Below are 568,163 nucleotides of genomic sequence, written 5' to 3'. Positions count from 1 at the left end.
TATTTTAAAACTGTTTATTCACCACCAAGAAAGTGTTTCGTCCAAACTTAATCCACAGAATACTGGCATAAGGAGAAATAAACAATACTGAATTAGGCTTTCATTTACCATTTTTTCAGGGTTGATAAGGGCAGCTGACTTTGGGGGAAATGGGAAAGGGTCTTTTGGGGAAAGGCAGTGAAAAGACTTGCTTTTAGTTCCTTTCTCAGCTTTATGTGCATTGTGGCCTTGTAATAGGCAGCCTCTTTTCAAAATGCTTTAAAATAAAGATTTTTCTAATTTTGTAGATGCAATTTCTGATTTTATTTTCCCTAGTTTGTAATTATTCTCTGTTTGTTTTTCAAGAACTCTAATGAATTGTTGGGAGAAAAGAAACAATTACTTCACATAGTTTTGCTTTTTTCTGGTAACTACAGTTAAGTAAAGACAGACACACCAATACACATCTCAATTATTGTCTAATAAAAAGCCATCTAGGTGCAGTAAAATAACACCCAAAAATATCACACCAAATAAAATATTCCCAATTTTAATTCAGCTTGTTACTGTACGTGATAATAGTGGAAATAATAAAAGCAAGTCTGTTAAGGAAATACTAGCTTTGTTTCCTAGAGTTCAAGTTTGTCTGTCCTTCCTTCCTTTTGAAGTTTAGCAGCCGAAACTAGGCAGAAAGTGATCGTATTTACCCCACAAACCATAGCATATAATACAAATCTAAGACATCCACTGAGTTTTGAAAATTGGCCAATGTATTTGAATAAATGCCTAAAGACATCGTGTGGGACTGGCCTAAGTGTAATTTTAATGGTAATTTAAAATGGGTTTTATGTTGGTTTATGACCGTTTTAGTTTTGATTCGGCCTTTAAATATTTGTTTTTAATTCTGTTTTTAAACTTGTTGTTGATATTTTATCTTTTAAATATGGCTGTAAACTGCCCTAAGTCCTTTGGGAGAAGGGTGGTATAGAAATTAAATTATAAAGAAAGAAAGAAAGAAAGAAACAGATCTCTTATTTATCATATTTTTGATTGCCTTTTATTTTGCTCTTGTTATAGGACTGGAAATAAGAAACTTAGTCAGACCTATGTTTTTTTATTTAATATTAGATACCTTGTGGCAGAATTAAAACAAAATACACAATCCTGAGAAATATTTATTGCCTAATAATATTCAAATATTACAATTTCCCACTATTTATTTATCAAATTTATATGCCATTTATCCGAGAACTGAGAACAATGTCTTAGTTTATTACTAAAGTCAATATAAACTTTTTTCAACATTACAAAATGATTTCGAAAAGAACCTGGTGGGATTTTTTTCTCCCTTTGGATGATTTAAATAAGATATAAATGTAAATAATATTAACACCTGTTGGATGATAATCTGTGGTTTTATGAAGCATCTTCCTAATATATACCTAAAATTAATATCTGTGCCTTTGGTTTGTTTGTAGAAAACTATGGCTTAAATATTTTTATGAAACAGAAATTATTCCCCATTCTCCTCCTATCATATTACAAGTGAGGAGGGGGAAGGGAGGGAGAGAGAGAAAGGGACAGATAAGATAGAGAAGATGCAAAGTGCCTTTTCAAATTGGTAGCAGACTGGGAAACTGTGGAAATGAAGTCCACACATCTTAAAGTTGGCAAGTTTGAAAAACACTGATAAGGAGACTAGACACTTAACCTCCCTGGGACAAAAATTCACTTTAACAGATCTAAATCTTGCTTGCTCTGCCATCTAGTGGCAAAAAGAAACATACATTTGCAAAACTTCCTTAAGCAATTAATTTCAATGTTATCAAACTTGATTGGATAAATTTTGCATAATATGCATCAAACACAGTGTCTACTTTTGCAGAATATCCAGCAGGTTTGGGAATATGTTACAAAACTTGATATACAATATTTCATGTATAGCCTTTTTATAAAACCTCCCATCTTGAAGAGGCATGGTAAACCAGCCATGCCTGATATCCTATGGATTGTAGGAATTGATGCAGCAAATCTCAGGCCAGAGAGAACTATTATGTAAGCATAGATGTTTCCAACTGTGAAAATCTGTGGACAGGGAGACAAATGTCTGTGGTCCTTTAGATGGACGGGACGAAATTTCTAGTACATACAGAGGCATACATAGGTCTTGTTTTCTTAGTTGTGCAGTAGCTACATCTTCTATATACATATAACTTTCTTATTGCAGTAAGTCAAAGTATCTACCAGTAGTTGTGTTAATTCTGTGAAGTTTATGCTTTAGCTAGAGGGTTTTTTAAATAAATATTTGTGGAGAATCAAGTTTTATTGTTATCCTGGTATGAAGTTTAATATACATTAAGAAGAAGGATGATCATACTAATTATTTTCCAGTTCTAAACTTAAAATATGGAGTTTTGTGATCAATCATTTCTTGTGGGACCAAATATTGTTCTGGGACTCAGGCAACATAATGATACTTAGGAAAGCATATTTAGGACTATATAGAAGTGTGCATCCTAGGAATCATACCTCTTTCTGCAAATAATTAAAATACAGAATCTTATGCTTTTGCTACATTTGACATACTGAGCTTCCCAAAAATTAGTTGAAGCTAGCTTTATTTAAATACTTGTGGAAAGCTTTATTCCAATAGTAGGAACACAGAGAGATTCCACTTAAAGTCCTGAAAAGTTCTGTGTGGATTATTCGGGATCGGAAGATGATAGTTCTATTAAAACTTCAATGACAACAACATCTGAAACCATTCATCTTTCAGTGGAAGTTTCAAAAAGAATTAATCAAGAACAGAGCTTGTATTTTTTTAGAAAAGAACTTTGGTAACAATTTTTTAAAATTATAAATGTCCTTAGCAGGGATAGAGGTGAAAATATTGGCTTAGATTGAAATGAGTCTTGCTGAAGACTTATTATAGGTTTAATATTACGGTGTATGTTACAGGGTTACTCTAGGTTACAGAGACAGATTCTAGTTAAAACCATGGCATGTATACTTTTCAAGATAGCCAGATGTTAGATGTTGTTGAGTTATAGTTTACTATTTTCTCAGTCCTCTTCAAAAAATAATAATACTGAAATAGGTCAGTTTGCATGAAAACAACAGGTCAGTCCAGAGGAAGTTCAGTGAATGTCATTAACAAACCTCCCAGTCTTATTTTATACTTCCCCATTCTTCACTACTGAAACTCAGTATCCAAAAGCAATATATACTACTAGCTCCTGAGTATATTTGGACCTTGAGTAGTTAGATTAAAGGTATTTTGGTGAGAGTGCCTGTTACTGTATCTATCTACGATCTAACACTCAGAAGAAAGCAAGGCTGGAATGGCTAGTATGAAATGATAGTTTTTGCTTTAAACTAACTACATGCAAAATAAAGGAAAGGGCTTTATAACATGAGGATAAAAGTTCAGCTTAGACTGATGGTAAATACTCACCACTTATTTAATCACAATTATCTATGGATGTAGATAATTTTCCTCTCCCCCTTTGTAGTATTATGGTGGTGATGATGAGTTGGGTAAAAATGTTCCTGGTCTGGAAACACCAAGAGTAACCTTCTCTACCTTTCCTTCAGTGACAATCTATTCCTCGTGTCTAATCATACTTGGCCAAATAAAGTATAGTATGGCATGGCACGGCATGGCACAGCATTCTATTCCGTTCCATTCCATTCCATTCCATTCTCTGGAATGCTCCATCTATGAATGGTTATTTCTAAAGTCATAATGCAATTTCTTCATATAAGGTTTCAAGTGTTGTGTGTAACTCTAACCATTATGATTTGCAAATCATAGTCTATAGCTCAGTGCTGTGTAGAATCAGATTTGGGATTGAGTGTCATGGTCTAAGCCCCAGAGCTTAGACTCACTGTAACAGCATTGCCAAAAAGGCATTAAGAATTGTTAACTTGATTTTGCGAAGCTTCTTCTCCGGAAACACTATATTGCTAACTAGGGCATACAAAACCTTTGCCAGATCAATTCTCGAATACAGCTCGTCTGACTGGAATCCACACTGTATGTTGGACATTAATACGATTGAGCGGGTCCAGAGGTATTTCACAAGAAGAGTACTTCACTCCTCTACTCGCAATAGAATCCCTTATAGAATAGAATAGAATTTTATTGGCCAAGTGTGATTGGACACACATGGAATTTGTCTTGGTGCATATGCTCTCAGTGTACATAAACGAAAAGATACCTTCATCAAGGTACAACACTTACAACACTTAATGATAGTCATAGGCTACAAATAAACAATCAGGAAACAATCAATATCAGTATAAATTGTAAGGATACAAGCAAAAAGGTAAAGTCATAAGTGGAAGGAGATAGGTGATGGGTACGATGAGAAGATTAATAGTAGTGCAGATTTAGTAAATAGTTTGACAGTATTGAGGGAATTATTTGTTTAGCAGAGTAATGGTGTTCGGGAAAAAACTGTTCTTGTGTCTAGTTGTTCTGGTGTGCAGTGCTCTATAGCGTCATTTTGAGGGTAGGAGTTGAAACAGTTATGCTACCAGACTTCAAATTTTGGGTTTGGACAATCTGGAACTGCGCTGCCTGCGGTCCAATCTAAGCATAGTACACAAAATTGTCTGCTACAACATGTTGCCTCTCAACGACTTCTTCAGCTTCAACCTCAATAATACACAGGCAAACAATCAATACAAACTCAAGGTAAACCGCTTCAAACTTGATTGCAGAAAATACGACTTCAGCAACTGAGTAATCAAAGGCTGGAATGCTCAACCCGACTCCGTTGTTACATCCTCAAACTCTTACAGCTTCAACCTTAAACTGTCTACCATGGACCTTACCCCATTCCTAAGAGGTCCATAAAGGGGGCGTGCATAAGCGCACCAGTTTGCCTACCGTCCCTGTCCTACTGTCCCCATTTATTTGTATTCATTAATTCCTTCATTCATGTCCATGTTCATACTTATACCTGCTATCTTGTACATGTTTTACAAACTAATAAATAAATAAATGGGCAGGAATGCAAGAGGAAGATCTGTGAAAGTTGAGCCAACAGGCTTTCCCATAGGATTCATTGACAAACAAGTGTCTTTTAGATAATTGTCTAAACTTAGAAACACATTCTTTGGCTCAGCTTTTGTTAACAGTGATGACACATATCCGACATTCCCAAATCATACCAGCAATGAGTATGACGACTTAACACATGTAGATTTCACAGAAGATAATGTTGGAAAAGCTCTTCATAACTTGAAACCATCTCTATCTATTGGACCTGATGGACTATGTGCATACTTCTTAAAAAAACTTTCCACTAATATAGCAGAACCCCTAAGCATAATCTTTGATAAAGCTTTCATGACCAGTTCCCTTCCCAAACTTTGGTCACTAGCCACAGTCATCCCAATCTTCAAAAAAGGAGACCCCAGCTTAGTTGAAAATTACAGACCAATCTCTATGCTGTGTCACCTGCAAAGTAATGGAATCTATCATCAACCAATCCATTACCTTCCACTAAGAAATAAACAACCTACTCTCTAATAAACAATTTGGTTTCAGAAAAAAATTATCATGTAACTTACAACTTCTCCACTGTAAAAACATATGGACTACAAATCTTGATCAAGGCAAAACAATAGATGCAATCTACATAGACTTCTGCAAAGCTTTTGACTCAGTAGTACATGATAAACTTCTCCTAAAACTAAAATCCTATGGCATTTCAGGACCCCTTCACAATTGGATATCTGCTTTTCTGTCTAACAGACAACAAGTGGTTAAAATTGGCAATGCTCTATCAAATCCTGTTCCTGTCAAAAGTGGCGTTCCTCAAGGTAGCGTTCTTGGACCAACACTCTTCATACTATACATATATGATCTTTGTGACCATATCTCAAGTAATTGTGTTCTCTTTGCTGACGATGTCAAACTATTTAACATCACCGACAATACATCTACCATTCAAAAAGACCTTGATCATCTAACTGCTTGGTCTAAAACTTGGCAACTCCAAATCTCAACCAGCAAATGCTCAGTCTTACATATTGGAAAAAAGAACCCAAACACTAAGTACATGCTTGATGGACATTACCTTACAGATGACCCCCACCCTGTCAAAGAGCTTGGAGTTTTCATATCAAATGACCTAAGTGCCAAAGCCCACTGCAACTACACAGCAAAAAAGGATCTAAGAGTTGTAAACCTAATCTTGCGTAGCTTCTTTTCCAAAAACACTACACTACTAACCAGAGCATATAAAACATTTGCTAGGCCAATTCTTGAATACAGCTCACCTGTCTGGAACCCAGACCACATTTCTAACATCAATACAATTGAACGTGTCCAGAAATATTTTACAAGAAGAGTTCTCCACTCCTCTTAAAATAACAAAATACCTTATCCCACCAGACTTGAAATCCTAGGCTTAGAAAACTTAGAACTCCGTCGCCTTCGACAAGACCTAAGTTTAACTCATAGAATCATCTATTGTAATGGCCTTCCTGTTAAAGACTACTTCAGCTTCAATTGCAATAATACAAGAGCAACCAATAGATTCAAACTTAATGTTAACCGCTTTAATCTAGATTGCAGAAAATATGACTTATCAGTGCTTGGAACACATTACCTGACTCTGTGGTCTCTTCCCATAATTCCAAAAGCTTTAACCAAAAACTTTCTACTATTGACCTCACCCCATTCCTAAGAGGACTATAAGGGGCGTGCATAAGAGCACAAACGTGCCTACCGTTCCTGTCCTATTGTTTTCTTCTTCTTCTTCTTATATATATATATATGCTTATACTTCCTTATATTACCTCATATATATGTTTATATACTACTAATCTTTTTATGTGATGCTTATATATATTGTTGTGACAAAATAAATAAATAAATAAATTAAATAAAAATTAAAAAAAAGAATGATGGTTCATCAAGAGCAATATTCCATTTTAACAACAGGAAAGAAGTTTCAAGGAACAAAACAATATGGCCTAGTTTTGGGACTTAAATTTAACTAGTTTGTATCTGAAACTAGGAGGTACATAAAGAAAGGGGTTATTTTGTTGCCCCTAGGTAAAGCTGAGCATTTTCCAAACCAAATTAAAATTCAAAAGGCAATTTATCCCAACATCATACAACTAAGTTCAATAACTTATTTGCAAATATATTTGTGTATTTTCAAAAATTAAAAGCAAGCAATACTGAAAAAACATGAACTTTGTTGCAAGCCACATTCTTTATCTGTATGATGGTGATGAAATAGCACCATCATGTCATAATTCACTCGAAATAAGTCATGGCAAGGTTTAGGATATAATTTGTACCTACCCCTTTAGCCCATCCCTTGCCTGTCTCTGCTTGTTTGTGCCTGTTTCCTATTTGGCTGAATGTTCAGTACATAACTCAACTCACAACTTGAAGAACTTTCAATGTTGTTAAAACATGGGATTACTATTTTGTGTTAACACAAGAAACTGCATCAGTTAGACAAATGCATTTCTTCCTTTGTATATTAACTAATTAAAGTTTCATTATTTTTCATATAATCGATAATAACTACTTCTAATAGTATGTTAATATGCAGAATATCAGCAGGCAAATAATGTTAACCTCCATGCTGTGAGAAGTTGCTCTTGTGGATTTCAGTGAATTGAACTGCAGTTAAAATTTTAAAATTAATATTAAATTTTAAAGTTATTTTATGGTTAGGATTAAGAAAGAGCAAAACACAAATGCACACATTTACAGCAAAGAACAGAATGCAGCAAAGTATCAAGTAACATAAATATAATACTTCTATAATATAGAATACTTTTACTTCATGAGGTGCACTGACTTCCAGTAGTCTTCCAGATGCAGTTCAAGTTACTATGGTGTAGTACCCGGTTATCTGCAGGAATCCCTATCTCTGGTGACTTCTACCACCGCACACACTCCAGTCAACTGGGCATGTTCCAGGTACCTTCCTTAAAGCAATGTTGTCTGATGACACCTAGGAAACATACAATTTCTGTGAGGGTATCTGCTTAGCAGAATGATCTTCCTCCTGAGATTTGACTTGTTCCAATTCTGTTAGCCTTCAGGAAGTGACATTGGGACCAGAGAAGCTCATTCTGAAATCTGAGGTCTTATGTTGGTGCACCCCAATTGCTTATTTTCTGTTTTGTTGCAATTCTATGTTTATTGTTGGATACTGTCCGCTCCAGTCACATTTTTGCAAGTTAGATAGCCACATAGATCATGAAACACTTTAGAAATCAATTGCTGTTGAATTCTATAAGGCATTCTGTAATTCTTTTAATTATTCATCATTTGTGTGAAAAAGCCATCCAGCAAACAGGGCAAACTAGGGTGCAAGCTTGCTTTCTATAACCACAAATTCATGATGTAAGAATGTTACACTATGCACAACTACCTCCTGTGCTGGCATTTTACATTTTGGGTTAGAACTTTGTTTCCTAGTCATGCGCTATCAAGAGTCCTGCTCCAGTTTTCTTCCCACCTAAGTGACATTTGTGTTCCAATCATGTGCCAATGCTGTCCTTAGAAGACCCTTCCAGGAAAGAGTGAACTCCTCCCTTTCGTCACTGGAAGAAAAAAATAGCTGGCAATTGAGAGAAAGCAGTTCAGCTGAATTTTAAAGCAGTAGCATTCTATTTTGCACAGAATTTCATTTCTTCCCAGAATTTAATTCTACCAGCATCTTAAATATAGGTGTTCATTTGAGAACACCTAGGCATGCCAATTAAAATATTGAGGCAAAACATATTTGCACATGAAAGGGCTCCTTTCATAGTTTAATAGCATATCATTTCCCCAGGAAACAGGGTCAGTTTAGTCCAATACTGACACATAAAAGGCCTTAATAGCAGAGCTAGGAAAATCGTTGATAAGCTTTTACCAACTAATATAGATAAGCTAGTTTGATCTGACATATTGACATATATAAAGAAATAACACCATATGCACCTGAAACTAAGTTTCCCCAAGATAAATTAGCTTCATGTAAAAGGGAAAATGTTTCAAAAAGGAAGAATTAAAATTGGTAAATTACAGGTTTTTCTTTGCATCTGACTATCCTATATAAAATTCTCTATAATCAGAAAATTGTTCTGTGCCCAAACAAGTTATATCAGTAGTTTCTTAACATACTACTCTTAAAGAAGTGCTAAACGATGACATGGAAATTCTTGCTAGATAATTGTTTTTACATCGTAACAAAGGCAGGTGTGGCCCAGCCTTTTCTCAAGTTTATAACTTTGTGTACAAATATGTTACGTAAGTATTAAGTTGCCAATTCAACATTAGTTCATTTACATTTTCAAACAGATAATTGTGTCTTCACCTATTTATATGTAGTGTTGCTATTATTATAGGCAATCAATAATCCAAATTTTCTGGATTGTTACCAATTTACTAAAATAGAAATAAATAAATAAAATGTAATTAAATAGCGATAGCACTTAGACTTATATACCACTTTACAGCCCTCTCTTAAGCTTTGAAGTATAACAAAATCAATATGAGGTGGGCACTGAAAAATCAAACATACATATCTATATTTAATGGCCAGTATAATATCTAACTATATAAAGTAATTGTCCAAAGTCACTTTTGGGGGAAGATTACTCTTAAGGCAGCTTATAAATATTTTAAATAATTAAAGCCATCGCTTCCTTCCCTAGCCACGTGTAAAAAGCATTGGCGGTATTTCTCCACTGGGCTCACCCGTAAATCCACGTGGAGACGGATTCTATAACTAATTCTATAACTACCCTACGTGACAGTGTCTCTGAGACAGGAGAGGGAACCGCTCATCTAAAGTTTGAAAGGGGGCATCGCCTTTCGAGGGTCCACTCCCATCGCCCCTTTCTCGAGCGCATCTCGTTCCACTTCGCCTGGCGCTCCCGGCGAGGACCCTCCAAAGGGTTAACGCCTCGCCCCGAAGGACCGCTCCCCCTCCCACTGTCCTACGTTTCCCTTGTGCTATTAATACAGCGAGCACATGCCGTGTCCTAACGCCTGAAGGGGACCAGATAACATGAATGTGCCCTTGCCGGCGACCCTAGCTCAGAGGTTGCCCCATCGGGAGAGAGCAATATGGCGCCCTCCCCACCGTGTCCTCCAAGGATGGGGGTCCTAGCCAATGTCCTGGCGGATCAGCCCCCCCCCCGGGTCCTCCTTTTATCGCGAGACCCGGAAAAGCTATAAATAGTTGGAAAAAGTAAAGGGCTCTCTGTCCGGAGCTGTGTGACTCGAGGGGGGTGTCCAGCTGGGTGGGGAGGTACCTACCGACGACTCTGTAGGGACTTTTGGTTCCCTCTTTTCTTTGGAAGGGAAGGGGATTTGGAGTGTCGCTTCCCTTCAGTATGGCTGACCAGGCTCTCAGTTTTCTTAAGGACTTTTTGGCGGGGGGCATCGCTGCTGCCATTTCCAAGACGGCTGTAGCGCCTATTGAAAGAGTCAAGTTGTTGCTACAGGTGAGCAGAGTGGCTGAATTTGGAGGTGTGCTCATGCTCGCTACCCATAGAGTTTGGGAGGAAAACTGATCAGATATTAATCTGGCACCTGCCATTGGAACAGCTGTTTGGTTTGGCCGGCGTTTCCCAAAAAAAAGGTAGATAGCAAGGACATTCCACCTTGATGGAAACATGCAGAAAATTACTTGGGGACTCTTCCTTATAAGTGTCTCACAAGTTTCTTCTAAGAAATCTTGGAAGGATAGGGCAAGTCTGTTGTCCCTCAAAGCAGTGCTCTGCATTTCTAGCAAAAAAAAAAAAGTCTTCTTGCATGGAGCCAAGTGTGAGGTTGTAAATAGGAGTGGAGCAGGAATTTTCGTGTCAGATGAAGTGACTAAATATGGAAACTGCAGTTGTGCAGTTCTGATGACAGAAGATCAGTGCAGCCTTGTTCTTGGCATAGTACGTAGGAAGCTACCCAGGGCTTGAGGAATCTCCTTCAGGCCTTGATTATTCTCTTGTATGGGGCACATGGTCTGCCATTCAGCCCAATCAAAAGTAATGCTCAATGGGCAGTGCAAATGGAACTGTGCCCCACTCATATATTTTCTAACCTAGTTCCATTTAAACTAATGTGTTGCATAAAAGTTTGCTGCAAGGCTCAATTGGTAACTTATGGAGAGTGACTAAAAGGACGGAGTTCCTAAAAGAGATGCGTACCTGAAAGAAATCCTGTGTATATGTGAATTGGGTCCTCAAGCTTGAAATAATATAATCTCTTTTCATTTAACACACGCAACCTAGTAAAGATGTCCAAAGGGGTGCTTCATAAAGTGTATCGGTATGACCAATATATATTATATTATTATGACCAATAAAATATTAAAACAGGTATGCTTTTTGAAAGGTTAACACTGGTGCTTTGAAGGCAATCCCTGATTGTCCATATTGCATATTCATACAAAGAGAAAGCTGTATTGGCACTCTCTCGGAAAGGGAAGCAACTGTGAGGGTGAAGGTGAAGCTGCAGCAACTATACCTGCAGCTAAGGACAACCTGAAAGAATCCATGCAAGGTTTCTAGAGGACACAGCTGCTTTAATACTTCAAAAATGATGCCTTCCTTCTGGTGCATGTTTTGCAAATGCTTCTTTTAAATCATTTTATACAAGTTCACTGTCTAATCACCTTTTAAGATACATACGTATAGAGACCTAGTACACAGGCTTCCCACGAGCAAATATAAACTGGCTAAAGGAACAAATATATTTCTTAGATTTATTTTTATCAGAACTTATGTCCAAATAAAGTAAACCTATGCTTTTAATAGAGTTAAATATATTGATTCTATTGCTGTTAATTTTAAATTGATAACTGGTTTTGATATGGAACAAAATTCCATATTTTGCAGTGAAACATAGCTATGTGTTGTCTCAAAGGTGCTTTGTTCAAGAGGCAACTGGACTTTCTAGTTTTTCTTTGAAGACGTTTTGCTTCTCATCTAAGAAGCTTCTTCAGCTCTGAAGAAGCTTTTTGGATGAGCTGAAGAAGCTTCTTGGATGAGAAGCATACTGTCTTCAAAGAAAAACCAGAAAGTCCAGTTGCCTCTTGAAAAAAGCACCTTTGGGACAACCATGACCTGGATGACTGAGAATCTCCATAGAGATATAGCTATGTGTTCAATTTGAGCAAGCAACCCAAGCAACAATTATCCATAGTTTTACCCAAGCAACAATTATCCATTCCCTTTTACTTCCTTTTGTCTTTCTTCCCTCCCTTTTTGTTTCATTCATTCAACAGGTCCAGCATGCTAGCCAACAAATCACAGCTGAAAAACAGTATAAGGGAATCATGGACTGTGTAGTAAGGATTCCCAAGGAGCAAGGCATCATTTCCTTCTGGAGAGGCAACTTGGCCAATGTCATCCGGTACTTCCCCACCCAGGCCCTCAACTTTGCATTCAAGGACAAGTACAAGCAGATTTTCCTTGGGGGAGTGGACAAGCACAAGCAGTTCTGGCGCTACTTTGCAGGCAACCTGGCCTCTGGAGGTGCAGCAGGAGCAACATCTCTCTGCTTTGTGTATCCTCTAGATTTTGCCAGGACTAGGCTAGCAGCTGATGTGGGCAAAGGGCTGAATGAGAGGCAGTTCACTGGGCTAGGCAATTGCATTGCTAAGATCTACAAATCTGATGGCCTCAGGGGCCTCTACTTGGGATTCAATGTGTCAGTCCAGGGTATCATCATCTACCGAGCTGCTTATTTTGGCGTCTATGATACAGCTAAAGGTAAGAAACAGACATCTAGTGATGCTGAAAGAATGATCTGATCAGGCTTCCCCAAGCACTAGATATATTCCCAGCCAACAGGGCTGTTGAGGACCCGGTGAAAGGAACGCTACCTAAACATAGCTTTGCTTGACAAATTGCATTTCAATTGATGGGATTTGTAAATGCTGCCTACAAATGGATCTCTTGGGTAAATCAGTTGATAATTTAGAACGATATAGAATTCTTTTTTTCTACTAAGAAACACAATTTTCTTTTTGATCTGTAATTTTCAATTATTTATAATCTATGATTTGTTCTACATGAAATAATAAGTTGATTTTCTATGGTTAATCAACTTTCTATGGTGAATCAACTTAGATTTAAGTAACAGTCTCTTTAAAAAATAATAATAATACAATAATAATCTCTCAAAGTTAGACAATTTGGTGTTCTATATTTTCTTGTTCCCTAATGTGCCAAATACCATCCTGGAGAATAACTATGTGGTTGCTAAAATCAACAATGACTTGATGGCACATGCGGAAATCAAAATATGTCAAATACTCCAGCCTACCCTGGTACAGTTTTCCTAGCCTTCAGCAAGCTTCATCTTAATCTTAACTGCATTTGTATAGAATGTAAGCCAAAGTTTTACCTAGGATTTATGAAACAAGTCATGATGGTTTGGGCTAATGGCATGCAAATTCACACATTTCACTAAGTTATGAAGAAACCACGGTATAGCTTAGCAATATGTGTAAAAAGGCCATTTGTTTCCAAGTTTAAGAGATGTTTTAGAATGGCAATACGATAAAGAATCTCCTTGGACTGAAGTTGATTTGTTGTGAGATGCTCTTGACAGCACTTACAGAAGTGGTTTGCTCTTGCCATCTACAAGATTGTATCTTTGACTTGCATTCTCATCTTCTACTCCAGTATAGGTATTACCAAGTATTAACTAGACTTGACTCTACATACCTTAGGTTCCCAGTCTCAGTAAGGTTAGCGCAATGCTGCCATCTGCAGGAACAAAAAAGCAATGCAGTTAAAGAAACTAATCATTCTATAGATCTAGGACAGGGGTCTCCAACCTTGGCAACTTTAAGCCTGGCGGACTTCAACTCCCAGAATTCCTCAGCCAGCAAAGCAAAACTGGCTGGGGAATTCTGGGAGTTGAAGTCCGCCAGGCTTAAAGTTCCCAAGGTTGGAGACGCCTGATCTTGGACACTTCTTCAGACACTACTCAAATATAAAGATCTGGCAGTATACTGCAGTTTTTCAAGATAATGATTACAATGCAATGGCTAGAATGTTGCATTTGAATAGTGGAAGTCTAGATTTGACTGCTTAGTCATGAAGCTCACTGAAGGCACAACACTGCAGTAACTATAACACTCAAAGCATCCCATAGAGTTTATCAAGGCTTTTTTAAATTTAAAAAATAAAAGCAAAAAAAACCAAATTAAAAAAACCAAATTATAATTTTAAACTTGTTGCTGACACTTGGCAATTGGCATGTATTTAATGACAGTTACAATGTCCTGGGGTCATGTGTTCATCTTTTGCAAACTTCTGACAAGCAAAATCAATGAGGAAGCCAGATTCATTTAACAACTGTGTTACTAACCATAGTGATTCACTTAACAACTGTTGCAAGAAAGGTCATAAATTGGGGCAAAACTCACTTAACAAATGTCTGGCTTAGCAACCAAAAATTTGGGCTCAATTGTGGTTGTAAGTTGAGGTCTCCCTATATCAGTAATATCTGATATGTAGATATCTTTTTTCTACCGAACAGCTCTGTAATTTTGCTGTGGCATCATGGTAGAGATAGTGTGTAGACCAGGGGTCCCCAACCTTTTGGACCTCAGGGACCACTAAATTCATAATTTTAAATCCCGTGGACCGCTAATATGATCTGCCTAATGACCGGATGGTTGGGCATGGCTAGGTGGTCATGTGTCTGGGTGGGCGTGGCCAACTTGATGTTACTCACGTCGAGGGGCGCCTTGCCAGCCTCTACTCACCCCTCCCATGCCAGCCACTCTTCGCCTCCCCACCCAGGCTCCTTAGGGCCCCAACAGGAAGCAGTTGCTGGAGCTAAGCAGCCACCATGAGAAAGAGTTGGCAAAACAGCTGGATCAGTTCAAATTGGATCTGGCCGAGCAGGAGGCTCAGTAGAAGCACCTCACTGAGGACTATGAATATAGGCTTTCCAAGCAGAGGGAAGACCTGCGGGAACGCAAGGCCAGGTACAAGCGCCTGGAGGCTCAGTGGGCTGAGGTGGTCAGCCAGTTCCAAGCCATGATGCAGTCCCACTGGAACAAGGCCCTCCGGCTCTTCACTACCAGAGACGCTTCCCTCCAGCCTTCGCCCAAAGCCCCACATCAGGAGGCTGAATCAGACCCCAAGTCAGAATTTCTGCCCCCCTCCAACCCACACAAAAAGACCCTGAAGTGGGAGACTCTCTGCAGCAACACAAACGTTCATTGCACATATCTGGCCCAGGGGCCGTAGTTTGAGGACCCCTGATTTAGTGGAAGATAAAAAATCCAAATAATTTTTCTGCGGACCACCAAAATTTTCTCCTGGACCACCAGTGGTCCACGGACCACTAGTTGGTGACCGCTGGTGTAGACAGACTATCATAGATCTGCTGGAACAGAAATTATAAGCGGTACTGATAATTTTCTTCCGGTTTTCATCTTTGGCCGATCTTCTCATGATATATAGGCATGATGCCTGATCCGAAGAATGTGCACATCATAGTCAGCTGGATGATAGCCCAGAGTGTAACTGCAGTAGCAGGTCTGGTATCTTACCCTTTTGACACTGTTCGACGTAGAATGATGATGCAGTCTGGCAGGAAAGGAGGTAAGAAAATAATCAATTTTCTCATCTCTCAGCACTTTCACTTTTCAGACAGTAAAATGACTTGATATCATTTGACATGAAGCACAATTATTCTTTTATCTAATCAGAAAGAAGCTGTTCCTACAGGCTAGTGGGTTTTGCTCACTTACCTCAGCTATAATCTTGACTTGGTGACTGTTCAAAGTCCTGATGGACTGCCCCAAATGTACCTATGACTAGTTCTGATGGCTTCCCCCCACCCACCCATGGTTATGTGGCCACATTTTGGGTGTTCAGCATGTGGCCCACATTTATAGCCATTTACAGGATCCCATAATGACATGATCTATGATATTTTTGCTGAAAAATCAGCATTTATTTCTGTTTTTTGGCAAAAATGCCCCATTGCAAACAATAGGTTCGCTTAATGATCACCACAAAAATGTTGCAAAATCAGATTGGTCACACTATGACCCACTTTGTGACCACTACGACTTACAGCAGTGTCTATTATGATTGTATGTTGAGGACTACCTGTAGTGGGAATAAGTTCTTATAAGTTCTTTCCCATCAGCTATGCTTTACATTTTCATTTTCAGAAAGATACCTGTGTTCCTCTTCCCTTTTCAGAAGAAAAGGAAGGGCAGAAAACTACTAGTTTGTGCAAGAGGCAAGGCTATTCCTATTAGCTTACTTGGGTATCATCTGCCCCCCTGTAGGGCAGGGCTGTTAAACTCCAGCTCGCGGGCCGGATGCGTCATGCGCTGGCCACGCCCATGCCCAGTTTAGCGAAGGGGAAAAAGTCCCAATATGTCACGCGACACCTCTGTGATGATATGAGTTTGACACCCCTGGTGTAGGGATATGTTAAAATTTCCACTTTCATTACATGGAGAATGATGGCTTGCTGGGAACTGCTGCAAAGCAGGATGAGATGGCAGCAAGGCTTCTGTGTATAGACCCCCATCTCCAGTGTCAACCACTCCAACAGGACTGCTGGGACTTGATTTAGCTTCCCAGCTACCTCTAGTTCAGGGGTCTCCAAACTTGGTCCCTTTAAGACTTGTGGACTTCAACTCCACAAGCTTTGCTGGCTGAGGGACTCTGGGAGTTGAAGTCCACAAATCTTAAAGGGACCAGGGTTGGAGACCCCTGCTCTAGTTCGCCATCTTTAGGAGCATATAATTATTTAATGCTAAGAAAGCTTCAGTTTAATGTCTGCTTTTTTACTTGGAATATATTTAAGAATGAGCACAAACCTTATTGAAGAAATTCAATTTGCACAATTTTGAAAAAAAATTATATTTATTTGCATTTGTTCTGTTACCTTCAGATCAGTACAGTTCTTAAACACAGAGAGATGAAATTATCTCTTGAGCGTCAAGGTTATATTAAGAAAAGAAAAATTACCGTATATACTCGAATATAAGCCGATCCGAGTATAAGCCGAGGTCCCCAATTTTACCCCAAAAAACTGGGGTAAACTGGGGACTCGAGTATAAGCCGAGGGAGGGAAATGAGGCAGCTACCGGTCAGGGAAAGCCTCCCTCCCTCAGCCGAGAAGGCTGGCGGCTCCCGCCCGCCTCTCACTGCACCGGCAGGGCTTCCCGCTAATGCAAAAGCCCGCCAAGTTTGCACCATCCGTATAATGTGAAAAAGAAGAAGAAAAATTACCGTATATACTCGAATATAAGCCGATCCGAGTATAAGCCGAGGGGACGTTTTTCAGCACAAAAAACGTGCTGAAAAACTCGGCTTATACTCGAGTATATACGGTATTTTATTTTACAAACCTTTAAAGTAAGGTTTTGAAGTTACTTTGAAGAACTAGAGAGCAACTTTCCAATCATGCTTTATTTGTTGGAGTTAGAGAAATGATTCGTGTTATACAGATCTATTTCTCTCTTTCCAGTGATTTACCTGAATATGTTTACTTCCACAGCTGACATCATGTACAAGGGTACAATCGACTGCTGGAAGAAGATTGCTAAAGATGAAGGAGGCAAGGCTTTCTTCAAGGGTGCCTGGTCTAATGTGCTAAGAGGCATGGGAGGTGCTTTTGTATTAGTCTTGTATGATGAGATCAAGAAATTTGTCTAAGCAAGTCAAACAACTTGACTCTTATGTTCTGTTTAGTTACATATTTACACGTGAGTTAAAGGCAACTAAATATTTCCTACGGAAACAGAGGTGGTTACTGTGGGTCAAATCCAGCTGAGAGGTCAAATTGGGGAACTATAAGATTGTTCAGTGATGGTTTATGACATAAGTCAAACTCTTTTGTATGGAAAGTTGAAGAGGTCTTTGTATATATACATTTATTTGACAAAATATCAATAATATATTCCTATGAATAAAAATATTTCCTGAGGAGGTGTGTTGATAAAGTATTTAAACAATTGGAAAAGTGAGTTTAATAAATAGTAGAAATTAAACCTTTTTGTGTGTGATAAATCCACTGCAGAAGTACTTTCAAGGATTGTAGCTTCCAGATAGTGAAGAATGTGTGCAGAAATGAATGTGTGTGTGCACATGTGTGATGTTATGGTAAAAGAGATAGGGAGAGAACAGGTTTCTTTTTCTCACTCTAAGCTAGCAAGAAAATGTTCAACTACGAGAGTGATTCTGACTCATATAAGACAAAACAGCTAGAATCTCTGCAGCAAATAATAGCAAATCACTTCACAGGAAATGCTGTTCTTCATTTCTCCTAATTTTATCTTTACTCACTTTGTTCACATATTGGAACACTTATCTCCTTTTTGTCTTGTTAGGATTGTAATGCTCATACACATTCCCAGAGATGTGGATAGCTGGATGAGAAAATCGCATTTTGTTTTTTTTCCCCCAGGCCTTAGTATCTCTAAATATTCAGTAATGATTACAATAACGACCATACTTTTAAACTTGCATGTGGATGGGTGCTAAAAGGACGGTTGCTATTGAATGTGTACAGGAAGTCCTTAATTTACAGCAGTTTATTTAGTGACCAAAGTTACGACGGCACTGAAAAAGGTTGCTTAGGACCATTTTTCACATAAGCATTGTATCTCCATGGCCATGTGATCAAAATTGAAATGCTTGGCAAGTGACTGATATTTATTATGGTTGGAGCGTCTCAAGGTCATGTGATCGCCTTTTGCGGTCCTCTGACAAGCAAAGTCAATGTGGAAGCCAGATTCATTTAACAATCGTGTTACTACCTTAACAACTGCAATGATTCACTTATCTGTGGCAAGAAAGGTCATAAAACTAAGTAAAATTCACTTAACAACTGTCTTACTTAGCAACAGAAATGTTGGGCTGAATTGTGTTTGTAAGTTGAGGACTATTGTATAGTCAGATGCAACTCACCTGCAGTTTTCTTATTCGGTTTAGTATTGTATGATCTTCAACATATGGTAACAGCATCCATTTAATTTTGTTTGCAATTGTTGGAAAAAGAAAAAGCAGCTTGAGCTGCTAGGACATTCAGTGACAGTACTATGAAATCTACGCCTTGACAGATTTTGCCTCAGAGTAACATACAGCATTCATTCAAAACAGAGGATGAATTGTTCCCATGGGATTGAAATTTGGCAAAGTTGTCACTTCAGTGCTGCCTTACACTTCCCAGAAACCCAAAGGTTGCATGGCACAAGATAATATGGGAGGAATGTATCCCCACACTCTCCCTTCATCCAATCAGCTGGCAACAAGGCCCGGCAGGTAACCAGTGATTGGCCACTTTGAAACCGAGGCCGAAATTTGAAATCTTTTATTGGCAGTGAGTGGTGAGGGGAAGATTAAGGGGGTGACTTAGATGCCTGCAGGCAAGATAGAGCTGGCTAAGGAAGGTCAGTGATCAACGGATGAAACCTTTTCCTTCTTGAAGGGGCCTTGGGGACATGCAGGGTTGGGGAGGGTAGTTTTCCTTGCATTTTGTGGTTCCCTTTGTTTCCCCTAGCAAAGTAGCAGCTGATTTGAGGAAGAGGAGGAGTCTGCTTCATCAGAGCTCTGCTGAGGGTCATGAGGGATAATGCCACCAGCCTATATTATATATCAAAAGGATGACCCAATGAGTCATGGTTGTCTATTTCTGTTAGCCTTTGTGATGGAATGTGCATCTAGAGAAGCAATGGGGGAGTTTTGGCAATGCAGAGCTTTCCCAGAAAGAGGTCTGGATTAAGAGATTGAGCAATCCTGAGCTGGATTGGGAGGGAGGGGGAGAGGTTTAGGGTAGCCACATCTAGAATCTCTCAGGATATATCTAGTAGGTTAGAAGGCGATAGCTTGAGTTTGGCAAGATTCTGTCCATTAGGTGTAAGTAGATAAAGGACTGAACCCGATTGGAATTCACTGTGTCATTTCTGGCCTTGGGCCTTGCAGCCCAGCCAGGTAAACCAGATACAAAACACGACTACATGAGTGAACACTTTATTGTTAAGGCTACATTAACAAAATCTTGCAGGTCTAAAGGTACAAGTTTATTTTCTGATATTTCTTGCTCCCCCCCTCACAGCCATCTTCAACCTTATGGACTATGACTATAATGAGTTTTTTGAAATATAGATATCATGTTTTGAGTCATAATTGGACGTATTCTAGGAATAGATTTCATGACAGTGAGAGGATGTGAGAGAACTGATATGATAAAATCAATGTGCAAAAAAAGTATTAATCTCCTAATTAAAGTATTTGAAAATTTTCATCTTCCTCTAGAAATGTCTGTTTACATTGAGTTTTGCAGTATCCTTTACAGTTGGGAGCTGCATAGATGTTAAATCTGATTGCATTTTCAGTTAAAAACACAAAACTATTGTTCATGCATTTAGTACTTCTCTATTATGTCATATCAGAAATTACAATAGAGTGATAATTTTTAGAAGCAATTCAGTCCCATCTAAAATCTTTTAAAAGCTGTATATAGTTCTGGAGTTTTGTACCTCTGCATTACTGAGTTGTTCACTGATAAAACGTGTGAGCACATAAAATGTATTACATCCATTTTTTGATGTCTTCCAATGACTAGAATATTTACTAGATATAAATTCCTTGTGTTCTGAAGAGGTTGTTTTTCCATAAGTACTTAAAATATAAAACTGGATGGTACTGCAGATAAAATCCTAAAATGAACTCTAGTACTTTATTTATGGGTGCAAACACCACAGCAACTTTTGGAAAAAAAATCATCGCAATATGCAGAAATGGCGTTTGAAATCATTAGGAAAGATACTGAAACGACAAGCGTATTGTGGGCAATGAATGGCTTTTACATATTGTTGCATTCTCCCTTTATACTGTCCCTTTTTATAAAGAAAATCAGGTGTAACTCCATAGTTTTGCTTTTGTATTACTTCAATTCTTGCATTTAATTGTGATTGCAGTGTCTTGGTGCCCCTTCATGTAACACTTATGTTCATTAAAATGCAAATGTTTGTTCATGTATGTAATTTATATACAAGCTTAAGTTTACTGTTACATTGTACAGATAATTATGATAGACAAGAACTTTTTACAACCTAGAAATATTAAGATAAATACAGATGGAATTCAAACAGGAAATTAACTACAAATTATTTCTTAAATCAATGAATGATGGGAAATCCAAATAATATTCTGGAGCAGACAGCTATTACAATACAATTAAAAGAAGGTCATTTTTAAAACCTATTCACAATATTTGACTCAAATTACAGAAAAGAACAGCACGCTGAATTCAATTAAATATTTTACTTAATTTTTAAAGGACAGATGTACAATTTGTATACCTTCATAACTTAATCACACTTTGTAGTTTTGACGAAGAAAAATATGTTTATGGAAAGATTCCAAAGTGCCAAGATTTAAGAAGTACACCCACAAGTTTTCTGTTCATTTTTACTTCAAGAAACAAAATTTTAGAGAATAATTTAATAAATATAATTGAGCAAATATATCACAGACCAAAATTGTCAACACTTTACAATACAAGGTAGAGTTCTAGATAATAGACAATACTTTTTACATTTATTTAGATGTCTATTGCTTATATAAAATCCATATTTCTAGAATTGGAGAACTGATCTGAAAAGATTGAGTTTGTTTTCCATGTTGTAACTGACAGCACCAAGGCCGAGTTGTGTGTTATATGTTCTATCTAACATTTTTATTAGATCTTATTAAATTAAAAGTTTGCAATACAAAGTTACATTAAATTTCATGGTAAGAAATTCAAAATTTAAGATTTAAAAACAAATGAATTTTTATTTCTGGTCTATCCTATCCCTACTTTTCAAACCTCAATTTCATTGAGAAAATAAGGTTTGCAATAGTGCCACTTTTTAATACGTATTGTTTTAAGAAATACTGACTATAAAGATACTGTCCAACACATATTAGAAAGATGAAAAAAAGAATCAAGATTATATCCATTTATAGTTAATACTACTTTCCAGCATCCTTTAATTATTCAATATTACAACAGTCCTGCACAGAATTACAGTAATCCCCAAACCATCAGTTTAGAAATCTGATAGCAAAGTACAAATTATTTGTAACCAGGCGCCATGAATGTTACTGGGGTTCAACTGCTGCAGTGCACCATTTATCAAAAACTGGTTTTTCACTCCTTCGATTTATAGTACTGGATGTACTATGACTGGAAGTTCGGGATGTACCTCCTGTCAAAATTGTACACAAAAAAGATCATATGGAGTTTTAAGTAAACAATATAAATTTAAGCAACTTTAAGTAAACAGTATAAACATTAAACCATGTAGTAGTACTCTCTGGATTTGAAAACCAGCAGATGGGATGCTGCTTATGAAAAAAGTAACCTTGTTCAATGTTACTGCTATTATTGGAGGTATAGTCATTCACTTATTCTGGGCTCAGGAAATCAGCATGAATGTAGTATAGAGCAGGGGTCTCCAACCTTGGCAATTTTAGGACTTGTGGACTTCAACTCCCAGAATTCCTCAACCAGCTTTGCTTTGCTGGCTGAGGAATTCTGGGAGTTGAAGTCCACAAGTCCTTAAATTGCCAAGGTTGGAGACCCCTGGTAAAGAGGGCTTGGCAAGATGTAGGAACAACTCACTTTGGCCAAGTGCTATTTGTACCGTACAATTTTTAGATTCAGTCCTTAGGGTAAGTGATGTTATATGTGCTGATTAAAAAAATGACCTCAGTAAACATGTAAATTTAAATAACCTATAAATATTAGAAAAAAGTATAAACATAATTTTCTTGCGTAGTGAATAGAAATTAAGGCATAGCAGATGATCAGATCTGATTTCATTACTTATATAATAGAAATAAAGGCCAGTGAGGGTTGTTGTTGTTTTTTTCCACACTTCAATCAAACTGAAATTAGCAGATGAAGATTCTGGAATGACTTACTAGATGGACTCTGATGATTCAAGGCAGACTTTCCTCGCCTCGGAGTTCCAGGAGTGCGAAAGTAGCCCATCTGCCGCTGGTAGTCAGTGAGCTGTTCTGAGCGCTTCATGCCAGTTGTTGGTTTCACTGCTTCAAGTCTTTTCAAAAAAGCCTTTAATAACATACACATACATTATGACCTGGGATACCAGAATCACATAATCAAAACCAGCCCTCCACAATCTCTGATGTCTTGGATTACAATATCTTTACTTTCTCACTAGAATTGTAATACTGTTGTTCAACATATCTGGAGTAGACTAACTTGAAAAAGCTGTTAGGAAGCACTCTGTCTATATGAGAATGGAGAAACACAACAGGGCAGAAGAAAACATTGTCATTTGGTAGCTTTGCCTTTGCTCATCATATACATAAACGTTTATATAAAAGGCAACACTGTAAAGGGAAGCCACAATGGCCTGGGACTAGAGCTTTTTATACCTAGTAGTCCAACAATTTCATCACACTGAATATGACAGTGTGAGTGAGGCCAAATAAGTCTCACTGGAGATGAATTTCCATAGGAAATCACAGATAAGATGGTCCACTTGATCTCGTAGTCATCTGATGTCTTAGCACAGCAGCAGAAAAAGCCAAAGACGTTCTAAGGGGTTGTGAATTTTACTTTATAAAACTCTTACATTTTATGCTAGTTTCAGACAACTAGTTTGCATTGTTATTTGGAATAAAGTTGTTTACAATACTTCCTTTTCTATGTTCTGGTACTCCATTTTGTGATTTAAAGAAAATGGAAACAGAAAAACTGATGCCTATGGAGCAGGAATCTTGTGCATATCCTAGGTTATTATGCCAGAATTTGATTGTTCAAACCAATCAAATCAGTCAGTCATCCAACCACTCTCTCAGGAATCCAAAATTAACACGTACTATAATTATGAAGAGACACGGTGGCTCATTGGCTAAGACACTGAGCTTGTCGATCGAAAGGTTGAAAGTTCAGCGGTTCGAATCTTTAGTGCCATGTAACAGGATGAGCTCCCGTTACTTGTCCTAGCTTCTGCCAACCTAGCAGTTTGAAAGCACGTAAAAAATGTAAGTAGAAAAATAGGGACAACTTTTGGTGGGAAGGTAACAGTGTTCCGTGTGCCTTTGGCGTTTAGTCATGCTGGCCACATAACCATGGAGACATCTTCGGATAATGCTGGCTCTTCGGCTTTGAAACAGAGATGAGCACTGCCCCCTAGAGTCAGGAACGACTAGTACATATGTGCGAGGGGAACCTTTACCTTTACTTATAATTATTCCATTTCAAAAGAATGAAAAACAGAAAATGTGCAGAAAGAAGCCATCCGAGAGGTTTCTTGGGGTGTTCTCTATGAGTATGTGCATGTATTCATGCATTTTTAGACTATTAAAAAGGGACTAAATGTTGTGGCTTTTGACTGCAGCCTAAAATTCTGAGAATTTTAGAAATAGAATACAGTTATCAAAATCAGGATCAAAAGAAGGCCAATTTCATCTGAGTAAATTCATTGCTCGCTCTTTATGTTACATTACAGATCCAATAAAATCTTTTCCTTCATGCAAAACTACATCATTAACATTTGAACGGTTCTAGGTAAAGAACTATTACACTGGAGATGAATTTCCATAGGAAATCACAGATAAGATGGTCCACTTGATCTCGTAGTCATCTGATGTCTTAGCACAGCAGCAGAAAAGCCAAAGACGTTCTAAGGGTTGTGAATTTTACTTTATAAAACTCTTACATTTTATGCTAGTTTCAGACAACTAGTTTGCATTGTTATTTGGAATAAAGTTGTTTACAATACTTCCTTTTCTATGTTCTGGTACTCCATTTTGTGATTTAAAGAAAATGGAAACAGAAAAACTGATGCCTATGGAGCAGGAATCTTGTGCATATCCTAGGTTATTATGCCAGAATTTGATTGTTCAAACCAATCAAATCAGTCAGTCATCCAACCACTCTCTCAGGAATCCAAAATTAACACGTACTATAATTATGAAGAGACACGGTGGCTCATTGGCTAAGACACTGAGCTTGTCGATCAAAAGGTTGAAAGTTCAGCGGTTCGAATCTTTAGTGCCATGTAACAGGATGAGCTCCCGTTACTTGTCCTAGCTTCTGCCAACCTAGCAGTTTGAAAGCACGTAAAAAATGTAAGTAGAAAAATAGGGACAACTTTTGGTGGGAAGGTAACAGTGTTCCGTGTGCCTTTGGCGTTTAGTCATGCTGGCCACATAACCACGGAGACATCTTCGGATAATGCTGGCTCTTCGGCTTTGAAACAGAGATGAGCACTGCCCCCTAGAGTCAGGAACGACTAGTACATATGTGCGAGGGGAACCTTTACCTTTACTTATAATTATTCCATTTCAAAAGAATGAAAAACAGAAAATGTGCAGAAAGAAGCCATCCGAGAGGTTTCTTGGGGTGTTCTCTATGAGTATGTGCATGTATTCATGCATTTTTAGACTATTAAAAAGGGACTAAATGTTGTGGCTTTTGACTGCAGCCTAAAATTCTGAGAATTTTAGAAATAGAATACAGTTATCAAAAATCAGGATCAAAAGAAGGCCAATTTCATCTGAGTAAATTCATTGCTCGCTCTTTATGTTACATTACAGATCCAATAAAAATCTTTTCCTTCATGCAAAACTACATCATTAACATTTGAACGGTTCTAGGTAAAGAACTATTACACAGAAGATGAGTTTTCATTTGCCTCAAGGTAAGTTGCTATGGTGACAACAGCAATTCAGTGGTAGTGGAATAAACAGCTACAGAAATTGAAATTGACCATTGGCTATTTTTTCAATTATTTCTACTTTATTTTAAGTTGTGGGCTATTAAGTTGTGTGTTACTGACAAATGTGTTTGCTGATGAATGGTTAAAATAAAATGATAGAAGGACTTAATATGTTCCTTTGCTACTAACTACATCAATCAGTTTTTTCCTGTTTGTTACTGAGATCAATGAATTCCTTTCTGGTTGATTTTTCTTGTATCTAAGGTAGATGCTCAATTGTGAAAAGAAGGTTCACACACACACACACACACACACACACACACACACACGAATGCATAACAAGGTATTTTCAGCATAATTCAAAGATATGCAAATACTATTCCAATGAAGCTCAAACATTTATTCTTTATGCTATAAAGAAATTAAGAGGGAGAAAATGGAGCCACATGTTCCATAAACCAGCAGAGTTAAATTTGCTTAAATTTAAGTGAAATTAAATGAAAGCCAGATTAGTGTAGTGGCTAAGGCATCTGGCTAGAAACCAGGAGACTAGTCCCACCTTAGGAACAAAGCCAACTGTGTGACCTTGGGCTAATCACGATCTCTCAGTCCTACAAAGGAGCCAATGGCAAACAACTTTTGAAAATCTTTGCCAAGGAAACTGCAGGGACTTGTCTAGGCAGCCTCCAAGATTGGGACACAATTGAGTGGAAAGAAGAAAGTGCAGATAAATGAACTGCATTGTACCGGGCAAGAAACTGAATAGGAAACAAGCATATTTGATGGGTTAAAAGAATTTTTCTGTCAATTGTATTAACTTTAAATTAAAAGTGAAACAAAATAGCAGTCGTATATGACAAACCTACAACCAAGGACCATCAATTGAGAAACCATTGGAAATCTCATTGTTCTGATAAAATTTGAGATAAGCAGGCATCTTCATGTTTGGGTAGCATCTCTAGCAATCCTGAAGTTCATTATGGCAGTGATATTTCTAGTGCCTTCATATATTTTTATCCATATTTGGATACTTTCAGATAAGGATTGCTATCTCACCTACCCAGAGCAAGCACTTATAAATAGGCAGCACTCAGGTGATGGATTTTCTTTCACTGCTAGTACAATTGAATTACAGGAGAGCTTTGTGATTTAATAAAATTACTCCCACTTCTCAGAGGACAAAACAAATAATGTGGTCTACACGATGTGTTAACTAATAGTTTGCAAGCCCATGGTTTATACAATGCAATACAATTTGCTAGGTGCTCATCTATCATGAGCCTCAAACCGTTGGATAGACTTGCCTAACATACTAAGTCGAAGAAGCCTAGTTTTTAATTAATATTGTTAAATCCAGAACTTCAACTAACCAGATTCTCTCTGTCGATCCTCTGCTGTTCCTTTTGCCTGTTGATGGCACTGTGGTACATTTTAGGTGCTGAGCCTGAAGGTTTCTTCATGGAGGCACTTTTGTTTCTGGGTTTTGCAGAATGCTTTGTCAATTCTTTTAAGAGCCTTTGGTTTTCTCGATCAATTTGTCGTACTTCGTCATTTGTGAATGAATAGTTTTTCCTTGATCCTAGAGAAGACTGATTCAATGCCAATTCTTGTTGATCCTTTTTCTCCAACTGCAGAAAAGCTTTGGACACAAGTACATATTTAAAAAATATGCAGCATGACTAGGCTTTCTCAGGATTACTTCAAAACTATAAAACCTATTTTCAGATTTAGCCACACACTATCTTTCAAATAAGGACTTCTGTGGAGCTGCCCCCCAATTCTGAAGTTGGTAATAGAAGTTTATGTAACAAAAGCCTCTTACACAGCCTTTCTCAGCTTTATAATCACCAAAGGTGCCAGACATTAACTCCCATAATTTCCATTGAAATTTGGTGGAAATTACAGGACTTAAATTGCAAATATATTTCAAGGATCCAATAAAAAGGTCCAAGCACACAATATGCAGTTGTGATAAAATGAAACCCTATACAAACAAGGCTGTGCCACTTCTTTCCAAATAATTAATGTTCAAGTGTTATGCATCACAATTCTTGCTTCCAGAAGAAATACACTATAAATATAAACATTTCCTACAATTATCAGAGAATTAATACATATTATAAGGCAGAGCCAAAATGAAGCTTATTATAAAAATAATTAATTCATTTGATCATTCTTAAATTAGATTTGGAACTAGGCAATGTGAACACCAGCCCCAATTAGAAATATAAAAGACATTTCTAAATAGAGCTGGTTGTTTATCTTACTCAATACTAAATCAAATTAATCATATGCAATCAGTCCATCCATCCCTCTTTAGCAAATTATCTGTCAACAAGAACTAAAGTAGGTGCTGACTTTCATTCTCACAATTTTCAGCACAGAATGATAAGCAGGAAATGGACTTTCCCAAAATTCTGATTGCTGAAGTTTCATTTCTACCCTTTGCATATCTAAATAAGTATGTCAGGTGGGCAGTTACATTTAAATAGTTCCAGGTACAAAAAGAAAAGAATCAGTTCGTAACAGTAAATTGTGTACAATATTAAAATTGCCATATGTTTTTCTTTCTGAAGTGTGTGACATTTCATGTTTTCCTTCTACAAATGTTGGAGATTTGAAATTTCTTGAACACTTCTTGCCCACTTCTAATCTATAATCTAAGTGAATTCCTCCCTCTCAGATCATTAATTGATTTGCTGTGATATACCATACTTAAAAAGCCTTTGGCACTGATATTTAATCTCATTTGAGTCACCACTGTACTATCAAACTTGTAAATCACTGATTCTGTAATGTAGTTTGCAGCAAACTGGTGTACCGTCTGTGTGACAGATGACTTGGATAGATGAGTCAGCTGTAAAATATTTGAAAAGAATGTCAATGTCAGAGAGCCTGAAATTGTTGAATGTATTTAATAGAATTATTGAATTGTTGACTTTATTTTCAAAGCAAAACCTCATGCGAAGTTGTGGTATGTACAAAAATGTTGCAGAAAAAGTTAAATGTAACAACAGGAATTGTTCATAAACAGGCCTTCACCAATCTTAGATAGAAGGCCACCAAGATTTCTAATTAAGCATATTACATTGCTAAATATATTTAGGAAAGCAGAGTTTTTGGAAAAGGAATAGAGACGAGAGTGGCATGTGTAGATGTTATTCAGGACTCAGAAAAAAAATAAAAGATACGCCAATCCACAATTGACAGCAGGGAAGAAAGTGGAATTAAAGAATGCATATGGAGAACAGCACCATGAGATACATTTGGTAAAATAAGAAAGCAGTTAAACCATTGGTCTACAATAGAGATACATCTCTTTCAACTGAATGCTATTGAATGCAAGGGGTTTGAAAGTATATGGACTGGTAATAATTATATCAAAGACAACTACCAAGAACTAGTATCTCCAAGAAATATACAATAACAAATATAAACTTTCCCAAAATTCTGATTGCTGAAGTTTCATTTCTACCCTTTGCATATCTAAATAAGTATGTCAGGTGGGCAGTTACATTTAAATAGTTCCAGGTACAAAAAGAAAAGAATCAGTTCGTAACAGTAAATTGTGTACAATATTAAAATTGCCATATGTTTTTCTTTCTGAAGTGTGTGACATTTCATGTTTTCCTTCTACAAATGTTGGAGATTTGAAATTTCTTGAACACTTCTTGCCCACTTCTAATCTATAATCTAAGTGAATTCCTCCCTCTCAGATCATTAATTGATTTGCTGTGATATACCATACTTAAAAAGCCTTTGGCACTGATATTTAATCTCATTTGAGTCACCACTGTACTATCAAACTTGTAAATCACTGATTCTGTAATGTAGTTTGCAGCAAACTGGTGTACCGTCTGTGTGACAGATGACTTGGATAGATGAGTCAGCTGTAAAATATTTGAAAAGAATGTCAATGTCAGAGAGCCTGAAATTGTTGAATGTATTTAATAGAATTATTGAATTGTTGACTTTATTTTCAAAGCAAAACCTCATGCGAAGTTGTGGTATGTACAAAAATGTTGCAGAAAAAGTTAAATGTAACAACAGGAATTGTTCATAAACAGGCCTTCACCAATCTTAGATAGAAGGCCACCAAGATTTCTAATTAAGCATATTACATTGCTAAATATATTTAGGAAAGCAGAGTTTTTGGAAAAGGAATAGAGACGAGAGTGGCATGTGTAGATGTTATTCAGGACTCAGAAAAAAAATAAAAGATACGCCAATCCACAATTGAGAGCAGGGAAGAAAGTGGAATTAAAGAATGCATATGGAGAACAGCACCATGAGATACATTTGGTAAAATAAGAAAGCAGTTAAACCATTGGTCTACAATAGAGATACATCTCTTTCAACTGAATGCTATTGAATGCAAGGGGTTTGAAAGTATATGGACTGGTAATAATTATATCAAAGACAACTACCAAGAACTAGTATCTCCAAGAAATATACAATAACAAATATAAACTTTCCCAAAATAAATAACAGTTCTCACCACATTTGCATAGTATGGAGCATAGACCTCCATTCTATGCAAAACTCTATTGGTATCAGCGAAACTATTTTACACAATTTTTCCAAATTTGAGAACATAGTAAATGTTGCAAGACACATAAAATGGACATTTCAGTACTTTCAAATCAGTGATGGCTGTTAAGAGGTGACGCAATAAAAATGGCTATTTCTATATGTATTTATGCTAATTAGAAGCCCTTAAATTATGTGTATGTATATATATGTATTTGTGTGTGTGTGTACACACACACATATTTACTTTAATGAGCATATAAGTAGTCTGTTCCTCAATGTATATCTGAAAATTTGAATTAAATCTTTAACATCTAATATAGAGGTATTGATGTAATACTTGGTTGTCATCTGATAAGAGATTCAGGGGATAATTTAACAGCCATCTACAAGGGTCTCTGTGATAAATGGGAAATAGTCCTGTTTCACTATCATATCCCTAAATCTTGTGAATGAGAACTTCAGTTTTAGACAACTGCCAAGCAATCTTGACAGTTGCTGAAAGTGTCAATGCTGTTTGAAAGAGGTGCTTTAGAACAGTGGTCTCCAACCTTAGCAACTTTAAGCCTGGAGGACTTCAAGTCCTCCAAGCTTAAAGTTGCCAAGGTTGGAGACCCTTGCTTTAGAATGTCCACAGGTCATGTACCAAGTACCTTCCATCAAATAATTAAAGCACCTGTAGTTTTTTCTGGCTTATACAGCTGCTTAAGAAACTACTCTCTGCTCTTTCCACAAGTCGCATGTATATATTCTGAAACAACTCTTCATAAGAATTTGTACCATCTTAGTAGAAACTATAATGTCCATGAACATCAAGAATAGACAGGGACAGAAAGGATACTACTTACAGAAGTTGAAAACAATTATCCTATAACTTCCCATTTAACTTGGGGACAAAGGACTCTCGGAATAGTGTCTTTCAACCAGAATTGGCTTGGCCAATACACAGGAAAAAATGTTGATATTCCTGTACTTATGCAAAATTAGGGATCAATGCTAGTAAGAGAAACTTCTCAGTTACTATCCCACCATTGCAGAATATCTTTCCCTGAGAAATTCAAATGTCCTGACCCTGCTGCCTTTTTGGTTATATAACATCATTTCTGGTTTTTCCCTGTTTATTTGTAATCCACTATACTTCCCAAATTCATTCAGGTGTAAATATATCCTCTCTCTATAATAACTACGGGATTTTGAAATGTTAATTATGTATCATCTGCAAATAAATTTATTTTAGTTTTCTTCTGTACATCAATTCCTTCAATCAAAGAATCTTCTTCCCTAATTGCATTTGCCAAAACCTCCATCAATAATGCAAATAAAACTGGGGATAGAGGGCAACCCTGTCTCGTTCCCTGGCTTAAGGTTATTGTCTCTGTAACATCATCATTTATAACTATTCTCGCTGTATTCTCTGAATATAGAATATATCACTTTTCTAATTTTTTCCCCAAAACCTAACTTCTCTATTAATATCTTCAATGTAGGCCATTCCATTGAAGATATTTAAGGCCATTAAATATGCCTTTAAATACATATAATGTTAATACATCTACCTTTAATTTTTGATTCTTTATATAGTAACCTATATTTAATACCTTTCTTACTATGTCTGACATTTGTCGGCCTCTTATAAATCCACGCTGGTCATTTTTAATATAATTCTCTATAAATATATTCAATCTATTTGCCAATATTGCTGTAAAAATCTTAGCGTCCTGATTAATAAGGGATATTGGTCTATATGATCCTGGGTTTGTATGATCGTTACCTGGTTTCGTTATCAGTATTATCAAAGATTGCTTCCAGGAACTTGGAATACTTTCCCCTTCCATTATTTTATTAAACATTATCTTCATCTTCGGCACCAATAGTCATTTAATGTTTTTATAATATTCTACGCCTAGTCCATCTAATCCTGGTGCCTTACCTATTTTCAATTTATTAATAATTTCCACTACTTCCTTTTCTTCTATTTGTGATTCATTATTTCTTTATCGTACTCTTGACTTTTACAATTTAAATTCTTTTCTATATATTGCTACAGGATTTAAAATTTGATTTCAGCCATTTTGCTCATCATATTGCTATGGCAGCTTCTAATAAGCATAATGTGAAGAGCTAAATAAATAAATGTTCTAGAGAAGAGAGAGATTCTAAATGGGGAATAGTCCTGTTGGGGAAATCCAGCACTTTTACTATCATCTCCATAAATCTTGTGTATGAGAATTTCAGTCTTAGACAACTGCCAAGCAGTCTTGAGAGTTGCTAAAAGTGTCAATGCTATCTGAAATAGCTTTAAAGCTGAAGGGTTAGGTGGGATCCAATTTGTCCATCACCCCATCTCTCTAGCGTGGAATTTGTGACCATACTGAGGATTATTTGAGACTCAGCTCAATTTATAAATTGTAGAGAGTATTCGTAGCTCAGTTTGTAGGTTTAGGCAGAGGTTTGTCCTCCGAGCTGCAGGGCTCCCAGATATTTCATTATCCAACTGGGCAACATCTTCAGCTAGGTAATATCTTCAACCCTCCATATTACCTGGCTTGGAAACAAACGTTCATGAGCCAAGCAGCAAGCTTGGAGGACAAAACTCTGCCTAAAGTTAGCTCATGCTAATGCTCAGTGCACCTTGGCTGTCCATGGGAAAATAGCAACAGAAAGGTTTTCACTCTTTCTATTCTGACGCTTCATGAGATGTCCAATGGTGGCATCTAACCCATCATGCTCCTTATCACTTTGGATCTTCCCAAAGAGAGGCCAATGCTTTCTGACCTTGACTATGGCATTTGTCTTGGTCAGGAAAAAGGACCTTTGCTATAGAAAATATAATCTTTTTATAATATTAAAATACAATTTTCATATTGAAATGCGGAGAAATAGCTACATGCTATTAAATATTAAACAATAACTTACACATCTCAACCCTTCATTGCTTGATGCCTCTCTATATAGAGAATGTCTTCTATATTAGAATGCTTTAGCTTTCTGCAAGGGATAAATTACCCCAGTCTTGCTCTATCATACAACCCTATGGAGTACAGTTGGAAATACATTGTTTAGTGTTTGAGACACAGTAATTCAATTAAAAAAATACAAGTAAAGGCCCCAAATCCCAGATTAAATGACACTTCTTTTAAGAGTAATGAACAACTTCTAACATTAACATATACCAAAAAGCATTAAAAATATATTATGTGAATCTCTGACCTTGTCTATAAACAATGCTGTCAAACAAAAAAAATCTTATCAAAGACCAGCAGGTCAACAAACAGGTTATTTTCTATCTTTTGTGTGTGTGTGCAAAAAATGTGTGGGTGGGAATGTTAAATATAAGAATTCTTCAAGAAACTGACTTATCCACTCTAATGCTATCTTCATTAAATGGATTCACTCTTTTAATGTGCTGCCCAGTTCCAGATTAGAAAGGAGGTAAATTTACTTTCTCTGTGGATGGCTGTTAGCAATTTTTAAGCTGTTACCCAAAGGCGTCTCAGGAAGGAGACTTTCTTTATTAATAATAAACGGATAGGTCGAGTCTGGATGAAAAAACTTTTATTTTAGCATTGACCTAGTGAAATAACTTTCTTCCAGGCAGCCTCAAATGTCCTATTTCTTAACCTCATAAAAAAAACCCTACAATATATAAACTATAGATTCATAGAGTTCATGTACTGATGAAGGTAGGTCTTGTTTGATATTTAATAAAAAATATGTTAACATTAATTTAGAATTGGTGTCATAACATCCTGAACTGGTATCTCAAAATATAGAGGAAAAATAAGTTTATCAATTAATTTAAAATTCACACTGTCAATGAAATGACAAATGTTGCTCTAGATATTAAAACCGCCAATTTAGACAGCCACAGAAATTTAAAGATGCTAAACCTGGATATCATATAGGCTGCTATATTTGATGCAATTTTTTCCCTTTAAGCCATTTCCTGAATTTACTGGTAATTCCTTTTGCAGGACTATGGCAACTATTAGAGAGAACTAGAATAGTTTGTTCCTAAACTCTAATATATAATATCTGACTGAAAAAGACAGAGATTTATGTATTTCTATGACAACAGGACAGCTATGGCAAATCCCAATAATACTGAAAGGACTGCAATTAGACAATATTCAAAAGATTGTTTGTGGAAAAAGAGATCTTAAACTATATATAAAAAAAAAAAATCTGACACAGTATCCCATACAAGTATCTTCTCTTTTATGCTCCCCTTAAAGTTTTAAACACTTTAAGTTTCCATCTGTTTTTCTCACCTATTTTCTTTCAACACAGAGAGAAACAGATACAGATACCATATATCAGTTTTAATAACATGAAGAAATCCTGCTTCCAGCTCTTCAACTCTTGAAACATTTCTGACTGCCAGCCTGCCTTAATAAAGAATCTGCTTACATCAGCAATACATCACAATACCTTTCTACAAGACTTCTCATATCAAGTGAAGAACAATTAAATGGGACAAAGTATTTGAAGATCCATTTATTGATTTTATATTCGCAGTTGAAATTATGGTTAATGGCATTACAGCTTTTTTTTTTTTTTATAAAAAAAGGTTCTTTAAAATGTAACAGCTTAGTAAGTGCATAGTAAGTTGATTTGGTCAGACAATGGCTATTTACAGTTGTAAGACAAATATTTTGGACTGAACCCAGAAAAAAACTAGTAACTACTGCAGGTTTCTCAATTCTATATTGAGAATTCTTGTCACATTTTAAATTAACTGAACCTTTTGGGTTTTTTCTGGGATAATCCTCTAGATTCTGTTGCATCATCTAGACATAATTAAGTATGAATATTAGGATTTCCAAATCTTTGAAGTTTCATTTCAATGAAGATTTGAGTGAAGTAATCCCTTAAAGTATTGTGCCTCAAACTGGAGGGCTTGAATAGCTTGTGGAGGTTAAACTGAATAATGGGGCTTTTGGGCATGCACAGGCCTCCGAGGAAAGACCAGTGAATCAGGTTTCCCTTTAGTGCTTTGCAGAGGAACAGTATCTCATCTCTTTGAGACACTTTACCACAACAAGGAAAAGTGATGCATATCAGGAAAGTGAATAAATTGAGATCCTCACAGGCATAATGAATAACATTGGCCATGCTAGATTAAATCAGTGCCAGTATAATTATATACCCAGATGTTCTTCTTTCCACTATATGAAGATCTGGGAAAGGAGAATCAAATAGATTTTGCAAGGTATAAATCTGATGGTTTAGGGAAGGGGTGTCAAACTCGCATTGCCTTATGACGTATTGCAACTCCCCACCCTTTGCTAAAACAGGGGAGAGCGTGGCCAGCACGTGACACAACCACTCGCCAGTTTGACACCCCTGGTTTAGAGGAAGCACAAACTCTTTCGGAAAATGTTAAGAAACTACATTTCCAGTTTACTGATCTCATCTAGGTTAAATTTCAACTAGTTCCTCTTTATCCAACTCATTATTAGAATCAAATAATATTCCAGAAAAGTTAATGATTCCTTAGAAAGAGTAATAGAGCTGAGAATCATCTAATTCTGAATAATCTCAATGATTTCATGTATATATTACCCAATGTGCAAAAACGAACACTAGTCAAGAACGTTAGTGCTGAATGATGGTCTCACAGCACCACCTTCTAGAGAACCCAATAATAAAGATGTCTATTTCTGCTATATAGTATTGTTGAAGCCCAATCCACAGTTGTAATATTATCAAAATAAACCGTATAAGAAAATAAAAGTTTTCAAGAAGTCAAGGAAAACTAAAAGAAGACCTTCCTCACTAAGTCACGATGTAGATTATTCACCAAAATGACCAAAGTAATGAATTGAAATTTAAATCATTGAGATTATCTCACACTATAACAGTTGTAATTGAATAAAAGACTATTACTGCTCTTTATATAAGATATGTGCTCTTCCAGCCTTTATTTCTCCTTTTTCCCTATCTAAAAGTAAAATAATACCAGATGAGAAATCTCTGAGAGGTTGTAATGGAAATGTGGAAATGACCTTGGGGAGGGCAACATAGGTAGATAAGAGGAAGCTTAGCCCACAGCTGCCTAAAAGACAGAGAAAAAAAACTTAGACAGGAACCTCTCTAATTTATCAGGCAAAAGAAGAGACAGCAGGAGATTTATACTTTCAGACATGCAAGATTCATAGTAATGTAGCCTTACTATGAATTAGCTCATCTGCTCTGTTTCTTGTCTGATCTACCTGACAGATCTATTAAAAAAACAAAACAACATCAAAGCCAATTGTTCACAGCACATCCATCAGGTCCTCTGGCTCCCAAGCTCGTCATCCTTCCATAAGTTTCACAGAAATACTGATATTGCTTTTACATAGGTGATACTTTAATATCTTTTTCCAAAACTAGATGTCATGTTTATAAATAAAAGTTATTTAATGGTCAATGGTGCATCCAAAGCTTTAGATGCAACAGGGGGCGGAAAAGCTACAGCAGCCAAATGTATTCTGTATCATGACAGGATCCAAGTGTTTGAAATAAAAGATGTGGTCATAAAGATACAATTTTCGTTTGCATATCCATTTCAACTGAATGTGGTGTGTGTGTGTGTGTGTGTGTGTGTGTGTGTGTGTGTGTGTGTGAGAGAGAGAGAGAGAGAGAGAGAGAGAGAGAGAGAGATTCACCATGCCCAGCTTCATTTGAAAAACACATAATGTATTACAAAAAGTTTTAAACTATGTTGTGCTTGATTTATTTCAATTCATACATTTTTACTTATGTTACTATGTCTAGAAAATATAAAGTAAGTGTAAAGAATGCATGACTGAATAATGAACATATTTTTCATATTCAAAGCAATCCATCAATCCATCCACCCATTCTTCCTTCCGTCTTCTAAGATACTAAATTGGAATGAAATTACAATGAAAGAATACAGAGAAAAATCATATTGAAGAATTAAAAGAAAAATACCTTTCAAAAGGTTATTCAAGTCCATAGCTTCATGTAGTACCTTTTGAAGACATTTGTGATCTACCTCAGGTTCTAATGAGAAAAAAGGATAAACAGGTATATTAAGTCTAGTGTTGCTGCCATGTATACGCTTTAATAAGTTCTGCAAACTTACCATATAACTCCTGGCTCACATTTTGTTGTCTTTTAACCTTTAATTTCTTATCATTGGGTGCTGCCACTTCAAAAGATTGGATGGGACTGATATCTGGAGTTGACAGAGGAGTTACATCAGTAACTGTATCTTCAGACTCTTCTGCGTGGTCACCCAATTTTGATTTTACTTCCACTGACTTTTTTCCTTGGCTTAACTGTTGTTCTGATGAAAGAAGTGGTGACCTTATGTTTTTCTTTTCTGAAGAACATGATGAGTCTGACAGGCAACCATCAGATCCTGTGTCTGAATAATCTGTATCAGAACTAGAAGATGGAGAAGAGGAGGAGGAAGAATTAACATTCCTATTAACCTTTGTACCATTAGGCTGTTTAGAGAACTTATGTCTAACTCTCTGATTTCTGCTATCATCACTACTATCTTCTTCATCTGTGTAGTAATTTTCTTCACATTCTTTCTCTTTTAAGGGAATTTGCACTGGAATGTTTTCATGAAGGGTTTGCTCATTTTGTGCTGTGATTCTATCAACTGGATCCTCCAGATTTAAAGAAGCTAACATAGAAAGAGCATTATTTGAATTATGAGCACCATCGTCTAATATGAGTTCCTTTTGAGATTCTGCCTGTTTAGCTTGCTTTTCTTCCTCAATACTGTTATCCTCCACCACTTTGGCTTCCTGCTTCAAATGACAATCATCTGTAACTGAACCTTTTATTTGTGCAGGCCCAGAACTTTCCATTTTATTTATTTCTGTTGTCGCTTTGTCTTTCTTCACCTCTTCTTCAAAATCACTATCAAAGAAAGAGTGATCCACTTCACAATCAGTTATATCTTCATATCGGTCCATACTGAAGTCAAAACTGCTTAAGTGTTTTCCCTACAAATAGAAAACTGGAATTATTATACCAATCACTGGAAGAAAAATATTTTTCTAGCCTTTTGTTACAGCAAATCTTTTCCTCCAAATATAAATTTTAACGTATCTTCTTCAAGCAGCAGCAGCAGCAATTAATGCAATATTTTATTGTTTCATTTGGTACAATCACATAACCCAAGTTGCTTTAATACTATTCAATAGTAATTGTATATATTGAAAATAAAAGTTCTGTGGATTTACTAACTTCTATTTTATATCAAGTGAACAACTATGTAATTTAAAATACCGGTAACACTAATTATAGTATTATTAAAACCAAATACTACTATATAAATACATTAATTTAGAGATAGAAATAAAAATCATAGGTGGATTATATAAATTCAAAATGTCAGGGGCAATGCAGATGTTTAGGAGACCTGGAAATAAAAACAAAAATATCCTCCCCAGTGTGGTCAAAATTGAAAAGAGAGGGAATAATTTTCTTCTTTCGTCTAAAAGGTTTGTGTGATTATTTGCACCCTCTGTTATTGACTAATTCATTTAATTCGTCATCTCCATCTGACATAATGAATAGATTTTTCCATTTTTTTTTTCATTCTGTCCTTTTTTACACCACCTAGCCTGACAAGATCTTGTCTGGTCCTAGTAAAAATAATGCCCAACTATGGCTGTTATATTAAAACAGTATACTACCACATTAAAGAAAAGCAGCCTTTATTACAGTACTAGTGTTCCATTAAAGTGCAATCAAAATGGACATATATGCTCCATTTATAATAGTATACCGGTACCTGCAGTTGATATTTTAATTGGAATATTACCATCCTTTAGACATTTTATCAATTAGTTCCTAAAAGGTTGCTCAGTTGAATAAAATACTTTTATAACATGATTTTTTTCAAAAAAAATCTCACCTATGGAAACTTATGGCCACAATAAAATAGTCTTTGAGATACCGCTGTGCCTCCTTTCAATCCAGTTGCGCATTAGGCAGTTCACACTGGAAAATTACCTGAATCCACTGCTATAGCTTCACTGAGTCAGTGATATTTGGAGAAAGCTTCACATTAATTCATTAATTGCTATGCCAGGCAATAATAAATTATAACTCTCTACTTCAGTTGCTATGACACTGCTGTGAGCTGAGCTGCTGTGATTTTTTTCCAAGACAGGAATATTAGTCATGGCACTAAACTCAGAATATATGTTTAATATATTCAGGAATAAGCAGGAGATTATTTCTGGATGTTGACAGTAGTTTGCCAAAAGCTTCTTTCCTTTTCAATTTTTTATAATAGCAACAACAAATAATCTTATACTTTGTCCTACACTGGGCTCAAGACTCTTAATCAACAGATACAGATTTTCATCCCTGCAAGTCACCCCAAGGCAGTGATGGTGAACCTTTTCAGCACTGTGCCCAAACCAGAACATGTGTGCATGTGCACGCGCCAGAGCACCAGAAACCCGAAGACCAGCTGGCCGGTGCGTATATATACGTGTTTTTGAAAAACGGCCTGGAAAACAGTCTGGTTTTTTTATTGTTTTTTGGCCCATTTTCAGGCACTCCAGCGCTTGCAAAGACCAGCTGGCTGGTGTGCATGTGTACATCAGAAGCCAGAGGAGCAGCTGGTGATGGCATGCGTGCCCACAGAGAGGGCTTTGTGTGTCACCTCTGGCACACGTGCCATAGGTTTGCCATCACGGCCCCAGGGCATGCCTGGCCCATGGAGTACAAGACATACCTGGATTTTCCCCCCCTCCACATTATTATTTTGTATACAATTTGATTGATTGTACTAAGAAAAGCACTATTAAATTATCTCTAATTACACCATACTTAATTTCCATTTAACCTAATACATCCACTACTTGTCCAAGAAGTAGTGACAATTCTAGAATAGACAATTCTAGGTTGTCTATATTTAACAACACATTTTTGTAATCTTCTTCATACAGAGACTATTTACTGTAAGTAACAAAATGCCATTGGCTCCTAATATTTGTTCTGTTCGATTGCAGGATCTGCTCCCACTCCACCCCGCCCAACTTCACTTAGTAACTACAGCAAAGCTTATCAATGCTTGATGTGACATGAGGGAGCAGGGTGTATTGTCTTTTCCAAACAGGGTTTGCTGTGGAGCCTTGTTTGAGTGATCAGGGTTAAGAGGGAATGACTAGGACTTTACAATAATTGTAATAAACAGCATATTAAAATAAAAATAATAAATAAAAAAGAATGATTAGGGCTGAGAGGGAATGACTAGTTATAGGTGATCCAGTTGCCTTGAATGCTTAAATAAAGATAAAATCTGGGGGTCAGACCTTAAACAATACACTATATGGCTACCCTGCTGTAGATAACAAGGTAAGTTTCCAAATATGCATACATGATGCTTCCTACATATTTCTATTATTCTTCGGACATATAGCTATTTTTTATTGAGCTGTATATAAGCATAGATGGATTTTTAAAAATTAGTTTCAAAATATAGAATAGAATAGAATAGAATAGAATTTTATTGGCCAAGTGTGATTGGACACACAAGGAATTTGTCTTGGTGCATATGCTCTCAGTGTACATAAAAGAAAAGATACGTTCATCAAGGTACAACATTTACAACACAATTGATGATAATATATCAATATAAATCATAAGGATTGCCAGCAACAAGTTATAGTCATACAGTCATAAGTGGAAAGAGATTGGTGATGGGAACTATGAAACGATTAATTAAATTAATTAAATTAAATTAATTACTGCAGATTCAGTAAATAGTCTGACAGTGTTGAGGGAATTATTTGTTTAGCAGAGTGATGGCCTTCGGGAAAAACTGTTCTTGTGTCTAGTTGTTCTGGTGTGCAGTGCTCTATAGCGTCGTTTGAGGGTAGGAGTTGAAACAGTTTATGTCCAGGATGCGAGGGATCTGCAAATATTTTCACGGCCCTCTTCTTGATTCGTGCAGTATACAGGTCCTCAATGGAAGGCAAGTTGGTAGCAATTATTTTTTCTGCAGTTCTAATTATCCTCTGAAGTCTGTGTTTTTCTTGTTGGGTTGCAGAACCGAACCAGACAGTTATAGAGGTGCAAATGACAGACTCAATAATTCCTCTGTAGAATTGGATCAGCAGCTCCTTGGGCAGTTTGAGCTTACTGAGTTGGCGCAGAAAGAACATTCTTTGTTGTCCTTTTTAATGATGTTTTGATGTTAGCTGTCCATTTGAGATCTTGCGATATGATAGAACCCAGAAATTTGAAGGTTTCTACTGTTGATACTGTGTTGTCAAGTATTGTGAGAGGTGGAAGTATGGAAGGGTTTTTCCTAAAGTCTACCACCATTTCTACGGTTTTGAGTGTGTTCAGTTCCAGATTGTTTTGGTTGCACCACAAGGCTAGTCGTTCGACCTCTCGTCTATATGTGGATTCGTCATTGTCTCGAATGAGACCAATCACTGTTGTGTCATCTGCGAACTTCAGTAGCTTAACAAATGGATCATTGGAGATGCAGTCATTGGTATACAGAGAGAAGAGAAGTGGGGAGAGCACACAGCCTTGGGGGGCCCCTGTGCTAATTGTACAGGTATTTGATGTGATCTTGCTTAGCTTCACCTGCTGCTTCCTGTTTGTTAGGAAGCTTGTGATCCACTTACAAGTCTGTTCCGGTACCTGTAGCTGGTTTAGCTTAGTTAGAAGAATGTCTGGAATGATGGTATTGAATGCTGAACTAAAGTCTACAAAGAGGACCCTTGCATAGGTCTTTGGAGACTCAAGATGTTGTAGGATGTAGTGCAGAGCTACAAGTAGTGGAAGTAGTATATACTTCCACTATCATTTAGCATTATCAATTCAGTTATGAACTATATTATTTTATTACTAAATACTGAATATTTTCAAGTTGGAACATGACATTTCTTTCTTTCACTCCCCCCCATAGGTATCTGCAAAGTATGATTAAAAAAAAGTTAAAATGGCAACTATGATGATGCAATTAAACTTCACTGGTTTTTTTTTTAGGTATGTTGAAATGCACATAAAAACAGGCAAAAAATTGACTGTATCATTATATTTGCCATCTTACTTTTTTGACCACATTCTGCAGACACCTATGCATTCCACATATTTTGGTAATTTAAAATTTAAAGAATTCAAAATTAAAATATAACTTGATATCATTACAAAACACTGCATATGCCTGTGCTGATATGACACCTACACAAAAAGTTATTTTTCTGTCTCCTTGGAAATGTTAAAACCCAGAAGTAATTTCATTTAAAATTAAATTTGCACTTTACGATAACTGCTGTGTAGGATTGTTGAAGTGAGTGAGGAAAGCTTTGGAGAATATTTTACAACTGTTTGGGCATATGTATGTAGGAGATATTAACACAACTGCAGTTGTCATGACAAATTTAATTAACGTTTAGCCTGCACTCTGACCCAGGAGTTAAGGAATGAAACAGACAGTGATTCTCAGTGTGGTCTGGGGGCCCCTGAGATCTATGGAGATAAGTATTTTAAAATCTTTGTTTTAATTTCTAATATAGTAAATATTGATAGATACAACCCACATAAACCAAAGCTCTGTTGGGCCCTCAATCATTGTTAAGAATGCAAAAGACTACTGAGACTGAAATGCTTGAAAACCTCTGATAAATGCCAAATGTTCATCTGTCTGGTAAGTCTTCTTTCAGCACTGTCATAGCCCGTTATTTCAGGTTTTAAAAAAGAGGAATAAACCTTGGTTAAATTTTGCTTATGAGCCATTCTCCACAACCCCACCCTGTGTAGACTTCATTACTCAGAAAAAAGCTTTCTCTAAAACATATTGCTTTGCTAGGGCAGAATTGTCATTTCTGTTGTTCTTACCTCTTCACATCAAAACAAGATACAAGGGAGATAAACCAATCTGATGTTTTGTGGAAAGGGTCACAACAAGCAAACAGGCAATTTTATTATCTCAGAAGCTGAGGAGAGGAAGAAAAACATTTATCCCTAACAAGTTATATTTTTCCTTCCATCCAGTTTTTTCTTGCAATAAGCTATAATGGACTAAACCAGGTTACTGGCTGAGGAATTATGGGAGTTGAAGTTCTCAAATGTTAAAAGTTGCCAAAGCTGGAGACCCCTGGGTCTAAGGAATTAAAAAAGATGTGCATCTTGAAATGGTAATTAGTTTGCTCTACTCCCACGATCTACAAATGACTAGAAGAGATCTCACTTACAATTGGCAAAGTGCTTATTTTTGTATTGAATTCATGCACTGCATTAGGAAATGATCTGCACATATAATTGCATGCGGCAGAATTAATTTAACTTAGGCAAATCCCCCCAAAATGCGCCTTATTTTTAGTACGTTGAAAAATCGAGTCACCTTCTGCTCAAGGGAATACAGCCCCGAAATACAAGCCTTCTAAAGAAAACACCCGAGGCAAGAGCCGTCCTCAGTGTGTCCTTACAACTAACTGGATAAACTCTGACGTTTTACGGACAAGAGAGGCAAGTTTGCAGGCTCGAATTGGAACGATTAGTCGTAACCGCGCCACCAACAAGTCATATCCGCACCGAGCCCTCAGCATCTTCCGCAGTTTCACCAAAACACTGGACGGCCCCTACCCACATCTGTTCCAAGACAGAATACCATGCCTGTTCGTTTCAAGTTGCACGTGTAAAAGAAATCTTTTTTAAAAAAATTAAAAATGTAACTCTTGCTAGCTCAGAAAACTAAGCCATAAGATACCAGCCACGTGCAACAGATCTGCTGCATTCAGGGTGGCTATTTAGGGAGGCACTGACCAGCCCCTCCGGGTAAAGGGCGGAACGTCGCCCCCTCTTCTCCGGTACTTAGCTATTTACTACTTACTTACTATTTACTCCATTCGGAAATGGCGATGTGCCCGCATCGATTCTCCTTCGCGGAGAGGCGATTGGCCCCTAACCCCGCCACGAGCCCGAATTAAGGCTCTGCCCGGGGATGGGATGATACTCACCCGCAGTCGGCAAAAAGGAAGGCGCTTTGCTCGCTCCCTCCACAGCTCTGCTCTGCTGTCTCTCGCAAGCCAGTCCGGACTCTCCCTCCCGCGCTCTGTTTGCGTAACCAGGAAAGGGAGGGAGAGAAGAGATGGAAACAAACATTTCCGTCTCCGTGTTGGCGCGTCCAGGTTCCTTTTCCGTGCAGCAGGGGGAAGCGCGGAGTCTCAGTCGCTGGAGATGAGGCGAAGCGGCTTCACCAGCGAAACGAATCGGCGCCATCCTATATATTTGCCGCAGCCTTACAAATCTTCACAAATAACCTTTGTGTATATATATATATATATTTCTTCTAAATCAGGGGTCTCTAAACTTGCCAACTTTAAGACTTGTGAACTTCAATTCCCAGAGTTCCTCAGCCAGCAAGCTCTGAGAGTTGAAGTCCACAAGTCTTAAAGTTGCCAGGTTTGGAGATCCGCCTGTTCTAAATCATAGAATAGAGTAGAATAGAATTTTTTATTGGCCAGGTGTGATTGGACACACAAGGAATTTGTCTTGGTGCATATGGTGTACATAAAAGAAAAGATACCTTCATCAAGGTACAACACTTACAACACTTAATGATAGTCATAGGGTACAAATTTAACACTTAATGATACAACACTTAATGATAGTCATAGGCTACAAATAAGCAATCAGGAAACAATATCAATATAAATCATGCGGCCCTTTAATGTCAAATTGACAGGTTTTGTATTTGATATTTCCCCAAGTTAAACTCACTTGAACAAGGCAGCTTTAAACGCGTTTCAGGGATCGGATTAAGTCTCTTTAAAACGATGTTTTTCAAACTTGGTAAAAGATGTGTGGAGTTCAACTTCCAGAATTCCCCATGCTAGGGAATGCTGGCTGGATTATCCTGGGAGTCGAAGGCCATGGACAACTTAAAAGTTGCCAAGTTGAAACAAAACGAAACACTGCTTTAAACACTTTTGGCACCAGCTAAAAATAGAATGGTTTTCTTCATAGTTAAGGCCAGAACTACATACAGCCACCAGAGTTTGTAAATACCGTGTTGTGAAAAATGAAGGTAATGATAGCTATTCGGCTTACTAACCCAAAATGAATAATAGTTTGGTTTGTTGAATAGGATAGAACAGAATAGAATTGGCCAAGTGTGATTGGACGCACAAGGAATTTGTCTTGGTGCATATGCTCTCAGTGTACATAAAAGAAAAGATAACTTCATCAAGGTATAATATAACACTTACAACAAATTTGCGTGAGCAAATTTGCAGAAAGCTGCATTAGATGCATTTTATTTCCCGGCCACTGGATGGCGAACCGTAACCTGAGAAAGCCTCACTCCATTACTAAGTAACCGAAGATGAAACCGAACCTAGTCTGGTAATGAAACGTCAGCAAAGCAAACAATCGAGCTTGAGAGTATCGAAGATTCCACTGAGAAAATATTTCTCGGAGCGGTGGTCGGACCGGTGCCTCATTGCAGGTTCCTATTCTGCAAGCGCACGTCTACTTGGGATAAGGATTATTTGAACTAATGCAGGGGTCTCCAACCTTGGCAACTTTAAGCCCGGTGGACTTCAACTCCCAGAATTCCCCAGCCAGCAAAGCCACCAGGCTTAAAGTTGCCAAGGTTGGAAACCCCTGCACTAACGAGTAAGGCTGGATTGCGCAACAGAAGAATGTAGCCTATTACAGTGACACCGACACCACCACGTACTTGGAGGCGCGTAGCGGAGAAACAGCCCTGCAAATCGCTCGCTATTGAAACGGCAACCACAAGAGCAGAGTCGGTGAAAGGCTTCGGAATGACACTAGGGGGAGCCCTTTTTTTTTTTTTTTTGGGAGAAAAGATGGACGTAACTATCAGCCAAAGGAAGGGAAGGAAGAAAGGAAAGAAGGCGGTGCTGCTCGTTTGCTTTTATGAGACTGGTTCCGCCTTGCTTGGCCGGGGCACGTGGCTGGGTTTCCGGCCGCACTGTCATTCAAGAGCTTCCCCCTCCCCCTCCCCCTCCCCGCCCACAAACAGCCAGTGGGGCCTCGGCTGCCTCCGAGGTGAGTCGCGCAGAGGCGGCGTCCGCGGTTGGTGTCAGAAGCGGAGAGAAAGAGGCGGGACGCGCCTCTTCGCGCCTCTCGGGGATGAGCGGCGCCGGCTTCTGCGCGCCCAGGGACTTGAGCCGGAGGTCGGGGAAAATCCCCCTCAACGGGGGAGCCGTGACCTTCCGAAGGGGGCCCCGGAGCGGGAGATGTGCTGCTTCCCGGCGGCTCCTAGAGCAGCATGTTCCCCGATACCGGCGCTAACAACTCCTCTGGCAGGGGCAGCGGGCAGGTGGAATCCGCGGGCGCCGCCGTCGGATCCGGCGCCTCCGGTGCCCCAAGTCCCGGGCGCGGGGAATCCTGCAAGAAGAGTAGCAGCGTCCCAGCCGCGGCCGAAGGCGACGGCGAAGAGGACGAAGAAGAGGCGGCGGCGGCGGGTCCCCCCATCCTGTGGACCCGCTCCATACTGGCCACCGGACTGGGGATGGTGGGGTTGGCCGTCTTCCTCTTCCATCTGGGGCAGCAGAAGCCGCCGCCGGAGAAGGAGGAGGAGGAGGTCGGCGGACAGCTGTACGTGGCCTGGTTCCTGCTCCGGCTTGTCCTGTACCTGGTTTGTGCTGCCGGCGCCTTCTTTCTCGGTTTCTTGCTGACTCTGGGGAGCCAAAGCCGCGGCCGCCTCCGACCCCCGCCGGCTTTCCTCGCCGCTTGGAAGCGCCGTTACCCGGGAAGAGCGAGCGCGGCGCCGTTCTGGCGAGCTGCTGGGGTAAGCGATCGCCTTCCTCTGACCTCAGTTGCTTTGTCGTCTCCTCCTCCTCCTCAGCCCCGGCACTTTTCAACTCGAGGCTGGTGGGGTTCTTTCCCCCCCACCCCCCTTTTGGAAACGGGGCTGAGTTTAAGCCGGGAAGCGTCTTGGCTCAGCCCTCAGTTTGGACCAAGGGAGCTCTCACCATTGAGACCTCCCATCTGCTACCTGTCCTCTGCGTTGGGGATTAGAGGCCTTCAGATATTCTGGGCTTTCAGTAAATCACTGTTGCCTGAAACAGATTAGAGCTTTATTGTACCTGCTACGGAGGGCCCGGAAAGGGGGATGTGAGTGCGAATTTGGCTTTCCCTCTCTTCAATGTTACTGTGGGGGGAAAAATGAGCTTTCCGAACACCTTGGCGTGATTGGGAAGTCAGTGCATTTTTTTGGAACACAGTTCTTCAAGGTACCTAGACCTTACTTAGGGACCACAATTGGGATGACGATTTGGTTGTTGAATGAAGCAGTTGCTAAATGAAACTGCAACTATGCTTATCTTGTTTCAGCTTATCTTGTTTTGCTTTTTTAAAAAATCACTTTATGATCAGATCTGTAATCAGTGTTGTAACTGACTGGTTACTAAATGAGGCAGTTGCTAAAGGAGGGTCACAACTGCAGGATTAATGTGGGTCACTTTGCTAGCATGACCAGCATGTTTGTCTACTGCTCGGTCATAAATAAAAATACAAACACTGCAAATCCATTGAAAAACCTTGACTTTGCAATTCAAGAATTGCATACCTTTAACTTAAATTTATTTATTTATTTATTTATTTAATCGTATTTATATACCGCCCTATCTCCCAAGGGACTCAGGGCGGTTTACAGGCACTAAAAACAGATAAATAGAATATAAATACAATATAAAACATTTAAAAAACTTATTCTAAAGCCCGTCCAATTAAAAATAGAAATAAAACCCAATTTAAAACCCAAAATTTAAAATCTAGCTCAGTCCTGCACAATTAAATAAGTATGTTTTAAGCCCGCGGCGGAAGGTCCGAAGGTCCGAAAGCTGACGAAGTCCGGGGTAGATCGCTCCAGAGGGTGGGAGCCCCACAGAGAAGGCCCTTCCTGGGCGCCGCCAGACGACATTGCCTCGCTGACGGCACCCTGAGGAGACCCTCTGTGAGAGCGCACGGGACGGTGGGAGGTATTCGGTCGCAGTAGGCGGTCCCAGAATAACCCGCCCAATGCCATGGAGCGCTTTAAAGGTGGTCACCAAAACCTTGAAGCGCACCCGAAGGCCACAGGAAGCCAGTGCAGTCTGCGCAGGATAGGTGTCATATGGGAGCCACGAGGGCTCCATCTATCACCCGCAGCTGCATTCTGACTAACTGTAGCCTCCGGATGCCCCTCAAGGGAGCCCCATGTAGAGAGCATTGCAGTAATCCAGGCGAGACGCCACGAGTGCGTGAGTAACCGTGGATAGGGCATCCCGTCCAGAAAGGCGCAACTGGCGCATCAGGCGAACCTAGAACGCTTCCTGGAGACGGCCACAAATGCTCTTCTAGAGACAGCCGCTCATCCAGGAGGACGCCTGTTGCGGACCTTCCATCGGGGCCAATGACTCGCCACCGATGTTCAGCAGCGGTTAGCTGACTGTACCGGGATGCCGCATCCACAGCCACTCTGTCTTGGCGGGATTGAGCTTGAGCCTGTTTCTCCCCATCCAGACCTGACGGCCTCCAGACACCGGGACAGCACTTGATAACCGTTGGGGTGGTTCGTGTAGAAAAGTCCAGCTGAGTACCATCCGCATACAGCTGATACTTCACACCGAAACCACTGATGATCTCACCCAGCGGTTTCATGTAGATGTTAAACAGAAGGGGCGAGAGAATCGACCCCTGCGGCACCCCACAAGTGAGGCGCCTCGGGGACGACCTCTGCCCCCCTGTCAACACCGACTGCGACCGGTCGGAGAGATAGGATACGTTGGTTCCGCCCCAGGCGCCTGATGGACCCGGATGGGTTCCGGACGGAGCTTGGGCCATTTCCTGAGGGTCTGGCTCACGGCTCGGTTGAGGAACTTGTTGCGGCCTGGGAACGGGCCGCGCGGGGCCTTAGACCGTGTCGTGCCTTTGCGGCTCTGACCCGCGCAGGTCCCAACCGCCCTTGGTTCTCCGAGGAGCTGAGAGGGATGAAGCGCCGGAGAAGACGCCAGAGAGTTCCTGGAGGTCTAGCCGTTCAGAAGCTGATCGACACTAGTGAAGTCCTATACTAGGACTTACCTAGTGGCATTGAGGGAAGCGAGGCGTAGCTACGCCTCCCTCATTGCATCGGCAGATAACCGCCCAGCCGCCCTGTTTGGGTGACCCGCCCTCCTACACCAGGGGAGCGGGATGACCCGATGCAGGGGCGTGCTGAGGAGTTTAACGGTTATCTATACGATAAAATCGCTCAGCTTCGGGATGGTTTGGACCAAGATTGCGTGATACGGGTGAGACGGCTGAGGGTGGTCTTGGTGACATTTTATGGGATGAGTTTGACCCTGTTGCTCCCGAGGACATGGACAGGTTGTTGGGGAGGCTGAATGCCACCACATGTTTACTGGACCCGTGCCCTCCTGGTTGGTGCTGGCCACGCAGGAGGTGACCCGAGGCTGGCTCCAGGCGATTACGAGCGCTTCTTTGGTGGAGGGTGTCTTCCGCCGCCTTTGAAAGAGGCGGTGGTGAGGCCCTCCTCAAGAAGCCTTCCTGACCCGCTGTTTTAGGTAATTATCGTCCGGTCTCCAACCTTGCCAGCGGCGAAGGTTGTTGAGAGTATGGTGGCATATCAGTTTCTTACACCTGGATGAAACTGTCTATCTAGACCTGCTCCAGTCCGTTTCCGCCCGGTTACAGCACGGAGACGGCTTTGGTCACACAGGATGATCTCTGAGGGCCAGGATAGGGGTTGTTCCTCTGCCCTGGTCCTATTAGACCTCTCAGCGGCTTTCGATACCATCGACCATGGTATCCTGCTGCGCGGTTGGAGGATTGGGAGTGGGAGGCACCGTTTATCGGTGGTTCTCCTCCTATCTCTCCGACGGTCGCAGTCGGTGTTGACAGGGGGCAGAGGTCGCCCCGAGGCCCCTCACTTGTGGGTGCCGCAGGGATCGATCCTCTCGCCTTCTGTTCAACATCTACATGAAGCCGCTGGGTGAGATCATCAGTGGGTTCGTGTGAGGTACCAGCTGTGCGGATGACACCCAGCTGTTTTCCACACCGACCACCCCAACGAAGCTATCAAGTGCTGTCCCGGTGCCTGGAGGCCGACGGGTCTGGATGGGGAGAAACAGGCTCAAGCTCAATCCTCCAAGACAGAGTGGCTGTGGATGCCGCATCCCGCACAGTCAGCTAACCGCGGCTGACCATCGGTGGCGAGTCATTGGCCCCGATGGAGAGGGTGCGCAACTTAGGCGCCCTCCTGGATGAACGGCTGTCTCTAGAAGATCATTTGACGGCCGCCTCCAGGAGAGCGTTCTACCAGGTTCGCCTGGTGCGCCAGTTGCGCCTTTCTGGACCGGGAGGCCCTTTGCACGGTCACTCACGCCTTGTGACGCCTCGCCTGGATTACTGCAACGCCTCTACATGGGGCTTCCTTGAAGGGCATCCGAGGCTGCAGTTAGTTCAGAATGCGGCTGCGCTGGTGATAGAGGGAGCCCTCGTGGCTCCCGTGATAACACCCATCCTGCGAGGCTGCACTGGCTACCTGTGGCCTTCCGGTGCGCTCAAGGTTTTGGTGACCACCTTTAAAGCGCCCATGGCATAGGGCCGGGTTATTCACGGGACCGCCTACTGCGACCAGATACCTCTCACCGACCCGTGCGCTCTCACAGAGAGGGACTCCTCAGGGTGCCGTCAGCTAGGCAGTGTCGGTTGGCGACGCCCAGGAAGGGCCTTCTGTGGGGGCTCCCACCTCTGGAACGAACTCCCCCCAGGACTCCGTCAACTTCCTGACCTTCGAACCTTCCGTCGCGAGCTCAAGACACATTTATTCATCTGTGCAGGACTGGCTTAGATTTTTAAATTTAGAGGGGTTTTAAATTGATTTTAATATTTATATTTGATACTTATATTTCTATTTTTAATAATTCGGGCGCTAGAATAAGTTTTTTAAGGATTATTTTAATTTGTATATTGATATTGATGTTTTATATGCCTGTAAACCGCCCTGAGTCCTTTGGGAGATAGGGCGGTATATAAATTCGAATAATAATAAATTCGAATAATAAAATAAATAGGAGGAGAACCACCGGTAAACGGTGCCTCCCACTCCCAATCCCCCCAACCGGCGCAGCAGGATACCATGGTCGATGGTATCGAAAGCCGCTGAGAGGTCTAATAGGACCAGGGCAGAGGAACAACCCCTATCCCTGGCCCTCCAGAGATCATCTACCAACGCGACCAAAGCCGTCTCCGTGCTGTAACCGGGTCGGAAACCGGACTGGAACGGGTCTAGATAGACAGTTTCATCCAGGTGCAAGGGAAGCTGATATGCTTAAAGAGAGATTCTGTGTGCCTGGAGCCTCTACAGAAAAACAGCTAACTTACAAACTTGCAGAACTCTTTGCATTGTTTTAGCTCTTCAGTCTGGAACAGAAGTGTGAAAAGAAGCAATGGAGTAATAACTTTTTAGCACATTGACAAACCACATGTGGGCATACTTTTTCATAACCACTCTTTCAAGGTGGTGCATAGGCTGCTATCGGCATCCTAAATTTTTTGGGCAATAAAGTTCTGTTTATCTTTTAACTTCTATAGCATTTTTGTAGAAGTACATGTGCACCCTAGAATATTGAAATAGTTCAGAACAAATGAAAACATTTTTAAAAACCCTTCAAAGTGCTGCAGGAGAAGCAAAACAATCCACACCAGCTCAAGGCCTAAGGGAAAGAATAGGTTGTTAAGAGTTTGTTTGAATGAGGGACAGGTAGGAGGTTAATATATATATTTGTAGGTATGTTATGCCAGAGGTCAGGACTGGCATAGAGATTCAGGTTTTCTTGATTAAATGTGCTTTTATTTAATTATTTCAAGCTAATAACTTAAGTGGGTGAATTACCATAAGATCGTAGAGAGTTTGTCATAGGTTCAGCCCTTGCCTTCCATTGAGGACCTGTATACTGCACGAATCAAGAAGAGGGCCGTGAAAATATTTGCAGATCCCTCGCATCCTGGACATAAACTGTTTCAACTCCTACCCTCAAAACGACGCTATAGAGCACTGCACACCAGAACAACTAGACACAAGAACAGTTTTTTCCCGAAGGCCATCACTCTGCTAAACAAATAATTCCCTCAACACTGTCAGACTATTTACTGAATCTGCACTACTATTAATCGTTTCATAGTTCCCATCACCAATCTCTTTCCACTTATGACTGTATGACTATAACTTGTTGCTGGCAATCCTTATGATTTATATTGCTATATTGATCATCAATTGTGTTGTAAATGTTGTACCTTGATGAACGTATCTTTTCTTTTATGTACACTGAGAGCATATGCACCAAGACAAATTCCTTGTGTGTCCAATCACACTTGGCCAATAAAATTCTATTCTATTCTATTCTATTCCTTACCCTGTGCAGGAACAAGGGCATCCCAAAATCTAAATCCATTGAATCAACAGTTCTATATTGAAACAAATGTAATTTGTTTACTTACAAATAGGTTTAGAATTTGGATCCTTCTAGTTCTAAAAGGCAAGTAAAATTAATTTGAGAATAATGTTTATGTAGTAAAGTTAACTTGTTTTGGACATACAGAATATTATGGTATAAATGGATTGCTTGAAAATGTTTATCACTTATTGAAAAAAAGAGCCACTGGGATATGACAATTAAAGTGTTGGATTTTGATCAAGCAAACCTAGATTCAGTTCTCTTTTAGCCATTGAGTTAGATGGCTGATCCTGGCTAGTTTTCTCACTATTTCCCACAGCTAGCAAAGTAGTTGTTGCAGGGATAATAGGAAGAGAAAGATTTGAAGACAGTGAAGTCCACATTTTAGACAAAGGACCGCTGGTCCTTTGACCGCTGAAAGAAGGGTCAAAGAAGCCATCTATGTCAAAATTAAACAGCCCTCTCTCAATAGAGGGGGAGGGATATGACATCATCTATCTCCAATTTACAACATGGTCCTTATAACAGTTCCAAGAAGGCATTTCATTGCATTTGCATTACTTCCATTTGCATTACTCAGGTGACCCTGAGGAAACAGATAAATCTCCAATGACTCTCTAAAATAATGCAAATGACCAGCTGTCTGCTAGGAATATAAATCCTTCCATTGGTCAGAGCTGAAGAAGCTTCTTGGATGAGAAGCAAAACATCTTCAAAGAAAAACAAAGTCTAGTTGCCTCTTGAAAAAGACCTTTGGGACAACCATGACCTGGATGACTGAGAATCTCCATAGACTATTTTGTTAGTCTATGTATACTATTTTGAGATTAAATTTTCCTCAAATTGAAGTTGATTCTTGGTGACTTAACAGGCAACTTTGGAAATGGAATTTGTCATTTGGCAATTGCCTTTTTCTAGAATATATCAAATCTATTTAGTTAAACCTTTATCAGTTAAATGCTGCTACTTCCTTTATGCCCCTTGATGTGTAATCTTTTTTTATGTATTTATGGATTACATGTAGTACTCCAGAATGAACATGGTTTTGTTGAGTGCCAAAATTTTGTAGATTTTATATAGAATTTATATCTGAAGAAAAACTGCCAATATAAAACTTAAAGGTAAAAATTTATTCATGAATCTGATTCTATATCAATTAGAATCTGAATTTATTATTATTATTATTATTATTATTATTATTATTATTATTATTATTATTATTATTATTATTATTATTATTATTATTATTATTATTATTATTATTATTATTATTATTATTATTCATATTTATATACCGCCCTATCTCCCTAAGGACTCAGGGCGGTTCACAGGCAATTAAAATACATATAAATACAGATTAAAAACGACGATTAAAAAACTTATTCTATTGCCAAATTATTAAAAACAATATAAATAGTAAAAACCCCTTAAAACCAATAACTTTAAAATCTAATCCAGTCCCGCGCAGATGAATAAGTGTGTTTTAAGCTCGCGACGAAAGGTTCGGAGGTCCGGAAGTTGACGAAGTCCTGGAGGGAGTTCGTTCCAGAGGGTGGGAGCCCCCACAGAGAAGGCCCTTCCCCTGGGTGTCGCCAGACGGCACTGCCTAGCTGACGGCACCCTGAGGAGTCCCTCTCTGTGAGAGCGCACGGGTCGGTGAGAGGTATTTGGTAGCAGTAGGCGGTCCCGTAAATAGCCCGGCCCTATGCCATGGAGCGCTTTAAAGATTGTCACCAACACCTTGAAGCGCACCCGGAAGGCCACAGGTAGCCAGTGCAGTCTGCGCAGGATAGGTGTCACACGGGAGCCACGAGGGGCTCCCTCTATCACCCGCGCAGCCGCATTCTGGACTAACTGAAGCCTCCGGATGCCCCTCAAGGGGAGCCCCATGTAGAGAGCATTGCAGTAATCCAGGCGAGACGTCACGAGGGCGTGAGTGACCGTGCATAAGGCATCCCGGTCTAGAAAGGGGCGCAACTGGCGCACCAGGCGAACCTGGTGGAAAGCTCTCCTGGAGACGGCCGTCAAATGATCTTCAAAAGACAGCCGTTCATCCAGGAGAACGCCCAGATTGCGCCCCCTCCCCACCGGGGCCAGTGCCCCGCCCCCAACAGTCAGCCGAGGACTCAGCTGACTGTACCGGGATGCCGGCATCCACAGCCACTCTGTCTTGGAAGGATTGAGCTTGAGCCTGTTTCTCCCCATCCAGACCCGTACGGCTTCCAAACACCGGGACAGCACTTCGATAGCTTCATTGGGGTGGCCCGGTGTGGAAAAGTACAGCTGGGTGTCATCAGCGTACAGCTGGTACCTCACACTGAAGCCACTGATGATCTCACCCAGCGGCTTCATATAGATGTTGAACAGAAGGGGCGAGAGAATCGACCCCTGCGGCACCCCACAAGTGAGGCGCCTCGGGGCCGACCTCTGCCCCCATGTCAACACCGTCTGCGACCGGTCGGAGAGATAGGAGGAGAACCACCGATAGACGGTGCCTCCCACTCCCAATCTCTCCAACTGGCGCAGCAACTTGTGTGTGTGTTGTATAGATGCACACATTTATTATCTTACATATTTCTAACTGCGTTAATAATTGTGTACATTTATTAGATGAATATTAATAAAGTAAAGTAACACATAAGTACTATGTGTTAATTCATGCAGAATATGCTGTATGTATGTGTGCCATGTATATATTATGATATAGAACAGTGATGGAGAAACTATGGCACGCGTGCCAGAGGTGGCATGAAGCGCCCTCTCTGTGGGCACGCAAGCTGTTGCCACAGCTCAGCTCCGCTGCACATGCGTGCGCACCTCCCGCTGGGCAGCTGGTCTTTGGGTCTCTGCCATGCATGCCAGGGGGTGCGCTTGCATATGTGGGGAACACATGGGGAGGGCGCACGCACATTGCATTTTGGGGGTTTGGAGTTGACGCATGCTTTGGCCACTCGGTCCAGAAATGGTTAGCCATCACTGATATAGAATATAATTTGCTACAGATAATCATCAATATGACTTCCTTGCATATTGGTTTGTTGTTTTTGCACCTTTAATGGATATTTTTTATGTTATCAGATGTGTTGACCATGATTAGCAGACTCAAATAAGTGACCATATCTATTATGAATGTAATGTCTTTACTTGGACGTGATGTCTTCTAAAAGTGACTGCTGTTATTGTCAAAATTTAAAAATACATTGCTACTAATACAACCTCATTGGAAATCAACATTTTGAACATCCTTGTAATGTATTTCAGCTGCTCCTTGTGGAACAATATTGCATATAAGTCCACCGGAGCTACAAAGCTGCAACGTATTGTGGTTGCTAGCCAGAAGTTTCTAACAATAGTTATCTTTTTGTGTGAAAGATTAATCATTATACTGAACAATTCTTTTATTGATTTGTGTATTTACATAACTAATTGGGTCTTAGTAATGCAAACACTTTAAGTGAGACTTAGTTTGCTGATAACTGTTATCTTTGGATAATGACCTAACATTCCTTTTACCTTCTAGATTTCAAGAATGAAGGTTTCTTGTTCTTAGTCTGTAGAAATCATTCAGATAGGATAGTGGGGCAATTGATTGCCTATAGATTTCTAACCTTGGACTAACAGCTTCAGATCTGATAATGCAGCTCAGCTAAATAAAAATCATAGTTTAGTATAGTTCTCACTTTTGGAGTGCCCCTTTATAATTGTTGCTTTGGCTGCCTTCTTTACCAATGAGTTTAATATTCTTTTAGATTCACTTTTTTCATAAAATATCCTGCCTATTTTTATGTAATTGTCTACCTTTATCATGTCAAGATTTTTGTGTGTGTCCTTGGGGAAACATTTAAAATGTTCATGAGCACTTTGAAAATAAACTAATCTTTTAAATCATTTATCTGCAGGCTTGAGCAATGTGTAGAGAGGAAAGGGCCACACTGATAAATAAATAAAAAAATCTTCCTCATTAGCTGCATAAGAATACCTAGCTCACGTAATCAGCTGTTCTGTGGCCAGTGAAGCAGTGGTAGTGCTGGAGAAAGTAGTGGTGAGGCTCAGGGGCACTCAGTAGCACATATTTTGGGATGGTGGCCCCATAGATATTTAGTAAGTTATAGATGTTACAGTAATAAGTAAGAACAGAGAGAACCTATGTATCATGTATCCTATGTCTTTCAGTTATAAAATACTGATATTTGCCTTTTTAGGTTATGTATATAGGAATATACTTTATTTTCAAACATTGTTTTAAAACATTTTATTTACAATTTGTATTTCATATTCATATAGACATTTTAGGAAGGAGAGATACGAAAGGGACGATATAAATAACTGATTTTTTAAAATGTTCACATAATCTACTGAATGAGTTTTTAAAAAGCAGAATTCAGATATGGTAAAGTTGCCTAACCTTAGCTTGGAAGGAAATTTCTTTATTTATTTATAAGAAAATTCCTTATCCTGATTTAATTAGGATAACTTGTACTTAATAATTTGTACATCATATCAGACTTAGCACAGTTTGTGTTGGATGCATTAGTCAATTCTTGTTCTATGCAGTATTTAATTATTTTTTCTGGCTTTTAGAACCTCATATCTGGAAATGTACAAGAACCAGTCCAGTCAAGGAGAGTGGTAATTTCTCATAACATGGACAAAGCTCTGAAAGAAGGTAGAAGTCTCTTAACATCCTTTTGAAATATCTCATACTTTTATTGTTCTCCTTGCTCAAATTTGGACCATTCACCATGAATCACATGTATTTTCAACATCTTTTATTTCCATCATAAATAGTTAAAACCTCTATTTACCAGATTTCAATTTCATAGACTCAAGTCTGAATTTCTATTCCAAATTTGCATAATATTATATAAAAATGCAATTGCATCATTTGCATCAATTTATGTCATTTGCATATTGAAATAAGAAGCAACTGAGATTTTGCTACCTGGTTTCTGCCAAATCTGTCTTATGCTGATAAATACGATTTGGCATAAATTGAATATACAAAGGTCCCTCAAGTATACTTAAAATGTATATTATAATTCTACCAATTGGAAAATATATTTTTTTTCCACAGGTTAGGAAAAAAAGAGTATCCAGGATGGAGTATGTATTGCATTTATTTGCTTTGCCAATGTCAAAATGATCCTTAGAGGGATTCCAGCTCTTTCAGTAAGGGGGAAAATGATGATTTTGGTAGCTCTGGAATAGGGGAGTCCATGTTTGGCATCTGTAAACAATAATATATACTGCCTTTTCAGCATTGTTTTTTTCCAGTGCCTTCAATTTTAACTACTACTCCGAAGTCCTTGTTGTATTCTTGGCAAAATTTCAGAAGTGGTTTGTTACTTCCTCCTTCCTAGGCTTGAGAGAGAGTGACTGTCCCAAGGTCAGCCATCTGGCTTTGTGCATAAAATAAGACTAGAACTCAGTCTCCCAGTTTCTGTCCTGGTGCCTAACCTCTGCACCAAAGTTCTCTTCAGCATTCTTTAGACTAGCTTTTTATGCCATTGCTATTCACAAGATTAACAGTTGCTTCGTAGAGAGTGAATATACACAATCCTGTCTCAAGCCTCAATGCCAGCAGGAGCCCCATAGCATTTTTATTTGTATCAGTGTCTTTTTTTTTCTTCTGGTCAGTAAATACCCTATCTCTCACACATTCCAGGATTACGGCATAAGACACCAGGAAGATGAGAGAGGCAGCATTAAATACAAGAAATTTTTGGTAGTGTAGGTCCATAGGACCAGGTTGTATTTACTCAGAGAGCTTTTGGGAGAAGAGGTTTAAAACTTCCAGTCTTTCATCCAGTGGCCTCAGATTGCTATCACAATTACAAAATGGATAAATTCTATCAGCTCTGTTGATTAAATGATCAAGAACTCTAGTGAATTAGCTGTCTGACTACTGGGCAGTGCACTTTTTTAAAAAAAATACTTTTAATAGAATATTGAAAACAGATTTGCATTACATAATAACAGCTGACTAGCACAAGGATAAAACACAAAAGATGATTAAAATAATTTGAGCAATTTTTCTATTCATTTGTTTCTCTAATTGCTGAGCAGAATATTCACACTTTGAGCATTATATATTATGGCTAGTACTTATTTAAGTCTTTTCTATCTAATATTTTTGATTGGTCTCATTAGTTTTTCCAAGAAATCATACTCCAAGTGTCTCAATTTGCCCTGTATAATATGTAGTATATATGGGAGTCTTTCTTACTCAAATTTGATTGGACTTCTGGGATACACTGTATGCTTTCAGTCTTGCCATCGCTGCATATTCTCCATTGTTGGTCTCCCAATTTTACATTATCAGCAAAGTTCCTCTTTTGTGTCAAATTTGGGAGGTACTAGACCAGTGATGGCTAACCTTTTTGCCGTCACATGCCAAAAGTGGAGGGGTTATGCGTGCATGCCGACACCCGTAATTCAATGTGGCCCGCCCATGCATGCGTGCACGACCCCCCTGCACTCCCCCCACTTTTGGCACATGATAGCCCTTTAGGCCCATTTTTTGCCTTCCTCACTCCCCTAGAGGACCTTTGGAAGCCGGAAATGGCCTTTTTCCCAACTTCCGATGGGACTGGAAGGCCTGTTTTTCACCTTCCCCAGGCTCCAGAGGTTTTCTAGGAGCCTGGGGAGGGCGAAAAATGGGCCTTCTGGTCCCACTGGAAGTCGGGAAATGGGTTGTTTCTGGCTTCCAGAGGGCCTCCGGGGGTGGGGGTGGGGAAGGCCTGAAAATCAGCTGGCTACGCTCACGTGCCCACAGATATGGCATGCCATAGGTTCTCCATCACGGTACTAGACCATTTTCTGGACAGTACCATTCAAGTATCTGGCAGCTGTAGACACATGAAGGGCAGCTGTTATCAGAATAGTTTTTAGTGTGTTTTCTTATTCTATTGTGCTGGCTTCTATTATAAGAGTCAAATTGATAAAGCTGATAATTCTATACTGCTGAAGTCAGTTCCTGTGACCAAATGAGATTGGATTGTGCCAAGACTCATTTTAGTCTGGCATTTGTTTTCTCACAGTAGCTAATTGGATGCTTCTGGAGTGATTACAGGGATGAATTAAAAATATATCCTCTTTCCCATTATTGTTCCCCTGAAATGATTTGGAAACATACAGCCCCAGGTAGAGATTACATTGAATTTTAAGACTAACAACTTTGATAGATGTCGTCTTTGAATTTATCCAGTCCTTTCTTAAACCTGTCCAAGTTAGTGGCCATCTTCTCATCATGAAGTAATCTATTTGCAGGGTTTATTTGCAGGGTTTTATTTTTTAAAAAACCCTTTTTTTTGTGATATTCTTCCGGTCAGCTTCATTGAATGATCCCTGATCCTAAGATTGTGAAAAAAAACCCAGTTTATGTAAATACAGAAAAAAATGAATCAGATTATATGACCAATAGATTCCAGTGTCTTTATACAGATATAAGGAATCAAAAGGAAGTTTTAATTTAGGAAGGCAAATTTGATGTAATAGGCATTACCTACCCTTGGTGGGATGAAACTCGTGAGTAAAATGAAAGATTTTGAGGAAGCAATTTATTCAGAAAAAAATAGGACCAGCAACAATATATAGTAGATTATTCTCTATAACAGAGGTGTCAAACTTGCGGCCTGCCAGCTGGATGCATCCCACATTAGCCATCCCCACCCCCACTTTAACGAAGGGGGAAAAAGTTGTGATACGTCACATGACAACAGTGTGTTGTCGTGAGTTTGACACCCTTGCTCTATGAGAATAATCATTGCTGGTGTGTTACAATTTAAAAATGTTAAATATATTGATTTGGCATTGATCATTTAGAAGAGTTCATGAATATTTGATATTGTTCATTTGGAACCTTCATGAATATTGAACTCCTAGAGAGGAAAAAACCAATTGTAGGATTTTGCTATTGGTGCAGCCACTCCTTATAAAACCAATTTTGAGACATTGGGATATGGTGGGAGGTAAGAGTAACCAGAGTAGAAGATCTTGGTTCCTAGGGAATTATAGAGATAAGGAGTTGCAATAGATGGAAAAGCATGGTTATACATTATTTGAATCAACTCAATAAATGGTTGTAAATTTGACAACCAAAATCAATTCATAGTGTAATAGGTGAGGTAAAGATAGAATGCTACACGAAGTCAACTATTACAGAAACAGATATTGTCCAAGCTTTATGTTAAATATGCAAAACATGCATATACATGCAATGTAGACATTGGTTGCCAAATTGAGAAATTGACTTGTCAGGCTGAATCATTTTTGATATTTTTTTCCCAGAACAAAACTTGGTTTTACTTATGATGCTGTACTTTTGACAGATCTACTTTGTTCCAACTGTTTTTTGTTGTTTTTTTAAACATGGGATAAATTCCTTGGACTTTCTGTTCAGATATCTGGCTAAACAAATCCACTTATGGGCTTTCTGTGTTGATCTCGAGTAATTTTTTCTTGGATTGCATTTCTTGTGTTGTAAGATTGGCATTCTTATTCTTATTAGGAAGAAAATGTAAACGTTAAAAAAGGAAGTTGGCAGCCTTTTCAGATATAGTTCCTGCCTCACTTGGCAGAGGCAAGGAGATGTTAAATATGGATTCATCCTGATATTTTTTTCTTTCTTGCAGTGTTTGACTACATCTACCGAGATTATATTTTGTCTTGGTATGGAAACCTCAGCAGAGATGAAGGACAGCTGTATCATCTACTGTCTGAAGACTTCTGGGAAGCTGCCAAGCAGCTGCGGCACAGGCTCAGTCACATTGATGTAGTTAAAGTCATTTGCAATGATGTAGTGAAAGCTGTGCTCAACCATTTCTGTGATCTCAAAGCAGCCAATGCCAGGTAATAACTCATCCCACGAACACACATATGTATATTTTTTATATTGCTTTTAGTTATGGTTACTTTTTTTCTGCTTATGTCTGAAATGTGCTTGGATGACAAAAGCAACTTTGAAGTAGCACTCATGGAGGCATCGGTAGTGACATGTCTTCTTGGCAAGGGTGCTGCAAGCCAGGGCCAAACTATTGGGCATTTTGTCTCAGTGTTGTGCTGCTGAGTTTTGGGTGGTCTGCTCAAGCACAGCATCATCCCAGAGAGACGTATTCTCTTTACAGTCTGCTGTAAACGTCTGCTCTCGAAGCTGCTTGGGATGATGTGCTGAGACGATCTTGTGTAAAATATCTAATTTTCTATTACCAGGATTCAAATCCTGGATTTCACTAAGGCCAGATATGTGATTTGGCTTGTTTATAGAATTTTATAAATTTCAAGGACATATGACATATCTGTACTTAATTATTTTTTCAAATATACTACTTCTGTTTGATAACTCAGTTTTTTGCTCTTTATTAAAGCTGGGCAAATTATTATTATTATTATTATTTATTATATTTGTATACCGCCCATCTCCCGAAAGACTCAGGGCGGTTCACAGACAAAAAACAACAGAAAACATATAATAGATAAAAAACAGCTAAAGAATAGATAGTTAAATTCAATTGATGCTCTAACTTTTAAATACAAATTTAAAACCTCATTTAAACCCCCTTTTTAAAAATCCCAATTTAAAACTACATTCAGGCTAGTCCTGCTCTTCGAAACAGCAACGTCTTCAGCTCGCGGCGGAAGGACTTGAGATCGGGGAGTTGACGAAGCCCCAGAGGGAGCTCGTTCCAGAGGGTAGGGGCCCCCACAGAGAAGGCCCTCCCCCTAGAGGTCGCCAGCCGACATTGTTTAGCTGACGGTATCCGGAGGAGGCCCTCTCTGTGAGAGCGCACTGGTCGGTGAGAGGCTAATGGTGGCAGTAGGCGGTCCCGTAAATATCCCGGCCCTAGGCCATGGAGCGTTTTAAAGGTGATGACAAGTACCTTAAAGTGAACCCGGAAGACCACTGGGAGCCAGTGCAGATTACGCAGGAGGGGTGTTACATGGGAGCCAAAAGGTGCTCCTTCTATCACCCATGCAGCCGCATTCTGGACCAGTTGGAGTCTCCGGGCACACTTCAAGGGGAGCCCCATGTAGAGAGCATTACAGTAGTCCAGGCGGGATGTAACAAGGGCATGAGCGACTGTGCATAAGGAAGCCCGATCCAGAAAGGGGCGTAACTGGCGTATCAGGCGAACCTGATGAAAGGCTCCCCTGGTGACGGCTATCATATGATCTTCTAAAGACAGCCGTGCATCCAGGAGGACGCCCAGATTACGAGCCCTTTCCGTGGGGGCCAATAGTTCGCCCCCAATGGTCAGTGATGGAATTAGCTGACTGTACCGGGCCGCCGGCATCCACAGCCACTCGGTCTTGGTGGGATTGAGTCTGAGTCTGTTCCTCCCCATCCAGACCCGTACGGCCTCCAGGCACTGGGACATCACTTCAACAGCCTCGTTGGGGTGGTTAGGTGGAAATATAGAGCTGAGTATCATCAGCGATAGATGACAACTCACCCCAAGACCACGGATGATCTCACCCAGCGGCTTCATATAGATGTTGAACAGAAGAGGCGAGAGAACCGACCCTGCGGCACCCCACATAAGAGGCGCCTTGGGGTCGATCTCTGTCCCCGTCAACACCGTCTGCGACCGGTCGGAGAGGTAGGAGGAGAACCACCGATGAACAGTGCCCTCACTCCAAGTCCTCGAGTCGGCGCAGCAGGATACCATGATCGATGGTATCAAAAGCCGCTGAGAGATCTAATAGGACCAAGACAGAGGAACAACCTCTGTCCCGAGCCCTCAAGAGATCATCAACCAGCACGACCAAGGCTGTTTCAGTGCTGTGACCAGGCTGGAAACCGGACTGGAATGGATCAAGATAGACAGTTTCATCCAGGTACTGGGGCAACTGTCGTGCAACCACACTCTTGACAACCTTTGCCAAAAAGCGAAGGTTGGAGACCGGACGATAATTTGCTAAACTAGCTGGGTCAAGGGAAGGCTTCTTGAGGAGGGGCCTCACCACCGCCTCTTTCAAGGCGGCAGGGAAAACACCCTCCATCAAAGAAGCGTTCACGATTTTCTGAGCCAGCCTCGTGTCACCTCCCGGTGGCCAATACCAACCAGGAGGGACACGGGTCCAATAAACATGTGGTCGCATTCAATCTCCCCATTAACCTGTCCATGTCCTCAGGGATCACAGGATCAAACTCATCCCAGATAATAACATCAAGACCTGCCTCCCCCACCCCGTCCGGATCCACCCAGTCTGTGTCCAACCCTTCCCGAATCTGAGCGATTTTATCAAACAGATATTGTCCAAATTCCTCAGCTCGACCCTTTAAGGGATCCTCTACCGCTCCCTGATGGAGGAGCGAGCGGGTCACCCTGAACAGGGCGGCTGGGCGGTTATCTGCTGATGCAATGAGGTTGGAAAAATACTCCCGTTTTGCCAGCCTCATCGCCACTAGATAGGTCTGAATTTGAGACCTAACTAGTGTCCGGTCAGATTCGGATCGGCTGGCCCTCCAGATACTCTCTAGGCGTCTTTTCCGGCGCTTCATCTCCCTCAGCCCCTCGGAGTACCAAGGGGCTAAACGAGATCGGCACCGGGTCAGAGGCCGCAAAGGCACAACCCGATCTAGAGCGCCAGCCACCGCCCGATCCCAGGCGGCAACCAGAGCTCCAGCCGAGTCGTGGGCTAAATCCTCAGGGAATAGCCCAAGCTCCATCTGGAACTTTTCAGGGTCCATCAGGCGCCTGGGACGGAACCAGCGAGTCGGTTCCGTCTCCCTGCGGCGGGGGTCGGCGGTTCGAAAATCTAGCTGAAGGAGCGAATGATCTGACCATGACAAGGGTCTAATAACTAACTCCCCTAATTCCAGATCATTCAACCACTGTCCAGAGACAAAAATCAAATCCAGAGTGTTTCCCCCGATGTGAGTGGGGTCGTTCACTAATTGGGTCAGGTTCAAGGCCGTCATGGAAGCCATGAACTCCCGAGCTGATGTGGATGCTATCCCCACCGACGGCAAATTGAAATCCCCCATGACCATAAGCCTGGGGATCTCCATTGCCGTCCCAGCGACCACATCCAACAGCTCAGGCAGGGATTCTGTCACGTAGCAAGGAGCTGATGCGTGACCAGTACACCCACCTGCACCCCACGGCCCCACTTAACAAGGAGGGACTCACATCCGGTTATCTGTGGTACAGTGATCTCCCTCGGCTCAAGACTCCCGTTGATAATAACCGCCACTCCCCCACCCCTACCCTGGGCCCTGGCCTGATGAAACGCACGGAAACCCGGTGGGCACATCTCTATCAGGGGAACCCCCCCTTCCGTGCCCAACCAGGTCTCCGAAATGCCAATCAGGTCCGCACCCCCCTCCTGTATAAGATCGGAGATGAGGGGGGCTTTATTTATAACGGACCTGGCATTGCATAACATCAGGCGATAAATGAGCTTAACCAATACTAACTTTTGCCATTAATATTTACATTTTTAACCAGTAATCATGTTAACTAGGGTTATAAGATTTGAAGTCCAATACACAGGCACACAGGCTGAGGAAGTATGCATTAAGGTAGTTTCACACATGGATGCCTGACTCATTCCTTCTATTCTTCCAAAGTGATTAAAGATATCCCAGATATCGTTAAAGATATATGAACTTCTGCAATGACATATTCTGTTGTAATTTTAGATGTCCTTTTTGATTCTGCTGAGTAATGGTTGGTTGGTGTAGTTGAAAGGATTACTACTACAAAAAGGTGCCTGATTTTCTTTCCTTCCTATCCAAGGACACTGTCTATTTTCTCATTAAAGCAGTTTATGGAAAAGTGAGTTTCCATGTTGTTCACATCTTATGTGGCAAGAGACTATGTAGTAAAAGATGCAATTATTCCAACCTGAGATGTATTTGTATGGATGTAGTAAGATGACTACATTCTACTAACTGGCAGTTCAAATTTTATCTAGGTATTAAATTATACATTTAATATAATCAAGTTCCTTTTGATAGCATCCTTGAACTTTTTTCCTTGTAGTTTTAAGCCATTGATTCTGGTTATACCCTTTGGAACCATACAGTATAAGAGTACTTCATTCTGGATATGATACTTAGAGATATTTTCCTATTATGAGTCCCCTGCATAATTTTTTGTAGCCTAAACATGCCAAGCTTTTTAAATGTTTAGTTTCCCTTCATCATAGTAGCTGTCCTCTGAATTTGCTCTGATTTATCATTATCCTTTTGGAATTGTGGTACCTGAATTGAACACTTCAGATGGGATCCAATCAGGGCAGAATGGTATGGAGCAATTATTTCCTGTGGTCTGGACCCTATCCATGCTCCTATTACTGTGCCTCAAGATAACATTTGCATTTTTTACCAGAATGACTTGCTGAGATTTGGGTCTGTGCTCAGAATCTAGACGAAAAAGCTTGGTATTCTCCTCCTCTTCACTCCATCCCTCTCTCCCCCTTCCTCCTCCTCCTCCTCCTCCTCCTGATGTCTATTTAATATGGCTTAATAATTGAATAGCTGTCATAAGTTAGTATGATTTAATAATAGTTGGAATATGAAATTAGGTTCAAGTCTTTCAGTCGCCTTGAAACTCAATGGATAGTTGTTTTCAATTTGTTGTATTTATATTTTGATGAAAAGTTTTCCAGGAAATGTACAAGGTAAAAAACAAATTAAGCCAATTAATTGGATTAAAAAGCAGCATCACATACTGTACAAGAATATGGAGGGAAATTATTGGAGCAGAATACAAAATGATTTAGTCCTGAAATAATAGCAAAATTGGCAGCAGGGTTTATTTTGCTATAATCTATTTAGTAAGGTGGTAAGGCAGAAGAGTAAGGCCGTTATGAAAGAAAAATGGTGTTAACTAATGTGGTGATATATGCTATTAGACATTTTGATAATCTTGCATTATTGAGTTTATCTGATTTTCAAAACCTGGCTAGTATTATCTTCTCTTCAAAAATACCATGGCCAAAACCATGATTCATTTGTTCTAAGTAAAAGAAGGTTAATTGAAATTGTTCTAAAACTGCATCTTGTATTATATTCATGCATCATAGAGATTGTTTATCTAGCCTTCTCTGCCTAAAATCCTACTAAGGTAATACAAAGATTACTTTCTTCTAATGAAGTCAGCTTTCTTCCGTAATTGAAATATCAGTTGTGGATTAATTCCTACATTAAATCTTAACACTGACTTCTACTAAAAAGATGTGCATAATGCTGTTTTGTTTTCAGAAAGCTAAAATATAATTATGCCACAATCCACTCCCATTTTTTCTAGTATTGATGGTAATTAAAGGTATGCGTTTATTCTAGTTACATGTTCAGTACAACTAACATGATTTGAACATCCTTAGGTCTTCTGAGAAATCATATGCAAGTTGCTTAATTGCCATTGATATTCTTACACTTAAAAAAAAGTGCAGAGAATTCAAATCCACCTGAGAATTAGATTGAAAAGATGGTTGAAGTACTGTTTGTACTCTACCCTTTGCCTCCCTTTAATAGCTTTTCCAGTACATTCATTTTAATGCATATAGCAGATGTGGGAAACGTGAGAAGATTTTTATCTGTAAATAGCAATCTTAATGCCTGTCAAAACATTCTAAATATATGTAGGAAATTGGTCTTCTTCCCTAGGCTACCTTTTTTAGCAAACTTAACAATTGAGCATCTGTTTTACTGCACATTCTTAACAATTGTTAGCCTAAGTTAAATCTATCCATATATGCCTGATCAAGCATTTTTAATTTTGCAATTTTTAAAACTTAGGGTATCGGAGATAGGCAGATAAGGCAGTGAAGTTGTGTGTCCTAATAGAAAAGCCAAGGAAAATTATAGATTTATTGCTGTTGTAACTATCTGTTTCAAGTCATGCCTGTTAGGATCACAAGTGAGCTATCACAGTAAAGAAGTATCAGGATAACTTCAAAGACACATCTTGGTTTAAGGATGGAATTAAACAGATAAAATTTTTAAATAAAGCAAACTCTCATTCCCTTGAAAAAAAAACTGTTTTCCTGGACCAGTTATTAATATACAGTCATGTAAAAAAGAAGTACACCCTCTTTGAGATCTATAGTAACGAATCAATGTAATTGGATTTGTTTTTTTCTATATTACAAGTATACATCTTGCTTCCCAGAGACTTTCAGTATTTGTTTTTTGAAAAAACTCCTCTCAACTCACAATTGCCTGTAAGCAAGAAACTGGTAGGACCATAAAATAGACAAAATAATAGAAAATGAAGAAGCTGAAGTGCCCTGGGGTTTCAGAATACAAGCACACCTGCCACATAACAATTGTCAGTAAGAAAGATAAAAAAGTCTGGATAGTGGACTCGGCAGAATAAAAGAGAAAAAACTGGAGAAAATCACAAAATATTAAGACCTCCAAGTATAAGTAGAATAACTCTGGCAAAAGAAAGCAAAGATAGCATCAATAGTAATAGGCAGCTTGAATACAATCCCAAAATATCTGGATCTCTACTTGTGTACTATCAGCAGGTTGGAACAGTTTACTTACATCCTGGAATGATATTTTTTTAACACCATCAAACAAAATCTATCTATCCCAGGTCCTTGGGAAGGACAAAAAGGACAATTCCAGTCTAAATATCTGACTCATTATGCAAACAACAACAGCAACAAAAATAATAATATGAAACTGTGGAAAATATATGTTAGCACTTCCAAGATTGATGGAGTGTTACTTTCTCAGGATTTGCAGATTACTAAGTATATAAAAGCCAGACATAACACACGTGCACATGGAAAATTATATACAATAGTATATAAATCAAAATTTAAATGAGATAATGTAATTTGTTGCTGACTTTGTGAAACTATCTTCTACAGAAATTGATGATCTAACTTGTGAGCTGTTTTTCTGTTTAATCTGATTTTTTCTCCACCAAAGTAGTCTGCAGTACTCGACTATGCTTCATTTTGGTTTTAAATATAGTGCTTATTATATTTTACTTTTAATCACAGCAAAAGTGAGAGTTTTTTAAAAATTGAACCTTTCAACTTAAATCAATTCTTTATATATTCTTACTGTTTAAATGATTTGCAAATCCTCTTTAAACTTTTTCACTGTATCTGTTTAATATCTCAATACTTTGATATTTTTTGAATGATAGGGAAGATTTGATGTAAACATTGTTATTTCTCTTGTAAAAAAATAGAGCTAAACCCACTGACAATTTTATGTTAATTTTATTTGAAAATAACTTGGATGTTTACTGGTTTTGTAGGTGGATCTTCTCTGTGATTCTTCTCTGATAATACTTGGGATTTGGGAGATAAAATTAGCTAATGTGAAAACATCTCTTAAGCTTATCCAAGAGGTTGGAAGGCAGCATAGTCCATTTCTATTGGTGATGTCACTCTTAACCTCCTATTCTTTTCTTTCTTTTATCTCTATGATAGTGGAGAACTCTGGTTATGTGAGAAATTAATAGAGAAATTGCCCTCCCCTTTTCTTTCCTTTGTTGCCTTTGACCATATTTAAGGGATGACAAAGCATAGGATTTTGTTGGAACAGTTGTTGGCCCAGCAAAGCCACAGACAAGAAAAATATTCCTGTATTTTTTCTTCATTGCATACATCTCTTTTTGGAAGTGTATTTAGAAGATAAAGGTGGGGCTCATAAGCAGATACTATATATCTGTAATTTGCTAGCCATTGAATGCCTGAGAGTAAAACAAAACAAATATTTTTAGAGTACTGTAATACTTACCAGCCACAGTCAGTAAGATAAAATTATTTACAGGACTGTGGTACTTGCTTAACTAATAGACATTTTAAAAAAACAAAAACCACTGTATCACAATCAAGCCATGTTTTGTATGTAGAAATGTTTTAAGTTACTGAATAATTTAAACAGAGATTTAATGGTAAATGTCTAACTATAATTAAATCCACATATGCAAAAGCTTTGAATAAATTTAATAAATACCACTGATGTTATTGAATTGCACTAAATTAATATACTGTAGTACAAAGAAGTTGGAAACTTCAGCTTTTCTTTTGGATTAAAAACAATATACCTCTGAAGTTATGTTAATTGTGCTTTTTAAAATGAGCTATTTCATTAAGACACATTTTAAAATTGGCTTTTTAAAAGAAAGAATAGCCTAACCTCAGTTAGGCCAGATTTGGATTTTATAAGAAATAGTCATTATTCTGAAACAACACAAAATTTTTTGTTTTTCTGATTAAGGCTAGAACTAGTTTAGAAATCTCTTCCTTAGAATAATAAGCAAAAGGCAAAGTATTGTAGTGAAGAAATGTACAATTATTCCATATGCCATTGTGAAATTTATTAGTACACAATTCAACAAAAGGAATGATTTTCACATGTTTTTCTCTGGCTTGGTAGTTCTAGATAATGATGATTGAAGTCTGATTATCTCATTTACAGATTGGAAGAACAACCACGGCCATTTTTACTGCATCCTTGTTTGAGGAACTCTGAAGAAGAGGCAAGATTCCTGCAAGCATGCTCTCAGACTCTGGTCTATTGTCTTCTGCCCTCAAAGGATGCTCAGTCTTTAAGCTTGCGTATAGTCCTAGCAGAGGTACTTGCAGCAAAAGGTGAGAGATAAATATCAATGGAAAAGAGTTTATATGATAATCTCAATCCAAATTGCTATACATTTATTTAACTTGTTTAAGTTAGTGTACAAGTTGAGCAATTATGTAAAACACTGGATGACATTAGTTGGTGGCTTAGCCAATTTGAAATTCGTTCTTAGCCATTTTTTCTTCTAAAGCTTTAATTGACCGATCAACTGATTTAAAGCTTATAGTGCCAGTTTTCCAATGTTGGAGTGATGTTTACAAGAATAGATTAGTAATAGTATAGTAAATTGATTTTCAAATCACAATCTGTGATCACAAGTTTTAAAAGTGTTGTGAACTCTATTTTTTCTGTTTCAATAAAGGCTATTAAGGCTGCAGTCCAGTTCTCACTTCTAGGAACAATCATGGAATACTACTGGCAGTTTCTGAATATTGAGTAGAATTGACGTGTATGTTTTAAGAAAGAAACTTTCTATATTGAAATAAACTTAAAAGTGTTAGGTTGATTCTAGCTAATGCATATTTACCTTTTGTTTTGTTTTTGTTAATTTTAGTACTGAAACCAATGGTAGAACTATTGAGTGATCCAAACTACATCAACCACATGTTGCTTGTCCAGATGGAATACAGAGAACAGCTGATTGAGCATCACAAGAGAGCTTATACATATGCTCCTTCTTACGAAGAGTTCATCAAGCTTATTAACTGTAACTCAGATATTGAGTTTCTCAAACGATTAAGGTATCTTAATATTTGTTCCCAGGAAACATAACAAAAAAAATCCCACTTCTGTTTCTTTAACGGTAGATTAAATATATCCAAGTAAAATATTTCAGTATTTATGGCCCTAATGTTATTATAGCCAGGCCTGGGTAGCTTGCCTATATATGGTTTGCAATCATCTCTGAATCCAAGAATTTGAAACAACTTTCCTGCTTTCCTGACCACAGACCAGCAAGCCCCAAGAATTTTTATCTTGCTGAACGTTCCTGTTGCTCTTTTGAGCCGCAGAATATAATGTTGTAGTTTCTGCTATAACTAAACAGAATGTGGGGTTTACTTGAACACTAAAAATCTTCTATATCTAAGATCAGGTCCCTTTCAAATTTCAATTCTAATTTTCAGGCCTTCAACATTTATCTCATATAGTGTATTAAAGTTGCCATTTCAACAATTTTTATTTAACTCATAAACTGAACAGTGTGTCTTTGATCAGGCAGTTCAGCTGCTCTTTGAATACAACTTGTTTTTATTATGAAGAGTTTTCTTGGGAAAACTTAGTGGTGAAAGTACTCTTGGTTTTATTCATCCTTGAAATGAGGAAGACCAAGATCATTCGGCTTGGAACTGCTGGTATATGTAACTTGGCAACATCTGGACTGCTGCAGACCATCTGTCCTTCATTTCTCTCTTTTCCAACGATAAACTTGCCAGAATACTTTCTTGAAACACATGGCAGTTGTGGGAAAGAGCAATATAACCTTGGCAGTTCTCATCTCTGAAGATAAACTCCAAAACATATTTTATTTTTAACTAAAGTTGTACACATGTACATTAGCCAGCTGCTTCATATAAACTAACACTAGCTGTGGTTACATTGTTTAACAACCTGAAAACTGGCATTATGCACGGTTTTTATTGATATTTAAAATATACCTACAAATGTTTGTAGGGCTTTGATAGATTTCCAAATTAGGCCAGAATTCTGGTTATGGGATTTAATTTTATTGTATACTGGCAGTTTTCATTATCTATCCTATTTCAGGTGTTCTATTTTTCCCAACCAGACTCCTGAATTTGACAGAATTTCTAAACTATTCTCAAAGTTCTAGAACCCCACCCACTTTCTGAGTCTTCTGTCTATACTGTATAGACACCCATTGTCTATACCAGTGGTAATCAACTTGGTCCCTACCGCCCACTAGTGGGTGTTTCAGCTTTCATGGTCGGCGGTAGGGGTTTTGTCCGATACTGAAGCACTTTCCTTTTTTTTAATTTAATTGACTTTTTAAAAAAATTTCATAGCATTATTTAAAAACATTTTCATTAGGTTTTCATAAAATTCCCCATGACAATTTAAATTTTTGAAAATATACTATTTGTATCGCCCACGCATAAGTTTAGTTCACGTTACGTAAGTGAAACTAAATGGCACTATAATGTGACCGCAAGCAAAAGAGCCTTGTCCCAGAATAGCTTGCACATCTCCCCCCACACCACCCAGCTGTAACAGACAAGCAGAACTGGTAGCTGGCGCCCCCCTCCCCAAACCTAATCCACGGTGCGCGAGAAGCATGCTCAGACGACGATACACGGCACATTACCATGGAACTGGTGGGCGGTTAGAAAATTTTACTACCAGAGATACAAAAGTGGGTGGTAGGTATAAAAAGGTTGACTACCCCTGGTCTATACTGTATATATATCAGGTTATTTTTACAGTTTATTCTATTAAAAAACTCAGTTTTTGATCATTAACAGGTGATACCTTAGTAGTCTTTTTTTCTGAGCAGACTAACTCAGAAGAAACCAAGGCAGATGATGAGCTGTCAGTCCAAATGTATAATGTAGGGTAGGCTCACCTGTTTATGCCCCCTAGAATAAGATTTTCAAATGTTTTAGCAATGTTCTGATAAAATAATTTTATCTGGGAAGACGGGGAGCAGGCTGATGGAAGAGCTGGCAGCAGTGTTGGACAGAGTGGATGTAGATGAATTGGTGAGATGTGTTAGATTTGAAGTTGGCACTAATGAGAGTATTGATGGAAGGGCACTGTCTTAAGCCTGCATTTCCAGTGCAGGGGGGCACTTTTAGCTTGGATTTTGGAAGTTGTACAAGCCTTTCCTATTTAGAACTGCAATATTTCTCCCAGCCATTCCTGTAGCAAGTGAGCTAGATGGTAGATAGGGTGGCAGCCATAGAATAGATCCAACTGGCTTGAAGGAACCTGAATTTAAGTGGAAATCTGAATATTATAAACTATTTACTCTAATTGAGTTTTATGCAACTTACTTAGGTCCAGCTTACAAAGAGAAGCTGCATATTATGTGTTTTAAAACTATAAAAATATGATACTGGCGTGAATGACACACACACACACACACACACACACACACACACACACACACACACCACGATTGATATTGCATAAAACCAACATCTCAGTATTATTCCCTGAAAAGCCCTAGTTTTCATTATCTCTGGAAAATGTAGTACTAGGTTTACAGAAGATTATGTCAGAAACTTGGCCTTTTCTTCTTTTTGTATTCAGGTATCAGATTATGGTGGAAATAGTTCAAGCAACCACTATCAGCAACATCCCCCAGATGAAACGCCAAAAAGGTAAGTTGTTTCTTCAGGATACATTTAAACCTATTGCTGAATTGTTCTTATGGTCATTTGTGCAGAAATGACAGCAATTTGACCATTTGTAGTTATAAAATTCTATATGACAGTATGGATTTCACAAGGTATCCAATTGTATAGGAATCAAACAACTATTTTTTTAAAGAAGTCTAAGGATTTTGGAATTTTTTCCTCAAAATAACAAAACATATTGTGTGCAGATGACATTTCAAACCAGTGAGAGTTTTAAAAGTATTGATTTATTGTGTGGAATCACCAGTTCAATCAGATTCCGACCTAGGAAAAGCTTTATGGCAGAAACAAACATTCTAGAGAGTACGCAAGACAAAATCAAATTAAAAGATGGAAGAAGGAGACCATTGAGCAATGAATAATATTAAAGAAGGATATGACTGAAGAATCCAACCTCCCTCCCTACTTGGAGGACTCTGAATTGGTTGAGGATTAGAGTGCCTAAGTGTAAAACCAATGTGCTCAATTGGAGGCTCTTAGTGGATACAACACACTCTGTGAATGTCAGTAAAGAGCCTATTTACTGGTATGTTGGCTATTGCCAGAACCATATGCCAATAATGACTTATTTTTGACCAACAACAAAGCCAAGAAAGTGGCTTCTTTCTGGTAGTTTAAAGTTTGATCTGGACACAGAAGAAGACCACTTGATTCCCACCCACCCCCCTTTTTTTAAAGTCAGATCTTTGTAATTTATTACAGGTAATAAATTACCTTGTGTCCAATCACACTTTTGTGATTTGTGAAAAATTCCTTGTGTGGGTCCAGTCACACGTGGCCAATAAAGTATTCTATTCATTCATCAGTGATCCTTTACTCACAACCATTTGTTTAGTGACCATTCAGTGTTACTGACTTATAACCATTTTTCACACTTACGGTCACATAGTCAAAATTTAGGCTCTTGGCAACTGGCAGGTATTTATAACAGTTGCACTGCCTTGGAGGTGATAACTGTAGTTGATATTTGCAATTATGTGTGATTTATCTGTGCTCTGGAACATCCTCAGGAGGATTACAGGAGGCCAAAATTGTCTTTATTTGAACACCAGGCAAACATGTTTTATTTTCCTCTTTCACTCAGTGATTTTTAAACATTTTGCAATTGAGGAACATTTTTTCAAACTGCTGCTTTTGTTTGATTGCTTTATTTGATTCAGAATTTTCTGATTTTAGTGTGTTGTAAGATGCTGTTCAAAACCAGCTTTTCTTAAGGTACCATGGGCATTTTCAAAATAAAGCTTTAATAAAATAAAAAAGTATTTTGTATATAGTAAATGATGCCATGTGTCTAATGAATTTTTAATTATTTCAGTGCCTTCATTTTAAAAATTAAGCATGCTTCTATACGTATTAATCATTCTAAATGTTCTATTGATGTGATTGTGATTTCTTTAAGCAATTAAAAACATCCAAAGTCATTGAGCATCAGGCAACAGATAAGATTAATTATTATTATTAATAATAATAATGTGTAACCATATATTTTTGGTGTCAAGTTTTAAAAGATTCAGGCCCAGTTAAGTGGATCACGTTCATTATAAGAACAATGAAGGATACGTAATTAAAATAATGCCTATCTCAGACTTTTCAATTTTTGCAACAGCAAGGAAACTATTTTCATTTACAATTCTCGTACTCTTTAATAAGAGTTGTATATTCCAGTTTTGGTTCTCTTACTTTGTTGTTACTTGATATAGGTTCTGTTGCCTTAGTTGTGAATGAATATGTTAATTTATTTAGTAAAACATCATGAAATAATAAACAGAAGCTGCAGAAATCGGCAGCCAAAAATAAATGTCTGTCTCAGCTGATAGTATAAATAGTTCTTGTGTGCTTTATTTCATTTTTTTAAAATAAAATTAACATTGGAGTTCCTTAAAGTTTGAATGGTAAAACTATTATTTGGTCAATTTTGGGACCTTTGTTGTTCTGAACATTTTTTAAATGGCCAATTTTGTGTCCTTCTCTCTAGAAAAAGACTGTTGAAATGCATGATTTTCCTGGGTTTATAGTGGAATAGAGCAACTTCTCTGCTGATAGCTATTGTTTTGTAAAAGAGAGCATACACTGATGAAATATTTATTATATTACTATACATCTGCATCACTAGGTTTCCACAACACTCTTTAATCCCTCTCTTTCAGCTGAATTTTAGAAATATGCTTCCAAAAGTTTTTTTTTGGAAGAAAAGCTCATAGGCTTACTGTGAACAGATTGGATTCTCTGTTTCTTCCCTTCTACAAAGTATCTGAATGGATAGATAAGAAGAGAAAGACCTAATAGAAGAAGACTATGGTGCATTATTGTCCCATATCTATCAGGCATATCACACATCAAGAAGGCTACCACATTGAAATCTCAGTGGTCTCCCAGACATTTTGCTTTGGATACTTCCTGGCTGAAGCCTTGATCAAATTCTTATCTTGATCAAATTTGCAAGCAGAATTCTGTAGCAACTTTAATTTTTTTAGAAGAAGTTTTCAATTTTTTTCTGGGGCAAACAAACCCCTACAGTATATTTCTAGGAATCTCACAATAAGTCCTACTAAGAGTTAATGCAGGGGTTTTTAAAGGAGGCGGCTATTCCATATCCTATATGCAAAAGTCAGCCTGCCCAAAGATATGTATTTGAAATGATTGATGCCTTTTATTCAAGGCAATAAAACTAATTGGGCATAATATAATCCCAAAATTAGTATTTTGGGGTTCCCTCCATGTTTTCATTGATCATTTATTTCAACGGATAAAAAAACTATGGAAGAAAAATACCACTGCTGCAGTATAAATGTAGGCCCATTTTGCCTCAAGGCATCTCTGATCTGATTATATCTTTGGAACTCAGATACAGGATAAGTTCAAAATAACTAATCTGATCCTAATTCCTCATGTTGTGCTGAAACTGCTTGTATAACTTTAATGCTGTTATGCTATGCCTTGGCCCTTTGCTATACATCACTTAGCAAACTGGCTTTAAAATATGTCAGAACTAATTATGTTGACAAAACTAGCTGAAGTGCTTTGAGGGATAATTTCTTTTACTGCTGTTGAATGATGATGCTGTTTTGGCTCCAGTGTAAAATAGAGGTTAATCCAGTATCTGTATGCAGGCCAGTTGGGTGTTATTTCAGTGGTCTTGGTGAGAGTGGGTCTTAATTTATTTATTTTTATTTATTAGACTTTTATACCACCCTTCTCCCGAAGGACTCAGGGCGGTGTACAGCCAAAAGATAAAAACCCAATGTATATACAATTAAAACAAAAAATTTAAAACAAAGCATATTACAAAATGGCCGACATTAAAAATTTAAAATTTAAAACCCTAAAATAATAAAACCCCAATTAAAATTTAATAAAACTATTAAGCCAGTCCCGCTTGAATAAATAAGTGTGTTTTTAGCTCACGGCAAAGTGAGCTAAAGTGGATGGCTCACTTCTTTCAATATTCTAGCTACCCAAAGGTCTAACTGGGGTTGATGATAATCCTCCACGAAAAAACAGCAAGACTCTAATCCTTTCATAAGTGGCACTACCGATTAAACATGATTAGCAGTAACTCTGATATGAGATCACCACAGATAGTCATGCTGGGTTCTTGGCATTTTCTGGGCTTGTTGGATTTCCTGCAGAAGTTTGACTACCCACCAAGATAACATCATGGGAAACAGGCATGGGAAATAATGCACTGATTGATATGATGATGTTATCTAGCTGGGTAATAAAATATCTGTAACAACAACTAAGTTTAGGTAATAGTAAGAGCCCAGTTGTTCAGCACTGAGCTACATACATTCTCTATTGTTGGGTCTACATCTATGTTGGAGTTATCATAATTTTTTTTCAATGTCATTTTTTAAAAAATATATCATGAATATGTATGAATGATAGTTGGATTATTTTTACTTTAGTCATGAATCAAAAAGGCTCTGACTCTAGTTTACAAATACAATATTTTCCTGTACATTCTGAAAGAAAAATATACAAAAGATGAAAGAATGAGAAAGAAAAAAGGTAAGCACAGCCAGAATGTTCCTGCTGTTTCTACAGCGATCAGTTAGTGAGAGTTAAAATAAGGGTAGAGGCAGGTGCATCTTTTCCTTCTGCCCTTCAGCACCATGACTGTTCTTTGGTCCATTCTCCTGGTAAGTATTGCTATTACACACTTTCCCTGAAGTGTCCTTTTTGGGTAATATATCTGCCCCCCCACCTTTCCCTCTCCCCAAAGAGAGAGAAAGCTACAAATCTTCCCTGCAAAAGGGTTGCAGATTCAGATGTTTCTTTCCTATACCCTTGGCTAAACATTCTGCCAGAAATGGCCTTTTGGTGGCAAACTGATACCCAATCTTTATTGAACTTTTGCAGGCTGCTGAGAATGAGATGCTGGACGTGGCATAAATGTCAGAGCTTTTTTATGTAGCTTTTCAATCTCTCTTTCTTTGACAGGAAATTGAATTTTCCCTCCATTCCAATGTTCTATAAAATCATTATAGGTGTTATTGAAAATCACACATCCTGGCTATTCTCTGTTTTAAAAAAAAGACAATTTAGGAGCTAGCCATCTTTCTTTGCAGAGGAAGCATCTTTTGATGTGCTTTATTTAGATGAAGTTGAGCTTTAAAAAATAACGTGGTTTGTTTATTAAATTAATCTCTGACTGTAATCAGCCTTTATTGTGGCTGTTCTGAAAACATAACTTTATACTTTTGGACACCTAATTCTGAGGATTCTAGCAGATAGTATCAGGGTAGCTGATTGTGCTGTTCTTCAGGGCAGTCATCTCTTATTGAAACCAACTTGGCTGTCAAAGCTCTCTAAACATAAATATCTGCAGAAGCTTTCAGAATTTTTTCAGAATAATAAGAGCAACATTGCTGGATTTATGTTGCAAACTGTCCATTTCATGGTGCACCTATAAAAGAAATAAACTAGCATTGTGAAGCTTTCATCTTTCTGTCTTCCCTTGGCCCTCCCGCAGATGCTCCTGTTTTTAATCCTAACCATAGTTTGCCTGGATCCAGAATTGAGTATGATGGCAGTCTTAATTCATAACATTTGCCCTCCCCTGTTAAATAAATTTTAATGATAGTATGTAATTTTTTAAAAACAATTCTTCTTGATTTGTAGGATATTTTATATTTGGTTTGGAGAGGAAAAGGATTAGAATAATTCCTACAGTTCAGTGTTAATTATGTATTACTAGATATTGCTAAAAGATCATTTGCTTTATCTTTGGTTGGAATCAGCCTGTTCTGCTTTTTCTTCACATGGAATACATGTGAAACTGGAGAACCAAGTTGATGATAAAATATATTGGGTTTAATGTGTTTCTGAACTAATCAGTTAGTGTAGTCTAACTACTAATGTAGTTAGATATGAGTATTTTGGTTTTAGGACTGTGAGCTGAATAATAGGCTCATGCACTGACATTGTATCAAAAACAACCATAATGTCATGAAATAGCAATCATTTTATCTCATAAATATATGGAAATGCACAAGGTATTAATTGTAAGCTTATTCAGAAAGAAGAGGGAGAATGGAAAGACGTTAAAAGAATGGTGGTATTCTTACATATTAGCCTGCCAAGTGCTTTCAACGAAAGGTGTGATCAAAGACATGTATTTCTTTCTTCTTTCACCTACTTGGTCATGGGCCATTAGGACTCTCTGTTTGCTGTACTTTTCAGCATGAGGTTAGTCGTCTCTTTCAAAATTGAACAAACACTCCATTAATGAACGTTTATTTCTCAGAAGGGTTTTTTCCCCAGTCTACTCAAAGAGATTTCAGATTGAGTAAATACAGTAGTACCAGTTAGTGTCTCTGTTAATTATATGTTAAATTATATATTAAAGAGCTTTCTGCCCCTTAAATATTTCGGTGTGGATAGGTAATGTACTTTTAACAGCTTTTAAGCTGTTGTAGGAAAGGATGCAATTCTATGGGCACAAGAAGCTTACAAATGAGTGTGCGTAACAAAGCATTGCCAATTTTAAATCTGAAATTTTTAGCTATTTTATCATATTTTACCATTTTTGCATAATTTCTATCAGGAACAATATATTTTTGGATTTTAATAATGTATTAGAATTATAGCAATGTATATACCCTATTTTGTAAAGTTGTACAATGCATTTGTAGAACAAGCCTATTAAGTATTTCACTGGTATTAACCTAAGCTGGCAGAGGGAGATGGAAAGAGAATTAATCTGATTTTGGAATGAGCTGTTCCAATCTTATCAGAAGTGCTGTAACATACAAGTGGCCTATTCTGATTTTAGCAAAATAGACTTGAAGGGTTGAGATATATTCTGTTGTTGGAACATATCTGGAAAACTTAGAACATCTGAAGTCAATATATTTTGATCATTAAATACTTTGCATTTTATATATTTTTGATATGGAGGAGAATCATATCTGCAGTCTGGTAGCTCCTTTTCTAACACATTTTATGAAAAGACATAAATTAAAAGTCTGCAATTCATGAAAGTCTATGCCTTTTAATAGTCATCTGATTTCATAATATGGTTAAAAGTTAACTGTTGATTAATATTCCCCCTCCTCTTTTTATAACTTCCTCTAATGGTGGTGGGAATGACCTTAGGAGACAGGTTGAACAGTTGTAAGCTAGACAATAGTTAGACAAAGAATACCTTAGTCTACAAAAAGAATGTGGCTATTGCATATATCAGAGAAAGGAATTTAGGTAGTTTTTTGGACTGTAAAGATGAGGAGGGAGAGAGGGCCTTTCACACTTGTAGGATTCTGTTAATTAAACTTACAATAAAATTAGAACTAGTCTGAGTGTGCTTCTTGTCTGGACTGCCTCATAAGGCTGGCGTATCCCATCTGTTCTTTACTAACATTGTGCATTTGTCCTGGCCTACAGGTCTAATCTGGGTTTTCTCCTAAGGGTTTTTTTAAGCCAGAGTAATTTCAAATTCTGGTTAAGCATTAAACCTGCTAAGCTTTCAGTACTGGTTAAAAGGTAAAGGTTCCCCTCGCACATATGTGCTAGTCGTTGCCGACTCTAGGGGGGTTGTGCTCATCTCCGTTTCAAAGCCGAAGAGCCAGCGCTGTCCGAAGACGTCTCCGTGGTCATGTGGCCGGCATGACTCAACGCCAAAGGCACACGGAACACTGTTACCTTCCCACCAAGGTGGTCCTATTTTTTCTACTTGCATTTTTACGTGCTTTCGAAACTGCTAGGTTGGCAGAAGCTGGGACAAGTAATGGGAACTCACCCCGTTACACGGCAGCACTAGAGATTCGAACCACTGAGCTGCCGACTTTTCGAACGACAAGCTTAATGTCCTAGCCCCTGAGCCACCATGTCCCCGTACTGTACTGGTATCTTACTGTACTGTACTGGTACCCTTAGGGAAATGTAGTATTTAATCACCACTAAGGGAGATGCCTTTCTGTTTAAACAAGTGACAGCAAGAGGCTGACTGTGTGTCAGCTCAGCATCTAAGAAAGATGATCAAAGCTGATTAGTACTTGCATGGGATAAATTGATATCAAGACCATTGCCCCTTACAATTTCACTGTGATGATTGATTCTAAAAATTCTCCAAGAATACATTACAGAATGCAACAATCCTTGGTTTTTGCTCAGATTGAATCTGACCTATAACAAAAACCTGATTGATCATTATCATCAGTTCAGCTAGTCCAAAATGAAATCATTGAATCTTGGAGAGAGTAGAAAAGGGGGATGACAGAATTTATTTTCCCATTTTTGGGATCTTTGTGCCTGATAGGCGCAAAAGAAAGTTCACAGTATGACAGTTGAATACATTTATTGATTCAAGGCTTGAGTACAGTTCCCTATTTAATATATTCCTCAATTTCACTACAACTAATTAGAGATGCACATTATTCATGAACACAAATTTTCAACTAATGTATATACTTTTAGACTGAGTATTCATCTTCAGTTTATTAGGCTTCTTTATTATTTTATTTATTAAATTTATTTGCTGCTCATCTCGTATTGAAATGACTCTGGGTGGCAATTATTAGCCATCATAGTTACTGGAAAGCTTCAGTTGCTGGAGAAGTTTGCAAAGCACCATCCATTTAACCATGGATCCTCTCTGATTCAGCCAGTCACTGGCTTCTGAATATCCAAAGCATACATTCAGGAGAAAGAACAAAGAACATCATTTTTAAAGTCTGCTATTTGTTCAGAGAAAGAGTAACGTCCCATAATTTAATATCTGTAGGTGAGATGGGCAGCATACAAGTCTAAATAAATAATAAATACTCAATAGGAAAATAAGTCGCCCCCCAAATGATTTCCTGTAAATTGAGATAGCAATTCTCTTACATTTACTGAAAAGAACAGATAAAATGAGGAAGAAAGTAGAAGTTCAAACACCGCAGATCTTACTGATGAAATGCTTGGATGTCTCTGAACAGTGTTTCTGTCCTCTGAATAGTTGCTTCTCAATTCTCAAATGTGTGGATTTCAGCTTCCATGCTGGCTGAGGAATTCTGGGAGTTGAAGTCCAGACATCTTTTTTTTTAAAGGCCCTGAGATTGAGAAACAGTTTTAGATTAGGCTGAAGATCGGCTACTTCAGGGATAGTTAACCTGGAGAATTTAACTTTTTTGTAATTTTTAATACAAGGTTCATTCTTGTAAGATGCATGCATTTAATGGAATGACTGAACCCATAGATAATTCAAATCTGAACCACTGATTTTGACATGGGTGTTGTAATCAGTCATGATGGAAAAACATGGTGTATCACTTTATACATGGTGTATAAAGTGGATTTTTTTTTGTTTATGAATTCTTTTACCCAAATAATGTAGGTAGTAGTAATGTTATGCTATTACCTGAGAGGTTCTACATTAAGCAACTAATGAAATTTTAATTGTAATCAGTATTTTGCATTAGTTCATGCACTGCTATGGAAAGAGGATAATTGCTAGTCTGTAATTTTTTGTTGTGGTTCTTGCTGAGAGCTATCACTGAATTGGTGGAGGGAATCCAGGATTTGAAAAAGGAGTTTTCACAATATATATGATGTTATATTTTATTAATATTTTGAACACTATTTAACCAGCCTTGCCAATCACTCTTAAGAATTACATTTGGCTTCTTGGTGTAATATATGGATCAGGCCTCTATTCTCTTTGTTTTGAAAATATCTTCTTAAGCATTGGAATTAAAAAACAGAATTATTGAGTGGCCTCAACCCTAATGTATGTATACAATGAATTATTTGAATGAACAGTTCTATCTTTGCCCATTATGTCTTCTCAGCTTCAAATTTGCAACAGGTAAACTAAAATGTTTAAATTATATATATTTCCATTTGATAGGATTAATCATTTTATGCATGTTTTAATGCAGCAAGATTATTTGTTGATAAATATAAAATCTGAACTTTACTTTGATATAGTGTGATTATGTATGATTATGTGAAAAAGCTACTTGTCTGATTTTTTTTAATATTCAGGTTCAGATTGGCCCGAAATACAGCAATTTCCCTCAGCTATTTTGAATAGTTGCTATGGAAGCATCATTTACAGTCAAGATAATTTATTTGTAGAGGCAGCCTTCTTGGTTTTTTTCCTATTATCTTTTCATTGCCTTTCACCGGTATGTTAAAAAGTGGTTTGCGGGGATTTTTTAGAGTAAATTATAGAGAAATTAGCTATTATTAAAAAAAGATGGTTCATTTGGGAGCACAAAGGCTACACTAAAATATATGAAGAGAATGATTGACTATATACATTTGGATATATACTTTTGTAAGCAATATATTGCTGTGATGTTAATAAAAAGTACTGTCTTTCCTCCAGATTTTAGAGACATAATTTGGGTTTTATTAAAATAAAAAAAATCTTTAAAAAAACACCTAGAACTCTTACAAATCTTTTTGGCTTGTTTGCTGAAGATAATTCATATTTATCATTGATAATTAACTAGGATTATTGACATTGCTTCCCTAATCTGAGGAAGTTTTACTCAACCCAGAATATAGAATTGAATGCTAAATCACCTAAATGATCTCATTTAGGAAGCAAATACCTATGTTATCTTTTATGGATGGACTGCAATATGTAAAAATTTCAATATGCATTTCATACTGTGAGACATTCAGAATTATATGTACTGTGATTTTAAGAAGATATGATTGCTATATGGATTAAAATGTATTCTATATTAAGTGTTTAATATCAGACATTTATTTTTTTTCTACAGAGAACAAGGTTAAAGAAACTGCTGCAATGAAAGCAGATCATTTGAGAGCCAGAAACATGAAAAGATATATTAATCAACTAACGGTAGCAAAAAAACAATGTGAAAAACGTATACGACTTCTGGGAGGCCCTGTTTATGACCAACCAGACGACGGTATTTTTGAGGATAGTGAAGGCCCTCAGAGCCAAAAGGTAAGAGAGCTTTGTTTGAGGTGGGGCTGGGTGAGACATATGGAATGAGTGAGTTGCCATAGTGTAGAGTATTTTGATTTTAATTTTAGCAGCTAAGTAGTGATTGTGCTATGCTATCCCTATAATGCTCAACAAAATTAGAAGCATTTAGACTGATTGGGGGAGTCAGCACTGCAGTTTTTTTCTTAACCAATACTTACTACAGTTTCTTCTAAGGATGCAACTGCCACTGAAAAGTGCTATGGGATGTATCCTTCTTACGATGCAAACTTCCGGTAAGAGTGATCAATGTGAGAAAAGGTTGTATTGCTATAGCTCATGCATTGTCTAAAAAAATAATCAGAAGGGACTTCTTTGTGTGCCTACAAACAGCTTTCTCAGTTCAGAAGTTAAGCCATTGCTGAACATTTTTGCCATGATTCTCGACATATTAATATGTCTAGTAGAGCCGTTCCAGAACTAGCATGTTTTCTAAAATGCATGGGAGAACAGAATAGAAGGCCTGCCTAAAAGTCTCTGGAAAACAACAGAGACAGTGGTTCATCTTTCTATTTCTGTTCTGTTTTTTTCTTTACTAACTTTTTCTGGGAGAATGAAAAGTGTTGGTGGAACCAATCAGAAGATGCAAAAAACCCACTTATTTGGAGGCTCCTATGTAAATCAATAAGAGAGGATGGGAGAAGTGGCATTTGTAGAATTTGAAGGATACAATAGCATTAGGATTATATAGCCCCTACCACCATCACCACCATAGTGCTTCACAGCACTCTCTGGACAGTTTACTGTATTGAAGCATTTTTGCATATTGCCCCCAACAGTTTAGATCTTCATTTTACTGACCTCAGAAGGATGGGAGGCTACGTTAACCTTGAGCCCTATCAGGATCAAACTCCAGGCTGTGGACGGAGTTTGCCTGCAATGCTGCACTTTAACCGCTGTAGCAACAGGGCTCTTCCCCCAAAAAATGGTGCTACATTTTCTTCTTTATGTTGCATCTAAAATATGGAAGTTTGCTACCTTTGGGGGGGAGGGAATCCAAAATTTTGAGATGGGGAGAAAAGATGTTGTAGTCTATTGAAGAGAGAGTATGGAAATAGCATACCCAAGCCAAGATTCCAGAATTGGTTTCTATATATGTAGGGACTTCTGTAATCACTAAAAGTTAAGAGATTCAGAGAGGTAAAAATCTAAGTTTCTAACTTCAGGAACTGAAATAAATGCTTTAGTTTATAGACAAAGGTTTGGCATTTTTCTTGCCACTAATGCTTATACTTTCTTGGGGTAATTAATAGTGATGTTACTGTACGTTGAATTTCATTATTGTAGAGGTCACTGCATTTGCCCCAGAATTTCTGCCTGGAGATGCCTTGTACTTAGCAAGAGGTGATATTATATTTCAAGGTTTTCCAGGTTTTTTTTCAAGATTGGGAAAAGGTTGGAAGAATCAAGTTCATATTATCTTTGAAAACTAATTGGGTGGTCTTGCTGTTTCAAGCAAGCAGTGGGGAAATGTAGGAAACACTTTTTACTTTGTGCCTTTGAGTTGATTTTGATTTCTAGTGATTGCCTAGACTATTCCCTGTTGTTTCATTGGCAAGATTTTTCAGAAGTAGGTTGGCATTGACTCTTTCTTAGGGCTGAGAGTCAGTTACTAGTCAAAGGTCACCCAGCTACTTTTGTCCCCAAGGTGGAACTAGAACTCACCATCTCCTGATTTCTAGCCTGGTGCCTTAACCACTACAGTACATAGGCTCTTTTTAGAAAACTCTGCACACTAAAATGCAGATACCCATTTCTAAAGGTATGTTTTGGACTCTGGCAGTCCATTTCTAGGTAAAGCCATTACTGGCTTTTCTTCCTTGGGGAGGGTTTTGTACTTTGTGCAACTCCAGAAATGTCAGTCATATGCCGAAGAGATTCAAGGCAAGTGTGCAAGTCTTCTAGAGGACATGGCTGTTTTAATGCTTTAAGGAAAATAATTCATTCATACCACAGTGAAGGGGCATAGTGCCCCTTTCACATGTTTCCAGAGTCCCTTCAAATTTAATTTGCTAGGTAATGGGTCTTAATAAATTCAGTGACATTTATGAAGAAATGTGTCCCAAACTGCCACATTGCTGGTAGTGGAGTTTGTGGTATGTCCATGTAGCAGCATTCAAGATGGAAGTACTCTGCATGCTGTCTCTTACATACTTCAATAAATGGATAAAACTGCTGGTGTGGGTGATTGCAATGTACATTTTAAGACACAGGATAAAACTCATATTAAGCTTATGCTTATGCCACAACTACTAGTACTTAGACTATGAGATACTGTGTCAAAAATGGACATTTTCCCCCAGAACATCTAATTTGAGAATGATACAACTAGCTCTGTCAATTATGATTGCAATCTTTTTACACCTCTCCATAGCATGTATGGAGAACGTCTGTATTATCTTCCTATTTTCTGAATGTTCTTATTAATATATTCTTACTAAAATTGGAAAAAAACCTGAAATGCAACTACTCATATGAGAGCTACTAATAAAAAGAGCATGAACCTGTTGACGTGCACAGATTCTTATAAGGAGCTCTTGTGGATTGTAAGGAATGTTTTTCTGCTCTAACAGCATGACATGTTTTTAGAAGAATGTTGAACTTATAGGATATTATAAAATCTGCAGAACAAAAAGAAGTTTTCAGGATCTTCGGCAAATTCTTACGGCTCCTTGCAGCCTTAAGGAAGTAATGCTGCGTGTGGGCTTATTGCACTTAATAGATATTGTAACCAGCTGGATTGCTTATAAATGGTTAATTGTCATAATCTTATTCATTCCTACCTCTCAGATACTTCAGTTTGAAGATATATTGTGTAATCCATCCTACAGAGAACTCTTTCAAATATACATGGAAAGAATGGATAAGAGGGTTCTGATCAGCTTTTGGGAATCTGTAGAATACTTGAAGAATGCTAACAAGGTACAAGGTCAAGTGTGGTTTCTGAAAATTAGTCTTTCTTGAGGCAAAATTTAGCTTGTAAGTCAGTGTTGCATCAAAATACTTAAAGGGCTTTCCCATTGCTGAATTTGTGATTTATTTGAATTGGCAAAAATTCAGAACAGACATAAACTGTTGCTGTCTTCATTACTAATCTCTGTCCTGTCTCTATTGCCTTGTTTTAGTTCCCTACAGTGATTTCTTGCCAAGCAAATGGGTGACAGGTGGCCTAGCAGGTTTTGTATCTTTGTGCTGCCCCTGGATCATGTTGGAATAAGAGAGAAAACACTACAAGCCCATTCGAGAATAACTTAAAGTATCTCATCCTTGGGCTGTATGAAGGCAACAATGTGGGGGTATGGCAGAAAAATAGTGTTGCCGGAACATGTTGGTGCCATGTTTGTATGTAAATCGGAAAAGGGCCTTTAGTTTTTTTAAATGCAGCTTGTAAATTGCCATTGCTTTAGTACATAAAACATTTCTTTGATGGAATGATACAGGGGACAGATCCCAGACTCACTTACCTTATGTAGAGAAGAGAGAATTAAGAAAATGAGGTACTGAAAATTTAAGCTATGGTTTTTGATGATTGAATCATGGGTACTAATGGAGATTGGAATGCAAACCCAAAATTGTATAGTTGCACCTTTTTTATTCCTTGATACGTTTTAATTCTAAAACAGAGAACAGTTGTGTTTTACGAATATTGTTTTGCTGGTTAATTTAAATTGATCTTATTATGATCATCCTCTTAACCTGATCCTCCAGACGTGTTGCATATGTACCTTGTGCAATTCTCAGCCAGTATGTTAGCATAAAGCATGTAAAGTGGAACACTGTACAACACAACAAAATCATCACAATATATTGCTAAATGTCTAGAAAGATTCAGAAAATATGCATGCTGTATGGAAACATTTCCAGGTCCATTTGGACTACAACTGGATACACAATTAAATCTCACTGACTTCACTGAGTTTTATGCATACCTGACAAAAGCTGCCTTTAGCTGCCAGATTTGCACACTATCCAGTCATAATATGATTTGATTTTGACTCTGTGTGTTCTGTAAATTCAGCCATTTGTGTTTTACACAGTAAATCACAATTTAGAAATAACCACTGGATGTTTTCACATGACATACTGCAATAAAAAAATCTTCTAGCTTGTGGATACTACCATATCCTACATCCAATCATGTTCTGTATTTAGGCTCATTATATTGTTTACAAACCATTATGGGGAAGATAACACAATCCAATTGTAATTTGCTTGCAAAACCAAGCAAATTACATTACAGCCACAGATAAGTAAGCACTCTTTGGATTAGGCCTGTTCCATAGTTTTAAACTGGATGAAACCAGGAATCATGTGTAAAGCAGCCATTAGGAAGGAAGACAGAGTGTATGGGGCTGAGAAAGAAACATAAAATGTGCACCAGACTGTTGTGGGAGGCAGTGAGGGTCAAAAATGGCTCATTTTTGGCCTGTTTTGGGCCCCTCGCAGTCTGTTTTTGCCAGACTGCTGTAGGAGGCAGTCCGTTTTTAGGCCTCCCAATGGCCTGTTTTCGGCCGCCAGACTGCTGTAGGAGGCCATGGGGGGCAAAAAGGGCCTGTGTGTGGCCTCCTGCAGGCTGTTTTGGCCAGCAGAGGCACCGTGGGCCGGTCCTTGGGCCAGGTTTAAGCACCCCAGAGGTCGGAATTGGCCTCCAGGTCTTGAGTTTGACACCCCTGCTCTAGTGTATCATATCTATAATCTTTTGTTTATTCATATATTTTGATGTGAATTTGATATTGTCATTTACATTTCTATTACATTTATTCGTCATATTCCCTACATTCCAGTTCCTACTACTTAACAATAACTTTGTAAGATTGATTGATGTAAGAGATGATTTGAATATGGAATTCAAGACTCAGATTGTTTTCCATTGTAGTGCTCTTTAGGAGCACTGCACTATTTGAGGGCACAGGTTGGTGAAAAATAGTCAAACTGCCAAATCTACAAACAATACAAGTTCGATACAAATACAAGTATATTAAAATGGGACTCTTCTTCAGAAAATTGAATTAGGGTAATCAAACCCAGAATCAGTATCTGGCAATCATCAAAGCAGCTAAGAATATTCAGTTTTTGTAGAATAAACAAAAAGTATGAAAGTTTTCAAGTTCTACCTGTAGGCAATAGTGATAGCATGTACTTTGGTTTCTTTCATTATCTGTTGCTTCTTGACCATCTTTATCCATTGAAAAATTTTGGAGAACCTCAATATTTTGAGCCTTTTCTTTCATATTGGTTGTATCTAATGAAGGTCTTCAGCTGTAGAATTTTTTTCTCATGTAAGAGCATAGCTGTTTTTTGATTATTGGGTTGAAGGAGGAATTGTTAGTATAATGTTAAATTGTCAAATTAAAACAATAATGTATTATGGTCATCAGCTGGCACAAACATTTAACAGTTGATGATTATTATGGATGTTTTTCTTTCTTTTCAGCCTGAAATACCTCAACTTGTGAGTCAAATCTATCAGGATTTTTTTGTGGAAAGCAGAGAAATTCCTGTGGAAAAAATGCTATACAAAGAAATACAACAGAGTCTTGTGGGCAACAAGGGCATTGAGGTGTTTTATAAAATTCAGGCTGATGTTTATGAAACACTGAAAGACAGATACTATCCATCATTCATTGTCAGTGATTTATATGAGAGGCTGATCAAGAAAGAAGAGAGGACTCCAGTCCAGATGGCATCTGATGACAAAGATTATGTGAGTTGTGCCTACAAATGCCTTTCTCCTTTTTTCTCAATTTGTCCAGTTAGTTCTTTCCCTTATTAGAATCCCTTACTGTACTTCAGGAACTCTCACCTATTTTAGACTCTTTTCCAATTACCTTTTCCTCTTTTAGAGCCCTTACTGTAATTGTGAGATTACTAACATCTTCTATCTTCAACACCCAAGATGTGTTATGTTCTGCTTTAGTTTTGTTTAAAGTCCAAAAACTCCAGTTCTAAATGATCTCATTATGCCAATAAGACTGTTTTCCCAACTGAATAGTATGACATTCGTGGATAGGCGATTCTCTTACTCTACTCTTTGAGAAGAAAGTTTTAAGAAAAAAAAACAGGAAATTGTTGGAAGAACTGTGCTTGGGAGAACTTGTTTCTGAGGAAATCATGATAGTTTCTTTCCTGATTTATTTGTATCTTTTAAAGTGAAATACATGTTCCTTAAGATTGTTCAGTTTCTTTTTAATCAGTCCTTAACCTTTTTCCTAGAAATTTCCTTTTTAAAATAAAATGTGATACATTGATCTTTAATGGTCCTGTTTAAGGTAACTTGTTCTCTAGAGGAGTGGGGGGATGAGTCATGGGAACGTTTTTTAAAATCATTGTGAGGATTATTCTTGTTCTTCGTTGAAGTAATTCAGGTTCACTTTGAGCTGGCTTCCAATTGGACAATTCCAGCAGGAGTACCTGGGCCGGTTTTATAAAGTTACCTGGAATATATTTTTGCCTGTGTTTCCTAATCAATTGGGCAGGGTCCTCCAATCTGTGAACTCAAGCTCCCCTGTTTGTTAAATCCAGGTCCCCATCATTCATCAAGGCCTTCTGAGAGATGACCTGCCATTGAGTCCATGCAATGATAACTGTATGGAAGGGATTATCTTTGCAGTCTTGAAGGTGCACCCTCTCCTCAGGAGGCCATCACTGGATCCAACAATTTTGGGCAACTCCATCCACTCTCTATTCATCCTTTATAGGAAAGTTTGTTGAGAATGGGGTTGGGCTTCAGCTCCAGAGTAAGCTGATTATCTGAACTCGTATCATTTGGCTTTATGGAGCCACCCTTGAACACTCTTGTGGATGACTTTTGGTCTAGCCAGAATTAGGATAAGTATGCCTTTCCTCGTGCGCCTTGAGTTCTCAGTTTTAATACTGTCCTTCTGGTGCAGCTCTGAGATTTGGGAATGGGATCACTTTTTACATTGGTCCTCTTCTTTTTCTGTGGCCAGTTTCAGTCAGGGCTAAAGGGGATGGGGTGTAAATTGAGCCATAGGCTACTCACTTACTGGCTTCTGAAGGACTTGATAGGTGCTGCAGGGTACTTCAATTTAACATTCTCATGAAACTACTGGGTGAGGTTATCTGTTGGTCCAGCACGTATTATCAGTCTATGATTCCAAACTATGCTTCTTGGTTCTGTGTTAGTGAAGTGATGCTATGTTGTCCCAATTTCTGGAGGCTGTGTGGATCTGAATGGAAGGAACAGACTCTGGCTCAATCTTGCACTTCTCACCATACAAGACTAGTGCACAACCAGCAGGTGGCAGCAGGGATCAAAATAGCCTTTGTATGAGTATATTTAGTGTGACAGAGTGGCCTTTGTTTGATCAAGAGGCCCTAGTGTCACCTCATGAATGGGTTACCATAACACAGTCTACATGGGATTGCCCTTTTTTCTTTTTTTGTATATTATTTCTATGGCTGTTCATGATTCCTTTTTGTGTATTTTTTAAAAAATGTAATTGTAAGCCACTAAACCTTTGGATATCAGGCAGCCTATAAATTGTATAAATAAATAAAAAGATGTTTTCTTAATACTTTCAATTATGACTACTCTGATAGCAATGTTCCCAGCTAACCTATTATGATGCTTGCATTAGCGCCAGTAGAATGCTTATCCACATTTTCCAGTTGAGTGTTCTTTGGCACATGCATTTATCATAATTAGAAGCTGTATGAGCTCCTGATTTTAGACACTGTGTCTCAAAATTATGTTATGCAACGCACGGTCCGTGGCCAATAAGGCCCCCCTAATACATGATCTGATTCAGGGGGGTGCCGCGGATATTTTAGGCGTTACGGAGACCTGGTTGGGCACTGAAGGGGGTGTGCCCCTGGTCGAGATGTGCCCACCGGGTTTCCGTGCATTCCATCAGCCGAGGGCCCAGGGTAGGGGTGGAGGGGTGGCGGTTGCTATCAAAGAGAGTCTAGAGCCGAGGGAGACCACTGTACCTCAGATTGCCGGGTGTGAATACCTCTTTGTGAGGTGGGGTCATAGATGTCAGATGGGCTTGCTGGTCGCGTACCTGGCTCCTTGCTACGTGACAGCTGCCCTGCCCGAGCTCCTAGAGGTGCTTGCCGGGGTGGCGGTGGAGACCCCAGACTTTTAGTCATGGGGACTTTAACTGCCATCTGCCGCTCGCCATCGACGGTAGCTCGGGAGTTCTTGGCTTCCATGACGGCCTTGGACCTGACTCAAGTAGTGGATGGCCCCACTCACATCGGGGGTGGCACACTGGACCTGATTTTTGTCTCTGGTCAGTGGTTGAGAGATCTGGACTTAAAGGAAATAGTCATTGAACCTTTGTCATGGTCAGATCACTCTCTCCTTCGCCTGGACTTTCTGACCACTACCCAACACCGCAGGGAGACGGAACCATTATGTTGGTACCGTCCCAGGCGCCTGATGGACCCAGAGAGGTTCCGGACGGAGCTTGGGCCATTTCCTGAGGGTCTGGCTCACGGCACGGCAGAGGAACTAGCTGCAGCCTGGGAACGGGCTGCGGCTGGGGCTTTAGACCGTGTCGTGCCTTTGCGGCCTCTGACCCGGCGTAGATCCCAACCGGCTCCTTGGTTCTCCGAGGAGCTGAGGGGGATGAAACGCCGGAGAAGACGCCTAGAGAGTTCCTGGAGGTCCAGCCGCTCAGAGGTTGATCGGACACTAGTTAGATCCTATACTAGGACCTACCTAGTGGCACTGAGGGAAGCGAGGCGCTACGCCTCCTCATTGCGTCGGCAGATAACCGCCCAGCTGCCCTGTTTCGGGTGACCCGCTCCCTCCTTCACCAGGGGGAGCGGGATGACCCGCTGCAGGGACGTGCTGAGGAGTTTAACGGTTATCTATACGATAAAATCGTTCAGCTGAAGGATGGTCTGGACCAAAATTGTGGCGATTCGGACGGGACGTCTGAGGGCGGTCTTGGTGATGTTGTTTGGGATGAGTTTGACCCTGTGACTCCCGAGGACATGGACAGGTTGCTGGGTAGATTGAATGCCACCACGTGTTTATTGGACCTGCCCTCCTGGCTGGTGCTGGCCACTCAGGAGGTGACACGAGGCTGGCCCCAGGCGATTACGAGTGCTTCTTTGTTGGAGGGAGTCTTTCCGGCCGCCTTGAAAGAGGCGGTGGTGAGGCCCTCCTCAAGAAGCCTTCCTGACCCGCTGTTTTAGGTAATTATCGTCCGGTCTCCAACCCGCTCGCGGCGAAGGTTGTAGAGAGTATGGTGGCATATCAGTTCCCCTGCACCTGGAGGAAACTGTCTATCTGGACCCGTTCAGTCCGGCTTCCGGCCCGGTTACAGCACTGAGACGGCTTTGGTCGCGTTGGTGGATGATCTCTGGAGGGCCAGGGATAGGGGTTATTCCTCTGCCCTGGTCGTACCTGGCTCCTTGCTGCGTGACAGCTGCCCTGCCCGAGCTCCTAGAGGTGCTTGCCGGGTGGCGGTGGAGACCCCAGACTTTTAGTCATGGGGACTTTAACTGCCATCTGCCGGCTCGCCATCGACGGTAGCTCGGGAGTTCTTGGCTTCCATGACGGCCTTGGACCTGACTCAAGTAGTGGATGGCCCCACTCACATCGGGGGTGGCACACTGGACCTGATTTTTGTCTCTGGTCTGTGGTTGAGAGATCTGGACTTAAAGGAAATAGTCATTGAACCTTCGTCATGGTCAGATCACTCTCTCCTTCGCCTGGACTTTCTGACCACTACCCAACACCGCAGGGAGACGGAACCATTATGTTGGTACCGTCCCAGGCGCCTGATGGACCCAGAGAGGTTCCGGACGGAGCTTGGGCCATTTCCTGAGGGTCTGGCTCACGGCACGGCAGAGGAACTAGCTGCAGCCTGGGAACGGGCTGCGGCTGGGGCTTTAGACCGTGTCGTGCCTTTGCGGCCTCTGACCCGGCGAGATCCCAACCGGCCCTTGGTTCTCCGAGGAGCTGAGGGGATGAAACGCCGGAGAAGACGCCTAGAGAGTTCCTGGAGGTCCAGCCGCTCAGAGGTTGATCGGACACTAGTTAGATCCTATACTAGGACCTACCTAGTGGCACTGAGGGAAGCGAGGCGCTACGCCTCCTCATTGCGTCGGCAGATAACCGCCCAGCTGCCCTGTTTCGGGTGACCCGCTCCCTCCTTCACCAGGGGGAGCGGGATGACCCGCTGCAGGGACGTGCTGAGGAGTTTAACGGTTATCTATACGATAAAATCGTTCAGCTGAAGGATGGTCTGGACCAAAATTGTGGCGATTCGGACGGGACGTCTGAGGGCGGTCTTGGTGATGTTGTTTGGGATGAGTTTGACCCTGTGACTCCCGAGGACATGGACAGGTTGCTGGGTAGATTGAATGCCACCACGTGTTTACTGGACCCGTGCCCCTCCTGGCTGGTGCTGGCCACTCAGGAGGTGACACGAGGCTGGCTCCAGGGGATTACGAGTGCTTCTTTGTTGGAGGGAGTCTTTCCGGCCGCCTTGAAAGAGGCGGTGGTGAGGCCCCTCCTCAAGAAGCCTTCCTGACCCGCTGTTTTAGGTAATTATCGTCCGGTCTCCAACCTTCGCTTCGCGGCGAAGGTTGTAGAGAGTATGGTGGCATATCAGTTCCCCCTGCACCTGGAGGAAACTGTCTATCTGGACCCGTTCCAGTCCGGCTTCCGGCCCGGTTACAGCACTGAGACGGCTTTGGTCGCGTTGGTGGATGATCTCTGGAGGGCCAGGGATAGGGGTTATTCCTCTGCCCTGGTCCTATTAGACCTCTCAGCGGCTTTCGATACCATCGACCATGGTATCCTGCTGCGCCGGTTGGGGGGATTGGGAGTGGGAGGCACCGTTTATCGGTGGTTCTCCTCCTATCTTTCCGACCGGTCGCAGACGGTGTTGACGGGCAGAGGTCACCCGCGCGCCTCACTTGTGGGTGCCGCAGGGCCGATTCTCTCGCCCCTTCTGTTCACCATCTATATGAAGCCGCTGGGTGAGATCATCAGTGGCTTCGGTGTGAGGTACCAGCTGTACGCTGATGACACCCAGCTGTACTTTTCCACACCGGGCCACCCCAATGAAGCTATCGAAGTGCTGTCCCGGTGTTTGGAAGCTGTACGGGTCTGGATGGGGAGGAACAGGCTCAAGCTCAATCCCTCCAAGACGGAGTGGCTGTGGATGCCGGCATCCCGGTACAGTCAGCTGAGTCCGCGGCTGACTGTCGGGAGCGAGTCATTGGCCCCGATGGAGAGGGTGCGCAACTTGGGCGTTCTCCTGGATGAACGGCTGTCTTTTGAAGACCATTTGACGGCCGTCTCCAGGAGAGCTTTCCACCAGGTCCGCCTGGTGCGCCAGTTGCGCCCCTTTCTAGACCGGGATGCCTTGTGCACAGTCACTCACGCCCTTGTGACGTCTCGTCTGGACTACTGCAATGCTCTCTACATGGGGCTCCCCCTGAGGGGCATCCGGAGGCTACAGTTAGTTCAGAATGCAGCTGCGCGGGTGATTGAGGGAGCCCCTTGTGGCTCCCGAGTGACACCTATCCTGCGCAGGCTGCACTGGCTACCTGTGGCCTTCCGGGTGCGCTTCAAGGTGTTGGTGAATGTCTTTAAAGCGCTCCATGGCATAGGGCCGGGTTACTTACGGGACCGCCTGCTGCTACCGAATACCTCTCACCGACCCGTGCGCTCTCACAGAGAGGGGCTCCTCAGGGTGTCATCGGCGCGACAGTGTCGTCTGGCGACACCCAGGGGAAGGGCCTTCTCTGTGGGGGCTCCCGCCCTCTGGAACGAACTCCCCCCAGGACTTCGTCAACTTCCGGACCTCCGAACCTTTCGCCGCGAGCTTAAAACCTACTTATTCATCTGCGCTGGACTGGGTTAGTGTTTTAATGGGTTTTAATGGGTTTTAGTTCTAAATTTTAATTGTGGCCAATTTTAATAAGTTTTTTAACTGTATTTTAATTTGTATTTATTGTATTGTATTTTTACTTGGCTGTGAACCGCCCTGAGTCCTTTGGGAGAAGGGCGGTATACAAATTTAAATAATAAATAAAATAATAAATAAAATGAGAATGAGCATATATTGTCATACTGAATACTGAGTGTTCCAATACTGTAGTACTATGTATAAGACTTGTTACTTGTATTAAAGTTTTAGAAAATATAGGAATATAATATATAGAACATTTGGGTATTCTACAGTTTTTTTGAAAACAAATACACTTCCTATTGATTTTTAGAACAAAATAAGAACTAAAATTTTATGACACTTCTGGTGAAGATGCTTTGATTCTCTCTGCCAATGACTTCTGTATTTGAGGAGAAACAAACAAAGTTATAGCAAAGGATTTGTCATACATAGTTACAAGGCTGTAAATCCTAAATATGTTTTTCATCTGTGAATATAAAAAGAATGTTGATGAATAGTTTTGTAAATATGGATTTTTTTGATTTGTTAACATTTTCATTGTTCTCTGCTCAGAAACTAAATTTACCAAAGGAAACTTGCCTGAACTGGCACACTTTCAAGTCAAAGAGATTTAAATTTAAATCTCATTTTGGTTTCACACTCTTCATTATTAACTTGGACTTGCTATTCTTTGCATAATAATATGCCAAGCATTCATGAAACTCTTTTAGTGATCTGCATTACTTGATAATGAAGTCTGTTTCTCCTAGAGACAAGTTTGTGAAGAAGTTATTGATGGAGGAAGCTCAGAAATTAATGAACAGGCCAGTTATGCTGTAAATAAACTACGCCAATTAAATGACAAACTTGAATATAAGAGACAAGCTCTAAATTCTCTCTGCAGTTCACCAAAACCTGACAAAAAGGTAGATGGCTATGTTTTTTTAAAAAAAGCATATCAGTCAATGGATTTTAGAGTAATAGGCAGCTTTGTTTAAGAGGTCTTTCCTTCAAAGGTAAATTTAAATGTTGCTGTCCTGTCTTCTCATTTACTATTGATTATATATTACTGTCTTTGTAAAGCTCTTAAAACACGCATGGACAATCCATTCAGTATAAGTATTTCCGCAGGTAGGTGTGGTAATTATTTCTATATTTATCTCTCTTTTACATTTATTGGTCTCCAAATCTTGATTCCTAGCCCTGAAGTCCTCATGAAACACTAGTGACTGAGCCTGGGAATATTGTTTGTTTAAAGTTTCAGAAGTCCTTTTTTCAAAGACCAAGTTGGGAAATAGTTTTGGAAGATGAGGATCCCAAATTTTTGTTACTGTTACAAAGCCAAGCTTTATTATTTGGTTCTGCTCTGCACTGGACAAAAGAAAGAGAAAATTGAACCAAAGCCTATGGAGTGCACTTGTGTATTCTTTCCTTCACTGTGGTCATATTGTCTCTGATTTTGAAGATGAGAAATAATGTTTCTGCCAGAAAAGTCATTAGTAACATCAGTTGCCTTGACATCTAACTCTAAGCCAGTTACCTTGTTTGAGAGCTTTTATGGCAATTTCTTGTTAGTTTTTTTCCACATTTTAACTATTTTGCCTTCTTTGTGGGTTGGAAATGGACTTGGAACATAAAAACAAACCAGAAATAAAATAGACCAAAACAATCTGGGATCATAAACAAGTTTCAGTTCATTGTTGCTCATATCAGTGTTCTCAATTTCAGCAAATTTAAAATGTGTGAAGTTCAGTATGCTGGTTAGAGAATCAAAAGAGTTTAAATTCTCAAATCATCGAGTTGCTGAGGTTGACTAATATTACTTTAAATTGGTGTGTTGAGAACTGCTAGTGATCAGTATCAGCTTAAGGCTTAACACTGATATCTAAATCAACCTTGGCAGTTATTTTTCTCTTGGCAGATTGTTTCTAAATTGAAAGATGAAATCAGTCTGATGGAGCGAGAACATAGTGACCTTCAGTTGCATATTGAAAGAACAGACTGCTGGTGTGAAAATCTTGGCATGTGGAAAGCCTTCATTCATACTGGAGAGGTATGGCCTGTTCTTTCTCTCATCTTTTTGCTGCTGCTGCTAAATGAATGGAATCTTGCTAGTCAAATGTTTTCTTCAGAGGTCTCTAAGAATGAGGTGGGTCTCTTCATTGCTTTGAAATAACAAGCCATGGAGAAGCATAGCATGTTTACTCTGAAGTCATTAGGGGGTAGATGAAATTGCAATATTCTATTGTTTTATTTTTAAGACTTTGGGAAAGGCTACTGAAAACATGCACATAGGACTTGCTACTTCGCTTCTTGAGTTGTGTGACATGAGAGACAGAAAGCTGCAAAGGCACTGCTTATAATTTATCCCAGCATTTGCCTGTATGTGCATATAGAGTCAGTTGAAGCAGTTTCTGAAAATGCCACACAAGCATGGCTGCTGGAATGTTTCTAAGACAGGTGCTTCGTATGTGTGATCCCACTCTAGGAATCTCTTCTGAATATTTTTATTTTACTTATTTATTTATTAAATTTTTATACCGCCCTTCTCCCAAAGGACTCAGGGCGGTGTACAGCCAAAAGATAAAAAACACAAAAATATATAATTAAAACAACAATTTAAAACCGAGCATATTAGAAAAAATGGCCAACGTTTAAAAATTTAAAATTTAAAATTATGAACCCTAAAATAATAAAACCCCAGTTAAAAATTTAAAAATATTAAGCCAGTTATTTGAATAAATAAGTGCGTTTTCAGCTCACGGCGAAAGGTCCGAAGATCAGGCACTTGACGTAGTCCAGGAGGAAGTCCAGGAGGAAGTCCAGAAGTCTGCTAGTCTTTCAGTCTGCCAGTCTAATGCCCTTTCTCGCTATATTTCCTATCCAGATCCAAAGGGAAATATTTTTATTTCTTACCTTCAAAAGACAATTTGTCATACATGAAAATAAGCTTGTTACAAAATCAGTTACAATAATTGTGAAAATATGAACAAGTTAGTATGTGTTTTTTTAAAGTAACGGTCCGTAGAATTAACATTTTATAACTCTTTATTTTCCTAGGTCATTGAAGAAAATGGTGAACAAGTGCCCTATTATTCTGTTGTAGTGATATTACAGGAGATTGGCAGGGTTGAAGTGAAGGAGTGGACAGTTGTCCGAAAGCTCAATGAATTTCAAAGTCTGCATCGGAAACTCAGTGAGGTACAGAGAAATTGTGGAGAGAATTCTTGCTTACCTTGAGAGTTCTGAATAAAATAGTTTAAATCTTGTTTAAATAGTTTAAATGATATTAATAATTTTATTATAGAATATTTTTAATGTTTGTTTCTTTTTATAATCTGTTTTGTATTGCATGATGCCCAGAATAACATTTTATGTGATGGGTGGCTGTATAAATGTGATGAATAAGTAAATCAGTGGGTGAGTTCCTTGGGATGTAAGGGTACTTTGTACTCCCATTTAATAAGGCAGGACTGACTTGTGGGTTGCCGCAGGTGGAAAGATTAGTGCCATTATCAGTGGAAGCAGATAATTGGCTAAATTTTGCTTCTTTGCACAGGGAAAAAATGGAGCAAAAGCATTATTTTGCTGCAGTCCACACAAAAATTATTTATGGGAACAGTATAAACAGATTTGAAAAATAGGATTTTTGTTTTTTGGCCTTTTTTTTTGGCTGATTCAATTAAACTCATATATTTTTTCCAGAATATATACAATTACTTGCTTAACAATAGTATATAGTTTCTACAAAAACATACTGTATTTCTTGGACTATAAGATGCACCGGTGTATAAGTTGCACCAAGATTTCGAAGAGGCAAGTAAGAAAAAGTTTTTGCCCTCCCTGCCCTCCAAGAGTACTCTGTAGGCCTCCCAAACCCTCTGCGTGCCCCGTTTTTTGCAAAAATGGGCCAAAAATGGGGCAAGCAGAGGGTTTGGGAGGCCTGCAGAGTGCTCCTGGGGGCTTTGGGAGGCCAAAAATGGCTGTATTTGGTGTATAAGACCCACCAACATTTCCACCCTCTTTTAGGGGGGAAAAAGTGCATCTTATACTCCAAAAAATACGGTATCTCATTCTGATCTGCATCATAGTAGTATGAAGAATGCTTTTTTTGTCTTTCAAATGATGTCTGAAATATAAAACTTCCCTCCTGTGATTTGTTTTCTTTTTTGCTCCATCCCATTTCTGGTTTTATATATGTGAAAAAGAGCCTTTTTTCTCTTGCAGTTTCCTTCACTGCTCTTTATGGACCATATTTTACCTATTCAGAGAATATGGCATATTCTTTGGTTTTGGTTTTGTACTTTCAACTATTGAATTTACTGTAGGATACGTCAGATGCACGAAATAAGGAAGCGGGATGGAGTTCAAAAGTTCTGCATGTTTATTCCATGCAATCTATACACAAAATCTGATCTATTAATGGTCAAGGCAAATTGGTGCCATATAAGAGTCAATGGAGACTGACTCAAGAGGGACTGAACTTAGGTCTCTTATGGGGGCATAATGACTCCAAACTGATGATCCATTTGATTCCACCCTTGGGGTCAACTGGGTCATCTTCTACTGAATGAATTGTGCTTATGTCTCCACTGCTAGACCTTTTTAAATTGTTTGTTAGAATTGATAGACCTGATCGATAGAAGTGACTACTCTAATTCATAAAATTGCCCAAAATTATTGGTATATTCAATATTCATTAGATTAAGGAAAAATCAATAAAGTCATGCTTGATCCTTGGGTATTACAGAATGTGGATATATCCATGTTGTTTTCTTGGTAGCAATATGGAAGTATTTTCTGTGTTATTTCTGTGTTATTTCATTGACTTTTTAGTTAGGTCTAGTTTCATCTGGTAGGTCAATGGAAATACCTTCCTGCCTTTGTTCAGAGTGTTCATGTTAGGGAGTTAGTTGACTTTCCTGTATCAAGAGTATTTTTATTTATTATTGTTTATTCAATTTCTGTAGCTGCTGAACTCAGCCAAGTGATTCTGGGCAGTTTACAATTTTAAAATTATAAAACAATTTAAAAACATTAAAACAATAAAAACATCCACAAAATTAAATAAATAAATAAATACAAACAGCAGCATGATAATTAATCATTTAATAGGAAAGCCAAGTAATGGAGGCCTTAACACATTCCAAGCCCCAGGAATATTCAGATTCTTTTATAACACATTGTGGTGTTCTGCAAAGCAATGGCTACTTTAAATCTTGAGCTGGCGTAGGTTTATTTCTGGAAGCATGGCTGTACTAAAAAGTAACATGTGCAGTAAGGATCTTGGTGTTCTCTAAGCTTCTTTGTTTTCCTGCAGATGTTTCATTACCCAACTGGGTAACATCTTTAGTGCTAGGAGGAGTGTGATTTGTTTTCTGTTTATATACAATAGCTTGCCCTATCAGTGCTAATGGGTTGTTGTTTTCTACTGGTAGTCTTGATTAGGCTGTTGTTTTCTGTTTGATTGTTTGTCTGAGTTGGTAGTTCCTTGATTACAGCAATTCCCTAGTGTTTTGAGATTTACTTTGGTTTAGGACAGGGGTGTCAAACTCGATTTCATTGAGGGCCACATCAAGGTTGTGTTTGACTTTGGGGAGCCGGGGTGGTGGCCTGAGTGATTTGCCAGCGAAAACAGGCTTCTGAGCTCCATTTTCAGCTGCAACAGCCTCCTGCAACCCTCTGCCAGTGAAAATGGAGCTCGGGAGGGCTTCATTTTTGCTGACAGAGGCCCCGCAGGCCAGTCCTTCACTGTTTCCAGGGTGGCCCTTGGGCCAGATCTAAGCATCCCATGGGCTGAATCTGGCCTCCAGGCCTTGAGTTTGACACTCCTGGTCTAGGGTATTCACAGTTCCGCAGTTGAAACTGTATAGTTATATTGTGAAATTGAAGACTTTTCATTTAGCTTTCCAAACTACTAGTTCGATGGATGCACTCTGCTAGTCATCTGCCTGCCTGTCCTATGGTCTTGTGGTTAAGGCATCAGGCTAGAAATCCAGAGATGGTGAGTTCTAGTCCTGCTTTAGGCATGAAAGCTGACTGGATGACTTTGGCCAGCTAGTCTCTTTCAGCCCAACCCATCTCACAGGGTTGTTGTTCTGGGGAAATTAGGATGAGGAATGACTATTATGTATATTTGCTGCCTTTAATTTTGTATAAAAATAATAATGGGATTAAAATAAATAAATTTAAAAAATAGTGGCTGTTACAGTCCATAGAGTGTATGTTGTAGATGATGCCTGGTTTTTTTTTTTTGTTCTTCTTTGATTATTGGGTTTTTTGGGTTATTTAAGATGTTTTGGAGAGGTTCAGTTGGTATATGTGCTATGGTGATGTTGTGTAGTTGTAATATATTGATCGTTTCTGAGTGGTTTTTTGATGTATGACAGTGTTATGTTGCCTTCTATTGGTATAATAACATAAAGAGAAATTGAAAGTTAGCAGTACCTAGTCATATAATTTAATACATTGTTGACTTTAGTTAGGCATGTAAATGAAAATGGATTAATAATTAGGAATTGCTTCTTCTTACCTAGTGCTTTCCATCATTAAAGAAAACTCAGTTGCCATCACTCAGCAAATTGCCCTTTAAATCTGTAGACCAGAAATTCATGGAGAAATCTAAGAACCAATTAAATAATTTCTTACAGGTAAGATTCTTTAATTTTGGAAGTTCATTGTAGAGATTTTTTTCTGATATCTTTTGCAAAGAAAAACTACAGACTCTAAAAATAGTGTTTATGTTCTGATATCTCTTAGTAAGTTCTGCTACTGAAAAATATTTTTGCTCTGTCACAAAATAACCAAATCAACTATAATGGATTGTAATATGCAGGATGGATTGTAATAATCATATGCAGTTGTTTCTTGTTTTAAAAATAAAATAATCTACTGTTTGGTATCTCAAATAACATTTTCTGCAGAAATTGCTTTCTGATGAAAGGTTGTGTCAGAGTGAAGCACTTTATGCCTTCTTAAGCCCTTCTCCTGAATACCTTAAGATTATCGACATACAGGGAAAGAAGTCGACTTTTTCACTCTCTTCCTTTTTGGAGAGGCTTCCTGGTGACTTCTTTTCTCATCAAGAGGTAAGTGGATGCAGAAGAACTGTTTTTGGTAGGTAAGCATTCGTAAATAATGAGACAACTAGACCTAGGTCACATTGTGTTATAAGCTACAGTATGGTTTGTTTCTTTCTTTCTTTCTTTCTAACTTAGAGTGATATGTCACTCAAGGAAGCAACTAAATTACAAAGAAAGAGGAATAGGTTTGCTAATCTTACTAATCTAAAAAGAGCAGAACACATTATGGAGTTCTTTCAGATGAGATAGAATTGTGAGTAGTTTTAAATGAACCAATAACCAAGACGATAAATAGTTTTAAAAATTATTTTGCAATAAACAAAACATTGGAGGATTTGTTGTATACATTGTCTTTAATTGCACGGGTTTCAGAACCGTTCTAATAGTTAGTCCCCACGTTTAATAATAATAACAGAGTTGGAAGGAACCTTGGAGGTCTTCTAGTCTAACCCCCTCCCCAGGCAGGAAACCCTACACCATTTCAGACAAATGGTTATCCAACAATTTCTTAAAAATTTCCAGTGTTGGAGCATTCACAACTTCTGCAGGCAAGTTGTTCCACTGATTAATTGTTCTAACTGTCAGGAAATTTCTCCTTAGTTCTAAGCTGCTTCTCTTCTTGATTAGTTTCCACCCATTGCTTCTTGATCTACCCTCAGGTGCTTTGGAGAATAGTTTGACTCCCTCTTCTTTGTGGCAACCCCTGAGATATTGGAACACTGCTATCATGTCTCCCCTAGGCCTTCTTTTCATTAAACTAGACATACCGAGTTCCTGCAACCGTTCTTCATATGTTTTAGCCTCCAGTCTCCTAATCATTTTTGTTGCTCTTCTCTGCACTCTTTCTAGAGTCTCAACATATTTTTTACATCATGGCGACCACAACTGAATGCACTATTCCAAGTGTGGCCTTACCAAGGCATTATAAAGTGGTACTAACACTTCACGTGATCTTGATTCTATCCCTCTGTTTATGCAGCCCAGAACTGTGTTGGCTTTTTTGGCAGCTGCTGCTCACTGCTGGCTCATATCTAAATGATTGTCCACTAGGACTCCAAGATCCCTCTCACAGTTACTACTATTGAGCAAGGTACCACATATACGGTACCTGTGCATTTTGGTTTTTTGGCCTAAATGTAGAACCTTACTTTTTTCACTGTTGAATTTCATTTTGTTAGATAGCGCCCAATGTTCAAGTCTGTCAAGATCTTTCTGTATCTTGAACCTATCTTCTGGAGTGCTGGCTATTCCTGCCAGCTTGGTGACATCTGCAAATTTGATGAGTTCCCCATCTATTCCCTCGTCCAAGTCATTGATGAAGATGTTGAAGAGTACTGGGCCTAAAACAGAGCCTTGGGGTACTCCACTGCATACTTCCCTCCATGTGCATGTAGTTCCATTAAGAACTACACGTTGAGTGCGGTTGGCCAGCCAGTTATGAATCCATCTGGTGGTGGTGTTGTCTAACCCACATTTTTCTACTTTATCTAATAGTAAGTTATGGTCTACTTTATCAAATGCTTTACTGAAGTTCAAGTGAATTATATCGACAGCATTCCTCTGGTCTACTAATTTTATCACTTTGTCAAAGAATGCAATAAGATTAGTCTGGCATGATCTGTTTTTGACAAACCCATGTTGGCTTTTGGTTATTACTTTGTTTGCTTCTAGGTGTTCGGTAATTCGTTGCTTGATTATCTTTTCCAGAATCTTCCCTGGTATTGCGGTCAGGCTAATAGGTCTGTAGTTTCCTGGATTTGGTTTTTTTCCTTTTTTGAAGATGGGAACTACATCAGCTCTTTTCCAGTCCTCTGGCAGCTCCCCTGTGCTCCAGGATCTTTGAAAGATATAGTTCAGTGGTTCTGAGATTTCGTCTGCCAGTTCCTTCAGAATCCTGGGGTGTAATCCATCTGGTCCTGGTGATTTGAACTCGTCTAGGGTAGACAGATGTTCACTTACCATTTTTTTTCCTATTTTAACTTGTGTTCCTAATCTGTTTTTTGTGGTGCTGTTTTTGATAGGTTGGATTGTTTTTTCCTTTTGTGTAAAGACAGATGCAAAAATGAGTTAAGTAGATCTGCTTTCTCCCTGTTGCTTGCCACCTTCTTGCCACTTTCTCCCAACAATGGGCCAATTGTTTCCTTGACTTTTTTTTTGTTTTTAACATGTTGGAAGAAGATTTTTTTGTTATTTTTTACTTTTGTTGCTAGCCTTTGTTCATTGTGAGCTTTCCTCACTTCATCTTTATAGGCTCGGGCTATTTGCTGATATTCTGCCTTAGTTATTTGCCCCTCTTTCCACTTTTTATACTTGTCCTTTTTGTCTTTCAATTTGTCAGATAGTTCTTTATGCATCCATGCTGGTTTCTTTTGAGATCTATTATTTTTCTTCTTCATTGGTATTGTGCTAGACTGGGCTTTTATAATCTCACTTTTCAAAATTTCCCAAGCTTCTTGAGTTGTTTTCCCCTTGAGGATTCTCATCCATGGAATCCTTCTCAAGCTCTCTCTGAGTTTATTGAAATTAGCTCTCTTGAAGTCCAAGACTCTAGTTTGACTTTGTTCTGCTACTTGTGTTTGCATAATGTTGAATGCCATTATTGCGTGATCACTTGCCCCCCAGGTTCCTGTAGCTTCAACACCTTCTATCATTTCATCTCTGTTAGTGAAAATTAAGTCCAATATGGCTGATCCCTTTGTTCCCTTCTCTACTTTTTGGGAAATAAAGTTGTCTGCTAGGTTTGTTAGGAACCTGTTGGATTTTCCACTTGGTGAAGAGTTTGTCTCCCAGGTGATGTCAGGGTAGTTAAAATCCCCCATTACTACTGTGATGTGCTTCCTACATACCTTAGTTAGCTGACTAGCAAAAAGTTCATCTACTTCCACTGTTTGGTTGGTGGCCTATAATATATACCTATGGCAATATCATTTTCCCTCCCTTTAATATTGACCCAAATGCATTCAAGATAATTTCCATTATTGTTGTGCTCTATTTCTGTAGAGATGTAGTTATTTCTTATATACAGTACAACTCCACTGCCTCTTTTATTTGGTCTATTTCTTTTAAATAATTTATATCCCTCTAGCTGTATGTTCCATTTGTCAGTTTCATCCCACCAAGTTTCCATAAGGGCAAAATATCATATCTGCCCTCATTTACTTGAATTTCTAATTCACCCTGTTTATTCCTCATACTTTGTGCGTTGGTGTATAGACATTTGAGTCCGTTTTGATTGACCTTGTGTTTACTATCTACATAACCTGTGTTGTGCCTGACTGCCCCTACTTTCTTGCCACCTGTTTGATTAGTGGACATGGTATGGCACTCACTATTAAATGCTTGGTTTTGCTTGATAGCAGGGCTGATAATCTTATCCACACAGACATCTATGTTACATGCACTGATAACCCTATTAATTTTGGATTGCTGGGGACAGAAATGTTCTGTATCATTTAATTCTCTGTCCCCACTGTTCAGTTTAAATGTTTCTCCAGAAAATCTGTGAATTTATTGCTAAGTAACTCAGACCCTTTCTTTGATGGATGCAATCCATGTCTTTTATATAGTTTTTCATTGGACCAGTTGCAGACATCAGGACTAATAAAACCAAAGCCTTCCCTTTTACACCACTCCTTTAGCCACACATTAAACTCCATTATACGCTGGCCTTTACCTTTTTGTTCCTTATATACTGGTAAAACCTCTGAAAAGATAATCCTACAACTTATACTACTAAGTTCATACCCCAAGCTCTGGAAATCATTCTGCACAGAAAGTATATCCTTTTGGGACAGATCATTTGTGCCAAGATGTATAATAGCATCAACATAACAATCCTTACTGGCATTCTTGACTATCTTAAAAATACGCCTCTTGTCTCTGCTGGCAGTAGCACCTGGCAGACACCTGACCTCTTTCAAAACCTCCATATCCTTTCCTAAATTTACATCCCTTACAATTGAATTACCAGTCAGAAGGTGGCTTCTCTTTTTGGATACTGTGCTCTTCCTTGTGTGACCGATGTGTAATACCTGATTCACACTTTCCCCTTTCCAAAGTAAGTTCTTCATCTCCGACCATGATCCCCTGCTTGTTTGAGTTATCAGTATCACAACTACCTTGACCTGTCACTTTAGTGTCCCTATTAAGGTCAGCAAGGGCACTATATCTGTTATACTGGGACACTGCAAAAGCTTTGTGTTTATGGTTCACAGCTCTCAGCCTGCCAGATCCCACGGTTGTCCATACTGCCCTTCTCCTGCAGGATCTTTGTGGTAGAGGGGACTGATGGCATGGCAGCTCAATAGCGTGGAATGGCTGAATTGGGCACCTAATTTCTGCTTGGAGAGCACAGATTTGAGATTCTAGATAAGTAATCTGTCCACATAGACTACTAATTTGTTTACAAAGAGGACAGTACCCAAATTTAAAAAGAGTACTGCGAAAAACAGCTGCAAAACAAATATAACACTGAACTAAGCCAGTCATTCTGAAATAGAATAAAATCACAATCTCAAGTGGAATAACCCTGAATATATACTTCAATTTTTGGTTTATAGTTATATGATTCGCGCTTTTCCTTTGTGCTTACCCTCACTCCTTGGTCACAGCCAGCAGCTCCTCCCACTAGCACCAGCGAAGTGAAAATGCAATGGAGGCAGTTTCAGTCTGCTTTTCCTTTAAATTATCCCACAATATCGCAATGCTTGAAACAGCAGATCATTATTCCTGTCTTAGAGAGAGTGAGCGGAAATGCATTTAAAAGTTCAATTAAATTATCATGCTATGTTTATGATACTCAGGAAGAAGCTGAAGATGATGATCTATCTGACTATGGGGATGATGTGGATGGGAAACGGGATGCCCTTGCAGAGCCTTGTTTCATGCTGATAGGAGAGATTTTTGAGCTGCGAGGAAGTAAGTAAGGAACTGGTTCTTTAGCATATAAAAAGTATATTAGTAGTTAAGCAACTGAGTAGTAATAAGTTACATTGGGGTGAAACGCCCAGGTCGAAGTGAGCCCTAAGCAGCGATGCATAGGACATCTTTGGGCCAGCCACTTTATTTCATAACATATAACATAACATAACATCAGAGTTGGAAGGGACCTTGGAGGCCTTCTAGTCCAACCCCCTGCCCAGGCAGGAAACCCTACACCATCTCAGTCAGATGGTTATCCAACATTTTCTTAAAAATTTCGGTTCAGTTTAGTTCTCACAGTAGTTGTTGCAAAGATAAAATGAAGGAAAGTCACAGCTTTTGCTCAAGACAGAAAACTGAACAAATAAAGTACTTACATCTTGTATAATTTTTAAACATGGGAAGATTATTTTTCTGCCTAAGATCCATTAATGCAATTTCTGTCATGGATCTTAAGATCATACTGATATCTTAATGATTGGTGAATTATAAACAAATACCTTCAAATAGGTAAGGTGGGCTGAATATAAACTTTGGTTGTAGGAGTTGACATTGACATTGACATATAATGAAAGTACAACAACTGGAGGTTCTAAATACAGTAGATATAAAAAAGTCTACACACTCCTGTTAAAATGCTGGTTTTGGACATGTAAAAAAATCAGAGCAATTTTGAATGAATTTATCTTGGTCTAATTTTTTTACATCTCAGAAACCTGGCATTTTAACGAAGATGTATGGACTTTTTATATTCATTGTATGATCCCCTACCAGGTTAGAAAGAATATAGTCTCACAACAAACTCAAGAGTTTAGGGCAGGGGTCTCCAACCTTGGCAACTTTAAGCCTGGAGGACTTCAACTCCCAGAATTCCCCAGAATGCTTTGCTGGCTGGGGAATTCTGGGAGTTGAAGTCCTTCAGCTTAAAGTTGCCAAGGTTGGAGAGCCCTGATTTAGGGCATTAAGGTAATCAAGTAGCATTCAGAAATTAGAAATGGATTGATGATTAATACAATTGTTATACTGAGATTACATGATAGGATCACTTTACCCAATCATAGTTTTGGCTGCAGACTGAGTGGCGACCAAAGTTGGTATGAAGGACTTTGCCAATATCCCAGTCAAAGAGTAACTAATACACTTAACAGGTGAGATTGATCCAGCAGTCATTTCTAATGAACAGTCTTCTAAATTAGATGAAACCACTCATGTACCACATCACTACTCAAACAATTAACAAAAAGGCTGGGTGTATATTCTAAACCTGCTGGCCAAAGCAGCCTGATGCCTCTATCGGTGAAACTGACCCATAGAACCTCTTTTCATAACTGGATCTAATTTCACTTGTTTAGCCTCCTTTTACCTGTTAATTGATCTCAGACGTTACAGACTTTTATGGCTTTCACAGAATCAGATGATAAGTGACTCAGCTGAGTTTTGCCCTTAGATTTCCACTGAATATGCTTGAAATAAAGTCATCTACCATCTGTTGAAAATCACTCTGTATCACCCTGGATTATCTCTCCTCACAATTTCATGTAGACAAATTATTTGCCCAGGTATACAACAGTATACTTAAATGGGCATTAACTGCAGGTATTGGATTTACTTCTTTGTGCTTTTCTATTTTAGTGTTTAAGTGGGTGAGGAAGACACTAATTGCACTAGTTCAGATAACTTTTGGAAGAACCATCAACAAGTGAGTGTGCTATTCTTCTTTTGCTTCTAAAAGTACTATCTAAGAATTAGTTGTTTGATGTATAAGCAGTCAGAAACAATCCAGATAGAGGTTGTGATTGACCTGATCTTAAAAACAGACAAAACTTGTTTCTACAGATTTATTTATTTAAGTACAAATAGAAAGATTTCTTTCTAAGGTGTGCTACATTGAATGATGCCATGAACATTCTATTCCAAGCTATCAGAAGTTGTGCCAAGGAAGTCTGGATTTGTGATCTCTATTGATTTGAATAGAAATATTATTATCCCATGTCTAGAAGTAACATTAATGAAGAAATAACACTGAAAGCAGTGCAACTAACTTCTGAATATAAAGATAGAGAATTGCATTGTACTATTTCACCTGATACAGCAGGAGTACTTGGACTGGAAACAAATCTGCTTGAAAACAGATTGAGATAGGCAGGAACCTGAATTCTTCAACAGATATCAAATGTATATCTCTTATAGTACAATTATGAGATATGAGAATGTATGTAATGATAAGAGTTTATAAGCTAACATGTTTCCATAGAACAACACTTCTGAGAGACTTTGAAATAAGGTATACTCTAAATCACTTCTAGCATATGATGCTAAATCCTGAGTTACCTGGCCAGGGGATGTTTGATCATGACTCCCTTTCTACAAGAAAATGCAAGACTATCTCCAGAAGTTAATGAGTTAAACATGACTTACAGGAATACAGTGCAGGGTGCAACCTGTTTCCTATGTAGATTATAAAAGAGTAAGTGCTATGGTGCAGTTGGTTCAGGGAAGAGGAAGAAAGTTCTGGAGATGAGGAAACAATTGTTGTTCCACGTTTATAGTGTTCAGTGCACTTTGGCAGATGATGGGAAGCTAACTTGCTTCAAATTATTAAATGCCATGAACAGTAGACACAAGTGATACTTTCCCTATGATTATACTTTAGAATACACAACTCTAATTTAGTGAATAGTGTGTATTTTGATCAGTGATTGATATTGAGAGTTCTATTATACTGCTCAAAGATAGCAGAAAGTGATGATGATGACGATGACAATCATTTTGATGGCAATTTGTAAAATCCTCAGTAGGATATAATGATGGGAAAATAATAGATAATGAAAAGTTAATCAGTTAGACAATTGAATAATGTATGTGGTAAAATTACTATCCTATGCATGGTTGATCAGTCATTGATGAGCACTGAGTGATACCTAAGAGCTGTGGCTTCTGATTACATTAGAGGCTCAAAACTGCTCTAACTATCTCTCTAAAAAAAGAAAATCAAGGTGGGACCAAAGTAAAATGTAGACATCTTTACTGTTCTGTAGGACTATACAAAGCATTGCAGTGGGCATTTGGTGAATCCCATTGGCCCAGCTGCACCAGGAGTTCTGAAGATGTAGTTGTTTTAAGGTCTCAAAGAAAGGGTTGTCTCTTGCTTCCTTGCAAGGGTATGGTTTGATTGCTTTGCACAGCCCTCTGTTTAAGGCAAAAGGGAGTTCTTCTAAAATACAATTTTAGAAAGTTCTAATGGAAATAGAAGTGCAAAATCATTAGCTGCTTTTTCTGCTGAACAGGCAAATGAGCAGAGAAATTGTGTGAATAGCAATAACTTTTTTTAGCTTTAATGCTGTGAAACTGATAAAAGAGAAACCTCAGAAATATTAAGTAAAACAAGCAAATCATTTGTTTCAGCAACTAAATAGTATTGAACTCTATGTTAGAATTTCAAGCAGACCTTAAAATGCATAGAAATAGAAATTTAAAATTATCCTTTCTCAGTCTGGTGTCCCTGAATGTGATAGGACTGTACTATCAAGCAGAAAACAATGACCTAATCAAGGAAGTACCACAGAGAAGATCACATACTCTAACAACACTGGCAGGGCAAGCTACAGCTACTGCAAATAAACAGAGCTAAAGTGTTAAATATATTAGATAAACCCAGACTCATTAGCACTAGAAATGTTCCTTTAGTTGGGAAATGAAATGTCTGCAGTCAGTGGAGTTCAAAGGGTATTAAGGACTCCACAGTTCCACTCTGAACTACACATATTCTCTTCTGTTAGGACCTGTAATTCCTAGACCAACTTGTGTCATCATCTGAGGTGAAAATAGTCTCCAGATAAATACTGGAGCTCTATTTTATTGATATAGGCTATAAGAACAGAATCTTGAAAGCCTGACAGTATTTTTCTTTTTCTCCTCCTTAAATCGAAGAAAGTTAAGGCACAGCAATTAAACTTTTTTCCAATATTTTCTTCCTTTCCTAGATTTAATTCATGTTTTGCTAGCTGCTGTATTCCTTTTCCAAAGTCATCTCTGTGGTTCCCTACAACTTGGGGAAAATTGATCAAATGACCCCACCCTCTTTCCAATTCACATGAATAAATGTAGACCAAGGGTAGTCAACCTTTTTATACCTGCCGCCTACTTTTGTATCTCTGTTAGTAGTAAAATTTTCTAACCGCCCACCGGTTCCACAGTAATGCGCTGTGTATCGTCGTCTGCGCATGCCTCTTGCGCATCGTGGATTGGGTGTGCTTGGGGGCCCCCAGCTACCAGCTCTGTTTGTCTGTTATAGCTGGGTGGTGTGGGGGGAGATGCGCAAGCTGTGCTCTTTTGTTTGCGGTCGCACTATAGCGCCATTTAGTTTCACTAACGTAACGTGAACTAAACTTATGCATGGGCGATATAAATAGTATATTTTCAGAAATTTAAATTGTCACAGGGAATTTTATGAAAACGTAATGAAAATGTTTTTAAATAATGCTATGAACATTTTTTTAAAAGTCAATTAAATTAAAAAAAAGGAAGTGCTTCAATATCGGACAAAACCCCTACTGCCCACCATGAAAGCTGGAACGCCCACTAGTGGGTGGTAGGGACCAGGTTGACTACCACTGATGTAGACAATTAGCATAGTCTATTTTTAATAAATCAGAAATACACGTACTTTTTAAACAGTACATTGGTAAGTAAAAATTGGCAAATGCTGTTTTGCAATATTAAATTATGTATGATTTACTTCACTTAGATTACATCATACTTACAGCATTCCAATTCTATTTGTAGAACTCTGAGGTGATAGAGAATTGTATTGTGTCAAACTATAGATTGACTACTGTGCCATTTTTAAATCTTACCCTTTTTATATAATAAATGTGTTACACATTTTTAAAAAGTAGTACATCAAGAACTATGTTTATTTCTGTGATTTGAACTTTAAAACCAATTAAAAAATACATATCCCTGATTATTAAAATGTGGTATTTTAAATTGCAGTTAGAAATGATAATTTATTTTATTACTATAATTATAATTATGGTAATTATTATTGTTTCTACTATAATGTATAAAACATTATTTTTCAAATTTTGCAAACTTTAAGATATGTGAACTTCAGCTGCCAGAATTCCTCAGCCAGCTGAACACTCCTGGTCATTGTCCTTGTTTGGATTATGGAAAGCTGATATGAACAATATCTCTTAAGGTTGTTCCATCCAAATTGCACTTTTGCTAGATGTATATATATTTAGAAAAGAAGAAGTAGATTAACACATTTTTTTCTTAATGCTTTTCCTCCAAGACAAATTCGTGACACTGTAAATTGGATCTTCAGTGAGCCAATGCTTGTTTATTATATCAATATATTTCGAGATGCATTTTGGCCAAATGGGAAACTGGCATCCAGCACAAAGCCTATAAGTGAACAGCAAAGTAAAGAAACAAAACAGAAAGCACAGCAGAAACTACTTGAAAACATTCCAGGTGAAATATTCTGATATTATTTCAAAATGAGAACATTATTCTTTTGTTTCAAATTTTTATTAAAACTGTTACGTTTTTCAGTATATAAAATATAAAAGAAAATGAAAATAGTGAGAAAATGTGGGAGGAAAAGGGGAAGAGGAAATGTGCAGGGAAAAAGGGAAAAAGAAAGGAAAACATTGACTTCTGACTCTTAGGAGTGCAGTAGAATAGGATAACATTGCAGTCTCAATTTTTTTCTTTTACATGCTAGCATATATGTTCTTTGGATAGTAGAGGTCAAATTTGATGAACAAACCTTTTTAAGTAAATATTCTCCTTGGCCATCTAATAGTAATAGCACTTAGACTTATATAGAGCCGTGGTGGCGCAGTGGTTAAAGTACAATACTGCAGGCTACTTCTGCTGCTCACTGGCTGCCAGCAGTTTGGCAGATTGAATCTCACCAGGCTCAAGGTTGACTCAGCCTTCCATCCTTCCAAGGTCAGTAAAATGAGGACCCAGATTGTTGGGGGCAATATGCTGACTCTGTAAACCACTTAAAGAAGGCTGTAAAGCACTGTGAAGCGGTATATAAGTCTAAGTGCTATGCTATATACTGCTTCACGGTGCTTTACAGCCCTCTCTAGCAATTTAGAGAATCAGCATATTGCTCCCAATAATCTGGGTCCTTATTTTACTGACCTCGGAAGGATGGAAGGCTGAGTCATCCTTGAGCCTATCAGGATCGAACTGCTGGCTGTTGGCAGAGTTAGCCTGTAATACTGCACTACAATGACTCTTCCATGATATTGAACTTCAGAGTGAGGAGAAATAATTTAGATGACAGAGTACAGGAACTAGAGATAGTTGGACTTCCATAATTCCTTTTATTCTATTATAGTAGTTAGATTTACTATTTTGTTGGCATTGCACCCAGCTTGGATCTTTAGATCATTACACTACTGTGGATATATTTCTATTTGATTTTACACTGTATTTTTAGATTATATCGCTTCATAAATGGTTGAAAGTATTAAAATCAGAGTCAAACTTTTTTTAAAAAAAATGCTTCTTTCAGACACGCTCCAAAGTCTCGTTGGACAGCAAAATGCTCGTCATGGTGTAATCAAAGTGTTCAATGCACTACAAGAAACTAAGGCCAATAAGCATCTTCTTTATGTGAGTTTAACTCAAGACTGTGAGGTTGCTTGTTATTTAAAACTGATCCTTTCTCAGATCTTAGAAGCTTCACTGTCTAATATACTGTTTCATAGAACATTTTTTTAAACTTGGAATGGGTGAAATCCACTTAAGAGAATGTAAAGTTCACACCTGTTTTCTTCAATTTCTGGTCCTTCTCTAGCTGGGTAGTAGCTGAAGCAATGGAAGGAAATGGGTTAAATCAAATTAATTATAAAAATAATTTACTAATTCTTGAGATCGCCTCAATCATACTAGATCTAGAAGTCTCTGTTTGTCAGTTAACACCAATATATGATAACAATTTGGCCCTCTACCATACTAGAATCACCTGGAAAATGGGAAGATGATGGACAGCTGTGTACACACCTGCAGTCGTGCATATTGTGTACTTGATGGTACACAGAGCAATCCTATTTGAGAACAGGGAGCTTTCTGTCTCTTTATTGAGAGACCTTTTCATTATACTTCCCTACACAAAATATTCAGATTCATTTATTTAAAGTTGGTTGCAGATCAGGAAACATGCTGGGCTGGGCAGTAAAAGCTTTTACCTTATTTGTAATGCTTATACACCCAGCCTTCCTGTAACCCCTAAATTGTCCATTCTGGGGTCCCCAAGATGTCTCTTCAGAAGTAAATCGTGCTTCAGTGCTCGAGTTAATACTGTGATATTTGATGTTCTAATGTCAATTTAGAAGAAAAAAAATACATTTCAATTTTTTTTCTCCTAGGTATTATTGGAAATGCTGCTACTTGAATTGTGTCCTGAACTGCGAATTCATTTAGAGAAGGTTAAAGCAGCTCAGGTTTGAATGTCCAGGTGAATTGTAAGAAGAATGTCTGTTGGTAATAATAGACATTAAACATTTCCCTCTTTTCCATAGAGGGTTGACTGAAAACTTCTGAGAATTTGTATATTTTTCTCTTTTTTTAGATTTACACAAAGCAAAGAAAAGCAGACTTGAAAAGAACAGATGATAGGATAGAATGCCAGCAATGTGTAGTTTCTGGCTTTTATTTAACATGTTATATGAATAAATCTCTTTAAGATACAGTTTGAATGTGAATGTTAATATAAGATATATGAAATATAAAATATTTTAAACATTTACAAAAGGCATTTGGCTTTAGTGATATCTTAATGGATGTTGTACAGTTATTTTTTTCGCTGAGGATACTGATTGTTCCTCTATTTTCTTGTGTATTGATGAGCCTTGTTGTGCAATATATGTAAAGATACTGTGTAAATTTTACTGCTTTTATTTTTACCAAAGATTTTCCATAGTTTGCAGCCTTTGTAAGCAATAAATTATAAAAATAGAGCGCACTGCTTCATAATTACATCTCTCATTACAGTTTGAAAGTTGGAGTGCTGTTTCAAAGAATTGTTTTTGTTTGAACACGAAAACCAAAATTTAGCGTTATCTTGAAATAAATTGTGAGTGAATCAGCCTTAAGCAGGATATAAATACATTATCATCCTAATAAATTGAAGTGCAGTTAAATCACTCAGCTTACTTTGATGTTCTCCAGGGTATGTTTTCCGTAAAGTATCCCTTTTAAAAGGGCTATTACACCCTTATTTAATTTTATGTCAAGGTTGCCAGTTTAGCCATTTAAAGAACAGATAAGAGAGCTGTTAAGTTGTTAGAGTAGCAGTTTGTATTCTGAACTTAATTTATGAATGTGTCATACTAAAAAAAATACAGTATTTTCAGATGTGTATGTCTCAAAGACAGTATTACCAATAGGTGCAAAGAAAAGAGCCACTATCTAGCAAATATGAGACAAGTTGATCTTTTTATATTTGTTTTTTAAAAAATCCTAACAATTTACACATTAAGCAAGTTAGCTTGTTCTTTTTAACAGCAGTGAACCTTAAGCTATGATTTTAAATACACAGATGTGTTGCAATGCATATTATGGTAATTAACTGATCCAATGCATAAAGGCCTGAATTATAATCTACTTTTCTTCTGCAATGTATTATCTATATATCACCATTGGTAACCTGTGTCTACCAGGAATTTCAGGGCTTACTGATTTCAAGTAATTATTCAAATAGTCTAATTATAGTAGATATTGATTTAACTATATGCAAAAAAAATTACCAAATAATTTTTCAGCAACTATGGAAGAATGTTTTAGGAAGTCAGGGCTTTTAAAGGATGTTTTAAATTTATTTTTTAAATTAGTTATACATGGGTACACTGCTAATTTAGTGTTCTCAGTGTTCTTTCTAATGTGCAATGAAATATTTTTATATATATTGGGCAAACTTTTTTCATACATTTTATAGTAATCAAAAATAATTACTAAATCAGTATACAACTTGTTAAAACTATATTATTTTAGGCAGTATAGCTAAGTAGTCTATATTTCTTCAAGATAACTGAAGAAGTCCTGGCACTTTGATATTCACAAACTGAAAGCACTCTGATGTGACAAATACTCAATGTTTTCCTGAGTGTTTTTGGGACCATTTTTTTTACCTAGAAGACAGAATCCATATAAAAATTATGTGGAGCTATGTAATAGACTGGCTACATTTTCCTTTTGTTTGCGTCCAACCTCACAGTGCATCATAAATAAATAATAGGTTTTCTATATTTCTTCTGTCATTTTCTTCAGCGTCTGACGATGCCGTGTGCAGGATTACCTACAGTGATTTCTATTCTTTTTCAGTGTATGAAAGAAGCTGGTTTAAGTAAATGAATATTTTGTTTGTTTTCTTTGAAGTGTGTTTATGCTTTCTCTTTATTCCTTATCTCATTCTATATAGAAATGATCTTGTTTGAAATCAGTTTTGAGAAACACAAGACAATTGCATTTTCTAAACCTCATGATTGCAGTCTCTAAACCTCATGATTATGGCAGAATTTATCCTTAAGCTAAGGACTGGAGACTTCCTTTTTCATCTGAGAGGCTAGCCAAACTTTCTTCACTATAACTACAAAGGATCACAAGCAATATTATGTAAGGCAGAGTACCGCCTTAACCAGGGGTGAAATCCAGCAGGTTCTGAAAGGTTCTCGAGAAGCAGAGAATTTTTGAGTAATTCAGAGAATGAGCAAATACCACCTCTGGCTGGCCCCAGAGTGGGGTGGGAATGGAGATTTTGCAATATCCTTCCCCTGCCATGCCCACCAAGCCATACCACGCCCACCAAGACATGCCCACAGAACTGGTAGTAAAAAAATTTGGATTTACCACTGGCCTTAACCAAGGATAGCTGATTGCAAATGCCTTCAGAAATGTACTCAATGATCATCAGTCAACTTTTATTATATTAATAGAGTTAAAGAATAACTTTACAAAGTAATGGTATAACTTTACTGAAGGAAATTTATATTCTTCTGAATGAAGAATAAGGGAGACAAAAGTTTGTTAACATTAATCAGAACCTGAAAGAAACGTGTTGCTTAGATTCAGCGAAATAATATTCTAAATTCTCCCATGATTTGCAGTCAGCTCAAGATCAGCAGCTAAAGCAGGATCCAATCGACATGCCTTTAAAAATAGACAAAAATATATTCTAAAACATAAGATTGATTGTGTCTTCTACAAGCTCACTGTGCTAGTAGATATTGTTTCCTAAGCTTCCTTGGGTTAAATCATTAAACTAAAAATACGCTTTCGATCTCCTTAATCTTCCATTCCCCCTTTTTTAATCTCTCAACTGATATGGCAAGGTAGCTTTCCCATTTGGAACATCTATCATGGAAGAAGTTAAGCTTTAATTGCCAGATTTAGACTGGATTTAACATTTTTGCCCATTTATCAACTTCTTTACAGGAACCTAGGATAGGCACATCTTTAAAAATTTTAAAAGCATCATTATTATTATACTTAGATTATAAATTCACTGCATTATTGCTGTAGTTAAAACAAAGACTGGCAATTGGTTATTTTATTTGATATCTGTAAAATTAAAATAATTGATTATTTATAGAGGATGGTCACATTTATTCCACAGAAAATGTCCAATTTCAGGCACAAGGTACTTAATTTTTTAAAAATTGAAACAAAACAAGGAACTGAGTCAAGAATCTACTAAATCATAGCGTGACCTAGGTTGGCTCATTTCCCCCATATAATCTTTCAAGAAATTCAAATGCTTTTGTTTCATTTTTGAATATTTACAGCTTGCCATGTGGTCTGAGCTTGGAGAAAAAGTGAGTGATGTTAACTACAGTATAGTTACCAGAAACAAGCCAGCTTCAAGCCATAGCTTATAAAACTATTTTGTTCCCAATAATTTTAAGATTAATGTTTATGAAAAGCCTCTATAAACTTTCATTAATCTAAAAATGGAAGTGAAGAAGGCAGGGAGTATATGAACCTGGGAATATGGTAGACTTATTCAGAAACTGGTATTCCCTATGCTTAAGATTACAGTGTCCTTCAAAACAGCATTAGTGCTGACTGTAGAGTATACATGCTTTTGATAACCACATGAATAGTAAGAGTATTTGCTTAGAATTTGCATGATTATGTCTGTATCATCTATCTTAAAGTAAGTTTTGAAATCTTCCACATCAAGTGGCAGTAAACAACAAATGGGGCACAAACTTAACTTGCCTCAAGTAAGTCAATTGGATAATTGAATAACATTGTTATTAGTTCTTTTCAGATGTGCTATAAACAGTTTTTCATGTATAATTCTGTTTCATATATCACAGATAAGCCTAACAGTAAACTTAAGGAAGTAAACTCACATCCAATTAAAAAGATAGAGCCACCCTCCTCTTACCTTAGAATAATATTTTTTAGCTGCTGCTAAATCTTGTTGGGTTCCTCGGCCAAGCTGGAGGCATCTGGCCAAGTAGAAAGAAGCCATTGCAAGTCCTCTGCTTATGTAAAATGGAAGACAATCTGTTTCCTTTGCTATCTTTTCAACATTGTCGTTTTCTGTTACTCTATTTGGAAATGCATAATAAGGTAAAAAATTAGTAATTTCAGAACACGAAAGTATAATTCAAATAATTACTAAGAACTTGTTTGTCAAAGTCTAGACTTTTTGTATAAAAGACTAACAGGGTTGTACCAAAATATGCCATAGTTTATAAGCCCTAAATTCATGTACAGGTAATCCTCGACTTATGACGGCAATTGGTCTGGAATTCTGTGATTAAGTGATGCGTCTGTAAAGCACAACCATATTGCCTAGTGATGGCAATTCCTATAGTCCCAGTTGCAGTCATTAATTGAATTCCACAGTTGTTAGGTGAAGCAACTTCTTGCTTTCCACCCCCAAGATCACTGGGGAACTCAGCAGGAAGTTGCAATTTCCAAGCAGGAAGGTAAGTGGCTGCTTCCAGGTAGGGAATAAAGTGAGGGATTTGTGGGGATATAGGGAAGGGGTAGAGGATTCATGAGAACACAGGTTAGGGAGGGTGTGTGAAGGTACAAGGGAAGCAGAGCAAGGTCAGCAAAAGAGTCAGCAAAGGACAGCACATTGGTCAGAGACAGTTTGAGGGCCCAAGAGAGGTATTGCATAGGCTGGGGCGGGGGACTGCACGGGAGGCAGCACAGGTCAAGGAGGGTGTACAAGGGTGAGAGTGAAGCACAGTAAAGATTGGGGGGAAAGGGCAAGTGGCCTGTGTGGTGCAAGTGCAGGGGGGCTGGAGAGTGTGTGCAGGTGGGAGACTCTTATCCAGCAATTTGCAATCTTCTCTGCTGGGGAAGTGTGTTAGGATTCCCCATTGACTTGGGATTGAAGGATAAAAAAGTTGGGAAAAAGGCATAACTTTGTTTTTATAAATGATACACCAAAATTATTGGCAATATCTATAATGCATAAGTAGTTCGTGAACATAACAGAACTTGCTGTTCTGGCCAATTAACATGTTTTATTAGAGAAAAGAAAATAAGTAGTACATTTGTTATTTTGTTCTATTTACATTCTTTTCATTTTCTTTTTGTTATTGTAAGCTGCCTAGAGTAGCCTCACTGTGAGATAGGTGGCGGATGGATGGATGGATGGACCCAGCCAGCCAGCCAGCCAGCCCCTTGAATTGGACCTGGAAGCAAACTGGCAGCTTGTGGAGCAGACTTGTAACATGTTCTAGGAGCACACATAACTGCCTGCACCATTGCATTCAGTACCATTTGAAGCTTCTGGATACTGTTATAGGGTATAGAACGACTTGTTTTGACAATTAGGATACATTGCAGAAAAAAGAGAGTCACCAGGTAACTTAGAGAAAGAGGTAAATATACAATTGTACTGTACTTATAACTACTGTAACAAGATCAGAAGCGACTTTTTTATTTTTTTCTATTTTTTTCCTTTTCACAATTTAGATTTTTATTTTTTATTTTTCCTTCTTACTTTATTTTAGATTGTATTAATTTTTCTTTTTCTTTTGAAAACTTTCAATGACATTAACATTAAAAAGAAAGCAGAGATGTTGCAAATGATGATCACGTGATCCCAGGTAATCAGTAATAAGTTGTCAAGCACCCAGACTGATCGTGTGACTATGGAGATGTTCAGATGGCAGGATCTTCAAGAAGTGGTTATAACCATCATTCATTCAGCACCATCGTAACTGAACAAATAATCGTAAGGTCGAAGACTGCCTGTACTTAAGAGTTTTTATACAGTTATAAACTATATTCAGAATTAATGTAGTGTTTAACAATAACAGAGTTGGAAGGGACCTTGGAGGTTATCTTAGTCCAACCCCCTGCTTACGCAGGAGACCTATAGTAGGGATGCGAACTGCTGAACTGACCTTTCTGATCGATATGCTCAGCATCTTAGCCACTGAGCCACCTAGCCAGGCACCAAGCATAGCAAAAACTAATTGTTTATAGATATGAAAAGCTCTTATATAAAAATCTTTGTGCCTTTAAAAGCCACAACAGGAGAGATGTTAAAATGTTATTTAGTTTTAATAATGCATTATTTTTAATTAATATACATATCACATAGCATCTGAAATACATATGCTGACCTCTTGCCAATTAGGTGCAAATGTTTAGTTGTCTGCCCACATAAATACTGGTGAATTTGACTGATAATTCCTTTTTCCCAATTAACTTCCCCTTAAAGAATGAACTAAAATGAATTCACCTTTTGGCAAACTCGGCCGCTTTTATAAAACATTTCCTCTTGTAATAATATTCCACCAGATGGCCTTTAGCATAGACATTTCCTCGATCTGATGCCTGATTGAGGCACTCCAAAGCAGCCTTCAAATTGTGACGTATGCCATGTCCATGAAGATACATAATCCCAAGGATGCCTTGAGATTCCAAGCTTCCATTCCCACAAGCTTCTGAGTGCCAAAAGAACGCCTGCATAAAAACAACTTTCCAAAAATCATTTGGGCAGGAAGAAGAAAAGGATTTTTGCTACATTCAAGCTATGTGGACTGATAGATACAGAGCCAAGGATTATGCTTTGGGTTTAATAACTGCCTCTGTAGCTACCCAGAAATATTAAGATTGATAATCTTCAAAATGGCAATGATACTGTATATGTAACTGACATTCTTTAGCAGTTGCCTGTGCTGTTTAGATAGGAAACAATCCTACATTTCATTATTCTGAAAAAATGAGATACCATAATTTGCAATTTAAAATGAACGTAATGTTCTTCATGCACATAATTCTATTTTCAGGCTGCCAGATAATTTTGCTTAGGTTTTAAAACAACAGTGAAATATAGTACTATTTTTTTTAGCCAATAGAGAAGATAAATCACTGAAGAATGTTGTTTGAGCCTTTGACCCAAAATCATCCAGTGAGATTCTGTGGCTGATGGTAGATGAAACCCTGGGTTTTCCTCGTTCTGGTCCAACTCCTTAATCACTATGCCTCATTGGGTCTCTAGTTCTCTTCATCTGGCTGCCTTTTTTTTACCATTTCCAAATGGAAAGACACTCCATTTGGCCAGTTGAATGCAGGGCTTGGAATAAAACTATTCCAAAGAAGAAGCTACCTTTTTAAGATCCTTAGCATGTGCTGAATACAACATTCCAAGTGCACTCTGAGCCTTTACACTTGCTTTTGGGTTCCCATGATCTGCAGCAATAATCCATAATCTAGAAAACAATAGTAACAATGATGTGATTAGACTATTCCTTTTTTCATTCATAGCCCTGTGTAAATTTCTCAGATGTTGTAAAACGTATTACAAAAACTATCAAACTAATTAAACAACCCCACCCAGCATAACCAATGCTAAAGCATTTTGGGTGTTATAGGTCAACATCACTGGGAAGACCACAAGTCTCTTATTCATGCATTGGCATCAAATTGGAAACCTGACCTTTACAAAAAAAAGGTGTTTCAGAACAGGATTTTTTTTTATTGTGAAATCATTCAGTATCAATCCTAAAACTTAGAGGGAGCTCTAGGCAACTTCCATTTCTAAACTTCCAATATTTTCCTGCAATTTCTGTTCTCCTTTCAACTGAAAATCTATTTAGGGAAATAAATAACAGCTGTGAACTTATTTTAATTGTTAACACAAAGAGTTCTCCATCTTGAAGCACTCAAAGAAGTGCTTTGGGGACCTTTATGTTGAAATCATGGCTCAGACTATATTATTATAGTTTGCTCCAAAACAGTCAGGCTGATATGGCCATACATGGATGCATTATAAAGAAAGGTTACCTTTCAGCTTCTTCTTCAGAAAATTGAGTCCCACGTCCTTCATAGTAAGCTCGGCCAAGGTTGTATGCAGCAGCAAATTTTAAATGTCTTGCTTTAGGGGAGTCAGAGTCAAGAATCTTCTTCATATATTCAACTCCTTTCTTCTGCAGGTGAATCAAAGCAAAGAATAAGTGATCCTGTCAAGACATGGATCACTTGTGAACAAGCAGCCCACTTGCATGTCAGACCAAGTCATGAAAGGGTCTGCTGTTTGAGATGAAATGTTACAACATTTAATTGATGGAGATATGATGACAATAGCAATTTCTATTGAACAGAAACCAGAGGAGGTGTGCCTAGTTGAGATACTTGGTGATTTGCAACATAACACCCCCCCTTCTTTGTGGCACCTTTCAAATATTGGAACACTGCTATTGTGTCACCCCGATCCTTCTTGTCATTAGACTAGCCATACCCAATTCCTGCAACCGTTCATCATATGTTTTAGTTTCCAGGCCCCTTATCATTTTTGTTGCTCTTCTCTGCAAAAGTCTCAACAACTTTTTAATAATGTGATAACCAAAATTGGATGCAGCATTCCAGATGAGATCTTACTAAAGCTTTGTAAAGTGGTGCTAGTACTTAACATGATTTTGATTCTATCTCTCTGTTAATTCATCCTAGGATTGAATTGGCTTTTTTGGCTACTGCACACACTACTGACTCATATTTAAATGATTATCTATCAGGACTCCAAGATCCCTCTCACTGCTATTGAGCCTGGTTTCACCAAATCTGAACCTGTGCTTTTTGTTTTTCTTGCCTAAGTGTAAGATCTTACTTTTCTCTACATTGAATTTTATTTTGTTGGATAAGGTCTAAAGTTCTAGTCTGTCGAGATCCATCTGCCAGCTTAGTGCCATCTGCAAATTTGATGAGTTCCCCTTCTATTCCTTCATCTATTTATTTATTTATCTATCTATCTATCATCTATCTATCTATCTATCTATCTATCTATCTATCTATCTATCATATATCTAACTAGCTTATGGAAAGTACTGGGCCTAAAATGGAACCTTGGGATACTCCACTGCTTACTTTCCTTCATGTAGCTGTAGTTCCAAGGACTACACGTTGAGCGTGATTTGTCAGACAATTACAAATCCTTCTTGTGATGATGCTGTCTGTCCCACATTTTTCTAGATTACCAAGAAGTAGGTTATGGCCTACTTTGTCAAATGCCTTACTGAAAATCCAAGTATACTATGTCCATTGCATTTCGCTAGTCCACTAATTTAGTCACTTTGTCAAAGAAATAAGATTTGTTTGGCATGATCTGTTTTTGGCAATGTTGGATTATTTCCCACAGAATCATTGTAGTTCTGTATTTTGCATATGCCATATAGGCAATTCAATATTTTGTAGCTATCTCCCATGTTCTGTACAAAGCTATTTGTAAAGTGAAAACAAACCTTTAAGATTTCCACCACTGCATTTTTGTGTTTCCTGTGCTTACGTAATTAAAAAATGCCTGTGTTCCTAAGAACTCTGAGAAAAATACATGCAAACAAATGCTAAATCTCAATACAGAACTTCATATGTTGAATCATGGAATAAAAAGATTTGCAGTTTCATTCCCTTTGCATTTTTCTTGTTCAGAATTTGTGCTACTATTGAATAAAAACTTATGTATATTATTTATTTATGAAAATTTATTAATATCTACTTTCTAGTTGCAACTTACAGAATCTGGAGTAGTTCCCAATCCATCGTAGTACATTACACCCAACTGATACATGGACTGAAAATCCGTGTTTTGTTCAAAATACAATAATGCATCTTCATACCGTTTCTGTACCAGGCACATAGAAAATCAAATATTTAGGACTAAATCAGCTAGTACATCTTACAGACTGTTGAATCTTTCAGAATATCATTCCTATCTAGATAATATATTCTTAATTTAAAATAATTAAAAAAGTGACTAAGCATCTTAAAATTTGAAATTAAGTGCATCAAGGATAGTAATACTTCATCAAATGCGAACAACAGTAGGACCTGAAATGATAAGTAAGTCTGTGAAGAAGAAAATTATTCTCAGAACATAAACAAAAGTCTAACAGCAAATAGGTTCCTGGATGGAAACCTTGCAAAAGAGTCAATTGCTTGGATCCAAATTCTTGGATCTGCATTTGCAATAAGATAAATGCATATTTCTCCACTGAAGCTATGTTGTAGAAAGTATACTTCTACATACTTTCTGAATGCTAGGGAACATTAGTACAAGATTGTTATTACACCCAAGCGTCCAATCACCTTGGCTGCTATATGAATAAGGTTCCCCTTGAATATATGTGCTAGTCATTCCCGATTCTAGGGGTGTTCATCTCTGTTTCAAAGCTGAAGAGCCAATGCTGTCCAAAGACGTCTTTGTAGTCATGTGGCCGGCATGACTAAACGCCAAAGGCGCACGGAACACCACGGAACCTTCCCACCAAAGGTGGTCCCTATTTTTCTACTTGCATTTTTTACGTGCTTTCAAATTGCTAGGTTGGCAGAAGCTGGGACAAGTAACGGGAGCTCACCCCGTTACGCGGCACTAGGGATTCGAACCACTGAACTGCCGAACTTTTGATTGACAAGCTCAGTTTCTTAGCCACTGAGCCACCGTGTTCCTTTCATTAGTTTTTCAGTTTTTTATTAGTTTTTCCTTTCATTCATTATTCACTATGTGAATAGCACACACTAATTAGACCATTCTTATCATTCTATATGGTTCTTATGAAATGAATGACAGCATCCTTGTGGGCACATTTGTTGAAAATATCATTGGCTTTTCTGTGTTAAAAAAGGGGACATTGTGCAAATACTTATTAGTGACCCTGGATTCCTATTGTCACTCAAATTGGAATCCTTGCAGCACCCAACAATCCAAGTAAGCGTGACAAATGGTGGAGAATACTTGGGAACTAAAATTTTAGTAATATAAGTGAGTGTCACAGGCTGTCTACTCCTGGATTAGAATATGGATGCATAAACTAAGACCACACATCGGTATTTGCAACCCATATTTATTGAGCAAGACATACAGGCCTGATTTACTTATTATTCTAAATCAAATTCAGAAATGTGTGAACCAAGCCACTAGGGTAGCTTTCTATATTAATTACACTAAAACTATTTTCTCACACTTGAAGCTATTCTACTGTGTTGGAAATATCAAACTCCCCAGTTAGTGAGACCAGTGAAGTTGGGAATTATAAATGCTACCATTTCTAGAAAGCACAAAATTGGGAAAAAGTTCTAAAATATTGACATCTGAAATTGTCCTTAATCCCTGCTTTTGATGCGGTCTCCCTCCAGCATTCTTTACATTCTTTTAAAAGTTGTAGAATTTTACCTCTTCAAAATAAAGTTGCCCTTTGAGAAAATATGCCAGTTGTTCTCCATCTTTCATTCGCTTTTCCAGAAGTTGTTCAGCCTTTGCAAATAGAAAACTATGATCAGAAGCCCCTATTTAAAAACAGAGACACTGCTGTGGTTGTTTATGAGATAATCAGCATATAAAACAGATTTGGGAAAGCTTTTTGGACCAGAAGATTTATTTTTTCTTAATGGACATTTGTTGAAGTTATATATGGGATGGAAATTAAACTCATTTGTGATAAAGGATGAACAGAAGTAGCAGCATGAAGAGGATATAAGGAGTTGGATCCAGGGGCCTGGTGACTTGATTAAGCTGGCAAGTAGACAGATCTTAGGGGTGCCATCCCGATTGTATTATATAAAGCCATATTAAAAACTCAGTTCTCATCTCAGTTTTCTTTATATTTTTTCCTTCAACTCTGTGCTGTTTTAAAGATCCTGTAGGCAGAGAAAATGGCCGCAGTCCAAAGATCATTGAGCACAACATGTAACTATGCAGATGGTTTCTTAGTTTTGAAAATAATGGTCATGCTGTGGAAGAAAATGGGCACATTTCCCCTCTCTTTACTCTGCAACTCAACACTGACTGCACTGCCTGTCAGGAAATACGCATGAAAATGCAGTCTATCATTCATTGTGCTATGTGTATACCATATTTGTAGGTGGAATACTTTTAAGAGGAATCTTACTCAGAAAGCTTGGATTTTTGGCTGTATCCGTGTGCCTAAACTTTAACATAATTTGAATGTAAACTTGACATTTAAATGAAACAAAATGGAGAAAAAACTAAATGAAATGCAAGCAGGAGTCATTGATCACATCAACAATTATTACTTGCATGTAATAACCAGTTGCCAAGCATCTGAATTTTAATCACATTGTTCGTAGGAATGCTGCAAAGGTCATAACTGTGAAAAATGATCATAAGTCACTATTTTTGTAAGTCACTGTTGTAACTTTGAACGGTCACTAAAGTCGAGGACTACCTGTATTTATTTTCTAAACAAATTCAATGAAATATATTTCCCCAACAAAGGGTTAATGCCTTACTGAGAAGCATTGGGATACTATTGATATGTCTGACCCTACAGAGCTATTCATATAATAGAGGAAGAGAGGAGATGTAGGGTGGTTTACACTGAGAACTAAATCAAAAGGCTCAAATCTGCCATGGTTTTATAGTCTCATTTAGCTGTTAAGTAAAACAGGATTTTATCCCATGTATAATAATTAGCCAGAATTTTCTGAGTAGTGTTTTTGTTCTGGCTGCAAGTAATAGAGAAGACGGAGAAAAAAGCATGATTCCCTGGAAGATTAGCTCATTTATAGAGGGCAGCAGCATAAGCCCTCTACCTTTCTTGACAAAAAGAACTGCCATTTTAAAGAAGAGAACCTGTGACGCTTTGCAAAAAGCTCTCTTCTTTTTCTTGGCAGAAGTTCAGGCTGTTTATTACAGCTCTTGTAATCTTGTTTTTCCATTTGTTCAGGAAACAAGAGTATGACTTCTTATAATCAAGTACTATGAAAGTATCCCTTATCCCATGATTAAAAAAAAAAGAACTGAAAGCTAGAAAGTGTATTCTTTTGTTACCTTGATTGGATAGCCATTGTAAACTATCAAATTCACTGGTGGACTCCTTTAAAATGCACTGGAGAACAGTCTCAGTACTATGTTCACGAGGCAGAGGTTCACTGGTTGGCTTCATTTTTCTCTATCATTCTTGTCTAATAAAAACTGAGAAACATACTCAAACCTTGAGAAATGGTTAATTGCTTCGCCTTTAATCCCCCTTCCTTAGTATACCAGCTTTTTTCCCCAAAGAGTTGCTTCTTATTTCTAATTAGAAATCTAACTGATTTGTAATTATATCCTATTGACTTCATTGGGTAAGCATATTTACATATTCATTCATTCATTCATTCATTCATTCATTCATTCATCAAACTCATGATTCTGGATTGCTATCAGAGTTAAAATATAAAGTCACAAAAAGCAGAAAAACAACAACACACATAGAAACAATATCCATCATTAAAAACAGACCCACTATTCACAAAATAACCTAACTGATGCACTCAGCCACATGCCTGATGATAAAGAACTAACCATATACAGGTAATCCCTGGGTGATAATGGCAATTGGGACCAGATTGCCTGCATAAATGATGCAGTCGTAAAGCACAATGTCATTGCTTCGTGATGGCAATCTTGGCAATTTCTGTGGTGTAACCCCAAGATGGGTGGGTTGTTAAGTAGGATGAGACAGAATGTCAGGTAAGGAGCATGGGCAGGTTGTGTTGGGATAGGACGTGCCAGGTGGGGGAGGCCAGGGACATCCTCTGAGAGCCAGCACAGCCGCTAAACTAAATGAGGAATGCCAGAAGAGGACCTGGATGTCTGGGCTCTTAATTTTGCACCCATACTACATTGCTGCCTCATATTCCAAATGTGATTAAGGGGTTGCCTTTGTAGCGAAATATGCATTTTTTTAAAGTCTAGTATACAACTCTTCGACTTTTTATTCATTGTATTACATCTCACCTCTCTTCCAGAGGCTTAAAGGGTCTTCCCAGCATACTTTATTTATTTTATTTTTCATTTTATTTAATTTATTTGTCACTCGGAGACTTCTAATTGTATACTACTGGAACAAAAATGAGAACATTCTTTGACTTCCAAAATTTTGACTACAGAGAATTTCTAGAATTACAAGATTTTCAAGAAGGAGCAACAGTGGAGGGAAAACACACCTAGCAGTTTTGCCAATTTTACATTAACTCCTCCTAATCCTCGATTTACGACGAGAGAGAGAGCGAATGAGCAAAGCGCTTTCCCATCTCCATCAAAACTGTTCCACGAACAGGACACCGCAAGAGTTAACCGTCTGGCTCTCGCTTTTTAAAGTCCTTTGGATAATCGTTACTTGGAAACGGGGTACTTGGATTGCTGACAAAAGCGCCGCGAGAGGAAAAACAGGAGAAGAAAGCAGCAAAATGAGCCCGCCCGATTCAATTCCCATCAATTGTGACTCACTGAATTCACCGACGGTGGCCATCGCGAATTGCGCCCTCCCGCGTGTAGTCGCAGGAAGCCGAGACATAGGCCGCGCGGTAAGCACGCGTCGCTTAGCAACGCTGGTACCAAGCATTTCCCCAAAGGCCCACGCCCTGCCATTGGCCCTCCTTCTCTTTCACGGCCACGTGAGCATGCGCGCACGCTGACAGAGAGGTGGGGCAGCGAAAGGAATGGAAGGCTGATCAGTGGGTGTTCAGTCTCGTCAATCGGGCACTTTAGCGGAGGAGTTGCTCGTTGTAGAGCCCTGTTTTTCAACCTTGGCAACTTTTAAGAAGTTTGGATTTCAACTCCCAGAATTCCCCAGCCAGCCATGATGCAAACCGGTCCTCGTCCTCTAACCCCAGCTATGGAATAGTGCAGGGCTCTCCAACCTTGGCAACTTTAAGACTTGTGGACTTCAACTCCCAGAGTTGAATTCTGAGAGTTCAATTCTGGGAGTTGAAGTCCACAAGTCTTAAAGTTGCCAAGGTTGGAGACCCCTGGAATAGAGCAAGCACCTCTTAAAAATAGTAGATATTTCTTCCAAACGCGTATACAACATTTGGTATAGTCCTGAAAGCAATCTGAACGAGTGTACAAAGAGGTGAACTTGTAAATAGAAAGGGAGAGGGACTCAAATACTAAACAATAATGAGGGGAAGGTGCAGTAATCCTCATTTATACTTGACAAATCTTGTCTGACATAATAGCAATCTAAAGACCAAGGGAGAAGTAGAACTTGAGAGATACGATTACAGTGCTCAGCAGAATAATTTTATAGCACTTTTAAGATTTCTTGGTAGCACTTTACTTTGGTTGTTGGATAGTGTTATTGATTTTAATGAATTACTAGGAGTCTGGCAGCATACAGACTTAATAAAGTGTTACCTTATTTTAATGAGCATTAAATAAGCATTTAAACAACAATAAATAAGCATTTTCTTGGCAATTAAGAATGTAATAAAATTCAACCATAATTGCTTTCCCACAAAAATGGATATCCAGCAATAAAAAGGGAACAATATTAAAGGTATTAAAAAAAACTACTCCAACCTCAGAAATTTAAAAATATCCATAACACTTACAAGCTAATTGGCCCAGAAGAGAAATGTTTTTCTTGGTACAACCACAGAACTGGGAATAGTTTATCTTTACATTTCCATTTAAAAATTAACTGCTGAAATCTAAAAAATAGTTGCTAGATAAACGTAATGATAATAGGGCCTCTTGTGGCTCAGACTGTTAAGACAGTCTGTTATTAATACAGCTGCTTGCAATTACTGCAGGTTCTAGTCCCACCAGGCCCAAGGTTGACTCAGCCTTCCATCCTTTATAAGGTAGGTAAAATGAGGACCCAGATTGTTGGGGGCAATAAGTTGACTTTGTATATAAATATACAAATAGGATGAAGACTATTGCTAACATAGTGTAAGCCGCCCTGAGTCTTCGGAGAAGGGCGGGATATAAATGTAAATAAAAAAAAAGAAAAGAAAATTTGATTGCTGCTTTCATCAGAATTTGATCTTGACTTGAGGGCATTGTATCTATTTTTTTTAACAGGTAAACCATGTTAAACTTGAACATAGTCATTCCCTCGCAATAAACAACATGCTAAAATTTTGAGGCATTAGTACAGGTAATTCTCAATTTATGTCCACAATTGAGCACAAAATTTCTGTTGCTAGATAGATTTTTTAAAGTAAACTTTGCCTCATTTTACAACCTTTCTTGCCACATATGTTAAATGAATCACTGCAGTTGTCATGTTAGTAACACAGTAGTTAAGTGAATCTAGTTTCCCCATTGACTTTGCTTGTCAGAAGGTTGGAAAAGATGATTACATGATCCCAGGGCACTGCAACTGTTATAAATATGAGCCAATTGCTAAGCATCTGAATTTTGATCATGTCACCATGGAGATGCCGCAATGAAGTGTGAAAAATGGTCGTAGGTCACTTTTTTCAGTGTTGTAACTTTGAATGGTCACTAAGGAAACTTATAAGTGTGAGCATGTATAGAGGAAGGAAGATAGCAAAAGAAATATGGCTTCACCATATTTCATTCTGCTTAGAGAAAGTCTGGAAATCATGATAAACATATATGGGAAACTAGAAAGAGGAATAGAGCATGAAGAAAGAGGAACAGCATGAAGAAATAGTGCATATTTATAGCCTAGAGTTGTAGAATTTGTCAGAAAAGCTAACGATCAAAATGAACAATGAAAGTCCCCACCCCCAGATATATTCAAAATACAAAGAAGAGAAAATAATTTATAGCATAGCTCCTCAGTGCAGATGGTAATAGAATAATAACAAAATTATTCAACTTCTTTTTCTTCTAAGTCTGTTTTGAGAACAGAATATGCTTTCCACTAGGCTACCGTGAGGAGCTGATTGAAAGCTTGTTGGAAACCGAATAATTGACCTTGAATTAGTTCAGATCTTCAGGCTAGATGTACTGTAAATGAATCTGAAGTACAGATATAGTATAGTGATCATTAAAAATCAGCCTGAATTTATTTGGAACAAATCACATTTCACTTTGGGTAACTTCCTAAATATATTGCCGGAATACATCTAGATTTCTTCAAAGCGATGACAAGATACTCTATATTAGGAAGCTAGATGACTATCAGCTAGATGACATGTCTATTAGGTAGACTCATTGCTGGCTTGAAAGAGTGTTTGGAGATGGTGTGTCATCTAGACCAGGGGGCTCCAACCTTGACAACTTTAAGACTTGTGGACTTCAACTCCCAGAGTTCCTCAACCAGCAAAGCTGGCTGAGAAATTCTGGAGTTGAAGTCCACAAGTCTTAAAGTTGCCAAGGTTGGAGACCCCTGATCTAGACAGAGGAGAGATGCCAGAAGGTTCAGTCCTAGGGTTTCACACATTTTAATTAATTGCTTGTGAAGATCCTGACCAAGCAATACTTTATCAAATTTGTAGATGACACAAAATGGGGCATGATAGCAAACAGAGTAGAAAACAATAAAGATTCAACAGATTTTGATACAACAAAGAAATGGGTTGAAATAACAGACCGAAATTTAATGCAGGTAAATGAAAACATTTAGGAAACTATATGGAATGGTGGATACCTGACTTGGTAATAATATATCTGAAAATCATCTTCAAAGAATTACAGATAATCACAGATACTACTCAAATATAATTCCAGGATACTTTTGTTCTCTTTGTGAAAGACTAATTGGAATCAGTACTACTTTTAGAAGGACAATGTTGAATTGAAGCTGTCTTACCAGAAAAAAATAAGAGAGAGAGATATGTTTAGCTTTTAGAACAGATGATTAAAAAGAGAATAGCACTTTCAAATAACTGAGGAGGCAGCAGATAGAAGACTAACATCTAAGCTCCATCATCCCAGAATGCCAGATACAAAACGATGTTGCAAGATTTTGGCAGATTGCTAGAAAAACTTCCTAACAAAGTAGTTCATTAGAGAAACAAATTGCTGAGGAAGGTGAACTTATCTTGAGCTGTCTGAAAAATAAATCTGCTTTGTGTTTCTGTTTATCTTTAAAACTGCTGTTTGCAGATGCTCCTTTATAAATTCGGTATATAATGCTCACAGTTTGTAATAACTTTTATCTCTTCACCTTTTGAAAATTAAATTTTGGCAGGTCACACATTAAATATTAACATTTCAATTTCTCATAGATTTATTCTTTGTTGACTGGCTTCAGTTTATTCATCTCAAATTCCCAACCAATTGATTTTAGCTTCTTGGACATTAAATTTATACAAGCCAAAGCAGATGTTTAGGAGTAAGCTCTACTGAAGCTTATGTAAGCAGACATAATACAGAGTATAAATGTTAATATGAGTTGCATCTTTAATATCTGAAGGGTGCTAAACTCTTTTGAAACATTTTGCCAAGACAGTCTGAAGGAAATCCATCAATCCACTCAGGAATTAACTGGTGTGGAGAAGTAGGATCACATACTTATGCTCATATATATATATATGCTTATATATTATATATTTATTTTCATGCTTATGCTCATATATACTGTTGTGACAAATAAAATAAATAAAAATAAATAAAAATAAAACTTCGAAATAAACATTAGTACTTCTTTTAGAAGAATAGTTGTCCTTCCTTGTGGGTGTAGTAAAGGGAGGAGTTCGAAGGCAGAGCCATCAATGGGTTGACTGTTGTGTATGTGTGATACGTGCCTGGTTGCATAGTGCTGCATGGCTGCTCCACCTGTCCTCAGTTTTCCTGAGCCCTCCTATCTCATAAGCATAACAAGTTGAGAAAAGCCAATCATATCCCCAGCCAAACAGACTGGCTTGCATGTGCTCTTGTTTGTGTACGTGCAGAAGCCGGTTTGCTGCAGAGAGGGCGGGACTGCAGCCAGAGTGAGTGTTCACAAGCTGACGCTGCCAGTCTTGGAATCAGATACACTAGCATGCACCACGGAGCTGTGCTCAAGAAGCCTACTACCGTTTTTTTTGGTGACAAGTCTACCGAAGTAGAGCAAAAATGCTACTATGGGATGCCAACTCAGAGGTAAGGAATAAATTCTGAAAGGGTGACTATATTGGAAATTGCGTATCTTTTGTAATGCTTGCCATTTCTTACTCCTTTGTTAATGAAAGAGTGGTGAATTCACAAAAGGACTATGCTTCAAATGCTCCTCTGTTTTATAGCCTCATGGCCCGAGTCCTCTGCTGGAAGCAGGGACGGAAGTCAATCTAGCTGCTGCTGCCTTTGTTCAGTCACCAGCTCATCTGGCTGCTGGTGAAGGCCATGCCTTCTTCCTGCTTTGGCAACTCCAGACAGGAGCCAATCTGAACCAACAGGTACATTTTCAACTTTTCAGATCATGTAGCTGCAACGGAGCCTGACTTTTCCACTGTCTGAGACTATGAACAAGGCAAATGTAACGTGAAGACACACCTGAGTAGTTTAGAACATTCTGCTTTTACTTTGGCTAGGATTGCCACTGAGTATGCAGTAGTACTAAATGAAGTATTGTGGTCCTGAGAATAGAAAAATGTTTTGTTAAGATATGTTTGTCTTAACTTAGTAACTTGTAACTAAGTTAGTAACTAACCAATACTACTTTTCAAAGGACAAAAATAAAACCTATTATTTTCAAACTAAGTTTTTAAATAAGTTTTAGTAGGCCCAATCCAGAAGAGTGCATGTTTTTTTAGCTCATCCTAATGGATAAAGTTTTTTTAGCCTGCAAATAGTATCTACTGAGACAAGATTTTGGGATTGACGATCATATTACACTTGAAATTAAGCTTATTTAACCACCACCATCATCCCTTTAAATATTAACACTGAACAATGATGAAGTGATTGGATTTACAAATAAAGTATTTATTCTTCTTATTTAGGATTGGCTTGGAGAAGCTCCCATCCATAAGGCAGCTAAAGTTGGGAGTTTGGAATGTCTCACTTTACTCGTTGCCAGCCAGGCCAACATCGAGTAAGTGCATCCTATACTGATTTCATCAAATAATTTCACTGTTTTTTTCATTAAATTATATTTTCAATTGATTGTAACTTTTTCTCCTACTCTGACTTTCTGAAAGGCTGCTTGTGGCAAGCTACTCAAAATGTGAAAAAGCTTGCCTGGTTTGTTTGTTTATTTATTTATCAAACACAACAGTATAAGTATAAGCCTGAAATAACCATACGAATTGGATACAGTCAAAGGGAACATTAGGACAGGAACGGTAGGCACGCTGGTGCTCTTATGCATTCCCCTTCAGCTTTGAATTTTAGACTATTTTACAAAAATATCACTTTTGCTAATTGGGTGCAAAAAGCTTCAGATTATTTCTTTTTAGTAGGTGTATAGGCTCCAATTCAGTACAAATACATTTATACTTCAATCCACAGAAATTGAGAGAGCTTAACATTATATATAACTTGTGTTCCTGAATTCAACAGAACAAGCATGATCATCAGTTACTCACTGAGCTTAATTCTACTTATGCGTAACCAGATACTAGTCTACTTGCAATTTGTTTCGTATGGAACTTATTTCTAGCATAATACAGGTAGTCTTCAATTTACAACTACAGCTGAGCCCAAAATTTATGCTGCTAAGTGAGAAATTTGTTGAATTTTGCCCCATTTTATGACTTTCCTTGCCATATTTGTTAAGTGAATTATTGCAGTTGTTAAATTAGGAACATGGTTGTTAAATGAATCCGACTTCCCCATTAACTTTGGTTGTCAGAAGATCACAAAATGGGATCACATGACCCTGGGACACTGCAATCATCATAAAGATGAACCAGTTGTCAAGCATCTGAATGTAAACCATGGGGTCATAAGTATGAAAAATAACCATTTTGCTTTTTTCAGTGCTATTTTAACTTTGAATGGTCACTAAATGGATTGTTGTAAGTCGAGGACTACCTGTACATGGTCTTTTTCTTGAAAAAAGATCTCTGGATTACAAAAGGGCTTGTCAGTAGATATTCATACGTTTGGGCTGTAGTGTTTCAACTCAATATTGTATCCAATGTTTTTTTAAAAAAAAATTCTGGATGGTCAAGTTGTATGAGAAATGGAAGATTGCCAGTCAAATGAATTGATTTTCTTTTAAATGTGTGTTTCAGCTTGCGCAATAATAATAGTCAAACAGCAGAAGACCTTGCCCTGGCTTTGGGGTTTTTGGAGTGTGCCCATTTCCTCATGAAAGTGAAACAGATTCGGAACCAGAAAGCAGGAGCACAGAATAATTCTTCCTTTCATGATAGTGACGAATCCATCCATACTGATGCTTCCAAAAGGCAGAAAGGAGTGTGTGAAAGGAATAGACTTGTCAACAGAAAGAGAAGGAGATCAAACGGTAAGACAGTTTCTTCAACATTTTAGTCCGATTCAAGATTGGTCGAATTGATTATTTACGTAGTAGGTTACACAGGGAGACCAGTTTCATTAGAATCTAGGGAACATTGATCAGGATATTCCGAATCCAAAATTTCAAGCAGACCATACTATCTTGTCCAGATTGTATTAGTTATGCATCATACTTCAGGAAGTGGGGCATCTGCAGCAATAGTGATTGGCCTCCAATGGCAAGCATGGGGTGAGGGCGCGCGATCAAATATATATATCGTGTTTTTCAGTCCCGCAGTCCCCCCCCCAAAGTGGGTGGAAATGTCTGTGTCTTATAGAGTAAATGTTGCAGAAGACCCACCTACCCGCCGGCCCCCACCCTTCGGCCTCTGCCTCCCAGAAATTTGCCTCCTTGCAACAGGGGTGAAATCTAAAAATTTTCCCTACCGGTTCTGTGGTTAATTGGTTAATTGGTGGGCGTGGCTTGGTAGTCAGATGACTGGGTGAGTGTGGCCAATAAAAATAAATAATAAAAATAATAAACAAAGTATAAAAAACAATAAGAGGTACCAAAAACCAACTTTCACACTTTACACACACACAACACAACACAACTGACTCACACACAATGTAAAAGCAGCTGCACTTCACACTTCACACAGCCACAAAAAGCTCAAAAACCAACTTTCACACTTTACACACACACAACACAACCGACACACAAAGACATACACACACACAAAATGCCACATACAGCTTTGTGAGATTTTGTGTGTTTGTGTAGTTAGAGTGAAACACTACAGAAACACACCAAATCTCAGAAAGCTGCACAAATACTTTATTTTATTATTTTATTTTATTGTGGACTTCAAATCCCAGAGTTCCTCAGCCAGCAAAGCCAGCCAGCATTAGTTGATCACTGAAGAAATAGATTAGCTAAGCAATTGATTCTGTCTGGGCTGAAACTGAAACTGCTTTCGGGCTGTGGCCATGGGTTCATCAGTAATCAAGTAAGTGCCTTAGAATCTCTATTCTTACTTGTAGAAAACATGTTTTCTACAAGTAAGAGTACAAGTAAGGTTCTGCTGATGAGGAACTCAGGTGAAATCGCCAGAGGAGACTTTAAATTTTTTTTTTAAGTTTAAAGGCTCTGCCGATCTCAGCTGAGGGGCGGGATCCTCAAAGGCTTTTTTTTACTTTTAAAGGCATGTTTCGGCTGAAGAAAAACCGGCTTTTAAAAGTAAAAAAAACAACCTCTGCTGATGGTGCGGCTCAGCAGAGGCGGGGGGGCGGGGCCAGGGATTTTTGCTACCGGTCCTCCGAACCAGCAGCCGCCATCGCTACCGGATTGCGCGAGCCGGTCCGAACTGGGAGAATTTCACCCCTGCCTTGCAGCAAATAGCAAATAGCCTGGTTAGCTTCAGCACAGCCTGATTTAGCATGAGCAGCTGATTGGCGGTTGGATCGGTCTCCTGGAATATCAGGAGGTATTCCAGGCTGTGGGGATCGCAGCCCCCCATTGCTGCTGTCACTGCCCATTGCCGCTGCCACCTATTACCACCTCTGCGCATCCTTTTCAGCCTCCACGTGTCCCATTTTCAAACTCTGCGCCCCGCATGTTTGGCCTCCGTATGTCCTGTTTTCGTCCCGTTCCAGACGGCAGGGATTCCCAACACTGCCTGTTGCCGCTGAACAGTGGTGATGATCAGCGGTGATGGGGGGGGGTGATCCGCACCTCCAGGAACAGGCCAAAAGAGGGACACGCGGAGGCCGAAAATGGGGCCCACAGATGCAGAGATAGGTGGTGATGGGCAGCAAGAATGGCGATGGGCAGCGGAGAGAGAGAGAGAGAGAGGGAGAGAGATTAGACTTGTTTCTGAATAATATTCCTAGCAGAGGAGTCTGCATTGATGGTACCACTGGTACCTCCTCCCCTCAGTACAGATAGTCCTCGATTTATGACAAGAAGAGAGCCCAACATTTTTGTCACTAAGTGATACATTTGTTAAGTGAATTTTGCCCCATTTTTCAATCTTTCTTGCAAAAAAGATTGGTTGTTATGTGAATCTGGCTTCCCCATTGACTTGCTTGTCAGAAGGTTGCAAAAAGTGATCACATGACCCTGGCACACTGCAACCATGATAAATATGAGTCAGTTGCCAAGTTTCTGAATTTTAATCATGTAAATGTGGGGATGCTAAAACAGTCATGTGAAAAATGGTCATAAGTCATTTTTTCCAGTGCCATTTAACTTTGAATGATGACAAAATGAACTGTTGTAAGTCAAGGACTACCTCTAGTTGTAGTCTTACAGATTTATTATAGCTTTCTATACCCATTTAGTTTTCTTTTGATAATTGCCATACTTAATGTGGTATACAGCACTCTAGGAATTTGTCATTTAGGATGCAATTTTGTACATATTTAAAGATAAATTCTGAGCTCCGTGAAAGTAATTCTAGGCATGAATATAATGTTAGTGATAGTTTTGTTGTTAGTATACTTTTTGTACATTGCCTAAGGGAGTACTTGTTGGAAAAGTAAGTAAAATTTTGTGGTGGATTGAAGGAAGTTGGATTATTATGGAAGAACAAGGATAAGCCAAGAGTGACCAGAACGGAACGGTTTACCTGCCCAGAATTAATTTCTAAGGCTGCAATCCGTTATATTGAAATTAGATGTTGTACACATGCTTAACTCAAAACAGATTCTACAGCTGAAAAGAAATTTTTTCCTTTTATACAGATTTGAACTCAGAGTCATGTGAAAATGAATAAACGTGAGAAATATGGATATTCAAAGCTCTGCAAAGAAAAACCTGAATCTACAGCTCAATGCAAAGTATTTTGAACAATGCCTTCTACGAAGGAGTGCGTTCTTCTTGAAGAAGATCTTTTCATATAATTTCTGCATGTGCACAATAATAACATACTGTAATATTTTTCTACCATTGATTTATGTATCATTAATTTTGTGACTGGTATCTTGATGTTCTTTACTCATGTGAACACACACAAAAGCAAAGCAGAAGATAGTATCCTGGCAATCAACACATTGTTCAGATTAAACACATATGTATTACGTTGATAATAATGTGTTCTGTAGATGTGCCTCTGTCAGCAAATTCTGTATAGAATCTTTTTATAATAACTTGCACTATAACTATACCTTATTTTTGTCCCTGCAAGTCTGAGACTGCAAATCTATTCAACATTACACTGGGAATAGATTGCAAATCTATTCAACATTATGCCACTTTCAAAGGACAGGTATGGATATGAGTTGTTAATATTTGATGACAAAACCAGAAAGCAATTCAAAATTAATAGGATATAATCAGATTTTATTTGAAAAATAATCCTGTACATAATTTGTGCTCTGAAATACTAGAGCAGTAATTTTATTTCAATGGGATTATGAGAAGCATGATATTAAATACAAATAAATCATATATAAAGAAAGCAGCTAGTTTATCACATCTGTAACATTCAACACGTGTATTCAAACACATCTTGGTCGCTGAGGTAGACACAGATTATAGTAAGCATCTTTGTCCCAGAAATCTGGACCCTTCCAGCCGCACCAGCCCTATAAAAAAAGGGAAGAGAAAATGAAATTTAGTGCTTTAATCCATTGCTGATGTGTTATATATTTACAATGTAAATATGGCCAATAAACTCCCAATTACTGTATTTTTCGGACTATAAGACGCACCGGTGTATAAGACGCACCAAGATTTCAAAGGGGTAATTAAGAAAAAAAAAGGGGGTTGCCCTCCCCGGCCCCTAGGAGCACTCTGCAGGCCTCCCAACCCTCTGTGCGCCCTGTTTTTTGCAAAAATGGGCCCATTTTTCACAAAAATGGGTCCATTTTTCACAAAAATGGGACGAGCGGGGTGGGGCTTTGGGAGGCCAAAAATGGCGGTATTTGGTGTATAAAATGCACCAACATTTCCACCCTCTTTGTGGGGGGCAGTGCGTCTTAATACTCCAAAAAATATGGTATATATAAAATAGTTATAAAAACAGAAAACAGTGTTTGCCAGAGACTCTTTTACAAACTGAATTTGAGTAACTAATTGCCAGAAAATTACACTGAATTAATGGATGTGCCTTTGAATTCATCAAGAGTAGACCTCAAATAAAGGGGATATTTAACTGTTTATAATTCTGTTTATAGTAAAACAGAATAACAGAAATTTATTTCATATATTTATTAACATTAATTAAATATAACAGAATGTAACAAAAACAGTTTTTGCTTCCATTTCAATTGCTCATTATTAGGGTTTGCATCTATGTCAACAATATGCTTAATCTGATACTTCATTGAAAGAAGTTATTAAATTTATTTGTTTAAAAGAAGGTTAAGAATAAAGCAGCACACAAAGCTTAATCAAAGCCAGAAACAATATGTTTATTTTCTTTAAACCATACACTCGCACACTGTAAGCAATTCACTTTTTCCCACAAAGGCAAACTCCAAATGGTGAAACAGTTCATCCAGAACTTTGCATGTGAGGGTCATCCTAGTTGGAATTTATGAAAACAAGAGTGTTTCAACACTGTTCCCATTATGTAAGAAAAAAACTTACAAATAACATATATATTCTGTTCTGGCTAAAAGAAAAAAACACGTTCATTCTGATTCTCTGCAATAAAAAAAAACATGGAAATATATGTATTTTAAAACTAGTTGAGGTTCAGGTTTATTAAGTTAAACTATTTCCTATTTAAGATATTTCCAGTTTCTATTGAAACTGTTTCAGTTGTATTCAAGAGGATTTTGTGAACCTGACTGCTTTGGTTTATGGGTGAATTTAAACAAAAGGTCATCACAGTACTGTTACATATTTCTTTGACAAGATCTCTCTCCTATGTAGAAATTAAAATTGTGAATTTTATACAAAATACCAGTACACTTAAGAACAATGAATAATATGAATACTGTGCTTTTTTAAAAAAATCAAAATCTCTGCTACTTAAGTCAGTTGTGAAGGGAGTCTCACCTTTTCTAATATAACATGCAGATCCTCAGCACCAGTGTAGTGTGGATCCAGAATCAAAAATTTAATGTGCCCAGTGATCTCATTCCATACCACCCCTAATATAGTGTGTGCCAGGACTCCACCACCTAGGAAGGACAGAGAAAAGATAAAGCTGAAGATAAAGCTGAAGCAGTGTTATTTTCAGTGTCCTTTGCTGTATAACGAACATGTCAATTCTCAATGAGGGACTGTGTTGTGCAGCGGTTTCCTCTGTTTTAGCAAAAGAGAATGTCCATGAGAGCTTTCTTTAGGATTAGATGTTGGCATGCACTTGGTATGTCACACAATGTACAGAGCCTGCTTTTCAACCATATGGTAAGGGGAACCATCCTTGATAAAACAATTGTGATAAAGAGAACATGCTTAACAGTACTATATCTTTGCCAACTCTTTCATGTAAGGATAACTTAGAAAGTCATTATGCCTAGTTGTGCTTAGAAAATACAGATAGTCCTCTACTTACAACCGTTTAATGACCATTCAAAGTTACAACGGCACTGAAAAAATTGGCTTACAACCATGTTTCACACTTACGACCATTAAAGCATCCCCATGGTCACGTGATTTACATACAGATGCTTGATAACGGACTCATCTTTATGACGCTTGCAGTGTCCCAGGGTCATGTGATCCCCTTTTGCAACCTTCTGACAAGCAAAGTCAATGGGGAAGCTGGATTCACTTAACAACCATGTTACTAACTTAACAACTAAAGTGATTTACTTAACAACTGTGGCAAGAAAGGTCATAAAATGGGGTAAAATCCACTTTACAAATTTCTCACTTAACAACAAAAAGTTTGGGTTCAATTGTGGTCATAAGTTGAGGACTACCTGTATATCCAATTGAGGGCTATTCCTTTCCCAAAAGCCACAGAAACATCGGTATCAGATATTATTATCTTTTATTTTGCCAAAGATCTTTTTTTTCCCTTCAGGCATTGCAACACAGGAAAGAAAGGAAAACATTGGCTAGCAGGGCTTATCCTACCCACAAGCAGTTTGAAAACAATCTGATAAGACAATATGCAAAAATAAAGCCATGGTTCTCAATTCAATTTTGTGTCTAATTTTTTAAAAAATGATTTTCATTAATTCAGCCTTTTAATTCTGCATCAATCCTACAAACTTAATTATTAGATGTATATAAGATCTATTAAAGTAAAGTAGAAGTAGAAATAGATAAACTCATAATTTCTAAAGTAGGAATTATGAGTTTAAACCTCATAATTTCTAAAGCATGTTCATTATTCTTAAGGGCAAATTCATAGTAATTAATAGTAAAAATGGATCTTAGAAGTGACATATTTTTTTCCTGATAATCACATGGAGGAAGGGAAGGAAATTGTATATATCTCCTGTATCACACAAACCACAATGTGGTTTATTAATACAATTTCCCCAAAATACAACCCTGACTTATATTTTTATATTATATAAAATTTATATTTTTTTGAACCCCGAAATAAGCACTTGGCCTTATTGCCATGCGCTCAAAAGCCAGTTTAGGCTTATTATTAGGGAATGTCTTATTTTGGGGAAAACAGGATATTTAGCATAAAATAATTATATCCTTTGAATTGGAGTGGAAAACCATCCAACCAACCTATGGTTATAGATCAAGGATTCTTCTTTTTTTTTTAAGAAAGCGGTATATACTGTATTTTAAATCGATAGAAGAGAATATTTGTAGCACAGGGCTGACCTGTGGGGTCTTGGGTGCTCTCTTAGCTTTATGGTTTTCTAGCAGTTATTTCATTATCAGATAAAGTAACAAACTGGTTACCTAGTTTGTGTGTCTGTGTATTTCTCTGTAGAAAGTTAAGGTTAAAGTAAAACAAATAATTGTAGAGTACTTGAAAAGATACAATCAAGTAAGAAAAGCCTTTGAAAAAGCAACACAGAGATTGTTTGATATTATCAGTTTATTTGTCCTTGTTTTTTTCCCTTTAAAATAGTTTGAAAACTTGTTTTGTTTTGCTAGCCGAACTTTCAAACATTTTTGTTGTGATTACTGACAACAATAGCAGAATCATTTTCAACTAGCATGAAATTTCATATAAATAATGCCAATGAAGCCTGACTTTCTGCATTTTTACTATGAAAGAAACAATTGACCAAAAGTAATTCTGTCAATTACTATAATTTTATTTAAAATTGAGGTTTAAATATAAGGTAATGCAGAATTTCTAAGAATATAAATGATGATGGGATAATTCTCGAATGTCAATTTGCTCTTCATTCAATAAAAGCAAGTTTACTAATTACAATTCAAGTACATATACCAAAGAATATTAAAGAAAAAATCAGTTCTTTTTCATCTTTATTTTTCTGCTTCAATATTTAACTTACTGTATTGACTCTGTAAACCTCAAATTGAATATTCAACTGACAGACTCAATTCTGTAGAACATTCAACCTTAATCAACATGGAGTTGCAAATTCAAATGTTAATTGGGAAACAAATCTTTGCATTCTTAGTTAAGGAAAAATGGTGCACACATTTCTAGTATATCAAATGAGCAGATATTCCAATGTCTGCAACATTTCAAAATAAAAATGGAGGATCACTATGTCATCTCTAGGAGTAGAGAGTCTATAGCTCTTCATAAATTTCTTACTCCAGAATCATGTCTTTTTTTTTAAAAAGTGAGTGAACATTCTAACACACATTCTAAAATAATATTGTTCAGAAGAGTTAAGGAACAAACGAGGATCTTCAACCCACCACTTTATTCATAAACTATAAACTATAAGTAAAATAAGTAAAATATTTAAAATTTTTAAAAATTACCGATCATCACTGGTGTTCCTTCAGTCTTGAAATGATTAGCGAGTTCTCTTCCTTGAGAAGCCAGTTCAGATCCCTGGCTATGAAAAAAAAAATTAGCACTAATGCTAGCACTAACTAGGATGAATGGCAATTTAGCACTGGTAATTTGAGAAAAAAGGAATAATGAAATACAGCAACCCCCATTCTCAGGTCCATAAATTAGAATCAAGTCCTCCCTGTGCAATTTCTACCACATAACTTTCACAAAATAGTCAAGAATCTACGAGGTTTCACCTAATACCTAATATAATATGATGCAGAATTAATTAATTAGGCCTTTATCTATTTATTTTCCATATAGTCCTTCCATCCAGCATTCCTTCCTTTGTTCATTTATCCTACCTTTTGTTGAGGAGCCTAGGTGGCATACATAGCACACCTTCCTGTCATTTTTTTTTTCAAAGTGAAGTAGGTTGGGCTAAGTGGGAATGACTGACATAAAAAGTCACCCAGTGAAATTTTCTAGCTGAGAAGGAACTGAACCAGGCAGGTCTTCCTTGTTCCAATCCAATACTGCACAGTACATCACACTGGCTCTTATCTGGGCAGTGTTGATATGGATCCACAAATATAAAGTTGTGAACTGGCCAAATGGAGAAAGGTTAGGTGTGAAACGAGTCTACATCATATTCATTTGCCTATAATGAGACAGATTAAGTGGTATTTGTCCTAGCATTAATTCTGAATATAGATTACAGGTAGTCCTCGATTTAAAACAGTTCATTTAGTGACCATTTGAAGTTACAACAGCACTGAAAAAAGTGACTTACGACTGATTTTCACACTTATAACTATTGCAGCATTTCCATGGTCATGTGATCAAAATCCAGACTCTTGGCAACCAACTCATATTTATGATGGCTGCAATGGCTGTGATCATAAGGGTTGTGTGATTACCTTTTGCAACCTTCTGGCAAGCAAAGTCAATGGGGAAGCCAGATTCATTTAACCACCTTGTCACTAATTTAAAAACTGCAGTGATTTACTTAATAACTGGGATAAGAATGGTCATAAAATTGGACAAAACTCACTTAATAAATGTCTCACTTAGCAACATAAATTCGGGGCTCAATAGTGATCATAAGTTGAAGACTATCTGTATACAGTTTGATTTTTCACTTTGAAGTTGCTTTGGGATTATTTTCCTCCTACAATGTCTTATTCATGAAGATCTAAATAAAATTGTACACTACCTGTACAGCAGCTAGGAAAAAGGAAACACTATGTGTAAATTTTACTATGCTAATTATTACACTAACAGTAAAAAATTAGGTTGAGTACAAATACTAAGCAAAATAATTGTTTGCTAATGCTATTTTAAAATTAACTGCCCTAAGCTAAGCCCTCTAGAATTAATAGGTTTTTATACATTTTGCTATTCAGCAATGTGATAAAGTGCATAATGAGTACACATGCAGAGGTTGATTGCAAATTCTTGGAAAACTAAGATCTTGGTTTTATCTGTGGTTTAGTAGCCCATAAATACAATCTGTTTCTTGAAGAATTTATCTACAAATCCTTATTTATCATCACTTCATTTTTATTCTGGTAGTCCTCAACTTACAACCAGTCATTTAGTTACTGTTCAAAAATCACAATGGCATTGAAGAAAAATGACTTATGATCATTACAGCATCCTCATGGTCACATGATCAAAATTTGGGCACTTGGCAACTGGCATGAATTTATGATAATCTCAAGGTCATGAGATCACTATTTGTAACCTTCCCAGCCAACTTTTGACAAGTAAAGTCAATGGAGGAAGCCACATTCACTTAATATTGCATGATTGAGTTAACAACTACAGTGATTTGTTTATCAACTGTAGCTTAAAGAGGTTGTAAAATGGGACAAAACTCACTTAACATCTGCCTTGCTTAGCAACGGAAGTTTTGGGATGAAAGCTGTACTGGATATAAAAGTAAGCTAACACAAAATTGTTGGTGATTACTAAGTAATCTTACCTGATAAACAGTATCTTTGAAGTTATCCCTAATAGCTGATTCAACACAAGTTGCACTTCAATAGAACCAATCCATTGGCACGTTCCAACAAAGTTGGGTGGCTTGTCTCCAACATTAACAAGCGCCTTCAGTCATGTCAGAAGAGAAAGATGGAATAAGGAAACAGTCAGCTGCGCAGAATTCTATCAAATCCAATTCAGTAGAGGCCAGGGGCTAAGAAAGGGATTTTATTTTAAAAAATAAATTAGCCCCAGTGCTTCATACAAAATGATTGCATAATATATTTCTTTGGCTACTTCAATAAATATTAGCAGATCATTTGCAAGATCACACAAATGTCTCACATTTGAATTTCTCCTCCTAGAGTTTATTTATAGCTACTGCGGGATCACTATTAAAATGTAGAAAACCAGCCACCAGATATTCCATCCAGTGAACCTCAAACTGAAACCTAAATTGTCACAAACAAGGAAAAGATTTAAAGCTTGGTGAGAATCAGGCTTAAGCAAAGATTTGGAAATCTTATGAATTACTACAGTGATGGAGCACATTTAGAATCTAAATCTGAACAAATAGTTAAGGCAGGACCCCTTCAGAAGAGTGAAAGCTACATGTGGACACCAAAATGTACAGGGATGTCTGTGCTGGGGGAAAAGAAAAAAATCACAATGTTGCAGTGCAAACTGCACTGCTTACATACTTGGGTGCCACACTGCAATGCAAATATAAAATGGAAGTGATTCATTATGGAACTAGAGAATACTTGCCATAACAATATTTAAATGTAATTAATTATATATAAATGAAATCAAATTTGATGTTTGTCCTGACCCCAATACTATTGTTTGTCTATACCAGGGGTCTCCAACCTTGGCAACTTTAAGCCTTAAAGTTGCCAAGCTCGGGGATCCCTGGTCTATACTATATGGCACCTGGCTTGCTCCCAAAGCCAAAAATGCTGCCCATCACCAAAGATGGCCCTCAGTCTGGAAAAGGTCAGATTTAGAACTAGTGTGGGCAGAAATTCTTAAATAAAATATTCCTTCAGGAGCAGCTGTCTTCTCCAGAGAATCCAGATTTAGAAAACATCTATACCTGTTGTATTTCCTTGTGTGTAGGGATTGCTTTCTCTGCGTACCCCTGATGCTTGAACCAGGAACATATAGTTTGTAGAGATCGATAAGCACAGCCCCATCCATTATCATCAATACAATCTTGCATGTAATGATGATAACTATATGTGCCATACACTAAATACACCTGCGTCCAAAAAGAAAGCATAATTTGTACATGTCAGAATAATATTTGCTTAAGTGTTAACATAATGAAAATGAAGATAATTTGTAGTTACTGACTACATATTTCAAAGACTATTCAAGCTAATGAATCATAAAGTTAAGTTAGGGAGGAAGTCCTCAAGTGGGCATTAATGATGATTAAGACCATGGAACGAGTTTGTCTCTCCTTCTGCTGCTTCCAGATGGAGTAGTTGCTATCAGAAGATACTATGGCAATTACGTTGTCAAATTAAAGTTCTGGAGCAAGGATTCTCCTTAAAAAGCAAGATTTACAAAAAGACATTGCTCTCGATGAGCTTTGCAAGGTTTCCTAACAAGATCTCATCAACCTCTTGAACAAATATGAATCAAAAGGGTGCAATGGTGATGATGGTTGGTGTCTTTAATTTCTCTTATTGTTGAAAGAGAGGCAGAGAAAGAAAAATCTGCAGCTTCTGTTCTCAGTTTCTACTTATAACTGTCTTAGGGCTTTTCTGCACTGTAACCTTCAGTTGCTTGAGTTCCATGCATAAAGCAGCTGGAAAGGAAGCCAGTTTAAGAAATCCTTTTTTGCCTTCCACTGCCCTTCCCGTTTCTTCATTCTGGCCACTCTGATGGCCAGAATTTCTCTTTGGACTGTGGTCACCCTGGCTATCATTGGTGGATCCTCCTGCTTCTTTTCCTCTCCTACCTATCTCAGGGAAAGGAGATGCCAAAAGTCTGTCCTTCCTTCCTTCCTTCCTTCCTTCCTTCCTTCCTTCCTTCCTTCCTTCCTTCCCCATCCCTTTTAAAATGATCTTTTAGAAGGGGCGAGGTGGGGGAAACAGGATTTCATGGCCAAAAAGAAACTTGGCAGAATTCTTGTCAATTTCATGCAGAGTCTTTTAAAAAATAAGAAACTGTATTTCACAAATCCCTATACTAAGAAATCCCCCCACCCTTCCAAAGGTGCAGTAGGCAGCCTAGTACAAAAGCTGTCAAAGGTGAGGATTTGGCATATACCCACCAAAGCAGCAGCCACCAAATGGAACAGAAATATTTTTCTGGGATGTAATAAAAGGCAGTGAGTAAATTGAGCTGTCCTGGGGTGGGAAAATGAAACTTTGGATAGGTGGAGGTCCCCATCCCATCAGCCAGTGGCATCATCCACTTCTGCCCTTCTCCAAAGATTGCTGGGCTGTCCTCAGTGCTGGGGCAAACAGGAAGTAGAGCCATTAGACTTGATATTAGAACAAGCAAATGGAGAAAGGAAACTCACCATACCAGACTCTATTGTAGGTGGATTGAGATGTAGATGTGGGTTTCTGAGATAACCATCTTTAAAAGATTCATCAGGAAAGTGATAGGCGTTAGCTCTTCGGAAATAAGGCCTATCAAGTGGTAGATTAAATTGCCCATGTAATTCCTAAATGCAAGGCAAATATAAACGAGGATGAGCACATAAATCAATAAAAGATCCAGACATTTCCCCCCCCTTTTTTATAATGACCATACTTTCAAAATTAAGATTGTTTTTATTATAGCTTAGTGAATTTAAAAAACAGCAGGTTATAATATTAACCACCTTTCCCATAGTGAGTTTATGGAGAGATAATGTTGATACATTTGATTTAGTAGGAGGCCAGAAAGCTGTTTGCTGTATTGGTATAATCAAAACAATTTAAAAAATATAGCATACCAACCAAATAAAAGAGAAAATTGAAACCAACTAGAAAAACCATTTCAGTACGAGAAACCCATCACAAGTTTTAGGCATGAAGAAAAGGAGTGTTTTTAATCTGTGAAGGAGAGGGGTAGTTCCAAATGCTGATTGATAGATAATAAATAAATAATCTAGGGGTACAATTTCTTCCACCCACTTAAGAACTTAAATACTGTAGTCCTGCTGAATCAGGCCAAGCAAGGGCTATATTTCTCAACATTTTATTTTTCAGACTTGCCACCAGATGGTTCTGGGGTGTTCACAAACAGGAAGTGCACTTATATCTTTTCCTAATGTTATTCCCACTAGCTGGAGGTAACTCTGAGTCAGTCTGCCCTTCATTAATGTATCCAAGTTGTTTTTAAAGCCAATCAAGTTAGTGGCTGTTACCAAATCTATAAGAGAGAATTCTACAGAATAATTGTGCACTATGGAAGGAATAGACCATAATCTGCCATGCTGGTCCAATGCTTAGCGTATTGGTTGAAAACATGCTGAAGAGGCTTTCATCCTGCAGTGGATAGACAATGGCTAAAATGATGGTGATGAATTGTGCACTGCATGAATAAGTGCTTTCCTTTATCTGTTGTAAATTTCCTTCCCTGAAATACATGCAGCTTCCTGCCCTATTCTTTTATTTTTTAGTTTCTTTTACCTACAAAAAAGTAAAATATCACACACAGATCCCATGCGTTAGAATCAAATCAACTTTTGAAATTCATACCCAGACGAGTGGTTGAAGGGAATTATATATTAACAACCTTATTTGATTTAATGAGCTATAAAAGTTTAATTATAAATAAGTGTATTTTCCCTAGCATCAGATACCTTTCGGTAAGTCTCCAGCTGATCATCAGAAATGCCTGTAGGGAATGAAACTGTTACTAGATGCTTTTTTCCTGGTAACATGAAATGAAATTGTTCAGGCACCACAACTGATGTTCCTCTCATATGTTGCAAAATGCATCTTTCCATATCTGCTAGCTGCGTGTGAATTGCATTCACTAGGAGGCTTCTTACACTGTAAAACAACAAGAAAGAGTAATTTCCCCCCCCACATTCTCTTCATTAGATTTTCTACACTGAGCAATATCTATAGATATTATATAACATATACTAGTAAAGATGTTTATCATGTACTGACTGATTTATATGCTTTATCTGCCTTTTCATTCATTGTAAGATGTGGCTCTATGGTAATACATTCATATAGCAAACCTATAGAACCAATGAAAAGTTTTTAAAGAATCTGACTCCGTTCCTAATCCATTTTAGAAAAAGGTGCAACCTTTTTTCAGGAAGCATTTCGGGATTCTGCAGATGAAATCAAATTTGGAAATGACAGATTTGGGGATATCAGGCGAAGTATTTTACATTGTACTTCTAAACATTCTTCAAACTGAAGTTGTAAACAAACGGTAATATTAAGACTGAATTACAGCAATTCATTAGTAACATTACTCCAGATAGAACATGATACTGGGAGGTAGGCTGCTGTAAAGGACAAGTTACTGTTAACAATTTATCCCATTTTGAAGGCATTGCCAAGAATTTGTAGTACATAAAAAGTTTGAGGTAGCTTTGGACCTGAATGTTTGATATAACTGTAGTTGTAGGTGCCACATTTGTATGGAATTTGCTCTATGGAGTCCAAAGTGTGGGAATTTTCATTCCAAGTGCTCCAACTGTAAATTCCCTTAATATTTAACTACAGCTGGCAGAAACTTTTTGTCTGAGGCATCAACCACTTTTTCAATAGTGCGGTGTATTTCTGACTCAGCTGTGCCTTATCACTGTTTTTAATTTCTCACAACCTGTTTTTGAATTATTTAATGAGAAGGGAACCAGCGGTTTCTAACAAGTAAATGAATGAAAATGCTACCAAACATTCTAAATTGATGAAAGCTGTAAAGGAGAACAAACCTAGGTTAATGTTACATGCCTGAAAATTCTACCCATTTGGAGATTTGGATGCATATAAAACTGCAACAGAAACAAACTAAAGGAATCTTAAAAATACATACTCAGTTATATAACAGACTTACTTGCGCCATGTTTCTTCCGGAGAAATAGAGACTACAACATCAACTGGTAATGTCATGCTAATGTAATGATGGTCTTTGCTTTCCTTTTCAATTACTGGAGCCAAAGGCTCTAATGAGGTTGTAATTTCCAACATGAGATCAATATTTACTATTGATGGCTGAAAATAAAGAAGACTTTAATATTACAAATTATAATCTAAATTACTCCTAAGATTCTGTTTCCCCTATCAGATTGTGGAAAAATGTTAGAACAGAAAAGTGGCAGACAGGGAATCCCACCACTTTCCCTAGAGTCAATTTCCAATATAAATTAAATAACTCAATATTGATTCTAAGGGAAAAGGACTAAATATATAATATTTTGCACAAATACTTGCCTAATGAATAAACAAATTTGGAAATAATGAATTCTTCACATTTCATAGAAAAGTACAAGTGCAGCAAAAAAAATCTATACATACCATCTCTCGTAACCTTTTATCTTTCTTTTTTGAAAATCTCTGCTTGGTGCCCTCTTGTTCAAATCTGGAAAACAGTGCCAGAATGATTATATCATTGCAAATTATTACACCATCTTCATCTCCACCCACAAAACCATTATTTTTGTGTAGCCATACTCACTGAATAAACTGTAGTATCTCCTTGCAGGCAGAGTCATCTGAAAGCTCAGTTGCCATGGAATTCATCCCACTGTTTGGCCACAAATATACCGAGCTATGACAAATCCTGAATACCAGCACGTCAGAAGCCAGTTTAGCTGAAAGATCCTTGAAAATGTATTTGAGTGCCTCTTTTGTGGACGAATCTAAAACAAACAAAGAAAAAAAAATGAATTAGCTGTAGATTTTACACAGCAAGACAATTTAGAAAGAAGAAAAGGAACAATTGTGAGCTTATTCATTAACTGAAGACTGAAAGAAGTATTCTCAATTAAGCATTTCAATGTGAAAGAATTTCCTAAATAAGAGCAGAAGACCTGTAAAATGAATTGCCTAGACATTTGGGCTTTGGTCCTTAATAACTTGGAAAGGAGAAAGTTCTATTAAGAAGAGTGGGACTGCTTCTGAATGAATCTGCAGTTGTATTATTCCAAAATGAGGAGAGGAGAGGTGAGGAGAGGAGAGGAGTGGAGTGGAGTGGAGTGGAGTGGAGAGGGGAGGGAACGGGACGGGAGGGTAGAGGAGAGGAGAGGAGTGGAGAAGAGAGATGTGGAGGGCTTCTCATACTAACTTTGCTAAAACAATTTTGTTCATACAGTAGAATCAATATTTTAAACTTCTGTAGAGGAAGATTCTTTATAGTATAATGTAACACAGCATTTTGTATTTCTAGACTCACCATTAGTAGTGGCTAACTGAAATGCAAAATCCAAGCCTCCTCTTATTCTAAAAAGTATGTCCATTGTGTCTATGATGACCTATTGAAGTGAGGAGAAAAAAACTCAAAGTGTTTCTTGGTTCAAAATGTTCATAAATTGTCATGGCTATTGTTGCTCAAAGATTCAAACCTACCGTGTGAAAATGCAGCAGCTGAATGATTTTCAATTACCATGGTTTGTTTATTCATAACTGGTTGTATAAGACATAATGTTATGCCTACACATCATCCTGAGCTATCAAAATATAGGGACTGAATTCACACAACACATTTACCCAAGGTTAGGGATCTTCCAAACCATTCTGACTGATCAAGGTTTTGGTTGGTCTGACAATAATCCAAAGTGTGGGGGATCTTGGTACCTATATGAATGTGACCTTGTTTTTATCCCCCCTCCGTGGTTTTGTGAAGTTTCTTTGGTTTTTTAAATGTTAAACCTAATTTAGATTTTCCACTATAATGTTCTTTGCTTCAGAGTAGTAGCTGCCAGTCCCTATTTTACCATTCCTCAATCATGTTGTAGGGAGGATTATTACACCTTTATTCACTTCGTATATATGTTATAATAGTTGTTAAGGGGAAGTTTGGCCTTGATCAAAGATCAGACATTTACAGAAACATTAGCAACATCTAATTTATTTGAAGTCCAGCTATATAGTAACACCTAGCTGATTTAATCTTGAAAAGCTGAATAGAATTAAATCTCATTAGTATTTGAATAAACTACCAGAAAATCCCAGACCAGGAATTTGAAAAAGATATTCTGGAAGAAAGTCAATAGTGAATTACTTTCACATTCGTGCCAAGAAAATCAAAAGAAGTTGTCTGGGAAGTCACCAGGAGTTGAGCTCAGGAACTTTATTTATTTATTTATTTCTTTTTGTCACAACAGTTACACAAACAATTGTCATAGATAAAACAACATATTTTGAAGAAAATATATACATATATGTAAAAAAAATATGCATCAACTATATCAATTTGATATGATGAAGGGAACAATAGGACAGGAACGGCAGGCACTTTTGTGCTCTTATGCACGCCCCTTATAGTCCTCTTAGGAATGGGGTGAGGTCAATAGTAGACAGTTTTGGTTGAAGATTTTGGGATTCTTCATGTAATTTATTTGGAAATAAGTACAGTATTCTTTTATTTCAGTGGAATTTACTTTTAATTAAACTTAAAACAAATAGAAACCAAGAAGCAGCATTCCCAATGCTATTCCAAATAGTTGTTCTATGAACTACATTTATAGAAGAATCCATGGGCACCACCAAGACAGAATTTCTATGACAGGCTGAGCCCTATATAGAAAGATTGGGGCTAATCTGGGCTAATTTTTTGGGGCGAGGTGAGTTACTTTATTGAACAAAACAGATTAAATGTAAAAAAAGAACATCAAATTTTTAAAAGTGCAAAAACCATGACAATCTGCTTACAACTAGGTCAGGTATAAACAATTACCAAGAAATCTATTCTTTACCAAAAGTTTTACTGTCCTCCCATAAGGCTCTGAATACTGAAATCTTTCCTGAGTCCTACACAGGACATTGGATGATTCCACATGGAGTGTAAGACCCTTAAATGAGATATAGGTAGTCCTCATTTAGTGGCTGCCTTGGACAGCAACAACTGTAGTAATAACTTGGCGACCAAAGCCCGAGTTTACGATCCATCTGTCAGTCCTGTGTTTGCCATTACAGTCAGTTCTATGTAAAATTCTATGTAAAATCATAAGCAGTCCTGTGTTTGCCATTACAGTCAGTTCTATGTAAAATTCTATATAAAATCATAAGCAGTCACAGGCTTTCCTACTTAGTGACCACTTGGCTTAATCATTGAGTTGCCTGACCCAACTACAGTCCCTAAACAAAGACTATCTGTACATCTTCGCTGGTCTCGGTTCTTAATTGTGATTAAGATAATCCCTGTGATTCCGTTATTCCCTTTCGTTTTTTTTATTTCCCAAATGGTTTATTATTTTATCATCTTATTTTAGCCTTAACTCTTTGCTGTCTAGCTTCTTCACATGCTAAAGCCCCCACCACCACCACACGCAGCGGGCAGTCATATAAATCTAGGACAGGGATCTCCAACCTTGGCAACTTTAAGCCTGGCAGACTTCAACTCTTTGCTAGCTGGGGAATTCTGGGAGTTGAAGTCCGCCAGGCTTAAAGTTGCCAAGGTTGGAGACCCCTGACCTAGAAAATAGAAGAAATGCAAACTCGCTCGTCAAACTGCCTATCCTGACAGGCGTGCACGAGAAGCTCTTCTGTGCCTAATTGCAATTGGGACCAAAGATGGGGGGGTGTTTGCAGGCGGCCCCTTGATGCTCCCCCCAGCCGGACAACAGCTGCTTCCTGACTGAAGGAAGCACTGGGACTCGGGGCCTCCGTCGAGGACCTGCTGTTTTCGAGGCAGACAAGACGAGGGATGCCGCTGCTTTAATAGCAGAGCGACCGCGGCGGGTACTATCGGCCGGACTTACCACGTCCGTCAGCAAAACGCTAGGAAGAAGCGATCCCGGCAGCGGCATGCTCCTCCTCCCCGATCGAGGCTCCTCCCCCACCAGCCGACACGTCACTTTTCCGCTCTTCTCTCCCTCTCTTCGCACAAGAAAAGCGAGCGACGCGGCGACGGCATCGCGCCGTTTTTCCGCCTCTGTCGTTGAAAGTGCCGAACTTCATTTCCCGACGTGCTCCACTCTCCAGGCGCCGCTGCGATTCTGTGGCGTGATGACCTCATCGGAGGGGGCGGAGTGAGGCGCCCCTCGAAACCATGGCAACTGTGTAGCAACAAAGAGTTTTCAAGGGCGGGAGAAACTAAGCGCTACAATCATGGAGTGCTGGGGAGAGAGAGGCGAAAGAGGTCTTCGCTGTTGACCCAACCTCGCCTCTCTTGCGTGAAAAGGAGGGGGGAAAGCGAGCGGCTGCCTTATTTATCGCCGACTCGGAGGGGAGCGATAGAGGAGCCTTTTGCAAGGTGGCGCCCTCAAGTTCTGGCTGCAGACCGCCCCATCTTCAGCCAGTCTGAGTCGGCCTATGGGTGACTGGGAGCCAAAAGATTAAAGGAAAGAGCAGCCAGTCCGAAATGCCCCATTGACTCTCCGTGTCCCGCGCGAGCCCTGGCTTCCAGGCGTCATCTCCGTGCTCATCCTGTACATTTGATACGACTGACGGAGGGATTCCAAAGTTGGATCAGTGTATTCATTTCGTGAAATTGTAACGGTTTGGTTGGGGGGAAGGTACAGCGACCTGGTTTGCAAAAAGAAAAGGTGAGGCACGCACAGCCCTGCACAACTTGAACGGTGTGGGATCCAAGTGAATTCCAGGCGCCCTTGCTAGTTGCAAGCAACTAATAATTTAACATATGGAGATTTGTTGTTGTTGTTTTGAGGTTTGCTTGATACATGACTGGAAGCAGTCTGGTGAAAGGGATTTGATTTGGGCCATAGGAAATGCTTAGGTTTTCAAGACCAGTCACAGCTGTAGATTATGGTAACCGGTAGGGTTCTATAGAACAGGGGTCTCTAACCTTGGCAACTTTAAGACTTGTGGACTTCAACTCCCAGAATTCCTCAGCCAGCTTTGCTGTCAAACTATTTATTAAGTCTGCATTACTATTACTATTACTATTAATATTAATAGCTTTGCTGGCTGAGGTATTCTGGGAGTTGAAGTCCACAAGTCTTAAAGTTGCCAAGGTTGGAGACCCCTGCTATAGAAGCTCTCCAGTCTATTTGGTAAGGTTAGATTTAAAATTCCAAATTTTAAAGATACTCTGGGATTACTTACATATCATTTTGATGAGAATATTGAATAAATATATTCCAATGAATTTAGAATAGAATAGAATAGAATAGAATAGAATAGAATAGAATAGAATAGAATAGAATAGAAGTTTTTATTGGCCAAGTGTGATTTGGCCAAGGAATTTGTCTTGGTGCATATGCTCTCAGTGTACATAAAAGAAAAGATACCTTCATCATGAATCATAAGATACAACACTTAATGATAGACATAGGGTACAAATAACCAATCAGGAAACAATATCAATATAAATCTTAAGGATACAAGCAACAAAGTTACAGTCATACAGTCATAAGTGGAAGGAGATGGGTGTTGGGAACGGTGAGAAGATTAATAGTAATGCAGACTTAATAAATAGTTTGACAGTGTTGAGGGAATTATCTGTTTAGCAGAGTGATGGTGTTCTGAAAAATCTGAATTTATCATCAGAAAGCTCTTACAGTGTGATTGTAAAAAAATATATCCAGAATTCTGCATTGTGCTCTGAACTTGTTTGGAAAAGCACTTTTTTAGAGAAGCATACAATGAGTTGTAAAATAAATATACCATTTAACTAGACAGGGATACTACCAACACTTGGTCAAAGCAAAAATGCTGAGAAGCAGTAGAGATACATAGAGCTTGTCCTTTTGCAGATACATGTCCCTTCTGCTAACGTATTTTGTACTTGGAATTTGAATAAGACAATAAGGTAGAAAAATAAAATACCCAAGACTCTGTATTTAATATATATATTTTCATATTGGATATTGAGTTTGGCTTTCTTACTTAAACCAGTTCTTTAGGAACACTGGACTAAAATCATGGAAGTTAGTACTTCAAAGACTGAAGCATTTTAATGTGTTTATTCCTTCTAGGGAGCATAAGGCTTTAAACATTTTCTAGAGTAAAAGTTATCATACAGAAGTAAACATGCCTTCTGAAATGGGAAAAACAGACATGGACAGGATTGGCCTCTTTAGCGAAATGGAATATATTACTATTGGAGATAAATATGTCTCGCCATTTAACCGTAAGTACAGTTTTCTATTCAGTTAAGCAATACAGGAGCATGGATTGACCTCTCTTTATTGCAAGAAAGGTCTTCCTTGCTGCATTTGACAAATTCAGCATGTTTGATGAACACAGAGATAAAACACAGAGATAAAGGATTTCTTCCTTCGTATTTTCCCCACAAGAACAATCCTGTGGGTTGGGCTAAAAGAGAGTGACTGGCCCTCTGTCACCCAGGTAGATTGTTTTGTGTTCACAATATACAAGGCAGCTACACTGGCACAATCTTTATGTCTAATATGATTACAGATGTCCTAGTTGACACGTAGATGATTTATTTCATTTGATTTATTCAGGATATCACTATAATTTTTTGTTTTTACTGTATCTCCCTAGAAAACTGGTATATTAGTCCTAAATGGTTCTTATTCTTTGCTATCTTTATTATTTATCCTTAATTGCTTTAATTTTACACATTGTTCCCATTTGTTTAGATTCCTTCTACAGATTTAGGGGAATGAGTTTTGGGTAGTTTATTATAGGGATGATTTTTTTTCTTGCCTTTTTTGCATAATTTCTTTAAGAATAGATATTAAAGAGGTTTTGATTGAGAGTTTTAGATAGAATAACACATTCCTTGATATGCATTATTTAAGATTTTATGCTGTCCTGAGGGGACAAACCATAGGTATGTTTTGTTTTTGCTTGGTTGTTTCTTTTGAATGTTCTATGTAAATTGATTAGCCATACTTTAGGCAGTGAGATTCTCAATTCATGGAAAAGGAGCATTCTCTCCTTCGTTCCATGGTAGCACTAGATTTTCCGATCTGTAACATCTATTTCTGGGGGAATAAATTAAATCTTTAAAGAAAAAGGCCAGGTTTGAACAAGCACTTTTTTGTTCAAACTTGAGTATGCTGTAATCTTTTTATTGGTCATATAATGATTTGTATTGAAAACTGCTTCTTAGAACAAGTATTGAAAACAATTAATGTTTTCAAATTTAGATTCAAATCAGCATATGTGCAAAATGTAAAGCAAAATACAACCTTTCTTGAGTCATAGGCAATTTCTGATGATATTATTGACATTTCCATACAGTTTCTAAGCTATTTTCCCCATGGCAGAATCTAAATAAATGACTGAATCGATGCTGAAATTGTTCCCTTATTTTAAAGGCCCTTTTAATGAAGCTGCAAGCAAGAATAAACAGATGCTACCAGGAGGTATTAAAGAGAAAGGAGCCACCCAAGCAGGATATTTTGATCCTCAGTTTTCAAGAATTTTTGAAGGTGAAAGTTATTCAAATCCCGTTCAGTTAAGGAGAAGATACCGATTGGCTGAGGCAAAGAAAAACCTGGGAACCAGACCCTTTCTTCCCAGTAATGGAGATAAATTTCCGTAAGTTCTAAAAAAGCCACTACTGTAATATAAAAGTTATATGGCATTTATCTACTTACAATATATTGACATTTTCAGTTAAAATGTATTTTAAGGATTCCTTTGATCTCCAAGTTGCCACAAAAGCTGGCAGGAGATTTCATTTCCTGATAAACACATATTTATCACTGGACTTTCCATAAAGTTTTTGCTTCCATGACTCTAATTATTCTAACCTTCTTTTCCCCTAGATTTCCTCTAGTGCCACAAATACCTTTCTTTCTCTGAGATGGTTTATTTTAATTTCTGTCAATTTTCATAAACACCCCAGAAATCATTTCTAGGAAACATTCTGAACATGAATGGTAAGAGTGAGGGGAGTACAAATGTAAGGAAAACTTATGAATATGTTTTTCTTTCTAACTGTGCTAAACTTGGTTAAGCTCCCATAGTCCACAATGGGCCACGGTGACAGGGAAATGATGGCCTATGAAAGTATTGGGAAAGACTAACTATTTTGGCATAACAAAGAATCAGCAGGAGAGAAAGGATTACCTACAATATATTAGACAAAGTACTTGCTCTAAAATAGTATGAGCAAGAAAAGAAAATCAATCTGCAAAGTACAGCACGCTAAACAGCCAACAATAAGTTGGATTCATACTCTGTGCCTTATAGTGTTTCATTTTCCTTTAGTGTGATATATGAACCTGGTCACTGTGGTTTGCGTATAGAATAGAATAGAATTTATTGGCCAAGTGTGATTGGACACACAAGGAATTTGTTTTGGTGCATATGCTCTCAATGTACATAAAAGAAAAGAAAAAGAAAAAGAAAAAAAATACCTTCATCAAAGGTACAACATTTACAACACAAATGATGGTCATGCTTTTTAAATAATGGCTTCCAAGGATTGCAGGGATGTGTATTGTCAAACTATAGAATAATTGATAGCTCATTTCTACAAGTACTTTGTATATTTTTTGCAAATAATGATTGTGATGTGTCTACCATATTTTGGCTGTACAATCTGAGAGGGCCTGAAAGCCCTCAGAAAAGGATCAGGGAGAACTAGATGTTACTTGCCTGCCGCTGACTTAGTATTATGAATGAATTCAGGTAGAGAAATGCAGAATTACATTGGAATGCTGACCTAAGCAGAGATAGGCAATTTTTTTCTGGTTAGGGAATCATCTGTTGGTTTTTCTAAATAGAGGTAACCAAATATGACATAAAGTGTGACAGTAGCATGGTGACATAATCAAAGAGAGCAGAGCTTATTTCTCCATCATTTTTTTTATTATTTTGGAAGTCTGAAGGATGATTTTGGCCAAAAGAAGAATATTAAAACTAATGAAGACTTAGTGCACTTATTTTCCCTGTTTTTTTTAAACGCTGTAGAGTTTTTGGTGTTCCAGAAGCTACAAAAATGAATCTAAGGACTGAGAATGGCCTAAGGATTGTCTACACAATTTAATCTATTTACTTTAAAGCAGAATCCATTGTGTGTGTGTGTGTGTGTGTATGAATATATATCAAAAGTACATCCACCTACTTCATTTGGCCTTAATTAAATTATATTAAATATAAATATCATTACCCCTTTAATGTATTTTTTAAAGATATGTCAGTCACTCTTAGTAGAACAGGTACACTAGGATTGTAACTTGTTTATCTGAAGCAAACATATTATATTTATTATGTTGTGTTATCTTATTTGCATATTTAATATTTAATAGAGCATAGAGAACGCTAATCTTTGAATTCTTTGTGTCTCAGGTGTGGCATAGGAACCTACTATGGAACAATTAGTGGCCCATGTCCCTTCTTCAGTGCTCAGTTGAAAGATAAGATTGCATATGTACAACCAGGGAAAAATCTCTATACCAGTCCAGGGAAGAAAGGAACTGGCTATGGGTAAAACATTCTAAAATTATAATATCAAATATATCTTTTTTAAAGGGAAGAGATAGTTGAATGTTGCTGCTATCACTGTTTTATTTCTGTATCTAGGTATCCAAATCTCACCATAGGTAAACCATATACACATTCAGTTGAATTGTTTGACATAGGAAGAATAAATTTTAAGGTAAAATTCAATTGGATTTCTGTTTTATTTTATCTAGGTTGATATCTTATCTTATTCCTTCTAATTGGACTTTATTTGGTACTATGCTATAAAATTATACATCATTAACCTTTATTTGATAAAGAAATAAGAATACATTTTGAATATTATTTCAGTACGTGTTCCATTAATTCATTATTTTCTCAACCTTGATAGTTATTTTTGATGCCATCAATACATTTAATGGTTGGATAGTGCGCTTTTGCAGCTTTCCCTGTTAAGATTAACTTCATCAGTAAAAAAATTATAGTGATTGTGCCAGAAGAGGTATGGACTGTATTAGAGCCATATATGGATTTATCCTGAATGTGAAACCTGTTTTAAAAAGCCTTTTTAAGTGGCAGTGAAAGGGAAAACAATGCTGCTTTTTTATTACTTTGGTGAATTTCCTTCTTGTACATATTTGCTTTGATGTTATGATGTCCAAGGTCCTGCCTTCTATGTATTTGGCTTGATACTTCTAATGCTCATTAATACTAATTTGCTATAACTTCAGAAATGCAATCCCATGTAAATTTGCTCAGGAATAATTACAGCTATGTAGAGCTTATCCAGAAATATGTGAACATAGAATTGCAGCCTTAATCTTACCTGTAGTTTTGATTAAAGAGTTGAAGAGCCCAATATAACATTTTCCATTTCTAATTTGCCCAGAAAATATCTGAAGAACATCGCCATCTGATGAAAGGTGGACCATTCAAGTTAAATCTTTATCCCCGAGAATATTTCGATACAAATCCTTACCATGATGAAGGGCCGTTTCCTCCACCAAAAAGGCAACCTGAAAAAATACCCATTCCACATCCTTTTAAGCCAAGTTCTCCAGCTAAAAAGGTGTGCTTGTTAATAGTTAAACTTCTCCCAAAATTTTTACTGCAGATATTTTCATTTAGCCAAGAAAACAAGTTATGTGTAATATTTATTGCCATTTAAAGGGCTATATTTATCAGGAAAAAATAAAGCCCAATTCATTTTGGAAAACAGCACATCTATGTGCTCATTATAGTTATGGAATCATCATAGCCTTTTCAGATTTAATCCAAATAGACATCCAAGAAGTGACCCATCCTGGAACCCCTTCTTTTACAAGGTGCAGATCTAGAAACAAAATCAGCAAAAAAGAGAGAGAGAATTTCCATAGATGTTCATCTAAGATAACCCAAAATCATATAATCACTCTCATGCTTAATGTGTTGTATGAATCAGGATTCCTTCCTTAATTTTACATCTGGGTGTGGCTAAAGCAAAGTATGTAGTCATGAATTTAGATCAGGTAGACCAAACTTATAACTTGGTTTGGCCATCCTATGTACAAAGGCTGACGTCCTGTTCAGCAATACTGTAGACTTCCCTCACAATGTTGTTCTGAAAATTGCATAAATATATCTTAGAGGAAAAGTAAAATATTACTGTGTTAACTAAGGTCATCTAGTATTTAGCTAATATTGTAATTCAAATGCTACATTAAAATGAAAGATTCCTTTAAGTTAAGTTTGCTTTTTTTTTACTTTGTGTGTGTTCACACTATTTTGGCAACAATACAGCAGTGGTTTACAGTCACCTCTTTCAGGAATTTCCCCCCCACACTGGTCTATAGTCCTGCTTTTCGTAGTGGTGTCACGACCAAATATTATTCAGGACAGATCTGTTTATATTCTTGACTCTTGTAAGTCTATCATTTTGTGATTCTCTGTGAAAAGAAATTAGGTGCTATACTAGAAGTAGGCTTTCAGATTACTTTGTACTCAGCCCATAGTTCTGCTAACTTCATATTAGTGTTTTGTATGGATGAACTATTATTTTTAAAGTCTGCAGTATTTAACATTTCTTCTTGTCCTTTTAGCCAGGAGGCATGAAAGCAGGCACATTTGATCCATTTCCAACTCATTCTGCAGACCCATATGGGGTTAGAATGCCTAGGGCTTCAACAACTAATAAACAAGGAAACGTATTTCACCCTAATCCTGGACCTAAGAGCAGACCAGTAAGAAGTATTATGGCCTTAAACATTGAAAAGTAAGTATTGCAAAATTGCAGTATTTAATTTCTAGGAAAACCTCTGCAGTAGATATTCTACAACCTGGTAAACTATTCCCTTAATTTCTATAAAATGTTCTGTGAAGATTCTCTTGCTATTTACTCAGTGGAGAGAGAAATGTGTTGAATTTCTCCAGAAGTTTTGAAGAGTTCTTGTTCTATTTTATATAGTTGAATCCTGATACTGATGAATAATGAAATAATTAAAGCTGTTTATTTAAATGTAGGATCCTGAGTTAGCTAATTCTAATAAAATCATTAAGAATCTATACCATGCCTCACCTATTAGATGAAATGCACTGTAACTCAACATCATATAAAAAGCCCTCCTCACTTATTTACATATGTACTCACCAATCTTTGGGTTCTGCTGCAGCTGGAAAAGAGAGAAGCAATAGTAAGCCAAAGAAAAGTATAACAAAAAAAAAAGGATAGGAAAGAGATTAATCTATACCAATAAACTAGCTATGCCATTCGGTTTCTTTCTATTCTTACAATCAATCCTTGTTAAATCAAATCTATTTACTATTTCATCCATTGCCTTTATCCTTACTTTTTTCAAATTTCGTACAGAAAGCCATAACGTTTTCATTCTGATGTGTTAGCTGTGTTACAGACCAGATCTGCACTTAATATCAGTCTTTTTAAAGCTGCTTTAAATATCTCCAAGGCTTGAAGTTCAAGAAATGTGCTTGTTTGTGGTTTCTCTATGCAAACATCTAGGAAAACAGGAGTTGAACACACCCCACTTACAAATAGCTTATCATAGAACCTGATAAGCCAAAGGAAACTTTAATGAACTGGATGTAACATGAAGAGTGCCTAACATATTTTTATTCAGACAAATGAATGAGTTCTGTCAATTAACTCACTGGTTGTTTTATAAAACACAAGCGCGCGCACACACACACACACACACACGCCTATCTTCTTTCTTGCTTTGTACCTTTTTGTTAGATACCAAAGAAGTGGGATACTAATTCAATATGATATGAGCTTTGAGAGATAGAGTAGGGAAGAGGAAATTTATGTTCTGGGAAAAAATAAACATAAACCTACCTCATAAAATATTGCTATACTGGGTAACTGACTGAAAAACAGAAAAATGTTTTAGTCAATGGCCAGAGGCAAGTTGTTTTTAATCTGAACATCAGAGGATCTGAGTTAGAAAAAATGCTGTATTATATTTATTTAAAGAAAAAAATTCAAAACCTGAATTAGAATATTACCGAAAATTCATAAAATGCAGACTAGTAGATTTCTGGCACTCTTGAGAAGGAACTTTTTACCTGAGCAAATAGAATATGTATATCAACTAAGTAATGTGACACTTCGTTGTATTTACATTTCAGGTCATTAAATGTAACTAATTACACGAATCCCCGTGTGATGTCATATTAGCTGCACAGAAGCAAAGTGAATGAACAAACTTTCTGGACTGCAAACAGTAACAGCTCAAGTAAATAAAAGTTTTGTGGCTGAGGGAAATGTGTCAGATATAGCTATCTGCATTCATTTTATAAGAACTAATTGATACTATAGTTATTGATGATATATATAAAATGTAATTTAAATTTTGATATGTTATTTATGTTGTGTATATTGGATAGTATTCGCTTTTTTTTGGTGAGATTTTTTTTCAGCCATGAAAAGAACAAATACTATTATTTATAATTGTCCTGTCCTTTTTTTTAATCTGAACATAGTTATTAAATAATTGCTCTATTTAAACAAACTTCTCTGAATTGTACTTGCTCTCAAATGAAAATTACTAATAACCTGGGCAACTCTACATTGAAATAAATATTCTTCAGACATTTAAAATAAAAGCTGAGAATTTAACTTCATAGTATCACTGTTTGGAATTAGACTTGCTAGCCTCCTTTCCCAATTTAGAGCTTCTAAAGCTTTACAGTGGGTGAAAAGTCCAAGTTTTCTTTTTGCTGCCTCCCAACAGTATGTAATAAAAATCATCCAGTGAGTTATCAAATCCCAGAGTTTGTGATGGACATGAAAAGAACTAAAAAATCAGTTTTAGTTATCATGTCTGTATTTTATCTCTAGATAACAAATAAGAGTTATCTGTCTCCAAATACCAGTTTTGGGAAGCATAGAGAACTGTTCTCTCTCTTTCATACCAATGAGCATTTTTGCTGGCTACTGATTGTTTGCTGTAAGAAATAGGAAGCTAGATTGCTGAAGTGTTTCTGATTCAACAAGTTTTTCTATGTTAAAGCTAAAGCCTGTGTTCATGTGGAAAAACCCATTGAAATCATTGCAAGATATATAAAGGTAAAGGTTCCCCTCACACATATGTGCTAGGCGTTCCTGACTCTAGGGGCGGTGCTCATCTCTGTTTCCAAGCCGAAGAGCCAGCACTGTCCAAAGACGTATCTGTAGTCATGTGGCAGGCATGACTAAACGCCAAAGGCACACGGAACACTATTGCCTTCCCACCAAATCTGGTCCCTATTTTTCTACTTGCATTTTTTCTTATGTGCTGAATGATTACTTATGACTGTTACATTCTTATTCCAATCTTGGGATGAGATGTACCAGCTTTTAAAGAGAATGCAATGAAAAAATTGAGTTTCAGCCAGACTTGAGTGGGATTATCTCTTAAACAGAGTAGTACAGAATTGGGCTATTTATAGAATTGATAGGTTAGAGTGCTTATAATTATTTTAAAATAATATTTCTGTCTGAAATATTGCTAGTGGTTTATATATTGAACTGATACAAGAATTTAGCTGGCATCGATTAGCATAAATATAACATTCTCCCTGTAGAAAAAAACTCTTCTAAAATAATGATCTAAAATATACCTGTCTTTTTGTAATTAATGCATAGATACTTTTCTTTGATTAAAACTCATATGATTAATCAAGATGTTTGAATAACAAACCTAGTTATTACATTTGTCTTTTTAAAATTTGTTTTGCTCTATTAAAATAATAACATATAACAACATTAAGGAGAATTCATTCTTTATTTAGAGGTTTAAATGAAGGTTGGTTTAAATTTTAATACATTAGTTGAATTTCAATTTTGTCAGAAATGCTATTACTTCTATTGTATTCTATTGTATATATACATACATGAATGAGGTACTCTTACCAATCTAAAATCACGGATTAATTTCTGCTTCTGTGATTGTTTAATTTATGATAGTTAATCCAATAGTTTTTCTTAATCCAATAGTCTTGAGTTGAATTCTTAAATTGAACAGTCAGAAATATATTTCTTTCTTAATGTCTTTGTTCAGAATTTTAAAGCATTAAGGAGCAGAGCAAAAAATACTGCATTTCTTCCACACAATAACAGGAAAGTCCAAGTCACCAGTAATGGCACTGGAACAGCTGATTGTAAAAGTACTATAGTGATTCTTGACTTTGCCGTGACTTGTCTTTATACTGAGTTCTTCTTCCAGCGTCGTTTGGATTTCAGCAATCTCTCCATACTCTAGCAAATTGGAAATGTTGGGAAAGTAGTTAAAACAAATTAAGTTCTAAGGAAATTGCTATCTAGACATGATTTCTATATAGACCTTAGAATATAGTTTAAGCTTTCCCTAGGTAAAGGATTACACAAAGATGCCTTGAAAATGTCTTATTAAGTAGCTTTCATGTGGTACGCATAAAGTCTAATATTATGTAACTTAAGGGTCTTGCATGCTCTTAGTTCTTAATTTATAGAAGACATTAATGACCAGTGGTTGCCCTTGAAATATAGCAATAAACAATCTTCACAAAATATACTTGGGTAAAGTCCCTCAAATAAGAGTACATTGATGATAAAAAAGTGGTTGCTGCTGATGGCAATGTTCCAGCCTCTAAAAGATCATTCGAAATTTGAAATGTATATATGAAAATTAATACAATGATGTAAAATCTCTTTTCCATTATTTAAAAAATCAAAATTAAAAGTAGATCATAGTCTTTTGATGTTAACTTCCTACTAAAAATTAATCCTTTCATATCTCTACTTTGTCCAATATTCTTTCAAGGTAGTTCTTTGCGTGTACTTTAACTTAAAACCTAGAATTCAACGGTATTTATTCTTAGGAACATATGTGGCATTGAAGCTGAACTAGTTTCCTATTTAAATGTGAAATGGTCCTGATTTGAACATGTTCAAAGTTTCAGTCCTTCAGATTTGGACATGAATTTAATTTTTTTATTGAAGATATGAGTATAAATAATTTGCTGTATTTGCAATATACCCTTCAGCATTTACAGAAAAATATCCTTAAATTTTGGAACACAAATGTTTAGTTCTGTTTTGACATACTACATTGTGAGATACGGAAACTTCCCTCTACATCTCTGAAACCCAAAAGACAATTATACAAGAGAGTGGAGATAGAGAAAACCTTGCCTCTCACTTTCATGTCATAAGAATAAGGCAGGAGATGAATGAGTGTACTGGGCAAGGAAAATTGGACAGACTGTATTCAGCTACTGTAAAGCACAAGGAGATAAGGCCGCCTGTACTTTCACAGTATATTTATGAAGGTTGTACTCAATCCAGCACATAATAGAGCAGAAAAAGAACAAGGAATGTAATTGGGGGAGAAAGGAAGATTGAGAGGAGTAAATATCTTTTTTGTTTTAGCTGTATTTCAAAATCCTCATGGCATCAATTATTTTTCAAACGTTAGTATATATACATATATACACACACTATATGTTTTTCATTTAAGAGCTACAAATACGTTGAAAATAATTGCTTCCCTTCAATAAAATTATATGTGTGTATATAAAATTGCCTGAATCCTGGTATTTATCAGATTACCTCTATGGTTAGATTTTGTAAATTAAAATTACTTCACAATGCTGTTATCTTAATACTTGCTATGAGTCATGTATGCTAATTTAGGAACTACATTTTTGTTAGTAACGTATTAATGGAGCAGACTTAGCTTCTGGAGTAGAAGTCCTTCTGTATATATATTGGCATATCTATAATGAGAAATTTTCTACACACGAGCAGTAATTTATGAATAAGTTTCCATGAGCCTCGATTCTTGAGACTGATGTTATAAAGATTTCCTGAACCATTTATTACTAGATTGAAGGCAATGAAAAGATTAATGTGTATCTTTCATGGTCTATCATTTAAAGTAAAATAATTATTCTAAGATACATTTTCATTTAGAACTTTAATTATAGTTGTCATTTGAAGCACATGTGGTCAATCATCTATCTTCTTATCTGGAAATTTCCAAGGAACTGGTCTACTCACTGGTTCCTTGGTCATATATATATATAACAACAGAGTTGGAAGGGACCTTGGAGGCCTTCTAGTCCAACCCCCTGCCCAGGCAGGAAACCCTACATCATCTCAGTCAGATGGTTATCCAAAATTTTCTTAAAAATTTCCAGTGTTGGAGCATTCACAACTTCTGCAGGCAAGTCGTTCCACTTATTAATTGTTCTAACTGTCAGGAAATTTCTCCTTAGTTCTAAGTTGCTTCTTTCTTTGATCAGTTTCCACCCATTGCTTCTTGTTCTACCCTCAGGTGCTTTGGAGAACAGCCCGACTCCCTCTTCTTTGTGGCAACCCCTGAGATATTGGAACACTGCTATCATGTTTCCCCTAGTCCTTCTTTTTATTAAACTAGACATATCCAATTCCTGCAACTGTTCTTCATATGTTTTAGCTTCCAGTCCCCTAATCATCTTTGTTGCTCTTCTCTGCACTCTTTCTAGAGTCTCAACATCTTTTTTACATCGTGGCGACCAAAACTGGATGCAATATTCCAAGTGTGGCCTTACCAAGGCATTATAAAGTGGCATTAACACTTCACGTGATCTTGATTCTATCCCTCTGTTTATGCAGCCCAGAACTGTGTTGGCTTTTTTAGCAGCAGCTGCACACTGCTGGCTCATATCTAAATGGTTATCCACTAGGACTCCAAGATCCCTCTCACAGATACTACTATTGAGCAAGGTACCACATATACGGTATCTGTGAATTTTGTTTTTTTGGCCTAAATGTAGAACCTTACTTTTTTCACTGTTGAATTTCATTTTGTTAGATAGCGCCCAATGTTCAAGTCTGTCAAGATCTTTCTGTAACTTGAGCCTATCTTCTGGAGTGTTGGCTATTCCTGCCAGCTTGGTGTCATCTGCAAATTTGATGAGTTCCCCATCTATCCCCTCATCCAAGTCATTGATGAAGATGTTGAAGAGTACTGGGCCTAAAACAGAGCCTTAGGGTACTCCACTGCATACTTCCCTCCATGTGGATGTAGTTCCGTTGAGGACTACACGTTGAGTGCGGTTGGTCAGCCAGTTACAAATCCATCTGGTGGTGGTGCTGTCTAACCCACATTTTTCTACTTTATCTATTTTATTTATTTATTTATTTATTTAATCTCATTTTTATACCGCCCTATCTCCCGGGGGACTCAGGGCGGTTTACAGCCTAATAAAAACATACATATAAATACAAAATAAAACACCAATTAAAAAACTTATTAAATAAGGCCGAATATTAAAAAATTGCAATAAAATAATAAAACCCCGTTAAAACCAAATTTAAAATTTAAAATTCTAGTCCAGTCCTGCGCAAATAAATAGATGTGTCTTAAGCTCGCGGCAAAAGGTTCGAAGGTCAGGAAGTTGGCGAAGTCCTGGGGGAAGTTCGTTCCAGAGGGTGGGAGCCCCCACAGAAAAGGCCCTTCCCCTGGGTGTCGCCAGTCGGCACTGCCTGGCTGACGGTACCCTGAGGAGTCCCTCCCTGTGAGAGCGCACGGGTCGGTGGGAGGCAATCGGTGGCAGCAGACGGTCCCGTAGGTAACCCGGCCCTATGCCATGGAGCGCTTTGAAGATAGTTACCAAAACCTTGACGTGCACCCGAAAGGCCATAGGTAGCCAGTGCAGTCTGCGCAGGAGAGGTGTCACATGGGAGCCACGAGGGGCTCCCTCTATCACCCGCGCAGCCGCATTCTGGACCAACTGGAGCCTCCGGGTGCTCTTCAAGGGGAGACCCATGTAGAGAGCATTGCAGTAATCCAGATGAGATGTCACGAGAGCATGAGTGACTGTGCATAGGGCATCCCGGTCTAGAAAGGGGCGCAACTGGCAAACCAGGCGAACCTGGTAAAAAGCTCTCCTGGAGACGGCCGTCAAATGGTCTTCAAAAACAGCCGTCCATCCAGGAGAACGCCCAAGTTGCGCACCCTCTCCATTGGGGCCAATGACTCGCCCCCAAAGTCAGCCGCGGCTGCAGCTGACTATACCGGGGTGCCGGCATCCACAGCCACTCTGTCTTGGAGGGATTGAGCTTGAGCCTGTTTCTCCCCATCCAGACCCGTACGGCCTGCAGACACCGGGACAGCACTTCGATAGCTTCGTTGGGGTGGCCTGGTGTGGAAAAGTACAGCTGAGTATCATCAGCGTACAGTTGGTACCTCACACCGAAACCACTGATGATCTCACCCAGCGGCTTCATATAGATGTTGAACAGGAGGGGCGAGAGAATCGACCCCTGTGGCACCCCACAAGTGAGGCGCCTCGGGATCGACCTCTGCCCTCCCGTCAACACCGTCTGCGACCGATCGGAGAGATAGGAGGAGAACCACCGATAAACGGTGCCTCCCACTCCCAATCCCTCCAACCGGTGCAGCAAGATACTATGGTCGATGGTATCAAAAGCTGCTGAGAGGTCTAATAGGACCAAGGCAAAGGAATAACCCCTATCCCTGGCCCTCCAGAGATCATCAACCAACACGACCAAAGCCGTCTCAGTGCTTTATCCGGGCCGAAAGCCAGACTGGAATGGGTCTAGATAGACAGTTTCATCCAGGTACCGGGGTAATTGACATGCCACCACACTCTCTACAACCTTCGCCACAAAGCGAAGGTTGGAGACCGGACGATAATTACCTAATACAGCTGGGTCCAGGGAAGGCTTCTTGAGGAGAGGTCTCACCACCGCCTCTTTCAAGGCGGCCGGAAAGATCCCCTCCAACAAAGAAGCATTCTAGTAGTAGGTTATGATCTACTTTATCAAATGCTTTACTTTGCACGTTTGCACATGTATGTTCTTTGCACATGTATGTTCACCATCCTTTCCCAGAAGTTCCCAAGATATTTTCTTTAAAAATATGAAAAAGAATACCTTTCTATATTAAATTACTCCAATTATAAGATTGGTAAATTAGAGTATATTAGTACAATAGAAGCAAATATGTTTAAAAATGCATAATTACAAGCTAATTTTCTTCATACAGATTTTGTTGATGATAATAAATGCGAAGCTGGATAAGAGAGGTAGCAGTTAAATAACAAGAGAGGAAATATCTGCTAAAATTGTGTTGGAACACAAATAACAAGTAAATGATAAACCAAGAAAGTTCATTATTAAAATTCCAAATGTGGGAAAAAAATCAGATTCTAATTACAGTATACTACAAGAACACTGTTCATAGAATACTGATTATATAAATACTAGCAATAAAATACAAAATGATTACTTCTGTAATCTGCCTTAAGTGTATATACATTTGTTTTTATCTTTGTTATATTTTAGTGTGGTCTCATGGCTTAGTTCAGGGGTGTCAAACTCGATTTCATTGAGGGCCGCATAGGGTTTTGTTTGACCTCGGGTGGAGCAGGCTGAGATGGGTGTGGCCAGCTCGATGTCACTCATGTTAGGGGACCCTGTGGTGGCCCAAGCACTCTGCCAGCAAAAATGGAGCTCAGGAGGGCCGCATGTGGCAGAGGCACCACAGGCTGGTCCTTTGCTGTTTCCAGGGTAGCCCCCAGGGCCAGATCTAAGCATCCCACAGACCGGATCCAGCCCCCAGGCCTTGAGTTTGACACCCCTGCCTTAGATCTATATTAGTTTCCTGACTATATGAACTTCAAGTCCTATTAATTTTGCTGAAAATTCTCAGGTGGTGAGTGATAGGATATACGCTTGTTTGTGACACTGAGTAACCAGTAGTAGTTTAGTTGAAGTAATTGTGATAAGATAATTTGGATCTGGTTAAATTTCAGAATCACTAGATTTATACATATAAATAAGGTTGGCCAAATTTGCAGCTATAAACATTAAAGGATCAGATAGGATAATCTGAATGCCAACAAAAAGGATTTGAAAGATTGGGAACAATTTGTTCATATGAATGTCTGTTTTAGAGTACTTGAATTTTAACCGTTAAGCAGCTCAGTAACATAATATTGTTGCCATGTTCATGCAGAACTATATGGTTACTGCACATCTCTCTTTTTACATAAATAAAGGAAAAATAAGAGAAACACTTGAATGTACTATGTTACCACATGGATAGTGGATGTGTGCAAATCAACCCTAATCCTATTGTTTTGATTAAAAAACCTAATCCAGTTTAATAGATTGTAGTGATCAATAACAACATTTAGATTGATTCATAGATAAGGACATGGTTGGAAGAGATACTAGACCAAAATATAGATCTGAGACCAGAACTATTCCTATAAGGAATCACAAAAGAGAAATATGACAAAGGACAGATATACTTAATGCTGTATGTTATAACTGCAGCAAGATTGGTTTATGCACAATATTGGAAAAACGAAGAAATCCCCCCCAGAAGAAGAAATAGTAAAGAAAATATTGGCTTGTGCTGAAATGGACAGGCTGACACTAGATATTAAAAACAAGGGTGAGACAGAATACTTTGAAATACGGAGCAAATTGTATCAATGGTTAGAAGGAGGAAAAGGAGTCAAAGAAGAAAAGATTTAGGGTTTGTAGAATAGAACATGGATAATATTTAGATAAAGATATAAACGAGGAAAAGAGATATGGTTATAAGATCAAAATAGCAATGTATGATAAGTAGTAATTATATTTGATGTTATGTTAAAAATATGTATGGAAATGTCAAAACCGGGACAATCACACCGTATCCAATGTTTTTAATGTTTATTTAATAAAAAACTTTTTATAAATAAAAAATAAATAAAAAACCATTTAGATTGATTCAGATGGAATGATTCAAAATAAATAACTGATTCAATTTGGATTTTTGAATCTGAAACATTCTGTTTTTGAGCATGTGTTGCTGCATCTAAGACTAGGTAGTTCAAATTTTTCAGTGATTTATTTATTTTTTAAATCAGAAAACTGAAGTAGTTTCCTTTGATTGAATTGTCACTGAATCAAATTGTGGAATTGAAGTTACATCCACCTTTTTGAGATAATTTCTGTCTTTAACAAAAAGCTTATTCTATTAATGCAATAAATGTTTTAGCTTTAGCACAAACTTGATTTTTATGCACATGTATGTAGAACTAAAGGGACTTCAACGGTCATGAAAAGGATTCTGTAGAAAATATTTTCATATATTATCTGTTAGTTAAACTGAGCATCAATTAATTGGATACAGCTACTGGAAGACCTACAGTGCTCTCATATGATATAATATAAACTTTTTCGGCAAAGATATCTTTGATATGTTTCTAATGCATGCATTTTTCAATATATAGAAAAGAAATAATATTTAGTAACTCTTTGGAGTTACTAGGATTTGATACAAGAGGGCTTAGCTTCTGCCTGTCCATCATTGACATTTACTAGTATTTGTACTATTTAATTACTCAAAATAAAAAGATTATATATATCTATATAAATATGTGAAACTATTTACAGACCCTTTGCGTCCTGTACATAAATTGTTTCAACTCCTACCCTCAAAACAACGCTATAGAGCACTGAACACAGGAACAACTAGCCACAAGAACAGTTTTTTCCTGAACGCCATCACCCTGCTAAACAAATAATTCCCTCAACCCTGTCAAACTATTCACTAAGTCTGCATTACTATTAATCTTCTCATCATTCCTATCACCCATCTCTTCCCACTTATGACTGTAATTTTGTTGCTTGTATTCTTATGATTTATATTGTTTCCTAGCATGATTTGATTGGTTATTTGTACCCGATGACTATCATTAAGTGTTATACCTTATGATTCTTGACAAATGTATATTTTCTTTTTATGTACACTGAAAGCATATGTACCAAAGACAAATTCCTTGTGTGTCTAATCACACTTGGCCAATAAAGAATTCTAATCTAATCTAATCTAATCTAATCTAATCTAATCTAATCTAATCTAATCTATCAATCTATATGGAATATTATTTCAAAAGTTACCATAAAGCTTAAAGAAAAGTGGTAGTAATTAGATAAGAGTTTTAAACAGTTTTCAAAGATGTTTTATTATAGTGTCTTTGAGGAATTGATTGATGGAGTTTGCCTGGAGCTGCCTAGAAAAAAAGACAGTTTTCTTTACAAACAAAATCAAAGGAGGCAATTTGTGATAGCAACAAATCTATACAGCAATAGTGCTAAAATGTTATCTGAGCTATGAACGCTTGTTCATTTGTAAACAATAGTTCTCAGTTACATTCACATGCTTTCTAATGATTAAAATATATGGCCTAGTTCCACATTCAACTCTTTCCTTGCCAAAACTGTAAATTTAAGTAGAACTAGAGCTTCAGAAATCTCTTACAAAATATTTATTGGTTACTTTTGTGAAAACGTCACTTCCTTAATTTAAAATATAGATCAATAAAAAGATAGATCTATCTATCATTATAGATCTGTAAAAGGTCAATATGAATATACTTACATTCTCTATTGGACATACACAAATGTAAGTTTGAGAGTTTGCAGAAAACAGTCCATAAAGCCTACTCATCTTTCTGCCTGGCTAAAGGGTAGTAGTACCTGGCTAAATTTCCCACTAAAGGTCATGGCTGGTTCACCTTGATTTGTGTGTACATTTGTATGTGTCAGAACAGAAAAAGGTTAAGCATTTGTATGCATATGAGTGAAAAAGGATGCTGTCCCTTCAGCTTGATATATTAATATTGGCATTGGTTTCCTCACAGTTATAGTTTAAGTACTGTATTCTTCAGATAAGAATAATTTCTTGTTTAATAATACTTAATTTAATAATCATTTAATTATTAAATCAAACTAATTAATTAATTATTCAAATGAATTTAACTAAGAATTTAACTTAAAATAGATTTTTAGCAACAGCACTTAGGCTTATATATCAGCCCATAGTGCTTTACAGCACTCTCTGGGTGGTTTACAATGTCAGCATATTGTCTCCAACAATCTGGGTCCTCATTTTCCAGACTTCAGAAGAATGGAAGGCTGAGTCAACCTTGAGTTCTTGTCAGGATCAAACTCCAGGCTGTGGACAGAGTTTGCCTGCAATACTGCACTTTAACCACTATGTCATGAGGGCTCTTAAAATATATATCAGATAGCAAAACTTACCTGGTAGATCGCGCATTAAAGAAATATGTTGATACCTAGATATTTCTTCACAGATTTGAGTAGAATCTAGAGAGAAATCATTTTTCTTTTGGCTTCTAGATTTGCACTCTTGCTTATATTGTTCATTGGCCAGAGTAGTAACTTGCTCTTTGAGGTTAGCATTGTTCTTTTGAAGACGCTGTGCTTCAAACCTCAGTGCATCTCTTTCATTCTCTACAGAACGTGTTACATTTTCTTTTAGTAAGAGCGTTTCACTCAGTTGCCTTATTTTATGCTTACATTCATAAGTTTCCTGTTTAAATTCATTCAGCTGCTTCTTGAGAACCTTGTTGTCTTCTGTAATGGTATTTATCATGGTTCTTAGTCGGTCACATTCTCTTTCAGTATTGGATAAAGTAGTTTTCAAAACTCCATTTTCTATTTTTGCATTTTTACGTTCTGTTAGAAGCTTTTCCTCAACTTGAGCTCTGTCTGTCTGGGCATCCTGGAGTTCTTTCTCCAGCACTTTTTGGGAACTCAGTGCCACATGTAATGTTTTATCACAATTCAGTTTTTCATCTTTAAATGACTGTAACATCCTAAGAACAGCTTCCATATCTGATACGGCAATCTTCTCATTTTCTTTCATTTTTTGTATCTCATTCTGTTTTTGTCCAAGCTCTTTTCCTAACAATTGTTTTTCTTCTTTAAGTTGGCAGATTTCATCTCCCAAAATCTTTTTTTCTTCTTGAAGTACTAAAACTTTATTTTCAAAAGATTCTAAGGTTGCAATGAGATTACTTTTTTCTTTTGAGAAAATAGCCAAACTTTCCTGGGCTTTTTGATCTTTCTTCTGAAAATAATTTACATCTCTCATTATCCGCTGATTTTGATCATATAGCTGATCCTGCTTTTCTTCCAGTGCTAACTTTTGCTGTTGAAGTTCTTTGCATTTCTTCAGTAATCGCTTTAATTCTTTCAGGCATTCCTTGCTGTCTCCATCTGATTTAACTAATTTCCCTTGAAGGTTATTATTCTCATCATGCAATTCCTTAATTTGATTCTGATATTTTGAATTTTGCTCTGTCAGACACTGTATAACATCAGCAAGAGGTTTCATTTGAATCTTCATGTCTTCATGTAGAATCATCTCTTTTTTCTGACAATGGTCAGACTCTCCCAATGGCAAGTGTAAAAGTCTACGGCTTTCAGCATAATCATCAGGCACAGAATTTATATCAGAAAATTCCAGATCCATATAATTTTGGAACTCTTGATTTGACTTAAGCAGCTGTGTTTCATTTTTTTTTAGCACTTTGGAGAACAGATTTATCTGCAATTTGTCAGTTGCACTATCTTTCATGAGATGTTCTTTATTCTTATATTTGTCCTTGCCTGCTGTTTTCAATGTACTTTGATAATTTTCTGAAGATGAGGCAGTGACTGTTTGAAACTCATCTGTTGAACCTCCCAGTTCTGAAAACCTCAATTTAAAATCATAATTTGACATATCTACTATTTTTTCTATTAAATCCTGTTCTGATAAATAACCAGAATCATTGTCTTTGCCACAGACATTGTTAGAGTTCGGAAGTTCAAGGATATGTGACAATTCATGTCTACTAGCCTTTTTATCTTCCTCTCTTAAATCTTTGAAAGGACTTACATTGCCTGATAAAGATTCTTCTCCTTCATAGTTATTGAATACTGTGGAGGGTTTGTGTTCATTGTATTTTTTTAATAATCTAAGATGTGGCATCTTTTCTGAGCCCAAACCAATGTATGATGGAGAAAAAGTGCTGTTGGCAAAATTCTTAATGTCATCATCATTATTTAAAGAGAGAACAGCTTTGTTCCTAGATTCTTGGGTATGGTTTTCTGATAGTCCAGTGGCTTTGTATTTGTTTAGAATCCTGTTTTTAAATTCAGAGCTGAACTTGTTTTCTGAACCATGACTGGTATCAGATTTCTTATCAGGATGAAGCTGCTTCTTAAAATAAAGAGCTTCTTGATATTCTCTTGGCTGAAACAAACGGGAAAAGTAGCATATCAAAAGACTATTCAATGTTTAAGAAACAAGGCTCAGTAATGCTAATAGGTTGGAGACTATAGCTGTTTTAAAATTTCTCCCCTTGCAAAAAATACATTTATTTATTTATTTATTTTATTTTATTTATTTATTTTATTTTTATACCGCCCTTCTCCCGAAGGACTCAGGGCGGTGTACAGGCAGAATAAAACAACAATACAAAATACAATTAAAATACAATTTAAAAAACTTATTTAAATTAGCCTGAAAATTTAAAAAATTTACCTTACACTAAAACCCCATTTAAAATTAATAAAATTTAATATTTAAAATTCAATTCAAGCCAGCCCCGCGCGAATAAAAAGGTGTGTCTTCAGTTCGTGGCGGAAAGTCCGAAGGTCAGGTATTTGGCGTAAGCCTGGGGGAAGCTCGTTCCAGAGTGTGGGAGCCCCCACAGAGAAGGCCCTTCCCCTGGGGGCCGCCAGCCGACATTGTTTGGCGGACGGCACCCTGAGAAGTCCCTCTCTGTGAGAGCGTACAGGTCGGTGGGAGGCATGTGGTAACAGCAGGCGGTCCCGTAAGTACCCAGGCCCTAAGCCATAAAAGTATGAGGATTATGCCTTTTTCCAATTATCTGTATACTTACTAATAATAAACTATTTAAAATTATGGTGCTTTTCTCTAGTTTTTTAAGTACAGAGTATACAGAGTATACAGAGTACAGAGTATAACCCAAGTACTATAGTTTGTTAAACATCATTTTGAGGCAGATCGTTCTACTGTTACATCATTTTTCCTGATGTCTAATGGTTTTAATAGTCTTTTCCCCCCAATATAGTTAGTGATGATTGTATCACAAAATATAATTAAAGAGTGTTTTGCTTAATTCTTGGAAGAACTAGTCTTCGCTCAGTTTGCTTAATTTTCCCGTTTTTTTTACACATATACATCTCTTCCTTAAAACAAGTGGCTCACAGGAGTTCCCAGAAATTTCTTCAGTTATTATACACACTAAAACCTGCTGAGATTTAGCAGAATAACAGAATAACATTTCTTTATGTTGACCAAGCACCCTCTGGAATCATATGCTGACCGGGCCTTATCAATATTCCAGGAAGGTATCAGGTGTAGAACCTATAATAGTAGTCATTTTGTATTATTCACAGGGCTCGTACTAATACATAGTGATTTAAAGAGACAAATTAACTACAAAAGACATGAAAAAGATTGTTCGGGACAATTCAAAACATTATGCTATAATGTATTATATAGAACTACATAATACATACAAATGCTTGTTTGGATTAAAAGTGATGAATGAAGGAGTCCAATAAAAAAAGTTTGATTCTTAGTTTTTCCAGAACAACAGTACACAGCTTTTAATAAACAAAGTATTTACTAGTAAGAAAAAAAGGAGCATACCGTAGTAATGTTGATAGATGTGGTGGGAAAAAGTAAATTGTCTGGACTTTTCATATCAGTTAGATTTTTATTAAGTATATCATGAATTTCAGATTGAACCTGAATAAACACAAATGAACAATTAAACTATCTTGAATTCTTTTTACTATTTGAATTATGATTGCAAGCTATTCTGATATGCATTTTTTTTAACTCTGCCAATTTAAAAGTAAATCCTAACGAATTCGGAGAGACTCAGCCTTGAAGAAATTATCTGATGCTCTATCGGATGGACAGTAGTGATATTTCTGACTACACAATATAATCTATGTACAGCTTGATAAGTTTAACAATAAACACTCATAAACATAACATATGAAACTCTTCCTGAATAAAACCACATATTTTCTAGCTTCTGTACTTTTATTCTTCTGTACTAACTATACTTGATAAGAGTGCAAAGTCTGGGAAATAGAGAACAGCCCTGGTGGGACCACCAGTGACTGCACAGGTACATGTACATGTACAACATGCTGGGGAAAAGTCTGTGAAGAAACTGCTCTGCTCTTCCAGGATAAGGTGGTAACTTTAATGGTTTGAGAAGGAGAGTTTTTTTATTTTTTCTTTTCTTTTTTGCCTTAGCACGGGGTCTCCAACCTTGGCAACTTTAAGCCTGGTGGACTTCAACTCCCAGAATTCTGGGAGTTGAAGTCCACCAGGCTTAAAGTTGCCAAGGTTGGAGACCCCTGCCTTAGCAGACTTGGACTGGTTCCTCTTTCAAATGCTTTACATGTTCTGAATTCCATTTCTTTTTGCCATCTGCTTCAGGCTAAGGGGCTATGGGTTACTCCTTACTTAGAAATGGGCAGTTCAATGCCAGATGTTTATTCGAAGAATTTTGAGAAAAGAAAATAATTTAGAGAAAGCTGTGATCAATTATGCTCATGATCTGCTTGTGGGTTTTATATATAGGAATCTGACTGACTGATAGGATGAACTAAAACGGGAATAGGTAGAAATTAATCCTGATTCACCAATGTATTTGATCTAAGAAAACAAAAATCAGGGTACTGTATTAGGAAAAAATGTGAACTTTGTTCCATGTCTTTTCAGTGTCACCTTTCATTAATATCAAGGCTTTAGGCACATATTTGACTTCCTCTCAGTATAACCTGATATGGCAATCCATTTTGGAGACATGAAGAAGCCTGTGATTCACCTCTCACCTGAGTAATTAACTTAAGAAAAAAAGATTGAATTTGCAATAGAAGAAAGCAGGGGAAAGGTGACTCCAAGTACAGTACAAAAACATAACAATTTAGAAAAATTCTTGGGATTTCTCACCCTGTATTGAAGTGTATATATGAAACTGATTACATATGTTTATTTTTTTTTCAAATTCTTCTTATTAAAAATAAATTATCACATACTCTTTCCTTATTTCATGAGTATTTATGAAGCACTCTTACCATGCTTACATTCTCTAAAGTTTGCTGTTGAAGAGTTTGAAATGATTCCAGTTGCTGTTGTAAGATCTACAAGTTGTAAAAATAGGTAATATTCAGCTGGGAGTGTCTCTCCTATTTCCTTACAGAAATCTGTAATCCTGTTTTGTTCTAGTTCTCAAGAAGACTGAGTGAATTGACACAGCATATTTCATTTTTGTTCTAAAGCCTTCTACTGAACTCAATGAGATAGTTATAGAGAAGACTGCAGATAGAAAAAAGAAAAACACTAAAAAGAATAATTTGTGTGTGATGGGGAGGAGGTATCTATGAGTCTGTATGTACGTGTGTGTGTGTGTGTACACCGTGTTTTCCAGGAAATACAACCTACCCCAAAAATAAGCCCTAGTCTGATTTTTTTGGGGGTGGGCCTAATATACGCCCAACCTCAAAAATAAGCATTAGTGAAGGGGGTGCGCGTGGCCAGCACAGGAGGCAGCCCTTCCCTTCCCCAGTCACCTCATAGCTGCTTGGCCCCTTAATCAGGGCCCGCAGATCAGTTGAGCCAGCAAGAGCCAGGAGCTGCCTCTCATTCCTTCCCTCTGGGTGCAGCCCATCCCTTTCAAGCAATCAAATGTCACTTGAGAAAAAAACGCACATCTCAGGATTGCAACACTGAAAGCTCTGGATGGAGCCTTTTTGGGATGTCCATGTGTGCTGAACTTGAGAAAAGGATGACAAGCAGGAAAATCCCTCTCCCCATTTTCCTTCATTCGCCAAAAAGGCTCCACCACAATCCTTCAGCATATCCCAGGACCCTGCAAGGTTTGTTGCAGGGTTGCGCATGTGAGTGGCGGCATCTGAGAGGTTTGACATAGTGGCACAGCCACTCATAGCAGGACGCCTGCTGTGCCGGTGTGATGAAGCTTGTGGTGATGCTGCCGTTCACAAATGCAACACCACAACAAACCTTGCAGGGTCCTGCTCCAAGAGACTGCACCGGTCTGACAAACCTCACAGCAGTGCTGTCGCTCCTGCGCATGGCTTGCTCAAGTTGTGAACAGCCCAGGGATTTGGGTGGCCTTTACATGGCTGGGATGCCTGCAGGATCCCTGGCTTCCGAGTTTGGCGAGGCCCAGAGTTTGGATTCCAGGGTGCTCTTCTCTTCCCAGGTGATGGCGGTGCATCCACGGTGCGTTCAGCTCACTGAGTCTGGCTGCTGATCTCAGCTGGTGGTGGTGGCAGCGGCTCTGACCCAATCCTGGCTGCCAACGCCCAGGGAGGCTTGAGCCCAGCTGGCTTCACGTGGGAGACAAGGTGCTGTGAGGGAGCCCATTTTTCGTGTTGGCCGGGTGGGGGTTGCCACACAGAGGCCAGTCCTCGGGGCACCACTCTGAGCAGGTGCTGAGTTGGAGGCGGGGGAGGGTCAGTCCACTTACCTGGTTGTCCTCCGCTGTTTCTCATCAAATATCTGTGTGTCTGTGTGTGTGAGAAAGAGAAGGAGAAAGAGAAAGAGAAGAGAAACAGCGGAGAGGAAACCCTTTCAAACAGCGTTGCCTGCAATTCTTGTTACTCCTCTCCGTTGTGTCTGTCTCTCTCTCTCTCACACACACACACACACACAGGCATTTGATTTCTTGAAAGGGACAGCCTGCAGTTTGCTTCTACCATAAGCACACGCTTCCCACAATCTTCCAGAACTGTCCTTTTCTCAAGCAGCAGCAGCTGGGTAGAGTCCCCCCCCAATTCCAACAGGCTTTCTGCCTCACCAGCCCTCACTGGCTCAACTGATCTGTGGGCTGCGGTTAAAGGACCCAGCAGCCATGAGGTGAATGTGCTCCCCACCTCCTTCAAAAGAAATAAGACCTCCCTGAAAATAAGCCCGAGTGCTTATTTTCAAGTCTAAAAGAAAGTAAGACCCGGTCTTATTTTTGGGAAAACACAGGTATATATGTATGTGTTATAAATCACATTGCCATTTATCAATATCAAAGCAACTTGTTCAAACTTTTCCACTCTATATATAATTATTCAAATAACTTATCTAGGTTAAGTTCACACAGTAAACAGCACTCTGCTTTGTAGTTAATTACCCACTTGAGACATATTTACGCAATGAATTAACTTATATCTTAAGATATTCTAGTCTTAGTATTAAAGATTTATGTTTAAAAATTTTTGATGTTAAGTCTGGATAGTTCTCCAGGAACTTCTTGGCCATATAACAGGAGGAATATCTGATATGACAACAAATAAAAGCTCATGATTAATTAAACAGAACACAAGTTGGACTATATTTTTGAGATACCGTGATGATGGCAAATAAAACATTCTATCAGACCATTCATATAGCAAGCTTTTAGATTCTTTTTCCTCCCCCCTTTTTTTGGTTTGTATTGGTTTATATTGTAACTGCAATATTTAATCTTTATTAAAATTATTATTAAAAAGAGAATAAGCAACATAAAATCATATCTAAGCAAAGTAGCTGTACTACTACAAAACCTGCCAGCTCTATGAATGGACTATTTTAAATATGATTGCACACATTTAGCTCCAAATGTGGAAACAAATCACACATATTCAACACTATGAACTTTAAAATAAAATTCCTACTAGAATTAATTCATCTATTCTCCCTTGAACTTCCCAAATCTCTCAAAATATGAAAAAGAACTGGCAGTTTTGTCCCCAATGCTTCCCACAATCCTAAAACACCTTGTTTTTAAAAATGTGATTTGTGCTGCAAATAATGTTGCCTGCCTTTACATGGAAATCATATGTTTTAATAATTATATTTATAAATAGTACTTTTTCATTTTAATGTAAAATGTAGGATCTAGAATTTTGCTTTGGCCAAAGTGCTGAAGACAATCCCTACAGTACACTGAATCAGCTGGACTGGCTGTCAGTACAAGTGTAATTGAAAGTGTTATTTGTCAACTTTGAAATATTGCTTATTTGTACTGTATGACTATCATTAAATGTTGTACCTTAGAATTCTTGATGAATATTTCTTTTCTTTTATGTACACTGAGAGCACATGCACCAAGACAAATTCCTTGTGTGTCCAATCACACTTGACCAATAAAAATTCAATTCAATTCAATTCAATTCAATTCTACTCTACTCTACTCTACTCTACTCTACTCTACTCTACTCTACTCTACTCTACTCTACTCTACTCTACTCTACTCTATTGAAGCATGCCTTCCTATATGATTCAGCCTTATCTTTTAACTGCTGTGCCCTTATTGGATTTGTTCGTAATAACATGCTCCCTATGTTGAACTATCTGCCCCAAAGTGCTAACTAGATTAATCTTTTCTGGATCCATGTTTTGCCAGCTTTGCTTTTTACTGCTTAATTAATTCTCTTTGCTGCTGGATCTTGTGTTTCAAATGTTTGTTACTGGTATCTGTTGTAGTTTTAAATTATATTTGGCAAAGTTCTGCAGATGTTTTTTTGACAGAAGGGAATTATACATTTTTAATTAATAACAATCAGAATATATACATGCATAAGAGTTGCCAATTTATTAAGTTCTAACCTGTGAATTATTTTATAACTAGCATCTTCAAATCAGGCTATTTTTTATTGATTTTTTTCTACATATGAATTGCGTTTCTTCTAAAAAGTTATTAAAAAAAGAGGAGCAGAACATAACAAACAAAACAAAACAAAACAATAAGAATAAAAACCACCACTACCACCACAAACACCATGAAGGAATAGAGATAAAATAGAATGTCTTGCTATCTTAGTCATTTTTTTGTTATTTCCTATTTTGGGGTCTAGCTATATTGGTTTCATGCCCCATAATTCACAGAGAACATGGCCAAATTATATGAAATAAACCAACAACTTATATGAATTGTAATCCAGCATTTTTGGTAGCTGCAATATTAGGGAAGTTCAGAAAAACATAGTCTTTGTCCTTACTATTCCAAAGAGGTAAGCTTACTTCTAGTGTTGATTGTGGTTGAAGCTGACCATCTCTTCCTGAAGTTAATATTTCTGAAAAATCAAAACAACAAATCCTGCATATGTAATGTTTAGAAAAATTATATATTAGGCAAGAAGCCTGCAAGGAACATTAAACAGAGATCTCAGTTCAGTGCAGAAAGTTTAGTACTTATATTTTTATTTGCTAAATGCATATTAAAAATAGATCCCAAGATCTGAGATCTACTCCTATATAAGATCCAATTTGTTTGAATGAAATATCTTTGAATTAATAATTTACTGTACTGTATATCAGGCTAATATTGGGAGGTATAAATGTCAGGCAGAAGCATGTGGCTTAAACTTGCTGTCTCTTCATTGACATTATATATCTATATGTTGGATGTTCCATATTTACAAACTACAATATCACTTTGGCCAGAGTTTGGCAACTTCCTGCTTTGGGGGATAATAAGCTTAAAATATATATTTTAAAAATCCTTCTACAAGTTAAGTCTTTATTCTCATGTTTTTAGGTTGTTTCCTGAAACAGCCATTAGGTAGAGGCACCAAAAATCACATACTCTCTGTACGTATTTCAATAGCAGATACAGTTCAGGGGGCAGAACAACCTTTTATGCTAGCCCAATCGAAATCTAGCTTCCTGCACATAACCAGTCAGACCAGTTACTTAGCTTCAACTGACAGTTCCTTTGATTTTAGTCTTTCCTTGCAGCCTATATCCTGCCTGCTGTTTTTGCATAATACCCAAATGACATTCAATATCATTACCACCTTTAAAGCGCTCCATGGCTTAGGACCCGGATACTTACGGGACCGCCTGCTGTTACCTTTCGCCTGCCACCGACCCGTACGCTCTCACAGAGAGGGCCTTCTCAGGGTGCCGTCTGCCAAACAATGTTGGCTGGCGGCCCCCAGGGGTAGGGCCTTCTCTGTGGGAGCTCCCACGCTCTGGAACGAGCTTCCCCCTGGTTTACGTCAAGTGCCTGATCTTCGGACCTTTCGCCGTGAGCTGAAAACGCACCTATTTATTCAAGCAGGACTGGCCTAAAATTTTATTGGGGTTATTTATATCTTAATATTTTAAATTGTTTTAAATTTGGCCACTTTATAATATGTTTGTTTTAATTTCTTTTAATATTTATACTGTGATTTTTTACTTGGCTGTACTTCGGGTACCCTGAGTCCTTCGGGAGAAGGGCGGTATAAAAATTGAATAAAATAAATAAAATAAAATAAAATAAATACATTGTGGTTAGTTTATTGTTGCATGAACACAAAACAATTAACCATGGCTTAAATTAACCAATGGTAGACATGCCGATGTATGATGCAGAAGGCCAAACAAGGCTAGGCTCACATATCTGAATGCAGCATGTACTAAGTCGGTTGTTTCAAATCTGGCAACTATAAAAAGTGTGGACTTCCACTCCCAGAATTTTCTAGCTGCCTGGACAATTCTGGAAGTTGAAGTCTACGCAGCCTAAAGTGGCCAAGTTTGAAAAACACACTGTCTTAGATAATGGATGCAGGGTTCCTGAAAAGCTTCTAGCTTGGCCTCCCAAATACCAGTAGAGCAACAATAGGACATGACATCATTCAACAGCCAAAGAAAAGTAGTTGTGGAGAGCGTGTATCACTTTTCTTTTTCTGACCCTGTAATTTGGGGTAGAGTTGGGATGACTAAGTTCCATTTATTGGTCAGATGCCAATGTGGAGTTTACAGCAGATATTTTCTCTTTGTGTCATGAGAGAGAAACATCTACCATTATCTAGGATTGAACTCTTAACCTTCCAAGTGGGAGGCAAACATCTTTATCACTAGACCACCATGCTGCTGAGGGGAGCATGCATCACTCATCCTGGCCAAACAATTTTATAAACTAATATCTAATGCGTCAATGTGTTTTGTCTCCTTTTCTGAAACCTAAAGTAGAGAGTAAAAATGCATTTCAATAATGACATGTTATTGTTAACATACAAAAAAAATATCAATAGGGTCAGTGTTCATTAAATTACAAAAAGTTGGAATTCTCAGTAGGGAATCTCCTTTTCTGGAACAGTTCCAAAGCCAGTGAAGTTTCCAGTCTCCAGATCCTTTGGAAGCTGGTAAAAATATCAAGGCCAGGAATGCTATACTCATTATAATTTTATCAAGTACTGTTTTGTAACATATTTCTGCTATTAAGTGTTGCTGTTATTGCATCAGGTGCAGGTGTTGCTTTCATACCTTGCTTGGCTTGAAAGGCTCATCAGTTCATATATAAATAAAACTGATCTTAGAGTTAATAATTGTACCCTATTTAAAAATTTCTCCAGTGCAAAATATTTCTGAACATTCAAAAGCAGACATTATTGCAAAAACTAGCCCTATTCGGATGCTTTTGCACAAATATATAGGAATATTAAATGAAACCAGCCATAAATAATATAATATACTACCTTAATAATTTTAGTTCTTTGTTTATGACTTGAATGTTTAAGTTTCCACCAGTTTTAGACTCTGAACCGAATTGAAGATTACCCACACATAAGCGGTTTGATGACATAAATAGGGAAATATTTCCTGATTGCTTATTTGTAGCCTATGACTATCATTAAGTGTTGTATCATTAAGTGTTAAATTTGTACCCTATGACCAGCATTAGTGTTGTAAATGTTGTACCTCGATGAAGGTATCTTTTCTTTTATGTACACTGAGAGCATATGCACCAAGACAAATTCCTTGTGTGTCCAATCACACTTGGCCAATAAAGAATTCTATTCTATTCTATTCTATTCTATTCTATTCTATTCTATTCTATTCTATTCTATTCTATTCCTATATATCATCCCACAAAGGGCAAGCATGACACTGTCTCCCATGATGGACAGAAACAAACTTGCCTTGCCCATCACCTCTGAAGCACATCTGTAGCAACTACACCTGGAGAAGGAGCCTGCTCACTTGGAGCCCCTGGATTTGGGCTCCCCAAAGCTAGCCTCTTTCTGGACAGCTCCTCTCCTTCCCGCAGAGTGGGCTGATTCACCCCCCCAACTCCTGAATCCCTGCAACAGCCTCCCGATTATGAAACGACGCCCTGCGTTTGGAGCGAAATAAATCCCTGTCCCGCTCCCTTCCTCGCCCGCTTTTTCACCCACCAGGCGGCGCCGCGTCTAACTCACGAGAGTGAAATCCGGCTCTCATCTTTCTCGCGTCCGCCCACGCGCAGCTCCTCACAGTCAAACGCTGATGCGCAAACCGTCACTCGGCCCAAAGCTACCTGCCGTTGCCTGGTAACGAGTTTCCCAGGAAATGCAGGGAGGGGATAAGGCAGGCGGGAGGGTGCGATTGGTTGTCCTCGTCTCGAGAAGGATGCAAATGTTTTTAATGGAGCCTGGTTGTCTCCGATTAGCTTTAACAGGCTTTAATAAAAGTTTAATAACGATTAATGCCCAAAGCTGCGGCATTTGCGTGGGTTCTTTGTTCTCTTCCTTGAGCTTTTCTACATCAAAAGGCAGTAAAAGTATTTTTCCAATTTGTACCCAGCCATAGACGGTAATATCTAGTCTTAGTTGGTTAACAATAACAGAATTGGAAGGTCATCTAGTCCAACCCCCTGTTCACGCAGGATACCTATACGCTAGGGATGTGAACTGCCGACGTTTCTGATTGACAAGCTCAGCATCTTAGCCACTGAGCTACCTAGCCAGGCATCTTTGATCATCTTAAAAGTTACACTAGATGTGCAAAAACAAACAAACAAAAAAAACCCCCCACCAAACAGGGCGGACTGCTTATTTCACAGATATCAGGTAACCAGGCAATTTCACAGTAAGCTTACACTGAAATACTAAAATAAATAAATGGATTGAAAAGAAAATCCCACCCCCACCAAAGCATTGCGCACCGTCTGGCATTGTCGCTAAGAAAATGATATGGATATCCTGCGAAGGGGTCAGCAAGAGTCGAGCTTGATTCAAAGGCAAAATTTGTTCATTGGTTCACATGGAGCAAATGGATATAAGAGGTTTAGTTCCATCATGTATTTTTTTTAATAAAGGGAAGAGTAGACAGGGTTTTTTAATTCTTATGTTATGATCTTTAATTGTGCTTATTCCCCCCCAAAAAACCACCTGCTTCCCAAACAAAATACTGGAATCAAAATTATAAACCTCCTCCTTTGAAAAGACCCAAAATAGCTTCAAATAAAAATGGAAGAAACCCAATCAGAAATTCTCTTGAAAAAAATAAGTTTACCTGCTTTAAGAGAAAAGAAAATGGTGGCAGGGAGTGCCCCAAGAGTCACTTCCAAAGATAAAGAGAACTGAAAAATGAAACCAAAAAGCTAATGTCCTTTTTCTGCATAAAACTTTTTTTTAAAGCAGAACTGTAAGATGAATATGCACTTCAAGGATAACACTGATTTAAAGGTTTATATAGTATGAAGGTAACCCCACTCCCCCCCTTTTTATACAAAAAAGGGCTCCAATCTTTTTGATTCAAGAAAAGAATGTTTTGACAATGCTGCCTTGCACTTTTGTTTCCAAAGCAACACCCAAAAGCAACTTTAATATAACTTATCTTAAAAAATAACAATGTAAGAAAAACTAAAAATCCCAATCCCAATTTTGGGGAAGCAACACTTTTTAAGAATTGTCTAAAATTTGTATAATTCAGATGGCTAATAGACGCTATTAGTAGTTCTCCACCTCCACCCTGTTTAGCAGCCCTGTGAATCTGTAATTGCTGACCAGCCTCAAAATAAACATGTAATTCTATCACTTAGATCAGCACCTCACTGACTCCATCAAAGAGCAGGAATCCCCACAGCATAAAGGAAGATGCCAGAGGTGGAATCTATAAATCTGAGGGTGATATTCCTTTCCGGAGTCCCAAAGGTGCTTTCTTAAATGGCATCTGGGCTTTGTTTTTCCTTGAAAAACAAGCATTCAGTACCATCATTCCATAAACCAGCTACAGGTACCGGAACAGACTTGTAAGTGGATCACAAGCTTCCTAACAAACAGGAAGCAGCAGGTGAAGCTAAGCAAGATCACATCAGATACTTGTACAATTAGCACAGGGGCCCCCCAAGGCTGTGTGCTCTCCCCACTTCTCTTCTCTCTGTATACCAATGACTGCATCTCCAATGATCCATCTGTTAAACTACTAAAATTCACAGTTGATACAACAGTGATTGGTCTCATTCGAAACAATGACAAATCCGCATATAGACGAGAGGTCAAACTACTAGCCTTATGGTGCAACTGAAATAATCTGGAACTGAACACACTCAAAACTGTAGAAATGGTGGTAGACTTTAGGAGAAATCCTTCCATCCTTCCACCTCTCACAATACTAGACAACACAATATCAACAGTAGAAACCTTTAAATTTCTAGGTTCTATCATATCGCAAGATCTAAAATGGACAGCTAACATCAAAAACATCATCAAAAAAGGACAACAAAGAATGTTCTTTCTGCGCCAACGCAGTAAGCTCAAACTGCCCAAGGAGCTGCTGATCCAGTTCTACAGAGGAATTATTGAGTCTGTCATTTGTACCTCTATAACTGTCTGGTTCGGTTCTGCAACCCAACAAGAAAGACACAGACTTCAGAGGATAATTAGAACTGCAGAAAAAATAATTGCTACCAACCTGCCTTCCATTGAGGACCTGTATACTGCACGAATCAAGAAGTGGGCCGTGAAAATATTTACGGATCCCTCACATCCTGGACATAAACTGTTTCAACTCCTATCCTCAAAACAACGCTATAGAGCACTGCACACCGGAACAACTAGACACAAGAACAGTTTTTTCCTGAAGGCCATCACTCTGCTAAACAAATAATTCCCTCAACACTGTCAAACTATTTACTAAATCTGCACTACTATTAATCTTCTCATCGTTCCCATCACCAATCTCTTTCCATTTATGACTGTATGACTGTAACTTTGTTGCTGATAATCCTTATGATTTATATTGATATTGATTGTTCCTGATTGCTTATTTGTACCCTATGCTTATCATTAAGTGTTCTATCATTAAGTGTTAAATTGTACCTATGACCATCATCATCATGTTGTAAATGTTGTACCTTGATGAAGGTATCTTTTCTTTTATGTACACTGAGAGCATATGCACCAAGACAAATTCCTTGTGTGTCCAATCACACTTGGCCAATAAAAAATTCTATTGTATTCTATTCTATTGAAGATGTTTTGCTTCTCATCCAAGAAACTTCAGTTCTGATGTCTTCAATCCTTTTCTCTGTCTCATCTCCACTAGAGAGGTTGTTCATCTCTAATGAAGATTCACATCCACTTTTGCTTGATGTTATGATATCATGGTACATATTTAGCAACGTTACATCATTATAGTTAAGTACAGACACGGATTCCTTAAAATCTGTTTGCAAGGCAAGGTCTCTCTTTAGAGATAGATTTTCTTTTCTTAAATACTCCTACCTATATACTTATAGCAGGGATGTGAAACTTGCGGCCCACGGCCCGGATGTGTCACGTGCTGGCCAAGCACAGCCACATTTTAGCAAATGGGGGAAAAGTCGTGACTTGTCATATGATGACGTTATGATGTGTTTGACAGCCCTGCTCTATAGTGAAGAAAAAAGACAACCTTAGAGGCCCTGCTTTAGTACCTCTGAACTGTTTTATTTTCTAAGCAAGCATTGATTTTAATAATGACTTTAATAAACTTTTTAATTTACAACCTTTTGTTGTTTTTATAAAGGATAGCGCTTATACCATTAAAAAAAGGTAAAATAGAAACTGCAGTCTTATATAATTAATTGTTCAAAGTGGAAAAAGCTGTTGCTGTTCAAAGGACAATCTAGTCCTCTTTAGGAACAGGCATTTCAGGCTACAAATGATCTCAGGCCAACTCAATGAATTTCTGCTAGGCTCCCAAATAGCACTTGTATAAACTATGATCACAAAGTCCCTCTTACACCTGTTCAATAGCAGCTGTGAAGGCCAACCATTGGATTTAATCCAGCAGTATTACACAAGAGCAAATATGTCAAAGCTATATTTAGGCATCTCTTTTACACTGTAGTTCTTCCAATGTCTTGATTTAGTTTATTTGTTCTGTCTTATCCCTTGTACAGGGATAGCCTGTACTATTTAATCCCTGACTCCCTTATTTCAAACATTTTAATAAGGTGATATTGAATCTTATTTTGATTGGTTATAGAATTTCACAGGTAGCAGGTCAGTTTAGGGAGTGCAAAGCCTAGTACTCTGGTACAATTCTGTTTTCTCTCTTCTTGTTATCACTTCTTGTTTCTCAATTTTTTAGTCCATAAGCACTTTGGCTCATTCTGTTCTGTTGAGTCCAAAAATTGGATATATATAAACTTGATATATTACTTAGATAAATATGGATGCTGGAATAGTGCTAGTGACATGAGAACATCTTAAATCAGCTGAGAGTTTTTGCCTGAGTCAGCATAATTACTTGTGCATTGCCTTAATGCTGGTGATTTGGAGAGATGCAGGGGTTTTATATCTCTGTTCCATAGAAGCTTTTAACACTATAAGATTCAGTTATAATGGTATTGGCATTATATACCACATGGCATCATGTGTTCGCCTACCTACTTACACGAAAGGCAAACATCCACATGTTCACTAAATGGCAGCAAGGAAATGCAGAAAAGATCCACATGTTGGCATCATTATGAAAACAACTTAGTTACATAATTGATAATCAGAATACCTTTCCATAAAATAATGGTTCTTATATATTTCCCCTTCTAAAGGCCTCATCTGAAAGGCATGGACAAAGTTGCCTGCATCTGGGGGTTTAATATTGAGCATCTTCAAGCCATGATTTTCTCTGTAACATTCTATGGAAGTAAAAGTTAAACTTGAAGCAGCAGTAGAGAAAGAGTATTAATGCTTTTGAACATTGATGTTGGAGAAGATTACTGAGAATACTACAGCCACCAAAGAAAACAACCCTGAATTATCTCTTGAAGCATAAATGATCAAGCTAAAATTATCCTACTTTGGACACATTATATGAAAATTTTGTTCTCTAGAAAAGATTATGAAAGCTGGGAAAAGCAGAAGAAAATAAGACAATCAGCAGCAAGGGTGAGGGACTCAATTACAGTGGCGAAGGTTTAACAGTTGGAAGTCTTGAATGACCAGATTGGGGCAGATTGTCCTGGAGAAAATCTATCTACTCTATGTGGTTGCTAAAAGTCAGTATCATCTTAATGACATATAATGAATTCATCAATATAGAAATTCTATGGTATCTTGGGAATTATGTACAGTAGTTTCAATTTTTAACACCTGAAGAGAGTAAAGTAACAATTGTGGCAGAGAGAGGAGCAATAAGATAGATGTGCCTTATGCCTTGACGTTTGTGAAGCTTCCTTTTTGCATTGCTAAACTGCTTCCTTTCATTGTAGTCTTTACCAACCCATGGGTCTTAAATTGTGCCAGGGGTCTAGCAAGAGACTGAGAGTATTTTGTGAAGGCTTTTGTTATAGATATGGGTGAATGTATTAAGACAATTATACAGTGAGCAATGTAGAAATGCCCCACATTTCCCAACTGTTTGGTATATTTCAAAGGAGTCACAGAAAAATGCCTCTTGTAAGGTGCAACTTTTGCCAGAGAGGAGTTAAAAGTATTTGGCTTGCCCTATTAACAATAACAGATACTATTTCCTCATTGATATTTTTTTCAGCTCATGGAAACCCGAATGTGCAGCCCAATTTGTGGAACTCGGCATAGGATACTTATCTGCACATGTAAATAGGAAGTTGGAAAGTGCAGACAATGCAAGACTTTCTGATGGCTAAGGCAGAAAATCTGGATGGCATTCAAAAGTGGTAAAATCATAACCATGATGCCAAAGCTTTTTTTCCTTATTGTTAATTGGGTTTTTAAGTGGGCTGCCATATTTTGAAATAACTGGGCAGCTCTGGGAAAATTGCTGATGCTGGGAACCTCCCCACCTCTCCTTTTAACAGTGATCCAGGTATGAACACTTTGCTTTTTAATCTTCATACTGTAGTCTTTTATTGGTTGGCAGCCTAATAGATAATTAAAGAACAGTTCAGTCATCTCTGTGGGTTCTCTGTGGAGAATTGCCAAGCTGACAATGTTGCATTTTAATTATTAAGCAACACTGATACCTGCCCTTGTAAGGCAACTAACACAGAGCAGATCTCTCATCCAACAGCTCCAATTTGCTCCATTTAACTTGCTGAATAGTTTTCTGTCAAGCACCGCATACTAGCTCAAACCTCTGGCACAACTCAAACATGTTTCACGAAGCAAGCATTTGCTACCCATGCCTCTATTTGAAACCTTATATGCTCCATGAGTTAATAGAATGTTCTCTACCGTTTTTTTCTTCTTGGCTAAACCGAATGAGGCAAAATTGCATAATAGAACAAAATACAAACAGGATAATTTTTGGTGGCAGAATCTGTACTTTTACAGCCTTTAGGAAGTTGGGTGTACTTCCATTCTGAGGTGTCATCCTACCTTACTGCTTTATCTCATAATTACCCATAAAAAAGATAGGGCTTCAATTTCTGTATCATTCCTGCCATCCTCCCCATGGATGCCACTGGCTACAATTTGGTTTTGATTGGTCCCTGACCTGATTTGAAAATAAATGATTTTTTTTCTTCCCAACACTCACAGATTAGAATGGTTTGGTGGTGCTTTGATTATTTCTAAACGAATATCTTTATTACTGGTCATAAATTCACCACATATATCAGAATAAAATAATAAGTTGGTCCTAATAAAAACCTTCTTTACTATATTTACTGTTTTCCCTTTGGAGGATTGTCATGTCTTTTTCTTTTTTAAGGTAAGTCGGCTATTCTTAACTTAAGAATGCTTACTACTTCTTGTCACCTAAACCTATCAACATTCCTGCTGTCAGCTTCTTAAGACATAGGCCAAACCTGCTTGACCTTAGAAAGCTTCCTTCTAAAAACATGAAATCATTTTGCCCCATAGAGAAGCTAACTGCTGTAAATTTGTGGTGTTCCCTTGTTCCCTTAAAAAAAACCAAACCTGTCCATGATAAATGTCACCATTTCTCACACACCATGTATTCTGTATATGGTTAATGGTAATGTTGCAAGAAGAAACCATCCTTGAAAAGGTTTTTTAAAAAAGCTTTTTAATTGCCTTTATACAGAGAAATCAAACAAATCTACAGAATTGCAGCTCTTAATAATCAACAACCATCATAATTTCAATGTATGTAAGACCTACATCAACATACCTTAGGGCCTGCTTGTGGCCAACGAGATTCTTAAAAACCTAATTTTGAATGACACACTCCTATTGAACATCATAAGCAAAGCCCCTGACCCAGCTTAAGTTGCAGCTAGCATCCTGGATGGACATGTGCTTCTCATCAACAGTGAGGAGTAGATAGTAGATAGTTTTTGTTGCAAAGGAAGAGCAAAATGTGTACTCAGAACTAAATCCTTCTACATATATAGATTCCTAGCAGTAGAGCAATGTGCACCATTTGTCCTGAGATCCATCATTCCAGAAATGTAATCTCATTTCCATTTTGCTATAAATTCAATGGCCTGTTGTTTTCCTGATTGATCTTTCCCTAACTGATTTGCTTATGTAGCAAAGGGAAATAGGGATAAAAACAAATAGCTGACATTATTTCATCCTAGGAATTATTTTCTTCTTTTGCTTAATAAGCAATAAACATGGGAAATTTCTTCTCATGATTGGGACAATTGGAGCTGTAAGGCACCAGGCTGAGAAAACTTGGCAGAAGTAAAAATATAGTTGATAGGAACTGTGACAATACTTAAAAAAAAAATCAGAAGCTTTGTGATTTGTGGCTGATTGAAAAGAACTTGTTTTTTTGCTGTGCTTATTTATACTAAAGTATGTTTCTATTGCAGCAAGCCATTCATTGACAATATGAAACTGTTGCCCTCTCCTACTGCTCTCAGTCTTCTTCATTTCTGTCTCTATCTGATTTGCTACTACTGGTTTTAATGGCTATGCATTTAGATATTCTATTTTCAGGTACATCTCCTTCTTCCTAACAGCAGTATTCTTTGCCTTGAAGTTGAGGCAGAAATGGCAGTAAGTAATACTGTGGGCCATGAAAACCTGTAAGCATGTGGATAGGAGCGGGCAACCACATTTGATTTATCATAGAAACTGACGCTGATATAAAAACTAATCAATGCTCATAAGGCTGTAGGCTGTCTTTATAGCAGGTAGGTGTCCTTAACATAAAGAATTTGTTTTTGTGGCTTGGAGGCTGAGAACATCAATGGATTGGATCCTTTTTTTTTTAGTAATGTGTGTGCAAACATCTGAACAAAAATATAAACCATGTGGAAGAACTTAGCTTTGCTTAATGTACTACAATCTGTTATGTTGACTTCTACCAGATTACCCTGACAGAAATTGTGATAAAGTCTTGGAAAAGCCTATTTCCTATTCCAGGTCTACTAAAACCCCCAATCCCTTTCCCTGAGCCCTCCATCCTATCCTCCTTCCCCCTCCCCCTTGCAAAGAGCAGTTTGCTGGATTTAGGCCATTAGCCCTAGAGCTGCTGTAAGCTGAGAATGCCCTGGGCGTGCATGCAGGCATGTGTCTCTCCAAACAGTTAAGCCTTGGGGTAAACGGTGACAGCTTCGTAACCCTCAGGGGGCCTCGTGCGAGCCCTGGCATGAGTTTCACAGTATAACTGCCCCTCCACAAAGAAGTAACCTTTCTGCTTCAGGTTGAGATTGCAATCGGAACAGATGAAGCATTCTGGGTGCCTGTACTTGTCACGGGCTTTTACTACTGTGCCACTGTTAAATGAATAATTAAAAAAAGAAAAAACAGAAAGAAAGAAAAAGTCAGCCAATTGCAATTTTCAGAGACTGGAACACAGAAATCAATGACAAGTCTGCTGCTTAAGTTCCTGGGGTCAATAAATTGTGAGCTTCAATCTTCTTCAGCTCTATCACATTCTTGGGCATGGTTCTAATCTCTATGATTGCCATTCTACAAGTATAGCTTGGTTAGATTCCCAACTGGAGTTAAATGAAGCATTGAAAAAAAAGATTAAAAAAGGTTTGTGCACACAGAACATGTGGGCTTTATTTATAGCAAGGCCCCATGCTTCCTTCTTTTAACCTTTTAAAAGTATGTTAGAACAAACATATGCAAAGTGTCATTAATAATATGGCATTTTGATTTTATTTGTGAGGTTTCCAGGAATCACTGGTTTTGTTTTTCCTCTTCCCTTTTTGTTCTGTTTCGCTTTTATGCTCTGTCTTTTACATTTTAATCTAGTGGGGAAAACTGAATATTTATTCTGGGAGTATTGTTTGGCTCAACTACAGAATACAGGTAGTCCTCTACTTAAAATCATTCATTTAATAACCATTCAAAGTTACTGAAAAAAGTGTCTTATGACCATTTTCCTCCCTTACAACTGTTGCCGCGTCCCCATGGTCACATGATCAAAATTCAGATGCTTGGCAACTGGCATGTATTTATGATGGTTGTAGCATCCCAGGGTTATGTGATAATCTTTTTCAACCTTCCAACAAGCAAACTCAATGAGGAAGCCAGATTCACTTAACAACTGTGTTACTAATTTAACAACTGTGGTAGTTCAGTTAACAACTGTTGCCTGAAAGGCTGTAAAATGGGGCAAAACTCACTTAACAAGTATCCTGCTTAGCAACAGAAATTTTGGCTTCAATTGTAGTTGTAAGTTGAGGAATTCTACCTGTATTTATTAAATGATGAATGTAAACAAATAAACATAACCTTTTTTGAGATTATAAATGAGAAATATCTCTTTTTTGTAACAAGCTCTTTTGAAAATCAATGTTACAAATCTATCATAAGAAAATGAAATATCTTACACAATGCCATTTCCACACTTGTCACACAAAGGCACTTTCGGCACACTTCCCGCATCAGCACCCATCTTTGTGACGGGTGCTTTTACACTCCTTGTCCCACTGGGACGACCTTCTGCAAACAAAACAAAGAAATATATGTAGTCTTGGGTGACTTTTAAATGACTACCATTAGAAGTTTAAAGAATATAAACATTTGTTTCCAACCCATATTAAGATCTTTTCATTATAATAGAAATTTTTTAACCAATATTTTACCAATGAAATATGCATATGTAGAACAATTTTTAGTTCCTTTACTATTCAGTTATCTCTTTATCTATGTATATTGATTTGCAGGGGGCAAATGATTTTTTTTCTTATTCTCATAGGAATGCTGGTGTTTTCATGACTGCTAACTGCATTGAAATTACTAGAATTTAAGGAGCTTTCCTTTCTCCAATCTGGTGTGGGAGTCTGATGATATTGGAACAATCTCTCTTAGAATTGCTGTGAATTCTGGCTATGTCATCCAATAAATATAACTTCAAATAAGATAGCAGCTGGATGTATAATGATTAGGGTACCTGGCTAGAAACCAGGAGACCATGAAGGAAAAACTCTTGGTCCTTAGACACAAAGCCAAACGGGTGAGCCTGTGTTAGTAATTTTATCTCAGCCCCAAGCAGCAGGCAATGGCAAATCACTTCTGAAAATCTTGGCAAGTGAACTGCAGGGACCTGTCCAGGCAGTCACCAGGAGTCAAAATTGACAAGAAGATATAAAAATAAACAAACAAAAATACAGATAAGACACAATTGCTGTACATCATGTCTATTCTACACCTAGGGCTTTGTGGGGAAGAACATTGGATTACCAGTCAGCAGGTCCAAACAACTCCCTTAAAGGTAGGAAAGAAGTAACTGAGGAAACAGTATTTCATCACTTCCTTTTATAGCATATATGGAAGAATGAATTTTTTTTCTGGTAAGCTTTTCCCAGATATTCTTGCCTAAACTAACAGGGATTTTCTAGAAAAGTAAAAGACCAAAACATTATTGCCTGACATAGTGTAAGCCGCCCTGAGTCTTTGGAGAGGGGCGGGATATAAATGCAAATAAAATAAATAAAAATAAATAAATAAATTTAAAAAGTTTTCTTTTAACTATCACTTTCCATCCTTAAAATAATCAGAGGGATACTAATTTGTATAACCGAGAAAAGGGAAACTTAATCACAGAATTCTTAGTCCTTTTTTAAATTACTTAATACATTGACAAAAGACCAGCAATTTCTGCATTGTTCTTTAAAAATATAAACAAAATGATTTTAATTCACTGTCAGGGTGGGATGCAGGAGGGAGATCAAGAAATTCAAGAGGGCAGCAATGACTAGGCAATGTTTTGTCCTATTTTACATGTTTCATGGTTGCACCTTGATTTTTTTTCTGCTTCTAAGAATGCCCCTGTTCAATGTTAAAGTTTTTTTCTATTACTATTTTTATTCACTATTAAATTTGCAATTAAGACATAAGTGAGTGTCAAGAGGAATTTGATCTCACAGGTAGCTAACATATCAAAAGACCAGCGGCTTAATGGGTCTGGATTAAGATACATGCATTCCATGCCAATTGCTTAGATAAACTTCTAAAAACACTATAGTAAATAACGCAGTATAGTAAGTACTTCTAATTAAAACAGTATAGAACTGCACTTAAAACACTTCTTTCTATAATGACTGCTTTCCTTTCTATAATAAGGACTGCTTTCTTTTTGTGCCATAAAAATACTATTTTAATGGCCTCTCTTAAAAGTAATAATCCTGATTTATATTTTTATTGATATAATCACACATTTTATTTATGCTTCCTTTTCTTGAGCGCTTTCTTGCATTAGGAATTTAAGTCTTGTATGGTCTTCTATATAGGTACTAATCAGAATAAAAAAAATATCTAAATTTAGCAAGCTGCTCTATGTTCCCTCCTACAACTTAAATAATGAAAGATACAATATGGTAACTAACCAGCTTCTTCGGAGACCATGTCTTGGAGCACTTTGAAAGAACTAGATTGGCGTGGTTGGCTGGGTGCTTGAGGATCATCATGTAGCATCCTATAAACATCAGACTGGGGCACTGCAGGTGCTGGCTCACTGCAAATACCATGCAAATATGAAATAAAGATAATCATTAAGAGATGTTATAGGAGGACATTAACATGTACACTATAAAATGACTTTTGGAACACCTCTATGTATTCATTTTAATACAGTGTGAGTTCAGAAAAATTATTTATTTATTTATTTATTTATTTAATTTATTTTTTGTCACAACATTATATATAAACACATATAATGAAAGAAAACAATAGGACAGGAACGGTAGGCACTTTTCTACACTTATGCACGCCCCTTATAGTCCTCTTAGGAATGGGGTGAGGTCAATGGTGGACAGTTTTTGGTTAAAGATTTTGGGAGTTTGAGAAGAGACCACAGAGTCAGGTAGTGTGTTCCAAGAGTTAACAACTCTGTTACAAAAGTCATATTTTCTGCAATCAAGATTGAAGTGGTTAACATTAAGTTAACATCTATTGTTTGCTCTTGTATTATTGCGATTGAAGCTGAAGTAGTCTTTAACAGGAAGGACATTGCAATAGATGATTCTGTGTGTTAAACACAGGTCATGTCTGAGTCGGCGGAGTTCTAAGTTTTCTAATCCCAGGATTTCAAGTCTGGAGGTATAAGGTATTTTATTTATTTATTTATTTATTTATTTATTTGTTCATACTTTTATACCGCCCTATCTCCCTAGGGACTCAGGGCGGTTTACAGCCATATAAAAACATAAATATATACAGAATAAAACATTAATTTAAAAAACTTATTCAATAGGCCGAATATTTAAAATAGAAATATAAATAATAAAACCCCATTAAAACCAGATTTAAAAATTTAAAAATTCTAGTCCAGTCCTGCGCAAATAAATAGATGTGTCTTAAGCTCGCGGCGGAAGGTTCGAAGGTCAGGAAGTTGGCGAAGTCCTGGGGGAAGCTCGTTCCAGAGGGTGGGAGCCCCCACAGAAAAGGCCCTTCCCCTGCCTGGCCGACAGCACCCTGAGGAGTCCCTCTCTGTGAGAGCGCACGGGTCGGTGAGAGGCAATCGGTGGCAGCAGACGGTCCTGTAAGTAGCCCGGCCCTATGCGATGGAGCGCTTTGAAGATAATTACCAAAACCTTGAAGCGCACCCGGTGTTGTGTCTTGTCCGCTCTCACCGCAGCCGGGGTCTGCTTATCTGCTCCCGAACACGGAGGAATGTATGCCTCCCGGCCCCAGTCCTGGCTCCATGCCCAGACAAGCTGCAGAGGAGGGGGCACCTCACGGTCCCAGCCCTGGCTCCATGCCCAAGCAGGCTGCAGAGGAGGGAGCATCCCCCGGCCCCAGCCCTGGTTCCATGCCCAGGCAAACGGAGCAGCTAGACCCCTCCCCCTCCTCCACAGCATGTGAGCCTGAGGAAAGTTTACTTCCAACAGCTGATTGGAGTGACCCTCGCATCAGAAGATTGGAAAGGCGGAGGCAACAGAAGGAAGGGAGGGGCAGGCCTTAATGAGTGCTGAGTCATGGAGCCACACCCCATAGCCTATATAAAGGATCTGCTTTCTGGCAGTCTCTGAGTCAGGCAAAGTCGAACTTATCTTGCTGAAGTCACTTACTGGTCTCCTGCCTGCTCTGAGGACTTTGCTAGGACTTTGGGCAGAGCTGCATAGGCAAGCCTGATTCGGATTTCCCTGACCCGGCCGTCAGCGGAGGAGTGGGACACGACACCCGGAAGGCCACAGGCAGCCAGTGCAGTCTGCGCAGGAGAGGTGTTATGTGGGAGCCACGAGGGGCTCCCTCTATCACCCGCGCAGCCGCATTCTGAACTACCTGGAGTCTCCGGGTGCTCCTCAAGGGGAGCCCCATTTTGTTGTTTACAGAGGAGTGGAGGACTCTTCTTGTAAAATATTTCTGGACTCATTCAATTGTATTAATGTCAGAGATGTGGTATGGGTTATCTCAGTTACACTAAGAGTTTTGGGTTTACAGAAGGCCTTTTGATGTTTTCTTTGAGATGACGGGCTCTAAATACCTTCCGGCGGTCAAAAATATCCAACGTATCACAAAATGCTTTTGAAAGCCTTTGTGATTTTGATAGTGTATGTTGTCTGATACTTGAAATTCATTGAGGAACAAGAATTCAAATGTCTTTTGAGTAGGCAGAACTTTCTATGTGGTTCTTAGGATCAGATTCATACTTACAAATTATTCTGCAATTTGATTTTTATTGTACTTGCTATTATACTTGCTTCATAAAATAAGAAAAGAGCTACAGTAACTTAGTTTTGCCCTTGCATATGGTTAGTAGGGCAAGCTGTGATGAATAAAGATTGAAAAGTTTAGATAGAACTCATTTTTGGGGAAAGGAACAGATAGCAATTTGTTCCCCAGGGTATATTCTATATTTTTAGTGTATGTTGATCTGGAGCATTGGAAAACCCTGGTACTACAGCCTTTTTCCTCAAAACAAATATTAAAATGTAGATTAAAAAGATTAAAAAATAGATCATTATGCTAAAAACAACCATGTAACATACAATAAAAAATTAGAAACAATAGCAAATGATCACATTTTCCTTTAAATAAGCAAAAAATAAAGTAGTTCCCCGAAATTCATTAGATATCAACAAACATATCTAGAAAATCAAGACTGAGTAACTCCTAGGCCTTCAGAAATGCATACATTAAATAAAAGTAGTTTAAAGTACATAATTTTTAAACTTCTAATCTTTCTAAACGTAATAGTTTCCTATTCAGTTTAGCTCCTGATCGTGTTACGTTCCAAAGAAAATTTCAGGATAATATTAGTTATTACACACAAAATATTCCCAAGCAGAAAGATCTCGTCCTTACATTTGAGTTTAATGAAAACAAAGTCCAACAACAAAAGCATTTCAAACAATTTTTTTCTGGAATGGTTTTCAAAAACAGGTTTCGCTACTTGTAATATCGTCAGTGAAGAGTTCATTCATAATTCCAGCTTTGTTATGAAAAACCCCAATGAAATACATGCAAAAATGAAACAAGTCTATCATATTAGCATGACAATTGGCTCCCTTCTTGGGTCAAGAGACTTTTTTATTAGTAATATGACCAATGAATCCTTATATGTTGGCAATTTAAATGTTTGACATAATTTAAATAAATGTAGCCTTCAAGAATATTTATGTATTGTTTTAGAATTTTCACAACTCAACTAATTATATATATATTTAAAAGCATAAAATATAGTACATCCAATTTAAAAAGCATAAAATCAACCTTGAGCTAGATAACTCACTGATAAGAAGCAAGATCCTTCAGAAGTTATTTCAAGGAACAATCCAGTTTTAAAGCTTTTCAGAAATCATTAATTGATTAGTAAGAAAGACAGAAATCAACAGAAAGCATGTTATTATATATATTTAGAAATATCACTATCATATAAGTAAGCACAGAACAGAGCCACAAAGAATAATTATAAACAATCAGTTACCTGGGAGTCATTCTTAGTGAAATTTTATGCACAGGATTATATTGTACCTAACGTGAATGATGGTTAAAGCTCTCTGATTATAAACTGGCCAAAATGTTAATGCATCTACAATTATAAATCTAAATATGAACGATAGACTGATACAATCCTACTCAATTTTCATGACACTGAAATTAATTTTCCTTAATGTACTTAGAGGTTTTTCATTTTTTAGTATAGGACATAGCTCATGGAAAAAAATAAAAAGAGTTGAAACTGACTTAAGATATCACTAATGAGATACAGATATTCTTGAACTATTTTTATTTCAAGAAGCTAAGCAAATTTTTGGACAGATATCTGCAATCTGAAGTTCAGATAAGATTAATAAAGGGCATGAGATTGATAAAGGGCATGAAACCTTGAAATTGCTGCAGAAATTCCTCCTCTACTCTAGTCCCTGGCCACAGTCTTCCAGGGCCATCCTGCTTTGGTCACTGTAAACATCAGATTTTTTTCATATCAAGCTGTTCCCCATTTTCATAGACGAGCCAACAGGATCTCTGGCTCAGACACATGGATCAGACTGAAGAGCAGCTGTGGGGATGTATTTATTAAGTGAAGCAAGAAAGAGCCAGCCTTCTTTCTGCCATTTCAGAGCATGATTTCCCCATCACACTTGTCAGTTTTTCTCAGTCTGCTTTTGAACACAGATTACTCTTTCTGAAGATTGTTAAACCAGTGTTTAAAAGTAGCCCAACTAACAGTTGATAGGCATCGGGAGATTACTTGCTGCAGCTCAAGAGCTCCTCCTTATTGTCTTACAAGTTCCACCTCCACCCCCACATGCCTGTTGGTTGTTTCTTTTCTTTCTTTACTTTTCTTTTGGTTTCTGGAAAAGCTTCTATGATTATAAGCAGTCTGGGTGCCTGTATGGTAATGCCGGATGAGATCAAAGAATTGACAGAGTCAGTTCTCTTCTCCTACTACTTTTTCCTGGAAATCGGCTGCCAGGTTATGGGAGGATGGCAAGGGAAATGGAACAGCCTCTGCTAACTTGAATTGTGTGTGCTGTTTACTGAAGCAACAACATCTGGCTCCTCCTCTTCCTCCTCACCATGGTTTGCTTAATGGTTTGTGTTACAGTTCATGCTAAGAGCAATATTGAGAAAGAGGGAAGGCAGTTGACCCAGGGTTTAATCAGTGGCTTTGCTTAATGGCTCTTCTCAATCTAAATCAAGATACCCAACATTCAATACATAGCAGAAGCTCCAGAGGCAGGATATGGCTTGAACGTGAAAATAGCCAATAATATGTTTTGTTTGATGACTTGAGGATGGGTGTAGTGTTCTTTCAATGAACAATGGGGAAAGACCTTTAAAGTGGCATGGGGTAACTATACTTGAAAGCCTCAATGAATAACAAGCAAATAGCTGGCACATAGGCAGCATTCTTCATGCAGTATGCTAAGCACACAGGAAGGCTCCCGTTACCTTATAGGGGGTGTTTCCCCGAGTGCTGTAGCAACCTGTCCCTGCAGTGTTTCCATAATATTGTCATCTGAATACATCTGCATAGGAGTGTTAAACTGAGCGTGCACAATCTTGACACCAGGAAGTTCCATTTCTAAGGGAATGTTGGGGGCCATCTTAGCTGCAGCTTTCAACTCAGTAGGACAGATAGTGCTAACAGTGCTAATGGAAGAGGGTGTGCTACGTCCACTGCTGCCATCAAAACCGGAGGGAGTACTGCGTATGTGATTCAAATCAGAGTGAGAACAGAAGGTAAATAAAAGGCACATGCAGTTTCTAGAGTGATCAATGAGAGAAGAGGATGCAAATACAAGAATTCAGTGTAAGCTTTTGTCTACGTTTTCTGCTGTGTACAAACTGTTGTAAAAATCCTCATATTTTGTATACTCAAGTCTCACCACTGTCCACTAAAATGTATGCTACAGTTTAATAACTTGATCAGGTTCAGGCAATTTAATATTAGTGCTTGAACCTTTTGAAATTTGTTGCGTTAAAAGCAACAATAATATTCATACTCTTCAGTCCACAATTATACATATAATCCTACTGATGCCTGCAATGTTTTAACAATATTGCAGCCATTTTAGTGTACTGTAATCTGTTTCCTAAGAATTTCTTGATGTCAGTATAAATATATATAACTTATTCTGAATTCAGATGTTCGAAAAAAGGAAATCTGAAAACCAGGCTGTTAATTATTTAAATTGTGATGACACAGAAAATAATTAAACTATGCAAATACATTTTCTTGCATTTGTTTCACATTGGAAGAATATGCATGCAATGTATATATATTATAGTGATGAAATATTCAATGGTCCAAAATCAAAACTACACAAATGTATATTTACCATTGAGTTCATTGCAATATTATCATTCAAAATGTCATTGCTAAATGCAGTAACTCTTTGGTAACATTAATTTTATTATTATTGTCTAATGTTTAAGGGAGGAGAAGTTAGATTTTAGGTCATTTCAATTAAAAATATATTAGCCAAAATCCAGAAAATGAGTCATACTTTGGTATGTTAAAAGTACATACATTGATATGTTAAAAAGCAGGTTCTCATGATATATCACTTTTCTCTTATTTCTACATAACATGGGTTATGTTGGACACAATATTTCAGCAATTAATGCAATAAATCAGTTTGGACTTACTAAGCAATAAAGTTAAGGAGCTACTAAACCTATAGTCAGTCTTTCCCTTTCAAATATTACACAATGGGGAAAAAGCTGTTTACTGAACAATTGATGGGAGGTTATAGCTTTCTTCATTGGTATTTTAAAACAGCTGGCTGGCCTTTCTGCATGGTGTGGTACCAAGAAATCAGGAAGTAATCATGTAGAAAGCTAGCCTACAGTTGATTATGCTAAGTGTGGATTTACGTTAAGAGGATAACATTTATTATGGCCTAGAGCAGGGGTGTCAAACTGGCAGCCCATGGGCTGGATGCATCATGTGCAGGTCACACCCACCCTAGCTCCGCAAAGGCAAAAAAAATCATGATACGCCACGTGATGTGATCAATTTTGACACCCGTAGCCTAGAGTCTAGGTCTCAATGTGTAAAGAAAATATCTCTACTCCTACTAAAATCCATAGGTGTTACTATCTCTGTTGCTAATCACTTGATTAGTGATTACAATCAAAACTTTGCAATGATTCTGAATAATTACATAATGAAGAACTTTAATATATCCTTGGAAAATGACTGTGATGCACCAAGATGAGAGGTCATAGTAGTGATTTTAAATCCAATTTCTCTCTTAGACATTAATATGGAAATACAATGCAAACTCACTTTGGATTGTAAATTGTGTTGGAAAGTTACTTTTGGGATTTGAATTTTTTTATCAGAAAATAAATTTTATTTTATTTATTTAAACCTGCCCATCTCACAAACAAGTGACTCTGGATAGTGTATAACTTTTTTTTGCCTTACACACTGTAAGCCGCCCTGAGTCTTCGGAGAAGGGCGGGGTATAAATGTAAACAAAAAAAAACAAAAACAGAGCTAGAATATAGTAGAAATACTTAGATTTGATTCTGAATCAATTTGCTTTAAGACAATTGTGACTATATTTTCCTACTCATCAACAAATCTCACTGTTTCATTGGTATTTGCATCTAGATGAGCAGGTGTACTTTAGGTTTGCACTACAAGGTTGAAATCACATGTATTTAGGGCATAAAATTAACTGATTTCATTGTGGTTTACTCTTAGCTAATTGTGCAAGGATTGCAGGCTAAATGTTCACAATCTGGTAAATATTAAAAGTATAAAGTTATATGAGCTTTTGAAATGAAATTTAAATCTCATCACTTTTGCTGAATGCTGCCAATCAAATGCATATGATTCCCAACATTTACTGGTATGTCCAAGCTCAATCAATAACAAGTCATCTTGTTATTATTACAAATCTTATATGACTGCAAACTATATCACTAAATATTTCTAGAAATACTAAAATATTTTTAATTGAGATGAATGATAACATTTCCTAAAGCACAGATCTTTTTTAAAAAATTGCAATCAAAATGCACAACTAATTCAAAGTTGTCAAGAGGAATTCATATAAGACCATACCGGCATACTTTTCAAGAAAACACATATCTTATTATCAGAGACAAGAGCAAAGAAATTCAGAAAAGCCTTACGTGCTCCCAAGCAAACATGCAGTTTTTCATTTGCCAGATTTCTCAGCCAAATATCTCTAGAAGGGGAGAGCTACACGTGGCATTCCCTCATCAAAAAAGCAAGATCAAGAGCCAATGTTTGGAAGACAAGAACCAGGCTTGTCAATTAATGGCAGGATTAATGCTAATAACTTAAATACGTTGTCAACACTTTCACCACAAGCTTGGTCATAAAGCAATAAGGTGCTCATTAGCAGTGCCAGAAAACAAAAGGATACACAAGTAACTACGAACTTCCAGTCATTTATTAGCAGATATTATGTGTTACTAGGTAAACCCAAAAATTATGCTAGGCAGACATGGCATTATAATTTTCAAACTTTATCTTGCTACACACTGTTTTCTAAACACAACTGATGACAAGAGAAATTAAAACCAAAGTACAAGATACTTGATTTCCTATATATCGCAAAGTAATCTGTACTATATATTTTCAATTCTCAAATGTCATCCTCCATAAATTCTTACAACAATGTAGGAATTCATGAAGGAAAGTAATATTCCTATTAAATTATATTCTTTATGCATTAAATCACATTTTAGCCTATTTTCCATTTGTTTTATTCATAATAAATGTCTTAGGTTTTGCTAGCACAGAATATATCCAGAGGTCCTCTGATGCAAGATATATTGAACTTAATAGAATTTGGGGAACCCTGTGGCCTAAGATGTTGTTGTAACCTGAATCAATATGTATGCTACATTTTTACCAACACTTTCCATGATTTAAGAGCTGGATCTCTTTATTACTTGGAAATCACTGTTTGACTACAGCTGTGAAGCAAGCATTTCATTCATTAGAAGGATTTACAACATACTGAAGCAGCAATATTACTGAATCCAGTTGGATTGTGGGGAAAAAAAATCATGCACCAGTTACAGGCAAAAGTTATGACCTGCTTGGGCTTTGGACTACGAAAGGTTTAGGTCGAATATTATGTTTGTGTTCAAAGTAGCCTATGTCCTGGAAAAAAAGGAAAGGGTTACAAAACAACTTTCAGCAAATTACAGTATATTTGTTTCCAAAGAAGATAATGCACACATTGAAAATTATGGAGTGTAAGTTGTAAGTAGTAGTATTAGCACATTTCCTGTTATTGGAGGAAAAACAATGTGATGGCTAGGCCAAAATCAGGCATTTAAAAGCTGCTGGTCCTATTCCACATTCTACAAAGTAAATCCCATGAAATACACAGATTTAAAATATCAAAAAGCACTCAGGAATAGGCTGCACACATCAGTATAAACAACACCACTTGAAATCAGTATGATGTGCAGGTTTAGCCCTGTTATATTTATTCAGATGAAAGTCAGATTAAAACTAAATGGGTTTCAATTCATAGCATGTGTATATGCATAAAATTATACTTTTGATGCTTGTTTAGCTTTGTTTTGGCTGGATTGAACTCAATGTTGCACCTATGCATAAATTTTTTGTTGAAGAGAAGGGTATGCTCTAAATATTGGTCCTTCCCACATAAATATTCATTTGAGGGTAAATATCTTGAAAGGCACTTTTTAAAAAGTTTTGAAGATCAGGAAAGAAAAAAGAGAGCAAAAGGCAGGAAGAGATGGACTCAGCAATATAAGAAACAAGGATACCAAAGGTAGTAATGAGAAGCCCTCTCACACTGTGGTACTCACTTTTCAGCTGAACTAGGGATCAGGCCACGCAGCTGTCCGTGAAGAGCATCGTGTATATTGCCAGATGAATAAAGCCCAATTGGAGAGTTATAGGCAGAACTCATTACCTGCCTTTTGTCATCAAGGTTAGCTGCTGCAACAAAAGGCTTGGCCTTTCTGTTATGAGTTGCACCAATAGGCTTCAATTCCTGTACATAAATAGGCAGACAAAATACACAGAGCTACAATGCACACTTAAGCCAACAGCAGGCAAAACTGACATTGCGGCTAATTATTAATCAAATGCATCAGTCCCAAGGCACAACAAGCCTTGATTTAGCAAACCACTAAGCAAGCACCTATGGAAATCTTTATAGAAAATAATTCCAATTGTAGGCAGATAAGCTTACAGACGTGACTATTGTTATTTATTTGAGGCAGCATTACAAGCATTTGGCTGCAGAATATTGCAGAACAGCCACAGTTCTTCCTTCTCTCTCTCCGCCACTAATATCCAGCCATCCAGAAATCAAAAAGTGTTGCTATTGCACCACCTCTTTCCCCAATTTTGTTGGTGATAAGCAATGACACAAGCAGGAATGTAAGGTCAGTGATGTCAGCTCACACAAATTTGGATGACTAAAGGTAAGAGGGCAGGAGAGAAGACTGGGTTACCCTGACCTTTCTTGGCAACTGCATTTTTTCTGCAAATATAAGATTTCTTTGTCTCAGAATAAATGAAATGACCATCTTTCATGGGTCTTTGGCCACAAGGTTTCTTTCAATCAATAAAATGCATTTCTAGATACAGTTTAAATGGTATAAATAATTTAATCAAAGCACAAAACAGTCTATTGGGTCCTTTCTTTTGGTTGTAGCACTGCCGTAATTTGGTTAGTCCTAAAGCAAGACAGACATAAGTGGACACGCTGCCTTCTGAACAAATTTTATAAAGTGGTTTTCAGAAGATGCAAAATAAAACTAAGCTGACAAATGCTCTGCATTTAAATCAAGCAGCAGCTTTCTGCTTGCACTATCATGCTGAGATCTAAACTGAAACACAGCATAATTTATGGCTTCCAATCCTAATGAAGCAAAGAACAAAATTGCCACAGGAAAAAAGAGTGGCAAGGAAATCTGAACGAAGTAAACAAAGCCCTGTTGTGTCTTCTGATTTACAATCTATTTAAATTACACTATTAACTTCCTCAAGTCATTTGTTTTACTAAATTAGAGTTTAAATTGTGTGGGTACTTTAACAAGATTTTTTTTCATTGCTCCAATTGTTTTAGCTGTGTGTTACATCCATTGATGTAAAACAGTCAGCTAGAGCATAAAATACCATATCAGGTACATTATTCAGTGTCTTGAGAAAAAGAAATCTGTTAATTGTTTCCCTTTTTTCAGTCTTTATGGCTGAAAAAGTACTAGTGTTAAGAATTCCAGTGATCTGGAAGAGAATTCAAAGGTTTGAACAATGGATTTGATCTTCCTTATGAGCAGCAAAAGTTATAAACATTCATTTTTCTTGTTACAGAAATATATTTCATATTTGACTATTACAACCTATTTCAAAACTTCCAAAAAAATTTAAAAGTTTAAACAAATATGTGGTTAAGGTGAAAAACTCATCTATGGTACCATTTCACGTTTTTAAAATATTTATTCCATTTTCCCTTCTAAACCAAAGGAAAGTTTCTCAGAACAACTTACAAAAAGTATATTTATGAAAACATTAGAAGTTTTGTATATCTTAAATTTGGATGAGCTATGTGGATGATTACATTTGGATTATCTGTGTGACTGCTAGGAGTCAAAAACGACTTGATGGTCCATAATCAATCAGTCAAATTTGGATGCTAGGTTTTAGAACACAATCAGTCACAACTTTGGTCTGTAAAATATAGCATCTTATTTAATCTATAATAGGGAAAGAAATCCTGTAACCCTCTAGATCAGGGGTCTCCAACTTTGGCAACTTTAAGACTTGTGGACTTCAACTCCCAGAATTCCTCAGCCAGCCAAGCTTGTGAAAGACCTGTGAAGTCCACAAGTCTTAAAGTTGCCAAGGTTGGAGACCCCTGCTCTACATGGGTGTCAAGTGCCACTGTTGGATGGATTCATATTCAAGATGGATGTGCAGTATTGTCACTTCTATCAGACCTAAGCAGCATAGTCAATAATCAGGAAAGATAGGGCCTATATACCAACAGAGGATCACTGTTTCGCCACTGATCTACTTGTAAGCACTGATCTACTTGTAAGACTGTTTACAAAATACTCTTAATTAATCCTTATTGTTAGTATAATCTGCTTTAAAGAACTGATTTGGACATTCAAGAAATGTGCTTATAACAGCGTAGTTCACAAGCACAGTTCTGTAACCAAGATGGGGAAGGACAGTTACCGCCCCAAAGAAATCCTCTTTAGTTGAAAATCAGTTGTGCTTTTTTTTGTTTCACAATATATTCCTGTGATTTATTTAGCATTTCTTAGTCCTCTAGTTTTCAAAAGAGACTAATTTCACTTGCGGAGTTGTTAATGTACAATTATTGTAGTGGCCCAAGAGACAATCAGAGCATCCAGAGGAGCAAACTGGCTAACTCAGATGGATAGGCAAAATCGGCTCTACACCTAACTCTATAATCAGATTTCTTTTCTTGTGAGCATAGTATCCATCAGGTAGGTAGGAGGCTTCTCATTTGAATAGTCTCCCACATGGAAAGGTTTCTTTAAACAGAAAGGTGAAAGCCTGTTGGATGTTGTAGTTAAGGCATTGTGCTAGAAATTGGGAGATGCAAGTTGGTGACTTTGGGTTGCTCATTATCTCTTACTTCTGAACCCTGCAAGAAAACTGAAGGGACTAGTCCATGTAATTGGTGGGAGTCAAAAACTGATTCAGAGGCATCAAAATCAAAACCAAAACCAAAACCCAAGAATGAAATCAAAACAAAAACCAGAAAAGTAACTTTGCAAAATGAAAAAATACTATCCTGGTCGTCTCATAATGTGCTTTTGTTCAATAGTCAGGAAGGACCATTGAGCATTCAAACCTGAATTCACTATTAATGTTAACATAAGTCATTTGGAAGAGTTATATTACTGGAAGAGCTATATTCAAAACATGAAGGCTACCTCTTGAAGCAGCATTTAAAACAATGGAGCTTCATTGTGTTCAGTTGAATTAAATTGGCTGGAAAGTGACCTTCCATCAAAACACTGGCCCTCATAATGTTAACAAATAGAAATCTAATTGTCTATCCATCAATTTACAAAGCTTTATATTAGTATCAATGGGATTTACTTCCATTAAATGTGGTTATTAATCAAAGAGGTTATCGCCCCCAAAAGAAAAATCAAAATCCTAGGCAATAGGAAACTATGATGATTGCAAAGAAATTCTGAAAAGTGTATAACCAACTATTTTTAATACTATTGGGAGATATATTACAGAAACACATGCAGTACAGCAGCATCAATTTTATGCCAACATGCATTGCTGCAATGTGAATTTGACCTAATTTTTCTTTCCCAAAATATGACCAATGTGCAAAAAGATAAACTGAAATAGCAAATCATAGCAACAAATGAACACAGTCCAGCTCTTTTGTTTATTGCATGTAACAAAACTCTGAAATACTGTATTGGTCATCTTAACTGACATTTCAGTAAGAATCCAAAAATAAATTATGGAATCTGGATTCGTTAGGGGTGAAATCGGGAAGGTATATTCTGCCAATGTAGTTAATCTTTTTTATTTTAAAATTTGCAGAAAAACATCTGTTGAAACACCTCCACTGACCTATTTATTGCTCATCAAGATGATTATTTAGCATTTAAAGAATTAAATATATAATTTAATATTTAATGACCTTTCTTAGAATAATTTGTTAATAACTTAAAAGTCAATAGCCAGTAGAGTATTTTAATTACATATTTTGTTTTGGCAGTAGTTTAGTCATTATTTTGTTGTTTGGATTTGAAATAACGTACTTCCATTTGAATTCCCATTTAGTGAATCTTTTTCCATGTACTGTTGTTAGTTCGATTTATTGCATGGCACCATAGTAGACGATTTCTTTTATTTCAGATTAATTAATCTGAAATTTCAGACTAATTAATTTTATTTATTCATTTGTTTATAAAGACCGCCAATCTTACCTTAAGGTAACTCTGGACAGCTTACAATTGTAAAAGAGAAAAACTATACTGCAGTGCAATTAAAGACAGGAATGGTGGGAAAAGAAGGTGGGAGGTGGCTCTGTTGTTAATCGATCAACCACATCCACTGTGATGTTCCCCCATTGGAGCCCCAAGCTAACTGGCAGAGCCTGGTCTTTCAGCTCTTCTGGAGGGTTGGAGCCGATCTCACTCTGGGGATGGGGGAATATATTCCAGAGGGCAGGTGCAATGGCAGAGAAAGCCCTTCTGCTGGACCCTGCTAGTCAGTATAATCAGGCCGAAGGGGCTCTGCCAGCACAGGTGGGGTGAGCCAATCCCAGTGGGTTTGATTTTGTCACTCAGTTCAGTCAACATCTAATTCCAAGACAAGCTTATAGTGACTTTTCAGATGTAAACTATCTTGAGTAAACTCTTCCAATCTAGTATTTTTAGATATTTTTGAGTTCAGCTACCATAATTCTGAAGGAATTCATTAGATGTAGAAGACATTATATTAATGGGTGAATCTATCCAGAGCTCACTAATTTAATTCCTTGATCCATTAGAGTAAAATTTATCTACAGAACATACGTGAGATACTAAGACAGCTAAACTCAAGATCTTAGTCAATCTAGAATATAGATATACGAGAGTCATCATTTCCAAGGGTGTTTAACCATAATGTCTTGGGATTTACTGGTTAAGTGTTGCTGTCATGTTAAATGATCAGTTAGCAGTACAGTCAACTTACAATTGGTTGTTTAACAACCATTTTCGGCTAACACTACCTAATGACCATGAATTTGCTTAACATGTGAGGTGATGTGCTTAATGACTATTGCAAAAAATGTCATACAATCAAGTCCTGTCACATGAGAGCCTTGATTTATGATCATGGTAACTTACAACCAAAAATCCAATCCAGTTATGGTCATAAATTGAGAACTACCTGTACAAGTTGGTAAGTACTAACTAATTAAAAATAGAATAAGAGTGTTCGTGATTTCAGAATTATTAGATCTCAGCTGTAAAAATCCAGTCAACCACTAGATGGCAGGGAAGATATGCAGATAACTTTAGAGTTTTCCAGTGTTAAATGCCATTTAGTGGCCATCTGGATTCTTGGCAGTCCGGACATAGTTTTAATTTGAATCAATTGCTACCTGTGGTTCAGCTTCCAAGTTTATTTTGAATGGATGCGGTCTTCCCTCGTCTGCTACTTGTGGAGACCACAATTTAGTCTCTGCCCTGTTGGATAAAAATGAAGAATGAAATAGGGAATCCAAAACATTTCACCATTTTTAGCATGTCATAAGCATTTTATGTATTTATGTCGTTACAGACTACACTTTTATAGACAATTAACTGGGATTGAATTTGAAGACACTACTGTCCACATTGACCAATGTAGGTTTATGTTGGTAATTTGTACATTAAATCCCACATTAAAAAGTGGATAGTTTTCAAGTTACAGTATTTTTAAAACTTCTACTAATAGAAAGAAAGAAAGAAAGGAAAGTCAAATCTATCAGTATCAGCTACTGTCCAGAACAGTAAGCAACATATGGCATAAGAATGATAAACACAAATTGTGAAAGACTAATTTGGCAATACTTTTTTAAAATAATCACAAAACAGGAAGGAACCTCATCCCTCAAACAGCTCTGTGTTTGATAAGGATATGTAGAATGGAAAATTTCAAGCAATTAAAGCAATAACTCATATCAAAGCAAAACTAAATGGAATTCATTTGATATTACTGTTATGGGGAAGACAACCACTGGTTTGAGGAACTGGGTTCTTCTGAGTTAATAAGTAAATCTGCCCCAAGTTTGCACCTGCATAGACAGTTGTTTTTTCGCAGCAGTTCAAGAATTCTTTTGACACAGGTGTAATTTCACCAAATACTTTCTTTGTCTTCCAGTTTGGTACATGTTAAAAAAATTCTTGGGATTAATTACATTAGAAAAATTGCAAGATATTAATCCTAATGCATAATCACAGAATGTGATTTATTATATGCAAGGGTGAGCTGCTCATTTTTGTGGTGACCATAGCATAATTATACCACCATAATTAGGTGACAAAGAAACCATTAATGGCAATTCTTTTTTTAAAAAAATCCAACAAAATCAGTTTTTCAGCTTCATACACTTAGAAAAGATTTTCAAAAATCAGAACAAAAAATCCCAACCACTCCTACGACATCATTATACTACAGACTACTAGAGTGACTTTAAAAAAAAGTGAGGGGCAATCCCTTGGGAAAAATGCATTCCTTCTTGACCTAGAGAATTCAAGGTCCAGATTTTGGTACGGTGATCCTGAGCATTTGAACTGTGAAGAATTACCTCTCAATTTTCAGACAGAGTTGCTGGGTTGCTGCTTTAATTTTCTCCTGGGCATCATTGTGAGTCATGTTCTCTGTGCTGTGACCATCAATAGCTATAATGATGTCACCGGGAGACAGATTTGCCTGTGAAGCTTTACTTCCTGGTGTTATCTAAAAGAAAATCAGAGTAAGTTTTTATGCAATTGTTTAACAGGTATATGTCCATTTATAGAATCTGTCTGTCTGTCTGCTTGCCTGCCTTGACATGTTTTTGCAAAGTAAGAATTACACAATAAACGTTTCTGCCATTAACACTAGACTCTTCTATTTACTCAAATTCCTTCGTCTTAAAAAGATTTAGACCAGTTTAGAGTTGATAATCAGCCACAGTCAGCAGATCCTGAAATGCTCAGAAAGCTCCAGGGGATGAAGAATTCACATTCCAATCAATAGAGGCAGCTAAAGGAAATGCACTAAGCATTTTCTGAACTACAGCCATGTCTAAGGAAAGAAAAATGTTATAGGACAGAAAAGGATCTATGCACTGTGCCCAGTGTTCAAAAGAAGTGGGATTAAATCACCCAGACACATCTCCATTTTAACGCCATAGATAACCCCTATCGCACACTACTGCAAGCAATTAGGACATTCAGCTGATTTTGAGCAGCTACTGGAAATGAGAAAAACAGCAACAGCAATAGGTCTTATACTTGTATACCACTTCATAGTGCTTTACAGCACTCTCTAAACCAGGGGTGTCAAACTTGATTTCATTGAGGGCCGCATCAGGTTGTGTTTGACCTCGGGGGGCTGGGGTGGGTGGCCACCTCGACATCACTCGTGTCAAGGATGCCTGTGGTGGCCCGAGGGCTCTGCCAGTGAAAACGGGCTATCGAGCTCCATGTTCGGCTGCAACGGCCTCTTGCAACCCGCTGCCAGCGAAAACAGAGTTTGGCTGCATGCAGCCCTCCTGAGCTCCGTTTTCGCTGGCAGAGGCACCGCAGGCTGGTCCTTTGTTGTTTCAGGGCGGCCCTGCAGGCTAGATCTAAACACCCCGTGGGCCGGATCTGGCCCCTGGGCCTTGAGTTTGACACCCCTGTTCTAAGCAGTTTACAGAGTCAGCGTATTGCCCCACCAATCAGGGGCTTCATTTGAAAGACCTCAGAAAATGTTCAGCTTGTTAAAGAAACAACCAGACTGTTTCTTGATTCAACAAAATTGTAGCTGAGTTTAAGCCAAGATCAGTTTCTATTTCTTGCTGATCATAATGTGATTGTTAAGCAAATAAAGGGATGACATAGTTAAAATTCACAGAATTGCTAAGACTTAATATGGCTTAAATTTTGATTAGTCTGGTGTATCATATTAATTGATAGCTTATATCATGAATGAACCATGGCATTGTAGCCTATTCAATAAATGTTTTAGTAAATTCATATTATCCAATAAATGTTTTAGTAAATTCATATTTAGTCCTTATTAGAACTCTGATAATTCATACAGTTGAATTCAGATTAAACTACAGAATTACTTTAGTTTAGTTGGTCCTATTTAAATAGACTACATGTAGGACTGCAGTAGATATTGGCTTTATTTCAAGTACTGGCTTGCAGATATTTATGATAATACTGATAAGCATTTAAACCTTTGTATCAACTTGGTGGCCAAATTCTCATTTGTTCCTTCCTTCATATAAATGGAAAAACAAAAGATGCTATGGATATCTGAAGATCTGCACAGAAACAAAACAAATTTTTATTTTGCCCATGACTTTACAAAAAGCCCTAGTTTAACTTTTATGGAGTTTAATCTATTTGTTCCTTGTATATTCTTTTTAGACTGTAATTTGTTTTCCAAATTACATGATTCACACTAAAATTCTAAATTCATGCAGTGATTTGCTTGTGCAGTGCAAGCATTAATTAAGCCTGCATACCAACAAAACACTTAAAATCATGAATAGTACAGAGGTAACAGACACTAATGGTAGAACACAAATTACATGTATGAAAGTAATCTAATCCTATCTAACCATATTTGGCATCAATAAATATTAGAGGGTGAGAAAGTAGGGGCTATTGTAATCTTAGTGTGTGAAAGAATACCTTCTGCCATAAACATAACATAAACCAATCTAGATGGATTCAGTAGCCACTGAAAGCTTTATCTTTCATGAATGTGTCTCATTTACTTCCAAAGATGAACAAACTGCCAACAATTTATCACACTCCATCTTATGATATTAATATTCCATAATTTAAGTATGTGCTCTGTGAAGCACTTACCTTTCCTGGTCCTAAATAATTGGTATTATGTTAGCAAAAAAACTTCTGTGACTTTTTTCTACATAACTTGTCCCATTCGTATTTGTTTCTCGCCTTATTTTCTTGTCTTTCTCCAGAACATTTAAGTTATTGCAATACAGTATCTTCGTACTGTAGCTAAATAGCTCCAGCTCTTTGATAATTTTGCTTATCTTTTTTTAGTCTATGGTTATTTTAAGACATAATAATCATAACTATAGAGCGTGTCCTACGTTAATCACACTGTGCTTGTACTAAAACATTAGGACATAACCGTTTTTTAAAAAAACAAACAAACCTTCAATTTAATTTTCTGATATCCAACGTTAAGAAAAATAATGGGAGAAGGAAGAACTTTCCAGGTGATTAAAGATTTTATAAAGTGGATCATTCAGCTGCTAAAAGATTTACTTAAGTTCAGATGAATACTGTACAAAGCTCTCCTACAGACATGTTATACAAGGTAGTGCAGCCTGTGGGCAGGAAACATTTCTAGTCTTAAGCCTCTGACTTTTAACAGAACTCAGAAACTGGACACAGTCTTTAGCAAATCAAGTCATAACTTCTCAATTTGGATATTATGAGAAATTGTGTAGGAAACCAGAACATCTTAGTGCATATTCTAATTCAAATAAACCCATGCATTTGAACTGGGTTAGTATTCAGAACGATCTTTCATTTCAAAATTCTCTGAGTTTACAGGAGGTAATTTTTTTTTGGAAAAATAATAAGAAAGGACAATAAAGTTGCCTTTGAATTTATTCCTAAGCAGGTATTCAGATGTTAACAGAGGCGTAGAAGTTTCTCCCACTAGACTTTTAAAAATATATATTGGAAAATCAACTTCTGCAAATTAGTCATTAATTTTTTGATGAGTAGCTTGGGACTAGCTTCTGCCAGGAACCCATTTGATTCTGTTTCTCTCCCACTCCAAGATAAAGTTCATTTCCCTGTGTTATGATCATTCCTTTTTAAAGGGTCTTTAAGAGTTCCAAGAATTTTTTTTTTTTTCTTAAAGCAAATTTGTATGGGAGCATCTCTGGCAAACAGTACTGTCTACTTAAGTGAGTCATTGCTTGGTTTTTCTGTAACTATAAACTTTTAGGAAGTTCCAAGCCAAATCTGATCTCTAGCAGGGATGGGAAAACTGGTGCTTTCCACATTTTGAATTTCAATTCCCATGATATTTTTTTCTTTTTTTGGTGTGTGTGTGTGTGTGGGGGGGGTTAGCCTTTCATTAAACTGCAGGAAAAAGTAGTACTTCCACTTGGCATCTTAATTTGTCCAGGAAAATGTTTGGATAGGAATTGGCAATTGCCAACTCCCATTTTACCTCAGAATAATAGAACAACAGAGTTGAAAGGGAACTTGGAAGTCTTCTAGCCACCCCCCCTGCTCAAGCAGGAAACCCTCTACCATTTCAAAACAAATGGTTGTTCAATCATTTCTTAAAAACCTCTACTGTTGGAGCACCCAGAACTTCTGGGGGCAAGTTGCTCCACTGATTAATTGTTCTGTCAGGAAATTTATTGCTATTTCTAGGTTGGTTCTCTCCTTGATTAGTTTCCATGCAATGCTCCTTGTCCTGCGTTCAGGTGCTTTGGAGAATAGCTTGATTCTCTCTTCTTTGTGGCAGGCCCTTAGACATTGGAACACTGCTATCAGGTCACCTTTAGTCCTTCTTTTCATCAAACTAGACGTACCCAATTTCTGCAACCATTCTTCATATGTTTTAGCCTCCAGGCCCCTAATCATCTTTCTAGAGTCCCAACATCTTTTTTATATCGTGGCAACCAAATCTGGATGCAATATTTCAAGTGTGGTCTTATCAAGGCATTACAAAGTGGTACTAACACTTCCCATGATCCTGATTCTATCTGTCTGTTAATGCAGCCTAAATCTTTGTTGGCTTTTTTAGCAGCTACAGAATACTGCTGGCTATAGATACGGTAAATGGTTATCCATAGGACTCCAGGATCCCTCTAACAGTTACAACTATTGAGCTAGGTACCACCTAAACTATATCTCTGTGTTTTGTTTTTATTGACTAAATGTAGAACCTTATTTTTCTCACCACTGATTTTAATTTTTTTAGGGCCCAATGTTCAAGTCTGTAAAGATACTTCTGTATCTTGAATCTATCTTCTGGAATGTTTGTTCTTCCTGCCAGCTTGGTGTCTGAAAATTTGATAAGTTCATCTTCTATCTCCTTAAATCATTGATGAAGATATTGAAGAGTACCTCAAAAGATCATGACCTTATTGCTAAGAACATGAAGTCAAAATGTCCATTTCAATTGCTTTCCATGTTTCCAAATAAAACACAAAACAGGTTGCTTTTAGCTTAGGCAAGACCAAAGACAGTCATATTGCTGTTTTAACTTTCCACTCCATCACTTTTGGCCTGCCCTATTACGGTGACAGCATGGTATTTCCAACTCATTACTGGGACATCTGGAGGCTTTTTAAAAAAGTTGTCCATTATTGCTCTAGGAAGATGCAGGACTAAAGCAGAAGTTTTTCAGAACACTTTTTTGTAAGTAATGCTCTTTGAAAACAATGGCACTTACTTTCAAGTAAACATTATCAGCTCTATCTGCTAGTCCAGTGATGGTGAACCTTTTTGGCACCGAGTGCCCAAACATGTGTGTGCTGGAGCCCCGGGAACTCAAATACCAGCTGGCCGGTGCACGTGTGCGTGGGCCACCTGGTCTTCCCACATGCTGGAACACTGGAAACCCAAAGACCAGGTGGTCAGTGTGTGTGCCCACAGAGAGGGCTCTGCGTGCCACCTCTGGCATGCATGCCATAGGTTCACCATCACGGTGCTAGTCAATTTATTAAAAGCTTGCACATTCTTACTAAGAAATGAAGAAATGAAATATATTCTGGATAGTTTTACACAGTGGTAACTTTAACCCTGAGAGACATAAAATCAATCAATTTAGAAGGTATCCAGTGAAGTCATTTAGAGCAATTGGCTTCAATAAAACTTGATCCAATAAATTCAGGTCCTCAGCTTTAGCATCAAGCAGTAAAGATGTTACAGTAATGGATTGGTCTGAAAATGTCTATAGGTACGAGAATGTATTCATTTTGGTCTTTTTAAAAATATTGCATCATTATGCAAACATGAAAAACCACCTAAAACAGATGTTAATGGCAAGCAAACAATATTAATAAAACAGCAGATACTATCTTTACATGTTTTTCCTTGTACATAGGACTTGTAGGCTGCTGAGGACCTCCAAAGGGGCAATTAATAAATCTTCTCATGCAGCTACTTGTCCCATGGAAATTCAGAAAGTTTATTTTGAACTAATTTGCTATAAATGCAGCTAGCTCTTTTTCTGTTAATATCACTTTAAATTTTACTGTGTACTATAAACAAATGCCAAGTAGAAGTCAGACACGGCTAAATATTTTTCCTGAGAGATAATGGGAAGTATTTTAATTCCATAAAAGGAAATTCAGCCCCAAAACACCACAATCTCTTCTATTGTTTTAAACTTAACCTTTGTTTCCTTTTTCCATGGTAGATGCCAAGTGTGCATGTCAGAGCAGTTTAGGAGTGCCTCTATGCGTTTTACGGGAGGTTAAGTTATTTAGACAGAGAAACTTTCTGGGAAACAAACGGCTAGTTATTTAGAATGCCATCTCATCTTTTTTGTGTTAGACTTAGTTTGGCAATCCCATGCATATTTCCTCAGAAGCCAGCCACAGGAAGTTCAACTGGTGTTATTCCAAAGTAGAAACAGAGGTTTAATTTAATTCTTCCGATCAAATACAAAAAGAAAAGCTTTTGTGAAGTACAGCAAATCTTCACAGATGGCAATAATTCACCTCTTTAAAGACTTATATAGATTGCTGTTCTGCAAATAAATAGTGGACCTTTTTATATGGTAATACTATTTGGTGAAACTAAAATGATAATAAAATAAATGTTATCAGAAGTTTAGGAATGTTTATACTTTATTTTATTTAGAAAGGTACTACTCATCTGTTACTATTTTTCAAAAATTCATTTCATGAAAGCCACTAGCAAAGATTAGAGTTTGTGCTCGACTTTTCTACAGGACTAGGTGGAATATAAAGTCAAATACAATATTAGAAAAATTATTTGTAATTTCTATAATACACTCACTTTTTAATACCAGACACCCTCAGATTTGTGACCAAGTAAACATTATCTAATGAGGTTGGCCCAAAAAGTTTAGGGAAATGTGGTCAATGGAACCACATTTCAAAGTTGCAAAGTTACTTATTTAAAACATTTCAATACCATCGGTTATGCCATACATCTCCAGTCAAGGTACAACACTAAATACATTCTATATGATTAAAATTAATAATGAATGATTAAAATTAATGAAATAAAGCATATCAAATAAAGCAGTAGCCATGAGTTGTGCTACATGAGATCCATATGCCAAAGTAAGAAAGTTTCCAATATGTGTATCAATACTGAAGCAAGGCTAGCACATGCTTTTATCTCTGGGGAATGTGCTTCACAGAACAGATGCCAACAAGAGTGGCTTGATGGCCTAGTGGTGAAGACATTTGCCCCCCACTTGAAAGGTTGCGAGTTCAATCCTAGGTAGTGGCAGATTTTTCTCTCTTAGGATGAAAAGAAAAAAATATCTGCTACAAAGTACATCCAGCAAGTAAACATTCAGCTTCATCCAGTCACCTCAACCGTATCCTGCATTAAGGGATTACAGGGTTATAAAAAGGGGTTTGTTCCTTTTTTTTTTTAGCGGATGCCAATATAGAAAAAGGCCTCTTTTTGACAGATGCCCAAGACAAATTCTATTGATAATTTGATGAGCAGACTCCTGTGGGAAAAGGTATTCTCTCAGGAACCCTAGTCCCAAGGAATTTAGATCTTTATATATAGAAGCAGTTTGTGGAACTTTTTCAATAAAGGTGTTATTATATTCCAGGAATCAGGCATTCTGCAAAATCACCAGTAGTAGTTTATCATGGTGCTCTTTCACCTCATAAATGAATCCATAAATGAATGACCTGCTTTTTTTTACAATCACTTTTTATCACCTGGAGGACATAAATGGGAAGTTGTATTTCTATGCTGGGTGCCAAATAAGAGCCTTGCCTCATTAAATAGATTACTTTCTGCACTAATTAAAGAGAATGAATGGAATCCACCCTTCTTCTACTCAGTCCACTTTCTCACCTGTCTACATGCAATTTCGGTTCTCTATGACAGACAAGTGAAATTAAGATCAGTTTGAACTCTTGATATTTTCTCCATATCCGAAAAGTAGGGTCAGCTGATCCAATAAGGATAAACGTTTGTTGCATGTTTGAATTGGTTGCCAAAATGTGCCTACAAGTCAATTGGAAAAGGGATAGAAGCCAACATTCCAGTAGATATTCTGCCTTGTTTCAGCTGTCTAGCTGTTTCTATTCCCATGAGGGTTTTTGTCTTGTTTTGGTATATGTGACCAAACCTTATGAGCACTAGGTCTCTGGATGCTTCACATTGCCATGATTTATTTTACCAAGGTACTTACAAAGTTACTAATTAATGATAACCTAAGGGAATTCTGAGTCTGCAGACACAGACCTTCTCTTACTCTATTTTTTTCCTGAGCAGGTGTGCATCCTTCCAATCTAAGTACCAAAATGCAGAAAGATGGCATTTTTAATTTCCAAAAATCTTTAGGGCCTTCTTGGGGCTTATAGACTTTGTCATAAATAAGGATGCTTGCTGCAACTCCTTTGCCATTTTAATTTTCTTAATTAATCTGTTTAACCAAATAAATGTAGAAATGGCAGGGGACCTGAAAATAACCTGGAATTGTCTGCAGACACACAAGGAACAAATAGGCTAAACCAGTGTTTCTCAACTTTAGAATGTGTGGACTTCAATTCCCAGAAATCTTCAGACAGAAACACTGGGCTACACTGAAGAAGATCATAGAGTACCTCTGTCAAATTCAGGAGAACTGGGGTGATTTATGTTAGGCAGGACAAATTGCATTGCATATAGGTGTAACTCTGTCTCCCAATATCCTGCTGCCAGTCTCAGTATCTGGGGTTTTAAACAGATGCCTTTTTGCCTGAGGTGGGGTGGGGGCTGAAATTGCCTAATGACAAGGCTGGCCTTATGCATTTCTCTCTTCTCTTCCCTTCCCACCCCCCACTCTCTGCACTGCCTGGAGCCTGCCTGTGCCTTTTATTTGTTGTATGTGTGGGTGTGGATGAGACATAAAAAACCCTCACAGTATATTAAGATATTACAATCTGGATAGCCCTGTTTAATTATCACCAGGGGAAGGCAAAGGGACTAGAAATCAGCCACATTTCTAGTTCACAAAAGCACTGAAATGCTTGGATATCCAGTGTTACCAGTTGCAGTAAAAGGAGAACTATAGAATCAGTGTTGTGTTAAACACTGATCTATAGTTCTCCTTTTATTGCAACTGACATAGTCTATAGTAGCCAGGAATCTGGAGGGATCTGGTTAGTGGGAAGACAAGGCAGGAAAAAGGGCAGCCAAGCTCTCAACTTTTTATTACAGGCATTACTAACACAGGAGGAAGAGGTGTGTTTATATGATTAAGTATTTCTCACTCATACAGGGAAGTTATGGTGGGAAAAGGAATTACTTTTTCTTTAATTCTCTATACAGATCCTGGATTTATCTAGGCATAGCAAGCAAGGCAAAAGAAGAGAAATCCTGCATAGACTAGGCAGCTACAATCAAACCCAAACTCTCCTTCTCCCAATATTCAGTACTCCCAGGCCTAAAAAGCACGATGACCTGTTCCAGGTTGGCAACTGTCCCATACAAATAGACTCTTAGAGCATGGAGTTGCATTTCAATATAGTCATAATCTAATTTTGACCCCCAACATTAAGGTGATAGCACATAGTGCAGTGTTACACTCCTAAGTCTCCTCACTTGGACAATGCAAGATGTTCAACTAAATTTGCACTCTTAGACCTACTTATAGGTAGGTTCCCCCCTCCTGTATTTGACATGACGCATATTAAAACAGGACTTGATTGACATTTGTTTTTGTATCCAATCTTTATTACTTTTACAAATAACTCAAGGCTGCAAACATATCCAACACACCTTATTCCTATTTTCCCCACAACAATCCTGTGAGGTGAGTTGGGCTGAGTGTGTGTGTGATTGGCCCAAAGTCATCCAATTGGCTTTCATGGCTAAGATGGGACTTGAACTCAGTGTCTCTCACTTACTCGCCTGGTGCAGCGTTTTCACATTTAGCAAGCATATCTTCATTGCAATGGTACATGGCGCAAGTTGTCATCAATCCAGGCCCAATAGGTTTCTTTTTAGTTTCCCTCCCTCCAAAAACAAAGACCTACATTTCCTGTATTTGCAAGGTAAACACCATTTTTGTATGCTAAGGTATGGATCACTGCCTCCAGACTTTAAGAATACAAATAGTTAAAGTGAAATTTAAAGCAAAGCAGCAGCAGGAGGCATTGCTTCATCCTTACAAAGTTCTGCAAACGTAAATATATAGTTTTGCAGTAAAAATGCACACTCAGATGGCAAAAGAATTTCTTGGAAGGGAATCCCTATGTAAGCTACCCTTTCTTCCAATGGATTTTATTTTTTTGAGGAAGGTTAAAGTAGGACTGACCTCTTGTTTTCAGTTCAGTGTGTTGGGAAAACTCATACTCAAGTGCAGGGAAAAGAATATCAAGGAGATGGGGATATTCAGAAATATCTACAAAATACAGTACTTAAATTCTTCTGCATCAGGAACTGATCCAGCTTGGTTAATCTATAAACCATGGTTTACACACTAAATTGTGCCTGAACGGGACTTACTCTCTGCACAACAAATCAGACCTTGGTAACATAATATAATTCTAGTGAACAGAAAGACCCACTAAAGTAATCAGAGGTAAAGCGGCCACAAGGTGATTACAAACGAGAGGATGGCCAAATTACGCTTTGCCATACAGACGTTCCCTCCCAAAGTTACCCGGGAGAATGCCAAGTCCCTTCCCTTTTAAACTTTTACACTTGGACAACCAGCTGTTGACAATCACTTTTTCTTTCAAGCAAAGCACCTGCAGCAAACCCAATCCGAACAGATTATTTTGGACATAAATGCGAAGGCGACCTAGAGGAAGCCCCCTTTTCAAAAGGAAAAACCGAAGAGCCGCGATCGGAAAGGACGTACCCGGGTTATAATTAATGGCTGGTTAAAATCGATGCCTCCCGACAGCCTGAAGCCCCAAGGCGGAGGTCCGGGAAGAAGCACGTTTTGTGGCATGTTTGCGGCTACTTTGGGGGTGGGGGGAACCTCTGTTCCGCGGGCTTTGGCTCCGCTCCTAAGGGCGGCTTCGCTCTTGCGATCGAGAGTTCTTGGCGCGCAGCTTCGCTCTGACCGCCGCAAGAAACCCTTTGCTCCTTCCGGCGACGAGATCACCTCTTATCTGCTCCTGGCTGACGTCAGCGGGGCCGCGTCCCCTCCGCTCCGAGCAGGAGGGCCAACTTTGGTCAACGAAAGGCCGGACTGGAGAAGTCGCTCGCAGGCTGCGTGTTTGGGCGCTTCCCGGGAGTCTCCCCCGACTGCGCTCTCGCAGCTTCGAGTTACAGCCTCCGATTTAGCTCTGGCTGCAGCCTGCCGGGCGGTGCGGTTTCCTCTGCGCCTCTCCCGGCGGCTTCCGCCTTGCAGCCCGACGTTTCTGGAAGGGACCACATTATAAACACTCTGGAGAGGGAGAGAGAGAAGTGTGGGGCGTTGCTTAGCCTGTAATAAAGGGCGTAGGATCCACCTGCCTCGCTTTCTCCGGCTTCTCTTTATTTAGTTGGATTCCACTCCCAGTTGAAAATTGTAAGCTCCTCGGGGCAGGGTGTTCTTTTGAAGTTTCTAAAGATTGGACATATAGCTAGTACTCCCAGCATGAATACTTCGCGAGTGGGCAATTCGGTAAAGCACTCATTTACCTTATTTCTTCTTAAATTAAAACCACGAACGTCTGTCTATCAACATATGTTATTATTTATTCATGTGATCTAAACATCCTCCCCTTGGGCAAGATGAAACCTCAGTTTTTATCCCATGTGGATCTATCCTCCTTTTGAGGATCTTGGTGGTGAGATGAATTTATGGTTGCCATATGGTCTGAATGTCACTTGCCAGCTTCAACCAATCCAGCCACTGATAAAAGATTTAAGGATTTGCACCACAAAACATCTGGTAGGCGGTAAATAGCTTGTGGCAGGACACAATGAGAAATTGATTGCCTAATTCTTCCCTCCTCTCCCCAGTGTGCAGTTGTGTAGGTACTTAAAGGTAAAGGTTCCCCTCGCACATACGTGCTAGTTGTTCCCGACTCTAGGCCGGCTCATCTCCATTTCAAAGCCAAAGAGCCAGCGCTGTCCAAAGATGTCTCCGTAGTCATGTGGTAGCATGACTCAACGCTAAAGGCACAGTACGCTGTTACCTTCCCATCAAAGGTGGTCCCTATTTTTCTATTTGCATTTTTTACGTGCTTTCTAACTGCTAGGTTGGCAGGAGCAGGACAAATAACGGGAGCTTACCTCGTTACATGGCAGCACTAGGGATTTGAACGTTTGATCGACAAGCTCAGCTTCTTAGCACCTGAGCCACCATGTCCCATAGGTACTTACCTGAGAATAATTCCCATTTAATTACAAAATGCAAAATATCAAACTATGGTAAATCCATTCCATCATTGGATCTGGACTTGATACTTGTTGAAATTAGCCTAATACTTAATGAGTTAGACTTGGGAGAAAATCAGCATAATTGTAGAGTTCATGCTGGTTTGGTTATATTCATACTGAGTGCTTAAAGATCTAATTTTCCATTTGAATGTAGACAGGTTTATTCAACCACATCATGTCCAATCCTCAAAGGCAGGGTTCCAAACAAGGTTGGTTTGTGGTTAACTCATCTTTGCTTTCTTTAATCCATATCTAAAAATTAACTTTTTGTGAAATAAATTTTTCTTCAAGCCTTTGGAAAGAGGTGCCCAAGGAAAATAGGAACAGAAGAAGACATAGAGTTATAAGCACTCCACCTCTGTGTTTGATGTAGTCATTAAAAAAAAAACCTTCATAGGGACATCCCCAGGGATGGGCAAAAAGCCAAAATGTCAGTTATAAATACATGATTGAAGCACAACCCTATAGCCATGTGTGCAACTGTCATCTTTTTTAAACTTTCCTTGGGTGTTCCTGGGAAGTAACAGCTGGCCACACTCAACTATCCCACCTTAAGTTGGGATACTTAGGGTAGGTGATCCTAGCAAACTGAGACCACATTGATTTTTCTGGATGAACTTGGTTTGGATCATGGACTTCATACCAGATAAGTCTCCAAAGATTAGATGTATAATGATCATAAAATCAGAAGATTTGTATTGGAGACCTTCTAGTCTACCTCCTAGTCCAGAAGCAAGGAGAATACTCTGCTGCTAGAGGCAAGCATATCAGCAGTCTCCTTATGATCCTCAGCAGCTAAAGCAGCTAAAGGTTTAACATTTTTATTGAGTTATAAAATATTGTAAAATACAAAACTAAATAGAAAAGCAGTGGGGATGAAAAGGGGGAAGAGAAGTGAGGAAGTATAAGAAAAAGAAAAGAAAAGCATTGACTTCTGACATCTGTCTGTTGCAGTAAAATAAGGCATTAACATCCAATCACAACGTTTTGCTTCATAATAATATGAACCAGCCATTTCCGTAAATATCTATCATTCTATTCGGTAAAACCCAAAATCAAAGTTTCATTATTTTCCACTTCAGGCACAAAATTCAGAAGTGATCTCCAAGTGGAAACATCTCAGCAGTTAATGTGCAACTTTCTGCCTGGCCTTTTTTTTTTTTTATAATTGAAAAAGTTTTACATAATTTTAAGAAATATCTCCCATCCTTCTGCCTGGCCTTTTTGTATACTTTCTTTTGTTATGTTTATTTCAACCTAAAGAGAAAGAATTGTACTCTAGGTCAACGGTCACCAACCAGTGGTCTGTGGACCACTGGTGGTCTGTGAGAAAAAATTGGTGGTCCCCAGAAAAATTATTTGCATTTTTTATATTGCAGTAAATCAGGGGTCCTGAAACTACATCCCCTGGGACAGATACGTGCAATGAATGTTTGCATTGCTGCAGAGAGTCTCCCCCTTCGAGGACTTTTGGGTGGGTCAGAGTGGGGCAGAAATTCCAACTTGGGGTCTGCTTCAACCTCCTGGTGTGGGGCTTTGGGTGAAGGCTGGGAGGAAGAGCCGCTGGTGGCGAAGAACCGGAGGGCCTTGTTTCAGTGGGACTGCATCATGGTCTGGAACTGGCTGACCATCTCAGCCCAGTGAGCCTCCAGGTGCTGGTACCTGGCCTTGCACTCCTGCAGTCTTCCCTCTACTTGGAAAGCCTATTCTCGTAGTCCTCAGTGAGGTGCTTCTGCTGAGCCTCCTTGGTCAGATTCAATTTGAACTGAGCCAGCTGTTTTGCCAACTCTTTCTTGTGGTGGCTGCTTAACTCCAGCAACTGCTTCCCACTGGAGCCCTGAAGAGCCCGGGCGGGCAGGCGAGAAGTAGCGAGTACAGGCTGGCAGGGTGCCCCTCGACATGAGCAACATTCAGTTGGCCATGTTCACCCAGTCACATGACCACCTTGCCACGCCCACCCAGCCAGTCATTAGGCAGATCATATTAGTGATCCACGGAATTTAAAATTATGAATTTAGTGGTCCCTGAGGTCTGAAAGGTTGGGGACCCCTGCTCTAGATCAGTTCTGACTGGAGTGACTAAATCCTCCTAAGTTAAATGACTCCTAAAGCCACAGCTGTTGATGGCTAACTGGTACAAACCAAAATGATTTATATGTACAATGATGTCATGAAGTTATGGCTTCCCCACCCCCAATGTGGCCATTTATGTCATTGGAATGTATGCATCTCTGTCTTTTGCTTAATGTTAAATAGAATCAACTAATTATGGCTGATTCAATAAATCATTGTTAAATCATAGTTTACTATGGTGTGTGAACCCAGTTTTTATGTTCTTTAACACAATGGGAAATGATTTAAATGTTAGTTGTGGCCTTTATGTTATGTCCAAACATCTAGTGTATTGCTTTCTGAAGTCGTCTATGACAACCCTGGTTAATTTATGAAAAGTGAAAATAGCTATTTTGATTGAAGTAACCTCTCTTCAAAAACGAGATAGGATTTGTCACTGGTTGGCACGGACTTTAAAAGATTCTTGCTGAGTGATCAGCTGATGTTATTCAAGTTTGGATAACATTTTCACTTATTCCCCGGAGAGTTTTGTTTAATCCTTCACTGTTGCTAGACCAAGGTTGACCATATTTCTTAGTTCTTAACAAACAGTAGCAGCTGCAGGACAAATATGGTGGCATGTCTTCTGTCTACTACATGTGGGATGCAAGCCAATACTTGAGCAGCTACAGAATCCGGTTAGTCATAGAGAAACATTTGCCTGAGTTGGCAGATGCAGTGATTTAGATTGTGGTAGACAAAGCAAATAGTTCCACCCTCCTTTGTCTAACCTGCGCAGGATCTGTGTGCAGTGTCTTTGGTAAAAGAGGTAGTGAATGACAATAATTTTCTGAAATGCAATTCTACTTCAAAGGTCCCTGACACATGATAAACACAGTTTTATCTGTCCTTGATGTATGTGTACATGAAACAGGTATTTTAACTATTTGTCATAACTGAGAAGAAATTGAAAAGTAACTGAAAGGCCACATATTTTGATGGTCTCAATTGCGGGTTCCAATTGCTGCTATGTTATTTGTTTTTTTAATGTGATTTCTGACATGTGTACTAGGGAAATTTTAATGATGTTTGTATGCTTGTGCATATTTAAACATTTGTTCAACTTGAAGTGTCCTTAAAAACAAATCAACTGTTTCCTGTCTTCTGGGAAGACATTAGAGGTTTTCTGGTAACAATCATGTTGTGGTTTCTTTTGTATATTGAGTTTTTATATATATTATATGGAAAAATGAAAACAGAGAAATAAAAAAATGCATGCCTTCCACATTATTCCAAATAGTTTTTGTATATTGTGTTGTAGAATTAAATTAGTAACATTTAAATTAGTGTAGTTAACCATTTTAAAAGTTGGACATTAAACCTATGTGCAACACAGAATTCTAAGTAGTCCCTTATTGTGATTCCTAGCACTAAAAAGTTTGTTCAGAACAAACAGTAAATTGTTCAATCATATTTGTTTTCTTATTAGTTTCTAAATGATTAATATGTAGATGAATAGAAAATGGACATTAAAAAAACAAGGTCCACCAAAATAAAACAAATATGTAAAATAATTTATGGAGAAAGGGAGGGAGGAAGGGAGAGGGAGAGGAGAGAAAAGAGCCACTGTATCACAGGGCCAATGAAACAATGTTCCCTCTTGAGCATCATATATTTAAGTACTAACTAAACCCATCAATTTGTTCCTGAAAAGATAATCATCCAATAGGTACAAAATAGTATTTTTTTGTATATTATTCTGGAATTTATCATAATTTTATGGAAATGTGATATGTAGAAGACATCATGGTTTGTTTGATGGCCTTCATTCCTTTCATTTCTTGAAGCTTATTCTTTTTGTTTGTTTGTTTGTTTTGTTCCATGCCTTCGTCTGGTCTTACTAGTATATTCCAACAGGGTGATTATTGATAAAGAATATGTTAAATATTTATCTTTAACACAATGTAAGCTGCCCTGAGTCTTCGGAGAAGGGCGGGATATAAATTCAAATTAAAAAAAAATGATTCCAAAGTATTGTAAGTTTGCTGGCTATGTTTACATTGAAAATAAATTTTAAGATAGTATTGTATGGAACTGTGGTGGTTAAAAAAGACAGGAGGGTGGTCACTACAGGGTGACTGAAGCACCATTTCTTTTGCAGGTGTGTCAGAGTCTCAGACACAGAATGGGTAGGGCTGTACTTACGCTGCTTTGGTGCCATCTTGACCTCCTCCCATCCTTACCTGACACTGCTATCATTCAAACCACAGTGGCAGACTGGAAAAGTGTAATGTGCATCAAGAACAGAATTAATGTCCCAATAAGAGGATTAAATGTCTGGGTAGGGTTGAACATGTACAATAGGTTAGCCATCGTTAATTTTAAAAAGTAATTGCATTGTCACAGCTATTACTTGGGAATCTAGTTTGCTTTATCAGATTAATGTAGTAATTTCTTGTAAAAACTTCTATCCATTTGAAAGATGGAGGAAAGGGGGGAGGCAGTTCTGTGAATTGCTTGAGGCGCTAAGAGGCACAGAAACAAAATTGCTTGATGTTTTTAAACAGAATAGTAAACTCTGAGCTGACTGATTATAGTTCTCTTTTGATCATGAGTATTACTACACAATTTAAGTGATGGACATTGACCCTGCCTCTCCTCCTGCTGGCCCTTCCTTTCTGGCCTTTACTGCTTCTTTGTTCTTATCTGTCTGCAGTGAGATTGTGTGAAATAAATGAAAGATGATGTCATGGTACTCTGTTAAAGAAGACAAACACATCATTTTAAAAAGCAAGTTAGTATGTACATGGGGAAGATACCAGAGTTTGCTGCTTGAAATGCCATATAACATATATGCTTATGAAATAATACCAGAACCTGATGTTTTTAAAAATAAATTTGTAATTACATAAGGATGCCACATAAAAATGCCTGTTACTTTTCTATGAATAGTTAAGTGTAAACAGGAAAAGGCTGAACAAGTGAATTACTTTAGGGAAGGATAAAATACAAACACCTAGATGTGCTGGCTCAAAAAGTGGGAAATAACAGATCAAAATGCTGTTGGTTGTTTTTTTTTCTGATTATGTCCTTAAAATGTGAAAATGGTTCATTTTTAGCCATTGAAAAGGGTGTTGGCTAAGGAAGCTATTGTGAAACATCCCAAAAATGCAAAAAATATGAGGAAGAATGTACACTATGTTTGAACTTGTCTATATGCTATTGCATCGGTACTTATGCATTTAAGTCACAGTATTGAAAAAATTAAGCCCTTTGTAAACTTATATCTTCATTTGTTCAATCTTTCAGTGGTTGTTTATGGCAGAGATAAATGCTTCATTTTTCTCTACCAGATCAGGGTCTGCTTCCTCACTTAGTTTGTTATTAGCCCAATTTGTGAAATGAATTCTGTATAGCTATCCTAAGGATGATTAGCTTAAATATGTCTTTCCCAGAAAACTAAAATACCATTTTCCTACTTGCCTTAATGTCCTTTAATTAAATACACAGTTACTATTTTCATGGAGAGAATATATATTATAACAAATTTAATTGTCTATAGAGGCCAAAGTGGTTTCCATATACTTCAATCCATGTTCATAACATTCTGCTTCAACTTTAGAATCTTTTTGTGAGGCTTATGTCTTATTTAGAAATTCTCAATATGTATTCTGTTTCTACCATAAGGAAATGTGAATTCTGAAATTAAATTCATTTGTTGGTTTAACGGTGATGAAAGTGTCCATCTCAAAAGAGATTTAAAATGTTCTTAAAGATCTAGTACGGTAAAATTGGGTGTGTGTGTGTCTATTGCTTTCCAGATACTTTGAGCACATTGTCTGAAGCTGCTAAGATTTAAGGCACTGGATCATTTGGAGACCCGTAGGAGTACTTACTGTACATTTGGAGTCAAAATGAATAAGTTATTCAGCTGCAGCATTTGAAGTTTTATGTTCCGAAAATGTCATTCTAATCTTGTCTGCTTCTGCAGAACTTTCCAGTAGCTCCGGGATGAGCGGCAGGGGTAGCGATTCCGCACCGTAATGGCGTTTAGCCGGTAATCACAGCATAGGCGCAAGTCCCTGTCTTCTTCTTCACAAAGAGGACCGGGGCCGAGAGGGACTTTGAAGGCCGGATGAACCTCGGGCCAGGTTTTTGTCCAGGAAGTCCCTGAGGCGGCCAACTCGGGCTCCGACATGGAATACAGGCGTCCCACAGGCAGTGGTGCGTTGGGCAGAAGGTCCACGGGCAATCGTGGGGCCGATGCGGGGTAGTCGGTCCGCCTCCTTCTCGCTGAACACGCCGGGCGAAGTCCGTCAGCTCAGGAGGCAAGGTGATGGCAGCGGTGGGGACGTTCTGGCCGGCACAGGTGTGGCGGATGTGATCGACGCACTGCAGACTCGGGAAAGAGATGGTGTTCGACCAGGCCACCTGAGGATCGTGGGTCCGCCAGGCCAACCCAAGGACCAAGGGAAAATGAAGGTCCGCCGTGACATAAAACTGGATCGCCTCCTCATGGTCCCCAATAGCCAGGCGCAAAGGCTGGGTGGCGAATTTAATGGGGCCGGACACCAGTTCTCGTCCATCAATTGTCTCTACCCGCATCGGAGGGTCCACCGGAACCACGGGGACCGCAAACTGGGTCACAAAGGCCTGGTCCATAAAGTTTGTTGTGGCCCCTGAGTCCACCAGCGCATGCGCCTGGAGCCCGTCCGACTGGTTCCCCAACCATATCCGTGTGTCCAGAATCAGATGCCGAGGGGGCCCAGAGTCTACTTCCGCAACGTCCAGTGGGGGCTTAGTCCGTGCCCGACCTAGGGTTCCCCGGAGGTCGGGCCTGCTCCGTTTCCCGATTGGTCACGCTGTGATTCGGGGACCGGCGTGCGTGCCCCACTTCGCTTTCTGGGGCAAGAAGCGGCGAAGTGGCCGGGCTCCCCACAGTACAGGCACAATCCCCCTTGGCGCCCGGTTCCGCCTCCTGGGCTGTTAGGCGAGGTCTGGCCGCTCCCAACTCCATGGGCTCTTCCGCAGCGGTTACAAAACGTGGGCGACCCTGGGTGCTGGTGGTGCAGGAAGTGGGGTGCAGATGTCGACGGAGGGTCCCGGGGTGCGACGGGACGGTCGCCGTTGCAGACGGGCATCGAGGCGGAGACAAAGGGCACCAAGTTGTCGAGGTCCGCGGCGCCCACGCGGGCCAGCTCGCCTTGCAATTCCTCTGAGAGTCCCTCCTGAACGCGTCCACCAGCGCCGCATCATTCCAGTCAGAGTCCTGGCACAAAAGACGAAATTCGGCGATGTACTCCTGCAGGGGGCGTTTCCCTTGACGGAGTTCCTTAAGGCGCCTGGTTGCCGTCAGCATTCGAACGGGGTCCTCATACATGGTGCGCAGGTGCTGCCAAAAACGCTGTTGGTCCGCCAGCAGGGGGCTGTTCTGGAGCAAGAGGGCGGGGCCCATGGAGCAGCCGAGGCGGAAAGAAGGTTAATCACGAAGGCCACCTTAGCCCGGTCGTCTGGGAAATCCTCTGGCCTCATAGCCATGTAGAGCTGGCACTGTCCCAAGAAGGTCGGGAACATCTCAGGCTGCCCAGAAAACTTATCCGCACGGTTATCGGGCACTTGCGACGAGGAGGAGGTGGGAGGATGGGGGCTGCAGGCACATTCCTGGCAGCAAGTTGGCCTGCCAAGTGAGCCACTTGCTGCTGGAGCTGTTGATTAGCCGCGTAGCTGCTCTAACTGCTGCTGTACCTGCTGCTGATCCATCTTTGGTGGAAGATGTTTTAGTCAGGTCTTGGACAAAATGTTCTGTTTCCTTCCCCAATACTCCCAGCAAAGAGTCCGTCAGAGGCCTTCCTTTTTTCCTTTTATTTACATAGATACATGTCCTGGCCACGTCTACCCACGGGCCTGCCAAGTTTCTGGAGATAACGAGGAAATTATAGATAAGGCCAGAATTACTCACGAATATATTCTTCCCTCCATGAAATAGTTAGCTCGCGCCAAATTCATTGCTTTGTCCGAGACAAAAAACCAGGAAGTCCCGCCTCCTATTTATAGTCTCTGCAGATGTCACTGCATGACAATTATGACTTGGCTTTGTCCCAACTCTTCCGCTGCTGCGCACGTCGATCAAGCCTTCGTAATCTTGCGTCCCTCCAAAACTGTTCTTGGGGCGTTGCCAAATCAGAAGAAGGCCCGGGAGAATCAGGCCGTGCCGGCCCCTCCCTTTGAGTGGGTGCCAGGGAGGGAGAGGGCTCAAGAGAAACAGGGCTTGCCAGGTCTTCTCCCTCATTTTCTGAATCATCCGAGTCCAGGAGTCTGGGTCCAGGAACCTGGGTCACAACAGTGCCCCTCGACATGAGCAACATTCAGTTGGCCATGTTCACCCAGTCACATGACCACCTTGCCACGCCCACCCAGCCAGTCATTAGGCAGATCATATTAGTGATCCACGGAATTTAAAATTATGAATTTAGTGGTCCCTGAGGTCTGAAAGGTTGGGGACCCCTGCTCTAGATCAGTTCTGACTGGAGTGACTAAATCCTCCTAAGTTAAATGACTCCTAAAGCCACAGCTGTTGATGGCTAACTGGTACAAACCAAAATGATTTATATGTACAATGATGTCATGAAGTTATGGCTTCCCCACCCCCAATGTGGCCATTTATGTCATTGGAATGTATGCATCTCTGTCTTTTGCTTAATGTTAAATAGAATCAACTAATTATGGCTGATTCAATAAATCATTGTTAAATCATAGTTTACTATGGTGTGTGAACCCAGTTTTTATGTTCTTTAACACAATGGGAAATGATTTAAATATTAGTTGTGGCCTTTATGTTATGTCCAAACATCTAGTGTATTGCTTTCTGAAGTCGTCTATGACAACCCTGGTTAATTTATGAAAAGTGAAAATAGCTATTTTGATTGAAGTAACCTCTCTTCAAAAACGAGATAGGATTTGTCACTGGTTGGCACGGACTTTAAAAGATTCTTGCTGAGTGATCAGCTGATGTTATTCAAGTTTGGATAACATTTTCACTTATTCCCCGGAGAGTTTTGTTTAATCCTTCACTGTTGCTAGACCAAGGTTGACCATATTTCTTAGTTCTTAACAAACAGTAGCAGCTGCAGGACAAATATGGTGGCATGTCTTCTGTCTACTACATGTGGGATGCAAGCCAATACTTGAGCAGCTACAGAATCCGGTTAGTCATAGAGAAACATTTGCCTGAGTTGGCAGATGCAGTGATTTAGATTGTGGTAGACAAAGCAAATAGTTCCACCCTCCTTTGTCTAACCTGCGCAGGATCTGTGTGCAGTGTCTTTGGTAAAAGAGGTAGTGAATGACAATAATTTTCTGAAATGCAATTCTACTTCAAGGTCCCTGACACATGATAAACACAGTTTTATCTGTCCTTGATGTATGTGTACATGAAACAGGTATTTTAACTATTTGTCATAACTGAGAAGAAATTGAAAAGTAACTGAAAGGCCACATATTTTGATGGTCTCAATTGCGGGTTCCAATTGCTGCTATGTTATTTGTTTTTTTAATGTGATTTCTGACATGTGTACTAGGGAAATTTTAATGATGTTTGTATGCTTGTGCATATTTAAACATTTGTTCAACTTGAAGTGTCCTTAAAAACAAATCAACTGTTTCCTGTCTTCTGGGAAGACATTAGAGGTTTTCTGGTAACAATCATGTTGTGGTTTCTTTTGTATATTGAGTTTTTATATATATTATATGGAAAAATGAAAACAGAGAAATAAAAAAATGCATGCCTTCCACATTATTCCAAATAGTTTTGTATATTGTGTTGTAGAATTAAATTAGTAACATTTAAATTAGTGTAGTTAACCATTTTAAAAGTTGGACATTAAACCTATGTGCAACACAGAATTCTAAGTAGTCCTTATTGTGATTCCTAGCACTAAAAAGTTTGTTCAGAACAAACAGTAAATTGTTCAATCATATTTGTTTTCTTATTAGTTTCTAAATGATTAATATGTAGATGAATAGAAAATGGACATTAAAAAAACAAGGTCCACCAAAATAAAACAAATATGTAAAATAATTTTATGGAGAAAGGGAGGAGGAAGGAGAGGAGAGGAGAGAAAAGAGCCACTGTATCACAGGGCCAATGAAACAATGTTCCTCTTGAGCATCATATATTTAAGTACTAACTAAACCCATCAATTTGTTCCTGAAAAGATAATCATCCAATAGGTACAAAATAGTATTTTTTTGTATATTATTCTGGAATTTATCATAATTTTATGGAAATGTGATATGTAGAAGACATCATGGTTTGTTTGATGGCCTTCATTCCTTTCATTTCTTGAAGCTTATTCTTTTTGTTTGTTTGTTTTGTTCCATGCCTTCGTCTGGTCTTACTAGTATATTCCAACAGGGTGATTATTGATAAAGAATATGTTAAATATTTATCTTTAACACAATGTAAGCTGCCCTGAGTCTTCGGAGAAGGGCGGGATATAAATTCAAATTAAAAAAAAATGATTCCAAAGTATTGTAAGTTTGCTGGCTATGTTTACATTGAAAATAAATTTTAAGATAGTATTGTATGGAACTGTGGTGGTTAAAAAAGACAGGAGGGTGGTCACTACAGGGTGACTGAAGCACCATTTCTTTTGCAGGTGTGTCAGAGTCTCAGACACAGAATGGGTAGGGCTGTACTTACGCTGCTTTGGTGCCATCTTGACCTCCTCCCATCCTTACCTGACACTGCTATCATTCAAACCACAGTGGCAGACTGGAAAAGTGTAATGTGCATCAAGAACAGAATTAATGTCCCAATAAGAGGATTAAATGTCTGGGTAGGGTTGAACATGTACAATAGGTTAGCCATCGTTAATTTTAAAAAGTAATTGCATTGTCACAGCTATTACTTGGGAATCTAGTTTGCTTTATCAGATTAATGTAGTAATTTCTTGTAAAAACTTCTATCCATTTGAAAGATGGAGGAAAGGGGGGAGGCAGTTCTGTGAATTGCTTGAGGCGCTAAGAGGCACAGAAACAAAATTGCTTGATGTTTTTAAACAGAATAGTAAACTCTGAGCTGACTGATTATAGTTCTCTTTGATCATGAGTATTACTACACAATTTAAGTGATGGACATTGACCCTGCCTCTCCTCCTGCTGGCCCTTCCTTTCTGGCCTTTACTGCTTCTTTGTTCTTATCTGTCTGCAGTGAGATTGTGTGAAATAAATGAAAGATGATGTCATGGTACTCTGTTAAAGAAGACAAACACATCATTTTAAAAAGCAAGTTAGTATGTACATGGGAAGATACCAGAGTTTGCTGCTTGAAATGCCATATAACATATATGCTTATGAAATAATACCAGAACCTGATGTTTTAAAATAAATTTGTAATTACATAAGGATGCCACATAAAAATGCCTGTTACTTTTCTATGAATAGTTAAGTGTAAACAGGAAAAGGCTGAACAAGTGAATTACTTTAGGGAAGGATAAAATACAAACACCTAGATGTGCTGGCTCAAAAGTGGGAAATAACAGATCAAAATGCTGTTGGTTGTTTTTTCTGATTATGTCCTTAAAATGTGAAAATGGTTCATTTTTAGCCATTGAAAAGGGTGTTGGCTAAGGAAGCTATTGTGAAACATCCCAAAAATGCAAAAAATATGAGGAAGAATGTACACTATGTTTGAACTTGTCTATATGCTATTGCATCGGTACTTATGCATTTAAGTCACAGTATTGAAAAAATTAAGCCCTTTGTAAACTTATATCTTCATTTGTTCAATCTTTCAGTGGTTGTTTATGGCAGAGATAAATGCTTCATTTTTCTCTACCAGATCAGGGTCTGCTTCCTCACTTAGTTTGTTATTAGCCCAATTTGTGAAATGAATTCTGTATAGCTATCCTAAGGATGATTAGCTTAAATATGTCTTTCCCAGAAAACTAAAATACCATTTTCCTACTTGCCTTAATGTCCTTTAATTAAATACACAGTTACTATTTTCATGGAGAGAATATATATTATAACAAATTTAATTGTCTATAGGGGCCAAAGTGGTTTCATATACTTCAATCCATGTTCATAACATTCTGCTTCAACTTTAGAATCTTTTTGTGAGGCTTATGTCTTATTTAGAAATTCTCAATATGTATTCTGTTTCTACCATAAGGAAATGTGAATTCTGAAATTAAATTCATTTGTTGGTTTAACGGTGATGAAAGTGTCCATCTCAAAAGAGATTTAAAATGTTCTTAAAGATCTAGTACGGTAAAATTGGGTGTGTGTGTGTCTATTGCTTTCCAGATACTTTGAGCACATTGTCTGAAGCTGCTAAGATTTAAGGCACTGGATCATTTGGAGACCCGTAGGAGTACTTACTGTACATTTGGAGTCAAAATGAATAAGTTATTCAGCTGCAGCATTTGAAGTTTTATGTTCCGAAAATGTCATTCTAATCTTGTCTGCTTCTGCAGAACTTTCATGGAAGATCTCTTGACATCTCAGAGGAGCGAACACTGATTCCTCTCAGTATCTACTAGAGCAGAGGTCTCCAACCTTGGCAACTTTAAGCTTGGCGGGCTTCAACTCCCAGAATTCTGGGAGTTGAGATCCGCCAGGCTTAAAGTTGCCAAAGTTGGAGAGCCCTGTACTAGAGGTATGTCCTGATTCAGGAAGAAACATCTCCATCCCAGAAGAAGTTTACATGCATAGGTGAGAATCAGGATTGCTCCTCAGAGTCTCAGGGACTTCAGAGAAGATGTGAATGTGAACTAAATGACCTTTAAAAGACATGCAAAATGATGGGAAGGGAATTATTTTTTGCTTCCAAGTGAGTTAAAAAAAACCCGGGATGAATTAAGGTCAATAGAGTATAAGGGAAAAGAATCTTCAGTGAGTCTTTTAACAGATGGAGTCTCTTGAGCCCCTGCCTGTATTCATCACTGTTTCACATTACAGACCCTTGTGCTGGGACATAGCCTTCCCTGGAAGGCAACCCAAGGCTGAATAGTGAAATGACCGCATTGAGAAAGTGTAGCAATCTCTCTCAGTGAGTCACAGTCACTGAAAAGAGGAAGATATTTAAAGGACTTTAGGCAGCCAATAAAACTGGGCAAGGCACTAGTTGAAGCTGAACGACAGTTTCCAAAAGATACATCACCCTGGCTAATGGTGAAGAATATGAGTTCAATCTCCATTCTTCATGTGTCATGATTGATAATCAACTGTGATGAAAGAATCCTCAGATTCTGGTTCATTTTCAGAAGGTCCTAGTATGGTCAGGAGCTTGACTACCATCATTCTTAAACACTTTCCCTCACACTTTGAAGATTGTGAGGAAGCCATAGAGAGGCACTGCTGGTTTAAGAGTTACTATTTTGATCTCCCATGGTGTCCTGAATGTCACAGCCTTCTATGGCATGAATTACTGCATAGATCAGTTTTAATATAAATTTCAGAGCACTCAGTCTCTTGTTTTCATCCTTTATCGTTTCTTCTAGTATAATGTACTTTCATACAGAGGAAGAAAGCTCCAGTGGACATTGTTCTTCTTCTTGTCTACAGAAGACAGTTTGCAAATAAAATATTTATCGCCAACCCCGGACAAGATAAGTTCTTTTGTGGCCTTTTGGTTGGCTTCAATAGACAACTATGTTCCAGTCTCCCTCGTCTCTTTGGCTGGCTTAGGGGGAGTTGATTTTTCTCAGCCCAATCCATTTCATGGAGGAAAAAAATGGGAGAAGAGAACACTATGTACAACCTCAAGCTTCTGAGTGAAAATGAGGATCATTATAGAAACAAATATGTTTAACTGATATCCCTTAAGTTGAAAAGTGACCACTGATTAATTTGGACAGATCTATTAATTCACTTTTGTGTTTACTGAGACTGGACCAGTGGTTGGTTGCTACCAGTTTACCCCGGATCGAGCGAACCGGTAGTGGCGGTGGGAGGTGCATGTGCAGAAGCATCACGCGCATCCGCGGGCGCGTATACGTACACAAGTGAACCAGTAGCAAACTAAATTGAAACCCACTACTGGACTGGACCGTTCAGTAATGATCACATTTTTGTATCCAGAAAAGGAACCTCCTGGTCATCCCATAACTATTCTAGAACAAAATGTACTGCCTGCTGTTGAAGTTTGCAGCATAAAAAAGAAATTTAACACAAGCTATGCTGTTTCTCAGTGACTGGACTGCAATCTGAAGGCTATTTTGTGCTATAGGAAACCTCTGAATAGCAGGACTTAGATTAGATAGGGCACGACTGTATCATGGATTATTGCAAATAGCATTCCTAGCATTCCACATTGAACATCGCTGTGTGAGACCTGCCTCTGCCTAGGACTTGGAGAAAGTGCGGAGTATTTCTTTATCTCTACCTACAGCATGTGACTTCAATTTCATCCTTTTGGAACAGAAGTTTCATGTTGAGTTCAACTGTTTCGTATGTACATAGGAAAGTTGTGTATGTGTGTGTATGTAAGATTTAGCAATTTCCATTAAAGAAAATCTAGTGTTTATGATTGCAGGTAGTCCTCAATTTACGATGATAATTGAGCCCAAAATTTCTGTTGCTAAGCAAGTTTTGCCCCATTTTACAACCTTTCTTGCCACAATTGTTAAGTGAATCACTGCAGTTGTTAAGTTCGTAACAGTTTTTAAGTGATTCTTCTTTCCCCATTGACTTTGTTTCTTAGAAGGTTTCAAAAAGTAATCACATGACCCCACTCCAGGGCACTGCAACCCTCATAATACGAGCCAGTTGCAAAGTGTCCAGATTTTGATTATATGACGATGAGGATGTGAAGGGTCGTAGGTGTGAAAAATGATCATAAGTTATTTTTTCAGTGCTGATACCACTTTGAACAGTTATTAAACAAATAGTTGTAAGTTGAAGACTATCTGTATAGACCTCTTTTCCCCATCCATGTTTCTATTCTGTTATGCACAACTATACAAAAGCTTTCAGTAACAATTAGAGGAGTCAGAAATGTGCCAAGTGTGCTTAAGAAACCTTCAGTAGATGTTTTGAGGACTATTCACTTCAACAACAGTGTTAGTGATTGGTTTATGCATTTGTATAATTATTTCTCAAGTGCTCCTTGGATTGTTCTACTTCTCAGTCTGTTTCAAGACATTGGTTCAAATGCTGAAGCTTGATTTTAACGCTTCCTTTGTATCTGAGGACTTTAAGAATTGCTTTAACTTTAGGGCTGGTTAGACAATTCTTAGGCATTGCTATTCTCAAAGAGTTGGAGGATACTCAAATCATTCAATCTTTATTATGGTTATAGACCAGCATACCTGAGGACAATCATTTTTGAGAAGCTGCTCCAATTGCACAAATGTATATGCCTATACATGGAGACATCTTCCTCATTTTCATTGGTTCTCCACTGGGAGCTCCTGAGGACAAAAAGGAGCGGAAGGGCTCTGGAGTTATAGCATCTCATTGTAAAAGGTTTTGCTTTCCCATGGGGACTTTTAGTATCACACACAGAAGACATATCCTTTTAATATTTTAAAACTGCTCTAGAGTGATCATTGCAGCTCACATTTCATCTGATGTCAGGACCCAACCAAGAAAGACATGTGATTCTTCCAAGTAGAGTTCTTTATTGTTTCGCGTCTATAGACAAAATCTTGCCAGACTGAGCACTCTACTATCTACATTTACATATAGACTGTGAATTATTAGGAAGGAACTGTCTTTACCCTCTTTCTCTCACACCTGATATATGGAATGGGTTTCCTGTTATTTCTCTTCAGTGTGGTCTTTCCTTCCCGGGAATCTACTTCCTCATTATATCCTCACTATATTCAATTACATCTGATATGTTTTTCTATAAAACTTTTAAAAAAGGTTACCAAGTATCCGGTGACATATTATGCCGCCCCGTGCTAATTAGTTGCTGAAGAGAAAATTAGGATTTATTTAAGGTTGGAGAGGGCCAACCTTGAACTAAGGAGAAATTTCTTGACAGAACAATTGATCAGTGGAATGACATGCCTCCAGAAGCTGTGGGTGCTCCAATATTGGAGGTTTTTAAAAAAGAAATTGGACAACCATTTGTCTGAAATGGTATAGTTTCGTGCTTGAGCAGGGGGTTGGATTAGAAGACCTTCAAGGTCCCTTCCAACTCTGTTATTCTGTTGCACACATGACTGATACTAAATCGATTGTGTGTGTGTACACATTTGAATATTATAGTCAGGGGTATCCATACAACATGGTTTAAAAAGTCAAATGGCAGATGCGGTGCACATAAAAAACAGATGGCACTTCAAGCTTAATGTTGTAGCCTTGATTTAGGATTACTCATACCTTGTACTTTTTAAAAATGCAACTGGCTCAGTTGCCGATTAGTCTGAAGTATAGTTCTGTTTTTAACATATAAGCCAAAATGTTTTTTATCTAAAGAATAAATAACACTTTTTACTCTCTCTAGCTAAACTTGAAATAGTTTCTAACTGGAGAGGCTGTGAAACCATTTCAATAGTATTGCTTCCCATGTATTTCAAGCATGCAATTGATAGCCAGTTTTCAGGTCCTGGAAATAATTGTTCTTTTATGAGGTAGTTAAAAAGACTAAAATAGGCATCACTTAGAGGCACAATGTTCATGATCATTATGCAGATTTTAAAATACACTATTCAGGAGATAAAAATTACCCAAAATACATTTCAGTAGCTCAACATTTTTCTCTTTTTATCCCATGCTTTTGTATATTATTTAATTCCAAGGCAGCTCCACTACATATCTGCAGGACCTTGAAGGGAGTTAAAAATAGCCTGACAGAAAGCAATTTGTGTAATGGGTTTTCTGTCTTCAACTATTTCATTTCAGATAATATGAAATAGGTCACTTTATGCTGAATTATGCATAAAGCCATCCTGACTGTTAATTTCCCATTGTTAATTTTTTCATCAGCTAGCACTGAAGGACACTTGGGCAACTTTAATGGCTGAAGCCCTTTGTTATCAACACAAATGGAAAACTATTACTTGACTCTGGCTTTGAACCATGAGCACATATTTTCCAAATGATACATCCTAAACTGTTGTTCATTTCCCTTGTGCTTGCAACATAGAGACTTATGTTCTACTTCCAGGCCAAAAGTGCGATCAAACCAACTCTTCAAATGTATTAACCACGAGAAGAAAAATAATTTTATTTTACTTGCTTTATATTTTTCAGGAATATGTGATATACAAATGCAAAAAAACCATACCATTAAAACCTAATTCATAACCTAATAGATTCCAAACAGTAAAAGAATTTTAGAAAAATAATTTAAAACATCTACTTGAAAAGGTATGGTCTTACTTCCTTTGGTGAAGGATTAAGCTCAGCATGGAAGGAGTGCATTTCTATGGACAGGAGATAGGCACAATGTTGATTGCTTAACAGCTGGACTTCAACAGGAAGGGTAGTGAATCATAGCATTTGAGAGGGTCCTTAAATCTAAGATCCTGAAGACTACAAGAAATCAAATTGAAGCATTCTGTGCAGATCAAATTCCCAAAGTATTTCATGAACAGAAACCTACCACTTCCCCTTGGAGGTGCTACTGTCAAAATGTGATTAGGAAGGATTCAAGACAAATCTTCATTTTTACAATTGAAAGCCATGATTCTGTGTCCTGTGTTCTGGAATGAACGACTGCAAGTCATGATCTTCTGCGAGGTATCCTTTCAGGACTCTCACATTCCCCTCAATTTTCTCAAGATCAAAAATGCTCAATTTCTTCAATCTCTCTTCATAGAAGTTCATTTCTACCTCCTTTATCATCCTTGTTGCCATATTCTGAACATGTTCCATTTTCTTCTGAATCCCTTTTTTAAACTATGATCCTGTGACAGTTCATGTGTCCAGTTCCCAACCGCTGTGGACCCACTGTTCAACATTATGTTTGACCAGTATAAATGGGAAATTATATTGTATGTCTGTTGAGGCAATCTAAGAGTGCAGTTGTCTTTCTTGCACATTGCTAGCTCACAGTCAACTTGCAACCCAAGATTATCCAAATCCTTTCTCCACAAATATTGTTGCCAAGCCAGATATCCTGCATCTTATATTGGCATATTTTTGTTTTCCAGATGAACTTTATAGCTGCAATTTACCTGTGTTAAATGTGTTATTTTTAGATTAATTTCTCTAACCTCTCAGAATATGATTTGTTTTTCCATCTCTCTTCCAAAGTACTGCTATCCCACCTAACTTTATTTCACCTGCAAGTTTGATAAACATTCCATCTCTTCATCCAAGCGTTTGATAAAAATATTGTACAGGACCTGAGGTTGGCCCTTGTGATACTCCACTGGAGGATTTTGTCTTATTTGATGAATAACCGTTACAAAGCACGGAATATTTAAAATTCTATGGTAGATCTTAAAGTTGATAGTGACAGTGAGAATTTATTTAATTTCCTACACTGTGGAATTCCAGTGTATTTTCTTAAAAAAACCAAGTAGCACACAGCTCCAACAGGAAATTGTGAAATTAGGTCCTGACTATATTCCTAATTGGAGAAGGGCTATTCTGTGCATACCAGATCCAGCTTGTACACAGAGCTTAGCTTTGATTCTACTGTAGCCTAAATAATAAAGGAATCTTTTGAAAACAGTACTCACTTATATTTTGTGCTGATATTTTGCTTCAGTACTTTTGCTTAAGACAAGCCATGTTTAGTGAGGTGGTTGGAGTGAAGCCATGTTAAAGCCAGATTGTTTTTTCCCCCTGGATTGGAACACAGAATACTATTTAGGATGAACAACAGTTTCTCTTAGGAACAAAACCCTCAGCAAAGTTCATAGAGTGGTCTTTGAATGGTACCAGAATGTTAGAATTGTTTCACTATTAAAATCAGACATGCATATGCATTGTAATATAAGAGAACATCAGCCATGGTCCTTTTCTATGTGGGATTTGCTATAATTTGTTATAAACATTTTGCTTAGAACGGGTTATAAATACAGGGGATGGGCATTATCAAAAGCTGGCTTCCTGCAGACTGAACTATCTTACTAAATATGTAGCCCAGCATTATGCTTTTTTTTTTTAAAAAAAGTATATGTTAATGAAAATACATCAATAAATATGTAACAGTAGCTAGCCATTTTTCCTGATTATATTGGAATGTTGCTATGATCTTGTCTTCTATAGTTAATATATTTTCATAAATAGCACATGCAGAAAAAGTTTCTGGAATTTATGTTATTCTCCAACAATCCAAAAACTCTTGTGTAGGGCTATTATAAGTAGCCCAGAGTTGGCCCACCTCTTACCTGGTTTGCACATGTATCCAAGTTACAAAATATTTAAAATTCCATTGGCTTCATAACGATACTCCACTTTCCAACTTTCCCTTGCTAATTTTTGGAATAATGATTACATTCAACATTTCAAACCACACTTGATTAAACTTTAATGGGCAATGCTCTACCATTTGATACCAACAAGATGCACTCATGTACTTCAAGCCATTTTTATTAGAAGTCTCTTCAAGGAAAAAGAAACACAGAGATCCTTTGCAAGTAAGAATTCAGAGTCAATTACCTGAAAACAGGTATGAAAAACATCTTCTATTAAAATCAGATACAGGATAGAAACAGTGCATTTTTTAAAATACCACTGGTGATAGACAAATCTTCCATCATAAATGGCATCAAAATCATTACTGATTTCACAGCAAAGCTGCATGCACATTTAGTTTATAGTAAAAAGCCTTGGAAGTATCTTTTGCCATGAAATTTGCAGTAATAAAGGTACGCAGCACAAAGATGTTTCTTTTGCCATCCTATTGATATTCTCCATATTAAACATATATATACACTTTAAAAATTTGGCTGGTAAACCATATTATTCCTAAAACTTTCGCTTTAGTTGCTAATTTAGCAGAAATGCACTATCCAAGTGTGCTTATACTTTGGAGGAGAAACTAATGAAACAAGGAGTTGATTTTATTGGTGGAAAAGGGATGAGTTGATTAACATGATTTTTTTCCCTAAAAAAAATCAACAATAAAATGGCTCTGTACAAAAAAGGGAAATATATGTACAAAATGCTACAAGCCTACAAATTTATGAGATCTGTCCTTTACCACAATAGAAATGCAGTAAAAGATTTTCTGTTTTGCCTTTTGTAAGATGCCAGCAAAACCAAACCTGGACTTCTTCACATAACTTTATCGATATGTTAAGTCCTGTGTTTTTATCACCTGCTACTGCTGTCTATATTTGCACACACACAAAAATATTGCCTTCAATATTTTATACTGTTCCAAAAATGAAACTCCATCCACATGTACTATCGTAATTTTCCTTTTTGCATCCTTGTTTTAATGCTATGTTTCTAGAAAGAAAATACAGTTCTGGTCAACTAGCTAAAAAATAGCATCATATAATACTTTGTGTAGATTTCCCCAACTCTACTGTGGCTGTGCTACAATCAAACAGAATATAAACATTGCTCTTTTATTACTGAATTTTCATGTAATAAATGAATTAGACTTTACATACTCTATTGCACTTCCAACACATTTTTATAAAGCAGATATTTATTCATTGTTAGTTTGCTTCATAATGATTCATGATTTTCCAGTATTTCTGAACTTTCCTAATGTCAAATAGCAGACATAATTTCCTTTCTATGAGTTCCAGGAGTTAAACATAGGTGTAAGTACAGGATACAGGCTGTACTTACACATATATGATAGTGCTCCTCTTTTTCTCTAGAGAGATATGTATGTTGTAACTACACCTAGAACCATCCATTTCATCCTGTAGAGACATGCACACACGTCTCTCCACTTAATTTAAGACATTAATTACATGAACATAGAAAGTACATCCAACTCAAGTTTCCTGTATTTGCACATATCAATAGCATATGACACATTTTCCCTATTGAGACATCATTGTGTTGGGAGCTTCTGATTCTTCCTACAAAGAGACGCAAGTTTTAGTACTTTATATACTAATACATGCAGGTGCAGGAAATCTAACTCATGCTTCTGTACTTACTAAATTCATGTCTAAAGCTCTTACTGTTTTGAAAAAAAAATATTTTAACCAATGTATGACCCTCCCTGGCCCAATTCTAATAAAATGTCTTATGAGATACAACTGGAAATCATGGCTTAATGAAGTATTCTCGTATCAATACTCCTCTTGATTATTTCTGCTTAAATTTTTACAGGCGTTTTGCAGATATTGCAATATACATTTGGGAAAAAAATCTAGTTTTAGTATTAATTGTATCTTGCAAATGGGTAAAAGAAGAGGCAAACCTGTGACACAGCAAACTGACAGCAACATACATTTGCTGAGCTACAAACGTGATAATTAAAAAAAAAAGGAAACCCATTAAAATGTAGTAAATTGCAACCTGTTCTATATATTAGGTGATAATAGATATTTTTTTTCATAAGGATACTATTGCAATTTCTCCCAAATAACTGGTAACATTTTGAAGTGCCATGCTATTTCTTCCATTAAGCTTTTTATATGCGCTTTCCAAATTGGCATTGCCAGACAAAAATTAAAGGCGTAAAAAGATGTATTTCGCATAGAACTAATTCCTCTTGTTTCACAAAAGCTCAGGGATTCCATTTTAGCTGTTGAATAATACTGCTGGCTGGCAGATGGGATGAAGATGGTGAAGATGAGCGGCATGATTTCTACCTGGATTTGCAAAGCAGGAAAACTGAAGGCTGGTGAAGGATGTTTTCTAGCACTTTTTATGCAGATGTGTGGCAGAGATGCAGCATAAATAAGAAAGGAACAAAATCAAATAATCATTTCACAGCCTCTTGACATAGTTTCCAGGGAAAGTACCAAAAAATTTTGTTCTTCTGGAGGTTCCTGAAAGTAGAAGTAATAAATGAAACATGGTAGCAAGAGTAACATATTCATGCTCTAAAGACAGCCTTTACATTTCATTTTAGGATTTTTTTTTTTTGTTTACATTTATACCCCGCCCTTCTCCGAAGACTCAGGGCGGCTTACAATGTATGGATTGTTCATGAATATATTTAATGCCATCCCAATAAGAAAATACGGACTATTGCACTATATAGCCATAGAATTTAAGTTAAATTATAATACTATAGCCATGAAAAATGTAATCATGGTAGATAATGTAATACTATCATAACGGGTTTTACTGAGTAACTCACACTGCTGAAAAGACAAATCAAAGTTAAACATTAAACATTGTCTGTTTAGCAGTTATAACACCAAAGAAAACTTTTAAATTATGTACTGGTTTTTGAATAGGGGCTTGTAAGGAAGCAGCAGTCAAAATACAATATCAAATATTAGGTTTCGATAAATATTGAATCATTCATTTGCAAATAAAACAACTTATCAAATGAATGCTCTATTAAGTATTTTCATTCCAACATAGCAGTTTTTTTATGCAGGCATTTTGTACATCAGATTCAATAGGAAAAAGGGAATCCCTAAATCACCCATTAGTATGAGAAAGTTCTCTCAGTTTATGAGTACATCATGTGAGAATGAAACTTTCTCCATCAATTTTAATGGAGAAATTTACTATGTCAAGGTTTAGGACATGGTGGTGGCAAACATTTGCCAAGTCTCATAATATGGTTACCTTTATAGTGCAGGAAATTGCTCACACATAAAAAGGAACATACCAAAATATAGGCAGATCTCATGCAGTATGGATTCTTTGCTAATCAGTTCCTCATGCTTAGAACTGTGCACCACAAACATCATTTATTGCTGGATATCCTCTAGTATTAGAATGTAGATCCAAATGGGTATGAAAGATGACACAATGATGTTTGATTTAGGGAGCACACCAAAAGAAAAATATTTGCTCTAGTATAGAAACTATAATATTTGCAACAAGATCTGGAAATCTTGTTGCAAATATTATATTACAGAATAGCAAAGTAGGGGTGAAATAATCAATGGCATATGACACAAGATTTTTGGGAACATCTCAAGAATGTTTTTTATGGCTGGCAAACTAGACATAATACATGCAATACTGCAATAACTCTGAATAAAAATTTTCCAGTTGTAATAAACCAGAGGATTCTCTAATATGTTACCCTCTAAATACCCTGCTGAAATTCTGAGACTGCAGGAGTAATTCAGATTGAGGGCATCAGGCTAGGAAAGCCAAGTGGTACTAATATATCCTACTAAAGGCACTACTAAAATTATGGAAAACATACCCACAAACCATCCATCATCACATTTTTCCATCACATCAATGACATCTCCCTCTCTCAGCTCCAATTCATCTTCGTTCCTAGGAGTATAGTTATACAGAACCTGAAATCTTAAACAGGACAAATGGATGCATTTAAAGAAAAAAAAAACAGCTTGCATTTTCACTATGCTAAAGCAGGTTGCTAAACAGTTCTTTGAATATAAAAATAAGCCAGGCTAAAACTGAAATCTGTGATAGATAGAAAGATCTCTATTGAATAATGCATGAACTATTGAAGCAGAATATTTTTATTTCAGTTCTAATAAATGGGCTGTAAATCCAAATATGTGTAGTTACAATCATTCCTAACTATTTGGCACACTAGCAAAGCATACAACATTTATGTGTTCAAAACATACATTTTAAACCATTTTTTTAAAAAAATTGTATGTTTGGACAGTGCTTCAGATTCAGTTCCCAAAAGCTGGTTTGGAGCATGCAGGAGCATGATCATAGGACTTGCCTGCAACGTATTTAAGATCACGTCTTCCTTGGATCACATTGCAGCTGTGTGCTGCAAAGGACCTTTGGAGAACTGAAATTTGGAATGCTTCACATCTCAGTATGGAAAAGTGGGAAAATAAATTTCAGTCCTATGAGTTAAAAGGGAAGATAGCTTAGGAAATCTCAAAAGTGCTTCCCTAAAGGTGGAACATAATATGTACTATATCAGTGTCGGCGAACCTATGGCATACGTGCTGGAAGTGGCACGTGAAACCATCCCGTGAAGAATGTGTCACCTCGTTGGCTCCTATTCTGCGTTCCTGTGATCACGTGTGCCGGTCAGCTGGCCATCACCCGCAAAACAGTGCCGGAACCTGGAAGAGTGGTGTTCTGTCACACATGCGCAGTCCAGCACCTGGCCTTCCAGGTTGATGTTGTGCACATGCGCGATGGCCAGCTGTTCGTTGGGCATGCTTCCATGCCGGTATCCAGGTGTTCAGGTGCTGGCTTGCACATGTGCGATGGACCGCTGCTCTTCCGGGTATCGGTGCTCCTGCACGCGAAGGCCAGCAAGCTGCACATACCTCGCAGGATGGTTTCGCTTGCCACTTCCGGCATGCAGGCCGGCACGCAGGCACGACAAAGGTTCGCCATCATGGCACTATATAGTTGTTCCATTTAGTGCAGATCTTCATATTCCCATGTGTAATCTTACAGTCTTTCAGCCTTGCATTGCCACCACCCTTCCCAGTATGGAGGGATTGCAATGCTGACTTCCCTTACAATTTCCAGCAGTTCCAGCTGATACTGCTAATGGTGAGGGATGCTGGGAGTTGCATTTCACAACATTTGAACATCTGAAGGGCTACGGCATCTCTCCCCTCCTTTACAGGCTTGTTTAGGAGAATTATGACATAATCCTAAATACTTGGAAAATATACTAAAAAGACCTCAATGGTGATAATTCAATTACATCAATTCTGTTTTTCTCCTCTTTCTTTGCTAATGATTATTTTATTGCTTTTTAAAAATACAATAGTAGCAGACATATTTGCTCACGAATATCATTTTTCTTCTTCAAGACAGAGTATCTCCCATGAAGGTACTGTATTTCCTGATAGAATTTAAAGTGTATTATTTGGTAATGGGAAAATAGGTCCACTTTATTCCCACCTATTTAGCTCATTTGTTTCATGAGTTACAGAATAACAAAGTTGGAAGGACCTTGGAGGTCTTCTAGTAGTCCAACTCCTTGCTTAAGCAGGAAACCCTATACCATTTCTCTGAGCTCCAAGAGCAACCAATCTAAGATTCCTCCAGGAGGTCTTAAATTCTTGCTCTCAAGTAGCCCAGCATTATGGTACTTGTAGTCTAATATATCTTCTCTAGTTTAAAATTTCATGGCCACTAATTTATATATGTACGTTTATGTTGTTCCCTTATGTTATTTTTCCTTTGTATTTTTGGAAATGGTAGCTTTTCTTCAAGAATGTTAACAATTCCTTTTCACCATAAACTTGCCAGCATGTTACTCTTGGAAATGATATGTCATTGTATTGTTACCGTTCTATTTAAAAAGTCTTTATTTAATAGTGCTTGTACTCTAGAAGTAAATTTTGTTTGTTTCTTGTTAGGTAATAGTATTTGCTAGATAAAAATCAAGTTAAAATTTTATCATGTTAGGGATTTTTATAATTATTTAGATTTTAAAAAAAATCTAATTATATGACATGCCATACAAATAAGAGGATTAAAAAAATTCAAAATATATTCAAAATAAAGACAGTTGACAATTGTTAAAACTTGGATTCGTGGCTTCTTCAGGAAATATGCTGACAATAACATCTGCAATACATTATCAATTATACAGTGTCACAAAAATATGGTTTTATCAGTTCTATATTCCATGCATTATGTTCCAATTATGGATATTTAAAAATTGTATTATATTATCCAATGCCCAATTGTATACATTATAAAGAAGCATCTGCCCATTCACTGCCATTTACTGCTAATTCACTGGAAGAATCCCCAAGTTCACAGTGCAATTATATATCTGCTCACTTGGAAATAACCCCTCTTTGAACACAATGGATGGTGTTTATGAGTGGAAACAAAGGATTGCATTGCTAGTTCCTAAATAAATGTTCTTGCTTAATGGCATTATATGACCTCTTAGCCTAACTTGAAGATAAAATGGAGAGAGGAAATAATATTCTACAAATTTGAGTTCCTGGAGATTGGACAGGATATAAATGAAATAAAAGCAACGAAGAATGTCAGTTTAAAATCTTTCATTTTTTAGTTTCTGCCACATATATAAACTATTGAGAAGGGAAAATATGAATATAATTGTGAAGAGACCCATTCCCCTACTTCCTAAGAAATCATTGTACAAAGTCCTAAGGGCTTTGTGACAGGATGTTGTGGAGGATTATGACCTTTGGTCAATAAGGAATCTACTTAGTTACAAACAGATATACTTTATTTGTTGTAGCAGCCAATTACTCTTTCTGTTTGTTCATGATATAATGAGTTGGAAAATTTGGAACTTGTTCTGAATGAGTCACCAGCAGTTGAGTTCAGGGTAAGAGATGCTTTCATTTTAAACAGAATAAAATAATCTACCTTGGTAATGTCTAAATACTCTAAATGTTTAATATCTATACTTCTTTTATTCTAAACATTCTATATAGAGTATCAATTGGGAGTATTAAACATTGCTTCTCCGCAATACATTGCAAACTTGGCCTTTGCTAATAATTATTTAAATAATATGTGTGTGTTCCAAGTCTCACTCCAGAACAAAAAATAACATATTGCACGATTCTGTTAGATATATAAACTACCTTCAACCCAAGACTCTTTTCATGCAGTGAGTTTCATTTCAATGCTGGGAACTGCTTATAAGTTTGTCTTGTGTGAGAAAATCTACAGTCATTAAATGGGATGATTAATTTGTTTCCTTCCCAGATCCTATTACTTGTATCCCACTATAATCGAGACATGTTATAGCTGTAAGGGGGACCAAATACAGAACTATTATGTCAAGGTAAGGAAATGGAAGTTTCCTAACTGTTCCAGGAAAAGTGGTGTACGAATTCCTTTAGCTTGAAATCAAGCGTTACATGGATTTCAAAAGTGGCTGAAGTCAGGATTTTAAAAGGCTAATTTTTTATCCTTTAGCTTCCCAATCCACCAATCTCCAGTCTGGATATTTATCCAAGCTTATTTTTCAAGGAGTTTGTTGAAAATTCTTGGGCTGAGTTATGGCCCACTTTCTGATGACTATAATTATTTGCTTGATTCAAAGTTGGTTTCTCCCTTGAGGACAATATTTACTCAATTTTCAGGTAATCATATTGCAAGATAGTTTGACAAAGCACTGCAAATGTCTTTGTATTTGATCTCTTAGCATAGCATGCTATCTTCATTTTCTCTAGACAGCTTGCTTCCTCTTTGGTTCAACACTACCACTATCTTTGGCACCTATTGAAATTTTAAGCCTTTTGTGGCTTGGTTTATGGCCACTTCCCTTTGGATAGAATTGTGCAAAATTCACCAATTTGAGAAGAACAACTGTCCTGGAGATCTGTGGGACTTTTCATTCCCTCTTCAGATTACAAGGTGTCTCAATAATTTCTGGAAGTAATTTGGATGGAAGCAATTTTAGGTAAGTTGAAAATAGTCCTATCCCAAGCAGTTTGGTTGTGTCCAGAATGCTATGTCCAGGACACTATGAATCACTTGCAGAGATTACTTCCATCTTGGGCCAGTTTTTTGGCAAAGTTTCCCCAAAAAGTTTTGGAAAGTTTTTCTATGATTGGGTTGAGGATGAAATATCATATTCTCAAGATCTCTGGAATGCTCTGTGCCCAATTGTTGAAGTTTGAACATCCCTACATTTGGATTTTATAAGAGCTCATAGTGTTCAAAACATTGTGAATGGATGGAAATATGGATTATGGGTACATGTATGCATCATGGTAAGAGGGGGGAGCACACAAGACTTTAGTTTAGTTCAACCCCATTTCCTTATCTATTGTGTCCATAGTAAGTTTGGGATGATATATGGTGTCTAGGATGACAATTTATCCCTTTTTCCCAGTTAGAAATTTAACACTGTTATTTAAAGAAGAACTTAGTAGATGAAAATACTTACGGTTCCCCCCCACTGTCATGAGCAAACACAGGGCGCTGTGGCTGAAATGAAATGAGTTGAAATGTAGTAAGAGTATACACTGTAATCAATTAATTTAGCACAGTCTTCCATAATAGTCAGCTCAGTAAGTGCTTCAGTACATTCCCTGATTTAGGGGCTGCATTAAAAACAGGATTTCTCAGCATAGGTAAGATACAGTTTGGAATTTACACACCTATGGTGGGGGTCATGTATTGCACAGGCTTATTTTAGTGTAGACCCATATTTTATTTGGTGTTATTTAGAAAAAAATCTGGTTAAAAGATGGGGACAAAGAAGAAACCATTTCTCCAAGGACTTTTCCATTGTGCAAGCCTCTTTATCCTTTTCAGCCTAAATCTTGCCATGCCAAAGAAAGCAGATAAGTTTCAGTGTTTTCAAACACCATTAGCGTCACAGAGATTACAACAGCATTAAATAAGCAAATAGCAGGGGGGAAAAAACCCAGCTTCACTACAATTCAAATGCTTTTCATAAACAAGGAGCAGCCATTGCTGATAAGTGGTCAGGAGGATAACATTCTTAGAGAAGTGCCCTCTTAGAGAGATTTTGCTATGCTCCTGGCCTTGAGATGGTTTGTGTATTTGCTTAAGGACTCCTAAAAAGGAGAAGAGAGCAAAAGAACAACAGCTAATTATCAAAAATATGTGTGAGTAGGTTCTACCCATTTAGTCATTAATCCAGGGACAATAGATTCCTTGAAAAGTTAGAAAATGGACCTGATCACTCAAAAGTTCAGTTAAGGTTATATATAACATTTAAGATAAAGGTGGAAATTTGATAAATACAAATGTGAATTTATATTTTACAATTCATTTGTTTCTCTTGCCCAATCTATTATTTAAGAGAATAGCCCTTGAGACATATTTAGATAACCTCTCTGAAGTTTCATTATGAATTAAGGTTACGTAAGTGTCAATCCTACAAATTATTTCCAAAACAATTTTGGCACAATCAGAATTATGAACCAAATCAGTGCTGAATATATGTGGAACTCCCAGAATTCCCCAGCCAGTGTGGGAGTTGAAGTCCACACATCTTCAAGCTCTCAAGGTGCACAAATACTGAACTAAACCATATACTTTACTGTTGGTAGCTATTCAAAGTATGAATAAATATAATAAATATAAGTATTAATAAATTATTGAGTCAAGTTGTGCATCACTATTATCTGTATTTAAACTATGCAGACATGGATTGTGAAATTTCTAAAATTACTTCAAACTTCTGCTTACTACTATAGGACACAGTTTAGCTACTCTTTCAACATTATTGTTTTCATTTGGAAAAAAAGGAATGCTTAGAGAAAAACTAGATTCTACCCAAATATGTTAATCCAGTTATATCAGAGAACATGTAATCTCCTCTCCTTTCCACTCAATAACATGTTCATACATTAACTGAAACTTGTTTTATAAAAGACAACAGTTTTGATTTGTTACATTATATAAACTACAATGTATAACAGCGAAAATGCATGAGAACCATTCTTTAATTTTACTTTTTAAAATATGATTAGAAAATACGTTGCTAGAGAGAAAAAGAGTACAGCAGTTACTCTAGGATATTTTTCTATTAGCAGCTGTCTGCAGAAATTAGAAAGCAGTTTAAATGTTGCTTCAACATTTCCTGAATGGGAAAGCATGCAATGCTATTGCATGAGATTTAGAGCTTGCAGACATCAGAAGTACCTCAAACTCCATTGATTTTGGAAGGATTCCTTTAAGGATTCCTGAATCTAAGTCTTATGCATTTGCCACTAGGTGCATGCTAGAGCCTAAGAGTTTAACACATACGTTAAAACATTCTCCATATGCAAATAATAGTGCAAACAAGTGAATCAGTCAAACAAGCTTGAAAATAAGTTAATAATCAGAGTCTATTTATAAAAAATGCATTACATTAAAAAAAAAATTAGTACATGCATGGAACTGTCTTGTGTCTATATTTCATGGCTAAAATGCTTATTCTTTTGACTATGTAGCATTATAGACTTGCATTCCTAAATGTGCTTTGGAATGCACAGGAGTATGAATATAGACCTACATGCAACATCTTACAGCAGCTGTGCCTTTTCTTGTGACTGCATACATGAGAGAACTAAAAGTAATATCTTGAAAGTTAAAACAGATTAGATTTATTTATGTTTCATGGATATCTAAGCCATATAATTACATGTTAACATATATATTTGTTTTAGAAGATGCTCAGATGAATTATGTTTAATCATTATAACATACATGAGAATATTTCTGTGACTAGTAAGTATTATTTAAAATCTTTTACTAAGAAAGATCCTGACACTTCTCTGTCAATCTGACTGTACCCAGATGAAAGGTGTGGTGCCTAGTTCTATAATGATGCCTAGGAGAATAAAGAATATTTTATTATATCTGAGCCAAGCTCTTCAGAATGTTTTTCATATTTATTCTGATGGTTTGTTTCCTAGAGAGCTGCAAAGAAGGTAGCGCAACCATTGGAGCCCAGGTATATAATGAATAGACATTAGTTTGCATCAGTTACAGATTTAATAAAAAAATTCTATCAAAAGTGCAGTGGAGTAGTCAAAAGCAGAGAGCAATAAGTAATCTATAATGATTAATAGCTATGAATATAATTAAAAAGACTTAAGCCTTCATACCAGATGAAGTTGGTGAGGAAGCTCTTCTTAATATTAGCTTTACAGATGTGTATGTAGTTGTACATCCATTTAGTTGGACATTGTTACAACACTCGGCAATTTTAAAAATCCATTCACTTCAATCAGCTTCAATCTGGAATTCATTTATAAATTTGAGCCACTATGACCCATTCAAATACCAAAGTTTCTTCTCATCCAAGAAACTTCTTCAGAACAGTTCTGAAGAAGCGTCTTGGATGAGAAGTGAAACGTCTTCAAAGAAAAAAAACCAAGAAAGTCCAGTTGCCTTTTGTAAAGCACCTTTGGGACAACCTTGATCTGGAAGATTGAAATCTCCATAGGCAATGACTCATTCAAATTGTTCATTACCAGAGTTGACACCAACATAACTGAAAGTGTTAGGTTGTTTTATCTAAATAACATTGTTTTCTTCTTCTTAGTCCTTTTCATGAAATTCAAACCAACAAATCTTACTAGAGAAAACAGAAAATTGGATAATTTAACATTTGGCTTTAACACAAAATGTGTAAATTGCACTTTTATCTACAATCAGTCATGTTATTAAGACAAAACTGCAATTTGAGAAAGATGTATGTTTTTAAGCATATATGCATGGAAAAGCTAATGCAAATGACAACTCTAGGAAAAGCAATGCTATGAGAAAGCATGTTAACAAATCAACCCAATACATGTTGCTATAGCAGCAAAATATTTTGAAAACACGACCATGCAATTGAAAACAAAAAACAATAACTTAAACTTTATGGAACCCATGAAAGGTACAAAGAGGCTTCCTTATGTAGCCACTGTTAACAGTCTCATAAGTAAAACACTTTGAAACAAGAGGAGTTATTTACAAGGCTGGAAGTTAAATACAAGTGGCTAAAGATATGCTTTTTAAAAGGAAGATTTAATGGACACATGTAATAGCTTTGCTTTACATTTTATCAGTGAACTTGGAAGTCAAGCACCAGGTACCATGGCTTTCACACTGTTACCATTCAAAACATTTCCAACAGCAGAACAACAGAAAGAAAGACCATTAGAATTATTTGAACATGTGAATTCAAGCTCCCGTAACAAGTTCTAAAGACTTAATGCTAGGGGGAAACCTGGTAATACCTAAGAGGCCATGTAGTATCATACCCTATGTGAATAGCTGTGCCCTCTGACAGGTGAGCCACAAGACCTCCTAGTCAAAGCAGGGCTACGAGGAGGTTTGCCGATGACAGAGATCTCTCTTTTTAAATCAGCCTAGAAAAACCATAAACACTAGTCAATTCATCTAAACATCTAGATGGGCAATCTCCTGCGGTTTCATTCCCGCAAGCTGGGAAGTCAATGTTTTTCATTTCCAAAACACACAAATAGCATGCAGAACTGTTAACCCACTATGCCTGAAAACAATTGCTTATATCTTCTTTTAAAAAGAGAATCCTTAGCATCCCAAATTCATAAAGCCTATACAACTGGATTGCTTTTCAAATATTCCAGGGGTTGTAGATTTGATCAGTTGTGCAGATAACACTGGAGGACAGTCTAAGGCAGGTCTCCAACCTTGGCAACTTTTAAGCCTGGAGGACTTCAACTCCCAGAATCCCCCAGCCAGCAAAGCTGGGAATTCTGGGAGTTGAAGTCCTCCAGGCTTAAAGTGGCCAAGGTTGGAGACCCCTGATCTAAGGCCAACCTACTGCTAACACTTCATAGCCAGAAAGAGAAAATAATGTACAAGAAAGATATCACTTAAAATCTAAGTATGTCCTTTACATATATACATATATATCCTTCAAGTTTATGAAATGTTAAAGCTAAGAATGTTGCAGATTTCATATTTTTGTGATCACTGAAAGAAAATTCAAAATACAAGTTGCCTGAATTAAAAAAGTATATATTTGGCAATTTCTTAATGGTACTGCAACAGTTCTTGCATGTATTGCTATTAAATGCTGGCAACAGGACTTTGGGTGCATTAACAGTTGGCTTCTAATTTTAAAATGGGCTGTTTTAAATGGTGGATTATTATTTTTACCTTCTACTGCTTCGACTCTTTTGTCCATTACATATAATAATCTAGGATTACTGTTTATCTATCATCCATCCATCCATCCATCCATCCATCCATCCATCCATCCATCCATCCATCTATCTATCTATCTATCTATCTATCTATCTATCTATTTTAACCCTATCTCTACACAGTAATATTAATCCAAGAAAAGATATTCTTTCCTAAAATGAATGAACCAGAACAAAGTTTATTAATTGTCTTTATAGCTTAGGGTGCCTACAGGGCTCCCTATATTGCTTTCCATTTATCTCAAGAGATAAATGCTCCTGACTAGTGGGAAGGATTGCATATTGCTATGTTGCTTCTAGGCTAGCATATTGATTCACTTACTCTTGATATCTGATGACAAGACCAATTACAGGGATAAATCCAAATAATTATAAGAAATGCATTTGCTGTAGTATTGAAGAAATGGATTTTAGAATATGTGCTTAATAATGTCTTCAGAATTTCAGTACCTTCAAAGTCCATACTGGCATTACTGGAAGCTCTAGTATTAACGGGACTTATTAGGTAGAAGTCTTGGCCATGAAAGTTGATAACTTTTAAAGTTTTTTTAATATATATTTGTTATTTAGTGCATGGCATCTCAGCAGTTCATGCAATCACTGATGTACAAATTTAGTTTAAATAAAGCATCAGCAAATGTGATTTTTTAGTTGACTTAATAGACTTTGAATGCGATCTTAATAAAATTGAGACAAGAAATTGATTAGAATTGGGAAACATTGCCAGATATTGTGTTCCAAAATTGGACCTGTGATAATCCCAGTCTCTTTATTTCAGTGAATCTTGGATTGGTGCAAGGTAATTTCAATATATTTAAAATATTCATCTAAAACTCGATTGCATGCTTGCAGTATTAAATATTAGTTGCAAATCCAAATTTTAATAACAGGTTAACCTCCAGGCTTTCCATTTGTCAAGCAGTTGAGAAGACGTGCAGCATTTTCATAGTTTGCAGGCACTATTACCTTTAACTTGGATGATTTTTTCTCTTGTCTGTATGAGAGTTTGGAAAGGAGAGGGGGTGAATGGGTAGCAGTGGCCTTGGAAAACGCAGAGAGAGATTCAGGTAAAGATGCTTTGGCTGAATGAAATGGAGAACTAGAAGCAAGGCAGGAAGGAGAGGTAGAAGGTGCTTTCATCTCATGGGAAAGTGATGCTGGCTTAAACATTTAAAGAGAGACAACTGTAATTCTGTGGAACAGCAATTACAAAGGGAGAGATAAAAAAAACAAACAAAGAAGAATATACACCCCCATCAGTAAAAGGAAAGGTGGCCCTACCTGGCCCATCTGCTATGTATGTTGAGAAGATTTACTTAGTATAAGAGTGTATGAGTCAGATTATCCCTGGAACAAAGAGAGGCTCCTTAGGCTAAACTTTCTTGAACAGCAGGTCCCACTCCCTTTTCTTGAGAATACAATGCTGCAAGTTACTTTTTGGAAATGGTTCCTACCTAAATACAACCTGCAGTGAGGTTATTCAGTTCAGTTTATTGCAGTCGTAGACCAGTATGAGCAGACTGCTCTATGAATGTATTTAAATAGAATCTATTTTAGTAGATCATAAATGAAGTTTAAGACAAGATTAAAGTACATTTACTGTATAAAACAACCTAACCAGCATCTGTAAGAGGTCCTGGATGTAGCCTATATTTGCAATTATATTAAAAAAGGAAACCCCAGACCTGCAATACAACCATATCATGCCCACAAAAGCATGATCATGGCTTGGTTTGAAAACCAAGACTGTTTGAAAAAACAGTCTTGGTTTGAAAATAATTCAAACCAAGAACAGCTGTGTTATTCTTGTTTCTGTTTTCCAAGCAAGGGTCTGGAGTGTATTCAGTAATAAAGATAGGCTGATAAAAAGATCTGCAGAATTTATAACTTCCTAAACGAAACAGGACCTACTGCTGGTCTCATAGAAAGCCTCATTTAGACACTGCAAATTATACCAGTATTTGTGGTATAAAATCACAAGTCACAATATCTACTCTATGAAATCAAAACACTATTTAAAGAAGAAAAATATCACCCCACCTACACAAAACTTTAGATTCACTGCCAGGAACATGAAGTTTATATGCCTTTGAGCCATTCCCCCTCTTTCATGCACCAATCAGGAGGCAAGCTGAGTGACATAGTTTCCCAAAAACTAAATCTGGAGAGCCTCATCCAGTGGTGGGATTCAGCCAGTCCGCACCACTTCGGGAGAACCGGTTGTTAACTTTCTGAGCAGTTTGGTGAACTGGTTGTTGGAAGAAATCATTAGGGCAGAGAACCAGTTGTTAAATTATTTGAATCCCACAGCTGGCCTCATCCTTAGTTTTTCCTGACTGTTCAAGGGGCTGCTTGATATTGCTGAGCAGCAATAGTTATGACTGTTTCATCCCCAACATTTAAGGAGCAGTTTTCTTCCCAGCTGGATGGAGCATAGCTAGGATAAAAGATGTGTCCAGGGAAATCTTGGTTATGGCAATCCTAATTAAACCATGGATAATTCCTATTTCTTATTTAAAATGTTCTATTCACCTTTTAATGAGTCTGTGGGCAAACATTTTGCTATATCCTAATTAAATTTGCCTAGAAACACCAAATTATGAACATGGCTTGGGAACTAGAGAGCTAACAGGGCATTTTCCTTAATTATCCTTAATAGGCCTGGAATAAACAATATGAACAATGCATCACTCAGGAAGCTAATGGAGGCATTTAAGGGATCTACTGAATTGCTTTTGGCCAGGAAGAGGGCTTATTTTAGAATAATAGGAACCAACATGTTACATAATTTATGTAACACGTAATTGGATCTTAGTGCAGCATGTTTCTTTTTCTGTTATTTTTTCTGTATTTATTTACATATATACCATCTTTATTATTCTTATAAATAACTCAAAGTGGCGAACATACTTTTCTGTATGCCATGATTCCTATTAAAATAGGGCTCTTTATTTAAAATGAAATTTATATATGCCACAACAATAAGATGTAAAATGCATCTTCTGGTTTGATGCAAAAATCCTTCTAGATACTGCTTGTCATCCTTGGAAAGAGTCAAGGATTCTGCATTGCTGGTAAAGCCAGAGTTAATAGTAGGTACAGTAGTTGTTTTCAAAAAGTTAAGAAGCAATCAGCTCATCTCCAAAAAGAATTGAAGAAGGGACGTTGTGTATTAGTATGCTTAAATTGTTCTTGAAAATTGCAGTGTGTAGCAAAAAGCTTCATGCCAAAACAAATACACTAAATAAAAACTGGACTAATGATGTAAGTACAATAAAACATTATTGTACAATATTTAAATACCTCTTTTTTAGTATCTGCTGAACTGTTGCCTTCAAAAGTTATCATAGGCTGTCTCTTATTTGCCACTGGTGACTTTAAATGGTCAAGGTTTGGCTCTTCCTCTATATGAAGTCTTGCCAATTCTTCAGGCATCTCAGGGGCACCTCTGTAGAAACTTAAATCTTTACTTTTTGACTGCTCCCCTTGAATGATTGACAGCAGCTCCTCAAAGAGTTCCTCCTGTTTGCCAACCTCCTTTAGTGTTTTGGATAACAGGTCTTCTTTGGCGAGGGGAAGGGCATGGCCTGCTATGTTTTGCATTTCTGGAACAGGGTTTGAGGGGCTTTTCTTTTCCTTGATGGTGGGGATTTCTTTCATCCCTTTGAAATGGTTCCACTCAAACTTATGTCCGTGGTCATGAAAATGGGTTGCTGGAGGAGGTGATGATATGCATGTAGATGAAGAAAGTGGCTTGGGTGAAGATTCAGGGAACACATGGGAGGCCTTTGATGAGGGAACTGGAACAATATGGCCATGCTTTATTTGAGGAGTGACATTATCTGAGAGGTACCTTGTCTTCTCTAAACCTGCTAAAGGTAGAGAGTCAAATTCCTCTAAACCAGAAAGAAAGCTTTTAGGAAAAGGAGGAGGAGGAGGAGGGGAAGGTGTGCTTGAAGATGAAAAGCCAAGAGTCAGTGACAACCATTCATCAGTGATGGCCTGAAGATGTCTTTTATTAGAATCTGTATAAGAAGAGGATCTGTATCTGGGAGGAGGGGGTGGTGCTTTGGAATCCCACTTGAGAAATAAAGGGAAAGAACAGGAATTAAAACAAGGTGAAGGACTGGTCTCCAGAAGAATGCTTTTTTAAAAAACATCATCCTGTTAACTCCTCTTTATAGGATATTACTTACTGAGTATACATTTCTGAATTCATTAGCATATCAACCAGGCAGCAGAAAGCATATCTGGAAAGGGAAACTCTCAGATTCTTGGTGTCTGATTAAATGTCAGACATCAAGACAGATTTGAATCACCACGTTGCTCTCATACCAGCCAGTGACTAATGACCCAGATGTGATTACCCAAATTTTTCTTTCTGCAGCCTTATTGTTTTGAGAGGAGAGTGGTTCTGCATAGCACAGACATATGCAATTCAGGTTGCGATAGTTTGAGATTAATCAAAATTAATCCCAAGTGCTGCAAGTGTTTAAGTTCTTCGCCAACTGATAAAAGACTCCTGTAATAACAGATTCAATAAAATTGTACATTGTGTTTATATTCCCTGCAGCTACACAATCTATTTTTTTTACTTTAAAAATAATAGCACTTCACACATTATTACATTTCTTTTAAAGGTACATAGGATCCAAATGCTAGTTAGTGCATATAATAGAAAATTATTTTAAACTCAAAACTGTTTTGAAAAATATCATTATTGGCTGAATAATACGGTTAAGCTGAAATATTGATTGAAGATTTCTTCTGGTAAAATAAAGGTCCTTTTGTAAGCATGGAAGAGCTGGGATTCATACGTATATTGCATCAGTAGATATCCATTGCTTCAATAAATACTGAAAATGTAGTTTTTGTTATTAATTTTACACGTTAAATCCTCATTTGAAATAAAGTTTGAAATTTGTCTTAGAAAGGCTGATAGTAACATTTGTATTATATATAGAATTTAGGTACCAGGGAGAACATGGGTACTTTGAATTAATTGCAATTGCAGGAGTTATGATTTAGTCCTTAAAATAGAATTTAAATAATGTAGAATGGATCTGAGCTGTCACTGAGAAACACAAACAGAAGAAATACTTTTGTAAATGTTAAAAATAGTCTTATGAACATGGTGTTAATTTAAGTCACATAAATTTAATATGGACAATGACAGCCATGGTTCCATTTCTGTAAACAGGCACAAAAAGCTGAGCAAAATGTGAAAAATAGAAAAATTATCCTCTTTTTGTATTCAGTCATTTTAAATAGAAAGAAGATATATATTTTAACTAGAAAGAACAATTTTAAATAGAAATTTTCAGCCCACAATTGCTACTAGATATAAAATTATTAAATTACATAATATGCTATAAATACAATTTTTACCACATTTAAACATTTTACTATAAAATTATTATCTGTTTTTTACATTGTGTCTATCTCTGGCATTATGCATAATGCTTGTTTAGCAAGAAGTGGAGGTCAGAGATAGGGAAAACTGAAGAGCTACATTATGTTTCCATGAAGATTTGAAACCAAACATTCATTATTGGGTATCAGTAGGCAGATATCCACTAACTTCCTTAGTGCTAATTAAAATATGATGGGTTGCTGTTGATCCCCAATACTAGAAAAGTCCAAGAGCAAAAATATATGTTGTATTTGTATCATTTTAATAACCACATGTTTTTGCAAGAACGAAGGTATCTTGCATTAGTTACTGTTACAATGCCAATTCTAGTTTGAGTTACATGTTTTTACTGAGAAATTTTATGGAAGTGAGAGTTACTATGGGAAAATTGCATAGTTGGACTAGAAATCTCTCAATTTTCCCCTTCTTTCACAACTCAAGCATGAAAACATTTGTGGAAGATCCAGTATTAACTTGTTTTTCCTTGGAGAATCCTAAAGCAATTACAATTCACATTAATTATTATTATTTTCTTTCTTTGTCACTGAAAACTATTAGCTTCTCATCCATAGAACAATGATAAAAATACAGGTGCCCTATGTACATAAAATCTTGCAGGCAAAATATGTTTATGCAGTAATTTATAATGGAATGCTACTTGCTGCAGTTTGTTGGCTGGTGGCCTTATTTAAGCTGCTAAATCCTCTTTTAGAGAAAAATAAACAGGAAGATATCCTGCCTGCGCACTGTAGCCATTTTACATAGCATATTCCCAACATTCAGGTTCACCATGATTTTGACTCTGATGAACAGCCTAATATACTGTAGTACCCGAGCACTATAAAGCTTCCTTATCTGGGCTTCCTCTTGGCTTCCTTTGAGGAAGTGGAAAGAGTGCTCTTTGATATGACCTCAGACATATGAGGGCTTAGTCTATGCCCTTCCTGGCTCAATATAGGACTGGGTGAGTGTAAGTATGATGACCTGGTTGTGGGAGATTGTCTATGCATCTCCTTAATAGATCCTCCCTGGACCCAGAAGTGTTTGACAATTATTGTCTAGTCTTTGTACTTTTCCCTTCTGGTAATGACATAAAGAGCACTTTGGGATGCAGCCAGAGACAATCTAGAGAAAGTGGATTATATGAAACTTTTTCAATTATTTACACATGGGCATGGGATGGAGAAAACAGCTATTGTAGTCAGATAGCATTTCTCAGGTTCTTGATATAGGAAGAGTGATCCACAGATCTTACTCAATTTTCCAGTAACTTTTGTTACCATGATATCCCCGACTGCAAAGTTTGGTGATCAGAGGCTCTTTTCTGCCGTATTTGCATTCCTACCTCCATGGGCAATTGCCAACAATGGCAGTGGATAAGGCCAAAGTTGGCTCATCTACTTCTCCCTTTTTGGGTGGCCTTGGTCCTTCCCTCTTCCTTACAACTGAAACTGCTGGGAAAGGTCATTTGACCATTGGGATGTGATATGAACAAGCTGATGATACTTAGCTTTATATTGCAGCCCAGCTGAAGTTGTACTGAAATCTCATTCAAATATTTGGAGACTGATGGGATACGGATGGGACAAAACAGGTTAAAGCCGAACCCTAATAGGATGACATTACTGGCTGTTCATCACCATTCTAGCTAGTGAGCAGCTATGAGGAGGCCTGACTGTTCATGCCGTAATCACTGTGCAAATGGAGTGCAAGGTGCTCTCTTACCTGGGGCTTCTTTTAAACTCGTCAAAAACTGCAGCAAATCAATAATGTAATGTCTGATTGGAATACCCAGTATGATAAATAATAGTATATACTCCACTACTGCAGTGGAATTCAGAGAACAAATTCTGCTGTGTAAATCCCTATACAGCTTGGCACCTATGTACTTTAAGTATTGCCTAGTATGGTTGGCTGGGAAATTCTAGAAGTTCACAAATCTTCAAGTTGCCAAGGTTCTGCTCTAGAGGTTAATTGGTCCCGCTCTGCTATAGTCTTTTAGCACGTCCAGAGGGCCTTTAGGGAATGGCTATTAGCCATATTTATTCAGATATTATATATTTTCTTATTTTGAAAATAAAATTATATAGCCTTTATGGACAACAATCTCAGGTAGTTAATAAAGAGTATACAAATAATAAAAACACAATTAAAATTTGTTACATATCATCAATTCATAATAGTATCCTCTCAAGCAAGCAAACAAACAAGCAGCACCCTCATATTTTTTTAAGTGCTGGCCTCACTTCCCATCCTAGCTCAATTCAACTCCTGAGGGAAACAGCAAATTTTTAGGATCCCTGGAAGCTTAGATGTTTGGGACCCTCTGCATCTGAGGAGCGTTGGTTCTACTATGGAAAAGGCTTCCTTCCTAGGTCCCACCAGATTATAATATTTAATAGAGAGACTAGATGGGTGAGTAGATATCTTAAGGAAGTGTTAGTCTTTCAAATAACCTGGCTCCATGCCATCAAAGGCTTTAAATGTAATAATCAGCACCTTAGATTGCTCTTGGAAATAAAACTATAAGCCAGGGCAGTTCATACACCATCAATGTAGCACAGACAAAAATGCAGGATGCACCCAGCAGAACATTCTGGACCAGTTGAAGTTTCTGGGTGGACATCAAGGGCAGCTCCTTGTAAAATGCATTGCAGTACTCCAAATGGGAAGTGTTTAGGGCATGAATTACTCATACGTAGGGACTTCTGGTCCAAGAATTGGTGCAATTGGTTCAAAAGTGTGATTGGTGCAAAGCCTGCAACTTGTGCACCAATTCTTAGTTATTATTAGACATATTGATTTGTTTTTGTGGTGTATTGTATTGTGTTACTCTTATTTACTATGTCAAATGTTATTCTGTTCAGTACGTTGTCATAAATTATGTGATGTACGCATACACATATGCACATATATACATACACATAATAAATCACATAAATTATGTGATTTATTTACCAGATGTAAATAAATCTGGTAAATAAATACATCTGATAAAAAATGGCAATAAATAATATGTATTCAAAATTACCATATCCTAATTACAATAGTTAATGGTCCTTTAAAGAACTGGTTTAAGAGAAATGGTTTTCACCATTAATTTGAGGTATCTACCATAGATGTGTATGTGTGTGTATCTTATGTGTGTGTTTTCTGATAAGAAATTCGCTCAAGGTTCACAAAGCCGCTTGCATTATGTAAATAATGCAGAAGGCCACTGAATCATGTAATTCTGCATTGAACAATATTCAACTGGGCTTCCATATACTTTTCATGAACTTAAACTGTGCAAACACAGTATTTTTAATATAAAATGCAAACATATAAGAACACCATATAAAATCAAGGTAACCTAAGAGAGGAAAAATAGTGCAATCTTCACTAAAAAATAAAAATGGTATAATTTATTCTTATGATAATTTTATAATTGAAATTGTACTAATTGTACAATTGTATTAATATTTATTTATAACCAATATTTGTGCATAGGATGAAACTCTAAAGATGGTACAGGGAACAAAGCATTTCTCACCTTAGCTGAATGGTGGATTTTGTCACTTGAGTAACTCTGGGGTATTGGAGGAACAGGATATTCATTTTCTCCTCTGGCCATGCTCTTTTTGACTTCTACATAGGATATTGGGAAGATTCCTTGCTTATTTGTTCCCAGTAGCTTGCCTTCATACCAGTTTTGATCAACCCGTCTAAGAAGAATCACTTTGTCTCCCTGAAAGGCAACACTCAATAGATGAAATATTGTTGTCCCATCATGGATGCATACAATATATAGCAACGGAATACAAATTCCTTAACTGCGATGGAATATTAATGAAAGTGAATAATTAAGAAAAGCCAAGAAGTCCCAAGGTCAAAATGCTTCCCATACAGGTTCAGGCTTTAAAGTAACTTGAGGCACCCATTCATAGAATCAGTGGCTGTCTAAATGAATTTTTCAATGGAAAGATGAGTTGTGTGGCTCTTAGTTCATGCCATGATCCTAATCTGCCAGTTAAGAATGGAAATTCCTCTTCCAGTGAAACTGTAGTGAGACAAACACAGAAAGCTACAATAATTGTCTAATGCTAGTCCTGCCTAGGGAAAATATATGGGAAAAGGACGGTCCAAAGGTTGCATTTGCTTTTCAAAGTGGCTGATCAAGGAAATTTACCAAGAATTTTCTTCCTTTGTAGGATGTTGTCCAAGAAATCTCTTTATTGACCTTTGAAACATCCCCCTTATCACAGACCTCTGCAAGAGAGATTTTTATATGATAACGTGGCAGTTCAGGTTACGAGGGAGAAACCCTTTTGAAGGCCCACTCGGGAAGGCACAGAGCATAATAAAAATAAAGATATTTCTCTTAGCTCCAGGAGGGAGAAATATCTTTGTAAAGACCTCATTCTGCTGACAATGTATGGGGCCCTTTAAAAAGAACTGTTTTTAAAAGGAAAGTACCAAGAGTTTTCTTGATCTCATTTTAAAAAGTAAGAACTGGCCATTTTTTCTGTGGATCTTTAAAATAAAATAAAAAGGCCTTTGTCTAATTAGAACCAGCAACTCCATTGCTAAATAAAGCAGTAAGTAAGCAAAACATCACATGGCCAACTCATTTAGCAATGGCAGTTCCAGTTCCATTCATTAAATGAATCATCTAAGGTCATTAAGCAAGACATCATGTGACTGCAACTTGTCATCTCTTGCCAGCTTTCCCAATGACTTCGCTTGTCAGAAGCCAGCTCTCAAATGGCAATCATGTGACTGTAGAGATGCTGCAACGATCATAGGTGTGAAGACTGGTTATAAATAACTTTTTTCAGCACTGCCATCACTTTGAACAGGTGCTAAACAAATGGTTGATAAGCAAAGAACCACCTGTATGTAAGAAGCCCCTGGGCCTCTGGTGGCTCAGCAGACTAAGTCTGTCTGTTATTAACACAGCTGCTTGCAATTACTGCAAGTTCAAGTCCCACCAGGCCCAAGGCTGACTCAGCCTTCCATCCTTTATAAGGTAAGTAAAATGAGGACCCAGATTGTTGGGGGCAATAAAAAGTTGACTTTGTATATAATATACAAATGAATTAAGACTATTGCTTAACACAGTGTAAGCCGCCCTGAGTCTTCAGAGAAGGGCGGGATATAAATAAATAAAAATAAATAAATACTGGACCAGAAAATGACTGCCTCAAAGTGGATTGTAGGATACAGCAAAATTTGATATTGCATATACTGTATATAGAAAAAAATAAGCTTTAATTCTTTCCCCCGATATAGTTTCGAGTCAGATTTATAGCCTAGCATCTGGTATTTCCACTGAAAGGAAATTCTGATTCAGTCCCAAACATCTTCAAATAATATATAGGTAATCTTTGTTTAGTGAATGCCTCAAACAATGACTGTTCAAAGTCATGACGGTGATGAAAAAAATAACTTTGTAACCAGTCCTAGCATTAATGACTTTATCGGTCTGTAAAGCAAAATGAAGTTACAGATCATGTGTAGTGGCCATTTCACTTAGCAACTGCCTCGCTTAACATCCAAGTTGCCAGTCTCTATTGTGGGCAGTAAAAAAGGATTACCTATATTATACATTATTTGCATTACTTAAAGGAGGGCCAGGAGTTGAAAGAAAGAAGGTTAGTACCAATGTAGGGAAAAAAAGAGCTTAGCAGAAAGAAAAAACGGGTAGCAGAAAGATGTAGTAGCCTAATTTACAGCCACAATGCAGCCCTGGGTAATATATACTTGAGTGAATAAGCCGCTTTACAGAGAATCTTTGTCAAATTTGGTGTAACACCAATTTTAGCAAATACCTTTCTCAATGAAAGTTCCACATTTGTATCTGCATTGAAATTATATTTTGCAATAGCTTCTCCAATCTCGGCCACATGTGCTGGGGGTGGTGGTCTTGCTGGCTGTGCTTTTTCTGGGGGAAGAAGTTTCTGAAGAGAGAATAGTGGTTATTTTAATCAACCTTTCCAAACTGGGTATCTATTTGTAAAACTCATATCTATCAGATTGCTGGTGTAAAGACAAACCTCAACATAAGAAATAGGAAAAATCCCAACTCTTCCGTAGTGTTCGCCCTCATACCAGTTTTGATCCACTTTCCTGAGGATATAGACAGTGTCTCCTTTCTTAAAGGGTAGCTCTCTGTAACAAACATTTATACATAGTGATACAGATTTGACATCCTGGTAACTATATCTTGAACTGAATATTAATTGTTTATCATTTTAAATAACAAAAAGAAGAACCAAAATTAGTAGCTCGAAATTATATTTAATAATGAGGTCAACCATAAACACAAAAGCTTACTTTTTCTTGAATACTTTACTGATTTAATGTTGATTAATATCTAAAATGCAAAAGAAACTGTGGCTTATTTTATCAAGGAAACTAGCATTGTCTTTTTGTAAAAAGACATTTACTGCTTTACATATAAATGAAATATAGATTTGCTTTGGTTCTTTACAGAAATAACACCTAGCTATCTTTGTTTTTCTTAAGCATGGTTTTACATTCTATCTTTTATCTACACTCCTCAATTATGTTTATTCATATATTGCTTGACAATGGTGAAGAATGAACAGACAAACATACTGATAGGTGTTATTTCTATTTAAGACCAAAGACTCTTTTCTTTAGGTTCTCTCTGTGTCAGTTCCCTAATTCTTTTTTGATACTGCTACCAGTGTTAAAAGGCAACTAGAGATGCAAACAAATTGACAGAACTTGTTTCTTAGAAGGAAAATTCAACCCAATGTGACCTCCTGAAGCATGGGAATCTGGCTTTCCCATTGACTTTGCTTGTCAGAAAGTCACAAAAAGTGATCACATGACCTCAGGACACTGCAGCTGTCATAAATATGAGTCAGTTGCCAAGTGTCTGAATTTTGATGATATGACATGGGGATGCTGCAACAGTCATAAGTGTCATGTCACTTTTTTCAGTGCTGTTATAACTTTGAATGGTCACTAAATGAATTATTGAAAGTCAAGGACTACCTGTAGAATAGGGGAGGAAAATAGGACTGGCCCAGTTGTAGAAATTCATCTTGGCAATTGTATCCATTTCTGCTTGATTGCACATGCTCATTCATGCCTTAACCACTCTTATCAGGATTTTTGCAACATTAGGAGGCTATTATTGAAGATCACTTAGAAACAAGAACTGGTTCAGAATGTATTAGCATAAGTGGCATATGAAACCCTACTTTTCCATCCAACTCTAAAATTTAGATTGTCTTGACTTTGCCAGCTTTAAGAAAGACTCGACCTCTATGGACTTTGGCAGGTTTAAAGAGATTGTTTTTCTTATAACGGTATAGAAATCCAGCCTAAAAGCAATTTTGTCTCTTAATGCTGATAAAATGGCATAAAGAGCATAATAAAAACTATATTGGTGAGAATGATCAAAAGTGAAAGTAAATCAACATTGCATATTCAAAACATACATTAACAACATGTACATTTTTATTCCACTGCAAAACTGCTCCCTCTATAATAAATAAGACAAAAGAAAACAACTTCAATTTTAAAAACCATTATTTTAAGTATGCATTAAATGCACTATTATGCATTAAATATTGCTAAACACTTTATAGGGATGAGTCATACATTAGTTAAATATTACTAAATATTACTACTACGTCTTAAATTACTGAATATCTGAATATTGCAGAATGCTTAAATAGTAAAACATTAGTTTAACTACATAAGAAATAGAGACTTGTTTGTATCAAATGTAATATTAATGCACATATTCTTTTCTACCTATGAACATTTAAGATTCATTACAGTTCTCTGGGTTAAAAAAAAGGGACTAATACTTACTTAGAAGTTTGAGCCTTAAAGTCATATACTGCTCTAGCTGGCAGTCTCTGTAATAGAAGGAAATAAATTAATCTAAATAACATGTACTTAAAATAATACATAAAACATGTATCAAAAATAATGCCCCTCTGGCATCGCAAAATGGGGCAGGGGCTGCATATGCGTCATAGGATTTTGCATTTTAGATATCTGTTTCAGGATGGCTCTACTTCACGATGCCTCTGTGTAATCCTAGATAACCTGCTTTCATGGTAGTAGAGGAGTACTACCCCAGCTAGCAGCGATATTTACTGATTAATACTTGGTCCCAATTTTCTGGTACATGTTATAAAACATGTAGAATGAAACTATTTTAGGATACCCTTCACAGGAGTTTAATATAACTATAATGAAACCAAACACATTGCATAAAATATGAATGAATCTCTGTATGCTTCCAGGTCTACATTTGTATTTCAAATATTGTTAAAATATTGAGTTTATTTTGTAAAAAGAAGTATTCATAATTTCTGCTTTCCCAGGAGAAGGACCAGAAATTCAGGGAGAAGGCCTGAGATTTATTAACTCAAACTTTTTTCCATTCTTCTAGATAGGACAGGCCCATGGAGCAGCATCAACAAAGGGAAATTGGATTAGCATCCTAGAAAGAAGGCATTTATTTAGGCCGAGTGCTTTCATTGTGATTTAATCTCTTTTCTGAACATTGTGTACCTCTTGGCAGGCCCACAAATATACTGACATTTATTGCTTGTTAAACAGATGTTGCAATTTTGGTTGTTGCTTCTTTCATCTGGAGTTCCAATGCATACTTTTTCTGTCCTCACAAAGGAATTTGAAAGCAATCTGCAAATATCTTTACTTTTCCTGACCTCAAAATGCAGAAGGTGTATACAGATCATCATAAGTCAGTCTAATCAACTGTAAAAAAAAGCAAAGGGACTGAAATCCACCCAAGACTTCCTGGCTACCTTGCCACCATTCCTTTGTTTCTCCTCAAAGCTCTGTGAGATGAAAACACAAGCAGCTTGGAAATTTAGATCATTTGTCCCAACAACTGTGATCTTAGCTGCATAATACTATAATTGAGGAAGGGAAAGGGGAAAGACAAATTCTAATTAGTACATATGAAAAAGAAACCTCCAAGAGCAAATTGCCAAACCTCTAGGGCAGGGGTCTCCAACCTTGGTCCCTTTAAGACTTGTGGACTTCAACTCCCAGAGTTCCTCAGCCATCTTTGCTGGGAGTTGAAGTCCACAACTCTTAAAGGGACCAAGGTTGGAGACCCCTGCTCTAGGGAATGAAGGTCTGTTAAATTAAGAAAAGATTCCTGTCAATAGTGGGGAAGTGAAAAGCAAGGGCTGCAGAACCACAGGGAACAAAAATGGGAAAATACTGGCTTTGCTGCAATTTCAAATTCAGAAATTCATAGATTCAGTGGTTCAAAATAGATGAGATCAATCAGGATCGGAACCAATCCTGAACTGGTACAAAGTAGTTGGGCAGAAATTCCCTAATCGTAGTCCATGCTCTGCTTCTCTTTCTATTCCAACTGCATTGTTTTGTAACCCCAGGTGATGAAAGATAACATTGCCAAGAAGCTGTCCAAGAAATGCTTTTTAAAGGTGTTTTCAGAAATATACTTCTGGCTTCAAACATGTTTGTTTAAGTACATTTTCTTGCAATACCTCTCTGTCTGGAGTTCCTCTTCTTTCTTTTGGAATACATCGACTCACATCAGTGAAAGCAGAAGAATAATTTCCAGGAGATTCCTGGTCTACTGAAAGTAAAATGCCATTAGATAAAAATTGATGAAAAGCAATTGTGGTAGCTTATTTCAAAGGACACTACATCTAAATTCATGTTATTGTGAATCTGAATTAAACTAATGTAACAATAAATAAATAAAAACATATAAACAGAAATCTAGAAAGGAAGCTATGGAAATTATTTCATATACTAGTTATACAATTTCGAACTGAGCCTGAAGCATTAAAAAGAAAAACCAAGACCAGCAATAAAGCATCTTTTCTGATTCTTACAACTTTTGCTTTTAGAAGAATAGAAGAATAAGTTACTGAAGATGCAAAAGGTAAAACATAGCATTGACTCATAAAGCTAATTAAACATGTACCCACATGCAAGGGATGCATCAAAAGCATGCCACAATGATGGAATAATGAAATTCTGAGGTGATCCAGTAGAACAGAAATGCATGACTGTTTTATGTTAGATCAGATTAGATTATGCATTTGCCACATCACTGTGTATTCTGGACTTGTTTTAGAACAAGTAGATATGAAAATGTGGTCTCCAGTTTAGGAGTGCAGTACTGTTATTTTTCTGCTCTCTTTGCGGCCACTTTCCCCAAATATGCCATTTGCTGTAAGGGCAATTTTGGGAAAAACGGTCCTGGAGAGTATTTTCCCTGAAAAGAGGGAAGGATAAAAGCTTCTAGCATACCATGCAATTAGTCTGAAGCACTGCTGTTATTTTTTTTTAATAAAATAATCACAGATAAAACAAATATCTGCTTTCCAGGTTAAGTGACATCTAGATGTCCGTATTTCTAGCTCACAAAACTCAATTGTTTATATAGAAGTGTCCATGAAATAGAATTGTACCCTTTCAGTGTGATCCCAAATAGGGAAAAGGCCTATTAAATTCAGAGGATTGATTATTGAGTAAACATATTTAAGATTAGTGTATGACAAGCTGAAAATACCTATTATATATTATATGTATATATGTATGTGAAGAAAAAAATAATGTAGTTCATTAATACTTTCTAAGCAGCTTTGTAAGTTCTACAGTTCATTTTTATAGAAATCCTCAATGAGAAATAATTTCAATAATTTGCTATTTTCAAATAATTATTTGTATTTATGGTACCCTAAACCAGAATCTCTCAAACTTGGTAACTTTAAGATGTGTGGACTTAAAAACTCCCAGAATTCAAGTGCAATTTGTGTTAGCAATACCTCTCATGGCAGAAATTACTACTGCATGTATGAAATGGTAGAAACTGCATGTATCTAAACCTTGATATCTAAATAATATGATCAGTTTATTACATTTACATGGAGCAAAAAGCTTCTGGACCCATTTTTGCACAATAATTCTAGTTGTTGGTTTATTTATTTACCAAATTTATATGGCTGCCCATATCACAAGAAGTGATGCTGGATGGTGTACAACAATGATAAATGCAAAAAGCACCATGAAGTTTGAACTCAAATCTTCTCCTTTCTTTGTCCTCCCCCTGGACAAAGGAGACTGGCACACTCATTTTAAGCTAATGAAGTAGTAGATAACTATGTGGACTCTAGCTAGTGTAAAGCAATATTGATTTACCAATAAGCTAGGAGTATAAACTATAGTTTGATCCTGGTTTATTTTAAATGAGTCTTTAATGATATATGACTTCCCTATATTGCTTGCCAGTGGAATCAGCCTGGAACTATGGTTTAGCAATCCACTGTTTAATATTGCTCTTAATTGGTTTAAAATAAGCAGATCTACCCCCAAATTTAGTGTCACAGGAAATTAGATTTTAGCATCATGGGAAATTTCATTTAAAAGAGGACATTTCTAATCTCGGCCTCACTAGAGAAGATGCGAGGGGCAGCAGAGGAGCCATAGCCTTCTATTGCTGCTGATAGTTGAGTTATACAGCTATGTGCAGAGGAGACCATGAGTGAGTTGAATTTTTAAATATTCTATACTATTAATGGAGATCATGTGCTTATTATTATTATTATTTTTATTGAAATACAGACTTTAGCTAAGTAGATGATATTGCAATTGTAATACTCCTTACCTTGGTTTTATCCTGTAGGACTTGTCCTTCTCAATATTAAATGAAGCCATTTTAAAATTAGTAGATTTTAATGTTGCTACCATCATTGCATAGATGGATGTTTAGATTAGTGAGCCAAACATTTAATTCAGCCATAATTATGTTTCTACATAGCTGAATTATTTTGTGAACTTAGATGGAAATAATTTTAAAACAAGTGTGTCTTTTCTTATTATTTCATCTTGTACTTTCTTATATTCAGGTGACCATATATTTTATTAGGAAGTCTTTGTACCTTTCCCCAAAAATTATTGATATGAACATTAGACCAATTGAAACTTTTTTCACTGTGTGATATTAAGTTCCATTATGAATCACTGCTCTCTTAATTTCAGTAACTATTCATATGCTAATAACAAAAGGCTACTTTTTCCTTTTGTTGGCTGGTCTGAAAAGCACAACTTGGTGCACTGTTATTGTCCTCAACTGATTCCACCCCCCACCCCATTCCTATGACTGACTGTACAACAGACAATTTCTAGGCTGTATAAGGTGCACAACACAAATGTAATGGGAACAAACTAGAAAGGATAAGGGTGAATGACTCAAACACAAGCATAAAGAAAAGGAAGTAATCCACCTTGGAAACACAGTGCATTATCATATTCCTGGTTGCTGCTGTTGGTAGCATCCATGTCTTGATAAGAGGCACTGAGAGGCAAACTTCTGCATTCATTCTGGTACAACGAACAGTGAATAGCACCATCGTGAGGCAGTGGTTGCAAAGGCTGGCGTATGGGACTTTTTCTAAAAACTTTAAGGGAAGAATTCCTTTCAGGAATGTCTGGAAGCAATTCAGAAATAAGTCTGTGCAATATACTATTGTCAGGCAAGCTTCCCCTTCTTTTTTCTGCTTTGATTTGGTCACAGATATCTTTAAGGGCGGAGTCCAGGGCGTCAAAGACAGATGATTTGCATTTAGTCTTCTCAGCCTGCTTTTTGGGGAGTGTGTTTTTTTTCCTTCGGAAAGGCACTGGGCTGACTAGGAAGGCTATTTTAGAGAGGCCAGAATCAGAATCTTGTCGCTTAGGATCTTCTGGGGTAGTTTCCTGTTTAGCCCTTGCATGCTTCAGCATGGTGGTAAAGCGTGTGTATGAAGCTGGACATCTTCCTTTGCAGGAGCTGATAAGATGCTTGTGATGGTGGTGATGTCCTGATCCATAAAAGCTTTCCGAGGATGTGAAGGAGAAGTGATCAAAATCACTTTCACTACAAAAAGATGAGCCTTCTATCTGTATGAAGTCACTCATGTCAGAGACCACTCCATCTTGGTCACTGTCTGAATAGTCCATCTGAGATCTTTGTGGTTCCTCGCTAGTTACTTCAATGTGAATTGGCACCAGAGTGTTGGACTTGTAATTCTTTTGCACCTGAGTAGTGTGCCTATTTTGATTTTCTTCATCCAGCAAGGATTCAATAGAAAACCGTCTCATTGTACAAAAGCCATTTTTAGGGGGTTCCAGGAAGCTTACAGTTGATAATGCTTCTTCCCCTAAATTTGGCATTGATTTAGATTTCTGAATTAGTTTTTCAAATTCAGATATTCTATTGGGCACCATGTCTCTTGGTACTTCCTCTGTGGAGGATTCTTTCCAACCATGTAGCAAGCTCTTATGCTGTTCCTTTTCATACTGTAGTACTCTGGATTTTACAGAACAGATCACCTCGGAATTAAGCAAGTCTTTGCGGTTAATGCGGTGCATTCTTTTGTACAGTTTTAGGAAACCTGGAGCATCATGGGCAGATCTAAGATGTGCTCTTGACCGATTGGAACCACGAGTTTCAGAGGAATATGGGGAAGCCCAGGTAAGGGAAGAATCACCTTTGGAATTGTCTGCACACAACAGGGACACCATACTTTCAGATTTATTCTGTGTATCAGAGAAGCAACAACGATCATCAGCTAATAGGTCATCGTAGCTGCGAGATTTGCGTTTGGGAGAGGAAGTCTCTTCAGTGCTGCTCCAGACTTCTGCATTCTGACGGGCCATTTGCCAGCCATTCTTGTAGCTGATGGCTCTTCTTGAATCACCTGGAACAGCTAATCGCTTTCCATAATTTTTACCATAATCTAAATCATTTGAGGTGTTCTGGTTGGGGACTGAATAACTGGAAAGGGATGAATATATTTTGCTAATATCCCCACCTTTATAATCCACAGAGCAGCATGGTGAAAAAGAGACATTGCCAGAAATTAACAGATTCAAAAGTAGACAGAAAAATAACAATTATTACATGCCAGAAAGAAATCAGGGATGGGGAAGCACTTTGATTTTCTTAACATAGAGTTAACAATTATGGCATAATATACATACCTAAAATACAATAATCATTAAGTTAACCTTGGATTGCACTATTAATATAGAAAGGCTTCTATATGTATCTTTAATTTTTTGAAATGGAAAACTGGGTACGATTTCTCACCTAGTTTCCCTGTCATGCTGTAAAATTGTATACATACATTATCATCTTTGTCTGCCTTTAAGGTAAGTTCACTAAAATTTTTTAACTGTACCTCCTGTTCAGAAATCTAATCCAGGCAATAAAATGAAATTTAAAAAACAGTCCAATAATTGCTGAAAATGGACAAAATGAAAACAAAAAGGGTTTTCTGGATCAGCTGATTAAAAAGGATGAAATGTGGGGAAAAATGGAATTACATAATGTAACTCTAATGGGGGAAAAATAGTAGAAGTTCATTTGTAACTGCTATATAGAAGCCACATTTTAAATGTTCTTTTTCTTTTTTTCTTAATCTATATTATTTCCGGTACCTTTTATTTGATCTTCTTCCTTTTTCTACTTTCCTTTATATATTTTTTGTTTATTTTTTGATTGTGTAAAAGTTTTAAATAAAAATTATACATTAAAAAATAGCCCAATAGAAACCTAGGCATAGATATATTGCCTACTTGGAAAGACTTGGAACAATTTTAAAATTGTTTTAAAATTTAAAATTCGTATTTTAAACTTGTATATTGTATTGTCGGTTTTATTATGCCTGTACACCGCCCTGAGTCCTTCGGGAGAAGGGCGGTATAAAAATCAAATCAAATAAATAAATAAATAAATAAATTTAGAAAATTGGTAGCATACAGTAACCTTAGGCCTCTTTGCAGTTTCTCCAATTTAAAAATAAGATTTTCCATTTTTTCTCCACCTCTCTCTCTGTTTCTTCCTCCACGTTTTTTTTCCTCTATTTTTCCTCTGGTTATTCCCTTGTATTGGTGATGTTTGCAGTGTAACAGAGTGAACAATGGGGAAGATTTTAAGCTAAAAACTTTAATCAATGGATTTACAGCAGTGGTGAAATCCAATTTTTTAAACTACCGGTTCTGTGGGTGTGGCTTAGTAGGCATGGTGTGGCTTGGTGGGCGTGGCAGGGGAATGATACTGCAAAATCTCCATTCCCACCCCATTCTGGGGCCAGCCAGAGGCATTTGCCGGTTCTCCGAACTACTCAAAATTTCCGCTACCAGTTCTTCAGAACCTGTCAGAACCTGCTGGATTTCACCCCTGATTTACAGGAAAAACAGTTAAATGAGATTTGATATGCTGTAATACAATTTTGGTAACAGTGGGAATGATGGGAGTTGTAGTTCAACAGATCTGAAGTTCATCAATTTGGGAAAAAGCAAAATTAAGGCACTTTATCCATAACTTTCTAAAATCTATTGCCTGGATTAGATTGGCTCCAGCAAAATAGCACAAAACAGAATTGCTATTTGCCCAAGCATTTAACACTGAGATTCTGTAATACAATATAGAAAATGTTACAAATATATACAAGCAATTATTCCATCTTACCTCAAATAATATTAGTACTAATACTAATCACTAATTCTGTACCCTGAAGTATTAAAACTAGAAATGTATTAAATGTTAAATTGACATGCAATTAAATAATCATTAGAAGAAAGTTATCTTAAATGCCTCCAATTTTAGACTTTTTATATAAATAAGTAGGAACACCTACACAAATAAACCCTGTTAACAAATGATAAACATTAAAGCAGAAAATGCAAACGGCCCTGATTTTCAGTGGAAGGTATTGGGACATTGAGACATTAACTATATGGTATATGTGTATGTGTGTGTGTGTATAAATATTCCTCAACTAATGACTACCATTGAGCCTAAAATTTCCATTGCTAAGGAGGCAGTTGTTAAGGAAGCAGTTATTACCACCTTTTTTGTTTTGAAGGGCTGCACCAGAAAGCTATTTATCACAGCAGGCAGAGGGAGGCGTTGCTGGGAAGAACATGTTTGGTTTATGGCTGTGTGTGTTTGTTTTTTGTGCTTCCTGATTGACTTCCTGGAGACTCTGAACTTCTTTTGCCAAGTGAGCTCTTGTGGGTGTTGGCCTGGTAGCTTTAAGTTTGTTTGGTGGACTTATTTATTGCAGCAACTTTCCATGGTTTTAAGGACTAGTGGCTATTGCCTTGTGGACTAACCTTGGCCTGCTTCTGGCTGGATTTATTTGGGATAGTTCTGAGGCTGGATGAAGGGAATTGCTGGGAACATCAATAAACTCTCTAAATCAGGGGTCTCCAACCTTGGTCCCTTTAAGACTTGTGGACTTCAACTCCCAGAGTTCCTCAGCCAGCTTTGCTGGCTGAGGGACTCTGGGAGTTGAAGTCCACAAGTCTTAAAGGGACCAAGGTTGGAGACCCCTGCTCTAAATCATACCTATGTGTGGATATGGGTGAGCGGGGCAGCACAGGAAGACACAGACCACCCCAGGGGTGAAAAGTTATTTTTTTAAAAATTAAAAGAACCACCTGCCATTTTAACCCAAAAGGAAGATAATCCAAGAGAAGAGTAGATTTTCTTTAAAAAAAAAAAAGCACCATACACAGAGACAAAAATCAGGTGCAATGCCAAGCTTTCCCACTTTTTCAACCAACTTTGGTTGAAACCTATATTGGAGATTGCTCCAATAATGTGTGCAAATGACACAAACATACTTATGCATCTGTACGTAAATTCCTGAACATGCACACATGTGTGCACGTGCACAGGCATATGTATATAGGTATCTGCTAAAAGCTACACTCAAAAAAAGGCTGATTCAGAACAAAAAAGCTAAATTTATATTTGAATATTATATCCAAAGACCCAATTTATAAAATTAATGGACCCTTCATATACATATTGCAACTGTTCCTTCCTTTACCGTAAAATACTCTTACATGAGTGTATATTTACATTTCTCCCCTCTTTTCAACATAAATAGCAAAAAAAAAAAAAAGAAGAAGAAGAAGAAAAAAGAGGAAGGAAAGGCAATAGATAGAATATAAATGAATTAAAGGGAAGAATAGCTATGTTAGGAAAGGGAAAGGAAGGAAAAAAGAATAGAGAGAAGAAAGCTGAATGGAATTGAGACAAGTACCTAATAAGGTCAGTAAGAAAAAAAATAAAGGAATTTTTTTTAGGTGTTACAACAAAGACAAACTTCATAGACATACAGCTTCTCCCACCCAATGGCTACTCTACACCCATTTGTTTATGTTCAATAGTCTTGTCTATTCTTCTCAGCAACTCTAAGATAATCTTTACTCTCCCTTCCCTAACTCACAGTTAATTACTGGGATGTCCACAATGCCTGGTTTAAAAAGTCAAAATGGCAGCTGTCATGAGGGAAATCTAAGTGACAGATTTGCCTCCTGACTACCTAAAAATCCAGATGGAGCTTCAATTGCACTGTTACTGTTATCTTGGTTTGTTTTAAAACCATGCCCTGCAGACATCCCTGCATAATTATTTGTGGGGTAAAAAAAGTCATATTCCAATTGGGTAAATGGTACATGGCTGCCTTTTCAATGTAAAATTTTGAATCATTATGGTGGCATTGCAGTTGGGGGCAATCATATGAAACACGTCAGGTGTTGTACAATAACAATAAACAGGAAACATTAGTACCTATGTGAAATGGGGAAGTATTGTAGAAATGGAATATGGCAGAAAAAAACTCTTACTGATTGCAGACATAGAAAGCCTGCATTAGGAGTTCACTCCCCATAAATGTTTGCCAAGACAATAATTCATTTTCCTATTCAGTTATTAAAAAGAGATAATTCATTATATCAAACATTAAGATAATTCATTATATCAAACATTAAGATGCCCTATACATTGTAAGCCGCCCTGAGTCTTCGGAGAAGGGCGGGGTATAAATGTAAACAAAAACAAAAAAAAAAGAGATATTCAGACTGCATTTCCTTTGAATATATTTACGTTTATGATTTATGTCTTGATTAGTGATGTATGACAATCACATTTTAGACGAAAATATTATATTTAGGAAGAAAATGCCCTCAATCCCTGTCTTTTCCTTGTCTGGTGAATCAACTTTAAAGTTTTTTAAAAAGATTTTAATTGGCTTTATTTTTAAAAAAGAAAAGACTACAAAAGTCTTCATATGATGACTTGCTGACATATCATATTAGGAGATTAATATGAATATAAATATTGGATTTCTATCCCTTCCATGCAAATTGGATTGGTGAATTTTGATTGTTTAGTAGAATTTGAAATCCATCCATATTGTTTTGGAATTCATGAATTCCTGTTTATTTATCCTTGTGCTCATTTATTACCTTTTGCTCTTGATGGAGAAGATGGAGAAGAGGTGGTAACAGGCTTCCTAAGGGTTGAATAGGTGCTCTGTGTATCCGTACGACCAAGAGTGTATCGATTTACATTCTGATCAGTGTGGACTTTCTGCTGAGTTACTGCAGGCTCTGACTTCCTTCGTTTTCTGTAATCACTTGAAGTACTTGCAGAACTGGGGAAGAAAATAATAATGTAGCAAGACATGTCTAAAATGTCTCCTTAGAAGTCAGAAAATAATTAAGCTCATTAGTCATTGTGAACATAACTAAATACAGTACCAATAAAAAGGCAAAGGCTTCCCTATCCAATTGTGTCTGACTCTAGGTTGCGGAGCTTATCTCCACTTCTTAGCTGATGGAGCCAGCATTGTCCAAATACATTTTCTATGCTCATGTGACCAGCATGACTATATGGCAAAGGTGCACTGAATGCTGTTACCTTTTCACCAAAGTGGTACCTATTAATCTACTCATATTTGCATGCTTTCAAACTGCTAGGTAGGCAGGAGCTGGGGCAAAGAACAGGAGCTCAGCCCATTGCGCGGCAATAACAATAGCAATAGCACTTAGTCTTATATACTATTTGATAATACCTTATAGCCCCTAAGTGATTTATAGAGTTAGAATATTACTCCCAATATGTTTGTAAAATTCTTTGGGATGAAGGGAAAGGTTCTATTATTTGCTTTCCTTATGAGGTGGCCAAGTAATGTATCTTGATATCTTATTCGTGTCCACTTGGAAATCTTCTCTACAATTTCCAAAACAACAACATCTGTGCAAGAATATAAAAAATGCAACATTTGTTCTGCTGCAATATTATTTATATATAATAAGGGTAACAAAATTCTGAGACAAAGCTATGTTGAGACAGAAAATGAAGTATTCCACAGTTTAGCTATTCTGTTTGATTATTTAAAAAAAAATTATGCCACTGCTTAAAATAAAAATGGTACAATTAAAACATTTAAAATTGGTATACATAATATTTTATTTCAAAGCAACACTAGAAAATCATTTCAATCAGATCAATATAAAAACAATTGATCATTAAAAGCAGAGATAAATGGCATTTATATGTAGAAGAAGTTCTATTCTACTCTTTACTCTGTCAAAGTGAAAAAAATATTATGGCAGTTGAGAAAGATGGAAGAATAGTACCTTCTTAAACTATTTTTATGGATTTTTGTCTGCTTTAGGTCAACATGGATATGTGTTTGTAGAAAAACAACACATCCAAAGTGTGAAATGAATACTTTTTTCTACAGCTACATATACTCCTTCCTTCCTTCCTTCCTTCCTGTTTGCACTACAGAGATAAGAACATTCTTGGACTGATTCTTAGGATTTCTGAATGTTATCATATTTTACTGTACACCTCAAAACACTCTCTGCCAATGTGGCCGCTCTATACGTGCATAAATGTAAAGACAAGATTCCCAGAATTGTGAGTTATAATCCCAACATATTTGCAAGACTTGTAAGGTTGAGAAAAGCTGCATGAAAATATATATCCGGATTAATGACATTTAGTTGCATTCAAGTTCATATGAATACATAGCCATCATAATTAATAGGGGTATGTGTGGCCTTTCATTTCTAGTTTTATATTTCCAAAGCCTGGGATATTACACTAGCCATAAAGTCTTACAACTGTACTACCATCTCTGCTGGTTGAGAAATTTTGCTTTTTTGTTTTAGTTTTGTATGACTAGGTAGGATGTTGAGAAGATATATGATGACACCTTTACACAAAGAAGCAAATTAAGTTTTACTAAATTACTTAATATACATTGCAATATGAAGTAAAGCAGTTATAATCTACCTATAGTCTGTTAATATTTATCGTTCATGGCTCTAATTATATCCATAACACTAGTATTTTACAGATAGACTTTTTTCTCAGAATCCAGGTCCTTCACACACTACAGTTCCCAAATCTCCCTCTCTTAAGTTCCCTCCTCTCTCTGGAATAGAAATGGGAAGATGTACACTGTTTTGCTATGCTTGGACTAGAAACGTTGTCATTCAATCATCACATGCTTTTAAAAAAATAATCTTATGAAAATAGCAAAGGATACAGGATGGTCACAGGAATCTTATCCAGTGATAAGAAACTATAACACAGTGTTTCTCAACCGTGGCCACTTTAAGATTGCTGGTTGAGGAATTTGGAGAGTCAAAATCTACACCTCAGGAAGTTGATAAGGTTGAGAAATACAGCTGCAGCACAGGGGTGGGTTCTACTTACCTTTACTACTGGCTTGCATTGTGCCTGCACGAGAGTGCTCTTCTGCGCATGCGCAGATCACTTTTGATGACATTCGGGTCAGTGGGTGGAGCCTCCCACCACTTCCGGTGGTGGGCGGAGCCTCTCACCACTACTGGTGGTGGGTTTACTACCGGTTCTATAGAACCGATCCAAACCGGGGGCAACCCACCACTGCTGTAGCACATATGGATAAATTATGCTTAATTCAAAGAGAAAATGACACAAGGAAATTACAGGAGTTGTATAAAGTGAGAATGCTTGCAGGAAAACTTCAATCTATACTGTGCTTAACCTAAAAAGGGATATGGAATTATTTTTCCATAGGAAAAAAAATCCAAGCATATAATGTAAGAACTGTTGAAGGAGCCTTTTTCTTTCTACTTGTATTTATATATTTGATTTCTCTTACCTAGAAGGTCTATCCACACGTCTGTCTGCTGGACTGTAGTATAAAGATGTCTGCAGAAATAAGCAAGCATCTTAAATTGAATTTCAAAAATATTCGCAACAAAACATTATATTGATTGAGTGACGACTCTCACAATCATTAGTATTAACTATGTAATTAAAAATTGGGTAGCTTTTAAACTAATTTCAAATGCTGTTTTTAATACTGGAGCTAATGTCTTCAGAATTTTCTTCACCCAGTTTCTCAAATTAAACCTTAAATCCTTATATTGACTAAATATTGAAAACTATAGCAATGAAAAAAGTAATTAAAAATTATGAGGTATTACTTGCCACAATATTAAAATCAAATCAAGGTTGGAATTATCTGTAGTTTAAACCTGTATAGCATACATTGCCATTTGTTAACTTTTTAAACTTCATGTTAAGCATACAGTTTGGTCACCAGACTTAAAGATTTTGTTTTGGCAAAGGAGTAATATTAAAACAATTATTTGAGAATACAAATACTTTAAATTTGTCAATATAAATTCAAACTTTAATAACAATTGTTAATCTGGTATCTTAGCAGATGTTAAGGCTTGAACTGGAAATAGCCACATATATTATCACATGTAGTCCTTGTCCGATGACCACTCATTCAGCAACTTTTCACAGTTATGATGAAATAAAGAGACTTATGACTGGTCCTTATGGTTGTAGCTGCTGCAGCATCCCTTGTCATTGTTAGTCACAAAGTCGTATTTGACCTATCGTGACTCCATGGACAATGTTCTTCCAGGCCTTCCTGTCCTCTACCATCCCCCAGGGTCCATGTAAGCTCATGCCCACTGCTTCAGTGACTCCATCCAGCCACCTCATTCTCTGTCGTCCCCTCCTTCTTTTGTCCTTAATCATTCCCAGCATTAGGCTCTTCTCCAGTGAGTTCTTCCTTCTCATTAGGTGGCCAAAGTATTTGAGTTTCATCAAATACTGATGAAAGGATTAGAAGGATCTGGCCTTCTAAAGAGCAATCAGGGTTGATCTCCTCTAGGATTGATTAGTTTGATCACCTTGCAGTTCAAGGGACTGACAGGAGTCTTCTCCAGCAGCATCCCTACATTCATGTAATTGCAATCTGGCAATTGGTTCTTGGCACTTGACTCATAATTACAACACTCATAGTATCCTACGGTCACATGATCATCATTTGTGACCTTCACTGTCAGGTTTCAACGAACAAAGTCAACAGGGAAACCAACAGGAGGTTGCAATTGGGAATCTCAAGATGTTACACCTAAGGACCATGCGGGATTTGTTTAACGACCGCAACTAGAACTGCCCTAAATGGCATTGTAAATTGCAGCAGTCATGTGATGTCACTTTACAACAATATTGCTTAATGATGGAGCTGCTGATCCTAATTATCACTGCTAAAGGAGGACTACCTGTACAGTATAACCAGCAGGAGTTGGGAAAAGAAGAACCCCATCCCAGGTACAGTTTATCAAATACACAAAACCACCTGTCTAATTAATGCTACATATATTTTATATTCAGGTCATGTAATTTCAGAGATGATGTGAGAAACTGCAATTGTAATTACATACTCTGAACTACTGATCTTTTTAGAAAAGCAAAAGCATTGTGGGAAAAATATATAAAACATTGCTTTAAATTGCATTACAACCCATAACCAGTAATACATTGCATTTCTGCAGAAAAATACTAGAATTTTACTTTAAGAGTTGCTGAACCGTATCCTGTTCTTGTTCTCTGGGGCTACCAATAATCCTGCAGGCTGCCTCCCCTCCCATCATGTGTTACCTGCTGTTACTAACTGTAGGAGCCAAGAATTAAACTTCTTAATACAAAACTTACACTCTAGAACTGAGTTACAGTTCTTTCCTAGTTAAAAGAACCCATGTTGCTATTTGAAAACAAACCCTTAACCAGTTATAATTTAATTTCTCATCAAATAATATTTCTTTTTGTGGTGGTTTAAGTCATTTTATCAAGGCAAAGGTGATGTTAGTATGATATTACCTATAGAAATAGTGTAGACTGACAAATGTTACTTCTTTGCTTGGATTAGGAGAATGTTCACTATTGCATCTAAGGCAGGCAAGTTTAAGGATATTAAAAAGGAGAGGTTGCAATGTAACCTCTGCCACCTGAACTGGCAGTATCCTTTGCCTAATAGGATGGCTATTCTTTGGACTTTACTCAGCATTACTCTGCAAATTGTATCTATAGAAGATGCACACAGGTTGTCCTCAACTTATGACCACTTGTTTAATGATCATTCAAAGTTCTGACAGCTCTGAAAAAGTGACTTGCAACCGGTCCTTACACGTATGACCATCACAGCAGTCCCACATTCACATAATCATAATTTGGGCATTTGGCAACCAGATGTATTTATTAAATTTCTATGCTGCCCATTTCACTAATACAACAAACCCTGGGTGGCTTATAACAGTTGCAGCATTCTGGGCTTACAACAAGCAAAGTCAGATTCATTTTAATGACTGCATGATTTGCTTCACAACCATGGTGATTTGTTTCACATTTGCAGCAAAAAACATTTTAAAATTGGGTGCAGTCACATGATAACTTCCTTAACAACTGGATCACTTAGCAACATTACTTAGCAACTATTGCTTGACATAGTGTAAGCCGCCCTGAGTCTTCGGAGAAGGGCGGGATATAAATGCAAATAAAATAAAAAATAAAAAATAAAAAACAAAAGTTCTGGACCCAATCGTGATTTTAAGCTCAGGAACACCTGTATGAAAATGTAATTCTGTATTCAAATTGTAGCATTCAGGTAAACATTGGCCAGACTGGGATTTCAGAAATATATAATATATAGAATAATATATAGAATAAACCTTTTATGTTTATTAAAGAATTGTTAAAGAATTTGGACACAAACCTTTAAGAAGACTGAACTCATGAATCTCAACTTAGTACTTTTATTAAAAAGATTATTATGCATATTAGTAGACCTGTTAATATAGAGAATCTTCATTGTTTAAAGACTGCAGTTTATATAGACTCCATAGGATAAAAGCTTGTATTAAATGGGATAGAAATGGAAATGGAAAGTCATCATTTTTCCCTATTGCCCTATTGTACTAACACCAGCCTCTTGGAAATCTTTGTGACAATCTCTAGCTTGAGGGACACCCTGTAGAAAGGATTGGCTTTAGGCAGAGAGAGTCGGCATCATCAGGTTGCAAATTTTGATGGACAGGAAATAGCAGCAAGATATATTCTGACGATTGCTCTTAATTCTCTCAACTACTCAATAAAGGTACACATTTTGTTCTGTTAATTAATTACAGACATGCAGTTGGAGAGCCTAAAGAACATAGTCTACAAGGAAGTAACATTGAAAAAAGGCCAATATGGCTTAAGAGTTTCTCATTATCTAAATATATGTAATTCTACAGGTATATCTATTATTTTCACTTCTTGGTAAGCAAAAGGAAACTGTGTAACACTATTATACAAAATTGATTTGGTTTCTGCTGCTTTAAGAATGTTGAGTTTTAAGGAGAATATGTTCAATTGATGCCAGAAAGATCAACATTCATAATAATCAAAGCACCTAAATTTAAAAAAAAACCCCAAAAGATTTGAGAAATGTTATCTTCTTTGTTCAGATGTTCAGAATCTAAGTACCGGTAAGTTTTTATTTTTTGTAGATGCGACGTTTTTGAACTATTTATTGAGGGTTTTTTTATTTCTATGACTATCCAGGATAATTCTTGGAGGCTAAAAGGTCAAAAATAATAATATAAAAAAACTGAAACAAGATTGCCAGGGAGAAGGATGCGGAGCAACCCACAATAAATAATTAACAATAAACGAGAAATAAAGTTTGTGCAATCCATTGTAAATTTATTTTACTATTACTTTAAAATTCTTAACTCTTGTCTGGTTATATGAATTTTGGATCTAAACCATTATTAAGCATTTTTTGAATTAGTAATTCACTCTCCTGATTCCCAAAAGATTACTGTATATAGTTTATACACTTTGATTTCGACACCTGAAATGTACGGTGATTAATGAGTTCACTTAACATGATACCTTAAATTCATGTCTTTCTAATGTTCTAGTGCAGTATTTTGTTCAAATAGCAAAAGTCAGAATAATAACAACTATCATTCATCATTTTCCTCCCATTTCCCATCTCCTAGTGCAGCAGCAATATTTATTGTTAAATGGTTACGGGAATGAGATTTTTTGATCCCAAATTGTCTTGTTCAGCAAGGCAATTGACATATCCTTTCTGTTAAAAAGCGTTGCCTTGTGATTAGCTGGATTAAGCTTGGAGTTTGGTTTGGTGCCTGGGAAAAGATGAATTTGGTTTCATCCTTGTTTTTATTGATTATTGTGAGCTACCTACGATTATTATGTGAGATGATAATGTACGTTTTGTAAATAAATAAAATAAGGAAAGCATTGCTAGGATATTTTCATTGAAAGATATTTCATATTTATGGGATTGAAGCTGGACATTTATGTGTGTTAATACACTAGAAAAAAGAAAGAAGTTATAACTGTATCATTGGAATGAGTTTTGTAGGATAATAATGCAGGTAAACAGGATGTCCTGTAATTAAATAAGAGAAAATTCAATAGTTATGTTGTCCCCAAATTTTAACCATCCATTGAAGAAACATGCTGATTTACCTCTTTGGAAAGACCTGGAGGATTGTCTTGAACATAATCCAAAAGCTTTTTAGGAGGCTGCATCATATAGGTAGAATTGCGAGATGAAATGGAGAAGAATCAATGGCAGCAAGGAATGAAACATGTGAAGAAGGTGACATAGTTAGAAACTGAGTGTTGACAGATTACAAGAGTGGTAAAAATGCAACAAAATGAGAGGATCTGTCTGGGGTAAAGAGTATGTGATAGTAGCTAATCGTTTTAATAAACTTTCCACTGTTGTTAGCAAAGCTGAAGTTAAAAAACTAAAGGAAAACATAACCCCCCCAAATTCAGTAGCATTGAATTGGAAAAGATGGAAGAATGATGGGAGAAAAAAGAGAGAATATAATCACTTGGTCCTGTTTGAGGCTGTGCTGTGTTTTCTGTAAAGCTAAGTGCTTTCTGTAAAATTATGGATACAATCCAAGTTTTGCTATTCTGATTGTCTTCTTCACTGGGTTAGACTTGAACAGATCTTGGCTCTGGAATGAAAGTTCTCATGATGGATTGTATCCCAGATCACAGAATGAACTGTAATAAACTGCTCTCTTTAAGATCAGAAAAAGTACTACTATATTTAGGTTAGGCTGCTAGAAAATAAAGTTCCTTCAATATAGCACATTGTTACACAGAGAGATTTAGGGTCCAAAATACACTGAGATCCAGAAGCCAAAGTAATTGGACAGAAGCTATTTATACGAAGGGGGCAGGGATAGATTTGTAATTGTAATAAGTGAGGACAAAGAAAAGTGCAAGGCAGAACATTGCTGTGATTTCCAGTAGAGGCTGAATTCACCAAAATGTCTAGTTTGGTCTTCCCAGGTTGCACTAAGATGGTTGTTGCAGAGCAAACTCCGTGGGTGGCTCAGGCTGGGTAGGCCATGGGTGGCTCAGGCTGTAAGACAGCCTGTTATTAAACACAGCTGCTTGCAATTACTGCAGGCTCGAGTCCCACCAGGCCCAAGGTTGACTCAGCCTTCCATCCTTTATAAGGTAGGTAAAATGAGGACCCAGATTGTTGGGGGGGCAATAAGTTGACTTTGTATATAAATATACAAATAGGATGAGACTATTGCCTTACACAATGTAAGCCGCCCTGAGTCTTCGGAGAAGGGCGGGATATAAATGTAAATTAAAAAACAACAACTCGTGTCATCATGGCATCATCAGGTGATGTATCGTGACTCTCCCCCTTTGCTAAATTGGGCATGGGTGTGGCCAGCACATGATGCATCTGGCTCGCAGGCCGTGAGTTTAACACCACTGCTGCAGAGGAAGCAGCAGCTTTTGGGAAATAAGGTCTTTGGTGGACAATTAACAACGACATTGTCGAAAGTCATTAATGCCTCTTCAATTATCTGTCATTTGTGAAAAACAGGCATTTATTTCTTTTGGTAGGGTTCCCAAAAGAGCTTTCATATCTTTTACTTTTGTTCAAATTGAATTTTTTTCTTTAAAATCAAGAAAGCTAAATTTGTGTGAGATTCTTATATTATTCACATAGTTTGGTGACAGATGGAAAACACTGAAGGATGATGGAGGGCTTCTCTTGTGTTATGATTATGAATTGCAATAAGACATTCCATAACTTTCCGAATCCAAGATAGCCTGGCTATTGTAAATGTTATTTTGAAAATTACAGAAAAAAAAGCTGGTCTTATGGCTTCCTCCAGAGGACTGAGGAGCACCTAAGTTCAGTTTGGGACAAATTCTGATATGCAGAACTGTCTTAGCCTTCTAGCAGCTGTGCTGTTTCACAGTTTTGTCCTCAAGCCTGGGCACATTATGATTAATATCCATCAAAAAAGTTACACATTTGTGGTGCTAATAGTTTTCTTCACACCTCATAACAGGAACACCATCACAGAAGCAGAAGGCAGTTGTATTCCAAATGACTATGGAGATTGCAAAATCTGCAGATGGCATTGTATAGTCTATTTATATTTAGAAAAATAGCCAAAGCAGAGAGCTGATGCTTGATAATATAGAAAAAAAGTTTCTTTTCCATTAGGGAATACCAGTATTTATTCTCTTTCAATGTTTTTGCTCCATATAACTTTGTGCTTTATAGTAACAATTATTCTGTTAAAACTAAATTAAATGAAAGCTAATAATACAAGTTGCATTTGTCTACCTTTTTGTGAAAAAGCTTGAGCACTTACTGAATCCAAATAATTATTATCAGTTTCTTGTCAACTTAAAAAGCTCAGCAAACATGTGAAAACGGGTTTGTTAGGGATCCACTTTATTGACTATTTTAAGTATCCCTATAGGTTTCTCTCCACCTCTCCACCTCACCAATGAAATTTATATATGATAACTGCAACATTAAAAACATATACTTCAAATACAATTGCAGTAATTATTCCATTTTGAATAGATGCACTTTCAGGATCTAGGCATTTTTTACTGGAAATGTGTGAATTGGTCCAAATGCCTAAAACTGATATATTCTTGCCTCACTTACCGGACGTCCAAATTCCAGTTCTGAAAAGAATTTATACCAGGGTTCATTTTCTAAATCTATGTCATCTGGATTTATGCGATCAGTCTGGAACAGTTGTGAAGGAAAAAGGGAAGGAAAAGGCACACACTGATGAAAGTGTCAGGATGTCATTAAACATACATAACAGAAGGAAAGAAGGTGAAAAAAAACCCACAAAGGAATGTAGAAGGGAGGGTACGTGCTGAAAAGAGATTTGATCTGAGAGTTGTCACACACTGACTGAATTCCTCTTTTTGGTCTGTCCTCCAAATAGTTGTGGTGCATGAGCACAATACAAAAAATGCAGTGTATGTGTGTGTGGGTGTGTATATTTGTGTGTGTGTGTGTGTGTGTGTGTGTGTGTGTGTGTGTATTTGTTTTCTGTGTGTATATATATGTATATACATACACACACAAATGTGTATATATAAAAGTTCTTGTAACTTTTATGGATTTTTTTTGCTTTGAAGTATGTTATATGCAAGTATTAAAATATTTTCATTTTTTTAAAAAAAAGTAGTTTCTTTTTTAGTATCTGTTTAGACAAGTGTTAGACAACCAGTGATAATTAGATGGAATTGATTTGGAGCAATAGTTGAACCATCCAAGGAAAGTGTGTTAATTCTACATTTTAAAGCCAAGCATATAGCTGTAGTATGACAATAGCTCAAACATCTCTAAAGCTTCAGCCAAAATTTTAAAAAAAATTACACACAATATTGATGGTCCTCCATGTAGTAACACATTCTGTGTACTTGTAAAAAGCAGGAAGGAAAGAGAAGAGCCATATATAGCATCCAGATAACCACGATAGTCATTCCATTAAAGCTAACCAACAATTTAAAAACTGAAAATAAACCTAGATATCCATGAGAAGTCCCCTTATAAAAGTATATCAGAATTAATTTACTATCCAACATACCAGAGATTGTAATGGGTATAATGAATAATATTTCAAACCTCACTCAGACTGATTCCATTCATGGAGAAAGTATGTAATGCTAAAGTATCTATGTACCATAATAACTTTTATTGCCAATTAAATATCATCTCTCCAACTCTCTGACTGGCCTCTAAGGATCAGTGGATTACATTTCAGAGTTCTGAAGGAACTGGCTGACATGATCTCGGAACCACTGAGCCATATCTTTCAAAGAACCTGGAGCTCTGGGAAACTATTAGAAGACTGGGAAAGAGCCAACATAGTTTTCATCTTTTAAAAAAATGGATCCAAAAAACTACAGACCAATCAGCCTGACATCAATGCCTGGGAAGAGACTGGAAAAGATCTGTGAATACCTAGAAGCAAGCAAAGTTATAACCAGAAGCCAACATGGGTTTGTCAAAAAGAGATCATGTCATTCTTTGACAAAGTGACTAAATTAGTGAACTAGTGAAATGCTGTGAACATAATATATTTAAATTTCAATATGGCATTTGACAAAGTAGATCACAACCTATTTCTTGGTAAGTTACCAAAATGTGGGATAGACAGCAACACCAACAAATGGATTTGTAACTCTCTGAAAAAATCTTAATGGAACTACATCTAAATGGAGGGAAGTAAGCAGTGGGATAGTCCAAGGTTCTGTCTTAAGCCCAGTACTCTTCAACATCTTCAAAAACAATTCAGATGAGGGGACAGAAGAGGAACTGTAGACAGCACCAAGCTGGCAGGAATAGTCAATGCCCCAGAAGATAGGCTCAAGATTCAAAAGGCTCTCAACAGACTTGAACACTGGACTCTGTTTAACAAAATGAAATTCAATGGTGAGAAGCAAGAAAAAAATAAATGCACAGGTATAGAATAGATGGAACTTGGCTCAATAGCAGTAACTGTGAGAGAGATCTAGAAGTCCTTGTGGACAACCACTTATATATGAGCCAACAGTGTGCTGCAGCCACCAAAAAAGATAATGCAATCCTAGGCTGCATTAATAGAGGGATAGAATCAGGATCACGGAAAGTATTAGTACCACTTTGCAATGCCTTTATAAGACCATACTTGGAATATTGCATCCAGTTTTCATTGCACAATATAAAAAAGATGTTGAGACTCTAGAAAGAGTGCAGAGAAGAACAACAAAGATGATTAGGGGGCTGGAGACTAAAACATATGAAGAATTGATGCAGTAATTCTGTATGTCTAGTATATTGAAAATAGACTAACGTATTGGTCTACCAATATTTGACGGGCTGCCACAAAGAAGAGGGGGTCAACTTATTTTCCAAAGCAGCAGAAGGCAAGACAAGAAACAATGGATGGAAACTAATCAAGGAGAGAAGCAACCTAGAACTAAGGAGAAATTTTCTTAGAATGAGAACAATTAATCAGTGGAACGACTTGTCTCCAGAAATTGTGAGTGCTCCATCACTGGCAATTTTTAAGAAGAGATTAACAGCCACTTGTTTGAAATGGTATAGGGCTTCCTGTTTGGGTGTGGGGTTGAACTGGGAAGAACTCCAGTATCCCTTCCAACTCTATATTTCTACTTTGTTATTCTGTTATTCTTTCTTTCTAAGATCATGTGTATCCATCCCATCAAGCCCAAAGACAATAAGAATGCCATGGGCAGGAGGTTGGACTAGAAGTTCTCCAAGCTCTCTTCCAACTAATTATTCTGTGTTCTATGTTTTAATGCAGATAATTAAAACATGGCCGTGAAGAAAACAGTGGCAGTTGAAAGACAGTTTATGTAAAGTCAGTTCCTTATCTTCAGCCAGGCTTTATGTGTGTTATTTAAAATTGTGGCCTATATCTGTGTTTTTAGAGCATCTTCCAATACATAAATTAAAATGCTGGCAGAGTCGGTATGCTGTGGGTCCCATCAGCCTGATTATTCCGGCTGGCGGGATCCAGGCTAAGGGCCTTCTCTGCCATTACATCTGCTCTGTGGAACATCTTGCCCCCCCAGTGTGAAGTCAACCCTCAACCCTCCTGACCTTCTGGAAGAGCCTAAAGACCAGGCTCTGCCAGTTAGCTTGGGGCTCCAATGGGGGAGCATCACAGTGGAGGTAGCTGATTGATTAGCAGTAGTGTTTTGAATTTTTTGTCAACTTGTGTTTTTAATTCATACATTTTTATTCTTTTATGATTGTAAACTGTCCTCCAGAGTTACCTTGAGGTAAGATAGGAGGCCTATAAATGTTATAAACAATAATTAAATAAAAATCCAGCATTTGGCATTTAAGTATTATTGGTTTTTTTCCTCCCAGTAGGCAGCAGAGGGCAGTACAAAACAGGTAGTTTGTTTTCTTAGCTTAGTTCTTAGGCTGAGAGCTACATGCAGAAACAAGTTTACAATTCTGAGGCTGAACTCTACTTTTCAAGACAGAAAATTTACACTGAAAGTTCTGACAACATGATTCACATTAGAAGTAGCACAAATACTAAATACTTAGCATCTTCCATCAAATATTTTATGCACAGGCAAAAGTACAAGGATAGCTGATGTTTCAGTTTGTCACAAATGCTGACTGATGCCATGACTTTATAATTATTTTCTTTTTAAAAAAATCTTGGCTCCTTAATACATTTTCCTGAATATTGATGGGAATGCCAACTGCTGACACAATCCCTGCAGGTATTAGAAGTGTTTTGTTCTTCCCGCATGCTAGACTTTCCTGTCCTGTTCTTCGAGGAGGAGGAGGAGGAAGAGGAGGAGGGGGAAAAGGAGGAGGAGGAGGTGGAGAAGAAGAAGAAGAAGAAGAAGAAGAAGAAGAAGAAGAAGAAGAAGAAGAAGAAGAAGAAGAAGAAGAAGAAGAAGAAGAAGAAGAAGAAGAATTGTTCTAAACAGATTTTTTTCTGTTTGAAAGACAATGCCATGGAAACGCAGAATCAGAATAATATGAACAATGCAAGATCCATGCTTTGGCTCTGCTCTTCCGTTACTAAATACAACAGAAGAAAAACTGTTGTAGGTATAATGAATGGAAGACAAAAACAGCAGCAACCTAGTAAAACCATACCAAAGGGTATGCCCAGGTGCCACTGTGAAAACTCTTAATATTCTCAATTCCTGAAAAGTTAGTGGACATCGTCAAAAATTTCTAAATTTTCTTTTATTTTTATTTGCCTGTTATTTTCATTTCTCCTACTGTTTCTTTAGTGGTCATCACCAGAAGCATGAACAGCATCCTGCACATTTAAGGAAGAGAGCACTAAATACCTTTGTTTGAGGGAGAGAGACTGCCTGCTAATGATCACAAATGCAAAGCAAGACTGGGAATGGCTGTAAATAGAGGAGTGTGCATTAGAACACTGGGTAAGCAGCCAGTATCAGGTGGAGCAATGTCTCATTGACTTGAGCAGATATATGTTTTATAGTAAATACTTGCTGATTAATAGCTTCTGAAAATTCCCAAGCTGGGAATGGTGACATCTTCCTCTATTTATTGTTAATGGATGTCCTTCAGAAATAGACAATGGAAAGCCTAAATATCTATTATAACTGACAGGAGAGACTACCAAGGACCATATCGGAACTGAACAGGCAGGAGGCCTTGTGTTGTAAAACTAGTAAGATGTAGGTTGAAAGACAGATAAGCTCCAACTTTTGAATAATCTATCAACAATAGCTAAATGTCTTATGAATGAAGTATTTTGATCTTAGAAAAAGAAAATAAAGGACTAGACTATCAGGTAGCAGGAAATTTTCTGCATCAATACAGAAAAAAAGGAAAACAAACCAAATATAATAACAACAAAACCACCAGATAAAGCTCAGTCAGACTGTTTTTGTTATAAATATTCATAACCACTAAATACGTTGGTTCTACTAAATTCATAACAAATAAAACTAATTATCATGTTGATCTAAATTCTTGGATTTACAATCCACCTAGAGCAGATATCTTCAAACGTGGCAGCTTTAAGACTTGAGAACTTTAACTCAAGTCTTAAAGAATTCTCCAGAAAGCTATGCTCCAGCTATGCTGGCTGGAGAATTCTGGGAGTTGAAGTCCACAAGTCTTAAAGTTTGCCAAGTTTAAAGACCTCTGCTCTAGGTGGATTATAAACTGCCAAGTTTGAAGACCTCTGACCGTTTCTGGAAGGTTATTCTAAAAAGCTATTCTAGTTTGGGAAAAGCAATTCTATGAAGTTTTTTGTGGGGGTGTGCCTAAAAAAACCCCTATGCATATATTTTCTAGAAATATATTTTCCAGAAATAAGGATGGTGACAAATTAAGGATTAAGAAGCGTGCATAAGAGCACAAAAGTGCCTACCGTTCCTGTCCTAATGTTTCCTTTCATTATATCAAATTAATACAATTATTACATACTTTTGCTCATATATATGCCTATATGATATTTTGTTGATTTATGTTGATGCTTGTGTATACTATTGTGACAAAATAAAATAAATAAAAGTATACTCAGAATTGTTAAAGATCCATTCTTCTGACATAACTAATCTATATTTATGCATCACAAATGCTGTTGTTCTCACAAACTATCCCAAATTGAGGCAGGCATCCTCTTCAGAGAAAAAAATAATTAATAATGTGATATCTATATTATCAATGTTCACATTTAAGCAACAGAATCTAACAATAAGTAGTCCTTGATTTACAATCATTTGTTTAGTGACTGTTACAATAGTACTGAAAAAAGTGACTTATGACTGTTTTTCACACTTATGACCCCCATGGTCACATGATCAAAATTCAGTCACTTGGTAACTGGCATATGTTTATGACAGTAGCACTACCCTGGGGTCATGTGATCCCCATTTGTAACCTTCCCAGCTGGCTTCTGACAAGCAAAGTCAATGGGAGAAACTGGATTCACTTAATAACTGTGTGATTCATTTAACAACTGCAGTAACGGTGGCAAAAAAGTTCATAAAATGGGGCAAAATTTAACTTTCTTGCTTAGCAGCAGAAATTTTGCGCTCAATTATGCTCGTACGTAGAGGACTACTTTATAGTTGAAATGTACATCATATAGCTGTACATATTCTTATATACAACCATAATAAAGACTGAAACAGTGGACAAAGACTAAGAAGAGAGATTTTATCCAGATCAGTTATCAATTTTTTTTATTCCCTTCATTAAAACAACAATATCTGTAAGTAGTGTGTATATAAGTGTGTTTGTGTTTGTGCATGTGTGAAAGAATTAGCAGGCCTGTAAGATGCAAATAGTAATAAAATGCTAGGAGAATTTGAAATGATGAAAAAATTTAAGAAGAATATCACTGAAGCAAATCAATGAGAAATCAAGGGAGATAATACCTAGCTTCTTCTAATATTTGTAATTTAGCTAAATGCCTATAGTTCTTGTTTCATTTCAAATAAAAATAATTTTAATGGTAAAGTGCATGATTAAAAGATTGAGGCTACCAAAATGCATTTTTATCTCAAATATTGGCTGTGGAGTACAGTTTTATTTTGCTACATTAACAGAATCATAAAAGAACAGAACTGATTGAGATATGTAAAAGGAAGCTAACAATAACAGTGAGAATGTGATCATTACAGAAAAAAAAAATTTGTACATTTTCCCCAGTAATTTTTCAGCTCATACTGTGTCACAACTAATATGCCAAAAAAGCCACAACAAATAATAGCTTTTTATGCAAATGAAGTTAACATTAGTTATACAATGGAGACTAATAAACTATTCATATTAACAGATTTAAATACTGTCAAAAAAAACATTTCATGAAACAGCATAAATACTGTATAAGATCATAATTCATTAAAATATATATACTTTCTTTTCACAACAGGAAAATGGTTGGATTTTGCTACTCCCAAACTTAATTTGAATAAAACTGAAAAAATCCCTGAATCAAGGTTAAATTACTTAGAGGATATACATATATTACCTCTAATTTAGAAAAGTGATGGGATAATATTTTGGCTGGAAGGATAGCCAGAGGGAAAATGGCTATATATCTGGCTGGCATGTTTTGTTATTCTGATTAAGTTTGTAACTTCTTGATGCTTTTCATGAAAAATGAATAAACATGTGTGCAATTCCCTATGTAATTTTGAGTCAAATTGCCACGACTGATATTAGCAACATAAATACTAAGTATAATAATAACTTCCAATAGGACATAAGGTTATATCTCACTTTTCTTGCTGGAAGTGATATTTACTGAATCTAAATAAATAAATAAATAAATAAAAGGTTTCTTAAAATGAATGAAATCGCAATTGATTATCTGATTCTGTTTATTCACCATCTGGGAACTATTTGCAATTGAAAACATTTTTAAAAGGTTATTTCATATTACACAAATTCTACCACAGAAATGGCAACAATAACCCTCCTTCCTACTCCCATAAAACATTTTGTAAATTCTGTATAATCCTGGGCAACAAATCCCCAAATTTCTAAACCCAGGAAAATCTGTACATCATTAAAATAGTTGTTTAGTTCAGTTTGTTTGGATTCTACCACTGAAACAAAGCCCAGATTCGAAAAATTAACAGATGCACAAGCAGAGGTCACCGAAATGTAAATTGATGCAAATGTTTGTAAATTTAAATCCAAGAAAAGTTGTATTACCTATGCCAAAATCACATCTTATCCAACATTTTATTGCTTGGCTTTGAAGATGAAATTTGGTTTCTCAAATGCTCATGAGAATTAACCCAGATGACCTTAATGCTGAGATGACCTTAAGTAATGTTATTGAATGAATACATCTTATTCAATATTGAAAAGTAGAAATGTAATTGCAATTGCATGGAATTGTTAATTGTATGAATATAGCATGATACCCTCACTTAGACATCATCTTTTGCTACCATTAGTTTAAATATCACAAGAAGAATGAAAGTAATATTCTCTAAACATTACATAAAATGAACTATGTCATAGAGTATTTATGTAATAAATCAAGATATAGAATAGTGATGGTTAACAGTAACCTTGCTCTTTATATGCCTCACTTACACAGACTGAGACATCCTTCTAACCATTTGCCAGTGAGTCTCCGTTTTTTAGGTAGCCTATTACTGAGCAGGCTGGTGTTGGGCCAAGATATTTAGCACCCTATGCCAGCATATCTCCCTCATGGGCAATCCAGAATACACAGGAGACTTTGGCAGATTGCTGAGTTTCAGTAGTTCAGCAGGTCTGCTATAAGATTAAGTTCTATGTCCATTGTGTTGTGACTGGCAAAGGCTGGATCCCTCTCTTTGTATACCTATTCCTTTTCTTTCTGGTGTGTTTGTGTGTGCATTCAGAGATGGGAATCCTCATCTCATGTACCATGTTTTACAGAAAGTTGGAGTGGAATAGAGTAAAGTAGAGTAGCGTAGAGTAGAGTAGGGTAGAGTAGGATAGGATAGGATAGGATAGGATAGGATAGGATTGGATTCTTTATTGGCCAAATGTGATTGGCACACAAGGAATTTGTCTCTGGTGCATAAGCTCTCAATGTACATACAAACAACAACATAATTTAATCATAAGATACCAATAGGAGATGATAAAACACTGGGTAGCAACACTGGTCTGTCCTGTTTCTGAGGGCTTTATCTACCTATATACTTTCCTTCAACGGAAGGACTGAAACAAGAGTCCCTAGTACGTAACTCAACATTTCTCTTGATTCTCTTGTATATTCTCTCAAGTGAACAATTCTAAAACCTGGGAATCGTATTTTCCTTAATACCCACACATTTCCCTATGATTAAGTCTTGATTCATTACTTTGGCCAAACTGTATTTGTTATGTACTCTGGTCTGTTACAATTACCAATGATGATGATGAGGAGGTTCATTGGGTAGTGTCAATATATAGTTCTTGGTGTTCTCTGAACTTGTTTGTTTTCTTGCAGATATTTCATTACCAGCTAGATAGCATCATCAGATCAAGAGAGATTCAGTTTGCTAGCTATTTATATATAGTAGCTTAGTGGAGATATTCCTTAATGGTCCTTTCATTAGGATATTATTTTCTTTCCCTGATTGTTTAACTGGTGCTGTTTTCCAGTATATCACTCTACCTTTCACTGATAATCAAGCTAACAACCAAACTCGGAGAACACCAAAAATCCAAAATTCCAACTCTGACCTACATATATCTTCTATTACCAATACATATCCCAAGTATAATTTCATCTGAAATGTGCTGAGTTATGGCACAAATGAAAAGTTCTCCACTTTTACATAACCCACATTATAGATATAGTACATCTTAAGAAAAGAAAGGTTGCCAATGTATAAACTAGTCTTTCCAACATCCTACATTTGTGTTAGTAATTGTCAGCTAGCATCTGAAGAATATGATGTTAGGGAAGGCTATTCTAATTTATGGCATATGTATTATGACAAAATACAACTTCAAATATTACTATCACAATGTAACATTATTATTATCATCATCATCATTATAATCCATTTCAACATTTAGTATATAAACCAACCAAGACAAAGCTAAAGTTTCTGAATAATATTTACCATGTTTAAAGGTAAGCAATGCCAAAATGCTACATATTTAACCTTACAATTAAAATATTTAGGAATAATTTTTTCTTCCATATTAAGCAGCATAAACTATACTGATTGAGTTAGAATCAGTATGTTTAGATCAAGATGTGGCAATCACAATGCAAACAGCCTGCATGTATATTCCTATAAACATACAGTAGTTACTCCATGAATTAAATACTTGTGAGCAGACATAGCAAAAGAGACTCTTTAGGTTACTGGAACGGTTAGCAATAAGTATTAAGATGTAAGATTGCAGCCTCATTAAACATGCTTTTCATTCATTCCTAGTTTTCAAAAATTCTATGAAGAATTTTAGTTATCTGTTAGTTTGCACTGTGCTATTATATGTAAAATATCAGTAATAACAAAATCACATTTGTGGATTTTGGAGCAAAGATTTTATTCACATGTGTAACAACTCTCATGTTACTTCTAAATGTGCTGATGAAATTACAAGGATAGTGAAAAAAATCTACTCATTTCTACATTGGGTTTAGAAGCTTGTAAATATTATAATCTATGCAGCAAAATGAATGTGTGTATTTATTTTCACTGAATCCCCAATCCCCAAAATAAAAATACTGTATCAATCCAAGGAAAATAATGTTGCCTCTTTGTTCTATATTAAACTGTCAGTTAGACATAATCTCTAAGAAAGAAACCCAGTATTAGGAATTTATTATTGGGATGGGGTGGTGGTAATTTATTACTTATTACTGGTGATCCCTGAGTCAAGACCAGATGCCCATCTTCCTGGCACCTTCTTCAATGGTTCTGCTATTATGGATAGTAGAAAACATCTGTGAAAACTAATCGACAACTTGGCAGAAGCAGCAAAAAAATGTGCTCAACAGTAAGTTGTTTGGATTAGTCTTTAGGGCATTTTCTTGTCCTGGGTATGAAAAATACCTTAAAGATAAATGAATCCACCTGATCTATCAGTTGCATGGAAGTGCAAGAGATCAAGGCAAGCCATAGTCAACCATGAGACAAAGCAGATACACTGTAGACTCATAGTTTTCAATCTCCTGGAAGAAGTCTCTTGAACAAAATGCTTATCTTGTCATTCTTAAAAGCATCTTATTATACTTAACAAAAGCATGCCAGGTTTAAAGAATAAATGTTTTACAGAGTTATTTATTACACAATGGATAAACTTTACTCACTGGTCTTTCATGTTCAAGGATTGAAGACTTTCCTGGTTCATATTCAAAAATGCTTCTCGGTTCTGAACGGAATTTGCGGGTATCTACTTTTCTATCAGGAGGCTCCCACTCATTTCTAAAAATAAAAATAAATTGACAACTGATCTGACATCCAATGCATGCATCACAGTTTTCTAAGAACAAATTAATGGATTTTTTTAAAAGAATAAAACTGGAACAAAAATTTCCATCACAATAGAGATTTTTTTGATTTTGAAAGGAATCTCTAAGATTACCACACAGAAAATTACATTCCATATCAACGTAAGTAATAATGTGATTTTTAAAATCAAAAGAACAAATACTGAAAGCTGGATGAGTAAGGTTTGTCTATCTAGGTTTGAGTCCTTCTTGTCTATGATAATAAAGGAGTGAGATGGAGTGGTGATGAATAAAGTTTTCTGGCAGCTAGGGGTTCTGCACATGTGGTAGTAGGTAATGACCATCTGTTTCTAAAAGTGGGCCGTAAGGACAAGCTGAGGGTTTCTCATTCGATGCTGATTGTCATAAACCCTTGCTGGCTCCTAAAATAGCCCTGATACCTCCCCAACTTATAGAATAAAGGGGTTTCAAATTCTTTATATTATGTTTCTCTCTGAGTAGAGTTCACGAGTTCCTGGTCTTCCTGACCTCCATGGCAATCATGGGGATGTCCTGAGTGATCTGTGGCTCAATGAACATAGGTAGCCACCAATTGCAACTACCCTTCTTTTACACAAGTTGTATCATAATTGAATTGCATCATGAATGGAAGACATAGTTCTTTTTTTTTTTTTGCTGGAGTCAGATCATTTTCCGATCATGCAGATGGAAGGGCCCATTAAATTTGTATGCTCTGGTGTCTTCTGGATCCAAATGGATGCCAGCAGGTGATAGAGATTTCCATAGCCTTCTTAGATAACTCATTTGAATCCTTGGTTTAGCTCTGGAATATAAAGATGACAGGGATGCTAGGCCAATTATTCTCAAGTAGCCTCTCATTGTAAATCTTGAGTTGCTCTGGAAAATGAAGTAGCAGAATAAATATCTAGAATACTAGTAGTCAAAGGTTGGAAGTGAATATATTTAAGATGACATAATGATACAGGTTCTTTCTTTGTCATGCTCTTTGCTTTGGCACACAATGCCCCAACAACCTTGATTAGGAAGAACTGCTCCCTTCTTTGGAGTAAGAGTTGGCCAAACCTGCCTATAGGCTATTATGAGGATTTGGGGACATGGTGTGATAATAGTATTTGCAATATTGGTGAATGATATGAGAGCCATCACACATATTCATAATACTGAACTGAGGGCTCTCCATTGGTTACCAATAGGCTTCTGAGAACAATTCAAAGTACTGGTATTGACCTTAAAAATTCTCCATGACTCAGCTACTGGATATGTATAGGATCACCTATTTTAAGTAGACTCCATATTCCAGTTTGCTAATCTTGGGTAGGGATGCTGAAGGTTCTTCCCCCATGTAAAATCCAGAAAATGTTATTTTAGATCAGTGGAATAAGCTGCCAATCTGAAATCCTGATGGCTTACTACTGTCAAATTTTAGAAAAGTCTTTAAAACAGAGTGTTCAGAAGAGCGTTCATTTAAGACATATAATCAATGTACCCATACATTTTGTAATAACAATTAATAATAGAGCTATGTGGTTTTAAATCAGATTATTTCTATTTTACACTATTTCTATATTACTATTATATTTATTGTTGTTAATTATAAAGTACCATGATTGCACTGAAAATTGGCAATATATAAAGAAGTCAGTTGTCAGTCAGTCAGTCAGTTAACCAACCAATCAACCAATCAACCGACCAACCAACCAGCCAACCAACTGCTTCCATGAAAAGTCATGCTGTATCCCTGAATACAAAACAAAACACTGACATAATGGCCCTCACACTAGTATTAAATCTGTCACTTCTGGATTAATTGCTAATACATAGCTTACTTTTCTGGGGCAGATCTTTGCCAAGGACGAACAGGTGGTACTGGAGGTGGTGGAGGTGAAGAGACTTTAAAGGCTTCAGTGCCATTGTCAGAAGTACTTTTTGTCAGTGGCCTGTATGTCTGAGTCTTTGCAACAGGATGTGCTTGAGCAGAAAATGATGGACTGAAGTTACCTAGTCAAAGATAAAGCAAAATCACAAAGGAGCTAAATATTAGTACTAGACAGATAGAGGTAGATACATGCACACACACACACACAAACACACACAGCAGTGTGGTGTAGGGTTAAGGAATGGGTAGACTAGGATGTAGTTCTCCCTTAGGCATGGAAGCTGAGTGGGAGAATTTGGGTCAGTCATCTCTTTCTCAGCGTTATACTTTATAAGACATCTGTCTTATAGCAACTCTTACAGAACCAAAGTGTTATATTATGGTCCATAACCTTCAATGAAGAGGCCTTTATCCTGAAGTGGATTGATTCAACCTAATAAATACATACACACATGGACACATTGTCCATTCAAATATAGATTGAGTAAAAAGACCCTTCCTACCGTCCCCTAAAATTCCATGGCTGAATAAAAGGAAGTATCTTGTATTATTCAACACTAGTTTTGGATAGAAGCTAGTGGCCTTAATTCAGATCTCTTCTGCCATTTTGGCACAAAATGTGACTCTCCCGGATAATATTGATTTATTTAATAGGAAAATAAAGTTACCTATACTTTTTCATCCTTTGAAATAAGCAATTTATAACTTATAGTGCCCTCTCTTGAGCATCACAAACCATGAAGACCAAGAGTATTAATACATGCATACTCTGTTGTTGGGGTTATAAAATGGCCCTTCTGTATCATCCTGAAACTCTATGATTCGACCTGGAAGATCAAGCCATTTGTCCAGTATTTTTCCACATAGAGATCTCTCTTATTGTATCAGGATTAGTGTAAGACTTGTAGAGCAAGTTGAACTATAGGCAAGCAAGAATATATGTTGTTGTGTCTATAACTTTTTCCCCTTTCTGTAGTTTAAAGATAGTTTGTTAAGAACAAAGCACAGGAAAAACCAAATGCACTGATGAAAAATGAAACTTGTTTGTGCTATGAGATAAAATGAAATAATTAATGAAGGTCTCTAAGGTTAGCTTGGCTCTGGACCATTGCTCAAAACTCAAAAGGACACAAACTGTTGTACATTCTGTATTTGCTTGTAAAGCCATGCCTCATTAATATTGTTAAAAGATAAAGCCTTTCTTGTTAGTAATAATTATTAATTTAAAATATTATTCAGGAATATCACATTGGATGAAAATTTCTTTTTTGTGCAAACAAATACAACATGCAGCATAAAGTTAAAGCTGAAACAACATTTAAAATATAGGCTATGTCCTGTGGCAAAATGCATTTTGCATCATTCTGAATCTAGGAATAACATTCACACTTCAAGTAGGCTTCCTCTTATTCATAGGAAACGTCACAATTTTTCTAATGTATTCTTATCATATTGTTCATGCCAGTGAAATAGATCGATCTATTTATGGTAGATTCAATTTTTTTTTAGGATACAGATTTTGTTTTGGAATCTGATGAAAATTAGAGCTTTCAATGCTCATGCTCTTCAAAGTGGGGCAGAATAATATGCCTTTCTGAGTTGTGAACATCCTTTATGTTGTGCATAGAAACAAAGCAATACCCTACAATGCTGCTACCTTGAATGCAAGATATTACGGAAAAGTTGCTGCAGGTACCATGCTTTTGGACTCTGCTGTAATGAATTATCTTACAATGTTACTGTGCATTCAAGTGTTCTCCACTCTAACATAAAAGTTGTCAACCAATACAAATATAAATTAATAATACATATTAGATTATTTATGAAAAGAACTATTGATTGTTGATTTACGGAAAATAATGAAACAAAAACCAAATATAGAGATTAAATAGATAAAACCAATTATGGAGGCAGAATAAAGTATACTCCAGTGGAGTTAGATATTGTTAGAAGTTGCTGGCACTAAAAAGAAAAGACCCATGTGAAAGGAAGGAATAATTCCTACCAGTATTATATGCATATGAAGTATTATACATGTCAGTGTCATCATCTACAAAAAGAAAGACAAATGTTATAGCAGTGAAAAATCTGTCCATTTAGCCACAACAAGGCAGTTTTTAAACTCTCCCCCTAGATAAATGTTTACTATTTGTGGTGTTATTATCCAGTTTATTCGTGTGATATAGCACTTGACTTGTACTCACTCAGAATTCAAATTAAGATGCCACAAATGAAATCTTAACAAATATGCAGAAATTTCCTTCCATTACTGAAGCAGCTAAAGTGATTTGTTGCCTTGGTAAACAATAGCAATGGGAATCAAGCCTTGCTAATTCCAAGGAATGCAAATGAAAATTTGCTTTGTTGGGTCTCTTCAGTACTCTCATATTAGGCCCTGCACTCTCTTTTTCTTGAAAAGACCCCTAAGTAGGGGTTTTTCTTTAACTGGCAAAAATATAGAATTGTGTTTAAGAGACTTACTGGATTAAAGATGCAGTACATAGACATTATATATCATGGCGCCTGGGTCTCTAAGAAACTCTCAAATAATTTCTATTGTCCAATCCAGGCAGTGAAGAGTTACTAAGAGTTCCCATCTCCTTAGTTGTGCAGGAGAGGACCTAGTTGAAAGTATGAGAACTCCCTGTTATGGGACAGCCTGTTCATAAGGCAAGTATAGTGCTAACTCTTGTGGTTTTCCAGAAACTGTCCCTTCCAGAGGCCTTTGAGAATTGTTTATTGTTCATTGGTGCCTATATTAATCCAGTCTATAGAACAATTAGTTCTACACTCTTTTCAATGTCGTAAGACATCCAGAGTTGTGTAGGAGCAGGCAGCCATGAAAATGGGAATTATAATAGTACTAATAAAAATAAAGGATCAAACACAAATAATAACGGGAAATGTTATTTATGATTATAGTTATTATTACAAATAATTATTGGGTATTAGTGTTTCTTTTTTATGTTTTTATTAGCTATACTAATCAGCCTAACATTCCTCTGGATTGAGGTGGGATGACTCCCAACAATAAATAAACAATAAAAGAAGCATCTATAAAAATTCTAATCTGTTAGCAAGGCTACAAGAAAGGAAGAAAAAAGTAAAATTATACATACCGGGCTTATGAACCATATGGATTTGCTTAAACATTGTCTTATACCAATCCTTTGGCCTGTCAACAGTCTAAAAAGAAATTAAATTTTAAACAATTAGCAGATAATCAGTACAAAAGCCAGACTACTAACAAAGTAGGAAACCATTTATTTATTTAATTATTACACAGATTTATATCGCTGCCCAACTCATACATACTGTAGGTGATTCATGGCAGCTTACAAAAATTTAAAAATAATAAACACCCATAAAATATCTCACCCACCAAGTCAGCAACCACAGTCAAACTGGCCACTTTATCGACTTCATCTTCATTTGTGGTTCTCAGGCTCACTGACAAAAACCACATTTTTGGGGCTTTTAGGAAAAGCAACACAGTAGCAGCCAACTATATCTTGGGGGAAATGATGTTCCATAAAGAAGGGGCCACCACTGAGAAGGCTCTTTTTTTGGTCCCACCAGACACATATCCCTAACTGATGGAATGTATAACATGCCCTGCCTTCCTATCCTGGAGGGCCAGATGGATGTTTTAGAGGAGAGCCTGGTCCCAAGTCATGTAGGGCTTTAAAGGCATGCTGAAGTATAGCCAGAAGCAGATTGGCAGCCAATGCAGCAGCCGCAGAAGAGGTGACACATGTGCAAGTCTTTGGATTTTGCAAAAGTATTTGAGCTTCATTCAGAATTAATTGAAGCTTCCAAATACTCTTCAAGGGCCGCCCCATATAGAGCATATTACAGTAGTCCAGACATGAGATAAGTGGGCGATTAATAAAACATAAGCAAAATAGTTCATTCAGACTCTTAATGAGTCCCCCTAAATAGTTGGCAGTGGGGACACGGTGACTCAGGGGCTAGGATGTTGAGCTTGTCGATCGAAAGGTCGGCAGCTCAGCGGTTCGAATCCCTAGTGCTGCCGTGTAATGGGGTGAACTCCCGTTACTTGTCCCAGCTTCTGCCAACCTAGCAGTTTCGAAAGCACCTAAAAATGCAAATAGAAAAAATAGGGACCACCTTGGTGGGAAGGTAACAGCATTCCGTGCGCCTTTGGCGTTTAGTCATGCCGGCCACATGACCACGGAGACGTCTTCGGACAGCACTGGCTCTTCGGCTTTGAAACGGAGATGAGCACTGCCCCCTAGAGTCAGCAACGACTAGCACATATGTGCGAGGGGAACCTTTATCTTTACCTTTAAATAGTTGGCATCTTTTGTTTAGTTTAGAGTTAAAATGATGCAATATACTGATTATACGCAAAATAAAAATATGGTGGGAAAAGATTCTGGTCAGATAAAATAAACGAGATGTTAGTATCTATCAGCAGAGTCCATGAATCTGAAGACCATTATTATCATTAGGAGTTAATCTTATTCACTGATACATGCAACTGAATTACATTCAACTAGATTCAAATTGTTAGGCATATTTTTTGTAATAAAAGACTAGATGCTACTGTTATATATCAGAGAGTGATAACATAAAGAAAAAGAACAATTGCCATTTGAGAGTCTAATGTAATATATATATATATGTGACATTGAATGCTGATGTTCAATCTGAAATGGTACCGTTAACAGAATCCTTTTATTCTCACTAGAGTTTTTCTTTTTTGCCTACATTTTTCTGGTAACAGTCTATAATCAAGTAATCTTTTATCAAAGTAGGAGCCTAATTTTCATTGGCCAAAAGCCCATTATAAAAAAAACCAGAAAAGCTAGCTATAATATTTCAACATTACTTACATCAAAAAAATCCAGATAGACCAAGTTTACTTATTCACAAATAAATGATATATTTATTTTTCATCCAGATAATTAGATGGTTGACAATGAAGCCAATGGACTGAATTATATGATTAAAACACATATAAGTAGTCCTTGACATAAGGCAATTGATCCCAGAATTTATGTTGCTAAGTGAAAAATTTGTTAAGTGAGTTTTGCCCCATTTTATGACTTTTCTTGCCACATTTGTTAAGTGAATCACTGCAGTTGTTAAGTTAACAATATGGTTGTTAAATGGATCTGCCTTCCCCATTGACTTTGCTTGTCAGGAGGTTGCAAAAGGGGATCACATGACCCCAGGAGACTGCAACCATCATAAATATGAACCAATTGTCAAGCATCCGAATGTAAATCACATGACCATGGCAATTCTGCAATGGTCATAAGTGTGAAAAATGGTCACAAGTCACTTTTTTCAGTGATGTTGTATGGACACTAAATGAACTGTTGTAACTATAACTGTTGTAAGTCTACCTGTACATCACCAACTGTGCAGACTATGTGGACAAATTCCTTTTCTCAAGAAAAATCTAGTTCAAGTAAGTATCTTTTATTCTTTTTCAGAATTGGGCAAACCCAACATTTGTATTACAAAAAACAGCATTACTCCATTAAAATTGGATAGTTTATAGAATGTATCAAAATTCTAGTAATCAAATGTTGAAATTTTATATAAGACAAGATAAGAAGCTAAGCTATATATAGATTTAACTTATTTTATTCTATTGAATGCAATATAGATAAAAATTGTTTTTAGTCCAAGGTATACAGAAACAGGGAAGTGGTAGAGAACATAAATCCAGAGAAAGTGCCAAAAATACTGCTTTTTAAACTTACAGTAAGAAAAGCATATTATTGCTGTGGATGGTCTCAGTACTAGAGTTTGGGCAACACCTAATTTTATCCGAAACAGAGTCCATAATGTGCAACCATACACGTGGGTTTTTCATATTTTCTAAATGGACATTAGTGTCATGGCCCCATCGGAGCCTAGGTCCAAGGAGGAGGACAAGACGGAGCCAGGGCCAGAGGACGGAACAGAGGAGGATGGTGCAGCCTCACTGGCCCCGGAAGAATGACCGAGGAACAGGACAAGGATGTCCCGAGTCCCTCCGGCCTTGGAGTTGCCAGCGATGGAGAGAGGGCACAGGACAACTGAGCGAGGGGGAAGGAGAGAGAAAAAGTAGGCAGTGGAGCAGAGGAGCGACGGAGAAGAACAATTTCCCCCTCCCACCCTATCCTCGAGCACGGAGAATGGAGAGGAGATGGGATCAGTGCAAGGTGAACAGATGACTTGGGAGGTAGGCACCCCACCCCTTGTGACAAGGCTCACCTGGGGAATAAGATTTAAAGAGACACCATGGGAAGAGGAACAAGCATTGCCTTTTTCTAGTCACACTTGCAGTGACCGATATCTTGCCACTTTGCCTAGCTTTGTTTTGACTGGGTTTGACTTGCCTTGTTTTGCCTAGCCTGGTCATGGGCAAGTAGTCAGCGACACAGTTCTGCTTCGGGTTGACTACAACCCCAGCGGCCCCCTTGTGCTACGAAGGCTCCCTGGAACCAAGTTTCCTGAACTCTGTCTGCTTGCAGAACTGGCTGCTTCTCTGGACTCATAGCATCCAGGAACTCATAGAAGTCCTACAATGTCCTTCCTGTCGAAGACTACTTCAGCTTCAATTGCAACAATACATGAGCACACAATATATTTAAGCTTAATGTTAACCACTCCAATCTTGATTGCAGAAAATATGACTTCAGTAACAGAGTTGTTAATGCTTGGAATACACTACCTGACTCTGTGGTCTCTTCCCAAAATCCCCAAAGCTTCAACCAAAAACTGTCTATTATTGACCTCACCCCATTCCTAAGAGGTCTGTAAGGGGCGTGCATAAGAGCACAAGCGTGCCTACCGTTCCTGTCCTATTGTTTCCTTTTGTTATATCCAATTAATATAGTTATTACATACTCATACTTATATATATGCTTATATATTGTATAGTTATTTCATGTTGGATGAAATATTTCATGTTGGATGTTAATATTGGATGGTAAAATTCAGAGTTTCATTTGACAGATAATTTGATTAATAAAAACAAGTAAACAAATGCAAAACCATGTACAACTAGCATCACTGGAAATGATACAACATTATCTTGTAATATGATGTAAATATGCCACACTTATGCCTCTATAGTCTTCCTAGGAACAGATTAATCACAGCACATAATGAAAAACATACAGGACAAAATTTTATTAAATGGAAATCATGCATGCATCTGTTCAATTCACCTTACTATTAGCTGTTCTATATATCTCACTATTTGACACTGTGCTTTGAAAATGCACTCTAATATTTTTATTTACAAAAGCTTCTACATCTGAAATGATTTATTCATACATTCTACACTATCTAATTCTACACTTTTACTATGTAATAAGAAATCTAGAAATTATATTAATTACAATAACTATCTTTATATACATAAACTAGCTTCTATTGTACTCAGGATATATTTTAATATTCACACTGTTTTGGACCTCAAAAATACAGAAATAAAATTATATAAAGTCTATATATGAAAAATTCAAAGGGCCAATGTTTTCTATAGTTAGAAATGGAATCTGTATTTTCCAAAACAGCGTCCAAGATATAATAGATATTCTCATACTTTGTAGTACTTTCAGTGGGCAATTATTAACAAGTCAATAAGACAATTCTTACATTGGATTATTTTAAGTAGGATTTAATATAACTGCTAAAATGACTCAACCTATAATATTTTATTTCCATCCTCCAGAGGCTAATAGGGTGCTGGGCTGCTTAAACTCTTGGAAAGTGATCAGAATTCCTAAATGGGTAGACATTACATCTTACAAAAATGTCTTTCCAAACCCTTGGCTGAAAGATACTTTTGTTCAGCAAAGGGCACAATATACAGTAGTCAACGCTGCTAAAACTTCCCTTTCTTGCAGCTTTTACTTGAGGAAGCCAAAACTTTTAATTTCATACTTTATTGCAAAAGTCAACATGCTTAAAATATGGCTTCTTTTCATTTAGTGTTCTGTCTTTGGGTAAAGATACCACAGAATAAATATGCATGATTATGAAGTGCACAGAAGTGCACCATACTATGTTTGTCCACATGAAATGAACATTCAAATTATTGGAAAGTCTAGGCCAAGACTGTTGAGACTCTCTGAGCATTACTTTTATCCACTAATTCTACTTTGAAAAACACAAGGGGACTCCTGTAACTGTTAAAATCAGTAGATGAATAAGAAGTTGAAACAAATGCCATTATTTCAAATGTAATAGGTTGAATTCTTTATTAACTGTTTAATATTTAGGGCTTTTAAGTTTTCTTATCTCTGGTACTTCCAGTGATAATGAATCACATGCAGCTGGGAGGAATCATGAAACTATTTCTGTTATGTATTAATGCTGTACCTTTAAATATTTGAGCGGGAAATCAGCACGTTGCTGATTGGTCAAAACCTCCAACAGAACTATATAAAAGGAGAGGGTTTTCGCCCAGCCTGTTGCTGGGTTCACCCTATATTAAAGAGCTGTTGTCACTACCCTGGTCTCCAGCCTCGTTACTTCCCGAACTTAACATTGGCGACGAGGGTGGGATATCGAGGCTAAGGAGAACCAGAACCGAGCTGAAGCACGATAGTTCCGAACCCAGCAAACTCAGGGCAGAAACGCGGAAATGGCAAACACGCCACCCGCACCGTACAACCCGGTCAAGGAGAAATGGGGAACGTATATGACCCGTTTCGAAAGCTTTCTAGAAGCCAACGAACTACAGGGGATCCCGGATAACCGCAAACGGGCTTACTTCTTAAGCCATTGTGGGCCGGAGGTCATCGAGATTGCGGAAGCCCTGGCAGAGCCAACGCCGATACAATCGGTATCGTGGCCGACTCTGCAGACTTTGCTGAAGAACCATTTCGCGCCGACGCCGTCCAAATACGTGCAGCGGTTTGAATTCGGAGAACGTAGACAGATGGAGGGCGAGTCCATCGGTGACTATATGGCCGCTTTAAGAAGAGCGTCCAAGGACTGCGGATACCGAGACCTAGACGAGGTGCTACTCGAACAACTCGTCCGAGGGGTCAAGGACATCCGTCTACGGCGACGGCTGCTAGCCAAGAGCAACCTGACACTAGCCAACGCTCTGGACGAAGCCAGAGCACACGAAATGTCTACTAAAGCAGCAGAGACCCTGCAAAAGCCTCTTCAATCCAAGGCGAGCTCAAAGCCAACGCCAGTACACCAGGAGGAGATTCAGTCCGAATCCGACGGTGAGGGCGAGGAGGAGGAAGGGGTCTGCCGGACTGAGAAACGCGACTTTGAGGACCGTGACGAGTGCGGAAGCTGCGGAGGGCAGCATCAGCGCCAACGCTGCAGGTTTAAAGACGCAACATGCCGGCGGTGTGGGAAGAAAGGGCACTTAGCTCAGGTCTGCAGAGCGGCCCAACCTTCCCCCCGAAAATTCAAATCGGCCAATCAAAACGCGGAACCGGAAAGGCGGCCCGCGATTGGTTCAAACAAGAAAGGCGCGAAGTCTAACCAAACGACTGTCATTATAGGCCGCGCCTCAACCAAAGTGGAAAAGAAGATTTTCACAAAGCCCAAGATCGAGGGAGTACGGTGCAGGCTTGAAGTGGACACGGGATCAGCGATCACCATCATGTCCTGGGACACTCTGGCGAAGTCGCTGCCGTCCGTCGCAAAGCGCCACCTGCAAGCACAACGGCTACGAGTGCACGACTACCAGGGGAATCGCATCCCTGTTCGAGGGACCACCTCCGTTCGAGTCGAGTATGGTCCACATAAAAAGACCCTGCCCATCACGATCGTCGAAGGAACTCTGCCCAGTCTGTTGGGGCTAGACTGGTTTCGTGCCCTGGGCATGGGAGTGACTGGCATCTACCGAAGTGACTGTAACCTGAAAGACATTCTCTTTAACGAGTTCGAAGATGTCTTCAAGGACTGCCTGGGCAAGTACTAAGGGACCCCTATTTCCTTCAACTTAGACCCCCAGGTAGCCACGATTAGGTATAAGGCGTGTAGAGTCCTCATTGCCCTAAAACCAAAAATTGATAAGGAGCTGGATAAGCTCATTAATCAAGGGATCTTGGTGCCAGTCGATCACGCAAGGTGGGAGACGCCAATCGTCACCCCCATAAAACCGGACGGGTCAATTAGAATTTGCGCTGACTACAAGGCGACGCTTAACAAAGCCTTACAGAAAAGCGCTTACCCGGTTTCCGTGGTGCAACACTTATTGCACTCTTTGGGGCAAGGGCAAGTCTTTGCAAAGTTAGACTTGGCCCAGGCCTACCAACAACTGCCAGTAGACGCCCCCCCAGCCGAAGCCCAAACGATTGTGACGCACAGGGGTGCCTTCAAGTGCACCCGATTACAATTTGGGGTCAGTGTGGCACCAGGGCTGTTCCAAAACCTGATGGAACGACTACTGCAGGGGCTCCCAGGGGTAGTTCCTTACTTCGATGATGTCCTAATTTCAGGGGAAAACATGGAGGAACTGGGGGAGCGGTTAAGAAAGGTCTTGAGCATTTTCCGGACAGCGGGTTAAAAGTCAAGACAAACAAATGCCAGATCGGGGTCGAATCGTCGATTTCTTGGGCTACCGGATAGACAAGAAAGGAATTCACCCTACTGAGAGCAAGGTTAAGGCAATTAGAAGGCTCCAGCGCCCAAAAACAAAGCAGAGCTGCAGGCATTCCTAGGATTGGTTAATTTTACGCGGTCTTTTAAAGAACAAAGCAACTGCTATGGAACCGCTGCATAGGCTCTTAGGGAAAAATACTGTTTGGTCTTGGGGAAAGTCAGAAAATAGGGCTTTTGAAGCAGTAAAGAACCTGCTCTCAAGTGATAGCCTGCTCATCCAATATCACGACTCATTACCCCTAGTGTTAGTTTGCGTCGCCTCCCCTTATGGGGTGGGGGCTGTACTCAGCCATAGACTTCCAAACGGTACAGAAGCCCCTATAGCGTTCTATTCGAGAACGATGTCCTCCCCAGAGAGGAACTACAGCCAGTTAGACAAAGAAGCACTAGCCATTGTATCAGGGGTCAAGAAATTCCACGAGTATGTATTTGGGCGGAATTTCGAAATCGTGACTGACCACAGACCGCTACTAGGAATACTGGCTGGCGACCGCCCAACGCCTGTGGCACTTTCGCCGCGATTGACCCGATGGACTATATTCTTAGCCGCTTATTCGTACAAGCTGCAACATCGACCAGGAAAAGAAGTGGGGCATGCAGACGCATTAAGCCGATGCCCATTACCTGGGGCGACCGAAGACCCCACTCCAGGGACACCCATCCTACTTATTGACTCCTTGGACTCTGGCCCAGTCACATCTAAGGAAGTGGCTCGGGCATCATACCGACATTGTGTTAAGGACTGTACTGGGTTGGGTACAGAGAGGGTGGCCGCTGCGCCGGGCGAAAGGTTCAAAGAATTTGTCAAAAAACGAGATGAGCTCTCAGCTCAAGGGGGGTGTCTGTTATGGGGTGATCGTGTAATAATTCCTGAAAAGTTAAGGGGAAAGGTATTGGACCTCCTCCACGAGGGTCACCCAGGGATCGTAAGGATGAAGGGGTTAGCCAGAAGCTATGTATGGTGGCCACTCATGGACGCAGAGATTGCTGAGAGGGTAGGGAAATGTCAGGCTTGCCAAGAATCCAGACCTCTACCCCCAACGGCCCCAGTCAGAGAATGGGAAAAGCCCCAAGGGCCCTGGTCAAGAATCCACATTGATTTTGCTGGCCCTTTTCACGGCCAAACATTCCTAATAGTTGTGGATGCATTTTCAAAATGGTTGGAGGTCATACTCATGAAATCCACTACGGCCGAAGCAGTAATCGCAACCCTGCGCCACCTATTCGCAACTCACGGATTGCCGGACACTCTGGTGTCCGACAATGGGCCTCAATTCACGGCAGCCCAGTTTGAAGAATACCTGGCAGAGGAAGGCATCCGACATGCCCTCTCTGCGCCTTTCCACCCTGCGTCGAATGGCCTTGCAGAGCGTTCCGTCCGGAGCGCTAAGGAGGCATTGTCCAGGCTAAAGCCAGGTGACTGGCAAACAAAAATAGACTTTTTCCTAGCAATCCAGCACAGAACCCCAAGCACGGCCACCGGGAAAAGCCCCAAGGGCCCTGGTCAAGAATCCACATTGATTTTGCTGGCCCTTTCACGGCCAAACATTCCTAATAGTTGTGGATGCATTTTCAAAATGGTTGGAGGTCATACTCATGAAATCCACTACGGCCGAAGCAGTAATCGCAACCCTGCGCCACCTATTCGCAACTCACGGATTGCCGGACACTCTGGTGTCCGACAATGGGCCTCAATTCACGGCAGCCCAGTTTGGAGAATACCTGGCAGAGGAAGGCATCCGACATGCCCTCTCTGCGCCTTTCCACCCTGCGCCGAATGGCCTTGCAGAGCGTTCCGTCCGGAGCGCTAAGGAGGCATTGTCCAGGCTAAAGCCAGGTGACTGGCAAACAAAAATAGACTTTTTCCTAGCAATCCAGCACAGAACCCCAAGCACGGCCACCGGGAAAAGCCCCAAGGGCCCTGGTCAAGAATCCACATTGATTTTGCTGGCCCTTTCACGCCAAACATTCCTAATAGTTGTGGATGCATTTTCAAAATGGTTGGAGGTCATACTCATGAAATCCACTACGGCCGAAGCAGTAATCGCAACCCTGCGCCACCTATTCGCAACTCACGGATTGCCGGACACTCTGGTGTCCGACAATGGGCCTCAATTCACGGCAGCCCAGTTTGAAGAATACCTGGCAGAGGAAGGCATCCGACATGCCCTCTCTGCGCCTTTCCACCCTGCGACGAATGGCCTTGCAGAGCGTTCCGTCCGGAGCGCTAAGGAGGCATTGTCCAGGCTAAAGCCAGGTGACTGGCAAACAAAAATAGACTTTTTCCTAGCAATCCAGCACAGAACCCCAAGCACGGCCACCGGGAAAAGCCCCAAGGGCCCTGGTCAAGAATCCACATTGATTTTGCTGGCCCTTTTCACGGCCAAACATTCCTAATAGTTGTGGATGCATTTTCAAAATGGTTGGAGGTCATACTCATGAAATCCACTACGGCCGAAGCAGTAATCGCAACCCTGCGCCACCTATTCGCAACTCACGGATTGCCGGACACTCTGGTGTCCGACAATGGGCCTCAATTCACGGCAGCCCAGTTTGAAGAATACCTGGCAGAGGAAGGCATCCGACATGCCCTCTCTGCGCCTTTCCACCCTGCGTCGAATGGCCTTGCAGAGCGTTCCGTCCGGAGCGCTAAGGAGGCATTGTCCAGGCTAAAGCCAGGTGACTGGCAAACAAAAATAGACTTTTTCCTAGCAATCCAGCACAGAACCCCAAGCACGGCCACCGGGAAAAGCCCCAAGGGCCCTGGTCAAGAATCCACATTGATTTTGCCGGCCCTTTTCACGGCCAAACATTCCTAATAGTTGTGGATGCATTTTCAAAATGGTTGGAGGTCATACTCATGAAATCCACTACGGCCGAAGCAGTAATCGCAACCCTGCGCCACCTATTCGCAACTCACGGATTGCCGGACACTCTGGTGTCCGACAATGGGCCTCAATTCACGGCAGCCCAGTTTGAAGAATACCTGGCAGAGGAAGGCATCCGACATGCCCTCTCTGCGCCTTTCCACCCTGCGTCGAATGGCCTTGCAGAGCGTTCCGTCCGGAGCGCTAAGGAGGCATTGTCCAGGCTAAAGCCAGGTGACTGGCAAACAAAAATAGACTTTTTCCTAGCAATCCAGCACAGAACCCCAAGCACGGCCACCGGGAAAAGCCCCAAGGGCCCTGGTCAAGAATCCACATTGATTTTGCTGGCCCTTTCACGCCAAACATTCCTAATAGTTGTGGATGCATTTTCAAAATGGTTGGAGGTCATACTCATGAAATCCACTACGGCCGAAGCAGTAATCGCAACCCTGCGCCACCTATTCGCAACTCACGGATTGCCGGACACTCTGGTGTCCGACAATGGGCCTCAATTCACGGCAGCCCAGTTTGAAGAATACCTGGCAGAGGAAGGCATCCGACATGCCCTCTCTGCGCCTTTCCACCCTGCGCCGAATGGCCTTGCAGAGCGTTCCGTCCGGAGCGCTAAGGAGGCATTGTCCAGGCTAAAGCCAGGTGACTGGCAAACAAAAATAGACTTTTTCCTAGCAATCCAGCACAGAACCCCAAGCACGGCCACCGGGAAAAGCCCCAAGGGCCCTGGTCAAGAATCCACATTGATTTTGCTGGCCCTTTCACGCCAAACATTCCTAATAGTTGTGGATGCATTTTCAAAATGCTAACCAAAATGAGATATTATTACAAATGTTAGTCACTACCCTGGTCTCCAGCCTCGTTACTTCCCGAACTTAACAATTTCAGTGACAGATACCAATATCCTAAGGATCCTCAGATATAATTTTCTTTTATACCAAACCTGGAATCTGAGAATCTTGGAATGAATGAAGAAAGGCTACAGGTAACTCCTGGTTAGCTGGAAGGCATAGTCATTGCGGCAACTAGCAAAAACAACTTCTATGTCAATTAAAGGCCACTTTCAAAGTTACTTTTAAAATAGCAAAAAGCACTTTGTTATTCTATGAGTCATCGAGGCAGACTATAAGAATGATAAAAAGTATATTAATTTCCCAGCAAAAGAGAGTATTTATCATAACTGAGCTTGAATAGAATACTGCATCATATTTAATGAAAGGGTCACACAGAACATTTGATTTTATAATAATACTCTTCTATTTTCTTCTATTTTTGAGTGCAATGGAACAACTCCCAGATTTGTTTAGATTGCAGCAGTTATCTATTAGCGTAGCTATTTACTTATACATTTTATCAATCTACCTTTCTTCTACCAAGCTGCACTTGGAAATGGATATATTTCTCTAAAATAGATTTTTTAAATGATAAATACATTAAACTTTGTTTAAGTTAGGTGACATAATTGCAAATAAATATAAGTATCTACTGCAACTGAAACACTACTGGTACTGCATATTCATTTTATCTGCATCTTAAGGTAAATTTGTGTGTATTCCATTTTTAAAACAATTTTGTAAATAGATCAAACTTGTACATGGAATATAATTCTTTAGAGTTCTCACCCGCAGTTGTTCTCAGATATTAAAAAATCTACTTCTAAACACACTTTCCCAAGAATAAGGTCTCATAAATCTAGAAGAGTGACTTCCGAACAAACTTATATAGAATTGAAGAGAACATCATGAAACATCTATCCAATGGGCACAATGTTTTTCAAAATGCTAACCAAAATGAGATATTATTACAAATGTTAGTCAATCAAGAGAATTTGATTTGAAAGATTTTAATATATAGCTAGCTATGTGCCAAGTCCATTAGATATGAACTGGAAGAATTTAATTCGAATGTCAATATAATTAGCCATTCTATATAATCAAGCTGTACTTCCAAAAATCATCATGATTGCCTATATATCGTTAAAGAAATCATACTTAAGGGAAGGAAGGATTTAATTCCCACCATTTTTCGTTTTTAAAACATATCTCTCCTTACCTGATCAAAACTTCTCCATCAATCCCCCCCCTCTTTTTGCCCGCCCCCAACTTAATCTCCACTGAAGTCATTGGCAGGCAAGCTACTCCCACTGCTTCTGTAGCGCAGCGTTGCTCAAAGAGTCACCTGAAATCTGAAAGGCTTTGCTGCTTTCATTCCTGCTCCTCCTTGTTCTTTTATCCCTTTCGTTGAGAAGATTGGCAAACTGTTCTTTCTACCAGTTGCAGCAGCTACTGCTGCCGCTTGTCCCAGACGAAAAGGGTTGCTGGAGCAGCAGTGTGGAAAAAATGCTTCAGCCTAACTGAAAACAAAACACTTCACTGTGGCATCCTAAAAGCACTCAAGCACTAACTAGTGGCAAGCGTTCAACATTGACCTGAAAATGTACTTTCCTCTTTGCTTCATTCCATGTCAGCAAAGGAGAGAGCCCAGTTCCGTTCCGTGCTTCCCAGCACTACAGCTAAGTCAGAGACTGTTTAGTAGAAGGGTGTTTACATTCTTTCATTCATTTTATTCCTGTTCACTCATAAACGCAAGGGGTGACAGGATAGGTAAGAGCATCTTGATAAAAGTGGCAGAAAATGCCAAACTTTGAACAAGTTGAACAAGTTTTAAAAGAGGTTGAAAAAATGGAGCAAACAATTTTTTTTTCTAACAATGGTGTAGTGGAAATGGCAAATAAATTAAAACAGGGCTTTTCTGGTATACCTGTCTCTTTCCCCATAGTGACTCTGATTGTGTATATTTTACTTCATGTTATATAAAGCCAGGAAGAATGTGAAAAAGCCATCGTCAACAAGACATTCATTGTATGAAGTGCACACACACAAAAACACACACGCACATTTCCTACCGTTCTAATTGCCGTTGGAATTCCTGATTCATCAACTGGCCCAATTCCTGCATAATGTGGTGCTTTAATGACTGTGACTTTCTTTTCTTCCTCTGAAGTCCTACAGATCGGTATGGTGGTGGTGGTCGTGCTGCTGCTGCTGTCACCGCCACCAACAGAGTGTGCATGCTGTGAGTACATCTCTGTGGATTCTACAAAGATAACATAAGGCTGTACAACTGTAGAACTGCCCTGCTTTGCCTGCATTTTCGAAAATGCATTTTCACAAGGCAAACAGACACATATAGATGATCTTCTCTGTACTACTAGATGGAAAGCAGCACGAGAACACAGCAGATCTTAGCTCTCCAGGTCTTTTGCTTCAGATGCTGGAAGGCTTCTACAAATCAGAGCAGATGATTTGGGCTGCGAATGTCAGGATGACCACCAGGTAGCAACAAAGAGATAATCTTGTGAGACTATCTTGTGGCCATCCAGATTTTTGCAGCCTGAAACTGGTAACCTTAAATTCACAACACCACTGGTTTATTTCATCACAAAACACAATTGGCTGAGTTCTAATCCATAAATCACTGTTTACAAATCATAATGGTTAGACCCAGCATAAATTCTGGACAGATAGAAGTGTGAATAGTAGGAAAGGGAAGACATTTTATAATTATAAAGTCCTAATAATGAAATTTTACTTTGAACAGAAATTTCAACAGGCAGAGCAGTTGCTATTAAGGGTTGTTGCAAATAGTTTACATTTATATATTTACTTAATTAATATCATATTATTGAAATTACACATCTCCCTCACAGGGGGACTCTTGGCAAGTAAAAATTTATTAAATCCCTCCCTCTGTTTCTCTCTCGCTAATTTTTTAAAATACAAAATTAAATCTGAGTTAAATCACATATTCCCACAAAAAAATTTCAAAATCGCGAAATAGATTTCATCAAAAGCAAAATATCAACATTCTCGTTTTACAGATGACTAAGACTAAGACCAATCAGCACAGAAACAGCCATGGCAGTCTATTATTAATGTTCAGATTTAATTGTACTAGTCTTATTCAATTTTTGAAAGCTGAGTTATCTTGTTGATCTAAGGCAGCATCACTCATAGTTCTAAAGAAAACCCAACCTATTTATCTGATTTGAAGAATGTAATGTTTAATTAATGTTTATAGTTGAACTATTAAATTAATAGTAAACTAATAGTAAAACTAATATATGACATCAGATCTTCTGTTGATTAAAATTTGCAATCTATAAATAAGATAGCTAGGAGCATATATGGTAAGGCAGTTTAGGTTTAGCATGGATAAAATATCTAGATATCTGGGCTTTTCTCCAAATATGCATATTACTAAATTTAGAGAGAGAGGAAAAAAGGAATGTGTTTCTACAGCCCCAAAATAGCAAAAACTGTCTGCTTTCATCATAAGAGCTTAAGGCATAACCAGACATAACATCAAGTGTATAAATTCAATTAATCTATAGGCTTTTAAAAATGTAAATATAATCTGCAGAGAGACAGAAAAGGCATTTTCGGTAGCTGAGGGGATAATTTAATCCTTCACTTTATCATAACAGAAGCAAACAACAACAACAATTCAGAAACCCTGTTCATAACAGGAAGGTTATTTAGAAACCTTTCATTACATCTGTACTGTATTTTGACATATATCTCTAACTATATATACTCAAATGTTTCTTGCCATATTTAAAGCTCTAAATTATAATGCATAAAAGGGTGGAGTAGACTGAAAATACAAAAACAAAATCAAAAGGCATGAGGACCTCAAATCTAACTTTGTGAAGGTTCAGTGAGGTACAGTAGAATATGGATTTAGAGGATAAAAGCTGACAGTTGAGTGGAAGACAACATGGACTGCAGCAGGTGGCGCAGAAAGAGGTGGAAAAAAAATATTCTCTTTGGCCATGTTCTCATTTGTGCACTCACAACACAAGCATGCCTTCCTCACTTTTAAAAAAAAATCAAAATATTTTCTCCCTTCTCTGACTCACATTGAAGGACAGAATCAAGGTATATAAATCAGGTAAATTTTGTCACCAATTGCTTTGGAAAGAAGAGAGGTGAATGACAATGACTGGGAACAATGGCAGTAAGAAAGATTAGAATTGCTAGATGTTATGCTTGTTTGGTTTTCTGCTGACTTAGGAATGAGGAGGGAACATTTTAATTTCGCAGTGGTAAATGACCTGAAGTATGAGTAAACTGGACTGTTTTTAAATGTTCCCAGGAATGAAGGAACATTAACAGTTTATGAACAAACCTGATTTTTTTGGTGAAAGTTGTACTGGCAACACCTAATAGTTTGCATACTTCCCAAATAATAATAATAAAAAAGGATTTTAAAAAGAGGAAAACATCATAATTATGGCAGAGTTTGGGGATAGGGTATCAATGGAGCAATCAATGGAGGGAATATTAAAAGAAACTCTGTGGGACAGGATTCAATAGAATGAAATTGCTAGAAATGCAAACGTGCATAGTTCACATTACAATATTTTGTGGCATGGACTAAGTAGCTTTACTTAAACAATCTACAATATGCTGCACTTGATTTAAATTAAGCTTTATGAAGAAATATTTAATCCAACTGAAATAATTTCAACAATTAAAAAACAACTATTGGACAACAGTTGTCATAAATTCATAAAGGATACATGGACCTATAATCTTAATTTACACTGTGGTGGCATGGATACAGTATGATATATTTAAAAGTTTCACACAAGCAGTATGCTTCCACTCTCACTGACCAAATTTACATATTCTTAATTCCAAATGATCTAGATAGACTTTCTTTCCAGGGATTTTTGTAGAAAATATTCTCTTTGGCCATGTTCTCATTTGTGCACTCACAACACAAGCATGCCTTCCTCACTTTTAAAAAAAAATCAAAATATTTTCTCCCTTCTCTGACTCACATTGAAGGACAGAATCAAGGTATATAAATCAGGTAAATTTTGTCACCAATTGCTTTGGAAAGAAGAGAGGTGAATGACAATGACTGGGAACAATGGCAGTAAGAAAGATTAGAATTGCTAGATGTTATGCTTGTTTGGTTTTCTGCTGACTTAGGAATGAGGAGGGAACATTTTAATTTCGCAGTGGTAAATGACCTGAAGTATGAGTAAACTGGACTGTTTTTAAATGTTCCCAGGAATGAAGGAACATTAACAGTTTATGAACAAACCTGATTTTTTTGGTGAAAGTTGTACTGGCAACACCTAATAGTTTGCATACTTCCCAAATAATAATAATAAAAAAGGATTTTAAAAAGAGGAAAACATCATAATTATGGCAGAGTTTGGGGATAGGGTATCAATGGAGCAATCAATGGAGGAATATTAAAAGAAACTCTGTGGGACAGGATTCAATAGAATGAAATTGCTAGAAATGCAAACGTGCATAGTTCACATTACAATATTTTGTGGCATGGACTAAGTAGCTTTACTTAAACAATCTACAATATGCTGCACTTGATTTAAATTAAGCTTTATGAAGAAATATTTAATCCAACTGAAATAATTTCAACAATTAAAAAACAACTATTGGACAACAGTTGTCATAAATTCATAAAGGATACATGGACCTATAATCTTAATTTACACTGTGGTGGCATGGATACAGTATGATATATTTAAAAGTTTCACACAAGCAGTATGCTTCCACTCTCACTGACCAAATTTACATATTCTTAATTCCAAATGATCTAGATAGACTTTCTTTCCAGGGATTTTTGTAGAAAAATATTCTGGCTGCCACAAAAACCTATTGTCAAATTTTCTGTTCAGAAGGACAGTATTCTTAAGTCAATTGGAAGCTAAAAAAAGTGGGGTTTTTCTGCTACCATTATCAGTATGTGCGATGGTAAAATAGCAACAAGAGCTGAAACCTATTTCGAGAAAAGTGAATTATGAAGAACTCTGTGTTGTGGAATTCTGGTATAATTTCAATTTACATTCTTATTAATCAGTGAATAATGCTTATGGATTTAAAGAAAGTGTCATTTTTATTTGCATTCCAAACTCACCCATTGTCCTGCTCTGTTGCAGGAGAGAGGAGCTTGAAGTGAATGAGACTGGTGGAGAGTATGCCAAAGAAGGGGAGAAAGGCCTTTGAAAGTAACTCATTGGGCTGGTTGCCAAGCTAGAATTCCCATTCACTGTTATCTGAGCCTGAGGGGAAAGAAACAAAACAAAAACAAAATCCCAAAATCATATCTAGTCATATGCAATACACCTCTGAAGTCTGAAATCCACCATCAACATAAAAGATGAAGGAGAGAATGGTAAAATTCATAACAGTAGCCAGTTTTCCAGTGCTTAGCTACAATCCATAATCATTCCTAGAATTATGGGGAAATTAGTTTGTTATATGTGGAGGCTTACTTTTAATCAAAAGCTCGTGATAGTTTACATAGGAATTAGATTTCTCTTTGTTTTATCCTAGAGCAAGAATTGTGCAAGAGTCTGGTCTGACAGAAGCCAACTAGTCCATAGTTTCTCAGTAAGTTTCTATGGCTGAGAGCAGACTTGAACCTAGATCTTCTGTTTTAATATAACACCTTAATCACTGCATTACATCAGGTTTCACAAAGGCCTCAGTTAAAGTAGATTTGAACAACTGCTTACAAAATGAAGGGGTTAGTCAAAATTGTTCTCGCCATTCTCCTGAAGATCTAATTTTTGTTTTCCCTATACCTGATTCTTACTATTATTCACTTGGAGTCCTCCAAGCCAAAATACTACGGAAAATAACCAAATTTCTTTCAAGTGACAAAAAACAGTGACTATTGATATCAGTGAACAATATATACCTTTTTATAAGAATTTATACACTGTCTGCTGAATTCTGTCAATATTTATACTATTTTCGTTTGAAAGAGTACCACTCTTTTAGATATGCTTCCATTTATTATGATTACATTGCTGCTAATTTTTAAACATTAATGGGTTGCTATTTTTTTTTTAATCTAGACAAGCTTTGGGCATCAAAATCCTTTTAAAAAACAGGAAGAATTGAAGGAAGATTACTTTGAGTGATATGTCACTTTGCTTTTCTCTATATTTCTATCTCTGTGGATAGAACTGAACTTGTACTATGCTATATGATAAGGAGGAATTACAGCAGGTATACAGGTATTTTAATTTTCCAATGTAAATATATTTCATTGGAAGCAATTGCTTCTGCTCTTAACTATTCTGGTAAATGATGAATGTTGTTCTACAAATACTGGGATAACCTAAAAACTTTTAAGGATCTATATCATGTTATGGTCTTTAGTTAATACTGGTTTAATTTTTGATGGGTCATTTAAAATTTAAACTTCTGTCATTTGTAATAATTTGTTTATTAAGTATAAATCATTGTCAAAAACAGGATGTTGGCCATGACATCTTTCTGTTTTGTGTATTATTATAATAATAAATTTATTTGCCGCATTGCAACATAAATAAACATGTACAGCTTTGGCTGAACCAGCATATTGACTTTCCCACTTTATCCTGCAAAGACTCCTGTTTAGACACTAGTTTATGCCAGCTTTCATCTATAAAATAGAATGCAAGTTATAGGAATAAATGGATCCTTTGCTCAAGTTGTTGTTTTAACCTGGGAACAAATTTTATTTACTTATTTATTGGAGATATGTCTCATCTTTTTCTTAGTTTGATGATAGGATAAATGTGTTTATCACCCGTTGGGATTTTTTGCTTTTATGTAAGGATTTGGGATTTTAGTCTGTTACCATCCTTCATTTTTAAATATATAATAAAAGAACTCACATGCACTGCAGAAATTGAATTTCTAAAATTATACTTTATTTCTCTGTCTTTTTCTCGCTCTCAGACACACACATGTACACACACACAAGCACACATAGAAAGGGCAGTGTTAGGTTAGAGTGGAAATTTGACTTAGAATCAATTTTATGCAGTCAGTGACTACAACTAATAGTTATCTAAATGTGTACATTTGTGTTCTTCAAATATTTTAATTTCCATTGTAGGGGCATATACAGATTTATCACTTTTTTTCTCATTTGTTTGCAACTTGCCTAAAGATTCTCTACATACTACCTAGCATCATGCTTCTATTCTAAACACTATTCCCCTTTAATATGAGGGACTGAAGAGTTATAACCGGTAGATTTATTCAGGATAGCTGAAGCAATTGGAACAAGGGTGTGTTGCGGTGAAAGTCTGACACTGAAATGTAGACAGCAATGAGAAACGTCTCAAGCTCATTCCATGCAAACCCTACCTGGCAAGAGGCCCAATTGATATTCCCACCTCCCACTTCTTGCATCACCTATTGCTCTTTCTAGCCAAAGCCAATTTTCCAAATATTAACACCTTGAAGGAGGAGGCAAGCCAAGCTGGTCATTTTTTTAACTTAAGCTGGCAAGGTAGAAAGTTGGGTGTGGGAGGGAATGAAAAACCAAGATACCGTATATACTCGAATATAAGCCGATCCGAGTATAAGCCGAGGTCCCCAATTTTACCCCAAAAACTGGGGTAAACTGGGGACTCGAGTATAAGCCGAGGGTGGGAAATGAGGCACCTACCGGTTGGGGAAACCCTCCCTCCCTCAGCTGAGAAGGCTGGCGGCTCCCCTGCCCCGCCCTCTCACTGCACCGGCAGGGCTTCCCCGCGCTAATGCAAAAGCCCGCCAAGTTTGTGCCGGTAAAATGTGAAAAAAACAAAAAAAAAACAAAAACTCGAGTATAAGCCGTATATACTCGAGTATAAGCCGAGGGGCTTAAAAAAAAACAACTCGAGTATAAGCCGTATAGACCCGAGTATAAGCCGAGGGGACGTTTTTCAGCACAAAAAACGTGCTGAAAAACTCGGCTTATACTCGAGTATATACGGTACTTTGGTTTTTGGAGTGGGATAAGGAATCCAGAAGATGTGGGATGTGGGAAGAGTTCCACCAATAGAAAACTAAACCCCACAGCTCAAAACCATAATTGCAGCAATTTTCTGAATCAGCTTCCCAGCAGATTAATTTTGGAAGCTAATCAGCTCAGAGTTACAAGACAATAAAGTTATAAACTGAACATGTGCAGGTGTGCAGGTGTGCTTTAAGCTTCCATCACGTTTCTGTTACAGTCAAAACTCAATCTTTGCAAACTACAAATTGGAGTGAGATAGCACACTAGTGACAGAAGGTAAGTTTATGTATTTCTCAGGTACAAAAAAACATTTGAATAGCTTTTGCAACTGTTGACATCAGGACCCTTTAGCATTCCCAGAGCACCCAAGGTGGACAAAACTGTTGTTCCCCCCCCCAAGATGTTTGAAAGATTGAGGGGCCAAATGGGTGCCTTAAACTTTCATCCTTTAGTAATACCGCCAAATAGGAAGGGCAAAACAATGCCTTAATGCCTTTTCACACCTCTCTCAACCTCAACACACAGAAAAAAATCCTGTTGAACACTTCAGTACCATTCAGTCTGGACGGCTTCACCGGCCTTCCCTTTGCAATTTGTCAATCAAGACACAAAGTGCAACCTCCTAGTTCATAATTGACGAGATAAAGAAACAACTGTTTTCTATTTCCTTGATATTGTAAAAATCACCATTTTTGAATATTGGAATTATGTTCCTCCCACCGTATTCCTTATTGCATGGGAAAAGCTCAAAATCTTTATAGAACAAGATACCACCAATGATCAGCATGCCAATTAATTAAATGAGGTGACAGACCAAAACTAGCTTCTTTTCCACCTAGACAGCACTGTTGAACAGAACGGAAAAGAAAAAAGGAAGGATAATTACATGAGAGCTGGCAGCAGTGGAGGTTAAGGTGGTGCCATCAGACGCAGCAGACGTCTGGCTCAAGGTTGGGGAAGGTGTTTCAGAACAGTCAGTAGTATCATAGTTACAGCTCTGTAGCTCATCTAGCATGGCAGCGGAGAACTCGCTCACTGGCTGAGAGGAGAACTCACTCATGGCTGACACAATAGAGTCAGTTTCAGTCTTGTGGAGCAGAGTGTCAGGTACAAGGAAGGGGTATGTATAGGAGAACGGTGAAAGGGCCGGGGTTCTATAAATGTGTGACGGCCAGAAATCATCACATGGTGGTAAAGGAAATGAAGTTGCATGGGTGCCACTGTCAGGTGAGAGAGAGGGCTGGTGAACCGGAACCATGGGAAGAGGAGGAGGAGGAGGAGGTGTTGGTGATGGTGGTGAGGGAGGCAACGGTGCAGCTTCAGCTGACGTTTGTCTGTGTGTCTGGGAAGCATTTACCTCCATCACATTGGCAGTCACTTTCTGGTTTCCAAGCTGAATTTTGAAAACAAAACAAAACAATCAAACATAAGAAAGCATATTACTAAAATTGATTTTTAAAAGTGTTTTCCTTTAGTTGTGTTCAAGAGTATACAAAAAGAAAAAACACACACACACTGTGTGTGTCTTTTTCCAAACTTTGAAAATAAAAATCAGATAGAAAAGAAAATAAAGTTTATTTTAGAAGGAAAACATACTAAGTGAATTTGTCAAGCAGTAATAGAAGCAATGCCAGAAACTATAGTGTACTGAATAAACATTTATATTCATTTACTTAGCTTATATTGTTTGAGGGTTTATTTAAATTAAGTTTGATTAAGCTTAATTTATCACTAAAATTAGAGGGACTTTTTTTTTTAAAAAAATGGACAACTGCGCCTCCTTTTTAATTGAAATAAACAAAACAAGCTCCAGTTCCTAAATAATGGTTTCAAAGTATGAAAGCAATGGACTGTACACTAGGAGTGTACAAATTACATGCCATTCATTTTGCCATTCTTATAGACTCAATGGCAAAAAGGATCATGATACTCATCCCTTTCATGTATAGGAGAAGTTTATGCCATGAAGAAGAAATGAGAGTGTGCCATTGATAGTGGTCTCCTGACATTTGAATCTGGATAAATGGGAGGAAAAAAGAGAAGCATGTACACATATATAAGTTTTTCCTCTTCAAATTCCATCTCAATAACTGGATGAGGGTGGTAGAGGCAAGAAAAGGCTGCTTGTAACACTAGGGACAAAATGAAATCCTCTGATTTCATTCCCCGTTCAACTCGTGAAAGTTAAATAATTAACTGATATATTAAATATATTAATATATATTTATAAATATTAAATATTATATATGTAAATTATAATTATAATTATAATTATAATTATAATTATAATTATAATTATATATATATATATATATATATATATATATATATATATATATATATATATATATAGTATATTAAAAATATTTAAATTTATTAAATAATTAAAGTGAAAGTTGTTAAATAATTAACAAAGAGGAATGGGTTTACTGCTTATTTAGACTACATGGAAGAAGACAACATGGAACAAACTGTTTCCACTAGCTGAAAGTTTTCACATAGATATCTTTCCAATTTTAAAATATAAATCATTTGGAAACAGAGAGATTTCCAAGAGCAAAAGCCCCAATCCTAAATTTCATGCTCAACTCATACATATTTCTGTAGGGGCCTAAAACTGCTGAAGTCTACATGTCTTGACTCAAAATCAACTTATATTGGATAGATACGTGTGTGTAATATTAATACGCATGAAAGAAAAAGCTATATAAGTACATAATAGAAAATATTTGTGTTAATTAGGTTATTAGTAATTATTCTAATAAACAATTATTAGAAAAGGGATCTAATTTCTACATGAAGAATTTCCTTCTTTCTAAAGGAAATGATTCTTTGGAAAGGAGATGGAAAACAGGGATAAGAGACCTTTTTACTTCGTCTACTCTGAAGAAATTGCTTGGGAGGATCTATCCATATTTAAGTAGCATATGATTACAGGGCTTACTATACATATATTTGCCTCATCAAAATAATTATACTGCACTGTGTATCTGCTTTATATATACACTCTTTTTTGTTTAAGGCAAGAATTTTAGAAGCCATTATTAAACTGAAAGGGTGCAATAAATAATCCTAATGATCTAAGCTGATGATTATAATAAAGGCCTATAATTTACATGTTATAATTAAATAATATATATTATACTGGGAATGAATAAACAAACTGGCACCTTGATATTAATTTTTAATTATCAAAGTCAGCACTAAAGATAAAATGGTTGGTGAAGGACCCATTGGTAGATGCCAGCAGCACTATGAATCATGCATAGATAGGAAACTGCTCTTGATTTTCTGTTATAAGATGTTCCCCAAATTTAGGAATGCTTAGATTGTTTCAAGAAATACAAGTTTTTATATATAATTTTATAAAATAAACAAATGCATATTCTCGCAGAAATGGTGAATGTACAGAAATGTATCATTTAGTATTAGCACAAATGTAGCTTCCCTCAACACCTGAAGTGGTAAAAGAGGAAATGAAGACAAATGTAGCTGAGATGCCATTGTCCAGAAAGTGTGGGAAGCTATGACCTTATAATATTACTAATTACAATTCCCCATGTTCTAAAACTTCTTACACTACCTATGGTGGCTGGGCTGGATAGGAATTGTAGTTCAGGAACATCTAGATGGGTACCGCCCTCATAGCTGGGGATGCAAGTAACAGAATGCTGGTTTACATGATGATCTCTAGATTAGAGGCCCTAGTTTGCATAACATCACATGTACATTTTTAGATTAAAGCTAGCCATTGGTAGGACTTGTCCTTATTAGAAGAGTGCTACACAAAGCATGGGTTTAACAAAGACTATTAACTTAAACTAAATCAACTCTATCTTACTAAAATGTTATTTGTAATAAAAAACCTTGACTGATGAAAGCCAAAATGGATAGTAGAGGTGAACATCTATTGGTCTCTCTGGGGATTAACATAACATAAGAAAGAGGGAGACTGGAATGCAAGAGGAATAAGTGGTAAAAACCATGAAATAAAGGAAGAAATTAAAGAAAATTAAGGGGAATCAGGATTTGAGTGGTGATCTGATTTTATGGAATGTTGATGAATTCATGCAGGGAAACAAAGATTTAAGTTTAATTATGAATAGAAGGGCTGAAATGCATGTCATAAAGTATCAATTGTATGTTATCTTGGTTGTTATGGATGCAATAAAATATTTTCTACAAGACTGTGTTATAGTTGCTTATCCAGTAAATGTTTATAATTGAAGAACAAAATATGAATCTGCAATTATGCAGCATTCTGAATGAATATAATCCAGGGGAAAAATTATTTGTTAGGTGACATGAATTGATGAGTGGGAATGGGACAACAGAGGAAAAAAATTAGGAAACTCCTAAATGAATGAAAAATGTCAAGTGTGTATCTTTTCTTTAAAAAGTGTTTTGAATATATAGGTTAAGTATACATATATTCATAAGTTACAGCACAAGGAATTGATATATATTTTAAATGATTGATGTGATTCTTTAAGATGAATGACTGAAAGAAATGAAGGATACAACAACAACAACAGAATTGGAAGGGACCTTGGAGGTCTTCTAGTCCAACTTCCTGCCCAGGCAGGAAACCCTACACCATTTCAGACAAATGGCTATCCAACATTTTCTTAAAAATTTCCAGTGTTGAAGCATTTACAACTTCTGCAGGCAAGTTGTTCCACTGATTAATTGTTCTAACTGTCAGGAAATTTCTCCTTAGTTCTAAGCTGCTTCTCTCCTTGATTAGTTTCCACCCATTGCTTCTTGTTCTACCCTCAGGTGCTTTGGAGAATAGTTTGACTCCCTCTTCTTTGTGACAACCCCTGAGATATTGGAACACTGCTATCATGTCTCCCCTAGGCCTTCTTTTCATTAAACTAGGCATACCGAGTTCCTGCAACCGTTCTTCATATGTTTTAGCCTCCAGTCCCCTAATCATCTTTGTTGCTTTTCTCTGCACTCTTTCTAGAGTCTCAACATCTTTTTTACATCGTGGCGACCAAAACTGAATGCACTATTCCAAGTGTGGCCTTACCAAGGCATTATAAAGTGGTATTAACACTTCACGTGATCTTGATTCTATCCCTCTGTTTATGCAGCCCAGAACTGTGTTGGCTTTTTTGGCAGCTGCTGCACACTGCTGGCTCATATCTAAATGGTTGTCCACTAGGACTCCAAGATCCCTCTCACAGTTACTACTATTGAGGGTGATGCATTATTTTTATTGTGGGATAGACACAAGGAAAGGAGTGAAACAAATAGAGTGAAAACAAACAAGACTGAAACTATAGGAACAGCAAGAAAAAGTCCTGTAAACTAGAATAATTTATAGAATAATTAATCTATAATAATAGATTAATCTTCAAACATGATGAATGGAAAATTGATATAAGGAAAGATGACTCTTGCTTTGGTTAGGGGGCTGGTCTAGAAGACCTCCTTTTAAGACCTCTGAATTCTATGATTTGATGAAACACAATCGTAACTGGGCTCTTTTATTTATCCCCTTCCTAATAAACCATGTGTGATTTGGGGAGATAAAGGGCAGGTATCCTGATTTGGACAATAAAATAATAAAGTCACCCCAGCATCAATAGCAAGTTCTGCTATTTGTTTGATCCCGTCAATGCATCTAAGGAACAGAATGGACAGAATTAAGTAATGCGTATTTGCTCATATAAACTGGAATCCTTGGAAATTCTGGCTTATTGGACTCGTGATTTGTTTAAATTTTCAGGTTACATGAAAAAAAAGCACTCAGCATACTATTAATGATTTTACAATATATTTCTATACATTTCTTGAGACATAATCTCAGCAGGTGGCAGCACCTTAACATTTGGAAGCAGAACAGGGCTGGATCTGATTTATGTTTGATTCTGAGACCGTCAAGAAATATTATACTGGAGCTGTGGACTAGATTGTCTGGTAAGCTGATCAAATTAGGCAGTAATAGCTTACTACCATGTTATTTTGAATAAAATTATCCCAGAAGTTCTCAGGTTTCAAAGGATTAATAAACCTCACATAATTTGATGGCAGTTAGAATTAGGGATTCCTTGTGTTCCCAATTTATCTCCTACCTTCTCTGTGAGTAGGGGGACTGCAAATTTCATGTAATTTCCTTCATGTCAACTTTCCAAATGCATACTTTTTCTCTCTGAAAAGAATGTAGGTAGCTAGAAGGCAGGCTTTTAGTTGTCCTGTTTCTAATTCTTTCTTTGCTCAGTTTAGATTCCCACTCTGTGGGAATACAAATGACTTCCTCCAATAAAATGTTCAAAGCATTATGAAGTTTATTACTTCTTATAGTATACAGTATCTGCTAGGAAGAGATCAGCAAAAATGATCTACTTGGACCATAGTAACACATAGCAAATATAACCTGTAATTGTTTCCTAGCAATGCATCTCTTATTTATTTATTTATGAAAATTTATATGGCCACCCAACTCACTCTCAGTGACTCTTGGCAGCTTACAGTATGGGTCACCTTCAGATGAAATTATCTTTGCATGAAAATGTAAGGTAACAGTCACATAAGTCTTATATATCAAACAGATAGTACTCTGTAAGATTACTGCTTGGGAAATTATAGACACCAAAGTCCAAAACATAATTCAGAACATACAGAATCTATTTGGGCAGTTCATAGAGTGTTGTTTCTCTAAATATCTACATTGAAATGTTTAGCAGGTTACCTAATAAAATTAAGCATACCAATATGAATGGTTTACAGAGATTGTGGACAATGAATCTCTAATTTTAACATAAAATTCAGACCCACAGTATAGTGCAAGGTAAATAATGACACCACATTGCTGGCCTTGCTTCAAAAGAACAAGACACAAATAAGAATTTAAGATGAAGAAAGTGAACTGATTTTTGTTAATTAATGTATAGAATAAAGCAGCACACAATATTCATCTTTTAACACACACACACACTCACAGACATGGGTAAAAATACCTTGTAAAGAGCTAATCTCAATTTTTAAAAATGTGGTTTATTAGAATGCATAAAAATAATGAGGACAGGCTTTATTTCACTTCAGTAATGGGTGGGAAATGTTATGCTTTTGATAATTATGGAAAACTGGCCTATATAAATACCTTGTGGTGGTGACTGTTGGATATCTTGCATTCTTAATTATGTTTTTTTCTCCAGAAGCTGAACTATTTTATCAGCTGAATGACACTTCCTTTATTGTACATCCAAATCGAAGAGGTGCCTTCTCTATGTTACACACATAAATCTCAATAAGCATCCCAATGATGAGCCGTAAAACTACCTCGGAGACTTCCATACTAATTATGGGATTTAAAAAACTGCATAGGGGCAAATGAACAATGCAACTCAGGAATGCAGAAAATAAACTTACAAATGGTTGTTGCAAAAACTCTACTAATTGTCGTAGCTCCATATGTAATAACTTTGTAGAAGAAACCTCCATATCCCAGAAATATCCCAAGCTACTATTATTAATAGATAATATTTAAATGAGTTTCTTCAAACAATACAGCAATTCTGTAACACAAAGAAATCTTAAATTATGACCTTTCCTTACATGTAGCTAACCAGATAACTATCCTAAAATTGTTTGCGAACTTTAATGGCTGTCTATATGTTTTGCAATGGGTGATTTGTCTCCTTTTCAACTAGCCAGACGATTCATGAGTGGTTTAGCTGCTGATTAAGTAAGAGTGGTTTTCCTTCTTGTTAATGCAATGACCTTCTAAGGGATTGTTGGGAAATATTCTAGAACACTGCATTGTCACTAAGATGACATAGAGGAGCCCCACCAACCCTGGCTAGTATGCCAAACTACTATCAACTACTTCAGTTGATTGTAAAAATCCTGTAATAGTGATTTTTTTAGGAACATGTGTTTATAGCATTACAATAGTTACCCAAACTAGGATAAGCACAGTATTCAACCAGCAAGGTTCATATTATACACATGTGTAATTGTTATATTCTTATGATGTCAGAATGTCCTTTTCATAAAACAATATGCACTTTTGAAAAACCATTAAAAATTTAAAACATTCCATATTTATTTTGTCCTTAATTTATATGGCTTCCTAACTTTGTTTCCCATGTTACGTATGTGATATACATTGTGCCCTACATTTTGTCCTTACATGAAGAATATAAGTACAATTACATGTACAGTTTTTTCTGCCATTTTGTCTTTTTTTTTATTCCTGCCGTGAAGATGTTATTTACCAATGTCTACCAATAATTTCTACTTCAGTATCTTTCAATCAAAGCAGGATATAAAAATATTAAAATATTATATCACACTTGAAAAGCTTAAAATTTAATAATGACAAATTCATATGGATGAATGAACTCGGGCACTTATTCAATTTTACTGAAATAGTGTTGAATTTATCAGATTTTGCCATTTTCCCATCCCACCAAAATGAACAGAAATTGAGAAATTCTTAATGAATATTATGCTTTATTGGGAAATTGGAAAGTGGTGATTCATAGTATACTAAAGTGGAGAAATACACACAAGTGATTCCAGCAATTAGTATTGAATGAAACTGTGATGAATAAACCTTAAAACCTATTTCACTTTATGCAATAAAATGGAAATGCAAAGAGTGTTGCAAAAACTCTACTAATTGTCGTAGCTCCATATGTAATAACTTTGTAGAAGAAACCTCCATATCCCAGAAATATCCCAAGCTACTATTATTAATAGATAATATTTAAATGAGTTTCTTCAAACAATACAGCAATTCTGTAACACAAAGAAATCTTAAATTATGACCTTTCCTTACATGTAGCTAACCAGATAACTATCCTAAAATTGTTTGCGAACTTTAATGGCTGTCTATATGTTTTGCAATGGGTGATTTGTCTCCTTTTCAACTAGCCAGACGATTCATGAGTGGTTTAGCTGCTGATTAAGTAAGAGTGGTTTTCCTTCTTGTTAATGCAATGACCTTCTAAGGGATTGTTGGGAAATATTCTAGAACACTGCATTGTCACTAAGATGACATAGAGGAGCCCCACCAACCCTGGCTAGTATGCCAAACTACTATCAACTACTTCAGTTGATTGTAAAAATCCTGTAATAGTGATTTTTTTAGGAACATGTGTTTATAGCATTACAATAGTTACCCAAACTAGGATAAGCACAGTATTCAACCAGCAAGGTTCATATTATACACATGTGTAATTGTTATATTCTTATGATGTCAGAATGTCCTTTTCATAAAACAATATGCACTTTTGAAAACCATTAAAAATTTAATAATGACAAATTCATATGGATGAATGAACTCGGGCACTTATTCAATTTTACTGAAATAGTGTTGAATTTATCAGATTTTGCCATTTTCCCATCCCACCAAAATGAACAGAAATTGAGAAATTCTTAATGAATATTATGCTTTATTGGGAAATTGGAAAGTGGTGATTCATAGTATACTAAAGTGGAGAAATACACACAAGTGATTCCAGCAATTAGTATTGAATGAAACTGTGATGAATAAACCTTAAAACCTATTTCACTTTATGCAATAAAATGGAAATGCAAAGAGTGTTGCAAAAACTCTACTAATTGTCGTAGCTCCATATGTAATAACTTTGTAGAAGAAACCTCCATATCCCAGAAATATCCCAAGCTACTATTATTAATAGATAATATTTAAATGAGTTTCTTCAAACAATACAGCAATTCTGTAACACAAAGAAATCTTAAATTATGACCTTTCCTTACATGTAGCTAACCAGATAACTATCCTAAAATTGTTTGCGAACTTTAATGGCTGTCTATATGTTTTGCAATGGGTGATTTGTCTCCTTTTCAACTAGCCAGACGATTCATGAGTGGTTTAGCTGCTGATTAAGTAAGAGTGGTTTTCCTTCTTGTTAATGCAATGACCTTCTAAGGGATTGTTGGGAAATATTCTAGAACACTGCATTGTCACTAAGATGACATAGAGGAGCCCCACCAACCCTGGCTAGTATGCCAAACTACTATCAACTACTTCAGTTGATTGTAAAAATCCTGTAATAGTGATTTTTTTAGGAACATGTGTTTATAGCATTACAATAGTTACCCAAACTAGGATAAGCACAGTATTCAACCAGCAAGGTTCATATTATACACATGTGTAATTGTTATATTCTTATGATGTCAGAATGTCCTTTTCATAAAACAATATGCACTTTTGAAAAACCATTAAAAATTTAAAACATTCCATATTTATTTTGTCCTTAATTTATATGGCTTCCTAACTTTGTTTCCCATGTTACGTATGTGATATACATTGTGCCCTACATTTTGTCCTTACATGAAGAATATAAGTACAATTACATGTACAGTTTTTTCTGCCATTTTGTCTTTTTTTTTATTCCTGCCGTGAAGATGTTATTTACCAATGTCTACCAATAATTTCTACTTCAGTATCTTTCAATCAAAGCAGGATATAAAAATATTAAAATATTATATCACACTTGAAAAGCTTAAAATTTAATAATGACAAATTCATATGGATGAATGAACTCGGGCACTTATTCAATTTTACTGAAATAGTGTTGAATTTATCAGATTTTGCCATTTTCCCATCCCACCAAAATGAACAGAAATTGAGAAATTCTTAATGAATATTATGCTTTATTGGGAAATTGGAAAGTGGTGATTCATAGTATACTAAAGTGGAGAAATACACACAAGTGATTCCAGCAATTAGTATTGAATGAAACTGTGATGAATAAACCTTAAAACCTATTTCACTTTATGCAATAAAATGGAAATGCAAAGAGTGTTGCAAAAAAAAAAAAAAAGGGGGGGGGGAAAGCAGCCTGATCCAAAAGTGGTTTTTTTTCATGCTACCAATGGTGCTGGAAGTTATGTGTGCCTTACTAAGGATTTTTTTTTTGGGTGTGTGTGTGTGAAAGAGTTTTGCAAACCTGGGCAACATTTGAAAAGCACTAAAAGTAGCTCTTCACTGGAATGAAATTCTCCAGGGAATAAAAGTAAAAATATGCTCACTTGCTTTTTTGATTAACTGTGTGAGCCACAGAATATGGTATTTTATTCATACCAGTTTCCCAGAGAAAGAACAGCATAATGAAAATGCTCAATTTAACTTTCTGCTTAGATTAATCCCTTCTTGCTCATTTAAACATTTCTCTGTCAGTTGGTACATCAATTTAGTTGCCTTCACTTTTCTGAACAGCTTGACTGGGATCTAAATTGACTCTCCTTTTGAGATGGGAACCCTTGTCAGCAGAAAGTAAAGGAAATTTAGGAGATTTAATTCTGAAGGTGAAAATGGAAAGTGAAAAATTTGGGTTAATACTAAATATGAAGAAAACAACAGTAAATTTAATCCGTAAAGAAATATAGTAGATAATTTCATTTTTTGTAGCTCAACAATATAGATAGAAAGCATGCTAAAGATGTAGAGATTAATTTTCTGGTGTAATGAGATAAGGAATTTAGACAAGAACATGAAGGATGGTGACAGTTAAATTGCAATAAAATATTAGTTACAGCAATAGTCTTTCCAGTTGAAAGATATGAAATCTGGACACTTAAGAAAGAATGGATGAAAGAAAATGGAAACCTATGAATTATGACTCTGAAGTCAGCTGCTAAGAGCTGCATGAATCTCAGGAAGACCAAGTCAACCAGTCTTGAACCAATAAAAACTGACTGCTCATTTGATATAATAATTAAATAGCAGAAACTTTAAAAATATCATGACTGGAAGACTGAGAGAAGAATAAGAGAAGTCAACAGATAACATAAATGAACAGGATCAAAGAGATTACCGGAATGATCTTGGAACAGCTATGAGGCAATTTGAAAGATGATCAATACGATGAGCATTTTTCCATGCAGTCACCAGGCACTGAGTCTGACTCAATGGCATATAACTAATAAACTATTAATCTTAAATTCCTTCATTCATGAAAATTCTTTATGTATTATATCCATTTAACACTGAATTTACTCTTCTGAGAAATAATAAATCTCAGAGTCAGACATTATTAAATACATTTTAAACAGAAAGTATCAAACAATTTTAAAATAAGAAGGGTGCCAACTATTGGACCTATAAAATGACCCAGTTTTTAATCAGTTATACTGTATTGGTTAGTCTACTATTTTCTCATTGGTGCATAAGTAGGAGCTGTTTAAAACTTGTGCTTCTCTGCCAAAAAACCTAACTACTGCAGCAGCCTTAAGCGAAATATGCACACATCCACTAGTGTGCTATTAACAGTTAATTCCTATTCATTCAAAATCAATACACAAAATATTATTCAGTTTGCAACCTTCTCTGGAGAATTGAAAACTTTACAGAGAAATGTCAAAATGTATGTATACCTGCCCTCTTCTCTTTTATTATTTCAGTGCAATAAAAGGAGAAAGGTAAGAGTGTGTCCCTTTTAATAGTACAGATACAGGACACAGACATCTTACACAGCAAAAGTGAAGTGCTGTTCAAAATACTCCTATACCAAATATTTCTGTCAAATGTCATTGATTTTCTAGTTCAGCACAAAATCCTTCTTCTTAATGAGATGCCATATTAGTGTGTCTCCTAACTTTTAAGTGCAAATAACTGTGAGTGAAAGGGATAGATAAATTTTCCATGTAGGCATAGGAGACCAGAGATGTCTATCAATATTGGCAGTGCTGCCAATTAGTGATAATCAGAAAGTTTATGATCTGTTTTTTGGTGGAGTCTCCTTTCTATTGATCACAACTTTGCCCTATCTAGAACACAGGAAAATGTTCTCTTTATATGACTGAAACGTTTTATGTTCTTGGTCTCTCTTCTTTCCTTGGACTAAGATGGACTCAGAATGTATTTTGAAATAATAATAATAATAATAATAATAATAATAATAATAATAATAATAATAATAATAATAATAATAATAGTACAGATTTTTCATTATTATAACAGGTAGTTTTACCCAGGATTTGTGGTCACTGTCAGAACCATGTGAGTACGCTAAAGAGAAAAGAGTTAGATGATACAAGAAAGAGCTAAAATTAAAAAGACAGAGAAAGAGATAAAGATAATATACCACATGGTATTGTGCAGCCGGAGCATCAGACATTTGTTGCATATTTTCTGGTGGCATCTTTGAAGGGTCTGGAGAAAATCTAGATGGATGATGTTGGCATTCAGGTGCTGCTTTACAATCAGGGATGGGGGCTATCTGAATGGAGAGAGATGCTTTGTGTATCTCAGGCACAGGGTTACAGACAGGTGAGGCAGACCTCCGTGGAACTGCTGAGGCACCACCAGGCTCAGGCATTTGCTGTGTATGAGAAGGAACACTACTAGACGCATTCTGTGCCTGAGTTAATTTCAGGGTAGAAACTCTACGTTTCTGAGGCTGTTTGTGGCCTTGATGAACAATAGTTCTAATACCAGCTATTGTTTTTGTGCTAGAAACCGAGGCCAGTGGTTTTGTGCTTTTTTGTGTGCAAGACATTCTTGTGTTAGACTTTTTAGAATAAGTTGTCCTCTGAAGAAACTCCTTGTTAGTAGAGTAGTTCCCATCAGGATATGGCTTAATTTGTTTAGTTGTTACAGAACAGGAGTTACTTCCACTCTTCTTCAGATTAGTTATTCCAGTTCTACCAAAACTTTTTTTCCTAGGGGGTAGGGGGGGTGCCTTATTTGCCAAAAGCATCCACACAACAAAAGAATATTACAGGAGAAAGAGACAAAGCAAAACGTTAGCAGGAAAGTAAACAGAGTTGTCTTTTAAAATCTAGACACTAATAAATGTAAACATTGGCATAGCAATCAACGCTTCTTGAATCAAGCTGCAAAATGCAACATTCCAGAAAACATTTTATTTTGCTAGATGGAAAATTAGCACATATTTATTGACATTTTACATCTCTACCTTTAAAAATATAACATTGAGTCGAATGTAGTTTTTACTTAATTTACTGCAGATAGGATGGCAGCAAAAGCTCTTTTTGTGTAACAACATGATGCTTATAATGGATATAAAATATTTTACTTTTAGAGCAAAACTACTGGTTATCAGAACTGTTAAGGCAGAGAGAGAAAAATGCACATGCATGGGATAGATCATGCAAATAAAACTATTTTGGTGCAAATCTGTATGTGTGTGCATGCACATACCCCCCAAATTATTAATTTACTGATTTACTTAACAATTCTTGTATGCTGCCCATCCTGCACCCTTTAGAGAGCTAACAATGCAAATAGATAAACTACCTTCCAAACTTCAAGTACATATAAATACATATAAAAAATAACTTCCAACAAATACAACTACCATAATCCTGCAAGCCTCTTTCCCGTTAAAGAACACCCATCTCATATACATGATGAAAGAGATAAGTCTTCCATTTCCCCCCCCTGAAGCCTTGGAAAAATAAAGCGGGTAGAATTTCTACTAAGCAAAATTTGACAGAATTCAAAAAGTGAGAATGCCCATCTTTGAGGCCTGTCAAGTGACAATTCTGAAGACCCAGGACCTGTCATGAATTGTCCCTATTTGATCTGACTGGTTTGGCAGAGGAATATAGGAGACTATGGTCCCTTAGATACCAGGTCTGAAGATATGTAGGACCTTAAGAATAATAACTACACCTTGAACCATAGGTGGAAGCCAGCTGTTAATCAATGTAACTTGTAAAGCACCTGGGTAACTTGAATATATTGAGAAACAGTCATTTCCACCCTGGCCACTGCATTCTGAAGCAATTAAAGTTTCTAGTTGTTTTTCAAGGGAAGTCCAATTATAGTGTCTTAGAATAGTGTCATGGCTTTGTCGGATCCGAGTTCGGAGAAGGCGATTGAATTGGGACTGTCCGTTGAGGATGGCATGGTCCCCTCCAAATGAGTGGAAAGTCCAGGGGCTGAGGCCAAGGCAATTCCAGGGCTCTCTGGCAGTGAGGGGAGGGGGCAGTGGGTGCAGGCAGAAAGCTGCCCGCAGCAGCAGATCAGCTGCAGAGGGCCAGTGGGGATGACAGGCTCCAGAACACCTCTGACAAAGAACAGCTTCCTCCCTTGCCTGATCCGCAGGTGGTGAGAGCAGAGTGCAGGGAGGCAGAGAGAGGGTCGTTGAGGCTGCTTGCAAGGAAGCAGCCCCTCCCTTCCTCACAAGGAACACCTGCAGAAGAGTGATTTAACCAGATACTGGGGAAAGGTCTGTTTGTCACAAATCTCTGTTTACTTTGATGTGCACCTTCCCAGCTTTTGTGAATAATGCTTTGTGAATCTTGGATCTTGTTTCTTAGCCATACTTCGGATTTCACTTGTGGACTTTGGCCTTGGCTCTCTGACTTCGAACTCTTGGACAGTGCTCTGGTGTCTGGAACTGTGGACTTGTGTTGCAGATTTGGTATTTGTGGATATTGTTACCTCCTTTGCTTATGGATTGGCTAGGACTTTGGTGGGTCATTTGGCGCTGTGTTAAGTTGCAGTAAACAAACTACTTAATATCTGTCTTGCCAGCGTGATGTGGGGATCAGAACACAAAACTAAATGGGATATAACTAGGACATGACTAACTGTAAGTAGGGTCCCTTGGTCTAGGAAAGACCATAATTGGCAAACAAGTTATACTTGTATAAAAGTCTTCTTCGCTATAATTGCCGACTCTTCCTTAAACAGTTATGCCTCTAATGTCTAGGAGAACTTCCAAATTGTGGTCCACTTCGGAGCAGGAGATTACAGAGACAGAATTTTTTCTGGAATTTGTTAGGCCCAGAAACTCCAAACTGTTTCTTTTTTTGAAGCATATTATTTCAGCAAAACAACTGCTCCTAACCAGGTTGCTGAACAACAACTGTCCCATTTTAAAGACTAAGAATGATGGGCTTGCTGTTTAATGCCGGTGGAAGACATTAGGTCAAATAAGAGGAAGCAGGATTTTTTTTTTTTAGGAAAAGAGGTCTATACCAGTATTTTTAACTCAAAGGACATTTCATAGCTGGATGCTTAGTGTTGTGTCTCGTCCAATCTCACCTCAGCCGGGGTCTTCTTATCTGCTTCCGAACACGGAAGAAGAAATATCTCCAGCCCCCAGCCCTGGCTCCATGCCCAGACAGGCTGAAGAAGAAGAAATACCTCCAGCCCCCAGCTCTGGCTCCATGCCCAGGCAAACGGAGCAACTAGACCCCTCCCCCTCCTCCACAGCATGTGAGCCTGAGGAAGGTCAATTACCAACAGCTGCCGATTGGAGTGACCCTCATGTCAGAAGACTTGATAGGCGGAGGCAACAGAAGGAAGGGAGGGGCAGGCCTGGATAAGTGCTGAGTCATGGAGCCACACCCCATGGCCTATATAAAGGATCTGCTTTCTGGCATTCTCTGAGTCAGGCAAAGTCTAAACATATCTTGCTGAAGTCACTTTCTGGTCTCCGGCCTGCCTTGAGGACTTTGCTAGGACTTTGGCAGAGCTGCAGAGGCACACCTGATTCGGATTTCCCTGACCCGGCCGTCAGCGGAGGAGTGGGACACGACACTTTACTCCAGGAAGCAAATTTAGAGTAGGAGATAACAACAAACTGTGTATAAGTAGTATAATTTTTGTCATACAGCCAAGATATAAAAGTATGTATGTACTGTATGCCTGAGTAATATAAATTAGGTTAGGATAGCATCCAGGAAACATTCATCCTAAGGAATGAATAACCCTTTTTTCCCCTGAAAATATAGCATTGAAAGTGGAAGTGTCGCTGTATACAGCTCCCTGTTTACCTGAGTTGGTGATTTCTTTTCTTGAAGGTTTGGCCGGACACTTCGAAAGCCTTTTGCTGCAAGAGAGGAGCTGCTAGTATCTCCATTCAGTGTCTCTCTACTTCCAATGTTAAATGATCTCCAAGCTTTTATGTGGAAAGAAATCCAAGTAAATTTATTTCTGATACAGAAATCCTTTGATAATGTAACAAGTGAAATCAGTTTTAAGTTTTTAAAGAAAAAAATGATCTTTTTGGGTAGAAGTTGTGGCAGCAATTTGAAAAATGAAAGAATATAAATACATATGATTCAGCATCATAGGACAGACTTTTATTATGAAGAACAATGAGGAGGTGATGTTGGGTTCACCACCATTGTTCAGCTGAGACAAATGACTGTTTTGTCAAGCAGCATCCATAAAACAAAACGGCATAGATGACAGTATGAGTATAAAATCATCATACATGTATCATTATTTGTGCTTCCTTGCCCTCCTCCCCCACCTATGAATGTCCTGACTTTGACTTTCATAATAGTCCTTCTCAGTGGCATCTCCACCAGTTCATTTTATAACTTGACAAAGAATGAAGGCTTTATCTGGAAGTGGGAAATCCATGTTCCATTTATAATCCTGAAATCCCATCATTTGGTATTGAGGAAATCATTAGGGCTCAGTTAAAGAGATGTCAAGAGATCTATCATATGCTTTGAAATAAAGAAATTAGAAGTGGTCATGGAAAATGACAACCATTTGATTTTTTTTCTCCCTTTTGAAGTCATTTCTAAAGTGGAAAATGGAATATTCCTACATTTTGGGCACATTCAGACAGCTGGCTTAATGGGTTGTTGTTTAGGCTATGAGTCCGTTCAAAGTATGGCAGCCTAAATTCATAGTTCATCACTGTTCAACATCATTAACAATGCCACTGAATGGACTTTCTCTTAAGAGTGCTCTATGGAAAAAAGATAAGGTGCTAAATGTCCTTGCCAACAAAAAATTAATAACTTTTCTAATGGAGAATGGAAATAAGACAGATGGCTAGACCAGTGGATGTAATCATCTAGGAGGACCTGATCTAAGGTTGGGGCTATCCATTTCAACTGATGTGACACATCCTGTGAATCGCCTGCAATGGTTGATCTACAATGGTGATACAATGAAAGCCTTCTAGTGAGCTAAGGGGGGAGGAGCAGTCCATGTAAAGCAGGAAAGGTTTTATTTTCCTGTTTTAGTGGAAATTACCAGCCTCCCACCTGGCATGGAGTACCTGTAGCACCTGATGGAGAGAGGTGGGTGATAGAAGCTTGGTCATTCTATCACTACTTTAGTATTTCTTGGCAACTTTAAGGCTGGTGGATTGGAGCCTGGCTGGGGAATTCTGGGAGTAGAAGTCCACTCTTCCTAAGTTGCTACACTGCCATAAATCAGATGGTTCAAATAATTCACAGGGTGGGGTGGAATTGATGAGCAGGATGCTTGGAAGACTGCTTCTAGTAATGTTAATTCACTGTCCTTGCCCTGTTGAAAAAAAATGCCTTGCCAAAAAAGCAAGGGTTTTGGGGTAATGCAGGCATACCTTCCCCACCAGAAAAAAAATCATGACTTGTAAAAACAAGTTTCCCAGCCCTTCTTGTCATCATCATGGTTGCCATCAAACTGCCACACACACTTTGTATGTATCTCAGGCATGGATCACAAGATGGAAAACATCAATTTCACATTGGATCAAAAATCTCTGATGATCTCTACTATGAACTGGGGATTAGAAGAAGGCTTCATCAGGAGGGGCAGCCTTAAACATTAATTATAGCAGCACCCCTCAGAAGAAGATAGGGGAATGTGTGCATTAGGAGGGGAGGGATCCAGCCCCTGTGCTAGTTCGCGACACTATTCCATCTTGTCTGAAGGCAGGGGGGGAAGACGTTCCAGGTTTAGAGGGTTACTCAATCTGTACGGTAAGTGGGAGAGGCAGATATGGCGGGGGGGAGGGGCCGTATCGTGTTGAGGGAGCACGCGTTCGTTGTTTGAGAGCGATCGCGTGCTCCGGCCCCTCAGTCCCGACCCGTTCCCCGGGTGGCCATGATCCTCAGAGCTTGGACCTTCGGCTGATGCTATGTAATGCTCGGTCCGTGGTTAATAAGGCCCCCCTGATTTGTGATCTTATTCAGGGGGAGTCCGCGGACCTTATGGGTATTACGGAAACCTGGTTGGGCCCAGAGGGGGGGGTCCCCCTTGTCGAGATGTGCCCGCCAGGTTTCCGAGCATTCCATCAGCCGAGGGACCAAGGTAGGGGTGGGGGGGTGGCGGGTGTCATTAGGAGGATCTAGAGCCGAGGAGACCACTGTTCCTCAGATTGCCGGCTGTGAATCCTCTATGTGCGATGGGGCTATAGGAATCAGTTGGGCTTGGTGATCGCGTACCTGGCTCCTTGCTACGTGACCACAGCCCTGCCTGAGCTGTTGGAGGTGCTCGCTGCTGTGGCGGTTGAAACCCCCAGACTTATAGTCATGGGGGATTTTAACCTGCCATCAGTTGGCTTGTCATCGACGGCAGCTCGGGAGTTCCAGGCTTCCATGACGGCCTTGGACCTGATTCGAGTAAATGATGGCCCTACGCACTCGGGGGGAGGCACGCTGGATCTGATTTATATCTCTGGGCAGTGGCTTAATGATCTGGTGTTAGATGACTTAGTAACAGAACCAATGTCATGGTCGGATCATTTTCTCCTTCGCCTAGACTTCCGAACCGCCATTCACCACCGCAGGGAGACGGAACCTATACGGTGGTTCCGTCCCAGGCGCCTGATGGACCCCGAGAGGTTCCTGACGGAGCTTGGGCCATTCCCTGAGGAACTGGCCCACGGCACGACTGAGGAACTGGTCACGGCCTGGGAACAGGCCGCGCCCGGGCCCTTGGACCGTGTCGTGCCTTTGCGGCCTCTGACCCGGCGGAGATCTCGTCCGGCCCCCTGGTACTCCGAGGGGCTGAGGGAGATGAAACGCCAGAGAAGACGCCTGGAGAGCACCTGGAGGTCCAGTCGCTCCGAAGCTGATCGGACACTAGTTAGGTCCTATTCTAGGACCTACCTAGTGGCAATGAGGGAAGCGAGGCGTTTCTACGCCTCCACCCTCATTGCGCCGGCAGATAACCGCCCGCCGCCCTGTTTGGGTGACCCGCCTCTCCTACATCAGGAGGTGCGGATGACCCGCTGCAGGGACGAGCCGAGGAGTTTAGCGGTTATCTATACGATAAAATCGCTCAGCTGAGGGACGGTCTGGACCGAAATTGGGATGATCCAAGCGAGGGAGAGGAGGCACGTCTTGTTGAGTCTATTTGGGATGAGTTTGACCCTGTGGCTCCCGAGGACGTCGACAGGTTGTTGGGGGGGCTGCACGGCACGACATGTTTACTGGACCCGTGCCCTTCCTGGCTGGTACTGGCCACTCAGGCGGTGACACGAGGCTGGCTCCAGAGGATTATCAACGCTTTTTTATTGGAAGGGGTTTTCCCTGCCGCCTTGAAAGAGGCGGTGGTGAGACCCCTCCTTAAGAAGCCCTCCCTGGACCCAGCTATTTTGGGTAATTATCGTCCAGTCTCCAACCTTCGCTTTGTTGCGAAGGTTGTAGAGAGTGCCGTGGCGCGACAGCTACCCCAATACCTGGATGAAGATGTCTATCTAGATCCGTTCCAGTCCGGCTTCCGACGCGGATACAGCACGGAGACAGCTTTGGTCGCATTGGTGGATGATCTCTGGAGGGCCAGGGACAGGGGTTATTCCTCTGCCCTGGTCTTATTAGACCTCTCGGCGTTCGATACCATCGACCATGGTATCTGCTGCGCCGGCTGGGGGATTGGGAGTGGAGGCACCGATATCGGTGGTTCTCCTCCTATCTCTCCGACCGGACGCAGACGGTGTTGACGGGGGCAGAGGTCGACCGCGAGGGCCTCACTTGTGGGGTCCCGCAGGGTCGATTCTCTCGCCCCTGTTGTTCAACATCTACATGAAGCCGTTGGGTGAGATCATCAGTGGTTTCGGGTGAGATACCAGCAGTACGCTGATGATACTCAGCTGTATTTTTCCACCCCGGCCACCCCAATGAAGTTGTTGAAGTGCTGTCCCGGTGTTTGGAAGCCGACGGGTCTGGATGGGGAGAAACAGGCTCAAGCTTAATCCTCCAAGACGGAGTGGCTGTGGATGCCGGCATCCCGATTCAGTCAGCTGCAGCCGCAGCTGGCTGTCGGAGGCGAGTTACTGGCCCCAAAGGATAGGGTGCGCAACTTAGGTGTCCTCCTGGATGATCGGCTGTCGTTTGAAGACCATTTGACGGCCGTCTCCAGGAGGGCCTTCCACCAGGTTCGCCTGGTCCGGCAGTTGCGCCCCTTCCTTGATCGGGATGCCTTATGCACAGTCACTCATGCACAGTCACTCATGCACCTCTCGCTTGGATTACTGTAATGCTCTCTACATGGGGCTCCCCTTGAAGTGCACTCGGAGGCTTCAGTTAGTCCAGAATGCAGCTGCGCGGGTGATAGAGGGAGCTACCCGTAGCTCCCATGTAACACCGCTCCTGCGCAGACTGCACTGGCTGCCTGTGGCCTTTCGAGTGCACTTTAAGGTGTTGGTTACGACCTTTAAAGCGCTCCATGGCTTAGGACCTGGGTACTTACGGGACCGCCTGCTGCTACCACATGCCTCCCACCGACCCGTACGCTCCCATAGAGAGGGACTTCTCAGGGTGCCGTCCGCCAAACAATGTCGGCTGGCGGCCCCCAGGGGAAGGGCCTCCTCTGTGGGGGCTCCCACTCTCTGGAACGAGCTTCCCCCTGGTTTACGTCAAATACCTGACCTTCGGACATTTCGTCGCGAACTGAAGACCCATCTTTTTATTCGCGCGGGGCTGGCTTAATTGGATTTTAAAAGGGAATTTTACAAATTTTAAATGGGGTTTTAATTGATGATGATTTTTTAATATCAGGCTAATTTTGAATAAGTTTTTTAAGGGTATTTAAATTGTGTATATTGTATTGTTGTTTTTATTTTGCCTGTACACCGCCCTGAGTCCTTCGGGAGAAGGGCGGTATAAAAATCAAATTAAATAAATAAAATAAATAAAATAAATTAGTAAATCTGGTATGATGGCAGTCCCCAATGACTAAAAGGTCCACTTTTCTGTTGGTAACGGTCTGAAGGATGAACAAGATAAATGGATCTTTTGCAATTATTATTTGGTAGTTTTCATTACTACATTTAAGAGCTGTACTGCAGTGCTTAGAATGAAGTCCTGCAGGCTAACTCACTGCTCACTCCAGGAGTTTAATTGTGAGCAGCTCAAGGTTGACTCAGCCTTCCATTCTTTTGTGGTCAGTAAAATGATGACCCAGCTTGTTGGGGGCAATATCCTGGCTCTGTATATCACTTAGAGAGGGCTGTGAAGAACTATGCAGTGGTATATAAGTTTTAAGTGCTAGTGCTACATTTAAATTTATCTTTGTGGTGGGTATAAGAATAAAGTATGCATCTAAAAATGCCACATTATTTACTTGGAGAAGATAACAGTAGAGAAGTAAATGCACAGCTTCCTCTAGCGGAACAGTCACCTTCGAAACCAATGCAATTCTTTTTTGCTTTATACTGTTTTCTAATAACAAAAACCTATCAGCCACTTTGTGTTGGAATTACTGGCTGCATTCACATGACATTTTGGTCCAGGATTAATTTACCTAACTTCATTTATTCAATGAATCCAATTTTGTGGTCTGATACATTAGCTAAAATGTGGTCAGCAAATGTTGTGGATCAATGTGCTGTGTAAATGTAGAGTCCTCCTTGACGAGTGCCATGACAAAATGCCATGACAGACATTTTGTTATGGATGCTTATACAAACACATGCAATATTTTTGTTAATTTATTTTTTAAAAATTACCTGAGTCTGGTGAATGGGAATCAAGTCCTAGAAAGAGTAAATACTAAAGTTAATATATGGGAAGTTTGATTAGGATTCTTACCACTTGTTTTAGTTTCTGAAATTCAGGGAAATTTACTTACCAAACATACACTTTAAAAAATATTATAATTTGAAATCCTATTTTCAATGTTCACTGAACTCAGTGAGTTGTACATGAAAATAACCAGTACAAAATAACTTCTTTTGATGATTTTTATTTTTGCTTGGCCCAAACTTCTTTTTATTTATGAGTTCAACAATTTGGTTCATATATATCCCAATTCACTTCTCAGTTTGCATACAAAGCTGAGCCATCAACCAAGGTTTAACTACCTCCATGGTGATAGGAGTAATAATATTGATGTCTGTCTAAAAAATTATCCATTACTATGGTATTTTAAACACTAATATTTATTGTACTTCTATTGCAAAATACAAACTCTCTGGGTAGATTACAAATTACTAAAAAAAAAAATAATACATGAGATCCAGCAATATTTGGAGGGACACTCATGAAAAACAAAAGAATAAATGATCCAGAACAATGTTTATCAAACCTCAGCAACTTATCAGCCAGAGAATTCTGGGAGTTGAAGTCCATACATCTTAAAGTTGCTGAGATCAAGAAATGCTACAAAAGTTGCTGAGGTTGAGAAATGCTGAGCTAGAAGCTCTTTCCATTTCCATTGATTTATTTTGGCAAGATCACAATCTGTAATATCTTTCTCTGTATAAATCATTTTAAACTATATGTTTAATTAATTAATTTTAATTTAAAAATTAACATCATGATTATTCAAAAGACGTATTAAAACATTTTACAGATAATTTAGTAATCAGTTTAAAAGAAGCCACAACAGCTGTGGAAATTAACCTTTAAAGAAGCTGAACAATGAGGCTTATACAAAAAGCATTGTGTTTTTCAATGCTATAATGTCTTTAGCGCACACTGATTTATTAGAATTACTCTTCCCTTCTGGTGCCTATGCATAGTTTAAGACACTACAAGAATAGTAGCTCAATACCTGTGTCTCTATTCAATTAAACTCAGAATTACAATTAATCTTCTAATATGATTCATCTCATATAATTCATCTGGGCTACTATCAAATGCATTTATTTTTTTAAAAAAGCATTTAGGATTTTTTTCTGAATGTTTGTAACAAAATGACTCCACATATGGCTTTTGCCATTTTGCTATCACATTTTTTTCATTTTCCACATTTCATTTTTCTTTGTTGACAGTTTTGTGACAACATTTAGCTAAGGGTTGGATTTAATTGCTAAAAGCTGTTAATATCTGAAATCTAGTTTATGATTTCTATCAGCCAGAGGGAAAACTTTTCAATCCAATGTTCTAAAGCAGGGGTCTCCAACCTTGGCAACTTTAAGACTTGTGAACTTCAACTCCCAGAGTTAAAGTCCACAAGTCTTAAAGTTGCCAAGTTTGGAGACCCCTGTTCTAAAGGACACTGAGAAAATGACAAATGTTACACTGTTTCAGCTAGATGAAATCGTTGAAGCCTGAAAGCTACTTCCTAGTTTTGCCCTATTGTTTTCTACTCTTTTTCAATAAGGAATTGCAAACAGTATGCTTTTTACCTGATCAAAGATAAATTATAAAGTAGAAAAAAATAAAGACAGAATTGTTTATTTCAGCACACAAATATGGAGAGGGGGCATTTTACTAATTTGGTACAGTTGATCTTAAACTGGTTTATTTATTAAAATATTACAATATTTTGGGCAATACTGTATCCTGGCATGGCTAAGTGTTTCTCTTTTTTCCTGCATGGGAGACTCCAACTGAGGTCTAATTAGAGGCTCTGGTTGCATAATTCCTTAAAATTCCTTGGGGCCAAGCAGAATTACAGTTCAACCAATGGTTCAGCATGATTAGGAAGTATCACTGCCTGAATTGCTTCTGTTGAAGATTCAAGGAAGCCTCTACATTACAGATGTGCAACCTCTGGCCTTAGCACCTCACACAATCCCTCAAAATAGCATATTTTTATTTTTTTATTTTATTTTATTTTGTCATAACAGTATATATAAGCATTAACATGAAATAACTATATAATATATAAGCATATATTTGTGCAGTTCATAGCCCTTACCAAAGTTGTAGTAGAATTGAATGTTTAATAATATAAAGAAACAGTATCTATAATGGAATAATTGATAATAACTGAATTCAGTTCATTTTGTTTAATAGAGGTAGTCCTTATTTAATGACTGCCTTGATTAGTGACCGTTTGCATTTGTGACAGTGTTTTAACAGTGTTAAAAAAATTAACTTTGCAACCAATCCTTGCATTTATAATTTTCAAAACTCTGTAAAGCAAAGGAAAGCTAAAGAAACAGAGTAATCACAGTAACAGTTTAAGCAGTGACTGTTCTGCTTAACAACTGAGTTGCCAGTCCAATTGTGGTTGCTGAACAACAACTATTTGTATTAATTGCATCTAATTTTCATTTAAATATAATCAGATGTCACATTTATTCTGAACATTTGTGCTTGCTTTTATTTCTGGCTAACATTTATTTTCTGAAATAACAGTCTACCTTTGAGTAAAGTAGGTAGAGTTTCTTTTCATTGTTTAGGTGTATGGACAGTGCATATTCTCATGTGCTCAAAGACTAATATTTTGTATAAATATTTGGAACGTATCCAAGTTCTAGTACTATATTTAGGACTACATTAAAATGTCTGTGCTTCTGGTTTATTTCTGTTCTGTATTTCCTATATCAGTAATAGTCAGATGTTTCATATATTTGCAATACAAATGTCACAATTCTTTGTCATTATATATGCTAGTACTAATAATTAGAACAAAAAAAAACCTAAACAGTGATTAAATGACAGGCTCATCACCATAACAATTGTGAGGATCTGTGGTTACCATTTCCAATATTCAGTTCTAACGCACAACTGTATAAAAGACAACACAATGCTACTGAAGTGTGGCATTCCATGGTTAACAGCTATACCTGCGGTCAAAAGGTTTGGAGAACTTTGAACTCTCTTCACCGCTGTTAATTTGACAGACATGGCAGCACGTTTGCGAGCACACCCACCACTATCTGAAAGCAGAAAAGGACACAGGCACAAGCCCACGACGTAGAATGCAAGCACATGCAATGTACAAAGTGAGGATTACTGAGATATGTAAATGTGGACATAAATCCATGCAATTAGAATTTGTGGTTGATCCCTAGATACTTGTACATACGTACCAAAAGGTTGAGGAAGCTGTTGTTAATTAATACTGCCATTCCAAAGAATACACCAGCCAAAGAGATTTAGCATGTGCTTTCCAGTATTTGAAAAATCACTTGGGTGTACCTAACTCACCACAAAAATAAAAAGACTAAAAGGCAGGATTAAAAATGACACATCAAAATAAGGAACTAATCAAAACGCAGAACTAGAAAGTAGTATGTGGCCATCACTGAATATCTTATTAGTTGCCCAGAGTTAACTGCGTGACAGGCTGGGTGGCTAATAAATTTTACAAACAAATAAAAAACAAATAAGTGTAATATTTATTCAGATTATTAAAATGATAACCTGAACTATTTACTGAAGGCAGAAATAACCTTTTGCCTTCATCTAACAATCTTCCTGCTCCATCAGAAAGGAAAAAGAAACCATTTAACATTAATTTACCTGAAAGGGAGTAGCCTTTTGGTGGTGGTGGGGCATTGGTATTTATACATAGAGAATTACAGGTGGCAAGGTGAAAATGGGTACAGCTCCTTTTTTAGTTCCCCCTCTCCCCCCTCCTTTTTGGAAACAAATTTAGGTTTTCTCATTTTAAGAAAAACAGCTTATTTTAGAAACACTACAACCTTTGCCTAAATGGTGAGAAACAGTCATGACTCTGGGCTGCTTGCAATTTCTTCGGAAGTGTCTGAAGGGCTGTAACTATACCTGATTTACAGTACTTTATGGGGAATGTGATAATGCTAGAATTTGGATGTGAGCAAATGCCCCTTTAGTTCTTCTTCAGAAAGTGCAATGAAATTTCTCACCAGGGATTATGAACTACTTAATAGAAACAAATGTGGCAGAAAGTGCTGGCTGTAATTGGAGAAACTGTGGGAAAGAATTTTCCTAATCAAAATTTACTGGAGGATTTATGCATGGAAAGATTTTTTTAATCTTGGAGATTTTGCATTTTCAAAGTGACTTTAAATCCTGAACTTCTCTCTTCCCTCTCCCCCTTTTGGGAACTATTATCCCCTCCCCAATTTTTTTTAAAAAGCAGTTGATCAGTTTAAACAGGCATTCAAAAGCATAGTTGTCAATCTGCCTGCTGTTCATTAAGATGCTGGCGTAAGTTTTAAAAGACCTAAAGGTGAGTTGAAAATAATAGAAACCTTCAAACTAAGAATGATCAGATAACACTAGCAAAGATATTGAATAAAATTTTATGACTTAATATAAGAGAAAAGGGGCAAGGAAGAGTCCAGTGAGGATAGTAAATCAAAGCAACAGACCAATCCTAGCTACATTATTATCCTCAGTCAACTTGGAACTTAGGGCATATTGCCCAATATGATGTTGTATGACTTATTCTGGTGTCCTTCAGGCATGTACCTGAAGGCTGCATTTGTACAAGAAAGCTACAATTGTACAACAATTACAATTTACCTGCTAGAGTAGTCCAACAAATCTAGATCGTTGCTACAAGATCCTTTTCTTCCTTTCCAAATTAATTTCATTTTTTAAATTCTATCAATTCTTGTGTATGTTTGCTCTGCTTTACGAGAACAAAAATAAACATGAAACTTATTCCATGTGCCTGAAGTGCAGGAATGTATCATTTATTGCAAGGAACTTGCAATAGTAAGTGTGTTGTAAAATCAGAATTGGCAGTGTCCTTCCCTCCATGTTGGCTTAGCCCACTAGGGAAGAATATAATTCTAGAAATGGTACAGTTAAAAAGCTTTCTTAGAGACAGCGGTAAAGAACTGTGAAGCGGTACATAAGTCTAAGTGCTATTGCTATTATACCAGTATGTTGTATAGGCATTCAAACCTATTTGACATTTTGATCTAGGGTCTTTTTCATGCATAGTCCTTTTATTTTTGTAGAAACACCAAGGAGTGAACCAGGACATCTAACCAAAGGTGGACTTATGTTTTGTATGCTTGGTGATTTTATACAAGGACAAATTCTGAATTTAATTTGCAATGATTAGAAATATATTACAAATACTCTGAGATTTGGAACTTATGCTTCCTATACACTTCATGGTAAATCCAACAACTGGATTACTCAGCCATTAATAGTGGATAAGGAGAAGATAATTGCATGGGGCATGCCTACTGCATTTAAAAGAAATCCAATTTGGTTGATTAAATGTTTATATAATGGCATGCAAACATTCAAAATCAAAGAAAGCCTAGAAGATTCTGATTATCCATTCCAGGAAAGAATCAAATAGCTGGTATTGGAAATAATAATGCTGAGTGTCTAGGACATGCTATTCTAAGTTTAGGAACTGTTCTCAAAACAAACTGTTTATTCAGCAGTTGTATATAACATATAGCTATTTTGATGTGTTTTGAGAGCATAGAAGATAAATGGTAACAATTCTGCATGATGTTGAATTAATGTTAATAAAGTTAAACTTAATATATTTTTGCATTCTCCAAAGACTGTAATTGTTTTTAACCAGGTTTGTATTTATGTCTTTCGTTTACTATAAAGCAGTCGGGTTATTAAATCATTTTAAACTGAGATGCATTTATCACAATATTATCCTTGTACATTCGTGCCTAAAATTTATGGAGAGACACTAAAGATTCATTTAAGCAAATTAACTTTGGACCATTCATTAACTATGTGAGAAAAAGGGTTGCATATAAACAGTCTGCCCAAATTATTTGAAATGTTATGTTCTTAGAAGGAATCTGGATAAGTGGAAAGCTTGGTCTACCCAGCCACTTAAATCCACTTTAAATTAATGCACTTGGATTTAAACTGTTTAATCTCATTAAAGTTAAAGACAAGAATTCTTTCTATGTCTGGTGAGAGAATGTTTATTTATAGATTGTGGATGTCTGTTATCTCTACTGAACACTGTGCAAGTAGCATTCTAGGAATTTTTAAAATCAGCTTTTAAAATCTCTAAAAGAGCAATTTGTTTTACTATGGAATGGAAGAAGCAATTATGTACAGTTTGTTTTATGAATAAAATATTTTTTGTTCTGGAATCCAGAGAAAGGAGGCTGAATTCTCAAGTTTTTGCTACTTGGTTAAGGAATTCAGATCTGCAATTGAATAATTTACATTAAGCCTTTTTGGGGTATTCCTTGAGTATGCATATATAGTTCATAATTATTTTATATACAAATAATTATTTTAGAATCAAATTATTGATACCTATAGTGTTTATAAAATACAATGATTCAAAAAAGAATCCACCCTTAAAAATGAATATGATTCACCTACTTGATAAATCTGGATATACAGCTGTGCATGAACCTTGCTTTGATCATAACATTGTATATTACACACTGTACACATTTTATCCTGGGCAATAGGAAAAGGGAGTGTTTCATTTTGCCTTAAATGAACAGGAAGAAGTTTGCTCAGGTGCCTCATAACTGAAGCAACAACTCAAATAAAGGTTGGTATATGCTGAAAAGATGTTAGATGCTGGGTCAATGTTTAATTATAATGGCACTGAAATCAAACCACCTGAATGTCATTGGACTGGGTGTGTCAAATTTTTCAACTTTCAATTTCCAAACATTGGAGGTGCTCAAAAATTCTGACATGCCTTGGCGAATGTAAAGATAGTTTGGTTACTTTTAATATAATTTACATGTGCTTAGTAAATTACTAGATAGATATCATGATTTTTAAAGTTTTGTTTATTTCACATCTATATAATGGGGAACTCTGAGAGAAATGGAACATTCATTTTCTTTAAAAACAGTTTAAGAGATGGACAGCATTTAGCCAAACCTAAGCATTGGTGTATCCCTTTAATTTTGACAGGAGACATTCATAGGATAGGAGACTATACTTAAGACTAGTCATAGAATTCAATAGGATTTCCACTAATTTTATTACAAACAGAATCATTATGATCCTTCAATAATATAGATTTTTTTTTTTGCATTTATATCCCGCCCTTCTCCGAAGACTCAGGGCGGCTTACACTATGTTAAGCAATAGTCTTCATCCATTTGTATATTTTATACAAAGTCAACTTATTGCCCCCAATAATCTGGGTCCTCATTTACCTACCTTATAAAGGATGGAAGGCTGAGTCAACCTTGGGCCTGGTGGGACTTGAACCTGCAGTAATTGCAAGCAGCTGTGTTAATAACAGACTGTCTCAGCAGTCTGAGCCACCAGAGGCCCCAGAGATTAATTCTTAATTGTTTTGGAATAATGTGCAGATTTTTAAATAGGTAATGCTTGATCTGTTTTTTAAAATGGCTGCTTAAAGGCCTGCTAGTAAAATATCACTTATAGCTTTTATGTATACTGAGAGTTTTTGCACAGATTCCTTGTCTCTCTAATCACACTTGGCCAATGAAGAACTCTATTCTATTTATTAAATGTCCTCTCGAAATCAGATTGTATCTTATTTCAAGTCCCATCAAAATTTACTTCTGGCAACTGATAGAGATCATTTTCTTGAAAGAGTTCTTTAGAGAGGCAAGAAGCTGACCATTTATTCTCTTTGCTGGTTTTATGATTAGATTAAAACAATGTTTCTCAACCTTGGCAGTTTGAAGATACATGGACTTCAACTCCCCGAATTCCTCAGCCAGCCTTGTTGGGTTCTGGGAATTGAACTCCATACATCTTCAAACTGCCAAGATTGAGAAACATTGCATTTGATTATTAAATTATATTTGATATTGTTTGTACTGCATTATTATTCACTTAAGTTGCAGAATTTATACTATCCAGAATAAAGGTACATGGGTATAAAAAAAGGATGTATGTGGACGTCCGGTTGACGTCACGGCGAGAATGGCTTGGAAAATAGCTGAGGCCCGCAAAATCCAGCTGGCAACTGCTGTCAGGATCAAAGCCACCATGTAGGGGCAGTGACGAAAGGAGAGGTGCTTCATGGACCACAAGGAACTCACAATTTCCTCGTTAGGTCAGAAGCAATCTCTCCTGAATGGCAGGAGGGACAATGGCCATTTTTGGCTAGTCACAAGCTGGGACAACCGGGACCATAAGATTTCTGCTGGAGCGGTCCATGGACAGAGCATTGAAGCTGGGTGAGATAACTTCCAACTCCTATTCTAAAGACTTATGTACAAGAATTTCAAAAAATAATCTCCAAGCATTAAGGAAGTGGCGATTAGACACACAGAGAAGACTAAAGACTGAAAATTAAGAGGCGAAAGAAATGCCCACAGGAAACTTTAAAATATAGAAAGCCTGGAAAAAAGCTTAAACAATCTGAAAGGTGATTTTTGGGAGAAACTGTCTTTCTTATTTGTATGGACTTATTGGATAATCAGTTGTTTTTGACTTACTGTTTAATGTTGGAATTTGGAGCAGGAGAGCCGTCTACTGGAAGAAGAGGAGCATTACAGTGTGAGAACCTTTAATGAAAGTAAGGCATGTCTCATACACATAATTGAAGAAAGTAAACAACACCTGGAAGGCAGCCTGACCTTGATTCTATTTTAGAAGACGATTGGATATTTTGAAATACTTAGTGAGTTTCTTTTTGAAGATTTTTAAGATGAACTAAATTGCAAATTTAAATTGCAAATAACTAAACTCTATTGAAACTGGTTATTGGATTGTGGATTTGAAAGATTGGAGGAAACCTAGTGGATTAATTTGGATTTGGATTATTATTGCTATTTGACAGAACACTACAAGGCAAAAGAAGAAAGGTGATAGAAGAAAAGAGAAAAGAAAAAAATAAGACTGTAAAATTTAGACAATTGGGAAAACAAATAAGTGGAAAATCAAAAGGCTATAAAATACTAAAGAAATTTAAAGATTATAAATATAGAGGATTTTGAGGTATAACTATAGGCTTGACTAAATCTTATTAATAACGGGCTCTGTTGGAGCTTTTAAATATTGAGACGTTGGAACCATAGAAATATATTGAGTAATTTTTATCAAATTGTTACAAAATGGATTATCAGGAGAGATGAAGAAATAATTTTGATGCTCAAAAGCATGCATGAAACTATAAAGAATAAGGAGACAAGGGGATTCTCTAAAGATAAAGAAATGAGTGTACAACTGGGGGAAAAGATGAACATGATATTCAGAAAACAGATGAGAAATTAGAAGAAGCAGTGGAAGAAAAAAATCAAAATGGGATGCAAGAAGGCAAAGATAATGAAGAGAAAGGATTGATAAGTAGGACTCAAATAAATAATTCCTTAAAGGTTTATAATAGAACAGAGAAAAAAAGAGAAAAATTTCTTCAAAAAAAGAGAAAGATTTATGGATGGGTGCCCAAATGATACAGCAGAAAGAGACAAAGGGCAACCCGGAGGCAATACTCAATGGGTATAAAAATATCAAAAAAAGTTATAAAATTCCAAGAGAGAGAAATAAAAAGGTGTTTAAAAAGTCAACAAATGATGGAACTCCAAAAAGGTTAAGAGATGATGGATAGTGATAAAATATATTAATAAAATGAAAAAGTAGAAAATAAAAATAGAGAAAATAGTAGCAAATATACTAACAGATAATAGAATTTATTATAATTAAAAATAAGCTAAGGTTAGAAGGTGGAGGTTTAGGATTAGGTAATCTAATTGTATTATTAATATTAACAAGTGTGTTAAAATATTTTGTGAACTTAAACTTTTAAGGATTAGAACTTGTGGGGACTTTAAGATATAATCCCGGGATTGATTAAATTTTGTTAATATTTGGCCTTATTAGTAGTCCTAGACATTTGGGATATTGAAATTATGGTGGAATAATGAGTAATTTAAAAAATATTAAATATTAGTGACTGTAATAATACAGTAGGGGATAACAAATACATGGTGCAAAGAAATGTTATTAAGGTGTAAATGAATTAATGGAAAAAATTGATAAAGAATTATAAAGAGAAAATGGTATTGTTGAAGTTGGAAGATTTGGATTATGCATATTTATTTGTATTATTCTTGTTAGCATTGTTTAAAAAGGACATTGACCCAGTCAATACACTGTCCACAAAATATATATTGTGTGAAAGGAAAACTGCAAATAAAACATGAATATAAGAAAATGTATGTGGTCATCAGTGGCCATCAATTGCTACCTGACAGGTTTTAATTTTTCTTTTCTTTTCATGACCTTGTAATCCCTTCATTCAAAGTCTGGGTAACTCAATGGAGCTGAACATTTACTGGGCCAGATGCCCTTCCTGACGCCTACATGGAGATCACAGCTGATATTTTGTCGTTGTGCTTTGAGAGAGAAACATCCGTTGATGCCTAGGATTGAACTCTCAACCTCCTGAATGGGAGGCAAACACATTCACCACTAGGCCATCATGCCGCTCAAGAGGTTATAATTTTCAAAATATGGCAAAATTATTGTGATAATGTAAGGCATATATAAATACAATTTTCAAAATATCGCAAAATCATTGCGATAATGTAAGGCATATATAATTTAACTCATACTATATATGTAAAATATTCCAGTAGATCAATTTAAACAAAATAAGTAAGCAATAATTAAATCATTGTAAAAGTAAATGATTTGCCATTAAAGAAAAAAACTTTTCTTGATTTATGCCACTGTGCATGGATATGTTCTTTGCCCCAATATATTTTACTAAATATCTGAAAATATATTGAAATGAAATGCAGATGCTTATTTACATATGCATGTATAAATGCATATATTTGTACATAACAATGTATCTAGAGAAATATACATCAGAACTTCATATGCACACATATAAGAAAGAAAAAAATATTAGCAAAAAGTTCTTCAAAACATCTGTAACTTGCATTAAACAATATGGTCATTTTTTGCACCATAAAAATGCATACCTTTATTCATTTTGGTTCTGGGAGATTTGCTACTGAAGTCTTCAGTTTGCCTAGAGAAAATAAAGGCAATCTGTTCATTATCATAATGCAATAGAACTTGAGATAAAAATCTTTTGAGTAGGCAGAGAAGAAAAAAAATAGGGGCATTCAGGTTATACATGCTTCACAAATGAAGGAGGAGCAAAAAGAAATTATTTTATTTATTTATTTATTTATTTATTTATTATTATTTTTTGTCACAACAGTATATATAAGCATAAGCATGAAAATAACTATATAATATATAAACATATATATAAGCATAAGTATGTAATAACTATATTAATTGGATATAATGAAAGAAATGCAATGCGTGGCTGAAGACTGCTAGAAGGTGTCTGTTCTTTGTACAATCTCCTCATGGTCTCTAGTCTTCCTAACTTCTCACACTTCAGTTTCATTTAAAGAGAAAATTTCATGAGGGAACTGCTCCCATTTGGGCTTTTTCAAATCAAAAGCATCAGCAGCAGGGAGGCTGCAGAGAGATGGGGTTGTTGGCTACATAAAAACCACAACACCAACATTGTTCCTCACTTTTGAACAGAAATTAAGCCACCCAAATCACAAAAAAGTATTTGAAAGAAATAAACACTCTAAATGATGAAGAAGAAAAAAAGACTTTGGGCACAGTGGTGGAAGCTGGAGGACAATTTCAAGTGATTAATTCCATACCATTTTTAAAATTTGCTCTGCGCTGTATTTGAACACACTTATTAGAGAAGGGAAATAGCACTCAGAAATCTGTTTAGAATTGCCTATGTCCAAATTCACATCTCCAAACCTAAACAAACTTGAATTCTTTTTAAAGTAAGTATTGCTGTGGTGATAGACATGTTTGTCTGCCTATGCATCCATTTTAAGAGATGGCAGCTACATTCTTTTTAAAGTTTTCTTACAAAGATTCAGTTTGGAACTTTGAAGTGCCTGTAGCCTGCAAAAAAATTTCAAGATATTTAAAGGACTGAACCTATTAAATAACATTGCTTTAATAACCTGCTAATTATTCATCTATGCTTCTATCTAGGAAAATCATTTTGAGAAAAATGTATTTTTTATTTTTTTTGAAATAAATATGTCATTATCAGGGCAATAGGAAATAGTTAATGCCCTCCTTGGTCCAGTAGGTGAACATATGATAATCACTACATCATAAGACTATAAAAATAAAACAATAGGTCTGCCAGTCCAAATAATGTTCAGGATTTGTGAGTTTTTGTACCATATCATAAAGATTAAGTAGAAAAGGAGCTAAAATACACAGCTATTAAAACATTCTGGGAACTAGGCAGCACAGCAGAAAGCTGACTTTATTTGGATGTGGGTATTATTGTGCAACAATATAATATGTCCCATCAGATGCCAATCAATGGATGGGGTCTTCAATTTGTCCCATAATAGCTCTCTAGAATCAGACTCAAGAGCTGTTTTGAGTTACTGGGCTCTTCTGGAGACTGGTAGGTATTTTGATGTATAGATCAAGTGACTTCAAATATATCTTTTGAGCTTTTCTTTTCTTCTTTTTCAGTACAAAGTAAAGCTTTGTACTTCCTTTTTTTGTTTTTCATGAAGAAATTCAAGAATAATAGGCAGCTATTATTCTTATACAACTCAGGGATTTTCTTTTACTTTTTTGCACATTTCTCATCCATCCATGATTTGGATCTTGTTTTTCTATTGTTAGAACCCCATTTGGTTTTATAAATTAGTGCTTCTTTAAATGTGGCAATGAGTATATAATATTGTGTGTAAATGTACAGAAGGCAGAAACAGAGAGGTTTTCTTTTACAAATAGGGCCAGTAGGTGGTTTTACAAGATAAAAAGCACATTTTCTTTCATGCACTCATGCACCATTCTAAATCTAGTTAATACATAGTTGTGATAATTAACTGCTTCTGAAGCAATGACTTCAACATAGTTAAAATCTCTGGGAATGAGGAATGCTGAATCAGGCCCCAGATGGAGTCTGCCAGATACTTAACATGCATTGAAAGCAAATTATAAATACATTAATCCAAGAAACTGGAAAGCTTTCAGGTTCTGTGGTATTTCTTTGAGGGACTTGATGCTCCATGGCATTTGAAACACATACAAATATATAAACAGGAAGCACAGCATGAAATAGCAACTAAAAAAAGATAGTCATGCTATCAGAAGGTTGCCTTCGATTGCTGACATTATTGTGATTGTGTTTTTGTATATAGAAAAGAGGCAAGAAAAAATGAGCTAGTGCTATTGAAGTTATATAGCTAGTGAAGATTTTCCCTCTTTCCTTAAGTAGGAACTGAGATCAGAAAAAAGTATGCTGCGCCCCCGTTCATCTCAAGCTATGGTTACTTGGATAATTCAAGATACATTATTGTATGAAAAGTTATACAATTAAGCATCAGGTTACAAAAACAAAATTCAGAGACTATGTAATATCAACTAAAATGATTTATCGCCTTGTTGGCTCAAAAGTTATTTAATCTATCCATAAAAAAGATGCTATTATGGTAACATCTTTTTCTGCCAGATATATTCCAAGCAGGAAATTATATAAAGGCTGATGAAGAGAAGGTAGATGACTGAAAGAATTAGTGGAAACAGCAACTCTAAGTTGATACCCTCCAAATATAATAGTACTGTCCATCAAATATCTAAAGGCAGTTATGAAAGGATATGTGTGTGTGTGTGTGTGTGTGTGTGTGTGTGTGTGTGTGTATGTATGTATATATATATGTACATTGCTCCCAGAAGCACGAAGCTGAAGCCTGAAGATGACGAATGAGACTTCGTCGAAACGTCGCCAAGACACTTCCAATTTTACACGGGAGAAAACCCGAACAACCAAAGACCTACATACAAACACCCGTGAAAACCTCAGAAAATATATATATATATATATATATATATATATATATATATATATATATATATATATATACACACACACACACACACACACACATATGTATCGTATACGTATATATACACATATATTTATATATATACACACACACGTATCATATCATATATGTGTATGGGTAGATATATATTTTCTTTTGAGAGCAGGCAACAGAATTCCATTTTTAATGTATGCCAATGTGCTCACAGTATAAAATGACAATAATGATTATCTATCTATCTATCTGGAGATATTAAAGATTACAGCCACGTAACTCAGTAAGTACTGTTTTATGTACTGCTTAAATATTCTTTCAACCACTTGGTCTTCTGATGTTCCAGTATGTTGCCCATTTTTGGGAGTGGGATGAAATCATCCCACCCCCAAAATATCATCTATTTTTTTAAAACCCAGACAACTGAACCTAAACAAAAATTCAAATCACCCTAATAACACTGAGAAAAAGGTCCTTTACAGAAACCACTGAGCATAACAAGGTGAATAATAAATTAAAGGACAATTGCAGGGATAAAGGGATTGACTTATCTTCTTGATATTCTAAATAAAATCATCTTGCAATTAATGCCTCAGAATTCTATGTGGATGATTCAAAGATTATACTGACCCCAAGTTGTTTTGTTCAGTTATAACACTCGTTTTCAAAACAGCCCACAAATTATTCCTGAAGATGGCAGATTCCAGAAAGCTTTGCTTGCTGCTATAGGAGACAGCATTTTCAAATGTTCTTATAGTTGGGAACTGAACAAACAGTAGCACTTGAAAGCAAACTGTAAAATGCTACACTACATATCGAGCTTTAAAACGATATTCTGAGGCCAAAACTGCATAGAAATAGGTTAGTAGGATTTTTACTCAGAGCTTCAAGTTATTCTAATAAATATTCACAGCACCCACCTACCCACTGCTTAAGTAGGGACTTCATCATATCTTGTAAAACAGAATGTGGCCATCAGATACCAGTATAATAAATATACTGAATATAAATAAAATAAAATGGAAAAAAACCTAGAGAGTTGGGAGAAATGATTTGCTGATATTGGAATGTAACATCAAAGAAACAGGCCAAGCCAAGAATCTGGGAGCAAGCCGTTTTATAATGGCTTGCAAATGATTTCTCAAGGCAAACTAAAATAATCAGATTGGCCTGTGGATATTTTAGTCAACATAAAATCCTGAAGGGTCACAAATAATGTGGGATAAGTGTATGTTCTAATTTGCCCCATTACTTTATAAAGCCATCATGATTTAATTTCCTGAACCTCAATGCAGACTCTGGGGTACATGAAATGTTATCAAATATGAAAGGGTCTTCAATTACATATCATATACTAATAGTTCTAAGGCAGGATGGATAGAGAAATAAGCCTGCCATCCCATCCTAACCTTACCAATGGAGATGCTGATTCCAGACTTAAAATTAATTTGTTGGTTCACTGGAATGATCCATGGTTTACATTTTATGAAAACACAAGTACAAGTGAACACTGCTAAGAATGTTTCCTTTCCATTTTGTCCTGAACCACGAAGATCTGTTTATGTCACCAAGTGTGTCTCAAGTCATTGCATGACAAAGTCATCCTTAAAAGGGGCTGTTATTTTCTTTTCACTAAAAGGCACACTGTAATTGGTTGTAAAAACATCTGACCAGCAAAAGGTACTGTAACAATTTGATCCTTGACCTTCTGTACTAAAGCAGCAAATCCTGTCTCTTAATTTCTCCTCCCCCTCCCCTAATGTTGCCCCGTGCTCAAAATGTGCCTTAAATATCTTTTAAGATTCAAAACATTTTTTTTCCTGAAAATGAAAACAGGTTCAAGTATCAAATCAAAGACATCAAGGAAGGCATACATGCTGACAGGTTACGGTATAAATTTTATGGAATATTTTTATAGTTGCAAAGGCAGCCTTTTGCAGGATGGTAAGTAATAATAAACAGGATACTTTGATACCTTCAGTTTGCTCAACAAATTAAGGCTGATATAGCTGTGCATTTTTATGGCTTCAAAATTACCGGTAAATAAAAAGAAAGTGAATGTTGCATTAGAACTTATGAAATTTGCTTCATACAAAATGCTTGTTCATACTGCCATGTTTGTGTTCATTGCCCAAAATAAATTAGACAGCACCCCCTCCTCCCTGTGCACAAGAAGGCAGTGTAGAATCCAAGCTATCTTTTAAAAGGGTCTGGCACAACCCCAGAGTCACCAATTAAGTAACCCCAGAACTCATTATGAGTTACAGTATGCATACACTCTAAAATAAAGGAAATGAAGACTTCATATTTCTAGGAGGAGGTTTATGGATTTATTTTAGAGATACAGTACAGTTGTTAAGTATTTTTCATCTGAAAAATGGTAGTGAACTGATATTTAGGGGAACAACTGGTGGATCTCTGAGGGCCAGGTAATTGGCAGATAATTCACTTCTGATTCACAGCATGAAATGCATGCAATGGAGTCTTTTGAGCCTACAATGTATTAAAATGCTTTGTAGTGAGTTTTAATTGTCTAATGCCCCCTCCCAGGGGATGTTGTAAAGCCCTAGAGTGCTGCTATGTATAAGCTATAATAGTTCCAGTGTTAAACAGAAAGGTCATTCTCAGTACTATGTTTTGGGTTTTGTTACCTGACAAACTGGTAGATGCCACAGGGCTTGGACTAGGTGCCTTGGTGATTAAATACTGATGCCCTATTCAACATGCAAAGCTAATATGTGCCAAGTGGTTACCAGGAGCAAGTTCATGAGAATAAAAGATGGGTTGTTTATTTCAAATACTGTCAAGCAACAGAAACAGGAAGCACTTAGCTGCCGAAGTGAAACTGGGATAAGATCCAATTCTGACTTTATAGACATATAAACCGTTGCATGGGTGTGTCACTGTCTACAGCAACATTCTCAAAATTCTACTTCACTCTAGACAGCTTAGTAGTGGGAATATTACAGTTCTGAAAAGTTAAAATTTATAATTACATCTCTGTACTTGTACAGACTGCCCATGTCCCAAGTAAAATTTTACTCTAGAATCACCTCTTGTATAGAAGTACCACATCTCTGATACAACAAGAATTAGGCTAGATCAGGGGTCTGCAAACTTGGCTCTTTTAAGACTTTGGACTTCAACTCCCAGAGTTCCTCAGCCAGCTTTGCTGGCTGAGGGACTCTGGGAATTGAAGTCCACAAGTCTTAAAAGAGCCAAGTTTGCAGACCCCTGGGATAGATGATATGCTGTTTTAAATGAAATTCAAGCGTGTCAGCCTCTCTCTCTGAACTGGAAACAAATAAAATATGTATAGATTGTGCTTTGCGCTGTTCTCAGAGTCTCAGAATCTACTTTCGATTCATCCATTTAATATCTTCTGTAGGAGGAGTTTACACCACTGTGAAGCAAAGAATTTAAAAGCAGTAACACTGTGGTCTCAATGGTGCGCCTGCAATGTTTACATATATATTTTTGCCCTGGAGATGGAATTAACCTTTCCCATGTGCAATCAAAAGTGACAAGCTGTTTCATGCATTATTATTAGAATGGCATAACATGTCAGGGCAATTTGTCCTTGGATATTTGTGTGAAGTGGGCCCTGAAATGTTTGTAAGTGCTACCTGATGAACAATTTTATATCAGTCCAATCAATGTTTTGACAAAGTTGCACATTTATTCTATGAAAGGGGAAAAAAAGACCACCATTAAACTGTTACAGACTTTGTTTTTCCTCCATATTTACCCATCTTTTACATTGCTTCTAGTTTTATACCTAATATAGTCCTACAAGCTTTGTCACTATATAAAGCAAAAAAGCTGCTATTCCTCCCTCTATAAATAGCCAAAGTAAACATGACCAAAAAAACTAAACTTGGCAGACAGTAAAATCTCACATGATTAGAAGTAGTTAGAACAACTGCTTGCCTTTAATGGCTGGCAATTGTTAAATTTAAATTCATAGATAATTAAAATAGCTTTATGAAACTTGGGGAACTGCTGATGTTGCTAAATGATAACTTCCAACATTATATCAAAAAACTGGAGGAACTGTTGAGAATTTTGCCACCTCAGAAGGATTATAGGTATCTATATATCTGCTTGTTTTATATCCTGCTTGTCATATAGGAACTTAAGAGAAACACTCATTCTTAGGTTTTTGTTTCACAAAAACAGTCTTCTGACCTAAATTGTTTGGAGAATGAATGACTAGTGCCATTGATGTAAATCTCTTAACTTCAGTAAGAAGACTAACACTGACAATAGACAGAATAGAATAGAATAGAATGAATAGAATAGAATAGAATAGAATAGAATAGAATAGAATAGATTTCTTTATTGGCCAAGTGTGATTGGACATATAAGGAATTTGTCTTGGTGCATATGCTCTCAGTGTACATAAAAGAAAAGATACATTTGTCAAGAATCATAAGGTACAACACTTAATGATAGTCATAGGGTACAAATAAGCAATTGAATCATATTAGGAAACAGTCAATATAAATTGTAAGGATACCAGCAACAAGGTTACAGTCATACAGTCATACGTGGGAGGAGATGGGTGATAGGAATGATGAGAAGATTAATAGTAGTGCAGATTTAGTAAATAGTTTAACAGTGTTGAGGGAAGTACTTGTTTAGCAGAGTGATGGCATTCGGGAAAAACCTGTTCTTGTGTCTAGTTGTTCTGGTGTGCAGTGCTCTATAGCATCATTTTGAGGGTAGGAGTTGAAACAGTTTATGTCCAGGATGTGAGGGGTCTGTAAATATTTTCACAGCCCTCTTTTTGACTCGTGCAGTATACAGGTCCTCAATGGAAGGCAGGTTGGTAGCAATTGTTTTTTCTTCAGACTTCAGAGGATCATTAGAACTGCAGAAAAAATAATTGCTACCAACCTGCCTTCCATTGAGGACTTGTATACTGCACGAATCAAGAAGAGGGCCGTGAAAATATTTACAGATCCCTCACATCCAGGACATAAACTGTTTCAACTCCTACCCTCAAAACGACGCTATAGAGCACTGCACACCAGAATAACTAGACACAAGAACAGTTTTTTCCCGAAGGCCATCACTCTGCTAAACAAATAATTCCATCAACACTGTCAAACTATTTACTAAATCTGCACTACTATTAATCTTCTCACCGTTCCCATCACCAATCTGTTTCCACTTATGACTGTATGACTGTAACTTTGTTGCTGGCAATCCTTATGATTTATATTGATATATTGACCATCAATTGTGTTGTAAATGTTGTACCTTGATGAACGTATTTTTTCTTTTATGTACACTGAGAGCATATGCACCAAGACAAATTCCTTGTGTGTCCAATCACACTTGGCCAATAAAAAATTCTATTCTATTCTATTCTATTCTGCAGTTCTAATTATCCTCTGATCAAGGACTGCCCTGCCACAGTGCAATAAAGCTGTTCCAAATTGAGCTATTAGACTAGTGTCAGCAATGTAGGACAGGCTATTCATATTTTTCCCTCTAAATTTTAACCCCTCTTCATGGTCTTTCAATTTAATTTCCCTCAATATGTTTTTAAATATATGCTAATTAAGGGGAGCGGATACAACCTAGTCTCACTCCTTTGCCAACTGGAGCCAGTTTATTTTGCCATATTCTGCCCATTCTATAGCTTCTTTGATCTGTGTAAAAGTTTTGCATAAGGACCATTAAATATTCTGGAATTCCTGTCTTCTAAGCATGTTCTTGAACAGCTTTCTATAATCAATAAGCATAAGTTTTTTTGTGGCATTCTTTGGCGTTTCCAATTATCCAGTGTGCATCAACAATAATATCTCATCTTCCTTAGCCTTCTCTAAAGTCAGCTTGAACATCTGGCATTTCCATGTACAGTTTGGTATGGATGATCCCAAATACTACTTTGCTAACATAGGAAATTAAGAATATTATACAACTGTTTGCACAGTCTGTTATGTCTCTTTCCTTTGGTATTGGAATGTAGAATGACCTCTTCCAATTTGTTGGCCACTGTGTTGTTCTCCAGATTTGCTGTGATGGCTTGATAAACGATTACTGATTCTTTTGTTGCTTGCCTTATTATATAAGTAACAAAAGCAACATCCTACCTATTTCTGCACCCTTTGAACTTGGAAATGATTGGAGTGCTGATCCAGCTTCATCTTTCAGTATTAGAGGTTCTTATAAGTCGGCAATATCTTAAAAGGTATTGTGGATTGACATTGTAAACAGTGTTTGTATATTGTTTCAATCTTTGTTTGACTTTCTTTGAATGATTTACTATTTGTGCATTACTACTTTTGCATACCACTTTGAGGTTAAAACTGGGTTCAGATCTTTTGAAAAACTTTCTTCAATGTCTTAAAACTGTTATTATAATGCTGTTTGTCTCTTCTAAAAAGCTCTCTGAAATTATTTGATAAGTTTTTTCTTAAGATCTTTATCGATCTTGTCTTTAATTCTTTTTCTTATTTATTCCCACAGTTGTTCCGACAAGATATTCTTCTGTTTCTTGATCTCTGATAATCTTGTTTCATATTCATCTTTAATCATTTATTTATGCTTATAGCATAATTCCTTTGATTTCCAAACAAGGACACTAAGCACTTCAAAGTGATTCCGTATGTACTCCTTGAAAATGGTAGGTTCATGCTCCAAATTGTACTTTTATTTGGAACATTACTAACAGTGCAGAAGATGCACTATGTTGTGGTCCATATGAAAACATTATCTGAGATTATAAAATCATATAGAACATACAAATATACAATTACTTACATAATATTTTCATTATAGTTATTAATTATTGCTAAAGTTTTCAGAGTGGATCCTTTTTGGTACAGATTGGTACAAACCAATTTCACTTCACAGTTTTTACTTAGAGGTGTGTGTGCTGCACATAAATTCCTTTGAAATATGATTAGAGCAAAAAAAGCCCCAAGTATTATCCAGATTCTTGCTGTTTTAAAGAACTCATCTCTTCTTAGGCTATGATAGTATTAGCTGGAATCTGTTGCATGAAACGGCAACAAGTCTGGCTCCCCATTTCAAATGAGATGTATATCACAATCAGGGGAAATGGTATAAATAGAAATGAGGTGACTGAAGTATGGTAAATGAACGGTACAAATATTTTTATTTACTGATTATCCCCATGAATATCATTTCTGGAAGTCATATTTTTCATTAGTGATTTTGTGTATTTAATGTTGTATTTCAATTTGTTTATATCACCAGTGTTTTTCATACTAATTTTATACTGATCACAGCTTCCCAAAACCAGATGTTCACAGAGTTTTCAACCTTCTTATAATATCTTAATGGTAATCATGAATTATATGACGTGTAGTTACAGATTATCACAAAACTTTCGAATGCTTGCCCACCTGTTACTTGTGCCCTAGGAGTATCAGCAGTGAAATTATGAAAAGTATAGAAAATGAATATTATTATGTCAGCATGCTTGAAATAAGCAGTTTCATAAGTATTTTCAAAGCTTTTTAAAAGATACTGTTTCTTGTATTTAAAATATAATAGGCTACCCTAAGGGTTGAAAGTCTCCTAAGGAGGCTTATACAGTAGCAATAAAATCACATACTATAAAATGTGTTTTGATAAAAATGTTAATGAACCTGACAAATATCAGGATCTAAAACATCTCATCATTAGACTGAATTTCATTCATAGCTAAATGACACAAAACAAGCATAAAAACAATTAAGGGAAAAACTTTAGTGGTTTTTTAACAGCTTCCTGGGATGAAACAATACACACTCAGGATGATAGTTTATTGTATAAGCATGGAGCTGTGCTGCTAGCCAGTTTCATAGTTCTCAAAGAAAAGAAATCCAAATGCTCTCCTCACTCTCATCGGGGCAAACCACAATCCCCAAATGATCAAGGTTTTATGTGTTAAGGACATTTAGTGAGTTGAGAAATACACCAATTATCAATGGAGTTGATGTAGTACAGTCTCATAAAACCCAGCTGCGTTACTCCCAGCACGATATGGGTAGCTGTATTCTCATTATCTGAAGTTTCCGAGTATCTTTGAAACCAGCTGGACACAGAGCATATCGCATTAGTCTATTATGGACTTCTTAAGTTACAGAATGGTGTAATTTTGGATGTTCAATATTTTTGTATTTTTACAGATTTGAGCATTGAATAGAAAAAAATTAAATCTATTATGATTTATTTATTTATTTATTTATTTATTATATTTGTATACCGCCCTTCTCCCGAAGGACTCAGGGCGGTTCACAGACAAAAAACAACAGAAAACATATAATAGATTAAAAAACAGCTAAAGAATAGATAGTTGAATTCAATTGATGCTCTAACTTTTGATTGAAAGTCAAACTCTTGCAGGTAGAGATAGATGCAGGTAGTAAGGTCCACTTCTGGACTCAAATATCAATCATAAGCCTATCCTAAAAAAACACCACTGGGAATGTATAATTCTGAATGAATTCAACAAGAAGGATCCTACGGGACTGCAGAAATATAGGCAAACACTTAGGCTCTGCTTCCATTGAGAAGAAGGGTGGCTTTTTTTTTTTATTAAAACAAGTTGGACTGGTTTTTTAAAAAACCTACCACAAAAAACCCACAGCAAAGACGGAAATAACCCTTAGTTTAGAGAACAAATTGCACTGCTTTCTGAGCATGATAGACTTTTCAGTGTGGTTGAAAAGAGGTTCCACAGTGAATTTAGCCACTAATTACTAGCTCAAATTGGTTTCATATGAATTCATCCATGAAGCTATTTTATTCTGTTGCTGTATCAACATGTAATTTTGTTTTTCAAAAAAATGAAAATTGGCAATATATCATTTTAAAATTATATTTAAATATTACATGCACATGTTTTTGCGAATTCCATCTGAAAATATGAAACTATTAATTTGTATTAATAATAAATATGCATTTTATTTAAATTTGAGTTTTCAAGTCATGATTCTGTATTTAAAGCTTAGACAAATAGGGAAACAAAAGCTAATGATAACCTGGTTGGTTGAATGGCTAAAAAAAATAAATAAAGGTGTTCTCATTTGTCCCATTCACTGTCTTGCATAGATAAGAAATACACACACACACACACACACACACACACACACACACACACACACACAGAGAGTTTGTGTGTGTGTGGTCAATTTCACAATTTTATTTAGTCTATTATTAAAACTAATGGGATAAGTTGCCTAGAGTCTCTGGATACCAAGATGAACAGCATATAATTTTTAAAAATACATAAAATGATAAATAAATAAATAATAACCCCCAAATTACCAACACAATTAGAAATACTTTTCTGTTAGATTTGACTATTTATTTACAGTATGTTTACTACTTTTTCCAATGTACTGTTTTAGTTTGGGAACAGCTATTTCTTGTCAGATAATATTGTAGGTAACAAATAATAACATGTAATATTCTTTTCTGATGTGATTTTGGAATTTTGGAACTCATAGCTTATTAGTGTAAAGTGCATAGTATCCATGTATCTATTATCATTTTTTAAAAACTGTCCAACAATAAAAAAACTTAGCTTTTAGTTTATAAAATAAGTTATATTCTTTCTTTTTTCTTCTTTCTCCTTCCGTTAACCCAGTGGTGGGATTCAACCAGTTCGCAACCACTTCGGGTTGTTAACTTTCTGAGCAGTTTGGCAAACTGGTTGTTGGAAGAAATCATTAGGCCAGAGAACCGGTTGTTAAATTACTTGAATCCCACCACTGTGTTAACCCCATTGTCAATTACAGTGGATTTTCTCTGTTCCTCTGGAAGTGGAAGCAAGCAAAAGTACAGATCATTCTATAATGGATGGAGCCTACATGACAGAACAGATTTTAAACAAAAAATAAAACACAGGTGTCGCTTCCTATGATGGAGAGATGGATCATACACGTCATACAGAACTGAAAAACTAAAAATGCAGAGAAAGATGTGGCTAGAAGTTGGCTGTGTTTGACTTGACCAGTCACAGGACACCACAATAATATCACAGGCCAGTGGCAAGCTACTTTTTTTTAATTTCATTTTGTCACAACAGTATATACAAACATCGATATAAGAAAATCAACACATTATAAAAGAAAAAATATATATAAGCAAAAGTATGCAACAACTATGTTAATTTGGGAACAATAGGACAGGAACAGTAGGCACATTTGTGCTCTTATGCACGCCCCTTATTGTCCTCTTAGGAATGGGGTGAGGTTAATAGTAGACAGTTTTTGGTTGAAGATTTTGGGATTTTGAGTAGAGACTATAGAGTCTGGTAATGAGTTCCAAGCGTTTACAACTCTGTTACAGAAGTCATATTTTCTGCAGTCAAGTTTGAAGCGGTTGACATTAAGTTTGAATCTATTGTTTGCTCTTGTATTATTGCGATTGAAGCTGAAGTAATCTTTTACAGGAAGGATATTGCAATAGATGATTCTGTGTGTTAAACCCAGGTCATGTCGAAGTCGACGTAGTTCTAAGTTTTCTAATCCCAGGATTTCAAGTCTGGTGGCATAAAGTATTTTGTTGTTTTCGGAGGAGCGAAGAACTCTCCTAGTAAAATATTTCTGGATGTGTTCGATTGTATTAATGTCAGAGATGTGGCATGGGTTCCAGACAGATGAGCTGTAATCAAGAATAGGTCTGGCAAATGTTTTGTATGCTCTGGTTAGTAGTGTAGAGTTTTTGGAAAAGAAGCTGCGTAAGATTAGGTTTACAACTCTTAGAGCCTTTATTGCTATGTAGTTGCAGTGGGCTTTGGCATTTAGGTCATTTGATATGAAAACTCCAAGGTCTTTGACAGGGTGGGGGTCGTCAGTAAGGTAATGTCCATCAAGCTTGTACTTGTTGTTTGGGTTCTTTTTTCCAATATGTAAGACTGAGCATTTGCTGGTTGAGATTTGGAGTTGCCAAGTTTTAGACCAATCGGATACAAAGTCAAGGTCTTCTTGAAGGGTAGAAGTATTGTTAGTGGTAGTAAATAGTTTGACATCATCAGCAAAGAGAACACAATAACTTGAGATAAGGTCACAGAGATCATTTATGTATAGTATGAAGAGCGTTGGTCCAAGAACACTACCTTGGGGAATGTCACTTTTGACAGGAACAGGATTTGATAAAGCGTTACCAATTTTGACCACTTGTTGTCTGTTTGACAGGAAGGCATTTATCCAATTGTGAAGAGGTCCTGAAATGCCGTAGGATTTTAGTTTTAGGAGAAGTTTATCATGTACTACTGAGCCAAAACTTTGCAGAAGTCTTTGTAAATTGCATCTATTGCTTTTCCTTGATCAAGGTTAGTAGTCCATATGTTTTTGCAGTGGAGAAGTTGTAAGTTACATGATAATTTTTTTCTGAAACCAAATTGTTTGTTAGAGAGTAGGTTGTTTGTTTCAAGGTGGAGTGTAATGGATTGGTTTATGATAGATTCCATTACTTTGCATGAGACACAACATAGAGAGATAGGTCTGTAATTTTCAACTAGGCTGGGATCTCCTTTTTTGAAGATAGGGATGACTGTGGCTAGAGACCAGAGTTTGGGAAGGGAACTAGTCATGAAAGCTTTATTAAAGATTATGCATAGGGGTTCTGCTATATTAGTGGAAATCTTTTTTAAGATGTATGCACATAGTCCATCAGGTCCAATAGATAATGATGGTTTCAGGTTGCGAAGAGCTTTTTCAACATTATCTTATTATTTATTTATTTATTTATTTATTTATTTATTTAATCATATTTATATACCGCCCTATCTCCCAAGGGACTCAGGGCGGTTTACAGGCACTAAAAAACAGATAAATAGAATATAAATACAATATAAAACATTTAAAAAACTTATTCCAAAGCCCGTCCAATTAAAAATAGAAATAAAACCCAATTTAAAACCCAAAATTTAAAATCTAGCTTAGTCCTGCACAATTAAATAAGTATGTTTTAAGCCAGCGGAAGGTCCGAAGGTCCAGCTGACGAAGTCCGGGGTAGATCGTTCCAGAGGTGGGAGCCCCACAGAAGGCCCTTCCTGGGCGTCACCAGACGACATTGCCCCGCTGACGGCACCCTGAGGAGACCCTCTCTGTGAGAGCGCACGGGACGGTGGGAGGTATTCGGTCGCAGTAGGCGGTCCCGTAAATAACCCGGCCCAATGCCATGGAGCGCTTTAAAGGTAGTCACCAAAACCTTGAAGCGCACCGGAAGGCCACAGGAAGCCAGTGCAGTCTCGCAGGATAGGTGTCATATGGGAGCCACGAGGCTCCATCTATCACCAGCGCAGCTGCATTCTGGACTAACTGTAGCCTCGGATGTCCTCAAGGGAGCCCCATGTAGAGAGCATTGCAGTAATCCAGGCGAGACGTCACGAGTGCGTGAGTAACCGTGGATAGGGCATCCCGGTCCAGAAAGGCGCAACTGGCGTACCAGGCGAACCTGGTAGAACGCTCTCCTGGAGACGGCCATCAAATGCTCTTCTAGAGACAGCCGTTCATCCAGGAGGACGCCTAAGTTGCGGACCCTCTCCATCGGGCCAATGACTCGCCGATGTTCAGCCGGATTTACCTGCCTGTACCGGGATGCCGGCATCCACAGCCACTCTGTCTTGGCGGGATTGAGCTTGAGCCTGTTTCTCCCCATCCAGACCCGTACGGCCTCCAGACACCGGGACAGCACTTCGATAGCTTCGTTGGGGTGGTTCGGTGTAGAAAAGTACAGCTGAGTATCATCCGCATACAGCTGATACTTCACACCGAAACCACTGATGAAAATAAATAATAAATAAATAAATAAAATAAATAAGAAATGAGAGATCAATGTTTATAAGGTCATAGTTGGCTTTTTAAAAATTGTAGTTTGGAGTACTATTGTTATGACGATTTATGCGAAGGCGTATATTTAGACAAAAGTCTATCATGCAGTGGTCATTGTTGGAAAAGGGTTCTTTTACTTGTAGTCCATAAATTGAGTTAGTGTTATTACAAAAGATGAGGTCGGGGCAGTTCTTGAGTCTGGTATTGTTAGTTATTAGTTGCTCAAGACCTAGGTTTGTAACAGCGCTGTATAGTATAGTATGGATTGGTTCGGTTGTACATTCATTTGTATTCCAGTTAATAGAAGGTAGATTTAGGTCACCCAGGAAGATGAGAGGATATGGGCAGGAGGTAGCCCATGTTAGTAGTGAGGTTAATGTATTTGCATGAGCGATGTTGTAATCAGGGGCTCAGTAGCATAGTATGAATCTAAGTGTGGTGTTGGTGGACAAGTCACATACAATAGTTTCAAGAAGAGAAAGTTTATGTGCAACTTGAATATTTTTTAAGTTCAAGATAGCAAACTCCACCAACTCTGCGATGTTCACAATCTGATCGAAGGACTTGATATTCTTTGTTTGAAATAATGGAGTCAGTGAGGGATGAGTTTAGCCATGTTTCACACAGAAATATGATATCAAATGTACCATTGTTTAATAAGAGGGTAAATTCAGGTAATTTGTTTACAATACTTCTTGCATTTATTAATTTACATTTGAGACCTGTAGTGTTTGGTGTAGGAGAGGTAAGGGGTGTGCATATCTAGTTATGATTGGTAGTTGATTGAGGGTTATTTGTAACAGGTGGTAGAAGGAAGGTTGGTTGAGCAATGAATGGTTGATTGTTGGATGATTGGAGGTTTTGTATGGGTGGTTGAAGATTAGTAGGTTGATTGATGGGTGGATGGATGTTTTGATTTACAGATGGATGGATGCCTTGTTTGATGGATGGTTGAATGTTTTGATTGAAGTGCGGTTGAGTGGATTTTCTTTTTTTGCAGTCAGCATGGTAGTCAATGTAAAGGTTAGTTCTCCTTCTTCTTGCCGTCGTTTGAGCTCTGAACGAAGTTCACGGGATCTGATACGTTGTAGGATTGATAAGTCTGGTCTAGCTCTAAGTTTATTGTAGCTGAGGTTGTTTCTGGCAATTGTGTTTATAGTATAAATGAAATTTCTTTTGCTGGTTTCATTTTTGCATATGATTCTACAGAATTTAGGTACTACTGAACCATGTATTTGAATTCAGGTCCGTCTCTGGAGACTTCGGTTATTTCACTAGGGTCAAAGGTTGATAATTTGTAATTTGAAATTATGTTTCGTATTTTAACAATATCTGGTTCATTTGTAATATCTAGACCAAATAATATAGCATTTTGTCGTTTTTTTTCTCTCTCAATTGTATCTCTTACTAATATTGTTACGTTGTTTGGTTGATTGGTAGATGATTGAGGGTTATTTGTAACAGGTGGTAGAAGAAAGGTTGGTTGAGCAATGAATGGTTGATCGTTGGATGATTGGAGGTTTTGTATGGGTGGTTGAAGATTAGTAGGTTGATTGATGGGTGGATGGATATTTTGATTTACAGATGGATGGATGCCTTGTTTGATGGATGGTTGAATGTTTTGATTTATAGATGGATGGATGCCTTGTTTGATGGATGGTTGAATGTTTTGATTTATAGATGGATGGATGCCTTGTTTGATGGATGGTTGAATGTTTTGATTGGTAGATGTTTGTGGTTTAGTTTGTGTACAAGGCAATGTTTGTTGGTTTGGTTTGATGTTTGTTGATTTTGTTTGATTTGATTTGATGTGCTAGGAGAGTTTAAAAATTGGAAGCTCACTATGTGACATACCCTCCCTTCCTATCTTTAACTCTCTCTCAAAATGCAAAAACAACCCCAAATGTATCCTTTTTCAGCACCCAGAGAACTACTACTCCCCATTCACAACTGAGGATATGGAAAATGGAAGATATTTACTTTTCAGAAGCTCCCCTGTGCTGTTAATTTTACCACAAATATAAACACCAGGTTGTTGAAAATAGTTTCTTTTTTCATTCAATTTCAGCAGTATAATTTCACTGAGTGAAATTGGATGCTGCCCCTAATTTCCAATCCATGCTGTAGGTTATGGTGCAGCTATTTAGGTATTTCTAATTAACTGGGTACAGAAATACATTGTTTCAAGTATTCTGTGAAATATACTTCATATTAAGTCTAAAGGCAATTCTTAAAATAGTGACCAAGAGTGGTAAATGAATATGTACTGGAATTGGGGGTTCATATAATAGGTAATCATTCTGGGAAAACATTACATGTACATAATGAGAAAGTATTGGATTGGATCCAGACTCAGATTTAGAAAAGTCCCATTAATTTGATGGGATTAAAGTCAGTCATGATTAAATAAAATGGAATAAATTAAGTTCTAGTTATTCTGATGGATCTATCCAAAGTAACTGAATTTAATTCCATATATGTAAAGAGTTGAAAAGATGAACTCAAGACAAATCCTACAATCAGGGAATACCTTGCTCTGCAACTATTCTACTAAACATTCTACATAAATCCCCTCAATCATAGTAGTTTTTTTTTGTTAGTGTGTAGTTAATGTTATCCAGAAGTATCTTAAATTAGTTGTAAAAGTGTACCTTTCCACCCCAAGCTTCTATTTTAATAATAATTAAAAAATCCTTAACATTAAACAAAAACCAGTTGGAGGCAATTTCAAAGGAAATTTTTATGTTTTATGTTTTTAAAAACATCATTTGGAAGATAATATATTGGCTAATCTATATCCTGATCTGAGAGACATTATGAGATATCATGAGAAGGCAAAGAATGAAAGTGGAGATGGTTACATGTAGCAAATTGAATGCTTATTAAGTTGGTTCCACATAGAACACATTGTTGTAATTTAACTGGGAAGTAACATGGGATTTTGGACATAATAAACATTATCCTTTCTGAGAATTCTTAGAGGTTCTGTTTTGTCTCCTTGTACATACTCAAGACCTAGTTCATTCCTCTTCTAGTAAATAGGCATGATATTGATAGAAATGGTATTTGCATTTGATGAGATTATCTGTATGAAGGAAGTAGAATTAGTATTTGATAATTAAATGATAAAATGTGGAATTGTAATCAACAGGATTTTTAATATTATTTTGGACTAAATGGATCCAGGATGTATATGTTCCTCTTGGCAACTGTTTATCTTTAATATTTGGAATCTATCAAGGCATTAGGGAGTTATCATATAACATTGGAAGAATATGTAGAATGAGAAATATAGACCTGCAACAATGGATTAATATGTTATTTCTCAACATCTGAATTATTTTTTTTTAAAGAAGCAAATGTTTGAATAATGTTCAATATTTTTGAAGTTCTGAGCGGAGTTTTCTTACCCCTAGAAGCACTGACAAATCTTAGATTTTACCTAGGAAATTATGTTACCTTTTGATATTTTGTATAGTTAACATAGTTACTATCCAATTTACACATGGCTGTCAATCTAATTTCATGCCATTTTTGGATTAATTTCAAAATCCCCTACAAGGAAGAAAACTAGGATACAGCAGACCTTTTTACTGATATCTTAGTATCTGTCAAGGACACAGGGACGACATTTTTCTAGTTGCTTCAAATCTGCATTGCTGAAATCCACCCTTAAGATACTCATGACTCACAAGCCCATAAAAATGATGCTCCTTCTAAAAGTGTAACAATTTCAAGGCCAAACTCCTTGTCATTAAAGGTTTTTTTAAGTGTCAAGAAGTTGTTCAGAGTAGATCTCACTCCTTAAGAGTTATGTCAAAGTACTTTCCTCATACTGATCAGAAGTCTTAGTAGCAATTATCAAAACAATACAGATAAAGACTGACTTGCCTTGTTTCCTTTGTGGAAGAAAATGGTTCAGAACTTTGCTGCCTTAGATAGCCTACAAAAATGATTCTCATTTGAAAGCAGAAGTATTTCTGAATTCTTGCATTAAGGGTTAACCTTCCTTCTAATTAATATTACAAATCAGAACTCTGAGAGATTTATTTTTTAGATTGTCTTCAGATTGGTAGGTAAGAAGTCTGACAGCCTTGGAAGAAAAATCCTATTGCCACCTCTTGGATAGAATAACGGAGACAATATTAAGTACAGCTTTTTCTTGCATTTGGGAATCTACAGAAGATTCTAACCAAACTTTCTTATATGGTCCTACTTCTCTAGTTTTGTGGACTAGTTCTGCTATTTCTAGTCGTGTTCTGGACTAAGTTCTTTGTACATATAATGGACAATATACACAAAAATTTCTGGCAAGAGCTGCCTTGATTGTTCTCTGGAAGTGTGATGCATACAAAGAATGGAGAATGCAAAGGAATTATGTTTCAAAAAATGAAGCAGAAGAAAGATCACAAGAAGAAAAACCAGTGATCAAGAAGAAAAAAGAACCGACTTATAGCACAATCTTCTGCTTGCTTCAACCTACTTTGTACTCTGATTGTACCCCACCTATATGTTTTCAAGGAAATGTCTGTCCCAGGCTTAAGGTCTGAACAGATCTACCTATGCATGGATTTTTTTCTGGTAAGAAATATGCTCTACTGTCCTCCATTTTATGTGCAGGTCCAAAATAATGCCATTTTCTTCTCTTTGCACTTCCTTGCCAAGCTTCATGTTAGATTTTGATTTCAAATACTTTGTATGTTCATTTAGTTAAATAGTTCTTAAATATTTAAAAACAAGAAGAGACAAAAACACTTTTTAGGAGTTTGTGAAATTTCACGAGTCAGTCAATAACCATTCTACAATAAATTAAGACTGCTGGATCAGGAAATATGGTGGTTTCTAAATGCAGTTACTCTGAAAGGTTCTATGCTTAGCCAAAAGAGAATCAATGTGAAGTTAATTCAATCATCAACTCCATGCATTTAGCTGAACTCAGTCTATTAAAGGCAGATTATGATCAGCAAGATGAAAATGTTTGATTTCAGCTATCACAGCATTTATGTTTTGCAGCATAAATTAGAATGTCTTCTTTTCTAAAAAGTAATAATGTCAGGATGAATATTTGCAAAATTATCTGTTTTGGCTTCTTAATGGAGAATCTTCTGAAGGGAATAGTCTTGATAAGTAAACTATGTACCATGAACTGTGACAGTAAACTCCCCAGAATTTTGCACACTAATGGCAATAGCAAATGAACACACTGGGAGTCTATGTGAAAGGAAAATAAAATAAAAGCAGGGAACTGAGAAATTAAATACATCATTCAAGTGGCTGCTCTGCTTCACAGTCCAACACAATGTAGGGAGAAAGGCAACCCAGTCAAGGTCTTAAGAGAACTGTAACCAATAAATAGTAACTTACAGTTGTACAGTATTTGGAAATAATTTAGAAAAGAAGTTTTGGAATTCACACGAACATGAACTAAACCCCTGTCTTAAAAAATTTTAAATTACCTTTTCCTTGGATGGCAATTGCTGTCTAAATTCCCAGGAGGACACTTACTGCTTTAAAGGGTTGCAAACAGGCACTGTATTTGCACTTCTCTAAAACACTTTAAAATGAAATATGAAGAGCTGCAAATCAGACACACAGGCTATCTTATGCACTGTACCAAATCTACAAGATGAAAGTGCAATTTTAATAGAAGTTTATATTTGCTGTTACTAAATATTCAAGCAAATAAGGTTTTCAGGAACTTTCAGTAAATGTGTTTTCAATGTGCCTGCTGAATCCAATGGCATTTGTCTGCCAATGGACAAACAATTAACAACAAAAATTGGAGAAGGGCACTCTTTTGCACAACCAATTTCACTCATCTGAACCAAAGTTTAAGACTTTGCATTGACATTGGATTCTATCCTATTATGTTACTTAACTCCATATCAGCATGAAAATTATGCCTGTAGATTTTCTTGAAAGAACTGTTATGTGCAATTGGCATTACAAAACTGAAGATGATTTATGAATTGAAAGAAATTTTTTACCAAAACCTGTTGAATATTGGCTTTGTTATACTCAGTACACTTTTGCTGTGGAACTGTTTTCAAATGAGATATATGTTTATACGCATATAACAACTGGATCTTCAGTTTGAGGGTGAGGGGTTTCTTTTTGAAGTGTTTAGGGTTTCTTGATAAATTTGTTTTTCCTTAAAACTGGGTTGAACTGTGTCACTGTTAAATTTTACGTCTGGAAAAGCTCTGGAAAAGTTCACACCAAACTAGGTCCAAAAAATAACTGCTTGTTGGCATGTTATAGAGGATTTTTCTCATACTAAACATGTAACATGTTACAAAGGTGATTGGCAAAAGATACAGATCTGTATCTGTATCTTATAGATGGGAGACAAAATACTGGAAGGGTAACATCTGAGAACTCCGAAAATGCAACTAACCCCTATACAATGTTTGGTTTTATTTAATGGTTTAATGCAGAGGATAATAACACTTTTTAAAATCTGCTGAAATCAGTATGTTAAGCATATCTGAATGCATGACTAAAATGTAATAAAAGTGGCTGATAGACACCCTGCTCTATCTTGAATCTAGATCTGGAGCTCACCAGGACATTTTTGTACAATTCCCCATTTTTTCCCTTATGGCACAGTAGGACAGCAATAATGGAAGTGAATCTAGTTTTAAAGGGATAGTAATTCAGAAGAGTTAAGTTATATGGAAATGGAAATGACTGCTATCTGAAAATAAATCATATAAAGGCATTGATACATGCCACAGCTACAGCTAATATGCTTGAGTAAATCATGATTTATAGCGGCCTGTCAGCATTAAAATAAAAAAGAGGGGAGAGATTATACTATTACATTACAGGGTGGCAGACAGGAGGCGACAGAACAGCTGTGATTGTGTCAGAATTATATCTTGTATCCAGAGAAGGCTGAGCCAGGACATTTGTATCATAGTCCAATGGCTCCTGGAAGATGAAAACTTTAGTCAGTCAAACACTGGAACTTGGAAAAGCTTTGTTCACTGGCTTAAAAGTGATTCTTTAATCTTCTCAATTTAATAATTTAGTATTTTTATATATGTAGTAGGAAGAGATAGGGGAATGCCTACATTTGTCTTCCTCTTATTTTCAGGAGCTCAGTTTTAATAACTTTTGGAAACAACAGAATGGCCTGTTTGACGAACTTCCGTTTTGAATTGCCAAGTATATCAGAATCCCACAACAGTCAAAGATTAGTCTTTTCCTTAAGAGGTTGTTAGTATTTTCTAATTTATGGATCGTCAGTGACTGTGGCATAATAGAAATACTATTTTGCAGTAATATTACCATATTTGAGAATAGGAACCTAATTAAATATTGTAATTAATGTATATATTGAAATTATCAGTTTCATAAGGAATTTTAGCAATAATCTTCTGCATTCTTAGTTTGGACTGAATTTCATGAAATTAGCAGTCAAAACGAACAAGATGCAGTCTCTGCCTGCAGTAGCCAAATTTCTCTTTTCCCTTTTCTTAAAATATAGATAATCCCCAATTTACAACCATTTATTTAGTTACTGTTTGAAATTCAATATCACTTGGAACAAAAAGTGTTTTATGACCGTTTTTCACACTTACAACCATTGCAGCATCCCCATGGTCATGTGATCAACATTTAGACACTTGGCAGCTGGCATGTGTTTATGACTTGCAGAGTCCTGGAGTTATATGATCACCTTCTGTGACCTTCTGACAAGCCAAGTCAATGGGGAAGCCAGATTTACTTAATGACCATGTTTCTAACTTAACAAGTGTGGCAAGAACTCATAAAATGGGGTAAAATACACTTAATAACTGTCTTTCTTAGAATGGAAATTTTGGGCAATTGTGCTCATAAATAAAGACCTACCTATATAGTATATTCCAATGGTGAAAACATGTAAATGCTTATACACTATGTTCTAAATTGCATGTTTAATGTGTTCTGTTCTCAATAATTCAGCATAGGATCCTGAACCAAAGACTGCATTCATAAAGGTGTAATAAATCTTAATCTGAGCCGGGGAAACTACTCTACTTCAGGACAAGTGATGTTTTATTATTTTACAGGCAGTCAGCACAGACATAAATAGAGCCACCTGGAAAAGCAGACTGACCATTATATTTTGATAATTCCATCATCAACCTTTTGGACTTGTGATTGAAACAAACCCTAAGGTTTTGTTTATACCCAAAGAAATTTGTACAGTCGACTTTGCTGTATTCACGGCGGTAGCTATAAATGAGGACTTATAAATATGAACTAATAAATAACTGGTGTTTTCAAGAAGCAAAAAAGTCAACTAATAACCTATAGAAGCCTTTCTCTAAACAGCCAGAGGAAAGAACTAGTGAAACTAGAAAAATCCCCATGCCTTATATAGCACCTAAATAAGCAATTGGTATGTCTTTTGAGATGGTTTTTATCACTGCAGTCACAAAATACTCACCCATCAAAATCTAGATATCAGAAGAAAACCATCAAATTTATTTACATTATTACTGTCCCTCTCTCAAAATATTTCAAATATCAGCAACTTTTTCCTGTAATGTTTTTAAAATAAAAGCAGAGAGGAATTGTTTGCTTTCACTTTGATGAGCATAGCAGCAGGAGAAACCCAAAATGCTTTACAGTGATCCACAGCAGTCAGTCGTCTCTTGGCGCAGTATGTTTAGTAACTATTTGGTTTCATACTGTTTATTTGGATGACTCATGCAAAAGACACATCTCTTTTGAAAACAGTCTTGTGATGTTTTCAGAAGTCTGCTGCTAATAAGTTTGTACGGGACGATCTTATATTTTTCACTGTGGCTCAGGTATGGTTACTGGAAATTGACAAAGGCTACATCCCCATATGCAGTTCAGTCCATTTATGACTAATGATTTTCAATAAACACATAAATAAATATATATGTTTATTTTATTCTTTAAAAATGTATGAAAAATCTGCTCTTCGTCGTGCATCTTGTCTCAGTGTATATTGGATTACTTACTAAAACCGAGACATGCATTATTGAAATCAAAGTCATAGTCTCAATATCTTCAAAATATAAAAATACAGCCCAAATATTTAGTATTTAAATAGTTATGCTTGCCAAAAATCTATGGGATAAATTTAACTAAAAGTAATCTTGGCAAAATTGAGTATAGTGTCTGTGTTTCAGAAGAAAAGATAGCATACCACTGTAACTGTCCTAGGTTTTAAATTTCTCAGAATAAGGAATCATCTTATTCTTTTTTAAGAAAATGTTGGATAACCATCTGACTGAGATGGTGTAGGGTTTCCTGCCTGGGCAGGGGGTTGGACTAGAAGACCTCCAAGGTCCCTTCCAACTCTGTTGTTATATTATATTATATCCTATTTCTAATGTGTGGAGAACTGCCATGCTAACAGTACTAAACAAGAGGCTAACAAAGGATAACAAAAATAAATATATTTTGGAGTGATTTCACTTACAATGGGAATATGAATATGGTCCAGTGAATATGGTCCAACTTCAATGCCCAAGTAGTTCCTGAAATATTTTTAAAAATCCATATATTTAGCTATCTTTCCCAAAAGACAGTAACAATGTAAGTTTTTAACATAAGGAATATCTTGATTATTTTAAGGCATAGTTTTGACTATCTTCCTGTCCTTTAACAGTGTTTATAGAAAGGTCTTATTTTAATACAGAAAATACAATAGATCCTATGTATTCTTTCCCATTCTAGTGCTTTTTAGATTTTTGCAGCTATAGTCTAATACATCTGGACAGCACTAGATTAAGAATATCTGCCTATGTCCACAGATGGAAATACTGTCTGGTGAGCTACATATATGAAGGACAAATATCTAGCAAAATTCTTGCCCTCAATAAAGGGTTAAATTCAGAAGTGGGCTGCTACTGGTTTGCACCGGTTCCGAACCAGATGCATTTGGGGAGTTTGTAGTTCAAATTTGCCCACCCACTTTCTGGAGAGCTTAAATGACCTCTCTGCTAAAGGGTTTCACTTTATGAGCAACACTAACTTGGCTGCTGATAGTTATCCTTGTATTTTAACTATTTTAAATCCTTAATGTGCTCTGGCAACCTGCCTGATTTGTAACTCTGGGTTGCAGGTATTGCTGAGGAAAAGGAAGGTATCTGTCTGGAACCCAACTACATATCAGACATTAATACAATTGAGCGCATCCAGAAATATTTCACAAGAAGAATCCTCCACTCCTCTGCTCGCAAGAAAATACCTTATGCCACCAGACTTGAAATTTTGGGTTTAGAAAATTTAGAACTACGCCGCCTTCGGTATGACCTGAGCATAGCTCATAAAATCATCTGCTACAATGTCCTTCCTGTCAATGACTACTTCAGCTTCAACCACAACAATACACAAGCATACAATAGATTCAAACTTAAAGTGAACAGCTCCAATCTCGATTGCAGAAAATATGACTTCAATAACAGAGTTGTTAATGCCTGGAATGCACTACCAGACTCCATGGTCTCATCCCAAAATCCCCAAAACTTGAACCTAAGACTATCTACTGTTGACCTCACCCCATTCCTAAGAGATCTGTAAGGGGCGTGCATAAGAACACCAGCGTGCCTACTGTTCCTGTCCTAATGTTCCCTTTAGTTGTATTCATTTTATTTATTCAATTCATGCTTATACTTATATATATTATTTAATATGTATTTGACAAAATAAATAAATAAAATAAATTTAGACAGAATCGTCTGGGTTTCCAGGACAGTTGTGACTCATTGATCTTCAGTCTGTATTCCCTCATTTCTAATCCAATGACTGGTATTTAGGACAGCTTTTTGCAAGCAAAGAAGCTTTTTGTATTTTTGTACAGGTAATACTTGACTTACAACAGTTCATTTAGTGACCATTCAAAGTTACAAGGGTAGTGAAAAAAGTGACTTATGACAATTTTTCACACTTACAACCATTGTAGCATCCCCATGGTCACAAGAGGCTAGGCGAGGTGAAACGCCCCTCAACGTGAGTGACTTAGAGTTGGCCATGCCCACCCATCCAGCCATTAGGGCAGAGAACCAATTGTTAAAAAATTTGCAGCCCACCACTGGTTAAATTTCAGTCAATGAACTATAAAGGATATGTAATTATTGCTGCTTGAACCAATTTATTACATAGATGATATATTCGCTTAGCTAGTTGAATCAATACTGTATGTCTACCTGTTGGATGTCTTGGCTAAAGCCTTTGAGACTGCACTAATCTATCTTTCTTTTATTGTCAAGCTTACATTGCCCCTCCCATATGTCTTCATCTCTCATCTTTATTCTTTATTGCTCTTTTGGCATTTTTTTCTTTCTTTTTTCTTCTTCTCCCAATACCTATAGCCTTTTTCAATTTTCCATTCTAATTCTTGGCTTATTTCTACTTGGCTTCATACATATTGACTGATTGTAGTAAAAATGTAAAAGCTTCTATGCTTCTTTAGGTAGTGATTAGCAGAAAAATTTCTTTACCAATTGTTCGATTTTATAAAACAGAATCTGTTTTAGAAATAATTTCAAAGGTGGCATTGGTACTCAATTGGAGTTGGGGAGGATCAGCATTCAATAAATTATATAAATAAAATAATTTAGTTTCAAAACCAAGGTACCTTTGAGAATGTCCTCTCTTTCACTCTGCAATAATCTTTCAAAGAGCTTGCAGCTTTTCTGGTTTACACATTACAATTAAATGCCAAGCAAAGACACAGAAGGGAATCTACTTTATTGGCTTTGGAACTAATCATTACTAAGTAACTGAGTTTTGTTCCTGAGAAATTGAAAATTTCTCTTTTCCCTGGAGAAATTTGGAGATATCATCCACCCAATTTCTCAGCAAACAACTTTTAAAGAAAATTTCAAAGTATAACTGGCCCAACTCTAGTGTGAAGCCACTAAGTATTGTGTTTTGAATATTAGAGAGGGCTAGTGTAAACGTACTTATGTACTTTCTTTACAAGTTATTCATTTGCTTAAAAACAACATACATTTTTGTGCTCAGTGAAACCAAAACAAAAACAGATTATCAAGTTTTTGGTAAACCATAGTATAATCTATATTAAGTGTATCACATATTTTGCAAAACTGTAAAAGAATCACCATAAAGACATGGAAAGATGTGAGAAGATCAAGTAGCAAGTAGACTTCTGCTACTCTTGAGATACAAACTTTTGCAGAAGAGACAGATATAGAAGCCTAAATGGCATATCTAAGAAGTTCAACCTAACACATTTTCACAAACATTTGCCAAGCTAAAGTATGTGTCATTTATATTTATCTTGTTATACAAGTTTTATAGATGTGGATGAGCTTTAAAAGACTAAAATTTAAACTCCAGTCCTCAGTTTAAACTGTGATAGTATCATAGCAGCTTGTAAATATATACTCCAACATATTTACTGGACTCATTCCCATTTGAAGCATGTAGCCTCATCTATGCAATGCTGCATATTATTAGAGCACTGATGCTCTCTATTTAAGAATACATAACTCAGTATCAATGTATGCAAGTGTTTCATGGCTTTATAAAAATCATGAGTCAAAACACCTCTTGCTGATATATTGACAGTTTTATTATATTGTCTAATCCTGTTTCATAGCAGTTTTTAGAATATATACTTTTGACAACGCATGGGTGTTTTATTACTAAAGTCTGCTCTTAGGCATTTAAGACCAACTTGAGGGCCAAGCTTTGAATGAATGATTGTGTTTAATTGCAGGCCTTGAAAAGCTTTATTTGTTGATCCTGACAGATTAGGGCTATGAGTTCTGGCATTCAAGAATCTGGATGACCATTAAATGATCACTAAACTATATACATGAAGTAGTTTCCAAACTAGATGATAAAACAATACCGAACGTCTATAAACCACCTCTAACAGAATGGTCACAGCATTACACAGGTAACTTTAATAGCCGTCACATTAATTGGAAATACCATGGATAATTTGAGAATATTTAATGAGGTTTTTTTTCCCCTTCTGAAGATTTTTAAAAGGAACTAACTGGTAAATAACTAAACTAGTAGTATATATATTAATAGATAATATAACTTATCACAACTAAAAATAAGTTAAGATTAGTAGATGGAAATTTAGGATTAAGTAATTTAATTATATTATTAATATTAATACTGTGTTAAAGTATATTGTAAATTTAAAATATTAAGGATTAAAAACTGTGGTGATTTTGAGATACATTTATTGATTAAATAGTTAATATTTGGCATTATTAGTAATCCTACACATTTGGAATATTTAAGTTATGGTGGAATAATGAGTAATTCTTAAAATATTAAATAATAGTAATTTAGTAGGGGATAACAAATACATGGCGTAAAGAAATGTTATCTATGTTTAAATGAATTAATGGGAAAATGATAAAGGATTATGAAGAGAGAATAGTATTGTTGAAGTTGGAAGATTAGGATTATAAATATTTATTTGTATTATTATTGTTAGCATAATTTAAAAAAGAATTGACCCAGTCAATACGCTGTCAACAAAATATGTATGGAATTATTATACTGAAAAATAAAAAAAAATTAAAGAAAATTCTTCGCTGACTGGAGCCTTATTCCTAGCGTCAGGAAAGCAGTAACTACATACTTCCATTTTAACAACCAATTAGCATATGAAGCCCCGTAGGTCTACTTAAACAACAACTTATTCCCCGTTAACCACATCCATAGTACCTTTGAGTAATATTGGACCAGATTCTCTCCTATAAAATACATCTTGGGAATACAATGACAAAAATCAATACTAGGAACAACATCCTCCAGAAATTATGCAGCACTAAATAGGGAACTTTAACTACCATCCTTAGGTCAGCAGCACTAGGGTTGGTCTACTCCGCAGAATACTTTGCCCCCATATGCCTTAACAGCTGCTATATTAGTAAGTTAGATGCCAGACTCAATGATACTGTAAGTGGATGTATTAAAATCACTCCAACTTGCTGGCTTCCTGTTCTGATCCATATAGCACCACCAGCTTTACAAAGGCAAGATGCACTAGTGAGAAAATATAGAAAAATTATGAACAACTCACTCCTACCGATTCAGGCCGACCTTCCTCATTTATCAGCCGGAAGACTCAAATCCAGGGAGCCCCCATTGACACTTGCTCAACAACTTTAACGTCACTTTCCAGACATAGAAAGACATATAAATGACCCAACAAAAAAGGTGCCAGGCTTTGAACTATCATGCCAGCAAAGGACAATCTTGAATAGGATTCATACCTCACATGGCATATGCCAGGACTCATTGCATAAATGCGGCATACCATCCTCCTCTCAGTGTGACCACAACACACTATAGATCACATCATGACTGGCTGTAAGTTGAGGGGCAGTAGCTGATTTCTTTCATATGCACTCCAATGTTAAGATGCACTCCAATGTTAAGATGGCAAAAAAAAGATATTTGAACATAGATCTTTTTAACATTTATATTTTTTTGTGTTTTAGTACTCTAGATGAAGTCATATATATTGCAAGTCCGTGCATGATATGTCATATGCTAAATAAATACATAAACCACTTGTTAGTTGTGAAGTCATGTCCGACCCATTATGACCCCATGGACAACATTCCTCCAGGCCTTCCTGTCCTCTATCATCCTCTGGAATCCATTTAAGCTCACACCAACCATCTCATTCTCTACCGTCCCCTTCTTCTTTTGCCCTCAATCTTTCCCAGCATTAGCCTCTTCTCCAGAGAGTCCTTCCTTCTCATTAGATGGCCAAAGTATTTGAGTTTCATCTTCAGGATCTGGCCTTCTAAAGAGCAGTCAGGGTTAAAGAGATATAAGAAATTCTACATTCTTGTCATCTAGTAGCTTCCCAGTTTTCTTCACCTTAACTCCAGATGTGCTACAAGACAATTACTGGAATCTCAGCCAGTGTGGCCTATTCTTGTTTCAGTCACAAAGTTAATATCACCCACAGTTTAGATAAATGGAAAGCATTTACAATGAGTTTTTTAAATTAAAAATTAAAATTTAATTTTTTAAATTAAAAAAACTGCTTATTTGTAAGCATTGAATATTTAAAAGAGGAAATAGATAAACTGATATGCCACCTAACACAAAGGGAGACTTATATAAAATGATAAAAGTGAAGTGTCAATTAGATTTCAGGCTACTGGCTTGCATTTTCATAATAATTTAATAACTGGCACACATAATTTTTTTCAGATTGAATTGGCTCACAACTGGAAAATTCTTGTTGACTACTATTCTTCTGCTGTTGGAGAATCTTTACAAAGTTACATCTTGTATATTAACTCAAGCCATTTCTGGACTGGAAATTTTGCTCATGGCTACTTATGCCATCATCACCTCAAACTGCACCACTACAATGTGTCCTATGTAGGGTTATCCTTGAAGATTATTTGGAAGCTTCAGCTGGTATAGAATGCAGCCTGTATAATTATGGGCATTTTGAAATCTGCCCATGTAACACTGTTATTTTGGGAATTGCACTGCTGCCAGTTAGCTTCAGAGTGGAATTCAAGAACCTTCTCTGGATTGAATCTGCCTGTTCAATAAGATCAGGAAGAGAGAACTAATTAAGACATCTTCAGAAATCCTGAGGGTGAGCCTTCTTAGTGATGTCCCCACTTCAATGGAACAGATTATCCTTGCATATCCAATTTACTAAATGGAAATAAAGAACTGGCTCATTTATTAGATTTATATCTAGCCTGTATTTTGTAAAACTCAAGGTGGCATACATTATGTTCCTTCCTGTTTTCTTCACAACAACTACCCTGTCTGATGGTTGAGCTTATAGAAAGTGACTGGCTGAAAGTCATCCAAAAGGTTTCTGTGCCGAAGGGCTCATACTCATTTCATTTTCTAATTCAGAATCTTAACCTCCATACCAAAACATTTGCTCCTGCTCTCAGGATGCAATAATACCTTGTACAGTGGGTTAAACTTATGTTTTGATAGGAAGACTTAATTTAATGAGATAATTTGTGTGAACTGCCTTTGAATAAAAACTCTATTAATTAAATATATGATAGAGTGCACAAATATTTCAAACAGGTCAATGGAACTGGTGTTATCTCCCCACTCTTTCAGACAGAGCCATTATGAAAACTACATCTCTTTTCTGCTAGAGAGCTTTTCCTCCTGCAAATACAAAATCAATTGCATTTTGGACCATGCTCTGGAATGTAGAAACCCAAAATCCTGCCCAAAAAGTAGTTGTCTTTGTGCTTAATCATGTTCATTTTTAGAAGTGGAAGCCCTGTTCCAGGATGGATGATCGTGTCCTATAACAGGTGAGCATCTGTCTTTTATTGAAACTTAAATATGAATAAAGGAAATTTTTCCTCCTAGCATCCAAAGCAAGAACAAATTTGAATGTTATCACTCACTCCTGGTAGAACTTCCTTGGGTCCAATTCAAAATCCTCCACAGAGCTTTATCTCTGATAAGTAGTTTCAGACAATGGTGTCTACAAAGAAAAGAAATCCATGTCCATCAAAAAGGCTAAAAATATTATTTAAGAACTTTTACCTTTTAGCATCTCTTGCTGTTCAGAATGAAGAATGTATTGTCTTTAGTGACTGCCCTGAAGACAGAAGGAATTTTATGCGCAGAATACACCTTTTGTCTATCTCAGCTCCTTAGGAGTTTTAAGAAAATAATTATACCATTTATTATTATACCATCACTGTTTCCAACTTCCCTTACCTTTCAACTTCTCTAAATGAGTTATACATAGGAACTGCAAGACGTTTTGTGGTTTATTTATTTATTTATTTATTTTTAGAAATTGCCCATGTCCCATACAGATGGGCAATTTCTAAATTGGAGGGGCTCCCGAGCTCCGTTTTTGGTTGGGATGGCTGCCTGCAACCCTCTGCCAGTGAAAACAGAGCTCTGGAGGGCCACTTGCAGCCCTCCCAAGTTCTGTTTTCAACTGTGATGGCCTCCTGCAACCCTCTGCCAGCAAAAATGGAGCTTGGGAGGGACACCCACAGCCTTCCCGAGCGCCTTTTTCACTGGCAGAGGCACTGCGGGCCGGTCCTCTGCTGTTTCCAGGACAGCCCTGCGGGCGAGATCCGGTCCCCGGACCTTGAGTTTGATACTCTTGATCTAAGTAGTCATCTGCATTTTCCAACTTCAGATATGGTAGTCCTAATAAAAGGAAAAGGACATAATAAAATCAGAGCAAATCATTTCACATATACCCATAGAGCTGAATGATATTCTTATTATTAATTCCAAGTTAATTTAAGCGTGTAGATCTTTAAGAATGTTGCCCAAGTGAGTACTGGATAATTGTTTCAACATTGCATATGCTGCCAGTAGGCTTTGTGTATAAAGCTAAGCCATTCTGCCACTAGTACAGCCAGCAGAAATGACAAGAGTGATACTCCAAAGAAAGTGGAGGGCATTCAGTTGGAAAATGATAGGGTAGATCTTTTGTAGCCTTTGGTGAAAATGAAGTAATTGACCTAAAGATGAACATCCTACATAAAGATTATACAGCAGAAACATTAGCACATCTATATTACAAAAATCCAGAAGACCACTAGATGGTAAGAAAGAGTTATGCGTTTTCTAACTAGTGGTCATTCAAATGTTTGCAGCACATCTCTGGTAGCTCCACCTCCAAAGGGTGAGGTTGGAGATAACCTAGATTCAAATGCTATGCTCTATATCCTATTTTCCTTCTGTCACTACCTGGGTAAGGACACAGTGGGAAAAAACAGTAATAGCCCCATATGACCTAAAAAGCAGAGTTTTATTAATATAACAAAAGGCCATTCAGCAAGAATTCCTTCTTTCTTTCCTTAAGAACATTCTTTCCTTTTCTTTGCTGTTTTAATCTCACCCAGTATTTCTCACTGTTGCCAGGTTAAAGTAGAATTTCACACTGAGCAATGTGGTGTTTCTCTGAATGCAAGTTATTAAAAGAACACAGGAGCATGCATGTGCTCACATACACATTCGTAGAACCAATAACATATCCTCTTAAAATGGTAAACCTAAATAAGCTATGCTTTAGAAAAACAGCAGGACTGAGGGTTTTTTATATGGTTGGTAGCTAGCAGTTTCTTCATTGCTAGAAAAACAAAATTCTATTCCCAACAGCACCAGATTTTAGCCTTTAAAAAACTTCTAACATTCTCAAACTCTGCTAAATTCTCAGAGAACAAGGGCTATTTTTCTCTCTTTTCTTTTTTTAAAAAAAATACTTTTTACTTTTTAAAACAAGACGTAACAAACACTAACATAAAACATATACTCCTTCTTTATATCAGCTTCGTATTGGTAATCCTCTATTATTTATATTTCCCCCTCTAGTTTTCTTTAATTATACTTATCTTTTTGTCCCATTATCAACAAAGGCTACTTTTCATAAAAGCAGTCCTAATGAAAACAAATCAAGGCCAAAATATTCTGTGTTAATAAATCTAAATAATAAACACTCATGGAGAACCTTCTGCTCATACTGACACGATAAGAACAAGAATAACAGATTAATATTTTTTTGATTCAATCCTTTAGATAAAACAATGAATTGGAAATTCTTCTCCTGCTATTATACTGCTTTGTGTTTAGGCTACCTGTACAAAAGGGTATTCATGAACATGCTGAATATGACAAGGAATATATTTTAACTTGGTTACTAAATTTGATAAAAAATGATCTTCCAGTACAGTGGTATATTATGGACTAACAAAATAAAATCATTTGTGTAACTTTTTGAAATGATTTTGTTCTAAAAGTTCTTTGGGTTCTATCCAGAGCTTCTCTAGAATAATTATAATTATTATTATTTTTATCTTGGGCTTTGCCTTAAGAAGCCACACAACTATTCTTTAATTTATTCTTCAGAATCCTTCAACATTAAGGTTAAATGCATGCTGGGTTTGATACTATTGTAAAGGGTGGCATCTAGGTACATTTCTTAGGGAAATATTATTGAAGATTTCATTAACATAAACATATATTCATTGAAAAAGCTCAGGATAAATAGAAAGAAAATAAGTTGGAAACGATGGTTGGTAGGGAAAAAACTAGATTGTGGGGTCCTTCATTCTCTCTGATCTTGATGGTTTTCTTGATTTTTTTCTTGAAAAAAGTATCTTGAAGATACTATACATAAATGATCTCTGTGACCTTATCTCAAGTTATTGTGTTCTCTTTGCTGATGATGTCAAACTATTTAACACCACCAACAATACTTCTACCCTTCAAAAAGACCTTGACTTTGTATCCGATTGGTCTAAAACTTGGCAACTCCAAATCTCAACCAGCAAATGCTCAGTCTTACATATTGGGAAAAAGAACCCTAACACTAAGTACAAGCTTGATGGACATTACCTTACAGATGACCCCCACCCTGTTAAAGACCTTGAAGTTTTCATATCAAATGACCTAAGTACCAAAGCCCACTGCAACTACATAGCAAAAAAGGCTTTAAGAGTTGTAAACCTAATTTTACGCAGCTTCTTTTCCAAAAACTGTACACTACTAATCAGAGCATACAAAACATTTGCTAGACCTATTCTTGAATACAGCTCACCTGTCTGGAACCCATACCACATCTCTGACATTAATACAATTGAACGCGTCCAGAAATATTTTACAAGAAGAGTTCTCCGCTCCTCTGAAAACAACAAAATATACCTTATACCACCAGATTGAAATCCTGGGATTAGAAAACTTAGAACTCCGCCGACTCCGACAAGACCTGTGTTTAACACACAGAATCATCTATTGCAATGTCCTTCCTGTTAAAGACTACTTCAGCTTCAATCGCAATAATACAAGAGCAAACAATAGATTCAAACTTAATGTTAACCACTTCAATCTTGATTGCAGAAAATATGATTTCTGTAACAGAGTTGTTAACGCTTGGAACTCACTACCTGACTCTGTGGTCTCTTCTCAAAATTCCAAAAACTTCAACCAAAAACTGTCTACTATTGACCTCATCCCATTCCTAAGAGGACTATAAGGGGCGTGCATAAGAGCGCAAAAGTGCCTACCGTTCCTGTCCTATTGTTTCCTTTCATTATATCAAATTAGTATAGTTGTTGCATACTTTTGCTTATATATATGTTTATATGATGTGTTGTTGTTTTATGTCAATGTTTGCGTATACTGTTGTGACAAAATAAAAAATAAAAAAAGAAAGATGTTTCATTACCAAACTAGGGAACATCATCAGTGTTGTCATTATCATTATTATCATCATCATGATTATTTCTCTCCTGTCTGATTATGTACACATTCAAGCTTTCAATCATTCATAAATGCCAAGCCAAATCATATGCCAAAGACCATGAATAACTTAGCATAAATCTAGTACACAGTATTAAACTATCTCAAATCAGGCTGGATCAATCTGCAATAAACTTTTCCCACTTTACTCTTTTGCAAACCCTTTATTTCTATACAATTTTCCACTTTGCATTTACACACCCTTGAGTATCACAGACTGTCTGCATTAACACTTTTTTTTTTGGAAAAACAGCAACACTTAGATAAATTGATGAAATAAAGATTTGCCTTCTGGCCTCATCAACAGTAAAAACACCTGTGTAGCAGATTACCCTTATGGTTTCTCATGGTATTTTTCTCCCATAGCTCAGATTTATCATGAAGGCAAGTAAGCTAAATTAACAAGCTTTCTAGTGGCAGGGTTTATGAAATCTCATACATACAAGAAATATTTCCCATACTCTTTCCTGGAATTTAGAACAGATTATTTCATGTCTAAGTGCTATAAATATATTATAGACCTATTTGTACAAAACTCTCAAAATAATCCTTTCAATTTTTTTAAATTTAGCACTGCAAACATAAATAAAAAGACAGTGGAATCATATATTGGACTAAGCCAGAAGACAGTGTGTTTGATTTTGGTATAATATAATATGAATTCACCTCATTGTGACTTTTTCGAGCAAACCATAGTTAAATCTTGTATGCTCCCAAATTGTACTGAGCTGGTCAGAAGACTTGGAGCTAAATTAGAGATAGTAGTATAAATTCCAATTGCTCCAGAGGAAGTAGGCCTAGTAAGAAAACAGATACTATCAAACTTGTTAAATGCCTATTATTAAACATTCCTAAAATAACATGTGACTGTTTGATGGTAGTAGTTTATTCTTTTGGATTAAGTCTCTAAATAATAAACAGTTTTTCTCTATCAAACTTTCTTTCTTCAAGAGTCTCTTATTACAGTCATATTTAGTCCAGCTATATATTCTATTCAGATTCTAGTCACACAGAGACTTGTAATCTAGTGGGTAATTCTGAAATGTGTTCTATTATCTGTCAGATATGTTTCTGCTGAGCACTGCTGTATTATCTCAGCATTATGTTGTCATTATTATGCATTCTTTGATCTACAAATTAAGAAAGTATCTCATAAAGCAGAATAATTTTAAAAGCATGAAAAACAGAAATGTCGTCCTATAATTTAACATTGCTACAGCAGTTTACCTTGGATTTGGGTATGATTCCAAATGTTTGGGCACCGCGCAGAGTCAATCTTCAGTAAATTTGAAATAAGTAAGTAAGTAAGTAAATAAGCAAATAAATAAATTTCTGCTAAGCAAAGACTAATGTTGAAGTTCTTCTACACCATTGAATTGAAAAGCTCTAGCACTTAACCAAGTTCTCTCCACCCATGAAAATCTCATTTCCCTAATTTATAACATTTTCATATGATAGCATTAGAGTTGCATAAATCAATAAATTGCTAAGATTTATCTACATCTACCACACCATCATTATTTATAAAAACCCTTATTATAGAGATAAGAACATTTGAGGGATGGCCCATCAAATGAAGCACTAAGAATTGCTGTTGGTCTCAGAAGGGGAGGTTAAGAAATAGGCGGTAACTTGAGAAAAACTCTTGACAACTATGCCAGTTGGACTGTCCATAGTAAAAACTTGTGGCTCTTTTGAGGATATTCTGCTTTTTGCTTTGATCTCATCTTATTTACTGTCATTTTCCAACTTTCAAATGAACGTATGGAAATCATTCAGAAGGCACTTTGCTTTGAAGCTAATTTTTTTTGTTAATCTGTTCTTTAAAATGGTGTGGTAACTTCAATTCATACAAAGCCTCAGAGGCTCATCCAGAAGAACATTTGCCAGGACAATTTGCAAAGGAAAATGGCCTCTGCTCGAGCTTCAAGCATCTGCTGTGTAGGTCTAAGAAATGGGTCCAGAATAATCTGCACAGACTGCTAAATGTACATTTTTTGATTTTAATATCAGCAACCGTTAATGGTCAGATCAGGCTTAATGGTGCTTAATGGTCTCAGTATGCTTTTCTAAAATTTAGTTAATTTTTAAAAAATATTTTACTATATATTACAGCATTTAGAATATCATAAGCAGTGCTGATATTATTTGTAGGATTTGCTTTGACATAATTGTATGAATAAAAACATTGTGATTTATAAAACAATTTATACACTGGATGAATTCACAGCAGGTAAAATTCTTTCATTGATTTTGAAAACTTATTTAAGGGGTTTGGTGTTATTTGGGGTGCTTTCAACTCTGTTTTTACCCCGTGGCTTTCTGGACAAGTTCCTACAGTTCACTTGTCAAGGTTTTTCAGATGTGGTGCACCAGTGCCTGCTTCCTAGGGCTGAGAGAGAGTGACTGGCCCAAGATCACCCAACTCACTTCATGACTAAGACTAGAACTCATGGTCTCTATTTTTAGACTAGTATCTTAATCCCTACATTCAATTGGCTCAACAGTTTTACAAATAATTTTTTCCTCTATTAGATAAATACATAAAATGATGTAAAATTGTGCCATCTGTTTTTAGCAGTCATGATCAAAAGAGTTTCCAAGAACAACTCAATTGGATTATGGGGGCTGCATGACTCGTTATTGCAATCTGTTTATATTGATGCATATTTCATGAACTTAGCCAACAATGTTTATTCAACAAACCATGGGATTAAACTAAAAAGGGTTTATTATAATGTGTCAACCAAACTAATTTTTTAAAAGAATTATTTTTCAGTAGGGAGCCATTTCAAGGCATTTTTAGTTTTTGTAATAGAGTATTTGTTATGAATCAATGCTGCTAAACTAAATCAAGGACGAATGAGTTAAATATTAGTGCAAACAAGGACAAAATAGTCAGCTGGCAAGATGAGCTGTAATAAAATTGTGGAGGTTTATATACACATTCATTTCTGTTCAATGGAATGATGGAAAATTGTGCCATTTGTTTTTAGCAATCATGGTCAAATGATTCTAAGAAAGATCATTTGTAGGTTTGGCAGTAGTTGTCATCAATAGCCTGATATTATTATAGTTCTCATTTTCTGATATTTTGGATCTCTGGAAGCATTTAGTGTGAAATAATGTGGACAAGATTAAGTTGTTTCTGACTTCAGAATCAGAAAGAATTCTTAAGGATAAAGAATTGCAGTGCTGCAGACCTCTTGGACCCAGCTTTGGTGCTGGACCATCACATACTATTAGTAGCCTGAAGGCCTTTATCAACTTTGATGGTAAATCTTCAAATTCTTGTCCCTTATTGGAGAAAAGAAACCTGGCTTTGAATGACTCGAAATTGATAATCTCAAAGTCAGATTATTGCAATGTGCACTATATCAGATAGCTCTTGAAATTTGTTTCAATTGATAAAATGTGGAAGACAATTGATATGCCCAGAAGGTCTCACATAAACCTTATGTTAAAATAATTTCACAAATTGCTATCTACTTTTTGAGCATAATATTATAAAAACTAAGGTCCAGAACTTCCCACACTTGGAACCAAATGCTTTTTGGAAATCCAGCCAGGAATCTAAGTTTAGTTTGTTTTCTCCAAGGCTCAGCTCATGTTATGGAGCTATGCTTGAATCAATGGAAAACCTTCCTTTTCCTAATATAGAGGATTCAAAACATATTTGCTTACCAGAACTTTCAAGTATTATTTAACATTTTAGTTGTAGTAATATAACTTCTAAATAACAATTTGCAATTTGTATTGATCGCTCTATGCAACCTGTATGTGGGTCAAGAAGCAACAGTGAGAACTGGACACGGAACCACTGATTGGTTCAAAATTGGGAAAGGAGTCCGGCAAGGCTGTATACTATCACCCTGTATATTTAACTTATATGCAGAGCACATCATGAGAAAGGCGGGGCTAGATGAATCAAAAATTGGAATTAAGATTGCCAGGAGAAATATCAACAATCTCAGATATGCAGATGATACCACTCTAATGGCACAAAGTGAAGAGGAACTAAAGAGCCCTTTGATACGGGTGAAGAAGGAGAGTGCAAAAGTTGGCTTGAAACTCAACATTAAGAAAACTAAAATCATGGCATCCGGCCTTCTCAATTCCTGGCAGATAGATGGTGAAGAAATGGAGGTAGTGACCGATTTTTTTTTTCCTGGGCTCCAAGATCACCGCAGATGGGGATTGCAGCCAAGAAATTAAAAGACGCTTGCTCCTGGGGAGGAAAGCTATGGCAAATCTAGACAGTGTACTAAAAAGCAGAGACATCACCCTGCCAACAAAAGTGCATATAGTCAAGGCTATGGTTTTCCCAGTTGCAATGTATGGCTGTGAAGGTTGGACCATAAGAAAGGCTGAGAACCAAAGAATTGCTGGAGAAGACTCCTGCGAGTCCCTTGGACTGCAAGGCGAACAAACAAGTCAGTCCTAGAGGAGATCAACCTTGACTGCTCTTTAGAAGGCCAGATCCTGAAGATGAAACTGAAATAGTTTGGCCACCTAATGAGAAAGAAGGACTCACTGGAGAAGAGCCTAATGCTGGGAAAGATTGAGGGCAAAAGAAGAACGGGACGACAGAGAACGAGGTGGCTGTATGGAGTCACTGAACCAGTAGGCATGAGTTTAAATGGACTCCAGAGGATGGTAGAGGACAGGAAGGCCTGGAGGAATGTTGTCCATGGGGTCGCAATGGGTTGGACACGACTTCTCAATTAACAACAACAACACTGATCGCTCACTGTATTGGTATTTCTACAAATTGTTTTGAATCATTCAGAGACAGGATGGGATACAAATACTCTGAAATGCCTAAACTGCATAACAAATTGCTCTGGAAAATTTTACAATCAAGAAATAGATAACTCAAATCTGGTCACAATATCTTAGATATTTCAAAAATGTGTTTTTATGACTATTTTTATAACAAGTTGTTCTCAGTATAAATGTTGAAATTGCTTATCTAAAAAGTTTGTATTCCTCATCACCTAATACGAAGAAAAAATACAAACGCTTCTTGTCCCTGGCTAATATTTTTTATCCCCATAGCTTTAAAATACTTTTGATATTTTATTGCTCCAAATAAAAGGGAATGAAGTTATTTCCAGCAATTGAAATATAATTCCTATTTTATTATTTCTTCAAGATTAAGCAACAAAACACAAGAGCTATAGTTTGACTCCATAAACATAAGAATCTTCATCCACTAACTGATCAAATAATTTGTATTTATGATTAATAGTTTATAATATAGATCACAAATTAACTATAACTGAAATCAGAAAACATATATTTATGTTTATCAAAAACATATGAATCATATTCGGTAGCAGCACCTGGAGAAAGACACAGCTATCCAATTAAAATATACAGCTAGAAATTGCATGGGATTTGTTCACATCATTTAAGAGTGTAATCCTTATCTATTTTCAGTTTCAGCTGCCCCAACTCAGTGTGGAAACAGGTTTCAGTGTTTGAAGTTGATACAGCTGTCTGCTTTGATGTTTTGGATTTGCTCTGTTCAGAATCCAAATTCTATGGCACTAACTACATGTCTTGGGAGCCAAATATCAATACATTTTATTAGGGAAGGCTGTTTATTTGTCCTTGCTCTTCCTATTAATTTATTTTTTTTTATTTTATTTTGTCACAACAGTATACACAAACAATTGTCATAGATAAAACAACATGTACTGAAGAAAATATATAAGTAAAAGCATCAATAATATTAATTTGATATAATGAAGGGAACAATAGGACAGGAACGGTAGGCACTATTGTGCTCTTATGCACGCCCCTTATAGTCCTCTTAGGAATGTGGTGAGGTCAATAGTAGACAGTTTTTGGTTGAAGATTTTGGGATTTTGAGTAGAGACTATGGAGTCAGGTAGTGAATTCCAAGTATTAACAACTCTGTTACGGAAGTCATATTTTCTGCAATCAAGTTTGAAGCGGTTGACATTTAGCTTGTATCTATTTTTTGCTCTTGTAATATTGCGATTGAAGCTAAAGTAGTCTTTTATAGAAAGTATATTGCTATAGATGATTTTGTGAGTTAAACACAGGTCATGTCGGAGTCGACGGAGTTGTAAGTTTTCTAATCCCAGGATTTCAAGACTGTTGGTATAAGGTATTTTTTTTTTAATTTACATTTATATCCCGCCCTTCTCCGAAGACTCAGGGCGGCTTACAGTGTATAAGGCAATAGTCTCATTCTATTTGTATATTTACAAAGTCAACTTATTGCCCCCCCAACAATCTGGGTCCTCATTTTACCTACCTTATAAAGGATGGAAGGCTGAGTCAACCTCGGGCCGGGCTTGAACCTGCAGTTATTGCAGGCTGCTGTGTTCTAATAACAGGCTTCTAACAGCCTGAGCTATTACGGCCCTTTTTGTTGTTTTCGGAGGAGTGAAGAACTCTTCTAGTGAAATATTTCTGGACTCGTTCTATTGTATTTATGTCAGAGATGAGGTATGGTTCCAGACCGATGAGCTGTATTCAAGAATAAGTCTGGCAAATGTTTTGTATGCTCTGGTTAGTAGTGTAGAGTTTTTAGAAAAGAAGCTGCGTAGAATTAGGTTTACAACTCTTAGGGCCTTTTTTGCTATGTAGTTGCTTTGGCATTAAGGTCATTTGATATGAGAACTCCAAGATCTTTGACAGGGTGGGGGTCGTCAGTTAGGTAATGTCCATTAAGTTTGTACTTGATGTTAGGGTTCTTTTTTCCAATATGTAAGACTGAGCATTTGCTGGTTGAGATTTGGAGTTGCCAAGTTTTAGACCAATCGGAAATTAAGTCGAGATCTTCTTGAAGGGTAGAAGTATTGTTAGTGGTATTAAATAGTTTGACATCATCAGCAAAGAGAACACAATAACTTAAGATGAGGTCACAGAGATCATTTATGTATAGTATGAAGAGTGTTGGTCCAAGAACACTACCTTGGGGAACGCCACTTTTGACAGGAACAAGATTTGATATAGTGCTGCCAATTTTGATCACTTGTTGTCTATTTGACAGGAAGGCATTTATCCAATTGTGAAGAGGTCCTGAAATGCCGTAGGATTTTAGTTTTAGGAGAAGTTTATCATGTACTACTGAGCCAAAACTTTGCAGAAGTCTATGTAGATTGCATCTATTGTTTTTCCTTGATCAAGGTTGGTAGTCCATATGTTTTTGCAGTGGAGGAGTTGTAGGTTACAAGACAATTTTTTTCTGAAACCAAATTGTTTATTAGAGAGAAGGTTGTTTGTTTCGAGATGGAGTGTAATGGATTGGTTTATGATGGATTCCATTACTTTGCAAGAGACACAACATAGAGAGATAGGTCTGTAATTTTCAACAAGGCTTGGATCTCCTTTTTTGAAGATAGGGATGACTGTGGCTAGAGACCAGAGTTTTGGAAGGGAACTAGTTTTGAAGGCTATATTGAAGATTATGCTTAGGGGTTCAGCTATATTAATTGAAAGTTTTTTTAAAAAGTATGCACATAGTCCATCTGGTCCAATAGATAATGATGGTTTCAGGTTGCGAAGGGCTTTTTCAACATTATCTTCTGTGAAGTCTATATGTGATAGGTCGTTGTTATCATCTGTTGAGTCTATTTGAGTTAAGTCGTTGTTAACATTTTTGATACGATTGAGGAATGTTGGATGTGAGCCATCACTGTTTACAAAGACTGAGCCGAAAAATGTGTTAAAAAGGTTTGCTTTAACTGTTTCGTCAGTACATTCTTTGCTGTTAGGTTCTTTTAGTGGTGGAATGGATCTTGTTTCTTTAAGTTTATTATTAACAAAATTATAAAAAGCACGACTGGAATTGGTGCGTAGAAGGTCTTCTTCTTGTTTAGTGTGGTAAGTGTTACATTCTGTTTTTATTTTGTTGCAAATATTTTTGTAGCGGTTTTTGAAGTTTGCTACATTACCCTTTTTGTTTTTTTTCCAGAAGGATTTTTTTTTGGATTGCAGCTTTTTTATTGATATGGGAAATTTGCTTTTCCTTTTGATTTTGGTGATGAATTGTGGAACGTATAGTTTGATGATTTTATTGATTTCGAGTAGGAATACTTTATAGTGGTCTTCTGCAGTGGTACAGGTTGAGAATAGATTTTGCCAGTCAAGAAATGAGAGATCATTGTTTATAAGGTCATAGTTGGCCTTATTTGTTTATTTGTTTCATTATATCCCAATTTTCTCTTGTCAACTTTTTGAGATAGTCTGAACAAGAAACACAGACCATGAGTACTAACACTAAATTAGCTGTAATGTTACAGTAAAAATTGAGCAATCCTGAAAGCATTTTCCCCTCCTTTACTTTTACTTTTCAGAGAACTAGGGAGAGTCCCTTCTGAGATGAATGGCTTCTCTTTTCTTTCTGTGGATTGAGATATCTTTTGCATGACAGTTTTTCCTACATACTACATGTTACATGTTCAGAAGCTCATGGCAACATGCACAATTTTCGCATCTCATTCCATCCCTATTTTTATACCTATTATTTTCATATGTTTACATATGAATATATTGAATACAGTGTAGTTGTCCTGGCGTTCCACCTGCCATGAAACAAAGGTAAAAAAGAAGATAACATATATACTATTTTAAACAGTGCTAGTGTTGTACAGTTATTTCTGGCCATCATATTCTAGAATGTCCAGTTTATCTATCGTTCTAATACCTACATTCTAATACATTCATAATATCTCTTTCCATGTCCACCTAACCTGATTATTTCGCATTCCAACTTTTACCTCGTGTTTCTAACCATCTATTTCCATGTAGCATAGTATTCTGTATGTCCTTTATCTTTTATTTTTAGCATTAGTCTGTCCTTTCCGCACACTGCCTTATACACTGTAAGCCGCCCTGAGTCTTCGGAGAAGGGCGGGGTATAAATGTAAAAAAAAAAAAAAAAAAAAAAAAAAAAAAGACTAGTATCTAGTTTTTTATATTTTTAAGTTAGGCTGAGAGACAGCAACTAGCCCATAAACCATACAGTCAACTTCTTGATTCTATGAGAATTTAAATTTGATATTAGAATTTGAACTCTAACTACAACTAGACTACATTGGCTAAGATGTGTTCCACAAATTATACAAAACATTTGTAAAGCAGTGCAGTCAAAAAGAAGTTTTAAAAAAGTGACTGCTGTCTGTGTTGCTACATCAATAAATAAAATGATTATCTGCATCATTTACAGCAATTCCTGCAGTTTTCATGAGATTAAAATAAATACCCGTTTTAAATACATGGGTAACAGACACTCTGGAAATACAGCACGTATGCCATAAAACAGCTCTGCAGTTTAAAAGCAATAAGCCAGTTGATTGTTTCTATTCTTGCACATTACAACTTGCAGAGTATAATTCATCTGACTCAACACAATTTTTGCTACTTTAATCTACAAGAGTCATTTTCATCCCAGAGATTTTTAACTATTTAAATGAGGAGAAATTTTTATCCTTTTTTCTAAGTGAGCCTCAAAGCATTACTTTCCCCCTTCCCAATTCCTTTCCAAAATATGACTTGTAGCTACTGTACCCGTGTCTTGTCCTATTGCGGTACTCCCCAATTTAGTTACATAAGGATGGTTAAATGTACCTTATCCAATATGAACCCTTTGTACCTTATTATCGTAAAAGTGTCTAAAGCATTTATCAGGATGTGATTTTTACTAAAGTTTCAGAAACCCTATTGTTCTGTACTGTTGGGATTTGTTCTGAAATCAGTTTCATTGTCTGAAAAGAGGGTTAGCTGAAAAAAGTAGGCAATGATTTGCAGGAGTTTTATTTGCAGATTCTACAGCTTGTTCTTCAGCTTTAAAAATGAATGACACATCTTACGAGACATAAAAATGAGTGCTTTCCTCACTTTTACAATCTAAAAAGACATTGCACAAAGAAAAAAAGGTGATGAAGCGGGAAAAAAGAAACTCAATGTCCTTATAATTGCACCTCATAAGTATTTGGAATTACTAGCCATAAAAACAACATTTGGCTAACATTGTTACTGAGCAAATAAGAATAACCAGCTAGAACGCCACAGTTCAAATACAGGGAAAACAAAAAATGGCTGGTTTCAGCTGAGCTCAGCACGGTGCCCATTTCCCGTCTCTCCAACTGTAACTGTAGGAAAGGCAAAATTTGGTGCAGTTTTTTTGTTTTTTTCTTTGCTTTACTTCTAAAATTTCAATGTGTGTGTGTGTGGGTGTGGGTGTGTGTTAAAAATGAGAAAGTGTGTGTGTGTGTGTGGGTGTGTGTTAAAAATGAGAAAGCCACAATCAATCCCTCAATCTTTTTAAAACAGTGTTAATATAGGCCATCATCTCTACTTTTTTTATATCCCTGTGGACAATCCTGGTCCTTCCCTAACTCCCTTTTAAAAAGATAATGTAAGGATTAAATATTTTTGTCTAGAAATTAAAGCCAGTTTGGTGTAGTGGTTAAGTCATCAGACTAGAAACTGACAGCCTGTGAGTTCTGGTCTTGCTTTGGGTAAACTGGATTACCCTGGGTCAGTCACTTTCTTTCAGCACTAGGAAGAAGGCAACGGCAAATCACTTCTGAAAAATCTTGCCAAGAAAATTACAGGAACTTGTCCAGGCAGTCTCTGAGAATTGGACATGACTGAATGCAAGAAAAAAAATCTAGAAATTAACATAAAATACACCTTTGAAGTGATTTGAAGCTTATTTATTTATTTATTTATTTATTTATTTATTTATTTATTTATTTATATCACACAGTATATATAAGCATAAGCATGTAATAACTATACAATATATAAGCATATATATAAGTATGAGTATGTAATAACTATATTAATTGGATATAACGAAAGGAAAAAATAAAACAGGAAAGGTAGGCACGCTTGTGCTCTTATGCACGCCCCTTACAGACCTCTTGGAAATGGGGTGAGGTCAATAGTAGACAGTTTTTCGTTGAAGCTTTGGGGATTTTGGGAAGAGACCACAGAGTCAGGTAGTTTATTCCAAGCATTAACAACTCTGTTTCTGAAGTCATATTTTCTGCAATCAAGATTAGAGCGGTTAACATTAAGCTTAAATCTATTGTGTGCTCGTGTATTGTTGCAATTGAAGCTGAAGTAGTCTTCGACAGGAAGGACATTGTAATAGATGATTCTATGAGTTAAACTCAGGTCATGTCGAAGGCGGCGTAGTTCTAAATTTTCTAAGTCCAGGATTTCAAGTCTGGTGACATAAGGTATTTTGTTGATCCAACTAAATTAATTAGTGAGGTAGAATCAACTTTTGAGTAGGCTGTTGCAGTAGTAAAGTGCCAAATGCACACTGAAATTCTAAATGTGAATTATAACTTTCTTTTCCCCCATTAAAATAAATGAGAATAAAAATGATATAAAATTAAATAAAATTATAAATTAAATTAAATTAAAATTACATTACAGGGGTATTATGGCTCAGTAGTTAAACATGTTGACCTTGTGAGCTGGAAAGCTGACAGCCCGGGTTTGGGACTGTGCATGTGATAGAGTGAGCTTCTGTTACTTGTTTGTACAGTTCCAGCAGTTCGAAAGTATGCAAATGCAAGTAGATAAATAGGTACCACTTTGCTGGGGAAATAATAGTGTTCTTTGCATTTGGTGTATAGTCATGCTGGCCACATGACCATGGAATTGTCTTTTGACAGCACTGACTTCCTTGGCTAAGAAACAGTGGTGAGCACCACCCCTTAGAGTCAGTCACGACAGGACAGGGGAAATCTTTACCTATGAAAATTACACATTTATGAGAAACATTATTTAACTTCCCTTATCAAAGGCTATATGCAAAATGATCCTGCTTTAATCATGTAATTGCATGTATTCAGTTGTCAGTTGTCAGAATGCTGTAAGGTTTGGATGAAAGAACAGAAATGCTCCAGCATTTTCAAGCAACCTATAAAGAGAAAGTAAACAATAAACTTAAAATCTACCAGGGCCTTGAGGCCATTTGGATTTAAGTAAAGTTCACAATGTTGCTGTACTTGTTTGTGAATACTGCTAAGTAAACATCGATGTACTGCTAAATTAGGGGGGGGAAAGATTTTATATAGCTTGTAGACAATCAAGCGTTTTATTTTCTCCCTCAGCAATAAAACTTAAATCATAAATTTGAAACTCCTGCATAATCCTAGTAATAAAATGTTTGCTGTAAGTATATAAGGAATGTCGATCCAAAGCTAAAAATGTACTTCTCTCTTCCCATTTGGCACCAGCAATCATTATAAAGGATAGACAGGCTGAACAGAGAAGTACAGAACCACAAGGTATCCATTTAGCTAATCAGTTCAGATATGCTAATACAGGTAAATTCTTTCTTTCTTTCTTTCTTTCTTTCTTTCTTTCTTTCTTTCTTTCTTTCTTTCTTCCTTCCTTCCTTCCTTCCTTCCTTCCTTCCTTCCTTCCTTCCTTTCCTTCCTTCTTCCCTCCTTCCCTCCCTTCCAATCTGCTCTTTTGTGGAACCTTACGAAAATACTGGGAGACATCTTTCATAACTTTTTTTAAAAATTGCTTTATTGAGTTTTTACAATTAAACAATTCTTATTCACCTCTTGTGCATGACTGTGACCATTTACATATCATCACACTAGTATTCACCTATACTCTATACATTTTTACTAAATCTACATTCTATTTTTCCCCCTTTTTTTTCCTATTTTCGATCCAATTGTACCATTTCTCCCATATTATGTAAAAATCCGAGTCCATCAATCTTTTCAATTCAAGTGTCATTTTGTCCATTTTGGCGCAATAGAATACTTTTTAAATTATTAAATCTTCAAACGGTATATTTGAGCTTCCCCAACACTGAGCGGAGGCCAATCTTGCCGCAGTTGTCATGTGTAAAATGATATATGGTTTTTTTCGTATTTCCTTTTCATTATTCCTAATAGAAACAATTCTGGTGTGTATTCTATCTGGAAGCCTGTTACTTCCTGTATCCAACTATGTATTCTTTCATAACTTATTCTACGAATGTAACCACATTAACCGCTGCAAGGATAGCTTTTTTTGCAACTGAAAACATGGTTACAAATGATGCTTGGATACAGTTTAGTCATTATAGTAATTGCTCCATATGGTCTCCTTGCATGGTAAAAAAACTCCACAAACAAACACCATGTTTGTACCATGGGAGGACAGAAAATATATACATACAATTCCAAATTATCCAGTCTTATCAATCCATTCACTGCAAACTAAAGTTTATCCAGGCCAAAGGGAGGTGGTTTGGCTCATTTATGTTTGCATCATGGGTAAATAATAAATGGTTGAGTATCAGAGGAGTTGAAAAACTATATAGGACATCTAATGTCACAGCCTCTCAATAAGCCTCTCTCTTCATTTCTCTGCAGCCCAGGAAAGGGAAGGTCCAGAAACAATGCCATGGAAAAACAATTTGTAATATTTCATATTAAAGGCTACCCTACAATATTTTCCACTAGATCATCTTTTCTTTTCCTTTCTCCCACACAGTATGGTATATAAAGAGAATACACAGCAATAAAAAGCCTCATTAGATGTGAAAATGAGGTGATTCACAAGACCTTTTAAGAAAGAACAGACGTGTACAGAACCTCATTTCCTTTACAAGCAAAATGTCAGAAACATCTTGAAGAAGTTTCAATACCCAAAAGACCTCCCCCCCTCCACAAAAAAAAAGAAGAAAGAAAAAAGAAAAAAAGACAGTATAGCCTAAAAGAGATTTCAGCATACGGTGCTGCTGTTGATATTTATTTTTTATCAGGTTTTTAAGAAATGGCATACACTACCATTAAAATATTTGGGAGAGCAAACTACATGAAATGCAGATATATTCTATGTATGTAGAGTGCAATTAGGGTAAAGGGGAAAAAGTGGAATCCGTTTTTTGTCAATATGAAGTTTGGATTAATTGCTTCAATAATGTATCTAGGAAAGAGAAAGATGACAAGAAATTAAAACATTTTACTATAAGCTGATATGGGTGGAATTGAGATCTGTGATTTGCCTCCAATATTTGCATTTTTATGCAAAAGCTGACAGATAAGAGTTCTGATTTTTATTTTTTTTTGAGGATGGGACTAATCTTCCTTTCCTTCATGCCATTTCTGAATGAATTCCCCATCTCAAGGCTAATGTTAGACATAAAAAGAGAGTATTTAAATCACCAAAAAGGGATAACCAAGCACAGAGGGATTCATAAAGGAAATGTAATATCTCAAACAGAATGATCTGGCTCTGGCATATTTTGTTCAGGTTTTATTTTTTAAAAACATGTTTATTAAGCTATAAAGTATTATAAAATACAAAAGTAAATAAAAGAACAGTGACGGGGAGGGGAAAGGGGAAAGAGAAGCGAGGAAAGGTAGGGAAAAGAAAAGAAAAAGAAGCATTGACTGCCGACTCTCTCTGTTGCAGTAGAATAGGGCATTAGCATCAAATCACAGCATTTTGTTTTTCCATAATAATATGAACAAGTCATTTCTATAAAGATCTATCAATCTAATCTATAAAACCTAAAGTCACATTCTTTTTCCATGAAGCACAAAATTCAGAAGTTGTTTCCATGTGGAAACAAAAGTTTGGCATGTTGTTTTCTTTAATCAGAAGAATCGGTTTTACCATTTCAGCCAACTCCATCAACTTCTGCAATCATTCTTCCATGGTAGATATAAGATGCCTACCATTTTCCCCTTTTATTGATGACATTTTGATGTCAATGCTCATCTATAAGGGGGGATTTCAACGAACTGTGAAGAATTCCAGTGTTTTCAGAATTAACTTTATAAGAATAAGAAGTTATGAAAGGAATGAGTCTAGCTGTTACACTGGAGAAGGAAAAACTAGCTGGCTGGAGATGGAATGGAATGACATATTGAGAAAGCAGCATATGGACCAGTTGCTGGTTCTATTTGCTTACAGCTCAACTTGATTCTGCTTGATTCTGATACAGAAAAATGGATAATTGGCAAATCACTAACCTACTTCTATCCCAAATCATTCACATGTAAAACATACAAGCCCATGTCATTGGCTGTTTCATATTATCTTCATTAGATTGCAAATATAATTTTATTAGGTCATGGAAGTCAACTCCCTCTGAGACCAATTTTACATGCAAAATTGTTCATGATGCTAAATACCAAGTCTCAATTCTCTTTCTTGCACCTCTTTAGATCTGGTAATGCTTTAGAGGTGCAATGTCTCAATTTGGTCAGAGTCCTCAGCCAGCAAAGCTGGCTGAGGAACTCTGGGAGTTGAAGTCCAAAGTCTTAAATACCAAGTCTCAATTCTCTTTCTTGCACCTCTTTAGATCTGGTAATGCTTTAGACGCTCAATAATATTGATCTGAAACCCCAATCTTAAAATGCAATGTCATAAGAGATCAATATTCTTTATTCTATCTGGAAGAACATCAAACACATTTTGTTTCTTTTTTATCTGTCTATACTATCTTGTCTGGATTGCTGATTATATATTTAACATTCAGTTCTGGCTGCCAGCTGCTTTTTATTGAATATAGTTAAATGAGTCACAGTATCACACAGTTAGGCCTAGAAGAATCTACATCAAGTGTCAGAACTGATTTATGTTTATAGCGAACCAGCCAAGGAAACAAACTAGTGACAATCTTCCATGTGTCAAATTGCTGTTGGATTATTATCAGAAATGGGAGCTTTGCCATTCCTCTGAAGTTTCCACTATTTGGAGCCTAGTTAGATCAGAAAGCAAATTCTATTTCTCATGGCACCTCAGGTAACATTGTGCTCCCTTTTTAAGGATCCTGATGCTAGTTGAACCAAGAGCAAATCAGCTTGCTTATAACTAAAACTACTATCACATATTGTAGATCCGGCATCATGAATAAAAAAAGATGAAGTAATAACATTAATAAATAATAATAAATAATAATATAATAATAAATAATAATTATAATAAAATAATAAAACATTAATAAATAATAATAATAATATAATAAATAATAATAAATTTGTATTGTATGTATTGTGTTTTTTACTGGCTGTGAACCGCCCTGAGTCCTTCGGGAGAAGGGCGGTATACAAATATAATAAATAAATAATAATAACATTATGAAAAAAATCATGCACCTAAAACATTTGTCACACTGCCAATGAACTTTGCACTAAAGAGAAAAAATGGGGGAGAAGTAACAAGTTAAATATAGAAAAATTCAGCTTAACTAAAAACATATTCCAACAGGATAGAACAATATCTGTAGAGATTTATTCAATCAAGGATGCCTCATTTTTTCTTCTTCAGCACATTATCCCCACATAGGTTTTCAGTTCTACACATATATTAGACTTAGCTATTTGAGATTAGTAAATATTTGATCATAATGATCATGCTTATTTCTCTAAGTCTATGATTCTGTAGAGCTAACCCTTGTGTTAATCCTGATGAGTTCCCAGAACAGGTCTGGAATGTACAGCTTCTTCAGGAGGCCACAAACAATGGCTATATTGCAATATTAATATGCGATTGGAAAGCCTAACTTAATCTCATTTAATTTCAGACAGGAAAAAGATACTCCTTAAAATGGATTATTAAATAGAACAGAAATCAGTGTGTATATATATATATATATATATATATAATTTCATTTTGTCACAACAGTATACACAAACATTGTCGTAAGTAAAAAAAACATATCATGAAGAATATATATACATATATATAAGTAAAGAATATGCATCAGCTATATTAATTTGATATAATAAAGGGAACAATAGAACAGGAACGGTAGGCACTTTTGTGCTCTTATGCACGCTCCTTATAGTCCTCTTAGGAATGGGGTGAGGTCAATAGTAGACAGTTTTTGGTTGAAGATTTTGGGATTTTGAGTAGAGACTATGGAGTCAGGTAATGAGTTCCAAGCATTAACAACTCTATTGCAGAAGTCATATTTTCTGCAATCAAGTTTGAAGCGGTTGACATTAAGCTTGAATCTATTTTTTGCTCTTGTAATATTGCGATTGAAGCTGAAGTAGTCATTTACAGGAAGGATATTGCAATAGATGATTTTGTGTGTTAAACACAGGTCATGTCGAAGTCATGATACTCAATAAATACTCAATTAGTATTTATTATAAGTAAATCAATAAATAAACTCAAGAAATATTTCTTGAGTTTACTTTCAAACTCAAAAAATGAGTAATGCAGACTAGGAAATCTGAATTTAAGAGGATGGAACATAAGACAATAAGGTTCCTTAAGAAACTCTATTGATAACAAGCAGAAAACCAGCCAGGGAGATATGCCACAAAAGCATGACGATTACGGAAAATTAGCCCAACCTAAAGACATTTTTTACATTGCATTTCACCATAAGATTGGTGGAAGTGGACCTGAAATTCTATAACAATTAATACAGAAAGGAATCCTACTGAATGTATTCATAAGTTAATACATCAGATAGGAAATGAAACTACCAATTTGCAAGCCTTCCAAAATAATCAGCCCCATTAAATGTTAAGATAATGTAGAATATGGTGTGTGTGTAAGAATAGAACAGAACAGAAACGAACAGAACAGAACAGAACAGAATAGAATAGAATAACAGAGTTGGAAGGGACCTTGGATGTCTTCTAGTCCAACCCACTGCTTAGGCAGAATACCCTACACCACTTCAGACAAATGGTTATCCAATCTCTTCTGAAAAACTTCCAGTGTTGGACAATTCACATCTTCTGGAGGCAAGTTATTCCACTGATTAATTGTTCTAACTGTCAGGAAATTTGTCCTTAGTTCTAAGTTGCTTTTCTCCTCGATTAGTTTCCACCCATTGCTTCTTGTCCTGCTCTCAGGTGCTTTGGAGAACAGCTTGACTCCAACAATAGAATCCAACAATGATTGTTTGAAATTTGAAAAAAATGTCAAAAAGTACAAGTGTTTTATCTAATAAGAACAAAAAAAATAGAAAGAAAGACTGCTTTAAAGGAAACTAGCATTCTGTCAAGTATCTTCACTAGCTAACAGATATGAGTAGATTTTTCTTTTTAATTTGCACTACAAAGCAGTCACATATAAAATCTGCTGCATGATTTGTGGAATTTATGGAAGTTTCCATTTTACAAGTAAAATAATTCCAGTATAGTAATAATATTTTAGGCTCGTATTGGATAACTTGGAGTATAAGGCTATGATTTGATGACAAACTGCACAGTTTTTTTAAATGTGAAATTTCTTATTAGATTATCTCAAATAGCAGATGGTGCTTATTCCACCCTCAAGGTATGATTCACTTAAGAACCACATCACTTAGCAATGGAAATTCTGTTCCCGATTATGATCATAAATTGAGGACTACCTGTATTTTTCTCTGAAGTTTAGCTGTCCATGTTAATATTTCAGCTTCGGCAAGTCTGGTAGTGTAGCATTGTAATAATGTAATATTGCTGCTGAATCAAGATACCCATGGTCATCAGTTGCTTTAGAGTAGTGTTTCTCAATCACAATGCTGGCTTTGGAATTCTGTCAGTTGAATTTCACACATCTTAAAATTGCCAAACTTGAGAAATACTGCTCTAGAGCAGGAAGGAGAGAAGCTGGAGTTCTGAAAATTTTCTTTCTGCACAAGCTTCCCCAAGGATCATGACAGTATATTTGTCAGCCATAAACCCCATGCCCTTCTATCATTTATAATGCAGTGCCTGCTCATAAGTAGCAGCTTAACTGCAACCAAATTTTCAGAATGTGTGATTGCTCTTGGCGAAGGATAATGCATTGGCTGGATACCTATGGGATCAAATTCTACAATACTGTGCAAGGCAGGGGTGAAATGTAAAATTTGTTACTACCGGTTCTGTGGGCATGGCTTGGTGGGGGAAGGACGGTGTAATGTGACTGGGTGGGCATGGCCAACTTGTTTTTAAAACTTTTAAAAGCCTTTTTCTACAACCTCATCGGCCGAAGAGGAAGAGGTTATAAAAAAAATGCTTTTAAAAGCCTGTTATGATCAGGCAACTCAGTTGGGATTGCCAGAGGAAAAAAAGCTTTTTAAAGGGTTCTGAAGATCCCAGCTGAGTTGCCTGATCACCAAAACCTTTTAAAAATATTTTTTCTACAACCTCTTCAGCCGAAGAGCTTGTAGAAAACATGCTTTTAAAGGATTCTGGTGATCAGGCAACTCAGCTGGGATCACCAGAGGAGCCTTTTAAAAGCTTTTTTTTAAACAACCTCTTCGGCTGAAGAGGTTGTAGAAAAAATGCTTTTAAAGGGTTCTGATGATCCCAGCTGAACCATGCGATCATCGGAGGCTTTTTTTTTTACTTTTAAAAGCATTTTTTCAGCCGAAGAAGTAAAAAAAAAACCTTTGATGATCATGCGGCTCAGCTGGGGTGGGGGTGGGGGCAGGGATTTTTGCTACCGGTTCTCCGAACCACCTGCTGCCATTGCTACCGCATCAGGCAATCCGGTCCGAACTGGGAGCATTTCACCTCTGAAGTAAGGTAGTAAAATAGTCTGTTCAAACTTAAAACTCTGAATGGTACTGAATATATATTTCTTTCCCAGGAATTAAGAACAGTATTTAATAGTATTGTTCCTTTTTTCTGTCTATTAGATAAATTGTCTGTAAATGTAATGGATTAGTAAGAGAGAAAGAAATGTCTGTAAAAACCAAACTGAGGGCTTACTTTAATTTTAACAACATATAGAGTGAGGGTGGCATGCACTGTCTGGCCAATGCAGCATAACACATCCCACCAGTTTGTCTGCTCTAACTCTTTCTAAGGCCCTTCCTCCCTATCTTTTTCTTTTCAGCCAATGTCACCAGTGTCTCAAGGCAGTATAGCCTATAATAATTTCCCAAGGCCCTCTCCTCATTCCTTTTCCTGCCTCCACATCTGCTTCTGCAAAAGATGCCTCAGTTGGCATAAACATTTTCAGCAGATTTTTGTGCATTAAATTTGGAGTCTGTTAAAGTGAGACCTGTTAAACTGAGCGTTTACCAATATGCTAAAATGTCAAATGTAGATTAACTTAAATGTATGAAAATGGTACAAGAATAGCTATCTTATTGTGAGTACAAATAGTGAATACTTACGACCACAGTTGAGCCCAAAATTTCTGTTGCTAAGTGCCACTTTTGTTACGTGAGTTTTGCCCCATTTTATGACTGTTCCTGCCACAGTTAAGTGAATCACTGCAGTTGGTAAATTAGTAACACAGTTGTTAAATGAAACTGGTTTCCCCATTGACTTTACTTGTCAGAAGTTTGCAAAAGGTTGAGCCCTGGACACTGCAACTGTCATAAATATGAGTCAGTTGCCAAGCATCAGAATTTTGATCATGTGACCATAGAGATGCTGCAATGGTCGTAAGTGTGAAAATGGTCATAGGTCACTTTTTCAGTGATGTTGTAACTTTGAATGGTCACTAAATGAACTGTTGTAGGTTGAGGACTACCTGTAATTTTTCCTGCCCTAAAGTTTACCTAAAGCAATAGACTCTATAGAATGTAATGGTAAATGGGGTAAAGATATTCTGAGTGCAATGTTATCTTTTAAGCAGCATATTACTTGCTTTGCTGTGGAAGTGGAGCAGGTTTACCAATCAGGTATTCTTCCCAGAGGCTTTCTTATTGCATAAGTGATTATTTGCCTTCCAGAAAATCTGTAATTGTTTAATAAATAATATATTTGGAAGAGAAATTGACCATGTAGACAGCTGTTCCATTAAACACATTTTAATGGTCACAATTCACAGAGAAGATACAGCATATGGTAGGTAATCATAATGGAGTCAAGGTATTTGTATAGCTTTTATTTGAATCTGGGGTATTATAAAAGATGGCAGGAAAGATTATGGTCAAGTCCGGATGACTAAACAGATACAGCTCAACAGTTTTCTTAGCTGCAGAACAGTTTGCCAGTTGCTCTGCTCTGTGATGTTTTTCAATTTCTCTAGCTCGCTTAATGTCCTAGTAGCCACTGCTGGTGTTCCATCTACACGCAAACGAGGTTCTCTCCAGCTTTGCTTCCAAGCCCAGTCACAGTTGATCAGAGGCTACTAAGGCTATTTTAAAGTCACCATTGATATTCTTTGAAGTTGTGAAAGGTTTAAATCTCTACATCCTTTCTGTGGTTTAATTTAGCACATACAAACACAGATCAAATTGTTTGTGTGTGTGTGTGTGTGTGTGTGTGCGTGTGCACATACATGTACTCTAAATACACCTTCTAATAGAGTGACCTATTTTGGAAGATCCTGTATATTCTCTAGAAATACAAGCTGTGTATATGATACAGTGATGAGAACTATGTATTTGCATTATCACACTTAATATACACACACACGCGAGAAATAATTTGGAAGTAATGGTGTGCTGATGTAGAAAAGGGCATGTAGTCCAGTGGTGGGTTTCAAATTTTTTTACTACCGGTTCTCTGGGTGTGGCTTGGTGGGTGTGGCATGGCTTGGTGGGCATGACAGGGGAAGGCTACTGTAAAATCTCCATTTCCTCCCAATCAGCTGAGACTTGGTAGGCAGAGAATAGATGGGGTGAAGCCAGTCAGAATTTTTACTACCGTTTCTCTGAACTACTCAAAATTCCTGTTACCGGTTCTCCAGAACTGGTCAGAACCTGCTGAAACCCACCTCTGATGTAGTCCTTTTTGAAATGTAATGATTTCAATTTGCATCAAAGCAAAAACAAAACACATATATGTGTTAAAAATACTTCAAATCACAGTTAGCTTGCCAGGGTACAGTTTTTTTGTTCATTTTGAACAGGTAACTGAGCATTCCTGCTCTCATGATCCAGGACTATTAAAGATGAAATGATATAATGTATTATTTCCAAATATATATTATGATAGGAATATCCTGAAAAATTGACACTTTGCCTAGCTTGTCCATTATGTGTTCATCCTCCTTTTGCAAGGAACAACGGTTTGAAACTGATACAATCTAGGTTCATCAATTATTTTACAAAAACTTAAACAGCTCTAATAGAAATGTAAAGATTCTATATTGTTTTTATGCAGACATTATGGATAATAATTTAACAACATGCTAACATGAATTCACAACTATCTGGGTTCTTTATTATAATAAGAAAATGGTCATTATCCCTTCAGGAAATAATATTCTTTTGCTCTACCTGTCCTTTGCAAGGAGCTCTCTCCCATCAGAGTTCAGATGGCCCTGATTTAACTGGCCAAAACAGTCAAAGAAATCAATAGAAAATAACAAAAATAAAGATAAAAGATGGCAAGTGCAATGAAAATTTCACTGTCTCCTGCTAAAGGCCTGGTTGAAGAGCCAGGTCTTCACAGCCTTTTTTAAACTGGGGGCTTTCTGGATCTTGGGGGGAACCTTGTCCCACAGGACAAGCAATGCTACAGAGAATGTGCATTTCTGAGAGATAACATTATTTAATCAAAGGAACCTAGATCACACCAATCAATCTATGGAAGAGCTTATCTTCAGAAGTTGTGGGTGCTCCGTCATTGGAGGCTTTCTAAAAGAAACTGGACAACCATTTCTCTGAAATGTGGTGAACCTTTTCAGCACTGAGTGCTGAAACAGGAGCACGCACGGACACGGGAGAGCACCGGAAACTGGAAGAGCAACTCCCTAGTGTGTGCTTCCAGTTTCTGGCATGTGCATGCGTGCCGGTCACCTGGTCTTCTCGTTTCTGGCATGCATGCATGTGTGAAGACCAACTGGCCGGTGCACATGTGTGCGCTGGAAAACCAGAAGCTCAGCTTCCTAGCGTGCATGTGTGCCAGGTAGCTGCTCTTCTGGTTTCCGGCACTCCCATGTGCATGAAGACCAGCTGGCAGCACACAGGTGTGCGCCAGAACCCAGAAGAGCAACAGGCAACGGCTGGCATGCCTGGAGAGATGGCTCTGTGTGCCACTTCTGGCATGCGTGCCATAGGTTTGCCATCATGGGCATAGATTCTCCTGCTTAAACAGGGTGTTGGACTAGAAGATCTCCAAACTCCTTTCCAGCTCTATGTTCTATGTTCTACCATTGCAGTATTGAATTGGCCAAGAAAATATTATGGGAGACATGTAGTCCCTCAAGGAACTAGGCCCTATGCCATGTAGGACTTTTTAGATAACAATCATCACGCTGAATTTCACAAGATTCTTGATTATGTGCTGATTATATGTTGTTTTTGTATGTTTATTTTGGTTTTCTATAGTATTTATTCCATTTTTATTTTACTGTTGTATGACACCCAGAGTAAAACACTTTAACAGGGAAATCAGTTAGTAATAACATATTATATGTATTAGATGCAACTTCATGTAGTGAAACATGAAAATATTTCATTCCAAATTTTCATAAAATATGTAACAGTACTTTTTGAAATATATACTTTTGTTAATTAAGAAGTAGCCCCAAGGTATCAAGGCCAATTGTTTTTGCATTTTAGAAGTGGAAGTTTAAAGGAAGAAAACTGTAATTGTTAAAAACTCCAACTCCTGAAAGGTTTGCCAAGGGCAAGGAGTTACAGGGCATAATGGCTGTAATGATATATGGAAAGACTTTAGGAGATGAAACAAAGAGATGCTGTCAAGGAAACAGTCAGAACGGAGGCAATATAGTCCAAAGCAGTGGACAGTGGGCAAAGCAAGATGGTGAGAAGAGGCTGACAAGAAGATGGCAGGAGATTTGTACTTTCAGACCTTCAAGATTCAGTTTATATAGCCTTATAATAAAGTAGAAATAGCTTAATCTTCCTATCGTTCCCATCACCCATCTCCTTCCACTTATGAGTGCATGACTGTAACTTTGTTGCTTGTATCCTTACGATTTATACTGATATTGTTTCCTGATTGCTTATTTGTACCATATGACTATCATTAAGTGTTGTACCTTAGAATTCTTGATGAACGTATCTTTTCTTTTATGTACACTTTTATATGCACCAAGACAAATTCCTTGTGTGTCCAATCACACTTGGCCAATAAAAAATTCTATTCTATTCTGTTCTGTTCTGTTCTGTTCTGTTCTGTTCTGTTCTGTTCTGTTCTATTCTATTCTATTCTATTCTATTCTATTCTATTCTATTCTATCTGGTTGCATTTTCTCTCTGGTCTGTCTGAGAAACTGACAATGGACGTCTTAATGCCTTTGGAAAGATAAAAAAAGCTCTCAAATTTCTATCAGTTCCAAAATACATCCCAAATAGTGTGACAATTTAAGTCCTACACATTCTGGTGGTATCATAATACTCCAGCCCTTAGATCAGGCAATTCAAAGAATTGTACTGTACTTAGCTTGAAAGTTGATAACGATTTCCTATTTCATAGAGATCAAAGACAAAACACCCTAATGATTGAAAAGATGCAGTTCAAAAAATATACAGTCCCGTTTTGCTACCCTAGAATTTGATAAGACAGGAGGTGGGTTTGTCACGGCCAACCCGCCGTGGCCAACTCATCATGGCCAACTCGCCACAGCCAACTTGTCTTGGCCAACTCGCTGCAGGACAATTTGCTATGGGTCAAGAGTGATACTAATATTAAAGAAATGGTAGAATTAGAATCATTAAAGAAAGGATGCAAAAGGAGGAACAGAATGAAATATGAATAACAATTTTTTTAAAAAAATATTTATTTTGAATTAAATTGAATTGTTAAATTGTTCTGTGACGAGAATCATCCGGCAATGAGTTGGCCATGGTCAGTTATCCCATAGTGAGTTGGCCATGGTGAGTTGTCCCACAGTGAGTTGGCTATGGTAAGTTGGCTGCAGCAAATTGGCTATGGCAAGTTGTCACATTCTGACAGGAAATGTATCTTAAATCTCTACATAAGTTTTAAGATGAAAGAGTGGATTGCGTCTATAAAAGTAAGGATAATAATAAGAAAGGGCGCCAAGATCCATAAATTGTTTTGTCTTCGTCTCTGACAGAGCATTGAAAAGGATGCCCTTCAGCCTCCACAATTTTGTACTCCTAATTTAGTTGTTCACCTAACCAGAAATGCAGAAGAAAATAGATTTGCATTATTTTGGCATGTTCCTAGAGCAGGAATTGAATATTATTATCTTCACAATTTTGCAAGCAGAATTTTAAAAGAGAAAATCAAGCTACTGACAACCTTTCCAACATGCTCTGTAGAGAAGATCTGCCGAGGGCTAGACAGATATCAAAAACCAACAGCATGATAATGATTGCTCAACACATCTTCAGTAACTTGCATAGAGTGGAACTATTCTGATCTTAACCATATGCCCAAGCACAGAATGTCACCATGGGAGCAGCCTGCCCAAGTACAGTTGCATTATGGATACTTCAACTAGTGCTTGACTGGATGAGATTATGAAAAAAAGTGAACTCCTCCACCAGATAAATTTGTTAATCACAGTGAACAGTTTATTGACAGTAAATGCTAAAGAAAGGTATGGCCAATTATATTTCAAGATGATTTTTAAACCACACAAATTTACAACCCTATCTGCGTCCAAAAATATTTAGTTCAGGTACATGTAGCATATAGAGATATCCAGATTTTATTTCCTGAACTGAAACATGGAAAATAATTTTATAATGCCTTGGTAAGGCCACTTTATAATGCCTTGGTAAGGCCACACTTGGAATACTGCATTCAGTTTTGGTTGCCGCGATGTAAAAAAGATGCTGAGACTCTAGAAAGAGTGCAGAGAAGAGCAACAAAGATGATTAGGGGACTGGAGGCTAAAACATATGAAGAACGGTTGCAGGAACTCGGTATGTCTAGTTTAATAAAAAGAAGGACTAGGGGAGACATGATAGCAATGTTCCAATATCTCAGGGGCTGCCACAAAGAAGAGGGAGTCTGGCTGTTCTCCAAAGCACCTGAGGTAGAACAAGAAGCAATGGGTGGAAACTGATCAAGGAAAGAAGCAACTTAGAACGAAGGAGAAATTTCCTGACAGTTAGAACAATTAATAAGTGGAACGACTTGCCTGCAGAAGTTGTGAATGCTCCAAAACTGGAAATTTTTAAGAAAATGTTGGATAACCATCTGTCTGAGATGGTGTAGGGTTTCCTGCCTGGGCAGGGGGTTGGACTAGAAGGCCTCTAAGGTCCCTTCCAACTCTGTTGTTATATTATATTATATATTAATTGGTTATTCGTTCCAAATTCTTCATGTCCTTAATCTAGGAGAGGAATGTGTTTTTAACTACTTCTTGAGAGAACAAACAATTTACGAAATGGTATGGTACCACAATGGTTAGAAATGTATTGGACAGTGCCTCGTTAATAAATTCCATAGATATACTAAATACAAGTGAAAAATCAATAGCCTAGTATATGTAACACAATAACAATTTTCTAGTTTTCTTTCCTCCTTATATCCATAATATATGGTTTTTAATTCTGTGGTAGAGATAAAGGAGAAATATGCCTTGCCCAAATTTTTAAACAAACTCACCCTATGCATACTTTACAAAATCATATACAAACAGGAAAAAAGATGTACACTATATTCCTCATGAATAAGAATCAAGAAAGACTTTATGATAAAAACATAACAAGTAAACAATATCAAATTTGATAAATTTCTCAAATGTATATCTCCATGCATTTGTTGTCATCAACTCGACCTCAGGTCAATTAATGTTTTCCTACAGTTTCACTCATTTCACTCAACTCCCTTCCTGAATGTCTCATCCGAAGATTATTTTGATAGTCAAAACACAAACAGCTTTGGACATGACATGATATAGACGAGAGAGAAAAAAGAAGCCAAAAAAAAAAAGTACTGCCAATAAAACCATTTAACATTTGATGTTTTATTTCCACTGTCTAAAATACCACCAAGCTTCTTTCTGTATCAGGAAGTTTCATCATTTGACAGGCAGAAAAATAGCATGATTCCTGTTTAGCCAAGTGGAGAAAATTTGAAAAAAGTATTGCCATATATTTTAATATTTTGGCCAAACAGATCACTACTACTACCCCCACCCCCCCAAAATCAAACAGGAGTAGGTACATTCTGAAAGCATAAAAGTGTCTTTGTTTTTAATAGGCAGGACAACAAGATGAACATATTCTTTCACACACACAGACACAAACACACAGGTGTGTCTGTGTGTGTGTCTGTGTGTATAAAACTTCAGATTTGTTTTATTTTAAAAATAAAGATATGAAAAACAGCTTTTTGAAGGATGAATTGATTATTTTAATAAGGGGCAGGATTAAAAAAAAGGAACACTTAATGTTTTCCTCACAATTTCTCTGCTTCCCTCTCCTCAATTCCTTTTACTTTATGCCATTCCGGGTGAATTTCCATTTCATTTCATAACTCTGTTTTGACAACATATATCCTAGTTTGTGATATAAAATTATTCAGTAAAATTTACAAATAAGAAAAATAGAATAATGATTATTTATCTGCACGAACATGCATTGGTTCTGTAGACAAGAAAAGAACTTCCTTTACTAATAAGTAAAATCCACTCTTGGTCTTTCATTACATGCACAGCTGCTTCCCAAAATTTCTTTCCTTCCAATGAAGACAACACGTTAAAAGTGTTTCCTCAGTGGAAGCAACTAATGCTCTCCTTTGTTCTCTTCCCTGAACTTCTAACTCATGCTATGTTAAACATATTGAAATCAAATAAAGAGCCCAGTCTAATGCTTATTTTGCAAAATAAGAGGCTGAATATGTTGAATCTAGATTTATATATAGCAAATTGGGTGACAGAAATGAAGTTATGTTCTCTGTGGCACTAATAATATTGTACTAGTACAATATTAGAAAAAGAATTGGGAAGATATTCTGTAAGGTGTAGAATGCTGAGTAAACCAGGGGAAAAAATCAGGCAGAAGCACCATCCATTTATTAAAGTGGGGTGGGAGACAGAAAAAGACTGCAGAAAAAAGAGAACTATAGCAAGTATGAGCTGTATAGATTTAGATTTAATCCAGATCTGAATTTTATACTTCATTTGTTTAGAAGTCACATTCCCTTCTACAGGAGATTTTTTTCTGATCACAAGACCATGACAAATAGCTGTTTGTGGTTTCTCAGAAAAGGAAAGGCACAAATTCAAAATAAATTTATGTAGAATAACAGAGTTCTTTATTAAGATTCTTAAATATACTCTACATATGTTTTCGCTAATGTTAAAGTGTGTTAGAATTCCACTTATTCTTTGACCTTTTTAGGACTAAGTGATCAATCCTCTAGTCTACAAACAGAATTCAATTAATGTAGAGTGGGACCTGGCTGGTATTTGGAAAGGTGACCATGGGAAAACTCAAGGCTGTAAATTTTGTGAAGCAATACAACAAACAACACATGCATCCACAAGAGCTAATCTATAAAATTACAATTCCAGGAGCCAGGAGTGGTTTGAGGGCACCTTTATTTTCTTACTCAAACTCATTGCAAATCAGTGCATAGAAAGTTACAGTCCTAATTGCTTCATAAAAAGTTGTAAATTTATCTATAAAAGTAAATTTATCTCTTTGGGGGCAAAAGTTCTATCTAGGTTGTGGAGAGAAGGAGGAACAGAATGTAAAGTGGGCTGCATTGATCATGGATAATGTAGATTTTCCCAATCTGTTGATGATATATTGGGTAAATATTATGAGAATTGAACTCCAACATTTGTGAAGAAGCTAGGGAAGAGTACTGAGCATTGAGCTAGGATTACAAAATGTTGCTATGGGGCAACATTATGCTCTAAAAACCTAGCAATTAATGCATATACCTTTCCTATTTGGATACTTATACAAACACTGGTGCCGGCTCATATCAACAAATCCTATATATATTTTCTCAGAAATAAAGTTCTCTTATGTTCAACTGCTCTTACTATGTCTGCATAAAATTACTTATTTATTTAGCTAATATCTGCTATGCTAATATTTCTTTAACATTATGGAGTTCCTGAAGACTGAGTCAGGTAAATTTTCAAAAATCCAAATAGTATTTTTTTTTCCCAATAACTTATTTGACACCAGTACTGGAAAGTGAACAAAGAACACACTGTCAAAGAGGAAATCTGCACAGAATGTTACTGTTTGTTCTCTATGAATGCAGAGGTATATTTGCTAAAAGAAAGACATTCCATTCCTCTCCAGAGATTTCCCCTTCATTCAGTAGAACGACAGCTCTGGGTTCACATCCCTTCCATTTAAATTATGTCAGTCTGTTAGTTACAGATCCTTATTTGCTAGGCAGTACTTTGTTACAAAAATTAATTCTCAACTTCAGCTTGGCTTTACTTGTTCCTAATAACGAAAGTAATTATTTGTATGCAATTTGCTCTTGGAAGCCAAATAAGAGCATTTAAATATTGAACTAGGGGAAAATTACTGTGCAGAAAATGTTCTTTGGCACATCATTCTTGCATTTTCACAAAAAGTTAATACTATAATTGAGTATTGATATGTTTGCCAGCCTTTGCCTCCCCCGAATGGACAAATTGAGGTAGGATTACTCTTATTTGGAGAATTGCATTCAGATTAATTCTTATTGTAGTTCTTTTGGGTTTCTTCTGTATTTGCCCCAATTACTCTTACATTTGCTCTGCCACAGTGAAATATAAGGAAGCATATAACTGGTGAGTTTCAGAGAACAGAACATATTGATGGAGCATCGTATTAGTGGCAACCCTTCTTTAAAAAGATTTTACAAGGTCATTCTCTATTTTTACTCTAATTCTGTATCCCTCTTGATTCTAGCAGATAGTCTGTAACTGATTGCTGTTGTTATTCTTGGCTGGTGACTATAAAATACTATCTTCCCCAATCTGCCACCCACTGTATGTTTTGGGAGACCAATCAAAATTCCTATCTAGCTGTCAGACCAACCTTCATCAGTCTGCTAAATGCAATACAGTAGACTGAAGAAAGAGTTGAAAGAAGAGAAAAGGACAATTAAAACAAGTTTAAGGAAGGATAATGACGATATTGATATAAATTGTTATTCAAAGAAAAAATGACACAAAGGAGTTTTAGCCAACGATAGAGGTAAGGATAGAGTTAATAAACAAAAGGAAGCTAAAGGAGACAGCAAGTCAAAACCAGTTCATGTACTCAGGAAGAGATGCAGCTTTTCTTGCATGACAACCCTGATGTACAGGCGGCTGTTGGCAGGCAGTGTGTTACTGAGAAACTTAAATGAATCCTAAAAGGTATTATATCAGGATATGGTGGACTCATAAAAAAAAAACAGCCCAAAGAAATATGTTTTTGCTGATTTAACCAGCACACTGTAAAAATGAGATTTTCTCAAATAGATGTCCAATTCTGAATAGCAAATGATTTGCCTTTCAACTTTAGACTTGTTTAAATCTTTTCAAATGCAATAATCAGAAAATAAAAATTCAAGAGACTAAAATATCGTTCTCTACTTAGAATTAATTATGAACATAGTTGGCATTTGATAACTTTTTTCTGAATAATTAAGAGTTGACCAAAAGTCACCCAGCCTCGCAAAACTTTTGTGTAATATGCGCATATGAAAGATATAGCATGAGAAAGAAAACAAGTATAACTCTTGTGGCAGGTTCTTATAGAATGATAATTTATAATCTAGAAACATTAGCTAAGAATGCAGAACAAAACTGCAAATCCTTTAAGATAGACACACACAAAAAGTAGAGAATTACCAGTCAGACGAGTCTTCCTGTTTTTGAAATGTCGAAGATATTAGTATTCTTGTTCTTGTACATCCAGATCTTGTTAACCCGGTCTTCTCTTAAGGCTTAGTTCCTCTAAAGGTCTAAGTTTAACTGAAGAACAAGAACCTGCAATCAAGAGAAAAAGAGAAGGCGATAAGAGCAGGAAAGAATTTCAGCTGCTGGCTGCTGCTACTGTTCTAGAAGCATTTGAGCTATTTTCAGCACTTGGCGGGTTTGTCCGCAGTAAGAGAAACCAGAAAGTATACATAGGCAGGAAACTTAGGAGAACTTGGTCTGCTGCTCAAATTCCACATCCACTTTTGAAATGTTGAGAAAAATCAATTTTCAGGCTATTCAAAAAATGTTTGCACCAGAACCAGACCACAATCACCTTCATTTTTCTTGGACCCAGCAACCAGTGTGGCAAGCACAGAAAATGTTGTGTTTCTAGTTTCTGACAGATTCATGCCAGTTTCTCTGAACAGAAGTTCATTCTACCCTTACTTTATTTTGCATCCAAATGTTTTGGATCCTTCTGGCATCAGTGTCCAGGAACAAACTCAGCTTCCTAAAAGGGAAGCCACCAGTTTATTTCCAGTTTGCAACTAAATTTTTGGAATCAGTCACTCAGCTATTTCTGAATGTTAGTGACAGAGGCTGTTGACATTGTAGTATTTAACTAACAGGGAATCCGAAACCAATCAGTCTTGCAATTACATTTTCAGTCACTGCCATGAAAGATAAACAATCATGCTCTCTTCAACTTAGAATGGCATAATTATTATGTATTTGAGATACTTTAGGCACCCACCATGTTCAAAACATGTTCAACACATCAATTTTTTTTGTTTTATACTTTTAATCTTTAGATTCAGAATTTTGGTATTTTTATGAGTTTGAACTTTTGATGTTGTAGCTTCATGAAGCTTCAATGATTGGGTATAAATAGATAAATAAACAAAGCACTATTTTAGAAACTTTAAGAAAAATCTATCTTTGTAGATGGAAAGCTGTGACTGAGAGAAAAGTAGAGATCTTGGCAGGACCAAATTTCAGAAAATATCTCCATTTTAAGGGCATCATTACCATCAGGAAGGAAAAAGTAATTATTTGTGAATTAGCCCTTTCCCATATGTCAGTGAACTTTCCAGGATGTCTAGAAGAGTGTGTATTGTTTGATTTCCTAACTGTGTTTTTCAGAAGAAATCCTACATCATCCAGAAACCACCAGATTACTCATATTAATTCTGAAACGTTCTTCAAAGGATGTTCCCTATTAGATTGAAAAATTAGCACACACACAAAACAAAACAATTTTTAAATCTTCCATTCAGGTTTCAGGCCAATCAAATTTTTATAACCTGTTGAAAGGGGTAAATTAATCCTATACCTTGGTGCTTGATACACAGGATATTTTCAGGAGGAGAGGGAAGAAGTAATACAAAACTCAGCAACAGAAACTCACATAGGGAAGGCTTTCTTTTTAAGAAAAGTATTCAACTAACGGATTTCCTAGAATTCATATTTTATTCAAGACAGTAGAATGAACATTCTCTGGAACAATTTCTTTAATTGTTGTCCCTGATTAAATATAAGCAATATTTATAAAATGTTCTACTAATTGGCATACGCTCTGTTTCATGTATACAGGCATAATTTTGTTTGCTTTTGCTAATGTACTATGTGGAAGGAAAATCTTGAACATAGTCAGTGCTGCATTTAGCAAACTGAAAATTGTGATTAAGCAAGTGTGAAGGACTCTTTCATATTAAACTGTAATATTACAAAAGCATCAGAGCTCAACCTTCGGGTTGATTCAACCATCACTGTTGCTGCTCCTTGCATTTCTCTTCTCCAAATGGGAGAATGAAGAACCATTAATAATGTAATAATACAGTGCTAAATAACTAAAATGGGAAGAAGGGAGGGAAGGAGGGAGGAAATTAGCATACTTAGTTTCTTTGACATTCACATTGGACATCAATAGAAACCAGAACAGTTTTTGTATATAAAGGACTCAGCTTCACTCCTAGTAAGTCTGCAGTTACTAGGATTGGGCAACAGGTCATGGAAAGGAGAAAATAGTAATTATGGGCTAGATGGACAGGTAGTTTAAACAAGTATAAGGCAACTTATAGGATTTCAGACAGAATTGACCAGGAAACTACAGTAGTTTTAAAACTTAGATTATAAGGCAATCACAATATTAGTTTTGGTCAGTAGACTATTGCATAACTAAGCTAATCAGTATACCTTCCTAATTTAGATCATTGCTTGTGCTGGTAAAACTAGCAAGGACGGTTTACGTTTATATTCTGATTAACTTATTCTTTTGTTTAACATTAAACAGATCTATTTTTTTAGCAGAAAGCTAAAGCAAAAATGCAACAAATCAAAGTTTTTACAAAACCATCATGGAAAGTTAGAATTAAAAGGATAATTATAGGCAAGGGAGCTGCCTTATTATTTATATCTCCTGTTTGAGTAGCAGCCAACTTAACTTTGAATAATTTGGGGAGGAAGAGGGGCATGACCAATGGATTGCTTTTATACGTGGAGCTGCACAGATTTCTAGTTTGCAACTAGAGATTGCAAACTATACCTGATATTCACTGTATATTCTGTTACAGGGCTGTCAAACTGGCCGCCCATGGGCCAGATGCATCACGTGCTGGCCATGCCCATGCCCAGTTTAGCAAAGGGAGGAAAAGTCCCAATATGTCATGTGACGCCGCCATAATGACATGAATTTGACACTCCTGTTCTATTATATACCGAGGAACAATGAGTTCAAACTGTTTCAACACTGACACATCTGTGGTTTGTTATTTTTGATCCAATGATGAAATGGATTATATAGAGCCCTACCATTCAGGATTCAGGCTGATTCAGGCTTTTTGCAGACACAAGGATTCATTTCTTGAGCAGGGTGGACTAGAAGACCTCCAAAGTCCCTTCCAGCCCTATGATTCTATGAAATCTATGCTGGGATGAATTTATAAGATGGTTTAAATACTTTGAAGATAATGAGTAGTATGTTTATAGGTTTGAAAGTTCAATCTTCTTCTACATTATGGTATCAACTCTCATCCTAGATCAGTGTTTCTCAACCTTGGGAACTTTGGGATGTGTGGCTGACTTGGAAATTCTGGGAGTTCAAGCCTACATGTTTTAAAAGTTGCCAAGATTTACAAACACTGTTCTAGATAGAGCTTTTACAAAGCTAATTGATAATGTATTGATTCTAATCCATTCACTTGACTTTACAAAGTCACAAGAGAATTGGTCTGGGCTGGGTGTTCTACTGTAAGTAATTTGATCCATTTCATGGAGAAGGAACAAGAAATTTTACAAGCATTGTAAATGCAGTCTACTCAAATCTCAACTATATCTTTCCAGACAATAGATAATAACTTAGACAAATAAATGTTTCAAGTGTTAGGGCTCTATCAATGGCATATGAATGTTATTTGACCAGGAAGAAATTGTTTGGGCAGGAGAGAGAGACAGAATGTAAAGAATGTAAGCACATGATATGACTTCCTTCAACGATTAAATCTTTGGATATAAAAAGAGGAAGGCTGAAATTTCTCTTCATAAGGAGAGGTACAAAAAGGTGCATAGAATTTGAAGTAGGACTGGATGTCATAAATTCTGCACCATCTATCCAGTCTTCTCTGGGACTGTCAACTACTTGTCACTGCAGAATTACAGTAAAGATTTAGATTCTAGTCATGTTCATCTAAATCTCCAGGGAGTTATAAACTAATTTATGCCTATATTAAGAAAGCATGCACATAGAAAAGCAGATGACACCCATAAAGACTGTTGTCTACATCTTTCTTTGACACGCCAATTTTGGGGATACTGGGAAATGCTAAGGAAAAGCAGTGAAACCAAACTCCCCTTCTATCTGCAATACTACCTAAATAATAGGCCCATTACCATATTTGCTACGATGTGGGGATATTCAGTTTTCAGAGTCGAACAAGTATTGCTTTGCCTTGAAAACGAAACATCAATGGCAAATCAGTGTGGTGAAGCGATTAAGGTACTGGACTGACACAGGGAGTTCTAATCGTCCACTAAGCTATAGAAACTCGCTGTGTGGCTTTTGACCAGTTATTCTTCTTTATTCCAGCCTACCTGAAGAGGAGGGAGCACTGAATATGCAATCTTGAGCCCTTGTACAAATGGCATGGTATCAATAAATCAATCAACAAGTCAATCAATTAAACAAATAAAAGACCAGTGTCTTCAGAATCTGGGCAAGATATATGGTGATCACAGGAAGCAAAATTGCCAGTAGTCCCATCAATACTGTGTTGTGCCTTTATTTATATATTTGAAACAAAGAACAACTGACTTTGAATCATGAATGAGGCAAAGGCTTAATGATAGTAAAAAATCTGGAGGAAATGTCAGATTTACAATGGCATAAGAGCAATTCAGGAAGATGGATCATAGTAAGATAAGTATCTCCTGCTGTTTGTGACCAGAGTAGCTAAATAAAGAAGAAATTATGGATGCAGAATGACAAGAAATATACGAGGCATTTAGAATCACAAAGTGTACTGTGTCTGCAGAGTGAACTGTGAAAAAAATCACCTGAGGTGTCAAATTCCAGAAGCTGTGAGAGTCGCTTTACTGTGAACTTCAGAAATTAAACAGTTCTAATACTTAGCTACAAAAATGTCCTAAGTTTTCAGTTATTTCTTTGTTTTAAATTGTTGTCACTATTTTGCAGTTCAAAGATGCATTTAAAAAAAATACACTGATGTGCATACTTATTTCTCAATTTTTAGGAGCAAATAAGCTGGTATTTCATGCTTTTAAAACCGACATGTGGACCCGGCAGGATCTAGCTGTTTTAGGGGTAAGAGGATAATTGAGGCCATGATCTACAACAATTGTTTTACTGATGAAACCAGGAATCACATTTTAAGTTTTGTAAAGAGACTGCTTTTATTAAGAAATTGCTACTTCAAGTACAAAGCATAGTCAATTAATTGCCACAGATTTATTTAATGGAAAACTTACAAATGAAATTCTTCCTCTATTGGAGATGAAATGGCACAACCCAAGAATGGATCTTCCAGTTTTACAGCATGTCAGGCATACGTTCTCTTTGTCATAAATGTTAACAGGAAAAAGATTCCAATAATTTAAACAACAAAAGAAAAGAAAGCCTTTTAAATAATCACCTGGGACAATTTCATACTCAGCTACTACAAAACAAAGCTGAAATTTCACTTTAAAAAACTCTGTCATCTGTCTAGGAACTCCAGCTTTAAATTGCAAATGTAAAGCTTGAATGCATTATTGATATCCTTTTTATCTCTGTGCTTTCGTAGTTTTACATTTCTAAATTACAATAAATATACAAAATTGCTGATATTTCATTTTGAGACTATGTCTTCAATCTCAGTAAAGAAGAAATTGTTGTTATTGGGCAGTTTGTCGTACTATTAGAAAGTATCTTATTTAATAAGGTTTTTTTTTAGTTACATGAATATGGAAGATTGAAATTTTGCACATATGAAGTACCAGGAACAAGCTATACAAGAACTCCCTGACTTACAACCAGTCACTTAGGTTAAGTACCAAAGGTACTTATGACTGGTACTGAAGTTCTGTTGGCTGCCATTCCATGGTCATGTGACTGTATATCTTGGCAACTGGCCTTGATTATCACTGTTTGCAGTGTGCCACAATCATGTTGCCATGTTATACAATATTTTTGCTGAAAACCAGCATTTACTTTCAGTTTTCAGCACAATGAACCCATACTAAACAATCCGTTTACTTAATGACTGTGGTGTTCAATTAACAACCATTATAAAAAAGGTCATAAAATAGATCTAGTCATTTGGTGATCCACTTTACAACTACCTTGTGTACTGTAATGAGCAGGCTCCATTATGGTTGTAAGTTGAAGATTACTATAGGATGAAAGAGAGATAAACAAGAAAACTAAGTGGGCAGATCACACACAAAAATGGTAGCTTGCAACCCTGAAACACTATTGTCAGTATCTGTGTAGCTACTTGCATTTTTCAGCTGACAGATAGACACCACAACCAGGATACTTCCGTTGAGAAATGATTAATGCCTGCCTTCAGTCTAGGCGTCAGGAAGTGGGCAATAGTTCACCTATGTTTCTTTGCTAGTCACTTAGACACCTTGTAGATTAGGCAGATTATAAATATTGCCAATCAATCAATCAATCAATCAATCAATCAATGAGAAAATAATCTGCCTACAAAATCAGCAGTTGCAGCACTGCAAAGAGTAAAAGTTGTGATGTAAAGTTTTTAGTAGAATGGCACAAAGCCGGAAGAAATCAACTAAGGTTCTCACACAGGTCAGTGTTCCTAGATAAGCTCAGAACTGCTCCTCAATTGCTTCAAAATCCTAATACCAAGGGGCCCATATTAACTTCTTCAGATGGAAATTTTAAGATAACCGGATTGTAGGATGGTAAACCTGCCAACACGCTTCTAAAGCATGTTTTAGTACCCTTTTGTAATGGTCTGAGAATGTCCGTGAGAGACCGGAGGAGAAAAAGAAGCCACAGTCTAAGGAATGGTCAGCTGAGCCCCAGAAGGAATGAAGGCATGGCAAACTTCTCAGAAGGGACCTTCCATCATGGTTTCTTAGATTGTAAAGGTAAGGGAGCAGAAATGTACTTTCAGACTTGTAAGATTGATATCAGCCTTTTGAGGTAATCCAAACAAGAAGCAGAACTATGAGTCCTAGTGCTATTTTTATTGTACAATTATAATAACAGAATCTTGCAAATGTGACATAATATTCTATTTTCAACCTAGCATGTTCTATTTCTAGCTTAAGGAAAGGCTAATAGACATTGATAGCAATGTATCTCTTTCTTTGTCTTAGGCATTTTGGCACCTACCTTTTCTCTAGCAAGTAAGCTTCAATCCATTTTGCCTCAGCAACAGTTCCTGTATATATCTCCATCAAGACCATCTTCCCTAACCATCTAAGATTCCAAAATTGAGCTAGGACAGGTTAAAAATTGAGCTAGAGGTTTGGCCACTTGTCCAATAATTCATAACTGGTAGACTTCACTTTTTTAAATTGAAGATCCATGATTTATACAATACAATGGCTTGGTTCACAAAACTATCTCTGCAAGAAGCGTTATGTTTAGCCAACAGGTAAATTAAATTACACTTGGTTTAATTTATCTCACAAGTTTGTTGTGAAGATGTAAAGAAATACCACATTAACTTCCTAAAGAAAAGTAGTGTATATAAGTGTTAATGTTGGACAAGATGCCTACAAATATTCCCACCTTGCGTCAGATTTTTTCAAAAATAAGTCAAAGCATATTTTCCCCCAAAGTAAGCAATTTGAGTAATTTCATAGTTCCAAAAAAAGTAGGAAAGTTGTATGCAATTATTAACCCTTAACTCTGAAGAAAAACCCTTACAATTCATCAGTAGGAGATAGGAGTGGCTCACAAGTGTGCAATATAGTTCTGAAAATAATAAAAAAATTGACAAATTGGAATTCTTATTCAGGTTTTATAGTAATCCATTTCAAAGGTTCATAGAGTTTTCTTTTTCTCTCTGATACTGGAGAAATTTGTAGGCCATTATAGCACTTTTAACAAAAGACATTGTTGTTCTCCTTCATCTTAAATATTTAATAGTTTGTTTTCTTTTTTTAAATGTAGAGTGAATCAGCATACTGGCATTTTTCACAGGAAATGCAGAACAGAAACTTATTGTTTAATAAGATAGCTGGAGATTCTGCCAAATGCTTTTTATATTCAACAAGGTCAGTTCTCTTTATATGTTGTTATTCTTTTTCAACAAGGGAGGACTAAGTATTGAATGTCAATAAATGAGAATATTTGTAGCGCAGGATTGGAGTGAGGCTCCAACTTGATGCTCTGAGCTTGGCTGCTTCCTTGCAGACATTTTCATTACCCAAGCTAGGGATTTGCTCTCAGTTTGTATTTTAGTGGCTTGCCCTGTGTGTGTTGGTTGGAGTGGTCTTAGAGGTATTTTGCTTGGGCTGCTTACTGTTGGCTTGTCTGGAGTTCCTTGACTGGGGAACTGTTTACTGTCAATGTCATTTAGATATTGATAATGACATCCATATAAGTCCTGAAAGTAGTGATCCCATAGGTGTACCTTTAATTTATTGATTAAGTTTGTCCAGCAAATTGAAAGTATGTGGTTAGACAGAGGTTTATGAGATTCAAAATCCTGGGTATTTCAATCTTTATGTATTTATTTAAATTAGGTGTGCTGTGGAGAAATGTGATCATAGATTTCATTCTCATATATAGTTATATCTCTGATTATTTGAAGCTACTGTACTGTGGAGTTGATGGAGTTTGCTTCCTTTTGTGAGGTGACAAGCTTTTTTGTTATTTCTTTTGCGATGTTGTAGGTAGGGGTCCATGGAAATGATATGACTAGATGTAATATGTCTGGCTTGTGTATTTTGGGGCATCCATAGAAGCACAGGAAGATGGGTTCACTGCTTCTCATCTGACATTGATCCTCTTTGGTAATTTGATCTTCCTTAGTGAGGTCACTGAGAGTTCTCTTGATCTGGTTGTCTAATTTCTGTATTGTGTTAGTGTTCCCTGGGATGTAAATTTAAGTAGAACGTCAAGTAACCAGCTCACTATCACAAAATAGAAAGGAGAAGGAAAACAACCTGTATTTTCCCAAAATGACTATCTATCCCCATTTGATTAAGCTTACTTTCAGAAAAAGAGCCAGTTACAATGAATAGAAATCCAGCCCTATGAAAAGGTAGACTAAAGGACATACTTAAATTTAATTCATAAATTGAATTTAGAATGTAAGTAAACAGAAAATAAAGAGCAAAATTCTCACTGGCCCCTATAGAGAGACAGTAAAAGCAAAATAGTTGCGATATGAAGATTTGGAGGAGTGGGAGGGAAGAAGCAAAAGTTGCTGTCTCTGAAAGTTGTGTTATCATCATGGGAAGGGTTAACTGCTCCCTAGCAGTAAATCTTTTAGATCCTTCTATGTATTTAAATGAGTGGTCCAAGTTTATTCTTATAGTGAAGAGTTCTGCCTTTGGTGATATTGTAACTTACAATAAACTAGTTCCAGAATCCATATTGCCCAGCTTTCAAAGAGAATGATCTTACTAACATGATATACATCGTTAATAGTTGAACTCTCAATTTGTCTCCTCACTGGTATTGAATATTTTCATTAACGTACAGTTTTCATTACTGAGGGTGGATCTCCCTCAGGACAATCTTAAGAAGCTATCTGGCTGCTGATAGAAACAGAATATTGGCCTTAATGAATCTGTATCCATCCAGTAAGCTTTTTACTTGAATGATAACAAACATAATTTTGTTATTTATTAAATTATGCTGCTATTTTTATTATTCACAACACAATAATTCACTATTCATAAACTAGGTATCTTCCTAGATTACAACATTTGGAATTCTAAGACCACATTCCCATGCTACCTGGGAATTGTGGGATTAGTAGAAAACCTCTAGAAGACACGAACTGTCTCAATATCTACAAATAGCTCCAATGATCATGTTTCAAAAGTACTCACAAATTTCTAATACACTACATAGATTTTTAATTGATGACAATCATCCAACCAAGCTACTTTTACAAGCATTGGAAGCAATTTATGGAGCAAATTTGGAAACCTTAATTTACCTAAGGTAAATTAAGAAAAACTTTGATTCATCAAGAGAATAAATATAAAATGGTTCATTTCTTCCAAATGTCATTTTATGTATTAGAATTTACAGCTAATTCAAACTAGAATGTTTTGGAGGGGAGACAATGATCTCCACACAGTTCACTCAGGGAAAAGACAAACTTAATTTGAAAAGGCGATTCAAAGTGCATTCTTCAGGAATGCTGTGAGCCTCCCTTAGCAACTGGGCATATACACATCAGCCAAAGGAGTTGTCACTTCTCCACCAGTCTGGATGCTCCTCTCTTCTCATGTCATTCTTATTGGAAGTTAAAAGCTGAGAAAAACAACTGTGATGCTGCTTCTCTGCTTTCCCACTCAGTCCATTGGATGCAGGAATGAAAAGAAGGAGATAATCTTATCACTATGGGTGTCATAACAGGAAGGTCAAAATGGTTGATGAAATCATGCAATTGAAGCCCACACCCAGTGGTGGGATTCAGCCAGTTCGCATCACTTTGGGAGAACCGGTTGTTAACTTTCTGAGCAGTTTGGTGAACTACTTGTTGGAAGAAATCATTAGGGCAGAGAACTGTTTGTTAAATTATTTGAATCCCACCACTGCCCACATTCCCTCTTGTAGGTATCTGTGATGACTACAGAAAGGAGCAAGACATTATCATCATCTTGATTTTTGTTTTTTTATTTTTAACTCTTTGATGGAGATTCTGATGGAACCCAAAGATAGGCAGAAAGAAGCTGAAGATCCCCAATCTTCTTCCATCTCTTTTCCAAATCTGAAATGGAAAATTGGTAGAAATTCTTCTGCTTTTTTCTTCTACTGATGTTCAACCAGCTTGATGTAAGAAAATTTTCTTCTCAAATTAATTTTAAAGAAAGAGAGCATTTCAATGGAATTCTAATGAGTGGGATGTTCCTGCATGTACTCTTTGTAAGATAAGCATGACACAAATCTTTTGTCTTTTATTGAGTACTCATATCTTCCTTCCTCCCTCCCCCACCATCTTCCTGTACTTCCTTTAGGAAGCTATTATAAGGAATTTAACCCACTGGGCTTTTTCAGATGAAAAAGTATGTACAGTCAGGGAAACTTCAGATCAATGGAAAACAATCCCAGCAGTAGTACCTTCAATTATATGTGATAATAATGTGAGTTCAAAAATACCACCAGAAAAAAATAAGATAGAAAGGAACAGTTTTCAAAGGGGAAAACACCTGAAAAACTGCAAAGTAGATTGAATGTGAATTGAAAGACCATTTTAAAATGAATGTAATCTGCCAGAAAATGGCAATTTTAATATGGTAGAAGAAAATAACTAAATACAAGGGTCAGGAAAATAATCGGATTACAACATTAAATCTAGAATTACCTATGGAATGTTGTCTTGTTTTCAATGTATAAGCACCATCGTCATAGAACAAAAAACAAATTAACTAAGGTGGGAGATCTTTGAAGGATAAGATTGGTTAATTTGTTATATCACACTAAATGATGGGGAAATTTATTCAGATACAGGGAGTGCGAACTTTGCCCAAGTAAATAACATAGGGGTCTCATCATGTTGTCAATAACTACTTCACATATTAACACTTCAGTGATAATTGAAGGCAGGAAAAGTTGTTGGTTGTAAGAGATGACCAGATTGAGCCTGAGGGAGGGGTCAAAAACATAATCAATCATGAGCCCCTGCACACTCACAAGAGTGTGAGCACAAGCCCATCTTGAATTACTTTCTATTCTTAATTCCCGCTAATTTTCCTTGACTGTTAGTAGTTCAGATTCTTGTAATAAATCTTTATACTTATTTGAATCTCCCGACTTCCCTGACACCAGGGATGACAAGATTCCTATAAATTTAATTTTAAAAAACTATCATTAATTAGTGGGCATGTAAATCAAACTCTTTGAATGTCCGAAGATCAAGGATTAACAACAATCATCCAATTTTTAAAAAGGGGATAAATTATATTCATCAAAAGATAAGTATATTCATTTCCTAAATGTCTTTAATGAGACATATTTATTACAAAAAATCAAATACAGCCTGATTCATTTTAAGTAGCTACGAAAAATTCATCCAAGTTTTCTATATTGGAAGTTGAAAGAATAATGAACACCAGTATTGAACAGGCAGAGTTTAGGCCAGCCATTCTACCCTGGAGTAGGGCTCCTTCAACATATGAATAAATCTAATTAAATATTATTATGTACTCTTTTTTGATTTAATGTTTTTTTAAGCTCAATATTGAGAAATTGATAGTAGAAGAAATTTGAAGGTAATTCCCTGGACAAAAATGTGTTGTTACTTAAAAGGATAATTAATTCACACTTAATATTAATTCACACTAATAAGGTGAAATTTTCTTCTATAAGTGACCACATTAACTTATGTTCATCTGACTACTGTAGTATCAAATGACAAAGGGGTTAGACAGGCCCATGTCCTGGCTCCGTTATTGAAGTATTGTGTCAATTCTACAGTATAATAATGAGCTTAGTAAGTCCTATTTTATACAGAAAGACAAAGACACACACACACACACATAGTTAATTAATAAACAATTTAAGGAAGTCCTATCTATATGCTAATTAATCGTAATGAAAATAACAGGAATAAAAAAGACTTTACATGCATTGGCTAGTAACTTATTATTACTTATTATTGTCATTTGAAAACTATATACACCAAATTGGTGAGATTAATTTTAGTTCTCCAATGTGCTTCTAATTTATTATTTTATTTATCTAGAAAATGTATCTGTCTACCTATTTCACACAAAAATACATGAGAAAATTTATAAAACCCATAGAAGTAAAAGCCACTATTAATAATAATCATAATACAATAACTAAGGCATCTTATAGCCAACATGTATCACCAAAATCACACATTGTTCTCAACTACTTAGTGGCTTAATATCTGAAGGAAAAGCCAAGTCTTTATGGTTTCTGGGTGCAACTAATATTACCTTAAGTTAGAAGGCCACTTAAGGGGGACAATCCAACCTGGCTGCATCTCCCTAATTTGGGGATTGAAAAAAAGCTGTATTTTTCATCAGGATCTCATCCTCTAGTATTTTTTGGATGCTGCAGATTCCAAATGGAATAAAGTTTCTAGTAAGAAATTAGAGCTGTAGTTTATCCACTGAAGTGCTGACATTCATGGGATACCAAAATGCTAAATCTCTGATCAAACATTTCTAAGACAGATTTACAAGAGGAACAGACTTCAGTTTATAAATATCCACCTGAGCTGTCCAGCAGTCAGACTGAAACTATCTAATTATTTAACTAATATAGTGAGAGGAGAACAGTGCAAGGTATTTACTTTGGCTCATTTCAACATACTCCTCTCAGCTGTATCAGAGGATTGCTATAAAAAGATTCCTTTCACCAGACAAGTGTGTCCTTGAAGCAAGCAGGATAGAGACAAGCTGATCACGTACTTCTCTACTGCCACTTTTATCAGGATATATATCAGAAGTTTCCCCTATTTTAAAGAATTGCATAGACAGGTCCACAGAGTTTTATAGCTCCTGGCTGTTCTCAGATCAAGATGCAAATATCTGACGCAGCATTTCTAGGTTTTCTTAGCAGCTGGCAGCATACATAAACAAGTTGTTCATAAGGCTAAATACTTAATTAAAGTAAGCGAGATTTAGGAAACTAGCAATAAAGTAAAAAGAGATGAATGGAACTGAAATGTTTGCAACTAATATAATTACACTATGTATATTAGCAGTGAATTTGATTACTTTTTTCTTTTTTCCTGTGTTTACTGTAACTAAATAGATGCTGACTGTACTTTAAAAACTGATGTTTTAATTTTATTTCTTTTCCTGTTCTGGATTCAGCTAGTCATATAACATAGAAAATACAATGAATTCATCTGATTCTTTAATTTAAAAAGTTTATCTTAGCTCTGTCCATTTCTTTGCCCGAGTATAGCCACTCTATGCCTATTGTATATAATTTAAAAGCCAAAATAAGGCTCGATCCAGAATAAATTGTGTCTTTCCACCTTAAAACATCGTTATGTGTTGAGTTTCTCTATTCTGAAACACAGAGCAAAAGTAACTGGCTTCCAAAAGAGCAAAATGTTCTTTTTTCCTGTTCTCTTAAACTTTTAAGCAGGAAAAGCTTAGAGTTTGCAGTAATTATACGCATTGTGTCTGGATGTTTGTGTGTGGTGCAGTATATATTATATACTACATTCATTCTCTCTTTCTGTGTATATGTGGGTGTGTGGGTGTGAAATAGCTGCATAGGAACATAGCACATGTACAGAATTCAGCAAATTGCCCTCAATCCAAAATATAAAGGCTATTCTTGCACTATGCCCCACTCTGAACTTATTCTTCTGGTCTCAGCAACACTTTACCTCGAATATCACAAACATGGAAAATGTTCACTAAATACAAAAATGTACAAAAACAGAAGATACATAAAGTAAGGTATATTTTTTAAAAAATGCAAATAAACAGATTTTCTGTACAACTTCTCTGAAATTATCTCAATAAAATGTCCCAGGTTTATTTTATGTAATTTTGTCACAAGAGGGGACAAAAAAACACAGCTTTATTTTTCTAGCCAAAGTGGCAACCTCTAGAATTAACATGAAAGCTTTCAGCCAAATGTCTGAATATATTTTTGAAGTAGGTATTAACTTAATTGTTTATTTCTAAATTTTAACAACATTGCTAATATTCCAAATGGTCTGTTCATATATAGTGCAGAATCAGGAATATGTTAACCAGCTAATATGGACAAATAGCTAATTGAGGGACATTTCTTATTGAATGTTGCTATAACTCGTTAATTTTTTTATCATATATAATTTTCTTTCATAGATCAGCAACAGTTTATTGTTGGATTATTAAGGATTGCATGTGTTATTTGAGGCAAGGACCATTTCCAGTGTGATATGACAACTTTTGGTGCAGATCTATGCTATTGTCAAAATAAGAAGCTTAACATAATAAAATGAAAGACGGGAATATTATGAAAGGTTTTTCAGTATTGAATCACTTCAATCTTGCCATCATAAATAGTTCTGAATATAATTTTACTTAATGCTTCTTCACTAGAGAGTATGTTTCAATGCTCACATATAGAACTTTTCAGTCCAAGAGGGAAAATTAACAAAAATACTTATCCGCTAGAATGGCCACTGCAGATGTTACATTTTTGGGCTTCAGGGTAAAAATTTAAATGATGAAGTTACTTTTCATTTTTAAATATTGTAATAATATATAAAATATTTAATAATGTATCAGATGCTACTTTGGCTCTTACAAGCAAAAGCAAAACCAGATGGATTTTGTTTACCATAAGTTTTCTTCTGAGTATAATTAATTGTAATCCAAGGTACATTATCTTGAAACACTTATTGAAAGTATATATGCCTTTTCTTCTTTTGACTGAGAAGAGATTGGCAAATGTTCATACCTCAAGAGGAGCCTTGGGATTGCTAATTAATCATGTCCTTCCCACTGAGTATGAGTATTAAATTTCAGGGAACTAACACTGGATGGAGGAATGTGACTGCTGCTTGAATAGCCATTAAATACGAAATATGAAATGAAATATGAAATGAAAGATACACATGTAATGATACTGGGCAGTACTGAATATCTTCTTCTTGGAGTAGGAATAGCAGTTTCATTTTCCCCTTTTTGCTTTGATTGTCATGGAGGACTACAGTCATTTGGAAGATGAGACCAGATACAACAAAGCGTGAGCAGGTACAACAAAAAGAAGACATAGCAATAGCACTTAGACTTATATTTTAGACTTACGAGTTAGAGAGGGCTTTTACAGCCCCCTCTAAGTGGTTTACAGAGTTAGCATATTGCCTCCAACAATCTGGGTCCTCATTTTACCCACCTCAAAAGGATGGAAGGCTGAATCAACCTTGAGCCGACGAGATTCAATCTGCTGAGCTGCAGCTAGCAGTCAGCTGAAGTAGCCTGCAGAACTGCACTCTAACCACTGTGCCACCTCGGCTCACGTCATAATCCTGAACATAAACAATTTTGAATACAAACTGTTCTGAAATTCTTTAGGAAATTTTTGACTGAATGGCTTAGAAAAAAGAGATCTGTACTGTAGCTGTCCACACAACTGCACATTACCTGTTGAAAATTCAGAAGCAGTTATCACAAGCAAGTGGTTGTATAAACACACATAGGAAAGGTAGTCTTATATTTAGATTAGTTTTTTTCTTTTAATACGGGCTCAGACTACAATCTTCCTGAACAACAAAACCTTTCTTAGTCCAACAAAACTTGAATGCTATAAGGGAGTTTCCCAGCTGATGTTTATTTTTTTCAGAAATGTTAACATCCTACAAGGACAAAGCTGCTCCACCGACTAGCAAACAGGAAATGGCATCGGGTATGTTGACCCAGAGAATCCAATCAACAGGGAGGAAAAAAATCACTCCCAGATTCACAAGCAATTCTTAATTTAAAAACATACCTATCCTACAGCACATGAACATTGAAATTTGGGGAAATCTCTAATCTAGAATGGTTACAGCTGCTTAGGATTTGTGCTTTATATTCTTTGCAATATGATCTCATAGTACCATCAGAATTTTTAAAAAATCAAATATGAAGAAAATAACTTTTATGTTCTCCATATGCCCATTTAAATATTGGAAGGCTGTAATAATTGCATGATTTGAAATACATAAAAACATAATAGTAGATACCTATAGCTACTGACACCCAGCATGAAAGTCATTTTTTAAAATTAAAAAATATTAGTTCAGTTAGGAATATTTTTACTGAGTATATTTTAACATGCAATCCATTTCTCCAGTTGAATTCACTGAACTTTTCAGAAAAATTCTTAACAGTCAGTAACCGGACATCAAAGCATTGTCAGGTGCATACATAGCAGATGTTAAACTTTAAGCTAAACCTTTCCAGGCATTTGAGTTTTACTGTCAGAAAAATGCCATTGTATTTTACAGCAGTTAATTTCTAGGCTTCTTCTCATGATATACCACACAAAGTTACAATATTTCATGCTGCCTTGTGTTGTTCAAGCAGGTGCAGGCTTTGACAGAAATGTCTCTTTGGGCTAATAGCATTGAGAATACCTTATCTGTCTCCGAGTCTGGGAATTGTATTTAAGCCCAATCATAAATCAGCTAATGGCTTTCTTTATGAATCAGATGCTAGTCTCTGCAACTGTAATTGGAATTAAAGCCCTTTTCTTAGCTTGTTTAAAGATTTGGCAGAAATTACCATGACAAATCCAGTTGCAGGACATTTTATTTATAAAATGACTCCAAAAAATAAAATTTTAAAAAGTCTTCTAAATTCTAAAGCATGCCACAAAAAGGTTACATCATCAGGAATAAAAAAAGGACTTATGGGCATCCATCTTTACCTTTATAGCAAGGATCAGAATCTGGCTGCAGATGTTGAAGTGTTCATCACATTTAGCTGTTCTTTTTGAAGAGTGCGCAGGGCTGCTACAGTCATTCTAGAATACCTACTTGAACAAAATAAATGCCTAGTAAGGGCATCAGTAGTGGGACGCGGTGGCTCAGGGGATAGGACGTTGAGCTTGTCAATCGAAAGGTCAGCAGCTCAGCGGTTTGAATCCCTAGTGCTGCCGTGTAATGGGGTGAGCTCCCGTTACTTGTCCCAGCTTCTGCCAACCTAGCAGTTTCGAAAGCATGTAAAAATGCAAGTAGAAAAAATAGGGACCACCTTTGGTGGGAAGGTAACAGCATTCTGTGCGTCTTTGGCGTTGAGTCATGCCGGCCACATGACTACGGAGACGTCTTCGGACAGCGCTGGCTCTTCGGCTTTGAAACGGAGATGAGTACCGCCCCCTAAAATCGGCAACGACTAGCACGTATGTGCGAGGGGAATCTTTACCTTTACCTTTAAGGGCATCAGTAATGGAAAAATGGGCAGAGATGAAGGAATACCTATTCTATTTTGTTAATATTTCAAGAATACTCTCTATGGGCTCCCACTTTATCTTTCTAAATTATATCTGAACTTAATTTTGGAATGATTATAGAGCTACATTTTGTATGTTTTACCCTTTTTCAAGTCTACTGATATGTACAAGTGAAAACACCGATGAGAAAAAAAGACTTATATTTTAATTCATACATAATATCTTTGTGATAAGAAAGATGCAAATGAAAAGCTACTGAGAACAACAAGGATCATGTTTTTTTTGTATTTTTACATCAGAAGTGTTATACATACTGGAACGCAAGTTGCATATGCATCCCAGGCAACAGAGTTAGTCTCACACTGAAGATAAAATAGAGATAAAGGTGACTTAAGCATCACACATGACAACAACAGGAGCTTTTTTTATAGTAGCCATATGTGCATTACAATAGAACTAGGCACATGAAATATACTAACAGCTTTAGCATCTTACCAAATGCATCTAAAAACAGTGGTTCCATTTTCTATTGTCCATGTTCAGCAGCTGTAACTCTTCAAACATGACAAAATTTCTCTAGTGACTAAGGACGTTCCCCACTTGACCGTATTGACTTATCCTGAACAGCATGAAGAGCTACACATGGAAACTCAAACTGCCTAAGTTTTGATTATTAATTCCACAAATCACATTACTGAATGAATAATGTGATAATTTCCAGCATAAATTATACAAGATAATTACACAACTTTTAAGGAGATATTTACAAATGCTATTCATTTGTAGAGATAGAGAGACAGACAGAGATGATTCATCTGCTATTTTTTTCTAGTTAAAGTTGACTTCTGTTTAATCAAAATATTTATTAATTAAAGCAAACAGTCTACCACATATCAATCACATGCTTCTGTAATCTATTGAGAATAAGCATTTTACAGGAATTGTTAACACGACCGTAAAACAATAAATACTAAGCAAGAACAGGGTGCGTGAAATAACTTTACCATTTGTATTATGTGATAACAGTTAGAAGAATATATTTAAAGCCTTTCTATTTATGCAAAAAAATTTCTTGAGATGCCAATGTATGGTTTTCTTCATGATGAGTGCAAGTTTCAGAAGAATATCTGTTTTCAGTCTTACTCTTAGATCTACCCCTTCAATTGTTAATTACATAAAAGTAAGGTGAAGTTTTTCTTGTTCAGGCACTCTCCAAAAATTGGACATAATTGACTGGAAGAGAAAAAATACGGTAAAGTCTGCTCTGATTTGAGCTTGAAGTCTGCTCAACTTCTTGGAAACATCCACATAGTTTTTTTGGCAACAGTATGGGTTTGCTTTGCCATCAACTTTCTCTGCCATGTTTTTTGACCTTTCCAGTCTAGTGTCCCTGCTTTTTTAAAAAAATAGAGCCAAGGTGAGTTAATGTGGCTAATTTATGCATATTATTTACGTACGTACGTATGTATGTATGTATGTATGTATGTATTCAATATGGATCCCAAAGGTAAACTCACAAAATCAGTGTATGCAGAATTCTCGAAATATAGCCACTAAGCTCTATCATCAAATTTCATTGCGATATTTTTCTGAATTGAATGCATCAATTTTTTCTTTTGTTTTCAGCACAGCAGGTTATATATTAAGAAAACAATGATTCTGAACAATAATGTTCAATATTCATCTCAAATATATACAGCATTACCCCAAGATTGAGCACATAAAATTATTAAGGCTTAAAATCTTAATTGCTATAAAATAGGAAGCAATGGGAAAACAATTTTACTTTTTAGTTTTTCCCCAATATTATCTATCACAACAGTTTATAGCACTTAGCTGGCCCAGACTAAGCAGTGCCATTAATATTAAAATACCAAAAGTCAGAAGCAATCTGGTACCACTTTTACATATTAACAAATTAAAGGAATAAACTGTAGCTCTTAACAGTCCAGACTTTTAATATAATTAGTTTGAAAAGTTGCTACCAGTCTTATTTTGGCTTCCATAGACTAACATAGATAATAGGGTTCTCTTCCTATAATTCCAGGATTAAGAGATGTAGAGTGAGACATGGTGGTGGTGGTGATAAGGCAGGGATAGACAAATCCCAAAGAGCAATGGCTTATCATTTCAGTATTTGAAATGTAATATTTATTTATTATTTATTTATTATTTATTTATTATTCAAATTTGTATACCGCCCTATCTCCCACAGGACTCAGGGTGGTTCACAGGCATATAAAACATCTATATACAAATTAAAATAATCATTAAAAAACTTAGTCTAATGCCCAATTATTAAAAATGGAAATATAAATATTAAAACCAATTTAAAACCCCTATAAATTTAAAATCTAAGCCAGTCCTGCACAGGTAAATAAATGTGTCTTGAGCTCGCGACGGAAGGTTCGGAGGTCCGGAAGTTGACGGAGTCCTGGGGGGAATTCGTTCCAGAGGGCGGGAGCCCCCACAGAGAAGGCCCTTCCCCTGGGCGTCGCCAGACGACACTGCCTAGCTGACGGCACCCTGAGGAGTCCCTCTCTGTGAGAGCGGAGGGGTCGGTGAGAGGTATCTGGTAGCAGTAGGCAGTCCCGTAAATAACCCGGCCCTATGCCATGGAGCGCTTTGAAGGTGGTCACCAAAACCTTGAAGCGCACCCGGAAGGCCACAGGTAGCCAGTGCAGTCTGCGCAGGATGGGTGTTATGCGGGAGCCACGAGGGGCTCCATCTATCACCCGCGCAGCCGCATTCTGGACTAACTGTAGCCTCCGGGTGCCCTTCAAGGGAAGCCGCATGTAGAGAGCGTTGCAGTAATCCAGGCGAGACGTCACGAGTGCGTGAGTGACCGTACATAATACGGTAATAACTGTACATGTAGTTACCAAGTATTGATCTTGATTCAAACAAAGTTTCAATAATTCCTAATTCTGATACAATTATTTTGGTATCATTTTTCAGCTAGCTATTATTAACTATTTAAATGATTTTGTGTATTTTTTGCCCATTCTGTTCTTCTTTGTTTTTTAACCTGTTGTCTGTAAAATAATTTATTGGGGCTAAGTGGTACACTTCGGAAAGGGCATTTAATAAGATTGGTTTAATTTAGATTAAACCTTTTACCAAATTTCTGTCAACAGGAGAACAGGATCTCAAATGATTTGCATCTTCTCAAACATTTTCCATAGGTGCTCTTTTCCACTGATACATCAACTATTGGAGCTTTTGTCTATGCGTGAATATATTATCTGACCATTTCCTTTATGGTTCTTATGCTTTAATTTTATACCGTTCTGACATTCTATTATTAATCATAATGCCTAGATTTTCATGCTGAAACCTTGTACAATTTCAGACTCTAGAGCTATGGGAAATTTATACAAATGAATGTGCCTCAATGGAAAGAAATTCCTTCACATAGCCTATCTTTCTCTGGGTCTGCATTTTAATCGTTTGAAGGGAGGCAGCCTACAGAGAGATTTACTAATTCCAGTACAACACAAACCTTACAGTACAAATGAGATTTCAGACAACCTTCTATAAATCAGTATCAATTAATGCTGAAAGTATTGACATTATAGTATCGCTATAAACTACACAATTTCCCTTGTTATAGATTTTTACCAGCTAATATCGGTAATTATTGGCATGTCAGTGTCAGTTAAATGTCACTGTTATGCCTAATCCAATGAAAAAAATGAAAAAACATAAATGACCATTTTAAAAAAGTAACTTATCAAGGTGTACATATAAGTAACCTGATAATCTACTTTGGTGCTGTCAGGCCATGTGGAAGATCGTTATTAAGCCTGGCTCAGAAAAATGATTTCCTACAAGTTACTTTTGGTGGATTGTGCATTTGATCACAACTACAACTAAGTACTGCACGGATGGTCAAGAGTCTCCCAGTTGTGAATATTGCGGAACTTATGGATGTAGTAAATTATATTCCTTGAGGTTCTAAGATATAATGTAGAATGTAAGTGCTATGTAGACTTAATGTGAGACTTAATTCCAACCTACTAGTTCTTGGCCCTACAATGACAGATATACTGAAGATAGCCATCACGCTCGCACTCATTTTGGAAGCACCAAGGCACTCATTTTGGAAGCACCAAGGTTGAAAGGATTGGCTGGTGACATTACCTCTTCCTGGGAGATGCCCAGTTGGGGGCCGTTTTCATGTCCTCAGCAGAAGCTGGAGTGAATGATGGGAGCTCACTCCATCCTACGGCTGCACTTGGGTCTCAAACACAGGCTTGCTGTTTGACAACCCAGCATTTTAACCACATGAGCCACCGTACTCTGGAGGTAGGCCTCATTAAATGTGATGCGACAGTATTAATATGGAAGTTTGTACTTATTTATTTATTTATACAGAAACTTCACACATAATATATAACACTAGGGAAATAGGATACTTTTGGTTTCTAACTGCTGATTCCAGTCTAAAATGCAGGAGTTGTTTTGATTGTTTGCTGACAAATTCCATTTTCCTCTCCTTGTAACTCTTCCCTTGTGTTGGAGCCAAGATGAAACAAACATGGCCAAAATTTACCAAAGTGAAAGAACAATAAACCAACTGGAATTATTTTCTTCCAAGTGAGCTACGATTAAAAAAAGAGGATGAACTCACATATAAAAGCCAGCTACTTGTTTTCTTTTTATTGATTGTCCTTTTCAGAGAACAATTGCCTTGAAATAGAAGTTAGCTGTCCATGGAAACAATATACAGTTTGTCCTTGACTTATGACCACAATTGAGCCCAAAATTTCTGTTGCTAAGTAAGACTGTTGCTGCATTTTATGACCTATCTTGAAACAGTTGTTAAGTGAATCACTGCAGTCGTTAAATTAGTAATATAGTTGTTCAGTGAATATGGCTTCCCCATTGTCTTTGATTGTCAGAAGGTCATTAAAGATCACATGACCCAGGACACTGCAAACGTCACAAATATGAGTCAGTTGCCAAGAGTTTGCATTTTGATCACGACTAGGGGGATGCTGCAACAGTTGTAAATGTGGAAAATGATCATGGGGCACTTTTTTCGATGGGGTTATAACTTTGAATGGTTACTAAATGAACCATTGTAAATCAAGGACTACCTGCATAGCAATATTGCATGCAACTAGAAGTATCTAGTCATAAGATAATTTGATCACTAGGCAGGTCATTGCGTGAAGAAGTCAGGACTGCATCTTCACTTTTTTTTTCTTACACATAAAACAAAATATAAAGTAAGGATAGCAGAATCATTCCTTCTCTCTTTACTCCCTAGCCACATTTCACTGCACCGTGTTGCATCCAAGAAGACTATACGTTAATCTATAGTGGCAAAAAAGTCTGGTACTGCCTTTCAATTAATCAAATTATCAGACTCCTGATCTATTGCATCCAACAATTTGTTCCCATTCCTTTTGTTTTGAAGGCAGCTTAGGTCAAAAGCAGTGATTGGTATCTGTATTTTAAATTTTTCTGTAAGAACAGAGAATGATCCTCCTCAACTCTTGGCAATGGCATGATAATTTGGAGAAGAAGAATTGTATCATGTATCTGCCCCTAAGTTATTTGACATACCAAAGAGATCTCCCACAATGATGGCAAGTGGACCCCAGAAAGTAACAGAAATGTAAATGAATGCATAAATTAATCTCTGGAGAAAATATGGTCTTCCAAGAATCCAGAAATGTAGAATAGGACTAAGCAATCTTATACCTTTGAGAGTTAGTTCTTGCATGGAAGAAATCCTTATAACAGATGTGGACATTACTTGGCCTCCCATGCAAAGGAAGGTGTCATCAAATCTTTTCTACAGCTTGGGTAGGAGAATATGTTGCAAAAATTGAGTCCTGGATTTTTTTATATAAGATTTGAATTTTATATACTGCAGTTATTGGAGTATTTTTCTATATATTTTTTTTATCATAAGTTGTGGATTCTTGTGTACCCATTAAATACCTCCAGTCCAATTTATCAGGAAGACACCTGATGTTGCCCTCATATGTCAAGACAATAGTGCACACAGTCCTGGGTAATTGGCAAAGATGATTGGAATAGGTATCTGGGGAGCCCAAGGCTTCCTATTCCTTGTGTGCATAAAATCTTAACACTCAAACATGTTAGTTCTGTCTGTGGCCATTGCGTAGCTTAAGAAATCATCGAAGTATCTCCATGCAAACACTGTTCTCATCTTTAGTATTAATGGACAGAGTGCTCCATGTTTCACTTATTCGTAAAAAATAAATCTACCACTTCTTAACATGTTTACAATTACACACAGAAAAATATTGATGTGTACAAATGGCACATATTCTGACTGATAGAGATTTTGCATTTATAGGCAGCAGTGTGTGAAATAGTACTTGTTTTAATAGAGCTCTCAAGATTGCATTAAATTATCAGAATAGGTGTGCTACGAAAAAGAATTTCACATCATGGAACATAAGGCAAAATCTTCAAGTCTCATACTAAGACCCCTTAAAGCAAATAAAAGCAACAAGAGAACGATTCAATTCAGAACTTGGGAAAAAATTAATAGAACTAGAGGCAGAGGATGCATTTGCTAAGAACTTGGAAAGCAAGAGTTCCTAAAGCAAATATCCAATTTTGTGTATAACAATCTCTCAGCACACATATTCATAAGAAGTGATTCAATATACTATAAAATTTGAAAATCATTTGGACTTTGACACCCTTACAGCTTGCTTCATTCATAAGCACATCAGGCCCCTTCGTTACTAATTTACCAACTGACACAGGCTTAGCTGCTTTTAATGTTTAATCTATTATTAAAGGTTAAAATTACCCATGGTTTTTAAGGCAAATGATATGAGACTTGAGAATAAAAGAGAGGATGTATTCCAACTTTTCTTTCCAAGCAGCCCAACATGATGACATTTTGCCAAATAAATGAAAACTGTTGTACATTTTTATCCTGTGCTTTAAAGTACACATTGCCTGATCTCTGCTTTGATAAGCGATTATTATTATTAGGAGTCTGCTTTATGAATGATTTCAGGGAACAATTTATCCAGGAACTAGATGCCTACAGAATTACTGTAACACTAGATATATGTCAGAATCCTTTCCTTTGGACTGCTCTGTAGACATTTCATGCTTATGTTTCATTTCCTTTGTCCCTCACTGCTCTTGATAGACACTCTGCCATCCGAGATAGGTTTCAAAGGAGTTTACATGTGGCTGAATTTATTATGTGACACCGTGGCTTCCTTTCTTTCAATCCAACTCCAAACTGAGAGACATAAGTGCTGCATTATGCATCTGGAGATGATTTTGGTACCTGGCTGCTCTCTGGAAAGGTGTGAAGACTTCTCCCACTTACACACCTCTTAACAGCAGGAGCATCAGAAACTAATCAAACAAAGCAATGGGGCACCTTGTCCAGAAAACTACTACAAACACAGCTTTCCCTTATGACCTACTTATGGTAACAATACAATACCGGAGCAATAGTGAAGGAAGGTTGTGGTGTGCCTTCCATCCACTTATTACAACCACCTCAAAGCTGGGCAAAATGTCAATAAGGAAGGAAGGAGGCAAAGACTCGGTGACAGATTTTGAGCGTTCTCTCTAATCCTCGAAATATTGATCTACACACCCCTCCCCCCCTAAGTACAGAGAACGGTTAGAAGAAGAAGAAGCCGACTACACGAACGGGCGACAGCCGATCCAGAAAGCAAATCCTAGTTTACAATACAATAGCAGGCATTCCTATGCTGAGCGTCCGGGAAGAAAATTGCCGTGCAACTGAATGGAAAATCGATACGAGAAGGTTAAAAAAAAAACTTCCCCCAAGCACCACCTAGGAGCTCTTTCGCTGCAAGCAGTCTTTGCACCCAAACAAAAGCTTACCTTGCTCCCAGAGAGGTTCAGATGCGCATGAACAGCAGCGGGCTTTCTTTTGACTAAATCCTCAGCCAGATGCTCCCAACCCAGCAATCTGTTAAATAGGAAGTGCACAGTGCACGCCAACCTGAGTGGCTCCCCGCCCCCCAAGCCTGCAAGGCAGAGCCCGCCGCGAATTGCACACCTGCTCGCTCGCCCTCCGCCGCTGGTGTGGCTGTTCCTCGTCTAGCAGTCGCCCTGGGCAAGATCAATATGTGGGGGGAGGGAAGGAGGGGGAGGGCAACACCCTTCTTTGGGGGGTCACCACTTCACGCTTGCAGGGCAGCGGGCGGTCGTTCGGGAGAACATTGCGGGGAAGAGCCTCGCCGTCTCCCCTTTTTGCCCTCAAGATGCGCCTCCAAGCGCGCGCGCCCCAGCCTGCAAAACGCAAAGTGCCCGAGAGACATAGAGCGGATCACGCTGCATTCCACCCTTTCTCCCGGTGAGCGAGAGCCCGCTTGTCAAAATGGCAGCTTGGAGACATTCCGCGCTCTACTAAGGAGACGCGGATAGGCTTCTTTCTTCAGCTTCCTCGCAATAAGTCACACACACGCGCACGCACACCCCTTTTTTGTGTGGTTGTTTACTCCGCGGTAAACATAGCATAATATGCTACACTCTCTTAACCCTCCCCTCCCCACAGCCCCCAGCAAAATGGCTGGTCCTTTCAGCCCTCCTGTAGACAGCTCATTGGGTTCCATGAGCTTTCTGTAGTCATGGCAACAACCAACGGACAGATCTCCCAAGCATGGTTGATCATGTGCAGCTTGTCCCCCTCTGCTCCAGTCAACGTCGAAGGTAAAATGCGGCTGGGCTTCATTGTTACGCGGAGAGGACGCGCACAGACCTTTCTTCGGCGCGCGCTTGGTCTCGCTGGCTCTAAAGCGGGGCAGAGTCGGGAAATAGTCTTGCTTGTACAACACCGTTAGGGAAAGTCAGTGTAAGCCGATGGAATGATCTCTTTTCCTTTTCTTTTCTCCTCTAAAACTGGTCTGTGGCTTGAAAAATATTTAGAAAGCCATTTTGATTATTTATATCGAAGTGCACCTGTATGTATTAGTAGGGAATCTGAGCCGGTGCAGCAGTACTACAACTCCCATCCCTGAATCTAATCATGCTGGCAGAGGAAGAAGGTAAAAGGAAGAGTGTCCAGCCCTAACCTATAGGTTACTTGCTGTATTTGAAATATCAGTATCTGTAGTAACAAGGCTTTGTTAATTCAGGAGATTAATACTAAGTTTTCTAGCCTAAAAGGAATAGAGCAAGAAAAGTCGTATTTTCTTTCTGCAATAGCTAGATCTATATATCAGAATATATTATATTTTAAATGCCACCATTGTTTCCTAGCAAGGTTTTAATAGGTCATCACAGATAATAGACATAGACCAAAATGGTAATAATTTCCAAATGAGATTGGACCAGCAACATAGACAAAGCCAACATCAAGTGGCATCACAGTTAGTATAGAATACACCATTGTACAGGTAGGCCTCGATTTACGACCTCAATTGAGCCCAAAAATTTTGTCGCTAAGTGAGACGTTAAGTGAGTTTTGCCCCATTTTGCGACCTTTTTACAGTTGTAAAGTGAATTATTACAGTTGTTAAGTTTCTAACATGTTTCTTAAGTGAATGTGGCTTCCCCATTGGCTTTGCTTGTCAAAAGGTCACAAAAGGTGATCACGTGACCCCAAGATACTGCAACCAGAATAAATATGAGTCAGTTGTCAAGCATCTGGATTTTGATCACATGACCATAGGGATGCTGCAATGGTTGTAAATGTGAAAAATTATCATAAAACACTTTTCTCAATGATGTCATAACTTTGAACTAAATGAACTGTTGTAAGTAAAGAACTATCTGTAATTCGTAAAATGTAGTTTATGGCTTAGTAGTACATGAGAACACAACCACTGCGTACAATTCCAGAAACCTTGGTAGGAAAAAATAATTCTGTATTATGTAGGAAACCAGGTTCTTCCACAAAAATATGTAACAATCTCTAACATTGCCAAAGTGTTGAGGCAAAGTGGAAATATTTGTAGGAAATCTGAGAAATGAGGACATTTGTAGACCATATTTTTATTTATTTATTTATTTATTTTTCATATTTATATACCCCCCTATCTCCCTAGGGACTCAGGGCGGTTCACAGGCAATTAAAAATACATATAAATACAAACTAAAATGACAATTAAAAAACTTATTCTATAGCCGAATTATTAAAAAACAGTATAAATAATAAAAACCCATTTAAAACCAGTAAATTTAAAATCTAATCCAGTCCCGCGCAAATGAATAAGTGTGTTTTAAGCTCGCGACGAAAGGTTCGGAGGTCCGGAAGTTGACGAAGTCCTGGAGGGAGTTCATTCCAGAGGGTGGGAGCCCCCACAGAGAAGGCCCTTCCCCTGGGTGTCGCCAGACGACACTGCCTAGCTGACGGCACCCTGAGGAGTCCCTCTCTGTGAGAGCGCACAGGTCGGTGAGAGGTATTCGGTAGCAGTAGGCAGTCCCGTAAATAGCCCGGCCCTATGCCATGGAGCGCTTTAAAGATTGTCACCAACACCTTGAAGCGCACCCGGAAGGCCACAGGTAGCCAGTGCAGTCTGCGCAGGATAGGTGTCACGCGGGAGCCACGAGGGGCTCCCTCTATCACCCATGCAGCCGCATTCTGGACTAACTGGAGCCTCTGGATGCCCCTCAAGGGGAGCCCCATGTAGAGAGCATTGCAGTAATCCAGACGAGACGTCACGAGGGCGTGAGTGACCGTGCATAAGGCATCCCGGTCTAGAAAGGGGCGCAACTGGCGCACCAGGCGAACCTGGTGGAAAGCTCTCCTGGAGACGGCCGTCAAATGGTCTTCAAAAGACAGCCGTTCATCCAGGAGGACGCCCAGGTTGCGCACCCTCTCCATCGGGGCCAATGACTCGCCCCCAACAGTCAGCCGAGGACTCAGCTGACTGTACCGGGATGCTGGCATCCACAGCCACTCTGTCTTGGAGGGATTGAGCTTGAGCCTGTTTCTCCCCATCCAGACCCGTACGGCTTCCAAACACGGGACAGCACTTGATAGCTTCATTGGGGTGGCCGGTGTGAAAAGTACAGCTGGGTGTCATCAGCGTACAGCTGGTACCTCACACGAAGCCACTGATGATCTCACCCAGCGGCTTCATATAGATGTTGAACAGAAGGCGAGAGAATCGACCCCGCGGCACCCACAAGTGAGGCGCCTCGGGGCCGACCTCTGCCCCTGTCAACACCGTCTGCGACGGTCGGAGAGATAGGAGGAGAACCACCGATAAACGGTGCCTCCACTCCCAATCCTCCAACCGGCGCAGCAGGATACCATGGTCGATGGTATCGAAAGCCGCTGAGAGGTCTAATAGGACCAGGGCAGAGGAACAACCCCTATCCCTGGCCCTCCAGAGATCATCCACCAACGCGACCAAAGCCGTCTCCGTGCTGTAGCCGGCCGGAAACCGGACTGGAACGGGTCTAGATAGACAGTTTCATCCAGGTGCAGGGGAAACTGATATGCCACCATACTCTCTACAACCTTCGCCGCAAAGCGAAGGTTGGAGACCAGACGATAATTACCTAAAACAGCGGGTCAGGAGGCTTCTTGAGGAGGGGCCTCACCACCGCCTCTTTCAAGGCGGCCGGAAAGACTCCCTCCAACAAGGAAGCACTCGTAATCGCCTGGAGCCAGCCTCGTGTCACCTCCTGAGTGGCCAGCACCAACCAGGAGGGGCACGGGTCCAGTAAACACGTGGTGGCATTCAGCCTACCCAACAACCTGTCCATGTCCTCGGGAGCCACAGAGTCAAACTCATCCCAAACAATATCACCAAGACCACCCTCAGACGCCTCATCTGAATCGCCGCAATTTTGGTCCAGACCGTCTCGAAGCTGAACGATTTTATCGTATAGATAACCGTTAAACTCCTCAGCACGTCCCTGCAACGGGTCATCCCGCTCCCCCTGGTGAAGGAGGGAGCGGGTCACCCGAAACAGGGCGGCTGGGCGGTTATCTGCCGACGCAATGAGGGAGGAGGCGTAGCAACGCCTCGCTTCCCTCAGTGCCACTAGGTAGGTCCTAGTATAGGACCTAACTAGTGTCCGATCAGCCTCTAAACGGCTAGACCTCCAGGAGCTCTCTAGGCGTCTTCTCCGGCGTTTCATCCCCCTCAGCTCCTCAGAGAACCAAGGAGCCGGTTGGGATCATATTGGAGCAGTGTTTCTCCACTGACCCAACTTAAAGATGTATGGACTTCCAACTCCCAGAATTCTCCAGCCAGCATCTGAAAGTTGCTGAGGTTGTATTAGAGCAGGGGTCTCCAACCTTGGCAACTTTAAGACTTGTGGACTTCAACTCCCAGAATTGCTTTGCTGGCGGAGGAACTCTGGGAATTGAAGTCCACAAGTCTTAAATTTGCCAAGGTTGGAGACCCTGTATTAGAGTACTGAAGGTCTGCATCCAGTTATGCAGAGGAACATTGTGCAGCTCTTGCAGCTAACCCTTTAATTTAGATCACAAAACAGTGGTCCTGCTATCTTATGTAACTTGAAAAGTGAAATGGAGAAGGTCTTGGTGTTTTGCAAGTTTTAAGTTAGATTTGTTGCTGATTAGACAAAAATGTTCTCTATTTGTAATGTCAGACATTTTTATAATGCAGATACTGACTGCAAACAGCAAAATCCCATTGTGCTAAATAAAAACAAGCAGGGTCAAAGTTGAGGTTGACTGCAGGTGAATTCATCATTTTTAATTTCTGGGTAAAAATAAGCTATTGTGAGCTTTAAATGAACAGCAAAAAATAGATGCTTTTATTTTTTGTTAAAAATATTTATTAAAATATTTTATAAAGTTTAAAAGAACCATAGGAAGAAGTAAAAAAAAGAAATTGTAAAACAATAAAAGAGAAAAATGAAGGATTAAAAAAAAGAAAAAGACATCTAAAGAAGCAACTTTCAATCTTCTGTGCAGTAATTACACACATAGCAATTACAATCTCCTCCCTCCCATGCATATCAAGGTTCCTTTCTTCCCATAGACAAATCTTTTAAATTCACAAATTCAGAAATCATCAGTTCATTTTATCCATTTTTAGCAAAGAGTTCATTAAGGGTTTCCAGTCTTTGTAAAAGTAGTTGTAATTCCCGTCTTAATCAAACTCAGTTTAGCCATTTCTGAAAACTCAGCCATCTTCACAATCAGTTCCTCCATCACTGATGTTTCTGTAGCCTTCCATCTTTAGGAAATAGATGCTATTAAATAAAATAAATATTACAGTCTTATCAAACTGAAAGAGATATATATTTTCTTCTGTTAATACTTTGTTTAAAGGACAAAAGACAGGCAGGACTTGAATGCTTTGTTTTATGTTTATTCATTTTTTTATGATGTCTTAAGTGAACAAATATATCACACGGTTAGAGCTATGGTAGATAACAAGAACATGATAATGATGTGGTGATATATCGTTTAATCCTTTGTCTCTTTTTGAATGAGGGCTAACCTAGACATGGCTACTTAAGATGAAAAAATTAGGCAAAGTTTGCAATAAATCTGTCAGAGAGATGATTGGAGAAACACTTTATGCTACTTATATTCAGAAATTATATAGAAAAATAGAAACTTTGCATTGTTTAAGAGACAATTTTGGACTGGAACTTTAGGCATGAAAGTTTAGTGTGCTGTCCTATAATTTATACATAAGTGGAATCTACTTCATGTAACAGTAGTAAAGATAAAATGGAAAAAACTCTAATTGCAAATACTCCCCAATTCCATGAAGGAAATATTTATTTCTGTATTTATATCAGTGGTGAAATTTTCACTACCGGTTCTGTAGGTGTGGCTTAGTGGGTGTGGCTTGGCTGTCATGTGACTGGGTAGGTGTGGCTTGGCTCTCATGTGACTGGGTGGGCATAGCTTGGTAGTCGTGTGACCGGGTGGGCGTGGCCAACTTGACGTCCGTCATATCACTCGCTGTTAGAGCCAGAGATGTCATGGATTGAGTAAAATGTGGTGAAATTCATTTAACAACCCTCTTGCTTAGCAACCAAAATTTTGGGCTTGCTTGCTTGCTTGCTTTTCTCTTTCCCTCCCCCCCCACACTTACTCTCTCTCTCTCTCTCACACACACACACACACACACACACAAACATCTGGTCTGAGCAGTGGCGGTTGCGGGAGAAGGAAGAAAGTGCTTTGGAAGAGCGGGTGGGGCGGCCCAGAAGTGGCATGTCCCCTGTCATGGGCTGGATGCAGGCAGCTGGACCCACGGCAGAGGGGAAGGCAAGCGGGCGGCAGTTGCCCAAAGGCCCTGCGGAAACTGAGCATGCCAGGCCCAAAAGGCGAGCAAGCCTCACCATGTTTCCCCAAGGCGGCTCTTTGCACGAGCGCAGCGGGTCTCCCTTCCCCACTGCCAGTGTTGGCCTTACATCAGCCCGCCCTCCCAGCACTGCCTATGCACACCCCAGCAGAGCAGCAGTCTTGGCCCCAGCAGTGAGAGAAAGAAGAAAGTGAGCGGCCCCTCTCAGCCCCATCGCAAAGGTTGTGACTCCACCAAGGGCCAGCGGGAAGCATCTCTCTCGCACGCAAAGGCTGGATTCCCACCACAAGCAACAAGAAAATCTAATTGGTCCTCGGGTGGGATGGGGAGGGTTTCTCTTCCTTCCTCATGAATTAAAAACCCACATTAGAGCTGTAGAGGAGGAGGAAGAGGGGGACTTGCAGCACAAAAGCGCCAAAGATTGTGCAAAGTTGCAAACCTCAGGCGAGCTTGCAAAATGAACTCAATGAACCCCGCAAGGAGGAGGAAGAGAAAGTTGCAGTCACCTTGCCTTCCCTCTTGCCACTGGGAGCCCTGCCCAGCCTCGAAGCTGGCAGAGGAGAAGAGGAGGGCTGGTTGGTGTGATGGCTGCATTCTCCCCCACTGCACAGGCAGCATCTCGGCCTTGCAGCCACTGTGGTCTACCCCGCGCAAGCTGCAGGCATTGGATCAAGGTGCTGGAGGAGAGCGGAGCCACAGAGCAGTTTTGCAGAGGAGGTAAAATAGCGCAATGGCAGCTGTCCATGCCCTGTTTCTTGCCAGCCAGCAGGAGAAAGGGGAAGAGGAGGGAGGGAGGTGGAGGCTGGGTCTTCCTGGCCTTTGCTGAGCACACTCCCCCCCTTCTGCTCCCCCAATCACTTCAAAAAGATGCAAGAAGTGTTTCAGGCAAAGGTATTGTGGGGAGTTTTTGCAGCAGGAGAATAAAAAGGCTCTAACAAACCCGGATTATCACAGGGCTTCCCTCCCCTTCTTTATTTGTCTGCCTCTGCCATGTCTGGTCCCTTTTTGTTAAGATTACTCCTCTCCGGCGCTGGTGCCCCTCTCAACCCCAGCATAGATGCTGCATCTCTCCCAAGGGCATGGGGGTTAGGGTTAGCTGGACACCGACTTAGGAAGGCAAGCGGGCTTGGGGGACCACCGGGAAGGCTGTGTGGAAGGCAGGCAAGCAGGGCTGCGGGGAAGGGAGTAGGCTGCTAGCTCCCTTCCCCGTGGCCAGGCAGCCCCAACATGTTTGCCTGCCTTCCACACGACCTTCCTTTTTGCCTGCCTTTGCAAGCTGGCCATGGGGACGCCAAAAAGGCCATGTGGAAGGCAGGCAAGCAGGTCGGGGTCATCATCCATGGGGAATGGACGCAAGCGGGCAAGTGGTGACCAGTTTGGGGGCATGGCCAGCCAGAGGCCACTACCAGTTCGCTGACCCAAGCCAAATGTCTGCTGCCGGTTCCTGTGAACCGGTCCAAACTGGTAGGACTTCACCCCTGATTTATATCACACATTTCTCTGGCTTCTTAAGGTAATGTGTGTAGAAGCTCTCCCAGTTTAATTTTCACAACAACCCTGTGAGAGATAAATTGAACTGAGAGAGTGCTCAAACCAAAATTTTCCCAATGGGGTTTTGAATTTTCATGACCAGTCCACGTTGAAGTTCTTAATTCCTATAAATTTATTTATTTATTTTTTATTTGTCATAACACCATACATAAGTATAAACATGAAGCAACAGTAGGACAGGAACGGTAGGCACATTTGTGCTCTTATGCACGCCCCTTATAGACATCTTAGGAAAGGGGTGAGGTCAATAGTAGACAGTTTTTGGTTGAAGCTTTGGGGACTTTGAGAAGAGACCACAGAGTCAGGTAGTGTATTCCAAGCATTAACAACTCTGTTACTGAAGTCATATTTTCTGCAATCAAGATTGGAGCGGTTAACATTAAGTTTAAATCTATTGTTTGCTCTTGTATTGTTGTGATTGAAGCTGAAGTAGTCTTCAACAGGAAGGACATTGCAATAGATGATTCTATGAGTTAAACACAGGTCCTGTCGGAGGTGGCAGAGTTCTAAGTTTTCTAAACCCAAGATTTCAAGACTGGTGGCATAAGGTATTTTGTTGTATTCAGAGGAGTGGAGAACTCTTCTTGTAAAATATTTCTGGACACGTTCAATTGTATTGATGTCTGAAATGTGGTATGGGTTCCAGACAGGTAAGCTGTATTCAAGAATTGGTCTAGCAAATGTTTTGTAAGCTCTGGTTAGTAGTATAGTGTTTCTGGAGAAGAAGCTACATAAGATTAGGTTTACAACTCTTAATGCCTTTTTTGCGATGTAGTTGCAGTGGGCTTTGGCACTTAGGTCATTGGATATGAAGACTCCAAGGTCTTTGACAGGGTGGGGGTCATCTGTAAGATAGTGTCCGTCGAGTTTGTATTTAGTGTTTAGATTCTTTTTTCCAATATGTAAGACAGAGCATTTGCTGGTTGAGATTTGGAGTTGCCAGGTTTTAGACCATTCTGACAAAAAGTCAAGGTCTTTTTGAAGGGTAGCTGTATTGTTGATAGTGTTAAATAGTTTGACATCGTCAGCAAAGAGAACACAATTACTTTTAATATGGTCACAGAGATCATTAATGTATAATATGAAGAGTGTTGGTCCAAGAACACTGCCTTGGGGAACGCCACTATTGACAGGAACAGGGCACTGCCTATTTTGACCATTTGTTGTCTGTTTGACAGAAACACTGTTATCCAATTGTGGAGGGGACCGGAGATGCCGTAGGATTTTAGTTTGAGGAGAATAGTGCTTAGTATACATAGAACATCGAATAATAGATTTGGAAGGGACCTTGGAGGCCTTCTAGTTCAACCACCTACCCATGGCAGGAGATCCAGTACTATTTCAGATAAATGGCTCTTCTTATAAACCTCCAGTAATGGAGCACCCATAGCTTCTGGAAGAAAGCTATTCTGCTGATTAATCATTGTCACTGTCTGGCAATTTGTCCTTAATTCTAAGAAGAATTCTTAATTCTCATTAATTTTATCATTAATGATCTTCCACCAATTACTTAGATCCTCAGGTGCTTTGGAGAATAATTGACCCCTTTTTCTCCATGACAGCTTCTCAAACACTGGAAGATTGCCGTCATATCACCCATCCTCCTTCTCTTTGTTAGACTAGTCATACCCTTAATCGTTCATTAATCGTATGATTTAGCCTCTAGACCCCTTATTTATTTATTTATTTATTTATTATTTACATTTGTATACCGCCCTTCTCCCGAAGGACTCAGGGCGGTTCACAGCCAAATAAAAATACAATACTATAAATACAGATTAAAAATACAATTAAAAAACTTATTAAAATTGGCCAGAATTAAAATTTGGAACTAAAAACCCATTAAAACCCATTAAAACACTAACCCAGTCCAGCGCAGATGAATAAATAGGTTTTAAGCTCGCGGCGAAAGGTTCGGAGGTCCGGAAGTTGACGAAGTCCTGGGGGGAGTTCGTTCCAGAGGGCGGGAGCCCCCACAGAGAAGGCCCTTCCCCTGGGTGTCGCCAGACGACACTGTCGCGCCGATGGCACCCTGAGGAGCCCCTCTCTGTGAGAGCGCACGGGTCGGTGAGAGGTATTCGGTAGCAGCAGGCGGTCCCGTAAGTATCCCGGCCCTATGCCATGGAGCGCTTTAAAGACATTCACCAACACCTTGAAGCGCACCCGGAAGGCCACAGGTAGCCAGTGCAGCAGGATAGGTGTCACTCGGGAGCCACGAGGGGCCCCCCCAATCACCCGCGCCGCTGCATTCTGGACTAACTGTAGCCTCCGGATGCCCCTCAAGGGGAGCCCCATGTAGAGAGCATTGCAGTAGTCCAGACGAGACGTCACAAGGGCGTGAGTGACTGTGCACAAGGCATCCCGGTCTAGAAAGGGGCGCAATTGGCGCACCAGGCGAACCTGGTGGAAAGCTCTCCTGGAGACGGCCGTCAAATGGTCTTCAAAAGACAGCCGCTCATCCAGGAGGACGCCCAAATTGCGCACCCTCTCCATCGGGGCCAATGACTCGCTCCCGACAGTCAGCCGCGGACTCAGCTGGCTGTACCGGGATGCCGGCATCCACAGCCACTCCGTCTTGGAGGATTGAGCTTGAGCCTGTTCCTCCCCATCCAGACCCGACGGCCTCCAGACACCGGGACAGCACTTGACGGCTTCATTGGGGTGGCCCGGTGTGAAAAGTACAGCTGGGTGTCATCAGCGTACAGCTGGTACCTCACACCGAAGCCACTGATGATCTCACCCAGCGGCTTCATATAGATGTTGAACAGAAGGGGCGAGAGAATCGACCCCTGCGGCACCCCACAAGTGAGGCGCCGCGGGGTCGACCTCTGCCCCCCCGTCAACACCGTCTGCGGCCGGTCGGAGAGATAGGAGGGGGACCACCGATAAACGGTGCCTCCCACTCCCAATCCCCCCAACCGGCGCAGCAGGATACCATGGTCGATGGTATCAAAAGCCGCTGAGAGGTCTAATAGGACCAGGGCAGAGGAATAACCCCTATCCCTGGCCCTCCAGAGATCATCCACCAACGCGACCAAAGCCGTCTCAGTGCTGTAACCGGGCCGGAAGCCGGACTGGAACGGGTCCAGATAGACAGTTTCCTCCAGGTGAAGGGGGAACTGATATGCCACCATACTCTCTACAACCTTCGCCGCGAAGCGAAGGTTGGAGACTGGACGATAATTACCTAAAACAGCCGGGTCCAGGGAAGGCTTCTTGAGGAGGGGCCTCACCACCGCCTCTTTCAAGGCGGCCGGAAAGACTCCCTCCAACAAGGAAGCACTCGTAATCCCCTGGAGCCAGCCTCGTGTCACCTCCTGAGTGGCCAGCACCAGCCAGGAGGGGCACGGGTCCAGTAAACATGTGGTGGCATTCAATCTACCCAGCAACCTGTCCATGTCCTCGGGAGTCACAGGGTCAAACTCATCCCATACAACATCACCAAGACCGCCCTCAGACGTCTCGTCCGAATCGCTGCAATCTTGGTCCAGACCGTCCTTCAGCTGAACGATTTTATCGTATAGATAACCGTTAAACTCCTCAGCACGTCCCTGTAACGGGTCATCCCGCTCCCCCTGGTGAAGGAGGGAGCGGGTCACTCGGAACAGGGCAGCTGGGCGGTTATCTGCCGACGCAATGAGGGAGGAGGCGTAGCAACGCCTCGCGTCCCTCAGTGCCACTAGGTAGGTCCTAGTATAGGATCTAACTAGTGTCCGATCAGCCTCTGAACGGCTGGACCTCCAGGAACTCTCTAGGCGTCTTCTCCGGCGTTTCATCCCCCTCAGCTCCTCGGAGAACCAAGGAGCCGGTTGGGATCTACGCCGGGTCAGAGGCCGCAAAGGCACGACACGGTCTAAAGCCCCGGCCGCAGCCCGTTCCCAGGCTGCAGCCAGTTCCTCTGCCGTGCCGTGAGCCAGATCCTCAGGAAGTGGCCCAAGCTCCGTCCAGAACCTCTCTGGGTCCATCAGGCGCCTGGGACGGTACCAACGTAATGGTTCCGTCTCCCTGCGGTGTTGGGTAGCGGTCAGAAAGTCCAGGCGAAGGAGAGAGTGATCTGACCATGACAAAGGTTCAATGACTATTTCCTTTAAGTCCAGATCTCTCGACCACTGACCAGAGACAAAAATCAGGTCCAGTGTGCCACCCCCGATGTGAGTGGGGCCATCCACTACTTGAGTCAGGTCCAAGGCTGTCATGGAGGCCAAGAACTCCCGAGCTACCGTCGATGACGAGCCGGCAGATGGCAGGTTAAAGTCCCCCATGACTAAAAGTCTGGGGGTCTCCACCGCCACCCCGGCAAGCACCTCTAGGAGCTCGGGCAGGGCCGCTGTCACGCAGCAAGGAGCCAGGTACGCGACCAGCAAGCCCATCTGACATCTATGACCCCACCTCACAAAGAGGGATTCACACCCGGATATCTGAGGTACAGTGGTCTCCCTCGGCTCTAAACTCTCTTTAATCACAACCGCCACCCCTCCACCCCTACCCTGGGCCCTCGGCTGATGGAATGCACGGAAACCCGGTGGGCACATCTCAACCAGGGGCACCCCTTATCATCTTTGCTACTCTTTTCTGCACTCCTTCAATAATAAATAGTAATAATTTATCCTTTATCATACATGCACCCCAATATGAAGGGGAGGGTGTTGTCCAGTGGTTCCATAATTTCATACAATCAGTCTCATGAACAGGAGTAGAAAATACTGAGATGGAAATAAGGATCTGAAGTATACTTTCTGCATAGGATTAGTTAGAACTATCCTTCTACCACCTCCACCATCCAGTCAGAACTGATGAAGTTTCTTGAATGAGAGGGAAAATGTCTTCGAGGAAAAAGAAAGTCCAATTGCCTTTTGAAAAAGCACTTTTGAGATAAGCATGACCTGGATGACTGAAAATATCCATAGACACTTTCTGCATACTGTACAGTTTCTAAATTAATTGCAGTGAGTGGTATTTGTAAGTGATGCAAAGTAATTACATGTCAGTAATAAATTGTAGAAATTGCTACATGAATATTTTCCAGGCAACTTTTGAGTCAGCTACAAAATCACCACATTCTCCTAAGAAAGGATTCAAACTGGTCAGAGCTTGTTTGCCATAATTCAGAAGAGAATTTCATTCATAATATTTGACATGTTTTCTGTCTAAAGCTGTGGGCCCCCCCTTTTCTTTCTTTTTAAAGAATATTTTGATTTTTGCAAACAGAATGTTAATATCCAGTTTTAGATAATGAAAATATTCATTTGAATGGTTGGTGTGCCATCCAAAACACAAAGGTTAGATTAAGACGCATAGCAATTATATTGATGTTTACTCAGAAGCAAGTTAAATTATGTTCAACAGATTTTACCCCAAAGACAACATGCAAAGGATTATCGCTTCCAAGAAGTATATGGAAGGAAAACACCTAATACTGACATCACTGCAGTTCTTGCAGAGTCTTTTTAGAAGTTTGTATATGGGAGGAAAGTACCGTATATACTCGAATATAAGCCGATCCGAGTATAAGCCGAGGTCCCCAATTTTACCCCAAAAACTGGGGTAAACTGGGGACTCGAGTATAAGCCGAGGGTGGGAAATGAGGCACCTACCGGTCGGCGGAGCCCTCCCTCCTCGGCCGAGAAGGCTGGCGGCTCCCGCCCGCCCTCTCACTGCACCGCAGGGCTTCCCAGCTAAAGCAAAGCCCGCCAAGTTCGCTACCGGCCGGTATAATGTGAAAAACGAAAAAAAAACCCGAGTATAAGCCGTATATACTCGAGTATAAGCCGAGGGGACGTTTTTCAGCACAAAAAACGTGCTGAAAAACTCGGCTTATACTCGAGTATATACGGTACTTGAATATTGGGAAATTAGAGACTACTTTTGATGGTAGAAAAACTTTGTTCTATAAACTTCGTAGAAATATTATTTTATTTTTAAATGTATCTAACGTATTTACTGAGCATTTACTAAAGCAGTCTGACAGTGAACTGATAAAAGTAACAGTCTTATTACCGGGAGTATTGGGGCCACTCATCTCAGTAGGAGGCTATTCCAGAAAGGCCATACCATACAAAGCATGATTCTGAGGACCCACTAAGCAAATGTATGGCCCAATTTAATTGAAGACTTGAGTGCAGATAAAAGTGACAGTCTTGTAGAAGGCCAGGAGTATTGGGGCCACTCATCTCTCAGTGGGAGGCTATTCCAGAAAGAAGACAGAGGCCATACCATACAAAGCATGCTTCTGAGGACTCACCAAGCAAATGAATGGCCCTGTTTAATTGAAGACTTGAGTGCATTTGCCATCTTTGAGTGGATTGCCTGTTGAAGTATATTTTGTGTGGACAAGTATCCAAAGTACAGCATGTTTTTTTTTAAAAAATATGGTAATAGTTATATAAGTGTATTAGAAATATAATGTGCTTTAATATTTGCATCAAATAAGAATTCAAATAATTCTTAAAATGATTCAAAATGATTTATCATACTAGATTTTTTACTCTGTCATATTTAATTTTTTTATAAAGGACTTTTTTTGGGGTATTAATTTACCATAAGCAATAGTAACAATTTTGGACATATGGCAAACCTTATCAGTTATCAGTTTTATTTGCCCCCCGCTTATTTTTTTAAAAATAATGTTTTATTAAAGATTTTTAAAAGGAAAATAAAAATAATTTGAAATAAGAAAAAGAAAAAAGAAAGAAATTAAAAGTCTAGGAGCTCGGGCAGGGCAGCTGTCACGCAGCAAGGAGCCAGGTACGCAACCAGCAAGCCCATCTGACATCTATGACCCCACCTCACAAAGAGGGATTCACACCCGGATATCTGAGGTACAGTGGTCTCCCTCGGCTCTAAACTCTCTTTAATCACAACCGCCACCCCTCCACCCCTACCCTGGGCCCTCGGCTGATGGAATGCACGGAAACCCGGTGGGCACATCTCAACCAGGGGCACCCCTTATCATCTTTGCTACTCTTTTCTGCACTCCTTCAATAATAAATAGTAATAATTTATCCTTTATCATACATGCACCCCAATATGAAGGGGAGGGTGTTGTCCAGTGGTTCCATAATTTCATACAATCAGTCTCATGAACAGGAGTAGAAAATACTGAGATGGAAATAAGGATCTGAAGTATACTTTCTGCATAGGATTAGTTAGAACTATCCTTCTACCACCTCCACCATCCAGTCAGAACTGATGAAGTTTCTTGAATGAGAGGGAAAATGTCTTCGAGGAAAAAGAAAGTCCAATTGCCTTTTGAAAAAGCACTTTTGAGATAAGCATGACCTGGATGACTGAAAATATCCATAGACACTTTCTGCATACTGTACAGTTTCTAAATTAATTGCAGTGAGTGGTATTTGTAAGTGATGCAAAGTAATTACATGTCAGTAATAAATTGTAGAAATTGCTACATGAATATTTTCCAGGCAACTTTTGAGTCAGCTACAAAATCACCACATTCTCCTAAGAAAGGATTCAAACTGGTCAGAGCTTGTTTGCCATAATTCAGAAGAGAATTTCATTCATAATATTTGACATGTTTTCTGTCTAAAGCTGTGGGCCCCCCCTTTTCTTTCTTTTTAAAGAATATTTTGATTTTTGCAAACAGAATGTTAATATCCAGTTTTAGATAATGAAAATATTCATTTGAATGGTTGGTGTGCCATCCAAAACACAAAGGTTAGATTAAGACGCATAGCAATTATATTGATGTTTACTCAGAAGCAAGTTAAATTATGTTCAACAGATTTTACCCCAAAGACAACATGCAAAGGATTATCGCTTCCAAGAAGTATATGGAAGGAAAACACCTAATACTGACATCACTGCAGTTCTTGCAGAGTCTTTTTAGAAGTTTGTATATGGGAGGAAAGTACCGTATATACTCGAATATAAGCCGATCCGAGTATAAGCCGAGGTCCCCAATTTTACCCCAAAAACTGGGGTAAACTGGGGACTCGAGTATAAGCCGAGGGTGGGAAATGAGGCACCTACCGGTCGGCGAAACCCTCCCTCCCTCGGCCGAGAAGGCTGGCGGCTCCCCCGCCCCGCCCTCTCACTGCACCGGCAGGGCTTCCCCGCGCTAAAGCAAAAGCCCGCCAAGTTCGCGCCGGCCGGTATAATGTGAAAAAAACGAAAAAAAAAAAAACTCGAGTATAAGCCGTATATACTCGAGTATAAGCCGAGGGGACGTTTTTCAGCACAAAAAACGTGCTGAAAAACTCGGCTTATACTCGAGTATATACGGTACTTGAATATTGGGAAATTAGAGACTACTTTTGATGGTAGAAAAACTTTGTTCTATAAACTTCGTAGAAATATTATTTTATTTTTAAATGTATCTAACGTATTTACTGAGCATTTACTAAAGCAGTCTGACAGTGAACTGATAAAAGTAACAGTCTTATTACCGGGAGTATTGGGGCCACTCATCTCAGTAGGAGGCTATTCCAGAAAGGCCATACCATACAAAGCATGATTCTGAGGACCCACTAAGCAAATGTATGGCCCAATTTAATTGAAGACTTGAGTGCAGATAAAAGTGACAGTCTTGTAGAAGGCCAGGAGTATTGGGGCCACTCATCTCTCAGTGGGAGGCTATTCCAGAAAGAAGACAGAGGCCATACCATACAAAGCATGCTTCTGAGGACTCACCAAGCAAATGAATGGCCCTGTTTAATTGAAGACTTGAGTGCATTTGCCATCTTTGAGTGGATTGCCTGTTGAAGTATATTTTGTGTGGACAAGTATCCAAAGTACAGCATGTTTTTTTTTAAAAAATATGGTAATAGTTATATAAGTGTATTAGAAATATAATGTGCTTTAATATTTGCATCAAATAAGAATTCAAATAATTCTTAAAATGATTCAAAATGATTTATCATACTAGATTTTTTACTCTGTCATATTTAATTTTTTTATAAAGGACTTTTTTTGGGGTATTAATTTACCATAAGCAATAGTAACAATTTTGGACATATGGCAAACCTTATCAGTTATCAGTTTTATTTGCCCCCCGCTTATTTTTTTAAAAATAATGTTTTATTAAAGATTTTTAAAAGGAAAATAAAAATAATTTGAAATAAGAAAAAGAAAAAAGAAAGAAATTAAAAGTGGGCGGGGGAGGGAAAAAGGAAAGGAAAAAGGATACAAAGAAGCATCTTGCTGTACCTTTTTTCATCAGTTATAAGCACAATTATAAATTTATCCTTACTCTACAGCTTTACTCTTTTTGTTATCTATCCTGTTTATTCATACATTCATTTTTTCCATTTCACACAAAAAGCCTATAAGAGATTTCCAATTAGCAATAAAACTTTGTTCTCCCGTTTCATAGAAAAGAAGGAAAGAAATCTGCACTGTATAAGGATGGATTCCAGCCAGGTTGTCTCAAATATCTAATGTCTGTATGAGCTTGAGCTATTGTGTGTTTCATATTTCTTTTTCTCTTTGACTGTCACATATTTACATACTTTAATCCTTAAATCAACCAGAAGATAAACAAATGAAAATACTTTCATAGACTTCCATGGCTCCCCAATATAACTGAAACAACCACACATTTATTTATTTCACAGAATATTAACATGAAAACTAGTAGTGTCGTAAACAACAATATACTAAGGCCATAGTTGCTTAACCAAAGGTTATTGAATAAACTACATTAGGGGTTCAAACACTGCAATAAGAACATGATCTACAACAGGGGTCTCCAACCTTGGTCCTTTTAAGACTTGTGGACTTCAACTCCCAGAGTTCCTCAGCCAGTTTTGCTGGCTGAGGGACTCTAGGAGTTGAAGTCCACAAGTCTTAAAGGGACCAAGATTGGAGACCCCTGATCCAGTGGTGGGATTCAGCCAGTTCGCACCACTTTGGGAGAAACGGTTGTTAACTTTCTGAGCAGTTGGTAAACTGGTTGTTGGAAGAAATCATTAGGGCAGAGAACCGGTTGTTAAATTACTTGAATCCCACCACTGCCCTGATCTACAAAATATAGTGGCTATGCAATGCTCTAAGGCTAAGCCCAAACCAAAGAAAGTATACTATGACTTATGTGATCTATGAACTTACAATCTTTTTTGGGTTGTGGGGAACAGAAGAGTGGGATTCCTTGCAATTGTTCTACTGCAACCGCATCTGATTATCTCAACCTCTTTTTTTCTCTATGTAAGTTTCCTATTCCCTGAGAATTTATGTTCTATGTTTTCTAAAGCAGAACTGTTAATGATGAGTCCTACCTCCCCAAATCAAGTTAAAAAATAGTATCCAAGGACAGCCAGCATGTTTGACATTTCAGGCAAAATCCCAGACACAATAATTTTTGTACCTTTTCTTGATGTCCCAAATTAGCTAACTGAGGTGATTGCTGGAAGCCATGGGGTTTTTTCCTCTAAGGGTCATTTAAGAGTTGCAGTGTTTATTTTTAGTGAAGCTTGAGCTGCCTGCTAATTGCTCTTGGTTAGTCCACAAATAGCCAAACCAACCTTCTGCATCTGGCAGAAATTCACAATCCAGTACTGTTCAGCTCAGTTCAAATTTGTTTGCTGGGACCGCTAGGCTACTTTTTAATGATTGCACAAGCGCAGATGCAAGCTAATTTCTTGGTCTAATGTTGTCAGCAATGATATCACTCTTCCTTTGAGGACAAAAAGGGCAGACATTCTTCACAGCTTGTCTCCAGACAGTTACATTTTCCCACTCATTATGTGCTATTCCAGATGATGGCTTCCAGTTGCTACGTTCTTATGTCAGCAGAACCATCCAATTCTACTCAAACGAAATCTGCAGTATTTTTCGGCACCAACATAAGGGGCATGCATCCCTGTGTTTTCGTCCACTTTAAAAATGAGGTTTTTGAGATTAATATAAAAATAATTTTAGCTTCATTTTTAATAAAAGAAAAAATAAAGCCGTGTGTGTGTGTGTGTGTGACAGAGAGAGAGAAGAGAGATTTTTCAAGTGACCATCAATTCTTACATTGATTTCGCTGCAAATGCCAGAAGATTGAATCTTACTGAACTGTAGCAATTACAAGAAATAAAACTACCCTTTCTAGATATAGAGTTGCTATAATTATTCTTGAGAGAAACGAAATATCTAAAGTGTTGGAAACATTAGCGCTGATCCAGTTGGTTTATTTCATATGCCGTTTAGTAAGAACAGCTAATCCAGGGGTGTCAAACTCACAGTCTCAGGTTTTCGTCACATGACATATCACAATTTTTCCCCCTTCGCTAAACTGGGGGTGGGCGTGGCCAGCGAATGATGCATCTGGCCAGCGGGCTGCCAGTTTGACACCCCTGAGCTAATCCATTCATGGAAGAGCTACCAACAGGAAGGAATTCTTTTCCCATTTAAAAAGGCTGAAAAAATGCTACAGACAACTTCATTTATATAGTCATACACAATAGTTGCAAACAAAAATGGAATCTTGGATTCATTTCTCCATCTGAGATATGCACACCCTTTGCAATGGCCAGGTCATTTGCCAAATAACACTTTTAAGAATGCAAAAATACTTTCTCCAACCAATTGGGAGAGACTATGTAGGTAAAAGATTTATTGCAGAATCCAGCATAGGTATATTTTCATCAATAAATTTTAGAAAAATAGATACAGTAAGTGGGACAGTAAATGAATTTTATTCAAATTCAATAAGGGGAAAAATCCTAATCCTTTGTTTCAATCATGCTGTGACATACATCAATTTCCATTAGGTTACTGTCTCCTTAAGGTGTTGAGTGACATCTGCTATCATCCAATGAGCATGGCAATTTACCTTCATGGTGCAGAGCCTGGATATCTGCAGGACCATCTTTCTCCAATTGTGTCTCCTGTCCTCTCAGATCTAGTAAAGTTGACATGCTCCAACTCCCACTGATAAAATGTCATTTTATGGAATCTTGAAGACATGTCTTCTCTTCAACCACCTTTTTTTCCTATATATAGTAGTTTGATATTCTTATTTGTTCTCTTGTTCTCTTTATTTTTTTGCTTTGTTTTAATGTTATCATGTATGACACATTATCTAGAGTTTCTTTAGTAAGTGAGGTGGCTTATAAACTCCTTAAGAGTAAAGAAAAGTATGTTTGGAGTACATCATTTGGAAACAGATGGCATAAATCAAAGTTCCTGAAGAAGAGTCTGAATTATAATCTTGCACCTCACTAGATGTAGTTAGTAGCACCAAAGTTAAATGGTGTTGAAAAAAACAATTGAGTTGGCTTCTGTATTTAATAGACTACAAGCTTGGGAATATGTTTACTGATTATGACAAACAGAATAGTGATTTGTTTGACTTGCAAGGTTTTCTTTCATTCATAAAATGTATGGAGATATGGAAAAGGGCCTTACATGTTTTTAAGTCACATGGCATTATATATACAGTATGTATATATGAAAGTGCCCTTAAATGCAACTAAGTTCTTGAAGTTAACACATGCATTACTAAATCATGGTTTTTAGCTTTATGGATGAATGCTCCCATTGACTTAGAATTGGATAACAGAAAATCAAAAGCTGCTTTGGGTTAACATGGTTGGGCCTTTTCGCTTATTTGCAAATCAATTACAAGATAGTTTGAATTACATTTTAAGCACCAAAGAATTGGTTCACTTCAGATTTGTAAGACCTCTAGGAAGTATTTTTTTAAAAAAACATTAACCAACATTTTAAATCGAAGTACAAAGGCTTAATAGAAATGGGATCAGTTTGGAAGTATCACATGATTAATAAGTAGCTTATCCAGACTTTGCAGGAATGGGGAGATGGGTGGATAAAAGGAAATAAACATTCAAGTTTAATTATTAAATGTCTTCAAACAGCATAAAGGATGATTATTATTAAAGAACCTTCATTCTAATCTTGATATTAAAGAAATTTTAAAAATTTCTAACAATAATGGCATTAGACTATATAATCAGTTTCAAAAATAGGCAGGAAATGACTTCAGTCATTCTTGTTAAAGTATAAATACCAGTGAACATCATACTTGGATAATGTTAATGTCTGGTTGACAACATGACTATAATTGTCAACTTGATAAGGAGCTGATCAGCTTATCTTTAACATTCTTTTCATTAAGAGGTCATTGTTCCTTTGATTCTCTGAAGTGCAACTATTCCTGATCTTTCAAAAAATGTTTTCATCAAGCTATATTAATAACTTCAACCTCACTCTTTGTTTTAAGCTAGTAGCATTGTGGCATTTGTGTTCTTTGAAAAAGCAATTCCAAACATTGGTATTTTGTTCTCTCTCCCTGTATTTTGTCATTTGCAATCTCAGATTCATAATAGAACACTTCTTTCTCCAATGTCGTTTCTTCCTGATTCTAACTTAGCATAGAATACCACTTCATTAATAAAACTATTGTTTTAATAGTTTTCATGCCATAAATAGACACAAAATAACAGGAAGCCGTACCTATTCTCACAATGAATTCTGATGCACCTCTATTTTTAATGGCCACAAACAGAAACAGTATGTTGAAAATTTAGTTATAAAATGTGAGCTGATTAGAAGCCAATATGAAAGATGCAGCAAGAGAAATCAGGACACCACTGGTTTCTATCTTATACCTGTTGGCACAAAAATTATGAGGATTACTGCTTTTTTTTAACCCACTGTGTTCTTGTGTAGCAGTATATATTCAGCATTCTAAATACTGTATTTGTCCTTGAGTCTTTACTACAACACAAAACATCAGAATTCCTAAATCAAATGACAAAAATATTTTAAAATTGCAATAGGCATATCAATTTATGATACTATATAAACAATAATTTTCATAGTAGTAGCAAAAGTCAGATTTGGTCTGTTTTAGACTCTGCAAACTTTGTATTCTTTAATATTTTCTAGATAATGCTTAATTGAAAAGCACCTTGTCTCCACTTCACAAGGAGTGGGCATTCAAATCAGCTACTATGAAATGAATTGGTAATATCTACAATTAAAAATTAATATAAGAAGATAATGGCTAAATCACTTATAGATTTGAATACTGCATCCAATTTTGGTCTCCACAATGTAAAATAGATGTTGAAACTCTAAAAATAGTACAGAGAAGAACAACAAAGATGATTAGGGGGCTGGAGGCTAAAACATACCAAGAACGGTTGCTAAAATTGATATGTCCAGTTTAATTCATTTCATTTCATTTCATTTATTTGATTTTTATACCGCCCTTCTCCCGAAGGACTCAGGGCGGTGTACAGGCAAATAAAAACAGACAAGACAGTATTATATAAAATGCAAGATTAAAAAACTTATTATAATTTGCCTAAAAATTTAAAAAATATAGAAACTAAAACCCCATTTAAAATTAATAATAAAAACTATAAAATCCATAAAATTTAAGCCAGCCCCGCGCGAATAAAAAGGTGTGTCTTCAGTTCGCGGCGAAAGGTCCGAAGGTCAGGTATTTGGCGCAGACCCGGGGGAAGTTCGTTCCAGAGTGTGGGAGCCCCCACAGAGAAGGACCTTCCCCTGGGGGCCGCCAGTCGACACTGCTTGGCGGACGGCACCCTGAGAAGTCCCTCTCTGTGAGAGCGTACGGGTTGGTGGGAGGCATATGGTAACAGCAGACGGTCCCGTAAGTACCCAGGCCCTAAGCCATGGAGCGCTTTAAAGGTCATAACCAAAACCTTAAAGTGCACCCGAAAAGCCACAGGTAGCCAGTGCAGTCTGCGCAGGAGAGGTGTTACATGGGAGGTACGCGACACTCCCTCTATCACCCGCGCAGCTGCATTCTGGACTAACTGAAGCCTTCGAGTGCACTTCAAGGGGAGCCCCATGTAGAGAGCATTACAATAATCCAAGCGAGAGGTAACGAGTGCGTGAGTGACTGTGCACAAGGCATCCCGATCAAGGAAGGGGCGCAACTGCCAACCAGGCGGACCTGGTGGAAGGCCCCCCTGGAGACGGCCGTCAAATGATCTTCAAAAGACAGCCGCTCATCCAGGAGGACACCTAAGTTGCGCACCCTATCCTTTGGGGCCAATAACTCGCCTAATGAAAAGAAGGACTGGGGAAGACATGATAGCAGTGTTCTAATAGCTCAAGGGTTGCCACAAAGAAGAGGGAGTCAAGCTATTCTCCAAAGCACCTGAAGGCAAGATAAGAAGCAATGGATGGAAACTAATCAAGGAGGGAAGCAACCTAGAGTTAAAGAAAAATTTCCTGACAGAACAATTGATCAGTGAAACAGCTTACCTCCAGAAGTTGTGAATGCTCCAACACTGGAAATTTTTAAGAAGAGATTGGACAACCATTTGTCTGAAATGGTGTAGGGTTTCCTGTCTGAGCAGGGGTTGCACTAGAAAACCTCCAACATCCTTTCCAACTCTGTTATTCTGTTCTGTTAACATTTATTTTCCAGATTGAGAAAAGATTGATTAGTAATCAAGGTGTGAGCTATTTCTGTTTTCTCTTATATATTCTAATACCGGAAACATAATTTTTATACACGCTCAACAGTAAAAACAGATTAAAAGTCTAAAGACCAGCAGACCATGCTGGTGAATAACAATTTGAAATAAGCCAAATATTAGATATTACTCTCTGAAGGGTTACTACAAATATTTAGAGTCAGAATAAAACATTAGCACTATACAGATTTCAAGTGCAACTCATTTCCTCTCACATAAAAAGAAGCAGTAATCAGCAGAGAAGTCATTTCTGTTTAATTAGCATTATTAACACTCAATCTCTGTAGTGTCAGATATGGAACTAACTTCTATTTTCTAAGAGCATATTTAACTCCGTTAATTCTTAACTAATTAATCCTTAATTAACTCAGTTAATTCTTTTTTTCTAGTGATGGATGGAGAATAAAACTGTACCTCCTTTCCATTGATTTGAAAGCTATTCTGGAACAGCCTGTCATCTTCTACTTTAGGATATTGCACTATGGGTAACTTCCAAGATCTACACACCGTCTTCAAGACTTTCTGTTTTGTATTTTGTTTATACCATGTTTTTACAATAAATATACACATAATAAGTAAAAATGCCTTGTTAAAGGTGAGCTAACAATACATTATTTAGTCCTCTGTCCATACAGTAAATACAACATTTACAAATGTATAATGTATTAATTTAGGCTTGTAGCATTTTCATAAGTACAGTAAACTTTGTCCTGTACTACATAGAGACAAATATGAATTCCTGGGGTTTTGATTTGCATTGAATCAAAGCCTTTTCAAAGGCAGATGAATGGCAGTTTATTGATTTGTAAAAGTTCCAAAAACAGCTGGATGCTGAACTCATCCACTGACATCTGTAATGGGAATCAGTTTTGGTATAAAATTGCAGAAAAGTGTTTCCTGACCATTAGAAATCAGGTTAATGAAAAATGCAAGTATTATATTTCAAGAATGTCAGTCAAGGAATCTGATATTATGCCAGAGACTATATTTAGCATTGCTGATTTGTTTTTGTTTTTTAAAAAACATCTTTTTTAAAAAGCCTGCAAGAGTCATCTTAGTGATAAGATCAGTGGTGGAATTCAAGTAATTTAACAACCGGTTCTCTGCCCTAATGATTTCTTCCAACAACCAGTTTGCCAAACTGCTCAGAAAGTTAACAACCGGTTCTCCCGAAGTGGTGCGAACTGCCTGAATCCCACCACTGGATAAGATGCAGTAATATTGCCAAAGAGGAGGGGCCAATTTTTTTCCTCTAATTTTTTAAGGGGACGAGTTTTAAAAATTAACTTGAAATACAGACTAAGAGATCTTAGTGAAAATGCATAGGTGAACATAATATAAAAAGCAGTTCACTACCAAATTATGCTTTCTGCGGCAACAAAACTGGACACTTCAAATAATCTGCAAGCTATTTTGCACTGAACGTGGTATACTGTACTTTGCTTCTGAATGTCAGTCATGCAAACGTTTAAGCACCCTTGGTCTAGCTGCATATTTTAATGAATCCCTAAATAACAAAAGCTGATATATGACATGGAATTAGGGTTAAGATTTTTTTCACTCTCACTAGTTGCAGAACTCTTCTTGTCCAGAAACATTCTTTTTGTGTTATTAAAATTAAAAGTTTAAATTTTATTCTATCAACCCAAAGCACTTTGTTACAAAACATTTCAGGTTTATCATGGTTTATTTTTGCATATTTTGTAGTTCCTTTTGTGATGGGTTCAGAGCAGTGGTGAAATCCAAATTTTTTTACTTCCGGTTCTGTGGGTGTGGCCTGGTGGCCGTGGTTTGGTGGTATGGCAGGGGAAGGATACTGCAAAATCTTCATTCCCACCCCACTCTGAGGCCAGCCAGAGATGGTATTTGCTGGTTTTCTGAAATACTCAAAATTTCCGCTACCAGTTCGCTGAACTGCTCAAAATTTCCACTACTGGTTCTCCAGAACCTGTCAGAATCTTCTGGATTTTAATGAATGCTGTAATATGATTAATATAAAATTCAGAATACTTTACATGAAATGAGAGAATGAAATATTTATAGTTAATTAAATGATTAATTGACTAATATTTGGATAGATATTAGATCAATAAAACGTAAAATTAGATAAATCACATGTTATGTATATGTTGAAACTGCACAAAGGATCTGTAATCAACCAACCGACACACTGTATTTGTATTGAAGATGTTTTTATGTTTGTTTGTCTAAAAATTTTTTTAAAAAATTCAAAAAAAAAAAAGAACCTGTTGGATTTCACCTCTGATTCAGAGAAAAAATTTTCATCTGAAAATTTTCCTGTGTAGATTGTTATATAAGCAAAAATGTTCTGGGCACTCTAACATCGATATTAATTAAACTTTTTAGCAGGTGATTTATAGTGATTGTGGGTTCTGTTTTGCAGATTTAGTCAGTTTTCAGGTGAGTCTACTAGAGATGTTACTTTGTCTTCCAGGTTTTCAATTGATTTCAACAGTTCCATGTAACTTCTATTTTTTAAACAAAGTTTCTCAAGTTTAAACTAGTTTTGGGCAGCTGGAAGCATTTAGATATTTTCATAGCCATTCTCTGCTTTGTAAGAATGAATGATCTTCATTTTTAAATGTTCAGCTACTTAGAGAAGCTTATGGGTGTTAAAAGTAGGCAAAACAACAATCACAGCCTGAAAGATTACAAGGGTCAAGATGTTTATTCCCAAGTAGAATTGTCTTTACCTATGTAATTAGCTTAACTAGTCTATAATCTTTTGGGACCTTATTAATAGCTTTAGAGTATTAAAAAGGACTGAATCAATTGGAAAGATGTCCATTTTTCCACATTTGTTATATGCTTAAAGCTTAAAGAAATAGGCCGAAAGTAACAGCATGAAATTTGACAAAATTAACAAAGGCAAAATTAACAAATTCATCACCCATAAAATAAACAAATTGCATGTACAGCTATGGGATCAAGAATATCTGGTTTGGTATTATAAAAAAGATCTTGCAATAGTGGTTTATTTACAACATGAATATCACCCAACAATCTAATGTAGCTAGAAAGGCAAGTGCAGTTAGGATGTTTCACAAGTATAATTTGGAAATCATATGTGGTACATGTGTCCATTTTATTCCATTTTCAGCATTTCTTGTAAATCATTAGGTCTAGTCTGGGTTCATATTTTCAGAGAAATTGGATCAGGTTCAGAAGAGGCCTACAAGGATGATAATGGACATAGACACAAAAGCTATGAAGATGGGTTGAAAGAACTAAAAGTTTGAGAAAAATCTACTAACAGGTGATATTATAGAGGACTCTCTATATCATTGACAGTATAAAGATAATCTAGATCTGTTTCTCTTGTTCGCTTGTTCCAGAGTAAATGAAACAATGGGTTTAAATTATGGGGAAGTAGATCCTAAGTGAATTTCATAAAAGAAAAAGTTCCTAAGATTAAGTGTAGACAAGTACAACATTCGTCATCAACCATTATGTAAACATAATAAATGCATAAATAAAACAGTGCTAATTGTTGCTTTCCTTATAAAAGACACTGAATGAAATTTGTCAAAGGTGGTTAGTTTCAATATCTGCCATGAGTAGGAATCATTTTTTGGGTCTATGACACCAAAAGCAACAGGGAGAATATAAGTAGGTAATACCATAGCCAAATTCTTTTCTCTCCTTTTACAGTCTTATTCATCTTGAAGTTTTCAAGCAGTTCTTCCGCAAATCATTCACACTTTAGTGAGCACCTGAGGAGCTTACTGCAGTGCGCTCTACGTAACATGGCCCCAGATTATTTGTGGAACCCCTACTCCCAGGTTTTTCAGCCATTCCCCTATATCCAACAGGAGAGGCTCTCTCCATGTCCCTTTAGTTAAAGAATGCCATCTTATTGAAACCTACAAAGCACTTGAACTCTGAAGTACCATGCTTCCTGAGATTAGATTATCCCCAAGCCTGCCAGTCTTTTACAAAGCATTGAAAACCTGGATGTGGTTTACCTTTGGCATCTATTGTAGATTTTTATTTTGTTGATTTTTAAAAAATTGTTTTTAATTTGCTGTGAACCACCCACAGTCTCATCTGCTAGATGGGTGTCCATATAAATTGATATAATAAAATAAATAAGCATCTCACAAATGCAGAATTGATTTGAAGCATAAACTATAGACCCAATTGGGCAGAAATATCTATCTATTAAACCTCCTCCCACATTCCAGATGCTTTATGCTATTTCATAAATATTTGGGACAATTGGCAAAAGCATGGTAGTTTTGTGTTGGCACATATGCCAGTCACCATGTTGCTCATCTGATATATAACATGAAAGTGTTCAAAAATAAATGGTATGACAAAGGCAAAAATGTAAATACATGTTTATAGATTGCATACGCCTATAGATTCATAAATACTCGTAAAAGCATATTAAGTGTATAAAAACACATATGATGTACCAAAATAAAAATAGCCACATAGAATGCTGGGATTTTTTTTATACCTTTCTTTAGTAAAGGTAATATGTTTGAAAATACTTGGGTCTCGAGTGTTGCCAAAACTGGGTTCCTCTGAATATACAAAAGACTGCAGCTTTGACGTGCATTGCAAACCAATTGGAAGGGATCATATTGGGAAGGTTAGATTATGCTGCATGTAGCTATAGCTATAGTGATTTACAGAAGTGATCTACTCTTTTGGCTTCTGGGGAAGGAAATGTAAATGTTACTCCAAAATTTCTGAAAATATTTTTAAAAGCAGCTAAATAATCTTGCCTTCCAATGATAGCCAAAGACATGGTATCTAAGGCATCCGGTCAACTTTACTAATGTTTCATTTCCCATTTGGTTATATGAATACTGGTGGTAAGTACATATTCTCACTCTATGGAAGAAATAAGAAAACTACTTTGCGGAATTAAATTACAATATTAAAAGTGTTAGTTAAAGGTCAGTATTAATTATTGGTTCCCATATTGTAGAGTTTTCAATATAATTATATAACATAAAATAATAAATATTGAATGATAATTGCATAAGATGGAATGATATCGCTAACATAGACTGTGAGTTCAAGTTCTGCCTTAGCCATGAAAGCTAGCTGAGCAAGGGTAGGGTCTACTTACCTTTACTACTGGTTCGCAATGGGAGTGCACATGCTCAGATCACCCATGATGACATCATGGTGGGTGGGTGGAGACTCCCGCCAGTTTTACTACCCGTTCTATAGAAACAGACCGAATCGGGAGCAACCAACTATTGTAGCCGAGTGATTTTGTGTCAGTCATTGTCTCAGCCAAATTCACCTCACAGGGTTGTTGTTGTGATAAAAATATTAGGAAGGAAGTGTGTTGGATATGTTTGCCAACTTGAGTTATTTGTAAAGATAATAAAGGTAGGATAAAAATAAGTAAATAAATAAATAAATACATAAATAAAAATTATCTTTCCTCTCCTAACCCCTTTTGCACTGTTCTTCTCTTATTGTCTCTTTGCTTATGAAACTTTTTTTTCTTCAAATTAGAATTATTCTATCCCTTCAGGATACAAATGTTCCAGCTTTGGTAAATCTATTTCCTTTTGCAATGATTTCTGATTCAATTTAGTTCACTTCCTGTGGTGAAGTTTGTGGGACAACCGAGGTTTTTTAAAAAATCATTATCCAAGCTTGGAAAAGCTTGCTTGCTTCAACTTTAGAAGATGTATGGATCATAATAAAAGTGATCCTAAAAGAAATGCAGAGTAATGCTGAAGAGTTATTATAAAGAAAAGTCACTTAAATTTACAATTACAGCTCTAGGGCACTGTAAAACAGCAAGTGGATTGTATATCATTTTCCTTCCTAGGAAACTCTCAGCATGAAATGTTCTTGCTAGAACATGACTGGCAGACTGAAAGTTTATAAGTTTTTTAAATAACTAACTGGTCATACTTTGACTCTATACTATGGGTCTGAGGAGCAGTCAACTTTCATCTTTTTGTTTCTCTTTCTCTCATCAAACTGATCTGATTGTCTACTTCATCAACTAAGCCCACCCCATTTTATTAGGCTGCAAATAAAATTATAGATAAAATGTTCTCATATGAATGTACTTCTGTTAATATTTTTAGGCAGTAGGTTTGCCTAAGACAGGGGTGTCAAACTCGATTTCATTGTGGGCTTTATCAGGGTTGTGTTTGACTTTGGGGGGGGGGCGGGTTGGACATGGCCAGCTTGATGTCACTCATGTTGGGGATATCTGTGGTGGCCCGAATGCTCTGCCAGCAAAAGTAGGTTCCTGAGCTCCATTTTCGGCTACAACAGTCTCCTGAAACCCTCTGCCAGTGCTTAGGAGAGCTTGGGAGCCCATTTTCGTTGGCAGAAGCACTGCGGCCCAGCCCATCACTATTTCCAGGGCAGCCCCACAAGCCAGATCTAAGCACCCCGTGGGCCAGATCCGGGCCCTGGGCCTTGAGTTTGACACCTCTGGCCTAAGATAACAGCATGTTCCTTTTTGAGGTAACAACTCTTACATTTATAAGAATTTTGGAGTACTAATTCCAATTATACCCATTCAAATATGCAGCTTGCAGCTGTGTCTTCATGTATGTTCATGGATCCTAATAATTGATCTTGTGAGTAGTATCCTCAATACATACAGACATAAAATAAAATATGGTAAAATAAAATTCTATTGAAAAAGTAACATTGGAATCATACATCAAAAGAGATGACACATCAGGAGATATACTGTATGGGTTCATTTATGGATTCTTGTATTGACAAGCATGCAAAGGTTTAATCATAATAGAGCCACCTTTGCAAAGTTCTCTTGACAAACTATGAAGCAATGTTTTGTTTACCTTTCGTAACATCAATACACTATTGTACCCAAGTTCTTTTGTAGTTCTACAACTAGATGAATAATATTAAAATTTTCAAATATTACATCATCCTGAAATCAAAGAAATAAAGCAGTGATATAATAACTACTTTTACATATTTCTCACACTTATGCATTACCAGAAACCAGTACTGAATATTAGTGTCTACCCATTTCCTAAATGTAGATTGCATTGCACAATACTCATTCTTAGTAACTCAAAAGTATTTCACCCGTACAAAGCTGGTATACATTAACAATATTTGGCATTACAGAAAGTGATGTGGGAGCATAAGAATGTGGGAAAACGCTCTCTGAATACCAGAGCATAGACCGTTAAGACTAATTTTTGTTATTAAGTCACTTATCAATACTCACTTTATAAAACTTCAGTAGCTCATGGGAATTTGAGGAATGGTAGTATTCCTTTTGCTGATATAATTCATTAAAAAATGCAGACTGTTCATTCTTCCTAATGAAGATCATGAAAATTCAAACAAAGCATTTATTTAACAGAATCACCTATTAGTGATTCAGAGACTCAGCGCATATGAAATATTACCATGCCATAAAGATCATTTATGCTAGGCCAAATAACATAAACTCAAATAAACCTATATTTACATCTTTGAAAGATTTATGTAGTCAGAGGCCACAGAAAAAATAAATCCCCAATACATCCTTGTGGAAGAAGCTTTTGGGCCTCAATTTGCAATGTCATTGACTGTTTCATTCTCTTCTTTCCTAGTCTCACAACTCAGGGAACATTGTATGCGGCCTGACCTGTGCCTCCCAGTGAATCCACATATTACTAATACACACACACAACTAGCATAATCACAATTCCAAGTTGCATACATCAAGTACACAAAAACAATATTACATAAATATCTTCTGAATGAATTTTACAAATCAAGAGTCATCAGATCACGTAGACATCATATAGACAAAGGTTCATCTTTTTTTCTGGCCCAATACCCAAAGGCAGAAGCAATTTTTTAAAGCTTTCTTGAAGACTAATGAGGTCCAGGCCATTCAAATCTCTACCTTGATGAAGGTATCTTTTATGTACACTGAGAGCATATGCCCCAAGACAAATTCCTTGTGTGTCCAATCACAGTTGGCCAATAAAAACTTCTATTCTATTCTATTCTATTCTGTTCTGTTCTGTTCTGTTCTGCTCTGCTCTGCTCTGCTCTGCTCTGCTCTGCTCTGCTCTGCTCTATTCTATTCTATCTAAAGAACAGATTTCAGAAAGAAAAAGTACAGCCCCTTGTGTAATATAGCATGTGGGAAATATTTTGGAAGATGGGGTGAAGAGATGCTGTTTACAAAACAGTCAGATAAGAGAGGGTGTATTCCACAGCTGGTTATCAGATGAAGGAAGAGGCTCAAAAGGAACTCTTTCTAGCTTCTCAGTCAGTAAATAAGATGGCAGGAGATTTGTATTTTCAGACTTGCAGGATTCTGCTAATGAAGCCTCACAATAAAGTAAAATTAACTCGACCTGGTTACATGTTTTGTCTGGTTTGTCTGGGAAAACTGATACCTAGGTACCATCAGGTGATAGCTCCTCAAAGAGCACATCCATCAAGTGACAGCATGTGGTATAAGCAGAAATCACCGAAATAAAACTATTATGTGTCCTGTAGGGCTTTTTAGGTGATAGCCAGAAACATACTAGGAGTTGGTATAGCATGTGAAGTAGTTGTAGTTCTGTGGTGTGCCCATAACTATCTGTGCAATTGTATTCTGGATCAATTCAACTTCTGGATGATTTTCACAGAGCACTACATATGGTGAGTTTCAGTAGTCCAACTGGGAGAAGACTAAGTTATGAATGATGGTGGAGCATAGCATATTGGTCTGTGGGAATGGTCTAGGAATACAGGAAGAAAAACCATAGCCCAGACAGCTGCCATGTAAATGCTATCTCAGCCTACAGAAGGAAAAGTAGCATGGGAAGCATCTCAGAAAAATCCCTCCATAGTTTTGGGAAAGTAAAAGAAAAAACAGGGAGATGTGTTTTCTGACCGGCAAAATTAATTTACTGTAACATCCTCACAATAAAGATGGTGTTAATACTCATGGTTGGTGATTCTTGTGTTTCTGAATGTTGTTGTTCTATTTTCTTATGCTGCCTTAATATAAAGCCATAGGTGGAATGGTCATTGTTTCCAAATTGAAAAGTGCATGTAGCACAGCTGGGCAGAGGGACAGAGCAGTGCAATGATTTTCAACAATGTACATATCAGATTGCAGACATAAGTCATTTCTACCCAATTACTTATTACATCTTCACCGACTCATACAACCATGACTGAAGTACTATAAAGTCTGATTTCATCGCTATGATGTCAGTGCAACACTGGATGGCTGATTCTAGATTTTTTTTTTTTTTTTTTTTGTTTACATTTATACCCCGCCCTTCTCCGAAGACTCAGGGCGGCTTACAATGTATAGGGCAATAGTCTCATTCTATTTGTATATATTTACAAAGTCAACTTATTGCCCCCCCAACAATCTGGGTCCTCATTTTACCTACCTTATAAAGGATGGAAGGCTGAGTCAACCTTGGGCCGGGCTCGAACCTGCAGTAATTGCAGGCTTTGTGTTCTTAATAACAGGCCTTACCAGGCAGAGCTAAACCGGCCCTATAGATGGCACTATAAGTCACTAGTACAGATATGATCTTAGAATAAATAAAAAGTTTATATTATTCTCACAATCAGTGGTTAAAATTTGCTTTAAATCCAACAATGGTCAATATGGTTTCCCAGCTCTTTACTGGCAAAATACTGAATTACAGCAATGCAATTTTCTGCTTTGATGTCCAATTTTTATGAAGCTAAAGATACCGCAATCAAAGAACTACCAACTCAGACACACAAGCTTATAGCAAACAATATTCTAATCAAAGAACCACCAAGACCACTCCAACCAACACTGAAAGAGCAAGCCACTAGTATTAAAAAGAGAGCAAACGTAGCACTGAAAATGTTACCTAGTTTGCTAATGAAACATCTGCAAGAAAACAATCAAGCTTAGAGAGCACCAAGAATCCCACAATTGGTGAGGAGCCATTAATTTTATGAATCAGCTCTCCCATCAGTAGGTAAAAATATTAACGAACAATCTAACTTTACTTTTTTCCTTTAAATTCTCTAATTAAATTTAATAATTAACTTTATTCTCTTAGCAAGGCTGAAATTTTTATTGCATTGTTTCAAACATTTATTGTCACTTTTGAATGGTGTGTAAGTGTTGTGTAAATCTTGTGTAAATCATGTATATATAGTGTGTTAATGTATATGTCTCAAGAGAGACATTTAAAAAGGTAAAAAAGAAACAAAAAGACCAGAACACATCTTTTCCAGCAACCAATGCCCAGATAAGCAGCGATTGACAGCACACAAACACTCAAGCAGAGAACAAAACCCTAATCAAGGAGCTATCAAGGAAAAAACCACAGCTCTACCAACTACAATGAAAACATATGTAGCACTGTAATCAAATTTCAGGGCATAGTCCAATGTAGCAAAATATGACAGAGCCCTGCATAACAATTCATAACATTATATGTTATAATATATATTATATAACCTTTTGTACGAAGCTTATATATATTGTTGTGACAAAATAAATAAAATAAATAAAAATAAAAATAAAATTCAATAATTTAATGTTTAGTGGAGACAAAATAAAAATAAGCTGAAGTCTAATGGATCAGCAATTAGACTTGTGCTTACATTCACATATCACACTAACAATAGTAAGTTATTTAGCCCACAATATGCTAAGTTAACGTAAGCCATTTCTTCTTGGTTTACTGTATTGTAGCAATCCAGCCTATATTGGCTGATTAAAATTTTTCTATAATTACTCCAGCAGGAATTGATTGTTTAAAATTTTATTGAAACATACTCACTAAAGAATCATTAGCAAACATATTTAAAACTGCAGATAGTATAGCATTCAAGGCTCAGAACTAATAAATGTAGGATCTTGATTAAGTTGGAAATATAGCATTTATGGCCAAAATCTTGTATGTTTTTTATAAGTTTCAGTCTTTTTAATTTAAAACACACATATGTACTTTCTCTCTCTCACACACACACACACATGAGTCTTCATGTCCACAGGATCATGTGAAATTTTGTAGGGTACCTGCTGCCTGAAGTTTGCTGACCCCTAACAGTTTCAAGCTATAAGAAGAGTCAACTCTAAGGGATACTCAACCTAAAGTAGTCATGTTTTAAATGCATCATACTTTCAGGTCCTCCTTTTAAGAAATACTTAAAAAGTGTTGACAGAACAGAGATCTCCATAAGGTAAATATGGTGATTACAGCAAGTATCACTAAAGATGCTCCTCGAATTTCAGATAATAATTTAAAGAGGAAGATTCCTTTGAATTCAAATGAGGAGAAAGGGTAGCATGCTCTTGTGCATTGTAATCTCAATAATTAATACTCCCTTCAAGCAGAAGCTGTCTGAACTTTAAAGTTATTGTGTGCACGACATGCAAATTTTAATTAAATGTTTTATCCAGTATAAGTCTTAGGTCCTGGTCTGGTAAAAAAATAGGGTGTTGTAGTTATCTCAGGTGTTAAACAACAAGGGATGGGTGAAGCTGCAAAGGATTTGAAGGTGGAGCTGTGGGTGTCTTGTCTCTGGACTCTGTCTCCTAAAGCTTGCTGTACCCAAAATGCAATGAAAGAGGTTCATTCAACACCAGGGCTGAACTTTATTTCTAAAAGAATAAGAATCCATTTTTTTGCTCTGAGAAGCAAAAAAATAAAATAAAATCAGAATTGAATAGCAAAATGCCAAGGAACACAGGTAGAGGTCAGAGAATTATTTCTTGACCATCACTGAAAGAAAGGGGTTTTTTTTGGAGATGTCTCAGAACACCTCTTCTATGGATTTGTTGTAGGTGTCACTCCTCAGACCTGAAACTAAAGTATGGGCAAAATCTGCATTATTAGAAATTACCTGCTTATAGCAATGCAAGAAATATAGGACATTTATTAACTTAATCTGTAATGGCAGGACAGGTACATGACCTTATTCAACATTAAAACCTTGTGCGATTTCCATTCAGTATCATTTACTTGGTTCTGTAAGATACACTGCATGATAGCTTCAAGTGTGACGGTTAATTTTAACCTCCCTATCAATCTACAGCTGCCTTTTAAAATTCCCCCACCTAAAGTTTTCCACTGTTATCGTCAAACAGGGCAGCATGCTATCATTTGTATTAGTGCAGCTATAAAACTGACACAGGATTAAATCGAAGGAAAGAGATTTATCACTGCTCATGCAGCCAGATCAGAAGTAGAGGCTCTTCAGATATTAAGAATCCAGTTGAAATAATCCAGTGCTGTGCTAAGAAATGCATAACAAAGGCATCACATTGACTATCAATGTAAAAAGAAATCTCTGGAAGTCAGGTTGATGACCAAAAAGAGAGTCCAAAGGAAAGTGGATTCTTGTAGTACTTGTCAACATACTTCCCCCCCACTTCAAATTATAGTGGTACCTTAGTACTCAATTACACTGAAACTCATTGAATTTGATACTCAACACATTTTGACATGAAAATGTTGTCCTGGTAAATCATCATTTATTTGGTATTCAGTGCACAAGCTAGAACTTGTTGGTGTTGACTGCCTTGTGACTCACTACATTATTCCTCATGGGAAAAATTTGTTTGGTACTCATTGTTTTTGGTACTCGTTGTGCCTCCTGGAACCACTGTATATGTGAAGCAGTCTTAATTTTTTTAAGTTGTATTCATTATTAAATATCATCTTTTGGGAGGGCTTCAGTTTTTGATTGCTGGTGCCTGCCTTGATTAGATCCTGCAGTTTTGGGGAAACGTTTTTCAGACATTGTCATTACCTGCTTCCTAGAACTGGGAAAGAGTGACTAACCAATGTCACCCAGCTATCTTTGTGCCTAAAGTAGAACTAGAACAGATAGTCTCCTGGCTATTACCCTTCACTAAACTGGATTGTTTGCTAAGATACACTTGTCCAATGCCCAGAGGCTGTCTGGAGAACTCCCTGCATTTTCTTGTCAAGGTTTTTCGGAAGTAGTTTGCCACTGTTTCCTTCCTAGGGCTGAAAGAAAATTACTAGCATATGGTTACCTAGCTGACTTTATGGCTAAAGCAGCACTAAAACTCACAATCTTCTGGCTTTTAGCTTGAAGCCTTAATCACTCCAGACCTGTGGTTATCACTTCCCTCCTATATGGATGTGAGTTGTGGTATCAGCTGCCTCCTCACATTTGCGCTTCACAACCATTTAGTATCAGCTGCCATGAACTCTAGGAGGGCTGGATGACAGGGGGGATGTTTTGAGGGAAATAAAAGTTCACTGTATCTTTCTGAGATGAATTTCAAGGACAATCGGCTGGGAACGGAATGCTGTTGCATACCAAACCTATGCCTGAAGTGGCCATTCTAAAAATACTTTGATTGGACATGGGAACCTAATGATGGGAGACAAATAATGGAGGGAAAAGTTAGTCTAGCATGGTTTTCAGTAGTGGGTATGCATCACTGTAATTCACTTGACTTCTAGTAAACTATAGCTTTTTCAATAAATGGAGTTAAGGATTGTTCTTACTAAGAAGTTCAAGCTGAGGCAGATCCGACACCTGGACTCTATATTAAAGGCACAACAATTAGAGAAATTAACGTGCATGTTCTCTACTCCATCCTTAGCATTCATTGGATTGTGTCTCCAACCTGGAGGTCTTGGATTGTGTGGAATCCACCAGGATTGAGCCTCTGATAACCAGAGCCCAGGTGAGGTGGATAGAAAACATCATCATATAGAGCAACTGGCAAGTCATCTGGATGACTGCAGATGACTTGCCAGTTCCTCTATAGTGTGTCGGAGTCTGAGAAAAGACCTTGAAGTCATCCACACAAATGCTACAAAGACACTGAAAGAAACCTTATTCCATTGTGGCATTCAGCAAAGGGCATTAGGGCAACTGCTGACAGAACCTGCTGGTGAGCCCTGTGCTGTGAAGCTACCACCGGCTTTGAAGACAAGCACCACCAAAACCTGATAGAAAATGATAAGTGCATCAAAGACAGTTACTACAGCAATGGACTTCCAGTGCCTCTATTGTACTAGATTCTGTGCTTCCACAGTGGAACTGCAGAGCAAGCTCTCTGCCAACAGATGAACTGCACAACACCATGTTTTCTTTGAACCCAAAGGATATGGACATATCATTTCTCATATTTAAAGATCCCCCATCTCATAGAGGGATTTACCCCAAACTGGTTTATTGTTATCCTACTCTCTACTAAATATGTATTAAAAGAACTGTCAGCATAGGATATATAAATGATATTTATTTCCTAAAAATATTTTTTATTCTTCCTCTTACATAGGTATACTTTCATATAATAAAATAAGCAGGATTAGGCTCACAGTACAAGCAAGCTGCTATTAAAACAGACCGTGTAACTGAGTTCCAGGATAGAATAAGTCACTTTGCGAGGTCCTTGGTGCTCTGATCATTGCACTGATGATGTTACCTAGTTCAGTAATGAAATGTCTGCAAGAAAACAGCAAAGGTCAGAGAGCACCACGGACCCCATAGTTCAGCGTTGAACTATAAGTATTCTCATTTTTATAAGTCACTTTCAATTCTTATTCATTAATACTTTTTAATTAAAGTTAATAAACATTGTAAGAAGATAGAGCCTGAATCTATAAAACCAATATTGGGTGTTTAACCTTTAAGAATACACACACACACACACACACAAAATATTTCAGAATTACCTGATGCCCAGGTTTGCCTCTATCATTATAAAAGGTGCCCAATTCCATTTAATTTATCACCTTACCTTGTCCAAATTAGTGAATTTTATTTTTTGAACAGTCTATATCACTGACTATTGTATATTATACTAATTATATTATATTAGAAATATTTTGATGAATAAATGCATAGAATCCTGCGAGGTTTATGAAAAGTTTTTGCTATCCTATTTTTTGCCTATATTCTTGGCAATATGATTACATAGAAGCAGTTTATTCATGTTTGACATAACCATGCAGTTTTTTGGGCAACATTTTAAGTGGTTTGCACTGCCTTCTTTCTAGGGCTGACAAGAATGAGAAACTGGCCCAAAGTCACCCAACTGGCTTCTGTGCCTAAGGGAGGACTAGAGCTTATGGTCTCTCCTGGTTTCTAGTTGATGCTTCTATCTAACCAATAGTTGGTAGATAGAAGTTGTTCTGAACAGATTTTATTTCCCAATAACTATTAGCAGATATTTGTTCTCATGGGTGGACACTCTTCGTTTCTTCTGGGGCTCTTCTAGTAATTGGCTAACTGCAATTAGCAATTGCCTCAGCAATTTTATTTAGAGGAAGCAGCAGGTGAAGCTATGCAGAATCACATCAGATACCTGTACAATTAGCACAGGGGCTCCCCAAGGCTGTGTGCTTTTCCCACTTCTATTCTCTCTGTATATCAATGACTGCATCTCTAATGATCCATCTGTTAAACTACTGAAGTTCTCAGATGACACAACAGTGATTGGTCTCATTCGAGACAATGATGAATCTGCATACAGACAGGAGGTTGAACAACTAGTCTCATGGTGCAACCGGAACAATCTGGAACTGAACAAATTCAAAACCATAGAAATGATGGTAGACTTTAGGAGAAACCCTTCCATATTTCCACCTCTCACAATACTAGACAACACAGTATCAACAGTAGAAACCTTTAAATTTCTAGGTTCTACCATATCGCAAGATCTAAAATGGATGAAAGATCTAAAAAGCTAACATCAAAAACTTCATCAAAAAAGCACAACAAAGAACGTTTTTTCTGTGCCAACTCAGAAAGCTCAAACTGCCCAAGGAGCTGCTGATACAGTTCTACAGAGGAATTATTGAGTCTGTCATTTGCACCTCTATAACTGTCTGGTTTGGTTCTGCAACCCAACAAGACAAACACAGACTTCAGAGGATAATTAGAACTGCAGAAAAAACAATTGCTAACAACCTGCCTTCCATTGAGGACCTGAATAATGCATGAATCAAGAAGAGGGCTGTGAAAATATTTACAGATCCCTCACATCCTGGACATAAACTGTTTCAACTCCTACCCTCAAAACGACGCTACACAATATTGCACACCAGAACAACTAGACACAAGGACAGTTTTTTCCCGAACGCCATCACTCTGCTAAACAAACAATTCCCTCAACACTGTCAAACTATTTACTAAATCTGCACTACTATTAATCTTCTCATCGTTCCCATCACCCATCTCCTTCCACGTATGACTGTATGACTGTAACTTTGTTGCCTGTATCCTTATGATGTATAGATATTGATTGTTTCCTGATTGCTTATTTGTACCCTATGACTATCATTAAGTGTTGTACCTTGATGAAGATATCTTTTCTTTTATGTACACTGAGGGCATATGCACCAAGACAAATTCCTTGTGTGTCTAATCACACTTGGCCAATAAAAAAATTCTATTCTATTCTATTCTATTCTAGGACATAATCAGATGACTGTCAACTCATCTCTGACCAGCCAAGAAGCAGTGTTTCTTTTCCTGTTCAATTTTTAAAGTGGCAGTTTCCAATTTCTTCTATTGTAGTTTATAACACTGCAATACCCAGTCTGTAAGCTTGTCAATATTTATGCTGTAAATTTGATGAAATAAATTAAATTTGCCTGCAAAATTAATAGTGGCAGCAAGAAAGTACTGCTGTCAGATTACACACCAGGCATAGCAATTACTGACTCTCCAGAAACTCAATCCAACATTGTCATTATATGGTAGACTCCCTTCTTCCTCTCTGTGAAATCAAATAATTCTCGCTGTACTTTGCTGGATTTTGAAAGTCAGCAAAGAATCTGTATTTAAATAATGATTTTGTTTAGTCTGAGCATCCTTGCTTCCCACCTAAGCAGCTCCATCCCTCACACTGTTTCACTAGCATTTCTCCATATCTATTGAAATTAACACATTCACATTGATATTAACAAGCATATAAAAAACAAGGATGGAAACAAATCCACAGATATGGATAATAGATAACAGAATAGATGAAACATATTTTGTAGTATAAGAGCCTAGTTCTTGCTGGTGGGAAAATGGGACTACTTATCTGCTGCTAAATATTCATCCTCACCTTTATTTGTGGTCAGCAGCTTCCAATATGAGGATCATATGGAGCTCCCAACTTTACTCTCTAGCACTTGAATGCTGCTTCCTATCCATCCATTCCAGCATCTGCTGTTTTAAAAAAATTCTCACCTGCCTATTTGCATAGCTGAACAAGTGCCTGAAGATAATTTCACTTTGACCTTTGCACCCTTTCTTAAAAGGATTTCAATAAGAGCTTGGCTAACCACTGCAAATCAGAGTCTGATTCAATAGAAAGCATTATACTAATCTATCAGTGATGCACTCCAGACAAAAGTTATGCTAAGCATCACCAAAACATTTTAAGAGAAGATCAGACATCAGTAGTACAAACACTGTACTACATTTGTTAGAAAAGGCAAAAGCATGCCCTACTAAAACAGCACAATTACATTTGTCAGTCTACATGGCAGAAAAGTGGGAATGTTGAACTGATTTAACTTTATTCTCAATATAATTTGTATGACTCTTTAAAAATGTGGCCAGTTGACTAATATAGCCTATCCCATTTTTATTCCTTCTCCCTTCTTGCACTTGGTATGCTTACATGCAACCAACAGCTGCTGAGATGTCAGCAACTGCTCACAAGGGATTACAATTAATAGTAAATCTGCTTTATAGCTGATTCTCAGAAAGACCTCCTCTCTTCTCTGGCATGCATGAAGGTGGCAGCTGAGCCTGACCGGTAACTTAGGGGCTCAAGAGATTCAGTCTCATTACCTTAATCTAACCTAATCTACCGTCCTTTTTACCTAAAGATGCCCTTGAGAACTGTCTAAAGTAACTTTTCCTTAATTTGATTTTCAGCTGATTTGTAGCATGTAGCATAGAATTACTTTCTCGTTTTGATTTTTCTTGTGCTGAAAAAAAAAGCATGGAAGCTTTGCTACTGATTTGTGTTTTACTTAAATTTATTGCAAAGAAACTAAGAAATGTTTGTACATTATTTTAGGTCACAGAATAATTTTGGAACTGAGTTGAGAGAGTTTTATAATGAAATGAGGTAGACTAAGCTTTCATAAACTTTGCACAATAAGTCAAGGCATAATCATATTCATTACTTTAAAAATGCTAGAGCGCTTACTTTTTACTTAATATTTCTATTAGTTTCTATAAACTGTTGCCGTATTTATGTTTCTCTGGAGCAAGCTTGTTAAACTTAAATAAAACACTTAAGCAGTGTTCTCAGATTATTTTCCCTTGGCCATGTACTGCTTTGTTTTAAAGAAGATTGCTGCTAAACTGAACAAAACCGTAAGCCTGGAAGCTGAAATACATGGGCAGCCGGTAGTAAAAAAATAAAGCTCTTTAATCCTTCAGGTGAGGTTCCCCAATGTCAAAAGTGTAAATGGCAATTCCCACAATCTATGCAACTGAGGACATGCAGAAGAAGGAGGTTCACCGAGTCTTTTTTTTTTTACCCCTGTTATTGCCACAGGGGTGAGCATTCGCCTCACAAAGTGTTCCTTCAACTCCTCAGTCCCTGCAGGGAAGGACAGACAGAGGATGACAATGGTAGTGGTGCTGCCGCTGCCAACCAACATAATAGCTGACTTGGCAGCAACAGTAGAAAAACAGGTGGGCCAGGAATTGCAATGGCTTTTCCTTCCCTCTCTCTCTTTCATTCATGCTGCTCCTGTTATGGTTCCTATGGTCCGTAGGAGAACCAAAGTGATTGTCTCTTCTGCGTGCTATCTCATTACATGCAGTCCAAGTTCTCATACTAATCTATTCTTTTTACTAACTGCATCCAGACAGATATAACTGCTGCACACTTTTTCTCCCTTATTATTTTTGAAATGGCAGCTGCACTGCTAATGAGTTAAAGACATTTGTTACTGGAGTAGGAAACTAATTTTCATCACAATATGATAGCTGCAAACTTTCCATTATCAGTGAGCTCAGAGGCCTAAAAAAGCTGGCTATGCACAGTTTGAACTTGATTTAGAAGTCCTTTGGACCTCATGCAAGGTACTATTTGTTATTCATTAAAAATCATTAGGTTTTTTTTCAGACTTTCTTTTCAGACTGAAAAAAGATGTAGGTACTTTCAAGCTCACATTAACTCAAGGGATACAGGAAAATGGGAAAAAGTCAGAGGACAAGATAGTCTGGTCAGACCTAACATATAAGTGGCCAATTCTCTGAAAGTTGCAGAACAAAAGAAACTCTTTTTTCTAGTTTCTTTGTTGGCTTTTTTCTGACTTGATATTGTGGTAGTCTTACTGTATTTTAGAGTGTTGTAAGACTTAGAATAACTTTGTCACTTTGAATGTACACTAATCAGCATACATTAAAATGAAATTTCATTGCATACAGCTCTCAAAAGGTCACCTCCAATATACACTACATAAACATGAGAAAATACATACATACATACAAAATTTTGCATGTACCCACATATATTATATGACACAGAGAAACAACACAATCTAGTTCAGATGTATACATGTACACAGCGAGAAAAATGAATCTTGCAAGTTTAGCGGATTGATGGCATAGAACAGGGGTGTCAAATTGCTACACGTTGATTGCAGTTCTGCAACAAAAAAATAAACAGCAAATAATGCCATATTTTTAAATAATAATTTATGTTATATTATAGCAGTGATGGCTAACCTTTTCCGGACCGAATGCCCAAAGCACAAACGTGTGCCCGAACCCCCAAACTGCAATGTGCGCATGCCTCTGCGCATTAACCCCACCCCCCATGCATGCACGCACAGCCCCCACACATGCGTGGCAGAGACCCGACAACCAGGTGGCCGGCGGGAGGTGTACGCGCAGGCATGGCAGAACTGAACTGGGGCGATGGCTTGTGTGCCCACAGAGAGGGCGCTGCATGCCAACTGTGACACATGTGCCATAGGTTCTCCATCATGGTATTATAGAATGTAATTTTAAAAATAACTTTTTGCATACCTTCAATTTATTGTGCAACATTTAAAATTTACCTATTTAAATCCACAGTCATTTTAAAATGTGAAGTTCTGTAATTTGTTTTGATTAAAATGCATATCACATGAACAGACGTTGATAAAACTCTGATTCTACAGCGTGTAACAATTGATATCTATTATGTAACAAAATGTTACTGGATATTGGCAACCCATTAACACAGCATTTGAAGTTGGTTCAGATCTATCTATCTATCTATCTATCTATCTATCTATCTATCTATCTATCTATCTATCTATCTATCTATATCTAATATACAATGTATATATACACACACATAGACACATGCATATACTGTATGTATACATGTCTCCCTTGCATCCCGGCTGGTGACATGTGTGATAATATAATCTTACTCTAGGGCATGTCTTTAGGATGTACCTATATGAATGCATCTCACATAGAGGATGTACCTATGTAAAGTGAACTTTAATGTTTTTATCTATTATTTTAAATCCCCACATAGAAACATTGTTTTTATAGAAGACAAAAATAAATAAATAAAGTTACTACAGGCACTGATAATAGTAATCCTAAATTACTGAAGATCTTAAATAAACAAACTTTTCACAAATGGCCAATGAAGGCTCAAAGCAGGAATTAGATTAGGCAGAAATGTTCTGCTATGCCAGGGATGTCAAACTGGCAGCCCATTGGCTGGATGTGTCACGTGCCGGCCACGCCCACCCCAAACTCCACAAAGGGGGAAAACATCATAATATGTCACACGACAGTAACGTAACACTGTGAGTTTGACAAGCAGTGTGCTATACTTTTATTTATATTAAATATTGGGAGGAAAAAGAGAAATGTTTGGACTACTACAGTTGTATCATCATGTAACATATGCATTATTTTATGTATTTCTCCATTAATAATTATTTGTTTACATTGTAGCAGCTATTCTTAGCATGATTCCTCCCTTGCAACATATGTTTTTTATAATATTTCAATTACTTCAATGCCACGTCCCTCCTTTTATAATATTTTTTTATTACCAGATTACTAAATATGTATCTTGTGTGTTTGCTTTTTTGTAGTTTTCCAGACTTGAATGTTTATTTTTCCATTAGGGTTAGCCATGGTTCTATCACAAAAAAAGGAACTTAAGGGCCTCTGGTGGCTCAGACTGCTAAGACAGTCTGTTATTAACACAGCTGCTTGAAGTTACTGCAGGTTCAAGTCCCACCAGGCCCAAGGTTGACTCAGCCTTCCATCCTTTACAAGGTAGGTAAAATGAGGACCCAGATTGTTGGGGGCAATGTTGACTTTGTATATAATATACAAATGAATGAAGACTATTGCTAACATAGTGTAAGCTGCCCTGAGTCTTCGGAGAAGGGCTGGATATAAATGCCAAAAAAAAAGGAAAAAAAAGATGCTGATTTAAAATACTCTATGCAGCTGCTACACATAACTAGAATTCTGGATTTTAAAAAAATCTGCATTTACTATATCTTATGCTGAGCTTTCTATTTCTGGGAAATCAGTAAAAACAGCACTAAATATTTCTGTATTGTGCACATACTTTTCATTTTTCCTAGGAACATGTTCCTATTGAGGTATGCAATGTATAAAGTAGCTGTCATAAATACAGTATGGTAGGCAACAATTAATACAGAATAACATTTCTTCAGCCACTGCAGTCTTGTTATTTCCATTATCTGCTTTTTTGCATGACTGTTTGTACAGATGTTTCTGGACCTCAAGATTGTTCCTATGTGATGATATATTATTTGAACCTGCTCTTGGTCTTCAGGACTAGGGTTTTAACAGCTGGTTTCATTATTATTCCCAGGCTTTGGGAGATATAATGGTGACCTATTCTGTTACAGAAGACCCATCACCCTGGGACTTGAATCTATTCATTCCTGTGGTTCCTTGAATCAGTATTGGAATTCTTCTTTTATCTTTTAGTTAAACAATTCGCCACCATTATCATTAGTACAATAATGTTATACAAAGCCACTGAATAGTAGAATGAATAGCAAGGAGAAGAAGTAAAGCAAGGATAGAATGGAGTTGTGCTGAACCTTGAATCATCCTTAAAGACAGTTGCATGATGATGGTGGTGATTTTTCATTTTCCGTCGTTTTTGCGTTTTCCCGTCGTTTTACTTTTTCGGCGGTAGCGGAGGCCGTAGGCAGGAACACCCGAAGAGGATTTTTCCCCTCCCAACTGGACGGAACACTGTGTCCAGTTGTGTGGAACATTGTGGGACATCGTGCCAAGCCAAAGAGGGGTTTTCGGCCCCCGAGAGGAGTTTTCGGCTGGCCGGTGGGACGAGGGCGTGGCCGCTGGCTTGTCTTGCATGTTTGGGGCGACGGGCGGCGTTTTCATCGTTTTTCCCTGTGGTGATGGCAGAGGCGGCAACGTTCGATGCCTGGGGCACCAGAGGCGTTTTTTTCCCCCTGGGGAGCATTTGACGAGACAGAGATCCGAGGAGACTGTGCTCTGGAGAGGGAGTGGAGGTGTGGAGGCATTCTCGGCCGGTTGGGGGATGCGGATGTAGGCCCCGCTAACTGGACTGGGGGCGGTGGCCAATGGCTGGCCGTTTTTCGGCGGTTGGCAGTGGCAGCGCCTAAAGAGGGGTTTATCCCCCGAAAAAGATCACAGTTAGTTGGGGCGAGGCGTGGGTTTGGACTCCGGCCTCCAAGGACTTGACGGGGGTGTTGGTCGCCATGTCTGCCACTTTCCGCCGGCGGCGCCGACTGTGAATGGCGGCGGCGGTGGTGGAGGGGCAGAGGCACCTCCCCCCCCATGGAGTCTTTGAAATCGGCTGATGCATGGGGAGGTGCCCCCCACCACCACTTTGGTGTCGAAGGTGGTGTGGTGTTGACGGCGGTGATAGTAACGCCGTCTCCCCCCCCCCCCGGCCTTTTTAAGGCCTATTTTACTGTCATATATGTCATCTTTGTCATCATGCACTTTGTCATCATGCACTTTTACTCTCCACCTTTTGGATTATTTCATCTTTTGAACATCTTTGGACCATCTCTTCTCACCCTCGGACTATTACACTCTTGTCTCCCGGTTTGAGACCTACCATGTAGTATTACATCTGCATTACCATCGTATTTAAAGACTGGTCTGGGACTGGATTCGGCCATCTCCATATATTTCCGAAATGTATCTAATGACACAACTTCTCAGTCTGCGAGATTCCCCCCTCTCGCGGACATGGCCCTCTACGTTATCGAAGGCCTACCTTGATGACGGATTTTGGAATCCCGAGAGGTGGCAGAGGCTTAGGGGTTTTTTAAATTCGTGTTTTACTAAACTTTTAAATAAATCATCTACAGGGAGGGAAGGATTTTTAAAGGGTGGGTTGGGTGGGGGGGGACTCCCATGGAGGGTTAGGCTGGTCCCTGCTAGGGTTCCTGATTTGGAGGTTCTTGATACGGAGATAGTTATGGAGGTTAAAACTCAATCATTTATGGGTATGTCCATTGGCACGGTAAGAGGGAGGGGCAGATATGGCGGAAGCAGAGGCTCATATCATGTTCAAGGAGTATGCTCTTGCTGTTTGCGAGCGATTGCGTGCTCCGGGCCCCCAAGCTTGCCTCGTTCCCCGAGTGGCTATGCCTCCAGGAACCTGGACCCTCGGTTGATGCTATGCAATGCCAGGTCCGTCATGAATAAAGCCCCCCTCATAGCCGATCTTATTCAAGAGAGGGGGTGGACCTGATGGGCATTTCGGAGACCTGGTTGGGCACTGAAGGGAGGGTTCCCCTTATTGAGATGTGCCCACCAGGTTTCCAGGCATTCCATCAACCGAGGGCCCAGGCTAGTGGTGGGGGGGTAGCGGTTGTTATTCACGAGGGTCTAGAACCGAGGGAGGTCACTGTCCCGCAGCTAGCCGGTTGTGAAACCCTTTTGGTAAAGTGGGGCCATGGGGTACAGGTGGGCATGCTGGTTATGTACCTGGCTCCTTGCTGCATGGCAGCAGCCCTGCCCGAGTTGTCGGAGATGATAGCCGGGATGGCGGTTGAGACCCCCAGACTTATGGTTATGGGGGATTTCAACTTGCCATTGGTGGGCGAATCGTCGACGGCAGCTCGGGAGTTCATGGCTTCCATGGCGGCCTTGGACCTGACCCAGGTAGTTAATGGTCCCACCCATACTGGGGGTAACACTCTGGACCTGATTTTTGTCTCGGGACAGTGGCTAAATGATCTGGATTTAGAGGAATTAATTGTTAAGCCCTTGTCATGGTCAGATCATTTACTCCTTCAGCTAGACTTTTGAACCGCTGCACCCCGTCGCAGGGAGACGGAGCCGGTTCGATGGTTCCGTCCCAGGCTCCTGATGGACCCGGAGAGGTTCCTGACGGAGCTTGGGCCGTTTCCTGGGGAATTAGCCCATGACTCGGTCGAAGAACTGGTGACTGCCTGGGAAGGGGCAGCTGCCGGGGCTTTGGACCGCGTCGTGCCTTTGCAGCCTCTGACCCGGCGCCGAACTCACCCAGCTCCTTGGTATAACGAGGAGTTGAGGGAGATGAAGCGCTGGAAAAGATGCCTAGAGAGTGCCTGGAGGTCCAGCCGCACCGAATCCGACCGAACACTAGTTAGGTCTTGTATTCAGACCTATCTAGTGGCGATAAAAGCGGCGAAATATACCTATTTCTCTGCTCTTATCGCATCGGCAGATAACCGCCCAGCCACCCTGTTTAGGGTGACCCACTCCCTGCTCTCACAGGAGGCTCGGGAGGACCCCTTGCAGGGGCGTGCTGAGGATTTTGCACAGTATCTGTCCGATAAAATCGCTCGGATTCGGGACGGGCTGGACACTGATTGGATAGATCCGGGCGAGGGGACGGGAACAAGACTTGTGGATATTACCTGGGCTGAGTTCGATCCTGTGACTCCTGACGACATGGACAGGTTGTTGGCTAGGCTGAATCCCACCACATGTTTATTGGACCCGTGTCCCTCCTGGTTGGTACTGGCCACACGGGAGGTGACATGAGGCTGGCTCCTGGGAATTATCAACGCCTCCTTGTTGGAGGGCACCTTTCCCACCGCCCTGAAAGAGGCGGTGGTGAGGCCCCTCCTCAAGAAGCCTTCCTTGGACCCAGCTGTATTGGTGAACTATCGTCCAGTCTCCAACCTTCGCTTTTTGGCGAAGGTTGTTGAGAGTGTGGTGGCGTATCAGCTTCCCCAATACCTGGAGGAAACTGTCTTTCTAGACCCATTCCAGTCCGGCTTCAGACCTGGTTACAGCACCGAGACGGCTTTGGTCGCATTGGTGGATGACCTCTGAAGGGCTCGGGACAGGGGATGTTCCTCTGTCCTGGTCCTGTTAGATCTCTCAGCAGCTTTTGATACCATCGACCATGGTATCCTGCTGCGGCGGTTGGAGGGATTGGGAGTGGGAGGCACCTTTATCGGTGGTTCTTGTCCTATCTCTCTGACCGTTCGCAGACAGTGTTGGCAGGGGGGCAGAGATCGACCTCTAGGTCCCTCACTTGTGGGGTGCCTCAGGGGTCGGTTCTCTCGCCTCTCCTGTTCAACATCTATATGAAGCCGCTGGGTGAGGTTATCCGTGGTTTCGGGGTGGATTATCATCTGTACGCTGATGATACTCAGCTGTACATTTCCACCCCGAACCACCCCAACGAAGCTGTCGAGGTGATGGACCGGTGTCTTGAGGCCGTGTGGGTGTCGTGTCCCACTCCTCCGCTGACGGCCGGGTCAGGGAAATCCGAATCAGGTGTGCCTCTGCAGCTCTGCCAAAGTCCTAGCAAAGTCCTCAAGGCAGGCAGGAGACCAGAAAGTGACTTCAGCAAGATATGTTTAGACTTTGCCTGACTCAGAGAATGCCAGAAAGCAGATCCTTTATATAGGCCATGGGGTGTGGCTCCATGACTCAGCACTTATCCAGGCCTGCCCCTCCCTTCCTTCTGTTGCTTCCGCCTATCAAGTTTTCTGACGCGAGGGTCACTCCAATCGGCAGCTGTTGGTAATTGACTTTCCTCAGGCTCACATGCTGTGGAGGAGGGGGAGGGGTCTAGTTGCTCCGTTTGCCTGGGCATGGAGCCAGAGCTGGGGGCTGGAGATACTTGCTCTTCTTCAGCCTGTCTGGGCATGGAGCCAGGGCTGGGGCCGGGAGATGCCCCCTCCTCAGCCTGTCTGGGCATGGAGCCAGGGCTGGGGCCGGGAGGCATGCTAGGACATTCTTCAGCCTTCGGAAGCAGATAAGCAGGCCCCGGCTGTGGTGAGATTGGGCAAGACACAACAGCGGGTCTGGATGGGGAGGAATAGGCTCCAACTCAACCCTACCAAGACGGAGTGGCTGTGGGTTCCGGCGTCCCGGTACAGTCAGCTTACGCCTTCACTGACTGTGGGGGATGAAGTTCTGACCCCCAGGGGAAGGGTGCGCAACTTGGGCGTTCTCCTGGACAATCGGCTGTCTTTAGAAGAACATTTGACAGCCGTCGCCAGGGGAGCATTTTATCAGGTTCGCCTGATGCGCCAGTTGCGCCCCTTTCTTGACCGGGACTCCTTACGCACGGTCACTCATGCCCTCGTTACCTTTCGCCTGGACTATTGCAATGCTCTCTACATGGGGCTCCCCTTGAAGAGCACCGGGAGGCTCCAGTTAGTCCAGAATGCGGCTGCGCGGGTAATTGTGGGAGCACCACGTTGCTCCCATATAACACCTATCCTGCGTGGCCTGCACTGGCTGCCGGTAGCCTTCCGGGTGCAATTCAAGGTATTAGTGCTCACCTTTAAAGCGCTCCATGGCTTAGGACCGGGCTATTTACGAGACCGCCTTCTGCCACCGATAGCCTCCCAACGACCTGTGCGCTCCCACAGAGCGGGCCTGCTCCGGGTGCCATCAGCCAAACAGTGCCGGCTGGTGACCCCCAGGGGGAGAGCCTTCTCTGTGGCAGTACCGACCCTATGGAATGAGTTATCTCCTGGGTTACGCCAACTTCCCGACCTCCGTACCTTCAAGCGGGAACTGAAGACTCTGCTATTCAATCGGGCGGGACTAGCCTAAATATTATTTTAATTTGATATTTTAGTTTAATTAAATTTTAAACTGTATTAATTTATTTATAATTTTATAGTTTAGGGTTTTATATCGGTCGTTTGACCGTTTTTAGTTTTAAATTGGCCGGTTAAATATTTCATTTTAAATGTATTTTAAATTTATTGTGTACCTATGTGTTTTAATAAGGCTGTACACCGCCCTGAGTCCTTCGGGAGAAGGGCGGTCTAGAAATCTAATAAATAAATAAATAAACAAACAAACAAACAAACAAACAAATAAATAAATAAATAAATAAATAAGAAATGGAGAAACATTTTTTTAGAGGGCGAGAGCAGCCCCCACCTTTTCTGCCCACAGCAGATATCAGCACTTAAGAGATAAAGAGATAGGTAGCTCTATTCATAGGCAAAGCAAATACTGCAGGCAGAAATCCTTTCAAGACAGGATATTTTGAAATTCCCTGCAGCAAAGTCTGAACAAAGGTAGAGTGATAGGATTAGCCCTCAAGATCCAAACCAGGATAAAGCCATTAAGCCATAATAGGAATTGCCTAACACCCTTTCAAAGCACAAACCTCTTCATTGCATCATCTCAGCAGTCCAAACTTCAACCAAACCTGGGAGCTCAGACAACTTATAGAGCCAACTATGACCCCTACATAACCTCTACAACAGTCAATAGAATACGTGTTCTTGAACAGGAAGCTCAAGCGCAAAGCCCAAGAGAAGGTATGGAGTTGAGAGTGAGCCCCCACTCTCAACTCCATGTAGTCAGCTACCCGGAACCCAAGTGGTTCTGCTTCATCATTAAACCATCTTTCCAGTCAGCCTCCATGTTTCCAGTGTGTTTCTCCTGGCTTGGAACTGAACCAGATGGATATTTCTTCCCACATGTGGTATCCTTCAGATGTTTTCAACTACTTGCAATCTCTTACCATCACCTGTATGGGCTGGAGATGTTATACAGTAAAATAATGAATTTATAGAAAACACCAGGATGTCTTTTTCCTTATTGCTTGTTCCTTGAGTGGACAAATAATATAGGCACACAGGGGTGGGCATGTTTCCTTCCCCATGGCATCTGGCATTTTGATTTGAGGGAAATACAACTGCAGTTTCTTCAAAGTGTTATTATTTATTAAACACTTGATTATTTTCATTATTAATATTACCTGTTTTTTAAAAGTGAGATAATCTCTGAGTCTAAGCAATTTTTGTTTTAACTGGGATTTGATGAAATTGGTGGCTGGTTCATATAATATACTATAACCTAAAGTTTTTTAATAAAACATACTATTGGCTGTAGTAACAGCATGTTAAGTCAAAACTAAACAAGTTATATTTTGATTTAGCAAGAAGTATGAATCCAACTAGAAACCTCTCTGTTACAAATGGAAATGTTAAGTACTTCCAATCAGAAAACTGGTTCTTCTCTTAGAAACTGGACAAACTATTTAATCTTCATTTACTATCTGATTACTTTGTATAATAACTAAATGGGTCACCCTATCATGAAATTCTGTTGCATGACAGAACTAGATAATTAAATTAACGATTGTATTTTAAATAAATCATAGAGAGGAGAAAATATATGGTTTGTCTCTTTTTAAAAATCCTTTGGATAACTAAGGTTCTCTGTAAAAAAACCATACTCGTGTTTGAAATATTTACAAAATGGGAGCTTAAACTACTGCTAAAAGAGGTACATGTTTTCATGTGGCTATGAAAAAGAGAAAGATTAGCTACCCTGTTTGATTTATATATAGATTTCTGCACACAATATATTGGCATTGTGGCCTGGATCTGTTTCAGCAAAATAATAGATGGCCTGGTCTCGTAGATTTTTGTTAGCAATGAACCCTATCAAGATTATGTGTAGAAGTAATCTGAGGAATGAAAACCTTAAAAAGAAATAGGCTTAAAAAATAAAATCTCTGTTCTTTGATTTCTTGAAAAATTGTTTTAAGCAAATACTGTGGCAGAAGCCTTTGCCATTGTATTTATTCAAAAAGAAAGCAACACTGAATTAACATAATTTATCCAAAATGGAAGAGTAGAATCCACTCCATCTCTCCATCATATGCAATGCCCAGCTTCCTACCACTGTGGCAGGTTATGAATCACTAATTCCTGAAAAGCCGGAGAATAGTAATGAGACCAAATGCTAAAACTTTAATGCTATAATCTTAGCACTGCCAGCTCCAAGTGAAATTAATCCTAGGTATCAGACCCTCCAAATAAATCTTCACATGTGACTCATATCTTTGTTTTTGCATGCTTCTCTCAGAAGTCCCATCCTCCTTAGCTTTAATTGACTCAATCGCTACTAATCGAATTTAATTATTTCTAAAATCAACTACCATATTTACTTATACCAGTCATTGTGTCTTGGGGAAACATACATATATTCTTTCCAACAAAGAGAGATAAAGCAGCAAGCAAAGCTGAATGGAAACGAAAACATAGGGAATAGTAACTGATCAGAAAAGAAAAACAAATTGAGAAAAAAACCCTGCTTTAGTATCACAAAAAAGGCTACACTGAGGAGGCATTTTTTCTCTTCTAAGCAATGATTTAATCTTTAAAATCAGTCAGCTTTTCACATTCAGGCACTTAGCCTCTTCACTGTCTTGCACATCTCTTGGTTTTCAACAGTTATTCTATTCACATATTATTTTTTGTAGGGTAGGACAATCTCCTCTGAAATAATATATACTGTATATATATTTCCCTTTTCTCTTAAATACTGTAGTTTCCACATAATGAAAATAAATGTTATTTTGTGTCACAGTAAAGTTGGATTTACTATAGAACTGTGAGCTGATTTAACTGTCAATTCACAGGTTATATATTAATGTATGATTAATCATAACTAACTTGGATTATTTAACAACCAGCTCCCTGTTCAAAGATCATGGGAATTTTACTTCTGTGAAGAAAATTGGAAATACAGTCCAATTGCTTTATAGTGAGTAGCGGTGCCTCTCTTTTTCCAGACAGGAATCTTTCTTACAGGAAACTCCAAAGATTGGCGGAGATCGATCAATTGATCGATCTCTCCCCCCCACCCTCTGTCTCTCTCTCAAAAAGTCTGTCCGTTTTCTGATAGCTGGGATGGATACTGTTTCCTCAGGAGTGGATCTGTTAAAGGGTGCTGGAGTGGGAAAGACTGAACAAAGAGCATAAATGAAAAAGTGGATGGAGATAATATCCTCTCTGGTACCCATTTCTGCCAAGCAGCAAACACAAGGGACACCTAGTTCTTCACCAGAGATTGGAAATGTTTTGCATGCCAGGGTTAAAATCAGGCCAATGAACTTGTAGCACTATGAAGGTTGCGTGCTCTCTAAGGACAGAGGTTGTCAATCTGTACTTGAAGGTCTTTGGCATTGTTTAACAAAGATAAAGTACAATTTCTAAGGATAACTGCAAAGATTGGAATGAGATGTATAAATGTGACCCAAGCCAACCTGCAAACAGGAAAACCGCCTTATCAGAAGTTTTTTTAATCACAGATGTTTAAACACACTTTCAGAACTTATTTTCACTAAATACTCTAGCACCGTGATGGCGAACCTATGGCATGCATGCCACAGGTGGCGCGTAGCCATATCAGTGTCAGGTCCCATCGGAAGTTGGCAAATGGGCCGTTTCTGGTCCTTCCGGGGGGGGGAGGCTGTTTCTGCCCTCCCCAAACTCCTAGAAAGGCTCTGGATCCAGATGAGAGAGAAAAACGGGCCTACCAGGCCATCGCGTGCGAGGAGTGGGAGGGAATTGGGGGGGGGACGCATAGAATTATGGGTGTGGGCACACACGCGCCCCCACACCCCCTGGCACGCAATGGTAAAAAGGTTAACCATCACTGCTCTAGCATTTTGGAAGCTGCCCTAGGTGAGATCAATGATGAACTGCTTGCAGATGTGCTCATTTTTTCCCCATTTTAACCCAATTTCCCGTGAATAGCAGGCAAAGACTACAGAGAGCTGGTATACAATAAACATTTTTGTGTGAGTGCCTTCAAGACAGTGTTGACTTCTGGCGACCTCCTAGAGAAGTTCCTGCAGTTTTCATGGCAAGATTTCAGAAGTAGTTTGCCATTGCCTCCTTCTCAGGGCTGAGAGAGACTGGGACCAAGTCACCCAGCTAGCTTTATGCCTAAAGCAGACCTGGAAGTCACAAGCTCCTGGTTTCTAGCCCAGGGTCTTAACCACTATGCCAAACTGACTCTTATCTAATAAACATTTGGAAAAATATTATCAATGCACCCCTGCCTTAGTTTCCAGGAAAAAAAAACACCTTACAAATGCATCTATTTTAGCAAGAAAGCTTTCAGCTGAAGCTATTTACTGAGATACCAATTTTGACACAAAGTACACATTTTGCTATGCTGTGATGAATCACACTGAGCAAATGGAAAAGGCCATAACATTCTAAATAATATATAAATAATAAAATAAGCATTGTTAATGAGGCTGCACTTCTTCAGCTGGCATTACACAGGTTCACAAATCAGCTTGTAAGTGAATTTACCAAATCAGCTTGTTAGTGAATTTACTAAGATTGAGCCCAACTAAGATTGAGCCCAACTAAGATTGAGGCAGTGGTGGAATACAACTGGTGTAACAACTGGTTCACTCAGCGCAAGCTTCGCATGCACAGTCCTTTAGAAAACACCATTAAAAGCAGAGTTAAAAGCACTAAAAACAGCTAAGGCACAGCAATCCGCTCTGCCACACCTATCAGCTGGCCTATCAGTTGGGCTTGAACGAAATAAAGGTAAGTATAGTGCAGGGGTGGGCAGGCCCAGTTGATGGTCAGAGTGAACTGGTTCACTGTCAGCTGATCATCAGAGCAACCAGCTCTCCTGAATCGGATTGAATAGGCTGAATCCAACCCTTGGATTGAGGGCAGTGCAATCAAGGAATTAGCTATGGATGGTCAAATGTCACAGGCCACTTAGCTTCAAGTTGTAAATATGCCTTAGACATAAAACTATCTGAAGCTATCTTAATACAGTATGTTGACCTCCATTGTTCTACTGGTGATTTAAAGCATCTTCATTGCATGATGCAGCCATAATTGAAGACTGTTCTCATTACTGTTATTTTGGCACAACAAAGATGAATTGCTCTAGAACACGGCTATCAAACTCACGTCATCATGGTGGCATCCCATGACATATTGTGACTTTTTCCCCTTTGCTAAACCAGGCACAGGTATGACCAGCACATGACGCATTCGGCCCATGGGCCCAAGTTTGACACTCCTGCTCTAGAAGATGCTGTAGGTTACTGGTGGGAAAATAATTGGTTTTAACTAAAGACTAGCTGATTGGGGTTGCAGAAATCAGCATAATTCCTCAAAAGCAGGAAATGGATATAGAAAACTCTATTTTTTCACTACTGTTTAATGTCATCCAGATTTCTGTAGTCCCAGTCTGGCAGCCTATTTCAGCCTGGCCTTGATAGATTAAGTTCACTATTGTTCTTGTTCCAGGATCTATGCAGTATTGTGCTTTAAGGAATTGTGAACTGCACAATTCCTTAGAGAGTAATCATATGCTAGTCTGTGCCAAGTTAATTAAACCAATGCTCATCTACTAGCCCCCATTTTGCCTTCACATTTATTTGGATCAAAGTTTCCAGCCAGTAATAATTCTTGGCTTGTTGATTTTCTTCCTGCTAATAGAAAACAGGCCCTTTTTCAAACTGACAGCAATTTCTCTCTTTACCAGTATCTTAAGCATCTGGAAGATTTAAGATCTCAATCTTTGAGTAAACATCTGTAGATGCAATCCTCCAAGTCCCAGAATCCCAATGCTATGTAAGATATGTTAGTTCGTAACTCAGATACATTCTTCTCTTGATTAGCATTTTTAAAGTTCATATTTTATGAATATATTTTATTTTACAATCAATTAGCTATAATGGATGACAATCATATGCATATGCTGACATTCAGTTACTGTCCAGATTAGATTCATGTGAAAGATAAGGTCTGGTGTTAGGATATATTGTTTTTTTAGGCAGTGTAAAATCAGTGATGTAATACAGTTTTCAATATTCATTATATCAATACTTTTATATAATTAAAAGAGTTGCCTGTTTACTTTTGTTCTAGAAGACATATATATTTGTTCCAAGAGTGAGCAATGTGGTTGTATGGTTTCCAAAAAGCCAGGTGCAATTGGCTGTCAACCAGAATAAAGATGGAGTACCTTGTGTATGAGTTTTTAATATTTCTAAGGTATTCAATTTTGAGTCTGTCTAAAATTAAACTTTTTTTCTCAGACCCTGGAGGAAAACATTCGGATTGCTTTTCTATTGAACAGCAAAATTAACAGATAGGAATCAGAAGTCCCTAATGTGTACCTAAAATATGTAAATTATCTCAAGGCCAGCATGGAATTTGCTGAAATATACATTATAAATATACTGATTATACTGATTATATTGACACTGATTATGTGTCATCTGTTTCTCCAGTATGAAGTATTAACATTATTTGTCAGCATTTTCCTAATAAATTGTGAATATTGATGCAAGCTGCTAAATGTTTGGAAAGAGGACCAGTTATTTTGAAGTACAGAGCTTCAGTTTTAGATAGTGATGGCAAGAGATCACAATAAAATGGAGTAAATAACCAGCCAGATAGTTATCTTGTACTATCTTGTATTGAAAGATAGTTATCTTGTACTTGGCCAGATGGAGCACTCAGAATATAGGTCAGGGCTGTCAAACTCCTGGCCCATGGGGTAGATGCGTCATGCACTGGCCACACCCATGCCTGGTTTAGCAAAGGGAGAAGAAGTCCCAATACATCACGTGACACCCCAGTGACAACATGAGATTCACATTCCTGATATAGGTAGTTCTCAACTTACGACTACAATTTGGAACTGAATTTTCATAGCTAAGCAAGGTGGTGGTTAATTGAGTTTTGCAACTATTTTTGCCATGGTTGTTAAATGAATCACTGTAGCTGTTAAGTGAAACATGTGGTCATTAAGTAAATAAAACTTTACCATTGACTTTATCAGAAGCTAGCTGCGAAGGTTGAAAATTGTGATCTTGTGACCCTGGAATGGTGCAACTGTGATAAATACATACCAACTATATGAATTTTGATCACATGACTGTGGAGATGCTATGACTATTCTAAGTATAGGGATTGGTCATTTATTACTTTTTTCAGTGCCATTGTGACTTCAGTTGCTAAACAAATGGTTCTAAGTCAAAGATTGCCTATGTATCAGAGTTGGGTTTCAGCAGGTTCTGACCAGTTCTGGAGAACTGATAGAGGAAATTTTGAGTAGTTCGGAGAACCGGTAGTAAAAATTCTGACTGGACTCACCCCCATCTATTCTCTGCCTCCCGAGTCCCAGCTGATCAGGAGGAAATGGGGATTTTGCAGTAACCTTCCCCTGGAGTGGGGTGGGAATGGAGATTTTACAGTATCCTTCCTCTGGAGTGGGATGGAAATGGAGATTTTACAATATCTGTCCCTTGCCACACCCATCAAGCCATGCCATGCCAACCAAGCCACACCCACAGAACCGGTAGTAAAAATTTTTGAAACCCACCATTGCTGTGCGTCATTGATATTAACCCTTTAGACCTAACTATAAAGCCCTGTAAGTTGCTCCAGACTGAAGCTGAGGCAACATGCTGCTTCTATCAACTGCAAAATTGGTATGCTCTGATCCAGTCTGTATTAACTAGACCCAGGGGTATCAAACTCAAGGCCCAGGGGCAAGACCCTGCCCATGGGGTGCTTAGATCTGGTCTGCAGGGCTGTCCTGGAAATAGCAAAGGACCGTCCCACAGTGCCTCTGCCAGTGAAAACGGAGGCCATTGCAGCTGAAAACAGAGTTCACGTGGATGGTGTGTGGCCCTCCTAGGCTCTGTTTTCATTGGAAGAGGGTTTCAGGAGGCCGTCGCAGCTCGAAATGGAGGTCGGGAACCTGTTTTCGCTGGCAGAGTGCTCGGTCCATCAAAGGCGCCCCTGACACAAGTGATGTCAGCTGGCCACATCCACGGCCCCCCGAGGTCAAACACAACCTGGATGCGGCCCTCAAAGAAATGGAGTTTGAAAACCCTAAACTAGACTTTGAACAAACACCTTGATTTGTTTTCAGTGATCTATACTCTGGGCCTGCTTTTCTCAGTGCTGGCTAAAGATTTCTTAATGGCAGAAATTATAATGTGGAGCAAAACACAAATATTTAATACATGCCACTTAATCTTGGAGTCTCAAGAAGAATTAAATTCTCTCTGCTTCAGCTGCATTTCAATTGCCACCCACTCAAGCTTTAAGACAAGCTTTTGGATCTCCTGAACTGAAGCAAGGAGGCTGGAGGTAGGCTTGAAATCTCATGGCACAAGGATAAATCCATGTGACTTCTTTCAGGGACAAACTAGATAAGAACAACAAATCAGCCAGTAGAAGGACTGCAATATGAGGTGATTCCCCTCACTGGAATTTCTCCAACCCTCATTTCCAAATAATCTATAGCCCTTGAGCCACAGAACTCCTGGTTTGAACCACACAGGGAACAACACAAAGATCCTGAAATTCTGAAGTAAAACCAAAGTTCAAAGCAGATAATCACTATCACTTAGAATGCTTCTCTGCAACAGCTCTCTTGATACATACATCAGATTGTGCATATGGGACATGTATGAGAAAGGTTTTCGGACCTAGTTGCTAAAAGATAAATAGATTCAATGTTTCCCTTTAATTAGAACAGGAAAATATATATTGTTTAAATAACTCATCAACTGAATCTACATATGGCTTTTTTTCAACAGTAAGCCATTTAGTTTAAAAGGCAAGATAACCTTCTTCTTTCAGCTATTATTTGAACAAAGAACCATGCCTTTAAGATTAGTACATAGTGATGCAGAGAAAATAAAGGGGACTGGTTTGCCAAAACACAGGAAGATTTAGAAAAGTCTCACTGAGCTGGAATTAGTTGCTGAAATGAGCAAAGCTACTGCTGAGCTGGTCAGAATGTACCAGTTTATTTCTCTTAAAATGAATTCCCTGTAGGCAAATACCACCTTCCCTTCAATTTACAGTATATGACAATCATATTCTTTTGCAAATTCTTTCTTCTAACAGTTAGCTAATATTTCTTGCATATTTCTTTCAAAGTCATTTTCTGTACCCTTGATGGCTGGAAAGGATTTAAAACCCATTGAATTTAGGGACACTAGTTGGAGAAGCCTGCTTTATAATCTTGATATATTGACCTCACCCCATTCCTAAAAGGACTGTAAGGGGTGTGCATAAAAGCACAAAAGTGCCTAACTGTTCCTGTCCTATTGTTTCTTTTCATTATATCCAATTAATATTACATACTTGTGCTGATATATATGCTTATATATAATATAGCTATTTCATTTCATGTTAATCCCTATATATACTGATATGATAAAATAAAATAAATAAAAAATAAAAATCTACTCAGTTTTTACCCAAGTTGAACAATAACACGTCATCTCCAAAGTTTGGCTAATTCATTTTTTCATTCCTGATTTCAGATAATGTAAGAATAAACTAATAAACAGTTCTAATGTATTGTACTGTATCTCCATTTTCAGCCCACTATGTTTACTTCTGAGATTATGGAAATTGTCAATTTACTTCAACAATTTTCTTTTTAACTTTTAACATCACAAAGAATCTTTCCTTGTAATTATTTTAATTTTTAAAAATGTTTAGCCTAATCTCCCAATCAAAAAGGGAAGCAGTAATATACAAAATATTCTAAATATTAAAAAAAAATTAATGCATAGAGATATACATATATCTATAAAGGGCAGAATTAGTATTGTTAGAAGAAGCTGCAAAAATCTGAAAGTACTCATCAAAATTAAATACCAACATATTGCTTATCTAATGATTTTGATGTACTAATTTTATACATTAATAAATAATAGTTTCAGAGTATATAATTCTCAACGTTGTTGGAGGCAGTAATATATTCTGAGTTTTTTAAAGAAAAACAGAATATAAATGATAAACATTTGTCTTAAACTTTATACAAGTTGTCCTTGTTTATGAATAGTAAATGGGATAGGGAATGCCATTGCAAAAGGAAATGGTTGTAAGGCATGATATCACACAACTGCACTGACTTAGGACAACAATCTTAGCAGTCCATCATTAGATGAATCTTTCACATTGCATCATCTTGCAGCATTCTGATTGCTATTTGCAATTTTCTGTCAGTTTTTTTTTTTTTATTTAATTTTGTCGTAACAGTATACATAAACATTGTCATAAGTAAAAACGTATCATGAAAAAAATATATACATATATAAGTAAAGAATATGCATTAGCTATATTAATTTGATATAATAAAGGAAACAATAGGACAGGAACGGTAGGCACTTTTGTGCTCTTATGCACGCCCCTTATAAAGTTATAAAGTTATAAAGTTCCTCCATCAACGTTGCTTGTCAGAAGTTGGCAGCAAAGATCACAAAATTTGTGTGACAATGGGGATGCTGAAATGCTTGGACAGCAGCAACTATGAAAACTGGTCATAATTCCCTCTCATTCAGCATTGTTGTAATTTTGAACAGCCATTGAAGAAGTGGACATTAAGCAATAAGTACCTGTATTTGTATGTTTTCAACTTCAGTGGACTAAATTTTTCTGCAAAAAAAAAGAAAAAGAAAAAAAGATACAGCTTGAGAATGATCACATGCTGTCTTTCTAGAAAACATTTTTTCGCCACTTAGATCAGGGCTGTCAAACTCATGGCCCAAGGATTGGATGTATCACGCGCTGGCCACACCCATGCCCAGTTTAGCAAAGGGGAAAAAAGTCCCGATACATCACGTAATGCTGCCGTGATGGTGCAAGTTTGACACCCCAGACTTAGATAGTAATGGTGGTATGGACATTACATGGCTTCTTATTTTAGAGATAACAGTACGGTTTTATAGCAGAGCGTTTTCCTCCAATCTCATTAGTACCAAATAGACCAGGGGTCCCCAATCTTTTGGATCTCAGGGACCACTAAATTCATCATTTTAAATCCTGTGGACCACTAATATGATCTGCCTAAGGACTGGCTGGGTGGGCGTGGCTAGGTGATCATGTGACTGGGTGGGTGTGGCCAACTCAATATCACTCACATTGAGAGGCACCTCACCAGCCTCTACTCACCCCTCCCCTCCCAGCCACTCTTTGCCTCCCCGCCCGGGCTCCTTAGGGGCCCAACAGGAAGCAGTTGTTGGAGCTAAGCAGCCACCATGTGAAAGAGTTGGCAAAACAGCTCAGTACAAATTTGATCTGACTGAGAAGGAGGCTTAGCAGAAGCACCTCACTGAGGACTAGGAGCATAGGCTTTCCAAGCACAGGGAAGACTTGTGAGACCATTACCTGCAAGGCCAGGTAATGGTGCCTAGCGGTTCAGGGGGCTGAGATGGTCAGCCAGTTCCAGGCCATGATGCAGTCCCATTGGAACAAGGCGCTCTGGCTCTTCGCCACCAGCAGTGCTTCCCTCCAGTCTCTACCCAAAGCCCCGCACCAGGAGGCTGAATCAGACCCCAAGTCGGAATTTCTGCCCCCCTCAGATCCACACAAAAAGACCCTGAAGGGAGAGACTCTTTGCAGCAATCCAAATGTTCACTGCACGTATCCGGCCCAGGGGCCTTAGCGTGAGGACCCCTGATTTAGTGCAATATAAAAAAAATGCAAATAATTTTTCTGGGGACCACCAAAATTTTCTCATGGACCACCAGTGGTCCACGGACCACCAGTTGGTGACCACTGAAATAGACCAATCTAGTTCTCCCTATTCACAGATATGATTTACATATTTTCCTTCCCAAACAAAAGCTCTTTTGAATTAAAAGCAGTGATGAATATACCTAAATCTTATCAGAAAAGACAGAAGCATGAGTGATTTTATTTGTAAACATCCCAAAAAGAAGAATTAGTTAGAAATCCGTCTTGAAAAGTTCAGACTACATAGTATTTTTGCAACACAATGCAATTTTCAAGCACTTAACAGATCATTTATGCATACAGTATGCATATATCTAAGTCATGGAACTATCATCTTAACAATTCTGAAGGGGATCATAATGAAGGCTTGTTACTCCATAGGCCAGACTTGAACTCAAATGCAATCAAATCGGCATTGTTATCTCCCATGCTTTTTAGTATCAACTAGAAGGTACAAGTTTTCTACTTTTCATGACTGTCTGGAGCTAAACCACATGAAAGCTATTATAGCAGTCAAACATTTGCTGATATATATAACTGGATCTGATGATGAATGTCCACCCATTTCTTCTATCTTGTCTTGGCTACTGCAGTGTACAGGTAGTCCTCATCTTAACAACAGTTCATTCAAAGTTACAGTGGCACTGAAAAAAGGAACTTATGACCATTTTTCACACTTATTACTATTGCAGTATCCCCATGATCATGTGATCCAAGTTCAGATGCTTGGCAACTGATCCATATTTATGATGGGTCAGTGGATGGATCATGTGATCACCTTTTGCGATCTTTTGACAGGCAAAGTCAATGGGGAAGCCAGATTCACTTAACAACCATGTTACTAACTTAACCACTACAATGATTCACTTAACAACTGTACCAAGAAAGTTCGTAAAATAGGGCAAAACGCATGTAAAAAATGCCTCACTTAGCAACAGAGACTTTGGGCTCAATGGTGGTCATAAGTCGAGGACTACCTGTACCTTACATTGGACTACCTTTGAAAAGTGGCAAGAAGCTGCAACTGGTGTATAATGCAATAGCTAGACTGCTAAGAATTATATGAAACCTGTATCATAAATTTTGCACTGCTGTCAGTTTTTTTAGTGGACATAATTTAAGGTGTGGCTTTGTGATGAAGGGAAGACACTAGCTTCTTTATAAGTAAGCTCTAGACCGTAAGTGACTGCAGGCTCAGGATTAGCTAAGCTTAAAGGCTGCTCTGCTAAAAGGTCAGGTACAAGGATTGAAGAAGAAAGAGATTTTTTGATCTAATTTCATTAGAGTTTCCAACTCTAGAGAACAATTCTAAAGTTGAGCCCATTGTCTGCCTGGTAGCTGTTCTGAGGGCTTCATGATATCATGTAGCATAGTTACACAATACAAGAATAAATCTAATGGTATGCTATAGTATGCCCATGGCTATCTTGCTAAAGAGAACACCCAGTAAAGGAAAAGGGGACATTGCAGCCCCCTTTGAAACTTTAAAGAGATCTGATTTGGATCACTCAATACAACCTGCACAAAACTGGTGAGTAGCAGCATACAGTTTTGGCCACTAAAAGACATGTGTAATCCTGGCACCTATATGTTGACATCCTTGGTATTCTGCCCAAGGCATGATATAACTGATTCTCATTATGAGAAATCTGTATTCCATGGGAACAATTAATCTAGAATCATGTTTGTCAGTTACATCCAGGATATTATTCTTTTCAGGGACTTTTTGACTATCTAGCAATAGGCTTCTAAATTGTGAATAAACTTTCTGTAGAGAAGGGTCAGATGCTTGGTTTGGAATGCCAACATACTAAAAAGTTTTCAACCCTTGACCCTAATGGCTCAAGGCTCTGGGAAGAATAAACTGCAACGGGTTTTCTTCAACTTTGGCATCCAGTGTTTGTTTAGTATTACTCCAAAGTCTGCTTTCCACCTTTCTGACTACAAGGCATTTTAACATTTACACCTCTATATCTGATTCTCAAAGGACTCACATGTAATTTTGCAACCAACACAAAAATTAAGATCTGCAAGAGAGGTGCTCTGGAAGATAACCCTCCTCCCCAATTCCACCACCAGAGGCTTGGCTAACTAGAGGGCAGGAAAGGGCCTTCTGCAGCATGGTTTCTGCATTCCATGTAATTTCTCCCATTTTTTTTCTTTTAAAGGAAGCCAACATTCTTGAAGTTTAACTCTGGGTTTTCTGCATTTGATTATTAGCCTCCTTTAATGCTCACATTGTTTAGAAAAGAAAGAAAGAAAGAAAGAAGGAAGGAAGGAAGGAAGGAAGGAAGGAAAGAAAGAAAGAAAGAAAAAAAGAAAGAAAGAAAGAAAGAAAGAAAGAAAGAAAGAAACACTTTCTCCCCATATGCAAATATGCCTGTATCTATACTACAGAATTGCAATTATTTTTAACCTTGCTAAGTACATATGATTTGTGTTTAGTTGGAAAGGGGAAAAAAACAAGTTTTCCTACCACCCAAAGCCTACTTTTTAGTCAGCATGTTTTAGACAAAGGGGTCAGATAAAAATCTGACACCAAGCCAGTTCTCACCATTTGCAAGGAGAATCCAGGTCTGTTCACAGATAGAATTCAGGGAAACCAGGGAAGATCAATTTACGGCAGTACAGAAGCTCTACTATCTTTGAACCCTGTAACTTCATGAGGAGAATAATTTTGTTGTAACTTGTACATCATGGATATGTAATTGGAGTCCAATGCTGAACAATTGGCATAAAAGAAGTGTACCATATTTGGTCAATGAGCTTTGTAATCAATCCAACTTTGTTCAATGGATACTGTTTTGTTTTTTAAAAACGGTTGTTTTTTCCTTGGTAAAAGCATTGCATGGTCAGAAAACAAGGGAAAGTAGATATGAAGTGCCCTGTGTTCTGAAAGGAAACACTAAAGAGTGATACAATATTTGGGGCTGTCTACTCTCCCTGAATGCTTCTATAGAGCATGGAAGGATTCATACATGAGCTATGTACGTCCTTCCAAAGCCACAAGGAGTGGCATATGCAGCTTTGTGTGGTTTGCTGAACCATAAGTCCTGTCTATTCATTTTACAAATCATCGAAAAAGTACACTGAATGATTTTGAACAAATATAGTTATTGCAAATATCTTGAGGAAATGAAATTGGCAATATCTGTGTTAGTTCACCCAATCTACAAAGTACTGCCTTTATTCTGCATTGATTGTATATGTTGCTAATTACCTCACATTATTTAAAATACATTAGGTATCATGCTGTCTGTTATTCATAGCACAATAGGGAAGTTTTCTGGAATCTTAACATTCTCCAATGCTGTCTCTGGTAGCTTACGTTTCAATGTCATTATAACCTTACTGTCTGCCTCCCAGCTCCACAATATAATCACAGATGTTCAGAGGTGTCCAAAGGGAAGATGAAAAAAAAGTCAAGATGGAATCACAACCATGTTTTACATGCACTGTGATCTCTGGATGGCTTGGTACAGTAATCAGAAATAATGCTATGAATAGCAGACAGCATAACACCTATTGTATTTGGTATTGATGTGACGTAATTAACAACATGTGTAATCAATGCAGAATAAAGGCAGTGCTTTGCAGATTGGATGAAATAACACAGACATTGTCAATTTCATTTTGGAATTATTTTGTGACTGATGTTAAGGAAGCTACGCATCACCCTTTCCAACAACATTGTCAAACTATTTACTAAATCTGCACTACTATTAATCTTCTCATCGTTCCCATCACCAATCTCTTTCCACTTATGACTGTATGACTGTAACTTTGTTGCTGGTAATCCTTATGATTTATATTGATATTGATTGTTCCTGATTTCTTATTTGTACTCTATGATTATCATTAAGTGTTAAATTGTACCCTATGACCATCATTTGTGTTGTAAATGTTGTACCTTGATGAAGGTATCTTTTCTTTTATGTACACTGAGAGCATATGCACCAAGACAAATTCCTTGTGTGTCCAATCACACTTGGCCAATAAAAAATTCTCTTCTCTTCTCTTCTCTTCTCTTCTCTTCTCTTCTATTTTGCTTTTACTTTAATGCAACATCAGTACTTCTCTGGCTAAACTCCTTTCCTTTCCCTCTGCTTATACTACTCTTGTTCACCACTTACTTCTCTATCCCATTGCACCCAGGAGTAACAGATAGAATTAGAGGATTTGTTTTATCTCACCCATAGATTTGTTTTATCTCACCCCCTAAAAAAATCACCTTTACCATGCTTGAAAAATGTTCAGAATGGGAAGACAGAAAGCAAAAAGGAAGCAGGAAGTGATGTCTGGGCACTTACAGTCAAGCAAGAGGACTAGCAGTCAACTGCCAGGACCCCAAACTGTGTTAAGCAGTCCATTGTGGTATAATTCCTTCCAGAAACTTCTTTTGGGAGCTCAGCTTAAAAGTTCAATAGGAACATGCTTAGCAGAACCTGGAGACCGGCTTGGATCTGAGCAGCAACCAGAAAAGGAGCAATCACACTAATCCCAACAAGTATATAAACTTTTGGAGGAAGGCAAAGGTTAGCTTCAACCAATTCTCAATCCTTAGATAAATAACTTCAGGATAATATAAGGGCACAATTTGAGATGTTTTGCTTAGTTTCCTTATTAAAGTGTCAAGTTATTTTGGCAGCAGATACAGAAATACACTGCTGCCAATAAATATACAACAGTATTGTAAAGAATGAGCTATTTGCTGCCTTTGAATGACAAGCTCTGTTTAGCCGCCCAACATCTGAATTCAGGCAGGACTTTTTTTTTATTCATTTGCACAGTGAGCACAACAGTGCTACTCTAATATTCAAAATGTCTGACATGTTGCCAACTGATCTTGTAAGACTTAATTCTGATCCTCATAACTTATTCCTGTAGTTTACTCTACCATTTTGAGTGGTACATTATACCTTTATGAAAGTAGAACTATCACATTATAATGTATCTTACTAATTTACTCATTAAGGAATTTTTCACTCAGTCAAATAGCGTTTATGAAATGGCAATTGGATTACAGATAAATGAAAAGTAACAATAAATCAACATAAACCTATTTATGTTTAAATAATTGTCTAGGTAACAGATTTGTTACCCATTTACCAAAAATATTACTTCTGATTCATTTCACCCATTTGAAAGTACCTAGTTTTGTCTGAAGATTCAAACTTCAGTTTAGGATTTTATTACTTTTTAATTTGAATGACACAATTTTATGTTAAATAAATTTGAGGCATAAATATCATGGCAATTGTTAATACTTGTATGCTGCCTGTTGTTATTCTTCTAGATGGTTTTCATTAATCATTAATGAAATTAATCATTATTAATCATTAATTCACAAGAGTGCAGAGAAGAGCATCAAAGATGATTAGGGGACTGGAGGCTAAAACATATGAAGAATGGTTGCAGGAACTGGGTATGTCTAGTTTAATGAAAAGAAGGACTAGGGGAGACATGATAGCAGTGTTCCAATATCTCAGGGGCTGCCACAAAGAAGGAGTCAAAATATTCTCCAAAATACCTGAGGGCAGGACAAGAAGCAATGGGTGGAAACTAATCAAGGAGAGAAGCAACCTAGAATTAAGGAGAAATTTCCTGACAATTAGAACAATTAATGAGTGGAACAACTTGCCTACAGAAATTGTGAATGCTCCAATACTGGAAGTTTTAAAGAAGAGATTGGATAACCATTTGTCTAAAGTGGTGAAGGATTTCCTGCCTAGCCAGGGGGTTGGACTAGAAGACCTCCAAGTCCCTTCCAACACTGTTACTCTGTAATTCTGTAATCACAATAATACATTAGGAAATACTCAAGACCATAAGAAGTAAATTATTAAAATTTTAAAAAATACTATTAATAAAAATGTCAATTGAAACTGTTAGTACGGTAGAAGCTATCCAAGTCAAACATTTTTTTAAAGGGAACTCTTCCAATAATTTTTGGAACCCCATTAAAGAAAGGCAAAGTCCTTTGCCTACTAGGCCTTGTATGGTGAGCAGATTCTATCTGAAGAAAATGATCATGGAAGCAACCTGAACCGTAACAAGAGTTTTATAGCAGTTTCAATTGGGCCTGGACATCAACTGGCAGCTAACAAAATGTAGGTCCTACAAGACAGATGTTATTCTGCTAATGGTTAATTTCAACTAGGAAGAAAGCTATCAGATTCTGTTTCTTTTTTTTTTTTTTGTCACATATACATTAATAAAATTTAATCTGTTTCTTTACTGTTAATTCTTAAAAGAAAATTTCTTCATAATGGATCAGGCAAATTTAATTTGTGTGTGTAAGAATTACCTAAAATCAATGAACAAGGGTACAATATCCTTGCTTGTTTGCTTTGGATTTTTAAAAGCTACTTCTCCCATTAAAATGAAAAGAAAGAGCCATTATACATGCCAGATTCAGGGCTGTCATCAAGCTTTTTGGTCTCAGTCCAAAGTTCTTAGATGTCAAGTTGAAGGCTTCAGTCTCCCTGAACAGTTCATGACAACTCCCTGATTTATCTCATTAGCTTTTCCTAACATCAGAGATCCATTATAGGGGAATCAAGGAGTGTAGGAGATACTATGATTCAAACTTTCCTATATGCCATCAACACCATGCCATGGACCAGGAAATTACAAACTTATTGTCTTACAGCTTTCATAACAGTTAGTACAGGAAATAAAAACAGAACATCGTTCCAAAGGCAACAACACTAATGAAAATTATAATGATTCTTGCTTTTCCTATTTGATTTCCTCTCCTTAATTTTGGCTGCACTTAGTATGGAAACAGTTTTTGTTTTCATTTAGTTTATTCTAGTTTACAATTCATATTTTCAATATATGAATGATGACCTCCAAACTCAGTAACTGAATTTGTGTGGTTGCTACTGAATCCAAATGTGCAGTATTGTTATTAATTATTAATACACATTTGTAAGTGTTTTGATACATTTTTCTTTGAGTTTTCATTAGGCAGAGGAGTGAAAGATCTAATTATATGCTGCTTGCTAATAAAGAGCCCCTGAATAGAATTAATTAAGGACAGGTTCATATGAGAGAAGATAACGTTTCAGATATGCTGACTCTAAACCATTTAGAGTATTGGTTCTCAGTGTGGTCTGGAGACAATAGCATCTCCTAATCAAAGTTCTTTCAGTGGGGCCACAAAGTCAAATGAATAAATATTTTAAAAGTTTTCAGTTTTAATTTCTAACATAGTAAATATTGGTAAACATAGCTCGCATAAATCAAAACTCTTTGGGGTCCTCAATCATTTTTATGAGTGTAAAAGGGTCCTGAGATCACAATATCTGAGAACCTCTGATTTAGATCCTTACAGAGAAGAAATAGAACCTTAAACTACAAGGAGACAAATCATTGGGACTGTGACCCAAAATAAAATGTGGTTTAGAAGTGCACATCCCTCCCCAGTCTTAAAACACTAAACAAAGCATATGCATCTCAATTTTATTTTACTTTCTCTTTATTCTCACCTATTCCAATCTCACATATCATTAATTATCAAACAGGCAGCAAGTAGTCAAAATAGGGAGCGCCTTATCTAACCCTGCACCTGTTAACGGCTGTGTCCCACAAGGCAACGTTTTAGGACCCACACTCTTTATACTTTATTTATATATGCGATCATATTATAAGCAACTGTGTTCTCTTTGTGGATGATGTTAAATTATTCAACACCACTGACAATGCTACTGCTCTACAAAAAGACCTTGACTATGTGTCAGAATGGTCAAAAAATTGGCAGCTACAAATCTCAACCAACAAATGCTCTGTCTTACACATTGGCAAAAAAAAATCACAACACAAAATACAAGCTGGACAGATACGACCTAACAGACGACCTTCCCTCTGTCAAAGACCTTGGAGTACTCATCTCAAATGATCTAAGTGCCAGAGCTCACTGTAACAGCATTGCTAAAAAAAGCATTAAGAGTTGTTAACCTAATTTTGCATAGTTTCTTCTGTAATATTGAACTGCAAACTACAAAACTTTTGCCAGACCAATTCTTGAATACAGCTCCTCTGTCTGGAACCCACACTGCATATCGGACATTAATACAATTGAAAGAGTCCAGAGATATTTCACAAGACGAGTCCTCTACTCCTCTGCTTGCAACAAAATACCTTATGCCACCAGACTTGAAATTTTGGGCTTAGACAATTTAGAACTTCACTGTCTTCGGTCTGACCTAAGCATAGTACATAAAATCATCTGCTACAATGTTCTACCAGCCAATGAATACTTCAGCTTCAACCAAAAGAATACAAGAGCACAAAATAGATACAATCTCATGGTAAACCGATCCAAACTAGACTGCAGAAAATACGACTTCAGTAATAGAGTTGTCAATGCCTGGAATGCACTACCTGACTCTGTGGTTTCTTCCCCAAATCCCCAAAACTTTAACCTTAGACTGTCTACTGTAGACCTCACCCCATTCCTAAGAGATCTGTAAGGGGCATGCATAAGTGCACCAGCGTGCCTACCATCCCTGTCCTAATTTTTCTTTTTTTCATACCCTTTACATGTGTTTATAATTATGTTTACACTTTTTGTTAATGATAAGAATGGTTGAATGCAATTAATAATTTTACCCAACATCTTTGCCTCTTTTCTTCTGCTGATTTGGATTTTGTCTCTCTTTCTGTTTCTCTGTCTCCATCACTCCAGCACCAACACTGAGCTATAGAAACTCCATTTTATATGCCTGCTCTAGACAGCAAGAGTGTTAGGACCAGTGGCATGCAGTGCAGTCTAACATTTTTTACTCAGAAATAAAGTTTAATTCTATTGTTTTCTTGTTTTCTATTAAGTGCATTTAGTCTATACTTTGAGTGTTGCAAACCTACACTCTTATTCTTTTGAATAGGCATGTTAAAGGGGAACAGTTTCTGCTTCCTGACAGTTAAGCTGGTAAATCTTGTAAGAACACATTACACAATTCAAGCCCCTTTGCACTGAACAAGCCACATGCCAAGCACATTCCTTTGTAGTTTACAAGATTAGAGTCCAGTTTCAGACCTTGAAATCTTAACAGAACTTTCCCCAAATCAACTCAAACCTATTGTAATTAAAATTCACAGCATTCCCAGGCAACATAATTAATGTAGATATATTGTTTATGAAAAAGTTTATACACACATAATGGAAATGGGCACCAATGCTTATTATAATATGAGGTGACCAACCACAAGTGTATTAGCAAAAAGAAGTTAAACACCTTTAGACAGCATTCTTCCAAGAAGTAGCCAGAAGCATCATCATGTCAGGGTTCCGACTAATGAACTCAACAATTCATCGCTCCAAGGCTTGCAACTTTCTCAAAGAACTGTTTTATTGAGTACATCATTTTGGCATGGATGAAAACAAAACCAGATCTAACTATTTCTTGTGGTTTAGTTAAAGACTAGATAACTCCCTACCTTATTGTCATAAATCACATTGTCCAATTAGGTGTTCTGGTGTCTCTTTGGCAACTCCTCTTAGTCTGTGGCCAGCACCTGTTGAGATGATCTTGGTTCCCACGGGATGATCTGTTGTTGTCTGGTCTGACATTCCAGACCTCTCCCCCCTCCCATACTGTGTGGCAAGCTGAGAAACGGAAAGATAGCTGCGGCAGGCCTGATCCGTTTCGAAGTTGACAAATAATATGAAATGACACCATTTTGGAAGGAAGGAATAATGTTTAAATTGGAATGTTAAGTTTGGATTTTAAAGAAATAGTTCAGTGTTTGGTACAAGCCAGATCATTTAGAATGTTGACATTCTGCTAAAATTGTGCATTTGCTCCTGAAGAGGTTGTTTATGGTGAACAGTATGTGGGGGATACATAGAAGCAGATGGAAAAATTTGGGCAAAAAGTAGATTCAAAGTCATAATCCAAAGCTACATGGCTAATTTATTTCAAAGTGACTGATTGGTGAATGGTGACTGATGCACATTTCTGAAATTGACTTGACATTATGGCTTGCATTCTACCACCATTTCTGCTCTCCAATCTTTATAAATACTTTTATAAAGTACTTTATAAATACTTTTAAGCTGTCTATCAATCACTCACACCCCACTCAACCTCAAAATACAGAAAATGCTTCATAAAATAATCTGAGCATCTTCCATCAGACCAAGAGGAAGGCTTTCAAAAAAGCCATCCAACCAGTGCTTCATCTCTATCATTGTCTGGTTTGTATAACATTGATAGTTAGATGAGATGTTCCCAGTGGTGGGATTCAGCTGGTTTTGTACGGATCATGCAGACCGGTAGCGGCAACTGTGGGAGGCTCTGCCTACCTGCCCATATATAATGCGCGCCTACTGTGCATGCCCAGAAGGCTGTGTGGATGTGCAGAGGTGGCGCATGAGAGTGAAGCAAGCGTGCATGCTCACATTTGCAAACTGGTAGGGAAGGTAAGTGAATCCCATCTCTGGATGTTCCCCCAACATTGCAGCACCAGGATGTTATTCCTCTGTGCAATTAATTACAACAACGTTAGCATGAAATTATGATGCTTTAACTTCTGCAAGAGGAATCAGAGCCCAACAATCAGAAAGTGGGATGAGGCAATGGGAAAACAGCTTGCCTACAAAGCGGCTGCCTTTCAAACACACATCTACATCTATACCCACACCCACACAAACACAGTCACATACACAGCCCTAAGTATTCCACAACTAGCTGGTAATAAATTGATTCAGCTTTGGAACAGGGACAACATGATGGGATCAAAGAAGTCCACAGTGAATCATGGAGAAGTGCAAAGGATGGCCTTGGAAGTAGACTTAAATTGCTGTCACAGCCAGTTTCAAGTGGGGAAGAACATTTTTAACTTAATGAATAGTGTCTCTATAAGAATGCAAATCTTAGGATTCTGTTAAAGAAACTAGAGCATTTGGTAAATCTGAGAAGTATTTGCAGTAGAAAAATGCACTATAGAAGATAAAAAAGAAACATTCTTGTTAAAAAGTGTTTGGCTAGCCATTCCATAAACTTTGTTTTTCAGTTGTGCTTGAACTACAATTCCCATCACGCATTTTTACGACTGAACATTTGTGCTGCATCTAGCTAGTTTGATTTTTTATATAATTTAAAATCTTTTTTATTCCAAAAAAAAGATTCCCCTGTAACAGAGTTCCCCTGGAACAGAGGTGTCAAACTCAAGGCCCAGGAGCCGAATCTGGCCCTTGGGGTGCCCTGGAAAGAGTGAAGGACCAGCCCGCAGTGTCTCTGCCAGGGAGAACAGAGCTCGCGAGGGCCACGGGCAGCCCTCCCGATCTCCATTTTCACTGACAGTGGGTTACAGGAAGCCATCGCAAGTGAAAATGGAACTTGGGAGCCCATTTTTGCTGGCAGAGCACTTGGGTCACCAGAGCCACCCCTGATATGGCTGACGTTGAACTGGCCATGCCAACCCTGCCCCCACATCCCCCCCAAGGTCAAACACGACCCTGATGCGGCCCTCCATGAAACCGAGTTTGACAACTCTGCCCTGGAACCTTAAATATACCATCAGTACTGTAGTGGAAATTTGCTCTCAAATTTTGTTCAAAGGATCAGAAAATGTCAAATTACAGTTAAAGAATGTTAGTTATTCTATTGTTTATTTTACAGCAACCTTGCTAGAAGCCTATTTCCTTTATCTATAGCAATTGATAGATGTAAAAAAAAGTAACCAACTATCTTCTACCACTTTGCAAGAAAATAATTTAAAATCATACCTATGAAAATTCTAAGACTGTCGAAATTTACTTGGTAGAAAAAAAAGAAAATAAACTTCTTCACAAGGTAAAAAAAAAAACCTTTGGGAAAACTGAAAGCAAATTTCTCTGTACTATTACGATTCCTGGTAGTCTTCTCCAACCGCAATTGGAATCGGTAATTCTGTTGCTAAATGACACGGTCATAAAGTGAAAAATCATGTGGCCAACTTATCACATCAATTCTGGCTGCAGCTGTTAAGAGAATCTCTTGTCATCTTCCTCATTAACTGTGCTTGTTAGATACCGGCAACAAAGGTTCATAAATGGCAATCATGTAACCGTATGATGTTGCGATGGCCAGGACTTGGCGGACTGGTAATAAGTTTCCTCATTAGTGCCATTGTAACTTTAAACAATGGCTGAACGAGAGGTCAATAAACAAGGACTAACTGAAACCTCCAGATTTGTCACTTTGCTCAACCCAAGCCTTTCATAGCTTCTCCATTAAGCTGTAACTACGTCTCCATTTCCTCCAACTTCACAACCATTGTATACCCTCATTCCCTTATCACAGAGGCCTGAAATGCCAAAAAGAAAAAAAAATCCACTGGATAAACATTGATTATGGGAAGGCTCATTTTCATTTCTCATTGGAAACAACTGTCTCTGGCCTAGTTTTAATGACAACCCAGCAAAGCCAGGAATTTGGTTACAATATCTTTATGAATCCAGTCAATGTAAATTGATATTTATTCATTGGCACTGGGAAAGCCTTCTTTAGAAAGAACAACTCTGATCTGGCATTTCATGGTTTGGAACTCTTAAGAGGTCTACTTTAGAAGTCATAAGTGTTCTATTTATTTTATTTTAATAAATCATTTTTTAAAAGCCTTTTGAAGTAGTCTACTACTATCCATGCGCCATGAACTGCATAGTTTCAGTGTTAGGTATCTGGTATACACTATGCATTTATTTCTACAAACAAAAAGTGTAGTACATGACTTATACTCCAAGCTCAAGTCTGTTAACTCTGTCACTATACCTTCCTGTGGAACAGCATTTATCATCACCTGCGTTTCCAATGGCCCCAACCTTTTGAAGGCCTTTCTCAACGCATTAAAGACCTGTTTGTTCCCTCAGATCTTAGGGATGGACGCTTAGGTGACCTCTGTTGTCTATCTGTAAATAAAATTGCAAAGATGATTTTGGACCTCAGGTGCATCTATTGATTATCATTGTCATTGTTTTTGATTAGTTAGACTGTTAATGTTTTGCTTTGTTATTGGTAACTTCCCAGAGTCACTGCATTGGGATGGCTGGTCATATGAGTTGGTTCAATAATTTGTTTAAATAAATGAATAAAAAGGCATGAAATATTAGAAACTGTAGGATCTTCTGTGCGATAATGCCTGCTATGATATTTGTTTGTTCCCAGGGAAAACTTGTTGACATGACCTCTGTCCCAAAACAGAAGTCGCCTTTTATCTTGGTCTCTAGTGAAGAATGTTTTCCTCCATCCCTACAAACTCAAGATATGTGTGAAGTTACTTCTCACACTGATAGGAATGACAGTTATCAAAACAATGAACAGATGTAGGCTGTCTTTCCATCATATTAAGAGGCAAGTTTCCAGCAAATTTCATTGGAAAAGTACAAGGAAATGGACAAGAGTTTTTGCTGTCCTAAACTGCAGGTACACATACGTGAGTGCATATATTCATATATATACATATACATGCATGTATACACACATACATGTACTTGAACACACATATGTATCTGTAAAAGTGCTTGCTGGACTTCTGCGAAAGGGAATGAGTGATTATTTAGGGATCTGTGTTTTTAAATAATTAATAAATATCCCAATGTATGTCTGGAACATTCCTAATATGTTGTAACTTTCACTTCCCACAAACTTATGCAATGAGATGAGCTACTTCTTTCTTTCTGACTGTAAGTGTTAGCAAAGATTCCCACACTGACTTGTTACTGCAGACTCTAAAAATGAAAAAAAACCAAACCTTTATGTAACAAGGCATCTGTTTGCTACTAAAAACTGACAATGATAATCAGAGAAAACATTAAAATGTATCTCTCATCACTAATATCCACTACATTTACAACTAATGTGCATTTGTGTCTGAGCCTTGGAAATTCAAGCTTATTCTCATAAGTAACTAACCGTAATGCAAATAAGATATTATAGGCAAATATAGGCAACTTCATCTTAGTCTTTGAGAAAGATAAATCTGTGTAATTCAATTCTCTTTCTTCTCCATATATCCTCCTCCTATTTCTCAGTTTGCTTATTTTATCTAATAAGCAAATATGGCATAAGGACACGAAAAGACCAAGTTCTACCAGATGTTTGAGGCTTTGGTTGACTCTAATCCTTGGAGATGACTGTTGGACTCCTATATTGCACTATGATACAATGTGCTTTCTTTTTATTGTTCCTTAGTGAGCTGAACGAATCCAATCATAATTCATGAGCTGTAGTTCACAGCAGAGCTGGAGAATTTCAAGCCCGGAATAGTATGTGGCTCATGAGTGTCTTTGGAGATACCCCTAGAGATCCCTAAAAATTGCTATCATCTGGAGAGTTTTAACATGATAGATGATAAAATGATCAAGAGGAAAATAATTTTATGTGTGGCAAAAGGGACCATGATGAATAAATGACAAACTTAGTATTTGTCTGGCCTCACCTACCATTTTTGAGAGTATGACCCCATCAATCTTTTCAAAAGTCACGTACAGTGCTTTTCTCACAAAATCTTGCATATCATGATATGTGAATCCAGCCAGTTTTGATTTAGTTCAGTCTTACCTGAAAACTTCTGACAGACTAATATCTTTCACTATATTTTATCAGATTAGACATACAATTTTAAGGGATTCAGGCCAGGTTCTACAGCAGGGATGGCTCTATCTGCTTCACTGCTATTCTTTAGTCCCAATACCTGCCATGAGAAGCAGTTGTCTGAACCCACCCAAGGGCAGAACTGACCCTGTTGCCTAGGATTTATTAATTATGTGCCATCAAGTAATTTTTGACTCCTAGCAACCACTAGATAGATTTTTCCATGAACCCTCCTTCTCAGGCCCCGTTGCCAGTTTAGTTATCTAATATCCTGGAATATAAATGTCTTACAATATAAGAAGATGACTCATCCTCTTCTACAACAATTGCCTGATGTGACCACTTAAAATGCAGGAAGAAAGCAGCCCTCCCAACCTCAAATGTAAATGACTTCATGACTAAAAGTGATTTAGTTGGAAACTGGAAATAGACTTAGCCCAGTAAGATTTTTTTTTTTTAAAAAAAGATGTTAATAACAATTCGGCCAATGGAGCAAAATAAATAATAAGCAAAATCAAGGACAAGATGTCAAATACTATAATAGATTCCAAGTGTTATAGGGGTAATAAAATGTTACCATAGTCCCAACGAAGTAAAAATGGATTTTGAAGGTGGGATTTATTGGTAGTTGGGCTGAATTCATTGTGCCCAGCATGAACTGGCAGAGGAAGGAAGCATTTAGGTTTTGCTAGACAAGCAATGAATAAACTTCAGAGGCCTCCTGGGGAAAACAACAGGGACATTTGTCGGAAAATGTGTCATAGTTGGAGGTATATTGCAGGCAGATGGAAGCCAAAGGGTCAGCATCATTTCTGCTGGAAAAAATTGGGGGATTACTTTATGTTATGCAGTGCTGCATGTTCAAAGGGCTACCAATTTGGGTGGTATAAGAGAGAAGTAGAATATTGCTCTCTACATGGGGCTCCCCTTGAAGAGCACCCGGAGGCTCCAGTTGGTCCAGAGTGCGGCTGCGCGGGTGATAGAGGGAGCCCCTCGTGGCTCCCATGTGACACCTCTCCTGTGCAGACTGCACTGGCTACCTGTGGCCTTCCGGGTGCGCTTCAAGGTTTTGGTAATTATCTTTAAAGCGCTCCATGGCATTGGGCCGGGATACTTACGGGACCGTCTACTGCCACCGATTGCCTCCCACCGACCCGTTCGCTCTCACAGGGAGGGACTCCTCAGGGTGCCGTCAGCCAGGCAGTGCCGGCTGGCGATGCCCAGGGGAAGGGCCTTTTCTGTGGGGGCTCCCGCCCTCTGGAACGAACTTCCCCCAGGACTTCGTCAACTTCCTGACCTTCGAACCTTTCGCCGTGAGCTTAAGACACATCTTTTCATCTGCGCAGGACTGGATTAGGATTTTAAATTTTAAATTTGGTTTTAATGGGGTTTTTATTATTCTATTGGGGTTTTAATATTCGGCCGTATGTAATAAGTGTTTTAATTGGGGTTTTAATTTGTATTTATGTATATTTTTACGTGGCTGTTAACCGCCCTGAGTCCCTCGGGAGATAGGGCGGTATATGAATTTGATTAAATAAATAAATAAATACATAAATAAATAAATTTCTGGGGGTAAAGACACAGCACAGTATTCCTGTGCTGTTTTGCCATCACAGCTATGCTTTACCGTCAGTGCTAGAACCAATTTATCTTGGATTATCAGTTGGGTGTCAGACATATTGCTCTTATGTTCTTCCTTGAAGCATCACCTCTTCACAATCACCTATTCAGTTACTGTGAAAATAAAATCCTGGATCAAGCAAGCCAAACTCTCTTGTTATATTCAAGGGCGCACTCTGTAATTTCCCTCTGTTATTTTGTCCCTAGAAGTACCTGTTATTTCATCACACTTCTCTTTCAAATTGCTTGCTTCAAGTGTTTAGTGTTACCTTGAACAAATAATAATAAACTTTATACAACCCTTTTCTAAGTTATCATTCTATAACTGTCATACAAATGTATAATACAAAATAAGCACTATGTCTTCCTAGCCTATATGTCTGCAGATAGGATTTAATAGATATGAACTCTTCCTTGATAATAGAAAACCAGCATCTCAGAGAGGAGACCATAAGGAAACTGATTGCTGATATACTTATGGTAGTTTCTTCCTGCAGGTATTTTTTTCCCCCACATATAACTGAAATGTGTAACTCCTGTCTACAACTTAAAAGGTAACAGGGTAAGGGGAAAATCCTACGGTACTACAGAATATATTAAATGACCTTTTTGAGTCACTTGGTTTTGCTTTGGATTCAGGCGGCACTGAATTATATAGAAATAAATAATAAATAATCTTGCCCATAATCAAAGCATACGTACTTTGATAAATTTCCAAAGTCCCATCATTTCAAATACTATTATATATATTCAAGAAAATATAAATAGAAAAAGCAATGCAATAAAGAGATCAACAGAAACTATGTGTGGAGTATATGAATTTTTCATGAAAGACAATATTGTAGATTCAAAGTCTTTACAAGATCAATACATTTTTTATTTACCCGTGGTGGTTGCACCACTGCCTAATTTTGTATGTTACAATTATATGCTGTTCAACGTGATTGAAGCTCGTATTACATTTTAAATACATTAAGAGGAGGTTTGGGACCTTCAGTTTCCCATCCTGCAGATTTTAGCATTTTCTCTGAGAATGTCCAATTCTCAGAGACATCCCTACAGTTTTCTCAGCAAAGTTTTCCAGAAGTGGTTTGCCATTGCCTCCTTCCCAGAGTTGAGAAACAGTGACTGGACCAAGATCACCAAACTGACTCTCCAAACACATCTCATCTAATCTTAATTCAAGAGTATTCTAAAGCACATTATTTTCTTCCCCTGTACCATTTGAAAGGGCTTCCAAGTATTTAGTTACTGTTAAATAGATTACACTATATGCAGTGAAGCTATATTTAAGTATTAGTTTGTACTCATGAGGTCATAAATGGTTAAGAGTTGAGGATTCATGTGAATATGTTTGTCATATATGATAATAGTAAATATTACTTATATGAGATGAATCCATAGCAAGGCAGCTCTACTTCTACAGCACACCTTTTTAAAACAGAGAGGAGTAACTGGAGCTCAATCAGTGGTGAGTTACCGGTTTGCCCTGGTTCGAGTGAACCAGTAGCGGCAGTGGCGGGCTCCGCCCACCTGCCAGGATGCTTCTGTGCATGCGCAGAAGAGTTGCGCGCATGCACCCATGAGTGAACAGGATTTGAAACCCACTACTGAGCCCAATGAGTCACTTTTTGTCTTAAGTCTCATTTTGAGAACCATGGTTTGGGGCAGAGCTGCCCTAATATTTGACAGCAAATGGACAGCTTGGTTTGGGTAACCAAATCATCATAACCACTATTATTTTGTCTTAAAATTGTATTATATTTTGAATTGTTGCATGCTGCCACAGTCTATGAGGATTGGAGTAATCTATAAATATTGTTACATAGTACTTAGACTTATATACTGCTTTACAGTGCTTTACAGCCCTCCCTAAACAATTTACAGAGTCAGCATATTGCCCCCAACAATCTGGCTCCTCATTTTACCCACCTCGGAAGGATGGAAGGCTGAGTCAATCTCAAACCTGGTAAGATTTGAACTGCCAAATTGCAGGCAGCTGACAGTCAGCAGAAGTAGCCTGCAGCACTGCACTCTAACTACTACACCACCGTGGCTCAAATAAAATTATAAAAGCCCCATTCCCTATTTAAAGCAAAAATAGCATTACCAATTTATCTGTTAAGCCTCTGCAAAGCACACAGACACACAAAATTACACCCTTAAAAACACCAACCCTTCACAAAGACAAACATATTCAACCCAGCAGCACGGCGTGGCTTCACCCTGCTGGCAGATAGGTTCTCCTATAGCAAGGGTGTCAAACTCAATTTCATTGAGGGCTGCATCAGAGTTGTCTTTGACCTTGTGGGGGGGCAGGGGGGCATGGCCAGCTTGATATCACTTATGTCAGGGGTGCCTGTGGTGGCCTGATCACTCTGCCAGCGAAAATAGAGCTTGGGCGAGCTCTCTTTTCAGCTGTGATGGCCTCCTGCAACCCCCTGCCAGCGAAAATGGTTCTGTTTTCACAGGCAGAGGCACCGTGGATGGTCCTTCACTGTTTTCAGGGTGGCCCTGTGGGCCAGATCTAAGCACCCCGTGGGCCACATCCGGCCTGAGGGCCTTGAGTCTGACACCCCTGTCCTATGGCTCACAAAAGCCAAATCATTAAAAAATGCAGGCCATAGGACAAAAGAGATTGTCTGCATTTGACTTAAGCCCTAAATAGGGAAAATCTATGGCCTGATGAAGAAAACACTATTCTGGAAAAACAGAGGAAAAAATCTTCAATATAAACTGGATATAAATAGAATATAAGCGAGAAATAAATAGGAAGCAAGTGTCAGTAGATGTAGAGGGATGTATAGTACAATTTGAGTAGATTTGACTTAGAATTTACCTGAAACTTTAGACATTCACTATACAGTAGCTAGTACCATATCAGCTAGAACACAGGTGATACCAGATTCTGCCCAGAAAGAAGAGAATCAGTTAAATTTTCAGTTGTCATTTTCAATTCAATGACATTTAATTACATATATCTATTTCTATACATAGCTTTATTTTTCCTGTACGCAGTATGAAACTAGGCTTTAAGTGTTACCATAGTTACATTCATACCCTGTCAATGGGTGGAAATCAGTTTTATATAACCAACACCCAATACAGCACTTTAAGACAGAGATTTACTGACATAAACAGTTCTTCCCCCGATCTTTCCTCTTTTGAAATGAAGAAAGAATCAAAAGAAAACTGTAAAAAATTATCACAGCTCTAATAGGCTTCTTTTTCAATAGGAATATCAAGTCATACATAGGTTGTCATAAAATAGGGCAACCTGGTGAGATCTACTTCTGCAAAAGCACATGAGGAAACAAGCTACGTTTATTCATTTTCAACGTTGTCTGATTAAATTAAATTATTTTTTTCTGTATGTCTTAAACTGAAATGCCGCCTTTGGAACTGGAAGTTCTCATTTTCTCTGCAACCCTTCATATGTTACAGAACTACCACTTCTAGAATTGTAGAAGGACCAAGGAATGAGTCCTTGGTCATGCTGTGTTTTTATTTATTTTTATCCCACCTTTATTATTTTTTACAAAAAACACAAGGCAGTGAATATATCCAACATACCTTCCTACTCCTCGTTTCCCCACAACAACAAACATGTGAGGTGGATTGGGCAGAGAAAGTGACTGGCCCAAAGTGGCTTGCTGGCTTTCATGGCTATGATAGGACTTGAACTCATGATCTTCCACTTTCTAAGCCATTTTATATATAATTACAGTTAGTCCTTGAATTACAGCCATTTGTTTAGTGATCATTTAAGTTACAATGGCATTGGAAAAAAAGTGACTTACCAGTCCTCACACATATGACCATCACAGCATCTCTCACAACCACATGATGAAAATTCAGACACTTGGAAACAGACATGTATTTATGATGGTTGCAATATCCATGTGATCACTATTTGTGACTTCCCAACCAGCTTCCAACAAGCAAAGTTGATACAGTTAACAATTGTAGCAAGAAAAGTTGTAAAATTGTATGTGTGTAATTTAACAACCACTTTGCTTAGCAATGGATAATCAGGTCCCAATTCTGGTCATAAATAGAGGCCTATCAGCATAGGGTATTATGGACACTTACTGCTGGCTTTAGGCCACTTACTCTCTCTTACAACCAAACTTACAGGACTGTTAATGGGGGGAACAATTGGAAGAGAAAGTGCTATGATATTGCCTTGTGCTCCAGAAGTTATGGCAGGATATAAATCTAACAAATACTATAACATGAACACTGATTAAAGATAAGGCCCATGCCCATTTCATGAAAGATATGTATTCCAGAGCCCTCAAATTCTGCAGCAGAAAGCAAGGAGCACTTTCTAGCAGAGGAAATGTCTTCCAAAAAATATGATCAGTTTAATTGTTAATTATTAATTAATAGTTTCTATTTTTCACCAGAAAATGCATGTACTAAACCAAACCAGATGTGATAGGTAGGAAAGTTCAGTTATAGAGTCAGTTATACTGCAGTGATTCCTGTTATATCAGTGAAATCATTCTTTTAACTGGTTATTTCTTCTGAGTTTTCTGCCAATTATTTATTTATTTTATTTTATTAAATTTTTATACCGCCCTTCTCCCAAAGGACTCAGGGCGGTGTACAGCCAAAATAAAATAGAATATATACAATTAAAACAGCATTTAAAACAAAGCAAATTATAAAGGCTGATAATTAAAAATTTAGATTTAAAATTTTAAAATATTAAGAAATGTTAAGAAACCCAATTAAAATTCAACGCTATTATGCCAGTCCCGCTTGAATGAATAAATATGTTTTAAGCTCACGACGGAAGGTCCGAAGATCAGGCAATTGACGCAGGCCAGGGGGAAGTTCGTTCCAGAGCATCACTGCCCCCACAGAGAAGGCCCTACTCCTGGGGGCCGCCAGCTGACACTGTTTGGCGGACGGCACCCTGAGGAGACCCTCTCTGTGAGAGCGTACGGGTCGGTGGGAGGCAAAAGGTAACAGCAGGCGGTCTCGTAAGTACCCGGGTCCTAAGCCATGGAGCGCTTTGAAGATGATAACCAAAATCTTGAAGCGCACCCGAAAAACCACAGGAAGCCAGTGCAGACTACAGAGCAGTGGTGTCACATGGGAGCTACAAGCGGCTCCCGTTACTACTCGCGCAGCTGCATTCTGGACTAACTGTAGCCTCCGGGTGCACCTCAAGGGCAGCCTCATGTAGAGAGCATTACAATAATCCAACCTAGACGTAACCAGAGCGTGAGTGACCGTGCATAAGGCATCCCGGTCAAGGAAGGGACGCAACTGGCGGACCAAGCGAACTTGGTAAAAGGCCCTCCTGGAGACGGTCGTCAGATGTTCATCAAAGGACAGCCGTCCATCCAGGAGGACACCCAAGTTGCGAACCACCTCCTTTGGGGCCACTAACTCGGCCCCAACAGTCAGCTGCGGATGCAGCTGACTGTACCGGGATGCCGGCATCCACAGCCACTCCGTCTTGGAGGGATTGAGCTTGAGTCTGTTTCTCCCCATCCAGACCCGTACAGCTTCCAGGCACCGGGACAGCACTTCAACCGCTTCGTTGGGGTGGTCCGGGGTGGAAAAGTACAGCTGAGTATCATCAGCGTACAGATGATAACTCACCCCTAAACCACTGATGACCTCACCCAGCGGCTTCATATAGATGTTGAACAGGGTAGGCGAGAGAATCGACCCCTGAGGCACCCCACAAGTGAGGCGCCTTGAGGACGACCTCTGCCCCCATGTCAACACCGTCTGCGACCGGTCAGAGAGATAGGAGGAGAACCACCGATAAACGGTGCCCCCCACTCCCAATCCCTCCAACCGGCGCAGCAGGATACCATGGTCGATGGTATCAAAAGCCGCTGAGAGATCTAATAGGACCAAGGCAGAGGAGCAACCCCTGTCCCTGGCCCTCCAGAGGTCATCCACCAACGCGACCAAAGCCGTCTCCGTGCTATAACCGGGTCGGAAGCCGGACTGGAACGGGTCTAGATAGACAGCTTCCTCCAGGTGCCGGGGGAGCTGCCATGCAACCACACTCTCTACAACCTTCGCCACGAAGCGAAGGTTGGAGACTGGACGATAATTTCCCAAAATAGCTGGGTCCAGGGAAGGCTTCTTGAGGAGAGGTCTCACCACCGCCTCTTTCAAGGCGGCGGGGAAAACCCCTTCCACCAATGAAGCATTTATAATCCCCTGGAGCCAGCCTCGTGTCACTTCCTGAGCAGCCAGCACTAACCAGGAAGGACACGGGTCCAGTAAACATGTAGTTGCATGTAGCCTCCCCAGCAACCTGTCCACGTCCTCGAGAGCCACAGAATCAAACTCATCCCAAATAACCTCAACAAGACGCGTCTCTGTCATCTCGGTTGGATCATTGCAATCTTGGTCCAAACTATCCCGAAGTTGAATGATTTTATCGTATAGATAACCGTTAAACTCCTCAGCTCGTCCCTGTAAGGGGTTATCCCATCCCTCTTGATGAAGGAGGAAATGAGTCACCCGAAACAAGGCGGCCGGGCGGTTATCTGCCGATGCAATGAGGGTGGAAACATAGGAATGCTTCGCCTCCCTCATTGCCACTAGGTAGGTCCTAGTAAAAGACCTCACTAGTGTCCGATCAGCCTCGGAATGGCTAGACCTCCAAGTACTCTCTAGGCGTCTTCTCCGGCGTTTCATCTCTCTCAGCTCCTCGGAAAACCAGGGAGCCAATTGAGATCTACACCGGGTCAGAGGCCGCAAAGGCACGACACGGTTCAAAGCCCCAGCTGCAGCCCATTCCCAGGCCGCAACCAGTTCTTCAGTCGTGCCGTGGGTAAGATCCTCAGGAAACGGCCCAAGCTCCGTCAGAAACCTCTCCGGGTCCATCAGGTGCCTGGGACGGAACCAACGCATTGGCTCCGCCTCCCTGCGGTGGTGAGCGGCGGTCCGAAAGTCTAGGCGAAGGAGAAAATGATCTGACCATGACACCGGTTCCGTCACTAAATCTCCTAATTCCAGATCATTTACCCACTGACCAGAGATAAAAATCAGGTCTAGCGTGCCTCCCCCGATGTGTGTAGGGCCATCAGTTACTTGAATCAAGTCCAAGGCCGTCATGGAGGCCTGGAACTCCTGAACCACCGTTGACGACAAGCCGGCCGATGGCAAGTTGAAATCCCCCAAGACCAAAAGTCTGGGAATCTCAACCACCACGCCAGCAAGCACCTCTAGTAGCTCAGGTAGGGCTGTAGTCACGCAGCAAGGAGCCAGGTACGTGATCAACAGCCCCATCTGATTCCGATGGCCCCACTTCACAAGGAGGGATTCACAGCCAGCTATCTGAGGAACAGTGGCCTCCCTCGGCTCCAGACTTTCTTTAATCACAACCGCCACCCCCCCACCCCTACCTTGGGCCCTCGGCTGATGAAATGCACGGAAACCCGGAGGGCACAGTTCAACCAGGGGTACACCCCCTTCTGTGCCCAACCAGGTCTACAATGAAAGTGCATTGTATTTACCTGCCATCCCCTTGAGGCAGACAGGATCAAGTAAGAGAAGTCATGAGAGGACTTGAAAAGTACCATTAGTTAGGGTATTGGAATTTTGTCAAAGCCCTGCTATACTTTAACTTATACCTAATCCAAATAAAGATTGAGTTGTTCTGAGGAAAAATTCTTCACATTGCTCCAATCTCTAGTCCAACAGCCAATTTATTTGTTTGTTTGTTTGTTTGTTTGTTTGCCAACAAGTACAAGGAAACTAGTATCAATATAGACATAGACACATGAAAAAATGGCACAAATAAATGGAAATAAATAGGCAAAACATAGCCATAAACACATAAAATGATTACATATAAATGGGGACAGTAGGCCCGGGATGGTAGGCATGCTGGTGCACTTATGCACACCCCCTTAGGGACTTCTTAAGAAACATGTAAGATCCATGGTAGACAGTTTAAGGTAAAAGGTATGGGGGTTAGAGAAACTAAGAACAGGATCAGGTAGAGTGTTCCAGACATTTACTACTCTATTGCTGAAGTCGTATTTTCTGCAATCAAGATTAGAGCGAATTACATTTAGTTTGTATCTATTGATAGCCCTTGTGTTATTGCGGTTGAAGTTAAAGAAGTCATTAATAGGTAGGACATTAAGGTAAATAATCTTGTGTACTCAGCTTAGGTCAGAACATAGACGGGGTAGTTCAAGGTTATCCAGGCCTAAAATTTCAAGCCTGGTGGTATAAGGAATTTTTTTGTGAGCAGAGGAGTTGAGTACTCTTCTTGTAAAATACCTCTGGACTCTCTCTAATGTATTAATGTCTGAAATACAGTGTGGGTTCCAGGCAGGTGAGCAGTATTCAAGGTTAGGTCTGGCAAAGGTTTTGTATGCCCTAGTTAGACGTATAGTGTTACCAGAGAGAAAACTTTGTAAAATAAGATTGACAACTCTTAATGCCTTTTTAGCAATGTTGTTATAGTGAGCTCTGGAGCTTAGATTTTTTGAAATGAGTACTCCTAGGTCCTTGACAGAGTGTGGGTCATCTTTTAGATTGTTTCTGCTGAGCTTGTATTTGATCTTCTGATTTTTATTGCCAGTGTGCAGGACTGAGCATTTGTTAGCAGAGATTTGGAGTTCCCAATTGTTTGACCATTCAGATACATAATCTAGGTCATTTTGTAGGGTAGTAGAATTGTCTGTGGTGTTAAATAGTTTTACATCGTAAGCAAAGAGGACGCAGCTGCTTGTAATATGATCACAAAGGTTGTTAATATAAAGCAGAAACAGTGTTGGTCCTAGAACGCTACCTTGGGGAACACCACTGTTAACTGGTGCTGGGTTTGATATAGCGTCTCCAATTTTAACTTGATGTCTGTTTGATAGGAGTGTAGCTATCCTCTTGTGCGAAGATCCAGAAATGCAGTAAGAACTTAATGTTAACAATCAAAGGCTTTGCAGAAGTCTATGTAGATTGTATCTATTGCTTTACCCTGGTCGAGTTGAGAGGAACAAATGTTTTTGCAGTGTATGAGTTGCAGATTACATGACAAATTTTTCCTGAAACCAAATTGCTTATCAGAGAGTAGGTTATTTGAAACTAAGTGGAGTGTGATGGATTGGTTTATGATGGATTCCATGACTTTACAGGTGATGCACCAAAGGGAGATTGGTCTATAATTCTTATCAAGACCTTTTTTGAAGATAGGTATGACTGTTGCTAATGACCATATGTCAAGCAAGGAGCTCATTCTAAAAGATACTTCATAGATGGTGCTTAGAGGTTCAGCTATGGCGGAGGAGAGCTTTTTTAGAAAGTAGGCACATATTCCATCAGGACCAATAGATAGAGATGGCTTTAGTTTGTGTAATGCCCTTTTGTGTAGTGCCCTTTGATGGTATCTTCAGTAACATCAATGTAGATTAGATCATTACAATTGTTTGTGATACGACTAGGAAATAAAGGGCAGATGCCACTGCTGTTGACAAAGACTGAACTGAAGAAAGTGTTGAAGAGATTAGCCTTAACGGCATCATCGTTACAATATTCACCATTTTGCCCTTTTAGAGGTGGGATGGTTTTTGAGTCTTTTAACTTTAGCATTTATGAAATTATAGAATGCATGATTGGATTTGGTGTGTAACAGCTCTTCCTTCTGTTTGCAATGATAATTGGTACATTCTGTTTTTATTTTTATTTTTTATTTTTTTATTTTTTTACATTTATATCCCGCCCTTCTCCGAAGACTCAGGGCGGCCTACAGTGTATAAGGCAATAGTCTCATTCTATTTGTATATTTTTACAAAGTCAACTTATTGCCCCCCCCCCAACAATCTGGGTCCTTATTTTACCTACCTTATAAAGGATGGAAGGCTAAGTCAACCTTGGGCCGGGCTTGAACCTGCAGTAATTGCAGGCTGCTGTGTTTTAATAACAGGCTTCTACAGCCTGAGCTACCACGGCCCCTATTTGGCGGCATAAGGTTTTATATTGGTTTTCGAAGTTAGCTACCTAGCCAGTTTTATTTTTCCACCAAAGAGAATTATTTTTGGATTGGAGTTTCCTCATTGATATGGGTAATTTATTCTTTTTGGCTAAATGTTACTAAATATATGTATATGTTACTAAAGGTACATATAGATTAATGACTCTTTGAACTTCAAGTAGAAAAGTGTTATAATAATCATATGTAGTGTTGCAGTCATTGAATAGGATTTGCCAATCTAGAGATCAGAGGTCAGCAGCTATGAGATTGTAGTTTGCTTTTTTGAAGTTGTATTTAGGAGTCCTATTATGAGATTCTTTGCATGGATGTAAATTTAGACAAAAGTCAATCATGCTGTGGTCACTGTTGGAAAAAGGTTCTTTGAAATGAAGGTTATAAATTGTGTTTAAACTGTTGCAGGAGATTAGATTGAGGCAGTTGTTGAATCTAGTTACCAATTGATCAAGTCCTAAAGTAGTGATTTATTTATTTTATTTTATTTTATTTTATTTATTTATTTATTTATTTGTCACAACAGTATATATAAGCATAAGCATGAAATAACTATATGATATATAGGCATATATATAAACATAAGTATGTAATAACTATATTAATTGGATATAATGAAAGGAAACATTAGGATAGGAACGGTAGGCACGCTTGTGCTCTTATGCACGCCCCTTATAGACCTCTTAAGAATGGGGTGAGGTCAATAGTAGACAGTTTTTGGTTAAAGCTTTGGGGATTTTGGGAAGAGACCACAGAGTCTGATAGTGTATTCCAAGTATTAACGACTCTGTTTCTGAAGTCATATTTTCTGCAATCAAGATTGGAGCGGTTAACATTAAGCTTAAATCTATTGTGTGCTTGTGTATTGTTGCAATTGAAGCTGAAATAGTCTTCAACAGGAAGGACATTGTAGTAGATGATTCTATGATGGCATTATACAGGGTCATATGTATTGTTCAGTTGAGCACTTATTTAGGGTCCAGTTAATAAGAGGTAAACATATAATTGTCTCCTCAAATTTAAAATGGAGGAGAAAGCGGTGAAGGAAACAATGGTAATTTGGCAAAAAATTTGGGATACAATATAGAATTAGAGTATTGGGAAAAATATGGGGAATAAATTATAAAATGACATTGTCGGTCACCTATAAAGAAAATATCTATAAAATGTTTTATAACTGGCATTTACCTCCGGCAAGATTGGCCAAGATGTTTTCAAATTACCCACCGAATTGCTGGAAATGTAACCACCAATAAGGAACATAGTACCACATGTGGTGGACATGCCCCAAAGCAAGAGATTATTGGCTAAAAATTAAAAAATGATTAGAGGAAATGACAGGGGGGAAAATTGATCTGAAACCTGAACTATTTCTTTTGGGGATTATAAAAGAAAAAATGAGTAAAGAAATTCAATACCTATTACTCCATATAATTACGACTGCCAGAATTTCATTTGCCCAAAACTGGAAACAAAAACATGCTCCATCAAACATGATGATTATAAGAAAGTGCTAGAGTGTGCAGAATCAGTTAAGTTAACAATGGAACTTAAAGATAGAGAGGAAATGATTTATTATGAAACATGGAACAGATGGTATAATTGACTGGAAAAGAAATCTAAAATTAAAGTATAATGTATAGTATAAGAGAAGGTATTATAGTGAAATGCAATATTTAAAGTATAGTAGGTATTTATATAATGTAGTGCTTATAGGAATAAGTAAGTAACAAACAAAATGTGTAGCATATAGTTGGTCAAAAGATAAAATGGGTATTACTAAAGATGCCGGTATCTCAAAGCTGTAAAAATGTAACAAAGGTTTTTAAGATGTAAATATTGAATAAAAATATTTTTTTAAAAAAAAGAAATATGGAGTGGACAACAATGGATACCTCTGAAGGAAAAGCCTTCAGGCTCAAGGCAATTATTTTGCCTTCTTTCACTGTATTTATACTACTATTAGAGAATGATGGTTAAAAATCATTTTCTTTCAATCCTTACTCTTCAAAACAGCCTTCAGTGGACAAGACTAATATTTAACTTTCCATGATTGTGAGTGAACTGAACAAGGTAAATAACAGTATCGATGTTTCACAATAGAGCACTTTATAAAGCAACATTTGCATATGCCTGCTAGAAAAATAAGTCAAGTGAACAGGATTAGCCACAGTGCTGAAGTGAAGTGTTTTAAGGAGTTAGCATAATCTTCCTTAAATGAAAAACAGGAACAAAAAACCCTTGATATTAAGGACATTATTTTAAAAATGTTAATGAAACTGTTAAAGAAGGAGCTAATCCACTTCAGCAGATGTCTTACATAACATAATATAGCAAAAATAATTAAGTCTTTTGTTTGAAATTCAACAAAGTGCTGTTTAATGCAGTGTAATGCAGTGTAATTTTTATTTTAAAAATCTAATAATAGTAATAGCAATAGCACTTAGACTTATATACCGCTTCACAGTGCTTTATTGCCCTCTCTAAATGCTTTACAGAGTTTAGATTAGCCTCTCCTTTTCCCAACAATAACCAATGAATTGGCTAATCAGACCCATTTCTTATGAAAAGAAAATCACAATTGCCAATAGGTATAGTTTCCAAAATATGTTTAGAATGCCTAGGTCACTGTGATAGCCTTCTCTGACATCAAAAAGATGACAAAATTTGAAAAACAGGAAATAGCAACCTTATCTTTCATTGATTAGGGTACACAGTTAAGATGCAGTGTAGCATTACCATTATTGTTCTTAGTGGCAATTTTGAAACATATAATCATTCTGCTTTCAGCAATTTTATTTGGCTGAGAAAGTAAAAACTACAGTGTAAATATCAGCATCTGTGCAGTGAAAAGCTCTTCTGTAGCACTGAAAACTGCTATATTTAAATATACTTCTCTCTATAGTACCCATATTTCGTATATGTATGTTCCTTATGTTTCTTCTAGGAAAAATTGACCATGGATACTAATTTATCAGAGTTGTATGAATTGGTTCATACATTATATTTGATTTTACAAAAACCAATGACAGCAGAGGTAAGGAAATGAACTACTTGTTGACTACATACAGTATTTTTTACTGTATTTTTCGGAATATAAGATGATCCGGACTATAAGACGCACATACCTTTTTTGGTGAGGAAAACAAGAAAAAGAAATCTGCCTCTGCCTCTTCCTCCCAGCAATTTTGCCTCGTTGCAGCAAACAGCAAATAGCCTGCTTTACTTTCATTTTCGTTTTCAGCATAACTTTATTAGCATAAGAAAAAAAAACCCTGCTCCCAGCAATTTACCTCCTTGCAGCAAGCAGCAAAGGCCCACACAGCAATAGGCAATGGCAATCCCTGCAACCTGTTTCAGCTGAGAATCAGGAGGCTGATCCAATGGACAATCAACTTGTGCTAATTAGGCTGTTCTGAAGCTGAAATGGGTTGTTTCTTCTTGCTGCTTGCTGCAAGGAGGTAAATTGCTGGGAGACAGAGGCCAAAGGGTGGGGGCCAGTGGGTGGGCGGGGCTACATTCGGTATATAAGACGCATCTAAATTTTCACCCCCCTTTAGGGGGGAAAAAGGTGCATCTTATGCTCTGAAAAATATGGTATATCTTTTTTTTTAAAAAGTATATTTTATTAGAAAAATATATTATTGACCAATTCTCTTTGGCTTTCCTTTAGGCATTCATTTTAGATAAGAATCAAGTTTTCAATATACATTAACAGCCCAATATGTTAACTTGCAAATTGTCTTAAGCTGATGTAGTTTTAATAATGAAGTATGTGTTTCTGAATTCCCAATAGATTTCCCTTTTTTAAGTGATTATGACATTTTGAAAACGTTGATTTTAAAAGTAAAATGTGCAACCTGCCTTGGCACCAACATTTTTAAATAGGAAACTTATGCAGTTACTGGGTTAAAACTAAGACTTTTGGCTAAGCCTGAGATTTAAATTATTTGAAATACCTTGCTTATAATATTCAAGAGTAGCACATATTAACATTGATTGGTAAATAAGGATTGACATGGCTTGAAGGATTGAAGCTGTGGTCACATGATCATGATTTCTGACAAGCAAAATCATGAGGAACCTGGCAGGAAGTCAAAAGTCACTCCTACTCCCACTGCTTTTCAGCCCACCCATGGCAATTTATCAGTTGAGGTAAGGAAATATCTCTCAAACAATGATCAAATGACTCATGGATCATCTAGTTTGTGCGTATGAAATCAGTTACACAACACAAATGCATTATGTGGAAAGAACAGCATGATAAAATCAAAAGGAAGATAAAGCTGGAGGCACTGCAAATTAAGGTTGGGGAAAAGTAAATATAAAAGCAAGCTAAGTCAGTTCCACGATTTTAGAAAATCAGTTATAGTCTACTTACCAACTTATAACAGGTTCTGAAAGTTGTCTGTCCTATTTTTAGAAAAAGTGTTGATTATTATGCATTTAGCTGGAGTGAAACAGCAGCCAATTCTAATGTGAATTGAAGGGTCCATTAGTAAAAATGCTTGAAAAAACATCATACATTCATAAGCTTATGAAAACCAATTTATTAATAGTCAATTGTCCCAACTGCTGCTGGTTCAGATTTAGAATAGAATAGAATAGAATAGAATTTTTTTTTATTGGCCAAATGTGATTGGACACACAAGGAATTTGTCTTGGTGCATATGCTCTCAGTGTACATAAAAGAAAAGATACGTTCATCAAGGTACAACATTTACAACACAATTGATGGTCAATATATCAATATAAATCATAAGGATTGCCAGTAACAAGTTATAGTCATACAGTCATAAGTGGAAAGAGATTGGTGATGGGAACTATGAGACGATTAATAGTAGTGCAGATTCAGTAAATAGTTTGATAGTGTTGAGGGAATTATTTGTTTAGCAGGGTGATGGCCTTCGGGAAAAAACTGTTCTTGTGTCTAGTTGTTCTGGTGTGCAGTGCTCTATAGCGTCGTTTTGAGGGTAGGAGTTGAAACAGTTTATGTCCAGGATGCGAAGGGTCTGTAAATATTTTCACGGCCCTCTTCTTGATTCGTGCAGTATACAGGTCCTCAATGGAAGGCAGGTTGGTAGCAATTATTTTTTCTGCAGTTCTAATTATCCTCTGAAGTCTGTGTTTTTCTTGTTGGGTTGCAGAACTGAACCAGACAGTTATAGAGGTGCAAATGACAGACTCAATAATTCCTCTGTAGAACTGAATCAGCAGCTCCTTGGGCAGTTTGAGCTTACTGAGTTGTCGCAGAAAGAACATTCTTTGTTGTCCTTTTTTAATGATGTTTTTGGTGTTAGCTGTCCATTTTAGATCTTGCGATATGATAGAACCTAGAAATTTGAAGGTTTCTACTGTTGATACTGTGTTGTCTAGTATTGTGAGAGGTGGAAGTATGGAAGGGTATGGAAGTGGTATATTTTTTAATCCTATGCCCAAAAGATATTATATAGAAGTTTTCTTAGAAATCATGTTCAAATTAAATAACTTTCTTAGTATTCTAGAGGAGGATGCATGGATTGCTTAAAAATGTTTCTTGATTGCTGTCTCAAATTTGCAGTGCTTTCATATGATTCAGTCACAAACTTACACTTGGTAGAGGCTACAGCTAAATATAAATGTAAATGCAAAATGATTAATGTATAATGATTTATGAAATCCAGACTCTCTCCAGCCCAGCCCATTGGGTTCTGTGGCACTGAATTATCCAATTTCCAAACTGCATTTGATATTTGCATATCAAATATTAAAAGCACTGCTAGCTTTTAGAGAAGAGGAAATACACCACCTCTAGAGCTGAATCATGGAAGAAGATAAGGAGTGGGCCTGAAAGAGAAGCAAACAGAAGAAAGATGAATATTCTGAATCACTTCTGTACAATACCAGAGCTAGGAAGTGTAATGTATTTGAACGTTGGGAGGGAAATTTGAGCGGGAAACTTGCACGTTGCTGATTGGTTGAAGCCTCAACCAAAAGAGTATTTAAAGAGGGGTTTTTGCTGGTGTTGGCTGCTGGGTCGCAATAAACTAAAGAGCTGGAAGAGGTATTCCACACCGGGAGGCTGGAAAGAGGTGACCGGGACGAGTGCGTGAGTTGTGGGGGTCAACACCAATGGCAGAACTGCAGATTTAAAGACGCGGTTTGTCGGAGATGCGAAAAAAAAGGACATATCGCTAGGGCCTGCCGAGCCCCCCAGCCTTCCCGCCAAAAATTCAAACCGGCCAATCAGAGAGCAGGAGCAGCGAAGCGGCCTGGGATTGGTCCATTTAAAAAGGGCGCGAAGTTAAACCAAACCACTGTAAGAGTGGGCCACGCATCGACACGACTAGAGAAGAAAATATTCACTAAAGTCCACATTGAAGGGGTGCAGTGCCAAATGGAAGTTGACACGGGGTCGTCTATCACCATTATGTCCTGGGACACCTTCGTGAGAGAGTTGCCAGCCATCGCGGAACGCCAGCTACAAAACCAGAAATTGAGGGTTCAGGACTACCAAGGGAATCGGATCCCTGTTCGGGGGGTCACATCCGTCCAAGTCAAGTATAGACAATTCCAGAAGACCCTACCAATCACCATCGTGAATGGAACTCTACCGAGTTCGATGGGACTGGACTGGTTTCGAGCACTGGGCATGGAGGTGACTGGGGTCCACAGAAACCACGTCAACCTCAAGGATGAACTGCTGAAGGAGTTCGAGGACGTTTTCAAGGACTGCCTGGGCAAGTACGTGGGAACCCCCATTTTGTTCAATCTAGACTCCCAAGTCGCCCCCATCAGGTTGAAGGCTAGGAGGGTCCCGTTCGCCCTAAAGCCCAAAATCGACCGGGAGATAGACAAGTTAGTGAACCAGGGAATATTAGTCCCCGTCGACCATGCAAAATGGGAGACACCCATAGTGACCCCAGTTAAACCGGACGGGTCGGTCCGAATTTGCGCTGACTACAAAGCAACGCTTAACAAAGCGCTGCAGAAAAGCGCATACCCCGTTCCAGTAGTGCAACATTTGTTGCACTCATTAGGGCAAGGGCAGGTCTTCGCCAAACTTGACTACCGGTAGACAACAGCACAGCCGAGGCACAGACAATCGTCACGCACCGCGGGGCGTTCAAATGTACGCGACTCCAATTCGGGGTTAGCGTGGCTCCCGGGCTCTTCCAGAACCTAATGGAGCGATTGTTGCAAGGCCTGCCAGGAGTAGTGCCCTATTTCGACGATGTATTGGTATCAGCTGAAAACGTAGAGGAACTTGGGGTAAGACTAAGGAAAGTCTTGGGCATTTTTAGAACCGCAGGGCTTAAGGTTAAGCTAAACAAATGCCAGATTGGGGTAAAGGCTGTAGACTTCCTAGGTTACCGAATAGATGGAGAAGGGATCCATCCCACAGAGAGTAAGGTATGGGCTATTAGAAAAGCCCCAGCCCCCAAAAATAAAACAGAATTACAAGCATTCTTGGGGCTGGTCAATTTTTATGCAGTATTTCTCAAGAATAAAGCAACAGTAGCCGAACCGCTACATAAGTTACTGGCAAAGAAAGCTGTTTGGTCCTGGGGCAAAGAGGAGGCTAGAGCATTTGAGGGGGTAAAAAACCTGTTATCCAGCGATAGTCTCCTCATTCAGTACAATGGCATGTTGCCACTAGTGCTAGTTTGCGACGCGTCACCATATGGGGTGGGGGCTGTGCTCAGCCACAGATTGCCAAATGGAACAGAAGCCCCTATTGCGTATTATTCCAGGACCATGTCCCCTGTGGAAAGGAACTACAGCCAGTTAGATAGGGAGGCACTGGCCATAGTTTCCGGGGTTAAAAAATTCCACGAATACTTGTTTGGGCGCAACTTCGAAATAGTCACGGACCATAGACCCCTTCTAGGATTGTTAGCAGGTGACCGCCCTACACCAGTGGCACTTTCCCCCAGGCTGACCCGGTGGACTATTTTCCTGGCGGCATATTCCTACAAATTGCTCCACCGCCCGGGAAAAAACTTAGGGCATGCGGACGCTCTGAGCAGATGCCCTTTACCAGAAACAATTGAAGACCCAACCCCGGGGACACCCGTCTTACTAATTGACTCTTTGGACTCTGGCCCAGTCACATCCAAGCAAGTGGCTAGGGCATCGTACAAGGATATTACAATACGGACTGTAATCGGTTGGGTACAAAGGAGTTGGCCCGCTGCGCCGGGCGAGCGTTTTAAAGATTTTGTAAAAAAGCGTTCGGAGCTATCCGTTCTAGGGGGGTGTCTGTTATGGGGGTTAGGGTGGTTATCCCAGAAAAGTTATGTGAAAATGTTTTAGAATTATTGCACGTGGGGCACCCGGGAATTGTGAGGATGAAGAGTTTAGCAAGAAGCTATGTGTGGTAGCCCCTAATGGATAAGGATATCAGCGACAGGGTAGGGAAATGCCAACCCTGCCAAGAGTCAAGGCCACTACCCCCTACAGCCCTGGTTAGAGAGTGGAAGAAACCCCAGGGGCCTTGGTCCAGGATCCACATAGATTTCGCGGGGCCGTTTCATGGGCAGACCTTTTTAATTGTAGTAGATGCCTACTCAAAATGGTTAGAAATAATTCTTATGAAAAGCACAACAGCCGAAGCGGTAATCACCGTCCTAAGGCATCTCTTCGTGACACACGGCCTGCCCGACACCCTAGTCTCTGACAACGGACCACAATTCACGGCAAACCAGTTTGAGGGGTACTTGGCGGGAGAGGGCATCAGACATGTCCTCTTGGCGCCGTTCCACCCGGCGACGAACGGACTTCCAGAACGTTTCGTCCGGAGCGCCAAGGAAGCACTATCTAGGATAAGTCCTGGTGATTGGCAAACAAAAATAGACACTTTCCTGGCCGTACAGCATAGGACACCTAGTGTGACCACCGGCCGCAGCCCAGCGGAACTCTTAATGGGCAGGAAACTCAGGTGCCCACTAGACCGGCTAAACCCAACTTATACGCCGGACGGGTACAAGGGAAATCCAGGGAAGACTAGAGAAATGACAGTGGGTGACCCAGTATGGGCACACAATTATAGCGAGGGCCCCATATGGTTGAAGGGGGAGATTCTGGGCATAACTGGACCCAAATCCTATGTAGTAGACATGGAAGATGGCCGGGTATGGAAACGCCACATAGACCAGTTAAGAAAACGAATACCAAGTAAAATAGAAAACAAACAACCAGACCCTGACTACCAAATGTTTGAATCTACAGCTGACTCAAACCCGAGGCGAGCGGAGGACTTATCTGAGTCCGATGAAGTCCAGCGACGCCAACCGGTTCCTCCAGAAGACGGCAGGGACAGCTCAGAAAATAATCCAGGGCCGGATGGCCTAGAGGAGGAGCTGGGAGGAACAAACAGTCCCTCCGACCAGCTCAGTTCTCTCCCAGAGAATGAACTGCGCAGGTCAGAAAGAGTTAGGAGACGCCCTAGCTATCTGCGCGATTACGTAGAGTAATAACATGTAAATATTATGTAGATAGAGTTACAATGCGTTCTGGGAGGGAAGGGGTGTAATGTATTTGAATGTTGGGAGGGAAATTTGAGCGGGAAACTTGCACGTTGCTGATTGGTTGAAGCCTCAACCAAAAGAGTATTTAAAGAGGGATTTTTGCCGGTGTTGGCTGCTGGGTCGCAATAAACTAAAGAGCTGTTGCATGTCACTGGTCTCCTGCCTCGTTATTGCCCGAACTTAACAGGAAGGATTGCCAGTAGCAATCTAGTAGCATTTGACTTGCAGATAGGGATGGAGGCAGTGGTGGGATTCAAGTAGTTTAACAACCGGTTCTCTGCCCTAATAATTTCTTCCAATGACCAGTTTGGCAAACTGCTCAGAAAGTTAACAACCGGTTCTCCCGAAGTGGTGCGAACTGGCTGAATCCCACCACTGGATGGAGGTCACTGGTAATGGCAGAATATTGGACATGAAATCCAAAGTATCTGGAGCAATTGAAATTTGGACATTGACTTCTTCCTTAAACAGAAAACAAACTTCTCTTCCTCTGACCACTTAACTTTTATTTTATTTCTGAAATTGCTTGCTTGGCAATTTGAAATTGTATTCTGTGCTGTAACTTTGTATTTCCTTACCTGCTTTCCTTGGGAACTACTACACCATAATGTTTGAGTCAGTATCCTGATCTACTTGGACAATTTATCCAAATACTGCCTAGATAGATGCCACTCAGTGTCTGTCCACATAAGCACTTTTCCTGGACATTACATGATCTCAGCTGAGTATTTCTGTAAGCACTTCAGCATGTGTTGCAACGATTTAGTATGTTAAGGAGAAATGTATGCGTAATATTCCTCTGGCATGATTCTGCTTTCATATTCATTTTAATATAAGCTTTCTTTTCCTTTTTCTATATAGTTTTTAAAATATATGCAGTAATTTAGTCTTTTTAAATGTATATATATATATAAATATAATTGTAACTAAGATTATATAGGCATTTCGATTATATATAATAATAGAAATAATCCATCAATTATTTTCAAGGAATATTAGTTGTAATTATTTAACATTTAATAAATAATCAAACATTTTTCAGGGTTATTTATTTTGTCATGCATTTATTTGTTGAAAACACTTTTCTGTTTTATTAAAGTATTTTAGTTAAGTTTAACAGTCCATCGTTGGTGGCTAACAATAGACTATTGATTCATGATAGACAAACTTAATTAAAATGATTTTTTTTAAAAATTCCCTTTCATGGTTTAAATTAGATCCTTGATAACCTTCAACTCTATTGAGACTGAACAGTTTGGAATTATGAAAGTTAAGTCTCACGCATATTTAAGGCCTCCAAAATAAGAAAAAGCAGTTTTAAATATCAGGTATCAATTTATATGTACCAATAAAGAAGGATATTTATAACTCAGGGTTGAAATGAGGGGTCCTTCATGCTCTCTGAGCATGGTTGTTTTCTTGCAGGCATTTCATTTACCAAACTAGGTAACATCATCAGTGCTAGTAGACAAGGAGGTTTCAGTTTAGCTTTGTTTCGCTTGATTAATCACAATGGCATTGTGTATAATAAATTTTTATTAAGGAAGAACTTTTCAATTCAATTCAATTTGTTACAGTCATAGACCAGAGACCAGAACAAATAAAAACACCCAGTAATATACAATTTAAAATTCTAGTATAAAATAATAAATAACAACTAAAATCTGTGATAAATCCAGTCTGTCAATTATACATGGTCTAACTATATGAAAATTACAATCCATAAAATGTGTGGCCTGTTGTCAGTTTAATACTAAAAGGGAAAGGAATAAGCAGTACAAAGGGTTTGCCACATTTCTTATATAACATAACTATGGTGGAGTAGACACGTTTCCGATGAATCCTCAGTGCTGCTGTGTCAAATCTACCCACCTGCGCTGTAGTTATGGACTATTCTTCCTTAAGCAGCTACTAGAGATAAGCTGTGTTGGAATGGCCAGGATACCTAGCAATTATTTGCATAATATGTTTTTTCCGAATCTCTGTGTAAAAGGAACATCGAAAGAGTGTGTGACACACAGTCTCCACCTCTCTTGAGCCACAGGAACAGTTTTTGTTAGGTATAAGTAAAAGAAGAACTTAATTTAGTTCACTGGAACGTTTTCAATTCCACCTTGATAGTTTCTTCTATTATGGACTGGAGAGTTCTCCTTCAATTGTTTTATCTGTGTGAGTGTTTAAGACAATAGACTAGTTACTGGGAGAGCATGAATTCTAATCCTGCATTAGACCCAAAGCTAGCTGGGTAGTCTTGGGCCAGGCACACTCTCTCATACCTAAGAAGGAGACAATGGCAAATAATTTCCAAAATCTTGCCAAGAATACTGCAGGAACTTATCCAGGCAGTCACCAGGAGTCAATACTGACTTGAAAGCACCTGAGGGGGAGGAGTGGGGGATTAAGTAGAGTGACTACTGAATACTTTTAATGTATTCTTTTTACTGGTCAATAAGAATCAAAGTCATTGACTTTATTAGAATAGAACTTTTTCCCAAAGTTAAATAGAATCGACACACAAATGATCATAGTGATTTGTAATTCTAGTAAATATCTATGGATACATACTGAATCTTCTTTTCAGGGATCTTTTGTTTTTTCCAAATGTTTTTGTTCATATCACCTTCCTTCCCAAAGCTTGTCAACAAATAGTTGCTGAAAAAGGAAATCTGCCTATATAATCCCCAACCAGTTTCCCAATATTGACACACTCAAATTCATATATTTCAATTTAACTGGCTACATTCTGAAATGCAGGCCAATGCTCATTCACCTAAGAATAAGCTGGTGATGTTTCCCCCTGAACAAACATGCACATGTGTTGTTAGTGACTCATCCCACTGTGATCACTGAGCTTGACACCAAGAGCAGTGTATGGTGACTGTCCCATGTGGGCCAGTTATCTATGAGCAGATACACAACCAAGACATTAGTGGTGTCTGAAATTATGTCAGATGTTTCTAGTTGAGTGCGTATTTTGAGATGAAAGAGAAATTCGTTTTTTCTGTTTGGGAGGGAGGATTTATGCATGCCTGCATGCTTTTAAGAACAAGAGATTTTAATAAGAATAATTTGTAAAAAAAAGCCATATATTTTTCTGTTAGTTTCTGTATATAATGTTCTACAACAGAAATATTAGTGATATAGGCCAGGGGTCTCCAACCTTGGTCCCTTTAAGACTTGTGGGCTTTGCTGGCTGAGGGACTCTGCGAGCTGAAGTCCACAAGTCTTAAAGGGACCAAGGTTGGAGACCCCTGATATAGGCAATGGAAAATAGTCATTGAAAAACAGCCTGATATTGGGAAAGATTGAATGTAAAAGAGAAGGGGATGGCAGAGGATGAGATGGTGAGATAGTGTCATCGACACAGTGGGCACGAGTCTGGGCAAACTCAGGGAGACCGTAGAGGACGGGAGTGGGGGTGGCATGCTATGATCCATGGGATCATGAAAAGTCAGACACAATTTAGTGACTGAACCACAAAGACAATGTTAGAGGAGAATAAATTGTAAACATGGCTGAGCTTCATGAAATATCTCAGTTACGATCAGTTTCAAAAGGATGGTTTGCTTCAATGCAGACTTGTGCAAAGAACCCCTTAAAAGCTGTAGTGTGAAGCAAGTTAGTTTCCCTGTTTTTAAAAGCCAAGGCAAGTGGCCCTGTTGCTTCCATGCAAAATCTCATCAGGCACATACTCAGAAGCTTCTCGCAATCTTTTTGATGAAGCCAAGTGCAGCCACCATACACACCCTGGCAGAGATGCACTATGAAACAAGTTGTGACTTTCCAGCCTATCTCCTGCCTTATCACTACAGTTCAGTGATCAGGAGCTTAAGCAAAGCAGTGCAAAATGTGAGCCCAATAAGGCCAGCAGCATAGAGAGGGACTGTCTTGGGGACAATTAGAGGATAAAAAGGAAAGCACAGTGCAACTGGACCAAAGCACATGAAGCACTGCCTGATATGAGACGCTTACTTCTTCAGGATCAGTTCCTGTCAGAGCATCGAGCTGATTAATGATGTGCTAATCATAGTGCAGGGGTGGAAATTAAGAAATGACTCATTGCTTCCACCACCTTTGTACTGGTTGTTAAGATGCAGAACTGCTAGGATCACTCCATAAAAATGAATTCTAATAAGCTACATTTTGTCATTTTACTGGATGAAATCACAACAAAGGGACAAGAAAGGGAAGAGTATGTACTAGTTTGCAGTATAATTTATATATATTTAAGATAGTGCAAAATTCTTGGCTGGTTTTATTTACACATATAGCTTTCCCTCTGGAAATCAAGCATGCCAGCAATTCTTGAAACATTAAGGAGCCGGAGTTACTGCAAATATGTTATGGGATCAGCTTTTTTTGGGACACAATCCAATTTCAGTTATGCCTTATAATAAAAATCTTTACACTTCTTTTAGGTTAAAGAGACTTAAAGGACTGACAAATAGATGCTACTGTAATAACCCAAATAACACTGTTTTATAAATTTAACTTTAATTTATATTTTATTCAAAAAGTTAAAATGCAATTTTTTAAAAAAAATACAAGCAACAACAAATAAAAATAGATTAAACATTTAAAAATGTGCATTAAAAAGGACAAACCAAAATCACACTGTAATATTTTTGGAATTTGTATTTTAACTTTTTGAATGAAATATAAATGAAAATTAGAAATATATAAACATTACCACTTATTGGGCAAAGATAGAAAATAGTTATCAGCTATGCTGGAGGATGTATTTTTTATTCATGGTATCTTGGGAATACAATCTTGTATTTGCTCATTTCTACAGCAAGAAAATACAAGTGAAATAGATCATGGTAACAGATTTGACTGCAACCATTTATTTCACTGAATATGAAAAGGAAACCACTGTGGGGGAAAATGTCTGTTGAGTTTTTAAGGCTCTGTATTACATAAGACAAGCAAGCAATCTAATGATTGTGACTAAGAAGAATGTCCTGAAATAGACCTGTATCATTTTCAGACTGACCTTTTCATAATGCAGTGAAGAGTTCTCTTACTACGCCTCCTCTGATCAAATCACACTGGGCAACCATTTTATTGATTTATTATTTATTTATTCAAATTTATATATATTTATTCAAATTCAAATTTATTTATTTATTCAAATTTATTCAAATTGATATAGTCTTTCAATGGTAGTACATACATAGCCATTAAAAATGTGGCAGTTTGGGGTATCTCATGATTAGATCTTGTCTTCAGAATGGCTGTTTAGAATTCTAGTTATAACAGAAGCTTCACAGGCACAATGATTAAGCCTATTTCTTGGTCATCATTGCCGCGATAGATGTTTGTTCAGCTCAAGTTACTATAAGCCAAAATCTTTGAGCATCCAACTCTAAATGTGTTAGCATGTACACAAGCTAGAATCCTGTGAATACCTACCTATAAGTGAAAGATATCTGAGAGATATCAGATGAGGTTGGAAGTAGGGAACTTACTCAGTCTTCACTTGCCAAACTCTTCCAATTTTATAAAGTTTCAGCAGGCCCCTAGTTTCAGACTTATTAGAATTTTAGCACTCTAGGTTCTTTGGTAAGAATTATTCATCATTTCCACTCAAGATGACTTATTTAATTATTTTTATATTTGTGACTTGCTTTTTAAACTCAAGATGGCATTGTCCGTTCTTGTCCCTCCTTTGTTTCCTTCAACAAATCTGTAAGCTAATTTGGGTTCTGTAAATATAGTATCTTTGTAAGTTCTATCATTAGACAGCGAGGCTTATGTGTCAACATACAAATGTCATTTTAACATCTGGTGACACTTGTGTTGTTGTGCTATGTTATGTTATGTTATGTTATGTTATGTTATGTTATGTTATGTTATGTTATGTTATCTTATCTTATCTTATCGTATCGTATCGTATCGTATTGTATCGTATCGTACCTTACCTTACCTTACCTTACCTAACCTAACGTTATGTTATGTTATGTTATGTTATGTTATGTTATGTTATGTTATGTTATGTTATGTTATGTTATGTTATGTTATGTTATGTTATGTTACAAACTAGAGACTATTGCTCATTCATTTGGCTTTCATGTGCCATAATGGTTCTTTTGGGAAAAGTTTAGATTAAAGGATCAGGAGTGCATATGGAAATTCTCAATCATCCAGGTGTCCCAAAGGTGGACTTTCTTGGTTTTCTTTCCTGAAAACATTTTGTTTCTCATCCAGGAAGCTTCTTCAGTTCTGGGGAATAGAAGGATGACCAAATGACTGCAAGAACATATTTTTTTCTATTCTCCACCATTCAGTCAGAACTGAAAAAGCTTCTTGGATAAGAGGCTAAATGTTTTCAAGAGCAGTAGGAAAGGCAATCGACCCTTGCCATATTCCAGCAAACATCATATATGCTGCTTACCTGATATACATAGACACTGCCATTGTGATTGCAGCGAACAGACAACAATGACACAATGGCAATATTTTCTTTTTTAGTAGACAGATGCCTGATGCCACAATGAGTGAAGAATAGGAAAAATGGTGGATAGTTGAGCTGTGTATAAAATGTAGCTTGGTCTACCCAAGTTAAGCTGTCTGAGAATTGAAATTAAGATAAACTGCCCATCCAGTTGGCTTCTGTATATGAAATGAGATGGCACCACTTAGCCCTTTGCCTCAACCACCAACAATTCTGAAGTCACCTTGCATAGTGTTAAAATAACAAACAAAAATGACAGGGCATAGAGTATAAATTTCTTTGCATATACTTTGCATGGCCAAGAACGGTTTCTCCATAACTTTTGAATATATAAAGAAAGGTCTTCATGGGAATAATTATAGATGGACAGATCTTTTTGGTATCACACAGCTTTTCATACATCAGAAATGGATTTTGTTCCATGTGAGATTGCTGGAACATATGAAGAGTGCCCATATTACTGTGTGTTATATTACAGTGTACATGCCAGATATTGAATTCCATTTTAGATTAGTCCACTTTGCCTAGTAGTCAGACAATGGCCTGCTGATTAATGATAATAAAGGACAAAAGGTATCTATACTAATGGCATAATGTTTTGTATATCTTACAGAAAATAATCAAATTTTTCATGATAATTTTCACTATCCCACAAAGATATGAAAATAATTTCCATACTTTGTGTGTTTTCAGCAAATAAGATTTAGTTATTTCACCACATAAAATTCCATATAGCTATCATGAACAACTGTTTAGCTCTATCACGTCCAGCAAAGTGTCTAAGCTCCATGTGGTAACAATAAATTCCATACATTTCTTGACATGATGTGTGAAAATAACATTTAGTAGATCACTAATCTACAGGACTTTTATGGCTTAGTGCTCACTGCAGTTGAAAACATTCTTTACATATCATGTGACAAACAGAATGATAAGAACAGGCATATAATAATTATTTGGATCAAAGGAATTTCTTCAATAAACGTGACATCTATTAGTATTATCATTTGATGATAGGAGTTAAAAGGTTGCTAACTGGTAGATTGTTAAAATTCACAAAATGATTATGAATGACAATAAAGTATCCATTCATTCATTTATTAGGTTTTTGATCCATTAATATTTTTCCCCATGGAATTGGCATAACCCATAAGGGCACCTTGTCTTTTTTCTATCAGCTAGGTTTGTGGGATTAATTTTCAAGTTTTTTAAGGTTAGATAATCTAACCTTAAAATATATCCAAGACTTATTTTATTATAAGACTTAAATAAATAAGATTTATTTATTCTGACAATAAAAACAGGGCATGTTTTCCAAGTAGTATTAAATTAATTGGAAATTACTTCAGATACAAGTAATCTCTCCTGTTGTTATATTTATTTTTACTTTATGTTTTATACATGTATGCCAAAGTGTAAAAAAATCAAGAACTAATTCCTTCTTATCCTGAACAAGATTACTGTTCTAAAATTAATTTCTTTTAGTTTGGGAACTCTCTCAAAGGTAGTTTTCACCCTTTATTTTCTTTTTATTGGAACTATTAGAACAGTGGTTCCCAACCTTTTCTTGTTTGAGGCACAACCTTTTCTTGTTTGAGGCACCCTTGGAAAGCCTTTCAAAAGTTCCCGGCACCCTTATAAGGAAATAGATATTTAAAATCTCCGTAGCTCAAAAGTTCCCGGCACCCTCAAAAGATCTCACGGCACCCCTTAGTGCCGCGGCACACTGGTTGGGAACCACTGTATTAGAATGTTAATGCATATTTTCCTTTCCACTCTTGAGATTTTTTCTTTATACATCTTTCTTCTTCTTCTCAGACCTTATTTGTGTAGTCTAATATATCTTTTTAATACACATGCATATCAGGAGTGGGTTCTACTTACCTTTACTACCAGTTCGCAGTGGTATCGCGCGCACAGAAGCTTCCTTTCCAGAAGTTTGGGTTGGTGGGCAGAGCCTCCCCCCAATTTTACTACTGGCTTGCAAGAACCGGTCTGAACCAGGGGCAACTCACCACTGGTGCACATGTGGTTTCCTAAAAGGGAAGTTTTGTTGAAATGATCTATAGCTTATAGCAGAGTATAAAAACATTAAAAGTTGTTAACCTAATCTTGCGTAGCTTCTTCTCTGGTGGTATTGTACTACTAACTAGAGCATACAAAACATTTGCTAGACCAATTCTCAAATACAACTCATCTGTCTGGAACCCACACTGCATATCAGATATTAATACAATTGAGAGAGTCCAGAGATATTTCACAAGAAGAATTCTCCATTCCTCTACCCACAATAAAATACCTTATGCCACCAGACTTGAAATTTTGGGCTTAGACAACTTAGAACTACGGTACCTTCATTCTGACCTAAGCATAGTACATAAAATCATCTGCTCAATGACTACTTCAGCTTCAACCACAACAATACATGAGCAAACAATAGATACAAACTTAAGGTAAACCGCTCCAAACTCGATTGCAGAAAATATGACTTCAGTAATAGAGTGGTCAATGCCTGGAATGCACTACCTGACTCTGTGGTTTCTTCCCCAAACCCCCAAAACTTTAACCTTAGACTGTCTACTGTTGACCTCACCTCATTCCTAAGAGGTCTGTAAGGGGCATGCATAAGCGCATAAACGTGCCTACCATCCCTGTCCTAACGTGGAACGGGCCGCGGCGGGGGCCTTAGACCGGGTCGTGCCTTTGCGGCCTCTGACCCGGCGCAGGTCCCAACCGGCTCCTTGGTTCTCTGAGGAGCTGAGAGGGATGAAGCGCCGGAGAAGACGCCTAGAGAGTTCCTGGAGGTCTAGCCGTTCAGAAGCTGATCGGACACTAGTGAAGTCCTATACTAGGGCTTACCTAGTGGCAATGAGGGAGGCGAGGCGTAGCTACGCCTCCTCCCTCATTGCACCGGCAGATACCCGCCCAGCCGCCCTGTTTGGGGTGCCCCGCTCCCTCCTACACCAGGGGGAGCGGGATGACCCGTTACAGGGACGTGCTGAGGAGTTTAACGGTTATCTATACGATAAAATCGTTCAGCTTCGGGATGGTTTGGACCAAGACTGCGGTGATACGGGTGAGACGGCTGAGGGTGGTCTTGGTGACATTTTATGGGATGAGTTTGACCCTGTCGCTCCCGAGGACATGGACAGGCTGTTGGGGAGGCTGAATGGCACCACGTGTTTACTGGACCCGTGCCCGTCCTGGTTGGTGCTGGCCACGCAGGAGGTGACACGAGGCTGGCTCCAGGCGATTACGAGCGCTTCTTTGGTGGAGGGTGTCTTTCCGGCCGCCTTGAAAGAGGCGGTGGTGAGGCCCTCCTCAAGCCTTCCTGGACCCGGCTGTTTTAGGTAATTATCGTCCGGTCTCCAACCTTCGCTTCGCGGCGAAGGTTGTAGAGAGTATGGTGGCATATCAGTTTCCCTTGCACCTGGATGAAACTGTCTATCTAGACCCGTTCCAGTCCGGTTTCCGACCCGGTTACAGCACGGAGGCGGCTTTGGTCGCGTTGGTGGATGATCTCTGGAGGGCCAGGGATAGGGGTTGTTCCTCTGCCCTGGTCCTATTAGACCTCTCAGCGGCTTTCGATACCATCGACCATGGTATCCTGCTGCGCCGGTTGGAGGGATTGGGAGTGGGAGGCACCGTTTATCGGTGGTTCTCCTCCTATCTCTCCGACCGGTCGCAGTCGGTGTTGACAGGGGGGCAGAGGTCGGCCCCGTGGCGCCTCACTTGTGGGGTGTCGCGGGGATTGATCCTCTCGCGCCTTCTGTTCAACATCTATGAAGCCGCTGGGTGAGATCATCAGTGGTTCGGTGTGAGGTACCAGCTGTGCGGATGACACCCAGCTGTACTTTTCACACGGACCACCCCAATGAAGCCATCAAGTGCTGTCCCGGTGTCTGGAGGCCGTACGGGTCTGGATGGGGAGAAACAGGCTCAAGCTCAATCCCTCCAAGACAGAGTGGCTGTGGATGCCGGCGTCCCGGTACAGTCAGCTAAATCCGCGGCTGACCATCGGTGGCGAGTCATTGGCCCCGATGGGGGGGGTGCGCAACAGCGTCCTCCTGGATGACCGGCTGTCTCTAGAAGATCATTTGACAGCCGTCTCCAGGAGAGCGTTCTACCAGGTTCGCCTGGTGCGCCAGTTGCGCCCCTTTCTGGACCGGGAGGCCCTATGCACGGTCACTCACGCCCTCGTGACGTCTCGCCTGGATTACTGCAACGCTCTCTACATGGGGCTTCCTTGAAGGGCATCCGGAGGCTACAGTTAGTCAGAATGCGGCTGCGCGGGTGATAGATGGAGCCCTCGTGGCTCCCGTATAACACCATCCTGCGCAGTCTGCACTGGCTACCTGTGGCTTCGGTGCGCTTCAAGGTTTTGGTGACCACCTTTAAAGCGCTCCATGGCATAGGGCCGGGTTATCTGGGACCGCCTACTGCGACCAGATACCTCTCACCGACCCGTGCGCTCTCACAGAGGGACTCCTCAGGGTGCCGTCAGCTAGGCAGTGTCGTCTGGCGGCGCCCAGGAAGGGCCTTCTCTGTGGGGCTCCGCCTCTGGAACGAACTCCCCCCAGGACTCCGTCAACTTCCGGACCTTCGAACCTTCCGTCGCGAGCTCAAGACACATTTATTCATCTGTGCAGGACTGGCTTAGTTTTTTAGATTTTAAATTTAGAGGGGTTTTTAAATTGATTTTAATATTTTTATTTTTATTTTTAATTAATTGGGCAGTAGAATAAGTTTTTTAATGATTATTTTAATTTGTATATTGATGTTTTATATGCCTGTGAACCGCCCTGAGTCCTTTGGGAGATAGGGCGGTATATAAATTCAAACAATAAATAAATAAATAAATAAATAAATAAATAAATAAATAACGTTCCCTTTTATTTGTATCTATCTCATGTATTCATAATTATGTCTATATTTATGTTATCTAATACATGCTTGATGAAATAAATATAAAAAATAAATTGAAAAAATGATTTTGGCAATCTTTATTCTGGCATTTTTGAGGAATAAGCAGATTAATATCTTTGCTAGGTGAGCTATAATAAGCAATTTTTGCTGTCTAATCTCCAAGAACAGTGTTTCCCAATCTCAGCAACTTTAACATGTGTGGAGCAACTCCCAGAATCCCCAGATCAGCTGCAAATTCTGGAAGTTGAAGACCACACCAGTGTTGAAATTCAATTTTTTTTACTACCGGTTCTGTGGGTGTTGCTTGGTGGGCGTGGCTTGGTGGCCATGGCAGGGGAAGGATATTGCAAAACCTCCATTCCCACCCCACTCCAGGGGGAAGGATATTGCAAAACCTCCATTCCCTCCCCACTCCAGGGGGAAGGATATTGCAAAACCTCCATTCCCACCCCACTATGGGCCCAGCCAGAGGTGGTATTTGCTGGTTCTCCAAACTACTCAAAATTTCCGCTACCAGTTCTCCAGAACCTATCAGAACCTGCTGGATTTCATCCTTGGTCCACACCTCTTAAATATGGCTGAGGTAAGGAAACACTGATCTAGAATAGCTATTAGTCTGCATCAGCAAGTAATTCACTGAAAGCATACAGGGAAGGCAGAATCAGATACATTGCTACAATACATTATAACAACCTTCTCCATTTGATTAATTGAGTCATTTTTCAAAATTCACTGTAATTCATAGCTGGAAAATTTAGGGTGTTCAATGACGGCTCTATTTTAAATTTTGGATTAGAATCTGAATAATGTCTATGGTAGATATTACTTGTCCATCTTGACTTGCCACAGTTTAAGATTTTATAAATACCTTGCCTTACAGTTTGCTTTTTCTAAATAACAAAGGAAGAGATTTCTCTTCAGATTCTGTTAACACAGCTAAGCAAAAGTACATACATATCAATCAGCTTTGTGCAGCCAGGTCATTGTGACATATATTTTGATGAGTTTTGATCTTATTCCAGGAGCTGGACTTGCCTAACTATGATCCCAGTCACCTGATTTTCTCTTCAAAAACAAAATTTTGTATCATATTCCTGCATATTTTAATCCTTTTAAACTTGCATCAACCTGAGTGACTTTAAGATGCAGGCTGGCTAGGAATTCTGGAAGCTTAAATCTACTCATCTTAAAGTTGCTGAGGTTGAGAAATGCTTATTTAAATAATTTCTTCCATTCTTTCTCCCCACCCGACTCCTGATATGAAGTGGTATCATTTATCTCTGGATTCTCACTTTTCTACCCCAATCCTAAACTTTACCCATTCCCCCCGCCCAATTCCTATGTATATACTGTACAGTATGGCTTGTTTTACTATTTCCATGTTGACTGAAATTTAAGTTGAAATAAGTAACAATGTATTATACAATTATATTATATATGATATAGTTATACATAATACATACAATATATTTATACAATATATTTTAAGTACTTGTTTGAATGTCCCAAAGGTGCTTTTTCAGGAGGTAACTGGAGTTTCTTACTTTTTCTTTGAAGACTTTCCGCTTCTCATCCAAGAAGCTTCTTCAGCTCTTCTTGGATAAGAATGAGATATCTTCAAAGAAAAAATAAGAAACTCCAGTTGCCTCCTTAAAAAGCACCTTTGAGACAACCATGACCTGGTTGACTGAAAATCTTAATATACCTGTTTGAATGTTCTTCACAGCAAAAAGTTCTGCAATGGTCAGAAAAAAACCTTTATGCTTCACATAAAGGTCCAATTCAATATATGTCCAGGGAATCACATCATAAAAATGAGGTCCATCCCTGTTTAATCTTCTACTCATTAATGGGTAATATTTAAGATACCTTCCTAAAGATATGTCTCAGTAATAAAAGTTGATTAATGTAGCTATTTCTACAGTTCAGTATAAAGGTAAAGGTTTCCCTTGTCCAATTGTGTCCGACTCTAGGGAGGGGTGCTCATTTCCATTTTTAGCCAAGGAAGCCAGCATTGTCTAAAGATACGTTTATGATAGTTTTCAGTATAATGAAGAGATGGACTAAACAATGAAGCAGTATACACTGTACGGAATTTTACTTAGCTAAAAAGCAGAGTTAAAAGGCTATTCAGTATTGTGTTGCCATCTTTTCCGAGCCACTGAGCTACTTGAAATTTTACAAGCCAGTCATGGAGGCATGCCCATTTACAAAACAGCCACAGTAAGTGAGACCAGCTACAAAACTGGTTATAAGAAGGCACACTGGTGGGGTTACTCCTAGTTACATTCTCTAATTATTCAGAATACTCCCCATCAACTCATCAGCTAACCTTTATACATTTTTTCTGAGCAAACAGGCACATTTACAAGCTATTCATGTTTCTAAGAATGTGCATGTGTGTATTCTGGAAAATAAACATGATATTGAAGTTATATATATTGCATATGCCAGCTTTTTTTAAAAAAACAGCTTGCTTTGAAAATAATCTGCTAAATATGTACAAAATGGAGTGATAGGAAATACATGGGCTGATTGAGGTCTACAGGAGTGATGCTGGGAATCACAGATTTCTAGGAAAAGTTGGATATTGAGAAATATATTAAGCCTAAGCAGTTAATACAATAAAATGATAGAGGTTGATAGAAAATAAATTTAGGAGAGATATCACAGTGGAAGGGGTGTGGCAAGATCCATATTGCAATGCTTCTCCCTAAATAACTATAAAGATATATCTATTAAAATGAGTCCTGGGAAACTTTTTCTGGGAATTATTTACATGGTTACCATGCCAGAGAAGAGGCTATGCAAATCCCCTCAAAGCCAGACGTTATGGGCACAGTGTCCAAATTCCTTTCTTTTTGCATGAATCTTAGTTCAATAGCTTAATTATGCAACTGCAGTTGTGTTCCACGCTGGAACAAAAGGAAGGAATTTTGATTGCGTCGCTGAAGAGCAGCTTACAAGCCTTCAGTTTTTGCAAAACAAGGATGGGAGGTCATACCATGCAGATTCAATTCAGAATCGCCAAGGAATAAAGATGCTCGTACCCTGCAATTTAACATTATTTATAAACCATGGCAAAGGCATATTTTTTCTCTTTTAGATATTCTATTTTTACAAGGGCTGTGTAAGGAGCCCTTATAAAAATATAATATTTAAAAGGGGAGGCATATGTGATCATCTTCTCCCAGATTAATATGGGGCTGGATTTTTTGTTTTGAAAAATTGAATTTTTTAAGAAGATCTGAACACTTTTTTTCCCCCTGTGGGTCAAATATAGCTCTACACCATCTAGATCAGAGAATAGTTTCTTCAACCCTTGTCAATAATACCTGGTTTTGTGTTGGTTTTAGAGAAGATGATTATTTTTCTTCCCAGCCAGCATAGAACAAGGTGAATTGTAAGACTTGTAGCAATAATCTCCCTCAAATCCATCCCTTATACTGTCACTGTAAATCAGTCCCTCCTTACCACAATTTTGACTGTGGATGAATAAATCTATGTCCTTTGAAAGGAATGGTATTTGTGTAAGACAGATTGGTTGCAATTATTTTTTCTGCTGTCCTCATTGTCTAATGAAGTCTGTACTTGTGCAGTTTGGTTGCTGTACCAAACCAGACAGGCACTGATTCCCTGATTAAGAGGAACAAAGATCTTCTGCAGGGGTGGGCTTCAAAATTTTTAGCAAGGGGTTCTCTGACCGGTTGCCTGGTGGATGTGGCCATGGTGGGTGTGACCTAGTTGGCCTCCTGCACTATGGCAGGCGGGCATTTTTGCCCTCCCGGGGTCTGGAGGCTTTCCTTGAGCTTACGGGAGGGCAAAAATGGCCTCCCCAGGCTCCAGAGGCCCTCTGGAGGCTGGAAATGGGCCCATTTCCGGCCTTCCCGAACTTCCAGTAGGCCCATTTTTCGGCCTCCCTGAACCTCCACATGTGCACTGCACTTACCTGCATCCAAAATGGGCTGAGTCGGGACACTTGTGAGGGGTGGGGCAGGGTGGGTGGGGCCAGCCAGTCATGGGATTT

At 37.8% G+C, this 568,163-nt stretch overlaps 10 protein-coding genes and 1 long non-coding RNA gene across 38 annotated transcripts; 5 read left to right on the top strand and 6 right to left on the bottom strand.

The window, feature by feature from the left end:
* Window positions 1-10,207: 10,207 nt before the first annotated feature.
* On the top strand, window positions 10,208-17,929 carry SLC25A4 (solute carrier family 25 member 4). The gene is made up of 4 exons (XM_058192750.1): window positions 10,208-10,458; window positions 12,237-12,723; window positions 15,439-15,579; window positions 17,501-17,929. Exons 1-4 carry the CDS (start codon window positions 10,348-10,350, stop codon window positions 17,656-17,658), a joined length of 897 nt encoding a protein of 298 aa, XP_058048733.1. The 5' UTR covers window positions 10,208-10,347; the 3' UTR covers window positions 17,659-17,929.
* A 476-nt stretch (window positions 17,930-18,405) lies between these two features.
* Window positions 18,406-44,280, bottom strand: CFAP97 (cilia and flagella associated protein 97). 2 transcript variants are annotated; one of them, XM_058192748.1, is made up of 7 exons: window positions 44,183-44,280; window positions 37,315-38,191; window positions 37,161-37,232; window positions 28,510-28,545; window positions 27,059-27,327; window positions 22,918-23,068; window positions 18,406-22,199 (listed from the first exon to the last, which is right to left on the bottom strand). In XM_058192748.1, exons 2-7 carry the CDS (start codon window positions 38,159-38,161, stop codon window positions 22,093-22,095), a joined length of 1,482 nt encoding a protein of 493 aa, XP_058048731.1. In that variant the 5' UTR covers window positions 38,162-38,191; window positions 44,183-44,280; the 3' UTR covers window positions 18,406-22,092. The 2 variants fall into 2 exon arrangements, with proteins under 2 accessions (XP_058048731.1, XP_058048732.1); XM_058192749.1 differs by lacking the exon at window positions 28,510-28,545.
* A 1,951-nt stretch (window positions 44,281-46,231) lies between these two features.
* SNX25 (sorting nexin 25) lies at window positions 46,232-117,477 on the top strand. Of its 4 annotated transcripts, none has more exons than XM_058193028.1 (20): window positions 46,232-46,986; window positions 57,218-57,302; window positions 61,270-61,486; window positions 70,038-70,210; window positions 70,753-70,939; window positions 73,470-73,540; window positions 83,794-83,984; window positions 86,814-86,945; window positions 89,458-89,727; window positions 96,676-96,831; window positions 97,827-97,958; window positions 98,966-99,106; window positions 102,442-102,555; window positions 102,829-102,993; window positions 107,790-107,904; window positions 109,540-109,606; window positions 113,207-113,388; window positions 114,449-114,549; window positions 115,305-115,393; window positions 117,356-117,477. In XM_058193028.1, the coding sequence occupies exons 1-19, from the start codon at window positions 46,465-46,467 to the stop codon at window positions 115,383-115,385; spliced, it is 3,102 nt and encodes a 1,033-aa protein (XP_058049011.1). In that variant the 5' UTR covers window positions 46,232-46,464; the 3' UTR covers window positions 115,386-115,393; window positions 117,356-117,477. The 4 variants fall into 4 exon arrangements, with proteins under 4 accessions (XP_058049011.1, XP_058049010.1, XP_058049009.1 ...); XM_058193027.1 differs by lacking the exon at window positions 117,356-117,477 and adding an exon at window positions 115,508-117,344; XM_058193026.1 differs by lacking the exon at window positions 117,356-117,477 and having other exon boundaries at window positions 115,305-117,344.
* A 478-nt stretch (window positions 117,478-117,955) lies between these two features.
* On the bottom strand, window positions 117,956-129,763 carry LRP2BP (LRP2 binding protein). 3 transcript variants are annotated; one of them, XM_058193031.1, is made up of 9 exons: window positions 129,641-129,763; window positions 128,198-128,341; window positions 126,581-126,693; window positions 124,925-125,032; window positions 123,202-123,377; window positions 122,525-122,627; window positions 121,655-121,878; window positions 119,327-119,492; window positions 117,956-118,083 (listed from the first exon to the last, which is right to left on the bottom strand). In XM_058193031.1, the coding sequence occupies exons 2-9, from the start codon at window positions 128,310-128,312 to the stop codon at window positions 118,018-118,020; spliced, it is 1,071 nt and encodes a 356-aa protein (XP_058049014.1). In that variant the 5' UTR covers window positions 128,313-128,341; window positions 129,641-129,763; the 3' UTR covers window positions 117,956-118,017. The 3 variants fall into 3 exon arrangements, with proteins under 3 accessions (XP_058049014.1, XP_058049015.1, XP_058049016.1); XM_058193032.1 differs by having other exon boundaries at window positions 123,202-123,344; XM_058193033.1 differs by lacking the exon at window positions 129,641-129,763 and having other exon boundaries at window positions 126,581-126,661; window positions 128,198-128,317.
* A 4,279-nt stretch (window positions 129,764-134,042) lies between these two features.
* On the top strand, window positions 134,043-139,843 carry ANKRD37 (ankyrin repeat domain 37). The gene is made up of 5 exons (XM_058193161.1): window positions 134,043-134,197; window positions 134,338-134,490; window positions 135,037-135,128; window positions 136,273-136,505; window positions 139,241-139,843. The coding sequence occupies exons 1-5, from the start codon at window positions 134,171-134,173 to the stop codon at window positions 139,270-139,272; spliced, it is 537 nt and encodes a 178-aa protein (XP_058049144.1). The 5' UTR covers window positions 134,043-134,170; the 3' UTR covers window positions 139,273-139,843.
* A 13-nt stretch (window positions 139,844-139,856) lies between these two features.
* UFSP2 (UFM1 specific peptidase 2) lies at window positions 139,857-155,404 on the bottom strand. Of its 3 annotated transcripts, XM_058193157.1 has the most exons (12): window positions 155,228-155,398; window positions 152,701-152,779; window positions 151,984-152,167; window positions 151,824-151,887; window positions 151,363-151,520; window positions 150,146-150,338; window positions 148,874-149,020; window positions 147,434-147,598; window positions 146,339-146,463; window positions 144,336-144,412; window positions 141,504-141,628; window positions 139,857-140,083 (listed from the first exon to the last, which is right to left on the bottom strand). In XM_058193157.1, the coding sequence occupies exons 1-12, from the start codon at window positions 155,273-155,275 to the stop codon at window positions 139,997-139,999; spliced, it is 1,452 nt and encodes a 483-aa protein (XP_058049140.1). In that variant the 5' UTR covers window positions 155,276-155,398; the 3' UTR covers window positions 139,857-139,996. The 3 variants fall into 3 exon arrangements, with proteins under 3 accessions (XP_058049140.1, XP_058049141.1, XP_058049142.1); XM_058193158.1 differs by lacking the exon at window positions 147,434-147,598 and having other exon boundaries at window positions 155,228-155,402; XM_058193159.1 differs by lacking the exon at window positions 139,857-140,083 and having other exon boundaries at window positions 141,503-141,628; window positions 144,336-144,408; window positions 155,228-155,404.
* Window positions 155,405-155,527: 123 nt separating this feature from the next.
* On the top strand, window positions 155,528-165,914 carry CFAP96 (cilia and flagella associated protein 96). The gene is made up of 8 exons (XM_058193160.1): window positions 155,528-156,013; window positions 157,406-157,560; window positions 158,720-158,942; window positions 160,701-160,838; window positions 160,935-161,010; window positions 161,704-161,883; window positions 162,893-163,065; window positions 164,439-165,914. Exons 2-8 carry the CDS (start codon window positions 157,461-157,463, stop codon window positions 164,485-164,487), a joined length of 939 nt encoding a protein of 312 aa, XP_058049143.1. The 5' UTR covers window positions 155,528-156,013; window positions 157,406-157,460; the 3' UTR covers window positions 164,488-165,914.
* Window positions 165,915-166,102: 188 nt separating this feature from the next.
* Window positions 166,103-181,276, bottom strand: CCDC110 (coiled-coil domain containing 110). Its single transcript, XM_058193800.1, has 5 exons — window positions 181,205-181,276; window positions 180,259-180,324; window positions 178,811-178,909; window positions 175,381-177,382; window positions 166,103-166,548 (listed from the first exon to the last, which is right to left on the bottom strand). Exons 1-5 carry the CDS (start codon window positions 181,274-181,276, stop codon window positions 166,364-166,366), a joined length of 2,424 nt encoding a protein of 807 aa, XP_058049783.1. The 3' UTR covers window positions 166,103-166,363.
* A 13,716-nt stretch (window positions 181,277-194,992) lies between these two features.
* Window positions 194,993-225,979, bottom strand: PDLIM3 (PDZ and LIM domain 3). Of its 3 annotated transcripts, XM_058192580.1 has the most exons (8): window positions 225,458-225,979; window positions 214,983-215,134; window positions 213,795-213,879; window positions 207,744-207,811; window positions 204,109-204,363; window positions 199,095-199,222; window positions 197,097-197,208; window positions 194,993-196,028 (listed from the first exon to the last, which is right to left on the bottom strand). In XM_058192580.1, the coding sequence occupies exons 1-8, from the start codon at window positions 225,548-225,550 to the stop codon at window positions 195,839-195,841; spliced, it is 1,083 nt and encodes a 360-aa protein (XP_058048563.1). In that variant the 5' UTR covers window positions 225,551-225,979; the 3' UTR covers window positions 194,993-195,838. The 3 variants fall into 3 exon arrangements, with proteins under 3 accessions (XP_058048563.1, XP_058048565.1, XP_058048564.1); XM_058192582.1 differs by lacking the exon at window positions 204,109-204,363 and having other exon boundaries at window positions 225,458-225,978; XM_058192581.1 differs by lacking the exons at window positions 204,109-204,363; window positions 207,744-207,811 and adding an exon at window positions 208,492-208,679 and having other exon boundaries at window positions 225,458-225,977.
* Window positions 225,980-236,343: 10,364 nt separating this feature from the next.
* LOC131202838 (uncharacterized) lies at window positions 236,344-330,073 on the top strand. 2 transcript variants are annotated; one of them, XR_009156232.1, is made up of 4 exons: window positions 236,344-236,461; window positions 278,460-278,550; window positions 326,753-326,809; window positions 327,280-330,073. It is a non-coding gene; the product is annotated as an uncharacterized LOC131202838 (long non-coding RNA). The 2 variants fall into 2 exon arrangements; XR_009156233.1 differs by lacking the exon at window positions 326,753-326,809.
* On the bottom strand, window positions 246,435-455,627 carry SORBS2 (sorbin and SH3 domain containing 2). Of its 17 annotated transcripts, XM_058192258.1 has the most exons (30): window positions 454,970-455,626; window positions 429,454-429,591; window positions 394,986-395,065; window positions 362,879-362,928; window positions 354,854-354,946; window positions 351,842-351,868; window positions 345,936-346,060; window positions 342,269-342,865; window positions 330,085-330,591; window positions 326,334-326,478; window positions 322,282-322,472; window positions 309,012-309,078; window positions 307,898-307,942; window positions 305,843-306,014; window positions 303,855-303,969; window positions 293,213-293,296; window positions 290,725-290,781; window positions 286,040-286,089; window positions 283,344-283,531; window positions 274,574-274,665; window positions 272,889-272,935; window positions 271,091-271,205; window positions 270,866-270,994; window positions 268,588-268,782; window positions 262,946-263,722; window positions 260,609-260,803; window positions 258,713-258,820; window positions 254,887-254,927; window positions 250,243-250,349; window positions 246,435-248,896 (listed from the first exon to the last, which is right to left on the bottom strand). In XM_058192258.1, exons 4-30 carry the CDS (start codon window positions 362,886-362,888, stop codon window positions 248,835-248,837), a joined length of 4,341 nt encoding a protein of 1,446 aa, XP_058048241.1. In that variant the 5' UTR covers window positions 362,889-362,928; window positions 394,986-395,065; window positions 429,454-429,591; window positions 454,970-455,626; the 3' UTR covers window positions 246,435-248,834. The 17 variants fall into 17 exon arrangements, with proteins under 17 accessions (XP_058048241.1, XP_058048242.1, XP_058048243.1 ...); XM_058192259.1 differs by lacking the exons at window positions 258,713-258,820; window positions 260,609-260,803 and having other exon boundaries at window positions 454,970-455,625; XM_058192260.1 differs by lacking the exons at window positions 258,713-258,820; window positions 260,609-260,803 and having other exon boundaries at window positions 250,243-250,319; window positions 454,970-455,625.
* Between the last annotated feature and the right edge of the window lie 112,536 nt (window positions 455,628-568,163).

This window comes from Ahaetulla prasina, chromosome 8 (assembly GCF_028640845.1).
Source record: "Ahaetulla prasina isolate Xishuangbanna chromosome 8, ASM2864084v1, whole genome shotgun sequence".
NCBI lineage: Eukaryota > Metazoa > Chordata > Lepidosauria > Squamata > Colubridae > Ahaetulla > Ahaetulla prasina.
This window is presented reverse-complemented; position numbering and strand designations above follow the sequence as displayed.

Bases quoted from the DNA above. Each gene is read 5' to 3' on its own strand.
- SLC25A4 (XM_058192750.1), top strand. From the start codon at position 10,348: ATGGCTGACCAGGCTCTCAGTTTTCTTAAGGACTTTTTGGCGGGGGGC. The intron at 10,459-12,236 runs GTGAGCAGAGTG...TTCATTCAACAG, and splicing joins GAGTCAAGTTGTTGCTACAG to GTCCAGCATGCTAGCCAACA. The intron at 12,724-15,438 runs GTAAGAAACAGA...CATGATATATAG, and splicing joins CGTCTATGATACAGCTAAAG to GCATGATGCCTGATCCGAAG.
- CFAP97 (XM_058192748.1), bottom strand. From the start codon at position 38,161: ATGGACCGATATGAAGATATAACTGATTGTGAAGTGGATCACTCTTTC. The intron at 28,546-37,160 runs GTATTTTTCTTT...AATATTTTACAG, and splicing joins CTTGAATAACCTTTTGAAAG to CTGACTCATCTATCCAAGTC. The intron at 27,328-28,509 runs GTACACCAGTTT...TTGTGTCCAAAG, and splicing joins AGTCATCTGTCACACAGACG to CTTTTCTGCAGTTGGAGAAA.
- SORBS2 (XM_058192258.1), bottom strand. The intron at 330,592-342,268 runs GTATATTATCTT...TTCAAAATTCAG, and splicing joins CGGCTGCACAATACCATGTG to CTTGGAAACCAGAAAGTGAC. The intron at 290,782-293,212 runs GTAAGTGAGGCA...TATATGATGCAG, and splicing joins AACTGGAATTTGGACGTCCG to CCTCCTAAAAAGCTTTTGGA.
- CFAP96 (XM_058193160.1), top strand. From the start codon at position 157,461: ATGCCTTCTGAAATGGGAAAAACAGACATGGACAGGATTGGCCTCTTT. The intron at 157,561-158,719 runs GTAAGTACAGTT...CTTATTTTAAAG, and splicing joins ATATGTCTCGCCATTTAACC to GCCCTTTTAATGAAGCTGCA. The intron at 161,011-161,703 runs GTAAAATTCAAT...TAATTTGCCCAG, and splicing joins TAGGAAGAATAAATTTTAAG to AAAATATCTGAAGAACATCG.
- SNX25 (XM_058193028.1), top strand. From the start codon at position 46,465: ATGTTCCCCGATACCGGCGCTAACAACTCCTCTGGCAGGGGCAGCGGG. The intron at 73,541-83,793 runs GTAAGTTGTTTC...TTTTTTCTACAG, and splicing joins CCAGATGAAACGCCAAAAAG to AGAACAAGGTTAAAGAAACT. The intron at 99,107-102,441 runs GTACAGAGAAAT...CTTCTTACCTAG, and splicing joins TGCATCGGAAACTCAGTGAG to TGCTTTCCATCATTAAAGAA.
- UFSP2 (XM_058193157.1), bottom strand. From the start codon at position 155,275: ATGCCGCTGCCGGGATCGCTTCTTCCTAGCGTTTTGCTGACGGACGTG. The intron at 146,464-147,433 runs GTATAGATGTTT...ACATGACTGAAG, and splicing joins CACACAAGGAAATACAACAG to GCGCTTGTTAATGTTGGAGA. The intron at 141,629-144,335 runs GTAATTTTTAAA...TGTCCTTCCTAG, and splicing joins AGGAACACCAGTGATGATCG to GTGGTGGAGTCCTGGCACAC.
- LRP2BP (XM_058193031.1), bottom strand. From the start codon at position 128,312: ATGAAGCCAACCAGTGAACCTCTGCCTCGTGAACATAGTACTGAGACT. The intron at 126,694-128,197 runs GTAACAAAAGAA...GTTTTTAAATAG, and splicing joins ACAATGGCTATCCAATCAAG to GGGCTTCTGATCATAGTTTT. The intron at 123,378-124,924 runs GTAAGTTGCAAC...ATGTCTTGACAG, and splicing joins TGGGAACTACTCCAGATTCT to GATCACTTATTCTTTGCTTT.
- CCDC110 (XM_058193800.1), bottom strand. From the start codon at position 181,276: ATGCGCAGGAGCGACAGCACTGCTGTGAGGTTTGTCAGACCGGTGCAG. The intron at 180,325-181,204 runs GTTTGTTGTGGT...TACAACTTGTAG, and splicing joins TTGGAGCAGGACCCTGCAAG to ATCTTACAACAGCAACTGGA. The intron at 166,549-175,380 runs GTAAGTTTTGCT...CCAATTTGCTAG, and splicing joins TTTAATGCGCGATCTACCAG to AGTATGGAGAGATTGCTGAA.
- PDLIM3 (XM_058192580.1), bottom strand. From the start codon at position 225,550: ATGCCACAAAACGTGCTTCTTCCCGGACCTCCGCCTTGGGGCTTCAGG. The intron at 215,135-225,457 runs GTACGTCCTTTC...ATTTTCTTTTAG, and splicing joins AGCCATTAATTATAACCCGG to ATAACACCAGGAAGTAAAGC. The intron at 199,223-204,108 runs GTAACGGGAGCC...TGGTATTTGCAG, and splicing joins GGGGAAACACCCCCTATAAG to TGAGCCAGCACCTGCAGTGC.
- ANKRD37 (XM_058193161.1), top strand. From the start codon at position 134,171: ATGCTACTATGGGATGCCAACTCAGAG. The intron at 134,491-135,036 runs GTACATTTTCAA...CTTCTTATTTAG, and splicing joins GAGCCAATCTGAACCAACAG to GATTGGCTTGGAGAAGCTCC. The intron at 136,506-139,240 runs GTAAGACAGTTT...CCTTTTATACAG, and splicing joins AAAGAGAAGGAGATCAAACG to ATTTGAACTCAGAGTCATGT.